We start from the raw sequence: 576,716 nt of genomic DNA on the forward strand, positions 1-576,716 counted from the left end.
CTGAAGCAGAAGTCACCAGACCCTTATATATAGTGGGAGGGTGGGGTGGGGTATTTCTCAGAAGGGTAGTAGGAGATGGGTGATCGGTTCAATGGGTATGGTAAACCTGTTGACACTGTTAACGACTTTTGACTATATATAAGGGTCTGCTGACTTCTGCTTCAGTGTATCTGAAGTAGTGTATTTTCATGCACATGAAAGCTTATACAGTGGTACCTTGGGTTACATACGCTTCAGATTACATACGCTTCAGCAGTGGCGTAGCGTGGGTTGTCAGCACCCGGGGCAAGGCAAGTAATTTGCGCCCCCTAACACATGGATTTGCGCCCCCTAACCCGTGGATTTGCGCCCCCTAACCCTAACCCCCAGATGTTGCACCCGGTGCGGCCGGCCCCCCCTGCAGCCCCCACGCTACGCCATTGTGCTTCAGGTTACAGACTCTGCACACCCAGAAATAGTACCTCGGGTTAAGAACTTTGCTTCAGGATGAGAACATAAATCATTCAGTGGCGGAGCGGCAGCAGCAGGAGGCCCCATTAGCTAAAGTGGTGCTTCAGGTTAAGAACAGTTTCAGGTTAAGAAGAGACCTCCCTCCAGAACGAATTAAGTTATTAACCCGAGGTACCACTGTACAGTGGACACTTGGGTTGCAAACGTGATTCATGCGGGAGGCACATTCGCAACCCACAGCACGATTCGTTTGTGATTCTGCGCATGCGCAAAGTGCGATTTAGCACTTCTGTGCATGCGCAACCGCCATAACCCGTTCCGGTATTTCCAGGTTTCGGTACATCCGTAACCTGAAAAAACACAACCTGAAGCGTCTGTAACCCGAGGTATGACTGTAACAGAACAAACTTAGTTGGTCTATAAGGTGCTGCTGGACAATTTTTTATTTTATTTTTATTTTTATTTCGACTGTGTCAGACCAACACGGCTGCCTCCCTGAATCTTTAACAGGAGTGAAAGCAAAAACGTCTGCTTCGGCTTGTCTTGCTTTCGGGACAATTTTAATTTTTTTTTCATTTTTTTACTCCTGTTAAAAATCATCTCAGTGACCTAATCTGACTCGGGAGAACTTAGACCTCGCAATTAGAGTGGGCAGAGAATTCTGACAAAAATGGAAATGGGAGTGGAAATTGCCAGTGTTCCTTTATTTGTCCTCTGGCCAGAGTGGAAACCTGTGTGGCTAGTTACTCTGAAAGGTGCTTAAGAGACGAGGATTTAAGGGAGAACCCCCCCCCCCCAAGGAGTGGTAGACAGAATCCTAGTGTTTGGGTGAGAAAACAGGAAGCCACTGCCCGACAGGAGGAGTTGGGGTAGGAAACATGAAGTTCAGGCAATAACTGAAAACAAAATAGGAAACAGGAAGGCCTTAATATCAGAATGACATAATTCCCTTAGTCACCTCGCATATCTGAATAAACAGCTGTTCCAGGTTTGCTTGCTGAGAAGGGGATGTGAATAAAATGAAAAACACAGTGGTTCAGTATATTTTGTTAAGTATTATTATTATGAGGGAGTTGCAGCAAGCAGAGGCTTTAGGCACCTTGTTTCAACCTGGGTGGTTTCCCCAATGAAAGCTTCAACATCACCCAGTTTCCCCCCTCCGTTCTCCCCACACTCCCCACTATATTTGCCATCTAATCTGGGACTCTTGCACACTGTTTTATGCATTTCAGTTGCCCCAATGAAGGCATTGCTGCAACACAGAGTTTGGAATTTTTCTCATGCTGTGGGTATTCAGTGGCTTAAGACGAAATGTGGAACATGGGCAATAAAGTGTCTTTGTACAATAACCTTTCTAAATCGTTGATACAGTACCTGGTCAGTGTAACACAGTCAGGTGCAATCACAGTGCATGTGATTGGCTGTTGAACTTGGATATGGAACAAGCTCCATTCGTTTTTCCATAAAGAAGATTAGCTGGCCACATTTACTCCCAAAATAATGAGCTGCACACAAATTATATTCCTCTCTTTTATTTAATGAGAGAACTCAGAAACTACTTGGAGAACGAAATTTCTCCAAGTGTTGTACAAACATGACAATTGGAGAAAAGCTCATCTAAAATCCACATTGCTCTACACACACACACACACACACACACACACACACACACACACACACCCATCGCTCTCTCTCTCTCTATATATATACACACATACACACACACACACCCCTACAACAAAATAAAACTAAATTATAATACTGGGGTGGCCTTGTCAAAAGGGGGGGAAATGTTATGGAGGCATCCAAAACAATACAGCCTGATATCAATAGGCAGGGAGTTCCACAGCACAGATGCTGCCACACTAAAGGACGGGCTTCTCACAGGATGTGGAATGAACATCATGTGACAGTTGTGAAAGTGAAAGTTCCACAGATCGAAGTGATCAAATAGACACATATAGAGCATTTGAAAAAGGACGAGAGCTCCACGGTGAGGAGGAAGGGGAGGCACAGAACTAGGGATTACTTCTCATCCCACCCCCTCTGGAACAATAAAGGGCTGACTTGTAATATACCATACCTCCAACTACATTATCCTAGCAGTAGAGAGATTTCAGGTCAAAAAGCTGAAGATTCAGCCCAGTTCTGGAAAATAGGTATAAAAAGGAAATTAAGAGGCAAAACTTTCTTCTACTTTTGGGGAGGTGGGGAGAACAGGGCAGAAGGAGAGCTGAAACACTGTATATACCATTCCGCATTTTCTTCATGGAACCTACACATATAGGATTGAAAGGTGTCCTGGACAAGGCAGCCAACTTCTGTTCCAACTTGGCTACTCCTAAAGGTCTGACAACTGCAGTTTCCACAAGTTCTGCTCCCCCGTTCATCTTGGAAAGCTTGACTTACTGGAAACAACTTCTGCGCATAATGGTCCTTCTGTCAGCCTCCGTATACTGACTTTCTACTGAGTGGGAAAGGCAGTGACTTCAAAACCCACAGGCTCCAAGGAAGATGCTGTCTAAAGATTTCACGGACAGAGGTGTGGAAGAAACTTGTACACGGACACAGGTGTGGAGCAAGCAATCGGGCAGGCTCCCGGGGTTCAAAAGAGCCCCTCAGCGACCTGACCTTGCTAGACTGCTGCTCCCCACCTTGCCCCGGACTGCCATTTTAGCAGAAGGTGGGCAATGGTGCCACTTCTGAATAGGAGCTAAGCTCAATTGCACAGCTGCCTGTGTGTGTATGTGTGCCCATTGGCAGTACTGTACAGAAGACCCAGCTCTGCATGGGTGACATGCAAAAACAGGGGAGGTAAAGGTAAAGGGACCCCTGACCATTAGGTCCAGTCGTGACCGACTCTGGAGTTGCGGCGCTCATCTCGCTTTATTGGCCGAGAGAGCCGGCGTTTGTCTGCAGACAGCTTCCGGGTCATGTGGCCAGCATGACTAAGCCACTTCTGGCGAACCAGAGCAGCGCACGAAAACGCCGTTTACCTTCCCGCCAGAGTGGTACCTATTTATCTACTTGCACTTTGACGTGCTTTTGAACAACCAGCAAACAAAGGCTAGAGACTAACTTAGCAAATATCACTCAGTGACCGGAGAGGGGGGAAATACAGATGCAAAACCTCCAGATCGTTTTGTATGCTCTACTTCATTAAATAGCCTGAAGTTCCAGAGCACATCTGTTTTACAAAATATAATTACTTGCAAGGAACAGGGCTCTAGAAACTTAGCGTTTTTGCAATACCTATTTATACAGGTAGAGCAGATGGGAAGTGGAGCAGGTGATGTTCGTCCTAAAGCAGCATCGATCCCTGAAAGCAGCAGCAAACCCTCCGCATGGTTGCTTTTCTGCTACTGAGAAGCGAATGACCTTCAAGAAGTCAGGCTGCAAGTATCCACATAACTAGCGACCTGTGAAGCTGAGTTCAGCCCCCGCTGCAATTTTACAGTCCCAGGCAGACAAAAAAACATCATCCCAACTTTACGAAGACACTTAATTACTACTAAAAATGCATGCATGCTTTAAGAACTCGGACACAAATGAAGCAATCAAATAAAAATACTCCCCAAAAGCCAAGAAATTAAATTACAGCAAGAGAAATGCGTTCTAAACTCACTGTCACTACAACACTGGAAACAAAAACAAGCAGCTTACTGGCCCAAAGGAAAGCGCTCTCAAACAACTTTAAATTACCTGATTAATAAAAAGTATAAAGCTGCAAGGGACGTGGGTGGCGCTGTGGGTAAAACCTCAGCGCCTAGGGCTTGCTGATCGCATGGTCGGCGGTTCGAATCCCCGCGGCGGGGTGAGCTCCCGTCTTTCGGTCCCAGCTCCTGCCCACCTAGCAGTTCGAAAGCACCCCTAAGTGCAAGTAGATAAATAGGTACCGCTTTATAGCAGGAAGGTAAACGGCATTTCCGTGTGCTGCGCTGGTGCCAGCTCGCCACAGCAGCTTCGTCACGCTGGCCACGTTACCCGGAAGTGTCTCCGGACAGCGCTGGCCCCCGGCCTCTTAAGTGAGATGGGCGCACAACCCTAGAGTCGGACACAACTGGCCCGTACGGGCAGGGGTACCTTTACCTTTACCTATAAAGCTGCAAGTCAGAGGTCCAAATCAGAGAAAGTTTTCTTTCTTTTTCCCCCATAATTTTTTTATTTGGTTTTACGTATTTACATTTACAATCATACCACAACTCATCCAAAAGTACAAGATTCCCACAAATCTCTGGACCTCCCACTCCCACTCTGGGAGTGGGTTCTGTTATTCAACATTTTTCTACTGCATCCTTTGTTTAATAATCCAAATTTTTATAACTCCATTGTATCCATAGTTCTGGATTCATTACAAGTGTTATTTGCAGTCCTGCTAACGTTTTTAACTGTTTACAGTGGTCTCCAAGATAAATGATAAATCCTCCCCATTCCTTATTAAAGTTTTGGTCTTCCTAATTCTTGATCCTTTCTGGTCAATTCTGCCATTTCGGCATAGTCCATCAAACCAGTTTTTGTGCAGAAAGGCCCAATGTTCAATCTCTGGTATCTCCCATTCAAAGGACCTCAGGTAGCAGATGATGGCAAAGACCTGAGACAGTGGTTCTCAAAGGGTGTGGCCGGAGAGGATGGCAAGCATGGCAGGAAGAGTCAAGGACGATCAAAGAAACATTTAAACAGTACAGTACAGCAGGGATGTCCAACAGGTAGATCACGATCCACTGGTAGATCACGGGGGGTCTGCGGTAGATCCCCCCCCCAAAAAAAGAAGTTTGGCTCCCCAAACAAAGCTCAACAACTTTGGCTCCCTAAAAAAAGCTCAACAGGTTTGGTAGATCACTGCCAGTTTTTCTTTATAGCGAGAAAAAGAAGAAGAGTTTGGATTTGATATCCTGCTTTATCACTACCCTAAGGAGTCTCAAAGCGGCTAAGAATCTTCTTTCCCTTCCTCCCCCACAACAAACACTCTGTGAGGTGAGTGAGGCTGAGAGACTTCAGAGAAGTGTGACTAGCCCAAGGTCACCCAGCAGGAGGAGCGGGGAAGCGAACTCAGTTCCCCAGATTACAAGTCTACCACTCTTAACCACTACACCACATCTCAGTCTCTTGACTGCAAGCTCGCTCTTCTCACTGAGTTTGTATACATACTTAAGGTACATATGTAAGAGTCTTGTTTATAATTATACTTTGGGAATTATTCATGTTCTTGTGTAGCTGCATTGTTTTCTACTTTCGGGGTGTCCCATGATCATATTATAAAGTAGTTGTATTCTGTGCTATAAATCGAGCACTGCCAGGAGGTCATCTATTTTTGTTTTCCAATGTTATTTTTATTAATAAAAAATTCGGTGTAGCGCAAGGAAATTGTTATTCTGAAAGTGTGGAACAGAGTAAAAAGTTTGAGAACCATTGGCCTGAGACCTTAGAGTTTCTGACCTAATATAGAGGTAGGTTTTCTGCAACATAACTACAAAAGGCGTCTGGAGCACAGCTTCCTCTGCCAACCCAAAAGGATAGGGAAGAGCAGTGGGGGGGGGGCAAGGTAGCCCTTTAAGCAGTCATGGACTTGGGGCTCTCAAATTTCACTGGTACCCTGTGGAATGCTAAAATTCCTGTCTGATCTTTGACCGCAATACTAATAAATAATAATAATAATAATAATAATAATAATAATAATAATAATAATAATTTATTTATACCCCAGCCACTCTGGGCGGCTTCCAACAAAATATTAAAATACAATTGATTGATTGATTGATTGATTGATACTAAAATTCTGCATGCCCCCGCCTCTCGCACTCTGTTCTACAGCACCATTTTGATGCCCTCTGCAGGGTGGCACCCAGTGCAACCACACCAATCGTGCCATCCTAAAACCACCTCTGCCTTTAAGGGCCCCCAACTGCTGCCCTCTGGTGCCCCTTATGCATGCAGGCAAGCAAGAGACATGATCAGAGTTAGAAGAACACATGCCAGTCAGAAAGCACTTTAAGGTGGTGTGGAGCAGGGTCAGTCAGAGAGTGACCTGATAAAAGGAACGGGGGGGGTGCATATTCAGGCCGCCAACCTGAGGTTCACAATTTCCAGCTTGGTGGGTCCAAAATCGCAGAGGACAAAAGCTTAACTCTTAAGAGAGAGGATGGGACACAACAGTGACAAATATCTTGCTCTCTTTTGCCACCTCACCCTCAACAACAACAACAACAACCCCTTAATTGCGTAGTTTTTGCAGTAGGTTCAGAAGGGCAAATCTTCCTTGTCCGCCTCAAATCAAGGGGGCAAATTTGAGTTCCAAAGCCAATTTGACCTCCTGTCAAAATGGAGGGACATGTTCTCTCCAATGTGCAAGCCCAGCCCCAGATGACTGAATATATTTATGCATCAAAGACCAACACTTTGAACTCTTAAACCAAGGGAGGCACTGGGGCAAGATTCCAAAGCAATGGAATCATAAGAAGGTTGGTGAGCAGCTGAAGTAAGCCAGTTGCTACGTTGCAACAGAGGTCTCCGTCCCCAGGATGATTTAAGATCCAGCTCTAGCACAATCTGCATGAGACGCAGGTCGCATCTCTTGCCAACTCTAGACCAAACTGCACTTTAAGGCCGTTGCTTTAAATTTCAATAATAAAGTTACAGATTTCAATCCAGGCCTCTGAGAGGCGACCTGCTGGTTTGTGCAAGTCCCCAAATGAGGCTGAGCAGCACTAAAAGGTCAGAGCACAGTCAGCAAACAAACCACACACTTCCCACTGGTTGGGTGGTTTATGCATGCATGTATTTGAGAAGTCCTAACCTGCTCAAGTCTCCTCCGTGAACTTTAAGAAGTGCAACACTGTAAAGGGAATAGATATATATTTCCAGGGACAGAAGAAGTTTTGCTGCCTCAAGCAGCTTCAGAAGAGTCTCTTTCATTCCATAGGATCTCACTGGCCTAACCTACCTCACAGGGTTGTTGTTTTGAGGAGGAAAACCATATACACCATCTTGAGACCCTTGGGAGACAAAGATGGTATATAAATGTAAATAAATAATAATAATAATAACATAGTAAAGGTAAAGGTAAAGGGACCCCTGACCATTAGGTTTAGTCGTGGCCGACTCTGGGGTTGCGGCGCTCATCTTGCTTTATTGGCCGAGGAAGCCGGCGTACAGCTTCCGGGACATGTGGCCAGCATGACGAAGCTGCTTCTGGCGAACCAGAGCAGCACACAGAAACGCTGTTTACCTTGCCGCCGGAGTGGTACCTATATATCTACTTGCACTTTGATGTGCTTTCGAACTGCTAGGTCGGCAGGAGCAGGGACCGAGCAATGGGAGCTCACCCCGTCGTGGGGTTTCGAACCGCCGACCTTCTGATCGACAAGTCCTAGGCTCTGTGGTTTAACCCACAGCGCCACCCGCATCCCTAATAATATAGTAGGGATAGGCAACTGTTTACATCTTCCCTGCCCCCACTTTCTCACCCTCACCTGGTCCCTCCACATTGCCCTTACTTAAAATCATAGCAACACAACATGCAAAACTTTCAAGAGGCATTTATGAAGCACCAAGCTCATGCCTTTCCTTGGAGTGCAGAGCTTGGCTTGCTTACTTGAGTCAGCCAGGCCTTTTCCTTCTGCTGGTACCTTCTATAGATGGGTTTTGATACAGATGTGTGAGCTGCCAACGATGGAAGTTGCCGCCTCCGAAAAGGGAGGGTTCATTGATAGGATTTTCATGCTTTCCAAATAAGTCATTTTGTAATAAGCAGCCTCTCCCCGCCCACACACCAATTTGCACAATGATGGCTCCATATAATTGAAAACAACAACAGCACAGACGTGCTTTACAGAGCAATAAGAGCAAATGAAGAAGACAGGCCCTTGCCCCGGGGGGTGGAGACAACACCGGGGGGGGGGGGGCGGGGGCGACATGGGGTTGTACAAACAAAGTTTGGTTTCAGGAATGCATATACACATGGATGGAGAACAGGAAAGGTTTTTAAGTTAAACAGCCCAGTCAGGCAAAGGTTCTTGGGATTCCCGCCCCCAAATTAGTCCATGATGGTGGTCAGCCATAGGGAACAGGATGAAACCATCCGGAGTTCAGCATAGGTGGCTGCATGCCTCCTACCGGCATTTGTTGCACGCCAGCAAACCAATGCCTCTCTCTGCGTTTCTTCGCAGGGTGTAGTCTGGGAAATGAGCAGCGCAAAATCTCAAAGCAGCAATCAGTTTAACTCCAGCTCTGCTTTAAGCTTGTAATTAGCTATCGCAGGCTGTAATTTTGAAGAGAAGGAACGACGCACCACATCACAGGGAAAGAGGCCTGCGCTTGTGTGGTTCCGTTCGAGCTTTTTATAACACCACACCAGGCGCTGCCAAGGGAGATCACTTTTGAACAAACGCAACATTTTGGAAAATATTGCTATTCTACTCTCTCACACACAAAGTACTATGTTTGCAAAATGTTTAGGTACATAGAAAAAAACAATCATTCAAAAACAAATCAGCATTACTAGAATGGAAACTACAGTGGTACCTCGGTTTTCGAACATCTCTGTTGACAAACATTTCGGTTTTCATATGCCATAAATGCTTCGGTTTTTGAACATGCCTCGGAAGTCGAACATGCCACGTGGCTTCCGCTGAGTGCAAGATCCTGAGGCCTAGCTGTCGGCTATTGACTTTTCAGCTTTCGAACATTTCAGAACTCGAACGGTCTTCCGGAACGGATTACATTCGAAAACCGAGGTACCACTGTACACAAACTCTGTTTGAAAAGTGCACGCAATTACACTTTTTGCCTTCACAATCATCCTTGTGAGGGAGGAAAGTAGGCTGGCGAGCAAAAGAGAGGCAGGAATGCAAAAGTCTCCCTGGATCAGCCCAAAGCCCCATCGAGTTCTGCATGCTTTCCTTACCGTGCCCAAACAGATGCCCACGGAAAGCCCACAAGCACAAGCTGAATGCAGCCTTCTCCCTGCCTGCTATTAGCAGCAGTTGGCATAGAGAGGCAAGATGCCTCCAACAGCACAGGAAAAGCACGACCATGGAAACAAGAAGCCATTGACAGCTGCACTCTCTGTATACATATCAAGTCTGTCCATCCAAGTTGGTGGGCATCCCGGATGAATTCCACAGGCAGGGAGACATTTATCCAAGGGCGCACAATAAAGCCCATGACACAGGTGGGCCTTAAACCCAGGACGCAAGCAATTTGTGGACCCTAACCCTCTTGCCGGCCAGGTCAAATCAAACGATTAGGTTTTTACACCAGGTTCACACAAGCAGGGAATATAATTTTTTTTAAAAAAACCCTAGCTTCCCTTTGCTTGTTTTTCATCCCTAACACATAGCCCCATGGCAGTCCATGGACTGCAAGAAGATCAAACCTATCCATTCTTAAGGAAATCAGCCCTGAGTGCTCACTGGAAGGACAGATCCTGAAGCTGAGACCCCAATACTTTGGCCACCTCATGAGAAGAGAAGACTCCCTGGAAAAGACTGATGTTGGGAAAGATGGAGGGCTCAAGGAGAAGGGGACGACAGAGGACGAGATGGTTGGACAGTGTTCTCGAAGCTACCAACATGAGTTTGACTAAACTGCGAGAGGCAGTGGAAGACAGGAGTGCCTGGCGTGCTCTGGTCCATGGGGTCACGAAGAGTCGGACCAGACTAAACGACTAAACAACAAAAACAACACAGCTCCACTTTAGTGCACAACAGCAAACATGTAACGTAATGTGTGAATTGGCGCCACTATTCATACACCCGCTAAGAGCGTGTACATGATTTTGGAGTGTGAGAAGAGTTTTCTAAATGGTCGCCAAAAACTCAAGCAGTTGCTGCAGTACAGAAGGATGCTTTTCTGTTCCCTTGCCAAGGGTATTTTTTTTTTAAGCCCCATAAATATACACCTCGCATGGTCAACAAGCCTAGCCAGACATCATTAATTTTTATGAAGTTCCACTGCCCTGTTTGAAAGAGACCTAATTAAAGAAGGCAGATGCTGCCCAGTGATTTTAAAGCCAAAAATAAATGCATATCCCCCCAAAAGTACACTTACAGAGCGAGGGGTGAATGCTACTTCCTCCAAGTTCAAAAACTAGAAGATTATTAAGAGTAAAGGGTGTCCGTTAATAACTATGGACTTTTTATTTAAAAACAACCATGCACATTACAGTTCCTAAATGATCTCTTGCCTGTAATTTCTCCAGTGCCCAGAAGCTTTTGATGAAAAGCTGCATTAGGTCACCCTGCAAATCAATTCCAGCTTCTCCTCTGCTCTAATCTGAGGAAAATGGGTTAGGGGAATGAGAGAAGTTGTTTAGGTTGAAGATCCAAGTGAAGGGGGAAACTTGGGGGGGGGGGATCCTATATAACTTCTACTATATAACTTCATTTAGGAGTTTGTGTTTAATGAACGTTGTCACTCTCTTAACAAGGGCAGAAGGGCTTTTAGCCTTGTGCAATTAAATTGGACCCTCTGTAGCAATATCTTACTAAATGGAGTAAATGGATCGTTGGACCAGGACTATGCAGAACTGGCTAAACTGACTTACAAACTGCGGGACAAGGACAACTGTGACTTAAAGGAAGAATGGGGACTTTTTACAAATTATCTAAACAGACAACAAATGAACTGAACTCCTTGGCAGGTTTTGAATAAACATACACCAATTTATTGGTTGATAACATGACAGATAGACAATGCAAGGATATGTATAATTTTATAGCATGCAGACAGTAATATGTGCAGAGAAATCAGAGAGAGGAGCTGAGGGAAGTCTCTGGTGGGGGGGAGGGATGATGGGGGGAAAGGGGGGAAATAATTTATGTGATTATATGATTTGATAATTTGTTATGTTGAAATTGCTTAATAAATTTAAAAAATTTTTAAAAATGGACTAGGGAGAGCACTGCCGAAATCCCATCTCGGCCTTTAAATCTCCTCATTCTTGGGGCTGTATAAAGAACCACATCCTTTTGCCTATCCTGTTAGGCTGGGACCTTCAAGTATCCTGGCAGCCCCATTCTGCTCCTGCCAAAGTGTCCAGACTGCCTTTAAAAGGCAGCCCCGTTTAGGGAGCAATGCAGTAATCTAGCCTTGCTCTAAAGCAGGGTGCGCATAACAGAAACCGTAATCTTTGTTCACCTTTAGAAGGCAGATTAAAGCTTACCTGTCCCAGCAGGTGTTCTGAAAGTGCCTCAGGTTTTATTGCTGCTGCTGATAGCAATTTTTATTTTGAAAATTTACGCTTTCATGCTGTTTGTAATTTTATACGTGACTGTGCATTACTTTGCAGCACAGCAGTTAACAATTGCAGTAATATGATTTATTCTGTTTTTTTAACTTGTTTTCATACGGCCAGTGGGAACTGGCAAAAGCAAGAAAGGACATCTCTTTTCCTGTATCAGGGAAATATGGAAGGCAGGGATGGATGAACTGACTTTTTCCTTTAGAGTTTACCACCAGCAGTCTGTAGAAAATTGTCAATTGGTGGAGGTGGGAAGGATTCTTCAACAACCTAGGAGCCTCCAGATGTTATAGACCACAACTCATAGGAGCATAGAAACCTGCTTTAGCATAGTTGGTTAGAGCGTGGTGCTCCTAATGCCAAAGTTGCAGATTTGATCCCCGTAAGGGACAGCTGCATATTCCTGCATTGAGGGTCCAGATTAGATTATCCTCAGAGTCCCTTCCAACTCTATGATTCCATTGGTCCCAGGGCCGGATTTAGGTTTGATGAGGCCCTCAGCTACTGAAGGTAATGGGGCCCTTTATATGTCCAGCTGTCCTTTGTCAACAACAAATTGTCGCTGTTTTTTGTGTTGAATATATGCTATACGTAATTTATGGACCTAATAGGTATCTAAAGCCATTTGCACATAACAAAATATTTTATCAAAGTAATTGTTGAACTGAAATACAATTAAGAAGAAGTTGTTTTTTATCTTATGTTTTGGAAATGTACATTCAGGTTTTTTTCCTTTCCTTTTTTTTGGGGGGGCCCAAGAGAGTGGGACCCTGAGTTATAGCTTGTTCTATAACAACATTGCGAAGGCTGCCGATATGCCTGGGACTGCAGCCTTAATCGGTTTAAGCAATCTGAGTGGTGTAAGCAAGGAGGCAAAGCTCCAAATTAAGAAAACGCATTAGGAAAATGGACAAGAAGTGTGATAATTTAGGGCTGTAAGCGTGTCAGGTTAGGATGGACAATACAAACAAAACATAGTACAGTACACTGTAACAGCATAAAATTCCCCATCCTAATTCAGTTAAAATCCATCAGAACTGCTGAACATACAACAAAAAAGTGTCTAGATCCACAATTCTAGCCCCCCAAAGAAAGGATTTGGGCATTTTTTTTAATTACAAAAATGTTTAGAAGAGTCACCTAGGCTGCAATCCTGTACACAAACCTGGGAGTAAGTTCCAATTGCATTCAAGTGGGACCAGTGCCGGATTGACGCATAAGCTAAACAAGCTATAGTTTAGGGCCCCACTCTCTTGGGCCCCCCAAAAAAATTTAAAGAAAAAAAACACGGATGTACAATGGAACCTCAGGTTCCGAACATGATCCATGCGGAGGCACGTTCACAACCCGCAGTGTTCGCAACCCACAGCGCCATGTCTGCGCACGCACATGATGCAATTTGGTGTTTATGCGCGAGCGCCAAAACCCGGAAGTAACCTGTTCCAGTATTTCCAGGTTCTGCGTGGTCCGTAACCCAAAAATGTGCAACCCACAGTGTTCGCAACCTGAGGTATGACTGTACATTTCCAAAATATAAGATAAAAAACAAGTAAAATAAAACCTACATACAGCAACAGTGTTTCGTGTTGTGTAGGCTCCTATGATGTAAGCAATGGGCCCCGCCTGCTAGCCTGCTCCCTAAAATATCACTGGTTTGCTCATTTCTGTATACAGTATAGAGTGCCTACATTCTGCATGGACTGGTTGCAAGGCAACATGTGCAAATGGCTTTAGATACCTATTAGGTTCATAAATTACCATATAGCATATATTCAACACAAAAAACAGCAACAATTTGTTGTTGACAAAGGACAGCTGGACATATAAAGGGCCCCATTACTTTCAGTAGCTCAGGGCCTCATCAAACCAAAATCCGGCCCTGAGTGGGACTTGCTTCTAAGTAGACACACACAGGATTTCCCCACTAACTCTTTCCAGCAATTAAATATAATGATCACAGGTGGTCCAGCAGTGTCACAGAGCACAGTGAAAAATGTAATCTTGGATCCCTAGCTGGAAGCCACAATGCAATAAAGTGATTTTCTTTATGGAAACTTTAATTAATCTGCCAGTAAGCATGCAGAGAACCTTTAAGCACCATAGCTTGGTGGAAGCTTAATTAACTCTCTTCCAGAGCATAATAGCTCAGCGACTAGCACATCATTCTACATTCATGGGCTGAAACAAGCATATGGACTTTCACGTTTCTCTCTCTTCCCCTCACAACAGGGAGGTAAGCTTGTCAGATTTAATACAGGTTTTTTCACTTGAAAAAATAAAAAAGGGACAGGGCAGCTATTCCGAGGCCCTAGAACACTGACAGAAACAAACAAAATAACCTTTTGCAAGATGCCAGGTAACTAGTAAAAAGCAGAAGACATTCAATAAATGTGCTTCTCAAAAGGAAGTCTCAGAAACTGATTGTCCACAGTTAATCCTTCCACAGCTGACAATTTCTCAAAATGAAAAAAAAGACTTCAAAACAAAAGGGGGGGATTTCAGCAAGAGGAAAATCTGCTTTTAAGAACAGGTTTGCCTCAAGGTGCCCTTGACTGGGAAAGAGGGAAGAAAAATGGAGGTTTACTTCTCAGACTGGAAACAATGCTGAATTTGATTTTTGTATTTAAATAGTTTGCAATAAATGTTCTGCATACAGCCCAAACAATAGGAAGGCTTTTCAGACTACTATATGCAAAATATTGGAGAACTTAGCTTACCACACTGGAGCTACCGGGGGCGGGGAATCCAGTCAAAATTATCATTATTTATCATTAATTTATTGTATTGCCTGCTCTTCACCTTGAAGGTGGGTGACTACACTTTAAAATACAATGAAAACAGGTGAAAACAAACTGCAATCACAAGAACAGGACGTGTACAAAATAAGTGTATCTCATGTATGGAAGGCCAGGATAAAGAGGGACATTTTCAGCATATAACAAAAGCTGTATAGTGAAGGCAGTTCTGCAGGAAGAAAGTTCCACGGCACAGAAGATGCCACAGAGAAATGCGTTGGGTTACTAGATCTTTGCCAATTCCTCTGTGTGTGTGCCGACAATCTATGTTTACTAAAACAATTCAGATTTAAACCTGAAATACTCTGTTCAAGAGCTCAAGACAATTAGTATTTATTTTGTTCTTATTTAGCTTTTATATTTGGTGGATATGGGGTGTTAAGGAAAGGGCCGAACCTCTGGTGGGAGAGACATTGTGCTCCTTCTGGGGCACCGTATTTTTTGCTCCATAAGACGTACCTGACCACAAGACGCACCTAGTTTTTAGAGGAGGAAAACAAGGGAAAAAAATATTCTGAACGAAACAGTGGATGTATGATTTTTGTGGTTCATGCTGTGGCTACAGACATGTGATCTGATGGTGAATTTGGGGTGACCTAATGAAAAAATCCTGAGGATCCATGGGCTTTTACTTTCCCCTCCCTCCAGGCAGCCTCCTTTATTGCTAGCGTCCCTTATCTCCCTTTCCAATCAGCTGCTTCCTTTCAACACTCCCTTCCCTCTTGTTCGCCTTAGTGTCTTTTCCTTAGCTGGAGCAGTTTTTTTGCTCCTCCTTTTCTTCTAATTTCTCTCCTCATTGCTTTAGTCTTTCTGTCTCCTCTTCTTGCAAGTTTGCTGTCTTTACCTCCCCAATCCCAGGCAGCCTCCTTTATTGCTAGCATCCCTTATCTCGCTCCCGATCGCTTGCCGATCAGTGGCTTTGTTTCAACACCCACTTCCCTCTTTCAAATGAAAAAAGAATGATCTGCTGTTTGCCTCTGGGCAATTTGGCTCCAGGGACCATGCATTCGCTCCATACGACACGCAGACATTTCCCCTTACTTTTTAGGAAGAAAAAAGTGTGTCTTATGGAGTGAAAAACACGGTAGTTTGTTCACCTTTGGTCTTCACCATGCACTCAGCTCTCACCTATGCCTCCTAGGAGCTGTCAGCATGTGACAGTGGCCACACCCCAGGAAATGGCTTCCACTGGCCAGCTAAACCAGGTGAGGGTAGCCAATGGGTCTTAAACCCTTGGCGAGTTAGAGATTTCTCCTGCATGTGAAGAAGGCTCCAGCGGATTGAGCTGACAAGACCAATAGTGGGTCCAACGGTCAAGAAGGCAGTTACTGCATGTGTTGTAGAAGGAAGTGAGGGGCAGATGGGCTTTGTTGACCTTGGAAGGGAGCCTATCTAGAAGAAGGAAAATTCTGGTCCTAAACCTCCACTGCCTTGTGAGATAATTTGGAAGAAGAAAAGGCTCAAGAGTAAACCCTACACAAATCCAGAGTGGAGTCCCTAAGACAATTGGATGGTGTCTTGTATGCCTCCTTCCAGCAACTCCTGCAGCCAAGCTGGTGCCAAACATCTTGCTGTTTTGATTCCATCAGCGAGGTCTTGTCATCTGGGCAGCCCAGGACCTCCATACACACTGCCCAGGCTTGCACCCTCAGTGGTCAGGTGTGTGTGCAGGAGCCAGGCCCTGTGACCAATAGGACTCTGCAGGACTGGGGCCTTCCTAAGTTTGTTCTGAAGAGGCAAGGCATGGCCACACAGGTGAGGCCAATTGGTAACTCACAGCACCTGGTGGCAAGAGCCAGGAAGGGATATAAGGTCAGCATTTTCCCTTCGGCTCTTTGCCACAGCAACACGTTCCCTGCCTTGCTGCATTTGACTTCATGACTCCTTGCTTCCTGACCCTCGGACCCTTGGCTTCTTGACTCCCGGCTCTCTTACCCTCAGACTCTTGGCTTTCTGACTCCTGGCTTCTGGACCCCCGGTTCCTGCTCCCACCCCGCCACCTTACCCCCGGTCCCGACGTCCCCAGCCGGGACTTCGATTGCCCGTGAACCAGACCGTGACACTGAGGAGGCTACTTTAGTGCTGTTAACACAGTAGATTAACTGGAGGTGCACTCCATTGTCTCTCAAGGCAGATGGATGCCAACAAGTTTTTATATTGGTAAATCGTCCGACAATTTTTATCCTAGACTTTATAGTTTGTATGGATGGGGCTACTGCATGCTTAAGGTCCCAAGTATCTCTAGCAAGGGGCTGGGAATGGCTGTGCCCTGGAATCCTGCAGAGCCATTGCCAATCTGTGAAGGCTAGAGTGGCTCTTATTCCCTGGAACCATTATATTAGTGGAAAGAGCCCGTTCTCATGAAGCTATTCTCCGCTGCCCCTCGAATGAGGCAAACAGAGAGGGGCCACTGATTAAGACTGCAGGGTCCAAGCTGGTTTGTGCAGAGAGAGGCAGAACTTAAGTTATTCTGATTAATTCCTGAGCTTGTGGCATCATGTGCTATCTGCAGGAGATGTGATGAATGAAACAAATGGGATTGACTTTTGTCACGCTTCAAACACAGGTTTTTAAAAACCAAAAGTAACAGGTTTCTACAGAGATGGTTAAATTATGAGGAACCAAATCCACTACAACAAGTCAACATCTGGGCATCAATCTTTGGCTTCCATTTAGCACAGTTTCCTCTCTTTGTTCTCCAGAGTCTTTCTATTATTGTAAAATTTGCTGTATACACACACACACACACACAAAGAGCTGTTTGAGTTGGCTTAAATCGGTCGTATAAAAATGTTTGAGTGTATTGTTTTTAGAACAGTGATTTTGATTTTGATTTTAATCCACATGCTTCAAAAGGAAGTTCCCAGCATTGCTGAACTATTCTGTATAAGGACAATTTGGCACAGAGAGTTGGTAAAGATGCTAGACCAGACTATGAGCAGCTTCACAAAACACTTAATAAAATCCTGGTTTTTCTGTGTGCAAATAAAATTACATCACATCATCATACACCAGATAAACTCTGGTGACATTTGAAACGGGTTTATACTGTATCAGACCACTGGTCCATCATTTTTTAAAAAAAATAATATTGATACTTATTCAAAAATATACAAAAATACATATCCATTACAAAGTTTCCTTTTATAATACACTGAGATAAAACAGCTAGTGTATAAGAGAACATAGTCAGAAGGAAGAAAAGACAAAGAAAGGAGAAACCTAAAGAAAGAGAAAGTGAGAAAAGGGGGGGGACTAAAGAAAGATAAAGGAAAAAATTATAAGGACTTCTGGTTCTCTGTCCTGCAGCTACGTAGGATATCCATATGTTCAGATCCAACCATTTTATCTTCTATAAACAGTATTTTTTCAATCTTCAAATCCAGATATTACTAGATCATTTTCTCTTTCGTGCAAAAAGCACCTAAGAAATTTCCAATCCTTAACAAACGTCAGCCACAATCCCCCCCCCCCAATTAAACATGTTAACTTTGCCATCTCAGTCCAATAGTTTTATCAGTCATTCATCTACGGTGGGTAGGGTTGTGAGGCTTGTTTCATAAAACCCCTGCACTGGAATTGAACCACAAACCATCTCTGCACAAAGCATTTGCCATTCCACTGGGCTATCCTGTTCCTTCAGCCCAAAACAAACGGCTGGGGACCACCTATTAAACCTTTATCAGGAAGGGCTGAAATTCAGCAGAACAGCAAGTACTTTGCATGCAGAAGATCCCAGGTTCAAACCCAGCATCTGCAGTTAAGGATAGGAAGGTCCTTTGCCTGAAACCCTTGGGAGTTGCTGCCAGCCAGTGCAGACAATACAGTGGTACCTTGGTTCTCAAACGCCTTGGTACTCGAACAACTTGGAACCCCAAAACTGCAAACCCGGAAGTGTTCCGGTTTGCACACTTTTTTTGGAAGCCAAACATGCTCTGTTTTGAATGCCACACTTCCGTTTTGAGTGTTACGCTGAGGTCCGTCTGTTTCTGCTATTTATTTTGTGTTTTTGTTTTTGCAGCTTTTTTGTTTTGTTTTTGTGACTGTGCGGAACCCAGTTCAGCAACTGATTCATTGTGTGACAGCAGTACATTGTTTATTGCTTTCATTTTATGGATCAATGGTCTCGTTAAATAGTAAAATTCATGTTGAACTGCTGTTTTAGGGGTTGTTTTCAAAGGTCTGGAGCGGATTAATCCATTTTGCATTACTTTCTATGGGAAAGCGTGCCTTGGTTTTGGAACGCTTTGGTTTTGGAACGGACTTCCGGAAGGGATTAAGTTTGCGAACCAAGGGACCACTGTACTGAGATAGATGGATCAATGGTGTGACTCAGAACAAGACAGCTTGTACCCACTCCCTGCCCCAAGAGAAGACACAGCTTGTGTGGTGTAGTGGTTAAGAGTGGTAGACCTGTAATCTGGTGAACCGGGTTTGATTCCCCGCTCCTCCACATGCAGCTGCTGGGTGACCTTGGGCTAGTCACACTTCTCTGAAGTCTCTCAGCCCCACTCACCTCACAGAGTGTTTGTTGTGGGGGAGGAAGGGAAAGGAGATTGTTAGCCTCTTTGAGACTCCTTCGGGTAGTGATAAAGCGGGATATCAAATCCAAACTCTTCTTTTGAGAAATTACTTTGTTGAAATGGAGAGCATGTAAAACCATTCCTCTTGAAGGTGTATTTCATCAAAACATGATGGGCATTTTTATTCAGTTTCATAACAATTTCTCCACGTTACGTCACCCTCTCTCTTTGCCTTTTATTTACACCTTTGTGCAAAGTTACAGAGAGAGGCGAGGGGGTTAGAAACAGCCAATCTTTCTATAAATACACATATAGAATGGATACCATATGTGCCCAGAGGGCTTGCTACACTTGCCTTCATCACTCAACTTAAACACACACTGGAGGGATCCCAAGAGGGGGGAAAGTGTTTAACTGGTGGTCTACTGAATTTCCTGCGCACACACACATACACACAAACCCCGCCAGGCCTTTTTGGCACCACCTAACCCCTCAATTAGCAATCCCATTTGGCTAGGAAGCCCAGTCAAAAATAGGCAGGGTGGGAAAGCTTGAGGAGTGTCACAGCTTCAAACGCAAACCATTGCTTATTTGTGCGTTGATTTCCTGAAGAGAATTACATATTCTTGAAAACAATGAAACCAGATAAGGCTGGGAGGTGGGGGAGATGAAAAGAAGAGCAAAAAAAGCACCAAAGAACAAAAGATATTATTGGCTTATAAAAGCAGCTGTGAATACCGTATTTTTCGCTCTATAAGACGCACCAGACCATAAGACGCACCTAGTTTTTGGAGGAGGAAAAGAAGAAAAAATAATATTCTGAATCTCAGAAGCCAGAACAGCAAGAGGGACCGCTGCGCAGCGATCCCTCTTGCTGTTCTGGCTTCTGGGATAGCTGCGCAGCCTGTATTCGCTCCATAAGACACACACACATTTCCCCTTACTTTTGGGGAGGGAATAAGTGAGTCTCATAGAGCAAAAAATACGGTAGTTTGTCAACAGTTTGCAAAGCTGCACACACTACACTTAGCATGAAGTTGTCCCGTTGGAATGAATGAATGCGTGGCCGGGGAAAAACAGGGAATTTGGGTTCCTGGGAAACTAAATTCTGAGCCAGAATGTTATACCACAAAGTACCCCCCAATTAAAAAAAAAAAGATATCCGAACCACCAATTCTTATGAAGCACAGAAGTATTCAATGCTAGCCAAACCACACAAATGAGAAGTCAGTTCCTCCCCTGAACCACAAAAAACCCAACACAGAGCAAGCAAGACAGCACCTTCACTACTATAGCTATTGGAAGCTAGCTTAGATGAAACATGAAAAGCCAGTTGAGTCACACAGTGTTTCTCAAACTTGGGTGGACAGCTGCTGCAGAACCACAACTCCCATCATCCCTAGCTAGCAGGAGCAGTGGTCATGGATGATGGGAGTTGTAGCCCAACAACAGCTGGATGAATTTCAAGACATCTGCCCTCAAACTCGCAGCTACACATTCCGTTTTGGTAACTGTAACCCTGGTTTCAGGAACCATTAGGTGTCTAGCTTACATCTAACAAATATGTAACAAGGCACCCTTGCAAAATGTTATTTGGGGGGAGCTCTATTTGGCGCTGTGGGTTAAACCACAGAGCCTAGGACTTGCCGATCAGAAGGTTGGTGGTTCGAATCCCCGCAATGGGGTGAGCTCCCATTGCTCGGTCCCTGCTCCTGCCAACCTAGCACTTCGAAAGCACAAAGTACAAGTAGATAAATAGGTACTGCTCCAGCGGCAAGGTAAACAGCATTTCTGTGCACTGCTCTGGTTCACCAGAAGCGGCTTAGTCATGCTGGCCACATGACCCGGAAGCTGTACGCCGGCTCCTTCGGCCAATAAAGTGAGATGAGCGCCGCAACCCCAGAGTCGGCCACCCACGACTGGACCTAAAGGTCAGGGGTCCCTTTACCTTTGCGTTTACCTATTTGACTGGCATGTGGGTATGTTTTTTCACATGGGGCGGGATCTTTGGACCAAAAAGCAGTATATAAATAAACTAGCTGCAGAACTGGGGATAAAGACATCTACTCTGGAGAAGCAAGAGTAGAGGCAGCAGTCTGAGGACTGCCAGCTGATGTATGGAATTTTTTTTATGCCAGTGTATCATGTCAAAGTCCCCTTGAAAGTCGACGTGACTTTCAAACTCTAATTCCGGATACGCGTTAAATGCATCACAACAGGCACTGCATAATTTCGGCATACCTCCTGGATAGGTTTATGATGAGCAATGGAGACAGGCAGCTATATCGGTAACAAAGGCAGCTTATTTAATCAGAGCAAAAGAAGAAAAAAAATATTAAGCTTTCAACAAGGCATTAATAATTCATACCAGCAAAACAGAAGAACGCCGAGTTAAGGTGGAAGTCGGCTGGCTGGGAAGCGCAGCACTTAAAAAGACACAAAACTAACATGATAGTTGAACGGCGTATTAGCTCATCTATAATTACCGGATTCGCATTTACACGAGGAGACTTGGATTGTAGTATTCAGTTAACAGCCAGTCTCACTTACACTTCGGGGGTGGGGGGGGGCGGAGGTGGAGGTGGTGATGTTTTAATAAAAATATTCCAGTGAGCCTATCTAGTGGTGACAAATGCTATCTTGGCTGATTGATACTTCGTTCCCCAAGCACGGAAGAAAAAGCACTTTACGTTCACAACTTTTGTGATCTCCATGCCTGCCTGGGGCACCCAGCTCCTCCATCAGCCCATTCATTATCGTGCTTTTCAAAAAGCCCTCCCCGCTCGCCCCCCCTCTCAAAACCAACACAGAAAGAGAGAAATATAGAGCAACCTAAATCCTTCTGACACATTACTTTCTTTTGGCACATACCCACAAATGGAAAGCATGAATGGGGCGAAGGAGGCTTGAAAATATTATTATGCGTGCCCCAGTTATCCAGGCAGAGAGGACCCCGGGGACTTCGGCAAACTCAGCTTCTGTTTCCTCTGAATGAGGTCACTGGAAGCTTGTGGTGTTTTCGTGATTTTTCCGTGGTTTTATTTAGAGGTGAGCAGGCGGCAGAGATCTCCCATCACTTCTGTTCCACATCTGTTATTTCGGATGCATAACGATGGCAGGTTGCTGCACTCCCAGCTGAGTAGTCTTACGTGCATACGTTGAACCCTCATCGGCATCCTGCACGGAGCAGGGGGTCAGACTACGTGGCCTCTAAGGTTCCTCCCAACAACGGTGGCCGAAACCCTTTTGCACCATCAGCTGCAGGAGGAGCAATGCCATCTGTTCTTTGGTAGTTGGTGAATCCCAACAGAAGTACTGTTTCTGCCGAACAGAGGGCGGGCAGGTGTGGGGGACTCCCTGGTCCTGAATGGAGCAACTTGTGCCCCTAAAGGACCAGGCTGGAGGTCATTTTGGACTCCCAGCTGTCATGGAGGCACAAGTTAATTCTGCGTCCAAGGAGGCTGTCTACCTGGCTGCCTGCGCACTGTCTCGCCAGTTCATGCTCTGGTTATCACCCGTTTGAAGGCATAGAACTGCAATATGTTCTATGTGGGGCTACCTTTGAAGGCAACCCAGAAACTACAACTAATTCAGAATGTGGCTGGCAAACTGGCAACTGGGAGTGGCTGCCGAAACCATAACACACCGGTCCTAAACGATTTACATTGGCTCCCAAGTACATTTCTGAGCACAATTCAAAGCATTGGTGCTGACCTTTAAAGCCCTGTATACCTGAAGGAGCCTCTCCACCCCCATCGTTCAGCCCGGACACTGAGGTCCAGCTCTGAGGGCCTTCTGGCGGTTCCCTCACTGCGAGAAGTGAGGCTACCGGGAACCAAGCAGACGGCCTTCTCGGTAGTGGTGCCCACCTTGTGGAATGTCCTCCTATCAGATGTCAAAGAGATAAATAACTATACAGTAGAACAATTATAGGATATTTGAAGGCAACCCTGTACAGTGGTACCTCGGGTTACATACGCTTCAAGTTACAGACGCTTCAGGTTACGGACTCCGCTAACCCAGAAATAGTGCTTCAGGTTATGAACTTTGCTTCAGGATAAGAACAGAAATCGGGCTCCGGCGGTGCGGCAGAAGCAGGAGGCCCCATTAGCTAAAGTGGTGCTTCAGGTTAAGAACAGTTTCAGGTTAAGAACAGACCTCCGGAACAAATTAAGTACTTAACCCGAGGTACCACTGTATAGGGAAGTTTTTAATGTTTGATGTTCTATTATGTTTTTATATGTGATAGAAGTCACCCAGAGTGGCTGGGGCAATCCAGTCAGATGCGTGGGGTACAAATAATAAAATTGTTGTTATTGTTGTTAAAGATGCAAGTTATTTTATGTTAAAAGCAGTTATCTCAGTACAAATCTGGAAGCCAAAACCCCTCACAGAGTTAAGTGTTCCATAGTTAGGATCTCATAAAATGGAGTGGGAAACAGGTTTTTAAAAACCCTAATGCCAGGAATGCTAACTCTCTTAAAAAAAGATATAGTTCAAACTAAACAGACTCTTTACAGCGTCCTATTTGTCCAGTAGCCAGGACAGCCTTTGGGAAAACTGCAAAACTAAACAGTTTAGATCTTTTGTGTTTAGTGCCATTATCAGCTCCTAAAGCTGTTTTACATAAAAGGGGTCAGTTAGTTCACAGGAATTCTTAATAGTTTATGGGGCCAATTTTAAAAATACCTGTGGCATGGAAAACCACCTGACGCATACAAAGAGCTGTTCTCTGTAGACTGGGCACAGATTAATCTTTTAAATCCTTTTAATCCAAGCCGCAAAAGCCCATATTGGTGACGCGTCCACAACAAAGCCTTGCTTTCAAACTCAGGACCGCAGCAGTTTGTGCCGCTTCCAGCTACTCAATGGGTTTTAATTCTGCATGGGCCTGCATATTTCCAATAGGTTTAAAAATGGATCCCCATTAGGTTCATAGTTCTGAATTGCAGGGCATGGGATACAGTATCAATGCATTCCATTTAATGTAAACTATATATTTCCATGGGGTCACAAAGAGTCGGACACGACTAAACGACTAAACAACAAACAACAACATTGCAACTGAAGAGAAGACTCCCTGGAAAAGACCCTGATGTTGGGAAAGATGGAGGGCACAAGGAGAAGGGGATGACAGAGGATGAGATTGTTGGACAGTGTTCTCGAAGCTACCAGCATGAGCCTGACCAAACTGCAGGAGGCAGTGGAAGACAGGAGTGCCTGGTCCATGGGGTCGGACACGACTAAACGACAAACAACAACATTGCAATTGATTTAAATTGATTAAACTTTGCCAAAAGCACCTCAAATGCTGACTTTGAATGGTGGTGTTGCATAGGTGAAGAATACAAAACAGATTGGTAATCACAGATAGAATATTCCTAATTTTCCCACGATCTCATTTCATACATTCATCAACTGTCTGGTGTGCATTCACTCGAGCCTCAGTTGTTAGAGCAAGACAGACGTCTGTCTTCCCCACTAGTAAAGTCCTCAACTAACAGATAATACTAAGCTCATATCTGCCTCCCCAACTGATTTTTTTTTAAGGACTTGCAGAGCTAACAACTGGAGTAAATTGCAGGTAGAGGACTTGTAGGCTAGTAAATTATTACTTCTGCAATCACCGGTGTTTGCCATTTATGAAAATGGAACAGAGGAATGCAAACCACTTCAGAAACCAATTCTGTCATGAGAAAAGGAAAATGCATCTCTTCCAGAAAGACTGATCACCGTTTGATGGAGATGGATATCCAAGCAAAGAGATACCAGTAAATGAATTTTTAAAACAGGCTGTGGGAAATATGGGTGAATTTAAAGGCTAACTAATTTGATTGTGTGATATAGAGAGCATTTGGTGATCAATTGATTTGCTATCCATTTACTCCACCTTCTGCTTTAGAACAGAAAGGTGATTTACAATACATATTATATACAGTATACAAAAAAACACACCTTGAGAACGTAACCAATTTGTCACGGCATAACTTTTCCAACTGAAATGCATGGAGCATTCCCCTCAGTTGGCATGTGTAAGGCTACTAAGGCTTGGGAAGAAGAAGAAGAGTTTGGATTTGATATCCCACTTTATCACTACCCGAAGGAGTCTCAAAGTGGCTAACATTCTCCTTTCCCTTCCTCCCCCACAACAAACACTCTGTGAGGTGAATGAGGCTGAGAGACTTCAGAGAAGTGTGACTAGCCCAAGGTCACCCAGCAGCTGCATGTGGAGGAGCGGGGAATCAAACCCGGCTCACCAGATTACGAGTCTACCGCTCTTAACCACTACACCACACTGGAGAAAATAAGCCTGCTCCATCCTCCCTGTGACAGCCCTTAAGATATTTGAAGATGGCCATCATATCTCCTCTCTGTCTCCTCCTTTCCAGGCTAAACAAACCCAACTCCCTCAACCATTCCTCATAAGGTTTGGTTTCCAGACCCTTGATCATCTTGGTCACCCTCCTCTGCACACGTTCCAGCTTGTGAATATCCTTCTTAAATTATGGTGCCCAGAACTGGACACAGTGTTCCAGGTGTGGTCTGACCAAGGGAGAATAGGGTGGGACTATTACTTCCCTAGACATCTATTGATGGTAGCCTAGAATAGAATTAGGTTTTTTGCTGCTGCATCACACTGTTGACTCATGTTAAACCTTACCTGGAGATGCTGGGATTGAACCTGGGACCTTCTACAAGCAAGGTGGATGCTCTGGCACTAAGCTGTTGTCCCACCCCTATATACCGCTACCAGGTTCAGAGGGAGCTTCCCTCTGAATTACCAGTCACTGCAGAACAGCAGCAAGAAGGGGCAATTGGTTTGTGGGCCTTCCCATAGACATCTGGAAAACGGCCTTGTAACCCCACCTACCTTGTCTCTCATACATGCATATAGGTATGGCGGGGTTGTTAGAGGGGGTCAAATGGCAATTAAATGCAGAACAAGTACAATCTGTGACAATGCAAAGCCTGAGATAAGGAGACAACTTGAGATGATTCACAACCGTATTCAGCGATAAAACAATCACCCTAGCAGTCTTATTGTCCTATTTAGGGCAAGTACAAGGCAAAGAACCCAAACACTAGAACAGTGTTTCCCGAACTCAGGTCTCCCATCTGTTTTTGGACTACCATCCTCCCTTGCTAGCAGGACCAATGATCAGGGACGATGGGAACTGTAGTCCAAAAACAGCTGGAGACCCAAGTTTGGGAAACACTGCACTAGAAGATGATTGTTTATTTAAAGTAATTCGTGCAATAATTAAAATAAGGCTGCCAAACCCCCCACCCTGGGAGCTGGAGGCAGTCTGTAGGAAGGAATTGCAGCTTATGGCGCATATGCACGTCCCATTTTGTCTCCGATTAGCAGGTTTCTGTCTTGTTCACAAAAGGCTGCCATCCCTGTTTGCCCAGAGGCACCAGCAGGCGAAAAGAGCTACATACACAACAGGAGAAGCCTCTCACATTTAAGTTCCATTTGCTGTCAGAAGCATTGTCTGTCTCCAACTTCAGAAAAGCCTAGCCAGACAGACTTTTAATCCAAGCCTTTAGCCTTGTGATAAGGAGGCTGGTCTCCACCAGTGATTTCACTCTTCTTCCATTATTGAGTAGGCAAAGAAGGGAGGTGTGTTTGTATTTGGGGAGGTGGGAGTGGCTGGGGGATAGTCTGTTAGACGTGCACCACCGCAGGCAGGTAGCACAAAAAGTCAGACTGTTGAGAGCCGTTTAATCCTTAGACAGGAAGATAAAAAGTTGGCTTAGACAGTATGATACTGTGCAGATTTCAGACTGGAAGGTTTAGCGCCGTCTGTTCTTTATAAAGGATCTGCGAGGGAGATACTCCAGAAAAAAGGAAAAAAGCCACAAGTGACAAGGAACAGAATGACTTTCTTACTTAAAAATCCTTACAACAAAGGGAACAGCACAAACAAGGGATTCCTTCACATCTCTTGACTTCTTGCTTCCATCTGATTTACAATTAAGACCAGTATGCTATTCTGGAAAGAAGTTAAAGGGGTCTAGAATTTGGCAGGAGTCCAGGGTGGGTAAAACAGCGCCTGTTCTGTTTGGGATCTGAAGCACTGAACCCCTTAAAGTTAGAGCCACGTGAACATGCTCAGAAGAGAGAAGATGCAGAGACCACAGATGCTTTAAGGAAACGATGGCCAAGGCAATTCCAAATTCAAAACAGCAACACTCACTTTTGATGTTTTGGTGCACAAATCGAACAGAGAATGCTGGTTTTCTTAAAAGTAGGTGACAGCTCACGATCTCCAGGACAAGCCTATTGTTTGTTACTACTGGCCAAACCTGCCAGTCAGGACTGGTCATATCTTCCTTTTGGAAGGGAAATTGCTGGCTCAGAACAGCCAGGAAATACCTGGATAGTCCTTGGGTGCTATGAAAGGGAAAAACCATCAGGGTAGGAAACACTCTCCAACCACTATGCATGATGATTTAGAAGAGCCTCCTGCAACCAGATACCCTCCAGATCTTGCTGGCCTAGAATTCCCATCAGCCCCAGCCAAACATGTCCAATAACCATGGATGATGGGAGTTGGTGTTGGCACCCGTCTGTCTCAAGAGACAATGGAGTGCACCTCTGGAGGTGAAGTCAAACAGCTGCATTAGAACCACCAAAGGGACCTTCCACGGTGCACAAAGTGTGTGTGGAGGTCCTGGGCTCCCCAGACAACAACCCCCTCCTCCTCAGCCTCTTTGATGTGGTCCAAAGAAAGCAGAGCAATACATCTGGCACCAGCTTGTCTGCAGGAGTTGCTGAAAGGAGGCGTACAAGGCACCATCCAACCATCTTAGGGACTCCACTCTTTGCTTGGTACGTATACAAACAGAACTTCCAGCATCTTCTAAACGCAAGAGCTTAAGTAACATGCAAAACACTCCTCAGCATCATCTTATGTTTCAAACAATGCTACATTCCTACCTACTGCTGTATTTCTAGCCTACAGATACATGTAATGTGATGAATCAGCAAGATTTCAGCTCCACACCACTCTCTCCAGCATAAGGTCAATATGACTTCTTTCCCAATTTGAGATTATTAATTATTTTGGACAGATCCCTAAAATGCTGAAGTAGTTACTTTGGCCTGCTGTGTACTAGAGTATTCCATCTGCCTTCATGCTGAGAGCGCTGAAAATTAGCCTAATCACATTTCACATGGATGTTCTTTAGTATTATTAGTCATCTGAAGTAGACTTCGTAAAACATGAAGAAAGTATTACCTAAAAGCGGTGGGATAGCATTATGCTGTTGAATATTCTAACTACTCAGAGTAATAAGACCTCCTGGTCAAGATCACATGAAGCATTGTGTTAGGCAAAGTATTCCCTTAACCTGATAACATAGATATCTTTTACATATAATAAAAATGTAAGAGTGTCATCACACATTCCTTCCTCACCACCCCCTTCATTGAAGGATCTGTAATGCTTCATTACAATCCTGGATTTCCATGAAGTCCAGGTAGAGGAGCATGAGAAGGGGGAGACAAAGAGGGAAAAGGTGGTGCTTAAATCAATGGGAGAGTTCAGTCACACATTGTATTTCACTTCTGGTACCATGTGTTGTTTTTAGTATGAAGTTCCAGATTCGAAGAAGTCATTGAAAACAGGTATTTTATTAACAAGCTAACATCCATATACATATAACATTCATCAGCCAAACTTAACCTTATTAGAGAACACACTATAGAGATTAAAAACACCACCAGAACCCTTCACTGTTCCTCCCCTCCTCTTCGGTCTCATTATCAGTTTGGACTTTAGAAGACTGAAGCAGAGCACAGAGTCAGACCTGCATGAAGCTAAATGAAGAGATTAACATAAAGAACAATTTGCAATTGTTACCTTGCTAAAGAAGTGATTTACTGTTTAGTCTCTTCATTTAGCAGCAAATCACTTCTTTAGCAAGGCGTCAATTGCAAATTGTGCATTATGTTAATTTCTGAACCTCATCTCCTTTAACTAGGCATCAGAACTGCTAAACCCAGGTCACAAATGTGCAGAAACTCCTCTGCACAGAGGGTTGCTATGTCATTAATAATAGATCTTGCAAGCTTTCTGCCTAAGTTTCCCCACCAAGTTCAAGGTTCTGTGTCAAGATCACTCTCTGGAAAGCAGAAACAAGTGACACCACAAGCTTCCTCTGTCCCATTTAGCTTGAAAGCTCTGCTTTACAGCACGGGAGAAGTAACATTCTTCAATGACAAAGCAATCATCTTCGTTAGCACGCAAGTGCAACCACAACGCACACACACACACACACACACACTGCAAACCATTTCTACTCAGCACCATCATGGGTAGCCAACATGATGTCCTCCTGTAGGACTACAACTCCCATCAGCCCTGACCACTAGCCATGTTGTGCTGCATGCAGAAGATCCAAGGTTCAACACCCCGCAACCCCTGGCTGAAGCTCAGTCAGAACAGTCTGCTGCTGCAAATCAGAGCGGACAATACCAACTTGAATGGGTGGGTGGGTGAACCATAGTATGACCTTCTTGTGTTTGGACAGGAGAGAGACATATGCAGAACAAGTACCATGAGAGAGACAGCATTTGTCAATGCATGTGAAGCACAGTGACTCTCTGTCACGGTACATATATGAATAGTTTAGAACTGAATGTTTACATTTCCTAAGAACACAAGAGCCGCCATACTGCACCAGACCAAAGACCCATCTAGTCCAGGATCCCGTTTATACAGTGGATGACAAGATGTCTATTGAGAAGCCTGTAAACAAGACCTGAGTGCAAGTCAGTGATTTGCACCCAGCACTTGATTCCTCTGAAGGTGTCAGCTACCTAAATGAACTTTCTCATCCATGTAGACTATGCACTAACACACATAGTTGACTTGTTATGTGATTCTGTATGACCATTTCCCACAAGCTTGAACTCTTGAGAGGGAAGGACTGGGAGCTCATATTCCCCACCACCTTACCATTCCAGAAAGTCCCACTAAACACTCTAGGACCTGCATTCAAATAAATGTGTTTTTAGGACTGCAATGCCAATTGTCAAAGTCAGTACCAAGAAACACAGTTAAGAAGGTATTTTTAACAGCAGCTTTCTCAGCTGGCTATGAGAATACGTGACATGGCAAAAACACAGGGCCTTTTAAGACTCAAAGCTGCTTTCAGGTTGAGTTTGTGCTGTAGGGCACCAGAACGGAAAGGGATTGCATCTTCATCCACCCGTGAAGAAGCGAAATACAGACACAAACACACATAACGCACAAATCAATGGAGGCCCCAACTATGATCAAATACAACCAGACATCCTCCATATGTGAAATCTCTTAAGTATTAGGTCATGAAGCAAACCCATGAATGTGGTCAACGGTTATTAAATAACTATGCAAATGTACTAGGAGGGAGGCACACTGGCGTTGAGGAACGCCTAGTAAGTCGTATCTTCGGTTTGTCACTGTGAATGACTAGTAAGAGTTTACTTTAGTTCTCCACATGCCGTTACAATTAAGCACAGGGCTACAGGACAGCCGACACCACAGGCCTATGAAAAGGCTCCAACTGCATGAACCAGGTTGCAGGATTCCTATTGCATCACATGCAAATTATCCACTTTCCTTTAACTTTGTTTATTGTCTCATGATTGAGCTTTTCTATTTCAGACCGCAGGTGGGAGTTGGGGTTTACATTCTCAGAAGACTTCTCCAGATTTACTCATTTTCTAACTCTTCCCTATAGGTATAAAACTATCACATCAAGGCAAGACCCAGCCTGGAAGAATTCTCCCCAGTGGCAATTCTCAACACGTAGGAAAATATTTACGTGAATCAGTGTTTTTTAAACACGCAAAAAAAAAGATCCTCATCTGCAGAAGAACAAGCTCAACATGACCACTGTGCTGAACTTGTATGTCAGCCCACTAACATCTAGGTATTTGCACTCCCAGTTTCAGCTGGCGGGTGCAATAAGAAGACTCTAACGAGGGAAATGTTGCTTTCCAGGTTTTGCATCACCGAGTCTCTTCTAGCTACCACAGACAGCGAAAGCGAAAGGGCTCGGGGGCAAGGGAAGAACTCGGCTTTAAAGAAGTGGAGCCAAAGCCATCTCTCGAGTCTTGTTGAACAAACACATGGCAGAAACTAGTTCACAGGCTTGAATTGGGGACCTTGCACTTCCCATATGGGTAGAAATGTTTTGCTTTTAAGCAGCCATCCAAGCTTAAAGGACTCAGGGGACATCTTGTGAACATGGCCTAGAAACTACCTGCGACTAGGAAACCGTTTTGAGAAAGTGCATTTAACATTTTTCATAGGCTTTCAGACCCTCCAAGTGCCCCTATTTTCTAGGGACAGTCCTGGATTTACAGAAGCCATCCTGGTTTCTGATCCCAGAACATCCCACTTCTCTTTTGGACGTCCCTATTTTCATTGGAGAAATGTTGGAGGATATGGAGTTATGCGAACCCCAGGTCAAGGAGCTTTGTGCTAAGTACTGAAGTTCTCCCCCTGGGCCAGCAGGGGGATACTGTAGATAGTTCAGGTCCACATATGCAAATAAGGGATCGAAAGTGACGTTCAGTGATTGGATAGTTTAAGAAAATGGTTACTGTTGCGTTCTAGTGGAGCCTATATAAGGAGGCTGGCTGAACCCTTCAGTTCAGTTCTGTTCTGGCCTGTGAATAAACAAGAGCTGTTTGAAGAATCGCTGTGTCGTCTGATATGTTCACCCACGACTTAACACTTTGGGCCTACCCTGCAGGTAGGGCTGTGAACGTTGCCAGTCTGAAACCCTGGGTAGCTGCTGCCAGTCAGCGCAGGCAATTCTGAGCTAGATGGAGCACCAGTCTGATTCTGTATAACAGAGCTGCTTATGTTCCTTTATAAGATTGCCTACTATCATTCCCTTTTCACACAAAGATCCACAGGTAAACAATGCTTATGAATGGAAGCCAAGCCATTCAATGGTTCCTTTTAGGTAGACACAGAGACTTGCAAGGCCTGAACTTCATACGTCGAATTCAAAATGCACACAATCTTTCTGCAATGCACTGAATTGGATTTCTAGGTTTCAAGGTCAGCTTTCCTTGCTTTATAGTTTTGAATGTGGTGCCTTTTATTAGTTTTGTTTGCTCTTTTTTCCTCTTAAGCTTACAGCACCGCATAGCAAGCCCTGTCGAGTGCTGTATCTTAATGACACACTGAACTACATTTTACCCATGAAAAAAAGCTGCCAGATGTTTCATGCTGTCCGATTTTATTAGGTCGCTGCACAAAGAAGAGTCAAAGGTAATTCCTTTTAAAAACAAAAACACAACCACTAACCCATTTTCAATTTGGTAACATTTTTCCAACCCAGATTCTAGTGCAATGCAGTGGAGTTGACAATATTGATTGCAATTAAAAAATAACAATAAAGCCAGGAGGAATTAAAGACAAGCTTTCAAGTTCAGAAATTTCTGCTCAGTGATATTTACGACAGCATCAGAAATCTTTTCTCAGTGTGGGTAACCAGGAACTAAGGGACTGATGTTAAAAAAAGAACCATGCTTGGATTCACCCTCCCCTATAATCTCATGTGCCATAAATGATGGAATTCCATGTGGAATCTGTTATTTGGATTCTCAACAATCTGAACATTCATTTACAAACAAAAGGGGTGGGGATGAAGCAGGTTTTTGGCCTTGATGTCTACAGAGACAAGTATGAATGACTCCAAAATTCAGAGTAGAAGAATATTTCTGCCATGCGTTCTGATCTATTATCAATAACTCCTAATCATGAGCCCCCCCCCCCCAGCCTGCATAGTCTTCCCACAGTCTTCCCATCTCTCCTATGGAGGAGCAGGAGGGGAATCTCAGCTACCACACTGGGGAGGGAATCTCAATTCACATTGGGCTGCTTTTATTCTAAGGAAGAAAATGTACACGCATATCATTGGCTTGCAGCGTTTTTTTCACACCTACAATTTGTAGGTGTGAAAAAATATAAACTGCTTTGGAATCTGCTTCAGTCACTTTCTTCCCTATCCGAGTTTCAAGCCTACTTTGCCTTTCTCCCAAAACAGCATGCAACAATTTGTAAAACAAATTATTTCTGCATCAACATTTATAACAGAGGGGAAAACCATACCTGTACAGGACTGCAGACTCTAGATAAGAGCAACAACCAATAGCCCAAATTAGCAGCCAACAATGAATACTTTCTTAAAGCAGCACTTCAGTGGATTCAAGAAATGCTGTCCTTGACAGTAATAAATTCTCTAATTACCCAAATAAAAGCTGCACAATTTGGGCCATCCTGTCATTCTTCTTGTTTCTAGAGATTTGTGGCTTTGGGAGTTCTTGAGCAATGTGCAGTTCCACAAAAGCCAATAGGTCCCTCTATGACTAACTGCGAGTTAATGAAAAGGTGGCTTGGGTGCATAGTAGGCAGGGCTGCTACACCAGGCATAGCCAATAGGGTGCCATCCAAATGTGGCTGGACTCCAACTCCCAACAGCCACAGCCCCCATGGCCAATGATCAGGGATGATGGGAGCTGTGGTTCAGCAATAGGTCAGAGTCTGCCACTAAAGTAGAACTGCCAATACTCAACCATTCACAAGAGATTACAGTGGTACCTTGGTTCTCAAACGCCTTGGTACTCAAACAACTTGGAACCCCAACACTGCAAACACAGTACAGTAGTAAGTGTTCCCTTCTGCGAACCTTTTTCGGAGGTTGGATGTGCTCTGTTTTGAGTGCCACACTTCCGTTTCGAGTGTTACGCTGAGGCCTGTCTGTTTTTGCTATTTATTCTGCGTTTTTGTGGCTCTTTTTTGTTTTATTTTTTTGTGACTGTGCGGAACCCAGTTCAGCTACTGATTGATTGTGTGACTGCAGTACATTGTTTACTGCTTTCATTTTATGGATCAATGGTCTCATTAAATAGTAAAATTCATGTTATATTGCTGTTTTAGGGGTTGTTTTTACAAGTCTGGAACAGATTAATCCATTTTGCATTACTTTCTATGGGAATGCACACCTTGGTTTTGGAACGCTTTGGTTTTGGAACTGACTTCCAGAACAGACTAAGTTTGAGGACCAAGGTACCGCTGTACAAGCAACTAAGTAGATTCTATGCACTCTTCCAGACTCTAATCAGGGGAAGAATCATAGAATTGTAAAGCTGGGAGGGACCACGTGGGTCATCTAACCCCTGCAGCACAATAATCTTTTGCCCAAAGTGGGGCTCGAAACTACAACCAAGAGTTTAAGAGTCTCCTTTTAAGAATTATTGGGACAGAAGTTCCAAACAAGATGATTAGGCTGTTTATGATTCTAACAACAGCAGCTAGGATCCTCTATGCACAAAAACGACAGGAAGAAGTTCCCACCAAAAAAGAATGGATAAGTAAAATGATGCACTATGCAGAATTGGCAAAGTTAACAGATAAAATAAGAGAACCTAACGGTAACTGTTTTATGGAATAATGGAAGCCTTCTTTCCGACTACTTAAAGAACTACTGAAGTATGATGAATTCACGAACAGGATTTGAACTATAAGCAACAGAATGAATTAGAGATTATTGTATTGTTAGGGTGTAAGAGAGAGAAAATAAGGTGCAGCAAAGAAGGAGAAATAAAAAACCACGGAAAATGGAGTCGACAAAACAAAAGAAAAATCTATTACGTATTGGAGTGTGTGGCGTTTGCCTCCTAGGTGGGTCATAAGGAAAGGGTTAAAATGAGTGTGATATGATTGGCCAGTGGAAACTGATAGGAGGAGTTAGGGTTAGAGGGGGAGTTGTGTGAAAGTCAGTTGAGAGTTGGCAGTTGAAGAAGGAAGAGCGAGGTTTAGTCGGTGGGTTGGTCAAGTTGTGTGGTGAAGGAGTGAGAGGAATTGTTAAGTGGAGTCAGATAGATAGTTGGAATAATCAGTTTGAAGTTGTTAGGAATGCATAGGACAGTTAAGGAACTAAGATTAAGAAACTGACAAGGAAAATTAACTGAAACCATAAGCTTGTTCGTGCCTATAAATAAACTTGATTATTTGTTAATGTTAACAACTGTCTGGACTCAGTGATTACCCGTGAGGAGAAACGGGTTGGTGGCAGCGAAGAAAGCAATCACAGTGTTGGCACAGGGTCAATAGACCGCCAAATGTCCGGGGGCCCTGTGTGATCGCCACAGAGTGTATATCTGAAAGTTTTGAAAACTTAATAAATTATAACTGAAAAAAGGAATCATTTAAAGAAGTTTCCATACGCTCATCCGGACTAAATAATCAGGGAAGAGTGTCTGATCTGTCTCCCAAGATCACAGAACAGGAGTGAAGGCTTTCTCTGCTATTTCTACCTATTATGGGATTAGCTCCCAAGCGAAGACCAGCTCTCCTCTAGGGAGGAAAGCAAGAGAGAAACAGCTCTCTTACCCAAAGGAGAGAGACAATTGGACATGAGCCTGACATCAGAACTATCAACGTTCAGAAAGCATCAGGAGAGGACTTCAGTCTCTCAGGACACACTGCTGCTGACCTGATTCTGTAACAAAAAGTTTCAAAGGGAGACTTCAGAGCAAAATTGCTGAACTGGAACTTATCCTCAAGTTTCATTCTATTCATTTAGTTCTTGATAGGATCTTCTCTCCCACTCCAGGTGTCAAATTAGCATAGCAAAGGTGGAAGATTGCATTATCTAAAATTCCTGCACTGCTCGCATCTTGTATGTGTTTTGCATGTAAGTGTCACAGCCCTACTTGCATTTCATGACCTTTGGGCTTCAGTGATTTGATTTTTTCTCCTCCCTGTGCCACACTCTGAATTTTTCAATAATTGGAGATAAAGGCAAGCTAGAGATATTTCTCTGCCAACTAACAATACCAGTTCATATATCTGATAAAGAGGCTCATTGCCACAATATACCTGCTAGTATTTAAAAAGCCACACAACATCCATTCCAAAGTCCATAAATTATTATTACTGTATTGTTACAGGGAACCAGGAAGAGGGCCTTCTCGGTAGTGGCACCTGCCCCTTGGAATGCCCTCCAGTCAGATGTCAAAGAGATGACTAATTATACATCTTCCATAGACATCTGAAGGCAGCCATGTATCAGGAAGCTTTTACTGTCTGATGTGTCTAGTGTTCTTTTATATTTTGTTGGAAGCTGCCCAGAGTGGCTGGAGCAACCCAGTCAGGCAGCATACAAACAAAATTATTATTATTATTATTATTATTATTATTATTATTATTTAAAGCACATGGCTTTCCCCAAAGAATCCAGGTAGTTTGTTAAGGAGGAAGGGAATTGAAGCTCTGTGAGGAGCAAACCAGAGTCCCCTGGACTCTTTGGGGGAAGCCCTGAGTTTGAAATGTATGATGTGCCCAAGTTGTCACTTTCCCAAGATCCCAAACTTTGATCCATCCTCAACCACCACCTCCACAGAGCCTCCTCTTGTAATGATACCTTTAGGGGCAACTGTGGAACTGATGTTGACTGACTACATCAATATTACTGTAGAATTCGAATACAGAACTGAGAAGCCCTGTCTGCAAAACACGTCCTGTTAAAGAGCTGGGTGGTGAACAAAAAGTTCTTCAGCCGGTGCAGAAAAGACCATGGGTTGTAGCCAGTGCTGATCCTACTCATGAGAAGACCCACTGAAATTATTAGGCATGGCTAAGTTACATGCTTCCATTTCAGTGGGTCTATTCCAAGTAAAATTTCACTGGCTAGGACCCCATGAAGGCATTGCCAGGTTAACCATTCTGGGAAGGCTACACTCTGACAGTATTCTACACTTTTCATAAACCCCCTCCTCAGCTGTTGGGAAATCAGCCTACAGAACTTTTTAATAGAATCACAGAATTGTAGTGTTGGGAAGGGACCCCCAAAGTCATCTAGTCCAACCCCTTACGGTGCATGAATCTCGAAGAAAGCATCCATTTTAAACCAAGAAGCCAACTTAAAATAGAATAAAATCAATGGCTATCTTGGCGCGGGGCTGTTTCAGAAACAAAACAATCCACGGAAATTAAAATAACCTATGCAAATGAACCCAGAGCAAGGATCTCTACCTGGGAAAGGCTGCCATTTACACGGCTCGCTCCTCTAGGAGGTGCTCCGCCGTGGTGTCCAGCCCAGGGAACGGAACCGCTTCCTCACGTGCAAACGAGCTAGCAACTTTTCCAAAGCCTAGCCGGCTCTGAGCAAAGAGGAGGCCGCTCGGCTTCTCGTGGAGCAAGGCAGCTCCTCCTGCACCCCACCCACCCATTCCTTTGCGGTCCGGCTCTCTTGACAAACCTCAGCAGCTGAAGTTCTCTGCTGGGCGACCTCGTGGTTTTCCTCGGCTGGGCGGGGAGCCGAAGGGACGGGCCCTGGACCGGGAGGCGCCCAGCCCTCCAGAACTTTTAACCAGCCTGGACTGGGGCAGTTTCCCCTCCCAACACCTGCTGTTTGCTCAACGTCTAACCCAGAGCCTCCCTAACTTTTGGGGGCCGCCAACCCCCCTCCCTTCCGCTCCATGGTCCCATAACCACCTCCCCAGTGCCTGCTACCCTACCCTAACACAAACCATTATTCCGAACAGTGGTTTGCACGACCCACTAAGGAAGGTGGTGGCACAAGCAAATTCTAAACAGTAGCAAGACATTGCACATTTATTCAAAATCCAGTTAAATCTTTTTGGTTTAATTCATTCAGCAAAACTGGTGGGCTGGTGAGAGTAGCTTTTCAACGTCATTTGCACCTCCAGCGATACCCGGCCGCCCCCTTGTCTCTTATTAGCGCCTCTCTCCCCCCACCCCCACCCCAGGTTATTCCACCGCCTCCCAGGATGAGCTCGCAAGCTTCCTTGCAATTTTAGGGCAGTGGATTGGTCCTAGTTAAAGTATTATTGCCCAGCTGTGGGGGGGTTTTTTTGGGGGGGCGGGAGTTCCTTACGGGCCAAGACGGGTTCCTTTGCTCTTCACGTTTCTCCAGCTAGTCCTCCTTCTGAGGAAGAAAATCACATGCATACAAGCGGAGCGGAGCCCAAACCTGCAATTCCTATAAACCGTCTTGATTTGGAAAGCACGTCTGGAATCAGAGCTGGGTTTCTCTGCCTTCCCGCAAGGGGGATGCCTGGGACAGTCTTCGAAAATTAGTAGACTCAGGGTGTTGACCTGGATTTCAGCGGAGAACAACTCGAAGAGTGTTCTGCTTAAATAATAATGATTGCGAGGGCAGACTTAGTTCAGCCTCCGCTCCCCCAACAGTGGGAAAAGATGACTTAGGCACAACTTTCCCCCCACGCTCACACATGTAGGCACGGAACACGCCCCTCTTCGGAAAGCAGAGGGGCAAAACCCAAACAGGGGGGCGGAGCGCGAAGAGATGGAGGACTCGCTTTCCAGCTTGCATGTACTTTGAGGGTCTATCGTGAAGGTCTATGCTCCCCCCCGCCGCCGCCCAGGCTGCCCTCCTAGCCCCATCCGTCCCGGGGGTTGGCTTCTCCTGAGCCCCCCAGGCATAGCCGCCTCGACACCCCCCCAGAACCCCACAAGCGTTTTCACAGCCCCCCATTCTTCCCCGTCCCTAGAAGCCCCAGCCCTGTCTGCCCCGCTCTCCGCAAGCCGCCCTCTCACCTGCTGCAGCTGCAGCTGCCGGTGGTCCAGAGGCAGCCTGTGATTCTCGCAGTTCAAAGCAGGGAGGAGAAAGGCGGGTTTTTCTGGGTTTTAGGGTTGTTGTTTTTTAAGCAAAGATCCGAGTCCTCCCGCTAGTGTTGTTCTCAATTTAGCTGCACCGCTTGCAACCATTGGGGGAAGAACCGTGGAAACCGCCCGCCTCCCTTCTCTGCGATAGGCGGGACGGCTGGGGGGAGAAGCTCCGATTCGTAGCTCCAAGAGCCCCCCACTCCCTCGCCGCGCTTTGCTTTTTTGGTAAGGGGGTGAGGGGCGGGGGAGGAAACCCCGCTCTTCCCTTCTTTCCCTTTGCATCCAGCGTTCATTCAAAGATGAGGAGCGCCCCGCCCCCTTCATTTGCATGGGGCGGAGCCCTTCCGAGGCTGAGGAGGCCGAGGAGTCCCCATTGGCTGGGGGCGTTCCTCTCCGAGTGACGCGCCAGGGCCGGTGTTCCCCCGCCGCCGCCGCCGCCGCCGCCGCCGCCGCGCTTTGTACCCACTGAATGAATATATGAATGAATGATGAGTGGCTGCATCACACTTATTCTGAAAGTCTCCTCCGAGGCTGCAATGAGGAGAAGGCGACAGAGATTTCCTCACTCTCCCTCGCTGCTGGGAAGTTGCTGAGCAGGGAGTGTGGAGACTGTGAGACTCCCTCTCCGGGAGGCCACGTCTGTTTTCCCCGACGTGACAGGCTGCTTCACCACCAAGGCAAAGCGCCAAGAAACTGTGAAGAGAGACGTGGACTTTTCTCTCTCATTTTCCCCCTCCTTAAAAATTGCAACATGCAAGTACAGCGGTATCAAGCTGTGAACAGTTTAGGGCTTTAATTCCATCACTTAGTATGCAGGGAATAATTGATGGCACTCACCTCGTTTGAAGGATGACATTGTCACACAGGTATTATTAAATCCACAGCACATCCCTGCGGGAACTGCAGGCACTCGGAGGCGATGGGAGGCTCCAGTTCCCCTGCCTGGGCCTCTGCCAGGCCTGGTCTCGCGGGCGGCTGGGTCACCCCCTCCTCTCCGCTAGGCTGGCTGCCAAAAATACTCCTGGGTGTGCGCTGTGAGGGTTTGGTATTGATTGGAAACAGGAAGGCTCAGACTTTGTCATTGCCAGCCTGGCTTAATTAACTCAACAGGCTGAGCCTCCCTGATCCGGATTGGCCACTATACCAAGGGTGTAAGGGTCAGAGGGCATCTCCTTGCATGGGTAGTGGGTGGCATCCCTGCTTCTCCCCCCACCCCGCTTTGAAGCTTTCTCTTAGGGCCAGCCTTGACATCAGAGCAAAATTAAGTAGCTGCTTAGGCAGCAGGTTCTATATAGGGCACAGTTTTCTTGCCTCCCATTTCTATCTCTCTGAGTAATTTCTTTAAAACATACCAGCGCGGTCCAGAGCAGAATCCATCCATCAATCCGTACGGCTTTTCGCTCTGGGTTCGAAAACATCTGAGGCTTGCCATAGTCATGTTCAGGGCCTCCAAGGGGGTAGTGCCATTCTCTGAGCAGTTTCTCAGCAGCACAAAGATGCTTATGAGTTGTCTGGAAGCAGCTGGCAGACAGAAACGTGCCAGAGAGGAAGCCTCCGAGATCACAGGCTGGAGGGGGCAGGTGAGTCAGTGAACAGCCCAAACCCAAATGCTGGTAGCATTTAAAGTGCTTTGAAGTTACTTAATCTTAATTGGTTTTAAATAATACTTTGATTTTAGGGGCGTTAAAAGAAATTCTCTCTACTTTTAAATAAATTGGGGGGGGGGATACCTGGTGCTTCTTTTTTATACCAACATTTTGAATGTATTGGCTGGCTCCAGGAAGCCAAGAGCACGCTCACTTTTTACTGAGCAATTTGTGCTGAAATCTGCCTCCACAGTTTTTATTATATCACCACAATTTTAAAAGGGTTAGATATTTCTATTTTTCAAGGCTAATTTAAAAACTAAAGATATTTACAGTCCCCTCATGACCTTGCAAGAACCACCAGACATTTTTTTTTTTTTTTTGGAGGGGAGAGAACTGGCGTCTGAATGGTACAGCAAAACTTTTTAAAATGTTGCGCTTGGTGTTTGTGTCAGCTTCCAGTAATATTATGTCTTAGGCCTGCACTGCTTCCCCCCCCCTTCAATTAATGCTAAAAAGCTTAATAAAATGTTTTGGATCATGGGCACCATGTTGCCTCAAACAACCTTAAATACAGTGTCAGGGAACTGCCATCGGAACTAGAGGAGGAGGCGAGGCTCCACAGCGATGCTGGAGAGGGGCCAAGCAGGGAGAGAGACAGGTCTCCTGTTGGGGAAGAAAATCAGCGCAACACCAGGGATAGAGGGGGGCCAATGGGAGAAGCAGAGAGCAGGCTCCGGGACTCTTCACTGGACACCAGCGGGGAGAGCACAGGTCCTCCGCTACCCACGCCCTCCCTGCGCAGAAGACTTCCGCGCAGGGAGAGTAGGAGGAGACTGGGCGTCAAACAACTTTTATGTTGGAAAAGGTTTAAGAAACGCCCACTGACGGATTCTGCCAGCGACTGAACAGCCACGGAGTGGATGGCTGTCCAGCGAGAAATGGTTTAACCAGCCAACCTAGCCCAGAGCGGCGGCAACTTACGCACAAGCAACCCCTAAAGCCATTACATACAGCTTTTGATCCATACTTCAAAGAATCTTATTTGGGTTCTTCTCAAGTCTCTCTTCTCAATGCTATAATGTGAGGGTTGTGGTTCCTTTAATCTATGGTGTTAATCCAAAGATAAGTTGCCTGCAATAAGATGTTTTCAATTAGTAGTATTAAATGATGATCCTAGATGATGGCAATGTACATCCACTGGGCAAGTATTGGGAACAGAATACATGATTCCCAACCCAGCCTTGCAGGCATCTGGCCTAGAAATTCCAGGCTAGCAAGGTGATCCATGTAGGTTTATATTTTCTTATCGCTTAAAACTTCAGGTGAATTTACTTTGCTATTTTAAAAACTGGTGTGAATTAGTGGTGCTGAATTTAAAAAGAGCGGAACTCCCATAGTGCAGAATTTAGAAGACTGGAAACACACAAGTAACTAGCCACAGCAGGATAGACGAAAGCATGGCAAAGGTGAGATCTAATAATATGTTTCTAGGCTTACGAAAGTTATGGCACTGTTACAGGTGGGTAGCTGCGGCGCTTCAAAGCACCTTTCCATTTCCAAAGGAAGCAGAAGCTAGACATTTAGGAAGAATTGTTCCTTTGGCTACATTTCTAATGGTGACAGCTATTACTGACTCTCTTGCTAGGTTTGTGAATAATAATAACCATCTACTGAATTTCTAATAATGTCTTGGCAGCAAATTATAGTTGCCTCATTATGGCAGTTTTGCCACTGGCATCAAGAGGAGCAAGATCTGGCTCTGTATTCCTGAATTCAACGCTGCAATAGTTTCAGCCTATTGTCTACCTCCCGCACTCATTGAAAAGTTAGCAATTTTCATCTGAAAGTGTTAAGCCACTCTCTGCACAAAGAGAAAATTGATTCTCGCACACTGCGTTTAAGTAGTGGGCCTAATACAGTAGGAATGCTGAGACGAGGAAAGAAAGCTTCATTCGGGTTATTTAGATATTGTGCCAAGCAAAGATATGTCTCTTTCTTCCTCTGCCTGCTAGTTCCTATTGAACAGGTGTCCCCACCCACTTCATTGGGCCTGCACTGAGCTACACAAAAAGACCGTAGTGAAAGATACCTGGAGCTACACCAACCTGCAAGACGGGAGGCTGAAAGGGGGCAGCCTAGAACATCTGGATTTGGCTGTCGAAGAGCGTTTTGAAGCTGGCTGGGAAAAGTTGTTGTCAGGGGCTGATTGGAGGCAGAGGAACGGTGGGAGAAACCAGCTGGGGAACCCCTAATAAAAGAAAGGAGAAAAGGGAAAAGACTGGGAGATGTCAGAAGCTGAAGTGGTGACAGAGTTTAGTGAGCTGTGAGCGTCTGTAGCCGAGAGAAGTCCAGAAGAAGAAGCAGAAGCAGGAGGAGAGGGAGACCAAGATGCAGAGATGAGTCAGGCTGGTAGAAGCACAGGTGAGGCCCCTTCCTGCTGCAACAAGCTCCCCTCTCCCCTGTCTGCCAGAATCAGAAGAGGCATTAAGTGGGCAGAGGAGAAATTAGTGTCATGCAGGCACAGTCTCAGATTCCTTGGAAAAAACCCTGTAGAGGCACCTGAGGGAAGGCTGTGCCCCTTAGTCTCTGCACGCGCTTCATCGGGGCAAGAAGAGTTGCCATGCTCATGAGGCCTGACACTCCTGTGTGGATCCTGTGTTCACAGTGGTACTTCAGGTTAAGTACTTAATTCGTTCCGGAGGTCCATACTTAACCTGAAACTGTTCTTAACCTGAAGCACCACTTTAGCTAATGGGGCCTCCTGCTGCTGCTGCGCCACCAGAGCACAATTTCTGTTCTCATCCTGAAGCAAAGTTCTTAACCCGAGGTAATATTTCTGGGTTAGCGGAGTCTGTAACCTGAAGCGTATGTAACCTGAAGCGTATGTAACCCGAGGTACCACTGTACTAATAAAGAGTTAACTCCACTTACTTTGTGTGATTTACTACTGGCTCACTCCTGTCAGTTGCTAAGAAGTTCCTGTATGGAAATAAACAAGTTTTATGTCACTACAGCAGGTCAAGCCTTAAATGAAATGGTGCTCCAGGCAAGGAGCATCTTCAGCAGCCCCCCCCCCAATTGGTTCAGCTTCAAATACCTTACCTCTTTGCATTTGTAGGTTCAGCTTCAAATACCTTACCTCTTTGCATTTGTAGCCCATTTCAAGGCAGATGTATGCATGACGTGCCCCAGCTGTGCGAGACAGTAAATGTGTGTGCAACCAACTAATCAGAGGCGCCCACAATCACTCGCCAGTGCCCCATTCGTTGAGTGGGCACTGATACTGCAAATTCTTTCCCACAGATAAAAAGCAAACTTCAACAAAATGCTGGACACATAGGGTTGTGTTGCCAGCTTTGCAAGTGGAAGTCGTTTTGCACAATTTATTTCAGCCGTTGAGTGGATGCTTGAACGGAGAACGGTGGGGGCTGATGGTGTGGAAGGATCTGTAAGCAAGAAGCTTCTAGGCACAGAAACTCTCACAAAGTACATTAAAGATTTAGAAGAGAGCTGTGTAATTCAGACTTTTGGAATTACAGCAAACAGGTCCTAGTCTTGTTGGTATATTCAGTAAAATCCAGTGATAAAGCTTGCCTCAGGGCTCGCCGCACTTCCGCTTGTCCTTTGCCGAGTAAGCATGGGTCAAGCGGTTTCCCATTTGCACTGTGGTTTCTAGGCATAGGTTTGAGCAGTTTTGCCTTTGGCCTGCCGCTTCTTCCTGGAAAACACACTCTTTAGCACTAAATCGGAACAGCCCTGCAGAAAATCCGATTGCTGTTTGCTCCGATTCAGTGCTAAACTCTGGGTTTCCCCGGATGAAAGTGACTGGGAAAACAGAGGTGTGGGCAAGCCCTTAGACCCAGTTTACAGTGTAAACTCCCTGCACACAGAAAGCCAGCATGTCTAGGAGGCTGATATGAGCTAGCCTTCTCCCTGGCATGCTTTTCCCCACTACATTCAGGATGGGAGAACGTGAAAGCACGCAAGTTCCCATCTGCGACCTTAAGGGTGAGGGTGCATTCCAAGAAAAGCTTCACTGTGATTCTGCTAAATACTGTATGCAAACTAGGCCTAGGGACCACAGACCACAGATCCTGCTTATATTTGTTTGATGAGAGATTTAGGAGTCATGATCTCCTTTTCCTCCACACAGTCAACATCTTCCCTTTTTCGCTGCGAGCTCGTTTCCTTCTCATGTAGGTCAACTGTACACCTCTACAAAACAAGGATTAAATTCCTCACCTATAGCAGGAAAAGCCACACCTATCCAGCCACACCTATACAGTTGCAACAGCTTTGCAGCAAATTATTTTTTAAGATTATTAGGGAGAGCAAGGCATAGTTCTTTATTTAATACACCAGGAAAGCTATAGAGTTGCTGAAGTCATAAAACTTTTTTAAAAATAAAGGTCTGGAGATGAATGTTTGATGTGTGGGTTGCTGGATGAAGACACACTGCTGGCATGGACTTTAATGTATTGCTACTTGCAAAGCTAGCATCTTAGTTGAAAGAACTTGATTTGCTTGTTTTGCTTTGTTACTGGCAAAATGGAAAGTGTGAAAACACCCTGAGCTGTGGAACTGGTGTGAGAGGAGAAGCAGGTTTATAATTTGTTACCAATTTCAATGGATTGATCTCCTTGGGAGAATGACACAGCCAAGGACATCGTTTTTCGTTCCTGGATACTCTTTCAGATCAGAGCTAGGACTTTCAAGCGTTCTCCAGTGATCCAGACATTGCCACATGTAAACAAAAGCATTGGCACAGTGTTTGAATGTTTATTTAGATATATTTAATTCACTCTTGTTCTGGAAAATTCACTATGTGCATTACAATTTACGTTCCAAGTGCAGTGAAAAATTCACACACCCATCCACAGAATATAAGAAAAACGTTACAATACAGAAGTTCATTTCCACCCACAAGCTCAGTATAGATGTCCATCATCATAGAAGCCACTTGGACAAATGGAATTCCTTCCTAGATCAATGTACACATCTGAATTACCTGCTCAGTAGAGTCATCATTGAATCCACAGAGTTTGCATTGTATAGGCAAGATTAAAGGTAAAGGGACCCCTGACCATTAGGTCCAGTCGTGGCCGACTCTGGGGTTGCACGCTCATCTCGCTTTATTGGTCAAGGGAGCCGGCAAAAACCTTCCAGGTCATGTGGTCAGCATGACTAAGCCGCTTCTGGAGAACCAGAGCAGCGCACGGAAACACCATTTACCTTCCTGCTGGAGCGGTACCTATTTATCTACTTGCACTTTGACATGCTTTTGAACTGCTAGGTTGGCAGGAGCAGGGACCGAACAACAGGAGCTCACCCCGTTGTGGGGATTCGAACTGCCAACCTTCTGATCGGCAAGTCCTAGACTCTGTGGTTTAACCCACAGCGCCATTAGGATCCCCCAAATGCTAAATTTACAGGCTATAGGAGTGGATTTCACACGTTCTACCTACTGGTGTGTTTGTATGCTGCAACTGATATTGTAAGTGTTGGCATTTTATTCATGTGCATGTATATTTTACTTGTAACTGTTTTGGGAGGTAACTGCCTGAAAATCCACACACAGATTGTTAAATGAAGAGTCCTAAAGCTCTCCAGAACAGTCGAAAACTGCTCTTCTAAAAAAAAAAATATTAATATGCTTATCAACCTACTAAAAAACTCTGTGTTTGTTTCCTGTGTTCTGTCTTCACACACATATTTCATCTTTACACAAATTTACAGTTCCCTAGATACTGAAAGATGTATGATGGAGAGCCAACGCGGGTTACCATTAAGGACCACTTAAGTCTAAATTATCATGAATCATGGAAAGCTGATGCGTCATCTGGTGCAAACACAGGGGGAATGTGCCAGGCCACCATCTTCAAAATCTGTAACTCCTTGGAAGTTTAAAAAATGAATGGTCCTGGAATATCTTCACTGGAAGTTGATCTTCAGTGTACCTAATGATTTATTAATTGGTCTCAAAATCTGAATGGTCTACTGTAGAGATAACTTACCCTCAAAAATATGGTTTAGCAGCCATTTATAGATTTGTCCCTTGGGGTAAGATTTAGCTAAGTTGTTGCATGAACAGAATGAGGTCTTGCTCTGGAATGATGGGAGAATCCTCAGAACAGGTTTAAGGGGGCATTGGGGGCACACGGGCAGAAGAGGGTTGGGAAGTCTAGTGGACCTTGTTCTGTGCGCTATGTTGGCAATCAAGTTTCTTACCACTCTGGAACGAAGAGAACCAGGGGGTCATCCAATGATGACAAATAGTGCAAGATTCAGGATAGGCAAGACAAAGTACTTGCTCCCACAGCATGCAGTTTAAATTACGGAAATCACTGTCACAAGGTGTAGTGATGGCTACGAACCTTCGAGAGAGTTAAAAGGGGAGGAATACATGAAGGATAAAGCTATTGAGAATTAGCACTCTTGCACTTTTGTGTACTATGTAAACCAGTTCTATAGAAATTAGTAGAACTTGTTTCCCCCCTGAGAAAACACCCTTAGACTGATGGTCTATCTTTACTGAGAGGCAGAGAATCAAAGGTTCTCCTCATCTGTAACTCCTGTGCAAAATGCACTGTCCAAATGAGTAATATGGGAATTTGGCCCCAAAAAGAGACTTGCCTGCTTCTTGCTCCCTTAACTGTCAAGAAATCAAACACAGTAATATTCCCATTTGGATGTTTCCGGCCATTTCCATGTCTGAGAGACGTAATGTGAGAATCAGCAATCCAAATCCAATTCCCTTTGCATGCAGAACGCTCTGCATCACAGCATGTAAAGCAACGGGAGCAGTTGGAAATTAAATACTGGGATGTTGTTTGATAGAGATAGCAGCCTATTTTTGCTCTCAGTGATAGCAACACTCACTCTTTTGCTGCTGTAGCAGGAATATTTACATTCTGCTGTGAAGGAAGGCTGCTCATTCACAGAACTGGCACAGCAGATTTATGCATGCATTCTTTACAATAAATATTTGGTGCTTTTAAAGGCACCCGCTAAGTTCAAGTAATCTTTCTCCTGAGTTTATGTGCAGATCTTTTATAAACATACAACCTAGGTTGGCATGCCAGAATGTCAGCATGCTTTATCAATACTGCATTTGACTTACATACTCTGCCAGAGGAAATTAAATAAAACACATACATACACTTACTTACAGATCAGCAATGCTTTTGAGAAATCATTGTTCTTCGCTATCTGCAGTAGATAAACAACATGATCCTCATATGTTATCTCCAGAGTCACAAAACAGCTAAGGGGCATTAGCACAATTCAGAAAATATTGTGACACAGCTACATATCATCGGAAGTATTGGAATGGAAAGGGATTCAGTCCCCAGCATCTCCAGTAGGGCTGTGAATGTCTCACCATTTGTTGGGACTGTGGTCCTGTGACTTCATGTTGGATCCGTTCCAGTTTAAACACACATTCTTGAAAGGTTTTTGAAGCATCCATAGGGCTTCTTTTCAGACCTACCATTTTTACTCACATCCACTGGCTTCTGCCGTTGCCATGTGCTGACAATCAAGCGGAGCTGTTTTGTTTATTTTTATTTATTTAGGGCATAAAATTTATATACCTCGATTGTGAAAAGAAAAGCCCTCAAAGTGGTTTACAAAAAAGGCAATAAAATCCAGAAACATTTGCAACTCTATTTTAAAACACACAAAAATTAAAATACCGAAACACGTTAAAAAATTACCGCAAAAAGTGAAAGGCTTCTGGGAATTAATTTACAATGAGCTTAAAAAAATGTTTAAGTATACTTTTTTAAAAACCCCCGAAGCCTTTCTACTGGGATTAATTGGAAAAGATGTTAAAAAGAAAGATAAAAACCTATTCCTGTATGCCACAACAGCAGCAAGGACTATGTTAGCCCAGAATTGGGAAACAGAAGTAATACCAACTATTACTGAATGGCAGGTCAAAATTATTAATTATGCGGAACTGGCTAGAATATCGGGGAGAATAAAAGATCAGGATGAACAAAAGTTTTATGAAAATTGGAGTAAATACTTGGATTATATAAGAGACAACTGTAAATCTTTAAAGACACTGGCAGGATTTGATTAACTTCAACAGCTTATGATGAAATAGATAAATGTATAAAATACGTGACATAAAGAAAATATATGATACTTACCGAAGAGGAGGAAGGAAGTCCAAAGCTCAATAGAGCTAATGTTATGTATGAGATGTATTAATACAATGAATGTATTGGAATGTATGTTTGATGAAAACCAATAAAAACTTAAGTTGGAAAAAAAATATTACCGCAACTTTCTAACCATCTGGGTGGGCTTCTCTAAACAAGAATGTTTTTAGCAGGTGCTGGAAAGAATACGGTGAAGGCACTTACTTAATCTCAATAGGCAGGGAGTTCCAAAGCAGAAATGCTTTCCTTTTTATTTTGTTTTCCTCTCCCTTCCAGGTTATCAACTTGTGTGCATTCAGAATGTCTCTTCTTTTTATATTTTCTTTTTTTCTTGCTACACACATTTCATGCAGCTTAACCAGCATCTTGAGTCGAACAAAAAAACACACCAGAGGAACGGAGGAAGCTTTTGCATATGGTATTTTGTCAACATATTTTATCAGAGCAAGTGGTATAATTCATAATGTAGCAAAACGCAAATGGACAGCAGACGTTATTATGAAAGGAAACAAGTAAATATAAATGATTGGCCTTAAGAAAAAAAATCTAACAAATGCATTTCAATGTAAATAGAATGTTAGGCAGCAATTTATTGTTGGGAGGCGATGTTTAGAGGATGTAAAGTTGTTGTTTTTTAATGGTGGAGCTGTTACTTCTGCCCGAGATGAGGCACAGGTGTATTGCAGGAAGCATGAAAAATTCAGAAGACTGACGAATCACATCAATCAGCTGAAGTCCTGGTGGACGCAGAAAAAGAAACTGACCTACAAAATGATACTACTCTCATAGACTCCATTTTCCCCACATTCCCTGCCTACCATTAAAATCTCTGACAAATTTAGTGCAACTCCCATTAGCTAGACAAGTTGTTCAGAATTCCATTGTATCTGAAAAAAGGAAACTTGCCTAGCAAAACTCATACCATGTTGCATTAATATCCATTACTATCCAAATTGCCACATTTTTATTACCTTCATAATTCCTAGTTAGCTGAACTCCCTGAGTGTCTTCCAGGTAGCTCTTTATTAGCATTGCTCTTCGTTAATAGCACTCCATTTATGCAAATGTCTGATGATCCAACTGCTTTTGTTGTGTCACAACAATGCAATCAAGATGAAGCAATACTCTGCTGCACTTAAAACATCTGCTAATTGAAAAAAATTATATACTACAGCACTCAGAAACAGTGGTGTTCAAATGGCTAGTTGCAGGAGTCAGCATGTTGAGAATCTCTGCTTTCGCTTAACAAACTGATGGATGAGGAAGGAGTATTTCTAGCTCTCCATGGCTCTTAAGAGAAGATACACTTCACTTGTTTGGCAAGTTACACCTCAGACCTTGGTCCCATGGGCTAGCTAGGGTGAAGAATGAGCACGGAAGCAGAAGCCGACTAAGCAATGTCAAAAATGTAAATGTATGCAAAAGGTCCATGATGTATTTTGTGTTGTAGAATCCAGCTTTTTCTGAAAAACAGGGTGGTATTCAACTAAGTTTTACTCAGAAAAGACCTACTGAAATTCACAAACATGACCAAGTTAGGTCCATTAATTTCAGCATGTCTACCCTGAATACAAGTTGAACACTACCCTGTTTTTGTTTCTTTCTAAACCCATAAACCCAGCCCTACAAGGTAAAGGTAAATGTAAAGGACCCCTAGGTGGTTAAGTCCAGTCAAAGGCGACTATGGGGTTGCGGCGCTCATCTCGCTTTCAGGCCAAAGGAGCCGGCATTTGTCCACAGACAGTTTTCTGGGTCATGTGGCCAGCAGGACTAAACCACTTCTGGCGCACGGAGGACCATGACGAGTGCCAGAGCACATGGAAACGCCGTTTACCTTCCCGCCACAGCAGTCCCTATTTATCTACTTGCACTGGCATGCTTTCGAACTGCTAGGTTGGCAGTAGCTAGGACAGAGCAACAGAAGCTCACTCCGTTGCGGGGATTCGAACCACCAACTTTCTGATCAGTAAGCCCAAGAGGCTCGGTGGTTTAGACCACAGCGCCACCCACAGTCCCCCACTGTAATATGCTCAATATTAAAGCAATTGAAGGAAACTTGCAAGGTGGAATGCAGAAAATTATGATCATACAACCTACACATTTCCAATTGGGAAAAACCAATAGGCAGTTAAAAAATAGAAAGAAAGAAGAAAGACAAGTGACAAAGATCTCTTCCTGGCCTCCGGAGTCTGGCATATTCAATGTAGACTCAAATTTTTGGTTTGCTAATGTTAATTTTTGTTCTTCCACAAGCCCTAAGGAGTTTTCTGACATACTTCTTTTGTTGCCAGTTCTAACAAATGTATCAGGCCTGTTTGGGTTTGCATGTTTTTCAAAATAAAGGAGGCAAAACAGCAGTAACTAATTTCGTATTTGCCAGAGGGAAATATGAATTTCATATTTTGTATGCAAGGTTGCATTTGAAAGTTTTCAAAAGGTTATCATGCACAGGGACAGACATTTTCATCAACACTGATTTGTTTGGTGTTGGGGGTTTTTTACGTTTACTTCTGAGGACCTCAGAGTGATGCAGGTGGAACCTGTCCCATTTTAATCTCATAATATGGATCTGCGGCTGGCCAAGAGGTTTACCAATGGTCGCCCAATATGCTTCTTGATGATGGAATTCAAGTTTCCCAGTCCACGCATATCACTCTGTCCACTATACCAGTGGTGGGAAACCTGTAGCCCTCCAGACAATCCAGGACTCTTAATGCCAGTCAGCACCAGCCATCATGGTCAGTGGTCAGAGATGATGGAAGATACTGTACTAAACTGCTCATTTATATGTACCTGTCCCTTTACAAAAAGTCAGCTTTATCAAGCCAAGATATATTTTCCTGCTAAAAAATAGTTGTGGTTTGAAGGCTCATTTTGTTTTCATTTTCATAATGCAAAATTATGAGTTGTGTATCTCACGTCTCCAGTGCCTCATGAAGAGGTGATGTACTTGTTAATGTCAATGTAACCATTTTACACTGACGTAAGCAGTCATTGCCTGCAAAGCTCTCCTCCGCTAAGTGCTTAGTCTCCTGAATTTTTCATGCTGGTACAATCCATCTATGACTATAAAGGCTCACGAAAAGATTTATCGCGTTAAAAAAGAAAAGTTAGCCTTTCCCCCTACTGATTTCCTCCTGTATTATCTCAGTTAAACCATGCAGCAGATTGTGACCTACTTATAACATTCATTTTACATTATGTTAAAAACCCGCGAAGTGTATTATTTTGCTTCTGCTAATCAGGAGACGGGCCAAGGACCAACGTAAAAGAGACGCCACCATTTAACACGGGCACCATTCGGAGGTTTCTGAGATATTGCCAAATGTTTTCCAAGTTTTTTCACTACTCCCATAAGGACTAGAAACTTGGTGCCTCCCCCCTCCCCTCTTAAACTTGTTTCTTAAGAGACAGGTTTTTCTTGCTAGGTACAAAAATTGACACAGAATACACAGAATCACCTGCTATTGCAAGGACTTTCTGTATGCAAAGCAGACACCCTACAAGGGTGCTAAAGCTGTCTTTTTAAGGCCTGGTGTGATAGTCTGTGCTGTGCATCTATCTCATGTCCTACTAGACTCATTTGTGGTTACCTAAGAGGTGGGTGGTGCTGTGGGTTAAACCACAGAGCCTAGGACTTGCCGATCGGAAAGTCGGCAGTTCGAATCCCCGCAACAGGGTGAGCTCCCGTTGCTCAGTCCCTGCTCCTGCCAACCTAGCAGTTTGAAAGCACGTCAAAGTGCAAGTAGATAAATAGGTACCGCTCCGGCGGGAAGGTAAACGGCGTTTCCGTGCACTGCTCTGGTTTGCCAGAAGCGGCTTAGTCATGCTGGCTACATGACACGGAAGCTGTACGCCGGCTCCCTCGGCCAATAAAGCAAGATGAGCGCCACAACCCCAGTCGGCCACGACTGGACCTAATGGTCAGGGGTCCCTTTACCTTTACCTTTAAGAGGTGGGTACAGCCAGCAGTAAACTAATCCACAGCTAAGACTATAAACGGCTAACTAGTCATGATAGTCATATGCCTTCTTCAGGATCAGAGGCAGCATGCCTTACACTACAGGTTGCTGAGAAGGCAGTATTACCTCATTCGACTGCTGAGCTTCCCAAGAGGCATCTGGTTGGCCACTGTGGAAAAGAGGATGCTGAACTACAAAGGCCATTTCTTATGTTCTGATGTGTGCCTTGCTTCCTTGCTAGACCCCAAGGAGAAGAGACATGTTAACTATTAGTCACTTGCTCACATTTGTGAAAGAGCAAATGGCAACACGTGTGGGAGATCCCCCTGTTTTTCTGCAGTTTAAACACAATGCAAAGTATTTCAAGTAGCAGAGCTGGGAAATACCTCTGTCGGCCTGTTTTCTTGGAGAGCTGGTGCCCATCAGGGCAGTCAGTACTGGGCTGGAGAGAACTGCATAGGTTTTGAAATTCTGAGATTGGTGACATACAGTACTCATTTCTTCCTGACTGTAGTATCCCATGGAAAGGGGTAGGTACAAAACAACAACAACAGAGACATTCAAACCACCTCCTGTAGACAACGGAACATTATTGCATCTGCAGACCTCTAAGTTTAGCTCTAACCTCCTGAGAAAAAAGGTGCATAATCTCTTATTCAGTGACCTACATTGTAGTGGGTTTTCAAGCTTTAATCTATTCAGTGAGCAGGTGTCTAAAGGGGGGGCGACACTGAATGTTCATCAGGCAATAAACCTCAAACGCTGCAAATTTGTGCAATATGCAGAATCCAGTTTGGGCATATAAAATATAGTATAAAAAATGTCAGTCAATTCTATCCTTAAGCCTTAGCACAAGAGACAAGGGTTTCCTATCACAGCAATTGTCACAATATTCCCATGAATGGGGTCATTGTTAGAGAAAACACACCAAGACTGAGAGATTGCATGTGGTCAAGGCCATCCATCTAGTTAATTCATAAATTTAGAAAGTTGAGGTAATCCTAATTTGTTTTAGTATTTTAACTTCTGTATGTTTCCTCAGTTATATTGTTTTATCGTTTTGCAAATCGCTTTGAGGTTTTTCACATTGGTGCTGTTGTCATTCATCTAAATAAATATCAGAGCAGACAGGTGGACCTGCAAATCAGCCCTCAATACTCTGGCTGCTAAATCCCCATCAATTTACTGCTGAGGAGCCAACATGGTGCCTTCCAGATGTTGAGACTACAACTCCCATCATGCCAGCTGAGGCCAATGGAATTCAACATGAGGCAGCAATCATGTTGACTACTCTTGCTTTACTGTATCGTATGGGTTGGGATAATGATCAGCGCTGAAAGACTTAGTCAGGCTCATTAATATTTTTGTTTGTGATGAATTAAAGACATACTCTCAATTAATTGGCACTTATTAAATTTTAAAACACAACCTTAAGCATGTGAAATATTTTGAACACATTCTGTAATTGTCAAACATTATTACTAAATCGATAGGGTCTTTATCTGCTCCCCACCTCCCTTGGAAGGGCAACAGTGACTGCCTCTAGAAACAAGAAAATGATTAGGGTAAATTTATGCCAGAGTTATGTGGCATTTAGAAAGATTATTATGAATGATCCATCTGATCACCTTATTTGAGGAATTGATTAAAAAATTCCTCAACTGGTGCAACATTTACTTTTAAGGTAGTCCTCTTTTTCTGAATTAAAACTAAAGGCACCTTAATTTTTCTTTTACTCAAGAACAAGAGCAAGAATCCCTACCCACATTCAGAGTAGCCTGCCTCTGTTTCTCTGCAAGAGCTGATGCGCTGGGTTTACTTCTTCTGAGTGCAGGCAAATTATGCTATATGTAGGCAGGCAAATCATACCTGATGTTGTATTAACAGTTCCCAGCAGAGCCATATAGGAAAGAAGCAATGCCAGAACAATGTATCATACAGAGGCACAGCAGGCAACCAACTCTGGGGTCTTGGAAGACAGGAGTGCCTGGCGTGCTCTGGTCCATTGGGTCATGAAGAGTCGGACACGACTAAACAACAACAACTGTTCTCTGGCAGCGTATTACAAATGCTTAAGCCCTAAACACTTTGGGACCAGCTTATCCAAGGAACTGCCTGTACTTATACCTATCTTCCCATTGTACTTGAGGTCTAGCTGTGGTACACCAGTAGGGCTGGGCAATATATCGATATATCATTCAAAACTGGTTTGAAGTCCGTATCATGTTATTGGTTTCTTAATTTTTGACCGGGCAATATACTGAAAATCATGATGTGCTTGTGTGTGTGCACACTATGCAAAAATAAAGATGTGGGGGAAACCGTGAAGCCAGCCAATGCCTCTACATAGCTCCATCCTTATTTCAAACATTGTGATATTGCGATGTTTAGCGGTGATATTATCACCTGGTTTTCAACATCGTATCACTCAGCCCTATCTACCAGTGAAAGCTGTTAGGTTGGCAAGTACTGGGGCAGGGACCTTTTTGTGAAGACTGTTTGCCCAGTATCTCTGGAATGCCATCCCTAAATAAAATCTTAGCAACCTCTGGGCAGGGCACAAGAATTCACTTAAAATTCAAACCCTCAATTTTAAAAAATTCTAGTCTGTATTTATGCTTACTTATTAATACATGAAAATTTTCAAGCGTTCAAAGTGCTTCACATGTATCATCTAGTTTACTGAGCTGGTGCCTCCACCTACAGTATTTGCGTGAATCATGTGGATCACCCTGCAAGCATCTTCTGTGATGCTATGTTTTGCTTGTAGCACAAACTGCATAGCTTTCATAGGTGGTGGGTGGGTTAGGAATGGTTGTTATGTGAACCAAGTGGCCAGGACAAATAGGTATATGGTTCATTTCAACTCTGATCTTTTCCCTCTCACTAACTTTACCAAGGAACAGATTAAAAAACGAAACACAAAGGGGAAAATATAGCAAGGTGTCACTCCTCCGGCTGTGATTTATTCACAGTGAAATGGTCTCCCAGAAAAGAAAATGTGCTACCCTCCCAGGCTCCATTAGCACCTAGCTTACCATCAGGCATGTGATGAATGCAGGGAGCGATGCTTATTCTAGCAGATGTGATAAAGGCCAGGGCTTTCTGGTGCCTGACATTTTGCAAGACTATGTGGGAAAACAACCCCATGGGCAGTCTCAATAAGGATAATGTTGTCAACACTTACTATCAGGACTTTTCCCCGCCATCACGCCTTGGCACATTTCCTGAAATCTTTAAGTACCCTTGGCACTTAAAGAGAAAGGCGTTTCAAAGATTTTGGCGGCGTTCCTGGACTCCAAAGACAGTGCAATGAAGAATGCAAAGCAGAACTCAAAACCTGCCAATCACAGTAATGCCAAGCACTTATCACACACTTCTAAACTTTCATCCATAGTACTGACCTCAGTCTGAAAAACCACAAAAAGCAGAAACTCCCATAAACTATTCTTAGCGTTCCGAAATGAACTGTTTCTCTCAAGGCTTGCTTCAGATATGTCAGCATTCATAAGCAATTGGTTATTTCATCGCCATCTTATAATGAATTTCAGAATGTGAACTCTGCCATGAGACCTAGTGTCTAACTCAGATGAATGTAACTGTAAGAAAACAGATTTCTGGCCCATGTGGTTGGAAAGATAAGCTTTCAGAAAGCTAACAGTATGCCTCCTAAGTGTTGCAATGCTAGGAATCAGCACACAACTTCCAGAAGCCACAGTGTACAACTTTCTCTGCCAGTATACCATGTGATTTGAATTTTCTTCTACTCCAGCATTCCACTAACATAGTGGTTCACACATTTTTAAGATGGTTCCTTAGAATTAATGCCAAACCATGGATTCTGAGTGGCTGCCAAACCAGGATTTGAAGCTACAATGCAACATTGAGTTGCAAACCAATTTGGGCAAATTATGGTTTTACATTAAATCCCAAACAACCCAGAGTTTCAGAGGCATGTAACACCTGAAGATTAGGTAAGGTAAGACAAGAGAGGTGGAAAACTGCACAAATCATGTTTTATCTGTCTGGAACATAAATCATTATTTGGATAGTTAGTATAGTTTCTTTATCATTTGGATTACGTCTTGAAACAATACTTTGTCCTAACTGACTCTCCATAAATCTTGTTATCAAAAATGTGAACTCAAAGGCATTGTGTGTCTAGTTCTGCCAGAGATGAGTTCGTTCATTCGTGTGTGTGTTTAAATCATTTAGGTTTAGATACCCACAATACACAAAGATGTCAAATCTGTAACTCCACTTCCACAGATATCTCACAAAATTTGTACAATGGAAAGAAGGGCTGGGGGAAAATCCTAGATATGATTGTGACCTAATCCCTCTCAAGAGGGCAGGGAGGGAAGATACTTTTCTTCTTCTTCTCATGTCCCAGTATCTGCAGAAGCAAAAGAAACTTTATTATGTGCCAGTCACAAGATCACTCCAGATCTTTCCTTCGACATTGCTAAACCATAGAGGGCTGAAAAAAATCTCAGAATAGAGAGCAAACTTTTGCCTTCATCTTCATCTCTAGTTTGGACTGCTAGGCTTTGGAGTTTCCTAACCTACTGGTTTTGGGGGACTTCAACGTCCATGCTGATACTGCCCCCTCCTCACAGGCTCTGGACCTGGTGTCCTCTATGGCAACACTAGGGCTCTCCCAGGTGGTTTTGGGCCCCACACATCAAGCAGGCCCCACACTGGATTTGATCTTTGGCGCAGGTGTAGATGTGATCATGTCCTCCCTTGTAGAGGTGCCATGGTCTGATCACTACGAAAGCTCATACAAGCAGACATGAGCATCACACTACTTGCAGGCTTTCCTGGTAGTGAGAAAATCTGTCCTCAAGTGTACTACAGTCATGCCTCTTGTTACGTTTGCTTCATAATACGCTTTTTCAGGTTGTGTCCCGCGGCGACCCGGAAGTACCGGAAAGGGTTACTTCTGGGTTTTGCCACTCACGCATGCGCACAAAATGACATCACACGCATGCGCAGAAGCGGAGAACCATGACCCACGCCTGAGCAGATGCGGGTTGTGTTCCTTTCAGATTGCGAACGGGGCTCCGGAACGGATCCCGTTTGCAACCAGAGGTACCACTGTAATCAGAATTCACAGTTACATCATACATCATGGTGCTTTTCACAATTAGGAACACAAAATGCAAAATTACATGCTTGCTCTGTTTCAGGCACTTTCAAGATAATCGTTTATTTACTGTAGGTAAAAAGCTAGTATACAGATTGGGGATCCCTTTAAATTTCAACTACAGTTAAACGCCATCTAGTAATTTCTGCTTTCAATGTTAACCAAAAATTTCTACATACCTGCTCCACTATTAGTGTGTTCTGTTATTCAAAACAAAAAGGTCAGTCTTTTATTTGTTCAATGCATAATATTTACATTGTGAATGGAGCTAGAACAAGCAATGGTAAAGAGGTAATAAACTTTAAAAAGCCAGTTTATATATTTTACAATAATGTGCTAATCAGCATAATTGTATATAAAAATTAAAACATAGTAGAGCTTCCTACTACAGAAGTCGTAATTGGTTGAACTGTAGTAATTACCTGCTAACAATTTACATGCAACACTTGTTAAGATTGACAACTGATTTTTGTTTAAGTGTTAAGTTGATTAATGGCATGAGACACAATTTTAACTTGTGTACAAACAGAAATTGAAGTCTGCAACCAAGAACTGTACTCATCACAAGCCTCTTCCAAAAAAAGGGGGGGGGAATGATAAAATGTTCTCATCATACAACAAATGTTATAAAGGCAACATACAAGAAGAATGTACCTGGATGGCACAAACTCCATAGAAGGAAAGGTCAGGCACGCACACATGCACACCTTTTTTTTATAGGAGGCCCATCGTTCCACCAAGAGGCAGTGGCTGAAAGCAAATGATAGAAAGCGAGATGCACAACTAATTCAGATTTGGAAATTTACTAAAATGTGCTTGAGTGTTAATATACAATTCTATATACAGACCACACTGGAATGTATCCCACCCCTTTGCAAAACAACCAGACTTTTTGATACTAGCCTTAGGATTCAGTTATTTTTAAAGTAAACAAACAAAAACTCAATAAAGAGTTACATGAACAGCAAAATGCACGAGATGGCTGAACTATTTATTGAGTCGATCTGGGGATATTTTTGCTTTAGAAATTGTTTGAGCACTTCCACATGTATGTCTAGGAAGAAGGGGGCAATCTACTAGGTTTTGTTGTGGCACCAATCACCACTCCATTTCAGCAGGATTCTGTGCGAGGTTCCAAAATAACCCTCAGTGATTTAACGGAACCTGTTCAACTGCACTCCAAAAGGCTCACTTTGGGTGCTTCCAACATGCCTTCGTGATTTTAGCCACGGATAAAATGCTGCACTTTGCTGAGGCAGATGATACACTTGGATCTACTTGAAACCAGATGCTTGATTCCCTCCTGGAAGTGCTTTCTGCGTGAAACCATCCCAGTGGAAGAAAGAGGGGTACAATAAAAACCCAGACACAGTAACTTAGATCGGATACGAAACAGAATGTCAATGTGGCCGTCAAGCATGTTGAAGAACAGGAAGCTCTCTTGAACCAGCAGAATCCTGTAGTAGACACACACACACACACACGGAGAAACAGAACACACCACCTACCGTTCCCATGAACAAAAGCTTGAACAAGAGCTGATTTTCATCATATGAAGAGAGGTACAAGGTGACAGAAAACATGAATCGTCAATAGAAGATAAACTGATTGACATGAAATGGGGAAAAGAACACTTGAGCAGTCTGATTGCAGTTATTTTGTGAAGGCTGCTACTACAGCCCACAGGACCTCATTTGTGTTGGCCTTCATACATTCGACTTCAGGGTCTAAATCCAGGAGCTGCCGCACTCTCTTTGTGGCTAGGTCATACTGCTCATCCAAAAGGGGGGCAAAAGCGTTCTCAAGGACATCTGATGCATGGGCTAAGTAAATGAGAGCCAGCAAGCGCTTGTCCATGCGGTGGGGGTCATTCACCCATCTGTCAAGAACAGCTTCTTGAACTTTCTTGATGAGGCGCTGCTTAATGTTGTTGTTGGTGAGAGGGTGTGTGGTCATGTCAAAGAGGAGAAAGTTCTGTTTCTCTGTAGTCAAAACCCCCTTTTCCACCAGGTTTTTGGCTAATCGTTCACGTACGTTTCGTAACTGGTAGTGCAATTTTAATGGATTCCATGTCTCACCTAAAATAAGGCAAAAGAACAAACAAGCCCCTGAATGTTTTGCTGGTATTCTGTTGGTTAGCAAGGGTAAACGAGACAAAACAGGACACAGTAACACAGCACAGAGGCAAAAATGCAGTATTAATTGTCACGTTAGGTATAGAAAGAATGCTTCACTTAATGACCAGCTGCAAAGATGATCCACAGAGCAGCTTGCAAATAGTACTTTGGTTGAGGAGTTCCATGCTTGCAAACTAGCTAACAAGGAATGACTCCCTAAACTATTCCCCAAATAAACCTCAAAAATTTCCCAGTGGATGAAATAATTTTCCCAGAAGTTTGTCACCTATTCTAATGTCAATAAAAACTTTCTGCACAAGGCAGTCAATTTGTACCAAGTCTGCTTACAGTGAGCTGTGTTGAGACAAATATGGTGACCATCTAAAGGGGGGGGGGATCAAAGCTACTATTTGGAATATTCACCAAATACTAAAAAAGGTTTATTATGAAGATCGAAGAAAACTGTGAAAGGCAGTTGCCTGTTTATCAAAACTAGAATGAAAAACAAAATGGAAAAACAACAGTCTCCTATCATTCTAAATACTTGCTAGCTTCTGAAATAAACTGGTATCTGTCTTATTGGAGTGCATTGAGGATAGACTGTTCATTTCAATTAAACTCTGAAGTGTATTCTATGCATGTATGGGGTGTTAAGGGATGGCTAATACCTCTGCTGGAGGATGAACCACGCTCCTTTTGGGGCAGTTTGTCTACCTCTGCTTCCCATTCCGTACTCTGCTCTCAACCTCCTAGAAGTTGACAGCATGCAACAGTGGCCACACCCCGGGAAACGGCTTTGACCGGCCAGCTAAACCAGGTCAAGGTAGTCGATGGGTCTCAAACCCTTGGTGAGCTAGGGACTTCCCCTGCATGTGAAGATATGCTTCAGCAGATTGAACAGATGAGACCAACAGTGGGTCCAACGGTCAAGAAGGCAGTAGGGCTGGGCAATATCTGATGAAAACACCATACTATATCACCAGCTAAATATCATATTTTGATATATCACAATACATATCTACAGCAGTGAACATATCTACAGTGGCAGAGGTCCCGCCGTACCTCCCTGCAGCAGTGAAGGGTGCGCTGCCCTTCCCTGCAGCAGCAGGGCCTTGCCACACCTCCCTGCGGCGACAGAGGCCATACCTCCCCATGGTGGCGGAGGGTGTCCAACACTTCCCAGCAGCAGCTGAGGGCCTTGACAAGGCTCCCTGTGGTGGTGGAGGGAGGGAGAGAGCAAAGCTGGAGACACCATGCCTGCAAATTTTTTGCAGAGTATCTGGAAAGTATCCTTCAGCTGAACTACCCTCTGGTAAGCTGTTCCTTTTGTTCACCGGGTATATTGTCTTGTTGAAACACTTATCACAATGTTATTTTATAACAGGTATTCAATGTTATGGTGATTTATTGCACAGCCCTAAAAGGCATTTACTGCACATGCTGTAGAGGGAGTTGAGGAACAGATGGGGCTGGGAGAAGGAGAACTCTGATCTTAAACCTTCACTGTCTTGCAACTATACTCATTCATGAAAAGGGCTTCAGAAGTAAACCCCAAAGAAAAATCCGTACTTGCTGCCTTGCGGGATGTCTTCAAGAGAAGAAAAGGCTACAAAATAAACCCTTTACAAATCTGAAGTGAGTCCCTAAGACAGTTGGGGGCGCCTTGTGTGGTCCCTTCCAGCAACTTCTGCAGTCAAGCTGGTCCCAAACATATTGCTCTGTTTTCCTTTGGACCACATCAGCAAGGGCAAGAGGGAGTCTTGCCATCTGGGGAGCCCAGGACCTCCATACACATTGCCCAGGCTTGTGTCCTGGAGAAGTTATTTTGGTACTGGCTAATGCAACAGAAACAATGCAGGAGGCAGCAGTTACGAGTTACCAATCTCTGCACCCTCAGCAGGTGCTGTGATTCTCCAAAGGTTGGTCTTCACCCCCAGAGGCGAACTCCATTTTCTATCGAGGTAAAAGGGTGCCAACAATAAAATTTCATTTCAATTAAGTGACACTACCTGCACCTGCTAAAAGAGACACTATAGATAAAGTCACCGACCAAATTAAAACCTCCAACCAAATTAGTCTCATGAACAAAACATTTCTAAAATGCCCCCCAATATACTGTGTGCTATAAGAGAAGGCATAGGGCATGCATTGGCTCAAGGTGATGTGAACCCGAAGACAAGCAATGAAGCATATTTGCTCCAGCAAAAATAAATTGAACATTTAAAATAGATTTTTTTTTTAATCCATTTTGATTTTCCACAGTAGCTTGGCGACACCTTGTGACCAAACCTCCTAACTACAAGGAACTCTGAATAAGCAATTCAGACAACTATTTTGCGTTCAGAAATTGTAACTCTTCAGAGATTTGTGTAAATGTTTTACAGGACTCACTTTCTTATGATATGCAGAAGCGATGGTACATAAAGCTATCAGGATATTTTATCAAATATTATATTAGTTTGCTTTAAGACTGAACGCGTTTAGCCAACATGTCACCCCTGTTAGCAGTACCAGCACCCCGTGGAATATGAGGGGTGGTGGCACGCTGAGAAGACTTTCTCTGTGATGGAATGTCTCCCCCGCCAGCTGCTCCCCAATGAGGTATAGTGCAGTATGCTTTCTGTCAGCTGGTTAAAGCACACCTCTATGCCTTTGGGGATGATGGACTGAGATTAAGTGAATGTTGTCCTTTCTACTGTATTCTTAGTGCTGTTACAGTTTTAATTAAAGTTCTTTTATATTGTAATATTTTTTTTGTAACCCATTCTGGGACCGTTGGCAAATGATGGGCTATAAATAAATAACATTCTGCAAAAGCAGAATTCATTATGAAAGGCCATTATTGCCCATTGCAAGTACCAGTCCCACCCCGAGGCTGAAGTCTGCTGACGTTGCTGGCCCAAGAGGGTCAAACCATGTCAGAAAGCAGATGGACTTTGAAAAGGAAACCAACTCAAGAAGTTGCTGCCAGCGTGCTGATGCTAGGAAGGAACAACAAGGAATGAGAGTCCAAGTTTAGTTCCTATGAAGGCGGTAAGCCCATACCTGGTCTGTACCACTTCAGACTGTGGGTATGGCTACTCTATACGTATACATAAATCAATTCCTGCTCACAGAAAGATAGCATGTCAGGGAGAAGACTGGGCTAGAATCCTTCCCCCTGATATTCTACATTTATACATGGAGGGGATTGCAGGGAGAACATTCAATCATGAAATCCCTAACCACTGTCTAAAGTGGTACAGACCAAAATTTATTTCTTCTTTGAGTGAGAACTTCAGTAGGAATTAGGGTGACATTTCCATTTGCAGAAATGCTTCTAGCATAATGATTTGGGGGTTTGTCACACACAAAGGAATGCAAGTATGGAAATATGATTCAAAATTCTGCACAAAGGCATTACAGGTTTTAAAACTAAAAGCACAACACACCCACAGAGTACATTTGGAAATGTATAGAGCCTAGTGTTCAGGAGAAACCACCAGGGAACTGCAAATGGTTTCCAGGAGTCAGGGGTAGGGGACCTCGTACCAATCCCTGCCTCTCTTTTTGTTCCCAGGCAGCTTCTCTGCCCCACCCCCACCCCAAATTCCCACACAAACATCAGTGCCTCATCTTCTTTTCTGGCTCTCTTCCATTCACATCTCCAAATACTCTAATTTTGGAACCAGAATTGTGCAAAGTGCATAAAAATAGGGTTTTCCCCTAAGTGCTTACAAGCATTCTCTCACTGATCTCAACTAAACTATTTTGCTAGTATCATCGACAATTGTATTAACCCCATTTTATGGTTGGAAGGGCGGAGGAAGCAAATTATTTACAAATTACCTTCTGCACATATATCTCAAGATGATATACAAAATAAAATAAAAGTACCTATAACAGTTAAAACCAGACAAAACACTGTATTTTTTCATCTATAAGACACCCCCCATGTATATGATGCCCCCTATTTTGGGGGACTCAGATTTAAGAAAATGGGAGGAGATTGCCCAGAGTATAAGACACCCCCTAATAAACAGTATTGTTTAGGGGGGAAAACCTAGTCTTATACACAGAAAAATACGGTAACTGCTAGACAACAGTATGACTGAATTCATATTTCAACAAGAGGCTCATTCAGTGCTCACCTCACCTCTCTGAATGACTATTACAATGTCAGCTGCACTGCTAAAATTACCTAATTTAAGAAATGAACTTCAAGAACAGAATCTGATTTTCTTGAAAACCGTAAACATTGCCTCTGCCAGAAAAGCTCCAGGTTTCTCTCATTTTCATTAGTCTCTCTGTTCTTCCTCTCTACTGCTGAACAGCCAAAGCAGGAGGGAACACAGGAATGTGTCACTGAGATATAAATATGCAATCCTAAACTCATTCTCCAGGGAGTAAGCCCCAGTGAATTCACTGGAACTAACTTGACTACATGAACATTACTACTAATCAACATGCTGCAGACATAGGATATTTAATGAAGATGGAAGAATATTAGTATAAAAAGAACAAAGAGTGGGAAATAAGAGCCAAGTACATACATACCCTGATCTAGGTAGTCAAAATACAAAAGGCGCAATTCACCTGACTAAACTTGTGTGTTAAGATTTCATGAAGTAATTAACACTGACCAAATCTCCCACACCCTCCCATTGCTGAATCTAAACCTGGTGATCCTGTATGCTGCTAAACAGCAGCTTAATTCTACTCCAGAGATAGCGAGAGCATTAACTATTTCCTTCCACCATTCCAACACTGCCATCCCCAAATTTATTCGACGGAACACTGGTGTTTAAATTTGATCTTCACAGCATCCAAAGTTGTTACTCATAATTTGGACAGAAGGCATCACTTGATAAGGAACTTATCAAGCCCTATGCTTGAAAACTCGCTCCTTAAAACCAGTGATGCATGGCAGCCCAAAAGTTTGTTAAACATTAAAAAATGTTAATTTCCAAAGATTTATCTTACCACTAAGCAGCTCTATCCAGTTCTGCACTGTTTCAGGAGGCTGTGTCTCCTTAATGTGCTTCAGAGCTTCATCAAGTAGAACATCCCCTGTAGGAGCATCTGATTTGCAGATCACCTGATAGGAAATATAAGAGTTCACTCCATCACCTCAAACTTTTGCTTTTAACTCTTTAAGCACCAAGTGGAGAAAAAGTGTGTCTCAGTACTACTTTTTTATATCTTGAGGCTCAGTGTTGGAATATTCCCACTTCTTGTACCAATGTCATTGTTTTTGGGAAACCAAACCAAGTATCTTGCTTTTGAAAAGGAAAACATCTGAATCCATGGGAAGGCAATGCTCCATATATACCACCCCATTCAAGTCAACCAAGAAATAAAAGTCCCAAACCATTCCCTCTAGGTACATTAGCATCCTTTTTTATTTAGACAAATAGTTACTTCATGAAAAACACATTATATTAATAGCATACTACTTTCTGTTGCAACCTGAAACCACAGTATACAGGGCATATGGAGTCACATTTACCTCAAAAAATGCCCAGAAAAAATAAATACAGAGGGATAAGAGAGCTCTCCAATTTAAGCACCAAAACTTCCAAAGCTGCTGCAGAGGAAAAAACAGTGCCAGTGGAGAGACATAAGAGAACTACACACAATATCCAGGCAACAAATGAAAAACCAACAAAATAGATTCATTGTATTTTTACTGTTATTTTTATTCATAATTAGAATGCTCTGAGCTAGGATTATCAACCTGTGTAAGTTACCACTGTCACCCTTTTTCACCATAATGTTCTAGTTCCCTAAAAGGCTGTAGGTGATGCAGATATGAACCCATATCACCCCCCTTGACAGGAGGAAAATAATAATCTCCCTGCCACTCTAAAATCCCTTGCATACGGACAGCAAACAAAGTTATGGAGGTTTGTCTGGAATGTCTTCTGTTCCCTGACCCCCTGTACATAATACTTAAGAGAGGACAATCTGTCAATAAACAATAATCTATTCCTAAACATATGCTTTGTGGTCATAGAGATAATTAGAACGCTTCACAGAAGCAATAATTCCAATAAAAGCCACATTAAATGTCTGTTAAAATTTTTTTGATGATTAAATAATTCCTTTAACAGACATTTTATTTGACAACAATCAAGCTCACTAAAAATTTATATTATGGAGGACAGCAACAAAAAATGCCAAAATACTAAATTTAATAGACGTCATTATTTGGAGCCTAGAAATGCTAATTCTCTCATTAGATCTGTGCTCTCACTGCTTGAGCTCCAATTCTTCTGGGAAGCCAGTATCTAGCTATTAAGGCCTGGCTAATGAATGTTTACTAAGTCCTTCACAACACTGAGGGAAATTTATACCATCAGATGGAAGAACACATTAGCCAGAATACAGAGAATAAAAGCCAGTCAGAGGTTCAATAGAAACTTGGTTTCTAAAGAATGGCCTAAGCATAAAACGTAGGAGGATAATCCAACTAAAACATGCTCAGTGCAGAACCATTGAAATCAGTGAACGTTAATTGTTCATTGATTTCATCGGCGTATGACTAACATTGGATGCCACCCAAACTCTTGTAGTACCAGCTTTAATATACCTAGATACATATTATTTATTTGGTATATGTGGTCCAATAATATGCACTTTGCTACTATGTATGAGCAACTCCACTGATTAGCACAAAATTAAAATATGATGGCTGAAGCTTTTTAAAAAGCATAATACATCATTTTAAGCAAATGACTTCTCTTCATGGTGACCCCAATTTAGTACAAGGTTACGGCATGTTAGTACTTATTTTGGAAAAAGCTTTCAGTACCTACAAACAATAAAAAATAATTTGGAAACCTAACAAGAACACCCCCCCCCAATTTACATGGGGGTTATGTTGTGAGGCACCACATGCATACGTGATATTGCGTATAATTGAGGCACCCATTGGAAAAGCCTGCAAACACCCTCTAAACACCCTAGAAAAACCCTTTAAAAAACCAGCACATGGCTGGTGACCTTGGCAGTTGCAGGTGTGATCGCAGACCCTGCTGCCCAGATCTCCTTCTCCCAGATCTTGATGGCATGGATGCTGGACACATTCCTGCCAAACTTGTGTGCCATCGCACACACACCCATGCCTTCTTGTAAACAGTCCAGCAATTTCAGTTTTTGCTCTAGTGTGGAACCAGTCATTGCTTCTTGGGTTTTGGGTTTGTCAGCACCTGAGAAGGGTGATAATGCCTCAAAACACCTCTCCCCAAAAGCTCAAAAAAATCCTGACTTAAAAAAGCTCCCCCCAAACGCCACAAAATATCTATTATTATTTTTTAAAAAAACAACCTCAAATACATTCACCAGACACTCCTCCTCCCAAAACTCCTCCAAAGTTCATGACAATTGCTCTCTCACAACCTCCTTCCTTAAACTCCAACTTGCCACAATTATGGCCAATAAATAACGTAGCTTTTAGGTCTGACTCTTCTTAAAATCACCTATGTAAAATATTCTAGAAATAGTCAAGCAAGCTATTATATAACCTTGGTATTTCAAGGAACATTCCTGCATTTCTGGCACACCAAAGAATCTTGGAAGCTCTATGAGGAAGGGAGCAGATCCATTTCAAGATAATCATAACTAAATGCAGCTGAACATAAGCAGTAACTGTCTACTTACACAAAGACGCAATTCTTAACAGAGAGGTAGTGTGGAAACCTTTCAAAACATGCTTTTTAAAAAAGGTGAGCAAAAGATAATATTGACAGGGCAGACTGCACATACAACAGCATTTTTTCATCACAAGATCCCTCAGAAAAAATAAATTGCCTTCATATAATGCCAACAAAATCAACCGCAAAGAGCAACATAGACTGATTCATCTCCACATAGTAGGCCCTGGATTCAGCAAATTGCATAAGCACTACATGTTTAATATTAGATATGTGGCTTAAGGAACTTAAAATCGATTAGATACAAGCGTTCTTGCCACCTCTTTACAAATACTGAATTGAGTATGTAAAAGGCTTGGTACAGTTTGAATAATTGTATGGGATATAATTTTTAAGACCTACATGTCATTTTATCCTCCGATTCTTACCTTTCTAGTTAACAAACTTTTGCGTCTCATTCCAAATGCCTCCAGCTGAAGACGCCCTCTCAGTGCTAATTCAATTAACATGCAGCCACGCAGCCCAGAGGAAATGCAGTCATTCCAAAATGATGTATAACCCTGATGGGAAAAAAGTCTCTGTAAGTTTTCTTTTATCCATGTAAAAATAAATAATATTCATTATAACACTTTCAGACAAAAAGAAGAAAAAGAATTCCGCCCTCTTCACATGCTCCAAAGTAGCTAAAGAATTTAAGAATAAACTAAATAGTGAAGAACATATCCAAGCTTCCCCCCGTTTTTTGACTTCTAAAGTATAGTGATAAAAGCTTTCTAACAAGCTTTCATGAAATGTGATTCATCTTTACAGAGATTTTGAACTTTACTCCAAAATGTTAAAATATTGATTTCTTTCAATTTAGGCAGTCTAGTTTGAATGAAGTGGGTCTATTTTTCTAAGAGCTGGAAAACAGACTTTTATTTTCAGTTCACATGTAATTCCAAGTCAAACCATGGCTTAGCCTTGTGAAGCGTGGCAGTAGGAGTGTAGCAGCTGAAAGCTTTGCTCCGAGAATCCATACTTTTGTTTCTTTGTGCAAGTCATGTGCTAAGTCATGGTTTGTGCTAAGTCATGGTTTGGCTGAGAGTTACATGTGACCTGAACCAGACATCTCAAAATATACTTGTTTCAAATGGTTCATTTTACCAGGCTTAGGATTATGCATTGCAGGGGGTTGGACTAGATGACCCTTGGGGACCCTTCCTACTCTACAATTCTATGGTACTATGGTAAATAGTTGCAGGAATCACAAGTTCAGTAAAAACAAAGAAGCTTTGAAACAGGTATACTTCTTGCTTCACAAGAATTTGCAGTTAAAGCCACAAAACTTCACATGCTGAAATACTTTATTCTGGTTGAAGGAAACTTAAACCAATAAAATAAACACTATTCAAACTAGCTCTAACATTATCCTTACAATACTGGCCAAGGAATTTTTAACACATCTTTTCCTCTTTCCACAAAATAACATTTTATCATTTCAAAATGCCTGCTTTTCAAACCAAAGCATTAAAATACTCTGGAAGCAGTGTGTGTACACCTTCAAATATGCTGTCAAAATAAAAGAGAATTTTCCCAACATATTGTAGATGTGAAAGCTTTTGAATTTCACTGGGGCTGTTCGGTACCCTCCTTGACTGCCTTTTTTGTGAATGGAATGTGTTCTTGAATTGTGATGCCTCTTGCTTGTCTGAATGTGTGTGTGTGTGTGTGTGTGTGTGTGTGTGTGTGTGTGTAAAAAAACAAACTTTTGTATGGCTGGGATGTACGTAGCCTACTGGAGAAAGCTAAGAGCCACATCTATGCTTCATTCAACTTTGCCTCTATCCCAGCCATCCCACTCCAAATTTACCTTGTAGTCCAAAGAAAGATTTTGCAAACTATTGTGGTTTTTAAAATGTTTATTAGTTCATTATTTACAAATTCAGTCTACCTGCTAGGTTATTTTTTATTGATGATAGGTACAGCGCAGCATCCTCAGGCAGCAAGCACAGCATAAATTTCTAATTACAACAAAAAGCTGAATCTTTTACCTAAATTCACAGGCACAACAAACGTCTATGCTCAATTAAGACTCTGCACATATGACTCTAAATTAAGACAGGTCAGAAAGCTCTATGCTGGAAGTTTAAAACAAAGAAGGATGTTTATACCTAAAGTATAGGCAATCATAATGACAAAAACTCAAGTATTAATGAAAAAGTTCCTGTTAAGTCACAGTAGAATCCAACGTAATGCTAAGACAATTACAGTGGTACCTCGGGCTACATACGCTTCAGGTTACATACGCTTCAGGTTACAGACTCCACTAACCCAGAAATATTACCTCGGGTTAAGAATTTTGCTTCAGGATGAGAACAGAAATCGTGCTCCGGCAGTGCGGCAGCAGCAGGAGGCCCCATTAGCTAAAGTGGTGCTTCAGGTTAAGAACAGTTTCAGGTTAAGAACGGACCTCCGGAACGAATTAAGTACGTAACCAGAGGTACCACTGTATCTCATCAATGTAAGGATTTCTGCTTGTACAACTACCCCGTGTGCACCCTAAATCTGTTCTGGGGGCTCCCGTAACCCTCCACAGAAGAGGTGCTAAGGGAGATTATTTCCTACTGATTTTACAATACAAAACTGCAGTGTGAACTGAGAGGCATATACTTGTACAAGCTCCGCAAATTTTGGAATATGGACTAAAAGAAAGTATGCATTTAGTAAGCAATCCTAAACTCCCTGGGAGAACAGCTGAGAAGCTATCAGATGTTGTGGACCACCACTTTCACCAACACAGAGAGGTCTGCAGGCAGTGTTCAAAACTCCCATTGTTCTAGGTGCATTGTTAGACAATCAATTTCATTAGTGCGAGCAGTTTCTGAGCTCTGGGTGCAGTACTGCACCTAAGATTTCAGCTTAAAACTGCAGTGTGGAAGGAAAGGAGGGCCTTTTTCTGCCTCCCCACTTCCAGCTACTCTCTGAAGCCTGGAGAAGAGGCCCCCTTAAGAATATTATGGGGGTAGGCAGGGGAAATACTAGACCATGTGAAAAAAGAACTTATTTTAGCTGCAGTTCATTTATTTTCAGCTTTGTATTGTTATGAAAAAGTGTGCCTATATATTCTGTTGTTCCCATAACCTAGGTTTAAGGTTCCATTTGGCTCCTAGCTTTCATGTCTGTGTTTCTGACACGGTCTGCAGGTGCCAGGTCTGCCACTGTCGTTATAAAGCGGTGCTGCACAGACGACTGACCTCAAAATGGGGCATTCCAGTGTGCAGTGTCAGGGAAGGCCTTGGATCCACTGAATCCAAAGTCCCCTCATTTCCCAGACACAACCCTGGAGCTGCTGTAGTTGTTATCTCTCTCACTAAAGTCAATGGTGGAGCAAGAAGGGGAATTTTTAAAGAGCCACGACAGGGGGTGGAATCCATCCTCCATCTTTTGCCCTGACAGGCATGAGCCATCAGGGCGGCTTAGGAAGTGATGGCTTCTTTGCCACAGAATCTTCTCACCACATTAGGACTGTCTTAACTAGGAGAATTCAGTATGTTAGGAATGAAATCGCAACCAGCAGAATTACATGAACTGCAAAATTAGCTGCCTGCATCATAGTCTTAACCTAAAAACCTAAAAACGATGAGAAAGGAAATGTCATAGCCCAGGAAGTAAGCAAAATAAAAGTGAATCTTAATCTGAGGAACAAACAGCCACCAACTCAAATATTTCAGTTTAAATACTTCTGTTTGTTAGAAGAACTTTTGAGCTATTCCTGAGTGACCACTTCATAATTAAATGTATGCCATCATGAGTTTCATGGTGGAGGAAAGTTGAGATATAATGTAAGAAAATAAATATAAATATTTAAACAGCACATTAAATTAACAGTGTACTTTGGTTTTGTTTATTAAATGTGGGTCAAATGCATGCACTAAGGCTACAACCTGATGCACACTTACTGGGAATAAAGCCCCACTGAGCTCACTGGAGTTCATTTTTGACACAAATGCCTGGTTCACACGTCACACTAACCCAAACCATTACTTAGCACAAACATGCAAGTGCCCAGGCTTTCAGGAAGGATAACACAGATGCTTTTCTTCTCCCCAATCGTTTTGCCGGTGTACTATGCTAAGTTACAGTATAGTTTAGTGTGTCATCCGAACCTGGGTTTGTGGTTTAGCTCTCTTGACTTACCATGAGTCATAAACTAAGAACACACTGATTACACAGCTACACAGACATGCTTCATGAGCAAAAATAAGGCAAAGACAAATTATGGAAGCAAAGTGTATCTGAGTAACAAGTTGAAGAACAACTTTCTAGCTCCCAACTTGAGTCAAAACTACACTAAAATTATTCAAATACTAAAACTTCTCTTTCACACTCTTTCTCACACACTATCATGATTTTTCTTCCCTCAGGCCTCCCACTGTCATATCTATTCAGCACTTTGCTGTGAAAATAATACCCGTCTTCCCTCACTCTGAGATGCAATTCCTCTTCTCCACTGGCTTCCTGTCCAAATCACAGATGCTTTACAATCTCCTTCAAAACCCTTCATGCCCCCACTCTGCCCATCCTTATCTCTGTGTGTTTATTTCCCAACACATCCCTGCCTGTGACCTTCGCTCACCAAGATCCACCTCCCTCAGCATCCAAAGGTCTCCTGCTCCCTGAAATGACTCTGTCCAGTTTTCTTTGCTGCCTCTTGTCTCAAACTGCCTTCCAGAAAGAATGTCTCTGTGCAGCCACCTTTATCTCCTTTAAATCCTTCTCCAAAACTCATCATTTCTAGGAAGCCTTTAGATAAGCGCATTAAGATCAACAATGAAACTCAGTTAGTTTTTGCTATGACCTGATGCTTATTGGTATGTGGCAACACAGAGGTAAACATTTTCACTTCAGGCACCAGTATTGTAGAATGAGCTCCCTGCTGAAAAACAAAAGGCCCCATCAGTATTGGCATTCCACGGAGTACTGAAGACACACTTGTTTAAACAAGCATTCCCCTGATCTCCTTACTTGAACCTCCGGCTTTAACTATTTTAATTTTTGTTTTAACTCTTTAAAGGACTTGTTTTAGTGTACATTTAAATTATGGGTGTTTATTTTACTGTTTTGATAAAAATATTTTATTGTGTATCTTATTTATGTGTACAGATATTTTTTGCAATTGATTTTATACTTGTAATCTGCCTAGAAGCCACTTTGACAATTAAGCAATATATAATTCATCATGGTCACACACACCCTTGCCCCAGTCCTGGATGCCCTACTATAACTAAGCCAAAGCATGTGTAACTAAAGTAATCATATATTATTCCTCTATTGTATCCTGTCTATACTTCTTGTAGTAAGCCCATTGGGGTAAGGAAGGACCGGTCACAATTATTTTGTATGCATACAGATAGCACTATAAATAATAAGTTAGCAACCCCCACCACCCTGCAATATTGTAGCATTTGTCCCTCTTTCAGCTTGAAAGCAGAGTGTTATCTAAGAACCACCTTACTCTGAGGGAAGCGGATACAGTGGTACCTCGGGATGCAAATGGGATCCATTCCGGAGCCCCGTTCGCATCTTGAATGGAACATAAGATGTGACGGCGCGTCTGTGCGTGTCATGTTTTGCTGCTTACACGCATGACATCATTTTGAGCGTCTGCACATGCGCAAGCAGCGAAACCCGGAAGTAACACGCTCCGTTACTTCCGGGTTGCCGCAAAGCGCAACCCAAAAGCACTCAACCTGAAGCACATTTAACCCGAGGTATGACTGTATCTAGTTTTCAGAAAGACACCCCCCAACTTGTTTTATCCATTTTATTAGTTTTAATCCAACACCCACAAATTTGGTGTTTGAAAAACACATTATCTGGATGCAAAGTAGTAGTACTCCTTCTGTCATCTTTGGGACAGTGTCCTTCTTACAAAAGTTGTGCTACTTTCTTCTCCAAAACAATTCTCTCCCCATACCATTATAACAACAAGCAAAATATTTTGCTTTATATATTTTCACTGTTCATTCTTTTGACAATGGAAGCCGAATAAAAAGGTTGTGTATAATAGCAAGAAGAGCAATGCAATTCTTTCATACCCTTGATGAGTCAATGAATGATGAGTCAATGAATCTGATCTTATGCTATGGTTTACACAGTAGTTGCTGCAGTTAAAGAGATACTGCAAAGATGTATTTCTTGCTGGAAAGAGGAAAAACTGGTTCAGTCTTCATGGGGTCAGTGATAGCACTGGGTGCTAATGATAGCACATTACAATGACCAGGAGCTGCAAAAGGTTTCCTCCTGCTGCTCAGCAGCAGAAGAAATATATGGCTGTGACCTGTAAGGAAATCTTTGCATTGCTAAGAGATGGCTAAGCTGAAACTTTCTGTATTCCAGGGAAATTCGCCTCCACACCAAGTCTCTGTGTCTAAGGTTTTGTGCGCATTATTCATCATCAGCTTTGTTAAAGCTTTGCTTTCAACAATAAACAAATTAAAGCATATATACAATCAAACCAGAAATGTAATAGTATCCTTGATGTTATAAATGCATTTGTGTTAGTCAAGTCAGTCAGTTTTACTTTTAATAGAGATACTAACAAAACAGAAGGCTTTCTTACTTTTACTTTGCTTTGACATTCCTTAGGGTCATTTTATTCCCGCAAGAAGGGGTTGCTTCTTGTCATTAATATACTGTTCACTATTAGTACAGCTGCAACATTTAGCCAAGTGTTAATGAACCAAAGGGTTTGTATGTGAGCAGCAGAAAAGAATTACATACCCTTCACTGTGCATCTCTCATGCGCTCCAAAAAATGCCATCAGTTTCCTGCAAACTGTAAATTCACTTTCACTAGGATGAGGACCTGATGCCTACAAAGTGCCACAACTGGTGTGTCATTGTACCATCTTTTAAGAAATAATAGACTAGCAGTTCTTCAAAGATGGAAAGCTTGCCTTCAAAAATCCCCAAGGTGTTACTGGACTTTATCCAACAGAAATTAGTATTACAAGCCTACAGTACATAAGTCAGACGGGGGACTGTGATATCGCACTGCTGAAGATGCAACTCACTGGAGATTATTTAGTTCATATAATTTGGAAGAGCTTCATTTCAATCACAATATGGCATGGGGAAGGCCTACAGAATGTGCTTGGCTCAAGCTGTAGGTTTATCTTTGTTTAGCTCATACAGTATTGGGCTATTTACCTATGATTTAGGCCATATATATTAGGAGTGAGGAGCTTAGGGCAACTGAAAGATGGTTAATAGAAGGTTGCCTCTTAGCCATGAAGCTTAAAAGGCCTAGTTCAGCAGAAGACCTACATATTGTCTCTATACCTCTTAAGTCTCACTTTTTAACACTCTCTCTCTGAACACACCCCTTTGTGGCTTCCCTCAATTACAAGAAATCTGAAAAAACAGAAGATTAATACATTGCATAAGACATTATAGAAACAAATAAAAATTAATTTATAAATCTCAAGATGCTATGGGTGCCTTATATGAACTGTACACATATGCTTGCACTGTCAAAATAGTCTGTAAATAAGTAATAACTAATGACAATAAAGCTTGACTTTATATCGCAAAATAAGTACAGTATTTGTTCCAAAATTTGGAAGCAACCACAAAGGACTGACAACTATTATCTGAAATTCATCAGAACAAACAGTACTTTGAGGACTGGACTACAATCATTATTGTTAACTGAAACTCAGAATACATCAACCAACCCCAACAATCTTGCTTATTAGAGAAGTTTGCAATGGCTGGATCCAATCATCAAATTATGCTTTGACCACTGGAAACACCTCCTTAGCTTGCATATGCCTCCCTCCCACAGTTTAGATAACCCAACCTAAAAACTCTAATCTAAACTCTAACGAGCCTGTAACATGTTTTTCAGTATAACTTAATAAAAACTACAGCAGAAACCCCCAAAAGCCTGGAGATGAAGTATAGGGTAATGTACAGCAGCCAAGCTACAAGTGGATGACTTTTCCAAAGATTAAAGAACTCTGGGAAAGAGTGCATCTGAGCATGATCCTTTATGTAAGCCCATGCAAATACACTGTGGGGTCAAAATAGAAGCCAACAACTATCATGAAAAGGGCAGTAATTTTTATTCTACACATAAAAAAATTACCCATGCATTTGATAAAAGCATTCCATTTCTTGGCAAAATGTACCCATAACATAAACCAGAGCTCCATTACTTTGCAAAATTCTGAAATAGCACCTTACAATCTGCAGCACAGGTTTACAAACTTTTCCTCTACTAGATATCCTAAAGAGAGTATCTTGCTCAAGATAGTACTACACTCACTAATAAGCCTGTAGTATGTCAACAAACCCATTCTGCCTATCCAAGTTTGTTTCTTAAATGATGTAAAATGTTTATAAGCATACCCTGTGAGTCATGTGTTTTTCTGGAAAAGAAGTACATTTGAACTTTGCAAAAGGTGTTTTTTTAAATTCCTAAATAGCCACTGCAGCTGGAACACTACAGTCATACCACTTGTTACATTCGGGTCAGGTTATGTTCTTTCAGGATATGCCCTGCGGCGACCCAGAAGTAACGGAACAGGTTACTTCCAGGTTTCGTCGCCCACGCATGCTCAACATGACGTCACGCGCATGCGCAGAAGTGAATTGCAACCCACGCATGCGCAGACGCAGGTTGCGTTCTGCTCATGTTGTGAACGGGGCTCCGGAACGGATCCCATTCGCAACCAGAGGTACCACTGTATAAGAAATTCTCAGACTGTTATGGCCCAGTTGTTTTAATTTACTGCACTAGCAAGTAGGTGCTTAGAATGGAGCCTACCAACTATGCCAGTACACGGTTCCTAAACATAAATGTTCAAAAAAACCAGCTATTAACAGTATTCCAGTCTGAGAAAGTCCAACTACATGGACCTCTGCTCTTAAGAAACTTGATGCCCCTAAGCCAACTTCTACTGAGGGGTTTCAATGCAACTTTGCTGTTTCTCCTGCCCCATTAAGCCCTTCTGTCAAATCCAAAAGCTTTTCACCAGAACGTCCTCCTCCAGTTTTGCTGACACCCCCACCTTCCCTAAGCCCCCTTTACATATAATCTTAAAACCGTTAGCTGCCTCAGTTTCAGTCATACCTGATAAGTTATACTGGAAACACTTGGCATAAAACTATGAGCACTCAACTAGCATGTCCCAGTACATAAATTGGGTATAAGGCGGTGGTTGATGCCCACCTTCAAATTCTGTTCCATTTTCAAAACCTGTTCCTCTTGCAAGATTCTTCTTCTTCTGTCTTTCTCCTATCTGATTTATTGCCATATATTGCAGTTTGAGAATTGAGACTGAAAGCTGCAGTGGGGGACAAGGTGGGAGGAAGGGGTTGCCTTGCAGACAACATGGCATGCTGGGGAGTGTGTGCCTTATATCTCCCTGCCAGTTTTCTGGCAATGCTTTTTTAAAAAACTTCCATTCTAACACTCGTGTCTCGTTCGTTTTAATTTGTTTTTAGCGTCTAATACTTGTGTCTCGTTCGTTATAATTTGGTTTTTTTTGGGGGGGTGCACGTGTGTGTGTGTGTGTGTGTGTGCGTGTGTGGAGCTGTGTCAAGAGACGCTGGCCTACCTTAACCCCTAATCACATACACAACACAACACAACACAACACAACACAACCACAGACAGCCAAGGAGCCCCTCCCCCTCAGACATCTACCAAACCCCGTAGCAACCTCCAGGCCCCTCGACCGACACCACCCCTCACTTTGTCCTCACAATCCCGCCCCCCAGCCCCACATACACAGGGGCAACCCTGGGGGGAGGCCTTTCATGTCCCCTCACCTCACAGACACCCCACCCCACCCGTCCCCTTCACACTTCACAGACACCCCACCCCACCCCGCCACCTTCCCCTTTCGCCGGGCTGCGGGTCCCGCACCTCTCGGTCCTTGAGGCCCAGCAGCAGCACTTCCTCCATGAGCGTGAGGCGCGTTTCCTTGGAGTCGCCCTTCTCGTCGTCGCCCTGCTCGTCCCGCCGGCCTTCTTCCTCCGCGCCTCCCCCGCCGCCACCGCCGCCGCCGCCGCCCCCGGACGCCCGCTCTTTGTCGGCCGCGGCGGCGCTGCGAGAGGCCTCGGTCCGGCGCTGCACTAGGCCCGAGTTTCGCTGGGTCAGGGAAGTCATGGCGGCGGCGGGGGGCCCCGGGAGGACCCTGCTGGAAAGGCTGGGGCTGCGGCCTCCTTGCCGCTCTCGCTCGCTCTCTCCGCTTCCCCCACTCCGGGCGGGAGCTGGGGCGGCCCGAAGCCCTCAGGGAGGGGAAAGGGAGGGAAGGGAGCGGGGGAGAAGGAGCTGGGCCAGCCTGGCTTCCCCTGCGGCACCCGCGGCGGCGGCGGCAGGAGCACCTTCTCCTCCAATATGGCGGCGCGGGCTGACGCGCCAGCAGCTATAGCGGCGGCGGAGGATGTGGCAGGAGGAGGAGGAAGACTCTGGAGGCGCCGGAAAGAGAAAGATGGGGGGCGGGGGCGGAGAGGAAGTCAAGTCGGTCAGTCAGTCGGCGGCTCAGAGGCGGCGGAGGTAAACTCTGAGGTAAACTCTTCCCCGCGCTAGCCCTCAGTAAGGGGGAGCGTGTTTTTGTTTCTGTATCTTTTGTTGGAGTCGCTTTTTAAAACTTTTTTTTATGGTGAGGAGCACCTTGTGAAGGAAAGCGAATATGCAGTATACTCTCATTTTTTGGACGAACGTGAACACATACACACATGCCCAGGACATTTTGGCACCTGAGGCAGACCCCAAAATGGCGCCCCCATTCCCTCACACCAGGTGAGGGAAGATCTACATCAGGGGTCAGCAACCTTTTTCAGCCATGGGCCGGTCCACCGTCCCTCAGACCATGTGGGGGGCCGGACTATATTTTGAAGAAAAATATGAACAAATTCCTATGCCCCACAAATAACTCAGAGATGCATTTTAAATAAAAGCATACATTCTAATGTAAAAACACCAGGCAGGCGCCACAAATAACCGAGAGATGCATTTTAAATAAAAGCACACATTCTACTCATGTAAAAACACGCTGGGCCGGATTGAGAAGGCGATTGGGCCGCATCCGGCCCATGGGCCTTAGGTTGCCTACCGCTGATCTACATCAAGGGGAAGAAAAAGCTACATCGGGATCTGCGGATACTGCCTCGGTTGCCTCCTTTTACCTCATGGGTGAATGAATACCTGAATGAATACAGTGGTACCTCGGGTTACATACGCTTCAGGTTACGGACTCTATCCCAGAAATAATACCTCGGGTTAAGAACTTTGCTTCAGGATGAGAACAGAAATCGTGCTCCGGTGGCACGGCGGCAGCAGGAGGCCCCATTAGCTAAAGTGGTGCTTCAGGTTAAGAACAGCTTCAGGTTAAGAACAAACCTCCAGAACGAATTAAGTACTTAACCCAAGGTACCACTGTATTGTCATGGAGATCTGCTGCCCCTGCGGATCCGGCTGCCTGAGGCCGCCTTGCCTCCTGAGTGGGCTGGCCCTGCACACACCACATTGCTCAAGGGAAGCAAGTCAATTCACTGCATAAAAATGCCTCTTGAGCATATAGTGCATATTCCTGAGAGTTTGGGCATCCTGTATTGTTCTCCTCCTGGGCCCTGTTTTTGTGATCATGTTGTTTCAGCCCCAGTGTTGTGGTTGAGGTTGACCCTTAGCCCCTGTGATTTGCATCAAATTTTTATTGTGCTGGTCTTCTCACACGTTTATTGTGGGTTGAGTTTTATGGAATGCCTTTGGATTTCCTTGTTCCATTTTTCACTGTTTAGGGGTGAGCAGTAAGGTGGCCAAGTTCGCTAACCCAGGGTCCATATTTCCTTTTGAGGCACAACAGAGACTGGGGTGTGTTTATGATAGATTATTTGCAGATTTATACAACCTGAGCCTATGATGGAGGGGTTTCCCAGCACTACCCTCCAAGAGGATCATTCTTCTCCCATAGGTGCAGTCATCAGCCATCATACTCTGCCTCTCTCCAACCCACTGCTTTACTATCTCCATTACATCACTCCTCTAGGCTACATTGCTTCTATTGCTTACACCCTCTCTGCTATAAGCTCTCCTTATCTGTAAAGGGAGGGGCCCTACTCAACTGGTGCCTTAACTCCCAGTTCCTTTGATGTCTTAATGGTCCATTACTCCAAGTGATCACCTCATGCAGGAGGTTATTCCTGGCTTTATTAGGTTTTGCCATTTGCTTATTCCAGAGGATTAGATGCACCTATTACACAGCTGAAATATGCACAGGTTGAGCACAGTTTTAACACTAAGTCTTAGTTAAATTCTAACATTAGCTCGATCCGGGAATTTTAGGGGAAGTCTAGCACCCACAACTCCTGAAAATATGTGCGTGTGTGTGTGTGACACACACATAGAGAGAGGAAATGTGGGCAATTATACAGCTCTTGTAAGAAGCTGTCAAAAGAGAGATTGTGCTGGTATTTGTATGGTTAGTCACTAACTGAGCAACCCTAACCAGGCAGATGCATTCCTGGCTACCAAGGCAAATCTCACCTAGTCTGAGACACCTTTGTTCATGTCAGCAGTCTATTCATGTTAGCGTTGCAGTGTTAAGAGTAGCTAACTCATACATCTATTTTTATTAGCTTTTTCTTCTTCAGAGAAGCTGTGTTACACGGCTCCAACCTTTAAAAAGGTTTTTTAAGTATGCACCTCCAGTGGAGTCTTTCTGTGATCGATAAGCAAATAAACCGCATCAGGGAACTATATACCATGTAAGTGTCTATACGTATCAGCACATGGAGTTTCTAATATAGACAAATGCCATCAGCCAGCCATGTTCTCTTCTAATGTACTCCACACTATTTCTCCCTCCAGCAGACATTCAGCATTCTGTAGCCACTGAGAATTGCCTCATTAGGACTATCACGTTTTCTTTCCTAAATATTCCTAAATAATTATTCTCTCTTTTTTATTTCTCTTTCTTTTTCTTTCTTTCTTTCTCCTTTTCTTCTGGATCTATGTTTTATTTCACTTAGATTAATGTTTTAGTCTGGATAAAAAATATATTTGATAATCTTCTTTATATTTCTCTTTATAAACTCTAATAAATTTTTTCAAAGAAAAGAATAGAATCCTATACATCACCAAAGGCAGCCTTAAGTGCTTGAGTGCCTGTTCTTTTTATTTAAGCTGGAAATGTTGCAGCACATCCTTAGACACTTTGCTGCAGGTACCGTTGAAAATATACCCTGCTGTGTTTATGATAGAAAACTAGAATTATTGGGCTGTCAAAAACCTGGGGTATCAACTCATCGTCACTGTGTGACTGCTATTATACAAAAAAAATACTCTTAGGACCAGTTCACATTGCTCCATAAATGTGATACCCTTAACCATGCATATACATACTTTAGGAAAATGTGATTGACTGAAGTTCCTTGTTTAATGTACACTTAATAGCACACATAGTTTTGCCTTTGCGTAGGTGAAATGGCCCTGCCGTTTTTGCGATGGAAGTCTAAAGTTATAAAAAGAGAGAGTGCATGAATCTGTCATTACAGTATATATTGTCTTTACTGCATTTGACCACAATGCCTTCACTGTGTTTTCCTATTAATATGCATAAATAATAGTCCAGAACTCTGGAGTGCATATGACACAAACAGAATGCTCCTGTAAATGTAGAAGTTTTCACATAAAGTGATAAGCATGAAGAATAAATTGCTAATCAGAAAACGGCATTGTTGGGGAGCCAGTTTCAAGCTGAATGAACCTATATTTATGAAATGACAGGATAGGCAGCAATGGCAATTCCAAAGAAGGCATATAATTATACACTCATTAACATGCATTAGTATGATTTCAATCAAACAGTGCAAAATTACAGTGAACCAGAGGGGAGGGTTTAATAATGCCCAGCACAAAAAAACCCTCTTAAAGTACATTCAAATGTACCTTTTTAAGGAGTACCCCCACATGAACAGTAAAGTACTTAATAACTCCAAGCATTTAGAAAGCACACTTTAGGGGTCCAAACACTTTCTTACCTCATCCCTGTAATCCTGAAAATTAATCTGCAAGCCAGCATTATCCCCATGTTGCAAATGGAAGACTGAAGCAGAGACAAAATTGTGACTTGCCGAAGATCACTTAGTTTACTGTTAAGAAAATTGACTGGCATCTTACAGATACCTGGGGCAGAAATCCTTGTGACCTGCTGCAAATCTCTCTGCAGCAAATATATTTATCGGCATTTTATTACTTAAAGCAGTTTTATCCCACTCTTTATTCAAAAAGGTTCCTAGTGCAGCTCATAATCTAAAAACCACAGCCAACAAGGAAAACAGGTATTGGCTGAGGGAGGAAAAGAGCAAGCTCAGGTTCTTAAAATTAGTAGTTCTTAAAATTACAGCATGTTACCAGATAAAAACCCATTATCTTATGTACATATTCATGGACCTTCTAATCTGGCGACCATTACTGGTGATGATTGCACACCACAGATGTTACCGCTTACTTGGGAAAATTACCCCAAAACTTAGATCAATAATTATCTTGATAATCTTTCTCATGTAGAGGAACCAACGATGTTCACACAAACTGATGTGGTTTAAATATTTACACAACATGACAATCCATTGCTGCTAATGGGAATGAGCCTAATAGCAGCATGACATGTTTTTTTGGGTGTGTGCATGTGTGATGTCTTTGTCAGAAACAAAAGAATCAACATACCAAGATGGACATAAAAGCAAAATGTAAGTGTGGCCATTAGTATTAACAGAGCATATATATCACATCCAGGAATACACAGTCATCACAATGCATGTTTATGACATATTCAGTGTTCATAGTCCAGACAAATGGTCTAATTTCCACTTCTTAAACATATTAGCCAAGCCAATGTATCCCTTCAAAACAACATTTGAGAAAGGGGAATTGGGAGGGGGGCTGGGGGCGGCGGTTTGCAGTTAATATATGAAAGGAACTCAGCATTATTTTTGTCTGAACCATGACAGGGATAAAAGGGTTAAGCTTCCCCTGCCCATGTTCTGCTGTCCTGATGAAAATTGGGGAAAGGAGCTTTGCCTGCTATTAAGTTTTACAAAACAGATGCAGCTTGCAACACATGTTTAGCATCATGTGTTCAGCTATTAGATGGGATGCCCAGCACTTACAGAGTCTCCCCCACCTAACATTTTATTTTGAGCATGTGATCCGGAAAACTGTTTACTTGGGAGAAGGCACTGAACTCAGCAGGACTGAGTTAAAAAGCATTGTCCTGCCACCCTCCCAGGATACTGAAAACAGGATAAAACCCCTCCCACACTAGATCACACTGACAGGTGCAAGAAAATGCAATATGCAATTCTTGCTGCTTACAGCTAGAAGGTTTCCATGCAGTTTCACATTGGTGATACGTGTGCAACAGTAATACACTATGATTGCAGTGTGACCTGTTGGGATACAGAACCCAATATTTAATCCCATTTAGAGGGGAGAATTTGCCTTCTAAATTAACACTTAAATAGGCTTCAATTCAGTCATACCTATCCATTGGGTGGAGAAGGACAATGTATTTACCCAACACTCCCTTTGAAAAGCAAATCTGAATTTTAAAACCTAGCAGAAGATTTATGATTTAATTCAGATTAACATAATCAGATTAACATAATTACCAGCAGTTCCTGGACAAACAGAATTTGCACACTCTTTTTTCTACATACTGCATAGATCAAAGTGACTCTCAACTTCAAACACAATTTATCCTTTGAAGTTAGCCAGTGAAGTATGCGCTTATAATATGGATATACCTGTTAAGAGATAACTGGTTTCTGCATTGCGGTCTCCCCTCTTCCCCATTGCACCACTATAACAGAACTTTTAGGGGTCCTGCTTCAACCTCTGCATTCATAAAGGTCTTGGTCTCTCTCTTTTTCTCTCATCCACACAGCGTATGAAAATACCCAGAATCAGACAGCAAAACCTAGCACATGAAAGTTGAAGAAGCGTCTCCACAAAATTGCAACTTGCTGCATAGTCCCCAGGGTATGGTCTGAAAGCACACGAGGTGCTACATTGCTGGTGTGGGTCTGGTTATTTATTGCATTTCTATTCAACCTTTTCTCCAGGCTCAAGGTGGTGTACAAGCTTATCCCTTTGTCCATTTTATTCTCACAAACAACCTGTGAAGTAGGTCAGGATGTGCGAGTGCAGCAATGTAAGGCCAATGTGGGAGCATGATCTGAAAACTCCCTTTAGTTGCCAAATGCATGCCCTAAATCATGGGCTGGCAAACTAAGGTCCGTGGGCCGGATCAGGCCCAATTGCCTTCTAGATCCGACCCGCGGACGCTCCAGGAATCGCCATGTAGATCACCAGCACGTGCATTCTTTCCCTCTCCCTCACACGGCAGCACTTCTCCCCTCAGGGATGGAGCAATCTTGTCCCACGCCGGGTGCCATCGACGGCGGGAGTCAGCTCACCCACCTGCTTGCCTCAGCAGGGCAGCGCTGTGAAGGGGGCGTGTGATGCCGGTGGCTGCTGCGTTTCCCTCCTGCTCCTCCTCCCTCTCCACTCCGCCCTTCCTTCCTTCTCCACGCCCCTTTTCCACACCACTTCCATGTGCGCTTTTTTCATTACCGCCTGCCTCCCTCCCTCCTTCATTTCTCCCATGTCATTCAGGCCGGTTGTTGTGGTGGCTGCAGCCGCCACTTGTGGGTTGGTGGGTGGCTCCGTCTACTCCATGGTGCCTCTCGGGAAGCAGCAGCAGGTGGTGGGTAAAAGCTCCAGCGACACCCCGGTTTCCCTACCTCCATCCACAGTTCCTCTGCCTTGGCTGCTGCTTCTGTCTTCGCCAGCCAACACAGCCTCCTACCCTGCCATGGCGCCTGGCTGGCTGGAGAAGCCCAACTATTGGGACGACAACTGGGACAGGTAAAGCCAGGCATAGGCAAACTCGGCCCTCCAGATGTTTTGGGACTACAACTCCCATCATCCCTAGCTAACAGGACCAGTGGTCAGGAGTGATGGGAATTGTAGTCTCAAAACATCTGGAGGGCCGAGTTTGCCTGTGCCTGGGTAAAGCAAAGAATCTTCAGGCCTCTTTGCAAGCGGGAGAAAATCGTTCTTTCCCTCCCAAAAATATAGTCCAGCCCCCCCCCCACAAGGTCTGAGGGACAGTAGACCGGCCCCCTGCTGAAAAAGTTTGCTGACCCCTGCCCTAAATGCAAGAGATGGGGATAAATATGTAATAAAATTAATAGCTTTGCAACTAGATCTATAAATTGACTAGGTTTTTAGGCAGTATCCTGGCCTTAAGAGTTTATGCACCCTGGGGTGCTAGGGTACACTTTCCCATTGTGACAGTTGCTGGGAAGCAGTATTGTCACTAACATCTCCAAAATAAGAAGTTAAAAAGGAGCTTGAGAAGGGAATCTAGCAAGTAGTATCAACATATCAGCGCCATCTGATGATATGATCTCTCTCCAAAAGAAGGCTGTGTGCTTCCATTGTTATTTGTTGAAGTACGTCAATTATGGGTACACAAAAAGTCTTCTGCAGCCCAGCCGAACAAATTGGTACATTTTCATCACCCTTTTCCATTCCGTGAAGTCATTCATGAGATAAGGAAGTCTCTAGCACAGCAGTTCAAACTTTCCCCCTTGCACTCCTTGAAAATTGCCCAGGGTCATGGCCGACCACTCAATGATTTTTCTGCCAGTTATAGCAACTGAAATGCACTGTGGCAGCTCATACATGCTGTTTGTTTTTAATTATATTTCTATTCCTTTTATTTCCTATCTTGTATTTCATTGCATTACAATTTGCATGCCATAGAAATAACATTGGAAGTGTCCTTCACATGGACCACCTCAATGAAGCTTGCAGGCCATTAGTGGTCTGTGGAACCCCTGCTCTAGCAAAAGAACCCTAAAAAGAATGGCAATTTTTCTTCTAAGGCTTATTGCACGGTAAAATCTCTGGAAAGAAGCACAATTTGCTACTTTTCCGTAGCAACTGAGATTTGCTTAAAATTCTCTTATCTTTGTGGATATATAATTCTTAAGTTATGAGGCTAATTTTGTATTGGCTTTGTGCCCTCAAGTACACTGGGGAGAAGGGATCCAAAAGAATGTGGCTACAAAACAGAAAGGCACTGGGTGGGAAAATCCTAGCAAACGCTGACTACAGGCAGGCCCTGTGCCCAAGCCGAGAGCTTCCTGTTCTTAAAATAAGGTCTGCCTTCTGAAGAGCTACTGTTAAAAAGTTTGCAAGCCTTCAAGTATCCCTCCCCCTCCCTGCAAATCTTTAAGAGGAAAAGCCACTTCAGACATGAAACAACAAGAACAGGAAGCAGAAACACAGCTGGCTTGTGCTTCCTGTTCCCTTTTCCATCTCTATTGCATTTGAGCTTTTCCCCCCATGCATATTACATGGGAGTAGGCTGTGCAACTCCTTAGAACGTAAGCGGAAAACTGCCCTCAAATGGAGCAAGGGAGCAGGAATCACAAGACCAGAAATCTTCCAAAGTCCTATCAGTCCAGTAAACCCAAGTACATGTGCCTGCTAACTGTACTTCAGCTTGTTGCTGTTGCCTATATTTTATATATATTTATATATTTTATATATATATATATATATATATATATATATTAGTGTGTGTGTGTGTGTGTGTGTGTGTGAGAGAGAGTGAGAAGGCCGCTTACATATGAAAATGGGAACCTTCAAAAACAGGTTGTTATTTAGGTTTAGTTTCCTGCCATGTGACGTAGACGCAGAAGAGGTTACAATAAATATACATATATTCCAAACTAAGCTAATCCACCTCAGCTTTTACAAAATCGGCTCTTAATTCATCTTAATATAACAGGAGTCTAGTGAGTTAGGTCTTGTAACCCTGAGTACTTAAAGTGACCTTTATTTCCAAATCCACATTTCTATTGATATGAGTTGGGGGTGCCTGATTTCCCTAAATTCCTGGATTTAGTAAATGTTAGAATTTAATGAATCTTTGGAGTTAAATGAAGTTAGACTCTTAATACCTGGACCCAGCTTCCTGTGTTCATGAGATCCCCATAGCAGAGAACAAAGACAGGGAGATGACAGCCGGCAAATGGGAAGAGCACTGCCCTGAGCCAGTTACAGACAAAGTAGAGCTTAGAATTTCAGTGGTGGTGCTGTGACCTAGAGAGAAAAAGTGGCTGCTGAATGCAGCAAGCTACAAAGTCAAAGCCATGGCTGGCCAATTGAAAAGTCCTGCTGGTTAGGAGTAAACACCTCAACAGAAAAACCTCCCAACACACCCCATTTCATCAGAAAGGGAGGGTACTAGCAGCCCCATTGCTGAGCAGGGGCTGCAGGAGTTTTTCCTCCCCTGATGTAAAGAGGTGGGGGACATGCTTCAGTGCCCCCCCATCCTCCTTCAAATGGTAGATCCAGATTGCTGCAAAGCTGCTGGGATGCTCCCCACTTCTGCAGCTTCCAAGTTAGGAGGCTTTGGTCTCATTTTTGCTCATGGTCTTGTTGGTGTGGCTAGTAGGACAGTGGCACAAGACAAATATTCTGGAGCAAGCTAAAAAGGACACTTATTTGTCCAGTCATTTGGGACTTAAAAGGATTTGAAGCAGATGTCTGCTAAGCTGATTGCTGTGGCTGTGTTGAAAAGTTCTTTTCAATTGTTGTGGCTTTTAAACATCATTTCATAGTACTGTGTGCATTAGCTCCTCTGTGCTCCTGTTCAGAGGAAGGGCAGAGTACAAAAATGAAATAATAAATCATGGTTACCTGGCAGCAGGGCCACATGTGACTTTATAGAGCATAACTGTTGAGGCCTGTAGATCAGGGGACCTGGTCTACCAGCATAGATCAAATTGTGCTCCAACATCTGGAAGGCTACAGGCTCCCCATCCCTGCTGTACGTGGCAGTGGGTTACATGCATTCAAAGGTATGACTATGTAGAAGGCAAGTTTTGTATGGATCTGCACTTCTGCTGTTGATTATCAGGAATCCTGAAACCAATGGTAAGGTTACTGCATCCATTAGTACCGCAAAACACTACAGCCAGGGATTCCCCAACTTGTAGTTCAGAAACAGCTAGAGACACAACTCCCATCATCCCTAGTTATCAGGACCAGTGGGTGAGGGTGATGGGAATTGTAGTCCAAAAACTGCTGGAGACCCAAGTTGGGGAAACCCTGGACTAGACTATGCAAACCTAACCGTTGAGATTGACAAAGACACTTTTCAAGTTAAAATAGTAAAAGTACACTTTATTAAACAAATACATTTGTCCAAATAGTCCATTAAAGTAAACAGGAAGAGTTTTTTTTCCTTTAGTACTGTTAATGCTAAGCTTGTATTCAGTGTAAAACTGGGAGGTATAAAACAGAATACCAGAAAATTCAGTATAGTGAATTAAATATGTTTCCATCCACAGTGGTGTGTTCTGATCATATCAATACCATACTCGTTCCTATTAGAGTGGAGCAGTTCCATAAGCCAATATAAAAATCCCTCCATATTCATGAGTTTCCTATATACACAATACTTGACAGCTTAAATATAAATACATTTCCACGACCAATATATTACAACTGTTTAGCTGTCAAAGGAAATGTTTTTAAAAAACAACCTTTCCATCGTTAGTGTTTTTCACCCAAAGTGAACTCAAAATCATAATCAAGTAGCTATAAAATGTACAGCCTGTACTAATTGGAGAGAAACTCCTGCATAAATGCTAAATAAATTTGAAGAAACAAAAGTGTGCAATGCTAGCTTTCGGAAGGCTCATATACAAATAGAATTATTGTGTTTTAAGAATACTGAAAGCTCAAGGAGCTTACAGTAGCAAAATGCATAAGGCAACATAGATTCTGAGGTTTCCATTTGGCATTCATCTATACCAGGGTAGCTCTAAGTAGCTCTCCAGATGTTGTCTACAACTCCCATCAGCTTAGGCTGATGAGATTTGGAGTCCAATGACATCTGGAGAGCCACAGGCTAGCTACCCTGATTTACACCAATTCATTATCCACTCCTTTGGAAGTCTAATCTTAGTTCCCAATACAATGTAAAAAACAAGCAGGTATAGCACACTGGGATATACTCCAAGGCAATGCTTTAAAATTGTACCTAGAATCTCATTGGGCTAGTACAATAACCACTTGTGCACTGTCATATCCATGAAGCTCCAGCCCTCCAAGGAGGAAGGGTTACTAAGAGCCAATTCTATCTTGTGGGCTACTTCTGGATTTATGTACATTAAGACTTTACCCTCTTGACTTCTCAAAGCCTCTATTTCAGAGCTGAATTATCTGCTTGGTATAGGCAGACAAAACTTAACAAGCAGTTTTCATATGGCTTTTATAACTGAGGTACTGTTGTGACAACATCCAGCAATTCAACTCCAATGCATAAACTTTACATTCATAGCTAGCTTTAATGTCACGTTTATATAAAATAGCAGTACTGGATGACAAATCCAGTTTCAAAGCTGAATATAGCTCTTTAGTTGCCTTTCCTAAAGTAAGGACTTGAGATTCAGTGCAAGCTACTGGCGCTAGTGAGGATGATCAAGATGAGCACCCTATACAATCTGGAAGAAAAAGTCTGGCTTATTGCCATCTTTTAAGTTCTACCCCATCCTGTACTTGGTAGTGTGTGTTCCAGACGTCACGCACCAAGGTGGCAGGATAATAACATGATGGAAACAAAAGAAGACTGGCACAAGAGATTGTTATCTTAAGTTCCTGAAAACTAAGACACTTATTAAGATACAACAATGAACTATTATTCTGCAGATCATGGATGATCAGAACAAGTAGGATGAATGAGAGAAACACCTAGTATTTCTCTAGTTGGGAGTTTTAAAAAGGCAGGTATGACCCTGTCAAGTTCATTAAAAACAAAACAAAACATGGCACCTGATTCTTCTTAGAAACGCCGGGGGGGGGTGTCTTTCAAACAGCACATGTTTTTCTATGCATTATAAGATGTGCCTGGAAGACACTCTTACCTGACTAGGATATTTTTAAATTCTGGTGGATATTTCTGAGACCACCACCCCTTTATGTTCCAACAAGAAGTTTATTATGATTTTGAGAGTGCCCCAACACCTTAACGCTTTCCATGATTGAGCAACTAATTTGTATTTTACTTTATTTTTCAACTGGGCCCTATGCAACACAGCTATGTATCTCCCATGCTTATGGAAAGAACTAATTAAAATGCTTGATCAAAACTCATGTAGAAAATATTGTGGGTGCTCAAGTGAGGAAATCTTCATATGCTAAAAACTTCATCGGGCAGAAGGGAAAGTCACTGCCAGGAAACCAATTTTATGTTTGGAGAGAAGTGTGCCAGTACTTTCATTTCTGTTTGTGAGCATAAGCCTCACATCAAACGTCCCCTAAATCAACATACTCATCATCTCTCCTAGCCAAGTCCTCACCTTCCAAATCTTTCCAGGTGCTCGTAGGTAAAACTGGCTTGAGAGAATGTCTTTGAAGCCCAGCAAATGGAAATAAAGCAGACAGGCGAGCAGGATTTCTCTGGAAGGGAGACTCTGCTGCAGCACCCTCCTCTGAGAGACTCTGGCTGCGTTGTTCATCCATTTGCTTCTGCAAACCTTGCACATCCTCCATCACATCCCAGACTTTTGTTGCAGTGGCAACTGTCCCACCACTAGGCAGCTGAGCTTCAGGGATCCATCGCAAATATCTCTGCGCCCACACTTTGATTTCTGGTCCTTCTAAGCGTGGCAGCAGGATTCCATGGAGATCAGCAGGCTTGGAGTGCCAACTCTCATAAAATTCTCTGGAGGTATTCTGCAGTTCGTCAGCAGATGTTATCAGCCTGCTGATCCTTTTGCCAAGGAGGTTTTTTATTAACTGGTCCGTTTCTTCCTTAAAAAACCCTCTTTTGGGGGACGGTTTTGTTTGTGTCAATGGTAAGGAAAGCTGCCGTTGATGCTTTTCGTAAAAAAAAAAAAAAGAATAAACATAGGCAATAGTTTAGTTTAAGACAGATTTAAGTTGCATTTTAACAGCTATCATAGCCTACAACTTACCAGTGTTTTGGTAAAAAAATAGCTAAGCAGCTATAACACAACACATTACTCAGTCAAATAAGAAAGTTGCTGAGAATATCAACCATCTCTTCTCAACTGAGATAGTGTTTTGAGAGAGTAGTGAAATTAGAATTAAATTTAGTTAACTAACAAAAACATTTAATGGGTCAGTAAGTCAAGACACTGCCCCTCCTTAGAAAACAGGATAATTGGCCACAATAATTGAAAGTTTTTACAAGTTATTGAAAAACTGCCTAAATCTGCTCAGCAAAACAGTTGCAGATTTCAGATGCATACCAGTCAGGCAACTCACTAAACCCCCTGTTGCAGTGCAAAAAAGGATTACATCCTTTCCCATCAAATTGTGAAATAATTCACCTAGCATGCTTAAGACTGCAAATCCTTTAGTGGTTCTCAAATGAAAAATTATTTGAGGGCAAATACAAAATATACTGATGTATACTTTTTAATTAAAGGACTATTTGCATTTTTTGTTATTGGTTAATTTCAAAGTTAATCCCAAAGACCAGAAAATGACTATGTGATGCAGCGGGTGACGCTGTGGGTTTAACCACTGAGCCTAGGACTTGCCGATCAGAAGGTCAGTGGTTCGAATCCCAGCAACAGGGTGAGCTCCTGTTGCTCGGTCCCTGCTCCTGCCAACCTAGCAGTTCGAAAGCACGTCAAAGTGCAAGTAGATAAATAGGTACTGCTCCAGAGGGAAGGTAAACGACGTTTCCCTGCGCTGCTCTGGTTTGCCAGAAGCTGCTTAGTCATGCTGGCTACATGACCCGGAAGCGGTACGCCGGCTCCCTTGGCCAATAAAGCGAGATGAGAGCCGCAACCCCAGAGTCATCCGCGACTGGACCTAATGGTCAGGGGTCCCTTTACCTAATCATATGTTAACACTATTTTACTTAGCTTTATGTGGTTAACTCATAGCAATCAATTAAGGCAGCAAATCATGGCAATGATTGAAGTATCTGATGCTGAAAATAATGCAGCAAGGTAAGCTGTAAACCTTGCTTTTGATATTGACACTGAGAAAACTATTTGCAGAAATCCACAGGTTCTACCTTAACTGAGCAGTGGGTGACACAAGTCATCAGCCACTGTTATTTACATAAGGCAGAAAAATGATATAGAGTTTTAAGGATAAGAGTTGGACACCATACCTTGAATCGTGTAGGTTTTTTCTGAATCTTATCATGTTTTGGCTTCTCAGCATAAAGAGGATTATTCAGCAAGGCTTGTGCCTCAGGTCCAAACTGCACAGACCAGTCCCAAACATGAAGATAACTAAGTTTGGTGCCTTCTGTATTAAGGCTTCCTCCATACTATCAAAGAAAAACAGACAAGAATTAGAATCTCGAATATATTTCTAATAAGCATCAGTTCATACTAGCTCTTTACTGCAAGTAACATCTTTACTTCAGCAATTTCAGCTCCCTCAACCACCTCTCTGGTCTGCGTAGACTTAGCAGGATTTGAACACATTTCTCAACATGGCATTGTATAACTTCACTGTACCAAGCATATCTGTACACCTATTCTAGCCGAACAGAAAATCCACTTGATCCAGGACATGGTCTGAAGGCATATGACAGTCATGGGTTATCTAAAGTTAAACAGCTCTGGTCAGTCTGGATGGGAGACTACCTGGGAATCCCATGCTACCTCAAATAGTATGAGGAGGGAAAGGGTGGATATGTAAAAAATAATTTCTTCAGCCATTGGTTTTTAAAGACTTAAGTGGTAATACTGCACTCAAGTATAACCTTCCTCCAAAGAAGGATCCAGTTAGATCATAATTATTTTGAAACTGTGGCAGAGGAACAACTTTCAAGGTATCTTGTTCACATCCATCCTTGAGAAGTGACACTCTCAGGATTCCTATAGCTCATGAAAGCACTGAAGGAGAGAATTGGGGGGTCCCCCCCTGAATAGGATAGAAGGTAGTTTGCTTCAATCATACTGACGTCTGTGCAATACAAGACAGATACTACACCGTGTCTGTACAGATTCCAAAATTTTAGTTCTCTTTTTTATATGAAGAGTAACCTTCATGGCTGCAAAGAGTTGAAAGTATGTGAGCAATGTCTGGCGAGGTATCAGAAGCCAGAGAAGGGCTGAAAAGGTTTCCAGCAGAAAGAGGCAGTGATTCAACACGCTGCACAACTTTATATACCATTGTTAGAATGGGTTATACACAGAAACAAAACAAAAACACACTAGCATTTGTACGTTATAAAAACAAGGCTTTTATTGGCACTTGATTGTACTGCTGTCATAAATCCAAAGAGAATTCAGCTGCACCAAGACAACCCATCTGTAATTCCCCACAGCCCCCAGTGTTCATACCCTGGTAGTGTCTCTTTGATGCGGAGAATTGAAGAAGAAGGTGCTAAATATTGGAATGTACAGACTATCCGACAAGACAGTTAGGTAAGTCTCTGTAAATTCAAAGGCTAGTGAATACTGTTGAACCAACTGCCATACACAATCCAAGAACAACAAGAAAAGTGGTGCCTAAAAGGAAAAAAAAACAGACGTTATGCAATAGATTATGTGGGGTATTTGATGCATTGAGTTCACCAAGACTGAACCTACCCAAGGGGGTATTCCATGTGATACCCTTTCCTCGTTGACCTTTGTCAACTTAAGTATGGCTGGTGGGGATGAGGAGGAGTTATTTTTTACATTGTGGGTCTTGGCCTGGGCCTAGTCTCATACCCATTTCTAAAGGCCACGTTACATAGGCAGGCTCCTTATTTAGGGCTCTTAAGGTACAGAGTTATACTATACTGTACTATCATTTTTCTAAAGTCCAAATTAAGTTACTTCAAAAACATACTACGCTGTTACTGTTGAATAGCTGAATGCAGTATTTCCATTATGATTCTCAGCCTTCCCCCTTTAATACCATCCTAGAGGATATGGTTTTGCTCAAAGACTTCAAGAATTTCATTTTGTCATACCTCCTCTCTATCAGTTTGCCACAGATGGTTACACCGATCCAGAAAAGCATGTCCTCCCATGATCCATTCTTTTTGAATAAGACTCTGAAATCCCATCTTAGTTCTGCATTGTGCATCCATCATAACTTGAACCAGGCAGGAGATTACACAACACAGGTCAGAAGCATTCTCTTCTGAAGAGTAAAAAGAAATGGAAGCATTTGAGACACGACAAATCATTTTATAAACACTTGAAGGAACTATATAAATTGCAAAAATTAACAGTTCCTACTTAAAACTTGGTACCTACAATAAAGGATTGGCCAAATCAGGATTCTTGACAAATGGGGTTTACTGAACCCCCCCAACTCTGCACCTTTCTATTAAGAGACCTTTTACCTCAAACTGACCAAGAATAGCATAGCGTAGCATAGTGTGACTAGATGTAGTAGTAGTGACCAAAATACAGGCGCCCCACACACATATGTGAAAATCATGTAAGTGGGGAGCACCCTTTATGTGTCCTGTTTGCTGATCTCCTCTCCGATCCAAATAAAAAATACTGTACCCAAAATATCCACAACTGGAACTGAAACTCTGGGGGCGGCTGGAGGCTGGAAGACATGCGGAAAAGTGGTGCTGCACTACCCCACACATCAGCTGTTAGGCAAGGAGGCTGAGCAGTGTAAACAAAGCCCTGTTGGTCCTCCAGTCTCTTTTCCACCTTCACTGAAGTCCAATTATGGCTCTGAGAAGGGTCTCCTCATGAGCCACATGGACTCTCCAGCTCTCTCCTTCCATTTCCCAGTATGAATTAAATTATTTATTCCCCATCACTGCCCGTATACATGGTTGCACACAAGTTGATTGTGCATAAGTGGAAGGATACCTGTATTGCTTTCTCAGAAACACAGTACTTTGGCTATTTTTACTTCATAGTCCTTTGGGTGAAATTTCATATTCACTAGTAGAACAAATTTCAGATGTTTCCCTTTCATTCTTGATTATGTCAACTAGGGATATAGATTCCCAAAGCAGTGCACAGAAACTATTTCACAGTGGTCAAGGCAAACCCCAGCACCACAGATCACAGTAAGATTTCATACCACAAAGCTGAAGAACCTCGAACAATGAACTAAATGCTGCATGAGGAAAGAACACAACTGTGTGCAGGATGCAAGATTGAAGAAGCAAGTTTGGAAAGATTGCATAATGTTTTCACCAAAGAGAAAGCTACTTAAAAGTAGCCAGTTTTGAGCTTGCTTGGTGTAGGGGTGGGTGAATCAGTCCATTTCTGGCCTGTGTCAGTTTTCCATGTGTTCATTCTGTTCTAGCCTGTTTGTGCAATAATCCAATGTTTAAGTGTGCCAAATATGTATTTAAATACATATTTTATCTCAATGCATGCATTTCTAAACACCTTTTATCCCAAAGTGGGCATTTTACTGCAATCTTTAAGCCAATAAATCTGGCAAAATTCAGAGAAGAGTGATAATTATGTCAATGCACTTAATTGTTGGGGAGTTGGTTTGCTTAAAAATGCAGACAGGATGAATGTTCCCAGCCTTAGCTGAATGGCACAGTTACCAATTAGCCACAGTGCTAAATGCCAGTCTCCCTAATCTACCCATCTGTAGGCTAACCAACAGTACTCTACTCACAGGTGGAGAAAAATGGGACAGCAGAAAACAGGGTCTTCACTGAAAGAAGGAAAATAAGGAGATGAGACAGAAGGAAGATGCAGGTGTCCAGCCAAAATAAAATCTCAAAGTAATATGCTAAAGTGATTTCCAACTAAGCCGACATTTCAGGATGTAAGGAGGTTACTTAGTAAAAAGCCACAGTAAAGACCCCATAGGCATGCATACATCTACAGTGGTACCTCGGATTAAGAACTTAATTCGTTCTGGAAGTCTGTTCTTAACCTGAAACTGTTCTTAACCTGAAGCACCACTTTAGCTAATGGGGCCTCCTGCTGCCGCTGCGCCACGATTTCTGTTCTCATCCTGAAGCAAAGTTCTTAACCCGAGGTACTATTTCTGGGTTAGCGGAGTCTGTAACCTGAGGTACCACTGTATCCAAGGATTTACAGACCAACTTCCACAAGGGTGCTTATTCTGTTTCCTCTAAAACTAGTTACACCAATGATTTTCAACCAGTGTGCCATGGCACCCTAGGGAGTCTTGAATGATGGTCAGGGGTGCCGTGGGCAACACTGGCCTCTGTCCCTCCTTGTGTGGCTGGCTGTTGCAGCAGCCCTGGCTACAAGCTTCCCAAGCAAATGGTGCCTCTGGGAGGCAGCTCTCTTTGGGGCAGGGAGGGCAGCTCAGAGACCAGGGGCAGCAGCAGAGGCTGCCCAGAGGACTCCCATGGAGAGGGAAGAGGAGAGAAGGATGAGGAAACACTCCACAAGGGAGGGTGTTTGAAGAAGGGTGAGAGATTGCCAGCCCTGCAAGCAAGGAATGACATAACTGGGCTCCTGAGCCCCACAGGGGTGCCAGAGAAAGAGTGTAGTTGGTCAAGGAAGCCATGGACTCAAAAAGGTTGAAAACCTCCAAGTTACACTATCAGGAAATGAAGCATCAGCCCAATGAAAGAGTCCAGTGACCACTTACAGAGAGGGCTTATCCCATTTCTTTAGGGCATGACATATATACCTCAAATTATTGGTACAAAAAGGGAAGAACAGATAAAATAGGAGGAAACTAAGGCACATAATGTTTCCCCATAAACCATAATTTCACTCAATATGGTTTATAGAGCTAGAGCAAACTTGGATCCCTAAGTAGTACCATTTTGCTTATCCAGGGACTGCAGATGGGCTTTTCAGTGGAAAGGACTGGCCAGTAACAGTGGGGCAGCCCTGCTCACCTGCCTTCCAAATACTGAGCGTGACTGCTGGTTCCTGAAACAGAGAGGGGGGAAAAGCTCAGCACAGTTGAGGAGCCAATCCAATACTCCTACCACCACACTGTGCTGAGCTCCTTCACCTTGCAGCTCTCCCTCTCAGGAACTGGCAGCAATACTATGTTCAGGAGGTAGTGGAGCAATGTTGCTCTGCTTGCACAGCTCTCGCCACCTGCCACGAGGCTGAAAACTGCAGACTGTAGAACCATGGGATCCTGATCTCACCAACTATGCTACATGGAAAGCCACCTTTGAAACTGAAAAGTAAACAATCCTACAGGGAATCCTACAGTTCAAGGAGTGCTTAATTCTGTCTTATATGCTACACTTTAATGTAAATGAGCTGGTGAGAAATAGTAAGACCTACAGCTCAATCCTACACATGTTTAGCCAAAACATAAACCTTACTGAGTTGAATGGTAACTCCAACACAAATGATTATAGGATTGTACTAAGGCATTTAGTGAATCAAAGCTTGCTCTTTGAAATCTTAGCTGCTTAATAAATGAGACCCATTCCAGCAAGACTCTAGGAAAATAAAATTTAAAAATTCCTTCCAGTAGCACCTTAGAGACCAACTGAGTTTGTTATTGGTATGAGCTTTTGTGTGCATGCACACTTCTTCAGATACATGCATGAACTATTTGTTTTGACTACGGCAGACCAACACGGCTACCTACCTGTATCTAGGAAAAGAGTTGGTGAAGACCATGAATGGTAAATACGTGCTAGTGGAAAACACTTCTGCATGTGTGACCTTAGGCACACAAATTTTCAGACTTTTCTATCTAGTGCAGCCCCTCCCACACCCCTTAAAAATGCACCTTTGGGAGTTATGGAACAAAAGAGTTGTGAGAATCAACCACCTTGCCTCACAAAAGCAAAAGCACTTTTCAACAGCCCAAAGCCATCTCTGAAAACAACCAATGGCCTCTTGGTCACTTACCAGAGTTTATATCACACCATGGAAGCATGCATTTCCTCCCTACCATTAATTCTTCTGTCTAAACTAGACTTGAGATATACTGCCACAGACATTATGCACAGTCAATATTAATAGTAGTTAGGGTTGTGGTTTGAATTATGTGTCACAAGACCTATGAATTAGCAGTTCCACCTGGCTGCAGCAAAGGGGGGGAAAGGCAGCAGGCCATCTACATACCCTTGGAGTAATTGCCAAAGCCCTTCCTTACACAGAACCAACTCCTTCAGTAGCCATCTCACCTGGCCAGACATTTAATGCAACTAAGAAATACTGCCAGAGTTTGTTCTCTATTTTTATCCCATCTCTTTTGCATAAAGTATATTACATTATAAGCCAGCAGGCAGGGACTGTTTTCTTAACCTTGTACAGTGGTACCTCGGGTTAAGTACTTAATTCGTTCTGGAGGTCCGTTCTTAACCTGAAACTGTTCTTAACCTGAAGCGCCACTTTAGCTAATAGGGCCTCCTGCTGCTGCCGTGCCGCCGGAGCCCGATTTCTGTTCTCATCCTGAAGCAAAGTTCTTAACCTGAAGCACTATTTCTGGGTTAGCGGAGTGTGTAACTGGAAGCGTATGTAACCCGAGGTACCACTGTACAATATCCAGAAATCCTAGGAGTTTAGCAAATAATCTAACTGTCAAAATGACTGAACCAACTTCTAGAAAAGATTACCAAACATATAAGCAAACTTGTAACGCACTGTGTTGTAAAAGCTTCATACAAAGTGTATCATCCCAAGTGTGAAATGCACTCTTCTCCCACAAAGATCTGCAAAATCAGCACCTGCACTGTGGAAATTAAGCATTTTGCATGCCCATTTGACAGCCCATGCTGTGTACTTCAAAGTAAACTTCAACTGCAATACCCATAGAATAAGCTCTGCAAGCACCAAAACAATTGGTTGTAAACAACTATTTTGGGAAGTGAGCATACTCTGGGCTCCCTCTGAGACGATTTTGACCTGTTCTCTTCTGGTGGGCAGGAAGTCACCATGAGATCTTAAAACTGCTCATGGCAAATTAATGCCCAAGCACCTACAGCACAGCTTCACGAGAAGACCTGCAAATAAATCTCGGTGCCATCCCAAGCTAAGGTCTTTATTTTATTAATTTTAGCAAGAAACCATCTACCACTGAAGTCAGTGGTCCTTCAATTCACTGCTTTGGCTTGATTGTGCTCCAAGCATACTGCAGAGTAAGGCTCAAAACCCCTCACTTACGATCTTCTGAATACATTTAACATATGAAGTGTACTCAGCTGTAGACCTTAAATATTCAACTCTTCCTCTTTGAATAATCCCCTTGCCTGCCAAGGTATGTGTCAGGTGTCAACTAGAGAAGGGATTGCAACAGCAGCATAGCTACTGTCCAACCCTACAACTTTTAATAATTCCAGGGCAACTCTAAATATAGAATGCAGTTCATGAAACTCAACTCCTTTCTTCACATATGTTTGAGAACTACTCTACAATTCAGCTACATAGAGCAGAGCAGCTATGTGGAAGGCACACTGGAAAGAAGAATGTACACAACTTACCTATAAGGAGAACATTTGTATTCTCTGCTTCTAGCAAATCAATAATCTCTACTGCTTTTCTCAGACATCTCCTAGAACATGAATACAATGCTTTAGCACAACTGACAAACATCTCCCACTTCTGTACCCATTTTGGCTGATTCCAGACACAATAAACAGGCACTATAGTTGATTTCTCTCACAACAATGGAACAGAATTAAACATTTTTTAAAAGAGGAATAAAGGGCATTTTTCTATTTTTCTAACACCCTAAAATGGGCCACAGACTTACATACCAGACTGGTATATCAGTACCCCTTATTTCCTACACTAAACCAATAACCTCATGTCCCTTGTTGAATTGGCCTGACTTAATCCTTAATCCGAGGGACGCGGGTGGCGCTGTGGGTAAAACCTCAGTGCCTAGGACTTGCTGATCGCATGGTCGGCGGTTCGAATCCCCGCGGCGAGGTGAGCTCCCATCGTTCGGTCCCAGCTCCTGCCCACCTAGCAGTTCGAAAGCACCCTTAAGTGCAAGTAGATAAATAGGTACCGCTTTATAGCGGGAAGGTAAATGGCGTTTCCGTGTGCTGCGCTGGTGCTGGCTCGCCAGCTGCAGCTTCGTCACGCTGGCCACGTGACCCGGAAGTGTCTTCGGACGGCACCGGCTCACGGCCTCTTGAGCGAGATGAGCACGCAACCCTCGAGTCGGACACGACTGGCCCGTACGGGCAGGGGTACCTTTACCTTTAATCCTCCTTTATAGCTTAGTGAAACAAGCTGCGTTCACAACAAATGCTATTTTTAACATTGATAGTTATTTTAGCCAAACACTCCTGTATTACTTAGGTTTTATGTAAATTCTATCCAGATACGCTTTCCAAAAATAACAATTCTTTATATTTGATTTAGTTTTATTAGATGTTACTAACATTTTGTTTGCTAATAGTAAACACACTAGTAACATTGTTAAAGATGATGCAGTGCATTTGGTGCATATGAGTTATCAAACCTTTTCATTAAGTTGGCTATTTTGTAGAATATAGTCTTGTTTTTCTTTGATAACAGGAAAAAAATTCTAACCTGTCTCCTTCAAAGGAAACATTGGGTATAAATCCTTTCTTTGAGCACCCCTCACTCTTTCATTTGGGAAGCTCACATCACTTTGCTGCCCAATTCTAGCCTTGCTGATTCAGGCGATAATGATTTAGAGTTTCTCAGCTCTGCATCAATAATCAATACAGTATTTTAGATTTGTAATGCTAGTATTTTACAAGGTTTTTATGCTTTCTTTCCTGTACAGTAATAAGGAAATGTGTTTGTTATGTGCCTGAAGACTCATCCTGGAAAACTAAAATTATGTGTTCTAATATGAGAGGGACCAACTCTGACCCTTGATGCTGCTGTAGAGGGAACTGAGGTGGAAAAATTAACTGTCAGACTCAGCATTTGCTACATGAATGGAACAAAATTGTCACATTAACTTAAATGGAAGGCCTTAATTATGATATGAAGTCCATAAAGCCATTGTGTTATTGTTTGATCTTATACAGGTGATTACATCTTGGAGCTAATTCAGATTAAGTTTGGCATTGCTAGCTTATTACGACATTAACTTTTTAAGATGCACTACAGTTGAAGCAGGGTTCCACCAACCTTACGATTTCTAGCCAATTTGTACTCTCCAATAATGAAAACCATTTCACATCAGTATCCCAGAAATCTGTACTGTTATCTGTAAAAAGAAGAGAAATTGTTTTTAGCTATTTCTGGTGGCAACTCAAGTACTTTACATCAAAAGAACAGAAGATTTCAAAAGGCACAATGATATTTGAGATATGTATTGACTGTTATGTTTGCACCCACTGGAAAAAACATGAAGCAGAGCAGTAAGTCATCAGTACAATAGAGCAGCTCAAATGAATAAGTAGTAGAGCACTGGAACCAAATGTCCGACACTGACAGCAAGTGGGAAGTTATCACAGAAACTCCTTGAACTCAAAGGGATAGGATTGAACAAGGAAAACAGAATGAAAAAACATATGGTAGTCAGTAGTATCAGAAGCAGAAGATACGTCTAGGGGTAGTGAAGTTAGACGTGGCTCTCTTTTGTAAAGTGCTATTTTGCTATGGCTTTTAGTGCTGTAGAACTGTTGATCTTTGTACGCTACAACAGCAGCAAGAATACTTATTGCAAAGTATTGGAAGACACAAGATTTACCCACTTTGGAAGAATGGCAGATGAAGGTGATGGACTATATGGAACTGGCGGAAATGACTGGCAGAATCCAGGACCAGGGAGAAGAGGCGGTGGAAGAAGATTGCAAGAAATTTAAAGACTATTTACAGAAATATTGCAAAATTAATGAATGTTAGAATGATGTTGGATAGAAATTAAATGGTTTCCAGCTGTAATGCTTTAAGAATATGGAAGAAGGGTATAATTAGGTAAAAAAAAATAACTAAAATGGTGTTGGATTGGAAATAAGTGGTATTGGCAACAAAGTTAATAAGAATATGCAAAAATGAATTGATAATGTATGAAAATATTGAGTTATAAAATGTTAAGCTATAGAGACAAGATAAATGAAAGAGGGTAAGGATTTGCTGATTTGATTATTTAAATGGGAATACAAGAAGGGGAGGTGTGAGGAAGTCAAAGAAACAAGCAAACGAGTTTTATGTTATGAAAAATTGTTTTTAATTTTTCTTGTTGTTTCTGTATGTTTTATTTATCTTTTTATTTTTTATTTTTTCTCTTTTATTATTATGTGTTTTTGTATATTTGTCTTTGTAAAATCTTAATAAATATTTCTTTAAAAAAAATAGAACTGTTGATCTTTGGCTTTAGACATACTACATGAGTTCACACATTTGCAAACAGCTAATTCCTCTGAGCACTTCATGTATCAGAAAAGCAACATACAAGTTTAGTTACAAATTTCAAATGGAGACTTCAGCCAGTGGGGTGGTTACTGGAGAAAAAGCGTATTTTTTGCTTTAGCAAGTCTAGATAGGATATTCCTCCATAGTGCCCTCAATATAGTTTCCACTTACCTATTAGAAACAGCTGTTTAAATCTGGTGTATGCAATTTGGATCTCTTGCAGAGACGGAAGACTACTTGACAGGACATCAACTTTCATGGCTTCATAAGGAGGGTTATCAAGTGTCTTATACATACTGAAAAACACATTAAAACTTATGATTTAAATGGCTTAATAGTGACTATTTAAAAATTAAAAAGCAAGGAAGTTTACAATCCAATTTCTTACATGTCAATATAAATGTCAGTTTTCTAGGGTTCAGAGTATAAGATCAGCTATAGCATGAGTGGCAAAGACAGTCAACAAGAACACAGTTTTTATGCTGTTACTTTGGTAAAAACAACATGGTCTTCTTGACTGGTTTTTTTCACTCTATAATTGGGGTAAAGAACCTGTGGCCACCAGTAAGATATTGTGTTACAACTTCCATCACCCCTGACCATCAGTCATGCTGGCTGGGGCTGATGGGTGGTTGTACTCCAACAGCACCTGGAGGGCCCCAAGTTACCTATTTCAGTTCTAGAGAGGAAGAACAATGCTAGATTTACTTGAGCTCTTGGAGCCTTTGCTGTATCGCCCAGTTATACTGTTAAAACCGTACCCTCTAATTTTTATAATGGCACTGGTGTTTTCCATGTTTATAATCTTCCTCTTCCAAAGTTCCAGGGATGCTTACAGAACCAATGGTGAAGACAAAGTGATACATAGGCTTTGTTTATTTAGACCTGCTCCTATAGACAAGCCCTATAGCTACTGGCAGTTAGACGCACCCTGCTGTTTGGGAATTTCATCATTGTGCTTTGGGTTAGCAATTGGTTTTTTGGCTGTCCAGGATGCATCGAAGAATGAACAAACAACATTAACAGCCATCTATGGCAAACAATTAGTCAACATTAGGGGAAAAAACCTGCAGTTTACATCACCCTTGTGGTAATAGCACAATGAACATAGTCATAGGCAAATATTTGTAACATGCATATAAAGTAGGAGTGAAATAAAGCCTGATGAGAAGATCCTCACAGACACTTAAAAATGAAAGAAGCTACTACTGACTCTTCTAAGAAGATTTTCTGTGTTTGTAGAGCGTTGTCATCTTGTGCTTTGGGCAGAGTAGACATCTTGAGGAGAGCAGCACCATTGTGGCAAGACCAACACCAAATCTGCAACACACGTTTATTCTCATCAGTAAGTATTACCCAAGGGGCATTCATTTTGTTATAAAGTAGCTGCATCATACAACAGCATGTCACGAGTGAATATTAGATCACTACAGCATTTCTGCATTACATTTAGTTTTCTTAAGGACTGTCAATAATAAACTGCAATCATTTTTAAACATCTTGAGTTATGTTAGATGATCATACGATAACCTCTAGCTCACGTGCTTTCTGCCTACTCATTTTCGTGTTTGTACAAGACATAGGTTGAATCAGTCTCCAAGTCTGGTTTGAGGGAAGCCACTTTTTTTACATCACCCAAGTGGGAGTGTGCAAAGCCCGAGGCTCCACTTCCAGTTCTCCAAACCATGGAAGATTCTCCAACTTCATTCACAGAATGTATAGAAATTTCATTCTAAATTCTGTGGTGCCAAAATTTATCCTTATTTGAATAGATAGAAATTAACATCACACAAAATTACATGACCCAATGTTCAGGAGTACAAAACTGTCTCCTTTCCTGCTCAGCTTCTGTTCTTAAACTGCACTCATTTGATATATTACTCAGATTCTTCAGCTGTTCCACAACAAGTCCTAAACACGCCCTGTGTAAAGTTCACTTCATTCCCATACATGTCTTCCATAAATTCTTGACTACGAATATACTCACTGGAATTCCTCTTCCTTCATATTCCGAAAGGTCCTCTTCAGAGACAGACATGGGAACAACGAAGTATGCTGGCAACCTGAAAGCATTAATTAAAAGTCAACAGCAATTTGCACTTATGATGTGGAACACCACAGGAACTGTACAGTTTTTTAAAAGTTCTCAAAATAGGAACCAGAGGCAAACAATATTTGGAGGGCACCATGTTGCACACCCCACTACAGAGTTTGTATCCAGAGACAAGCTATCTAATAGCTCTCCCCATTCCTCCAGGGGATACACTCCCTGTATGTATGTCATCCTTTAAAACAACATGCTCCAGCTTGCTTCCTAGGTTTCTAGCATTAGAATATAAACATTTATACACTTTCTCTCCCCAAATGTCATCTGCACTTACTTATGGAACTTTGGTTTATATAAATTGCTATCACCTCTGCACCTCCAATGCCTACTGCAACCCCTCCCCCTTTTGGACCAATGTTCTCATCCCCTAGATTTAGGTTGAACCCAACGCTCCTCAACTCCTTTTGGCTTTCCCTCATGAATCAGTTTACAAGCTTTTCTGCCACCTTTTTTATTTTAGGTACCAACCAGTCTGGTTCCATTCTGACTCAAGTGGATTATCAGCCAATTTGTGCAGGTCTAGCTTGTCCAAAATGTCCCTCAGTCCAAACACTTCAGTCATACCTCATGTTACATTTGCTTCATGATACAGTTTTTCAGGTTGTGTACCGCAGTGACCCAGAACCGGAAAGGGTTACTTCCGGGTTTTTCCGCAGACGCGCAAAATTATGTCATGCGCATACGCAGAAGAGGCAAATCGCAACCCGCGTGCACGCAGACGCGCTGCTGCGGGTTGTGTTCTATTCATGTTGCTAACGGGCCTCCGGAACGGATCCCGTTCGCAACCAGAGGTACCACTGTATTGGCTAATCCACACATTGAGGGCACTTAGCTGTGCTTGTTTTGCTAGCCCTGTGTATGGAATAAGTAGCATTTAAAAAAAAAAAAGCTATCTTGCAGGTTCTGGCTTTCAAGCTCCTACCTAGGAACCTGAGTTTTGCTTCTAGGACTGCCTAACTACATTGCTAACTATTCGCGCAAGGCATGATGGTTAATAGCAACAACCGGGGGAAAGAAAGACATAACATCTTACAAGGACAGGAAGAAACACCACAGACAGAATAATTGCCACACACAGGAAGAACAAGGATATAGTTTGAGTTCCTCGCTTGTAGTTAATAAATCATTTAATTAGTCAACACAAATAGAAATTATTAGTATTACAATTGTTGTATAAAGATTATTATGACCAGAATGTAATAGAAATTAAGATTTTGGAACGCAGAAATAATGCAAATAATCAAGCTGTGAATTCTAGCACGTGGGGGGCCACCTTATCTAAATTATATAATTCAGTATTTGAACTACTGGTATTAATAACTGTATTATAAATTGGTATTGTTATAATGAGGCTATTATTAGATTGTAAATGAAAACTAATAAAAATTACCATAAAAAAGGAAATGCTATATTTATGGGAACCTCTGTTTGAATAACCTAATCATTGTTAACAACTGCAAACACCTTAAGAGAATAAATCCCCAAAGACTGCTATTCAAATTAATCTGTTCAGAGCTTTAGAGAACAGATATAAAAGAAATCAGTTTACATTTGTTAATTTGTTCAACAAATTGGTTCAACAAAGTTAATTTGTTCAACAAAATAGCTCATAGTATGTGAGCTATACTTACTTTTTAGAAACACTGTAGTCCTCATTGGAACTCACTGCTTTGAATTTCAGGTTTCCTTTGGTTCGTTCCAGTTCCTGACGCCAGTCATTAATAGAATCAAACATCACTGTCTGATTCTTTTTTTCTGTCAAAATATAATTTGTTAGTTCTAACCAATCTAACAAAAGAACATACATTTGGGGTGTTTTTAGCAAGAAACTAGAAAGTTTAGCTACAGGACTGGCTGAATTTAGTTTTGTGATTTAAATGTAGAAATCAGCATTTCAACATATTTACACAAAGCTATTGATTTGACCTAGAGACGACACCCATAACCCAAAGCGAGAAACTCACAAAAACTTGGCAGTTTAAAGTGAAATTGCTGTTTCTACATGCTCAACCCTTTTCCCTCTTTGAATTGCTTTCAATATCCTCAAACTGCTTTTTGAACTCAGGTCAGCTTCAAGAATAGCTTGGAGTGCCACAAAAGAGGCATCCTAAAAAGGAAACTGCCAAAAATTCAGGTGCAAATGTGCCCATTTGCAACATGGTCTGTACAAGCATCAGTACTCCCTCATAACCTAACATTTTCAGGAATGCAAGTTTAAAAATGAAGGGTTTTAAGCCCATACAGAATATGCTATTTAAAGCAGTAGTCTCAATTCATACCAATACATGCACAATACAGATTTTCCACATACCGGTAAATCTAATTAGGTGGTTATAAACTTTTGATGAATTTCCATAAAAAGCAGTGGAAGTACAAAATACAGTGTCAAACAATTCTAAGTGCAGCTGTAAGTACATCAATGCCAGTTATGAGAAATAATCAAGCACACTTTTTAAAAAAAATTAATCATTTTTTCGATATAAACATCAACTGCAAAAGATACATACAACAAAAACCATGGAGTGAACAAAAATGGAGTGAAAAGTTAGGGGTACAGATAACAAATGAAATATGGGAGTCAAGTATAAGAAACAGAAACAGCCACTATGGATCTAAGACTAAGACTTATTCAACAGAAAATAATATTCAAAGTCCACTGGACTCCAGCAAAACTATACCAGAAGAAAATAACAAGTGCAGACAACTGCTGGAGATGTGGGAGTAAAAATGTGAACTTAGTACGTATGTTGATTAACTGCCCGATGATACAATCATTTTGGTGCGAGGTAAGGATATTTATAGCAAGAGTAATAAAAAGAAATTGTTATTTAGGGAAATTGAATTTAATAAATTATATTCCGGAAATGTGCGAGATTTCAAGGGGTCAAAAAAAAAAGGATGTACTGTGCTATATTAGAAGCAAAAAAACTTGTTTTGATGAATTGGAAGAGCCGCAAAAAGATTCCATTGAGCACATGGATTGATAATATGGACAGATTAGCTACATATGAACGAATTGCATGTTGACGTAAAACAAGAATGGATTAATATGAATAAACCTGGAATGAATTATCAAGCACACATTTAAAAATTGCATTATAGCAAATCAGTCTAGCCATAAGAATTATATGCAAACACATGGCTATCGGATGCCAGACACTAGTATAACAGCAGTCTGGGAAGTGACTGCATAACTATCTCATTGTTTCACATCCAACCTTTTTCCTGCACCCAAACAATCCCAATGTTGGAAAGAGTATATATAGTATCATTCATGAAGTGCAAGGTGTTTAGTTTGCCATAAACACACCAATGAGGGAGCTGCTTTGCCTTCGAACAGTGGGACACTAGTAATGTTAATGAAGACCAATCATAGGGACACTCAAATCACGCAGGAAATATTTCTTCGAAAAGGGAGAAGCTGCCCTTAGAATACCAACCAATTAAAAAAAATTCTCCTTCCTTCTTCTCATTCACAATGTTTCTACAGACAGGAAGTATATACCAAGAAGCCCACTGGATTAAAATATTTCTAGGGCTTAACCAAAATGGGGAAGGGAAAGCATTTAACAGGAAGCTGCACACCACCATAAATAACTTTGTTTTGTCATTTTGGGAGTGGTTTGAAAAACAGGCCAAGATATTCACCTATTCATAGCAAGGGTGGGAAGCACTGCCCTTTCTGCTTCAACTTTGTAACAATATCATGGAATCCACTCTGGCTAGGATTCCACCAGAGTTACAACTTAAGAAATACAGAATGTTTTAAAGGTACATTAAAGTAGGTATGGGGTATGTTTTCAATTCCAAGATATTCATACTTCAGTCTTGGAAAATAACTGTGGGCAAAGACTTAACATGGTGCCAAGTTATCACATAGGCAAAATAATGTTTTGGAATAGTTTTCACTTGCGTTGCAGCTACATACAACTTAGGGAGTGCTTACTGTGCCCTGGTACAGAGTACTGTATGGATGCCCTAGTACCTTCCTGGATTTTACCTAAAGCTGTTTGGATATGAAATTGAAGATCTTTGTTGCAGTTTATCTTTATCCTCTGGTTAGTTTCACCTCAATACAGTGAAGTGACACTGCTTCTACCTCTTGATTAAAACAGACACACACACTCTACATTTATATCATTTCAGCAGCTAGAAGTAGCAGAAAGGTTTTTCCCAGTTATTCTCAGGATAAACACAGCTGCTTTTAGTTTTAGTTTTATTTACCAGATAAGGAATCCAAGCATACAGAAATGAAGCCTGTTGATTTCCTTCTCATAAGTTCAAAATACTTGGGACAAAAATTCAGACATGCAGCCTTCCTAGCAAATCCTTTTTTTCAGCAAGAGAGAGAATTCAGCACAAAGTGTTGAAGAGACTTATACAGACATCTACTGAAGTTCCTCTTTGATTCCATACAGATGGGCATTTTATCACATCTCATGATTCATAGTAAAATAGCTTACTACTTAGATGACCATGCTACTGCCATTGAAATGAATGGGAAATGAAACCACCAAACACCTAAGCAAATTTAGTAAGGAAAATAATTTGACATTTGCCAGTATCATAAATTCCACTTCTGCATGAGTAGTTATACCACCTGAAGAACAAACTGGCTTCAACAGATAATCCCCAATTATACTGAGAACCAAACCAAGTAGATATATGCTTACCTGCTTTACTTGGTACAGCTGTTGCATAAGAGAACAGAAACAAGCGTTTAAATAGCTTAGGAGTCTGTGTTTGATGAACTATGCCACTGACGATCTAAGAAAGGATCAACAAATCAACACATTTATAAACCAGAACAAGGATTAGCCAGAAAGGAAGTCTAGTCACTTACCAAGAAGCTCCATCCTTGTTTGGGGCAAATGAGGCATGCAGAAAAGAATGAGTTAAACCCTACTACTACTCAGGAAGGCAAGGAACATGCTACTAGCTCTCACCTTTCTGCGATTGAAGCAAAGGAAGCATCCAGAAAGGAATGGAGTGTGTTTAAGGTACCCTGATCCTAGGAAGGGAGAACAGACTGGCTGGTTTGTCAGATCAAGATGAGGGTAGAACATGCTGAAGCAACCATCTGATAAAGGATACCGCTTTGGAAGGCGAAGAAATGGTGAAGAAATGGGAGTGAAGGATACCAAGAGGGAAGCTGAGTATGAGAGTGACTGCATGTTTTATGTATTTTCTTAGGGTCTAGTTTATGCCTAGTCCTGAGCTGATGAAAGCACAAATTAACCTTCAAGATTAAAGTTGGTCTGTGCCCAGGGTGACCTTATTCTTATGGAAAATGTTTAAATAGCTTTTTACTGACAAGGCTCCGAGTTTGGAGACCCTGCAGACTGTATATATCACAACTAGATTAACCATCTTTTTAGGCTTGAAATTAATACTTAAGGTTAAAATGCTGAGCTCTAAGTGGTTGAAAAGAAACTCTGTTGGGTGAAGGCAAAAAAACAAACTGGGGATAAACTTAAAGAACAGAATATAGCACAAAGGGCTAGGGACCTTCCAGCCCCCAAGTCAGACTTGACCAAGACTCCCCATTTCGCCCACCAGACCACTTCCCCCCAAACCACATTGATCTGCCCTACACCTGACATCATATGAAACATTAGGTGTGGTGCAGGTAGAGATGTGTCCAGTGTCCAGTACAACGGCATGAAAGCAAAACTGTTAACCACCCCACGCATCAGCTGGTGGCAGGGAACTTCAATCCTCCTTGGCTTGACTATGCATGCAAACTCCCCATGGCCAACTTGCTTGCACAGCTAATCCCTGCAGAAAGCAGGCTAGAACTCAGGGTAGTTAATCCTGCTTAGTTACTACCTCCCCCTACCTCCATGGGCCAATGTTGACAGTTGAGTGGAACCACCCACTTGTCAATCGCCCTATGTCATTATGACAATGACTGACAGAAGGGCATGAGAGATTTTAAAAAAGGCAAGTCACATGTTCCTCACATTCCTGGGTAACAAGAGGTTGAACCCATTCTTTTCTAGATGTATCCTTTGTTCCAAACAGAGAAAAGTTGTGAGAAGTTAAATGTTCAAGACTCCCACACATTTTCAAGCTATATTAAGGTCACTTTTTAATCTTAAAGGCAGTGCAGTCTAAACCCTTATACTATTGCAATGCTCTCCATACACCCATGAGTATGGACAACTCCCTGTAGGGGACCAACTCCATAAAGAATGGACCAAATGTAGAACTATATGATGCGACATAGGCAGAAGCTATATTATCTTGGATGGGTAAACAGATGAAGCCAATATCAATTTGTGTGTCATTACCAAGTATATACACTTCTGCAATGTTCAGAACTAGATGTAAAAAGGACTTAAGTAATTCTAGCTTCTGCACTCAATGAGGTGGTGCTGCATGCATGAACACGAACTCCTCTCCATTCTATTTCCTGGTTTGCCAGAAGGCCATCCAAATCAAGCAAGCTATGTTCACCATGAACCAGGAGCTGGGAAAGGAACTGGAGCAAGCCTGAGGCTCTTTATCCCGACATCTGAACAATGGCTATGGTGTGATGTCAAAGCAGTTCAGACAAACCGAAGGAAAGAAGCTTCACTATTATGTAGACTGCACTTTTAATGCTACTGGGAACTGTACATATTATAATAGATATAACCAGTCACCTGAGGGCTTTTGTGTAAATACAGAACATGCAAACACCGCATGCCATTTTCCTGTGATTTCCAAATCCTCAGTGGCAATTCTGAAGTAATAAGTTTTTAAATTTTAAAGAGTGACTAATTTGGGGTGCTCCCGCTTTCTCTAAATGTGTCAATTTTTCATTCAAATACATGAAAAAAGCTTATTGCTGCCGTTAGAAACAAGACTTCCCCTATGTTCACACAGTATCTGTTAGTGTGTGATAAATGTATCAATGCTGGATTGGTATAAAAGCACTAGCTGAGTATTCCTTTTACTGTTTTTCTTTATATTTACATATTTCTTTTAATAGTATTTTAATACTGTATTTCTATTCATAATAGTTGAACGTGAAAAGTTCTCTCTGTGCTCCTTTTCCCAATTCTCCTGTGTGACTGGAAAACAAGCCAGAATCTGGCTTGTTCCAACATCTGAACCCAGATTCATGCTTTTATTTATTACAAACCATCTACAAGCAGTAAACAAAGAACAAACCTTGGGTACTGCTCATTGTTTGAAACCACGAACTCAGGTTTCAAGTGTCATGACAACTCTGACTTGCTTCCAGGTTTCATAAAAGCAACAGGAGAGAAATTTTCAGAAGGGTGTACCAAGATGCTGCACATCCACATTAAAACTTTGTAAATGCCCGACGGAAAATGCTTAGTCACTCTATTCATGGAAGTTTTGTCATAGCTACTCCCAAATGTTTTTGTTCTAAAGAAAGGGAATTGAGGCTACAGTTACCCGTTTTACTTCTTCCTCCTTGGTGTATCGCAAGCAGAAGTGAAACACTCTGAGATCTTTGCAGTAGATTATCATCGTCTCTGGGTATTTTCTCAGTTGACCATTCAGGGGTTTCTTTCTCTCATCATAAACTTTAAGGGGGGAAAATAGTTTTAACATTTCTCCATGCAGTGAGTTAGAACAGGGAACAAGGAAATCTACCCCTTCTCTATCATGAACAATTCTATCAATAGTTTTAGATTAGTGACCATGACGGGAGCTGAAAAGAAACACACATTCATCCTGATATAAGGAATGGAAAACTATCTGGCCAGAAAGGCTATTTGAGAGTTGAGTATGTTGGAATACATGCTTCATAGCAAGTGATCTTGACACATTATATAAGATTTACAAATTAAAACTCAAACAAGTGGCACCAAAACTGAACTTTAGATTAGGATCACCAAGTGAAATAAGACGTTTAGTTGACACCAAATAGTCACAAGAAGTTGTCAGCCTACCTCCATAAAGCTGGTCCACACACTGAAGAGTGATGTCATTTTCCCCAATGATTTTATTATAAAATTCTAGTTCCTGAAAAAAGAAAAATGTTTTGTGTGTTCCTTAACAGACACTAGTCTTTTCATTTACTCTGTATTACAAGTATAAGGTTCATAATAACAGGACTGGAAGACTAGGGTACACTCTCAACCATGAAGCTCAGTGTGTGACCTTGAGGCAGTCAGTATCACTCAGTCTAATCAACTCACTTGTGGCTACGAGTTTTGAAGTTTCTTTTTCCTATTTCCTATTTCTTTTTCCTATTTCCAAAGCCAACAAACCTCCATTACTCTCCACTGATGCCTAAAAATGCCCAATTTTAATGTCACATCCCTGTCAATTGCAATCTAATCTTACCTAAAAACAAATCACTTTACTACAGAGACTGCTTTGACATCGCTACAGATTTGAAGCTGTGGATAATTTAATTGTTCACCAGCAACTTGTCCATCCTAAAAGAACTAGATACACATTTAATATTTGAAGACAATTGTTAAGCCTCATTTTTACCTCCAGTATTCTAAAAGCTACATGTTTAAGGGAAACCTCTACCTTAAGACTCCAACCTAAATGGGCCAGAGTGGTGTTTTGCAAAATATTTAAATACAGCATGCAGAGCCAGGCAGGCAGCCATCCCTGGCCACTGTTGGATGAAGCAAAATATCTAACGCCTGCCTCATTTCAGGTCTCTCTAATTCTGAGGTATTGCTTTGGGCCTCTCTGGAGAACCACCTTTGCTAGGAGAAAGACAGGGAGTATTACTCTTGATCCTCTTGGACATCTCAGTGGCTTTCAATATCAGCCACTACAGTATCCTCCTGGACTTCCTTGCAAGATTCAGGGCACCATTTGTCATGGTTCTGCTTACTGGAAGGTAGGCTTGAGAAGGTGGTACTGGGAGACTGTTCCTTCTCAAGCAAGTTATTCTGTAGGATTCCTTGGGATTCAATATTTTTCCCCGTGGTATTTGGCATTTACATTAAACTGCTGGGAGAGGTTGTCAGGTGATATCAGAGTAAGTCAACATATTCCAATTACAGCATGCTCCATTTCTCATTTTCAGTAAACCAAGGTAAAGTCCATGAACCTGTGCCTGCAATCAGTGACTGACTGAGAGTGAGAATGCTTAGACTGTTTTATATGGATTCTGAATTTATTTTTATTTTTTTAGGTGAGGAAGCAGCTCAACAGACTATGGATGCATCTCATTCTGGATCTGATCACCCTTCCTTACTAGGTCAGATTTGTCTTGGGGCATTGCTAAAATCGATTTTATTCCTGGATTCTCAGGTTACAGCTGTAGCCCAGAGTGTCCTTATCAGTTCAACTAGTACATCAACTACTGGAAACTAGAGATCTGGCTACTATCATTCTAGCTTCAACAGTTTCTAGACTGGACTCTAAATGCACTCTATGGCAGCCTGCCACCATATAATGAAGAGGATACACTCACAAGATAGCTCAAGGTTAACTTAGATTCCTTACATCATCCTCCAAAGCAGGTTCTTCACCAAGGAATGAAATCTTGAAATTCGTGCATATAAGTTTCCCATAGGTGCCACGGTTTGATCCATCATCTTGTGTGTACTTCAAAACCATATTTGCCTCGCAAAGCAGCAGTTCACCTGATGGAAATCAACATGCTTCTTAGCACGGTGTAGTGAACTACTCAGGTTCTTTAATGCAAAGCTTCTCTAACAAATTACAAATGAAGTTGTCACATGTAACTTCACTGCAGGAAAGAGTACTTGAATTACAGATGCGAAATATTTAAATCAACGACTGCTGTTGAGTATTATTGGTCTAAATTACAGAGTCCCTAGTGTTCATTAAATCCACTTTCAATATTTTAAGTACACTCTATTACATGGCTAGTTACCTACACTACATAAATAGAAGGAAGGATGCTAAAGTCCATTAACACAGGCATCCTCAAACTCAGCCCTCCAGATGTTTGGGGACTACAATTCCCATCATCCCTGACCACTGGTCCTGTTAGCTAGGGATGATGGGAGTTGTAGTCCCAAAACATCTGGAGGGCAGAGTTTGGGGATGCCTGCATTAACACCTGGAGCCTTTAAAGCAAGCTTGTTCTACATATAGCCATTTTCCACTGCCTTCCCATTCTCATTTACCTGTAGCCCTCCAGATATTAATTGATTTCAATCATCCCTGACCATTGACCACTGGGAGTTGTAGTCCTATAACATCTGGAGGCCCACAAGCTACCCATATCTACCGTTAGCTGAATGGCAAAGCAGAGTCTTCAACTTCCTTCGCATTTGGGACCCACCTTTAACCCCACTAAACCTTTTACCCACAAGGGTGGCCAGATGCCAGAAAATAGGGTTCCTACACCTAATATCTCCATACAGGGCAATATTGGCAGATGCATACAGGAACAAGACAGTAGTCTTCATTCTATACATCTTTTAGAGATAAAGTTGCTATTCCTTCTCCCCACCCTTGCTTACTTTCTCCAAAAATATCAAAGAAAGTAGCAACTGTGCTCAGATGCTGCAATCAATTCCTATAGCAGCCATGTGGGGGTTCTTTTTGACAATGCATTAATGTGGTGACCATGCGCAATAACCTCCCAGTACACGTAAGGCCTCCACATTCCCTCACACCTTTTTCTCTCTTCCAAAGTCGGAAGGGAATAATCACAACCTTGAGAAATACTTGGAGATGAGGAAGTGAGAAGGGTGTCACGCTCTTTGTTTGTTGAACTATGAACTTTTCCAGGCTGAGAGCAGGACCACACCTGCCCATCTCAGCCTTGAAAAGTATAGAGAGAGGAGTGAAAGTGCACAGTGTGCTGCTGCTCCCCACTTTCTTTCTCAGTTCTCTGAGCATTGGCTGCTCAGGTGCTTGATTCAGTTCACTTCAAGCAGGAAGAAGGAAAAGCACCTTGTAAAAATACTGAAGACAACAGAAAAAGGTAAGTGGGAGTAGCGCCAGACCCAATGCAAGGAGGAGGTGGGGAGGAGAGTGAAGCAACCCAAGAGAGAAAAATGAAAGGGTGGATCGTATCTGCATTTTCTCAGATTGTGTGCACCTCTTCAGCCGAGTTTCTGCTCTCTATGGCTGTTCTTTCGCTCTCTGGGTTTGTATCTTGCCAAAGAGAGACTTTGCCTTAAACAAGAATGTTTGGTAACAGCCATGTCTACCATGGCAGTCATTTTATGATGGCGCCCAAGGCGCTTTCTCACAATTCCAAATATGTCCATGGGTCCAAAAACAGTGGCAGCCTCTGTTGTAGACTACCAACCATTCTGCAAAGCTTCCAGACTGTTCTTTCTTGGCAACAGTTTGCATTGGCCCAGGAGTTTTCTCAGCCACAAAGCTTTAAACTTTAAACATCATTCATCAAAGGCTCACAGCTCCCTCTTAGTAGCAAAGTAAACATCGAGCCAGTCTTCCTCATCCCTTAAAAAAGGAAGGTGTTTGAGAGAGACAGTACTGCTGTGAACCTAATAGTTACTGTCAACTTTCACCATCTGTTACAGAAATTGTGGAGGCATTCTACAAAAGAATAAAAATGCAGTTGGACAAATCTTGACGCATGTCCTTTATCTCAGGTCTTCTAGGCAGGTCATGCGTATAACATTGATAAGATTCTACAGCATTGTCTATGTTACCTGGCAACAAATTTGGCTCTACTTCCTTTCCTGTGGCTTCCCTCACATATACCTCCTAGAAGAAAAGACATTGCATTAGTCCAAATCAGAGGTAAAAAGCTCTGTTTCAAATGCTTTCCAACATATATAGCTTTAGGATGGTTCAAAGTACCATATTGTTTGGCAAATAAAGTTATACTGTAACTACAGATTGGCCAAGCAAGCAGCTAGTCCAGCAAAGGGTTCATACACACAAACACAGGAAAGCAACTGTGTAAGTTGCTATTATAAGATAAGAAAACCATTATTCTCTTGTTGATTGCCACTTAAACTATGCAGGAATTTGAGTTCCTATTTTACCACACAAGTAGCTGTTTAGTTTTTGTTGGGATATTCTAACTGAAACTGAAACTCTGGCCATCTAATATTAGCTGAAAGACAACTTGAATGTCTGCCCCCATTTGGTTCCAAGGCTGTAGAATTAAACACAACACACTGTCCTCCTGCCCTTATCCTAAGTTACACAAGCCACTCAAAAAGGAAAACCATTACCACATTGCCAATTCCCAACTCCTGGTCACACCTGCCATTTACAGAAATGTTGTACATTGAGGGCTCAAATACATTGCTATTCATAATTAACAGTATCTTTACTTTTCTGGTTCAAACAGCAAAAGATGTTGTGTTAAGTTTGTATCAATATATACATGTAACTGTTATTTTAGGATTTGCATCAACTAGCCATCATTCTCTATTTTCCTAATGGCTTAAAAAAAAACAAAAAACTTAGCACTTTAATTAGTCTGCCCTTTACTTTTCCAGGTACCTATCTGTGCTTTCTCCTCCACTGGGGAAAAAACAATCCTTTCACATTAGTTACATCATGGACCACTATTCCCAGCTGCTGCTTCACCAGTAACAAATAAGCCAGGAGTGCCCAGATCCTGTTTCACAACACTGTTTCAGCTGGGAGAATATCACAGTCCATGTTTGTTGCATAAACAAACTAGTGCCAAGATAAAAAATTTACCGTTAACACTCAACAGTGTTCTTTACTTCCAAGCAAGTAAGGCAAATGTCAAGAACATAGCAGCTCCAGTTTTTTTTTGTAACATAACTTTTATTCATTTTCACATTTGAACTGTTTGACATGGTTGCATTGTTTACATTAGTGCTTATGGCATGCAACGATTACATAAATTTATTAAAAAATAAAACACTCACACACAACTTTGTTAATATATTCAGAAATGTTCATCTAAGTATACATATACCAAAATTTGTAGAGTTATGACAGATATGAAATGTATAGTAGCGTTTATTGCTTAGATTGCTGACCATAAGTGAATGTATTTTGTATCAACAACAATTAGAAATTATAGGAAGCGGGAGAAGGAAAAAAATTAAAATATGTACTTCATGAATGCCAGGCTGTACTACAAGCTATGGGCACTGTTCTACCACATTGTGTGTGTTATCAATAAAGTCACATCAGACTGCATAAAATTTTATAGAATCTTAAGAGTTGGAAGGGACCCCAACCCCCTGCAATGCAAAAATCTCAGCTAAAGCATCTATGACAGATGGCCATCCAACCTCCGTTCATAACCTGTTTAAAAACCTCCAAGGTTTGGCCTCTTGCTACTTTTTAATTTGTTTCAGCTTTTTCAATAATGCCATTTGCCAAATTGCATTGTAGCATTGGCCCATAGTTGATTGTAATGATTTCCATGTCCTGGCAATAGTTATTCTTGCAGCTGTTAATAAATGTGCTATACAAATATTATGACTAAATACCGGAAGCTTTCCCTAACTATTGCAATTTATAATCTTTTCGAGAAGGTTTCCTGAAGTTGTTGGGGGGGGGGTATGAAAGAAGATTACTTTCGTTTTTAATAGCGCCAGCAATAAGGACAACTGCATTCCCAATTGCTTCCTTAAAGGAAGCAAATAATATAATAAATAATCTAAAATTTCAGAGGGTTTTAAGTTAGTTCAGCTAATATACTGCCTCAGTATTAGTTGCTTAGGCAAAAAGAGGGGAAAACACAATGAGCTAAGGCCACTGACTTAATGACCTACTTGTGCCTCTACCAAAAGTACGTGGCTGGCTTTTCTATCGGAAACATGATGCATGATAACATTGGCCCAAGCTGGACTCGTGTCCTTATTTGCTAGTGGCAATCCATTATAGTGTGACCCATTTCTAGTATCTTACCTAAAAGTGAAGGTAAATATTGATTTTCCACCAGCAATTCACCTTGTTTTACTAAGATGAAAACTATCTTGATAGGTTTTAAGATACTGGAAAAAAGCCAACATTAACATCAGTCTACTGTTGAACCTAAAACAGTAGACTGATGTGGAAAATCTTATTTCCTTCTTGGCCAAATGCAACACTTTTCTACTTCACAGAAAATCTGCAAATTAGCCTGTACTAGGAAATGCCCATACTGGACAAGATAATAAAAAAAAAGTAGGGAAGGGCAAAGAACTAGGATGTTACAACCCTTAAATATGATTTCTCATTTACCTTCTAAAATCATGGGGCTATTAGTCAGAACACTGCCTATATAGCTAATATACAGAAACTAGAGGGTACCCCACCAAAATTCCACCTTGCCCAAATCTTGCAGGACAAGGATACCCACACGACCCTGATGGTGGCTAGGTTCCTAGTTGCTGTCCTTTCCCAAAAGCGACGCCAAGGAGCTCTACAAGCTAATTAAGGCGTAGTATGCCTTTCCATTTTATAGTATTTTATTGTTATAGTAGTGTTTTAGCGATTGCTTTTTTTTCTCCTTACGGCACAAGCTGTTATTTATGTGTTGTTTTTACCTGTATGGGCCTATGGCCGTAATAAATGATATTCTTAGCTAATATAGTTAATATTTCAGAAACGGTTTTCCTGATTTTTTTGTTTAATGGTTCTGCAGTATTCAAAGCTTCTTGTCAAATTCTGAGTCTCACACAGACCAAGGACATCTGCATCACATGCACTAAGCAGCAAGTTGGCACAATACCAATAAACGTCATTAAATGAACAGATAGCCTCTGGTTGTCTGTGGAGATCTAGAACACCTTATCTGTCTGGAAGTAAAGTGGTGAAGGCTAAATAGCCACTGAAACAGCACTCCCCACCTGAATATTTTGGATGCCAAAGTCTCACTTAAATGTTACAGTAATCCCAGCTAAGTAAGCTCTGGGAGCAAAAAGTTGTGTAGGGTCAGCTAGAGTATTATTTCATGTTTGAAGAGCTGTAGCTGTACCAGAAAAGTATAGCTAGAAGTTTGCTAGTGTCAATTTACGCATGTCATGTTAAAGCATATACTGTATATAAACTAGTAAAATTAGAGGCAAGGACTTGAGTAATATAACTGAACAGCCTAAGCTCAAGAACTTAGGCAAAAATATTTTAGACACTCTTTAGGCATGAAAGGTAGCATGAAAATTAAACATGTGATTTGAAAACACTTAAATCTTAACATTCTTGATCCCTGAACTAAAAGGTGCATTGGTAAAAGCTTCAAAGAAAAACAGGATGCAGGTTGCTAAGACTGAAATGATTTAAAGTTGGACAGCTGAAACAATAAGCTGCACAATATTGAGATGTGCAGCTGCATAAAGAGCGAGTGTGCAGTCTCTAGATGTTCATAAGTCAGCTTTGCACATTGTGGAGTTATTCATCCCAATAGTCAGGAGCTGATTAAAAAACAGCCAACAAAAAGACAAGAACTTTGAATGCATATTCTATTAGGCAACAGAATATTTGATCAGATAACTAATCCATTTTTGGAAGTGCATAAATTCTTTAAATATATAAATACACATCTGGATTCCAAGTTCCCTTTTCTGAAAACAGCTGCTATTCCAGAGTGCATTTAACAAGTGGCTAGCAAATCCAATTTACACATCATCTTGGCTGTACCAAACAGACTACAAGTAGGAGCAGAAAGAAATGTACTGCAGATTTAAAGGTTCACAATTTACCAATCCTTACAAAAATATACTGCAGGGTTGTTGTAAACCACTCAGACTGATCTGCAGTATTAACTATATAGTGCAGGGCTGTTGTAAAGCACTCTCTCCTATCCAAAGCTTCTTCAAACCAGTAATATAAAAAACTTTACATGCTCTGAAATTTACAGTAGTAGGATTCTATTTTAAAGGGTTTCATTCTAATTAAGAAGAAAATAAGAAGGAACAGCTTTTTGTGGCTACCTCTTGCAGAATTACTTTGGTTGGGGTGGACTCATTGATAACAAATCCCAAAGCTACTTTAAAATCTTGGATTTCTCCGTTATTTTTATGGGCAGCTCTCACCTCTGCCCCTGGAAACATTTTAAAATATCTTCAGTATGACGCAGGAAGTGGCCTATGCAGTCCAATTTTTTCTTTATACTTCATAGCTAGAGTCTCTTCCTTCTTTTCCATGCACTAACTTCCACCCCCCTCCAACCTGATTTTCTATGATTCCCTGGGTGGAGGTGCTACTGCTTTGTCTACATAAATATAGACATTCTCCTTGGAGATCATAAATAGAATACAAGATAAGCCATTACAGGCAGTACATGCTAGAGTCAATACTGTCCAGCATCATCAGCTTCTCTTTACCTGGCAAGAAGGATCTAGCTGGTTTTTAAAACATTTTCGTATTCTGCAAACACACACACCCACAGAGAGAGAGAGAGAAAATCCTTGACATAATCCAAGCTGCAAAGCAGCAGGAAATCAGCCAAATATAGATGCAGCAAAGACTAAACTTTACATAGCAGTGAACTGTTTATTGTGGGAAAATGTGAGTGTTTACAGTTAATAGTATCTACTCCAGGGGATGTGAAATTCCCTACACTTAGTTTAGCTTTCATAGATGAAATGACACTACTTCACAAGTAGCTGAGATTCAACACACAACAGTAAGTTCAAAAACACTGTACTTTTATCATAAGCTTACCTGGTCTTTCTGCAACTAGAATTATAAAACACCAGAAATGCAAAACTGATGAAACATATCCTTTCACCCACCATTTAACTTGGGTAATGCCAACCAGGTGTTTCGCTAATAATGGAAACTATCTTGAATATGTAACCCTGGCTATCAGTAATCCCTGGTAATGTCATTGGTTTTGACCAGGGGTACGCAGCCTAAGGCCCGTGGGCCAGATGCGGCCCAATTCCCTTCTCAATCTGGCCCGTTGGCAGTCTGGGAATCAGTGTGTTTTTACATGAGTAGAATGTGTCCTTTTATTTAAAATGCAGCTCTGGGTTATTTGTGGGGCCTGCCTGGTGTTTTTACATGAGTAGAATGTGTCCTTTTATTTAAAATGCATCTCTGGATTATTTGTGGGGCATAGGAATTCATTCATTTCCCCCCAAAAAATATAGTCCAGCCCACCACATGGTGGTACCACTGTATTTGGCTTAGAACAAGGAGCCCTGGGTTGAGTAGTCTGCTCAACCATGAAACTCACTGGGTGACCTTGGGCTAGGATCGCTCTCTAAGCCTAAAAAATGGTATCAATATTGTAGAGAAAATAAAATGAGAGCAGGAGAAACCATATGTGCCTTCATGGAAGTAGTATATAATCTTAAAATGTACCCAAGGTCAATGGAGCTGCCATATTGCTTGCAACGCTCCACAGTTAACTCCATTAGAAACTAACACAAAATGTGTCCTGACAAGAGTTGTCTGACAACATACTTATCCCAGGGATTTTCCCCAAGCACCACCTTGCTCCCATTTAATGAATGCAACTTAACCTTGGAATTTTCCCTGCAGTACATACAAAACTGAAAATAGAAGTTTTTCCCCAGGATAACTTTGAGCTCATCTGAGGCTTAGGATACTTTTGTGCAAGTTATCTCTGAAGGACCTGACCCCCGCAAAAAAGACAATATACTAGATACTAGGAAACTTTATCCAAATTTGTTTCCTATTTAGTCTTTGTTCCAGTATAAATTAACATGGAGATAGCTAAACCAACAAACCCAAACACAAATTTTAATAGTGCTGCACAATGATAATTGTATTTTTATAACAATTATTTGGGATATTCAAATCATTTTTAATGTCCTTCAGTTAACGCCAAAGCAGAATGAAACTATAAACGAGTAGAACCAGTATGGAACTGGCCTGAAGGGCAAGTTCAAGTATCTGCTTTCATTACTTTGGCAAGTAAAGAAAGCATTGTTTCTGCTTTCTTCCCCCTGTCAAATTGGAAGCATGGCACCATTTCTTTTAAAAGTAGCTTCTTACAACATCTTCTATAACTCTAAACGTTGCAATTTTCAATGCATTCTGGCAAGAAACAAGGGATATTTTCCTGACCATTATTCAGCTTCACCACACTTGGTACACAACAGCACCATATGGAACTTTATATACCGGTACCTGTGAAAAGTCATTCATTAGCTGTTAAATTTGGAATACAAGATTAACTGGCACCTGCTTATCAGCCAAACCTAACGAATACCACAGAGCTGTAGGCAAATACTCAGACCATAGAAATACAATGGTAAAGAGGGCTCTGTGGAGAAGGGGCATTTCCTCTCTCTTCACTCTATTCATTTGACCAGCATTGGATGCAGTCATGCCTCAGCTTTAGGTATATGCCTGAGGCTGGTTATACTGTAAATATAAGCATTTTGCCTGCATAGCTTTTACTGTTGCCTCTGCATGATTATAAATCTTATTCTTACACTTACTTTACAAGTTGTTGTCTGATTCTTTTTTAAGTGGGGTAATAAAGGGAGAACCAACTTCATGGCTAGACTTGCTCAAAACAAGGTTTTACAGCCCAATACCCACATGCTTCAATTTTGCTGCTAAGGATGGGACTTTTAAAACTCTTCAACCCATACACATGGGGGCCTGGAGGGATAAACTGCAATTAATATATCCTCTCCTACCTATTAAAACCCACCTCACGCTTAACACTCTCTCAGTGCAAATGTTTTCCTGCACACAGTCAAACCAGTTGGCTCACTGCCTGCCTAATCAGGAAGCAGCAATATGCACAAAATTCCAATTCTCCCTTCACAAAGGTAATCTAGAAGACACACAAGTCACAGGCTTGCAGTTACCACACATTGCTGTACACCTAAATTTATATCATGAGCCTTTGAGCAAAAATACATACAGCCTCTGTGTCTGAGGATAGAAAATCCTACAGTGCACTTATATCAGCAGGCATTATCTGAAACCATCTATTCCCCTATTACTCTTTGATTCCATATGTAGTTAATAGTTTGCTGCAGGATATGTATGAACAGGAGATGTAGGGGATGTGAAGCAGCGCCTCTTCCATCACAGCATTCCCACACCACAAATTGCCCTCCAGTACCTTGCCAAAGACAACCTTCTCTCCTCAATTCACTAAACTCCCTCAGCACACCTGTCTACCTAATGATAAGCTCCTCAGGCATTTAAAAGAAAGCAGGAAATGCCATATTTCAACACTCCACTCTCACACCATTCTTCACTGGCCCTGTCATACACTTCCAAATATCAGCTTTTGGGGGTAGTGGGCACATTTGGGAACCTGAAAAATCCTCAAGGGCACTGCAACAACAGGAAGAGCATCTCCCTTCAAGAATGGGGGCAGGACTGGGACTTATTTTGAATTTTAAAGCCTAGTTGCAGCAGGGGAAGAGCACTGTAGCCAACAGAAGGCTTTTTTTTAAGCCAAGTTGTAGCAGAGGTGACATTTTTGGCAGGAGGAGCATAGCTGGTTAAAGCGTTAGCTTGTTTTCTTCACAGCTCCCTACCCCACAAAAAGCCCCCTTTGCCACAATTAGGCTTGAAAAAATGCCTACAAAGCTTCTTTCAAGCCTAATTGCAACCAAGCAATTCTCAGAGGGAGTCCACAGAATTACATCTGCCTTACACCTAGTGATGTGAGGTGAGAATATTCAGAAATCCTATCCCAACCACACCTACTTAGCACCATGCATCTCTGACCAAGGTACTGTTTAAAAGGGAAAGGGGGGGAGAGAGAAATTTAATTGTTTTTTTTTGTCCCACATGCAATCATACTTTAGTACAATCAAGAACGCAGTTTTGCAGATAGATTTGATTTGTAATGGCAGAGGTCACCACAGGCAGAGAGCAGGTTTAACTCCCATCAGAGGTGCACACCTTTTCTATATTTTCCCCTTATAGTAATTAATGGCTGCTATTCACTCCTATGGGAAATAGAAAATTGCTATTTTTACGATGATGGCAAAGTCTGGCTGACTTCCTCTTGACAGTGGAAATATAAAGCACACTGAGTGCTTTGCACTATACACGGCTTCCTTCCTTCCACCTACTTTTGTCACAGCAACAGGTGCTTTACTGTGACTACAAATCAATATACTACACGCATATAGAAGAGGTCCTTTCCTCACAATGCTACTTTAGCCTGCACCCAACTCAGATTTAAGGAGCTTGGAGGGAGCAAAGCAGGAAACATCCCTTAAGGAACAAAATGCAAGACTATCCCATGCAGGCTTGAGTCATATCACTTCACAAAAGTTAAACTGGTCTGACATACCTTGGCAGCATTCAGAAAATGCAAACTTATAATTGACCTTATTTCATCCCAAGTATATAAAGGCTGACATTTTAAAATGAAGAATTACAGGGAGAAACTAGCCTCTCTATCAACAAAGCAATATTTGGACAGTAAGGCTACAACCCTTTAAGCAGCCTTACCTGGAAGTAGGTCCCAGTGAGCTCAGTGGAGCTTGATACTGAGTAAACACATAGCTAGGGAGGGCCTTACTTCGACCACAGTAGGAAAGCTGGTATCAAGCTAATGGTTAAATATGAAGCTTCAACAGGGGCACTTCACCAAGCCAATGTATTTTTTTAAACCCATTATTATTCAACGACACTTGTTTTTGTTGAAAACACACCAACATGAGGATAGATATGACCAGCTACCATCAAGATGTAAATAATTTCATGGTTTCAATGCTTTTTGTTTTGTGCAGTTAAAAAAAAATCAAAACCCCCAGTAATTTAACATTATCAAAAACTAAATTTATCCTTATTCTCTTCCCGTTTTCTCCTCCTCCCACTGCTGTTACCTTCTCTCCCCCCCCCCCCACTCCCCATCAAGTAAGCTTTTAAGCTCCTGCGGCAGGGACTTTCACTGTACGAAGCACCACACATGCTGACCCCAGACACACTTGGTGACTGCCCCACCCTCCTCCCCCCAACGCAAAACAGTGGGGAGGGGGGTTGTGAGAAAGTGAAAGCGCACCACTGACCGAACTTCACAGCAGGCATGCTAACCTACAAACAGGAAAAAGCAATATATTGTTATCCTAAAAAGCAAAAGTCTCGTGGCGTCACCAACACAAGGTTTATTATCATGGTTACACTTCTGCGGAAGCCACGTCCTGCTGATAATGCCAAGGTCGTGGGTTTGATCCCCAAATGGGCCACGTGCCTACTCCTGCATTGCAGGGGGTTGGGCTAGATGACGGGGGGGGGGGGGGGAGGGAAACCCTTCCAACACTATAGTTCTATGGTTGTTTTTTATATATAAAAAAAACTTCACTTGTGAGGGGCACATGCTCCCCAAATAAAGCAGGGACCACCGACCCAACTTCGCAGCACCTGAAGGAAGCAACTCTTCTAAGAGACCTGAAGATTAATTTGTCATGGGTTTCGAGACCCAAGACTGAGAAACAAATGCTGGTCTAAGCTTTTGCGGAATAAATAAGGAGGTCTATTAAAAGTAATGACGGAAAATAAGCATTTAAAAAGTATTAATAGTGTTATTAAAAGTACACTTTGTCAGGGTGTGTGTGTGTGTGTATATATATATAGGGGGCGAGGTGGGCCGGCGTGGGAATGGGGTCCTCCAGGGCTATTTACAAATATATATATATATATACACACATACACACACCTTGAGAGTGTCTGCTCCTGACAAAGCGCACTTTTAATAACGCTATTAATACTTTTTCAATGCTTATTTTCCGTTATTGTTAATAGACCTCCTTATTTATTCCACAAAAGCTTAGACCGGCGTTTGTTTCTCAATCTCGGGTCTTCTATATATAGGCCGCCTTCTCCTCCCTCCCTCCTCGTCCCGCGCGCCGCCAGCCAGCCCCACCCGCGCGCGCGCGCGCCCTCCCTTCCTCTCAGACCAACCGCCTCGCCTGGTCTCCTCAGTCCCCGACCTACCTCCGGACTGATGTAGGAGACGAAGGAGGGCTTGGCCGGCCTGGCCCCCGCGCCGCCCCCCGCGCCCAGCATGTCTGGCCCCCGCGAACTCCCGGCGGCGGCGGCGGTGCTGCCAGGGCTCCGGCCGGTGCCGGCGGGCGAGGGCGGCGTCGGCAGCTCCTCCCAGGAGGACTCCGCGGCGTTGTCGTCGTCCTCCAGCGCCGCCCTGCTTCGCCTCACGTAGTTAATCCCTCCCATCGTTGCGAGCGGCAAGACCCCACAGTCCCGGCGGCGGCGCACGTGAGCCTCTCTCCCCGCCCTATTAATGCACGAGCTCCGCCCAGCCATCCGCGCCGCCATTGGGCCGGCAGGAGGTCGATCTCAGACAGAGGTCCCGCCTACCCGCCCCGCCCTTTCTCGCTCGCTTTGCAGGGAATGGTCGTTCCCGTGAAAAAAGGGGTGGGGAAAAGTGTCCTGGGACCAATCACAACATTTATTAGATAAATAAAAAAAATCCAAGAGCTGAACGACAGATACGTTACCCAATCAGCAGATGACTCACGGAACTGCTTAAAAGGAGAGGTGATTTCCTTGTCCCCTCCCCCCTCCCGGCCTGGAACTCTGAGCTGTATTAACTGTAGTGCCGCCGCACCCGAATCTAGTTTCCCATAATGCGATTTTAAGTTGCACGGTTTGTAAAGTTGTGTGCGACTATAAAATTTCCAGGAACCCAAAAACAAAATCAGATGCAACGTGTTTGTTTTAAATTGTTATGGGAAATGTTAGGATCCTTCTGCCTTGGTCAGACCACACTGGAGTGCTGTGACCAGTTACAGTGGTAGCGCTGTGGGCGCTACAAATGATGAAGGATATTGAGAAGGTGGAACGTGTGCAGAGGAAGGCAGCCAAAATGATCGAGGGTCTGGAAACCAAGCCTTAGGAGGAATGTTTGAAGGAGCTGGGCATGTTTAGCTTGGGAAAGAGGAGACTGAGAGGAGATATGATAGCCATCTTCAAATATCTGAAGGGCTGTCGCATAGAGGATGGAGCAAACTTTAGCTGAGATTTCTGCATCGCAGGGGCTTGGATTAGATGACCCTTGTGGTCCCTTGCAACTCTCCCTTTTCAGGCTGGCCAACCAACATCTATGGGAAGCCCACGAACACAATGTGAGTGCAAAAGCATTCTCGTCACTTGTGGACACCAGCAGGGGAGGTAGAACAGCCTTATTCAAGGTGCAATAAGGATGCAATCAAAGCAATAAGAACAAAACCACACACACACACACACCAACAACTACATTCCTATTTAATGATATCTATACTGCTCTTCCATACGAGTATTTCCAGGGTTGTTTGCAATAACTATTAAACACTTTGCAATAATAAAACTGAGGAAATAATCATGTCCCGTCCCCCCCCGCCCCCCCCCGCGCACACCCACACACCCACACCCGCTGCTGTAAAGCGCCAGTTGAAAAAATTATGTAAAGCACTCAGAAGGGGGCCTCTTTAAGATTTTAATGCTGTATGTTGGCAGGTTGATAATTGCAGGTGCTCATTCAACTACTCAGGTTGTAAGGCTCTTGGGCTGCAACTGCCATCAGCTGAGCTTCCAGCTAGTATGGCCAATAATTATGGAAAGCCGTAGTTCAACAATACCTCAAAGGTCAAAGTTTCTCCATCCCTAATCTAGGGGGTTAATGGTAAGTAAATCAATTCTGCTTGGAAACAGAAGGCTTCTAGCCCAGGTGAGATGTGTTTGCAACACCTGGTCCCATTTAATAGCTCAGCAGCTGATTAATTTTGAATTAATTGCCCCAGCTGTTTAGAAGGTTGTTTGGGAGACTTGCAGCTGTTTGGGAGTGGATAGGATGCGTAAGATGTTTTCACTTTTAATTAGAAATACAAAGATTGAATGTCACCCTGTTGGCAAAGAGCATTTGTAAAATAAATTATCAATTTATGCAAAAGTTTGCTACCACAACCTTCTCTCACTTTCTCTCTCCTTACTTCTCTTCTTCCCCAACCTTATGCAGTCTATAACAACGTCTCTCATTGGTGGCCAGATGATGTGAATTGTAGTTCAACAGCATCTGGGGGAACAAAGGTTTTCCACGCCTGCTTTATATACTTAACTCTAGCAGGGATTTTGTATGCCAGACGTTGGAAGAGTTAAAAAAGAAACCAACCAAGAAAGGGCCAATTAGGAAGTTATGGGAACAGGAAGGAATACTTAAAGTAAGAACAATCATGGAAAAAAAGAAGACATATAACAGAAGTTTTAAATAATTTGGTCCCTTGAGTGATTTCATGATGCCCAATATATTAAGGAAAAGCTAGGTGTTTCATGTAGTTTATTAAATGGTATTATCAAACATGATACTGCCTGTCTCTGCTGGGGTTTTTTGTGTTGTTCTGGCAGTACAAACAGTGGTACAGGATTTGTTGGGAGGAGACGATTGTGTTGGATAACAATCTGATCCTAAGTAGCACTAGGAATAACAGAAATCATAAATCTTAAGCAGAGTCATGAGTACCAAGAGCTCAGTCCTGGAATGTGTGCAGTAATACACCCGACTGTATGCAAAATGCCTTTCCCTCCAACAGGTAAAGCTTTTGCATCACAGAGCATGACCACCTGATAAGACTTGCACCATAGTGCCTCTTATCAAACGGTACATAATAGCATTGTAATATTATTATCAGATGTCCAGCCTTTGTTTCCTGAACAGCAGCCGTTATGTCTGAAATTGACTTACTCATTAAACTGGCAAGTAAGGCAAGTCAAAGTTTTACTCAGGTAGGATGAGGTCTTAACTGGAGAAAGTTCTCCAGCAATTAAAAAATGTTTATCACCTTGAAAATCTTGTTCTCATTCTAATGGAATTTGGAAACAGCGTACTTAAGACTTAGACTACAATCCTGTACTCTTACCTGGAGGTGAACCCTATAATGTGGGCAGAGTATACCAGAGCACATCTCCTCTAGAATATACAAAGCACAGAATAGTCTCAATTTCGCAGGAAGATGCAGTAGTTAACACCTTGATAGTCCATCACCCAACCTCCAGAAGGTTTCAGTCTCTTGGATCAGAAATAATTTCAATGATCACTGCCCAACTGTCCTTTGTCCTCCAAAGTTCCTCAGCTTATCATCTATTCTGCAACATGAGACCAGAAGTTTTTGTAAGTAGATGCAACAGTATAGGTTCTTTGCATTTTCTTGAAGCAACATTTGGCCTCCTCTTGTTTGTTCCGTCTTTTTCATCATAAACTAGGCTGTTGCGGTCTTGGGTGCGTTCCCTCAGTTGACATTCTCCGCCACCTCCACCCCGCAATGCCTAAAATGACTTGGTTCATGCTATGTGTGGGGGGTTGGACAGTGTAAAAACAAGCTACATTGGGCTCAGGGGACAGCCAGGTAGGCTAGGTGCTTTCAGCCTCCCCTCCTAAGTATTTGTCTTGGATTCTCAACAATGCTCCCATCTGGGGGTAGAGGGAGCCCAAGCTGGTGTGGTGACAACCTACTTAAGTGCCTCTGGCACAACTCGCCTACCCAGACTGGTAGTCAAGGGAAGGAATACAAGGCCCATTAAGCACAATGGGACTTTCCCCCAAATGGTCATGTAGAAGATTGCACTGTTAATTACTGCTCGGGTTACCAATGCTGTCTTAAATGATGGGCCAATGTTTAGCATACTCTGTTAAAAAGAAACAGAACTTTGGCCTAAAATCCAAAAGCTGTGCATAAAAAACACTACAACCTGCATGTATTATTATAGTGCATGAGTGTTGGAAAAAAATCATTTAAAAATGTTTCTCCATTGTTACAATGCTGAAGAAGAAGCGCACAGGTTAATGTGAAGGCCCAAAAGAGAAATGTGGAGACATGGAAATATGTGACCACAGATTTTTTTTTGGGGGGGGGTGGCGGCGGGAAGAGTAGCAACATGCTATGTGGCCTAAGATAGAAAAATGCCCCATGATTAGAAAAGGTGTGCGCTTCTGAAAACATCCCAGTCCCCTTACACTCAGATCACAACCAGCAGCATTTGAAGTCTCTATGCTACCAAAACTGACTATGTCCAGGTACTCTCACAACAATCCGCTAGCCAATATGATGCATCAAATCTTAAATGATAATAGAATTTAGTAATTTAGGTATACAGTGGTACCTTGGGTTAAGAACTTAATTCGTTCTGGAGGTCTGTTCTTAACCTGAAACTGTTCTTAACCTGAGATACCACTTTAGCTAATGGGGCCTCCTGCTGCCGCCGCACGATTTCTGTTCTCATCCTGAAGCGTCTGTGACCCAAGGTACCACTGTAGTCATAATGGCTCAAAAGATTCAGCTTTGATACTTCCCCCTTTGTACAATATATTGCACTTATGTGTCTGTTAATGAATGTTAAGAATTTAGAACAAATACAGCCTGAAGGCTTTGCAATTATCAAAAATTGAAGAGCGCCAGAACATGGCAGTCTCTGATGAAATCAGGCAACCATTTACAATTTCCTATTTCTCAAGAAATTTTAGGGACACCTGGCAACATAAATATCACATGGGTTCCCACTTACTGCAACCTCCTCTACAGTCTGGTCTGGAGGGTGCCCCTCAACCTACAGAATCATATTTTGTACGTTGGAAGGGACCTCAAGGGCCATCTAGTTCAACCCCCTGCAATGCAGGAATCTCAACGAAAGCATCCATTACAGATGGCCTAAAAACCTCCAAAGAAGGAAAGTCCACCACCTCACGAGGGAGTCTGTTCCACTGTTGAACAGCACCTACAGTCAAAGTTCTTCCTGATGTTTAGTCAGAATCTCCTTTCTTGTAATTGGTTTGGATGGATGAATCTGGAGCAGATTGCGGGGGGGGGGGGAGGGAAGCTGCTATTGTGGAAATCTATTCCATTGGCTGATGGACACCACTGGTTGCCAATGTTAAATCTATGTGCTGAAAACTAGCATAATCCACTCAGAAAGACAAAGCAAAGTGTATGTTCCCCGTGTATAATGAACGTTAAGTCATTTAATAGATTTTAGTTTTATTTGCAGATTCCACTGTAGTGTTGTAACAAATCACATCTGTGTACCAGAGCATACATCAACAGCCAGATGTAGACCTGAATTACAGCACTGCTATAATATTTAGTTGTTTGAAGGAGACATAAGCATACACTATGGCCACAAATAATTTTCTGCTATTTTCTTTAACAACCTTCAAATTTCCAGAAAGATTGGTATCTACGTTCAGGTTGTAGACCTAAAATGAAAGTTACTGAATAATTTGGTAAGGAAATAGCAAAAGGAGCAATCTCACAGGCACTGATATAGCAAACAATTATTTTAATTCAGAGCTACCATACTGATAAGCTCTCTGAAAACAAGTAGCCAGCTCTTTCCCAAAGGGAAAAATACCCTCTTAATGTTTTCGGCAAAATTTCAGAAATTTATTTTTTGGCCTTGCTATATCAAAGTCAATCATACAAAGACCTAGGCATGAAACCTAAATTGATACTTTTTTAAAGCCCTTCTATTAAAAACAAAGTCATGCAATTTTTAAAATCAATTATGCAGTTGCTAAAATTGCAGCAAATCCAAACTGTGTATGTTCAGCATTTATACTGCTAATGCATAACTAACAACAAACCTGATTAGAGTAACACAAATCTGTCTTAAGTACACCATTATATCACTAAAGAGACAAATGCCATGGATTTGGCAGAAACATTTAATTGAAAGCACTTAAATAGCAGGATAAGTTTGTGTTAACGCTTCACATTTAGGAGAAATAATATTGCAGACCCACTTTACAAAAAGTGTTCTTCTATAAAATATTAAGTGAAGGACTGTATTTACCATTTTCTAATACAAAGCAACTTACAGCTTGTGTCAATGGTAACTTAAAATTCTAAATAAAAGAGCAAAATACACAAAGCAACTGAAGCACAAAACACTGTATTAAATACAGTGGAATTTAAGTATACATTGTACTACTTAACGTAAAGAAGAGAAAACAAGAATCATACATTAGAAGTTAGAAACTAAACAATGAGGGGTCTGCTAGAAGTCAGAATAGTTTCCATTTGTGATCTCTTTCTACCATAATTAGTCTGCACATCCTAAAAAAAATGGTGTGAATGCCACACAAAAAGTAATTTTTCTAACTTTTTTGGATGTATTTAACAGACATTGAGAAAAAAAAATCAGAGAACAAATGGCCTCTGTTAACACCAAACACAGTTTTCTTTTCTTTTTTTAAAAGTTATCATAATCTTTCTTGTCTTTCTTCCCCTCAGCTTCAAAGCCATCAACTCCATCACTGTCCCTTCTCCTTTTACGATTGTTGTGAATATTGAAGCGCTGATTCATCTGGGGCAAGGGATCCATTCCTAAAACTTTGTGAATTTGACGGAATGCAAGGAGTCTCAATGCGAACTGTGGAGGAGGAAAAAGGTTATCAGAATTATTTAAACTTCTAAAAATAGATGCATGTTCATTTTAGTAAGACACTTTCAAGACCATACATATGAGTATTTAAAACTCTTCTATATATACAATACAGCTTTACGGAATTTCAATTAATGATATAGCTTCTGAAAGTTCCTTGAAAACAAAATGTTAGTTGCATAGTGAAGCAGAATTGGTCCCCTGTGTAGAATATGTTGCAAAATGCTGTATTTCCTCTGCCTTCAGAAGTGAAACTATCTAGAAGAGTGATGGGAACTTCTGCCTCATGGGCCAAATTTGGCCTCTCAAACCATTGTCATCCAGCTGCCGCACAGGTGGCTCACATGTGACACTGGTTGTTGGGCAGGTAAAAACACGGCTGTGTATTGCAGCTGGAAAGGACTGAAGCACAGAGTTCAATCCTGCTTGGTTTGTGTGTGTAAACCAGATCAGGTGTGCTGGTGCACCCAAATCCTACAGGAAGCAGGAATGAATTTGTTGTGCATCAGCTGATGCATGGGGAGTTCAGTCCTGGTTGATAACTATCTCCCCCAACCAAGCACCTGTCAATGTTGGTCTGCAGGGTATGGAGAGATAGATCTGTCCCATTGGCCAAAAAGGTTCTCCAACCCTGGTCTATAACATGGGTTGGGCTCTTTCTGTATGCTACCCTGAATTGTAACTCCCTGACTAGCCACTATCAATATTGCTCCTGATTTTTATCATTACTTCAACCAGTTTTAAAAAATAGTGAATTTGGTATTATTTTTGACATAGCGTTTCCTTTTTCTTCACATCCTTTAAGATGAAAAGCAGTGATTTGTAAAATTGGTAAAAGACCCTAGTAATTCTTCCTCTGCTCCAACAGGTGCATTGACAGGGACTAGGGAGGTGGGCTGTGCTGGTTACTGGGTGGGAGTATAATTTTTGTTTCTGTTACTCTGCTGCCAGCGTTGTTATTACTGCTATGGTGGAGGGGCTCACCCACCCACCCACCCACAGAAATGTTAATATGATTCCCCCTTTTCTATTTCATGATGTATTTTTGTGTATGTTCTTCGGTGCAAGTTGCCTAGAGACCTGTTAAGTGCCTAGTACGTTTAATACAAAATTAAAATGGAAAATTGAAATTAAACTACAGCATATAGGAAGCACATTTTTCAGATCAGGTTCTTTTTTTCTTTTTTGAAGTTTGTGTATCAGATATTCACTATGTTTAACTATTTTATGAGAACTTTTAATTACCTGTGCACTTGAAGTAATGTCTTCTCGTTGCTGATCTGTCATTAAAGCAAGTGTATCAAAAGGATCTTTTTCACAAGGATCCAAAAGGCCAGGACCACCTATAAACAAAAAAGTAAACTTTATTTTCTTTTTTCTTTTTACTAATTTCATGAAGATAGTATTATTTCATTCTTCCTATACTGTAACAAAATAATGTGTAAAGTAGACAAACCAATCAGTTTAACACAGAATTTCAAGTGTGGACTATGACTGCTACTTGCCTTTAAGGATAATTCCTGAAGATATACACTCAAACACTCTTCTTAAGGCATCTCCTGGGCTTTGTGGTCCAGTAGCACTGCTAATTGCCTTCTCTACTAATAATTCCATTGCCTAAATAAAACAAAGAGATGTAACCATAAACCACTATCCACACTTTAGTTTAAAACACGAAATGTAGAATGCCATCAGCTGGTAAGTAGCACATGATAACTTTATGAGCAATGGCTGTCTGTTAACACAGTCTTAAAACTTTGCAGCTCAGAAAATATAAGCAAGTTTAAACCAATACAGCAACTGTTGACACCTGCAGAAAGCCTTTTAATAAAAAAAGAGTTGCCTATATCAATTCACACTGCCAAGTTTCTCTAGGTGGAGGCCACGATAGAGTCTAATGTTGTTGCTTTTTCATTAAAAATGTGCTTAACCTATAAATGAACCAAGGAAATGAATGCAGGCTGGAATCAGATGCAATCTTGGCATGAAAATAGGGTCCTGTTGCATAAAACACTGAAGAGTTGTGCTGCAAAAATATGAAAAATGCTTGGATTGTGAGTTGCCCCTCTGCAGATTTTCACTAATTTCCCCTTTCCCATGTATTCTCCAATGTCCCATGCCATTCCAGAGAGCCCCCTGATCCTCCATAACAGATGGCGGGGGCAAGGGGCTGGAGGGGGAATTGGTGAACTTCTGCCAACAGGAGCATCAATGAAGTTCCATTCACAAAAAAATTAGAATCTAAGCCAAAGGCAACACACACAAATGTTTGCATACAGTTTCAATAGTCAGGGGTATATATGTGATTATCAGATACCATCACCTAGCCTTGGTAATACAAAACAAAACTACAAATCTGCACACTGCAGAGAACTCAGAGGAGTCTCTTAGCCCATACTGGGTGCATATGCAGAGAACTTGGGGGGAGAGAAATGACTGTCTCTCACTTCATACCAGACTTTGAAGATGCTCAGAAAAAACACACGAGAAACTTACACCTTCAGAGGATCTCTGAAGCCTACTGAGAAATAAGGGGCTCATCCCCAGCTCTTCTAAGACTTCTACACATACCAGAGGCCTTGGGAGTAGCTCAGGGGTTACCATAAAGAATGATCATATCCAAGGCTTGCAAGAATCTGTGGAGCCTTATCAGTAACATGGGCTGGATTCAACTACCCCAGTGTGCTAGTGGAAGCCAGCACAGGGAATCCCATTAGTACAAGAGTGCTTTCCCTCCATAATCTGTTCTGCAGGTTCAAGAGAACCCCCAGAAGAGCAAATGGCTGTGGAGAAGGAGATTGTTCCACCTGGACAGCTGAAATGCTTGTTGCTGACGGAATGCCTCTCATAGCAGAATCCTGAATTTCACAGGTGAAGGGCCTGTGTTTTACGTTAGATGCAGAGCTTACAGGGACATCTTCTGTAGAGCCCATACTCCTTGCAATTTTCATAAATAAAAGGAATGCAAGAGTCATTAGAAAGATCCAGCTCTCCTCAAATTCTTCAAAATTAATACTTATTTTGTGCACTGTTTTGTAATTGCCCCTGAAGGACAGCATTAGCAATTTAAAATATGTTGGCTATATCCAATAGTTGTGTAAGCAAAGGGAAGCTTGCTTAACCAACTTGTTTAATAACTTGCAAGCATTTCTATACTGCCAGCATTAAGAACAAAATATAAAATTATCATCATCATCATCATCATCATCATCATCATTATTATAAATGCAAAATCTATACAGCTATTTACCCAGGAAATCCTGGGTGAACAAATAAGTTTTAAGCAGGAACCTAAATGACAATACTGTAGGCGCCTGCCTGATGTTCATTTGGAGTGCATTCAAAAAGTGCAGATACCGCCATACTGAAGACTGACAGATGATGAACCACAGGAGAATAATAGCAGTGCTAAGAGTGTCTCTTGTGAAATCCAAGTGACTAAGCTTAGGGTACCCAAGGTATCATATTTCCCCCCTCCTCTTGCTGAATGTCCCATAAACTGCATCTAGAGGGTCAAGGACTCTTCATAAAAAGTGGGGGCACTAGAAGAGGGAGGAATCACCCTAAATCAGGCAGAAATATTTTGTGTCAGTGGGATCTCTGCATATAAAAAGGGAAATAGACTTCTTTAGCCCAAATGCCTTAAAAAGACAGAATCAAAATTACTGGAAATACAGATTTATGTAATCAACAAGTGTGTCTTGTATAAGCACAAGGAGCTCTTTGGCATCACAACGGCCAGCAAATAAATCCAGCTGCTTAAGTGAAGTATAAAATTCCAAAGTTGCAAGGATATTCAAAAGAATTTCATGCATAATTCTGAGAACACAGAGAATCGGCAATTAAATGTTTAATGGGTTTTTAAAATCATTTTTATTGATACTTTAATATTTCTTGTAAATCACTTATAAGTTTCACAACAATCAAATGGTATGTAAATCTTGTTTAAAAAATGAGAATGAGGCCTTCTGGTTCAGAAGCTTTCTCACACACGTTAGCCCTACATCACGGTTCTTTAGAGGAACATGCATTTCAAAATGTTTTGCTTTGTCCTGATGTTATAGATACCCTCACTTCTTAAACAAATGAATGCCTTCAAATAAATGGAGCATCTGAAGGAAATGAGCACCAGAAATCTCTATTGTCATTTTGGTGTCTGTTGAATATTTCCCTCTTTCTACAAGGCTACTAAGCATATTATTGTCCTAGTCAGTATCTGTATTAGTTTTGCAACTGTTTTTATGTATGCAATTGTTTTATTGCATTGTGAAATAACTTAAGAGATGCTTCATAGGAAACTATTCATAAATGAAATAAACAAAAAGGAAGTACTTACCCAGCTTGGAAAGTCAGACCAAGTGGGAACTCTCTGACAGAGATCACGAAGAATACGTATGATAATGACACACGACTGCAGACCATTAGCTCTAGCCTTGAGGGCAATACAAAATCAAGTTAATCAATCCCAGCACCAATAGAAAATAGGCCTCTTAGAGAAGCTAAAACACCACTGTTCAATGGAAGCTCAGACACAGAAAAGAAACAAGCCACATGAAACATTCCAGGAGCTGCCATTTACAGAAGCATTTTATGCCAAGGTTAGTAATTGAGAAGTCAAGGTGCACAGGTTATACAAGACTAATATCCCTTGAATTCCTGCACACTTTGGTTCATTTGTACAGAAAATACAATTACCTTCCTATAATAGAAATACAGGAGTAAAGAGCTAACAAGTAGAGAGACTGAAAGGCTATGGGAATCTGTTTGGTTTCTCTGTCGTACCTTTGCTGGAGTGCAAAGTCACCAAACCAAATAGTTTCTCACCTTTCATTCCCTACACTTAATAAGCTTCAAGAAATAAAGGGTAAAAGTCTTACATCTAACACACAAAGCTTTAAACACACATTCTGTTATTTAAAGCAAAGTTACTCTGCAGCCTTATGGAACACATTACCAATACAAAACATACGATTTCCCCCAGCGAGTCAAGCTTTCAACTTCGCTATCTCGGTGGCCAGAAAAACAAGTTGACGTCAAATTGGCAAGAACGGCATAAAGCGGTTCTTCTATACAGATCTTCCAAGATGAATTAATTTCCCCCATGTCATTTAATTTTATATATGAGTACACATAATAGATATATATACACATATTTACTATGGGCAACCTTTAGTTTTTCCGCATAGTTTAACATCCAACCGAACAACTGAACTACTCTCTCTCTCATAAGGCTACAAGAAGAAAGTAAAATGATGTTCCGAACCTGGAACCACTTAGCGTGGCGTAGAGCAGCCAGAGCGTCAAGGCATTTTTGCCTGTCCAAGACGTCCGGTGGGTCTTTCACCATACCCGAGGTTACATCTAAAATGGATTGAATTGGCAAAATGCAGTGAGGAATGGGTGTTTGACCAGGTGAGCAAGACACTTCCTTAAATTAGCTTCCATGTCACACGTGCCATTTATATTGCAATCCCTATCTCCAATGTATTCGTATATAGTAGTAATAATCCCTTAATCTGTATGTGGTCATTGAGCCCAATACAAAAGGTAATCAAGAGCATAATACAAGGTTAGCTCTCAATCTTATTTTTTTATGTCCATCTATTTGTGAAAAAAAATCCTCTGGAAAAATAAATTTCCCCTAAAATTAAAATGTTGAAGGAAGAATGGTTGGACACAGTGCACCAGCACAGGAAACACAAGACAGAAGGAACACAAAAATCCACTTGAATGAAGCAAAAGTTACAACAAACTGTGAGCAAAATCTATTGTGAAGTTCTTCTGTGTGGGCCCCACTGAACTGAATGGGCATTTCTGTTAAGTTCCCATCCATTTTAATGGTGCTTGTGCAGAACAACTTCCCAGTGGATTGTGCCCTGTGTTTGTTGGGACAACTTAAAATGGCCGCATGCTACCTCAGACTTAGTCCTAGTTAATGGGTCAAAATTCTTCCTGAGCAGTCAAGACCCATGATGTACTAGGATACCTCACATTAAGGTAAGGTAAAACTATACTTATAGAAACAATCCAGATTTTTTGGTTTTATGGAGTCTGAAGGGATGTGAAATACTTTGTAAAATTCAAGTCAAGAGCACCTGTACATTTTTGTATTTCTTAAACCCTCTAGGCTCCTATTGCACCAAGGTGCATGCCGTGTATATCCATCCCAATTTCATCCAGGGGTATACCAGAAGAAAACAAGAAAGAGGAGTCTTAAGAGAAGGAAGTAGAGGAAAAATCAAAACCAGAAAAAGCAGAAGCAATAGCAGTGTGATAGAAAGAACAACACTGCATCTGGTAAATTCTTATTTTCCAAACAAGGATTTTGTGTCAGTTATAATTACTGTTCCTAAATATGTTGTAACTGCCTGTTGAGCAGCCAAGAGTATTTCTAGGTATTTTTTTAATTTTCTGCCAATACAAAATTGCTGTTAAAATAAATGTTGAATGCAACCAGACTTTGCCTGGATTATTCAGCAGATGGGACATTAAAATGTAGTCTAATTTAAGCAAACATACTCATAACAGCAAATCAAAGACTCATGGAACACAGCAACTAGGAAAAGAACGTAAACCAAGATATTAACAGATTTGGCTTGAAGGTCAGCCATCAATGAAGAGAAACAGGTCAGGAGAATGCAAGCCAGAATTTATATAAATGACACTTCCGCTGTGCACAGAATTATTTCAATTTCATTTAGTATGCTATGCCTGAATTGTACACCTCTCATAGGAAATTCATTTGTTTATGCTTATATTAATATTTTACCAGTGGGATATACAAGTCTTAAACATTTTAGCAATGGGATTTATGCCATTTTAACATGGTGAATTTTATGAGCTATACAGATACAGTGAAGTGAAAAATGAGTCACATTAGTGAGAGATTTCAAAGCAAATGAAAGAAGACATTAGGATTATAGATGTATCAAGTGAAAGGAGAGAAAATTTAAGGGAAAAGAGTCAACTGAGGCCAAAGTCAGCAGTACGATTTGATAATTGACACATTTAAAGTTCAGTTCATAGTTCTGACAAAATAGGGAGAGTTTATTCTATTTTATATAGCTTGTGGGAGCAAGCTTTGTTTCATAAAAACTATTTATACTCTCCTAAAAAATACTTGCAAGAAAATAGTGTTAATGACTCAGTTTAATTATCACTGAAGTCCTGGATTATTATTATTTAAATAATGGTATTAAAACACTTGTATTTCGAAGCACTACTTTTTTTAAAAAAAAAATGATGCAATGATCCAGAGACCCATATACAATTGACAAGCAAGATTATGGGTGATCCAGCTCTATTAAGCTTGAGATTTGTCATTGACCTCAGTGGGAGATAGAGTGTACCCATTGCAAATCAACCTTGAAGCCATCAGAAGATGCTGAAGCAGCTATAGAAATTGAGAGCTTATCTGGGCTGGATATCCATTAAAAAGACTTTCCTATATGTGGATTTTTGCATAAAGACTCCAAGTGGATTAACCCCTTAAAAACTGGTCCTAAAATTAAATGAATCAGAATTCAAGTGTGCCCTCTTAGCTTCAACCATAGTTTTTTTTTTAAGTGCGGATTATTTTTCTTGTATTCTAAAAATAAGGGGTTAATCTTCAATAAGACATGCTGTGTCCACACTATTTCGTTATTAAAAAGTTAACAGGTATGACATGCGCTTTCAATTCCAGGTGTGAATTAAGTATTACCCAGTCAACTGTTTCAAAGCTAGTGTGAACACTGCTTAATTCTAGAGAAGAGAGAGACAAAGACAAGAAGGAAAAAAAAGACAAAACACAAAAGTAACAGTAAATGCTAGGACTATGCAACCAAACCCCCTCAAAAATATGGCAGGTGTGACATTGAGCTTTAGAAAACCTTGGTCAAAAATCCTTCCGATGTCTTGGCAGCAATCCCTGACAGGATTCAATTGTCTCTGCTAGAAGGCTTTGGACCGGGGCTAATAAGCTAAGGATAAAAAACATAAACATATACACTTTGCTGAAGAAACACATTCCGCAGCATGGGTTACAGAATCTTTATATCCGGAGTAAATTCTGTAAATTTAACTGTTAAGTGCACAAAACTGTAAAGAAAAAAATCCTACATGGTTAACAGTTTTGTGTTTACCTTCTCCTTCCCCTTCAGTTTGCAACTGAATAGGATTACATAAGATGTTATTAAACCAGCAAATGAAATACATCTACTTCAAATTGGGTTCTTTCAGCAAAGCCTTCCTTGCCACCTGAATTCAACTCCCAAAAGCCAGCTAGATTCCATCAACCAAGTTAAGACACCGAGCATTAAGAGCTGCAGTTAAGAGTATACCATATATTTTTTTGCAGCACATAAACAACGATCTTTATAAAAGTCTTGTTTACTGCAATTTGCAGTTAAACCACATATTTCAGAGGTAAACTTTTTCACATATTCATTTTAAGCTGCTCAGTGTCTTGAAGAAATGATTCAAAAACTTTAAAAGCTTTGCTTTCCTCTATTAATATTATCAAACTTAGTATTATCAAACTTAGAATGGCAACTCTAATTAATGTTTGGGTCAGACAAAAAAATGGAGCTTTATTTTCTTTTGAAGTCAGATCGTGAAATTAACTGGCACAGTGAAATGGCATCAAGAGCGTGTTCAAAATAGTTGTGCAATTTTCTACCCACGTTTTCCTTTTTTTGCCAAATCTTTACAGGTTGCATATAACCAAATGTGATGTCTGACATTCATTCTGTTGTTTGGTAACGATGAATAAATAAACTGAACTCAGGGCAATCAAGCAAAGTTATCTGTGATTATCTCAGAATTTAAAAGCCAATGGTATTCTGTAAATTTAAGCAGTGTTTTAAAAACCAGGAAGAAAAATACTATGTACATTAATATTAAAGCTTTTTTTAAAAAAATAAGCTTTTTGAGAAAGCTTGCTTCTAGAATAGTTATACTTTTAAAAAATAACATAAGCAATTATTCAAATATTGAAAGCATAATGCTAAGAATTCATTCCACAGCTGTATGTACACAAGCACACTCACTCTACACTAACAAGAACTTAAATAGAGCCTTACTTCCTATGCTTATGGATTCTTAGCCAGCAATACTACTGTGCCTGCAAAAAGTTTATTTTGACCAACACAAGACAAAAGAAAACAAAGTTCATTTTATCTGACCTCTAAATAGAGCCAACATATTGCAGACATTAAATTATCATGCTTGCTGGCTTAAAAACATTTGTAGCTTTCAAAGAATTATAGAAGAGACCTTAAAGCAACACTGCTGGCACCAGTAGGATCGCACAGGTCATAAATACATACTGAGTTTTAAAGTTCCAACGTCTACTTAACTGAACTCAGCTATCACTCTTTACTATAAACACACTGCATATGTACTACTTAATTAAGACACTCCAACCAATATTAGGAGCTCTTTGTCTTATACTCCAGTCCAGAAACCAACCTCAAAAAACTGGAAAAAAATACACATCTTGCTCCAAGCAAAGCCAGAATCACTTTGAACTTAAAAATTAACTAAGTGCCATATAAGTCAAGGCTAAGACTGATCCAGTTTCAAACATACAATATAATTTCCTGGTGTAGTTTCTCCCTTAGGGAGGAAGACTTCTTGATTATCAACTTGCAGGTATTTGAGTCATAAACATTTACTTTTTCCAAAGAAAGACAGGTTTGCACATTTAAAAAAAACACCTACTTTTTCCAGAAATCTGAGGTTGTTGGTTGCAGTGAATAAGTCCAAAATAGGTTTTGGAAAAACACACAGGACTGCTTGATTTATGAATTGCCATTAAATGTGTATCACATGCCAGCATGTTGCCTTCCAGGATTTAATGCCGTTTATGACAGAATGAATAAGCCAATTAAAATAGAGCATTTTTTAACAGATTCCGAACCTCCATCCCTCATGTTCTCTTCCCGAATCACTGGTGATGTCAACGTGATGGTCACTTGCATTTTAGGTTCCACACAGGAGTTCAAAATGATGGATGCTTCTTGTCCTGCACACTTTATTTCATATTTCTCAGGACTTATTACCTAAAGAATGCAAATAAGAAGCTAAATGTTTTCACACAAAAAGGGACTAGTCTAAAACACCTGGAGGTTCATCACAAGTTGCTTGGGAGTTTAGTCAAGGTACTTTGTACCGTGCCTTGACTAAATCATGAATTCATACATTAAAGGATAGTAAGGTGTGAGAGAGAACTGGCTTACTTGAGTCTGTAACAAATTTACAGTATCCTGGAGGGAAGGAGCAGGTGGCCATTATGAGGTTAAGGCCTTCCCACTGTATATTGGAAGGTTTTAGGATGGAGGAGAAAGGAAAAATAAAGGTCTGCTTCCCCACTGTGCAGAATCCACCCTGCCCCCTGAATGAATATAGCAAAAGTGGGCTAACATTCCTTTCTGGGTAGCCTGGGGGGGGGGTGCCCATTCCAGTTGTGAGAGGACCCAGAGAGAAAAATGGGTCGAGTAACAGGTGCATTTTTTACCTAATTAGCAGGCTAGTTTCTAGACGTACTTTCACACCACTCTCCATCCTCCTTCCAGGCAAGCAAGAAGCAGTAGCAGAGTTCAAAGGCACATTCCAACTAATCCAGAATGCAGCAGCTACACTGGTGCCTGGCCGCCGAGACCATATAACACCGGTCCTGAAAGACCTACATTGGCGCCCGCCCTGTGGAATGCCCTCCCATCAGATGTCAAGGAAATAAACAACGATCTGGCTTTTAGAAGACATCTGAAGGCAGCCCTGTTTAGGGAAGTTTTTAATGTTTGATGTTGGCATTGCGTTTTTAATATTCTGTTGGGAGCCGCCCAGAGTGGCTGGGAAAACCCAGCCAGATGGGCAAGGTATAAATAATAAATTTTTACTATTACTACCCTCAAGGGGTGTGAGAAGTAGGGCTAGTGAGGCATGTGGCCCAGGGGAGAGTCCTCAGAGCCAGAGAGGCTTCCTTCAGCCCCCAGGCCTGAGGTCCCTGCACCTGCTATACAACAATAAAATGATCATGTTTGGGACTGGCAGCCAATCTCCTACCAGAGTTCTTTAGCATTATATAACACAATGTGGAATTTTAAGGAGACTGGGAAGGGAGGTGTTCTTTTCTTTCCGTCTTCCCCATCCTCAAGGAGTACTACAAGACTCTTATTCCAGCCTTCCTACAGCCGTGAAGAGGCTAGGAGTACTCCTATTATAGGATGGCGGAGCACCTATACCTGTATTTAGAAAATAGCTCATTACTAGTCCACCTACTTCAAAGTAAATTACGACTGAGGAAATTTGACTGGCAGAGCCCCAGTTCAATCTTTTTATGAAAAATACCAAATGTTTTCAAGACCATACATACGGCAAGTTGCTTGGGCAGATTTTCAGCAATGCGACTCAGCAATGTCTTAGTAGGTTTCTCAGCACACAGCAAGACAAGGTTGACATTTCGGTCTCCTCGGAGCAGCAAACCCTTCGCCAACACTCCCACTCGTAAGACTCCTTTCAAAGCCCTGCGCAAAAATGAAGTCTTGGTGAGAAGCAGGTGTTTCAAGGGCCAAAGCGCTCAAAGAAAATAAGTCTAATGCAGGGAGAGCCCTTCACGTGCAACACACTACCCTAGACCCCCGTGAGGACAGTGTGCATTCTGTCATTCTCTACATACATCATAGTGTACATTTTTATGCGGAAAGCACAAAGTTTTGGAAAAAAGATCCAGACAGCAAAGAGGTGCAATAAAAAGTTTGGCATTTCTCACACTGGGTGGAGTTCTGGGCTAGTCCTTCTCTACCCTAAATGGCCTCGGTCCAGTATATCTGAAGGAGTGTCTCCACCCCCATCGTTCTACCTGGACACTGAGGTCCAGCACCGAGGGCCTTCTGGCGGTTCCCTCACTGTGAGAAGCTAAGTTACAGGGAACCAGGCAGAGGGCCTTCTCGGTAGTGGCGCCCTCCTTGTGGAATGCCCTCCCACCAGATATCAAAGAGAACAACAACTACCAGACTTTTAGAAGACATCTGAAGGCCGCCCTGCTTAGGGAAGCTTTTAATGTTTGATCTATTACAGTATTTTAATATTTTTTTTGGAAGCCGCCCAGAGTGGCTGGGGAGGCCCAGCCAGATGGGCGGGGTATAAATAATAAATCGTTGTTGTTGTTGTTGTTGTTGTTGTTGTTGTTGTTGTTGTTGTTGTTGTTGTTATTACTACTACCATCAGCAAGAGGATAAAGCCTCAGCCAAGGAAAAGTAGTCTGAAGTGCTGCTAAGAATCTATTGCACAGCTGAAGGACTTTTTCATATGAACAAAATGCAGTTGCTGTTGAAGGAATGCAGTTCCTAGTTGCTTCTGGAGAATGCCTGCTAAGCAAACAACTTTCATTGGCAAAAATGAGGGATCCATTATTCTGATAACAGAATCCATTATTTTTGGGCGCAGAAGTTTAAGAAGTTGGCATGAAGTAGGGCAAATGCTCCATTTTGTCTTAGTCCCTCTCCAAGCACAACGATTGCAAGCAACAATGGCAATAAAACATACCTGTCTTTACCGCCCTCTTTTTTATCATCTCCTTCCTTGCTCTTGTTTTTTTCATTGTCAGTCATATTATCAGATACAAGTTTCAGTGCACGCTCAGTGATAGAAACTATTTTCTGTACTGCCTGGAGTTCCTCTTCAGTTGGATAGATAGCAGCATGTTTGGTCATTACGTAACGGTCATCTGAAGAATCTGGTCGACGAAGAGGCTGAATACAGAAAGTGGATTTTAAAAATCAGATACATTTTATGTTTTCCTGCTGTTTGTTCTTTGCTTTTTTATTAAAATTATCAAGTTTTCCGCCTCAAAGTGCATTAAGAGAGCTCACATAAAGAAAATGAGATCTTTAAAAAATGTAAATTAAGAACTGGTTGGCATCAAAACAACCCACCAGGGCTAAAGGCTCTCCCTGCTCTGGAAAATAAATGGGGTGATACAGACCAAGACTTAGGAAGGTTTTCAAGTTTTACTATTATTTGTTACAGATTACAGCTGATGATGGAATAAGTGTCCTGATAACGCATGTAATATGATGGTGCCATCATTATGGCTCTAGATTTCACAGTTGGTTAGCAGAAGCCAATGCTTAGCTACTAAGCCTAGGCATAATTTGCAGACCTGATTGACTTACTAGGTTCCCCCCACCCCCAGTCTGTGGCACCAAATACATCAGGAGGAGAGAGACCATGCGAACATTACTCACAGCTGGTCCCTGGGGCTGTGGTGGCATTCCTGGTCTAACACCAAGTAGTCCAAGAGGTCCTGGAGGTCCATGAGGATATCCTCCATCAGGTATTCTGTGGCGATCATCCCAATGATGCTGCTCTTCTTCCATCCTCCTCCAGTACATGTCCTCCTCATAGCGTCTAAGTATATGAATGAAATCACATATGCTTTTCAGTTGATGCAGAAATACCTTTTATTGACAATATGTTCAATAATTCAGGTCCCGCCAAAATTAATTTTGGGAACTTCAAATGTTAAAAAAGATATTGGATGCTGCAGGTTCAATAATTCTGTATTTGCTACAGAATTCATAGTAGGATCTGGATTACACCCATAAAAAGCCATTCTTACTCTTTATAAATATTTTCTATGCCTGCTGTCAATTATTTATTTAAAGGTAAAATTAATCCAGGTTTTCCAAGGCAAGCATCCATAGGAATATAGTTACACAGAATGAAAACTAATTCAGGTTTACAAAATGTACACTGGTCGCTATTATAGTCTACATGTTACCTCATTTCCATTCTCCACCGTTCCTCCTCTTCACGTCTTCTCCAATATTCTTCTTTCTGCATCTGCTTCCTCATCTTTTCTTCCTGGATCTTCCTTGCCCGGATGCTCGGCTTCACTTCTACTTGCAAGTCTGGGTTTACTTTTTTCTGTTGTAGAGAAGGAGAATTTTCATTTTATTTTCTGTGGTCAGATCCAATTATTTTCACCAAGACAAAGCAAAAACTGCAATTCAGTCAGAGACACAATCCTTCATATTAAAAAATATTATGAGAAGCAAACAGTAAGTTACAGTATCATCCCTCCTCATACAATACTTTCACTTGCAATACATATAAGTAGCTTAATATGTGGAGCAAACACTATATGGCTACCATAGTTCAGCTGGGGGAGGGAACAGTTGGTGCTCAAAATAGATGTACTACCTGCTTAGGTTTCATCCTAGAAGAGACCAAGTAAAACTCAATCACCATCAAATTTACTGAAAGAGACAGTCAGAACTAGACCATTTACGCTGCTACAGTCAACTTACCTTATATTGTAATCTATGCCGCCTTCCTTTTAAATGCATCTCCTTGGCATTAGGATCATTAAAACTGCATTCACAAAGTTTGCAATGGAAACGAATAACCTTCCCTTCATCATTCCGTACCTTAAAAATGAAGAAAAAGCAGTATAAAAATGGTTGTTTAACACAATTTGGTTTCATAAAGAAACTGAACTGATTTTTCTCAATTTTTCACACAAAGACATGTTCTGGCATAAGATCTATGCAATAGTAGCGACAGAGAACCTGTATTAACCAGCTATAGCAGACTTCTATTAGGTTTTAAAAAAACACAACTTTGACCCAAATATTTATTCTTACTGTTGCTATTGTCTAATATCAAAGTTGAATTACCTGTTTTCCAAGTTAATTGTTGTGTTCCAGATTAAGTGCAAAGCTTTTTGTTTCTCATAGCCAACAAAGCACTTCTACCCATGCGAGCACCTCTTTCAGAAATCTAGATCTATCCTGCGCCTGTGAACTAGTTCATATAGCAAATGTCTCTGCTAGAGCCACAGCAGCTAAAACACCTCCTTAAGTAAGGTAACTTGCCACTCCAACCCCCCTTGGATTTTTCTGGAGCAAGTTGCAATAGTTCTACTTTGGGACACTATGTTGAGGCACTATTCTCAATCGCTGAAGAACACACTATTACTCCAAAACACCGTTCTATAGATGTCCTTTGACTGTTAAAATCTTTTCTAAACACCAGAGCAAGCACAGTAACTACTAATGTGTTTTGGATCGAGCTGCCTTTGAAGGCAATTTGGAAGCTACAGTCCAGAGCAAGAGTCAGCAAGGTTTATCTTGCCTGGGCCAGATCGTTTCCGCGGAGATCCCTTCATGGGCTGGATCGCGCATGTGCCCGCAATTTTTGGTGTCTGTGTGCGTGTAGACGCATTTTTTAGCGTTTGCGCAGACACGATTTCCAGCGGCGCGAAAGAAAGTCCCCGCGCCGGTTTAGCGCAGCGCGTGAGCGGGCAGCTCAGTTTGGACGCGGCTCATGGGCCGGTCAAACAACCTCCACAGGCTGCTTCCGGCCTATGGGCCTTAGGTTGCTGACCCCTGGTCCAGAGCATAGTGACTAGAATTTTGAACAGAGCAAACTTCTCTGTTCTCTGTTCAATATTTTCTTTTAGGATATTGATCCTAAAAGATCTACACCCTGCATGTAACGCATGTCCTGAAAGATACAGGGGTTATCTATGCATTTCTAGGCTCACTTCAAAATGCTGATTATGACCTTGAAAACCCTACACTGAGGTTGGAGAACAAGATTCCGGATGGGGAACTTCCTAGTAGAACTCGCTGTCAGCAAGCCCTGCTTGCAAAGGAACAATCGGGAACTCAAGACAAAGAAACACTGTACTTTTAAAGCAAATACAATACACTTAAGCCACATGACTTCTCCCAAAGAATCCTGAGAACTGTACTTCCCCTCTACAGAGACAGAATTCCCAGTACCCATAACAAACCAGTTTCCAGGATTTATTGGGGAAAGTCACGTACTTTAAATATGCATTTGATGTGCTTTGAGTTTATGGTGTGGATTTGCCCCTCACTTTAAGCTCCTGATTGTTCCTTTGGAGTCATGTCCTTACCTGCCTCTCATCTGCTGTCACATATGTAACACATGTGGCAGCTGGCCATGGTCTGGGGAAAAGGGTTTCAAAGGCCTAATCAGAACCTGTGCCAGACCTATGAGACATGCCCCCCAACACAATATGGGACCTGGATTCCTGAAAGAATGTCCATCTATCCTGTCCTGAGCCTCAGATCTTCTGAGGAAGGTCACTTGTGTCTCTGCCATTTAAGGTCAGTAGCTATTAAATTTACCATGTTCTCAAATGTTGCCCCATCTGTGAAGCTCCCAGCAGAGGCATTTAACTCCTTTTCTTTCCTGATGGCTTTCAGGAAACAGACAAAAACCACTTTATTTCAGAGTGCTTACATCTGAATTCATTAAAAAATTAAGTTGGAAAACTGTTGGTTTAATTCTTAACTGTCTGAATTTTGATGAGGTACTCCAAGGTGATATTTCAGATTTGTTAAAAATGCTATTTATTGTAAATCATTCAGAACTATGCTATCAAGCAATACACTATTCCCTAATACTACATTTGCTCTGAGAACATTTTCAGAGCAGCATGCAGAGAAAAACAATAGTTAGGAAAGTTAAGAATCCTCACTAAGTGGAAGGCTACTGCATGTTCATCTCTTCTCTTTCCTTTTACTGAGTGAAAGCTGACACTCAGTAATGCTGTGAATGCAAAAGCACAAATTCATCAGTAATACTGATGGCACACTACAGTGTAGGTGCAACTGTGCAACATATCAACACACTATATTGATGTAACCACTATTCCAGATTTCTAAAATTTCAAAATCAGTGTCAACACTTGATTCTAATATGCCAGGGGTGCCCAAACTTTTTTCAAAGAGGGCCAGATTTGATGAAGTGAACATGCGTGAGAGCTTTTTTTAGGATTTTACCCCAGGACATATACGGCCACAGGGGCCGGATTAAATTGAATGGATTAGGCCCCCGAAATGGACTTTGGACATGCCTGTAATATGCCATATCACTTTCCTGTTTTACAAGACACAGCCATCTTGCTACATGTCCCAATGATTGCCATCTTGCTATATATCCCACTACCTGGTCCTTTGGAGCTGGAACTCTGAATGATCAGTTTTGAAGGACACTCCACGTCCTCAGTGATCAGACTTGTTAAGACAGTCTCAGTATTCACACTCTAGTTTAACTGAAGATAAAGGCTGTGAAGTCAGCAGCAACGCTATTAGTACTTCACTGCAAATTCTTTCATAGACAAAATAGCCAAGTAGTTACCTCACAGAGAGAAATGAAGCTAATTTAATTATTTCACACTTCTGAGCCATATAAAGTAATCTAACACATTAATTCAGCAGTTTTGTTTAATTGCATTTAATGAACATAGTTTTTGAATAAATACCTCTTCGACATAGTCATGACCCACTGGTTGGACCTCACTTTGCAAAGCAGCAAGAGCTGTAGATGTTACTGATTCAGCAGACATATCTGGCTTAATTTCCTGTGTTTGCACTGCAGCAATAGAAGGAGTAGTTTTGATATTTTCTACTGCTTTTAATTCATCCACTTTGCTTCCTGTTGTCTGTAGCTTGTTACCACCTAATATGAAACATTTCACAAATGAATATTAATTTTCATTACATTTTCAAGTCACATTTCTTGCCACAACCAAGGGGAGGCTGGCCTACTGCTTAAAAACCTGGATATTCTGTAAATAATAAACAAGCAAGCAAGCAAACCATAGCACAATACTGTAGTATTTTCCTCAAAGAACAGGTAACATAAACAGTTAAAATAAATAAAATACAAGTTCAAATAAACTATACGGTTTTAATAATGACAGCATGGCCTGGGGCGTTCAAGAGGACAGGATAATTGGGTGCAAGACATGAACATGCTAAGCCTTGACCAAACAAAACTCTATGACAGCTATTGAAAATGCATTGTTCATACAACATTAGGAGTTGTGTTCCACATGGTAGCCCCATGCTCAGTATTGTAATCTCTAATAAAAGGCGTGTTGGAGCAGAGAAGTGTTGATATAATACTTTCCTAAACCATCTGAGTAGCAATTTGTGTGTATGAGACAAACATTGCCATGAGAGAGACAGTGCTTAGAACTGCAAACAGATGCTTGGTTTGATGGGCTTCATGCAGCCAAGCAGAGAGAAAAGTAGAATTTCCAGTGGTTGTTAAAATCATAGCAGACACTCATTTAAAACCTGTTCTTGCATAAGTTTGTTTAGTGTATCTTGCTGAAGTTCTCACTAAAATACTTCAGTACTTACCAACGAAGTTAATTTTGGGTGTGGATATTTTCTTTACAGCAACATTAGTTGGAACTATTGTTGCTTTGTTGTTGGATGTTGTGCTAAGTAGCACATTGGCGGAAGGTGTAAGAATTTTCACTGCCAAAGATGAAACGGAAGAATTCACAGTGCTGCTGTTAGTTGCAATGTTTGAAGAGACAGCAGTTGGTTTGGAAGCAGATGTTGCAGACGTAGCCTGGGTCACAACATTTGGTTCAGTTGAAGGAATGGGTTTGCCAAGTTTAGTATGAAGCTTAACCACCTAGAACCACCAATGAAGAAAGTTAATAGCAGAATCTACAAAACTGTTCAACGTTTATTTAGAATCCTGTCTGTACTTCTAAGAGCATGAAAGTTTAAGTTTCAAGGAACCTTCAAAAGAATTCGCAGAATTCATGAGCGGAAACTTAATGGAGTCTAATACACACATGAAATACTGCATGAAACTGCACCCCAGCCACAACCACCTGCCCCACAACTGATATACTCCCAACTGTTCCTCTGCAAGAGGTACTAACATTCAATACCTTTTACATTTGGCACCATTCTGACACTGCCTCTGTTGTCACCTTCAGAGACACCAGAAGAGGCTCTAGTGCATAAAGATCTGATTGTGTTCATGCTGGTAGCTAGTACATGGGACACTATGTAGAGATGTGTGTTTGCAGATTTTTTAATGTGTTGTAGCTCAGTTGGTTAGAGTGGTGCTGATAATGCTAAGGTTGCAGGTTTTTATCCCTGTAGGGGACAGCTGTAGATTCCTGCATTGCAGGAGGTTTGACCAGTTGATCCTCAAGGTCCCTTCCGACTCCGTGATTCAGATCAGAACGACTTATCATTCTCTCTCCTCTCTCTCCCTCGCTCCAAATGCAAGCCTTATTCTGATAGGCTCAATTCAGGAGCTCCAAGTGCAACCAATCCCTGCCTAAGGTGGGGCTCACGTTTACTGCTCAATGAAGCCCTTGCTTGAATTAAAGTCATAGCTATAAAGAACAAATTGAGAGCACAATTCATTCATTTGAGGCTGAATTACCTAAAGGCATACTGTGTCAGGTAACTGAAAGGTGGGCAGTCCCAGCCTCCTATCAAATGTGATGAATTTTGCCTGCCTGTCAGACCATTCATTTTGTCCAGGGTGGGACACTAACTGGGTATAAAACCTAAGAAATGGGAGGGCAGAGGAAGGAGAGGCTTACTTTTTGATGTTTCGCTCCACGAATATGAGCAGCATAAGCATCAGCTCCTGTGCAAGACACATCACAGAGTTCACAACGCAGCTGGTTCTGAGTCCCACGAGCAGATGAACTGTTGCTGGTTGTGTTCTGTGATGCTTTCAAAGCTGCTTCTTTCTTTTTATGTTTCTGTCCCTCCAAATGTTCTTTGTAAGTCTGTTTAAATCACCACATGAATAACAAGACACATTAGTTCATTTATCATATTATTCTGTTCATTGAAAAGCAAAGTGCAAGAGATAACCAACATGAAGTTGATTTGCTGCTGAAAAGTATCCTGAAAATACTTTCCTCCACATAATTATACAGTCGCATCTTGGAAGTCGAATGGAATACGTTCCGGAAGTCCGTTCGACTTCCAAAACATTCAAAAACCAAAGTGCAATTGGAATATTTTAAACTGAAATAACCCTGAAGCGAAAAACTTATTGACCCTGAATATTTGGCATATACTAATTGTTTCATTTTACGAAGCAATTAAGTTCATAATCAGAAAGCAGCAATACCTGTGGTCCAGCACAGCTGATCTTACAAACATCACAATAGTGGATCTGGGGTGGTTTGGGAGGCTGTTTTGGTTTCAACTGTTTATTTTGGAATGGTGCCTTTTTAGTGAAGGTGGTCCCTGTCCAGGCGGCTGTCGCAGCAGCAGCAGCAGCTGCCGCCGCCGCCTGTTTCTGCTGCTGCTGCTGCTGTTGATAGTAAGATGATGCAGCTGAATATACTGCAGCCTCATAGCCAGAATACGATGTACCTTTAAATGATCCAAAAAAGTTGTAAGTTATAAGCACATTAAAGTTTGAAAATCTAAATGTAATAAATGCACAGTGCACACCAGAGTATCACTTAATTAAGGAGGATTTCAGCATTAACATAGATGCACAAAACTTGTACTTAAAAGTAAAACCAATATTCTCAATCTGTATATCCAAGCAATGCTACAAAGCCAGAAAAGAGGAGTTTATTTCAAGTTACAAAAGCAAATTTTTTTCTAGTGGAGCAATGCCAACATCCACAGACATACAGCAAAGCTGTACAATCAGTCCAACATAGATCTGTAAGGCATCACCTCGTGCCTGAAAAGGTTGAAGATACATGCTCTATACCAACAGTCTGCCATCAACACTCTTTTTCACCCGTTCTTAAGAGTCTGAATTTGTAACCCTACAATTACCTCAAAATAAGTCCAACTGGTCATAGTTGATTTACTTCTAAGTAAACCTGTACACAATCAGCACATTTGACAAAGCAAAAGTTCACAAGAAGTAATTTGAGTACAGGACCTGTCTTTGAAAAATCTAGACATGTTCCGCACAGCATTTGTACCCTTGATCTTACAAAGGCATCTAAATAGTCATTTCTAGCCTCCAATATCCCTTCTACAAGCAATACTCACCAGAATAAGTAACTGCTGTTGTACTGTATGTAGCACTTTGGGTATACGAGGGAACAACGGTAGCTGCTGCTGCAACTGGTTGCACAGTGGAAGATACAGGATATATGGAGAAAGTAGTAGTAGCTGGGCTTGGAGTGGCTGGTTTTATGGCTGTCACTTGACGAGTTTGCTGGGCTTGAGTATACTGAGTTGCTCCTTGGCTATAGCCAGCTTTTGGAGCTAATTAAGACAAAAGAGCATAATTACATGAATATTTCAATAATCATGTAAACAATTATAATTTAAAAATCAATTTCATTTAATTTTTCACTTTATCTTATTATTGAATAAGGCAGACAATATGGGAATAAATCTTACCCTACACTTTAAGCTCTGCACTTGGAACTTCTATTATAAAAATACTACTATCACTATACTAATGGGATTGAGACAGTTTCTTAAAGCTTGCGCTTTTACTTGCAGTGCAACAATACTTAAACTAACATGTTTACCTCCACATTCTTTGAACACACATAATAGTGGCTAAACTGAAGACAGTGATCAAAAAACTAACTGCAATGTATGCTTATTCCACATTCCTATCTAATATTTTATCCACCGATATGAACGTGATGCAGCTACAAGACTGATTTATATGAAAAAAAAAATTCCCACCAACATCTGGTTTAATGAAAAGAGATGATTAGCTCCCAGTTAGGATGGGGCTCCAATATAAAACACACCATACAGGTATGTCCAGAAAATAAACTAATTTGACTTATACCAAAAAAACTCTCTAGTTAAAAGCAGTTAACTCCCTGCCCCCGTTACTCTGCAACAATTTAAAGCATCTGACTCTGCTCCTTTCCTATTTCCTTCACACATAGCTGTTTGCTCCCCATCTGAGTAGACTAGTTGTAAAACAGTGCCAAGCCACATGAGGCTACATATGCACAGCAAGGTACATTAGAGTGACACTCTCAAAAGCTTTGACCTTTATTTGTGGCAGTCACAAAAAAGGTTGTTCTCCAATGACTTAAAAGTTCAGAATGGCCAAATGTTTTACCTAGGAAGCAGACCCTCTAAGTCCTAAGAAGATAAAATATGGCATGCACTCTGTGATGCAGTCATGTTAGAATCTTTCTTTGAATAAAGCAGTTAAATGAGCATTTAGAAGCTAGAGGATTGTTAATATTTGCATATCTGGGCCCTGACTGCTTTACAAATACTAAGTTAACCACCAAACAGTTAACCATTGAAAACCAAGCTACTAACAAACTATTTTATTTACTAGAGTCTGAGCATCTGCAGATGGTAACACATTTGTGACTATATCACAACAAAGAAGCTGGCGTTCTCTTTAAAGCTTGCAACTCACCTGTTTGGTAATACGATTCAGCCACAGAAGGCTGTGGTTGGGCAGCAGCTGCCACTGCAGCTGCAGTGGCTGTGGGTTGCTGATAGTATTGCTTGCTGTCATAAGCTACAGCTGGGGCCGTAGATCTAACATATGAATAGGTGTCCTTAAGAAACATGGGAATGGGGGAGAAAACACATGGATATTAGTTTTTCCATTAAACATATGGACTATTACTGAATTATTTTGATTATTCTAATTAATCAGACTTTAAAATAGTAGAAACATTCAACAGAATTGATAAGCTACATTTTTGAGGATCAAACTATGTATTTTTTGCCTAAGATTGCTAGATTAAATGAAGCTAGTACTGGACATCTTGCATTAAAGAAACAAATGTTAATGTCCTGTTAAGCAACCTTTCCCCCTACATTTTTTAAAAAAATGCTGTATCACCATCACTTTACCCACAAGACACCAAGCACAAACCTCTACATTAGGCTGGAGAACCTCCAGTGTTGCTTGAAAGCCTTTGCAGATGATTTGGTTCTAACTTTACAGGAGCCGGAATCCAGTATGAAAAGAGCTTTGGAATTGATTAAAGAATTTGGTCATGTGGCGGGATTTAGATTAAACAGGGTAAAAACTAAAGTATTAGAGAAGAATTTAACTCCAATGGAAAAGGATAGGTTTCAGAATGAAACAGGTTTAATGGTGGTTAAGAAAGTGAAATACCTAGGGATTAATATGACGGCGAAAAATTTGAATTTATTTAAAGAGAACTATGAGAAATGTTGGGCAGAAGTTAAAAAAGATTTAGAAATCTGGTCTAACTTGAAGCTTTCCTTGTTGGGTCGAATTGCAGCTATAAAAATGAATGTATTGCCTAAAATGCTATTTTTATTTCAATCCTTGCAAATTTTGGACAAGATGGATTGTTTCAAGAAGTGGCAGAGAGACATCTCTAGATTTGTCTGGCAGGGCAAGAAACCTAGAATTAAGTTTAAAATTTTAACTGATGCAAAAGAAAGAGGTGGATTTGCCCTGCCAGATCTTAAATTGTACTATGAATCAGCAGCATTCTGCTGGCTGAAAGACTGGCTGCTTCTTGAAAATACAGACATTTTGGATTTGGAAGGTTTTAATAATGTTTTTGGGTGGCATGCATATCTTTGGTACGACAAGGTTAAAGCTCATAAGGCATTCAAAAACCATATTGTCAGAAAATCTTTGTTTAATGTCTGGATAAGATATAAAGACTTGCTGGAAAGTAAAACCCCAAGGTGGTTGTCACCTATGGAAGCTAAGGCTCAGAAAAAGCTCAATATGGAGGCTAAATGGCCAAAATATTGGGAAATTTTGGAACAAGAAGGTGACAGATTGAAACTGCAGAGTTTTGAAAAATTAAAAGACAAAGTGCGAGATTGGCTTCATTATTATCAAATAAGAGAGGCCTATAATTTGGATAGAAAAATTGGCTTCCAGGTGGATAAATCGAAATTGGAAACAGAACTGTTAGAACCAAAAACTAAGATTTTGTCAAAGATGTATAACTTGCTGTTGAAATGGAACACGCAGGATGAAACGGTCAAATCAGCAATGATCAAATGGGCGCAGGATCTAGGTCATAATATTATGTTTGCTGATTGGGAACAGTTGTGGACCACCGGTATGAAATTTACGGCATGTATTGCCTTAAAGGAGAACATTATGAAAATGATTTACAGGTGGTACATGACCCCAGTCAAGCTTGCTAAAATTTATCACCTGCCTGACAATAAATGTTGGAAATGTAAAGAAGCTGAGGGAACATTCTTTCACCTCTGGTGGACTTGCCCAAGAGTTAAGGCTTACTGGGAAATGATATATAATGAACTTAAGAAAGTATTTAAAAGTACCTTCCCTAAGAAACCAGAGGCCTTTCTCCTGGGCATAGTTGGCCAATGGGTGCCAAAGAAAGATAGAACATTCTTTATGTATGCAACAACAGCAGCAAGAATACTTCTAGCTAAATATTGGAAGACACAGGATCTACCCACCGTGGAGGAATGGCAGACGCAAGTGATAGACTACATGGAGATGGCTGAAATGACTGGCAGAATCCGTGACCAGGGAGAAGAATCGATGGAACAGGACTGGAAAAAGTTTAAGGACTATCTACAAAAATACTGTAAAATCTTTGAGTGTCAATAGGATGTGGGAAGTAAAAGCAACAGGGTTTGTGTGACTTTGGTCAAAGGTGTGTGAAAAGAAGAATCTAAGAAAAAAAGGATAAGGGGTTTTGAACAGAACAATATTATGTCATATTTTATAAGATGAGGTACGGATTAAAAAAATGGAAAATGGGGACATAATAATTAGAATATAACATTAAGTATGGTTGAAACAAGGTTTTGAATTTGCTGAATCTGATTGGAGTAAAGTAGAACACAAAAAAGGGGGATGTGAGGAGGTCAAGACAGAGGGGCATGGAACTTTATAAATTTAAGAAAGAGTGTTTTTCTTTTTTTTCTGTTTTTCTATTTTTTTTCTTTTCTTTTTTTTCTGTCATATATTTTTGTTTTTCTTGAGCTTTATGTATGGAAATGATGCATTTTGAAATGATGAAATTCTTTGTTTTGTAAAATCTTAATAAATATGTATTTAAAAAAGAGAACCTCCAGTGTTGCAGGCCAAATTTATCTCATAAAAAGTTTTCCCCAGACTGCATCCACCTTTCCCATACCAGGTGCCACATGTGACATCAGGTGTGAAGCAGGTAGAGATGCTGACAGACTGTTGTGAAACTGAGCTCTCTTTGGGATACAACTGCCTTTTATCTCAGGTTGTGTATAATAATCTACTAATATCTTACATATGTTACAGCCTGCAGGCATGTTCAGTGCTAAATAATTAAAAGTTCTGCAGCATGCTGATGAGGTGGTTATGCTACAGTTAATAATTTGCTAGGAATGTTCAGTGGCTAATAATTACTTAAATTAGTGTTACTTTCCACATTAAGTAATGTTTTACATATTTCTTCCCCGAGGTGTTATAGTGCTATCCTCAGGTTTTTAAAAATATATTTGACTATGCGATGGTCAAGCTAAAGGGAAAAAAGAGATTCCTGTACTGTCTTACAAAACATATGGGTGCATGAAAGTACCACTGAAGGGCATCTACAACAGCAGTAGCACAGGAAGTCCCCCAACAGGCCATTCCAGGGGCAGATGCAGCTGAGCCAGTCCAGGATGTGCTGGATCTTAACCCAGTCTCACTGTTTTCACTGGATTTGATTTGTCTTGATCATTGCACCAACTTCAGGCTGGCACAGCGATTTGCCTGTCCCCATGCCTCCTGCCAGCATGAGTGACAGGGCTGAAGATGTGGCGGTAGATCCGCTACCCTATTACATTTCACCGCTAATCAAGTGAGGGTCTGTTCTGTGAATTACTGACCTAAACTACGTAACAGTTATACACGCACATTCTTACTCTATATTTAACATATTCTATCACCCATCATGTTTTAGAAGGTAAAAGACTCAATTTCACAAGTATTATGGTCTATCCATTAAGTACCTGGTAATTTTGTGTAGTGACTGGAGGCGGCGGCGGAGGAGCTTCTTGCTGTCTCTGTGTATAACCATAGTCTGTTGCCGTATGTGCCGTTGGGTAACCTCCATAGGCTGCCGCTGTTGCAGCAGCTGCAACAGCCACTGGAGCAGGCCTTGCAACTGCAACCGTTGCTGCTGCTGGGGCATAGGCAGCAGTAACTGTATGTGCAGCTACAGGAGCCTGATGGACAGTGTAGCTTGCAACTGTAGTTGGATGGGAATAGGCTACACCTGAAGCTGGCTGCTGGCTGTAACAGAAAGACAAACACAAGAAATATGATGATGTTGTAATGTCAGACACCTAACAGCAAAGCTGCTTAAATTGTCCAAATTTAAGGGTAGCTTAAAAAAGGCTAAACTAAGTCTGAAACACAAGCACAGTGACCAGGAGTCTAAATAAGTCATGGAATTCCCATTTCTCAAAACCTTTCAATGGGGCCTTTCACTTTTACGGTCTTGGAAAAGCTCAGTTGTGCAAACATGAGGCAAACGTCACAAGGTTAGCGAAATCGGCACTGAACATTAATGCTACTCAAAAGCAAAATAATTTAGAGTACAATCCTATGCATGTATACTCATCAGATGTAAATCTCACCGGGAGTTAATTGCCAGGAAAGTGCACAGGATTGCATCCTTAACCAATGAACCATTTTTAACAAAATATAATTTTGAGAGGATATTTTTTGATGTAAAACAAACTTACATAAACCAGAAGTGGAGAACCTCCAACCCACAGGCCAAACCTGCCCTACCAAGGCTCCCCATTTGGTTCCGATGTAGTTTTGGGCAAGCCACACGTTTGAAATCCTTTTGCAAGCAACCTTACAGTGCTCTCTGAACCCCTGACGTTTGAAAGTTTAGAGAGGGCTGTTTGCAAAAGGGCTTTCAAATTGCCCACACTGTGCTTTAAAGTCCTAAAACCAGGGCTTCAAACCAGTCTAACCTAATGACAATGTGACATCAGTTGATTTGACAGGTAGGGAGAAACTGGCTAGAAATGCTTACCCACACCTGCTTTAAAAATATGTATAGATCAGAGTCAGGTAATTGGTTCTATAGCTATACTACATCTAAGAAAAATACGATTTCACATCTCCATATAAAACAACTACTGTAGAGTAAATGCTTCCAAACACTCTGCAGTGCAATAGAACCAAAGAAACAGAGTCAGATATAGATTCCTAGAATGCTCCCAGGAAATGGAAAGCCTCAAAAAAAGCACACCTGAAAATGTATTTGCAGCTAATTTCCTGCATGGGAAAGTGTTTTCATCTCCCACACTAACACATACAAAGAAAAGTCATGTAAGCACCATATTCATGTGATTATAAACATTTAGATCACTGGTAAGCAACCTTGATAACTGTGTGGGCCACATTTGGTTGAGGGCCGTGTACAAATTAACCCTCCCCCGCACACAGATAGAGGGTGAGAAGGGATGATACGTGATGGAAAGAGATCCTGTCATGTGTTTCTCATGCTCCCCAGCCGACTGGCACTGAAAATCATGCTTCCTCCACCCCCAAGCCCATCAAACAGCTGTTTAGCATGCTGTGGGAAGAACAACCGCAAGTGAAGACAGACCCACTGGGAGTCATCCCTGTGCATCTTCTTATCCTTGTAAACTGGGTTCCCTGCAGCCTGACAAACAGCTCTTTGACAGGCTGAAAAGAACATGTGGCAGGAGCTGAATCCCAGGATAGAAGGCTAGGAATTTCGTAACAGGCCACATTAAGGCAGTGTATTGTCAACTTGCAGGCAGGGACCATTTTCATTCTTGTATAGCAATTAGTAATTTTAGGTGCACTATTTTGTATTACAAGCATAGCAATGTGGAGTGCAGTTCAATTCCTTCCCACTCACATTTCTGACCATCCCATTATCCAGCATCCTGGGTCCACCGAACATCTTATTTTAATTGGGCTGTTCAGGGGTGAGGGGCAGAAAGGGGTGAGCACTCTAGTGTCAAAGCCAGCTACGTTAAAAAACTGTTTTTCTCCACTGATTTCTAGAGGCAGCTCTTACTTCTATTCTGATGACATTTAAATAGGCTGTTTGGGGGAAGGGGTCCTTTTTTGCAGTTTTGGGGTTAATCAGAGACATGTGTTTGGTTACTCCTTCCTCATGCATGTGTGGAGCAATTGCGACTACATAACCTCAAACATTCAAAAACAAACTGGTATAAGTGTATATATGATATGATAGTATATTTAGGAAAAAAGGAAGATTCAGATAAATCTACAGAGAAAGTAAGAAAATAATAATAAACAGCATTCCCTTCATGAAACAATCATTCTAGCAACCTTCAATGATAACTCTTATCTTGCAAGAATTGGCCAAGAAAATACCCCAAAAAGAAAGTTCTTTTGAAAATGCCATCTTTGAAGAAATGCTTCAAGTAGCAACATAATTATGCATACACCATCCCCACAAAATGCTTAAATATAATGCAAAACATAAGTAGGCTCATAGAATGCTTAAAAAGTGATGTTAGGCAAGTGAAGCCAACGTTTTCATTATTTTGAGAAGGCAGTGAAATGACATTCATTATAATGATGAAGCAGCAAATCAAAAGTATATATACCATTTAGAAATATTTGAAATGTTTCATGTGAAGAAAATGTATTTTGTTATGGCACAGAATGAACAGCCTTAACATTATTCATTCTAAGGCTGGTATAGTTCTGTTACCACATTTACTTTAGCAAACCTGTTCCCCTTGCGTCTGCCACAACCCGCAGAGCCAGTGATCGAGTTTGCAAGATTTTACAAATTGTAGGATTTGACCTCCTACCTCCTGGGTAGAGAAGCCTCCCTCAACCTTGTATTCTGAGGCACACTGGCAAGAACTAGTAACTTCTGCTAATCGCCTTTAAGCAGAAACTGTGTGCAAAAGGAGAGTTAAAATAGTGTCTCAAACTGCCAATTCTTCCCTTCTCTTTGGTCTGAATAATTTCTCATGACAACAGATCTATGCATAGCCTGTTCCTTGTTGACTCCATTCTTCTCCTAATCCCCCCACACATACATAATTTAGTACTGAATCAACATTTTTAGAGATTCTTTTCATCTGTCATCATGCCTAGGAAGTTGTGTGTTTCCCCCCCTTTTTTGAATGGGAATCAGTAGTTCTGTCATTTTTATTAGCTATAAGCTATCACTGTCATAGAAACATTTTGTATCACTATAATACCATGGTAATTCACAGTTTGTAAAATAATTTATGATGCTCTTCTTTATAGCTGTATTAAAGCATGCCTAAACTCTAGAGAAGTTTTGACAGAATGGAGGCAACTCTTCTGTTCTAATCACTATTTCTGCATATGGAGTAATTCCATCCTTTACCTAAAACGTTGCTGTATCTTTGCTGTATTTGAAGCTCTTCCAAAGAAGTATTTTAATTAATTGTGATGAAGTTAAAATCTCTTATAAGTCCCAACAGATTTGTTTTAAAATGTATCAGGGTCATTCAAAGTTTTAATCTACAAAGCCCTATACAGCTCAGGACCTCAATATCCTCATGAAATACTTCTCCTAACTTGATCAGGCTGGGAGTGCCTTTCACCAGTTTTATTTGGCATGCCATTACAGTCATCTTGGGGTCAAGATAACCTGGCCACTGTAGTACATGTCCTGCTAACCTTGAGACTAGATTACTATAATATGCTCTACATGGGGCTTCCCATGGCCATGAAACTTAACCTGGAGCAGAAGGGAATAGCAATAATGCTGATGGAGGAGGACAGCCAACAGCATGCAACAGCCTTGCTATAAAAAATGCTACACCAGCTGCTTCTATGCCATAGGGCCAGGTTCAGGGTTCTTGTATTAATCATTACTGAGATAATTTTGTATTGTTTTTACAGTATATTATGTTTTATTGTATTCACATATACCGGTATATTGCGCACTGTCTTGCTATTTTATTTGAGTGGACAATATATAAATAAATATAAAATACATTCCATATTGTTGTTTTACTGTTAAAGGTGAGGGTGGCTTTTTGTTATATATGCCACCTAAATAGGTTTTGTATGAGGCACTAACTGTTTTCCATAGGCTATAGAGCAGGGGTTGGCAAGGCTTACCTTGCCTGGCCCGACACCTGCGTTGACGTGATTTCCAGCGTCCGCACAGACGCGATTTCCGGCACCGCGGAAGCAAGTCTCCATGCCGCGCTGGTTTAGTGCAGCGTGCGGGGACTCACCAAGTGGGTGGCTCGGTTGGGGGGGGTCAGTGGCCGGTTAAACGACCCCCGTGGGCTGCTTGTGGCCCATGGGCCTTAGGTTGCCGACCCCTGCTATAGAGTCAACGAAATGCAAGAAATGACTAGGGAATTTCTGAGAAGTGGCAACAATCTTATTTCCAGTAATTACAGAACTGGAAAATCTATTTGGGCTTTCGACATTTCAGAGTTGTACTTCTTGAAATGGAACATTGGAAAGGCAGATTTGGCAAGCCTGCAAGTACAACTGTTACACTGTGGCTAGAGAGAATTTCATCACATTAGAAATCTTACACAGGGAACAGACTACCCATGCATTATTATTAAAACTCAAGACCAAATAATGGAGAAGTCTGTAAAGTATATTTCTGCTGTACTATGCAAAATGCCGAATCAAGCGAAATAAATTGAAGGTTGGCTACATACCTTTCAAAAATGTTATTTCCAACAATATGGACAAGATCTCAAGCACCATGCAGAATACATGCAGATCCACATTTCCAAAAGCCATTCTAATTTCAGGAAACCACTTCACAAGGAGAAAGCACCCCTAGCCCTCTCCCCAGATTTGAATAGCTTTGCACATGCAGTTCTTTGGATCTCAGGCTGTTTATTTCAGGAATATACACTTTTAAGAATGAGTGCCATGAAATATGCAAGTGTTTACCATGAAATAAGCAACTGATTTAAGTTAATAAAATACAGTTCCAATTGTTAAAACCTAAGAGGTGTAGCAATTTCATTTCACATACGACCTAGCAGCTGTAAATAAGCCTGAAACAATAAAAGCATTCTATGTGGATATTCATTTGAAGCAAGAGAATGATTAGACCAGACATCCCCAACCTTCGGCCCTCCAGATGTTTTGGACTACAATTCCCATTATCCCTGACCACTGGTCCTGTTAGCTAGGGATCATGGGAGTTATAGGCCAAAACATCTGGAGGGCCGCAGGTTGGGGATGCCTGGATTAGACAATTGCCACCACTTGACACGTTTTCAAGTTCAAGGTTTACCTCTAAGACATACTAATTATACAAGAGGTCACAAAGTTGGTGAAGTAAACTTATAAAGTAGTGCTGTCATTACAGTTATCTCCACTATGCCAAAATCTGACAAAAATACAAATTATTTTAAATTGGAGGTATTTCCACAGTAAACAAAACGATTTAACAAAATGGCCCAATTCGTAAAGAGGAGACAGACTGTCTTTCAGATGTAATAAATGTTCCTTTCACTGGGGATAATTTCAGCTAAGTGAGGCACTGTGTGTGCATGTTATTTTGAAGTTATGTAATTAAGAAGTTATGAAATTTATCATCTCTTTCAAAATCATTCCATTTCAAGTTTCATTTGGTAACACAACCACACCATACTGAACACTTAGTTTAAGAGTTTCCCCAAAATAGTGTACGTATTTATGGTTTTTAGAGCCAAGTCATCACAAAGCAACATACATCTTTTACAAAAATGTAAGATACACGAGGCACATAATATACTATGAGAAAGCTGCTCTGAATCACACAAGCCATGAATTCTCAGTCTGCACTGAGGGGGCCTAAAGGAAATACTGTCAGTTCTTAATAATGAGTAGGTCAGACTTTAGCCTTTGTCTTTGTAAATTTTATATTGTAAACGACCCTATGATCTTTGGATGGAGGGTGGCATAGAAATTTAATAAATAATAACAAGCTTCCATTTTTTTGCAGCAGGGCACAAATATTCAGCTGGGGTTGGATTCTAACATTCATTCAGGAAGTTCCAAGAATGAAAGTTTCCTACGCCCTCTTTATTTTTGAAGCTACCCTTTCGAGGCTTTGGAGAGGCGGGAACAGGAACCTCTTCTTCCATGAACTTCCTTAACTTATTTTAGGATCCAAAGCCCTGGATGATAAGCCATCAGTCCTTACAGCCTGCCTAATATTTTATACTTTATCTTATTTATTTTGAATATTAAAAATTAGTCTAAGATACCACAGAACTCTGCAATAGGTTTTGGAAGCCAAATATTTAAGGGAGACAGGAGCGATAACAAATCCATTTAGAGGATACTGAATGCATACAGAACACAAAAGTCAGTATGTAGTGGGAGAAATATAGTTGGAAAATACACGTTTTCCAAGGTCTGGCGGTGGAGAGTAAGGGAAGGAGTGTGGTTGCAGAACCGAAAGAAATAAAACGTGTTTGAAGCTGCAACCCTGTGCCTGTTTGCTGGAAAGCAAGTCTCACTGAACAATCTGGGGATACCTAAATATAGAACTGTAGAGCTGCAAGGGATCCCGAGGGTCATCTAGTCCAACCCCTTGCAATGCAGCAACCTCAACTAGATGATCCAGATGGCCCTCCAACCCATAGCTGTCAACGTTTCCCTTTCTTTAGGGGAAATTCCCTTATTCCGAATAGGATTCCTCGCAAAAAAGGGAAAAGTTGACAGCTATGCTCCAACCTCTGCTTAAGAGCCTCCAAGGAAGGCGAATGAATCCTTCCAGCAGAGTCTGTTCCATTGCCGTACTGTTCTCGCTACCAGAGGCTTCTTCATTAGCATGCGCAGGATGGGGCTGGAAGGGCGGAGAGGAGAGGCGGCGGCAGAATCACCAGGCTGGAGGGGAGGAGGAGGCGGATCCAGCCCTACGGCAGGACGGGGAGCCCTTATTCCAATGCACGACCAGAAGCAGGCCTGACGCCGCCGGCTCCGCCCCCCGTCGCCGCACACAACACGCATCAACACCTCCGCACGAGCATGCACATGCGCCGGCGTTTGCGCGCATCTCCTCTCCAAGGTCTCCGCTGCGCCAGGGAAGAAGGGGGGCCGGGGAAACACCTCCCCCGCCCTCCCGCCAGCCTCCCTTTTACCTGTACTGGGCAGCAGCCCCGGTGTGGGTGAACCCGAAGTAGTTGCCGGTGGCCATTTTGGCATCTTCCCCCAGCCGGCTGGGCACTGCAGCAGCGACATGGAGGGGAGAGAGAGAAAGAGAGAGGGGCCTTGTCAAAAAGCAACACACCTGAGGCGAGAGGCCGCCTCGCCGCCGCCCCTCCTTTCCGCCCTCCGACCGGCTCGCCAAAGCGGCCGTTACTCACCATAGGTGAAAGAGACTACCGGGCATATGGGAATCATGAGTCCGGGCTGACAGAAATGGCGGCGGTGGAAACACACTCTCTACCTCCGGCGCTCGCCCCGCTCCGAGGACGACGCCGCTACTGCTGCTGCAGCTGCTACTCCGGGTTCACTGATTCCGACGCCGCCGCCACCACCGTCGCAGGCGCGCAGGTCGCTGGCTCGTCTGGCTCTCCCCTCCCACACGCCGCCCGCCGACCGACTGACCGACCTACGAGGATTCAACGGGCGAACTGAGGAGCCAGGCCTCTCCGTGGCGCATGCGCGGCACTTGCTAGGTTGTAAAACAGGGAAAGGGGACGGCGGGAAATGTAGTTCTTCTCCTTCCTCCCTCCCCCGCCGTCCTTCTTGGGTTTCTCTTGGTCGCCGCGAGGCAGGAACGTGACGCGGGCGGAGACTTTCGGCGCGTGCGCACGAGGCGTGCGGAGGCTGTCGGGAAACGTAGTTTTCTGGCCAGGGCGCGGTTTCTTCTCCATTCCAGTTCGTTTTCCTTACCCGGCCTTTTACGAAGTGCACTGTGTTGTGTTAGTAAAATCACATGGAGACACTCCAGACTTATTTGCGGCTCCTCTGCACAAAAGAAACTTGACCCAAAAGTGCTCACGATGAGAAGCCCACAATCCAGTGCAGAATTAGCGTTCTTTAAGCCATTGATATCAGTGGGTTAAGTAAGCATATCGTACTTCTGCTGAATTGCGACCCATTTTTGCAATTTAGTGCTCTAATAAAGATATGATCAGTAAGACTAAAATTGTCTTTCTCCGATACATTGCATATGATTGATAAATTTAATTGTTATTGGTAGATCTCTTATTACAGTATTATGGCTATTACACTGTTACTGCAAAGCAATATCCAACTCCCCACTTCAGTTGCACATCAGTATTCCTTTGCAGCCTCTCCAGGGATAATAATTGTGCCATTGTTACCAAGCTGCTGTGTGGGATTCAAGGACCGTTCTTCAAGCTAACAGTTCTGTTCTTTTTCCAGCTTTCAAATCATAATGCGGTTTCTACTTACGCCCCCACTGCTGAGTCATTTGTGGTGTACAACAATAATCTGCCATCTTCTAGTCAGCACCACCCTGGGGCCAGAACTGTAGGGCAGGGGAACCCCATTACCAAGCCCAGTACAGGGAGCAAGGGGAGTTAGTGGAGCTTGCCAAATATCCTGAGACTACACCCTGGAAGATGCTTAATATGGTATGACTACAGATTCAGACATTTCCATGTTTTAACTGGTTCATATAAGCTCCAGAAATTCCACACTTAACCCACAGTGTAAAGACAGTGGTGATTTAGAGTAGAAGTCTAGATCAGGATGATCTGTGCATGTCTGATATCACAAAGCCTCCAACCCTGAACCTACTCGAGAGAAGGAAACAAACTAGTGTGTGCTCTGGATAGGGTGCAATAAAAGGAAGCAGGTGGTGGAACAGCAAAGACAGCTATAAAACTGCTCAATTTGGCACTTAATATTGCAACACCTAATTTAACTCAATTCCATGTCACTCTGTGAAGATGATTTCCTAGCGACTGCATCTTGTCAAAATGCTGCTGGACAGCTCTTTGGCTCTGCTTCTAAGATGGGAAATCCAAGCACACATCAAGGGTGGAAACTGACAATACTGGCACTTAGGGGATATTCTCTATGGCATTGCTGGCAATGAATGACCAAATTCCTTTCCCAACTTCTGAACATTTTTACAAGCTGTATTTTGTTGGCTTTGCAATTCTCTAGGAGTCAACACCTCAGGTGTGCTGTTCCACAGGTACTCCTACAGACCTTAATTTTAAAAGTTGCAGAAAATGAAACACGAATACCAGGGCTTTTTCAGGGGGTACTCAACGGTATGCAGTACAGCACCTCTTTTTCTTGTTGTTAAAAAATGTGGCACTTACAGAGTACTGGCATCTATTTTTCAAGAAAACAAAGCACTGACTAATACAGACTGAAGGCTCCTCTATTTATTCATGTTCTCTCAACCTGAGGCTGGAGCAGGGAAGGGGCATTCATATTCCATTCCAGAGTGGCAGCTCTGCTTGCCTATTGCAGCAAAAACAAGGGAGTCTTGCAGCACCTCAAAAGACGAACAACTTTTTATAGCAGGAACTATTAATAGATTTTAAAAATATAACAGTTTTAATTATAACAATGTTTACCCGGTAATTAGTTTTTTAATGGTTGCATTCCCATGTTTTTAGCTGTTCTTACTTTAAATATAGAATGATGGTGATGATAAACTTCCACAGAATACAAGTCACATGCTTTGAACATACAAGTGCCCACTCCACATTTGTAATAACTTTCAATGTGGCAGCACTTGCACTTTGGAATTCCCTGTCTATTGTATTAAAATCAAGCCGGCGCTATACTCCTTTCCACGCCTGCTGGAAACATTTTAGACAAGCCTACCCAGAAGCTTATAAAGTTGAGACGACCTAAACCAGTTTCAATGTTTTAACCGTTGTATGTTGTAAATCAGTGCTGTGATTTTTTCTCAGTTTTATCGTGTTATTTTTTGAGGGTTTGAAAAATGAATTTGATAAATTAAATCTTCGATTTTTAATTTTTTTTTATTTAAGATGGTTGATGCTGCACGCATTTCTACGTCCCACGAGTCACCCACACGCTTAAAACGCTCCTCGCTCTCCGAGCGCCTCGCCGCGCGCAAACTTCACGCACGGCGTGCGTGCGCCCTCCCGCGGTCTTTTGGAGTGGGCGGGCCGCCGGAGCTCACGTCACTTCCGCTTTTGCAGCGGCGTGGGGCGGGGATAAAAAAGGCAAGCCGAGAGGAAGGCAGTGAGAGCAGCGGGCTCTGAGTGGAACGTGAGTGCCGCTTTTTCCGTTACTCCTCTCGCGCGCTCCCCATCCCTCTTCCCGTAGCTCTTTCTGCGGGGGGTCACGTTCGAATGGAAGTCTCGGCCCTCGTCGCCTGCGCGCGCGGCGCGGCGGTTTGAGCCGCCATGTTGGGCTCCTCGGGACCCGAGTCCCTGAAATAAGAGGCGGCGGCGACGCTCGCCCCAGAGAAACGAGGGAGCCATGGGACAAATAACTGCTCCCTATCGGTGCGGGTCGTGTTCGGACTCCCCATTCCCTAATTCTAAAGGGGTGGAGGAAACCTGAGGGCGGAGGCGGCGCAGCAGCCCAGAGGCTGCCATGTTGGGGAAGGGAGGGGGCAGAGAAAGCATCCGAGGGAGGGAGAAAATGGCGGCTGGGAACCGCCCCCCAGCTCTACTTGGCCTGGGGGGATTCCCACCTCACCGCCTTGGCCCAGGTTCCCCTCCCCCCCGGCTTCATCTACACGGCTATCTTAAAGGCGCCGTCTCTGGTCCTCCATACTGTAGTCTGGTCTCTCTCTCTCTCCCCCCCCCATCTTCATCTTGGCTGGTTACGGGTCCTCGGTCGGCAGAGCACGATTCGGCCGTGGGTTCGAGCCCCACGTTGGGCAAAACGGTTCCTGCATTGTAGGGGGTTGGACTAGATGACCCTCGGGATCCCTTGCGACCCAACGGTTCTCTGATTTTCTGGCAACCTGCTCCCCTCCCGCATTTCCTCCCCATGGGTGTTACTGGGGCCTTGGGCTGCACTTTCTCTCTCCTTTTACTCAAATGAAGGGAACCCCCCCCCCAACAAAACCATGGCACCTTCTAGGATACCTTGGCCCCAACAGTGACGCACTCTGCATTTTAAGTGACCCGCCATCTGCTTTTTCCTGTGTTGTAGCCTCACCTTCCTGTTCAATCCTCCGCCTCTTGAGTGGCCATTTTGTCCCTTGGGTGCCCTATGTGTCACAGGACTTGAGGCACCATTGGGTGGCAGCAAGAAGCTCAGCAAGTAAATGGCAGAGCCAAGCCTGCCCCCTGGTCTGTTGCCCCCAATTTGGAGCAGTACCAGAACATAGGGTGTGGGATGGCACACTACATACAGTATTGATGTATTGCTTTAACCATGGGCTTAGTCACATTTTAGCCTATTCCAAGTTCATTTTCCTTCTACATTTACACATGGAGCTGCACTACATCATCTGTAAGCTCCCTCTCCTCTTTAGTCTATAGACTTACATGCACACAGGTCTGTATGCTCATCTTGCCATCACCTCTCTCCTCCCAAAGTCTCTTCCCTTTTGCTCTTTTGAAAATCTTGGTGAATTAAGTGGTAACAGCACGTAAAGTTCTCACCGTACCTTCACAGTTCATACAGTGAGAGAAACTCAGATACAGTATGGCTGTAGCACATGCCTCTGAATCCAGAAAGACGGGATGTAACACAGGCGTGTTACTTACAGACATTCTGTCGTCATGTGGGTGGGTCTCAGATGTTCCTGCAAATAAATTGAGGAGGCCAACAAATACGGGGATTTTTATTTAGTTGGGTAAGCTAGTGTGAAAGCCTGTAGTGGTGCAACATAGGTGGGCAGATATCTTCCTAAACCAGAGGTATTTATGAATGATAGGGCTGTGCTATCCCAGACAGTGGTGGGTAGGTTTCTATCTGTTAAGCATAACCCTATGCTCTGCATCTCCCCCTCCCAAGAATACCAGTTCCATTTTTCAGTCTTGACCCTCTTCTCTCAGTATGCCTATCTTGTTAATCTTCCCGCCCCCAGGACTCCTCCCTTGTAATATCCAGGGATCTACCTGTCTTCTTTATACTGCCCTCCATATCTGTATTTCTAGTGTTTGTCTCTTCCTATTTTTTAATCAATTTTAATTGCCTTGATATGGTTTTCCCATTTGCATTGAAAATGCTGAGCTCTGGGTATTTTACTACTTTTTATTCCTTACAAGCTGGTCTCTGACCGTAATAATAAATTATTATTATTACTTCCATCTGCCATTTCCCATGATTCTTATATTTCACTCAAATTTATACCACAATAAGTTTGTGATGGAACAAAGGTTGGATATAATAAACATATTAAATAAATAAATGCCTTTCCCCTTAATTGCCTTAGTGAAACACCTGAAGCCTTCTTGTTTAATTTTTCTGAGAAGTTAAAACATGTCATTGATGTGGTGTGGTCAAGCAGATATACTTACCTGGAGAAAAGCAGTATGATCTCTGATGAAGCTGCATATTTAACTGTTTTGGTTTTTTCTCCCATGTGTTATCTTTTGGAGCTGGAATCGGAAGCCACACCTTGCCGAGAGAGAGAGAGAGAGAGGTTAAGTGGGAAGAATTCCTGATAACTGATATATGTAGGGCAACATAAGATGATGTCTGCTGGATCATACCAAAGGCTCATCCAGCCCAGTATCCTGTTATCCCAGTGGACAACCAGATGCCTGTGGGAAAACCGCAAGCAGCACCTGATGCACTTGTGATGAATTTCCTTGCAGTTTATATTCAGAGGCATCTTGCCTCCAGCAGTAGAGTTAGAACCCAGCCATCTTGTTTCATTCTGAAACTGGAATAGCAAATTGGTATTTCACAGAACATATCCATTGGTTCTGTCAAGCCACTTGCAAATTATCACTTAGATTTTGTAGAACATTTTTTCAGCTTCACTCATAAGCAAAAGCATTTATTCAAAGGTGTGATACATTCTGTACTCTACCACATCTTGTTAAGATTTGTACATAACACCCCAGCTTTGCCTGAGTGCATTATTTACTATAAAACCTTACTACCTGTGAGGTGGATCAGCTTCCTCACAATCCTTGAAAATACAGTGGTACCTCGGGTTACATACGCTTCAGGTTACATATGCTTCAGGTTAGACTCCGCTAACCCAGAAATAGTACCTGGGGTTAAGAACTTTGCTTCAGGATGAGAACAGAAATCGTGCTCTGGCGGCACGGCAGCAGCAGGAGGCCCCATTAGCTAAAGTGATGCTTCAGGTTAAGAACAGTTTCAGGTTAAGAATGGACATCCGGAACGAATTAAGTACTTAACCCGAGGTACCACTGACAGGCATTTGCTCTCTTCTAAAACAAATACATCTTACTTGCTACGTTGTTTCAGACGGTGTAAAGTAACCTGATCCCTACTGTTCCTCCATGCAAGTCCTATGCATCTCTCTGCCTTTGCTCTAACAGAAGAATAAGTTCAGCTCTATCAGACTATAACAGTATATATGCTTCAAACAGCAGTTGGATAGGATTGCAATGTGTTAATAGTATTGATTTAAGATAAAGTAACATCCTATATGGGTCTCATTCACTGTCTCGTAAGCAGAGAGGACATCAGTTAACCCTATTTATATCAAAGCTACCTAACCAAGCATTTTGTGTTTCTCTCCATAGTCATTTATTATGTATCCCTCCACTTTTCCCCAATGGTAAGCCCAATGCCATTATATGGCTCGTATCCCAATTCTTAAATATTACTTTGAAGCCCATTTAATTTCAGTGGAACTTCAGAGCAGGTGTGTGTGAAATGACGATGGAGGAGATTGCTTGATGGGAGGGGGTGTGAAATTCTAACAATCACTTAGTGTATGAAGCTTTTTTAAAAAACAACAAAATTTCTTTCCTTCCTAGAATGCCGAAATCAAAAGAACTTGTGTCTTCAAGCTCATCTGCCAGTGATTCGGACAGTGAAGTTGACAAAAAGGTGATTTATATTCCCTCCCTCCCCCCCTCTATCTATCTATCTATCTATATATATATATATATATATATACACACACACAGAAAATATTGAGCAAGAATAAAACAGTGGCATAAGCCACCCAGAAACTAATTTTAGAGTTTATGCTTTCTACTTATACAGAGATGTGTATAAATGGCTAAGACTTGTATATATGCCTAAAAAAGCCATAACGGTATAAGATAAATAGATCCTCAGGGGAGCTGATTTTACAAATCTACTTTCCTTGTTCTTAAAAAGATAATTAAAATGCACTTCTCTTTAATTGAGTCAGTCTTTTGAGGGCATACTTGTGCTACTCATGATTTTTTATTTCATTTTAAAGTTATGGAATATTTGGATCAGAATGGATATCTTGATCAGAACTTTTTTATTTTTTATTCTGTTTGTATTTTTTAAATACATCAACCTATTTTAAGGCAATGACCCTTTACGACTTTACATTTCAAGTATACCCACAATTCCAGGCACATTTCTTTTTCAAGTTGCACTTATACTGGTATTTAGGACCTAGTTAGGCATGTAGAAGATTGCATAGCTCTCTTGTAGCTGAATGCTTTTTTTAGCAAGCATAGTCAGTAAAGTGGGGGAAGAATGAATCTCTCAGGGAATTTTTTTTTTTGGTACTTAAGGGGTAAGTACTAACCCAGTTGCTGTTTCTCAAAATGTTGACGTATAGTTACTTCACATTTTAAAGAACTTTACCATCTGCATATTTACTAATTTGTGGTGCTTTACCCACTTGCCGATGAAGGTAAATGGAGAAGCTTAACTGGTATAGAAGTGTTTACCACTAAATCTTTGAAAGAATGGATCCCTCTAGCTTGCAGATAAACGTTCTGAACAGCAAACTGTTAACCTTAATGTTCAAATGATCAACATTTAGCTTGGTCCTGAAATGTCATCTCTGAGCAGGATTCCATCCCGCCCATGGCCTGATTCTTCTCTCAGCTACTTGGCTGTGCTTGGAGAATTTCACAAAGGTGTTTTTGTTGAACTAGTAGAATGTAAGTGCATCAGACTATGCATTCAAAGCCCATCATAGAATCATAGAGTTGGAAGAGACCACAAGGGCCATCGAGTCCAACCCCCTGCCAAGCAGGAAACACCTTCAGAGCACTCCTGACATATGGTTGTCAAGCCTCTGCTTAAAGACCTCCAAAGAAGGAGACTCCACCACACTCCTTGGCAGCAAATTCCACTGTCGAACAGCTCTTACTGTCAGGAAGTTCTTCCTAATATTTAAGTTCTTCCCTCGTTCTGCCCCAGGCCGCAGAATTTTGCAATTAGGTGAATTTGGCTTTTCATCTAAATATTTTTTAAGCAATTCCCTATGTACCTGTAACTAATATTCTTTGGTTAGTGGCCCATTTTTTGTGGACTTGAGGTGTTCAGGATTGCCAGCATAGATCAAGGCGGGGTCAAAATAGTTTGGGGAGCTTTTGAGCACAAATGAATTGGGATCTTGGTTTGGCCTTTCTCACAGAAGATGGGACAGAAAGGGCAACATTTTTGAGCTGTGGTTTCAAGTGCTGTTCAGTCTGGTATTGCCAGCCCTCAGTCTTTTATACATTATGTTGTAGAAAGTTGCATACATTATTTTGCAATGTTATTTTGCATCTCTTTGATCCAGTTAATCTTAAGGGAGTTTACATTTTCATTTGTAAGTTGATATCCTAGCTGCTGGTACAAACAACACTTCTATTGAAGGGAAGTGCCTATTATTTACCAACACAGTTTGCCGAACATTAAGGGAATTCCTGGATTTGCACAGTTTCTGGTGGAGATGGAAAGCCCAAGTTATCTAGAGTGAGATACTGGAGTAAACAAACTCAGGAAGTTTCTCAATACAAAGCAAAGCCAGTTGACCCCATTCATGACTGTTCTGAGAGTTTGCTGCAGTTTCGCATTGATTTTATCTGGCCTTCTGTAGACGCAACTTGAATGTGATTATATTTTAAGTATGCAGTGATGCAAATAAGGTTTCTTTTACCTTTTAAGGCCTGCATCGAACCTTGATAGAAAAAGGTTTCGTTTCCCACAATGAGAAAAATGTGGCTTTTACTTAGTAAAATTGTTCTTTGTATGTAAGTATTGTGTCTTCCCTGCAAACATGGGTACTTTTTTGTTAAATGGTTTTCCGGGGGTTTTTCTGATCAAATATTGAGTACATTTGAACACTTCCTACACTGTTGTGGGGAGGAAGGAGGAGAGACATATTGGTGTAAACTTGAAACTACTACTTCTCCAGTAGGTTCTTAATTCACTTTGATTTTTAAATGTCAAGGTGAAAAGGAAAAAACAAGCAGTGCCTGAAAAGCCTGTGAAGAAACAGAAGACTGGTGAAAGCTCCAAAGGTGCCGCCTCCTCCAAGCAAAGTAGCAACAGAGATGAGAATATGTTTCAGGTAACTGGTGGCTCTTACTTTGAGTAGTTGGTGGGATCCCCAGTTCTTGTGTTGTGGGTTGTACTTGAATTTTACCTGTCATCATCAGGAAAATAAATAAAACCAGTGTTCTGTTTTCATAACTTTGCAAGATTGGAATCCTTAAGACGACAGTGAGCTAAACCCATTTACAAGCATCTAGTACTCAAGCACTGGCAAACAGATTTAGTTGTAGCTTTCCTAAACTGCTATTTATTTATTATATTATATTTGTATACTGACCTTCATCCAAAGAAAAGCTATATGGACTCAGAAGCTTCATGTTCTTGCAGAAACAGTTTTCCCACTACTAGTCAGTGTCAGTAACACAAAGGGAGTGGCGTGAAGTAGGAGAGCTGGAGAAGTAAAATTGATTTTGTTTAGGATCAGTCAGTAGTGGGTAGGGTCAGGAAGGAAGCTGAACTTCCCCAAGCAACAGTATTTTCCTGTCTGTGGGTTTGGTGGCCTTGCTTGCTGGGAGCTGCTGGACTGAAAGATGGGAGCAATTTTAATTTGACTGGCACAGATATGTCAAAACATCTTAGCTTGTCTATGAATGACATGAGTAGAAAGCACATTAAATTCTGCTTCACTGAGGAACTAGTCCATGCCCGTGTGATGCTCACACAAAGAAAAACTATACTGAACTTTAATCTGAAAGGAAATGTTGAAAATTGTACTTGAATGGTACATCTGATCTGTTGCCAAATAAATGAAGATTACTGGATCCCAGATGGTCTGTGTTATGTTTAACACTACTATCTGTAGTGTGATCCGATAGTTGCTTATGCAGCAAGCGTGAAAGGTTGAAGAGTGTTCTTAATTAAAGGTATGCAGTTTAGAAAGCTTGATTTTGTAATTATCCATTCTTGTACTACTTTGGACAGCTAATTGGTAAGCAGTATTCTGGTTGAGCTAGGAACTTTTTGCTTCAAATTACAGTACAACTAGGAACTTGATGGGTGACCTTAAGCAAATTACTGTTATAATAACATTTTGCATGGAGTTTTTTCCCCATTGGTTCTACATGTTTACTCTGCGAGTGGAAAGTAATTGAAGTGTCCGGAGGTGCTGGTGAAGATGGCAAATAAGGAGCAGAGACGGGGGGGTGGGGTTTAGAGACGTGGAGGTAGTGGGCTAGGTGTAGGAAATTTTGCCTATGGGCAGGAACTGTGTGTTTCAAAGTCCTGTTCTGTGGTCATGGGCCATTTGCATGGGATTGGGATGTTGCTGCATGCAGAAAAGGGAAGTTTATAACAAGTGAGGAGGCCTGAGCTAGTGGAACTTACAGTTGTGTATGTTGAACTCTTAAGCACATAGTCAACATTTAAAAATATTTCAGATGTTACTCCTCACATTGCAAAATATATTATGATTATACTATTGATAGCCAAGGCACATCCAAGATGTTCTTGACATCTTCAATGGTAAAGATTTTGGTAATCCTTTGAAATACAACAGATACACAAGCTATTCAATCATGCAAATATGTGTGGCATTTTTGGGGGTCTTCAGACACTTTAGTAATTTTAGAATTATAGGAAGGTGCTTTTGCACCTCGGTGCACTTAGTGTAATATCCTTGACCAAAACTGTTGCATCATTATCCACCATATTTTTAAAAATATGGTTCACTGTACTTCTTTTTGAGCTAGGCTTCTGAGAGTATCAGCTGCTATCAATTTTTCTAACTAGCATTCTGCAGGCTGCAGTTTCCTGCTTTAATGCTTTCAGAATGTTTTTTTCTCTTGATGGTGCAACCTGAACACTAATCTTGAAACTGCTTGTGTATGGGTTTGGTGCCCTAAGCTAAATATAGGCCTCTAGTTGGAGCCTACCACATTTTCACTGTACAGTTGTACCTCATTTTGAGTCTGCCCCGTTTAGGGTCCATTTCATCGAACGTCCGCAGCAAACCCAGAAGTACCGGAACGGGTTACTTCCGCGTTTGCCGCATGTGCAGAAGTGCTAAATTGCACTTCACGCATGCGCAGAGCGGTGTTCTGTTGAGCATCCCTTTCGTCGAGTGTCCGGGGCTCCGGAACAGATCCCGGACGCAAAAGGAGGTACGACTGTACTTGGTTTACAATAGCACATTCTAATAATGTAATGTATATGTTTTTTCCTTTTTTCATACCTTGCTGTTCTTGGTGAAATGGAGATCAGCTTGGTTGCCTTTCATTTAAGGTTACTTCCAGATGCTAATCATAATCTCAGTCTATATGCATAAGTTTGAAGACCAAAATTTACTGAACTTGTGCATATCTACCCTATTTCTCAATTTGAATGTGAATTCATATTTCTGAAAGCCTGAGGCTAGGATGATGATTCCGTCCTCGTTAGTAAAGGACTGGAGGTGATTGAGTTTTTAAATATTCCTTGACAATATTTCTATAAAAAAGCACGCTTCTGAGAAAAGGAAATAAATCAGTTTGGTTTAGAAATAACTTCTGCAGAAAGATTTGGCTTCTCCTGTCTCTTCGAGCTGTCATTGCTTGTTAGTTGTAAGAGATTTCACTGAGAAGAAACACTTGATCCCATAATCTCTAAAATAAACTCTAGTCTTACTTTGTATCATACACAAGACCTTAATAGTGTGTGAAGAGCTGTATCATGTGTTTGGTGAAATAATGATTTAGTTCTCTAATTTGTTGGCAGATTGGTAAAATGAGATATGTCAGTGTTCGTGATTTTAAAGGTAAAGTCCTAATTGATATTAGAGAATACTGGATGGATCAAGAAGGTGAAATGAAACCTGGCAGAAAAGGTAATTCTTATGTTGTCTGCATGGTGACTACAGTTTTTGATAATACGTTATGCACTATAATGGGTTCTTGGGCCCCATACCTAAACATCTAAGTCAGGGTAACTAGGTGTAGTAATAATAGTTGTAGTAATAATAATAATTATTAATAATAATATTATATTATTTATACCATGCCCATCTGGCTGGGTGTCCCCAGCCGCTCTGAGAAGCTCCCAACAGAATAATAAAGGATTGGGAGTACAGTCCATTCTTCCACATCATCAATACTGCTTAGATATACCAGATATGACATAGCAAGACACATCTACCAAAATTCCCTGTTCTACACAGCTACTAAAGGCATACAGATTCTGTCCTTTTTCACATTCAGTCACACTATATTTAACTAGTTTGTGTGAAGTGGCCAATCTGAACGCAACCAAAGATTCCTTTGTTTCCCTGCTCTTGATTTGCCTACCCTCAAAGTCGATACAGACAGGTTGGACATAGACCTATTTAGAGGTTCCTGTTTCTCTGGTCCCAGTGCAGCAGTTCTGGTGCCCATTCATGTTTGTTAGGTTATTGGCTTAGGGATCTAACTTAAGATCACCACCTGCCTCTCATTTTGCACACATTCCCTTCTATCCCCACGCGTTGATGTTTGGCATTGCATATAACTCGAAGTTCTCAAAGTGAATTTTGAGCTGCGTTCAGTTTTGTTTTGTTTTGATCCTGTTGACAGAAATCCTAGGTGATGCCAGGCCTGAGCAGGTGAGAAAGGAAAGAACATGCAGTCTTGTAGATCCTTAAACTGTCTGTGCAAGACTTTCAGCTGATCTGTGCTCTAGCCATGCCTACTGAAATACAAAAAGAAATAAATGATTCTGATCATAGAATGCAAATAAATGGGCAGGCTGACTTGCATATCTGTCCTGTATGCCCTTCCTGGTCATACTGTTTGCACTCTGTGTGGTTTCCATTCAAAGAGCAGGAAACAAGTAGGTCAAAAGGAGACAAAGTTCCTTGAATAACTAGCTGTTTGTTTGGATTGTGCTGTCAGTGCTGGTCCTACTAATCTTTCAGTCTGTTGTTTGGATGGTACAGTACTTGTGTGCTGAATCAGCATGTCAGAACCCCTCCAGCTTTTAAGGCCTTTGAGGCTTAGGTATGTATCTGCTTTAATATTCTGTGGCTGTTAATATCTAGGCACTTTTAAACTGGGCTGAGAAACTGCAAGTAACATTTTGATGAGTGTTTGAAGTCTTAACTACAACAAGCTCTGCTGTGTATAATGTTACAAGTGAGCCATGTCAAGAGTGACTTCCAGGTAACTTGTTTCTCTGGTCTTGTGTAAATACTTGGCTTGGTAGAATTCCTGAAGAGGGATTATCTACTTTGTACTGCATAAATTTTGACTTGGATCATAGAGGCGCTGATTGCCCTTGACCCCCCAACTCTTCTGAGATCCTACCTTTCAAGTTTCTTGTCCTCAAATCTGCATTTTTTAATACAAAAGTTGAGGTTCTCTTGAAGCATCTCTGCATTGTGAATTCTGCAGTTGTGTAAGTGTGTTTATAGCATAAGTGTGAATCTGTAATAACCTCCAAGGATTTGTTTTGGTTTACTTTAGGTATCTCTCTAAATCCAGAACAGTGGAGCCAGTTGAAGGAACAGATTACTGATATTGATGAAGCAGTAAGAAAACTGTAAAGATGAGCCATGCAGAAACTCTACTGTTAGAGGTTTAAGTAGTCTTTTTACATTGGCATTCATTTTCTAAACTATTTGTTTTCCAAGCTATTGTATATTTGGATTGCAAAACAATTTGTAAGATGAGCGCTTTTTTAAATGTGCATTAAAAGTGTATTCTGGGTGAAGTTACAAATGTGTATACTTTTATTAAACAGGTGTTATGTTCTCACATCATGGTGTAAAATAAAACACATTCAATTAATACTCTGAGTAAGTTACAGTTGTCGGTGGCCTTCTTGACTGAAATACTCTAACATGAGGGAGATTCCTTGTTTGCTTTAATAACAAGAAACAAAACCCACTGTAGGCTTAAACTTTTTTTTAGTTTACTTTCCTAGTTAATTTAATCTACTGTGTTGCTTTGAAGATATAATCAATTCCTGTGCTTCTAGTCTACTTTAGGAATTCGGCCCATGTTTCCAGAAATCAGTTTTCTTTTGCAGTGGTCTGGTTATTCATGCTTGTTCTTCAGTTTCTCTGTAACAGTGGTGTCCCCTATCTTTTTTGACTATGGTAAAACTGTCATTTTGCATTTATTTTGACATAAGGCAATGCAAGTTTGTTTTTCCATGGTCTCCCTGTGGAGAGGACTAGTTTAAGCAGTGGCTAGATGGCCATTTATCATGGATGCTTTAGTTAAGATTTCTGTATCGCAGGGGGTTGAACTAGATGACCCTCAGGGTCCCTTCCAACTCTACAATTCTGTGATTCTATATTAACACAAAAATGCTATATTTTCTTCTGTGCCATTGGTATGTGGCTGCAGTGTTAGAAACTCAAGATATAAAAGCTAGGTGCCCAATGGCTCCTGAAACCAAGGCTTCAGTTGCCAAAACGGAATGTCTAGTAGTCATTTGGGGGCAAAACGGTTCCAAAGTCTTAATCACAGTCAGTCCATCATTTGAAAAAAATCTCAATTATCAGTAGGGACGGGTGGCACTGTGATCTAAACCACTAAGCCTCTTCGGCTTGCCGATCAGATGGTTGGTGGTTCGAATCCCCACGATGGAGTGAGCTGCAGTTGCTCTGGTCCAGCTCCTGCCAACCTAGCAGTTCAAAAACACGCCAGTGCAAATAGATAAATAGGTACCGCTGCAGCAGGAAGGTAAACGGCGTTTCTGTGTGCTCTGGTTTCCATCACGGTGTTCTGTTGCACCAGAAGCAGTTTAGTCATGCTGGCCACATGACCCAGAAAGCTGTCTGTGGACAAACGCCAGCTCCCTTGGCTTGAAGCAAGATGAGCAGCGCACCCCATGGTCACCTTTGTCAAGACTTTTTTTAAAATGTCCAGGGGTCCTTTACCTTTACCCTTTTACCTAATTATCAGTTAAACATCTGGCTAGTTCATGAGCTAGCTTAAGAGCTTTAAGAACTTAAAAAAGAGAAGACATTTTATCCAGGGGCAGTCCACATGTATATTGGCCTATTCCTGCCCCTTTTTCTTAATGGCGACACAGACCATTCATAATGTAAGACGACTTCACAACTGAGCAAGGCAGTGGGGTGGGGTAAGCGAAGACAAGCTACAACCATTAACTATAACATTGTTTACTGCCTCTCCCCAGGCTGCCCAGAAAAAGGATTTTGGTTCCTGAAATTCATTCTGATTGTGCAGATAAAATATAGCCGATAGAATTCTATAGGATGTGGTATTAGTGTGTGGAAACGGTCAAGTTGCAATGATCCCCAGGCATGAACCTCCAGACAGTGGAGATGTCACGCGCTCTCCTGGCACCCGCACATCTTCACTTGGCGCCTGGCTAATTTCAAACACTGTGGCTGGTGTACAGTGGTACCTCGGGTTAAGTACTTAATTCGTTCCGGATGTCCGTTCTTAACCTGAAACTGTTCTTAACCTGAAGCACCACTTTAGCTAATGGAGTCTCCTGCTGCTGCTACGCCACCGGAGCACGATTTCTGTTCTGATCCTGAAGCAAAGTTCTTAACCTGAAGCACTATTTCTGGGTTAGCGGAGTCTGTAACCTGAAGCGTATGTAACCCGAGGTACCACTGTATTAGGATTCTTAATGCTTTAACTGCCTTTTTGTCCTCTGAGAAGGAAGAGGATCCTTCACTCCTTTCTAACATGAAAACTGACCACATGTTGCTCGTGCACTGATTCTCTGCCCCCTATTGCCTTGAAAGAAGAATAGCAAGTGGATTATAGCAATTTTGTTTCATATATATATATATATGGTATACAACTGCTAATGTGTCCAGAATTAGTGTTATGTAATAATCTTTCGGCCGAAAAGATTGCTTTCTGACCATATTCAAAGACTGAACCTCACCTGGACCCTGCAAAGCTTTGCTCTTTGGTCTGCCAGTTTCTTTGGTTCCGTGTCTACACTCCATAAGTCCATAGGTTCCCAACTCTTGATGAGCTGAATACTGTTCTATACAGAAAAAACAGTTCCTGGCATTCTGTCATGCCCTAGGGCAGGCATCCCCAAACTTGGCCCTCCAGATGTTTTGGGACTATTAACTCCCATTATCCCTAGCTAACAGGACCAGTGGTCAGGGATGATGGGAATTGTAGTCTCAAAACATCTGGAGGGCCAACTTTGGGGGTGCCTGCCCTAGCGTGACCAAGAAACAATCAATATATGCCTATTATAGTAGGGTCAGGCTTGGATCTTAATAGCTGAGTTCAACAGAAAGAGCTAACCTGTCCTAATATAGCCAACCTGTCCCAATTTTTTTCTTCTAATGCATTCATTTTCTGTAATATATCGCTCCTTTAAAGGTAAAGGTACCCCTGACCATTAGGTCCAGTTGCGGCGCTCATGTCACTCCTTTAGGAGAGAATAAAGTGCCACACTTGGGAACAAGATAGTGGTAAGGTCTTCCACAAACACAACTGGATGGCATCATTTTTTTTAGGGGGAGGTAGCCCTGCAATTTTATCACATCACTCAGTCACAAAGCTCACATTATGTGCATATTTAAATGTTTCTATTTATTAAGGGTTTGAAAGGAGGCTTTACAGTGGGAAATTCCGACAACGGGGCCAAACTGACAAAATTGATCCAGGGTTTCATGGGCAAAATTTCATTCTGCATATAGCGCATTACCTTTTGACATGCATAGCAGAGGCTGCACTATGGCAGCAGTCCTATGATTGCCACCAAACACATCTTAATAAATTCAATGCAGCTCGCTTGCAAGCCTTTACACACAGAGTTGGGCTGTCAATTGTGTGACACTTGCGAGAATGTATTTTGTTTGTGTAATTTACAAAGATTAAGATTTTCAATAAAGAACTTTGATTTTCAGTTTCGTGTATGCCAACAGCTGGAGCTCATCATGGCAGCTTCCACAGCGAGCACAACTAGTGCCAGACTTTGGGGGACCCTTAGCATGGTGCTTATCATGCGCCAGCCTTTTCCCCAAACCCAGGACAGGGCCTATCTGCCAGTGGCTGCCAACACATGCTTTCTCTGTTGCTGCTTTGGTGGTGGCAACGTTGCCACTAACTTCCCAGGGCCCAGACACTTTTGAATAGGAGCTAAGCTAGACATCTAAGCGTAATGCAGTGCTTTGGCCCATAGATCTATGAAATTGGCAGACTTTATAGTCTTACCAAGGGTTGTTTTTTTTTCAGGGGGTAGTCAAGGGTACGCGGTACCGGCACCTCTCTCTTTTTTTTTTTTTTTTGGTTTTTAAAAAGTGTGGCACTTACTGTAACAACCTCATGGTGAATACCGGCGCCTCTTTGTCTAGAAAAAAGCACTGGTCCTACCTGGACTTTAGCTCTATAAATTGGTAAATTTCATGATCTGTGGGCTGGGACATGACATTTTGGAAATGAAAAAGAAAAGGAAATAGATGTTTCGCCTAATTATTTTCCTCATTTGGTGACTCTGCTAATCTGGCAAAGAAACTTGAAAGCCTCATGATTGCTCCATTTGCTTGCCAGAGCAGCCATATAGGGGCTATCAGTGATCCTGCTGCTCCAAGCTAATGGTGCCATTGCTCCTGTTCTGAAAAAAGTTCTGGAGCTGTGCTTCCCTGCATTCCTTTTGCAACTTTAATAAGTTTTGTTTGGGTACAGCTTCTGTCATATCCCTACAGTGACAACAGTGACACATGCTGCATTGGAATAATCTCTGAACTGAGGACTCCAGGTGACTTATCTGTGTGACATTTCTGTGCGTTGTTTTTTTCTTTTTCTTTTTTTTCTTTCTTGGTTACTCATCCTATGTTCATCACTTCTCAAACAAGGTAGGCAGCTTTAGAGGGATGTAAATAACCAGGCTGGCCACTAGGTGGTAGACTTGCTCTTCACCCTAATTCTTAATGTAGCAGCAGTTTTGGAACACAACTAAGCTCCCATGTTCCTTAGTGAAAGCCCTTCCTTAATTTCTTGGCCCTTGTCCCCCCCACCTTTTTAAAAGAACTTTGTAGTGATGCAGAAGCACAGTTTTGTAAGGGGAATTACCTAAAATTTGTCACTATTTCAGTTCTGGTCTAGTGGGAGACATGATGATGCTTGGAGAGGAAGGGGGGGCAGGGTAATACATCAGGGCTCACCATCTTTTTATGTTAGCCATGCTGGCTCCAGGATTTGGGCATGACATACTCATTCTGCCTCCTGGAAGGGACATGGCATGCAAAGAGAATCCTTTCACATGGCTCCTGGCCTCTGAGTTCAATGTGTAATGAGAATGATGGCATTGTTTGGATGCTTTGCTAGTTTAGGTGCTTAGTAAAACGTGATCTGGAGATGATCCTGAACAAAATGCCAAATGTTATTCAATATAAATTGAATAAATGATAATATTAATATGCAGCAATGTGCAAGGACTTTTGGCTGCACAACAGAACTTCTCCTTCCCCCCAAAAAACATGTTCTTGGTTTTTCCTCAACCTTTAGGAGCAGGTTTTGGGGAGGGGGGTGCAGGGGGTTTGTGCAAGGAGAGAGAGAAGTAACATTGCACAAGCAGAAATCCTTGTGCCGGTGGAAGTTGGCTACTGCCCCATGTCTGTTCAGCTCAGAACTTATATCACCTCTATTGAAAAGAATCAATTCTGCCAGAAATGATTGTCCCTCTCCACCATAGCCTCTACAATGGAGAATTATTCTTGTTCCCTTAATTATGTTCCTAAGGCAATGTTCTGAGTGTAGTCAGGAATGTTTTGAAATTATATATAATGATTAAGCTTTCTTTCCTTGCAGCTTAGGTGGAGATTAGAGGGTCAAAAGGTTAAACATATGGAATGGATTGCGTTAATATTAAAGTACATAGCTTTGCTGAAGGGCACAGAGTAAGAATACTGAGACTGTTAGTGATGGGAAAGTACAATAAGTCCCCCCATTTTGATTTGGATATGGCTGAATATTATCAGGGTCAAAGTTTCCAATGACCTGTTTCCTGAACCTGATTAGTTGTAACTTCTGCTTAAAATCAACACACCAGCCTTAATGCATACAGGAACATAAGACGAGCTATCCTGCTACAACACACCATAAACCCACTTAAGCATTCTGCTTCTCACAGCAGCCAACCAAATGTCTCGGCCACAAGCCAGGGCAGATGGAAGCAAAACCCTCCCTAGGTGTTGTTTCCCAGCAGCTGACATTGAGAGACACGTGCTGCCTCTGAACCCAGAGGTAGCATATAACCACTGTGACCAGCAACCTTGTCTGCTATGAAAAGTTTTAAAGCTGTTTCAGTTGCTGGCCATCAACACTACATCTTGGTGGAATCTACACACATATAAAAAGTGCGGTGAAAATGCTTTTTTAAAAAAACGTTTTGAAAAATACATTGAATTTTGCATAGCTCACTTTTGTCATCTAGCGTCACATTTGTATATTGCACTTTACAGCCAATTTAAAACGCTGCAGCTGTATAGCTGAGTCCCTTGTTACAGCACGAGCCAGTAAATCTAGAATGGACCAAATTCAGTCTTGCAAAGTCTACTGAATATTTCTAACAGACCCCTTAATCGCTGGAATTTCTAAGTGGTGTATGTAAGAATTTCAAAAAGCATACAATGGATAAAATCAAATAAAAGCAACCTTTGTTATTGCTGCTGCTGGAATTCCCGTTGTCCACCAACGCATGTTAAATCTGCAAAGCAAATGTGGATGTTCAGAATCTCTGAACAGTTGAGGCACACTGTTACATGTACATAGAGCAGCTGCTGATGAGGAAGGGCCCCGATCGAAGGCATTGTGACCCACACATTCTTTCAATATGTGTGTGGGGTGTCATTCAGCCCCTCCTTGTGTTTCCCAAGCGTTTGCTAGATTACACTTATTTGGGAATTAAATCTGGAATGCGCAACAGCTAGAATGTGTAAGAATAAAAATTACTCGCCCTCAGAGGAGCCCAGTCCCCATGTTTGTGCATGAGTCACTAAAGTAAGCATTCATCCTGGCTGGAAAGAAAAGCTCAGAGCACTTACTCATGCAGAAATGCAATGGAAAACCTCCTGCAACGGTGGGCAAACTTGCTGGGTCCCTGCATCAGGAGTGACTGGGCGTTGATTGGAAGGACGTGAGGCCAGAGCAAGGAATTATTCAGAGATGCAGCCAGTGGTTAATTCCACAACATCTGCACTGCAGATATGAGACAAAGTGATCGATTCTTACTCAGCACAAAGCTGTGAAACAACAGCTCAGCTTAATAGCAGCTTACCAGCAGCAAGTGCTGAGTGTAAGTTGGCAGGGGCAGAATTGCAAATCATGCAGAGTTGCATCCAACAGCCTCTTCAGCGGTAAGGGTGCTATAGGCTATTCTTCTTGGCCAAATAGTTGTCTTACAGGAGGCTATTTGATACCATGTCAGACAAGTCATCCATCCAGTTAGCACAGTATTCTCTGCTCCGACTGGTTGCAGCTTCCCCAGAGTCTCAGGGAAAGAAAGGTCTTTCACACACAAGAGAGGATCCAAAACAGCTGTATGAAAAATATATTTGCCATCACCTGCTGCTTGTTTTGCTTTCAGATGGCGATACCAGAGCAGAACCAGTGATCAATGGGCCCTGCTTTGATGATATCCCCCATAATGTACCCCAACACAAAGTTTGGATAATTTACTATGGTGTGTGCTGAATGTAACTGAATTGCTTCCAAGGACGGCCTGAGGCATGTTAACATCCTAAATGTTGAAACATGTTTTCCTTGCATATAGAGGGGAATAATCCCAAGCAGCTGTTTTGCTAGCAAGCCCTGCTGACATCCCATTGCAAGAGCTTGTTGCCCCTGCAATGATTGCTCTGTTGAGAAATGTAATTATTTTTATTTTAAGGTTTCCAGACTGTGAAAGCCGATGCTATCTGAGCTGCTTTCTCTGTCATCAAGGGGTGAGCCTTCCAGCCCTCGACCTCCTGTTGTTAATACCATGAATTCTGTTTAAAAACAAAATAATCCACAAACTCAGCACACGGGGCTATTTTGATATTTTGAAAACGAAATCCCCCTGCGCGGTCACTTGATTATTTTCCAGCCACCACTTTTTTTTCTTCCAAAGGATTGGTTTTTTGTTTTTAGGCTTTCGCTCTGGTGGCCAAAACCGTTGTTTGTTCATCTTCTGGCAGCCGCAGGTGCTCTGCTGAATGCCTTGAAAATGACTGTAATTACTGAGCATTGTTTAAGTAAAATCAGATAAAATCCGCATTGGATCTAGGCTGTAGGATTATCTGCCAGGTTTTTTCCCCCTCTTTTTGACCCAGGAACATGAATCATGTGAACTCGTTTCCTCAATCGCATCAGCATGTAATTATATATAATCTCCACGAAGAATTCCTGACTGGGTCCTGGGGTCTTCTGAGGGCTGGGAAAGCATTTGTGAAAGGTTTCTCGTGTCATTAGTGAATGAATTTCTCACTTGGATGGCTTAACTATGAAGTCTCAGCAGACCCCAGTGTTGTTTGTGATCCAGTAAATCATGCACCTTTTGGAGCATCTCGGCAAGTTGCGCGCCTGGTTGACGCTGTCTGCCTGTCTCTTGATTCCTATTTTTACCCAAGGTCAAAGGGGGTTTTCATCTGTGCCAATGGCTATGTTGACTTATGCTTTTCGCAGTGGGATATCTGAAGATTAGCCTTCAAATCTGGAGTCTCCCACTCAGAACGAGACAGCAGAGACAAGACCTATAAGCCGGCAGAATATGGAACAAATCTCCTGACTGAACAGAGGGGAGGGGGAAAGCTGCCCTCACAAAGCCTTTCTAACCTGCCAAATGGGTGTTGAAGGAGAGGCATGTGGGGGCTGCATGGGGGAATCAATAAAGCAAAAGGTGATGATAAGAAGGATGGGGGAGCAGATCTTACTTGACTGCAGATGTGGGGAGTGCATGGTCCTGCCAGATGGTGCTGGATTCCAACTCCCATCAGGGGACAGGTCCCCCTTCACCTCTGAAAACGTGAGCTTTACAGCAACAATTTTAAGGAGAACAGTCTGTGGGGATGATAAGTTAAATTTTGTCTGACAAAATATCTGGTTCTAAATAATTATTTTAGCTGTGTAATGCATTTTATTCTGCTTTATATATTTTATCTTTTGTAACGGCTTCAGCTAAACAAATAAATAATATTTGTTGTATTTAATTCCCTTCGTCCTTGACCATGCTGACTGGGGTTGATGGGAGCCTAAGAATGTCTGGGTTGCCACAGGTACGCCATTCCTGCTTTATAGTGTTTTTAAAATTTGAAATCCTGAATCAAAAAGCCAGATCCAAAACACCCACATTTTGGCATCCAGCCTCATGTTTCCCACTGTGGCCTTGTGTGAAAAGCCCACGAGGAAAGAGAGTTGTTCCCCAGCAGGGTGTCATGGCGCTGTCAGGAAAAGAATGTCCAGAGTGAGGAATTAACTTGTTATTTCCAAAGGTACACTTACAAGACAGGAAAAGGCATGTCCATCAGTCCTGCTCCTGGGTATGCACCCAATCAGGCAGTTCCATGCAGCAGAGAGGCCCCACCCCCAACTTCGGCTTATGTATATTTCCCACTGAACTGCATGCAAGCAGGTGAAGACTATGCCTACGTGCAACCTGCTTCTGCTCCTCCCACTTCAGTCCTCTTCTGGTCCTGGGAGACTGTGGAGCAGGAGAGGTGGGGGCAGGAAGAGGAGCTGTGCAAGCCCTTGACTTTACCCCAGCCTGACATATCTCTCCTTCCTCTTGCACCTGTTCTTCACTTTCCGATCCTGCAGCTTCTCCTGCCTCTGAATCTTGTCTCCCAGCTGTTACTGATTCCTCCAGTTCACTGATCCCTTTTTCTAAGCCAGTCTTCCAGTGCCCACTCATCAGAATCCAGCCACCCCTCCTCAGTGTCCAGCCAGTTGCTGACAGAGTGGGGAGGGGCAAACTACCTATGGCTATTTAAACAAGGGATTTATTTCAAGTTCACATTAGCAGGACCGGTGCCTTACATTGCCTCTATTGCGGAGTTACTCTGTAGCTCGCACCCTCTTTGTGGTGGAGGTATTCCACTTTTCTGGCTGGCACCCTTCCTCCTCCTCCTCTTCTTCCTCCCTGATTACTAGCAGTTTGTGTCACCCCTCCTCCTCAGTGGCTGAGGAAAGGCCATGGGGTTACTTCCTCAGAGTGATATAGTTTCTGGATGGAACAGCTGAAAGGAAAGCTGTTTAGCTGTAGTTGGGGGAGGGGAATAAGTTACTTTAACCTTGAGAAGAGCAGCTTGGCTCCAATTGCATATATAGCCCCAGCTGCAGCACACAACCTCATTTTGGCCTCAAAGATCTTCTGCCTTTTGCCTCCCCAACTCCTCATCTTTTGAATTTGCAAGCCACGCTGCATTGGTGTGATCCACTTTGGGAAGCAATCATTGCCTGAAAAGCCAGATAAAATGATTGCAAAACAAAGGAAAATAGACAAAGTTACTTGTTTGCAGACCTTCTGTCCCTCTTAACATTTTAATTTTTGCTTGACTCAATGTATTGGAGGATGCTTCATTTTTCCTTCCTTACTGGGCAATGCCTCCTCTAAGACTTAAGTTGACTTAGGAAGGTGGAATCATAGAAGCATAGATTGGAAGTAACCACAAGGGTCATCTAGTTCAACTCCCTGCAATGCAGGAATCTCAATTTAAGCATCTATGACAGGTGACCATCCAACCTCTGCTTAAAAACCTCGAAGGAAGGAGAGTCCACCACCTCCCAAGGGACTCCATTCCACTGTCAAACAGCTCTTAATGTCAGAAAGTTCTTCCTGATGTTTAGATGGAATCTTGTCCCTTGTAGCTTGAAGCCATTGGTTTGGGTCCTACCCTCTGGAACAGGAGAAAACAATCTTGCTCTATCTTCCATGTGGAGCTAACATTTAGTGAAAAAAGATAAAGGGGAAGGGGCATCTGCCTTCCCAGCAGGCATTCTTTGCAAGGTGATATGTTTGCAGCAGACTGCCTTGTCATCTCTCATTCTGCACCTGCACCTGCAGCCTTCCCTTTGTTGTGGCTCTTCCTAAGTGCAGAGCGATTTCCAGTGTCCCCTAACAGGGATGCAATCGCCTGGGGGATTCTCCAGGTGCAGCTCAGCCCTGAACAGCAATGCCGGCTGCCTGCATCTGAGCAGAACGTGGCTCACAGAGAAGGAAAGACTCTGCCAAAAATGCCATTACTATACATTTTTAGTACCGTGGACTTCTTCCCCTGACCCCTCGTCTGGACAAGCCGGCCCCAATTCCTTGGTTGTTTTGGTTTTTGTGGCCTTTTGTCAAAAACAGATTTGCCAGGGAGCCAAGGATATGTAACGTGTTTATTACTACAGGATAAAAAGGGGCCAAACAGATGGAAAACTAAATTCTGGCTACTGCAGACAATGCGACCTGGGAGACGATTGCTGAAGCACAGCTAAAGACAGGATTGCTGTGAACTGTTCCAAATCCACTTGTTCTGGCCCATTATTCTGTCTGCTTGTGGAATCGTCTTCTCTGGGTTTGTAGATGTTGGCAGGGCTGTGTCTTGCTACATTTCTCAGTAGTAGTACTTCATGGCAGAACGCTTCATTCCTCCACTGCAGAGTTCCAGCCGTTTTCACTGCCAGTTTGCAGCGTTTGGATTCAGTCGGCAGCATCCAGACTAAGTGAGTTGCACGTAGTTCCCTTTCAAAATTAAGTGAAGTCATGACTAACATGTCCCATCAATTTCAAATGACCTATGTTCAGCTAAACAGACTGAACCTAATCCAGTAATATTAGCCCTGGGGTGAGGATTGCCAAAGCTTGAAGTTCAAGTGATCATTGGGGGAGAGAATTCAGGGCTTCCAAATGGTGTGTGTTCACTTTTTAAAAAAAGGGTACATGCTGCACTTTGGGGGCCCTTAGCTTTAGCAGCGGTGGTGGCTTCTTCTGGTTTTTATTTGTAACCTTCAATTTGGTTTTACAGCAGAAGCAGCAGCAACAACAACAGAGTTCTGCTCTTGGCAGCCATTAATAACTCCAAATTGAGTCAGGTGCAATGTCAGTTTTAGGGAATCTTGGTGGTAGTAGCAGTGACATTCTTATTTCCTGGGTAAGACTTGTTCTCTTAATTTGTGCTTTTCAGCTACCTAGAGGGCAGGTTCTGACGCCATTGCATCCTCAAGCAACCATCCAGCAGAGCTGTTCCAACTTGCAAATAAGCTTATTGCACCAGACCAGTGGGCAGCTTTGAGTCATTAGAAGCCTGCTGTGATGCTTTTATGAAGCACTTTGAGGATAAAGTGGTTGGACTTGCATAGAATTAGATATCACAGTTATACTAAATCCTCATATATCTCCAGAGCACTGTCTGGTCTGGTTGCTTTGGTTCAGTTTCAATTATTACAGTTTGAGGATGTGGACAAGTTGCTTGCAGGAGTTTGGGCAACCACCTGTTTTTCCACTCATCGTCCATCCAAGGGGGATTGACTGGCCAGCCCAGGGAGTGGTTAATGCCTATTTGTCTTGGCCCTTAAAAAGACAGTGGTACACCCTCTTCTTAAGAGGACCCCTCTGGAGCCAAAAGAGTTAAATAACTACCACCCAGTCACAAATATTCCCTTTTGGGGCAAGATACTTAAGAGGGTGCTGGTGGTCTAACTGCAGGTGTGCCTGGAAGAAAAAGAATTGTCTAGATTTATTTTAATCTGGCTTCGTTCCCATGTTTGGAAGTGGAATGACCCTTGGTTAATTACGGTAGGTTTATCAGGCAAGAGACAGGGGGATGCTACCCTTCTCAGTCTCCTTGACCTCTCAGTGGCTGATAGCAGAGTCTACAGATATTAGTGTATTGAAGCCTTTCAGAAGAAGCAAGTTGTTCCCATATGGCTGAAAGCAGAAGAGGATGAAGGCAGGCAGTCCGCCTGCAGAGATCATTCCACAACTGAAGTACCAGCAATGGCCTGTAAAACGGATTAAAGCTTCAACTTTAAGGGGACAGATTTGAGTTTAATAATTCCTGGCCAATGTTACTAATTCTATGCAAGCGGTTGTTGTGGGTGTTTCTGATTTTCAGGATCTGAAGCATGTGCCTGAATTGCACTGCACTGTATTCTTTCCAAAGCTAGCCTGCCTCCAGGAAGAGGAATAGGTTGGAGGTTCTTACGGGATGGGGAGAAGGTGAACTGTACGAATCTTAAATATTGCAGGACAGTGTAGCTAGCCCCTTTTACTTGCAGTGAACACTAACTCCCTCCACATTTTGAATTCAGCTCGTCAACTCATCTTTGTCTCAAGTCACATAATACAAATACTTCTCTCTAACACACCAACCTCCGGGAAAACATTTGGATGAATGTTATTAATCCCTCTGGTGCCCGAGATGTCTAGGAGATGTCTACAAAACAGCATGCAAATAGCACTTGGAATGGGTAGAATGAGACATTTTCGTCCAAATAACAACGGAAGCCTGTCACGCACCTAAATAAACAGGCATGCATGCCAATGAACACACTCATTTACGGGGATGGGTGGGGGGGAGGGATGAGTGTTAGTGGTAGAGGTTGGAGGCATGCTCTACCAGGATTTGGGGGATAAAATCTTCTTTGGCTCATAAGCCGAAAACATTGCTTTGCTAGGTTCACACGTCAGACGTGGGGCATTTTTATATGTACTCAGTAAAATAAAAAAATAAAATAAAAAGATGGTGACATGAGGTCAAATTGTTCCAGAATCCAGACACTGGAGAAGACGAAAAGGGGATAGGGATCAACAGCCTATACTGATACTGATCAAGATCATTTTCAGTTCATGCAGAAGGGAATACAGTGGTACCTTGGGTTAAGAACTTAAGTCGTTCTGGAGGTCCGTTCTTAACCTGAAACTGTTCTTAACCTGAAGCACCACTTTAGCTAATGGGGCCTCCCGCTGCCACCGCGCTGCCAGAGCACGATATCTGTTCTCATCTTGAAGCAAAGTTCTTAACCCGAGGTACTATTTCTGGGTTAGCGGAGCCTGTAACCTGAAGCATCTGTAACCTGAAGCGTCTGTAACCCGAGGTACCACTGTATGTTTCCAAGCATATTGCTTAAAGGCAGCCTGCTTTGCCACCTGAGGCGAAACAGGAATGGGCTGCCCACTGCCTGGCTGTTGCATCCTGCCCATCCCACTTCCACCACAGCTGGAATGCCTCCCTCTCAGTGAACTCAGTGAGAGAGGGGCATTCCAGTGGCAGTGCTGCCTCTTGTGCTTCTGCTGCCTGAGGCACCTGCTTCACCCCGTCACATGGGTGGGCTGGCTCAGATGTTGCTTTTCCATCACTTTGGAAATCAGCAGAAACACCTGTGGTCACAAGGGTGAATAAATTGCTGAGAGAGCCCTTCATGAAAAAACTCCCCTATCTCACAGCCTCAGGCTGAAATGTCGGTAGCATTGGCCACGTTGATGCAGGTTGCCATAGATTAGGCTGAGTAAGTGTGAAGGTCTCTTAGGCTGCATTCACACAACAACCTGAAAGCTATTGTTGCCAATGAGCACCCACATTCATCTCCTATCTCACAATTATTCTCTTCGTCAAGCAGGGTGTGCATGTTTCTGTAGTGTTTAAGAAACTTGACTGACCAGAGACCACAAGAAAACTTAAAGAACAAATGCATAATCATGGTTTAATACTTGTGAACAAAATGGAATTTCAGCAGGTTGTAGATTGCAAGCTACATCTGCTGGAATCTCCTATTCTGCACAACCATTCAAGGTACAGGAGCCCTGGCCACTCTAATCGGAAAGCTAGGGCTGCCATATGTCTGAAAATCCCAGACATTGCCAGCGTTTGGCATCCGAAAATGGCGTCCGGGAAGCTTTTCGGCAGCTTTTCATCTCTGAATCACAGCTTCCTCCTAGGACTGTTTCTCTTCCTGAAGAAGTCAACCTCAACATAACAAATAAGCTGAAAATGGACATCTTCAGTTAGCCACTAAAACTGTGAATGCAATTCACATGAATTCTACACTCTTAGAAGGTCTCTAGATAATGCTGCTGGGAGTGATACAATTTCCCAGCTTAGCTGTAGCCTTCTATGCATCCTACAACTGCATATGATACAGTTGTACTGATTTAATTTTCACACTCTTGGCGATAGGGAGAGAAAGATCTGTCACTTTCTGTTCTCTCAGTCTCTCATTTTTGCAGCCTTAAATTCACTTCTCTGCATTTTGTGGCAATATTATTTTTTTAAAAAAATCCTTATGAAAATGCACCAACATTCTATTAACACATTTTATATGCAAGTTTGACTAATTTTTGCAAGCAACTTTCCCCAATTTTGTATGCTATTTTCATTAGTATCTTAATATGTGTACTTCTGTAAATACTGTTTAGAGAACTTCACCACAAAATTCAGGTCAGGTAAGTGTGGATTTTGAGTGTAACCATGTTTTGGTGAGCATATTGTTTCTGAAAAAGTGAATTTGATAGTTTTTGGCTTTAAACATGCATTGTGCACTGAAATTAATTTCTCATCCATCCTTAGTTGACGACATATGCAAACACTCTTAATCTCACTGATCTCAGAAACTTCTAAATTGTGTAGGATAAAGAGCTACATTCACACATAGAACACATACTATGAACTAATCACTGTTTGCTGTACTGAACTTCATATATAATATTCAACACTCACCCGTTTAATCTAGGCTACCATAATATTACAGCCAAGCAAACAGATTGAACTCTGGTAGGGCTGCCTGCATGAGGTATTAGGGGAGTTAAAATCCCTTGGAGACAAATTTAAAAATCATCAATTATGTTAAACACTCTCCCATTTTCAGGCATACGTGCAAGGAAGTGTGATCCGTTCAAGCAGCTGTGGCCTGAGTTAAGGCCTCCCCCGCCCTCCAATCACTCACTATATAGCACCTGCACTTTAAACACTTTCCCCCTCCTGTGGATCTTTACTTCCAGACTTATAGTCCCCTAGCTGGATGTTCTGGACTGCATTTGCTAGCTGCTACTGACTCTACATATTTATATGCTCCAAATCCTTTTAAGTCTGACTGCAGCTTTGCTGAAATCTTGCTGAGTCTAAATTGAAAACTTGGAAGCTCTACTCTGCAAGCTGGCTATTTCACTGCAGAAATCAAACACAGGGGGCTTTTGCCCTGATTCATATAATACTAATCTTGAAATATGTTTTCTTAGGCTTGCTTTCCTTAAGCAGGGGTTTTTCACTTTTGAACTGACCTCTGTGTTTGTCTCTTTAATAAACATTTCTCCTGTACTAATAGCTGCATGCAATGAACATCTTCACTTGTTGGATTTCTGCATATCAAACCTCTGTTAAAGGCTCAGAGGTGCAGGTCAGGCAATTCCTAAACTCCCCCCCCCCCCGCCATCTACTGCCATTTGGCAACTCAGACTTCAACTCAGATATCATTAAATAGAGCACTGGTTTTAACTTCCTTGTATGAACTCTGGTGGTCTTCTAAAATAGTGTATAAATGAAATTGTGACTTCATATCAGTCACAGTGCTTGGTAGGATGATAGTCTTTTAAATTTTCAGCTACCCCTGCTGTCAGAACCCATGGGCCAGCAATGCTAGACAATTCTTCAACAAGATTTTTAACTGTGTATCTGAAATATTCACAATGAATTTTGCTGAGAAATAAAAAAAGAAAAACAAGGTGCAATATGAGATCCTTGGAACTATCCCCACTCGACCATGAAGCTCACTGGGTGACTGTCACTGCCTCTATGCCAAACCTTGTTTTTTTTAAAAAATGGGTCCAGTAGACCCAATTTGAGTTGCACAACTAAAATTGATTATTTTAAAAAATAAAAAAAAAATGTTGTAAAGGTTGTTGTAAGCAACGCCATTGAAGAAGATAACAGTGGTAACCCAGACATCATCAACCATCAACCTTTATTACGGTCCAGAGACCCAACAAATCGTTACAAAGCAATACACAATTCATACAGCCTACCTCCAGGTTAAACAAGCATTTTGTTCAGAATATAGGGATCATTGGTTCTTGCAACCACCAATAAAAACTTTGCCACTGCTAATGTTCTAGTGTTTGTCTGGTCTTCCAATAGGAACCTGACATAGTGAGCCTCTGATTTTCCCGGGAAAGGTACCAGCAAGGGTAATATCAGTTCAGCCCTGGCTTGCTCATATTTTGCACAGTGCAACAAAATATGTTTTACGGAATAGATGTCTTGAGCACACGAGCAAAGTCTGTCCTGGTAGACATCATTGCTGGTTGTGAAGGAGCCCTCACAACAGTTCAGGTTTCAGGGCCCCCCAAAAGTAGGTCTGTCACTGTATGCCACCTTGAGCTCCTGGGAGAAAAAGGTGGGATACAAATGCAACAAACAAACATACCGCTAGATTTTGCAGCAGAAAATCAAGATTGCCCTAGTTCTGTGAGAACCCATGTTGCATTTAGCATGTTAAAATCCCATTCAACTTTGAAGATCACAAGCCAACCTTAGGACAGTCATTACCTTGCGGCCTATCCTACCTCACAAGGCACTTGTGAGGTAGATAAGATGGAGGGTGGGAAACCCTCTATATCAATGTTATCAAAGTTAAAAATGTTCTGTTGTGGAGTAAGCCAAAATGTGAAATGAGGTGACCATGTGCTATCAGAAAGATTAAAATCCCACATGAATCATGCACTAGTCGTCTCCTTGCATTATATCTTATCTGAATAAACATTTCCTGTTCTGCTGGAGTTCTCAGACTTTTCGGGAGGTCTCTAACAATTCATTCTGGATAGTGTACACAGAAGGGGAGATTTATGATTATTGTGGATGCAAGGTTGGAGATCGCTTTAACCTCAATTAAACAATAGGTACAGTAAATAGCGTAACAAAAGGGGAAGACCCCCAAATAATATTTGGAACCAGGCAAGAGTGAAATGAAGTGCAGTTCTGCATACATGCGTACAATAAAATGGTAAGATGTGAGGCTGCCTTGAGGGCCTTTGGTGTGTTTTTTTTCTTCCAAATTTTCTTTATAATTCACATTTCATTGAATATAACCACAAATTCAAAAATTAACTTTCCTTTCCCCCTTCCATGGTTCTATTTATCTATCCATTAAGACTGTATATTCTAATTCCTCCTTTTATTTAAAAAAATCCCTTCCCTCTATAGTTTTAATTATTTAAACTGCTGAATTTAAATTAATCCTGCTAACACTTTATCCTGCTTGACATAATCCTTCATATATTCTGCAAACATTTCTCACTCTTCCTTAAAAAACTCAGTCTTCCTGATTTCTTATTCTATTAGTTAAATTTGCCAATTCTACATATTTAATTGATTTTATCTGCCACTCCTCCTTTCTTGGAATCATTCTCTTTCCATTTCTCAGCATAGACTATTCGGGCTGCTGTAATTGCGTAAAGAAATAAATTATTTTGGTCTGTAGGGACTTCATAATAAGAAGCTTTCTGATCTTTTTATAAAAGTTAATTATATATCATCTCCCAGAATTCCTTCACATTTTTACATGTACACTTCATATGGTAAAAAGTACACTCCATTTCTTGACACTTTCAACAAGTACTTGACTCTGATTTATACATTTTTGCTAATTTACTTGGCGTAAATTTATCAGCTGCCTCGAGGGCCTTTGTAAGGCCATGTGGAAGGATCTAAATGAAGTAAAATAATAGAATCATAGAACTGTAGAGTTGGAAGGGAACCTGAAGGGAACCTAGCCCAATATCGTATTGCAGAATACACCTACACAAAAAACCAGACTAAATGAGTTGCCTGTCATCTCCTCTGGCTCTTTTCCTCTGTTGATTTTTCTCTCAATATCTTCACCAATTCTCTCCTAAATTTCCTCAGAAAAACCAAAATCCCTCCCACCCATCATGGGTGGGCCAATATAAATATAAATATGAAATAAAAAGTATAAAATATGGAATAAAATAAAGCTGTGCTCTAGGCATCTTGCAGTAGGCTACACTTGACAGGATTGGAAAATACTGGGGGGGAAATGAACTCTTTTAATTATTCAGCACAGCAGCTATTGAAGCATAATAACTATTCCATGTTAAGTGACCTTAAGAGCACATTCTGGAGTAGTTTTCAGTACTACTGAGGTACACCCTTAGGTGAACAGCAGGCAGACACCTTATGTAGCACCCTGCTTGTGGTTAACGCTTAGCTGGAATGAAATATTCAACGCAGCAATAGAGAAATTAAAATAATAATTTATTTGTCAGACAAATAAATGTGAGGCACAGTGGTATATGGTTACCAAGCTCTGGCCTGCCCTCCTGTCATTATGGCCAGCACTTATATTCCCTCAGCTCAGCCCCCTTGCTCCTCCTTTGGCTGCCTCTGTCCAATCAGCCTGGTTAAAATTCCTATTGGCTGTTCGCTAGAACCAATCATAAAAGATACACCCATTTCCTATTACCTTTTATGGGAGACAAAGAGCTATATTTCCTTCTATTTATAATTGGCAAACAGCCATTAACCTCTACAAGGCACCTTAATTACCAGATAACCTTTTGCCCTAGACTAGGCGCCTTAACTAACATTTCATCTTTTGCCCTATTGCCCTATTCACTCCAAAACAGATCTTTTGTTCATCTTCCCACACATTATCAATGAAAGATCTCCTTCTTTGGAGGTCATTAAGCAGAGACTTGACAACCATATGTCAGGAGTGCTCCGATGGCGTCTCTCTGTCTGGCAGGGGTCCGGACCCAATGGCCCTCATGGTCTATTCCAACTCTTCTATGATTCTATGATTCTTACTTTCTAAATCCTTTGCATAATTACATTTAAGCCAATATATTTCATACATATATAGATTTTTTAGAAGAAAGGGAACTTAGTAAAAGCTAAGCTAAGTTTTCTAAATTCTCTGAAGCTTTAAAGCAGCTCCAAAGAGAGAGAGGCCTCTTCCTTAGCCAGCTCTGTTTGTATTAGCTCTTGCTTTTTTTTAACCTTAGGAAGATGTAGCTCAAGTTTAATGGGAGGCACAGTGTTTTTGCAACCTTGATTGATTGTATTCTATCATTTGTATGGTCAGTGTGACCTTTTGCTCCCAGCCTGTTTTATGACCGCAATAAACCAAAGGGGCCTCTGACAAAGACCTTGCCTGTTGGTTTCCCATCTCGAAAGAAACATGTGAATTTAAGCTCATTTTTTTTGGAATACAGGAATCTGATCAAAATATAAGCCTTGATTAAAAATGCAGGCTATGATCAGATGCCTCATTCCCCCCTTTCAAGCTCAAGGACCTTCCCAAGTGTCCTTGATAGCTTGACCTTCATCATATTCCTGAGGTAAAGCTCTGTATAGGGCCATGATATGAGGTAGAGTTTCATTTGAAATCATCTTGCTAATTGTACTTCTAAAACATGAAATGATACATGGCACCATACACAAAACCATTACTACTACCGTCAAGAAAAACAAGCAAGACAATAGTATCCCTTTGAGTCCTGCGACATTTGGTAACCAGTTGGTGAGCCATCCCATATCCCATCCTTCCCATGTTTGTACTGGGACATGTGCTATATTCTCCATCTTTGTGGCCAACACACGGATCGCCTCACCATTATCAGAAATGTTAAAGCAACAGGCATTCCCTGTCAAGTTCAAGACTCCACATAGGCCTCCCTGCCTGGCAAGTACATAATCCATTCCCATTTTCAGCTGCAAAATGGCGGCTCTACTTTCATCCAACTGTTGTGCAATAAGTCTCAAACTCTGGGCCGTTGCATTGGTTACAAGTTCCACTACTGCTTGCAATCGAATTATTCTGTTTAGATTATAAATAGGATCTCGAGCCCCTTGTATGAGCTCATCAGGATTCCAGGAGGCAGGTTCATAATAGGCTATAATGCGCTCTGGTGGCCAATCATCAGTATCGCTCCAACTTTGGGTACTTCCTCCTGCTATATGAGAAATATCAGCGTTTCTTCGTGTACGCTTGGCCGAACTAGTGGGCATAATCCACATTGGTGGTAATACCCATCCCAGGAAACAAGTCCCACTCCATTTGGAAGGGAGTTTCTTGTATGCCCATTCTCCACATATCCACCACAACCATCGGGTCTGAGGTCTTTGGTACGTGGAGTGCATAAGGCGAAATATCAAAAGGGGCATAGAGCTCACAGTGCAGTATGTTAGATTGCCTTTTTCTGTCATAGTTATGTTCCACACCATTTTCCATGCATGAATAAAAGGAGGTGCACAGGGCAAGGTATTCCGAGTTCGATAGGTAGTACCGTTTGCCCAGGTTTGACTATTCTTAATATAATCCCAAGTATAGTGGCAATGAGAAGAGCCTATCATGGTAGAATCAGCTGCCTCTGATGATTTATGTACACAGAATTCCCCTTGTACAGGTATAACTCGTATTGGTTTAGTTGAGTTCCATCCGGGGAAATTCTGTACTTCTGTTTGGTGTGGCATTTCGCTTACCATACCAATGGCATTTAATGGTATTGGTAATAAGGGCATACCTCCCTCTGAATCATCTGGCCCAAGAGAGCAAACAAGGCAATTGGTCCTATTTGTAACATTGGCTACCATCTCAGCTAAGCCTACCCACATATTGTGGTTTTGACTGAATCCATATTTAGCAAATTTGCTCAAATTCAAGGACCCTTCCCCTTCCCAAGGGATCAGGATTAATAATAAAATCATGTTGATGTCTAGTATATGCATTCCTTCCACAAAAGATTACCTTATTGTGATAACAAAAAAATATTAGTCCCAATATAATTCCTCCAGTGACAGAAATGGGGAACCACCAAGACCAAAACATATGTCCCAAGGATCCCCAATGAGTAATATCTCTGATAATTGTTCCACAGGGGGGGGGCAGTCAATCAATTGTATAAGAGAATCTTCCCGTTCACAATCGCTGGTTCAGATGCTCCTCAAGCTTCAGGCGTGCGCAGGTCAGCCAGCTTCCAGGTTGTGGCTGCAGCAGGCCGGTCGTCTAATGTTGCCCGTGACCTAGCCCGTTCCCCGTAGGGCTAGATACAGGGGTTTTTGGAGAGAGTCAGTTTTAAACGATTAGAGGGGTCACCTTTGCACGTCCAACTGCCTTCGGACTTCTTCAAACGGGAGTGATGAATCCAGGGGGTCACCTCAGCTACCTTCACCGCTGTTGGAGTAGAGAGCAAGACGGTGTAAGGTCCACGCCACTTAGGTGCAAGTGGATCGCGTTTCCACTCTTTCACCCATACGCTATCGCCAGCCTGGAACTGATGAATCGGCTCGGCAATGCTGCACGGCGTGCGCTCGAGGGCCCACCTGTTAAGAGAAACAAAAACACGGGAGAGAGATTGCACTTGTCCCTGTGTCACATAGTCTCCTATTTGTTTGAGGTCAGCTGGAATATCCTGAACAAAGGAGGGCGGCCTCCCATACAGGAGCTCAAAAGGTGACAACTTAAGTCTTTTTGTGGGTGCGCACCGAACACGAAACAGTGTTATGGGTAACACATCTACCCATCCCAATCCTGTTTCCTGGGTTAATTTTGCCAATTGGGTTTTCAGAGTCCGATTCATTCTTTCAGTTTTCCCTGAACTCTGAGGCCTATATGCTGCATGCAGTCTCCATTTCACTTGTAGGACTCGACATACTTCTTGTACTACTTGATCAATGAACGCTGGCCCATTATCACTTCCAATGCATCTAGGTAATCCAAACCTTGGGATCAATTCGGTGAGGAGTCTCTTAGTTACCTCTCGTGCCTTTTCAGTTCTGGTGGGAAAAGCTTCAACCCATCCAGTAAGAGTATCTACAAACACAAGGAGATACTTGAATCCCTTAGAAGGGACCAGCTCTGTGAAGTCCACAATTAGGCTTTCCATGGGGACGTATCCCACATGTTGGATTCCAGGAGGTTGTACCGGTCCCTGCCTGGGATTGTTTTTAGCACAAAGAACACATTTCTGGGAAATGCAAGTTGCTAATTGTGATAGGTTAATAATATACAACTTCCGACTGAGACTCTCTCTGGTTGCAGTACCGCCAAGGTGAGTAGATTCATGATAATTTCTTACAATTGTGCCTGCTAAGTGATGAGGTACATAAATCCTATTGTCTGGCAGGATCATCCAACCGTCCTTCACAATCGCCCCTTCCTGTTCAGCCCACTTCCTCTCTTCTGGGGTATAGTGAGGTTTAACTTCTTCTGGAACTACCTCTGGTATGAGGGCTGCTATAAATCCTCCCACAGGCTTTTGGGCTGCCTCTCGGGCTGCTTTGTCAGCAGCATGATTTCCTCTGGTTATTGGATCCCTTCCACGTCCATGACCTTTGCAGTGCATTACAGCAATCTGTTCTGGAGCCCATACTGCTTCCAACAGGATTTCTACTTCAGGTCCATATTTCAAGGCCTTCCCGTGGGCTCCGATTAGACCTCTTTCTTTCCATAGAGCTCCATGTGCATGCAGGGTTAAGAAGGCATATTTAGAATCAGTATAGATGTTTGCCTTACATCCGGCTGCCAATTGCAGAGCTCTAGTTAAACCTATAAGTTCAGCTTTTTGTGCTGAGGTGCCAGCAGGCAAAGCTTCAGCTTCCACAACTTCCTCATTGGTGACCACAGCATATCCTGCTCGTCTGGCACCCTCATGCAGGTAACTGCTACCATCAGTATAATATACAACATCTGGATTTTTCAATGGTTCATCTTTCAGATCGGGTCTACTGGAATAAACTTCATCCATTATTTGGAGACAATCATGTGATTCTTCATCATCTACCTCTGGTAGGGGCAGCAAAGTTGCTGGATTGAGCATATTCACTACTCGTAGATGAATCCTGGGATTTTCACACAATAGGCCTTGGTATCTAGCCATCCTTGGGTTTGTTAGCCAATAACTACCCTTATATTCCATAAGTGTCAGAACAGCATGAGGTACATTCACATACATTGTCTGGCCAAAGGTAAATTTATCAGCTTCTTTGACAAGGCTTGCAGTGGCCGCTACTGCCCTTAGGCATGGAGGCCATCCTTTTGCTACTGAGTCCAATTGTTTTGACAAATAAGCTACTGGACGGTTCCAACTTCCTAATCTCTGGGTCAGGACTGCCGCTGCAATCCCATTCTGTTCATGTACATACAGCTGAAAGGGTTTTTCCGAATTAGGCAGTCCAAGGGCTGGGGCCTCCATAAGTCGTTGTTTGATAGCTAAAAAGGCTTGTTGCTGCTCAGGTCCCCATACGAATGGGTCCTTTTCTGCACCTCGAGTGCTTTCATGTAAGGGCTTGGCCAGACTGCTGAAATCAGGTATCCATAGTCTACAAAACCCTGCTGTTCCCAGGAATCCTCTGAGTTGTTTCCTTGTGGTAGGTTCCTTAATAAGGCAAATAGCTTCTTTCCTCTCTGGTCTCAATGCTCGTTGTTGGTGTGAGATGTCAAAGCCCAAATATTTGACCTTTTCTAAACATAACTGTGCCTTTTTCTGGGAAACTCGGTAGCCAGCTTCCCAGAGCAAGTGGAGCAGTTCCTCTGTCCCTTCTTTACAGGTATCAAAATCCTTTGCCGCTAGTATAAGGTCATCTACATATTGCAGAACCACCTTTTCTCCAGGTATTGAGGGGTAACTTGTTAAATCTTTCGCCAAGGCAGTACCAAATAAAGTTGGGGAATTTTTGAATCCCTGGGGCAATCTTGTCCAGGTTAGCTGGCCTTTTGTTCCTGTCAAAGGGTCTTCCCACTGGAAGGCAAATATAGGTTGGCTCTGTGGTGCCAGCCGGCAACAGAAGAATGCATCTTTCAAGTCCAATACAGTAAAAAATGTTGCTTCTGGTGGGATCAAACTCAGCAGGGTATATGGGTTTGGTACATTTGGGTGCAAGGTCTCGATAGCCTGGTTTACGAGCCTCAAGTCCTGTACTGGCCTGTATTCATCTGTCCCAGGTTTCCGAACAGGCAAAAGGGGTGTGTTCCATTCTGATTGGCAGGGCTTAAGCAGACCATATTTTAATAGGCGGTCCAAATGTTTCTGGATGCCCTCTGCTGCTCGCCGGGGTAAAGGATATTGCTTTACAGATACAGGGGTAGCCATAGGTTTTAGGGTTACTACAATTGGAGCTATATTCTTAGCCATTCCTGGTGGGCTATTTTCGGCCCATACTCCTGGTGGCACCTGTAGGGTTTGGAGGAGCTTGTTTAATCCTGTATCCAATGTGGGTTGGACTTGCAGGGCTGACATTAGGCGCCATGATTGTTCCTTAGGTACTGAGAGGGTAATTATTCCTGCTGCCTTTGATGGCAGTTTCATTTCTGGACCTTGAGGAGTGAAGGTGATTTGGGCCTGCAATTTGGACAGCATATCTCTACCTAAGAGAGGTATTGGACACTCAGGTATATACAAAAACTGATGGGTTAAACGATGTCCCCCAATCTGGCATTCCAAAGGTTGAAGGAAAGACCTCTTAGCTGACTGACCAGTGGCACTTTTAATGACTACACTTTTGGATGCCTTTTTCTGCAATAGTTCTGGGAGTACTGAGTATTCAGCCCCAGTATCAATCATAAAGTCTATTAAATGGCTCCCTAATTGAATCGTGACCGTGGGCTCCTGGAAGCCTAACTTTATGGAGTCCGGTCGTTCCTAGTCTTGGGTAAAATCCTCCTCTGCCAGTCCAATGAAATTGTCTCTACTCTGTCCTTGTCCAGGTCTCTGATATCTTCCATTTCGGATCATTCCCCGTCCCCGTCCCTGGTTTCTTGGGCCGGAGCCTGGGCCTGGGCCTGGGCCTGGGCGTACTTCTTCCAACCTCAGGGGTTCAGGACACTCCCGCTTGCAATGACCCTCCTTCTTGCAATTCGCACATTGATTCCTTCCCAGTGGTGGATTCCTTCCCCGCCCTCTCCCTCCGTTTAAAGGGCGGTAGTCTTGCTTCACTGCTGTGGCTAGCATCACCATCTTTTCCTTCTGCCACTTCTTCTTCTCTTGTTTCTCAGCCTCATCCCTATTCCGATAAACTCGGCGTGCAATGGCCATAATTTGGCTCATCAGCATCCCTTCCCATCCTTCTGATTTCTGAATTTTCTTACGAATGTCAGAAGCACACTGGGCCACAAATGTAGCAGTAATCATTCTGCTGTTTTCAGGGGCTTCAGGGTCAAAAGGAGTCCATATACGATAGGCTTCCTGCAGCCTCTCTAAAAAATCTCCCGGACTCTCATTTGGTTTCTGTTCTACTTCTGAGACTTTAGACATATTAGTGGGCTTCTGGCATGCCCTGCGGATACCTTGCACAAGCGTCTGGCGGTAGGTGGTAAGCCTGGCCAGGTGAATTGCATTGTTTGGATCCCAATTAGGATCTTCCAAAGGAAAGTTATCCTGGAGATGACGGTCAATATTAAAAATATTTCCCACTCTGGCCTGCTCACGCAAATATATCTGTGCCTTTTCAATTATGTCTCTTCTTTCCTCAGTGGTGAACAGAGTATTCAGGAGTTGGCGGCAATCTGTCCAAGTAGGACTATGAGTATTTACTATTGAAGTCACCAAGTCCATCATAGCCTGAGGTTTTTCTGCGAAAGATGGGGTGTGTGTTTTCCAATTCATCAGATCCGTAGTTGTGAATGGAATGTACTGGAGGGTCGAAGTTCGAGGTGGCCGTGGTCCGGGTTGCCCGTTAACCAGCACAGGCTCCTCAAGTGCATCAAATACTCTTCTAAGAGGGGCTACTACGTGACCTTTCTCTTCGCTTTGCTCTAGGGGCCTCAAATCATAGGGGATGGTATCTGTCCCAAGGCGTTCTTTTAGCAGCTTTATACGCCTGGCTGTATTGCTTGCTGACCGATCAAGGTCTTCCTGTAACTTCTGTAATAGTTCTCTAGGATTTGGATGTACAGGGGTTTGGGGTGGGCAATTGGTTGTTCCACTAAAGGAGACTGTAGATGGAGTTCTACTGGGACTCACAGGTGGAATAACCACTTCTGCTTGGGCTTTATTATAGGACTCCAATGCCTCCTGAAGATATTTATCATAATCTATCAAGGAATCAAGTTCTGTGACTCCACCCCCATTATTCGTTCCACTTTCTTGCCTTGGGGTTACAACTGGTGGAGTATTTGGATTAGGCTCCCTTCGATGTGGAGCATAGGGTGGAGGTGGAAGCACCTCTTCCTCTGGTCCCTCAAAAATGGGCTTGAGTTTATTTGGCAAGATTCCTTTCCTAGCTTCGGCTTTTACAGCCAATAATTTGCATCGTTGGACTTTGCATTCCCTTATCCATGGAGGATTTTTATTTAATGTGCTCAGCCAAGAATCTATATATGAAAATTGTTCTGGGCACCCTCCCGTTTCTTTGGCGATATTAGTCCAAAGTTTGCTTACTAAATTTATATCAAAAGTTCCCTGAGATGGCCATTCAGTATTTTGTTTCGGCCACTCTAATTCACATAACGTTCTCAAGCGCTCTGGCGTCATTTTGACTCCATATGCCCCTGAGAAGGCTTTCTTAAAATTATTTAACATACATTCAAGAGGTGTATTTTCCCCCTTTGAACCCCCAACTCCCATTGTATGGCCCTGTGAAGTATCCACTCAGTCACTCACACACTCGCTTCGTGGGGTTCCTTGCCCAGTGAAGTCGCCTTACTGGGAAACGAAGTACTACCCACTCCACACTCAGGTCAGCTACAGATTGTACTTTCTCACACATACAATGCGCTGGATACTTCACCACACTCTACTTCCCAACCTTTCCCTTTTCCTCCACCAGACCACCGTCTGATGTACCCAACCACCTAGCGTACTCAGTTTCCCCCTTACTGAGACGCAGAAGTTTGATCAAGACTTCTCTTCCTCCCAATTAATTGGAGGGCCAAAACCCCTTTGTGCACTTACCCTTAGCGGATCCCTCTTTATTTCTCTGGTTCCCCCCGGTCCGTCGCCGTCGGTGAGCAGGGTATCAGACAGACGAGACTTCTGCGTTCCCCTGGAAAAATGTTCCAGTGCGCGCTGGGTAAGCAGTTAGTGGTCCTCCCTCTTGTACCCTGCCCAGTAAGGCGAAGGGGCTGCGTTCCAGCAGACCACTTATCCGAGTCACAGAGGCACCATAAAATGTAGCACCCTGCTTGTGGTTAACGCTTAGCTGGAATGAAATATTCAACGCAGCAATAGAGAAATTAAAATAATAATTTATTTGTCAGACAAATAAATGTGAGGCACAGTGGTATATGGTTACCAAGCTCTGGCCTGCCCTCCTGTCATTATGGCCAGCACTTATATTCCCTCAGCTCAGCCCCCTTGCTCCTCCTTTGGCTGCCTCTGTCCAATCAGCCTGGTTAAAATTCCTATTGGCTGTTCGCTAGAACCAATCATAAAAGATACACCCATTTCCTATTACCTTTTATGGGAGACAAAGAGCTATATTTCCTTCTATTTATAATTGGCAAACAGCCATTAACCTCTACAAGGCACCTTAATTACCAGATAACCTTTTGCCCTAGACTAGGCGCCTTAACTAACATTTCATCTTTTGCCCTATTGCCCTATTCACTCCAAAACAGATCTTTTGTTCATCTTCCCACACATTATCAATGAAAGATCTCCTTCTTTGGAGGTCATTAAGCAGAGACTTGACAACCATATGTCAGGAGTGCTCCGATGGCGTCTCTCTGTCTGGCAGGGGTCCGGACCCAATGGCCCTCATGGTCTATTCCAACTCTTCTATGATTCTATGATTCTTACTTTCTAAATCCTTTGCATAATTACATTTAAGCCAATATATTTCATACATATATAGATTTTTTAGAAGAAAGGGAACTTAGTAAAAGCTAAGCTAAGTTTTCTAAATTCTCTGAAGCTTTAAAGCAGCTCCAAAGAGAGAGAGGCCTCTTCCTTAGCCAGCTCTGTTTGTATTAGCTCTTGCTTTTTTTTAACCTTAGGAAGATGTAGCTCAAGTTTAATGGGAGGCACAGTGTTTTTGCAACCTTGATTGATTGTATTCTATCATTTGTATGGTCAGTGTGACCTTTTGCTCCCAGCCTGTTTTATGACCGCAATAAACCAAAGGGGCCTCTGACAAAGACCTTGCCTGTTGGTTTCCCATCTCGAAAGAAACATGTGAATTTAAGCTCATTTTTTTTGGAATACAGGAATCTGATCAAAATATAAGCCTTGATTAAAAATGCAGGCTATGATCAGATGCCTCACTTTGTGTCCTCAAATCTCCTCAGAAAAACTTCACAAGACTCTCCTCAGAGAGACATCCTTTCCCTCCCCGCTCAGCAGCTAAGAGCCAAAAAAAGGCTGTTCTCCTCTAGATCTTGCTCAGAGCTCCTGTTCTGAAGGAAGGTGTCTGACAACACGATGGCAGTAATCCCTGGCTGTGTACACAATCCCATTGACTCTTCATCCAGTTTACTCCCACTGCTGTTTTAGAAAGCGGTGTACACATGACATTAGCCACAACCCTTATCTATCCTGTTTTATCTTGTCATTTCTTAAGGAACACATTACTGTGTTTTGATTTGCTTCCTCATAGTCCAAATTGAGAAAATGAACCACCTAGCTGTGTTTTAAAATGATAATATGCACACAGCTTCCGTTTCTGTTGATCTTTAGGAACAGGCCAAAAACACTGCTGTTTCCCTCAGCTTTTAATATGAGTTGCTATTCATTTTACTCTGTTGTATGTTGTTTCGATATTTTAAATTTGTAAGCTGTTTTGCGAATCAGCATGATGAAAAGGTGGAATACACATTGTTAAAAAAAGAGGAACAAATAAGCCCAAGAGAGAGAGAGAGAGTGTGTGTGTAAACTGACAACCATTTTGAACATTAGAAGGGAATTAACCAAGCAGGCTTCCCTGAAAAGTGCTGAATATGGATATTTGAATTGGCCAAATGTCTGAAGTGCGATATAAAAGCTCGTACACCTTTGCAGACTCCTTTAGAGATCTTCAGACATATTTGTAAAGCACCATTTGTTGTATTATCATTCTTCCTTGCCAAACTGATAGTATCTGAGGGTCACTGGCAACTAGGTGATTCCTAGAAAAGGATTTGAGACTCACACATTTGTTAATGATTTGAGATGCTTGTTGTATGGGAATGGAGGAAACAGTGGGGAAATATGTTTATTTTCTCCACCTCTATAAAAAGCCAGCAGGATACCTAACAAAGTAATGTGGGGCCCTGAAATACCAATAATCCTAATTGTTTCTTACAGTTTGAAAGGAATGCCAAGCATCCAAATCTGGAGGCCCCAGACACGTCTTGCACAGATATTAGACTAAGCAAATATTTTCCTTTTTGCTTGGTTGGAAACAGACAATAGTTTTTAGGAGAGTTAAAAGTAGGGCTTTTTCGGCCGGAACTCGCCGGAACTCAGTTCCAGCACCTCTCAGGAGCGCGCCATTGCCATTCCAAGAGAACAAGGGAGCTGTTCATGGTGTGTTCTGGCACCTCTGTTTTCTAGAAAAATAGCACAGGTTAAAAGTGGTTGTCTGTGTTGTTCGCATGCATTTGTTCAGAAGCATCGTAAAAGATACGAAAGACAGAAATGACGGTTCTATCTTACCACTTTCAACATTCTGACATTTGGTTTGCCTACAGCTAGCCCTAGCTAGCAAGCGAAAACAGATGTGATCAGTGGTGTCTGCTGTTAGAAGCTTCAACCAGCTTCTACCTGCCTGCCTGCCTTATTACAGTTAATCTAGTGAGCAGCAAATAATAATATTCCTCCTTAGTCTCAATGTTGCCCTTTGGGGAAGAGGATGGGGACAAACTTAAATTAGAGGACAAACTTGAATTAGATGGTTTTGTGGGCCATTTGCTCTGGTTCCAACTATTGTTGGAAGATAAAGAAGGAGGTAGTTTCTAGTTGAGTATGGAATGCCAGCCAAGGCCATTTACTATGTAGAGATATCCAGAGCCTCTTCAGGCTTCTTGGGAGTCATCTCAGGACAGAGACAGTATTCCTATTTAATCTGAGCTTGGAGCCACCCCTAGTTAATTTTCTTTTTGTGCAGACTTTAAAGAGAGAGAGAAGTAGTCTTTTCTTGAGTACACTTCTAGGAACATATGTTGCAATGTTCCCTTGAAGCCCGTGTGGTGATGGGCGGCAACCGCAGGAGAAAAAATGTCACTATTCATCCCTGATAGACCCATTCTTTAGCTGATTGGTGTTTTTGGAATCTCTCTCTCAGAACAAAGTTTAATAGATGCTTCACGGCACAGTGGGAAACACCTTTAGTCTTGCTGACAGCGATCTGAAGAAGAGGCTGCAATGAAAATGCCAGTGCAATTTTAAACAGTAGTGATGTGAAACAGCTTCTTGGTAACAAAAACCAATGAAAAACACATTAGGCTGATGTGAGCCGTTTCCAAAGGGCAAACCTGGACAATCCACCCACCGCAGAGAAAGCATTTAATATGAAACTTGACAAGAATAGATAGCCAACTGCATATCCTACACTTCAAAAAGAAAGATTGCCCTTTGAAACCAGGGGAGAGTGGCTTGGAATGCAGGCTGAGCTTCTCTTCCTCTCTCTCCTCTTATCTCTAAATAGCTTTGAACCCACATGGAAGTCACTTGAGGATACCCTTTTAAGGAATAATTGTTGGCTTAGGCTTTATGAATATGTTAAACTGAATAATTTATTTAAAGGGAATAGCAGCAAAGGCAGTGACTCATCTGAAGATGTTCTTTGCTGCCAAATGGATTGTCCAAGCAACACTAAAAATAGTTAATACTTAATTCTGTCTTAGGCCACTAACTTGAAATCTCCATTATTAATTAAAAGATGGACAAGGATGCAGGAGACAAGAGGTTCCTGGCAAATGAAATGAAATGTTCCTTCAGTGCCATGCTTGTTCAGCTGGTAGTCCACATTATCTCTTATATGGGTATGTTTTAATTTTAGGGTCTGATTACAAGGCCATCAATCATATGGTAGCTATGGGGAAAGCAGCCAATCAGAGCTTCCTGTACACTGGCCAGAGAATGTAATCAGGGCACATTTTCAGTTTCTGATAGGTTTGTTAAAGCAAAAGAGGACTAAGCCTCCTCACTGTGGGAAAATACAGTGGTACTTTGGGTTAATTACTTAATTCGTTCAGGAGGTCCGTTCTTAACCTGAAACTGTTCTTAACCTGAAGCACCACTTTAGCTAATGGGGCCTCCTGCTGCTGCCGCGCCGTCGGAGCACAATTTCTGTTCTCATCCTGAAGCAAAGTTCTTAACCTGAAGCACTATTTCTGAGTCTGTAACCCGAGGTACCACTGTGCCTGGAAAACTGATGGATGCCATCTTGAATTCCATGGAAGAAAGGTGGGATATTAATGTACTAAGCCAACTGAGTAATATTTCTTTCCAATAGCACCATAGAGACTCTAGGGTGCTACTGGAAGGAATTTTTTTATTTTGTTTCGACTATGGCAGACCAAAACGGCTACCTACCTGTAACTATGAGTAATATTTGAGAGTTGTAAGCCTAAACTCTTTACAAAAATGAACCATCATCCTACCATGTTTCGTGACGGCTAGTCCTATAGTTCTGGAGATATTACCAGCTTTATTGAGATATTATAGTCCCACTGGAACTATGGAACTCCACAATAAACATACAGACTTGGAAGTGTCTCCTATTGATTCTCGTGGCTCTTGCTGCCAACCCAAATGTACTTTGGATCGAAGCCTTAATGATTCAAGTGCTACCTGTGTCTGCACTAATGATACCTTTCCACTGCCCAGGCCTCAGATGCGGCGGCAACTAAGACAGGATTGCCTTGTGGTCGTCTGCTAATAAGGAAAGGAAATGCGAGTAATGTGGAATCCTGCTCCCATAAAATATTCTGCCCAGTTTTATAAATCCAGGAAGTTTGGCTACTTCAAGTAAGTTTTGGAGAAGCACCAGTCAGGCTTTGAATGCCCAAAGTGAACCCAGAGTCCAGACTGTGGTGTGTGCAACTTGTTATAACTTGCTTTCTGTCACTTCCTGCACTTTGACATTCCCCCACCCCAAGCTTTGAAATCCATTTCTGACTCTGCCACAAGGAAGGAAGTAAAGCCATTTATTGCTTCTCTGCAGCTATTTCTACTGAACAAATAAGGTTGCCACCCGGTTGGTGTTTTCTCTCTCTCTCTTTTAATTAAGCATGATCTTTTCTGGGTTGGAGCCTTTTATTCTTTATCTCCGCTGCCATTTATTTAGGTCCTTGCTCCATTCCTGTTTCAACCCCTGTGGGTTCAATATATTCCTACCTCTTATTATGTATTACATTTCATTCCTATCCTGCTCCATGGCAGAGATTCTGAGCAATATGCAATTTTTTTTACAATATTACGTTATTAAAAAATAACTAAAGACTGGGACTTTCCTATTCACAGTGTTCTTTTTGGGAGGGTGTGCCATCTCCTCCACAGGGCTGACTCAAGATATCTCACTGCCTGAAGTGAAGCTGCCTGCACCCCCATTTCACATATTGAATGAGAGTTGCATACCCCTCAATTGTCCCAATTTGAGTGGGGCATCCTGGAATCACAGAAGCTATCCCAGCTTCTCATTGGATCCTGGAAAGCCGTGGTTTTCTCATCCGCTTGCTCATCCCAAGCAGCAGACCAAAAGACACTCATTTCTTCGTTTTATGCTCTCATGCAACCCTCATGCTAGCTCCCGCAAGAGCTTGGGACCAAAAAACGAGCAACCCAATTTTGATCACTGGAATGTTGGAGGGTATTTGTTACTTCGACACTGATGACTGGTGGGGAACATCTGCTACACCTGAGGGTAGCAGGTTAGTTTAGGGGGCACAGGTGCGCGACACACACAATTCTGCCCTCCAACAGAGGTGGAATGATCAGGAAGCTGTTGCCACTCCCCCCACCTAGCTTCCACTCCCTCACTGGCTACCTCACTCTGCCAAATGGTAGGGCCAGTCCTTCCCCAGATGTATTTTTCATCTGGCTAGTGGCTGTTACTATTGCGTTTGCTTTTGCTCCTGCAACCAAAGAGTAGAGGCCAATGCTGCAGAGGAGAATCAAGGTCCCAGTCCCTATTTGTCCTCTGGACAATGGCTGGGCCAAGCTGACCTCCCCTCGCTAATGATATCCACCCACCCCCATGACTCTGTAAAGTAGGCTAGGGGCAACAGGAGGAAGATATTTGCCTAGAGCTCTACAGTAAGCATAATAAGTTGGCTGAGCTTTCAACCTGAGTTGCATAGAATAGGCTTACATGAGTACATTATTCTGCAATAACAATCCCTGAACAAACTTCGTTGCATATTATATTCAAGGAAAGAACAAGGAGTTAAGAGTGAGTCAGCAACCCTGACAAAATTAGGGTGATTAATTCTATAAGCAACAGAAAAGTTGGCACTCAGGAGAGTTTAAGCTCCAGAGAGGAGTACAGCAACCTACGTGTAACTGCCATATGTCTTCTGTATACATAGAAATGAAAGGGAGTTTTTGGAGCTAGCTAACAGAAGTAGTTTAGGGCTTCAGGAAAACTGCTGTGGCTTTAGCACTGATGCTTCTTTGGAGCTAGACCTACCTACATGTATGCCTGCCTACTTTCTAAGGATGGCTGAGTATGTCAATTTTGGTTTTTCTCTGGTTTCTCATTTTCCCATTATTAAGTTTAGTTTGTGATGTTTCTATATCAGTGAGCATTTTAAAAATAAGCCTTCAAGAAAATTTGTCAGCGAATTTCTCCTAAAATTGCACATGTTTATATTGCAATTTTTTATAATATGCATCCCAATAGGATGCATTTTAAATGTTATTTTCGGACTTCCGGAGGCGGCGCCATCGGCAATGGCCGATTCCCTCTAGTCTTGAGGGAGTAGCTCCGCGGGTCTTGCTGCTACGGCGAAGCGGGGACCCCTTCGAAAATCACAGGCGGGAGAAGCCTGTGACCGTGGGACTCAGTGGGCACCCTTAGCGCCCCCCCCAATTTGCGAGGGAACCCTGTAAAGAGTTCCGGAGCGAAACGGGGAGTGTGGCGCAGTGCTGAGAGTCAACTGCTTCTTCCGTGGAGTGAAGCCGCGCAGCTGTTGCCGGAGAGCGCTGACCTTTTTCCTGTGACAATTCGGCTATTAAACAACTACCCGTGAGTAGGTCAAGTTTGAAGATTGGGGAATTTAAGGGGAAAAAAGGACTAATTTGGCACTGAAGCGGGAAGGCGTAAACAGGAAGTCCGCCTTCCGTTTTCTGTAAATAGATCAAAGCAAAGACTGTCTAAGCTAAGACCTTGAAAATCGCGTTGAAAAAGACTCAAATCCTAACATCAATTAAAAGAGAACTCTCTCCCTGAGGTGCAGGAGAGGGGAGGGAGAAGGGGAAGTATTTTTTTTTTGCCTGCAAAAAAAGGAGAGAAAGGGAACAAAGACCACCACTTAATCCCTGGGAACGGACTGTCAAGGGACAATAGAACTGTTGTATTGTTAATCGCGCTGTTAAAGGATAATGCAACTTTTTGACAGCTAACTCTGTAAGAGAGATACTTTGACTCTGAAGGGTTTCTTCGGACTTGAAACTGTTGCTTCTTTCGTTAAAGGGGGGATTTTTGAAAGTTGGAAAAGTCATTTTATTGTTACAAGTTTGGACTGCTACTGTGTCCCCCTAGAGGAACTTTGAAATTGTTACAATTGGCCAGGGAATTTTCCACTCTAAACTGGCCAGGGGAATTTTCCACTACAAAACAAGTAACCGTGGGACTGACCTTGATCCTTAGATAAAGTGTTATGGCAGATTTGACTCAGGAAAAAACAACAAGATCGGGTAAAATTAGACTGCAGCAGCGTAGACCATCAGCACCCGGCCCTTCTGCCCCACCAGGGGAAGATCCAGCTCAGGCGGCGCCTAAAGGAATGGCATCTGAAGGGGGTTTAGCTCCAGCATTAGATAAAATTTTTGAATCTTTGGAAAAATTAAGCAAACAAGTTGCTGAGGCGACAACTAAAATTGATCAAAATACTTCAAGCATCAACAACTTGGGGCAGAAGGTGAACTCAAATACAGAATCTATTGAGAAACTGCTGCAGGAATCTACTTTGAACCGAGAAACAGCTGAAGAAGCCAAGGAAAAAGTATTGGCCGTAGAGGAAAAGATACCACCAATATGTAGGCAGCTTGAGGACCACAAGTCATTACTGTCTATGATTGAATTAAAAGAAAAACAGACAAATCTAAGGATCAGGGCTGTACCTGAACTTGAGAAAGATAGTTTGAGTGACTTTCTTACACAGGAATTTGCAGACTTTTGGAACCTGGATGATAAACAAGACTTCAAGATAGTGAGTGCTTTCAGACTTGGAAGAGGAGGAAGAAAGAACAGGGTGAGAGACTGTTTGATTACCCTCCGATCAAAAGAGGAGAGAGACAAAATACTGAGTCTGCACTTCCAGAATACCTTGGAAATAAACGAATCAAGAGTGGAGATATTTAAGGATATCCCGAAATATCTTTTGGACCTTAGGTCTAACTACGGAGATTTGGTGGCCCTGCTGAGAGGAAACAGAACCATTTTTAGGTGGGAATTCCCCCAAGGCCTATCTTTTACCTTTAAAGGGAAAAAGTTTAAAATAAGATCAGTGGAAGATAAAGAAATTTTTTTGAGAGAACACGAAGAAGACCTGCAAAAAGAAGCTGAAGAAGAGCCAAAAGCTTTAAAACCAGGAATACAAGGCATAGTACCACTACCTTTGGGATTGGACAAGCTAGAGAAAGTGATACCACCGTCAGAACAAGAACAATTATTGGGAGCAGTTGGAGGAGAAGCAAAATAAATACACCATGTCTCTGCAACTATTAAGTTGGAACATTCATGGATTTAATTCCCCGGAGAAAAGGAAGAAAGTCTTTCATTTACTGAAAAAGGAACAATTGGACTTGATTTGTTTACAGGAAACACATGTGATAAGGCTACATAGGAAAGTATTGATCAATAAAAGATTGGGCCAAGAGTTTATCTCATCGGACAAGGTCAAAAAGAGAGGAGTAGTTATTTATGCAAAAGAGAGCCTATCACCGAAATTTGTTTTTAAAGATGATCAAGGAAGATTTGTGGCAATCAAAATTCAGACACAAGGAGAAAAATTTTTGATAGTAGGAGTATATGCACCGAATGAGGGGAAATCTGAATTTTTTAAGAAGTTGCTTGAGACATTGTTAGACTATATGGATTACAACATTATCATGATGGGAGATATGAACGGAGTGGTATCTACAAACATGGACAAGTCGCAGAGACAGGTAGTTACAAAAGATGGCAGACTACCAAAAACCTTTTTTGAATTGACTGACAATATGGATTTGATTGACATTTGGAGAACTAAGAATCCCTTGGCTAGAGAGGGAACCTTCTTTTCTGAAGCCAAAATGACATGGACAAGAATTGACCAAATCTGGATAACTAGAGGACTGGCACCTAAGACTCGAAAAGTGGGAATTTGCCCTAAAACTTGCTGCGACCATAATGCTGTGAAAATGGAGATGAAATTAACACCAACCGGTTCCTTCAGATGGAGGATGAATGACACCTTGTTTAGAGATCAAGAGGTTATCAAGAAGGCCCAAAAAACCTTGAGAGACTATTTTGAGATAAATTTGAACACCACTATTGAAAAAAGAGTAATCTGGGACGCAAGTAAAGCAGTTATGAGGGAGTTTCTGATTCAACAGAATGCAATAAAGAAGAGAGCTCAAAATGAGAAAAAAGATAAAATTTTGGAAAAAATAAAAGAAGGTGAGAAGAAACTGAGAGCGAAACCAAAGTCACAAGAGATTCTGAGAGATATAAAGTTATATCAAGTGCAATATATGAAGATGATGAATCAGGAAATCGAATGGAAAATTAAACAAATGAGACAAAGGACATTTGAATCGGCTAATAAATGTGGAAAATTGTTAGCCTGGCAAATGAAAAAAAGACAAAAGCTCAATACTATTACCAATTTGGAAGTGGAAGGAAAGAACATTCAGAATCCAGTGGAAATTAGAAAATGCTTCCAGAGGTATTTTAAACAGTTATATACACAAGGGCCACAGAAAGAGTTTGATTTAGACCAATTCTTAAAAACAAATGGACTACAAAAAATCTCTCAAGAAAACAAGTTAATGTTGAACCATAAAATTACAGAACAGGAGGTAGAAGGTGCCATTCAGAATATGCAGTTGGGCAAATCTCCAGGGCCGGATGGCCTAACCTCAAAATATTATAGATCTTTGAAGGAGTGGATAATGCAACCACTAAAGGAGGTTTGTAATGAAATTTTTTTTTGGGGGGGGGGGAGCGCCAGAGTCGTGGAAGGAAGCTTATATTATGCTTATACCGAAAACTGAGTCTGAAAAGACACAACTTAAGAACTACCGCCCCATATCCCTGCTCAATGTGGATTATAAAATATTTGCTGATATTTTGGCTAAAAGATTGAAGAAAGTATTAGTGGAAGAGATACACAAGGACCAAGCCGGCTTTCTCCCAGGTAGACACTTGTCTGACAACACGAGGAATATAATTAACATTTTGGAGAAGTTGCAAGTGAACATTAATACTAAAGCAGTTTTAATCTTTGTAGATGCGGAGAAAGCCTTTGATAATATTTCTTGGAGTTTTATGAAGAAAAATCTTCAGGGGATGGGGGTTGGTCAAGGGTTTGAAAATGGTATAAGTGCAATCTATTCAGAACAAAAGGCTAAACTAATTGTTAATAACGTGGTGACAGAGGAATTTAAGATAGAGAAAGGTACACGACAAGGCTGCCCAATTTCCCCATTTATTTCGATCCTGGAGGTTTTGCTAAATATGTTTAGAAGGGACCGTCTGATTAAAGGTATACATGTCGGAGCCAAACAATATAAACTGAAAGCTTTTGCAGATGACTTAGTATTGACGTTACAGGAGCCAGAATCTAGTACTAAAAGAGTATTAGAACTGATTCAAGAATTTGGTCATGTGGCAGGATTCAAGTTGAACAAGTTAAAAACCAAAGTTCTTGAGAAAAATTTAACACCGATTGAGAATGAGAGGTTTCAGAAGGAGACAGGTTTAACACTGGTCAAGAAAGTAAAATACCTGGGGGTTAATATGACTGCTAAGAACTTAAACTTATTTAAAGACAATTATGAGAAATGTTGGTCAGAAGTGAAAAAGGACTTAGAAATATGGTCAAATTTGAAGCTTTCCTTGTTGGGTCGAATTGCTGTTATAAAGATGAATGTATTGCCAAGAATGTTATTTTTGTTTCAATCATTGCAAATTTTGGACAAAATGGACTGTTTCAAGAAGTGGCAGAGAGACATTTCTAGATTTGTCTGGCAGGGCAAGAAGCCCAGAATAAAATTTAAAATATTAACTGATGCAAAGGAAAGAGGTGGATTTGCCCTGCCAGACCTTAAACTTTATTATGAATCAGCAGCATTCTGCTGGTTGAAAGAATGGCTGCTTCTTGAAAACACAGACATTTTGGATCTAGAAGGTTTTAATAACGTTTTTGGGTGGCATGCATATTTGTGGTACGACAAGGTTAAAGCACATAAAGCATTTAAAAACCATATTGTCAGGAAAGCATTGTTTAATGTCTGGATAAGATATAAAGACTTACTTGAAAATAAAACCCCAAGGTGGTTGTCACCGATGGAAACGAAGGCTCAGAAAAAGCTCAATATGGAGGCCAAATGGCTGAAATATTGGGAAATTCTGGAGCAAGGAGGAGACAAATTGAAATTGCAGAGTTTTGAGAAATTAAAAGACAAAGTGCGAGACTGGCTCCACTATTATCAAATAAGGGAGGCTTATAATTTGGACAAAAAAATTGGCTTCCAGGTGGAAAAATCAAAATTGGAAACAGAGCTGTTAGATCCCAAAACTAAGATACTTTCAAGAATGTATAACTTGCTGTTGAAATGGAATACGCAGGATGAAACGGTTAAATCTGCTATGATTAAATGGGCACAAGATGTTGGACACAACATTATGTTTGCTGACTGGGAACAGTTGTGGACTACAGGTATGAAATTTACGGCATGTAATGCCTTAAGAGAGAATATTATGAAAATGATATACAGGTGGTACATGACACCAGTCAAGCTTGCAAAAATCTATCATTTGACCGATAATAAATGTTGGAAATGTAAAGAAAATGAAGGTACATTCTTTCACCTTTGGTGGACGTGCCCAAAGATTAAGGCTTTCTGGGAGATGATCTATAATGAAATGAAAAAGGTATTTAAATATACCTTCCTGAAGAAACCAGAGGCCTTTCTCCTGGGCATAGTCGGCCAATTGGTGCCAAAGAAAGATAGAACTTTATGTATGCTACAACAGCAGCAAGAATACTTATTGCAAAGTATTGGAAGACACAAGATTTACCCACCCTGGAAGAGTGGCAGATGAAGGTGATGGACTATATGGAACTGGCGGAAATGACTGGCAGAATCCGAGACCAGGGAGAAGAGTCGGTGGAAGAAGATTGGAAGAAATTCAAAGACTATTTGCAGAAATATTGTAAAATTAATGAATGTTAAAATGATGTTGGATCGAAATTAAGTGGCATTAGCAACAAGACCAATAAGAATATGTAAAAATGGACTGATAATGGATGAAAATATACAGTTATAATATATTAAGATATAGAGTTAAGATAAATGAAAGAGGGTAAGGATTTGCTGAACTGACTATGTGAATGGGAATACAAAAAAGGGAGGTGCGAGGAGGTCAAGGAAACAAGCAAACGAGCTTAAAGATATGAAAAAAAATGGATTTGTTTTTAACTTTTTCTACTTCTTTTTTGTATTTTGTATTTTCTTTTTTTTATGTATTTTTGTATTTTTTGTATTTTTTCTTTTTTTTCTTGTCTTCTTTTTATTCTGTTAATTTTTGCTTTTTGTAAAATCCTAATAAACATCTTACATAAAAAAAATTAAATGTTATTTTCAACAATATATGCATTTTTATAAACACTTTAGTATATGTAGTTTTGTACACATTAACCTCCGCTGCCTTGTGGGATAGCTTTGAGAGAAGAAAAGGCTAAGAAGTAAACCCTACACAAATTCAGAGTGGAGTCCCCAAGATGGTTGGGGCAACTCCTGCAACCAAGCTGGTGCCAAATGTATTGTTCTGCTTTTCTTTGGACTACATCAGTAAGGCGGAGAGGCGAGTCTGCCATCTGGGCAGCCCAGGATCACCATACACACTGCCCAGGCTTTCACCCCAGGGAGGTCACTTTGGTGTTGCTGATGTAGTACTTTGACTTCACCCCCCAGAGGCATACTCCACTGTCTCTCAAAACAGAAGGATGAGACCAACAACTTCGCTGGGGAACTACACTGCAAAATTCAGAGAAGTATGGCTGTGTTTCAATTCACATATTGTTTTCGAAGATGCAGATTAGGTTCACCTTTAAATATGAACTGAACTGAATTTATCTCTATTCTCTACTGTGTTCTACTTATATCTTTATACATAAACAGATATTACAGAATGCTCTGGATCACAATCTAGTACAGAGCTAAGGGTGCTCTTAAGGCTACTGATGCGAATGGGGTTAAGTACATTTAATGTTGTGCTCCATTGTGGCTAGGGCTCACTGAAAAATGCCCCCCCCTTCTCCATGCAACAGTTTGGTGGGGCAGGGAGCCTTCACAAGGAAATTACCAGATAATTTATCCAAATACTATTTTCTGAGACATTGTGGCTCAGCCCTGATAGTGGCCTGTAATTACCAATATCTGTTTACTTCTTAGTGATTAAAATAATCTATTTCTCACTTTTATTCACTTAAGTGTAGTTGAGGTGACATACAATAACTACAGTACACAAAATACAAAATCATAAATGGGGCTGTAATCTTAAACCCACTTATTTGGGAATAACTCACACTGAATTCAGTGGGATTTACTTCTGAGTAGACATATTAGACTTGCAGCCTGTGTCCAGTGCTCTCTCCAAAGAAAAGTGACCCTGAAAAGCATTTCTCACTGCTTGGGGAAGCATACAAAACAATGCATTCATTGAGAACTTTTACTTAATATATACGCTAAATCCAAAACAGTGTTACTGATCTCTACTCTGGGAATCCCAACCCTGACCCTTCTGGATGAGCCAAAAGTCAAACACTTTTAACAGGGCTTCTTCTCACATCTCTCTGTTTTCTGACACATTTCTAAGCCATGCCTTGGCCAGTCTGCATTCTGGTGTTAGGTATGGAGACAGATATGAATGTCAGCAATGCCTGGAATTTTCAGACATTCCTATGCTAATTTTCCGCCCACTCTGCTGAGCCACATTGTCCACCTGGGAGTTACTGGTAAATGCTGTGCTGTGCTATAAACATGTGCTGCATATACTGTATGGTGGTGGGCTTCAAAGACATCTGAACAAGATCAGAAAAGAAAAGCCGCCACACTGTTGTTGACATGTTGGGCTTAGAACACATGAACAGGATGAAAAAACGACTAAAGATGACAGTGAGATCAACTAGTGAAAGTAATAAAGGTAAAGGTAAAGGTACCCCTGACCGTTAGGTCCAGCTGCGGACGACTCTGGGGTTGCGATGCTCATCTCGCTCTATAGGCTGAGGGAGCCTGTGTTTGTCTGCAGACAGCTTCCAGGTCATGTGGCCAGCATGACTAAACCGCTTCTGGCGAACCAGAGCAGCGCATGGAAACGCCGTTTACCTTCCCGCCAGATACCTATTTATCTACTTGCACTTTGACATGCTTTTGAACTGCTAGGTTGGTAGGAGCAGGGACTGAGCAACAGGAGCTCACCCCGTCGCGGGGATTCGAACAGCCAACCTTCTGATCGGCAAGCCCTAGGCTCTGTGGTTTAGACCACAGCGCCACCCGCATCCTAGTGAAAGAATAGAGCCTGCATAATTGTTGCCAGCAGCCAGCCTAATTTCTCCCTGTTTTTTTGGCCCCTTGTAAATTCCAGCTTTGCCAATGTGGACCTTTTAGTTGTGAATTTGTAATATAATACTTTGGCATTCTCACCTTCTCCTTATAATTGCCTAGTCTGAGTACTGTGCTAACAGCATAGGTCACACAAGACATAATTCAGGGTCTGAACCATGCAAATGTAATCGCTCGTAGTTTCCTCACTCACTGTCTCCAGGCTTGCATGTGTACTTCCATTCAGTCAATGGCACAGAGTCTTACATGTTTCTTTGTCCCATTCTGGTAGACATCCCCATCACATTCACTCAGGTCCATCGTTCTTCAAACCTATTACCTACTTGGTTCCATTACTTCAATCAACACACCGATTCTTGGCCTTGTCAATGTTCCAATGATTCTTGGCCTTGACAACTTTCTAAGTCTTAACCTGTCCATACTACCTACATGTCAACACAGCTCCTCCACTCTCTACATCCTGTCTTTGCCTAGCCAAACTGGCTGTTCACTTCTGTCAAAGAAGATGGCCCGTTTGTGAACATTCTGTTATTTGGAGCTTCAGTCTTTCAGCAGTTGGCATGGCATCATGTCATCGCAGCTGCTTACTTGCAGAGTCTGTACCATGGCCATCTTCACTACAAACCTCCTTAGCATATTACAATATGCATTTCTGCATCTAAGAAGACTTTTACTATATTTCTGTCACAATCTTTCTCTGCTTAAATATAACCAGTTGCTTACATGGCAGCTAGATGGCACCAGTTGCTATAATACTTTCTTTTTAATTTTTGTTTTAATCAGTGCTTGTTTGGAGAGCTTTCCTGCTCATCTTTCTCAGCTATTCCTTTCGCCCAAGGCAATAGCTTTAGAGTGAAATGAAGACCATGAGTTTGAGATTATTACTCAGAAACTTAAAGGAAATTTGTTTTCTTATCAGTTTATCACCGATGCAGGATGAATTATAATTGAAAACGAAAAGTGAAAGACTATCGTCTTTTTGTTTTTAAAAATGAACATTTCCAGCTGTGGTATCTGTCATGGCTTGACTGTTCCAGCTTCAACAGATGGTGAATAAAAACCTATAAACATATTTTAATAACTCATTTTATAGTATTTTATGAAGCAATCTTATACTCCTTAGAAAGGTGGTGGAGGGGCTGTGAGATGCCATGGGGCTCCCTTTCTGTGGTCAGAGGCCTCATCACTACAGCTGTATAATTTTTATGTTGTGAACTGCCCTGTGAACATCTATGGATGGCGGTGGTATAAAAATGTATTTAATAATGATGATGATGATGATAATGTAAATAATAAGAGTTCTCATTACTCTTCTGCCACTGGAGCTGCCACGGTGATAGGGGCTGAAAAAGGGAGATGGTGGGGATATGGTGGGATCATAGAATTTTAATGTTGGAAGGGACCCCAAGGGACACCATTCAACCCCCTGAAATGCAGGAATATCAACTAAAGCATCTATGTATGGCAAGTGGCCATCCAACCTCTGCTTAAAAACCTCCAGGGAAGGAGAGTCCACAGCCTCCCAAGGGAGTCCATCCTACTGTGGATCACATGGATCTTGGATTGGAAGGATCCAAAGCCCTCCTGTTCCCATCATAAGCTCTCACACCAACTGAAAAAAAAATATTCTTGGAGCTGGCATGGTTAATTTCCCCCTCATTGAAGTTGATGGGAGGAAAATTAGGAAGCACCCATCCCCTGCAGGAAAAAAGGAACAAGTTGCTGCTATCTTTTTATCGTGGCTGGCGTAAGCTGGCAGCGATTAGCAGTGGCGTAGCGTGGGTTGTCAGCACCCGGGGCAAGGCAAGTAATTTGCGCCCCCAACCCATGGATTTGCCCTAACCCCAGATGTTGCGCCCGGTGCGGCCGGCCCCCCCTGCACCCCCCACGCTACGCCACTGGCGATTAGAAATTGATGGTTTCTCTGCCAAGGAACAACCTCCCCTCCGTTCTCATTAAGATTGCTCTGCCCTTGTATCTTCTAGCTAAGTGTTTTGGTATGTTGGTTGCAACAGTGGCTAATAAAATCACTCAAACAAAGAAGCAAGCAAACAAATAAATGTTGCAGTTATGGTTCAGGGGATATCTTTCTTTTAAACATACCAGTTCCAAATACAAGGGGTGATATTTGAACTATGTTTTACTCAGGGAAGATGCATTGAAACTAACAGTCTCTACTCTGAGTAAAACTTATATCACTCCATATAATTATGAAAGTGTTTTCCGGGTGTAGCTGCAGGGGAGGGGCATAGCTTCTGATTATGTAGATGAATTTGAAAGTGTTTGGTTGATGGCTGGTGACATTCCAGATCAAGGCTTTCTCTACGTTCTCCTAGCCTCTCCTCACCATTAGAATAAATTGTGCAGAATAAACAAATGATGTCCATTTTTTTCCAGTTTCTGCAGGTGGCAGACTTCAGCTTTGCTTAAGATTGAAGTTGCTGGATATTTCCTTCCCCTTTACACAGAGTGTGTAGCCCTGACTGTAGACATCTGTCAACAAAAGCAACCACCAAGCTGGGCCTCCTAGCTGAGCACATGCTATTTATTTATTACATTTGTGTTTCCACACCACGTTCCTCCAAGAAGTTCAGGGTGGCATTTGAGCCTGATGAATGTGAAGTAGCTTCAGCTGAGAGAGAGAAACCCAGTGATTTGCCCAAGGCCACCCAGTGAGCTTCTTAGCTGCGTTTCCCAGGTCCAAGCTCAACACTTAACCATCACACCACACTAGAAGAAGCTAGATCCACAATTAATTTTTAATTGGCCTCTTCAGCATCTGGTGACATCACATGGAAAATTTAAACATAAGCAAAACCCACAGAGAAGAACAATAGTTTCAGGAATGTGAAGAGGCATTCTCTTGTCTACGAAGAGATGTTTTCCGTTTCTAAAGCTCCTCTACCTGACTTTTCTTTTCACCTAGTTTGTAACAAATGGAGCAGAACATCCCTTCCTGAACACTTCAGGAGCAAAAACAAATGGGCCAACTTGAAAAAGTCAAAAAGAAAGGTGGTTATTCAGCCCTGACTACCTCTCAAGAGAGCCCAGGAGACACACAGTAAAGCTGTACAGCTAGTTGCACAGAGCAGAGCTCCGGAGCTCAAGCATGAAATTGCACCCTCCAGTTGCCAAGCCTCATTTACTTTTCTCTTTGGTTTCCAGCAAGGGTTTCTCTGAGTAACCAACCACTATACTGCTTCAGCAAAAAGAGGGAGAGAAAGAAAGGGGTGGTAGAAGCAGTGAATTTACTCACTTATAAGTTGATGCACAATCTAGTTCAGGGATTGGGACCCTCTGGCTCTCCAGATGACTCACAGCCCTGACCATTGGCATGATAGGAGCTGGAGTCCAGCAACATCTGCAGGGCCACCGGGTCCCCATCCCTCATCTAATTAATACTAAAGTGGTTCGCTGGAACCTATTTAGTGCCTGGTGAAACAGGGTAGCCATGGGTGGAATCCAGCATACCACTTCTCAATCACACCTCCAACTTCTTTCATTGGCCAACAGGCAGAAATGTCCAGGCTGCAATTAGGAGGATATCTCCCCAAAACTTTATGCTTCATAACTTTCTTTCTAGAAGGGCTAGAGTTTAGTTTAGTTTTTAAATGAAAGCTCAGAGTCACTTCTGAAAAACTGTTCCAGATGCCCACTGAAATGGCATGGGAGGGGGCATGGAGGCTTCTTAAAGGTAAAGGTAAAGGTACCCCTGCCCGTACGGGCAGTATTGCCAGACTCTAGGGTTGTGCGCTCATCTCACTCTATAGGCCGGGAGCCAGCGCTGTCCGCAGACACTTCCGGGTCATGTGGCCAGCGTGACAAGCTGCATCTGGCGAGGCAGCGCAGCACACGGAACGCCGTTTACCTTCCCGCTGGTAAGCGGTCCCTATTTATCTACTTTCACCGGGGGTGCCTTTGAACTGCTAGGTTGGCAGGCGCGGGGACCGAACGACGGGAGCGCACCCTGCCGCGGGGATTCGAACTGCCGACCATGCGATCGGCAAGTCCTAGGTGCTGAGGTTTTACCCACAGCACCACCCGCGTCTTAGGGAGGGTCAATTCTCCAAAATCAGAGAAGCACCTTTTGCGAATTGCTTTTCAGGGGATTGGAGTGTGGAGGAAGTAGCAAGCAAGTTCTATTTTGTCAGCTTCTTTCAGCTCATCGTTGTCAGAATCCAATTCAAATAAAATCATAAATATTTTTTTTAAATCACTACTATAAAAACTACCAATATTTAAGATCCAGCCTAAATAAGAGACTTTCTTATTTCTTTCATCCTGATGATGGTGCACAGCAGGGCCACAACCAAGAATGCCCCATGTTGTGTACCAAACAGATTTTGCTTCACCAAAGAAGGGCCTTGAACAGAGCCTCACTGTACAACAAATTGAAAACTTGAAAACAAGTACATTTAAGACTTAGAAATTAAGTTGCATACTTCGCATTGTCTCCTTTTAAACAAAAACAAGTTGCATGGGCATGCAACCTCTTTTGTGTGTAAAGAACTTTAATTTGGAAATTTTAAGGGTTTAATGCTGTCCGTTATGGAAAAGAAAACAATTAATATTGTGGAGGTGGCATGGAATGCTTATTTCTCACACATGTGGGTCAGGGTTTGTGTTGAGTAATTCTTCGCCAAGTTGGTTAATCACTGTGTTATGCAAGGAATTTCTGTATCCTAACCAAAACAAGCCAGGGATTCTCTTTAGCCGCATCATAAAATTGTTATGACGTCTCTCGGAGTAGAAAAAGGATATATACATATACACAGTCTTTGTCCGTAAAAGATTCCTGTCTCTCATTTGGGGTTTTTTTATGTTATTGGCAAATGCGGCTGGAGCAGTGGAACAAAAGCAAATACTGTCTTTGTATTTTCAACACAGACAAAGGGTGGATTCTTCCATTTTGAAACATGTCACAACAGGCTACTTTGAGTTGTTCTTGAACCTTGACCAAGGCGTTTGTTGCTTCCATTCAGTGGTTGAAACTAGCAGACAAAAATGGTAGTGATTATTTAAAATAAGGGGGCGGTGGTGGAAGAAACTTGGGTCTTGCTCTGTTGTGTTTCCTTCCCTTCAAAACTCAGATTGGTCCCATTTAGTTGGATTCTAGCAATCTGAATCGTCAAAATTCTAGAGCAATTGCTCCATCTGATGTTTGTTTAGAGAACATGGGGGGGGGGGCAAAAAGTGCATGTGGGGATGTATTCACATGAAATATTCAGTGAAATTGACAAGGCAAAATAATCTCATTTAAAAATTGTGATCTCCACCTAGAATAATCTTAAATAGCTAGGCTAAGAAAGAACTACAGCTGTGTCTGGCCCAAGACAAGTCAGGGCACATAGTAGTATCCGGATACCCTAGGCCAGCCATGTTATTTTGGTACCCGAGACAGAAAATCTCCCCCTGCCTAACAGAAAAAATACAACACAATCAGTTTAAAAATACAATAATAAGTTTCAAGGTCTAAGTCCTTCCAAGGTGTCCAAAATCAGCTGCCCATTCTGCTGAAAACCTTCTATGCTGCAAAGCTTATGCAGGCAATTAAGATAAGTATCTTTCTGTTAAAGTTAGTTGATCTCTGATTTTAATTTTTTTACATGATTGCTGTAAACCACTTTGTTTGTTTGTTTAAAAATAGTAGTATACACATTTTTAATAAACAATTAAAAAACACATAGTGAGTTTGGTACAGCGTAAGAAAAAAAGTTATCTACCCCTGCTGAGGTAAGGTCACACTGCACCCACAAATTTAGATGTTTAATGTGATACATTCCCTGCCTTTCTGTTTGACTTGAGAGCTATAAACACAACAATAATTTCCTTTAAGAAATGCTATGGCAATGTCACATGTAAAGCATTTGATTTTTCGTACTCTTGAGGTTTATGTAGCCATAAATCGAAAGGCTGTTGCATGAAAAGTTTGTCTATTGTGATGCCATCTCCTTTTTTTCAGATTACATTAAGATTTATGAATAAAGCAACTGCAAAAAAGACCGTTAAACTAGTGTCTCATCAAAATGATTAGATTTATTGTTCATGAATGACACTGAACTGGTGTTCGATTTAAAACAAACTCCTGTTACCCTTTCCACAGATATATGTTCTATTATTCATGGGCCTGGTCTGACTCTTCAAATCTATTTATCATTTATTTTAAAAATTGGACACTGCCGTTTCTTTTAACTCTTCATAGTCTCTTGACATATGTGGACACTTTATATCAGCACATCAATTAGGTAAACCTCATTTCTTCCAGACAATGCAAAGCAAATAAGACTTGGTGTAGCTGCAAACTTTTGTTCTGCATCAATTTATCATTATTTGTGGAGTTCAGATAATGATCTGAACAAGTCTGCATCCTGCACTGTAAGGAATGTGTCTCCTGTAAATGTCAGTAAACAGTATGATACTCTTTAGTCCTATTCAATATGATATCAAGGAAGATATGTTCTGCTTTCAGACAGTTGCAATAGTTAATTAGAAGCTTTGTGCTACTATATTGTTGCCTGCTTGAACAAACTCTTTAAAAATCCTCATTATTTCTCTCTGAGTTATATCATACCTGTACTAGAAAATATTGACACTTAGTGGCTGAGAGAAAAGTGTCTGCGTGGTGAGGGCAAAGACATGCACAGACCAGGATTTTAAAAAGAAGACATTTTGAACATTGGGTAGATCCTCCCACTTTTGTTGTGGTTTCCGATGGCATGCAGGCATATTATGTGCTCCATGAGCAGCAATGTGTTTGAAAACACCAACCCCAAACCAAAACACCATTCAGAACAGTGCTGCCTTGCAAATATAAGAGGCTGCGATGTGGATCCAATCTTAGTTCTCTGAGAGAACTTACATTTAAAGAAATAGATGGTTGGAGGGGGTTTGGAATTACATTTACAAAAGTGGATTTGCGGGAGATTTACCAGGCTTCAATAAGCTGGCGGTGGGGAAAGTCTAAAGAAGGGATAAGCAGATTTAGCGAGTGCACTAAAAGGAAACAGTACTTCCTCGAAGTGATTCTCAGTACTGTTTTGAAGCTGTTTATTTCCTATTTTGATACCTACAGCAACAAGTGTCCAGGCTAGTCTCTGATTGGCCTTGGGCTCTGTTTTGTTTATACCAGCTTCCCATCAGGAAGCAATCATGATAAACTCTGTGACTCTGTGCTGGATGGTTTTTCCACACTGTGTTATTGCTTTTAACTGATAATGATGGGAACACGGTGCTCTATTCTTGTACTGATTTATTAGGAAGGCTAGGCTGAGCTACCTTTTTTTTCTGCAATGTAAGTGCTTTTTTCCGCTAAAAGAATAAGATACAGAAAAACACTAAACATTTTGCAGCTGGAAGCTGTCTCGTGATCAATGTGCCCTCCTGCTTGAAAATGCTGCTGTGCCTGAGGTTCTTTTTCCTCTGAAACACACGCCGATAAAATGTGGCATACTGAACAACACAAAAAGTTCAGTCCCTTAAAATATACACACGCAAAGCCTAATAAGTACAGCTGCATATATTAACCCCATGGAAACCTGCTGGAGAACATTGCCAAATTATCATTATACAACATCCCCACTTGCAACCCCTGAATCTGCCCTCCCTTTAGTTGCCATGTGGTGGTGGCAGCTGGTAAATGCGTAAGCCCAGTTCCTCCCTACCTCCTCAGCTGTTTCCTAGTACTGGCAGCTAGATATACTGCTCAATGGACCAAAGTTGTGCGTTTTCTGCCCTACTGACAATCAGTTTCCCCAGAATATCTCAATAAGTTGGGGCATGACTCAAATTAAAGACAATTTTGGAACAATGTCTGGTTATATTGCTTGTTTTCAAGCTTGTATAACAGGCCAGTGGTAGAATCAGAAGCCTTAAAAAAATGCCATGATGCACCCAATTGAGCAGAATTGGTTGTAGCAACAGTGGTAAATTTTAAGGAGAGAGGTCTGGTGCAGATGTAACTTTCTGTGGCGTTAGATTGTGCTTTGTGGAAACAGACTTTTTACTGCTGCTGTGAGTCACTGTGGAGGAAACAGCTGTGGAACACCTGATCTAACAAGCAAAATTTCAAAGATGCTGAACCACCTGACTGTGGAATAAAGACTGATTGTACAAAAACTGTTGGCGAACCCTTGCATTCCCCAAAAGAGCAATTCAGTGGTGTTAAATGTTTCTAGTACTTTAAGACGATAGGGTTTTTGGTGTGCCTGTGTGTGTTATCTGAAAGGAGCTTTTTGATTTGCTAGATTATATTTATGTCCTAATTTGGAATCTTTCAAACACCCTTGGGTTTTAAGAGCCTGGAAAAAACCGCAGTGACTATATTTGGTCCAGGATTTGTTACTTTATTAAAGCATTCATTGCTGATTTACAGGAAATTATGTCACCTTGCTCATAGTCGCCCTTAGAGAATCAGGACTCTAAGGACCTGAATGTGCTTTTAAGCACACCATCAGATGTGCTGAAGCAGCTATTGGAAGTCAGTGGAGGCTAGAAGAGTCACTCAGGGCAGGGAGCGAATTCTGCCTCCTAAACACCTTGGCTTTTGGGGAGGTGTTATGGGGGTGTCCAGCTGCTGTGCTGCTGGCTATATAAGAAGAGTTAGGGCCTTTAAACAGATGATATTTTCTTTCCAAGCAATAATTTTTCAGTGGTTTCACAGGCCCCTCTAGTAATTCTTCCACCGGTCCTGTGCTCACTCTCCAGTCCCTGCTGCTGCCCTCTTCAAGGTCTCCCACATCTGTCTCATTCTGACAACTTGGCATAGGACATTCTTCACCCTTGCTGTCAGTCCCCGCTCCCCAAGCAAGCCTCTTCCGGTTAATCCTCGCCCTCAGTGCCAGTCTCCTTCTCCCGTGAGGCATCCCAGCATCCCCTGCCTGCTCTGGCACCCTCTGCTGTGCCCTCTGCGGTGCCCTCTGTGTTTGGCTGATCCATGACACAACTCTACCAGTTCTATGATTCTATGAAATGTGGTTACAGTGGTACCTCGGGTTACATACGCTTAAGGTTACAGACTCCGCTAACCCAGAAATAGTGCTTCAGGTTAAGAACTTTGCTCCGGCGGCGCAGCAGCAGCAGGAGGCCCCATTAGCTAAAGTGGTGCTTCAGGTTAAGAACAGTTTCAGGGTTAAAAACGGACCTCCAGAACAAATTAAGTACTTAACCTGAGGTACCACTGTAATTAACTTTATTTGAATTTGCTGGTATGTGACAAAATCCCACCTTGAAAATGACAACTGTCTGGAAACACCCTTGGCTTTCAGATTTTAAAGCAGTGGCAACTTGAAGTCTGACTGGGTGGTAAAACAATCGATGGCAGCTTTGCCATTCACTAATCCACTCCATGCACCATCTAAAAAACCAACACCACAGTTGTTATCAGGCTGACTGTGGCAGATGAGAATGTGCTTTTAGTGGAAGTCTGAAGGCAACTTGGATGCTTACATGCCCATAAGGAAAAATGGAATCCCTTACCACTGAAAAATATTTGATCATGTTGTTTGGGCTAAAATGACCACCCAGATATTGCTGCAGACCCGCAAAAAGCCAGATTAGACAGATACAGCTAGTATTATGTCGTAAAACTGCCAGATTTGGATTCTGGTGGACCACAAAAGCATTCCACACAAACCAACCAATATTCAGCTTCTTTTAAGTCTGACTGTTTCAAAGCTATTCAGGATATGAAGCCATAAAGGATAACCAGCACTATGTAAATAAAGACGTGTGTGGTCATTGTATTTAGAGGTACTTTCAAACATCAGATAATCAGTCTCAGCACAAGAGCCTGGGTTTATTTGATGTATTTATTTATTTGCATTTCTATCCTGCCCTATTCTAAAGGCTCAGGGTGGGTGCAAGCAACTATAAAAGATTAGGATAAAAATAACATTCTAAATGTATAGCCCATAACATTGCAAAAATGTTAAAATTCTGGCAAAATAAATAAATCCCTTAGCAACAGCATAACCCTGGAAACAAAACAATTTGCCCTGGCAAAGAGGTCTTGTGATAGGTATGGGGAACCTGTGGCCTTCCATATATTGTTAGACGCTCCAGCCATCATGGTCAGAGAAAATGCAAGCTATAGTCCAACACATCTGGATGGCCACAGGTTCCACAACTCTGCCTTAATGCAATGATCAAGTCCCTCAGGCTTGGATTTAGTAGGTCTCCAAGGGAACCTCTTCTATGGATACCCCTGTCTCAGAGCTTAGTTGATCACCAGGAAGAACGCCATTTCAGTGGTGGCAACCCATCTGTCCCAGGCTCCATAAGGCCCCAACATTGTTATCTTTTAGACACCAGGCTTAAGAGAGCTTGATATTCTCTAAGGATGACTGTGGTTGACCTGTGGTTCAGCAACTTTTATCTAAATGGATTTTTACAGGACTTTATTCATTTGTTTATTTAAGGAATTTACTCTGCTTTTCACTATATTCCTTAGAATGGTTTAGCAGTCAATCCCCTCTTACTCAATACTTCAGCTCAAACAGGCTTCCCAATTAAGGCAATTTTCTTCTGGCAGGCTTTTTATTAACACCAGTATTTTAAGCTAAATTTTGATGTTTAAATTATCTGCTATACTGCTCTTTTTAAATTTTAATTGTATATTTATTGAAGGTTGGCTAATTTGTTGTGTTGAGTTTTTTCCCTTTTTTTCTAAGGCTGCTAGTTTTAGTATTGGAATGGTATTTCATTATACTGTTTCGTTTCAATGTTTTATACATTTTTTTTTAAAAATGCAGAAGTGCTTTGAAAGGTGGGATAGAAATGCATAAAATAAATAAATAAATTTTGTTAGCTCTGTGAAGTAGATAGATGGGTTACGAATTATACAAATGAATGAATATATTATTTGATTTAGTGCAAGACAGCTTCCCATGTTCCTGTGAATAATATAGCTCTTCTTTCCTCTGCTAGTTAATAAATACTAGCACTTGGCTTACCACAGGAATGTCTGCTATTTTTACAAGACAGTAAGATTAACTCACACAATCCTTACCAGTATGCCACAAGCAGGTAACAAAAGGAAAGGAGGCACAGCGCAGTCCTAGCAAGCAGATAGTGCCAGATGTCTTACACTGCCAAGCCTCATGCTGTAAGAGAAGAAGAGGAAACCAGAGAAGAACATCAGACAGACTGCGGGTAGAAATAATTCTACATCTAAGCAAGACCAACAGAGTGAAGGAAAATCCCAATATAGGGATGGGTTCACACATGCATGTTCACCATATGATAGTGGTTTCCATTAGCTGATCTGATTTGCTTTTACAAAACTTATGTGGGGGTTAGGCTATATCCTGTCTTTACTGATCATTCATTCTGATTTGTTTGTGGGGATGTTATGCAACAATGAGCATTCATCCTGAGTTTCTTATGTGGTGTTTATAATGGGATTGTTCAGTCGGGACCTGAACATGAGAGTTAGGTTGTGGGTGAACATATCAGACAACACAGCGATTCTTAAAACAGCTCTTGTTTATTCACAGGCCAGAACAGAACTGAACTGAAGGGTTCAGCCAGCCTGTTTATATAGAGCTCCACTAGAACGCAACAGTAACCATTTTCTGTAACTATCCAATCACTGAACGTCACTTTCGATCCCTTATTTGCATATGTGGACCTGAACTATCTACAGTATCCCCCTGCTGGCCCAGGGTGAGAACTTCAGTACATAACAATGAGACTTTTAATCTCACAGTCGTGGGTTTGAGCCCCACACTGGGTGCAAGATTCCTGCATTGCAGGGGGTTGGACTAGATGACCGTTGTGGTTCTTTCCAACTCTACAGTTCTGATTCTCTGATCTTCCTATTAATTATTCAGTCCATTAATCATTCAGTCATCCCACATTTCCTATGCATTTTCCTGTCACCTTCCTAACAGCAATAAATATTTTTTTAAATAAAACGTGGATTTGTTGTGGTTGGACAACAGCAATCTTTAAACTATTGTGCAAACCTAAATTTCTGGTATATGACTGATTCCCTCCCCCAAAATACTGACAAACTAGTCATAATCAGTATGCAACTTCATATCAAGGTTTGCATGTGTAAATTAGTCATTAGAATCTTCTAGCACCACAGGCACAACTTTCATATCCTCTCATGCTCAATGCTTTACAATGGGGTGGGTGCGGTCAGTGCATACTTTGATCTGCTGTCAATCAAATGCAGAGAAATCATATGAAATAAAACATTCCATCCCTTGCCCTTTAGTACAACATGGCCGTATCAAGATACATCTAGGGGAAAATGTGATCCAAATGTTTTACAGGCTTAATTTCAGATCATGCAAAGAGTCACTTCTTCCTTCATCTTACTCAGACTAAACATTTTAATAACAAGCCACATAAAAATCCAATTACAGATTTTCAGCAAAGGAAGGGCAGTTTACAATGTCATACTCACACCTTATAAAGACACGTATTAGATTTTCTTAGCTTGCTCGCACTGTGGCTCATATATTTATTCAGCCGCAAACAAGCGAACAAATGTTTGTCTTTTTTTAAAAAAAGCTGACAAAAGTGAATGACTTTAAATGTATTTCTCTGTTAGCAGTTTTGGGCATCATTTTATATCTTCTTAATTGGGTGAAGATCATTTGAAAACTTAAGGCAGCTGAGAGAACAGTTTTGCAACTGAAAGAACTGAAGATTAGACAGTAATTCCTGTGCAGCTTGGGGCACAATTTTCTGCAAAAATTAATAATAATAAAAATAATATATATCTCACGTTTCATTGTGTAGGTCTCAAAGCAAATGAACACAAACATCCCCTCCAACATTTCTCTGATGAAAATAGGGACATCCCATTCCATAGTGATAATTATACTATTTATACTATTTATACCCCACACATCTTACTAGGTTGCCCCAGCCACTCTGGGCAGCTTCCAACATATATAAAAACACAATGAAACATTAAATGTTTAAAAAACCTTCCCTATACAGGATTGTTTTCACACAGCTGGGGGGTCAGATAACTCCATACCCCCCAACATTTCTCCAATGAAAATAGGGACATCCTAAGGAAAAGCAGGGCATTTCAGGATCAAATCAGAAACTGAGGTAGCTTCTCTACATCAGGGACATCCCTGGAAAATAGGGACACTTAGAGGGTCTGCAGGAACTGTATCGAGCATGCTCAAGAGTGCCCAAGAAATGGAATGGAGTTATGATGATGAAAGGGTGTGGTGATGCTAGTCAGAGTAGGTTCAAATTTCAGTGGCTCCCATTATGTCCAATATAATGGTAAAGGGACCCCTGACCATTAGGTCCAGTCGTGGACGACTCTGGGGTTGTGGCGCTCATCTCGCTTTATTGGCCGAGGGAGCTGGCGTGCAGCTTCCGGGTCATGTGGCCAGCATGACTAAGCCGCTTCTGGCGAACCAGAGCAGCGCACGGAAACACCGTTTATCTTCCCGCCAGAGCGGTACCTATTTATCTACTTGCACTTTGACGTACTTTGAACTGCTAGGTTGGCAGGAGCAGGAACTGAGCAATGGGAGCTCACCCTGTTGCGGGGATTCGAACCGCCGACTTTCTGATCGGCAAGCCCTAGGCTCTGTGGTTTGACCCACAGCGCCACTCGCGTCCCTCATGTCCAATATAAGACAAAGTAAATGGTCTGTATTCAGCATGACCAGGGGGAGAGGGGAAAGCTGCCTTCTCTCAGAAAAACAGAAGCCAACAAGTGTAGAGTTTTAACTGTTCCAACCCCCTCCCAAAGTTATCTCATTTAAGTACACTTCACTCCTATGTAAGTAAAGGATATTAATTCCTGTAGGAAGCATTAAAATGATATGCTTGGTATTGCCAATGCACTGAGAGCAAACCCTCAGGATTGATGTGCTTCCATCACCACTGTGCATAACCACATGGTGTGGGGAGCCAGCACACTGCATGTTCTCCCCTTCTGGCGAAAGACTTTCTAATGAGAAAGCCTTATTTCTATTACTACCTGCTGATAATAATTATGAGCATTTTCCTTGCTACTAGAGAGACTTTGACACATGTATAAGGCACCTTTCCAACCTGACCAAGGGCAGTATTCAAGTAAATAATTGCATAAGTAGAAAGTATTCTGTTCAGGCCTGTGCCGAGCCTGTCTGAGGCCCAGACTGGAGTTAGAATGAAGTTCTAAACTAAAAAACGTAGCTGATCCCCAGTACAGTGCCTTGGCTGGCTTAGCCCTCCAAGGTCCAGAGCAAGTGAACCTGGCTGCCCCCCCCCCAACCATGGGCCTGCTTCTTCTTCCACAACAAGACTTCCACCCCCCTTTCCTCTGCTTGCCTGTCCCCAGATGTGTTCTGGAGGGTTGGGGGGACCCCATAACAGATGTAGTGAGTGTGCAGGGGGGAGGGGGGAAGTCCCACTGTGCAAATGGAAATGGTTCTGTTCATGCAACACTGCCCCAAGCAATTGCAGCTTGCTTCCACATATGTGAGATTCCAAACATCTGAAAAAACAGCAGGTCTTTGTGAGTCACCAACTTTTCTTATGCTTTCCCCCAACAATGACTGGCCTTTCTTCTTATTGCTTGCCCTCGTACCCTGAACACTCTACTTTTAATTCTGCTGCTGTTATTGTGAATCATTTCATACAGCAAAACAGTGATTCTGTTTTTCTGAAAAAGGTAGTTATTGGGGAAATCATTTGCAAGTCATACTGTAGACTTGGCAACTTGCCAGCAATCCATTATGAAGTGATCACCGTCTGTTTAATGGGAAATCCCAGTTCTTATTCCCTATGGGGTTTTTGGTAGGTCTGAAGTATATCTTTGTGGTTAGGGGGAAAAGACATTTACTAAGGAAGCAATGTGTTATGACCTCAGGCAGTGTGCCAAGTGCAATAAAAACTCACTTTTACATGTCATTTACGCATTCAGAAAGATTTAGAGAGACTCTGCTGCATATCTCTTCATACAGTTGCCAAACTTCTGTAGGCTCTTATCCTCAAATATAATGAGGCAACATCTAACACTTCTCTGTAGACCAAGAGTCAGGTTTTTTCCATCTAGGTTTTCCATTGTGTATTTTCCCTTAAAACACTGCTGCTCTTTGGTATCTTAGGGTGCAGAGTTTGCAGAAGGAAAACCCCTCCCAAACTGATTATGTATAACTGTTGACTGCAATAGTACTGTATTTGGAACACTTTAATCCACCAGCAGTAATATCCACAGAAAGCAGATAAGCAGATACTTTTGTATCGTCCATGCTGCCAAGTCAGTTTACTCAGTCATGTGGACAGTGAATTAATTTACAAATGTGGCAAACTACTGCTGCAGATGCTGTTTCATAAAACCTCTTACATTAACTACACCTGTGTGGAGCCTGAGTTGAGAAACCAGGTACACCCCATACATTTAAAGCACATGACTTCTCCCAAAGAATTCAGGGAACTGTGGTTTGTTAATGGTGTTGGGAATTGTAGTTCTGTGAAGGGTGAACTACAGTTCTGACTTTTTTTTTTTTTTTGGCAGGTGGGTCCTGTCCTTTAAATGCACTTTAAACATATACGTAGTTTGTACTCAGCCGAAGTAGCAAGGAACCCATGTCTCTAAATGGAAAAGACCACAGGAAAAGGGAAAAGGAGCTGCCCAGGATTATAGGGAGGGGTTTGAGTTGCAGAGCAGGAGAACAGGGGAGCAGAAAAAGCAAAGACATGTAGTGGGGAAAGGGCTGCTCTGGAAAGTGGAAGCAACAGCAGGTATAGCTTTGCTAAACAAAGGGGAATGGTATTAAGAAGAGGCACCAAAACATAGTTAGGAAAGAGGGAGGAAGTATGACTTGGTTGATATCCTGAGGGTAAATCTCTTTGGTCATATACAGTGGTACCTCGGGTTACATACGCTTCAGGTTACATACGCTTCAGGTTACACACTCCGCTAACCCAGAAATAGTGCTTCAGGTTAAGAACAGAAATCGTGCTCTGGCGGCGCAGCGGCAGCAGGAGGCCCCATTAGCTAAAGTGGTGCTTCAGGTTAAGAACAGTTTCAGGTTAAGAACAGACCTTTGGAACGAATTAAGTACTTAACCCGAGGTACCACTGTAAATGCATCACTACTTTTAACTTGAATTTTGTTATTTCTCTTTTACATACTGTGATGTATGAATTCAGATAAATGTATGAATGCCTGTTCTGGGCGAGTTGAAGTGAATTGAAGGAACATTCCAGACCCTTGTTTCTGGACTATCAAATTCACATTGGAATAGGACCCTTAAACAAAAAATGGATATAAATGCTCTGGGATTAACAAGGCAGCAGGGTTGCAGCCTTGTTGCTGAGATCAAAATAGGACGTTTAAAAGCACACACTGCAGGAAAGAGAAAACATGGCTTCTCCTCCCCATTCCTTTCCCAGGCCTCTCATTGCACAAGTGACAGCAGCAGATTGGAAAAGAACAATCCTGACTTTCTGCTGGAATTGGAGATTTAAAAGTTGTTCATTTTGGAGCTGTACAGAGGCAACCCTGCAATCCAGGGAGTGGGGTTTTCTGCTAGGCCTCTGTAATGCAAGCTTTTGATAACCAGGAAGCAGCTCCCCAAGGCCCATATTCTGAGGAGAAATTAGTAATGAATAAATTAGTAATAAATACATAAATTCTGAGGAGAAAATTAGAAGTAAATAAATAATAAGTATGAGGGAGGTTTGCCTTGATTTTTAGACAGAAGTTGCTCAAAGCTTCGTGAACTGGATTGTAAACCTGTGATTTTTAAAAAAGGGCTGGGTCAGTTATTGGACTTATTAACTGTTCAATTTGTGAAGTAGGATGGTTTCTTATCAGTTTGAGGACGGAGCCAGGATAATTTTGGTCAGAGGATCAAAGTGGGTTATAAGGCTCTGTGCAAAAAAAATTACACCACACCACCCTCCTCAGATCTGAAGGTATGTTGTATACTCAGCAAAATACCTGATGCCAAGCTGGAGAAAAACTATCAAACGGAAAGCCAACATCTCTGCCAGTTGGTAACCCAGTTTCTGACACAGATTATGAACCAGGGTTTGGGGTTTGTTTGGTTTTTTCCTTCCAAGGGAAACAGAGAAGCTCCTTTGATGGAGAAGGATCACGAAAAGCAGCGCCGCTGAATTCAACTTCCCAGTGTTTCTAAGAGTGAAGAAACACCTCAGTCTCAGGCCTGCTGCAGCGGACATCTTTCCCTCTTTCTTTTGGTATGTCTTAATTCAACGTGTTTCTCAGTCTCAGGCCTGCTGCAGCAGACGTCTTTCCCTCCTTTTCTTCCTTCCTTTTGGTATGTCTTAATTCAGCTTTGTGACATCTGTCTTTCCTTAGCTTGCTCTTTTTCATCAGACTTGCGTAAATTAGTTTTCTGAGAAAGTTCTGGGGGTAGGGCGTGTGGGTTTCTAGATTTTTAATGGTTCTCATTTTTATATGTTCTGTCAGAGAAAAAGGTGGGGCATAAGTAAATAAAAAATAATGATAATAATAATATTCATGTTAATAAACCAGAGTGTTAGGACTCTTCTTCTCAAGGCTTTACAGTTTTAGAGGATTTCAGGCTGAGGAACTGCACTTGTTTATAGAACTGAAGCTCCCTTCTCTTTATCCATTCCCCATGTGTCTGAGGGGAACAGAGAGTAGGAGCTCTCATTATGGTGACAAGAACATTTTGTTGTGATTATTTGTATGCTATTAATTTTAATCATATTTAGATAGATAGTTTTAATTCTATAAATGTTTAATTGTTTTTAATTACTCCATTTTCTATGTTTTCAGCGGTTCTTACTTTTACCTGCAAGCTGCCTTGAATCCTGTCAGGAAAAAAGGCAGGGTATAAATAAATAAGTAATAATAATAATAATATAATAACATTATGGTAATATAGAGACAAAAGAAAAGTACAGTGCTATTTAAACAGGTTGTAGTGTAGCACAACTGCAATGAAAAGCGTTTAGTGCAGTAAATTAGCACCCAACTTTTTTAATGCTTTTATAAAAAAATGACAGACGTTTTCTGTCGATTAAGCAGTATGTGAATTCTGTTAAGTAAATAAAAGAAACACCTTTCTTTTAGTGTTCGCGTCACTGAAATATTGCCTCAGAAATATTGCCTCAGAAATTGTTCCCATTCATGAAGGAGAAAATTCTGTTAAGTGATATGCAAAGAATGATACAAAATCAAATAGATACAACTTAAATGGAAAAAAAAAAGGATTGGAGAAGATAGAGGTGAGCCAGGCAGGAGAGAGAAGATGCAGAGTTTATGTATATTCGCTTGATATAATAACCATGGAGAAGAGCCATGGAGGAGACTCATGGGGGTGAGGAGCTGAATGAAAGTTGATTCCAGTCACTGCAGCAGAGAGGGGACTTCTCTGCCATTCTGTCACTGATACCTGCCAGGTGGAACAACAAAATTTGGGAACTGGTTTTGGGGAAGGAGGAGCACACCAGGGAACTACACATTTTGGCTTGTCCAACTAACCAGCCATTATTTATGCCAACCTGCCAAACTTTATCAATTCCTCTCCAGATGGTGGGTCTCCCTTGGGCTGCATCCAGACATGTGTTTATTGTGGGATTGGTGCTCTTCGTACATGGTAGGGTTTTTGTTTTTTGTTTTTTGGCAGTGTTGAAATGGCATCATCATTGAAATGCCAACTACATCCTCCCTCCCCACAGTTTAATTAGGATTTACTCTTTCCAGCAAAAATCAATACTTTTGTTGCCCTGGGCTTCAGAGCTGACTGAAAATTATTCTCTGATGGGTGACAGATCATCAAGTAGACCATAGTATTTAGAAATACCACCTGTGTTATATACCCACACCACATTCCCCATTGTAGCTGCTGGTGGTTGGTTGCAGATTTGCAACATGATGGTGGTGTTCAGTTCTAGATCCATCACAATAGCAAGGCCCCTCTTGACAGCATCTCCATGACAGGGCTATGTAATGTGTTGTGGCTCTCGGTCAATGAGAGCTGTTTCAAATAACATTTCATGCTGAATTATACTTTCCCTGATTATCATGACTTTTCTTTGCGTGCACGGAAAATACTCTGCTTAACAGTGTAGGATTTTAATGACCATCTGTTGTTTTTTTAATGTGTGTATTTTAGTGTTACATTTGGCACATGAAGTTCTAAAATGGCTGGGAGGAGGTGTTTGGAAAAGTTCAGTCCATATTTGTACAACTGCCACTGTTTAACGAACATCTCTAGCAACAGGGCAGTTTCAAAGTCTGAGATGGTATACTATTGTAAAAACAGTACAAATCCGTTAAAAACTGTCCAATGGTGAAATTTAGCAATATACAGTTGTTTGGGTGCTTTTATGTCTAGCTAATTTCATTAATATTGGTAAAATGGCCAGTAGTTCTGAAGATTTACCCTTTGTCTTTTTGCAGAACAAGCACAACACAACAGTTAATATACAGTATTCATCTTGATGCTAGTGTAGGTGAGTAACTTCCAGCTTGCCAAGCCTCTTTGAATGCCATGTGGCAGTTATTTTAAATAAATAAACTATCAACCCCCAGAGCAAATCTGTAAAACAGCCCTCCGCATTTCTCTCTCTCCCTCAGCACTGCCTGAAATGGCTTGAGAAATGGGGAAAATAATTATAGGCAGAAATACTGAGCAGTGACAAGGAATTAAAAGAGATGTTAGAACAAGGACTTCAGCTGGGATTCCTTAGGCCCAATTTAAACATTTGCATAGTGGCATAGTTGCTGCTGAAAATCATTTCTTTGTGGTCAGAGCTCCATGCAGCTGAAGAATGTTTGAATCCACTTCCTGTGCAGGACGACTGATCACATGGGAGGTAGACCCACAACCATCTGGAGCCCTGAGCATGGGTGAGTGATATTTAGCAGCAACTATGCTGTTGCACAAAAGTTTGAACCGGGTCTGAATTTTCTGCTGCTTCTTCCAACTCAGAGTTGGCTTGGGGTTGGGAATAGATATTTTGATGTTGCCAAGCATGTAGTAGCCACCCTGGAACTTCTTTCTGAAGGACAGAATATGAATCTTAATTGGTTAATTAATACAGTGCAATACTGAGATTTTAAGATAACAGTAGCAAGGCTTAGCAGAACTTCACAGATATGTAGGATTGCCAGTTTGCAATCCAGAGATTGAGGATACACAGAACAATTGTACTAATGAAATGACACAAATGTCTCCTGGGATTTTTTTTTTTTTTTTTGCTATGGCTGCTTGCCTGCCACTTGTCCTTGTGCAGTAGCAAGGGCAAAGTATGGCATGCAGCGGACAGAGAAGGAGAGATCCAAGAAATGAGCTTTACCTCTCATTTCACTGGTACAAATGCATTAATCTCTGGGTTGCAAACTATGTATGCGGGAGGCAACTGTGGGTACTTCTAATCATAGGTTGAATAGAGCCTCTCGGAATCTGGCAAATAACGCTTTGGACATTACAGTCTATAATATCTGAAACACAACTCAAGCATTTCCCATAACTATATTAGAGGGAGACATACAAAACTCCCCATGCCAGCACATCTCTTGGAAGGTGGAGATGTGTGTTTTAATAATATGGGGATGTGGGAGAACAGAAACACATGAGCTTTCTGTTCCTTCCCGCAAGAGAATGAAGCTGCATTTGACTCTCCCCCCACCCAAGTAAATCACAGAGGGACTGTCAAGTTAGCCATTGATAAAGAGCCTACTTGGTGTAGCATGGTTCTCCTCCTCAGATTCTGATTGAGTTCTTGCTGAGGATGTAGGAGACTGTACATACTAGGTGAATTCGCAGACATGGACACCTCTTGCTTGTGTTTTCCTCTTTCTATCCGTCCCTTGAGTCTCTGACATGAAACTGTAAGGGGTGAGGGAATGGTTGGAACAGCTGACTGTGAACATAAACCCATAGTCATTTCCTCCTGCTGAAGCCCACCATTGACTTCTTTCTGGAAAACATGGTTGCTATGATCTAGATTGTCATAGAACAGCCAAGGCTTTTGGTTGACTGCTGTTGCCATGATTCATAGTAATAGCCTGAAGGAGAATGACACTCTGCCCATTACGAAAACCCTGAATGAATTGCCAGCTACCCATAAAGTGCTTGAGCCAGGGGTTCATAATTATTTTCATTAGTGAATATATAATTTGTTATAATTTTTGTGTAATCATGTTCCAGAGCTATATTTGCCAAACCTAAATCTTATAAAGTGTGTATTAATATAAACTTTAATGTAGAGGTTTGTCTCAAACTATCACATTTTCCCTTTTGTGAAGCACAAACATCTCTCTTTTATTTGAAATAATATATATATTTTGACTTTCTTAGTAAAGTAAATAATTGACCAGCACAAAGTATAAGGTCTTCAAACTCAGATGGGTGAATATGCTAATTTTCTTTCTCTTTCTTTCTCATTTCTCCAATCTTCAATTCAAATCTCCACATTTCCACATCAGTTTGCATTTTTTTAAAAGTCTGCATGAAAATTCATCATTTTAGTGCAAATTCTAATATACACATTTTTGTAAGCAATTTTGTCTAATATACCGGTACATTTTTTTGCAGAGCAATTTAAAAAGTTCCCTATTATAATGGATTTTTGTATGTTATTTTTATATGCACTATTTAGTATACAGTATGCACTTTTGAAAACATTACTTGGCTGAAAAACTGCATTGCAACATTTGGGGAAATGTGAATTTTGAAGAATGGCGGTGTTTTGGTTTGCATATTGTTTTGGAAAGTGTGAATTAGGTATTTTTGCCTTTAAATACAAACTTAATTAATTGCTCCTCCTTCCCTCCTCATGACTAGTTATTAAAGTACAAATTAACATGGCCACAGATTTTGATTCCTGATCCTCTGTTGTTTTGTGGATAGCAGGGCTGTACTAAATACTGCTGATTGTGGGCTGCAGATCAGTAATGAACATATAATTATTTGTGCCAGACAGAGGTTCAAGAACACTGTCAGCACTAACTTGAGACTGATTTCCTTTTCTAATACAGAGGAACAGAAGAAGCTGACTATTTATGATGCTTATCTGGATGGAGCCCGTGGTGAGTGTTTTTCAGTTTCTTTATCACTTTTGTTAACACACTTTATTTTCCTGTTAGAAACATTATTTTGGGAGAGAAACTTTGCTGGCCACTTTTCTGTTTGTGTGCTGAGTCACTCAATCATACACACCCTAAGAACACTTATTTGGAAGTAAATTCTGTTGAATTTAATCAACCTTACATCTTCTATGCATCCACAGACTCTGCTATAATTTCCATTTCCTCCTGAACCTACTACAGTGTCTATTGTACCTCCTCTGTCTCTCTGTCTTTCTTTCTTTGCTGCAATCACATTGACACATTCCTGAAATCTTGTTGGTGTTTGCATCAGCTTCAGCCAAACTAAGCTTCAATGCATTCCACCAGAATTTCATATAAACCTAAGTACCGGCTATATTGTATAAAGAAGACAGGATGGTATGTATAAGCAATAACACACAGCACAGCAGGATGAAACCTACCCTAGAAGTCTTATATACATACTGCTTTGGTAACATCAGCATATACCACCCAAGGGGTGCAGCAGGATGCCATTTGCAACCTGAAGTTTGAAGCTGAAGAAGGAAGCAAAGGATTGTCCCTGACTTCCCATGGAGATGCAGTTTGAGGTCAGTGTACATGCTACCCTGTGTACACTTAACTGGCAGAAAGCCCCGTAGTATTCAAAGAGGCTTCCAAGTAAACATGCACACAAGGGCAGCATTCTGCAGGCTACAAGTTTTGACTTGGCTACCAGGGAGAGCCAAAATATGTGGATCACTGTTTGAAAGAGGAATCTATGGTCTATCAGTGGTTATTAACATTAGTAGATAAATGGAGCCTCCACCCTCAGGTGTCCACTGTGAACAATTTGCAAAACATCTTGAAGATAAAATGACTTAAATCCATGCTAACTTGGAACCCATATATAAAGTTATGGATGCCCTCATGGTTCCCAAGTACCATAATGCATTTCAATTTATTCAGCCTGAGGAGGTGGACAAGGTCCCCTTCTTGCCGCTGGAGGGGCCTGGCATATTGGGTGGGAGGGGTTCTTAATGTCTCACATAGGGAGGGTGTAGTTTTAGTAGTCTTAAAGGATCCTTAATAAATAGCTTATACAGTGGTACCTCTAGTTACGAACTTAATTCTTTCTGGAGGTCCGTTCTTAACCTGAAACTGTTCATAACTAGAGGCGTGCTTTCGCTAATGGGGCCTCTTGCTGCTGTGCCACCGGCACACAATTACCGTTCTCATCCTGGGGCAAAGTTGTCAACTTGAGGTAACTCTTTCAGGTTAACAGAGTTTGTAACCTGAAGCATTTGTAACCTGAGGTGTTTGTAACTCGAGGTACCACTGTAGTAAGATCTTTACTAAAGAAATATACCCTGTGTCTTACTGATTTGAATAAGTATCAGACAGTTATAAAATCTACAATTTGGAAGGAAAGTGTTAGAGTATGTAGTGGGGATACTGGTATAGTGGTCCGTTTACTTTTCCAAAAACTGTTTTTGTATTCCTTCCTATGGTGGCATCCACTATGCTCTTCTCAATTTCTTTGTGGTGGCTGACACTCCCTCAACCCTTGGTTTCAGATCACATAACACCAATATTTGAGCAACTTCATTAGTACTCTCTTTGTTTAATAATTTCAAACTACTTGCATTGACTTTAAAAGCTGTTAAAAGTTCGGGGCCTAGGTTTCTCAACCCCCACCCCTTTGTTGGAAGAGTATCTATTCACAGGACAAAACCCCCTGTTTTCCTTAGATATGATGTTTGGAAATTTGAGTTGCAGCCTTATCAGTAGTGGCTCTCAGTTGTGAAATTTCTTGTTCAGTGAAAAGTGACTGCCCCACTTTGTCTGTCTTCAGGTGGCTAGTTAGAGTATTCTTAATTATGTGAAACTTATTATAGTACTGTATCTAAAATGTCTGGCTTTACTTTCTAAGCCAATATCACTACTGGTAAAAATGTTTTAAATAAGTGAGGAGGGATAAAACAATTTTAAATAAAAATTCATTGAGCCTTATTGTTTATTTATTTATTTATTTATTTAGTGTAATACATTTGTTACCTGCTGTTCATACTACGTTTTCACAAGATGCCTTACAATATCTGACAAAGCCAGCTAAAAGCGCATGCAATATTCCAATAACAGGTCATAAAATAATAAGCAGGCAACAATAAAATCACACATCCATTTCAGCAATACATTCAACACAGAAATTAAAATAGGCTGCTAAGAACATGGAAGATGAAATTTCAAGAACAGTAATCCTATCCCAATTCATACAACTTTTTAGCTATTTTGCATTGCTTTGCTTTCTCTTGGTTTCATATGGTTTGTTTGCCATAACATCTTTTCCTCCATTCAATTTTTTTGGGGGGAGGGGCAAGAGAAGACAAAGGCAGCTTCTATCCTTTCTAAAAAATGTTAGACATTATTTCAATGCAAATGCTGAGTCAAATACTCTTATTTCTCAGGTTGGATTATCTTTGTGTTAAAACAAAAACAAACAGTACAATCCTAGTTATGTTTTATCTTTTGTATGTTTTCCTCAAAAACTAGGGAGGTATTATTATTGCAGACGATTTAAAAACATTGCATTTAAAAAGCGGGCTCCAGTTTAATTTGAGAACAGAAAGTGATCGGTATTATAAGCTTAATGTTTATAGGAAAGAATGTTTTTCCTTTTGGGTCCCCCCCCTCAATGTTTGAAACGTTAAGTTCAAAGAGAAGTTTCACACTAGTGCCTGCTTGAATTTCTGCATTTTTGGTCAGTAGATTTCAGTAAGTCTGTTGAGGTTCTTCACTAATGTACAGGCTCAGCCCTGCATTAAGGGAGGGAATTACAAGCTGTAAATAGTTTGATAGTGAAATCTGAGCAAAGGGCCAATGTCAGCATTATATAGGTAATCTGTCCATTAACTTTTAGTACTTCAAGATACAAGTGACAGCAAATACACATGATGGTTTAATTATGTAAGGGAAAGTAAAAAAGTTATATTATTTCATGTCAGGATGACAGGCACAACAGGGAAACAAAAGATCCATGATGAAACTTATTCCCATTTAAGTGTTAATAAAATAATTACGAGTTCAGAAACTTTGCTAAACCCAAAACTTTGCTATGTCTTGCAGATAAGAAGGGTGGGATACACATGAAACAAATAAATGCAGTGTGCTTTTAACATTAATTCCTGATAAGATTTAAACACTTGTTTATAGAATTGTACATAGGGATATATGAAAGGAATAGGTCCAAGGCATAAAATGATTTTGAGATAACCAGTCTAACTGCCTCCAGGGTTGTAGCCTGATGACTGTTGATCTTCTGTTTCCCCTCTGGAACATAAATGTTCTGATTTAAGGGTTGTTTTTTTTTGTTCTCATGATGAAAGGAAGGTTCTAATGAATACAAGAAAGGTTTTTGCCTTTCTGCTTCACAGCATTATTTGTATAAATGTCACATCCTTGCCAGGAAAACGATCTGGCCACCATAAGTAGAAAACATGGGTGTTTCTTCTTCTTTCTTTTAATGGTACGTTGTGTCCACAAATGCCATTCTTTTGCTAGCTGGAAACAGACTACATATGGCTTTGTCGTCATTGGAGGAAACAGCAGTGTGCTGTGGGACTTTATAAACGGTTTTCATTGATTTAGTTTTGTCCATCTAACAGCTGCCTTCCAGCCCTGTACCCCTTACCCACGTCAGTGCTGCCGTCAGTCCAATTTTAAAAGGAAGATAAAGATATCTTTTTTGAGGGTGAGTGTTTAGTTCCAGGAGATGAGTGTATACATAGGATTTCATCCAGTTAAAATGATGGCTTCACCTTGGCCATGAATGGCCCTTTTACTAAAATGTAGGCGCTGATCACAGAAACTTAACAAAACCTAGCAAAAAGGGCATATTAGAAAAATATATATTTTGTGCCATATAACTTTCTATAACTTACCAAATTGTGTCTTCTTCAATAGTGATGTCTTTTGGCATTTACATTGTGTTTATTGCACCTTGTATAAATGAATAAACAAGGATTATTTTTTTTACAGTGATTGTTATTGGCATACATTCCAATTCTCAGTACTGTTTTTGGCAAAGACTCCCTGAATAGGACATGGTGGTTTCCACAGTGTGCTGTACAAAGGGCACAATAGTGTATTTTTACTAAAGCACTCTATCATAGTTTGAATATACCTAACTTTAGGTAAAAAGAGAATGAAGTGAAGTGTATGACCACCTCAGACCATTACCAAAATTGTTATTAGAGGAATTTCATTTACATCTACTTTGCTAGGCATAAAATGCTATACAAATGTCTAGAATGAGCACTTACACCTTCCTTTGTGGACGCCCTTTGGGGGACCGCGCACAGCACCTCTGGCCACATGGGACTTACCAGGTGGTTGGGCTGACCTGTCTCCCTGTGCTAGTCATTGGCGGCTCCTGCCAAACCCCAGTTAACCTATCAGCACTGTTGGGAGGCGGGGCCAGTTGCATAAATAGGAGCTGGAGCCAAAAACATTTTGATATAAAAACTTTCAAGCTAACCTGAAGAGAAACTATTTTAGACCTTATAAATGAGAAAAAACTGATAATAAACAAGAAGCAGGCCTGGATGAAAACAATGAGAAGTTTTAATTTATTATTTGAATAGCCTGGCTCTCTGTCTCCCTAACACAGCTACCACTGAGTCTGTTTGCATCAGTGGAAACCATATTTTGTTCCCATTTTAAAAAATGGCTAGAAGACCAAGCAAAATGCTGAAGTACATCATTTCTGGATCAAGAAAGAAGGCCACACATACTAGGGAAATGACAAGGTTAGAGTCCAGATGCTAGGCAATCCAATTTAATGGAGACGTAGGAAGGACAGCAGTAGCTTGGCTGACCTAGGGGCAGTAAGGGTGGCAAAGGAATGAAGCTCTGCTCTTTCCTTCTGATTAATTTCTCAGAACTAGGAGTGTAGAGTGTTGGAGCTTTACGGAACCCCATTCCTTTATGGAAATGACAGCAGAACAGTTTTTTTTTACTTTCTTCACAGTTTGACCATATCTGAACCCCAGAGAAGGCTGTATGCAGATTCACCCTAGGTAAATAGAATGATCACTATCAGAATATGCTTAAAATGATAAGAATAGGGAACAAAGTTGTTTGGAAATATTTTCAAGAGTAGGTTTATATAAAAAACCTCATCTGGATTTACTATAATAGGGCTGAAACTATCAGTGTACAAAAATGACACCATTTGTAGCTGTTTGCCTTTTCTCTTACAATCTCAGCAGGTTCATGCTTTGAGCTGTTTCCTCTTGGAATCTAACTTCTTGAGTGTTTCTCACAACTATTGCTAAATTTAGACATAAATTTGAATTAAAAAGAAAACAAAGGAATACTATGTGTTTGCTCTCTCTGGCTATTTTATCATAACTGACCTCTAGAACCATTAACTGGTTTTCTTTTTGGAAAATTATTGGGCACTTGTCTGTCTTGTGTTACTGACTATATATTGCACAGTAGAAGAAACTACAATTGGGTGAATTCTGCCAGTATATAGAGCATAAATGTTATTGAGCATCATTGTACAATTCATATGAAAGGAATTCCAGCTGGATTTTGTTGAGGCTCAAACCGCAGCTGATCTGAAGACAGAAATTCACCAATGTATTAAAAACTTAAGAACAATTCCTTTTCTTACTTATTTTGGCCTTACTGGGGTTTTGGGGGGGGATAGGGCTAACTGCTCACTTTTTAGGAAGGGATCAGTGCTATATTCTTATATTCTCTTTTAAATAGCTCCTCCTTCCATCAATTGTCATTAGGATGTGCAAAGGGATAAATGGGAAGCAGGGCCCTTCCATCAGCTCTGCTGTATTTGGCTCCTCCCCTTCTCTGTACTGTTTCCATTTTATCTGGCCATTACAAGAACACTATGTAAGACTAACTGCTTATTCACACTTCCTGTTGTCCACTGCTTTTAACTCAGGGAAAACTGCTCTTTAGTGGTACTTCACTATTGAAATAGTGGTGAGCTTATGAAGCTAAGAGTCAAACTACATGTTACAGTATGTATAGTTAGGAAACATGTCAGGGCTTTTTCTTTCTGCAATTGCATCAAACCTGCAATGTGCAGGGAGGTACTCCCCAGCTGGGATCCTACAGACTGTGCATCTAGAAAAAGCTCCCAAAGGTTCTTAGGTAAGTATGGTCAATAGTATCCCACATACACTTTAGTTGCAAGCAGCATGTACACAAGGGTGAACAGAATCTAAGCCACTGCTTGACCTGTTACAGTATCCTTGCTTCACTGTGCTGACCTTGAGAGATACCGGGCATGATTGCAGTTCACATGATGAAACTCCATGTATACACAGCTTCCAAGGATTCAAATGTACATGTGGATCTGCCAGACAAATTAATAACCATCAGTTCACATCAAGCTTCCGTGCTGGCCTATGTAAAATATTGCTGGGGCAGGAACATGATCCTTGTGAACTAGGTCATTATTAACTTCATTTTATAGATTGGAAGCTGGGTGTGAACAGCAGTTATTCAAGCAAGTCCATATAACTTGCCTGTGGCAGATTTGGAATGTAAATGCTGGTCTCCTAACTCTAAGCCCAATGCTATATCTATTGGACCACTCTAGCTCATGTCTATGAGAGTCAAAATGGTGCTAGAGCTAAGGAAGGCCCTTAATTATTTTTAAATATTATAGTCTAATGCAAGCTTTTCTCTGAGCATTTTTCAAATAACAAATAGCCACAGGAATTATTAAGGCACAGGGTTTCAAAATGTCAAATGTAGTTCATTGAGAGGGTCACATATATTCACAACCTCTCTTTCCAACAAACTGTGATTGTCTTGTGGTTATGTGTTAAACGGTCAAACTAATACCAAGATTGCCACGAAACACCCCTTGGAAAATATACATAGTGTATGCTCTGACACATGATGACTGGCTTTTAAAGTTTTATTGCCTCATTTAGTTTACATATTTGAACGGTTTTGAAAATAATCATTATAAATGTAAATTTTATCATTTCACCACACCATGGGGTAAAACCTGCTGTTTTTAATAGATTTGGGACCTCTACTTGAATGTTTATGTTGGTGGAAAACCAAGTTGAATATGAAATACATGTTTTGCTAAAACCCATGTGAAACCTCTTTAGCCTTGTTTACATACCACAGTTCAAAGTACTGTACAACCAGATTTCCATGGAAGTGGGAATATACGGTACAAGTACCTAAGGAATTTCAATATGGTGTGGTCTAGCAGGGTGGGAGTTGCTAAAAACTGGGTGAGTATGACATAAATAGATGAGCTCATTCCTGTTATGTAGAAGCGTAGTTCAACTTAAACTCTGCAGTTGCCCCAGAACTAGGTGCCTGTTTTGGCTTTGGTCTGAGCAATGAGTGTGGTGCTGCTGAAAAAGAACCAGAGTGGTTTAAGCCACTCTTCTCCCATAATAGCAGTCTTTAGATGTAAGTACCAGCCCAATTATTTTATTTATTTATTTAAATAATTATCAGTAGATCTTGAAGCAGTTACTATATTAAAAAATATCAAGTACATAAATATACAATAAATCTCAACAATTTAAAGGAGGGGTAGAAATCCAAATATATATACATACAGCACAATATATTTATAACAATAATCGTATCAATATAAATTTCTATGTGTGTGTCACTTGTTAAACATAAATCAAGGTCTCAAGCATTTTATACACACAAATACGCTCATAATCTCTTTTTCATCAACTACTATCACACACATATATAGCCATTTTACTTTTCTCAGGGTTTTCTTTCCCTCCTTTTTTCTAGCTGCAGATATTCTACCATTAGGATTTGCCAATCTTCCATGTTGGGTATTGATGTGGTTTTCCAATTTCTTTCAAAGAGCATATCCTTTCATAATAACATCAATAACCACCAAACGTATCAATAATAATAGCAGGCAGCAACCAATAGGAATAAAAGTTTCCACACTTCAGAAACATCAGTGACTCCAACCCACGTCTGCCAAATGAATAGGCAGTCATGCCCTGTCCCACTCACTTTCAGCTACAGGAGGGAGCTGTTCTATATTAATGCAGGATTCCACCCAAATGGTGTGTGTGTGTGTGTGTGTGTGTGTGTGTGTGTGTGTACAACTCCAAAAATGTTAAACAACCAAATCATAACATACATGGTACTCCACTAACCTCACCAACTCAAGCCTAGCAACAAACACTAATAGTTCTCTTCTTCATGATTAGACAAATTCATGGAGGATAAGGCTATCAACAGCTACTAGCCACGATAGCTATCTGGGGCAGTATATTTGTGTGGACAGGCGGAGTCCCCAGATCCCGAGCGGTCCCCCCCATCATGTGGAATAACGACTCAAGACAACGTGCTATGGGATTAAATTGGCCACAACTTTATTAAATTTCAAATGTGGGTAGACCTTGGCTCAGGCATTGGGCGTTCTCCCTCCCCAGTCCCCAGCCGGGAACCTAGGGAGCATCAGGGTTATCCACTGTGTGGGGGGGGGGGATGGGCTGGCTCTGGAGAACATATGTTCAAGCAGAGATAGCAGCCCCTGTTACGCCGCCGCCGCAGGGGAGAGCAATGATGACCTTTCGGCGTACGGTCAAACCCTCCCTTCAGAAACCCCTTTAACGGGGAACCCTGGTATCGCTGCCGCAAAGAGGAAGATGGACTAAAGGATTCCGCCCAAGGCCTGATACCGCCAAAGTTGTGACGTTTTGCTACGGGAAAGGCGAAACCTGCCAATGCAGGGAAATTCCTTTCCGGCCCTTTAACAGCGACCTTAACGTAGCAGCGCCCGCATACCTGTGAAGAAAAGTTAACCTGCAAAATAAGACATTAACTGAGGGTGGGTAGGGTGGGAGAAGCTCTGGAGCCAAGTGAGGATTCCCAGGTAAGATCCTCCCTCTATTGTGTGGGCAGGTAATCCCTCCCCTACCTGGCCTGGTCTCCTTGGCAACGCTTCCCCCAGGTGGGATTGGACAACTGACTGAGGTAGGCGGAGACCTCCAGGTATCCCACCTGAGGGAAGGCGAAGCCAAGCCTATGCTGATGGAGCCGCTCCAGATCTAGGGGCTGTGCGCGTCCACGCAAAGGGCGCCCCCCGTTTTAAGCGGGGAGTGGTCATTCTGAATTTCAACTTTGGAAATCACACTTTGGGAAAGTGGTGTTGTGCTTAGGTCCCACTTTTGACCTTCCCATGGGCATCTACTTGACTATTGTGAGAACAGGATGCTGCAGTAGATGGGCTGATCCGGTGGGGCTTTTTTCGTGTTTCTGATGTTTGTGGTAAGAATTTACTTCTGAACCACCTGTTCGTTTCCCAGGTGAGGGAACATCTTTAAATAAAATACGGGACCAAGAGAATAAAATCAAGTCCAGCTCCCAGTTAGGGACCCGGTTTATTAACTACTATTGCAGTAAGACAGAGCTCAACTTAACGTGGTTGTTCTAGCCATGGTCTGACCAGCAGAGGCTGATCTTTGCTGGCAAGCAGCTAGAAGATGGTCACACCTTGTCATGTTCCCCCAAATTCCCTATGTCATCTTGCTTGTGGCATATCTCTAGTTCTGGTGTAATGTGAATATAGGATTGCTGTATCTATTATTTTTTATTCTTAAAGTGGTCAGTACTAATTCAAAAATATAAATAAAAGGCAGAAATGTGAATACCGAGTATTTGGGATAGATACATTTCCTGCTACTGTTACGTATTGGACAGAAGCAGAAACAGGAGATGACCCTTCACTTAACACTAGCATTAACATAAATCTGATAAAATAAAAATACAACAGTGATGCTTTGAAAAAAAACACCATTTGCTTAACAATCTGATTCCTGCCATGGATAATTTTTTAAGAAAATGGAATGTGGAGATAATTTTTGCATTTTGAATAACACTGTTCCAGTAACCTGCTTTCTGCCCTCTAGCATTCCTATTGGAATGCTTGTTTTTATGTGATTAAGCCTGGAGTTCAACCTGACCCTCTTGTAGTCAAACAAAACATTGACCCCATATATAAACACAACATTCCCCAAGCAGACTGGCTGACCCAACTTATAGCCAATTTGGAGATACTGCAGTTGTTACAATAATGCTAACTTTGGCTAACACAGAAATAATGAAGGGTATCTTAAAGACTAATAAATATATTATTGCTTAAGCTAGTGATGACCAACATAGTGTCTTCCATATGTTGTAGAACTCTAACTCCCATCAGCCCCAGCAAGCGTGGGGCTGAGAGATGATGGGAGTTATAGTCTAATTACATTTGGAGGACACCACATTGGCTGTCTTTGGCAATCAGAGTGACCTCACTGACCTAGTTCAACTATAGCCCCTTTTCCTCTTTATGAATAATTCTGTTTGTTTTTAACTACTCTTAATACTATATGTATCCTCAGAAGTAAGCCCCTGTGAGGTCAGTGGAACTTACTTTCAGGATTGCAGCCTCACTTTTGCATATTACAGAATGGTTTGCTAAAAGTTAAAAATTCAGACTGGATCAGTAATCTGTGAAAGTTTACAGCATAATGAATGTGATAGTCTTTAAGCTCTTTATTGTTTTTGCTTCCACAAACTAACATAGTCAACCCTCCAGAAATAATGGTGGCCCCAAGTGAAATGGCAAGTCACATGAATGGGGCTGACCTTCTGTTATAAATAGCAGCATCCTCTCCTGAACAGGGGCCAAGCTATTGTGCTGCTGTAGCTGATCATGCATAAGGGTTTTCAAGCAATACAAAAGGGACCACACCACATGCATATATGCTGGGACTGCTGAGATCTACCTGAGAATTCAGATTTGCTGAGCAAAGACCATTCAGTGAAGTTAATTGAATAATGCTGGTCCATTTCAAAATGATAAAGGGAACTCATTATTTATTTGTTTAGAAATATTTATATACTACTAAACATTGTCAGATATCATAGTGGTGTTCAGCAATAACATACAACAAATGAAAACAGATTAAAACAGTTTTCCAAATAGGAATTTGATATTGCCCATGTGTCAACTCATATTTCTTGGAAAACCTGTAGAAATATGAGAGATGTTAAACAAAATATGTACCAAGTTGGATGCTAGCTTCAATAAGCAGTGTGTTACACAAGATAGGTGCCACTGTGCTGAAGGCGCTACTCTGAGTCACCTTGCAGTTCCCTCAGCACTGATGTGTTGATGGGTAGCAACCCCTGCCATAAGCCATGCTGCTGAATTTTGCAGATACTGAAGCTTCCAGGCCAAACATAAGGGCAGCCTCACATAGAGTGCACTGCAATAATCCAGGGCACAGGTCACTATAGCATGCTATCCCTGCCCAGGAATTGCCATTGTTGGCACAATAGGGGAAGCTGGTAAAAAGCACTCCTAGCTACTGTGACCACTTGAGCCTTCAATGACAATGATGGATCAAGGAGCACTCCCAGACTCTTTACCTGTTCCTTCAGAGGTAGTACAACCCCATCCAGAACACGTAACTGACCTGCACTCTGAACAGTAGTAGAAACTCTCATCCACAGGGCCTCCATCTTACCAGGTTTCAGCTTCACAGCCCACTACAGAGAAATAGAGTCAGGTGTCATAATATAGATTATATTTTGCTCGAAATCTCCTAATGACGGCACTCAACAGTGTTATATAGAAGCCAAACAGTATGGGGGACAAGATGGTACCCCGTAGGACCCCATAGCATAGTAGCTGGGGGGCTATTAGGTGGTCCCCTATTACTACTTCCTGAAAACCACACTGGATGGTTGGCTTCCATCTGTCTTGGGAGACAATGGAGGAGTGCACCTTCAGGGGTGAAGTCAAACTGTTGGAAGATTACACTGCTTGCTGAATAAACAAATGAAACTACTGAGGAACAGTGACCCAAGTTCTCATCTTGCAGAGGTGGCTCAGGAGAATATCATGGCATCAAAAGATGGAGTTGCATACACTTTTTGCTTCTTTCAATAAAGGTTATCATCCATCAGGCTAACCAATGCTATTTCAGTTCCATTGTGAGGTCAAAACCCCGACTGGAATGGTTCTAGATCAAGAATGCTTGTAGTTGTTCCATCATGACTGTCAATCACCTTAGCAAAGTAGAATCCTTCAATTCTCACCAGAGGATTACAGAAGTAGCAATAACTGCTCCTGTGTTACCTTTGCAAACTTGAATCCTAGTCAGGTCCATGTGATTAAGGGAAAGAAGAACCCTTTTAATAAAATCACAATTTTATTTGCTGGTGTTATTAGTTCTTGCATGCCAATTTTTTTTAAAAAAAGCCTAATTTTTGTACTTTTGGGGGCATCAGCAGATTCCACTAGGTTTATGAGGGAGCTTATTTTTCCCACTTAATTCTTTGCATAGTTGGCCATGCACATTGTAGCGGGTGGGAAGGGGGTTCATTTTCTTTGGAAGCAATAGGAATGGGCACTGCTGGAGGCTGAATACTCTGTGTGATTGCTCAATCTGGTAGGGCAAATCCTATGTTTTTATGATGTAGGTATGCAACTTTCCCAGTCTTTGTCTTATATAGTTTGTATTGGATTTGAAATTGTATTTGTATATGAAATAGTTTTCATATATATTTATATTGTTGATGTTTTTATTGTTTCATTGCTTCACGTTTTATAGGATGTGATTCATAAATCGAATTAAATAAATAGCTGGATAAAAGGTAAAGGACTCTGGACAGTTAAGTCCAGTCGCGAACAACTCTGGGGTTGCGGCGCTCATCTCGTTTTACTGGCCGAGGGAGCCAACGTTTGTCCGCAGACAGTTTTTCCGGGTCATGTGGCCAGCATGACTAAGCCACTTCTGGTGAAGCCAGAGCAGCGCATGGAAATACCGTTTACCGTCCCACTAGAGCAGTACCTATTTATCTACTTGTACTTTGATGTGCTTTCGAACTGCTAGGTTGGCAGGAGCTGGGACCAAGCAACGGGAGCTCACCCTATCGCGGGGATTCCGATCTTCCAATCGGCGAGCCCTAGGCTCAGTGGTTTAGACCACAGCGATACATAAAAATAGATGTACGTGATAGGATTGCCATCTTTTTTCTTTTCCCTGCTTGTGTGTCTTTAACAACCTACAGATACACAGAAATAAAGAATCTGCTGCTTTCCCCACCAGTTTCCATACCAAAACATGCTTCAATTATTAAATTTTGGTGTCAGACTGCTGTTAAAGATGCTACAGTGAGTATGTTTCCATTAGCAAGCAGACTTGGAACTGCCTTGTATCAGGAGTGGCTTGGTGGCAAGCAAGGCTTCTGAAGCTGTTCTCTGCAGCAACTAAGGAAGCTCAGGGTGGTGCATAAACAGCTGTCCCACAATGTACAGCAAGGAAGCTGCTGCAGCAACCTGCAACACCTGTGTCATGATTGTCTTCCTGACTGAGAAGAGTGTAAAACTACACCTGCAGCAAATGGGAGCCAGTTGCCTTGCTGGAAGAGAAGATAGTACAGTGACTTGTTGGAAGAGAAGGTACAGTGACTTGAGTATGCTTTGAGCAAAATAAGGAAATTATCGCTACACCGGAATGGACAGTCCTGCAAGTGAGGTGCACCTAGCAGGGAAGGAATGTGACACAAAAAAGCTGGACTGTCAGGAGCAATGTTGTATCTCTGGAGTTGAAAAATCGATTCCATGAGCTCAACTCAGACACTGATTTTCTGCCAGAAAAGCAAGAGCAGCAGTTGCAGACCTCAGAGCACACTGATGTGGCATTGGACAGTACACAGAATGATGTCTACTGCTCCACAGAGAAGGATAAGATGTGTGGTGGCAGCAGGTGATATCCTTCGGAGGGGGTGGAGGTAGCGGTGTGTGGTTTCAGTTGTCTCAGTACTAATGCCCAGAGTATGAGAAACAAGCAAGATGAATTTCACCTCTTAATACAGGATGACGAATAATAGGCATTACTGATGAGATGAGACTCATGAATGGAACGCAGAAATTAAGGGGTATAACCTATTCAAAAGGAATAGATGGAACAGGAACAGAGAAATAGCTGCATTATAGGTAAATTATGTTTACACTTGTGAAGAGATTCCTGACTTGGAGCATGGAAGGCAGATGGAGAGTATGAGGATAAAAATTGTAGGAGAGGAAAAGAAAATGACCTTTCTGTTGGTGCCTGCTATAGACCTTTAAGACATATTGAGAGGATGCCTTCCTGCCGCAGATTACCAAACATTCAAAATGGAGAGATAAAGTAGTCCTGTGGGATTTCAACTATCCTGATATCTCTTGGAACTCAAACTCTACCAAGAATGTAAGTAAAGTCCAACAAATTCCTCCATTGCCTTGCTGACAATTTCATTTCCCAGAAGGTGGTAGAAGCAACAAGGGTGTCATCTGTCTTGGACCTGGTCCTCACCAACAATGAAGAACTGATGAATGAAGTAAAAGTACTGGGAATCTTGGGAGGAAATGCCCTGGGCCCGTTGTTGTTCACAATCTTTATAAACAACCTGGATGAAAGTCTTGAGGGGATGCTCATCAAATTTGCGTATGACTTCTGGGAGGGGTAGCCAATGCCACAGAAAACAATCAGGATTCAAGATGACCTTAAGAGATTGGAGGACTGGGCTCAAACTACAAAATGAATTTCAATAGGGACAAATGCAGTGCTTTTGTTTTTCTCTAGAAAAAGAGGTGCGGGAACTCCCACCTTTTTTGGACAGACAACCCTAAGTTGTTCAGCTTCTTTCAGGAAGACCACCCACAGCTGCTTTCAGCACCATAGGGAGGAACACAACACTAAAGAGGTGCCAGAATTCACCACAGAGGTGCCAGAACTCAGTTCCGGAGAGTTCTGTTTGAAAAAACTCCCTGGACAAATGTAAGGTTCTGCACTTAGGCAGGAATAACCAGCTACACAAATACAAGATAGGGGACATCTGGCTTGCCAGTAGCACATATGAAAATGATCTAGGGGTCTTAGTAGACCACAAGCTTAACATGAGTCAACAGTGTGATGCAGCAGCAAAAAAATGCTAATGCTGTTCTAGGCTGCATCAACATAAGTATAGTGCCCAGATCAAGGGAAGTAATACTACCACTGCATTGGTCAGACCACACCTGGAGTACTGTGTCTAGTTCTGGGCATCACAGTTTAAGAAAGATATTGACAAGCTAAAGGCTCATCTAGTCCAATATCCTGTTTTCACAGTAGCCAAACAAACACAGCATTTTTTTAAAATCTAAAGAAAAACAGTAAGACCTTTTCAATTTAGTTAGGTATTAAATATTTGTAAAATGTCAAAACCTAAATATCCGCAGACCTCTTCATAGCCTCATCAGGTCTGGTGAGCACCAGTTACTGCTGGCTTAATTATTGGGCGGTATGTTTGTATTTTGCAGAACAGATCCACAGAAATACATTGTGGAAAGCTACGACTGCCCTGCATTTGTTTCTGTGATGTTTATGTGAAGAAGGCACAGAGCCATCTCACACATTACAGGGTAGAAATGAGTGCACGCTACTTCAGGGGGTAGCCAACATGGTCTCCAGATGTTGTGGACTATAATTATTACCATTGGTCATACTGGCTGGGACCAGTGTTTGAAACTCCCATTGTTCTAGGTACATTTTTCAACAAGGAATTTAATTAGAGTGAGCAGTTTCTGAGCTTTGGGCGCAGTACTGCGCCTAAGATTTCAGATTAAAACTGCAGAGTGGAAGGAAAGAAGGACCTTTTTCTGCCTCCCCACTTCCAGCTACTCTCTGAAGTCTGAATAAGAGAGCCTCTTAAGAATATTAGGGGGGTGGGCAGGGAAAGGACTGGACTATATGAAAAATGAACATAATATTTTAGCTGCAGTTAATTCATTTTCAGCTTTGCATTCTTACAAAAAAGCGTGCCTAGACATTCCACTGTTGCGACCATAACCTCGGTTTAAGGTGCCATTTAGCTCCAAGCCTTCATATCTCAGTTTCTAACACTGGCTGGGACTGATGGGTGTTGCAGTCCAAAGCACTAGACTATAGCGTTTCTGGGACCTTCTGGTGAAACTTGAGTTAGTTATGCTGTGTACTTACTTCTACCGTAATGTGTGAAGTAGCCTTTACACAACTGTGTTTATATTCTCTTTCATAAGCATTGGTTACTTGGGCTACATGTCTCCAAATTATGTTTCTAGGTCAACTGTGGTCCTTTAATTCTTCATAGGAGATGAATACCAAGTAGCAAAGGAGGGGGAGAGGTAATGATTATGTATAGGACACGATGAGTCAGTGCAAAAACACAGAACTTCTGGGTGGGTGGCCGGCCTTAGACACTCAAGTATCTTTTGGGATCAATTTGGCCTAATATGTGCGTTACACAGATCATTCCTTTACTTTTCTAGTGGAAAAAATGGAGAAAACAGCAGGGAAAAAAGGGATCCTTATAGGTCTTCTTCATTCTGTTACAACCCAAGTGGTTTTCTGTAACTGGGAACAGGCTTTAATGATATATACACACACACACACACACACACACACACACACACATATATATATGTACAAATACACATATACAGTGCATTGTTTTATACAATGTTAAGAGATTTCCACTTTAATTTTAAAATAATCCTAGTGTTTAAGTTACATATACTTTGGATAATCCTGTCACTCATCTTTCGAAATCCACAATGCAGATTGGAAATAGGCTTCAGTTGAGTTGACAAATGCTGTACAAAGTCTAAATTCTAAACTCCAAAACTTATTGGCGCATTCCTGCCATTCTAAAGAAAAGTGGAGGGTTTTCAAAGAGTGACGACCATCTTGTTTCTCAATTTTGAATGATGAACCATTTGGGGAGTGAAAGAGGCTAAATATTATTAGAAACACATTGAATAAGTACATAAGAATCTGGCTTATGCTCAGACCCATTTGTCTATCTGGTGTAGTACTGTCTACACAAATTAGAAGTGGCTCTCCAGGGTTTCAAAAAGAGCATCATTGCCAGACCTACCTGGAAATCCTGGGAAGTTCTGCATGCAATTCAGTTGCTCTTCAAGTAAGCTTTGGTCATTCCCCAGGCATAAAGGTACCCAAAAATGCTTAGTAGGGCAATAAGTAGCAAATTATAAGTTATTTACTAGTGATAATGTCTTATACATGTCATTATTTTCTCATAGAACTTTCCTTGGGTCTGCTCCAGGTCTGCTGTTCAAATACTAAGTTTTTGCTCTGAAATACGGTTTTGCCGTTGAGGAAATATGTGTTGTGTACATTATAAGTTCTTCTTTGCATATGTTTGCATAAGTTTGGCTCTTTAGAGCTCCATGAGAGGCAAAACCTCATTGTTATTACCAATGAATAACACTTTTCTGTGCTTGAAGAGATCCTGATAAACTTTCTGAACTTTGCATGCCATGCAACACTTAAAGGCATTGAATACATGACAGAATAAAAGGGGGCCAGAACTTGTCTGCAAGAACTCAACAACATGCTGTTCTGACCCAACAAGGCATTTTGTTATTTGTTATATTGCCCCCTAGTCTCTGTATTTAGAACTCCTTTAAATTTCCCTTTGTAATCTTGATATATTAGCAACCAATCAAATCTTTCTATTACTGTGTGTTGATTTGTTGTTTTCCTATGTAGTATATCTAATCCTTTTTAGATTAGTTTTACTCAGTGGGAATGCTACCTTTGGGCCTTGTTCTCTAACACTTGGGAGTTGCAACCTGGAGAGTCTAGACTTGTATTTTGTTTTCACCTTATCCACACGGACTCTTATCTCACTCATCCTTCTTGTACAGTGAAGCATTTGTTCACATTTACAAGGTTGAAGATTTAAAAACGGTGCATAATATTCAGAGAAAACTCTGCAAAGTGGTATTTTGAGACATCTGTTTTCTCAGGAAATATCATTGAGAAATGTTGGGTTGGCTCTGTACTCCATGGTTTTGAACGGCAGCACCTATTGTGAGCACCTATTGAAGACAGTTGTGAGCTGGCTAGATAATGTGGATTTAACTTAGAAAATGTATGAGGATTGCTAACATTTTTTGGGGGGGCGGGGAGTTCCTGAACTTTTAAGAGCTGCCTAACATGAATACATATGTATAGTAAATGAAGTTTTCCCTATAACTTTCATTCCAAGCTAGGAAAAGCTTCCCTTGCTTAATGTCTTCTTACCAATTAGTTGTTAAAGTTACAAGTAGGTTCACCAGATGCAAAGTGAAGCTTGACAGCTGCAGCTTCTCATGTAGGAGTGAAAGTCTTCACCTATTGAAAATCCCCTCTTCTACACAATGATTGTTGGTACTCTTTTGTGTCTGGTTGTTCCAGGCATATAGAAAATTTTATCAGACGAACTGTTGACAGCTCTACTTTCTGCTAAAGTGCTTTAATTGTTGTCTATCGGTAAAATCTTATCATTTCTGTTAAGCTGTTTAGTCCTTGGTCTTGAAGAAAGTATTTCTAAATACCAATTGCAGTGTATTTCAGCTATGTTACTTGGGCAGCTCAAAAAAGAACTTAGAATCATAGAATCATAGAGTTGGAAAAGACCACAAGGGCCATCGAGTCCAACCCCCTGCCAAGCAGGAAACACTATCAGAGCACTCCTGACATATAATTTTGACACATAATTTTGGAATTATGTGACTCTCTTCATGTTGTGAGCTGCCTTGATTGCAGTTTTAACTAGGGGAAAGTGGCATGCAAAGAAACCCCAATCATTATCAGATCCAGCTTCTCGGGGGTCTGACCCTTCCCTGCCAATGAGGGTCTGCGCCCTGCCAGCCCCTCCTCCTCCACCAACTTGCTTTTAACTTACCTAGAAGAAGAAGAAAGTGGAGCTTGTGTGAATACATTATTTTGTATGAAAATGCAGGCACACTTTCTCTGCTTTTGACCACAATATAAATCAGCGTAGAAAACAATGTAGATCTTGGCATTCAGGTCATGTTGGTTTTGAATTATGAATATATACTGGGGTTGGGAATTACAAAAGCTGCTTGTGTGGTAATTTCCCCCCCTCAGTTCATCTCCAAGAATACTTGAGCTGCCTCATGTCCTACATTCTGTATCATTCCCCTTGGCATAGATAACTGGGGTTTCCCACTGAGCAGCAAAACCATAATTATTACTAAGATTACTTCAGTGAATGTCATATATAATATATATATGGTGGCACTTCTGTTTTATGGTCACGCTGAAGTTCAATGTAGCTTGTAGTAGAGGAGAAACAGAATTTCCTGTAATGGCTCACTATTTCCCCCTTAGAAAGGAAGCAGACCCTGGAGATGATACCACCTGAGGTGCTATATGTGGTAAGGAAGAAAACCCATGGCCTGTCAGGAGCACACAGCCTCCTTCGTAGGCACTCATGAAGCCCAATTGCTGGGGTGATCCCTTGCACCACCTCCTGAGTTTGAAGTTTGAGAGAATAATTGAGGATTATGTTTGTGCCTCAGAAGCATAGCACAATATTCTGTCCCCTCTCCAGCTCCAAGCTCAATAAGAGAGCTGGGGCCAGTCTTTGACACAGTGAGCGTAGCATTTGCCATGGGAAATGTAGATATTAAAATTGTGGACACCTGGTAATGCTTTTTTCAAAGTGGCTTTTTTGGGGACCTGAGTTAGCAAGTTCTGAGTTAGGAAGTCCTTGGTCAAATCTTACCTCAGCTACAAATTCTAGATGGCCTTAGGCAAGCTACCATTATTTCAGTCTCCGCTTCCCACTAGTAATATAGGAGCAATAATACCAAGCTACTACTACCTTGCAAAAGTTTGTCTGAATGTGAAACACCTTGAACAGTAAAAATGTACCATGATTCTACTTTCTTTGGGCTGTTTTTTTATTTTCAGTAAGCAAACAAAATATATACAAACAAAATTAAGTATGCAGCAGTCATATAATCACTATTTGCTCTGTAGTTTCGTTCTGGAGGCAAGTATACAGGGGTTTCCTCGTGAGTAGGGAGGCGCTCTTGGTGCTCTGCCGAACCCCACGTTCCCAGGCTTCTCCGCCTGGGATTTCTAGCGGGTCTGTTGTTCATCCTGTATATCTGAATGCCCAGGCCATTTCCTATACTGTGCAGTGATTCCATATCTTCATGGATAAGAAGTTTATAAAGTTATTTTTTGCTCTAGCAAAGCTTTTTGAAATGTATTCAGGTTTCTATTCCCTTGATATTTTGCATGTTGTTGACTTATAAAGGTTTCTGTTTGGTAGCACATAAGCCATGTAATGCCTGTGTCTCTAAGTGGGTTCCTCCCCATGTGATTCTACTTGTTTTTCAATTCTGGATGTAAGGCAGTGTAAGAGCTTCTAAATCATGGATGGGAAACCTGTGACCCTTCAGATGTTGTTGGACATCAACTTGCATCATCTTTGACTATTAGGGATGGTGGCGGAGGCTGATGGGAGTTCAAGTTCAACAACACCTGGAGGGCCGCAGCTTCCCCATCCCTTTTCTAAATGGACGTGTGTGTGTGTGTGTATAAATATACAAGCTTGGATATTCAGTCCAGCATTTTTTCCCCAACAGCAACCATCATAGGCCTCTGGAAGCTCACCAGCAGGGCATTAAGGTTATGGCCATTCCCTATGATCACTAGCAAATGGTATTCAGAGGTACACTGCTGTTGATCATGGAGGCTCCACCTGGCTATCATGAATAAATGAACACATTAAGACAAATTTATACTATGTATAGCACAAGTTTGAATTCCTGCTATGCAAATTTTTTGATCTGTAAACAGAAGGGGCGAATAGAAAGAAGCTTAGTAGGTGCATTCAGTTCCAATGATCACTGCCAGCTTCATAGCTATTATTCCCGGAACTGCTTTCCCCCAACATAATTTCCAGGGATGAAACCACATTATTGGCAAATGGGAGTTTACACTGTCTGCCACGTTACTTCCAGACATAATGCATTCTAAAGTCCAATCCACAGCCTGGTTAAATTTTAAAAAGTTGATTTCAGTCTTGTTGAAATCAACCATGTTGGAAATTGCACAGCTAGTTAGGAAGAATCTGAGTAGTGCCTAAAAAGTTTTACACCTGTGCAAGAGGATGGAAGTTGGTGGAAAGAAGTTACCACATTGCAAGCAGTGTTGAATTATAAATGCTCTTCCACAGCGCCTGGCACAGAGGTTTGCCATTTAGAATGAATGCAGCCAGTTGGTCCCTTGCTAACTTACCTCTGCTTTTCACCCAGTATGTAAACAGAGTCTTTTCACTGTTATTGACAAAGCTTCTATGGGAGAACAGGGGTGTAAATTAGGCATTTGCAAGACAAGGGAGACCCCAAAAGCAAAGTAGTATTATTTCTAGTATTAGCATATTGACCAATTTTTTTAGGAAATGGAACAGTTTGATGTATTAGCATATTCTATAATAATTTTTTTTATAAGTATTATACTGACAAGGCATTCTTACATCTACTTATGACACTTGCAGTCTGAGATCAAATACAGCTTTACTCAGGAGTAAGTGACAACACACTCCTGTACATTTCTACTCAGAAGTAAGCCCCATTGTGTTATAGGATATGTGTATAGCAGGGCTTGGTAACCCATACATTTTCTGGGGGGGAAACTGGTTGGGGGCTATATATCAGCGTCAGTGGGCAATCACAAAGCAAAAAGTGAATGTTGCTGAAGCAAGATTGAATATACATTTTAGTCTGTAGATTTTTTATTTGCAGGCAAAGAAAAGGGGAAAGGATTCAAATACTCTGATGCTGAAATTGTGTCAGTTTGTTTTTTTATCACTGTGTTGGAATTTCCTCATGCTCAGTGAAGCCTCCTGCATCCTGGGCTTGGGGATGCAATGTGGTGCTCTGCATGACATTGTGTCACTAGATCTGAGAGTCCTGATCATCTGTGGATGTATGTGCATTCATCCCTGATAAATCATCTGACTAAAAATAAGCTGATATTCAAAATATCCTGTCAAGCACATAGCAGTGTTGTTTTTTGCCGTGGTGGGTATGCTGTTGTTGGCATCTGTCTGTCTCAGGAGACAATGGAAGAGCATGCAGCCTGCTACAATGTGCAAGGATCTCTTGATTGAGCCCATAGTGCAGAAAGTCCATATGTGTGTGTATCTACTGGAAATTTTTCAATAATTCCTGTTGAGCCAGGCATGGAGTAGTTGAAAGACATTGTTTCTGCAAACTTTAAATTAGTTGTGAGGATACTTGGTTTGTTTTAAATGTTTTTACAATTATAATGTTTTATTGCTCTGTTGTTTGCTGCCCTTGGCTCCTTTGGGAGGAAGGCCAAGATAAAGGTCTTAATATACATAATATGTAGTAGTTGAAATATATTTCCAGGTCTGTCAGCATGCTTCCACACACCAAAGGTTTGATATATAATTATGCAAGTATGTTGCTTCATTTTTGCAATAGGGAAGAAGGGGGAATATGTATCTGCGTGTGTTTGCATGAGAAAGAACTTTAAACCATAGATGTGTGGGCAGAGAACACCCACCTTGAAATTTTGAGACATAACTTTTCCAAAAACAAATGTTTGAAGCAGTTTAAAAACATTGTGTTTTTAAGCGAGCAACACTTGAATATTTTCCAGAGCTCTGAGTCACTTGGCCATCCTATTCACACCTTGTTCACCCTGGACCAGCATAAGTTCAAATATGCAGAAAAATGAACTAACTTTTGCCATATCTTTTGACCATATCTAGTTACCTCATACTGAAACATTAGTTCTTCTAATTTAGCTTACTCTGGTCTTTACCAGTCCTTCTTCCTAAGATTTTTTTTTTTTTACTAGAACTAGAATTGAATTTGGGGCATGCAAAGCATGCAGGAGCATACCTAGCCATCAGCCAGGTTGCCCACCCCCAGGGTGCAGGCCCAGTAGGTTGGACAAATTGTGCCGCTGCTTGGCACACCCTGGCAAGAGAGCCGAGGGGGCAGTTGTGTGGCACTTCCCTGCAGCAAGAAGCCAGCTCACCACATTCCTGAACACTGGGAATACCAGGACTTGGGAGGGGGAAGGGAGTGGAGCTGGAATCAAAGCTCCCAGGACGATGGAGCACATAGGCAGAGCTGCCTTGCAAAGATGCAGAAAGGGGCGCCATGTGGGAGCATATTTGCATTGAAGCACAGAGATTGGTGGTGGATCCTCTAGAAAAGGATGCTTTGGAAAGGGATTTGCAATGTCCTAAAAGAGGAGGAGGAGGATATGGGGAAGTGGGGAGATGAGGGAAACTGTTGACTTGGAATGGGATTGCTCCTCACTGTTGAGGTATAGGAAAAACAAGACCTTGCCCACACTTGTCCCCTTAGTGGAAAGAGAGAGAGAGAGAGAGAGTAAGTAAACATCTGCAACAAGTGTGAGAGGTTACTTTGCAGCTTCTTGCCATGGGTACAAGTGTGGGGGCACGTTCTGAGACAGCTCCTTGCTAGATATGCCTCTGAAAGCATGTGCTCAATCAGTCATCCATATACAGAGCAATCAAAATATTGTTTACGAATTACTGTTTTTCAGTTGGCATCTAAACACACATAAAGAGGAAGAGAACTGTCCTAAATGCTTCAGACAGGGAGTTTCATATGCAGTGTACAGGAAAAAAAAAACCTCTCTCACAGCATGCCTTATTGAATCAGCCACAAAAGAAAATATGCCTAAAAAAATTATTACAAACCTGCTTACAAAAATGGTAAACTGTTTATGCAGAAGTATGTTTTGTTTTATTCACTGGGACTAATCCCTGAACAGCGGGGAGTGCACCACCAAGCCAGTCACTGCCAACTGCATTGCAGCTGGGCACTAGAAGAACAAGAATGGGAGGAAGCCAGCCAGCCAGGTAACCTTTATCTACACCTGTATAAAGTCACTGTCACTTAATGTTACCAGGTGAAGGCTGATCCTAGTTATAAATGCTGCAAACTAACCCAATCAGCTTTCTAACTCACAGTGTTTGGTGCATTTGAGTTTCATAGTTAGCAAAGCTTTGTCCTTTGCCACCCCATTTCAAATATGGACTTACTGTACTTCATTAGAGGAGATAGTGGCTAAAGGACATAGCTATGGCAGCACAGTAGGAGTTGCAGAGAGATTCACACATTGATGAATTTCCTTTGCGCGATGGTTTGTTTCTAAGCTCCCCCCTCCAAGTGTCTAAAGTGACATGGGTACATGCAATATCCCCAATTTCTGTGGTTTTTACTTATTAATTATTAATTTCATAGAAATATATACAGAGCTTGATTGTAAAAAAAAACCACCTCAAAGCAGTTTACAAAAAGATAAAACAAGAAAATCAAGGGGGGAAATCACAACAGTACTTTAGAACATACAAAAGTTAAAATACTAAAACAGATTAAATATTTTGATGGTAGGATTATGGGAATTTAAGGTATGATTTATACAGATGTATTTGCATATACTTGTATCACACGGCTGTATCAGGCATCTTGTGTATTCATAGTTGCATCTCACCACATATAGGAGAATTGTGGATTCACCGGTCTTTGTCTAAAAATTCTGGCTTTGAATCATATTTATATTCTTTGATCCCTTAGATTGGACAGGCTAGTGATAGATTATATAATTCCAATACACAAAACTGGCTGATAATTAAGTTGAGGCACAATGTACATGCCTCTCTTTCTCTCGCCTGGGAAATAGCAGATGGGAAATCACAGCATCTATGAAGAATAGCTCATGAACAGCACAGTGGGACTGTTCTGTCCTCCCCTTGAAGATTCTGGGCCTCACATCTGGCCCTAGTATGGAGTGAAGTGTGCTCTCGCCATACTTCTGCTTAAACAAACAGTTGTCTTTGGCAAAAATTATAACTGTTCAGCCTCTTTTATATGTCTGGGGTTCCTATTGTGGTGGATTTCCTATTATCTATACACCAGTCCCAGTCCTAAATGATCTTGCAAGACAGGGATATGCATTTCTCCCTGTACTACCCAGATGGCCTTGGAGTTTATTAGCAGCATTTTACAAGCAGTTTATGTCTCTTAACTAGCGCATGGGAGGAATGTTAAAAGCTATCTGTCCTGCAAGATCAACTCTAGTGGTTTATTTCCTTGGCTTCCTAAAATGGCACGATAGTTTAGTTACTTTTTGAAGAAACCTCATTGTAGAATCATAGACTGTAAAGTTGAAAGGGATTCCAAGGGTCATCTAGTCCAATGCCTTGCAATGCAGGAATCTCAGCTAAAGCATTCATGACAGATGACCGTCCAACCTCTGCTTAAACCCCCCCAATGAATATAATACAACCCCCTGAGGGAGTCCATTTCACTGTCAAACAGCTCTTAGCATCGTGTTTAGTTGGACTCTCCTTTCTTGTAACATGAGTCCATTGGTTTGGGTTCTATCCTCTGGAGCACTAGAAAACTAGTTTGCTCTATCTTCCTTAGGACAGCCATTCAGGTGTTTGGATATGGCTGTTGTATTTCCTCTTGGTCTTCTCTTCTCCAGGCTAAATATACTTAACTCCCTCAACTGCTCCTCATAAGGCTTGGTCTTCAGACCCTTTAACACCTTGATCACCCCTCTCTGCAAATGTTCCAGCTTGTTAATATCCTTGTTAAACTGCTCTGCCCAGAACTGGACACAGTACTCCAGGTGCAATCTGACCAAGGCAAAATAGAGCAGCACTATTACTTCCCTTGATCAGGACATTATACTCCTGTTGATACTCATTATAGTTACGACATTGCTTATTAATTTATTGCCTGTTCAGGATTTCTGCAACCAAAAATCCTTGTCAATGTAATTAGTTTAATGGAACACCAGAGAATTATTGTTCTGAAAGCAGAGGTAACAAAAACTATAAAAAGCATGATATTTACACAATACTATAGAACTTGAATGGTACAGTGTGTCTGCAGTATTGTGGCAGTATTATCTTTTTACTTTTGCCTTCCATTCCCATCTACTTATTAAATATTTGTCCTAGGAAAGGTAGAAAGAGTTTTCTCTTTGTAAGTTTCCCCCACAGTCTTGGAATCCCACAGCTGGAATGAATGGAATTCTCCTACTCAGAAATGTAAAAAGTAAAAATAAAAATCAGACTCTGCTGAGACTGTTTTAGCAGAACGTTGTATGGAGCTTTGTATTACTGGAGAGTGAATGATAAAATAATTAAAAACACTGTCGCCCCAGAAACTCAAATAACTATGAAAATAGCACATTCCTGCTGATCAGAACAGTGGAGAATGCGTTGGTGAAGATCTGCTTGACATGAGCTTGTCTGGCAGTTTTTTGGTAACTACATATTTCTAATGCTCTGTTTTTTGGACTTTCACTTATACCACTTTTTTAATGTGAGGAAGGAAAGCTCCCTATGTACGCATGTTAATCACCAAATATCACTGTTGAATACTGTGAGTGTAAATCAATGTATAAAACTATATTAAGAACTATGCACTACCATGTATTGAGGATGTGGGCTCTCCCACAGAGATGTAATATGTGTTTGCTATAGTGCTCCTCAAATGCAGGCAGATTCACAGCAAACATGTATGTAGGTTTTCCAGAGCCCATGCTATTTCACAAGAAGTAATGGATTTCTTTAACCCTTCAGCTTTCTCAATTAGTGCTTCCTGGAGACTAGGGAATCTAATTTAAGTGAAATTAGACTTCATACTTTGGCTAGATAGCTAATATCAGCACATTGTTTTGTTGTTTTTATTTTGATTATGTACTTTGTATTTTTGTATTCTGAGTTTATCCTGTGAATCACCCTGAGACCTGATTGATCAACTTTATTCTTAAAATGCATAGCCAGATGGTCACAGTGGGACTTGAAAACTCCGGAGGCAGCTTCCCCACAATGGGAGTATCCTCCAGACCATTCAAAAGAACTGCCGGTAAAGGGAAGATTTGCTGAACAATCGATAAGAATTTGGAATACAGAAAGGGGAGGCATGAGGAAGTCGGGGAAGATAGGATATGAAATTAGGATATGAAATGATACATGTTTTTTGTTTTGTTTTTGTTTTTGTGTGTTTATATCGAAAAATAAAAATATTATAAAAAAAAAAACACAAAAGAACTGCCGGTAGACTGCTAGATGATGCCTTACAAACTATGAAATGAGCCTTCTTTTCAGCCGAAATTGCCACATGGGAGGCTCAATTATGTGCACTTGCCAGTGTTCAGTTCAGAGCAAGTCTTGCACTTTAGTTTTCATCCAACTTGCTTCATAGTTTGAAGCTCCCTAGAATACCAAGTAGCCACTCATGCTACACAATACTGAAGAGAACTTCAGGAGTTATTGTGTCAAATTATAATCCAACCAACAGCTGCAGCAGCAACAAGACAATAGCACCCACCCCATAATTTTAGAATAGGTTTCCATTTAGTATCTTCCTGAATGTTTTGTTTTAATTGCTGAATACATAGCATTTCATATGTAGATAGAAATTGCTCCCTTTAAGTCAACACATAGTAGTACATAGTGGTTCACTGAGGCTGAATATTCCGTTTTGTGGGTGTGCTATGCTTAAGACTTTTAACATGTTTTAGATAGATTGCGCTTCCATTTTAGAAATGAATTCAACTATGGGTGGTAAATGGTAGATGGTAGATGTAGTTTCTGCTTATTTGAAATAGTTGACACTTTTATTTACTTTGTGCCCTAATCCCTCACATAAATGAGTGAAATGGATGATCTGAGGGTCACTGGCTCATATTTCCTGTCCTAATGATAGTAAAACATGCTGAGAGCAATGCGGAGGAACTGAAAATGAATGTGAAGGCATGTGAAATATGGTAAGGGTCGTGAGACAAGACAATAACTTTCATAGCTAAAAAATAGTACTTCACTTGGTGTAATCACGGGAGAAAACTACAAAGGAGATACAAGGGCTCAAATGTCTTCCTAAATAAGATGGCTTGATGAAATACAAGGCATTGCCTCCATAGCAAAAAACAGAACTGAATGGGAGACAGAATGGTTCAGGAAGATTGTGCTTAATATCCCTGCTGTAACCTAACAAGCTCCTAATTAAGGTCCATGTCTGCACATATAAATTACAATTTCTGCACATATAGATGAATATTAAAATCACTGGTCTAAACAAAACCATGGGTTAGTGCAAATGTATAGGCACCTCGGAAGGAAATAGCAGCCACTTCTTTACTTCCTTGCCATTTTGCTGCCTCACTATGCTGAACTAAGCAATGGTTTGCGTTCATATGTTGTTTGAACCTAGGCTCATGGTTTAACTCTCCTAGACATGTCACAAATCGTAAACCTTCATTACAGCTTGTGGTTTGTCTGGTGAGAACTTTCCTCTTCCAGACGTATTTGTGAGAGGTGGTAAATGTGCATTTGGAATCCTGCAGGGGAAATGAATTTTGATCAGAAAACCAACTTCTAATCCAGTTTTAAAGCTCCCCAACTTATTTTAATGAGAGAAATTTCACAAGCAATGAGAGAAGAAACTGAAACTTTCTGATGCAAGAGCAACATACCGTATCTTTCGCCCCATAGGGCGCACCGGCCCATAGGATGCACCTAGTTTTTTTGGGGGGGAAATAAAGGGGAGGAAATTATTTTTCCCCCCAGGCGCGGGGCTGGGGCGGGGGATGCCCGAGCTTCCCCCGACCCCAGCCCCCAGAACAGGGTGCTATCCACAAGCCTAGGGAGCCCGGCGGGAAGTTGCGCCGGTCTCCCCAGGCTTGCAGATATCTGTCCCCCGAGCTTGTGGGGCTGGCGCTGGGGAGAAGCGTGCTTCTCCCCACCGCCAGCCTCCAAACCAGGTTGGGGAACAGAGGGAAGGCGTGCTGCGCCTCCCCGCTGTCCCCCAAGCTTGTGGGGCTGGCGCTGGGGAGAAGCGCGCTTCTCCCCACCGCCAGCCTCCAAACCAGGTCGGGGAATCGCGGGATGGCGGCGCTCCGCCTCTCCGCTGTCCCCCGAGCTTGTGGGGCTGCCCGATATCTGCACGAAGCCCGGGGTGCGCTGTGCAGCACGCCCCAGGCTTCGGGATGCAGGCTGCTATCTGCAAGCCTTGGGAGCCCGACGGGAACTCCTGCGGAGCTCCCAAGGCTTGCGGATAGCTTCCTGAAGCCTGCATTCGCCCCATAGGACGCACACACATTTCCCCTTCATTTTTGGAGGGGAAAAAGTGCGTCTTATAGGGCAAAAAATACGGTAGTTCATGTCCTCAAGATCTTAAAATTCAGAATGGGGAATGCATCTTATGGAGATCATATTGGTAAACCAAAAATAGCTTGAATGTCTTAACAAAAAAATAAATAAAATAAAAATAAAAATAATGGTCTGTAGGCAGACTGTGGGAAGAGCCCCAGTACAGAAAGGAAATGTAGCTGGTTCATCACAAGGACTGGTAGCTGCATTTTGCAAATAACACAGAATGTAGAATGTGATTATATATGTCTTAATTTTTTGTAAAATTTAATGTTGGTGATGTTTCATAATATGATCAATTATATTAAGCTTAACTACACCAAAGATGCTCTCTAACCACATTCTTTTAGGTAATTTCATACCTGCTTTGTGGAGTCACCTACTTCTGATCATCACATTTAGATGTTGGAGGTTAATTGCATTGTACTCAAGTGGATAATAAGCCGGAGAAAACCAAACTATAGCTTAATGTCATCCTTAATAAAAAAAATTGTTCTATTTGATAATATAGTAAGTGATATTAAGTACATTTTAATACAGCATTTAATCTTAGGTTATGGTATGTACTTAATGTATCTACTCATATTAAATTTCCTGCTTCTGGGAACAACTTGCAGTCACCAGGACTTTAGAAATGGCAGGTAAGTATTCTTGTATTCATGGCTTAATGCCCCTGAGGGGGTGATTCTTAGAGCTACAAACTGTCTTGTGCAGCTTTTTTTCTTTTTTAACTCCCTCAAAGAATATCTAGTTACAGAGTGCTGTGCTGGGAGTACCTGGGGAAATAGTAAAAGGAAACACAGCTGGGAGCCACTGTGGTTTGACTTCACTCCAGATACTTTGAAAATATGCTGGCAAAAACATGATTTTAAGTAAAACTGTTTCCTTTGGTAACATACCCAGAACTGCAGGTTTTACATTTTTGTGCTTTGTGTGTGTAGGCCAAGGGTGGGGGAAGGAGTTGTATGAGGATGCCATATATATGGATGGAACTAGGATAGCATTGTAAAAAGAGGATAAGAAAGACCACAAATGCTGCAGTGGAGTGAGTTTTGGTAACGCAGATTTGCTGCTCAAATTGTGCTGTGCATAGAAGGCAGAAATACTGGAGGGAGGGGGAGAGAACCTGTTTAGAATATGTTGTTATTATTATTTTTAGAAATTAAAGAAAACCTGCCCCTTCTTCAATGCAAAAATCAGATGGTGTTTTTACAAAATACACTTGAAAGTATAATGTGCTAGGGATGGGAGAGAAAATAAGTTTTGAATGTGAATGTACTTTCCAAAACAATATACTAACCAAAACACAGCTATCCTTTAAAATTCACATTTCTCCAAATTTTATGATGCAGTTTCCCAAACAAATAATGTTTATAAAAATGCACATATAAGGGGAAATGTACATAAGATGTATCTGCCAGAAAAAAATAACACATGAGGTCACAACCTTGCTAAAGCTAATCAGATCTAGTTTTGTTTAATAGATGGGTGACTGCCTTGGTGGTATATATATACTGTCTTGGATTCCTTGGTGGAAATAAGATGGGATATAAATGTAAGAAAATAAATAAATGCCTTGGAACACTTCTTAATTCAGGTACTATGATTGCAAACAAATCCACAAATACAGTGGGCATTTTACTCTTGAATTTAGTGGGCACAGCTCCTTCTGCCATAATTTTCACAAGCAGAGCTCAGAAAACAGTGGTCATCTTGGGAAGAGGATTACGCATCCATTCTTATTGAGATGGTGCACACAGCAGTGTATTCAAATACTTGCATAGTATACATTATATATTAATTCCTGAATTCAAAGTGATATAGCATATGTGAATTATGCTTTCTCCATTTTTCTGCAGAAGTCTATAAGGTAGTTGTATAAGCATATATGCAATTAGTTGTTTGAATGTGAGATGTGTATGAGCCCCTGGAAGAGTGCTCCTGCACTTGGGTCCTGCTTGCAGGCTTCCCATAGGCATCTAGTTGGCCATTGGGAGAACAGGAAGCTGGACTAGACTTAATGGGTCAGTGGCCTCATCCAGAAGGCTCTTCTTAGGTTCTTACATTTCATCAAGGTGGACAATCTGAACAACAAAACTGGTCAGGAGCATGACCTCTTTTCACTGGTGCAGAAGCTGCTTCCTAAACACCACCACCACCATTTATGATTTCTACCCCGCCCATCTGAGTGTGTTGCCCCAGCCACTCTGGGTGGCTTCTAGCATAATAAAAACACAGCAAAGTAACAAACATAAAAAAACTTCCCAACTCAGGGCTGCCTTAAGATGTCTTCAGAATGTCGGGTAGTTTATGTCCTTGACATCTGATGCGAGGGGATTCCACGAGGTGGGTGCCGCTACTGAGAAGGCCTTCTGCCTGATTCCCTGATTCACTTATTGCAGTGAGGGAACTGCCAGAAGGAGCTGGACCTCAGTGTCTGGGCTGAACAATGGGGGCGGAGACACTCCTTCAGGTATACAGGGCTGAGGTTGTTTAGGACTTTAAAGGTCAGCACCAACACTTTGAATTGTGCTCAGAAACATAAAAAGGTAAAGGTAAAGGTACCCCTGCCCGTACGGGCCAGTCTTGCCAGACTCTAGGGTTGTGTGCTCATCTCACTCTATAGGCCGGGAGCCAGCGCTGTCCGCAGACACTTCCGGGTCACGTGGCCAGCGTGACAAGCTGCATCTGGCGAGGCAGCGCAGCACACGGAACGCCGTTTACCTTCCCGCTGGTAAGCGGTCCCTATTTATCTACTTGCACCCGAAGGTGCTTTCGAACTGCTAGGTTGGCAGGCGCTGGGACCGAACGACGGGAGCGCACCCCACCGCGGGGATTCGAACCGCCGACCATGCGATCAGCAAGTCCTAGGTGCTGAGGTTTTACCCACAGCGCCACCCGCGTCCCAACTGCTCAGAAACATACTGGGAGCCAATGTAGATATTTTACGACCAGTGTTATATGATTCCAGCGGCCACTCCCAGTCACTAGTCTGGCAGCCACATTCTGGATTAGTTGTAGTTTCAGAGTCACCTTCAAAGGTAGACCCATGTAGAGCACATTGCAGTGGTCCAAGCAGGAAATAACCAGAGCACGTACCACTCTGGCAAGACAGTGCACAGGCAGGTAGGGTCTCAGCCATTGTACCAGATGGAGCTAGTAGACAGCCATCCTGGATGCACATCTTGTATATGTTATCCTGCAAGGTTTTATTTTGGCTTTCAAAAAGGTACTGCACTGTATTCATTAACTCATCTCCATGAAAAGTAATAAACATTTCAACAAGGCATCATTTTGCTTTGTGCGTGAACAAGTGGAAGTTTGGAAGAATGGAATTTGCACACCAGCAACATTTCTGCCTCAATCTGATTTAAAGTGCACTGAGTTAATAGTGAAATATAATCCCTTTTTATTGTCTGCTTTTCCAAACAGCATTCCAGCATTTTTTCAAAACTCCACCTCCTTGCTTTAATGTGTTAGTCTCACAGCAAGCTAATTTGGCTGATACCTTCTGCTAAATTAGCATAGTATCTACAGCAGCAGTTTATGAACACCACATAGAATGAGAACCTGCTGAATACCTCTTGCTAAAATTGGTGTGTCCTTTGTCTTCTTAACTAGAATCTCTTTCATCAAACATTATTTAATTTTCATAAACCTGAATTGAGATCATGGTTTCCTTCAAAAGGCTTTTAGTTTGGTGAAGTTACAGCAGGTGTTGGGCTCTTTCAAGCTCCCTTTTTCAACTACAAAGCAAACTGGCTGGGATTGGTAGAATGAAGCTGGTACGGCGACCTCTACTGGTCACACTGCATAAAAATAGTTGTAGCGATGTTCTGGGACTTTTTTTGGCTTTCACTTGTTAGTTTTGCAGATTCAGGGTCAAAGGTATTGTTATGTTATGACATATCTTCATAACATTTGCGCATCATACCGTGTACAGAAATAAACAGTACACACAAATCATGTAACAAAGCCCCAACAGCTTTTTTTAAAAAAGAAAAGCCACAAAAGAGGGGACAGTTTAGAGCAGAGAAGTGGATGATGCTTAACCCCTTTCTTGTCTGTTGCTTCTGTGCTCCAAATTGTCTCCTACAGTCACCTTTCCCTGCTACAACCCTAAAAAGAATTCCTTTGAAGTAAGTCTCATTGAAGTAAATAGTTGTTTATCCAAATAAACATGCTTAGAAAAAGCCAGAGCTGATCCAAAACAGAAAATAGATATATATTATTTGTTTTGAAGATTTGCAATATGCTAGAGGCTTTCCATTTTTACATGTTTTAATGTTTGCAAGTATTGGAACAGGAAGATGTGGGAGTTAAGGTTATTTCTGGACTGTAAATACATATTTAAGTTATGAATTGTTATAAAGGGCAAATTTTCACACGGGTGTGTGGGGATTTGCTTGCATAATTCCTATTATTGTCAACCAAAATCAAGCTAATGTCTAGCTCCCCAAACCATTTGTTTTTCTACAATACCTTCTGAGAATGAATGTCTAATTATACTGATTAAATTTTAATAATAAAAATATTTGACATTAAACATCAATATTCTAAACTCATATTGCTCCACACAGTTATGAATATATATTTTTTTCTTTCTCCCCATTCCCAAACAGTATAAACTTATTTTGTTTCCTTGTTGCATATTTGATACTATCTTCCTTGTCTAACAAGAGTTATACAAACTCTCTCCACTTATGTCTGGCTGTGGGGGGGGGGGGTTGGGTTGGAGGGGAAGTACCCCTTCGCTCAGCTCTGGCAGCTGAGCTAGCCTCTCACTGGCAACTACTAACTTTGCTCTTCTGCTTACTAAATGAGCAGATAGGTACGATTCTGTGAAATTGCTGGCAAACTTTTATGAAAACTGCCAGTTTAAAACAAACAAACAAACAAACAAACAAACAAGCAAACAAACAGCAACAACACTGATAAAGGAGAACAACTTTAGATTGTAGAGATGAGAAACCAACACTGAAAGTTTTATCCATTCCTTGACTCAGTACATTTTCTTCTTTGGTGCTGTACTGACTCCTATCCCCAAACAAAAGAGCAGAAATGCTTACTTGTAAATAAGGAAATGATCTTTAGTAAGGGAGCGTAATGGTACAGACCCAGGAGCGATAAAAGAGCTATTCTAGTCCCAGAGCTTTCACAAAGCAAAGGGTGGGCTGGGCCAGTGGCCAAAGTGCATAAGTTCAGCGTAAGTTAGAAGAAGTTCAAGACTGCACAAGAGCTAAGTAGTTGTTCCAACACATTTCCCATGCCTACCTATCCAGCTTTAAAGCTAAGGCAGGTTCTGCCCTTACTCACTGGGTCTTTATTCCTGTGTGAGCAGCTAGCCTGCATCCAGGTGCGTGTGTCTAGGCCCTTCTAATTAGGAGATGCCTTGTCATGGGAGGTAATGCTGGACCCACCTCTCTCTGCCCAAAACCTGCTCAGCTGCGCCAGGCAGAGGCTCCATCCCCTCCTCAGATATTGACAACATTTTCTTCCACCAAGGATGAGAGGGAGCTGGACTTCCTATATACACACTAGAGCCAGATGGGATCAGGAGGAGAAACTTTCTGTTTCTGCCTCCCCCTGCTGTTTCTTCTCATTTTCCTATGGAGTCTGCCATCATGGGGCCAACCCAGATGGCACCAAGGGAGTCATGACAGGTGCCTGCCTACAACTGCAAAAATGGGAGTTGCAGGAAGAGTTGTCCAACACGACACAATTTACTAGACAAAATACAGATGGCTGGTGTTTCCATTTCACTACATCACAATTTGGGTAGGCTTGCTTTGAACATAACTTGGTGGCCACAGAGAGATGTGTTGCCAATTCCCAACATTCCCTGCATTTCCAGTGTTCAAGCTTTGAGTGTCATCGTTTATGTAGCCAAAATGGCACTACCCATCTACAAGAGGAAGATATCAGCAGGCTTGGAGGAACTCCCAAGGTTTGCAGAAGTCCAAAAAAAGATTTAAAAGTCTTTAAAAATCTTTGGGAGGGGGAATGGAATTCAGAGTAGTCCTGGTCTGTCTAGTTATCTTAAATGGTGGGCCCAGCCTATCTAATTATTATTTGGAGGCTGCAGTTATCATTTTACTTCTGTTAGGTGAACAGAAAATGATACAAATGTATATGAAATCAATTTTCAGTTTAGTTTATTTTAATCAGAATATTGTACAGCAACCCTAAACTCCACAGGCTCTATTTATTTATTTTTTTGTTCCATTTTCATTTGTCTTGCCTTTTAAGCTGGTTGCTTAATGTCTTGGAAGTAGCCATAGTTTGATCATGGCCATCTATGGAGGTGTACCTTCCTGAGTTAGAATTCTATCCTTGGCGCACCCTCTAAACAGCCCTTTGAGCAGTAAATATGCTCAGTGGGCATTCCATTAGAAGCAGAGCATGACCAGTTCGGTCACACTGCGTGCAGTGGGATGTTGAATGGAAGGCGAGAGGTGGGGGCCACCAAATTTGGGTGTTGTACAGGGCACGACTGACATTTGAGATGCCTAGATCCATTCCTGATCCCACTGACTGAGTGCTGGTGCTGGAAAATAAGATGTTGATGGTGGTGAGTGGAATAGAGTGGCTGGAATCCTGAACAGGGAGCCTTTAATACTGTAACTTTTTGTTGTAGATCCTACTTCTTCTAAAGCTCAGAACTGAGATATGCCCTTATTTAGCTGAAACAGCATCAGCCCTGCACAACAAGGAGGTATCATAAACTTTGGAGGGATCCCAAAGTTTACAGAAGTGCAAAAATATTTAATGGGGTTTCATTAAAATTCTAGCCATTCACCATGAGTTCTAACAATTTATTATTGCTTGAACATATTTATTTTATTATTTTATTATTTTTCAGCAATAACACTTCCAGCATGAGCATTTTTTGCTTTCTTGGGTTTCTAAAGCATCAGAGCCAAATATCTTAAATTGCCTTAAGGTTATAGAGTGGTATTGTCTGGTTTTGGCAGCTGAACATAAAGGAGATATAACAATAATCATAAAATGTTTGGTGCACCAAAATGCGGGATTTGGCACCTGAACTACACTGTAGGAATTTTCTGTAGCCCCCAGCTGTTTTACCCAAACTGTTTTTGCTTCCCTCAAAATTCCATTGAAATTTTTACTTGAGCAAGGACTTAAACCTTTTGCCTTCAAATATTGCTGTTGGTGAAATTTGATTATGATGGTAACTGAATTAAGAACAGTGAGACTTATTGTTGAGGCAAAATTAAGAGATCCAGAGAAACTGGGAAAATGTCAGGCTCCTAGGATGTTCCACCAGGGGTGGTGCTGGTTGCCAAAACCCTCCCCCATTGTTATGAGAGTGGCCAAAGCAGTGTGAAGCAAAGCACCAGCTGAGGCTGAAACCACTCACCATCTTCATTTTTCCAGAATGCCCCTGGGCACTGCTAAGTCAGATCTCAGAGGCATTTTATGGAAAAGAAGGTGGTGGATGATTGCACAGCTGGTCTCCGATGCTCACTACTTCAAAACCTGGGATGAAAGTCCCTCCCTCATTTTCCTGGGACTGTTTGTTCTCCATGAAGGGACTAATTTCCTCCCCAGGGTTTGTGTGGGGGGGAGTTGGGGGGGGAGTTGGTTGACTTGCCAAGATAGCTTTTTCTTTTTCTCTCTTTTCACACCTTAAAAACAGCCTTGCATTATCTCCGTGGTGTGTGTTTGTTTATAAAAATATTTATATACCCATATTCATAAAAAATAGGAAGGTGTTTACAATAATTTTACATACAGCCATACAACAAAAATCATATAAAAAGTTAAACTCAGAAATCAACTAACTATTGTGGAAAGATGTTTTCGCAATTTCCTGTTTAAGCCTGATAGAATAGAAAAGTTTTCAGCAGGTGTTAAAATGTTGAAACAGAAGGCATCTGCTGAATCTCTATTGGCAAAGTATTCCACAGGACTGGGCCAACTACACTGAAGGCTTGTTTTCTTCTTGTTGTTGAGAAGAAGGGGACGCGAGTGACGCTGCGGTCAAAACCACTGAGCCTTTTTGACTTGCTGATCAGAAGGTCGGTGGTACGAATCCCTGTGACAGAGTAAACTCCCGTTGCTCTGCCCCAGCTCCTGCCAACTTAGCAGTTCAAAAGCACGCCGGTGCAGGTAAATAGGTACTGCTGTGGCGAGAAGGTAAGCGGCGTTTCCATGCGCTCTGGCTTCTGTCACGGTGTTCCATTGCGTCAGAAGTGGTTTAGTCATGCTGGCCACATGACCCGGAAAGCTGTCTGTGGACAAACGCCAGCTACCTCGGCCTGAAAGCGAGATGAGCACTGCAACCCCATAGTCGCCTTTGACTGGACTTAATCGTCGAGAGTTCCTTCACCTTTACCTTTTACCTTGTTAAATGAGCCTCGCCATCTCTGGGAATGACCAACAGCACTCCCATAAGTGATCTCAGTCACTGAGCTAGGATTTAAGGGTTCAGGCAGACTATGAGGTATTCTTGTCCAAGAAACATAGCTAGGAAGAGTACAAAGTGCCCTGTGGCCTACAATTGGCTGCAGTGCCTAATATTTTTAAAGTACAAAAAAGAAAAACCTCTCAGCCATCTTGTTGTTTAAAACTAAGGTAAGCCAATGTACTTGCCCAAAAACTTTACGGAAATTTCCTTGCCTCCAATCTTTGGGAGCACTTTTATTTTCACCCCTCACTCTGTAAATGACTGAATAAAGCTGGGTCAAAAGGTTCAGGCCTACTCTAGAAAATCGGGGGGGGGCAGGAATCCTTGCCCACTGTTGCCTGGTAAGTTTACTGCAGGGACACTAGGATGATAAAGGGGTTTCCCGGATGGCCCTATGCCCAGGACCCTCTCAAACTGGTGCTGGCCTTGTCGACAAAACACATTATCGTTTAGCTGAGACTTGAAGCCCAACCTGGCAAATAATCCCTTTAAAAGTCATAAACATTAAGCGTATTTATGTCATAGCATTAAGCTTGGTCAGGTTTGAACCGTCTTGTATTGTAGTATAAGAGACATCTTGTTTGCTTTTATTTACTTTCTTAGTAGTAAATGCATTTTGGTTAACCACAATGGCAAACTTAGTCAAGGCATTTATGTCAACAAATCCTTCTTCTCAACAAAGTAACATTCTTAGTTTCTAGGGCAGCAGACTGGATTCTAAGTAATAAGGTGTTTATAAGTCATGCTGTAAATCTGGGGTTATAAACATGTCTACTTTTCTATTAAACCTGCTGCTGTGTTTGAGGCACAATATGCTCTCTTTTAAATTTTATGGTGGCAAGCATGTTGGTTTTCCAGTTCTGATTGCTGTTGATTTAGCAGTTGCCAAACTCCCCTGCCAAGCTCTTGACCTAAGTCATGCTCCCTGGTGATGTCATATTGCATCTTAGAATGTAATAATTGATGGTACCTGCTGGGAGCCAGTAAGAGGTTTCTCACATTCTCCCCCTTCACCACCCTTCTTCCCCGTAGTCCTTTTTGTTGTAGGCAGTTTTCGGAATAACATTAAGAAATGGGTACATTTTTCACTGCTGACTTCTAATTAGTCATTTTCCAAAGTAAATACACACTGTGCAACAAAAGTTCAAATCTGGAAAGGTTTTATAGGCACATTCCTTTGAATTCTCTATTTTCACACATCCCAAAACTCTGGTAACAGTGGAACAGTTCCTGGAATCTTACTCACCCACTAATTCTTAATCTGTTTATTACTACTGAGCAATCTGCTATTGCAAACTTCATCCTTTCACAGATTATGGTGAAATTCCTTGTCACATCAGAAAGGCCAACTCATTTGCATAAGAACAGCAGGATGGGTCAGGTAAATTGCAGCCCACAACTTATTTTCTCTGCACCTGTGAAGTCAGCAAAAAAATAAAAACATCTCCCTAAAAAGACTGCTATAATATGGTTGTGACCTTAAATGCAGTTTTTAAAGGGCTATTTGGAAGGTGATGGAAGGATAAACACACATTCTTTTTTCTTGTTGTTGAGTAATTTTTATTGGTTTTAAAGATACAAGATAGAGAAAAGTAACCACAACCTGGTTCTTCTCAGTCTAGAACATTTACAGAAGCAAATGCCATAGCCTGTCAAAATGTTTGCAAAATGCAAAAATATATAGTCAGAAATAAATAAGAAACAAAGCAAGGAAAAGTTGTCAAAGCTAGGACTACGTAAAAAAAAAATGTTATAAACTTGGAGTATAAGAAGTCGGTGACCTTGCATCAAGGGAGAAAGGACAATCCAGAACTGACTGAACAAAATAGTGCAAATGTGGAGCAAGGTGCCATTCTGGTTTGTATTGACAAGGAACAGGGTGTTATCCGTGAAACTATTGCAAAAATGCTATTGCATGCCTCATAAATCTTTTTTGTTTGTTTGTTGGGAATGTGCTAAAGTTCAAAACATTTGGAATTATGTATTTTGTGAAATGATAGTGATCTCTGGATGCAGTTTCTTGCTAACTCCTTAGCTAGCTGCCACCTCTCCAATGCTTCCGCCGGCTGTAGCTGGCTGGTGGCTGCGCCCTCCCCTCCTCTCAGCCGGCCCAGGGCCGGATCTAAAGAGAAGGAGCTGCTGCTGCTGCCCCCCAGTCCCAAAGGCCAGTCCAGGTTCGCTTCCCTCAATGAGGGAACTGTAGTGGGAGTGCCTGGTTGCGCCCCCTCAAAATAAACTGCCTGGGGCAACGGCCCCCATGCTATGCCACTGTCTGTTTATAAGAACCTATTAGGAATGTGGGGTTTCAGCCTAAACTTATTCTTTGAACATAAAAATGCATTAAAAGGAGGACCATCCACTTCCTCTGACTCCAAGTAAACCTAAGAACATAAAGTCTGCTGGATCAGGACAATGGCCCACCTAATGCAATGGAATCTAAATATTCCCAAATCCTTGTTGGGTCCGCTTTGCAGATTTGTTAAGGTTGGAATAAAAAGAAGCAAACTCAGTACAAATGTTGCTGTTTGGATATAAAATCTGCCTTCCTATCACTGAATTTTTACTTTAAAAAAAACACTTTTTGGGTATCTGTTAGCCAGAAGTTTTGAACCTTTGCCCCCATACTCAAAATACCACTGATTTATATAGAGCACATTAACTATTGTTTGGTCTGTCTCTAGGGAGTTCACCTCACACCACTTCTGTTCAATTTCTCTGTAAAGTTTTGCTGAGCCAGTTCGTTTATAGGTATATAAATTGCTTTCAGCATAGCATTCCTTGAAGTTTCCTTGCTTTTAATTATCCATTTTTCTTTTAAACGTATCCCACACAGCACAGCCTTCATTGCCTCCCATTGAGTGTTGGAACTAATCCCTTCTATATCATTTCCTTTGAAATAATGTTTCCATGTTTCCTTAATATGCTCCTTTGCAATTTGGTTAGAGAGAAGAGAGGGTTTAAAAGATCATGAAGGTGATGTATCATACTTGTTCCTCAGCAGCCAACCAAGCTCTGCCAAAGCATAGTCCATGATTTTAATCAACCCCAATGAGGAGGTTTGGACCATATGTAGCAGGGGAAACATGACAAGGATGAAATCCAGCCAAGACACTGACCCATATTGAGAAGAGTAAAACAAGAAGCTTCTGTCAGTTGGATTCAGTTTGCTCCATACATCTCTCATAGCACAGACATGAAAAAGAAGTAACAGTTGAAATGTGAAAGGTCATGAAATTTGAATTGGAGCTTAACACTATGGCCACACCTTCAAATTTAGCTGTGCCAGACGCGACATCCTGGGACCCAAACCAACTATTCACTGTATGTAGGCTGCCATAAATTTTATCCCTGAATAGACAAGGTCTTGATTCCTTACATTACGCCTTGACTCACATGGTCAAGACTGCTTCCTCCACCTAATGGAATGTCTCCTGCTGGTGATATCTCAACTGCATGTGGTGATCCATGAGTGTAGCAGTGGGTATAAAATGTTCCACTGTGCCCGTGGTTCCATTAGCTGAGGCAAGCATTGCATGAACTACCCAGAATCTAGATGCAATGAAATTTCTGCTTTCCGAAAGCCTTTTGCATAGATTCTTTGAAGTTCAGCTGGTAGGAGTCTGGGGTAAGCCTATCAATGACTAGTAGCCATGGTAGCTATAATCTACTTTAACTATCAGAAACAGTATGCTTTTGAATACCAGTTGCTGGGAGTTGCAGGTAGGGACAGTGCTGTTGTGTTTAGGTTCTGCTTGTGGGCTTCTCGTGGGCATTTGGTTGGTCAGTGTGAGAATAAAGCTGCTCTTACCTTCTCTGACATCTTGCCCCAACCCTTTAACTAAGCACTCATTGTCCTCTGCCCTGGCTTGCCCAGCCTTTACTTTCCACTGTTCCCAACCAGAATGTTTTTTGGGGTGGGGGTTGATTTTGCTTTTGACAGGCTTTTGACTGCTTATAACTTGCCATGGATGCTACTAATATATGTCAGTCTGAACTGAAATTGCTAGATGTAAAAGAATATGTTTGCTCTGCTCCTAAAACTGAGCTAACATTTTGCTCCATCCAGAAACAGCTAGGAGGAAGAATTTACTTTTACACCAAGACTATGTTTGCTCACTTTTCCACCTCTTGTATCTTGCTGTAGGCATTTTGGAGTCATCACGGAGTGACATGATAAATAAAATGTTTTGTTTCATTCAAAGATGGCCATGTGGCATCAGTCCAGGTTACATAACCTGAGAGGACAGCTGCAGTTGCAAAATTGACAAGGGAATGTGTCATAGGGAGGTTCTGAATATTTAATATTTTCCCCCTAAAAGCAAATAATGGAACAGTTTATTTTGGTAAAATGTTCCTTTTAAAACAACTTGATTATGTACATGTGTTGGATTAGGAAAAAAATAGTACCTGCCCAACCCATTGAATGGTGAGAACAGAACAGGCACCAAGGCAGTTGGCATTCCTGAACAGGCCCACAAAGTATGGAAGGGAAATGCCATGCCACCCCCAAGAGGGTTGGGTGCCCAAATTATTTTGAATGCTAATAGCTATACTGTTACTAGCTTTTTCTTTTTTCAAAAACCATTACTGTTAGTGTTAGTCATTTGAATATGGCAACACTGTTAGTCAGATTAAATGCTGTGAGTTATCAGTTAGTGCATTGCAAACAGACCTTTCCTCCCCTTCTTGGTCACACCAATGCTTAGAGTGAGGACTTTAATTTAATTTTCTTTTTCTTCCAATGGAAAGCTGGTCTGGCATGTGCATTTACATTCCCCAGGACTACATTTCTCAGTATTGCATTTCATTCCCTGCACCCTGAGATTGGCACAGGTATATCATTAAGTTAGGACTGCAGCATCTCTGAGGAGAGGGAGAGAATTGTCAGAAGATGGGCAATTGGGCATGCAGCCTCTTACAGGGGAGATTTTTGAATGGTCCTGATTGGCAGTCATGGTGTTGCTGCAGTATGTAGGGCTAGATGACACCGACAACAGGAGAAGGAGACTGGAACACAATATAAAAAGCCAGGACCAACCAAACTTTTATAACTTTGTAAAACACCCAGAGGAGTCTTTGATGGGCAGTATAGAAATGTTGTAAATAAATCAGCATTGCCAATCAAATGAATACAAATATTACCCAGAGAATCCTACATTGCAAACATAATCATTGCCTTTTGGAACTGTGTTGACTTTGATTACAGCACTTGGTCACAGGCTACGATGACTCCATTTACCTGTATTTCATCCAAAGTGACTGTTTCATTCTGTTCACCGTCAGTCATATTATTTTCAATACCCCTCTCCTAGCTTCCTCCAACTTTGTGCCAAAGCTTGTCATAAGTATTTCTCCTAACTAAAGAGCCAAGATGAGTGTAATATTCCAGGTGTGGTCTGAACAAAACTTTGTAGTGAGGGATTATCACCTCTTTGCTCCATTACTTGATGTCTCCAGGACTGCTGCAGCATCAGTACAAAGTCATGTCAGATTTGCAATCCTATGTCACCTCATAAGTTCTTTAAAATTATTTTAATCATCAGTATTCTTTCTATTCCCAGCCAAGTAAATGCAAGACTGGAGTGTATTTTTTGCATTACCTACTTTGTGTTTTTTTATATCTGAATATATAATGCTAGCAAGTCTTTTAGCATGACCTTGAGCTTATGATTTTTTTTCTTTTTACTGTTTATAAAATATTTATTGAAATTTTACAAAAACATAAATTTACAAAATACAAAAAAAGAAAAAAACATACAAAAATACATAAAAAAATAAAAATACAAAGTACAATAAACAAATAGATACAAAAGAGTTAAAAACAAACCCATTTTTTGTAACTTTAAACTCATTAGCTTGTTTCCTTGACTTCCTCACACCTCCCCTTTTTGTATTCCCATTTAAATAATCAAATCAGCAAATCCTTACCCTCTTTCGTTTATCTTAACTCTGTATCTTAACATATTATAGCTCTATATTTTCATCCATTATCAACTCATTTTTGCATATTCTCATTAACTTTGTTGCTAGTGCCTCTTATTTTCAATCCAACATCATTTTTAACATTCATTAATTTTACAGTGTTTCTGAAGATAGTCTTTAAATTTCTTCCAATCTTCTTCCACCAACTCTTCTCCCAGGTCTTGGATTCTGGCAGTCATTTCCACTAATTCCATATAGTCCATCACCTTCATCTGCCACTCTTCCAGGGTGGGTAAATCTTGTGTCTTCCAATACTTTGCAATGAGTATTCTTGCTGCTGTTGTTGCATACATGAAGAAAGTTCTATCCTTCTTTGGCACCAATTGGCCGACTATGCCCAGGAGAAAGGCCTCTGTATTTGAGTTCACCTTCTGCCCCAAATTGTTGATGCTAGTAGTATTTTGGTCAATTTTAGTAGTCGCTTCAGTAACTTGGTTACTTAATTTTTCCAAGGTTTCAAAAATTTTATTTAATACTGAAGTGAATCCCTCTTCAGTAGCCATTCCTTTAGACCCAACTTGTGCAGGATCTTTTCCTTGTGCAGGATCTTTTCCTTGTGATGCTGAAGGGGCAGATACAGATGCAGAGGCAGATACGGATGCTCTGCGCTGCTGCGTTACACTAGTCTGCTGCTGTCTAACCTTTCCCGATCTTGTTGTCTTTTCCTGAAGCAAGTCTGCCATGCCACTTTATCTAGGGATCTGAAAGTCAAGGTCAATCCCACGGCCAAAACTTGTTTTGCTACGGAAGTTTCCCAGGCCAGTCAAGAGTGGAAAATCCCCTGGCTAGTTGCAACAATTTCAAAGTTCCTCTAGGGGGACACAGTAACGATCAATGGTATTGCAATAGAGTCTCTTTTCCAATTTTCCAAAGTCCCCCTTCTACAAAAGCAAAAAGCAACAGTTCCAAGTCCAAAGTAACCCTCAGAGTAAAAGTGTCTCACTTGCAGAGTTAACTGTCACAAAGTTACATTGTCCATAAATAGTGCGATTCTCAGTACAGCAATTTTATTAATCTGGCAGTCCGTTCCCAAGGATTAAGTGGTGGTCTTTTACTCCTTTTTCCTCCACTTTTTTTTGCAGGCAAAATATATTTTCTCCTCTTCCCTCCCCTCTCCTGCAATTCAGGGAGGGAAATCTTTTAATTTGATGTTAGGATTTAAGTCCTTTTAGACCCAGCTGTCCAGCGTTAGCTTGATCAGTCTTTGCTTTGATCTATATACAGAAAGGAAGGTTTCAGTGCCAAATTAATCCTCTTTTTCTTAAATTCCCCGGTCTTTGAACTTGACCTACTCACGGGTAGTTGTTTGTTAGCCAAATTGTCCCAGGAAAAAGGTCAGCGGTCTCCGGCAACGGCTGTGCGGCTTCGCTCCACGGAAGAAGCAGTTGGCTCTCAGCACCATGTCTATCTCCCCGTTTCGCTCCGGGACCCCTTGCGGGGTTCCCTCGCAGTTGGGGGGGCGCTGAAGGTGCCCGCTGAGTTCCACGAACACAGGCTTCTCCCGCCTGTAGTTTTCTAAAGGGCCCCCAAGTCGCCGTCGCGGCTAGACCCGATTTCCGTGGAGCTATTCCCTCACAGCTGGAGGGAATCCGCCATTACCGATGGCGCCGCCTCCGGAAGTCCTTATGATTTTTTTTTCTGCGGTCCTTCTCCAAGTTTCCCTTCTTAATGAAGTGAGATGGGTGTTTACTAGAGAGAGGGCCTTGTTGGTAGTGATGCCCTGTTGTGGAAAGCTCTCCTAGGGAAGCTTGCCTCACACCTACATTAGGATCTTTTATTTCCCCACACTCATATTTATTGAACTTTAGTGCATTTTAGTTCTTTGAACTATGATTGGGTTTTCATGCTGTTTTTATTGATCTTGTGCTGCTTTGATACTGTTGATCAGTTTTTTGCATTGCTTGCTTTTGCTTGCTTGTATTTAAATCTTACTGCACTAAGGTGCAAAAAAGGCTTGGGTTGGATATCAAAAGCAAACATCAGAAAAATAGTGTGGATAAATATCAGCAAAATAGTAAAGCAATAAATTGTGTCATGTAGATGTTGTGCAAATAGCAGGTAAAGGAAAGCCTGAGCAGCCTGGGGAACATGGCAAGGGCAGGTTCAGGAATTAACCCCCCCTCTCAAGGGTGCAAGTCTTTCCCTTAGCTGATATTTATATAGCAAGAAAGTGTATATTAATTGCATTCACACAATTAAGTAAATAAGTATTGACATGTCCAATTTAGTTCTAAGATTTTACTTCATTCCATGAAGTCTTCCCAAATTTTCCTTAAAACTCTGAGCCATAAAGGCCACACAAGCAGGTAATTTAAAATAGTAATGTAGTGCTAACAAGATTCAGTCTTATGGGTATGGGAAAGCCTGAACAGAAAGATATATTTTTGTTCAACATCTGAAACAGCTGATGAATGACGCTTCACATATGGAAGAGGGAAAGGCATTCCAGAACCCAAGAGAGATAGGAGAAAAATACCTGTTTTGGTGTCACTCCCCAGTGATAAGCTGTGGGTGTAGTACTTAGCTTCAGAAAAGTGCTCAGCCTTGGAATTCCAGTGGGATCCTGTCCAACAATTAGAAAATCAGGTATCTATGAGAATATCCTCTTGTTTATATCTAACTAGCTAATCCTAGTATACATGAAGCCTATTTATACTAAATTCACATTTTAACTCTGACTACATTGGCAGAATTTTATTTTGCTAACTGTGTAATGGTAACACTCCCTCACTTGCCCCAGAACACCCCACTTAGACACTTTTCACTTAGAACTCCAGTTGACCATTCATGAACTTCCCCAATCCAGTATATTTGGGTTTCACTCTGTGACTCTTCGAGCTAGAATGCTGCAATTATCAAGTACCAGGGTCGTGTTAAGTGCTGCATTCCAAGAGGATTATCACCTCTTTGACCTCGTTTGCTCTGGCAGACTTATGGAGAAGTTGCTGCTAACCTCTGGGGGAAAGGAGTATGGCGTATCTGGCTCTTACGCTTCAGTTATTTGGCCTGTGTGTTTTTTAGATCAGAAAAGTCAAGCTTGTTCTGTCAGTGCTATAGCTGTCCTCTCAGTGCACAACCAATTGTTCACAACACAGATTTCTTGTAAAATTAGAGGATTTCAGCTTATATATTTAACATTTATTTATTTTAGGTACTTATACTCTGCACTTTCATAAAAGTATATCAGGGCAGCATACAACATACAAGATTATAATAAAATCAGTAAAAAATACCATTAAACAGCAATAAAAGATCAGTAAATACCAGTTGGCTACACTAGTACCCCCCCCCCCAATACAGTGTGTATTGCAAAGGCCTGTCTAAACAATACAGTTTCAGAAGACATCTAAAAGATGACAGGGATTATGTCCCATCAGAGGATCTCTGTGATTAAGATACAACATAAGGGACCACAAGGGAAAGTAATGTTACACACCACCACAATCTCTGAGCGGTGTGAGATTCCAGGGGTACCAGACATGCTAGCCAGGGTCTGAGTTTCCTTTTGGACAGAGAGGCACAGCAGAGACTGTGGTGTCTTTATTATATATAGTTTATTTATACATATATACAACCTGAGCCTACTGTGGGAAGGTTCCCAGCATTATACTCCGAGAAGGTCTATTGCTTCTCTCATAGGTGCAGCAGCAGCTCTTCTGTTGCTTTCATGGCTGTCACACTGGATCCAAAAACTGCCCACACACATTCTGCTTTGCCCCTCTTGACAACTATCCTGCTTGACAACCGCTTGCGAAATGCAACTATTTCCCCTTCCACCTACCACATTGCCCATTGCTATTCTGGCCCTCTCTCCTGAAACTCTGGCCTTTTGTCTCTGCTAACCATCTCACACCTCAGGGAGCAGTTTTCCCTGCTTGCTGTGTGACCCAGAGAATCTCTGTTAATGACCTTCTTAATGGGTCATCACCCATTTCTTTGTGCTCTTTTAATGGTCCATCTCTCCAGGCAATTGCTTCATCAGGAAGGCAGCCTGTTTTATATTTCAACATTCTAAATTTTATGTCTGGTATGCCAAAATTAGAAGGGGATCCAGAATTAGAAGGGGAGTCCAGGCACTCCACAAACTTCCAACAGCACTTTGGCCCCAAGGTCTTTAGGTCTTTGTGAGTTAACACATATACCTTGAACCTGGCCTGGAAGCAAATTGGTCTCTCTCAGCAGCAGAGTAACAAGTTGCCAGTAGCCTGTTACATACTGTGTAAGCAGTCTGGCTGCTGCATTCTGCACTAGCTATAGCTTCTGGACCAGCTACAAGGGCAGTCCTACATAAAGAGTGTTACAGCAATCATATCTTGAGGTTACAAATGCAAGGACCACTGTGGTACAGGAATGGTCCCAGCTGGTATACCAGCTGTAGTTGGTAGAAAGCATTCCTGGCCGCAGAGTTCACTTGGGCCTCTAGTGACAAAAATGGATCAAGGAGTACCCCTAGATCTTATACCAATCCTTCAGAAGGAATGAAACCTCATACAGAGCAGACAATTGGCCTATTTTCTGGACATGTCAACTACCCACCCTCAAGGCCTGCTTCTGCCAGGATTCAACTTCAGCTTATTTTCCCTCATCTATCCCACGACTGTATCCAGGCAGTAGTCCAGGGCTTGTGCACCCTCACCTGACTCAGATGTAATGGAGGAATAGAGTTGTGTATCATCAGCATACTGATGACATATTGCTCCAAAACTAACTAATGACCTCTCCCAACAGCTTCATATAGTCACTGAATAGCACTGACCTGTGGCATCCCGTAGTATAAACTCCAGGGTGCCGAATAACACTCTCCCAATGCAAATTTCTGGACATGACCCTGCAGCTAGGAATGGAGCCATTACAGCACAGTGCCACTGAGACACATTCTGCAGAACTGGTGCAGAAGGATACCATGGTCAAGGGTACTGAAAGCTGCTGAAAGATTGAGAAGAAGGAACAAGGTTGCACCCCCTCTGCCCCTTTTCCTAAAGATTATCCTTCTAGACAACCAAGGCTGATTTGGTCCCCAATCAATGCCTGAACCCAGACTGGAATGGATCCAAATGATCAGTCTCAACCAGGAATTCCTCCACAGCCCTTTCAATCACATCCCCCAGAAAGGATTTGTGACCAAGCAATAGTTGTTGGAATCCATTGGGTCCAGGACTGGCTTTTCCAGTAGAGGCTGTACTACTACCTCCTTTAAGGTGGCAGGCACCATCCACTCGTGCAATAAAGCACCCACCCAATCAGTCTCCACCAGCCGAATTTCACCAGCCACAATAAACTGGGATTGAGAAGGCACACAGAGATTAAGTGCTAGAGAGCCTCAAGTGTTGGCAAAAGAGGGCATAGCTCCGTGGTATAGCACAGACTTTGCATGTAGAAACTTCCATGTCCAATTCCTGGCTGTAATTGTTATGGTTATTATTTTTAGAACTATTTCAGCCCTTCAGCAATATACATGTCTGCAATAACTTCAGCATGTTCCAACAATGGTATTGCTAGGAATGAAACTATTTGCATTAGCAGAAATTCAGCTGAATGAATAAATCATGTAATCTAACAATTTCCCTCAGTCAAGATCATGAATTTGAAACTGGAGAGTGTGTTATCCAACACCAGATAAAGTAACTGGGATCATTCTATCTGGGCTGTATGCTTAATCCTGGATTAGCTTCCCTATTGATCAGCAGCATCTTTGTCTTCTTAGCCCATTCAATTGATCACTGATTGCAGACACTGGCTTTAGTCACACATCACATTAAACCACAGTTTTAAATAGATTATGGGTTGATGCGAATGCTCAAAAGTTCCTGCAGCTCCCTTGTTCCTGCTGCTGTTGCTGCATCACAGACAAGACAAACCACAGTCATGTCACCCAAACCTGGATTTGTGGTTCATTTCCCTCAGACAAAGCACAAATGGTAACCAAGGCTTATTCTTGGGTTATTAAGTAATCAACATTTATTCTTAGGGAAAGCAAACCATGAGTCTGCATTTGGACAAAGACTGGCTAGGTTCATCTGTCCTGCAATAGGAGTAGGGAGGCATGCCCTGGGAACTTTTGAGCAGTGTGCACTGGTAGACTGCTTGCTCATATCAAACAGCAGTTTGTTTTGAACTATGGTTTAACATTACATGCAAACTAGGCTACTGATTCATAACCTCTACTGCCTCCCTGGCCATAGCTGTATTATACCTGAAGGAGCATCTCCACCTCCATTATCCACCCTGGACACTGTGGTCCAGCTCACTGCGAGACATAAAGCTACAGGGAACCAGACAGAGGGCCTTCTTAGTAGTAGAACATCCTCCCATCAGATGTCAAACAGATAAACATCAAGTTGACTTTTAGAAGACACCTGAAGGAAGCCCTGTATAGGGAAGTTTTTCATTGTTAATGTTTTATTGTGTTTATAATATTTGGTTGGGAGCCATCCAGAGAGGCTGGGGCAACCCAGTCAGATGGGTGGCTAATAATAATAATAATAATAATAATAATAATAATAATAATAATAAAAATAAAAAACACTGGGTATCACCTGCAGGTTGATGACAACGCAGCCCCATACTCCAGATGACATATCCCAGTGGTGTCATGTAGATGGTAAACAACATGTGGGATAAGTGTGTTCCACTTTCCACCCCACGTTTACTCCTAGAGGCTGTGCTGCTTCTTCACCCTTCCCCTCTCCTGTTAATTTACTGAAGGGGGAGGAGAGAGGTGAGGTACTGTATTTTGGAGTCAAAGGAGGGAGAATGAGAATTTAGCCCTAAGCCATGCTTGGTTGCTTGCCTATGGGCCAAAACAGTGGCAGTGTGGTTGCTCACTGCCTCTTTCCAATGTTTTGTTTGGTCACCTGATGCTCAGCCAGACAAGACAGAGCTCTGAGCCAGCGGCAGGTGAAGGGGAGAAGGGCAAGAAGTGCATGTGGGTTTGCTAGTTTTCAGCCACCTGAGTTTCTAACCACCACCTTATCCTTGAGAAATGGGTACTCTGAGAGGCCTTTCCCCAACAGATTGTGAGATCTAGGTTTTGTTTTTATTTTATTTTTTTTTGGAAAAATGATGGTTTTCTGTTGTTGGTTGGATTTTTTTATCAAGCTGCCTGAAAGGAGAATATGGTTGGGGCAGGGAGTTTCTAAGTTAATTGTGCACTTTTCCATAATTTTTTTCACATTGGGAACAAGCTTCCTTTTTTGTTCTGCTGTGCCCCATTTTTGGATGTTTGCATTCTTCTCCATGGGCAGAGGGATATGTGCTAAAGAATTAAGTACAATGAAAACTCTTGATGAAATTTATTTACAAATGGGTGCCTATTTGATTTGCATGAGTAATATACACGTGCAAGCACACACCTGGAGCCGTTTGGTAACTTTTAAAAATGCTGTATTTAAGTTATTCTGATTTTGAGTGCTGTGAATTGGCACCAAATTGTTGGACATTAAATTTATTATTGCAGTTTATCAGGGAGGGGGATAAGCATAGACTAAAGAGAATAATATTTTTCTTTGACTAGAAATGGGTTAGCAAAACAGAAACAAATAGTCTTACCTGTTTGACCCACTTTTGATCTCTGTCTCTTCAAACTGGGTGCAGTAGCGTTTGGAAAGATAATCTGTCTTTGTTTTTGATGTGGCAAGAAATATTCATCTTCTACAGTGTTTGTTCTTGTTGCTGTTTTGCATTATTCTTTCTTGAATTATGAGCATATAAAAATAAAAGCAAGGGTAATGAAAATATCTATAGGCAAGAATGGATTTGAGGAGTCTGAACTTGTTCACATATTTGTAGACTTGCAGTGCATTACCAGTTTGTACAAATATCTACTTATAAAAGGACATATTTAAATCAAATTACAGAACCAATCCAACAATATTTTAATATGCTTTGTGCTTGAATGATCCATGCAATGGATCCGTGGGGCCTTTGTTCTCTCAACCACCCAGCGTGTGTACCCATTAGCAGGAAACTAAGGAGGACACAACAAAACTGTTCAAGGACATTCCATGTTGCATTTCCTTTTCTGTATTTCTGCATTGCTTTCAGCTCCATCCCAGGCAGAGGACTCTATAACTAACTGATTCTATGAACAAGAAGTCAGCCACCTTGCAATAGAGAGAAGGAACCAGCAGAGGGAGGAACATTGGGGACTTCATCCTATCAATTGTTGAACACACCCGCTCTTTAGAGTAGCACATTTAAGCTGTGAATGGAGTGAAGTGGAATTAATTGTGTGAAGCTTGTGATCTGCCACACATTGCTTAAGAAGCAACGGTATTTTCCACATTTGAGTTCAAACTCAAGTAACTGAAAGTGGTTTTGCAGTACATATGCCAAGAAGTGTTACAATTTATCTACAAGGTTGTTTACATAATTAAACAACTTTATAGATAAATTGTAACACCTATTTTGGATGATCTGCACTGGCAGCCTACATGTTGCAAGGCCTGATTCAAGGTACTGATACAAATAGAAGCCCCTGAAAGTGTTTATTTGATGAAGTTCCCCTCCCCATACAACCCTGGGGTCATTAGGAGCCCCTGCTTGTGGTCCCACCAATGGGTGTAGTTTGTTGTGTAGTGACCTGAGCAGGGCCTTCTACAAACATAAGACAAGCATGCTGAATGATGCCAGTGGCCCATCTAGTCCAAGTGTGCTCCCAATTGTGGAATGGCAAGGGAGGCTCACTGTTATTACTAATCTGCTGACTAGTGATGAAAACAAGCCAGCTTGGATCATTTGTGTTACTTGTTGGTCCTGCTAGATAAGGATGATGGGAACTGTAGTCTAAAAACAACTGGAGACCCAAGTTTGGTAAACCCTGCACTAGGGTATTAATCTCTTCATGCATTAATTAGACTTGAGCATGTTTGTTATGTGAGACTGGTTATCCCACACTACTGAGACATATGTATCAGTTTAAACATAAATATGCTAAGAAAATGTTTATATAGCTCATTTAAACAGCCATACTGCATAATGCGTGTCACTATAGTGGGTGGGAGGAGACTATGACCAGGTGACCTGCTCAGTTTGTTGCTCTGTCTTTTTTTCTAGCTGGACTGGAACTAGAGTTAATGGGGTTGTTTTACTAGCCTGTGGATTACTAATGAATGGGATGGGTTTTACATTTATTTTTTGCAACAATGTTCATTTTATGATGTTATTTTTCATTGCTATATGTTGGTTTGTCAAAGAACTGTTTTAAAATGAGAACAAACAAATTCCTCAGGCTTACATTTAATCCCCACAGGGAATATAATACAAGGTGTTGTTTGTTTTCTTTTCCTCCATGGGAAGGAGCAATCTAGATTTTGAGTGGAGAAGTGGCTGGCAGGAAGAAAATTGACCCCCCATTCTTTACCTGTCATTCTTCCACTCCTAATTTCAGTGCCTAGTTCTTTGCTAATAAACCCCCCAAACACCAAGGGAAAGTTACACAGAATTCCAGGTAAATTATAGTTTGGCCCTAAATAGAGTGTTTTAACTCTAGAAAATCCTGAGCCCAACCCTGTGGGAAGAGATGAGTTGGATGTTTTATTCCATTGATCTGATGAGTTATTTTCCAGAAAGAGCTCTGAGCTCTTAAACATATGGACTTCTTGTTAGGATCACTTGACACCTCCTGGTCTTTCCTCCTTGGGGCGTAAACAGTTCTAAATGACCTGTCATTTTGCAAAATCTCATGTACCACAGCAAATGCAAACACTTTACATTTATGGAAGGTTTCAGCTACAATAATATTTACCTTTTACATTTTGTTCTATCTATAAATCCTTTTTACGGCAGGTTTTAAAAAATAAGTAAATGTTATATGACATTTTTATTACCTATTTATTTAATATCTCAAATTAAATGTCCTACTGCTGCAATTTGGAGGTTATGAAAATGTTGAGAGAATGACACCCTACTAGTTCTGCAGATCTCAGTCCACCCACTTGGAAAAAGTCACTTTGAAAAATGCAGTTTATGCCACTCAGGAGCAAATGGTTTGGGGATCGTAGCCTAAAACACAACGTAAAGTAATACATTACCATAACAATGTACCACAACTGCTTAGCTCTGACATTGTGCTAGTGAGGATTGCACATTCTGCTCCATGCTAATCTTATCAGGAAGCAATGTAAAGCAGTTCTTTCTAGAGACAGATTCCACCCGAGTGCCATTTTCTTGACCGCATACTTCATCTTTTCGTGTCATTAAAAATGAATATGGTGTGTGTGTTTTCTTGACCTTTTCCTTCAGTTTCAAAGATGTCTCAAGACAAGCACAGATTCTGCTGTCCTACTTGCAAATGCATTATAAGAGCTTCTATCTGCAATCTAAACATGCAGGCTTGTGATAACAGCTATTTTACAAATAAGTTCCAAAAACTTACTGGCCTACATGATTTTTTGCTAGCATGCCTGCCTATCTCCACATCTAAAATGTAAGTCATATTAGTTATCTCAGCAGCCCCAAAGTGTGAAGTACCAACCCTCTACCAATTTCCAAAAAAAAAACCTTGCCTGGTTAACTAGAAGACATTCTTAGAACAGAAAGTAAACAAGTGTCTTTTTACAAGCCTGGCCAACAGAAATGGCCCCAGAGTGCAAAAATGCATTTATGATGCTATGTAGCAAAGTATTATCTAGTCTCTCCCCCTGCTACACTTTTATGATACCACAACGATCTAACTGGCAGTATGTCAGCTTGTCTTATCTTGTCTTTATTCTCATTATGCCTGAAGTAGAAGAGCCTTGGGTGGGCTTGAAAATTTCAAGGATTTTCAAATTGAAGCAGCACAAATCAAAAGACATGCTTTTATAGATAACATACATTGTTCCATGAACATGCATGGGGTGGGATGAGCATTTGGGCATCATGTCTTTTCCCTGACCTGCATGTATATATGTCAGAGTAGAACATGAGAGTAGAACAGAGTAGAACATGCAGATGTATAATATGCACAAAGGGTATGATCAGGAAGCCTATTTTTTTTAATCCAGTTTCTGTCTAAAGAAGGTTCACCATATCTTTAAGCAAAAATGGATACTGTGAGCTGATACAGAAATGTTCTTCAATATTAAATCATGTTTTATAATTCAGTCAACTGGAAGTTCTCCATATGCCATGCTGACATTACTTTTTACTAATTGATGTAAGAAAAAAAGTTGGCTTAAAACCAGTACATGCAGCAGCTAGCACCATTACTTTGTTTTTGTTTTGATGATACATTTTACTTAAGGGCAAGGCAACACCTACACTTTGAAGCAAGACACTGGCCTGGTTTGCACAACACTTTAAACCACAGTTAAGTTTAACTCAGAAAGCCCAATCCACTTTGGTGCCTGGTCTTAAAAAGCAAGCCTAGAGTGCAAGGCTAGGGTGATGTCAGCAGTTTCCAGGAGCCATTTTCTTTGTGAGATTTTGTGGGTGAGCTATGAGTTTGTTTGAGCCTTGGGCGAGAGCCAGAGTGGAATTCTGGATAAGAGCCAGGAGGCTGAGAGGGGAAGCGTGCCAGAATGTGAAGGAACTGATACTGGTCTATATTCATACAGTAAGTGATTTCGTATTTATGAAACATTTGTATATGTTACTATATATTTATATAACTTTTGTTGTCTACCTTGTCTCTTGTTATTGCTTTAGTTTTCTGTACACAGCTAAGAGAGATATTGTTATAAATTAAGCAGTATAGAAATTGTCTAAATAAATATAAAATAGTGGCTATTTTGCTTCTTCCCAATTTCTGCTACACTGTTGCGAGCTAAGGCATTGTGTTATGTCAGAACCCAGTCTTGTAGTTTGTCTCCCCCCAAACAAACCTTGAGCTATAACCAAGATTTGCTATTGGCTTACTGCTCACCATTTGTTTGAAAGAGAGGAATCACAAACCTGGCTTTGAATGTAGCATTTAACCAAACAATGACTTTGCTCTTTGTAATATGGCAGCAGGAGCAGGGCAAAAGTGACCACACCAGCATGCTGTGTGTTCATCTTTAAACTACAGTTAGCCTTAACTATGGTTTAAAATGTCCTGCAAAGAAGATCACTGTTTCTATATGTCATATTTTCCCCAATGACCTCCATTTTTTATTGTTCAGATTAAGTCGGGGGGGATCAAATGTCAGAAACTATGAATTCCAACCAATCTAATGAGTGACAAGTTTTTGTGAAAGTATTTCATGCGGGCAGATAACATTTAGAAGTGCCCTCTGAGACTTCTGCATGCATTTTGAAATTTCTAAGTGTCAATTTTATATTATTTATGCCGCTTTGAGTTTTTAAAAGTTGTTGAATAAATTAATCCGCTTCATTAAGCCCCACCCCCACCCCCACTGCTCTGCTTTTAACTTGGCTGCATATTATTTCTTCTTTTTTCTGCAGTGACTCCTAATTATATATGGCAGAACCATATATAATTTCTAAATAGTTAAAGAGCAACAAAATCCTCATTATGAATGGTTTCAGGGCTGCAGAAGGTGATAAGATAATAATGAGGCCTGTAACCACTTTAAAGAGAGTAAGAGCTGGGGCCACATTCTGCCCTCAGTTACTCCAAATAACTGCATTGACGTCATTAGTAAGTAATTGAGGTCGGAATTTAGCCTACAGAGCTTAAGGTCATTAATCCTGGTGATTTTAAGTAAATTGCTGTGAGAAGGACGTTGTTTATAGCTATGTAACTGTGAAGCGTGAGGCCTGCTTTTGCGTATGCAGTATAAAACAAATTTGGAGCCAACTTCACATATTTGAAGGAAAATAAGCTTACTTTCCACAGAATGGACAAGTATAGGATGGAAGGCACACAAGGGAGTATATTTTTCATAAAAATATTTAGACTTAATTGAGAAAATAATAGAAAACACTGGTATATATTAATCTTTTGGTGTATAAATTTTAGTTTATGTACAGATGATGAATACAGTTTTATTCTGTCTAGGTGCCCAGAAAAAAGGAGATTCTGTCCATTACAAACTCTTGTTTCTCACAAAGTAGTACAAATATTTATTAAATGTTGGGTATGCCTGCTGTGTTTTCCTTTGAAACAAACACCCTAATAGCATGTTGGAGAAGGTTTGATAACTTTCCCTTCAAACCTTGTCCTGTTTATTTGCCAACTCATGACTTGGGACTCCTCCCAATAAAATCATTGTCTGAGCTGGCAGTGATGGGCCAGAACAGAGATTGTGGGGTTTTGGTGCACAGCTCATTGAAAGCATTTATCCAGTGTGTGGTAGCTGTGAAAAAAACACATTCCATTTTAGGGATCATTAGGAAAAGATTCAAAAAATAAAAATGCTAATTAGAGATGTCAGTTTCAGTTCTCTCTCTCATTTATGCAGTCTTAATTTCAGTTCACATTTCTGCAGTGGTCTGCAATTTAAAAAAATCCTCATTAAAATTATTCAGCATTTTAGTGTGAATAGATACTGTATGCAGTTTTGATTAATGTGCTAATTTTTGCAAGTCATTTTGACTGATATAATGCATTTTTGTATAGTATTTTCACAAATACATTCATTCTTATGAACACTTACTCCTAATACATGCATTTTTAAAACACTGTTTAATGGGAGAACTGTGTTGCAAAATTCAGATAACTGAAAATTCCAACTAGACAGTGTGAGGCAAGGAGATGCTGATGGGGGAGTGGTGTTGAGAGAACAGAGACCTGTGTGACACATGGTTTGCACTCTGCCCGCTAAAACACCTTGATGCCCTTAGGTGCAGTAGAGGACTATGTCTTGTAGCAAGTGTTGACGTAAGATTCAGCTGTGTGTCCCATCAACCTCTACATGTGGAATGAGAGGGGTGTCATCTTTGCCTTAAGGTAAAGGCAAAGGGACCCCTGACCATTAGGTCCAGTCGTAGCCGTTGTGGCGCTCATCTTGCTTTATTGGCCGAGGGAGCCGGCATACAGCTTCCGGGTCATGTGGCCAGCATGACTAAGCCGCTTCTGGCGAACCAGAGCAGCGCATGGAAACGCCGTTTACCTTCCTGCTGGAGCGGTACCTATTTATCTACTTGCACTTTGACGTGCTTTCGAACTGCTAGGTTGGCAGGAGCAGGGACTGAGCAAGAGGAGCTCACCCCGTTGCAGGGATTCGAACTGCCGACCCTCTGATCAGCAAGCCCTAGGCTCTGTGGCTTAACCCACAGTGCCACCCGCGTCCCCGTCTTTGCCTTAGGTAGGGAAAATATATTGGGCTAGCCCTACACAAAGTAAACTAAGGAATTCACAACCACAAGATGTGGTGGTCACCAACTCTGATAGTTTTAAAAACAGGATTAGACCAGTTCAAGGAGGAGAATGCTGACACTAGCTATTAATTTGCTATATGTAGGACCATAAATAGCATGCCTCTGATTATCAGTTGCTGATGGAGAACAGTGGGAGAGGCATATTGCTATCATGCCCTCATTCTGTGCTTCACGGAAGCCTCTGGGAAACAGGATGCTGGACTTGAAAGGTCTTTGGTATGATCCAGCATGGCTGTTCTTAGTACTACAACCCAACCTAACCTTGCCTATATTGTGATGGGATTTGAGTGTATCTTAGGTGAGGATAAGTAGTCTTTTACCCATTTGATGGTGTGGTTGATAGTGTGGTCCTACTAACCCCATTTATATGCCATTTGAAGGAATACAGTACAGAAGTACTTTGAAGTAATTTCCATGCCACCTGTGTACTTCTGAAACCAGTAGCACCCGCATAGTCAAGCTCACATACAGTGTTGGAATCCATGGAGATGCTCAGGTTAGAACTTCATTAAGAGTTAATTTGACAGACCTCCTCTGCATCTAGCTAGGATTGTTTCCCATACTTTACCATTGCAGCACGGTAGCCTATAGTAGGACTGGGCTTTGTTGGACCCACGCTGGCTGGAGTGAAGGTGAATGGGATTTGGAGTCCAACATCGGGAGGGTCACAGGTCCTCCAGTCCTGAGACAGAAGTCAGCCTCTCTGTAGTTTAGTATTATCTTTGTAGCATACTCCCTAGAATTAATCTCTACACAACACCGTCACACAGCACAGCTGCTCCCCTTTTTTTTTCTTTTAAAAAGTTGTCATGATTAGATCTTGCTCTGCTTTCACTTGAAGGAAACAGTCTGTTAATTCATAGGTTGGTTTGTTGTACTTCTTCCAGTTTCCTCACATACATAATACAGGAAAGGCATGATCTGGCTCTATGTAAGAGAGACTTGTAGCTCACACAATTTTGACATATCACAAGTCAATCCAAGTCCATGTGAACCAGAACCATACTCTTCAAATATACTTAATTACATATTCATTGTCTCACAAAATTAATACTCAATAGTGGACCTTATAAAAGCTAACACTAATTTACTTCCCAAAATTATTGTCAGAATTATCTACTGCCAGATTAGATGGCAGAACCTTTAAACCAAAAAAAGTATTTGCTAGTGAATGTAAATGTGCCATTGAATCTAATGTGCACCTTAATTTTCCCAATGTAATTTGGCCAAAAAAGTGGGCATTAGATTTGAGTACAGTATACTGAGGAAGTGATATGTCATATAAATATTAATATATTCATCCAGTGATGTGAGGATTTCAAATATTACCGTATTTTTCACTCTATAAGATGCACCAGACCACAAGACGCACCTAGTTTTTGGAGGAGGAAAACAAGGGGAAAAAAATCTGACTCAGAAGCCAGAACAGCAAGAGGGATCGCTGCGCAGTGAAAGCAGCAACCCCTCTTGCTGTTCTGGCTTCTGTGATAGCTGCGCAGTCTGCATTCGCTCCATAAGACACACACACATTTCCCCTTACTTTTTAGAAGGGAAAAAGTGAGTCTTATAGAGCAAAAAAAAACCACGGTATTTTGTAGGGCATGTCAACAGAACCATCTAGAAGTACTGTATGATGAACTCTTCATTTATTTAATGTGAAAAGAGGTGCATCTGTTTTCCTTAACCAGATGATGAATGCTATGATTACAATATAATGGTTTGTGAACATCTCCATACATGGCCCTAGTTTCAAATGTGTAATAACATTCAAATGAAGGCATATTTGCTTTATAATAGCTTTATAACAGCTTAATGCTTCTAGCAAAACTTTACTTAATGCATATCTAAGGATTACACACAGTACACTAACTAAATGAATCCCAAGCATGTAGACATTAGAAAATATAAACAGCAGTTTTCTACTCAGTTTACCTAGAAAAGGGATGGAGAACCTGTGGCCCTCCAAACGTTGTTGGATTACAGCTCCCATCATCCCTGGACATTGCCTATCCTGGCTGTGGCTGATGGGAGTTGGAGTCAAAAGACATCTGGAGAGCCACAGGTTCTCAATTCTTGACATTCTAGACTATGGGCATTAGTAAGATTTCCTTTGATAAATCCATCTTCCACACCATCCAGGTCTTCTTTTTTTTAAAAAAAAGAGGTGTGGGAACTTGTCAACCTTTTATAGGCGGGAACACCCACCCAATGGTGGAGGTTGAGGGGGAAGACTTCTTCACTTGCTCACCCCACTGCCGCAGGGAAGAAATAAAAACTTTTGCCTCAGACCACTGTTGTAGTCGCACTACTGTAATCACCCTGCTGCCCGCCACCTCCATAGTGCAGCCCCGAGTGTCCTGATGCCTCTGTCGAACAGCCCCAAGCGTTGTGCAGGGGGATGGCACCACAACACAACACAACAGAGCTGCTGGGACGAACCAAAGAGGTGCCGGAACTCAGTTCTGGTGAGTTCCAGATGAAAAAAAGCCCTGCCACCAACCCTTTTATAACATAAGAGACAAGACAAGACGGTAATCAGTCTGAGCCTTAGCAGCTGACAATTGCAAGAACCAGATGCTAAGCTGTATAATTTATTTTTCCAGGAGGGTCATGGAGGTCTTTGATTTCTTTCATAGCTAGCCTGTCAGAAATTGTTTTATCTGGCCCCTAGGTTGATTCCCACCAGAACAATAAAGCATTTGTACGCGATAGACTGACGTCGTAATCATGGTTACTTGGAAGTAACTCCACTAGAGTCAGTGGGAAATTATATTGAAGTAAATACATTTGGGTGGGGACAATGATAATCACTTTTCCCTATGTACTGTAAGCCAGTAAACTCAACTAAAGGTTTGCACTGTCTTTGTGAAAAGTGTCAATGAAGAATAAAAGTTGTTATGTCAGGACATGATATGCCAGTCTTGTTTTTTAGTGCAGAAATAATGGACTGTGAAGCGTTGTGTGGATACTACTTATTTTTTATCTGAATGCAACTTGCAATCTGTTGTTTATGGAACTACAAATGTTATTTTGCCTAGGCAGAGTTAACATCTGTTTGCGATGGAGAATGCCATCCAAATCTCAGTGAGCAGCAAGGAAAAGACATGAGCAGCTCTGATAGCCTTTGCCCACATCACTGGCAGCTCCGGTGTCAGCTCCAGGTTTTGTATGCCCTTGGGTAAGATGCCCCCAGTGCCCCCTTCTCCTCATGCATGATTCCACTACCCATTCATTTGCCTTCTCCAGATCCCAACCCATACAATTGCTCAGGGGAAGAGTGCATGACATGTGAAGAGTGCTACCTTGTTTTCTCAGTCTTGTCACTACTTGCATGTTCAGAAAGGGCGGTGAACATGGAGGTACAGCAAGGAAACTCTGAAAGTCAACAGTAGGCCCCCAGCAACAGTGTGGGCCTTACACTGATGCCCTACAATGCTTACTTCTGAGGACACTCTGGAAATTTAAAACTTTCTGTGCAAAAAGGCTATTTTATCTTTGTATTTCTAGTACTGCATGAAATATAAATCTTCAGGTTACTTTATGATCCAGATACAGTACTTTTAATATTAAACAAAATAATTCAAACAAAGAATTTCAAACACTCCTACAACTCAGGTGCAGGTGTGTAGTTTGGGGGTACTTCTGGATCCATGTCTGTCACTTAAGGCTCAAGTGGGCTTGGTGGTGCAAATAGTTTTACAGCTGTTTCTGCTGGTGTCTAACCTCTGTGTTGAAGTTGTGGGAACCCCTAAGCTAGATTATTGCAATGCATTAAACATAGGGAGATATCTGAAGGCAGTTTGGAAACTGCACTTGGTGCAGAATTGAATGAACAGATTACTGAGTGTGGTAGGATGGTTTGAGCAGGTAACACTGATCTTGGCATGACTGCATTGGCTACCAGTAGTTTCCAGGTTCAATTAAAAGTGCTGGTTTTGACCTATAAACCTTTATGTAGCTCAGGCCCCCACACCTCAAACTGCTCACCCCCCATGAACCAACCCAGACCCTGTGCTCATCATCAGAGGCCCTTCTCTTTGTGCCCCTTTCGAGGAAGGTGACATGTGAATGATTGTGGAGGCACACCTGGCACCACCATTAACTGTTTTTAGGCACCCTACAAAAACAGGCTTTGGTCCCTCATTTTTTTTGAGGAGCTGGGGTACTTAAGTATATTTGTGGCTTCTTCTGCTCATCTATTTAGTGGACTTGGTTGAATTGGATGCTACATTTTATATATATTATGGAATAGCATTTTAGGTTTTATTTTTGGTTTTAATGTTTGGTTTTACCATGTCGGTTGCTTTGAGTAACATTTGTGAAAGAACCAACAAACTCACATGAAGTGAAGGACCTCAACAGTACGTTCAACACTGCATCAAAAATTTAAAGCACAGGACATTTAAAGAAACTTTTATCTTCATGAAACTAACAAATTATACTATATTGCACAAGCTACAATTTATTCTAATACCCCATAATCTTAATTGGCTGGTCACCAAACGCTAAAAATTGCCTTAAACGTTGAGTCAAACACCCTTTTTTCACAGTCATAAATTGGTTGATTCCTCCCAAAGGATTAGCAAAAATGATACATTACATTTAAAAGAATATTACAGATGAAAATAAATCATGTAGGATTTGTCATTTTTAATAAAGGTCCATATGCAACTAAATTAGTGCACTAGGGGAAACCTGTGCAAGGATTCCTACTAGTGCAATAGGAATTTCACCCTCTATTCCCCCATATATACCCCCATGCCATCCCCAAATCTCCTGCAAAGGGTGGGTTTTATTATATTTTTGTTTAAATTACAGTAATTATTTCATAAATTTTGCTACTTCCAATTCTGGTTGTTTTGCCAGCTTCTGTCCCTACAGAGATGACTTGGCTACTGTACTCTGTTCTGGTAACTTCCAGATGGGATTATTGTAAATGTGTGCTGTGTGGAGTTGCACTTGAAGATTACTTGGAAGTGTCAAGTGGTCCAAAACTCAGGGGCCAGGTCACTGGCAGCATTTCCTTTTAGAGCTCATATAGCCCCAGTTCTGAAACAGCAACACTAGTTGCAGGTTCATTTCTGTGCCAAATTCAAGGTGCTCACTTGGATGTTTAAGGCCCCAAATGTCTAAACTGTAAGTGATTGAAAGCTCTATTTGTTTTGATTTTACATTCAGTAGGTTTACATCCCGGCCCCATGTTTTATTATTTTTGATTAACGGTGGTTTTTCTGTTTTGGTACTTGCTTAGAGAAATAATACTGATATCCTTAAATATAGAAATGAAAATTATTTTTTCATTATGTGTCCCAGAATGAATCCCAGGCTTGCAGGCTCTGGACATCCCCACCCCACCCCACCCCGCCCCACCTCACCGTCCACATACAGCATGGGCACCATCTTTTCCTACAGCAACTGTGAAAAAAGGAGCCAATAATACCAGATTATAACAAAGTTATGAAGTACTATATCCTCATCATTTTTGAAATGTTTTGATAATTGCAGGTCTTTGCAGTGGCCTCACTCCAGAAATATTTGCCTGTAGGAGCAGGCAGTGAACATGGCTTATTTACTCACTGAACCTGAGGTTAGCATTGGTTTGTACATCACAGTAAGCCGAAATGTAGTATAAAAGGACCTACAAATGTGCAGGTTCTCAGGGAGGAGCTTGCAGCCACTTGATTTCTTCCTTGTCTTTTTTACTCCTACGCCAGACTGAACTGCACCAAGGCTTGGCTTAGCACATTGTCCAAACCTTGGCTCTCTATTTGTTAACTACAAGCTGTTGCTAAGTTTTACCATGATATACCAATGAAGCCACTGTCAGCTTTGACACTACTGATATCTGCTGAGATGGATATCACTCTTCTCAGCACTACCTACCAAGCAGGTGTCACTTCCAGCAGTCTTTTGGGTACATAGGGCCCAATCAGGGATGGGATCAACAAACAGCTTATATTCTGTCAGGACATATGTTTTAGCCAAATCTGATAAAATGTTTTTTGTGCTGTTTCTTAGGATATAGAATAGTAAAAAAAGGAAAAATAATCTGGATCTTGACCTGGAAAGCACATTTGCCCTAAGCAAGACAACACTTATGTATGTTATCTCTTCAACTTCCAAGCAGCTCTCCTTATTTTCCTTATTCTCAGTCTCCTAGGACTTTGGGCTGTGCGATGGATAGAGAGCAGCTGGTTCTTATCTGCTGGACTGTGGGTCTTCTATTTCCCTTTTTGGTGCTGAACTGCTAGGCAGTGGAGGGAAAGAGAAAATCCAGGCATTCTCAGCTGGGCTCTCGCAAGATACTAGTTTTAGGAATTCTCCCTTTTAACATTTTCTCTCTCAAGGGTTTCGCCCTGATAAATTTCTCTCTTGATGATCCAGTTAACACAAACATGAAATTTATTATTTGAGATATACCAGATACAGTTAAACTTAAAGCAACAAAATTCATGGCAAAGTTTGGTGAATTTTACAGGGGTAGAAATAGAGCTGACTCTGCTAACTTCCTTCCCCCTCCATTCTCTGCCATATCACTCAGGAAGCCAAGAATTCCAGCAAATAGCAACAACAACAACAACAACAACAACCCACCAATCTGGCTGGATTTCCCCAGCCACTCTGGGCAGCTTCCAGCACATATAAAAACATAAAACGTCAAACATTAAAAACTTCCTGATGCAGGGCTGCCTTCAGGTGTCTTCCTAAAGTTGTGTAGTTCTTTATCTCCCTGACATTTGATGGAAGAGTGTTCCACATGGAGGATGCTACTGCTGATAAGGCCTTCTGCCAGGTTCCCTGTAACTTCAGAATGACCATTTAATATGCAAGGGATATGTTTGTAGGGACCAATAGCATAGAAGTCGGGGCGGGGAAGAAATGATGTGGGTAGTTAAATAAAACCTATTTTTATTCAGAGTGAATTTTACTTTTTATAAGGATTGCCAAGGTTAGTTGATTAGCTTAGATTGTTTTAAATCTATCATTCTCAGCTATTAGAAAGGTGCCCCTAATAAACCAGGCTGATTTTAAAAAATAATAATAAAAGTATTTACAAAAAATACTGATAAGCACCATCTTACAAGTTCCATTTCTTCTTTGCTGTCATATAAGAGGGGATGCTTTTGGAAGAAGGAACTTCCAGAGAAATGAGATTTGTTCTGTTTCTTCTCACGGGAGCTGCCTAAAGCCAGTTTTTAGCAGGGGCCAAAAAGAGTATATCAAGTATGTCTGCCTGATATCAGTAGGCAGGGAGTTCAAAAGTGTGGGTCCTGCCACACAAAAAGTCATTAGTTATATGCAGTGCTTTTTGGGGGGGGGGACACAGGGGTACACATACCCTTAAACATTTTGTGAATCTAATGGGAGAAGAAACAAAATTTTTTAGTTTCTTCTCTACCATGGTGAATTGTCAGTTCCATTGCTACCACGGTGCTTCCTGAGTCTTAGACAGAAGTGAGCATTTAATGTGTGAAGTAGGAGTTGGAATCTAATAATAATAATAATAATTTTTATTTATACCCCGCCCTCCTCAGCCAAGGCCGGGCTCAGAGCGGCTTACAAGCAATAATAAAAACAAGATGAATGATTACAACTTAAAAACAAAAATAAAATACAACATTAAAATAATGGAACATTAAAATATTAAAATGTAGCCTCATCGCAGGAGGAGAAGGAAAAGAAAAAAGAGAGGGAGGGAGGGAATCAAATTGGCTCCAAGCCAAAGGCCAGGCGGAACAACTCTGTCTTACAGGCCCTGCGGAAAGAAATCAGATCCTGCAGGGCCCTGGTCTCATGAGGCAGAGCGTTCCACCAGGCCGGAGCCAGAGTTGAAAAGGCCCTGGCTCTGGTTGAAGCCAATCTAACTTCCTTAGGTTAGCAGTGTTTGGTCAGTTTCGTTGTTACCACCTCCAGTGGTGGCCTCATTTCCTTTCCTGGTGATTTTATTGAGTCAAAACAAAGCACTGGCTATATGTGTGTGTTTATATAATGAGTAGATTGGCTCTGAGTAGGGTTTTAAAGTTACTTGTATGATTCTTAGCTAGCTGTTGAAGTTATAGGTGTCTCCTTGAGCTGTTTTCAATGGAGAGCATAAATATTTTTAATATATAATAATTGCTATCCTGTGAAGTTTCTCAGTGTATAAATGGGAACACTGAAATATTTAAGAATGGATTTAGTAGCTGTAAAGCACCTTAACTTTTATATCCCCTTTTTACATTCAAGTGGCATGTGTAAACATCAGGAATTGTGGGATGAAATAATCCTTGCTATTTAAAAAAGTTTTGGATGGGCAGAAAATGTTTTTCTTTTTAACCCTTCCTTATGCATGAATAGGGTGTCTGGAAGTATGTCTGGAATGTTTCAACCTTGTGTGTTGTTTCCATATGTTTATGTAAGGGGAAGAAAGTGACATTGTACCAGGTGTAACTTTAGGCAGCCATTAGATAAGTTTACATAGTGGCTTTGGGAGTTCATTCTAAACCACAGAGACTAGAAAGCAGTTTTCATAAGTATGTCTCGCTGTATAATAAAAATGTAAGAATGTCATTGTACAGCCCACACTGGAGAATTTCTACTGCCTCATCACAATCCTGGATTTGCATGAAGTCAGGGTGGGGGGGGGGAGAAAAAGAGAAGAGAGGTCATAGCATGGGAACAAGAAGGGTCACTGAGAGAGGGAAAGTGGTGGTTTAGAACAATGGCAGAAGTAGGAGTAAAGTGGGGGGTAGAGGGACAGGGAAGAAGTGGTGATTTTAAATAATGGCAGAGGTCTGACTACAGCAAGGAGGGAGTTAGGAAGGGCTCTGATGATAGCTTTTTGGTGTTAGCTTTATTGTTGTATCCATCACTGCTATTTCTCCTTTTTAAAACAGTTGAAAACAAAACAAAACCCCTCAGTGTCCTTCCAGCCCTGCTTTGTGCAAGTTTCTGCTGTCGCTTCCCCCTTTGGTGCTGCTTCCTTCTCATTGCACTCAAATGTCTCCTCCTTCCAATCCTCAAGTGCCTCATGGAAGGGAGATAAAGGGTGTGGAGCCCTCTAATATTGCATAGTACTTTTTTCAGCAGGAACTCGCAGGAACTTAGTTCCGGCACCTCTCAGGTGAGCACCATTGCCATTATAAGAGAACAGGGGAGGTGCTCATGGTGAGTTTTGACACCTATTTTTCTAGAAAATGCATCCACTGATCACCCCACTGCCCGGACCAGCTCCTCCTCCTCCTTGCAACCTGTTTGTTTATCTGCCTCTTGCTTGGGCAAAGGAGGGTCATTGAATGTCCATGCAAGCTTGTTTATTGGCTCTCTGCCTGGCATGCAAGCGTTAGAAATGATAAGGACAAGCATCAGTAACTGGTGATAATGAAGCCAAAGAGCAAAATTTGTTCCTGCGGGTGGCAGGGGTGTCCCATAGAAAATGTCTTGCCCAAGGGCCCTCCAAAACCTGAAGGCAGCAATGAGTTGTGGGTTAAATATTCCTGGCATTCTTGGATTTTTTTGTTGTTGTTTTGTTTTGTTCATGGGTGCTATTTTTAAATCTGGTAGCATTTTAAGTATTATGTAGAAGCATGCAACAGTTTCACATTTTTCTCATGGATTGCTTGTTCAGCTTGTGGAAAGAAAATATAATGTGCTGTGGTTTTGAGGGATGAATCAAAGGTCACAGGGGCCCTGCACACACACTTAGAGATGAATTGTGTCTGGGCACTATTCCATATTTAAAGATATATAGCAGGAGATTAAATTTCTGTTTGACCTTCTTTGCATTAGGTATGAAATATTACCATACATTAGAGCTAATTGCAGCCTTTTAAGATGGGAAAACAAGGAACACAAGGGACAACAGTTTGAAGTTAAGGAAGACATTGGGCTATGGCCAAGGGGAAAATAATGAAAATCAAAGCCCCTTCGATGTGACTGAAACAGTAACACGACCAATTTATACCATTGATCATCAGATCTCCTTACATTTCTACTTTAGCAGTGGTGCTGGGGTGCAACTTGAGGGGTGACATTTACACCAGAAAAGTAGCATAGGGTCAATATGCTGCTGTGATTTTTTAAAAAATGGAGTCCTCAGTAACTGTAAAGTAAAAATTGGAACAATTGGGGAAGAGTTGATTGCTCCCAAGTTGTGCAGCCCCAGTAAAGATGGTGCTAACCAATTCTCCCTTCCCCAAACAGTATGTGAACCAAAATGCAGCTATTTGTTGAAATTGACACTTTTACAGATTGTGTGATGTAGTTTTCCCACAAAAGTGTACAAAAATGTGTTTAATAACTAGAAATTGTGCAAAGAAATGCATGTATTACTAGAAACAACATAGAAAATGCATTATATTAAGGGAAATAGCTTGCAAAAATGTGCAGCAGCTTCAGGAGATACCAATTTTGAACATAAGAGTGGCAGCACAAGCAAAACGGCAGCACGGTCAGGTAAATTCCAGGACCCATGGGCCCCAGACTGAAATAGGCTGCCAGCATCTCTATTTCTTTTAAAAACATTTTACTAGGGTGTTGAGCCAGAGCACTTAGGTTGACACCCTGAGGATGCAAGTATTCAACATCATTTCCCCAGCATGCCTCTGTGCCAAAGGTGGGCCCATTCCAATTGTTGTCTACTGCCTGGAAAGTTTATACAAGAAGCAACTTTGGTTTTTCCCATTTATACAAGTAGGCATTCCCTTTTGTATCTAACCCTGCTTTCTAATTATGGGTTCATCTCATCTTATGTGGCTTTCACTTACATGATTGCAGCTTTATGTACGATCACTGACATTTTTTTTAAAAAATGGGGAAAGGGATGGGAAGGTGGAGAACACCCCTGCTGCCCCGAAGGTCCATTTGAGTGGTTTGCAGCCTGATTTTCCTGGACTTACTGAATTATCCTCAAATTGGGTAAACCCTGATTTACAGGAAAAGCTTTTTGATTGGTGTTATTTGAGAGCAACATTATGTGAACTACACAAATTAAATGGGAACACAAACAGTTACAAACATGCAGGAAACTCCAATGTGGACAAACCCTAAATTTCCAGTCTTAAGCAGCAAATATTAAGCAACTGTATGAACCATCCATATTTGCATTCCTTTGTTGTCCTAGTTGGAGAAATAGGAAATTCTGGAAAACCATCCATTCTCTGGAGCTCCTGGCTAAACGGCTTGTTTGAGGCCACGTGACAAAATGGTTGATAAAGTCAGAATTCAAATGAGCATTCTTGGCTACAAGTCCTTTGCTTAGTCCTATGATAAACATTAAGTATATTTTTATTCAAATATGCTATTCATTTTGATATGGGACATGAACAAATTGAAAGATCTAGCAGAAAGCTATTTAATGACCTAAGAAAGTTTCCCAGATATACAAGAAATCTGTCATTTCATATCATGCATAGGAAGCCAACCATATATATATGGGGGGGTTGGGGTTGGGAGTGTGAACTCACAATTGCTTTAGTTCTGTAGTAAGTATACAGTTTTGCTTCAGACCGTCACAGATTTATCTCAGCGCTAACATCTGCTTCTCCCAGAGCTGTAGCTTGAATTCCAAGTTTTGAAGTTTGAGTAGTGTAATCTTAAAATTATAGTTGACAAATACTGTTTGGAAATCAACTGACAAATACTGAATGGAAAAAATTATGCTCAGATTTTACAGCTGGGATGAATTTAGTGAAGTAGGTTTGAGGTGACCTGTCTAATTCTACCCGTTGTCCCAAGACACCATATCCTTCCTATATCAAAAGTATCTTTGACAGATACTTGTCCAGCCCTTTCATGAAAGTCTTCAAGAAAAGAGATTACACAAAATGTACTTGTAAAGTTGGGAAAATGGCAACTGGGTTGCAGGATGCTTTAGCCACAGATTTCCATCCTACTACACATTTCCATCCAATTGTCATCTTGTGTGAGTGTCCCAACTGAATCCATGAGGGGAAAGCTCAGGTCTTTCATATCCCAAAGAATAGCCTGCAGCCTCTTACTGCCTTTTGGCAGAACTTATTCATCTCATTGCTCTAGTATTGAGTGTCAGGTTGTTATTTTGCCAAATAGCAACATTGCTTAGAGAAGAGGAAAAGAAAGAGGCAGCTATTTTTAATGAACAGCATAAGAAGAGCACTGCTGAGTTAGACAAAAGGCCCATCCAATCCAGCGCCCTGTTCTCACAGTGACCAACTACAGATGCCTATAAGAAGTCCACAAGCAGGAACTGAGTGCAATAGCACTCTTCCCACATAATTTCCAGAAATAGTACTCAGGGGTAAAAAGGGTAAAGGACCCCTGGATGACTAAGTCCAGTCAAAGGTGACTATGGAGTTGTGGTGCTCATCTCGCTTTCAGGCCAAGGGAGTCGGCATTTGTCCACAGACAGCTTTCCCAGTCGTATGGCCAGCATGACTAAACCGCTTCTGGCACACAGAACACCATGGCAGAAACTAGGTTTGTAGGAGCTGGGACAGAGCAACGGGAGCTCACCCCATCACAGGGATTCGAACCACTGACCTTCTGATCGGCAAGCCCAAGAGGCTCAGTGGTTTAGACCACAGCGCCACCCGTGTCCCTTTATTCAGAGGCATACTGTCTCTAACAGTACGGAGGTAGAGTATAGCTATAATAGCTAATGGTCATTAACAGCCACATCTTCCATGAATTGTTTGTTATAACTGTCCAAATTGGTGATTATCGCTATGTTTAGCAGGAGCAGATTCCGTAGCTTAACTATGCACTGTTTGAGGAAGTAGTTTCTTTTGTCTTGAATCTGCCAACACTCAGCTTCATTGGATGGTCCCAGAGTTGTAGAATCATGAGAGGATTAACAACTTTCCTCTATCCACTTTTTCCACATGGTGCATAATTTTACACAACTCTGTCATGCCACTTCTTTCTTGCTTTTCTTAACTAAAAAGACACAAAGGTTGTAACCTTTCCTCTTATGGGAGTTACTCCAACCTCTTGATCACTTTGGCTGCCTTTTCTTAACCTCTTCCAGTTCCACAATATCCTTGTATATGTGAAGCAATCAGAACTATGCTCAGTATTTTCAAGTGTAGTCTCACTATGAATTTGTATGCTGGCAAGACGACATAGGTGTATTTACTTTTGAATCCCTAACATGGAATTCACATTTTACACAGACTAGATCGGCATCTTCATTGAGCTGTCCACTACACTCAATGTCTGATCAGTCACTACTAGTTTGAACCCTATTAGCATATTTGTGAAATTTGGATATTTTGACCCAATATCTGTTACTTTATACTTGCATACATTGAACTGCATTTGCTATTTTTCTGCTCATTTACCCACTTCGTATAGATCAGTTTAGAGTGCACAAGTTTTAACTAACTTGAACAAATTTTGTATCATCAGCAAACTTTACTTCCTCACTGCTCACCCCTAACTGTAGTCCATTTATGAACAAGTTAAAAAAAAACACAAGTCCAAATACTGATTATGTTGAGTATAAGCAACTTTGCATGCCTCCAGTCAGTAGAGGACAGGGTTGCAACTAACAGATAGCTAGGGAAAATGTACTTTGTGGTTTCCTACTAAACAGCTAAGCTTCTCCCCTTCCTTCTGCTCTCTTTCACTCTGTCTCTCCCCTGCACTAGGCTGCCAGTCATGAAACCCCCACTCACAATTTAGGCATAGAATCCCAAGCCATTCTTGTGAATATGGAGGGCATGATCTGTTATTTCAAAGTCACCCTTATTCAACTAAGAGGTTGCCCAGTGCTAGAGAAGGAAGAACTTTGAGACCAGGCAGCTTTCAGCTGGCCCAATATGTGTCTTCATACCTCTCAGAGAATCCAAGGTGGATGCTTTTCAGCAAAGTAACATATCCAGGAGCTGGGCCAAAGTTTCTCCATCTCTGTGCTTAAGCGACACACTTACTTGATTCAGACTTGGTTAGCGTATGACCTGTCAATGTAAGGCCGATGAGCAGTGTGTTGCTAAAGCAACATTTTCCAATGTGTGCTGCGAAAACTTCTTCAGCTATATGTAGGTCTTCTCTGCAGTTTTTATTCAGAATTGTGTGCCTCAACCATCAGAAGTTTGGAAATGCTGTACTAGACTAAATTGCCTTTGACTAAAGAATGTCACAATAGCGTGCATTCTGCAGCTTCATAGCGTGCATGGTCTCCACATTCTCATTACAAGCTTTGGATCATGTTTCATGAATTCATGGTCTGCAATTTGTTTATGCTTCCCCAAGACAAACATGGTAAGATAAAGCAAATGTTCTGCTTCTGTAGTGTAGGTTGCATTGCTCTAAGAAAATGTAAGCAAGAAATTCATTTTGGAGTTTTTCCCATGTTACTGATATTTTGTGTTGAGTATAAAGAGAAAAGACAGCATTGTGGAAAACAATAGAGAAAGAGAATGTAAATAATGAGTTGTGTTTCAAGGAAAGGTACATGTGAGACAGGCTGCACGTACCTTTGGAGAAAGAATAAGGACATATTTGTTGTGTTACTCCTACACACTCTGTGGGTTTACACAGATGTAAGTACATCAGTAATGTGACCTTCCAGACCTGATATCCCATTGCCTTAAGCCCCTACAGAGTAATGGAACATGCCACCGGAGGAGAAATGTACACTGTGGCATTCACTGTGCATAGATAAAATGAAAGCAGAAAGTCAAAGACTGCAGGGAGTGTGAGCTACTGGCAGTAAGCCACAGAAAGGACAAAGTTTAGTATAAACCTAGGTATTCTTAATGCTAATATTTTCATGTTTTAAGGCTATCAAAAGCAAGTGTCAAATTGCAAAGGTGCAAAAATATGTAATATTACATAGAAGATAATTTATCCCAATTCATTATGAACCAGAAATGGATTTGTTCATCAATATTTTAAAATGGCTACAGTCCAGTACAGACTGACTTGGAAGTAAGCTTCGTTTAATTTAAAGAGATTTACATATCTGATTGAGATCTGATTGTTGAGCTGCAATCCTATGCAAAGTTGTCTTGGGAGTAAGATTCCATGCAGAGCAATCTACTGAGGTTGGAGTGTGGAGGGGGAGTCTGTCAGAATAACCATCACTTCCAAGTCCTGCTGGACTCATGCCAGGCAGGAGAAAAAGTGTGGATAGCTTTTAGCCTCCCCCTTTTTTTCTTGCTAATTTATTTATTTCTTTATAAATAAATAAAATCCAGTTGGTTTTAATGAGGATGAAATTAACCATCACAGCCCAACAGCAGGCATAGTTCCCTGTTCCAGGGACATATCAAGGAGATTTGGGTGGAGGGAGAGGAGACTGCAGGAGGAAGTAAGCAAGGAGAAACACCCATTTCCTGCAAAATTCAGCATATGGCAGCCCATCTCAATACTCCAAGCATTGATTAAATTCCAACACCCACTGGATCCAGGAATTCAGGGGAGTCAAGGCACCCAAAAACTCATAGCAGTATCAAGACAACAGTCCTCACCAGTCTGCTGCATTTTCTTTGGTACAGTACTGCTACAGAAAGTTCATTTGTACTATGATAAGCCAACACCTGCTTCACTGATTGGACTTGGAAATGATTGACCTAACGGTCTCACGAAAACAATACACAGAGGAGGAGGATAGTGTGATACTGTAGTGCTTTAAAAAAAATATTTACTTTATGTGTGTGTGGGGGGGGGGGTCCAGTAGCACCTTAGAGACCAACTAAGTTTGTTCTTGGTATAAGCTTTCGTGTGCATGCACACTTCTTCAGATACACTGAAACAGAAGTCACCAGACCGTTATATATAGTTTTTAAGCACTACAATAATGCCCCATTGTATGGAAGTCTTTTGGTGTTCTCTTTCTATTTTACATAAAGTCAGAGCTTCTTGTTGCTAGACATTTTGTATTTTGGGTTGTGATAGCAAATACAAAATATATATGCAGGCGTGTGTGAATTAACATTTTGCCCTTTTAAAATGCATCATATGCAGAGTTGGTCCCAGTTTCACATAACTTCTGGCTGATATGCTGCCTGATGTTCTCCATCCCCCCCAAAAAAACATAGGTGCACACACCCCTAGTGAGCTTGTTGGCAGCAGTCATGGGCAGCAGCTGTGATGGCACTGCAATCTGTGGCAGGTGGCTGTGAGCAGCCTACCATTTTACATTTATGCTGCTACATCAAGGCACTGAGGGAGGTTTAAAATAGCAAATGGCTTGTAGTCACCTCCTGCAGTGTAAAAACAAGCCAAGGGGGATACGTGGGTGGGCTGGTGTAAGCATTGTCTGCAGGGGGACCATTCTAGACCCTGCTGTTTCTCCTAGTCACCACTGCTTCTTCATCCATGCTCACTGAACATGTGAGCAGTGGCAAAAATGAGAAGATGTTTGTACATATTAAACCTGGAGGGAACAGAGCAAATGAATGCCAGTGAGAGCCGCCAAGGGGGTGGGGAGAGAGAGACACACTGAAGTCATCTTACCCAGGGTTCTTCCAAAATGTGGTGTCAGTACTGGTATATTGAGCTGGTATCAGTATGTGTGGGTGCTAAGCAAGTGCCTAAGAATGCCAGGCACTGATGTTGGTCCTGATCATGTGGATGGGGCCCCAATCCTTTCTTGCTTGTATGTATTTCCTGTAACAAATGTGGAGTGATAGTTTAACCAGCACATAGCTGCTGAGTAGGCACTTATGTGCATATGGTTCTCATTAAAGGTTATATGCATGATGGGCCTAAGTTCATTTCCACAGCCTGCTGCATGCAGAACCTAAATGACTGAGCCATATGTGAACTGACCCTGTCTTCAATTAAATTCTTAAGAAGTTTTATGCCCTTTCCTCCATATAACATTTTTAAATGCTTTTTAAATTTCATGACAACTCTTGGAAAACACAGAGGTCAACTAGTCTATAAACATGACTGCAGTTAGCATCCAGCACAGCTTTTTAATGAAAAAGAGAGGGAACATTTATGTTTATGAAGCACACAGAGTCCTACACATCTTAGCAAAGCTGCAGTCAGTTTAGTAGTAACCTTGTGATTTTTTAGACATGGAATTAGTGTAATAGGAGTTTTCATTTACACTAGTAGCAGGCAGAATGCTATTGAACTTTGGCAGGAGTACACTGGCCTCAAGCTAGAGGAGAACGGGGGACTTGTCACGTCTTACTCATGAAATTGACTATCAGATCTTGGAAGAATCTCTCAGATTATGTGGTCAGCTCCCAAAATTCAGCATAGTAGTAATTTATGACAAACACAGTGGTCCAATTCAGATATATAAAGAAGCCTGCTCTGTCCTATGACTAGGGAATTGGGGAATACACTTTACGTCCTTGGTTAATATTAAGTCTGAACCAGCTTTAGCTACTGTTACCATTAACAAGTAGTTGATGGTGTGGTGGGACTTGCCTGGTCTCTGGTCAGTTGTGTCACTACTGCTTACTGGAAGGAGTGTCTCCACCCCCATCACTCAGCCTGGAGGTCCTCCTCCAAGGGTCTTCTGGCAGTTACTTCACTGTGAGAAGTGATGTTACAGGGAACCAGGCAGAGAGGGCCTTCTCGACAGTGGCACCCTCCCTGTGGAAAGCCCTCCCATCAGATGTCAAGGAGATAAAGAACTATAGAACTTTTAGAAGACATCCGAAGGCCATCCTGTATCACAAAGTTTTTAATATTTGACATTTTACTATGTTTTTATATGTGCTGTAAGACACCCAGAGTGGTTGGGGAAACCCAGGCAGATGGATAGGGTATACATAATAAAATTATTATTATTATTATTATTATTATTATTATTATTATTATGGCAGATGGTGGTGGTGAGGTTGGTTTGGTGCAAATACCCCACCATGCCATTTGCTTTTGCCACAGGAATTTCACAATGGGGCACCTGACTTATGAAGAGTTCCACTTTATACACTAACATATTCTGCTTTTTATTTAGAATACTTACATTTTGCTTTATAGCCCAGTAAGGCTGTCAAAGTGACAGGCGGAGTAATCCTAACCTGAGAGGAACAGGGCAGTAGATCCACTGTTGTAGCCAAGGCTCTTCCAGCTCATGCCATTCTGGGTGGAAAGTGAGTGGCAGGGTAGTTGTTGTTTTTCCTTTCAGTTTTTGTTACACCATTTCCAGGTTGGCATAGGTAAGGAACACCAAGGATTTCCTTTCCTCTGGCAGAAAAAAAACCCCTATGTACCACCCTAGCACACATACCCTGTTACCAACAACCTGAGAGGAGGGATAGGATTGCTCTGTTACAAAAGATTTTTTTAAAATAAAAGCATATTCAAATCTAGGACCCATGATTATTCAGATAAGAATTTATTGGTTTTCCACAGATCACCATTTGCTCTGATTCAGTGTTAAATACAGTGGTACCTCGGGTTAAGTACTTAATTCGTTCTGGAGGTCCGTACTTAACCTGAAACTGTTCTTAACCTGAAGCACCACTTTAGCTAATGGGGCCTCCTGCTGCTGCCGTGCTGCCGGAGCACGATTTCTGTTCTTATCCTGAAGCAAATTTCTTAACCTGAAGCACTATTTCTGGGTTAGCGGAGTCTGTAACCTGAAGCGTATGTAACCTGAAGCATATGTAACCCGAGGTACTACTGTAAGGGAAAGTGCTGGGGAAAAAAAAAGAAAAGAGAAAAAAAAGCACTCGGCGCTTTCAAGCACGGACCTGTGCCTAGAAACACAGCATAAAAGGAAGTCTAGATGAACCTTTAGTCTTCTCAAATTAATAAGTGTGATATAAAACAGAGCTTATGACACAGTTAAATGTGTATTTGCACAGCCACATTCAGTTATTTCTTTTAATGAATCTCTTCTTTGGGATTAGACTTTTCATCTCTCGACAAATAGTAACATGAAAATCCAATCCCACATATCCAACTTTCATACTCTGCAAAAACCCAGCTATATTGCAATGTTTAGCCTTTACATTAGTTCTCAACTGAACTCTAGGCTCCTGTCTGCAGTGCCAAGGCAACTTATACAAATCTTTTCTAAATTTCCCTTTTGAATGATGCATACATTTCACCATGCAATTTCAAGCTAAAGATGACACTATTATTTTGTTAATGTGAAATTTGGCAGGACAGCAGTGTGGATCCTTTTGTGTCAAGAAATAAAGGAAAGCTGTAATTTTCAAAGTGGTCCTCAAGAGCTTCTGGCAGCATTGTTAGTTTGCTTCTTTTCAGGTAAAACTATAAAAGAGTATTTGGAGTTGGGCCTGGAGCAGTCACTCATTTACTTCTTGGCAGCCACTTTTGGTGGCAGAGAAATAAAAGTACAGTAGTATTCTTACTACTTTTTCTTTCTTGGTTTGCTATCGTTCCCCTGATCAAAATGCTCAGGAAGATCTTGAGATTCAGAATGAAATCAATGAAGCATCCGAAAGAGGAAATGTTGTAGTAATAGGTGACTTCAGCTACTCTCACATAACTTGACTACATTTGTGTTTCAGTCATAACAAAATGGTGGATGCTCTAAATGATTGTGCTTTGGAACAGTTGTCCATGGAACCAGCCAGAGGGTCAGCGGCCCTCGATTTAATCTTAAGAGATGCCCAGAACCTGGAGTGACATGCAAGTGTTGTTGAACCAATTGGGAGCAGTCGCCATTGTGCTATTAACATAAATGCAAATGGCCAATTGCCAAGAAAACCCAACATGGTCACACTTGACTTCAAAAGAGGAAACTTCCCCAAAATGAAAACATTTGTAAAGAGGTTTGACTAGATGACCATCAGGGACTCTTGTAACTCTACAATTCTATTATTCTATGAACTCTTGTATTGAATACAGTTAGTGGGTCTGTAGCCACATAATATTGAATTCCACCCTTTGAGAAGATTCAAAGAGAATAGGTGTCAGTGGAAAAGTCCTGTGGACCCTGAAGGCTAAAAATTGTATAAACACAAGTTTAGATATTTGTGTTTCTTTAAACTGGAACTGGGGGAACCATTTCCCTATAGCCATCAACTTGGATGGCTTTAAAAAAGAATTGGACAAATTTATTTAGGACAGAGCTGTGTTCCACTTCCACTGTCAGAGGTAGTATGCCTCTGAATACCAGTTGCTGGAAATCACAAGCAGGGAGAGTGCTGGAGGAGGGCAAATGTTGTCCCTATTTTCAAAAAGGGGAAAAGAGAGGACCCAAATAATTACCGCCCAGTCAGTCTGACATCAATACCAGGGAAGATTCTGGAGCAGATCATTAAGCAAACAGTCTGTGAGCACCTAGAAAGGAATGCTGTGATCACCAATAGTCAGCATGGATTTCTGAAAAATAAGTCATGTCAGACTAACCTGATCTCGTTTTTTGACAGAATTACAAGCCTGGTAGATGAAGGGAATGCAGTGGATGTAGCCTACCTTGATTTCAGCAAGGCATTTGACAAGGTGCCCCATAATATTCTTGTAAAGAAGCTGGTAAAATGCGGTCTTGACTATGCTACCACTCAGTGGATTTGTAACTGGCTGACTGACCGAACCCGAAGGGTGCTCATCAATGGTTCCTCTTCATCCTGGAGAAGAGTGACTAGTGGGGTGCCACAGGGTTCTGTCTTGGGCCCAGTCTTATTCAACATCTTTATCAACAACTTGGATGATGGACTCAAGGGCATCCTGATCAAATTTGCAGATGACACCAAACTGGGAGGGGTGGCTAACACCCCAGAGGACAGGATCACACTTCAAAACGACCTTGACAGATTAGAGAACTGGGCCAAAACAAACAAGATGAATTTTAACAGGGAGAAATGTAAAGTATTGCACTTGGGCAAAAAAAATGAGAGGCACAAATACAAGATGGGTGACACCTGGCTTGAGAGCAGTACCTGTGAAAAGGATCTAGGAGTCTTGGTTGACCACAAACTTGACATGAGCCAACAGTGTGACGCGGCAGCTAAAAAAGCCAATGCAATTCTGGGCTGCATCAATAGGAGTATAGCATCTAGATCAAGGGAAGTAATAGTGCCACTGTATTCTGCTCTGGTCAGACCTCACCTGGAGTACTGTGTCCAGTTCTGGGCACCACAGTTCAAGAAGGACACTGACAAACTGGAACGTGTCCAGAGGAGGGCAACCAAAATGGTCAAAGGCCTGGAAACGATGCCTTATGAGGAACGGCTAAGGGAGCTGGGCATGTTTAGCCTGGAGAAGAGGAGGTTAAGGGGTGATATGATAGCCATGTTCAAATATATAAAAGGATGTCACATAGAGGAGGGAGAAAGGTTGTTTTCTGCTGCTCCAGAGAAGCGGACACGGAGCAATGGTTCCAAACTACAAGAAAGAAGATTCCACCTAAACATTAGGAAGAACTTCCTGACAGTAAGAGCTGTTCGACAGTGGAATTTGCTGCCAAGGAGTGTGGTGGAGTCTCTGATGGTGTTAACTGCTTGGCAGGGGGTTGGACTCGATGGCCCTTGTGGTCTCTTCCAACTCTATGATTCTATGATTCTATGTTGCCCTCCAGTTCTGCTTCGGGGTTTCCCTTAGGCATCTGGTTGGCCACTGAGAACAGGATTCTGGATTAGGTGGGCCTTTAGATGTCTTCCCTGTGTTTTTATGGAAATGCAGAAACCTAGAATGACTGGAGACATTTGTAGAATGAAAGCAAGGACAGCCCTATTCAGCCACCTCAGTGCAACAAAAAACATGTACCCAACCCAACAGAATTTTGCTGAAATTTTCTGTCCACTTTGATAATGTTTGAATGCAGTTTCTTTGCTCATAAATTGGCAGAGAATGGTTTAGAAGGGGAGAAACAGGCTGCAGTTCAGCTTCTTGATGATTCCTGATGAGGGATATTTTTTGCCTGTAATTAACATTGATTTTTGTGGTGCTGTTTTCCTTGGTAAGTGTGCCTTTGTTGCCAGTCAGCTTAAATACAAGAGCATCAGTTTAACTACACAGTGAATAATATTGTTCCATTGTTCTTTTAAAGTTGCTTATATTAAATACCACTTCATGTAAATTTAGTGATATTAATGTACTATTCAGTGACAGACAATGTTAAATGTTGTTCAGCAAGTATCAGAAACAGTTTTTGTTTCCATTTGCTGGTGGAAACAACAGGCATTCCCCAAGCCCCCATATTTGGAAGGATTTGCTAATTTTTTGGAACCATCACATATGGAATATGTCATGTGTAATTTTTAACTGGATCCTGTGGAAGTAAATCAATCCAAAAATGTCAGAGTTGGACCAGTTCCTACATTTTTGTACTGAAGATACAATACTTCCAAAATAGAGAAGCCTTGAAGAGTAGGTTTAGTTTCTTTGGAATAATTGTTTTAATAATGAAACAGACTATTGCAGTCCCATGACACTTGAACCTAAATTCTCTGGTGAATTTTTTTTTTTTTACATTTGATGTATTCATCTTCAATATTTTTCTTACAAGTTATGAAAAGAAAAAAGAATATATGTTGTGCAATCAGATTTCCAGTAAAAAATATAGTGGTCTTAATTAAACACTGCAGTGTGCTTTTAGATCACAAATTTACAACGATCATCTACAAAACTTTCTTTATGCTAAGAATAGACGGGAGTAAAGTCTTTTGGAAGGGGACTGTTAATATAGGATAAAGCAAGGATAAAGTCCAGTGGAAGAGAAGTACAGTGTGACGACTTACTCCTGCCCCTTCTCAGTGTTCTATAATACCTTTCAGTTGTGCAGTGTTTCAGAGTGGAAATATTGTAAAGTGGAATTTCTGAGGACCAGTTTACTGAAATCAGTGGTGTCCATCTTTACCAATAAATTACACACATGGAAGTCTCCCCTGTTGCACACATTTGCACAATCCCCAGATAACTGTGGGTGAAGTTACTGCTTTTGGGCACTGCAACCCACATGGCTGCACTGCTCCTTAAACTTACTTCTTTTGTGTGTGTGCAGATACCATCAAAGAAAAACACTTGGTATGTGTGGATATTGTGCACATGTGGATATTGTGCACATGTGCTCTTAGCTATGGCCACCGTGCCTACTCTGTATCTTAAAATCTACATCTTTATCCTGCCTTCATATGGTTTCCCACTATACCTCTATCACTAAAATTGATGGTTTTTACAATAATGGCAATGGAGGCAAAACAAAAACAAAAATAAAAAAGGCAAGCAGGAATGGGATCTTGAAGCTCTTTAAGAAAAATAATTTTGTAATATATCTGTTTATTATTAAATAGTAATATTGATTTCATATGTATATTTGTTTGGCAAAAACTTTCTATTTTCCATGTTTCAGTTCTGATGAGTTAAAAACAGGTCTGAAGCTAAAACAAGTCCTTTGTCCAAGATTACAACTGCATGGTTCATATATTGCCTTCACATTGTCCATTCATGTTTCCAAATTACTTTGGGAAGGATATTGCCCAGGGATCAAAAGTTAGTGTATATTGCCTGCTGTAATGGAAGTAAATGAGTTGTGGGAGCACTAAAGGAAAGAATGTAGCATGGTAGGGAATGTTCTAATTCCGTGTGTTCAACATTCTGCTGGTTTCCAAAGGGTGGAGTGCATTCTTGTTGATCACTCAGCAGGATTTGTGATCTGTCTGCAGGATTATTATTTTCCCAATGTTTCATTTGTTCCTCAGACAGGGTTTTTTTGTTGTTTTTTGTTAATACTATGTTGATACAGTTTGGAGTATAACAGATCAGCTGCCAGTGAAACCAACTCAGCTAACATTATTTTCTTGTTACCGTCATTCTGTATTCAACAGAGAATTTCTGTGCTTGAGAGAGTGTGGTAAAAAGAAGCATCAATGTGTGGTGATGCTGATAGACCAGAATCTGAAAACCATTATCTTTGAAATAAAGAGGCACAGAAGAAGACTTTTAATGTTCCATTCCTAGGGTGGCCACTTTGCCTTTGCTGAGAAAGAGGAAATGCAACACGCACATACAAATGAAAAAAGGATACAGATTTGCCTAACATTGACATATGCTAATTTATATAGTTGTAAATTTAGAAATAATTACTATAATTTAAATGGAAATACAGTGATCTTACTAATAGTGGGTAAGACAGTGACATGGGGCCTTGTGGGTCTATTCAGTCTGCTGTCCAAGTGCTAATTGTTGATGGGCAGCCTCAGTGCTGCTCCTTGCTCTTTCTTTTTGAATTTCTTTTATATTTTAAGTGGAATTGGACCACATAGCCCTTCAGAGGACTGTTATCTGTAAAGTAGTGCTTTCTTACACAAATGCTTTTGAATCATTCCAATGGTAAGAAAGGTATATAAGTTGGCAAACATTGCATTGGAATTTGTTCTTCACATAGATATTTTAAATATCCTTGAGCACGAGCCAGCCCAAATCTTGTATCCTCCCCATGAGTCTTTCCTTAAAAATCCACATGAATAACTAGCTCTGGAACAATGTTTTCCAGCTGCATGCCTTCATAGGCATTCCGTTCAAGTCAAACCTCATATTCCAGTTAGTTCTGAGTATTTGGATTCAGTCATTCATTCCCACTGTCGGACAAGCAAGTCTCAAGCTGGGATTTTCTGACTATAGCAGTAACCAGCCTGCTCAGCCTGCCAAGCTTAGTTCAGAATTCAGTGTGTTAATTCAACATTCGTTGTTTAAAAAGGGTCTGCAAATCTGGTTTTAAAATAAGCTCTGGGAATATACACACTATACCTTTTAAAGTCCATTCAAATCACATTCCCACCCCCCAGCAAAGAATTTGGGGCATAGTAGTTAGGGGGTTACTGAGAATTATAACTCTGCAAGGGGTAAACTACAGTGTGCAGAATTCTTTGAGGGGAAGAATGTGTTTTGAAGGTATAATGTGTATGCAGCCTAAGTTTGGTACTTTTCTCATGTTTGAATAAGATACTCGTGGCTTTTGAAACAGTGGCTTTTGAAAGTTGCATGCCTTAGATTAGTTCACCTTTGCATATTGGTTTTGTGTAATCAATGAGACATTACTGAGATTACTCTAGAGCAGGCATGTCCAACTCCCAAGAAACTGAGATCTACTCCCAGTATAAAAACACTAGCCACTTCTAAACCGCTTCTGGTGCAATGGGACACTGTGACGAATGCCAAAGTGCATGGAAACACTGTTTAGCTTTCCATCACAGCGGTACCTATTTATGAACTTTCACTAGTATGCTTTCGAACTGCTAGGTTGGCAGAAGCTGGGACAAAGCAACAGAAGCTCACCACCTTTAAATAGTAAAAACACCAAAGGGAAAAATATCAACTGTATAGAATCTGTATTATAGAGAGAGAGAGACAAGTTAGGAAAACAAGGATAGCTGGAGTATCCCTGCACCCCAGCTTTGGTCACTGAAAGGCATATATTGATTAACAAAGAAATAACAGTGTTTTGTGTCCCAGCTCCAAGATGAGGAATATGATTTACAACAGTTTCCCATGACCTTATACATGAAGGAAGGTTAAGATCATTGCCATGGTCATGACCATGGGGGTGGCATATGTCCTCTCCCAAAGGGTATAAGGTCTTTAGTAACCAAATGAGCTACAAGAGTTATTCAGTTCATCCATTTGCTAGGAGAAATAATAACACAATTTTTTAATGTGACAATTTGGTGCAAAGGGTGGGGGGGTGGAACTGGTTCTGTGCTCTTGTTTCATAAGATGATGTGTTGGGCTTCAAGCACTAATTGAAGGAAACACCAAACACATTTGTTTTCCCACTGGCAGCAACAAACAAACAAACAAACAAATATTGGGGAACTATGTAGACCTCTGGAATATCTTATGCTCAGCAATGGCAACTAGCATAACAATATTTTTGTTTACTGAAGTAGTGGCTTTATATTTATTATCTTGCAATGGTAAAACACAATGAAATGGTAGGATCCACTTCTATACAGAAACAGGTGCGCTTCTGAGAAGGCTATTTCTTATGACCTGGACACAGGCAGGCTGGTAATGCTGTTCTCCTTTCATAGAGTGACCCCGTCCAAATTTTGATGCTGAAGATGTGCCAGCTCACTATCTCAAAGATCATTTTGATACCTTAAAAAAAATTTCACATTACAAAAGAGAAGTGTGGAAATGCCAACAGGATTCGCTGACGCAAATTACGTTGATGGGAATATTGTGTTTGTTTACTCTGTCAAAGGAAAGGATGGTTCTTAAAAGTTTCATGACATCAAAGATGAGGCAGAGGAAGCCATTAGAACCAATCAATCATGTGTATTCCTTTTCCAACACTGTTTATAAAGGAACTTGGGCAGTTCCTCTGTTTAACTGTTGTGCTAACAACTGAGGACATTCCTAGCATTGCCAATATAATCTATTTAGTTCAATATTGAAATTTTCATACCACAGTTCTGAAACAAGTTCTCCTATCTACTGAAATTCACACTTCTCCAAAATTTGTGATGCAGTTCTCCAACCAAAAATGTGTACAGAAATGTGTGTGTTAATGGAAAATGTGCATAAAAATTAATATATTATTGAAAACAGCAAACAAAGGGCATTCTATTAGGAAAATTGCTTGTAAAAGTGTTTGTATTAGCCCAAACCGCACAAAAATGCATACATTGAGATAAATTTGCACTAAAATACTGATGAATTTTCACAAGGCTTTTGATTTTAAAAGCCTGCAAATTGCTATAGGAATGTGAAGAACTGAATTTGAAACTGGAAAAATGAGAAACAGATATTGACAGATTTGTCCATCCCTACGTGGTGCCCCGTGTGGTTAATGAACCAATCCTGGCATCAGGATTTGTGTTCAGCTGGACATTAAAATTAATTGACTTGAGTGCTAGAACTAAATATATGAGCATCCCAAGTAAATATATTCCACAAATTTAACTTCCTTTATATAAGTAAATATAGCAGCAAGGTGGGGAGGGAGGGATGAAGCAGAAAGAAAAAGCTGAAATAGCTTTCCCACATGCAGCCCAAGGCAAAGTAAATTGTCTTTGCCTCAGCACCAGATAGCTCTATGCCTGCTATTTGCACTGGAAAGAAAACTCACATCCACACCAAGGAAGCTTTCCTTCCATTGCAGATAGGTGTGGGACTCCAATCTAGATCAGGACTGCAAGAAGAGAGTGGGTTAAAGCCTACCATCAGGATCCTGATCTGTCTTCTCCTTTCCCTGCTATTTACTCTTTAAAACAGTCATTCGTGCAATTGCTAATTTTGTGAATAGTGTCTCCTTTAGTGTGATGGTAATCCATATCCTTGTGATGTGCTGTTACTATATCATAGTTCATTTGAAACTGGCACTGGTGTAGCATTAAAGGTGGGTGATAAGTTTGGCTGTGAAGAGAAGGCAGAAGGTAGAAGCATGAAAAGGCAGTACAAAACCAAGTATGAATTTGGGAGTGGGGTGCTTTTATTTTTTGCTTATAGCAAAGCAAGTCTTGTTACTCAGCCAGTTTGCCCTGCCTGACACTCCTGAGATTGATGGCAGTGGAATTCCTGTGTTTATATGGGAACTATTTAATTGAGAGTTTCTGCCATGCCTTCCTGTTTTCAGAATGTAACCCAGATTTCAGCTTCCTAATCAAAAGAAATATGGCATTGTGCCATAGACACATCCAGTTTTACTTCCAATAATTAGCTTTAGCTGTGTTTGCAATCTGTTTTGTCTATAAGGATTTCTTTCTTCCTAGAGCAATAATTATTTTAATCAAAGAAATATACATAACTGGGTTTTTAAAACATACCATACACTTTCAGTATCTTTGCTTCTTGAAATCTCTTTATTTAACAAAACTGATGTATTATCATGAAGGAAAAAACGAGGCAGATGAAATTCAGTGCATTATAGCAGATCTATGACAGGACCAGGGCTCAACCCAAATGCCCCATGTTTTTTCAATTTTATTATTGTGTGTGTACATCCCCTCCACCCTCCTGTCCTATAGAGCACCCAGCCAGCTGGCTTCTTCAGTGTCTGCCCCTCTTCTCACTCTGCTGCTAAACCATTCCTACCTGACCTCTCTGACATCCAATGAGCATGAGTGACTTTCTAAAACAACAGAACTGCAGAGATGGGAATGTGCATGGAAATAATACCCTCTGGTTTGGAAGCTGCTTACCTAAATCCCAGACATTGTTGGAGCAGACTATGTTCATTCAGATATGATGAAAATATATCCTGATTTCCTGATTTGGAAATTAGTTCAGGAAGGGAAGGTAATATTGTATCATCTGCAGTGTTTTCATTTGAAAGGTGGAAGGAATCACAAAAGGATTTGATAATATGTGAACAAAAAGGCATTATTATTATTATTATTATTTATTAAATTTGTATACCATCCTTCATCTGAAGATCTCAGAGTGGTTCACAGCATAAAAATACAAGATAAAAACACAAAATATACAATAAAAGCAAGAACAAAAATGAAACAATAATCCCCCCTCCCACAATCGCATTTAAAAGGATATAGGATGTTAATCAGCCAAAAGCTGGTGGAAAGGGAACGTTTTTGCCTGGCAACTAAAGGTGTAATAATAATGAAGGCACCATGTGAGCCATGCTAGGGAGAACATTCTAAAAATGGGGAGCCACTGCAGTAAAGTCCCGTTCTTGTGTTGATGCGCTCTGGACCTTTTGCGAAGGAGGTACATGAAGATGGATCTCCGATGATGATCACAGGGTCTGAGTAGGTTCATATAGGAAGAGGCAGTGCTTGAGGTATTGCAGTCCTGAGCCTTTTAAGGCATTATAGGTGAAAACGAGCACTTAATTGGGCTTGGAAACTAATTGGGTCAGGATCAGTGTAAGATGCTTGAACCATCTTGCCATGGTAATCAACCTGGGTGCCGAATTCTTCACCAACTGAAGTTTCCGAACCATCTTCAGAGACAGCCCTCTGTTGCAGTAATCTAACCTTAAAGGTTACATTAGCCTAGAGGTTACCAGAGCACCAGAGTTCATTTTTACTCAGAAAACCCGTCCCCAATCTCTGCACTCCCTTCTGCTTTAGCCTTTCCTCCCTATCTAACTTCACTGACATCATCCCCACTTCCTTCCTTATCCCAAACTTTTGTCTGCTTTCCTTGAGTAGTCTTCCTATTGCAGCATTAGGAAGACTGGAGAAGAGAAGGAAAGGAAAGCTTTGGGAGAATATTATTAGCACTGAATATAATTAGCATTGTAATTAACATATTAATCACCTTCTATGCAAACATCTCAATACAATGTATTTTTATTTTAAAAGATTTATAAATAGCTCACAGTATTAAATATCAAAGCAGTATAAAGAAAATGCCACATTGAACCTGATCTGGTAGCACAGAGGCAGCCAGTGCAGCTGCTTCCACAAAGGTATAATATATAAACTGAACATGGATAAAAGTGTGAGTGTGTATTTGGCTTTTAATTATTATTTTTTATCTCTCCCTGCTCTTCCATAAAAACATATTCATGCTTGATATTCACATCTCCTTTAAGCCTGCTGTAAATTGCAAATTACAAAGTATTTGGCAACCAGATCCTCTGAAGGTCTCACACTGGCAGCTCTAATTTGAGAAGCCAATCATGGCAATTTCATGCTCAAATTAGCAATGCAGTATTTTGTGTACATTTTTTGCATGGTTCATTTCATTCCTTTTAAACTGTCAGCAGTCAGTTATTTCTTCCACCGGTGCATTTATTCTTGCTACAAGCCATAAAGCTATGAGATAATCCACCTTTAACTTTGGCCTGTGTTGATGTATTTTGTGCACCTCAGGTGAACCCTTTTCTAATGGTAGCTGGATTAATGTAGGGGTGTAATATGTATATGTACACACTGACACCAGTTTTCCAGCCCTTGACACCAGAAGTCACATCTGTGAATATCCATTCTAAAGCACTGAAGTCTGTAGCGGTACTGTGGACAGCTGCATGGACATAAGTCCATTTAAAATATTTTGATTCAAATAACATCTGACACTTGCATGAAATACAAATGGTATTGGTTGCCAAACTCTCGGAGGTGGAGGGGCTTATTTGTAGAGCAAGACACTGTCTGGATGCTGCACAGTAATTCACTATTTGTCCGAGGTGACAGAATCTGTACACCATGCAAATTTGTCATACATCTGCTCTTGCACTGATTTATGACAACCCTACATCACACTGGCAAATCTGCTTAAGCCCTGTAATATATAATTTTAAACCTGAAAAATTATTACATAAAAGCTGCTCAGCCAAATCCATAGCTCATACAAATCAGTTACTTGAATTTCTGCTGATTTCCTACTTAGCTGTATCTTTTGTGAAAGCTTCCATTGAACTTAATGGGAGTGAAGAAGAACCTCCTTTCAGTTGTGCCAGTGCAGTAGGGAAAGTCCATTGGATTGGATTGGTTTAAATTCCAGACATTCAATTTAACCCAGTTGTGGCCTGGGCTATTACATCGCTCAATTTAGGCCATTTTGTATAATTTACCCTATATTTATATTACATGTACAATTTTTTAAAAGGTGTGATCTGTGAGTGAATTTTCAACATAATGTCGGCAGTTACTGCATTTTAGTATATCATCCCAATCCAATGAAGAGAATCTTATGCAGCTGATGTGGATATGCATGGTAATGCTAATTTGTTTACCAATGAACTTAATGGATGCATTTCACACTATCATAAAGTGTCCACATCCAGAATTACTAGTCAGGTATAACAATGCAGCTAGAATTGAATTGCAACTAATTATGTTATAATGGTTTGGGATGCAATCCTGTGCACGTTTACTTTGGAATAATCTTATTGAATTCCAGGTAGATTACTTCTGAATATACATATAGGAGTGCACTGTAGAATAGATTATATTGGCTTGTAGTTATTGGCTGTTATTTCTTTGTCAGTCACATTATTTTTGGCATTATTACCTGATCCAGTTTATCTGGAAAAGATGGTAATGGGAATCTGATCCATATCTCTTCTGTAACACCTTAAGGAACAACACCCCCCATTTAACAACAATGTGCAATGATTAGGAATATGTCCATGTCTCCTTTTTTGCCACAGAAAATATCAGTGAATATATAGATAGTGGTAGGCTCATTTTAAAATAGTTCAGGTTCTCATCACGTTGATTAGTTGGTTGGTAAAACGAAGCTGCTGTTTTTTTTGAGGGGGCAGACAAATTAACCAAAGCAGAGTCCCTAAACACTGCTTGTCAAAACGTATTGTTCAACAAGAAATTCCCACTGGCAACAAAAGAAATCTGTATCCAGGACAGCTGCAGAAAACCTAAAGAGGGAAACAGACTGAGTTCTCAGCAGTAGCACTACATCACTGCTTTGCTTGTTTGGTCTTTGTGGTTTAATTTTTTAGAGAGTTCATATCTCTCCTAGCCTTCATGCCGTTCAACATTCCTTTACATGTTTACTTGGAATCGAGTCATTTTTTACTGCAATAGAATTATATGGGTCTAAGGTTTAAGTCTCTGTGATTGGTTTAGCTGCATGCTTTAAAAACATTCCTAAAGTCTTTTTTTCTTTTCTTTTTTAGCTTACATGAGACTTGTGTGTGCTTGAAACATTTTGTTTGAATTGGAACATGTCGCTTGCAAGGCTTTGGCCTGAATATCCTTTGCCTTCTGTGTGGCATAAAAGTTGCTCAGCATTGTATTTTGCCAAGTGTACCCTTTCCATTCGTAAGGTAAAATTTGCTCAGTGGTAGCTGGAGCCTCTTGGGCCTTTTGAGGAAGAGAATTGGGGTCAACTGATGGAGCCCGTGGTAGGTGTAGCCATCGCTCATCTCCCATTTTTGCCTACTTATCTTTTAACAGCAGCTTGATATGCAGAAATTAAATGGGTGAAGCTTTATCAATGGTGAGGAAAAGTTTCCAGCTTGACCTTTTGCATGTATATTTATGATTAAAGCAATCTACTGTTTGCTCTAGTAATGGAGAACTTGCAATCTGGAGGCCTATGAGTTTGGCCTACCAAGTTGTTTTAGCCAAACCATACCCACTTTTCCTACCCCTGATGCCAGATGAACTCAGATGTTTGAAAGTTCAGTTCAAACAAAATTCAAGATACAGATACAAATAAAGCTGTGATCTTGCTATCCATTATGCACAATAATATTGTGTTGTTGGTTGTTCCCCATGCTGACATGTCGATAATGACAAGCCCAGTATTGTGGAATGCGCTGCCAATAGCAGTTGAGCAGGCACCTTCTGTTTCAATTTTTTAATACGACTTTTGTTAACTCAGCTCTATTCCTTTCAAAAAAAAAAAAAGCATACAAACAAGACAGTCAATCAAGAAATAAAGAACTAGGTGAAGCACATTATTGCAGTTAGAATAATATAAACAGAAGGTTCAGTACACTTTCGCACACATCATTTATGTGAAGGAACTTTTTAGAAGAGTCACATATTGATAAGGTAGCCTTGCCACATAGAGGTTTGTGGTATTGGGTATTGGGGTATTGGGTATTTGTGGTATTGGGGGCTTATGCAGCACATTATTTTTATTTCATCTCCTTGTATGAAAATATTATCAGGATAAATTAGGTTCCAAACGCTGTCATGAAATACAAATCAACTGCAATTTCTATATGGCCATTCTATTGGGCTATAAATCTATCCCCACCCCCACCCCAAATGAATATTGATGTCTAAATCAAAACAGAAGGGCAAGGTTAGACTAGCCTGAGGAAATGTGTGCTGTTTTCTTTTGGTGCAATTTTCATGAATTTCACACAGATGCCTAGAGACCTTTTCAAATCTAACAAGGGAGTTAAGCTGAAATCCTTGGGTATGAAAACTTCGAGATCATAATGACGCAAAGTATGAAAAGGATGTTTCTATTTAGCAAAAAGTCATTTATAGACTGTATTAGAAAGAATCCTACAAATGAAAGAAGAAAGTAAATGAAGGACATGGCGCCTTACTGATTTTTTTTTGCATAGATTTACAAGTTGCTCTAAGTCCCCAGAGGGATGGATTTTTCACTATAAACCTGCCTTGGGTACACAGATCTGCACAGTGTAAAGAGCAGTTGAACTGACATCTTTCCGTAACAAAGAAGCCTCTGATATCAACCCTTCCCCCATGTATCTGGTTTTTAAACTCCAGTGTTAACAGCATTTTTGTACATGTCCAAATGTTTTATTAATTAATTAATTTAAAATATTTACAAGCAGCCCTTTAGGTTTTTTTTTTAAAGAAACCAAACATCTCAGGACAGCAGTCATACTCATAAAACACAGAGATATTACAATACAAGAATAGCAACAGCTGAAGAACCAAAACATGCCATACATCTAGAGTTGTCTACAATATTAAATCTAAAGAACTGTAAAAAGCTGGAAAGTAAACAAGTCTTCACTTGGGTGTTGAAAAAACAACACCAGGTAGGCTTCCATTTGGAGGGAATTTTATATATGGTACATATATACTCTCCAACATTTTTCCGATGAAAATAGGGATGTCCTATTCCCTGATGATGATGATGATGATTTTATTATTTATACCCCAAAAACATGACTGGGTTGCCCCAGTCACTCTGAGCAGCTTCCAACATATATAAAAGCATTATAAAATATTAAGCACTAAAAAAACTTCCCTATACAGGGCTGCCTTCAGATGTCTTCTAAAGGTTGTATTGTTACTTATCTCCTTGACTCATAACTCCATACCCTCTAATATTTATCCAATGAAAATAGGGACATCCTAAGGAAAAGTGGGACATACCAGGATCAAATCAGAAACCAGGACAGCTTCTGTAAATCCGGGACTGTCCTTGGAAAATAGGGACACTTCAAGTGTCTGTATATGGGCTGCCACTATTGAGCTGTTTAGGGAGGGACTTGATGGGTTGGTGTCTGTAGATCAGGGTGGCACAAACATGCCTATATTCAACCCTTTGCACATGCAACTGTGCAAATGATAGATGTTTTCTGTGTGCTTCAAGTGCCCACAGCTGCCTTCCATTTCCTTTGCACCCCAGGACCCACCAAACTTACCAGGAGAAGGGGACAGGGGACAGCAGCAAAGGTAGTGGTGAGTGTTCCAATTCTTTGGCAGATTACCCTTTTCACCAAGAAACAGGCTGGGGGCACAGCTTCCAGCATTCCTGGTAGGAACATGGTTTGCATCATTTTCTGCAGAGGACAAGGCCTTCTGAGGCTAGAAGTGGTCACTGTAGTGGAGCTGAATCACCTGCCACTGCTACCTTGGCTTCTCACTCCAGTTAAGCTTGGGTGTTTTGGGTGGTTCGGGGAAGCAGTGGCAGAGAAGGCAGCTGAACAGTTGAGGTGTAGTTCAATGGGTTGTACTTGCTGTCTCCACAGCATGCTGCGAGCAGGACCCTGTTCAACCTAGACCTATTCATAAATAATCAAACAAGGATGCTTGTTTTGAAGAAGCCTACTGCAACAGCCCTATTGAAGATGAGCATGATATTTGGACACATACCCAGGTCCAATGTCATTTAAGGTTTTAAAGAAGAGCTTCAGCACGTTTAATTTTTCCTGGAAACTGACTTAGAGCCACCACCACCACAAGCAAGACAGTGCTCTCTTCAATGGGTCCCTGTTAGTCCAAAGTACAACTGCTAGGTAACTAACTGAAAATTAATTAAACCTCCTGAAGGATGAGATTTTCCCGTTTCAACTCCTCTCCCCTCAATAGCTTAAATCCTTTCTCTGCTTTAACCTTTCCCCCAAGGTATTTTTCTTCTTTCCTCTGCTTGTTATTCATCATTACTAATCAGATAATTTGAGATCTGAGTCTACTGTTGCTGTTTTTACTTTACCACCTTCCAGTAATTCATTAAGCAATATTATCATTAACATCTATCAAATAAGGATAGCATTTTTCATCAGTGGGACTGGTTGGGCTGTGTATTGTTGTGTTTGACCAAAGGGTTTATTTCTTTTTCTTACCTGTGGATTTCTGGAGGAATTTTAAAGGCTGTATTAACCCCACCCCATCATTTTCTGATTGCTCTGTGAGCAGAATGGAGTAGTTAGCAAGCCTGTGGACTTTAATTAGCACTTTACTGTTAGTCAATTTGTTTCTTTTCCATAGTGAGTGATGCAGGGCTATAAAGCTTGCTTCTGCGATGAAAGGTATTCAGTAAGAAGCACTTCTCCTCCCACCCTTTCTCTGTATGTCTTTAGGAGCAATGTCCTGGTGGATGGGGCTGCAGAAATGCAGCTTGGACCATTGGAGAAGATAGAATAATAAATCCCTGTATAAATAACTCTTCCCCATATGTGTGATGCAACCAAATGTTTGCATGTACAGGAGCCAACTAGAGGTGATTGTACAGTAAATGAGTAAGTGCTATTGACATTCTGAAACACCTTCTTTTAGCAACACAGCTTGCAGTTTGTTTTTAAAATTAGTGTAGGAATTACAATTCAATGAATAATAAAAACAAAAACTGACAACAATGTGAGTGTTTGTATGTATACAGCTGTCTTCTTCCCTCTGGGATCATAGGATTCTATTGTTGATGCCAATTCTGCTAGAGCATGTTCTAAGATGGACATAGTCTAGACTCCCTATTAATTTTTCTAGCCATATTTTAGTGGATGGGCAGGGCAGCCAGATTCTTCTTAGAGCTCTAGCTCTAGCTATTGAAGGTAAAACTAGAGGCTCAAATTGTGAATGCTCTAATGGTGTTTTTTGCATACTGAACACAAGCAACACACACACACACACACAAACTCACACACACACACATTTTGCTGTTTTTGTTTGTTATTAACATTTTGCTTTCTTGACAGCACTGGGGCACAATAATGAGGATTTTTTTAAAAAGTAATTCTCTGATAGAGGCAAAGTATTTCAGTGTTTCTATCTGTCTCAGCCCTGCCCTGGAGGTGCCCATGCTTCTAAATGTCTTTCAGTTCTCAGTCTCTGACTGCAGAGAGGATTATTAATGAAGCCTTTAAGATATTTATTCTTGCGTGGTGACATACCTACCTACCTATAAACATTTAAGGAATGGCAGGCTTTCTGGGAAGAAATTTCTGAGTCGCTGCACCATAGCTTGAATCTAAAATACGTTTCCAAAGTGAATTGGCATTTTTAACACAGTGGGCTATTTACTGACTGTTGAAAGAATCCACCTCTGCCTAAGGATCATCAGTTTGATTTATATTTGGCTTGCTGCCCTGTTTTCTGGAAGAGGGTTTTTTCTGTCTGCACTCTGCAGGAATGAAGAGATTAACCAATCAAGCATTTTAAAATGTTTCAATATGATCAATTAATTTACTACATTTTTGCAATCTTACATTTTTTTGGGTAATATTTTATTGAAAAGATTTCAACTGTAAATAAAGTGATAAAAAGAGATGAAGAGAAGAAAAACAAAAAGGCACAAAAATGTGTAGAAAAATATATATGAATATATACAAAAAATATCCTAACCCATACATCCTAACCCATATATATTATTATCCTAATACATATGTAAATATTAATAGCCTACTACCTTTTGTATGGGATGCGGGTGATGCTGTGGGTTAAGCCACAGAGCCTAGGGCTTGCTGATCAGAAGGTTTGCGGTTCAAATCGCTGCGACGGGGTGAGCTCCCATTGTTTGGTCCCAGCTCCTGCCCACCTAGCAGTTCAAAAGCACGTCAAAGTGCAAGTAGATAAATAGGTCCGCTCCGGCAGGAAGGTAAACGGCGTTTCCGTGCACTGCTCTGGTTTGCCAGAAGCGGCTTAGTCATGCTGGCCACATGACCCGGAAGCTGTATGCTGGCTCCCTCGGCCAGAAAAGCGAGATGAGTGCCGCAACCCCAGAGTCATCTGCAACTGGACCTAACGGTCAGGGGTCCCTTTACCTTTTGTATAAACTCATTCCAAATATTGTCATATTTTCCCAAGCAAAATCTACGTCTGTAAGCAGTCCATTCATAAGTTGTGAGTGTTATCATATTAGTGATCCATTTAATAAAGGGGATTATATCCTTATTCTTCCAGTTCTCAATATCAGTCTTTTGGCTACCATTGGAGTACGTAGAATCAATTTTCATTGTTAACTTCCATACAATAGGTATATAGTTCAGAAGACATACCGGTAGTTTTAAGGTTTTCTGCATAACCCTGAAAGCTAGGAATTTGTTCTCATCTTTGCCATCGAAAGCTAGTATACAGTATAAATAAATTCCTGCACAAGTTCTAAGGAAGCAGTTGAGCTGCTGGGGGCAAACAGAAGCAGCTGAGAGGCTGACCGCTAGTGTTGGGATTCAAGTACCTACCTGAGAGATATCAGGCAGGGAGTTAACATCTTCAGCATCTCCAAGCTCAGGTTAAAGGAATGTACAAAGCATCCTTCCTGTCAGATCAGAGTAAAGGTTCAGCTAGAATCTAAAACTCTGGAGTTTAGAAGGGAAGCATACTCTGGTGTCTGCCATCAGAGAGGAGAGCAAGAGCCACTGGAAGGTTGCGCCAAGGATGGCTGTTTGCTTGAAAAAGGGAAAATTCATCGCCACCACCCCAAAAGGGCACAGATTTGTCAAAATTTGGACACATGCCCCTTAAGGGAAGTATGCTCTGGTCCCATCCCTCAGCCAAAAGACTGCTGGGTTGTATGTGTGCATCAGTGAGAGTGGGGTCTTTTATATGTTTCCAAGCTACCTTCAGAATCATTTGACTGGAATGCAGAATATCAATCTTCAGAATGAATAACAGACCAGCCAGATGCTTTTGAGAAATCTGCAAGCAGAGCAGTAGCCCATACTTCTTGTTGCTCCCCCCACCCCCACCCCATTGACTAATTTTCAGAAACATATTGCTTCATATTAGGCATTGATGGACCTCTTCACTCCCATAAATCTGTGTAACAGTGGCCATTACAACGTAAGGCTACAGATAAATTAAGAAGATTACTGTGGATACGATCTCCCCTAGCCAACCTCCTTGAGCTGACAGGTTAGATTAGGCAATTAATATTCACTGACACTGAAGTTCTATATCATGGATGCCCAGCAGTCTATACAACAAAGCAATCTGCTCTTGCAAGCTTGCATTTGCCTTTCTTCTTCTCTGCCTTTGCCTTGCCCCATACTTGACTGCACAGAGGCTGATAGCTGTTAATCCCTGATACAGACAGTCATCACTGGAGATACTGGAACTTGAATAGGAATCTTGAGATCTTTGAACAACCTTTCATTAATTTTTTGTTTAAAGCAGTTATATCCCATGTTTACTCCAAAGAGCTCAAAGCAGCTAACAAAAATAAAACCATAAATTAAATGGTAAAGGAAGCATTTACTTATAATTATAATAATTATTAACACTAAAGTAGCAGCATGAAATAACAAAAAACACAGCAACTTTTTTTTCCTATAAGAAAACCCTCAAGAGTTCACTTTGCTCATTTTGCATACATTTAAAGTTTGATTATAGTGTCTCTTAATTATAATCATGTCTACTCAGGGGTAAGCCCTGTTGAAATCAATGTTGCTTCCTTCGGCGATCACTCATGGCTGAGTAAGATTGTCTTTCATTAACACGGTCTTAATGGTGTGTCCATAAGTGACTGTAGAGGCCAATTCTGGATCCACACATCCTTCCACAGTGGGGACATTTTCCCCATCTCTCTCTCAACGGAGGTCATCATACAGGGCGACCCAAGAAATTTCTGTGCCAAAACTAGGGCTAAACCCCAATTGAAATGGATCTAGAAAATCTATTCCCTCCAAGAGCGCCTGGCTCTGATTGACAACCACCCACTCTAGAACCTTCCCCAGGAAAGGGAGGTGAGCAACCGAATGGTAGCTAGTTAGATTTTCCAAATCCAGGGTTTCTTGAGGAGTGGTTTTACCACCGCCTCCTTCAGGCAGGCAGGGACCACCTCCTCACGTAAAGAGGCATTAATCAACTCCCTGGCTCAGCTAGCTGTCCCTTCCCTGCTGGTTTTTATCAGCCAAATGTCCAGAGCACAAGTGGTCACCCTGACTGATCCAAGCACATATTCAAGCCTTACTAACTGAAACTCATGCAACACAACCTGACTAGACAGTGCTCTGGACACCCAAGATTTATCTACCCATTTTTCTTGTTATTAAATGTTTATAATTATGAATAGTCCATTCCACTAATACCAACCAGTGTAGTATAAAACAGAGATAACCAATGTGACCCTTCCCCCTGACTTGGATTCCAGCAATATCTGGGGGGCAAGTTATCCAACCATTGTATAAAAGTCAGCATATTTGAATGGGTGTGGATTTCTTGGGTGGTGGTAGCAAAGTGGCTGTCTGAAAGATCTCCCCCAGCCATTTAAAATAAGTTTTCCTATTGTACCAATCACATGTTGTATAGCGAGGATTATCTTAACATATCACGAGAACACGCTGTTAGGTGAATGTATAGGTTCATATCTTTAATGGAAGCCTTTTGTTATAATGTGGGAATATGACAATCTGTACTACTTGAAACGTTTACAAGAAAATGTACACACTTAATAGTCAATAGACACCAATATTTTGAATGAGAAACTTGTAAAAGAAATAAAAATACATCACACAGAGGTTACGTGTATCCACAGTCATGAATTCTGTCTCTACAGAAATGCAATAAATAAAATCACATCATATGCAAATAGTTCTACTTACATCAGTACAATATACTGTGCAGCTTTCCATTCATTTTTACCCAAACCAGTATTACACTTCTAGATTATCCAGTTTATTTTTCTACAATCATAACATTGCTCACAATAAAAGGGGAGGCAGAGACAAAGTTAAACCTCCACAATCTCTATCCTGAGTCTTTTTAGTTTTGCACATACTTTGCAGAAGGAAACCAAATCTTATCCTATGGCAAAATTTTAGCTTAGTTTTCTACTCAAGGTCTATTAATATCTCACAAATGATTTTACAAAACAAAAATTTTAAGCCAGTATTGTTATTAGGAAAAAAGTAGATATGCTTCAAACTTAACATCTGAGCAGCTGTTTTGAAAGAGATTCTAAAATCCAAACAGAGATCTATTGCAAGAGCAGTTGTTCAGTACGGTCCGTGATGGCCAACCTATATACATAGTGTGAATAGTAGCCATATAAGATTATGCTTTTCTTTTGTGTTTCGTTAGGTCTTGCAGTTAAGGTGGTATGATGAACAAATGCAGTGGCTTTTAAAATACATTCTGAGGGCTGCAATTCTCATTCACAAAAACTCTCCCACAAGTACGACTAAAACATGGCAAGGATTTGTGCGCCTGTCAACTTATGAGGAAGGCACATTATGTCAAGTTGCTCCCAATTAGAGATTGACAAGCTCTCTGAGACTAGCTCTGTTTAGCTCTGGAATTTTCCAAGGTTTCCTGGAAAGAAAAGGGAAACCCCGATAACAATTTCCTGAATCAAACCAAGAGATCAGAAAAATGTCACCCCAATTCCTCAAACACATCCCTCGCATCCCTCATTGTTTCTGGCAGAGAAGGAATAGCAGCAGCAACAAGCAAGAGAGGTAAAAAGGTTGATGGTATAGCATGTGATGGACTATGGAAAGTGTTGTTCTTTGAAGGGGCCATGCAATTTCCAAAGATTAAGGTGAAAGGGGGTACTGCATTTTGGGGATGGGGAAAACTTTGGAGGATGTGCAGGGGTTGCAATAGATATGGGCAGTGGGAGCTTGGAAGTCTATTCGCTCTTGGATTTTGCTCTGGGTAGGAGAGGAAGTTTGACCATTTAAAAAACACCCTTCTCCTTTTGTGGTGAATTTTCTTGGTCCCCAAAGTTTGATTCTGCATGTTGCTCGTGAGAACTCTGCTAACATAATTACTCCAAATCCTACACCCCAACTGACTTCGAGCACACACCTTTTGCACACATTGGTGACACACCTGTGAAAGAAAATAGTGTGTGTAAACATCAGATTATGCACTTCGATTTTCTTCTTTGTTTTCTTTGGTGGCTGTAGCTGCTGTTTGGCTTTTCAAATCTCTTTTCATATTTGGAGAAGTAGACAAAAGGAATGTAGTGGTTTGATCCATGGAAATCAAAGCAGAGAGTCCAGAGGTACAAATGTGAATCATGTGAGCTTATGAACTTGGCTTCTCTTAATTGAGACCACTGCGAGCCATGGCTCTTGGAATGCCACTGAAATTGGAATGTTTAGTCTGACTCTCCTCCTGTTGAAGTCAGAAACAAAATTCTAATTCCAGCTATCAGTGTCCATCTCCCTAAGCATTTAATAGCAAAGGGAAATTTTCATTTTCTTATTTGTTTAGGAACTGCAGTCATGCCAGAAATGACACACAAAGCAGTGTACAATACTAAAAATTAAAAGTTAAATTATTATGGTCATGCTTACTATCTTATAAACCATTATAAACTGTTGGCACAACATTATCACAGATATGGAAAGGAAATGTTATAACACCCTGTAGCCCCTAATAACTTCTTCTATAATACCATCCATTGGTTTCTGTAAGTAATTTGAGAACTTCATTGTTCAGCAGAACAAGTAATTCAGAAAATAAATCTAATATTCTAGCATATACAAGTTGCATCCTATTCTGAATGATATAAAATAAACTTTTAAAATCTGCTTTCTTTATGATGTATTCACTAAAGGAAGTAGTAAGACATAAGAATATGTGAGTTAATGATACTCTCCATGATTTGGAATGATTCTATGTCTTTGTGTATTCCAGCTTAGATTTTTTTTAATTTTCTCCTTAGAAATTCCCTACTAGATACATTTCCTTTGCTTGCTCAATAATCTCTTAGGAGATGTACGCTCTGGAAACACTAAGAAAGTGTTGTTGTTGTTTTACTCTATTACATCACATAGTAAATCCCAATAATAAAAGCACTGTAGCTTAGTATATGAATCTCAACAGTATCAAAGTCACCAGACTATTTTAGCCTTTGACTTACGTGAATATTAGTAGTTACTGTAAATTTTACAGTGTAAAAGTTTAAAGGAGCACCTTTCAAAAATTCTTTACATGCTATAAATGTTTGTGTGTACCAGAAAGAAAGTGTTTAGGACAAAATAGTATTGTATTGATAAAACAAGGTATATATACAGCAGTTCATTTCAGAAAACCTCATTTTGAGTTTGTTTTCAAGATCAAATGAAATGAATCTTTGTGTAAAACTAAGCTGCTTCAGAATTACCGTAGTCTTGTTCTTTAGAGCTAAATTCAAAGATTCTCCCTTTAACCCCTTCATTCTAGCCTAGCAAAAATTAGTCTTTGGAGGCAATAATGTTCCAAAACAGTCTTATTTGGAAACAATATGTCTGTCAGTTCACTAATGTAGGAGTAATGTGGTTCTTTGGATGATGCTTATGCCAATTTTCTACTAACACTAAAATAGAAAAGAGGAAATTGATAAGCCAATTCTTTTTACTGGTGCAACTTGTTGGCCAACATGAAAGTTTCAATATCCTAAAGGGCTGTATTGCATTGGAAAACATGACACACCCACCAACAGCTGCTGGTTCAATAAAATGTGCATCCAACCTTCTTTACTGTCTTTCTTTCAGTTGGCTCAGTGTTAGTACTTAGATTCTTGTACAGTCTTTAAATTAAATTCCAGCACATCCTTCTGTGTACTCTTTGTAGATTTTGGCAACAATCCACTGCAGTTATGCACTGCTTGATTTTAAAATGGACAAAGCAATTGAAATTAAGCATACCTATTGGCCTATTTATTGTGTATGCTTTATGCATGTATGATTCATTTTAGTGAAGAATGCTTTGGTAGTGTTTTAATTTTATTATTCCCTTGAAAAGTCTGAAACCTAAGAATAGTATTAGCACTGGAGAACCAGCTGGAATGCTCAAGGAATTGGGGGATAAATACCATACACTGACTTAGGAAAAGAGCAGAAGAGTGCTGGAAAAAAACTGACAGTGGTTTTCAAACTACGTTCCAAGGAACTCTGATGTCCCTGGAAGTTATCAGGGCATCCTCAGTAAGAAGGTAAGCAAAAATTGACAAGCTTCCCTGATATACAGCTAGACCTCCATCTTCCCCTGCAATGTGCAGCTACAGGAAAAGGTTAGATGTGTTGTAGCTCTTAAGTTACACACTCCACTATTTATGTAGGGTAGCTGTGAGACCGAATAGGAGTCACCAGTGTCTGCATGAGGCTGAATGCATACCCTAAAACATGCACCAGAATCATCTACAATGTTCAGCGGCCAGTGAGGTGGTACACCATAAAGAGGAAAGAATAGCCACTTCTGCTGGATGGCAGACAAGGACACACAGACACCCTTGCCAGCAGGAGACATGAAACAGTGGGAGAAGCAGGAAGTAGCACCTTACAGGTGTGGGGCTGCTGGGAATGACCAGGAGTGTCCAGAACTCTTGCTGCTTCTCTGGTAACCACTAGCTGGTTCTATTGGGAACCATGTCGGAGCTCCTTGACAGATGAGTCAATATAGAGAGATCTCTGAAGACTGACATTAGAAAGATAAAAACTGATCTAATAGTATTTTTAAACCAACATAGGTAAGAGGGATTGTTGTTGTTAAAACCTCCATATTCATGTACTCTTCCAATAAAATAGATGGTTATATTATTCCTTTTAGAGAAATCTGGGATTATTAGCATGAAGTCTCTCAACCCCTATATTGGGATGGGGAATCTCTGGCCTTCCAGATGTTATTGGAGTCCTACTCTTATCAGTTCTAACCAACAAGGTGAGCAGCCAAGAATGGTGGAAGCTTTGGTTCAGCAACATCTGGAGGACCACAGCTTCCACAGCTCTGTTTTATATCATCAAAGGAATCTTGCCACTGAATGAGAATTCCATGACTGGGGAAAGAAAGAAGGGGAAGGGGCAGACTGGCCCACTATGCAAAAGTCAAATATACTACTTTTATTTACATATAAGAAGATCTGTGCTCATTATTATTCACACTTTTAAAAAAGAAAAGAAAAATAGCTCTTCAAATGTGCTCTCACTTTGACTTTCCAAGGTGAAATAAAACAACCTCAAATAGACATTTTTTTCTTAATAGAAAAATATGATAAGAATACCTAAAAAATAACATGTTAGCCAGATGTCACTTTTTATACAACAAAAAAGTTTGGAGTTGCCTTTACTGTACAAAACCACTCTAATACTTAATATTTACATAGTTTGGGCTACACTCAGGTCTCAGAGGTGGCCATGGGGTGTTTGCTTCCAGCTGAAGAATTTGAAGCAGGGATGATATATTGCATCCTCACTCTGTACTCATTTTTCTCAGAAGTAAGTACCACAGATTTTAATGGAACAAGCTGCTGAGTAATGGCCTGATTTTTTTTTAGAGCTGTATTATTCAGTTCCTAAGATTCTCTCATCTGCACAGCTGTCATGCCCATACATCTACACAAATCAATATTCTTGCCTTGCCCATTTCTTCCCATTTTAGCAGTGGGAACCAAAAGGCTAAGGAAGCAGAAGGGCAACCTGGTGGATACAAAACCAGAGGAGCCAGAACTTCTGAACTTCTAGCTGTTTTGTATTTTTGTGTGTACATATCTCTATGTACATAAAGAGATCAGCCAAAGGTGCTTTGTCTAAGGCAAGGATCTCATTTACTGTTATTGGCCTAGTCTACACATAAAGCAGGATGAGATGGGAATGAGCTGACAGATTGGACTATACTACTTCAGAATGCAAGTAAGGGAAATTATATTTCTGAATGCTTCCCTGTGTAAAAAACAATATTTATGCAGAAACCTAGCATGGCTGTGAAAGGGAGCCTAGACTTTTCTCAATTTTTCATGTTGCCCCCTCTTGCTCAGTTATTGGGAAGGATTCAACTAATGAATCACATCAACAGAAGCCCTACGTAAGGGCTTCTGCTTGTGCAACAGGGCTTTCCTTTCCTTCTTCTCCTGCATGCCCCATATCCCCTGAAACTGGCACAGGGGTGGGAGAACCCCCAGAACAGTGCATGGGGGAGGAAACTGGGGACTGTTGCATCTGGCAAGCCACAATGCTTGCCCTTTTGGAACAATCGCCTTAGTGCTACATTCAGTTCCTTCCTTTGTGTGTGGCTTTTTAAAAATAACTTGGAGTACAGTATTAAGAAATGGCACCTCCTCTCAACTCATCTGTATTCTGAAGTTGTAAGACCACTCTTCCACCTCAGGGTTCTTTTACCTAGTGTCACGTTATGTGCAGATCAGGCCTGCCTCTTTTCTGGAAATGGTTCATGTTTATTTTACACAAGAAACACCCAACAGATTAAAAAGGAGGAGACATGTAACCAGTGAATGCATAATCCTACAGTGATCTCTATGACAGGAACACTGCAGAATCCATATATGGTTCATGAAAATGATACAGAGGAGGGAGCTTTCTTGAAACGAAAATGCCATGTAAATGGAAGTTCTCTTAAACCCAAACATCCCCAGGAACACAGGCAAGCAGTTGTCCTGTTTAGACCAATACACAACATATTGCAAAGGAATCCTTTCACAGGGAATGCTATTGGAATGATATCCAAAAGTAATTTGTTGTGTAAGTAGGTCCTTAGAACCAAATGCTATCTTTCCACTGCCTTGGGATTTCTTCTGTTCTATAAAGATGCTTCTGCTCCTTTCCCATAAATTGTATTGTTTTATACTACCTACTACCTCCCACTTCCTTCGCTCGATTCTAATCTCCACTATTCAATGCTGAACAATACTAAAAAGCAGCACCTGTGTCTCTGAAAACACATTCCTTTTATAATATGGTATGAGGTACAGCTAACGAAGGTCTGCTGAATGAACCTTCACATTTCCAAGAAACAAAATGGCTGACCACAGCGACTTGTCTTGGATACACACCAAGTGTCAAAACCATCTTGGCGGGGGGGGGGGGAGACACACTTGTTCTTTCGTCATTTTCTTTTCCACAAGATAAAAAGGCCACGTGGAATAATGTGGCTAGTAAATCATTCCTGAGTTTCTGAAAGAAATTAAGACAGAGTTACTCTACTTTTAAAATGCTGAGTCCTTAATAAGCTTCTTCTTTTCTGTTGCTGTCTTTGGTAGTGTCCATTGGTCGACAGATTTCCTCCACACACAGACAAAAACAGTTTGTTTCTCCTTACTTCATGCAGCAGAAAAGTGAGACCTTATAGAGTCCTCTCGTAATTGCCAGTGCTTGCCGATGTTGTATTCTTCCAGTTGACTTCGCCTCTCAATAGTTATTTTGTATTTTTTTCTGCATAAAATAAATGGGTAGCACAGGGTAAGAAAACCTCCTTCAGTTTAGGATAATTAGGAATATAACTCCCTTCACAAAAGAATGTCTGTGAAGTACAAATGTGTTCCTAATGATAAATGAGATGAATGAACACCATTGCCAAAAGATTAAAGAGGTGTGCCTTGAAGCATTTTTGCCTGATCTCAAAGTTATATTCAAAGATTTCAGACAAACTGAATATTCTTCCACAGATCTGAAACTAAGTGAGCAGGAAGCCAGTATAAAGTGCAACAGATGCTTTGAAGTTAGGGCTGCAAATAGTGGAACCATTTAGTAGTTAGTTCTCTCAAACAGTGGTTTTTTTTTTTAAAGATCTGCTTCAAGATTGCAGCATATGGCTTTATATTGTTCAGTGGAATAGATTGCCATCATTTGTGTTCTGTATTTGTGTTCTTCAGTGAAATTGGGACTGCCCCATTAAAGTCCACGCACAATTCAGTAAAATCTAAATACTCAAACATATCTAATTTGATAATTAATTGTTATTCTGACTAAATTCTTACATGTTGTTACTACCAAAAAATATTTATAGACCTCGTTTACAAGTAATAAACACTGAATGTATCTTACACTAATGGAATAATAATACAATTACAACTATAATAAAACAGAGTGCAATACAAAACTGCTCATAAAGTTCACAACATTAAAAAATCAGCAATATTAAGTACCTGTCCACTCCTCAAAATAAATAAAGCACATAAATTAACCACAATCTGCCCCACAGATGATTCAACAAACCATGGCTTGTTTCTCTAATGATTGATTTGCTTTATACAAATTATAAAATGTAGGCAATATTTTCCCCCCAAACAGAACCAACCTGAAAAAGTAGAAAGCCATCAACAATCCTGCTCCTAGCAAGGCACCCACAACAATTCCTGTAACTGCTGACTCTCCTAGACCACCTGCTTGAAAAATTAAAAAAGAAATAACCAATAGCAAATCACAAAGAAATATGTTCAAGCTCACAGAATGACTGAATAAATGATCAATGTAATATTATAAACAAATCTATTCAAAATCCATTTTGAATCCAAAGAAACTTTTCTATAATTCCAACTGCTTTTATTATCTTCCTTTATGTTTACCTTGGAGCTTATTGTTGTCACACTCTGAAGTGCTGCTGATTTATTTCAGTTATTTCTAAGCCACCTTTTGAGACTATACAAGGCGGCTTACATTAAAACTCAGATACAGTTTCCATTAAAAACAAACATTGAAATATACCATTCAAATCACAATAAATCAGTCAGCTAATAAATTTCAATAAACGCTAACAGAAATCCCAAAGTTTAAAATGAAACATTTTATTAAAAATGTTGAACTGACCTTTTTAAAGGGAAGGCATGTATTTTCTCTCCAACACGCCTTGAGGGCACTGGGCAACAGTAATTCTCAGTCAATAATGAATTACCTTAGGATGGGTTGCAATACAACTTTTTACATCCATATGCTGTTTTTTGCTGTGATTTTCGTGTGTGTGTGTGTTGAAATGGTTCATCCGTGCAATTCAAATCTTCTCAAATTTATGAAAATCTGCCTTCTTTTATATTGATGCTGGGAGATAGGAAGTGAGCCAACAACATGACTACCACCTTGGCTGCATTGTGGGACCTGCTCCTTGGTCAGTTAGCAAATGTCAGTTGGGCATGGATAGGAGGTGGAAAGGGAGTGAAGCTAGGTGGCAAATCATTTGCCTTTCATACAAAAGGTCCCAGCCTCTTCCACCAAGGACTGGGTAAGACTCTGGAGAACTACTGCCAGTCAGTGTAGACAGTATTGCACTAGGTGGAGCAAAGTTCTGACTTGCTCTAAGGAATTCAATCCATCTGGTGCACTTCTGGACTATAAATTCTGGCTCCTATCCTGGTGGGGATGGGGTGGAGAGTTCTTAAATTGCCCTCCCACTCTTCCTAATTCTTGGATGTTTCTTCTGCTTGCTTACTTTGTTATGGGCTAATTGCCGGTCACTGGGTGATAGTGCCAGGAAGGAATTTTACCTAAATTCCTAATCAACCATTTGGTTCCAGTTTTTTTTCCGCCTTCCTCCTAACAAGGATATTTTCTTTCCCAGTGCTTTCAGTCTCTTGCATCAATAATTGTATCACAACTTGCTCTACTGCTGTGGCACTAGGCAGGGAGAGCATAGTTTGAGAGCAGGTGGGAGTGATTTCACTGAATGCCTTCTTTGGGAGACCCCTTAAGGGCTCTGGGGGTAATGTCTTGCTTCTGGACCATTTTGGGTACCTTGGTACCATTTACATTCTATGGTTGGTCACAGCAGGTAGAAAGAGCAGTCTGTAGCGAAGAAGCTGACTTTCCTTTCGACATCAGTTAGGCTATAAGGCAGGCTGCCAGAATGCTTTGGTTCCCTCAGCCATTCTATGCCAACCGTTTCAAAGCTTAATAAACTTTGGGCCTGATTCATTCTTGTGCCTGTTCAGCATTTACACTCACCTCATGACAGCTTCATTTCAACTGCATCTCTGTATCTTCTCCCATTTAATCCTTTATCCCACCTAGCTCCATCTGCAGCACCACTATTCTCTTCTGGGGGTTTCAGCAAGGTTATTTATTTATTTATTTTTTTAATATCCCATCTTTCCTCCAAGGAGCTCAAGGTGGTGCACATAGCTCTCCTGCTCCCTATTTTATCTTTACAACAACCCTGTGAGGTAGTTGGGCTGAGATACAGTGACTGGCCCAAGGTCACCCAGTGAGTTTCTTTGCTGAGTGGGGACTGGAACCCGGGTGTCCCAGGTCCGACACTCTAACCACTATACCACATTGGCTCTCTGCTTTGCAACCTTTTGCTTGGGAAATCTTGATGCTATTACCAATATACAAAATCATTTGCACATACCCACTTTGCCAGTGTTCCATCTTCACATTTTGAAAGAAACTATCCCAGATTTTCCCATGAACATTAGCTATACGTAAATTGAGCCTCAGTAAATTTCCTCTGGTCAGGTTGTTATTTGTAGTATTGATATTGATACAGAAGTGTATCTGAGAACAAGCGCAATTCCTTAACATGGACTGCTGTCTGTTGCAGATTTGGAAAGGAGAAGTTAACCTCAGTAAACTTACATGATTTGCAGGGTGTGTTGCTTGGGTGTTCCAAACCTCGGCTGTCATCTGTTCTTGCTTTGAGCTTCCAGGGGTAATTTACATTTGGAAGCATTTCAAGCCGTCCGTGCTTTCCATAATAGTTCCAAATAACCTGTGAAGAAAATAGATATATAGCAAAATGACAGTCTATTTCCAACCAGCTTCTGGAAATAGGGAGAAAACAGGGGTATATCAGCTAGCTTAATCTCTGTTACATATAACATACACTTTTCAGATTCGCATCCAAAAATCCATCAACTGAAATACATAATTGCTGGAGCCATAAAATTTTGGATCATAAATCGGAGGGACCAAATGTCCAACACATAAACTTTTGTTTACTTCACCGAATGGTGTGTAAATTATTGCTGTCATTTGTGTATGGCTGTCAGAGCTCTTTGGGCTATGTGCTTGGCTCTTGTTCTCCACCACCACACCTCTATTTTTTGTGGTCCCAAACTACTCTGTTTTTCATTAAAATGTATGTTTACTTCATTTTAGGTTCATTTTATTTATCACATTCTAGACACCAAATTATCAGATAAAGATTTGCTGGTCAAGCCTAAATTGGTTTGGCTGCATTCCGCTTAGAAACTAAAGTTTTCATGACCAGTGGGAATGAACCTTCCAAATAAACTAATATTACCACCAGCACCAACAAAGAGAGGTCAGCATTATAAATTAGGATGAGACAATCCCAGCAAAATGAATGATGTCAACAAACACAAAATGGAAAGAAGCTGGAATGTGACATGAGTGAGGCTTCCAAAGGGAAACAGAAAGGATGTACTAAATATACAAAAAAGTCCAATCATGCAATTGCTGGAATTCCTGTCATAGATAAGAGCTGCACATGAATATATGTAGAGACTGGGGTCAATATTATCCTTCCCATGTGCACTTCCCCTCCACTCCAAGGTTTTCGGTTAACAGGCTGTGTCCTTCAGCCTTTCCTCAGATGACTTCTGGACCTGTAATAATCTTTATAGTTCTTTTCTGACATCTTCCATGTTATCAGTCAGTCAGGTCTTAGTGTATGGCCAAGGCAGCACAATATTACACACACAAATCAATCAAAAGCACCATAACAGCAAACAGTCTGGTTGACACCAGATCAAACCAATTCACTGTCCTTACAGTTAACAGGTTTATATGTACAATTTCCCAACTAATCTTAGCAGTTTATGCAGCAAATGACATTACTATACTTTATAAGCCATTATTTCCATTTTACCAACATTCTTCTTGAAATGTAACTAGCTGCGGCTGCTGACCCCTGAAGCTGGTGGGGTGAAGGACTGAGCAGAGGGCAGGGCAGCTAACTGCGGATGGGGCTGGGGTAGGCAAAGCCAGGGGTCACCATGGGCCAGCCACATGTGACACAGAGATGCAGGCAGGCAACCAGGCAGGTACACATGCAGACACATGCAAACAGTTTAATTGGTGGTGAGAAACAGCAAGATTTGGGTCTGGGAAGGGAAATACACAGGTTAAGGAATGGAGGGGGGGAAGAGGTACTAGTGCTAGGCATTCTGATTTTTAGCTCACTGTGACATTCTGATTTCTATAGGATTGCAGTTTAAGGCATTTATATTTTTGAGGCTGAAGTTCTATTTGTTTAACGAGGAGGAAGCTCAACTAAACAGCAGATTTTATGTCTGAATGAATATGCATGGGATTGTTCTGTATAAGGCAAATAGTTTGATTTTATACACTCACTAGCTATAAGTGATCCATGTTATATCATTAAAGGTTAAAGCAGTAGAATAAGTTTAGTGCTGATAAGAAATTAAGAGCTGAATATATTTCTGTTTTACCCTGGGGAATTTGCTTCCCATGGCTTCAAAATTTCCAGAAAATTTCACCTCTCTGCTGCCTCATATTTAGTTTCTTGTTCCCTGCAACTAAAACCTTCTGAACAATGCCACTGTCTAGGATATTATCCACATCTGATATATATATCTGGATTTTCACTCTAGCATGTAATATTATTGGTTGAATGCTGTCTTTAATTTCTACAGATGAAGACCATGACATTTGTAAACCAAGGACCCTGTAGTGCTATTATGCAATTGTAGTGTTTAATTTCACAGTACCAATACTCAAGGCACTCTCCTTTGGCCTCATTGTATCTCTTGCTTTTGATGACCAGCCTAGCTAAACAAGGTCATGAATACTTTTCATTTTCTTTGAAAATGTATGCAGTCTCCCACATTCATTAAGATCTTGAATTCAAGAGTCTAGGTTGCCATATCATATTTTTCAGGCTGATGATGATCCAGTAATAATCCAGTAAGAAATTGTGTGTGTGTGTGTGTGTTTTAATGGCAGTTTGTTCCAATCCCTGCACATCAAGCTTTCTTATGAGGTTCTGCTGAAGGGTTAGTAAGAAGGACTTGTAACAGTGATCAGTTTAAATTCTTTCCTTAATTGGTTTAGTAGAAATGGAGACTGCAAGAGACATAATATGTCTTGCCCACGGTAGAGTCAATAAACATTTTGCCACCGAATCCTTGTTCCAGCCTAGCATTTAGCATTATTTCAGCACTTACCTGCTGCATTCCAGTTTCTGGATCAGTCATTGCAATCACAGAAAAATCTCCATATCTTTCTCCATTGGCATCTATGGATACTGGCCCTGCAATGCCTAGAGAGTGGCAGGTGAGAAATTTAAAAATTAATGAGTTGACAGCACATAATGCTTCCAAGAAAAGCAAATGGCAGAATTATTAGAGACTGATATGGCAGAAAACCTCATTAGTCTTCCAGTACTTCTGTTGGCATTCCAAAAGAAATTGTAATTTTACCTCTGGGGCTGCATTCCTAAAATTCCTAACATTTCTTTTCTCTCTCTCTCTCTCTCTCTCTCTCTCTCTCTCTCTCTCTCACACACACACACACACACACAGCCCCTGCGGGGCATAAGTCCTATTTCAGAACCCCTATTTTGCTGATTTTTAAAAAGCCATTAAGGGGAAAAATAATTTTATACAGGAAAGTCTAGGCCCTGGAATATTTGAGGAAGCTAATAGTTTAATGCATCTACTCATCTCAAGTCAAAAGGCAAGCAAAGAGTCCTAATAATAATAATACCTTTATTGTCATTGTACAACCTGTGTACAATGAAATTAAACGAGCCTCCCCACCCCGCAAACACTCAATCTCTTATTGAATGTATCAATCTCTAATACATTCACCTTTTGAGATGGCATAGATTATTTTGAGAAAGAGTGGCAACTATGAGGCTAGAAATCCTTAACAGCATGTTACATGGTTCTTCCTGCTACCCTTCTATCCTCACAGCAACTCTGTGAAGTAGGTTGAGAGACAGAAACTGGCTTAAGGTCTCTTCAGTCTAAATCCAGCACTACTCACTGCACTACACTGGCTATCTTCATAAGCAGTCCCATGTTTACTGCTCTGGTATAATGCATGTATAATGCATATGGTACTAGAATAATCCTTATTTTTTTAAAGTAAAATCATAATTACTGATTTATTTAGGATAATGGTATCCTGCTTTATAGCCTGGAAAGGCTCTCAAATTAAGTTTAAAAAAGGTTCTTACAATAAAAATCACATTCAAGTTGAGTATCAGGAACAGAAATAACACCATCCTCAGGCTTCTTTGGTGCAGCCCTTCAATTTCTGCCTATTATAATTTTCTATCATTCTTATTTATTTCATTTGTGAATCACTTCCCATAAAACATTCCAAAGTTAAAAAGATAGCTAAAAACAATTTCAAGTTCAGTACAGACACAGACTGGGATTTTAAAAGAATATCCTCTTGAAAGATTTGTTGAATAAGGGAAGGGCTTCAATAGGCACCAGAATGATAACATAGATACTGCCAATCTGTTATGTGGTGGGAGGAAGATCCGAAGGGTAGTTGCAACCACACTAAAGACCCGATTCCAACATCATGCAGAATGGCCCTCCTGAAGAAATGGCATCTGAAGGAGGCTCACCCTTGCAGAGTGCAGTGATTGGCTGTGTATATAAGGCATGAGACAGCAGAGTCCACTGATGCAAGAGAGCAGCTAAACTCTCTTAACCCATGATGGAGACTCCTCCTTCCCCTGCTGGTAGTTGGCTAACCCATCACTATTTGTTACTGTCTTTTGATCTACAGTGGTACCACGGGTTAAGTACTTAATTCATTCCGGAGGTTCGTTCTTAACCTGAAGCACCACTTTAGCTAATGGGGCCTCCTCCTGCTGCTGCTGCACGATTTCTGTTCTCATCCTGAAGCAAAGTTCTTAACCCGAGGTAATATTTCTGGGTTAGCTGAGTCTGTAACCTGAAGCGTCTGTAACCTGAAGCGTATGTAACCCGAGGTACCACTGTACTGTTGTTTGGATTATGTGGATTACTGTTGGGGCTCAATGTGTTGAGCTCCTGGATCCCTGACCCCTGAACGCTTAAGTTCAGTCAAAGGCGATTATGGGGTTGAGGTGCTCATCTCGCTTTCAGGCTGAGGGAACCAATGTTTGTCCACAGACAGCTTTCTGGGTCATGTGGCCAGCATGACTAAACCGCTTTTGGCACAATGGAACACCGTGAGGGAAACCAGAGCACACGGAAATGCTGTTTACCTTCCCACCATAGCAGTACCTATTTATCTCCTTGCACTGACGTGCTTTTGAACTGCTAGGTTGGCAGGAGCTGGGACAGAGCAATGGGAGCTCACCCTGTTGCGGGGATTTGAACCGCCAACCTTCTGATCAGCAGGCCCAAGAGGCTCAGTGGTTTAGACCACAGTGCCACCCGCCACCTGGATCAGTATAAAGACTTGGACAGGATAAAATTCTTGTCCTTTCCAACCAAATGCCTCTCCATTACTGTGAGAAAGAAAAACTCACTGAAGCCGAGAAAGTGGTCCATTATGTTTTTCATAGCTGTTCCAATTTCAGAACTCATTGTTGGGTTCTTATCTAAAGGAAATATTTCCTTTCAGTTTAAGTACTTCCACTGGAAATTGTGGTAATCTTACACTGTAAGAAATGACAAGATGTATCTGGCAAGAGCAGCTTGGTCTTACCAGTAAGGGCCAGCTGACCTTACAAAGTTTAATGTACGGGTGTGTGTTCTGGAGTTTGAACATATTCATAGATTCTAAGATTGGCAGGATGCGGGTGGGGCAGAAGGACCCAAAAGGTTTGGCACTGAAAACCCTGAACACTTTGGCATGCACAATCTAAAATAGCAAATGGAGACCTTGAAACATTTCTGAACGCACACACAAAAAGCTGTTCAAAATCTAATACAGCAAAGAAAAGGAAGGGGGACTTGGCATTTTGGCATTTTTATTAAACCCAGCTTTTCAGTTATAAAACCTAAATGGAAAAGATGAAGCAATCTAAGGAAGCATGCTAATATATGCACATGAAAGAGTCAAATGGCTGCAATCTTCAAAAACAAGGAAGGAGCCAAGAACCTTAATGATGACAGCTAACCTATTATTATAAGGGTTTTCTTTGTATATAAAATTACTGACAGTGATGCTATAAAAATGTAGACAAAAGGGGGCTATTTAATGTAGTTTTTTAATATCTACTGTGCAGGCATGCTATCTATACACCCTGTTTAAACATGTCACAGTCTCCATTTTTGTGTATGTTGTCCCTGTTAATACATACGTATGTGTAGATAACCAGAGGTAGGGAAAACCTTCCAAATACAATATGTGAGGCATAAGGTGGTATGTAAAGGAGTGATAAAAAGCTGTCACTGCACATGTAGATGGAAACCATTATCTTCTTACCTCCTTATTACAAGTTGCCACTTCTTTTTTGTACCAATAATTATCTACTAGGAATCCTTAATTTATATCTCATCCTTTCAATGAACAACATTATTCATGGTTCTACCCCCTTCCCCCTTTTTATTGCTGGAGACAGCACAGCGCAGCGCAGCGCAGCGCAACACAACACAACACAACACAACACAACACGGGTGGGGGTCTTTTTCACCCTGAGCCCCACATTCCAGCAGTAGGTGTGCCAAAGCAAAAAAGGGAATGGTAACCCCATACATCTCTTGTGTGTGTGTGTGTGTGTGTGTGTGTGTGTGTGCGCGTGCGCGCACCCCCACACCCACCCCACTGTAATTTGCATTGGAGAGAAAAGGACTTTTTAACAACCAGTGGGGAATGGACGCTCCCTCATTTTTCACTTTATGGTATGCTATCAGCAGGAGGTGGCAGGTTTTAATTTTAAGAAGCTAGATGGTACAACCAAAAAGTTGCAGATTTTCCCAAGACTGGACAAACAAAATCACATCAAACACTTGATTATTCCTACCTTCGTATGTCCTATTCCATGTCTGATGGACAATCTTTTCTCCATCTTTCTTAGTGAAGCCATTTTTCAAAACTTCCCGTAAAGCCAGAACATAGAGGATAATAGCATCATGGAATCCTTCCACAAACATGTTAACCTAAGGACAAAGCAAAGCTTTATTATTATACTGGGCCATAACAAAGCGGATGTTTGCAACATTCAGCAAAATCCCACAATTTGTACAAATTGATTAAGATCAGTCGATTAAATAGAAAAAAACCCAAGTAAACTTTGTATGTCTCAGAAAGTGATAGAAATATATCACAGCATTTCTCCTTATTGATGAAAAATCTACATTCAAACTATGGAACGAAACAGAATGTCATTCTTCAGAAAATTTTAAATGGGCTATGTACTTTTTCAAGATTATTGTATTTAAGTCATATATGCCAAGGGTAGCAAGCCTGTGCCCCATAGGCAACATCCTTACCCAATTGTTTTTTTGTGCGGCCCCAATGTTTTTGTTTTAGGTATTTTTTAAAAATATATACTATATATGTGTGTTTATGTGCGTAAAAAATGGCTGGAGGCAGCAGGGTGAATTTCAGACTGCCTCTAGCAATTAGTTATCAACAAAGATTAGGCAGACATGCACTGGGGTAGCCAACATGGTACCTGCCAAAAGTTGTTGGATTACAGCTCCCATTGATCTCAGCACACATGACTAGCATTCAAGAATAATGGAAGTTGTAGTCCATGTTGGGTATCCTTGCATTATACAAATCTGAGATCTTAAAACTCTCTACTGGCCTTACTCTGAGTCTACAACAATTACCCTACTTCAGTTGTATGTTTATACACATAAACCTTTAAATCATCTATAACTTTACCTGGAAGTAAGTCCCACTGACCGTATCTACTTCTGAGTAGGCATGCATTGCACCGTAACTCTGCTTTATCTTGTTAGGGTAGTGGTAAAATAATCTGTCATTGCTCAAACCGCGAATAGCAGAAATGCTTCAGTGCCTGCTTTACAAAGCACCTTCATTGGCTATGGAAATACTGTCTCCCCGTTGTAACTGTGGAAGTTTTTTCAGACTGTGCTGGTTATTTTGTTTGTCTAATGATTGCTCTCCCCCAGCTCTAAGCCTCCCTTACACATCTGTGAACTCTGGACTTTGCTCAACAGACTCCTTGTCTGTTGGAATATGAACCAGCAGCATGTTTTCTAAAGCGGTAAAACAATAAATAAAAGTTCCCCATCTTTTGTGGCCCTTTCAGTAAATGGCATGAGCTAAATGAAATGTCACTTTCCACTACAAATCTCCAAAACAATTAAATGGATTTGTGTTTTATAGCAGTACTGTCAGTATTGTCCTACAAGGAATCCAACTGTGAGTGTACTCTCTCAGGGTTGCAATTACTATGCTTGGCCTTTTGGGCAAGCTCCTGTGGATTCAGAAAAGATGTAAGCAGCCCCTTCAAATTGGCAGGATTTGTCTCCAATAGCAAGCTCGTGATACACTTTTCACTGTGTATTGATTTTTGTCTTTTTATTTCGTTCCTCCAATATGTTTGAAGTACACATTGAAAATTCAAGTTCAATATAGCTTTGAAACAAAAGTCAATATGAAGTAAGAAAATTCAGGCATGAAGAACGGGATCAAAAGCAAGTAAGACTAATCAAAAGTAGTGGAAAGACACTTTAAGAATCTTTACTGTCTATTTTAGGAATGCAATGAAGCTGCTTCAAATGGAGTAATATCATTGATCTATCCAGCTCAATACTGTCTACATTGACTGGCTCTGACTCTCCAGGGTTTTAGGCATGGGTCTTTCCCAGCCCTACCCAGAAATGCAAGGGTTTGGAGCTGCATACTTTCTGCATGTAAGTGTGTACAGTGGTACCTCGGGTTAAGAACTTAATTCGTTCTGGAGGTCCATTCTTAACCTGAAACTGTTCTTAACCTGAGGTACCACTTTAGCTAATGGGGCCTTCTGCTGCTGCTGCTGCTGCCGCCACGCGATTTCTGTTCTCATCCTGAAGTAAAGTTCTTAACCCGAGGTAGTATTTCTGGGTTAACGGAGTCTGTAACCTGAAGCGTCTAACCCAAGGTACCACTGTATTCTACCACTGAGCTACACCCCTTCCCTTTGAGAGTAATCCAAAAGAGGGCTGAATTGCACATTTACTGAGTGTTTACAGGAGAACACCTTAAAGGCAATTTGCTAATTTCAGGAGCTGTATACTCACAATACCTCGTAGAATAGAATAAAAAAACTATACAATAATCTAACAGATGATTTATAAGACTGTTAAGGCAGCAGTTATGTTCAACCAATAACACCAGGTTGAAAATCCAAGATTCCATTTCATTGATGGAGCAATGATGTGACATTCAAACAGTAGGAACAGACAGAACTGTAGCATACAAATTGGGGACATGTGGAATCTCAGCCATGTGAGGCAGGAGAAAGGCTCCATCTTGCCCATAGTCTGATTATCTTTCCATTGGCCATATGAATCATATGTGAAGACCTCTCTCTATGGAAGGCCGATGGAGGTGATGTGGAAAGTTTCCCCTCCTTTCCATTTCAGTTAATGTTTGCTGGAGGGGCAGGACAATTCAGTGACAGAGAGTGACAGAGCACAGGAACGACCCCCACATCTACAGTCCCATCACTCATGATGACTGGGGCAGAAAGTGTGGGGCCAGCCTATCACTCTCAGCTATCAAGCTTGGTTCAGGCCTGTATCATTAAGTGGTTCCAGTATGAGCCAGAAAAGGGCATGAACAAACTGGTACTGATGGAGTATATAAAAGATCTGTGTGTGTTTAGATGAAAGAGAATGTGAATTCCTGTATGGGAGAACAAGCAAAAGCGCACTGTAAAGACTGATTAGTTTAAAGTTAACCTTGAGACTCCTAGAGCCAAACTGGACATGAAATGCAACTTTGCGCCTAACATGCAATATCGAGAAAAATCCTCCTACTGAAGCTGGTATATGCTTTGGGAGGAACCCCAAAGAGATGCCTGCAGCAGAGGTAAATGGCTAATAGGAGAAACAGTGTCAAAAAGGGCTTAAGCAGGAGGGCAGAGGACATAAGCTCTTTAGAGAAGTTGGGAGACAGGGTTGCCTACTCCTAAACAAGGGATATCCATGTAGGAGTAGTTCTGATGTCTGAAGGCATTGCTACCATTGCTTATCAGAGAACCCCATAAGGCAAAATAATAATTTAAAAAATCAGACAACCTGCCACTTACACAAATGAGGAAGATGAAATAGCCCCTGGAAGTGAGCCACCTAGCTATCATGATTTGGTAGTGCCAGATGTTTTATCAGCTCCTTCTGGGCAACTAGATGGTATGCAGAAATAAGAGGGGGGTGGGGTTATGATATTAACTGTCCACTCCCCAGGTCTCAGATATTTACTTAGTTAACAAGCAGGAACAGTGTTATCTTTTGGCACAAGGTTGGCAATTACATCACTGGAATTCTGGCATTTCACTTTCCAGACATTATGGGCAGCTTTCAAATGCAAAACAGTGGCCTGCTCACTAGGGTGGAAAACCTGAAGGTAGACTGTACAACTTCAGGCAGCCAGAGGGGGCTCATGACTACTCTTCCATGAGAGGGGAGCGAAGAATATAAAATAGGGGTGTTCTAACTTAACCTTCCTGGTATGCATTATGAAAAAGATGCCTGCACAAATAAAATTGGCATGAATGGAAGAAGGCTAAACCAGAATTTAGTTCCCTGATATTTAGTTTTCTACTTGAAGAGGGGATTGTGTGGAGAAGCATTCAGTCATGTAAGCCCGAACCTGCAATCTGAAATAATACAGAACTCCAGACACAGGTTTACCATCTCAGTGAAAACTAGGAACTGGCGGTGCTATGATGTCTAAAAAAAATATGGCCTAGATTTTGTGCAACGAACACTTATTTAGCTTTTGTTTTATAGCACAAAAGTTCAGTACAGATAAAATAAATGGTATTCAGAGACCTCGAAAAGAGTGCAGTTCATTACAAAATTTCACAACTTCAGCACACTGTGAACACTTAAGATTATTTTGCAATAGTTGTGCATGTTGATGAGCCCTTATCTCTTCCTAAGGTCAATGGCATTTCCTTTAGTCCATTCTAAAGATTTCAAAAGGGTGATATGAGGTTAGCATGCTTAGTACTGGAAACAGGAGCAAGGAGAAAGCATGCAAACCTACGGCCCATAAACATGCTCACTGCACATAGAGGTGGAGGAGGAAAGTCTTTTGCTTGAGACCCTGGAGAGCAGATGCCGGATGAAGGCATGCAAGGTGCCAGCCAACTGTCTCAGGGACCTCACTCCAGATTTGTGTAGGGTTTGATTCTTAGCCTTTACTTCTCCCAAAAATATCCCAGAAGGCAGCAAGGATCAGAGTTTTCCTTCTCCTAGGTCTAACTTCCCAGGTTGATGAGCCCCATCTTCCCCTCACTTCCCTCTACTGCATGTGCAGAAACCGCATTGTATCATAATGCTTATATTCATAAGGGTTTGGGAAAGTGCCCATTTTTTTTAGTGAATTGTCATGCATTACAGGTACGTAAGGTGCTGAGATTTCCTTTAGCATTTGGAGTCTTAAATTCCGTAAAGGAACAGGAGCAGCTCAAGAAAGTTTGTCCTCTGAGGCAGAACAGCAAATGGCACTTGCCCTCCATTTACTCTCAGTCAAAGTCCATAGTACCTAAGCTTGGCCAAATTATTTTGGCACCTGAGACTGAAGATCCCACACCAGCCTTTTTCCTGGGAGTTAAAATACAACAAAAATAAACTAAATAACTAGCAATTCTGTCTTTTTGTTATACCTAAAACCCCTCTGCCTGAGGTGACTGCCTCATTTACCTGTAATACCATAATAGGTACTTTGGGCATTTTATCTGACACAGAAAGGTGGGCTAGAAATGTTTTAATTTTAATAAATAAAAGTTCATTTGTAGTGTAAACATGCCCTAAGGATTATGCTTCCTTTGAATAATCACCTTGTTTTTGTAGCTCTAGGAGGTAAATTAATTTGCTTTGATTCATTTCTGGTTGCTTCCCACCCTTACATTTCAAAGTTGAAAATTGACTGATTTTGGAACAGCCACAGCCTGTCCTTTTGATGCAGTATAAATGTATCCTGCCCCTGGTCTGTGCAAGAGCGCTACAGTAAAAAAAAGGGACTATATATATATACCACAGTGACAAATAGCTTACAAACAAGGAAGCAAAGTCCTTTATCTGCAAACAGTAGATCTTATTAGGGTTCCCAATTGTATCTTTTTTATTACCACACTGTTTTTGAAGTGGTTAACCAGAAAATAAATGGCTGTAAGCTCCTGGCAATGTTTACTTGTAAACTTACAATAAATCCCATAAATATTATCCACCCCACATACATCACCAATGGTTCCTCTTATTGTCTTCCTACTATTGAAAAACAAATTGCCACTTCATTAGATTTAGGATCCGATATGAAGCCAAGGTTTGTTTTTTTAAAAATGGATTTAAATAGGCTTTGAATCAAGCTCTAGGAGAGACAGACCCTTTGGCTCTGCATCAGAAATCCCATTCCTTCCAGAATTAAGCTGACATCACTTTTTGTTACAAAGAGCAAAGGAAAGCTAGGTTGGTTCTATTTATCCTTACTCTATTTGTTCTCTGAGTGGCCAGCCATACTCAGTAAGTGTAATGGTTATAGGGGTTGCTCGTGCGTAAGTTGCCGCCACTCCTGGCTAGGTTACCTGGTTAAACCCTTTCTGTCTGGACAGCCCTTCACTCCGTGGCTGTTTCAGTCGCTGGCAGAATCCGTCAGTGGGCGTTTCTTGAACTTCTTCCAGCAAAGAAGTTCTTTGACGCCAAGTCTCCACCTACTCTCCCTGTGCGGAAGTCTTCGCAGGGTGGGTGTGGGCAGCGGAGGACCCGTGCTCTCCCCGCTGGTCTCCGGCGAGGAGTCCTGGAGCCCCTTCGCCAATTCCCCCATCTGCCCCCCTTCACCCCTGGTGTTACGCTGATTTCCTTCCCCAGCAGATGGGCTGCCTCTCTCTCTGCTGGGCCCCTCTCCAGCATCGCTCTGGAGCCTTGCCTCCGCCTCTGGCTCCGATGGCAGTTCCCTGACAGTAAGGTTCACAAGCAGGGCACACTGGCAGTATTTGTCTCTTGATAATCCCAAACACTTGTCAACCAGATAGATGTTGAAAAGGTGGTTATGTTAGGCTAACACAGGGTTGGGGGTCGGAAGAGGAGCCTGCTGGATCAGGCCAATAGCCCATCTAGTCCAGCATCCTGTTCTCACAGTGGCCAACTAGATGCCTGTGGGAAAGCCACAAGCAGAACCTGAGCACAGGAGTGCCTACTCCACACCTGCAATTAACTTTCATTGTTATCTGGTGTTCAAAAGAGGTATTGACTCCTATTATTGTTGTTATAGGAATTCTAAGGTCTTATATATATATACAATAAATGTTCATAAATGTACAAGGTAAATACATACATAAGTATATAAACCACGTGTCTGAAATAGCACAGGAGAACAATCCTGAAGCCATTTTGACACTCCCAAATTGACCTCAAATATTCCTCTGCAAGGAGGAAGGAAATGGGGAAAGCTTTCCAACTGTCTTTGGACTGTAGGGGCTTACATCTCCCTGTAAATACAGTCTGGCAAGTGTCTGTTAAGCTGAGCACACTATCAATATGCATAAGAGATTCAGGAACTAAGTATTTACCATCTCAAAGGAATAGCCAGGCTACCTAGAAAAGGCAATCAGATAAGGCCCTGTTGTAACAGTTTAATAAAGATCATGCTTACTAGCTGCTTTGCTTCTCAATATTCTCTGGCTGGCCTCTGTTATTTTCTCCTACTGATAGAGAACCTACACAAGGACTCTATAGGGACTCTTGGATACCCCATAAGGGAAAAAGGAGCAGTTTTTTCTTATAACATTATTATTACATATTTATTGCTCCTTGCGAAGATGAAGCTTGTATTTAACTTGTACTGGATTATTGTGTTCTGAGTGTGCATGCTCACTTTCATTTGGATACCCTATGTGTTCAAAACACTGTGCAGTGTACACAGCCTTTAGATCCTTCAGAGAAAGGCAGATTATCTATGTAATACATAAAAAATATGGCCAGTGAGCAAACAGAGAATGCTAAACATTCAAATTAAATCAAAGGCTGTGCTTTGAGTGGGCCAAAAATCCACACACATGGGCATACACCAAAGGCTGCTACTAGAGACATTCAATCTCAACTAAACTACACAACCCGGAACCCAACGCGACTCAACCCTCATGCTCCAGAATGGAATGTGGCATCCCTGTTCTCTAATAGGCCACTTTGCTATACTCGCTGTGGCTTGTGGCTTCTCAAAGTTTCCTCATTGGGTACGCACCATTCTGTCATTGGTTGGCACTGATTGGGCTACTGTCATGCATACAAAGTCTGCATGGTCTCAGTTGGGAGGTGTGTGTGGTAATTTGACCTGTAGTCCAGCACCACCCGGAAGGTCACAGGTTCTGCATCCTGGCTAAAAGATTATTTCTGGTTGAAGACACCCAGTGAGCTTCGTGGCCCCACAGGGTTTTGAACACAAGCTTTCTTGCTTCTGTCTATCCACTAGACTATACTGGTGGTAACAGCTAGTAATAGTTCTCCTACCGCTCTTTGACTACAAAACCCCTTACTATGTCACGAAAATTAGCTTTCTGCATGATTCATTCATCAGTTATCACAAATCCACATGCCAGCTACCGGTAACTTGGAAAACAGCAGCTACAGAATTTATGCCATGGAATGGGCATGTCCACCCCAAGTTAAATGTGTATCGACATAGTCCTGAAACCAATATACGCTTCGGATTCTCTGCACATCTTAAAAAAAACAAAAACAAGGGTCTGTGGCAGATCTTAGAGCCACTGCACTTTTAGCAACTGGTATCTCTCATATCAGCAATAAGTCTGTACAATAAAAAGTTAAAACGGACATCAATTAAACACTGTGGAAGGATGTATTCTTAATTGCCTGCATAGGCCTGGTGGAATAGAGAAGTTTTCAGAAGATGTTTAAAAGTTGGCACAGCAGGCCCACGTGTGTGTGTATTTCAACTGTTGTGAACTTTAGAAAATTGGAAACAACTGGGGTTTTTTAGGTTAGTTTTCTGTTTTTATTTTTTGTATTCTTGTGTAGCTACCTTTTTTTTGCATCTGTTTTTGTATTGAATGGAAATAAGAGTATAAATATACCATACTTATTTCTGTATTATACTGTATTATAATTAAATCATTTTGAACTGTATTTAACCATTACTAAGTTTATAAAACTTTATTTAAAAACAAACAAAATACACCACTATGGCCAATGGACAAGGACACTTTAAGAGTCACTGCCATTGCAGAAATCACACATACGACACCCAGATGAAGTCAGTAGTTCATACAAATGCCTCATCCATTCAGCCCCTGTGGTGGCACACTCCCAATGTTTATTACACTGGAGCTGTCTTCTCTGCAAACTTGCTCTAAGAATCCCAAAAGTCAGAAAATATGCACTGATTAAAATAGATCTGACAACAGAGGTGCTTCAAGTCTTGAGAGAGAACTAGGGATGGAGGAAAATTTCATCCTGCATTTTTAAGTGAACTGACCTAATTCATACCTCCTAGATTAATACATAGATTGGAACATGCCCTGAATTTTGCAATGGAGTTCTATAAACATACCAAAACCAATTAAAAATGTGTAATTAAGGCTAAAGTAACTTTAGACATGCATGAACAAATATAAAAAATGTAATTAAAAATGTCTGCGATACATATGGAATAACATATGTATTTAAATAATTAAATATTTATCTTCATACTTTTTTTAAAAAAAATCACATTAATGTATAATCAAGGCAAAACTGCCTTATGAATGAACACATGTGAAACTGACCTGAAATCAAATTGGACAGATCTGTCCATTCCTGTTCAAAACACACAGGCATAGCTTTCTTGTGTTTTATTCTCTCAGTTTGAGGTTGTATTGCAAGAACTTCAAATTCAGATAACCAAAGTTTGTATTTTGTTTTTCGGTACACAGAAAATAGTATTATAAAGTCTTATAGTACCACGGGACCAAAATAATGGTTTGAAGGTGCATAGGATGTTCCATTACTGGATATGTTCCATTGTGCCAGAAGCAGTTTAGTCCTGCTGGCCACATGACCTGGAAAGCTGTCTGTGGACAAACGCCGGCTCCCTTGGCCTGAAAGCGGAGATGAGTGTCGCACCCTATAATCACCTTTGACTGGACTTAACTGTCCAGGGGCAGTGGCAGAGTTAGCTGCATGGGCACCCAGAGCAGTGGTCATGCCATGCACCCAGTGGAGGGGTAAGCTGCACGGGGGGGTGACGGTGTGATCCGCTGCACGTTGCTGCGCACGGGGGCGGCAGGGTGAGCCCCCCACATTGTGCCTTTTTGTCACCCCCTCAGGGATGACACCTAGGGCGCACCGCCCCGCCCCCCCTTCCTACGCCCCTATCCATGGGTCCTCTAGCTTTACCTTTTTTAAACCTGGGGACTGCTTCTTTATGAGCTGCTTGGAGAAAGAATAGAATGCACATATACTCAAACTAGTTTGGACAAGCTTTCAGTAAATGGGGACTAAATGTAAGGCTTGGAGTTTTAATATTGTTGGTTTCAGGACGGGGAATTCTGGTGTGTTTTTACAAGTGCTGTTTTAAATTGTTAAAGTATATTTTTAATTGTTAGTTTTGTTTAACCAACACTAAGACTTTGGGGAAGGACTGGGTGTGACTGCAAATATATCCAGGGAACACCAAGTTAAAATAGATTAATTACATAACCCTGCCCAAATTAATAAACTCAATTTTGTTAGGAGCCCAGGGTGAGGGCATTTTCTCTCTCTCCCAACATTCAAAGCCACAAAAACAAGGTAGGATCTAGCCCTGCAAATATGTGCAATTTAAAGATGTTGCCTTAAAAATGATTAGACACGGTCATGGAGGATAGCTCAATCAACAGCTATGAGTCATGGTGGCTAAATGAAACCTCTGTGTTCAGAGGAAATGTATCTCTGAATACCAATTGCCAGGGGGAACAGCAGCAGCAGCAGCAGCAGCAGCAGCAGCAGCAGCAGCAGCAGCAGCAGCCAGTCCTCTTACTTTTGTGCTCCCTAGCAGATTTTGACCTGCCACAATGGAAAACAGTATGCTGGACTAGATGAGCTTTTGGTCTGATATGCAGCAGGGCACTTCTTACATCATGGATGGGTGGCCTTCTAGATGTTGTTGCATTGTAACTCCCATTGGCTATGCTAACTAGGACTGATGGGAGTTGGAGTTCAACAACAACTGGAGATCCACAGGCTCTCCATCCTTGTCTTGTCTTAAATTGTTATGTGTGCTACCATTGTGCACTACAAACACCACTGCAATGTTTGCTAGAGAGGTCACAACAGTGCAGGCTTAACTTTTCATTATGTACCATTTCAACTTCTATTAAAAAAAACCACACAACTCCAGAATTTTGAAAGTCACTGTTATTATATATTTGAATGAAGCAGAATTAAGGAACAAATTAATGTCATATTAAATACATCTTTGCATTTAACACACAAGCTTTTTAATGCAAACCTGCTGGTGTGGTGTGTAAGTGTGTATTGTGGAGAGGTGGGGTTTAACTCTTTCTTCCCCTAATATGATCCTAACAAAAGTCTGTCAATGGGAGATTCTCTCTCATTGCAGACAGTGGCCTCAGAAGAGTGATTGAAGGGCGGAAAGGTTTAACAATTCCCCCGGCTCTTGCAACCCCAGTAATTATTAGCTGCTACTAGCTGCATTTTAGAACACTTGCATGCTAAATGCATTTAACATCTAGTTTGGCCCTAAATTTCAGGTGTCAGAAATGGTAGCAGTCAAAGGTTAATGTATTGGGGTAGGTACAGAATTTGTACTGGGAGCATGAAGGCATTCATATAACACAGTACAATGTTCCTCCAAACTTAACGTTCCTAAATATATAAGTTTAGTCATAGCTGTAAAGGTTCACAGTGCTCAGAAGGTCTCATTGCCCTCAGGAGATTTCTCATTGGGACAGACGTTTTTAGCATCTAATGGAAACAGAAAGCTCAAAACACACAGCTTTTCATTACAGAGAACCAAACCACAGTATGGACTCAAATATCAATGCAGGTTCCTTCATTTGGGGTACAACATGTCCAGCACTGAGGGCTACACTTGAAGGATACCGCACATGAGAGAACCGATTCTACTTTGTATATTTTTCTTTCACATGTTGCATTGCTTGTACATAATCTTTCCTATGCCCTCCCTTTTCAAAACGTTTAACTTTAATCGTGAACAATACATGAGTCCATAATAGGACTCCGTAATAGAACTCCATCAAAACAAATTGGGCCTTTTCCACATCATATTTTTTTGACTTACCTTAAACAGAAGGGCTGCAGGCTTAGGATGCAATCCACATTTCATTCAAGCTAATGGCCACAGATTTTAATAAGAGTTGGACCCCACGCCACAAGAATATGCCTCAGGTAGGATCCATTTGTTGCCTTCTACTGAATTTTATCTATTTTGTGCCATAGCATTTGCAGTTCTTTAAGAAGATTCCACAATAAGTTCAACGGTGTTGATATACACACATTTCTTTTGGCACGTAGATGTGCTACTTAATAATGCCCCTCTAGGCCAAAAGTAAGCATAGCAAGAGCTATGTGGCTCCTACCAGAAGCAACAGTCTTGCATCTCCTCTTTCCCCTCCCAGCCCCTGTAATGTCTAGTACTACAGAAAACATGACCTGATATTACTTACTGTTCCCATATCCACAAGTGGCAGACAGTGCAATGGAGTGCAAGTGTGGAAACTCACAGCACAATGATGTACTGCTTCACTTAATATTAAGCATTAACAGAGGACGACTACACATTGAATTGCTGCTTTTGGTGATGAGCACATGACTCCTATAACTTCCAGTTCTGGCAGGATTTAAAGCTGACTGTCTTTGTTCAACATTGCTTTGTGGTTGTTTCTGATCCTGCCACTAATCTGCTATTGCTGGTGTATGAAATTTGTATTTTCTTATTTCATTGTTGGCTTCATTTTGATTTTGTAAACCACTGTGGATCTCTTTGATTAGCAATGCAGAAATATTTGTACTATTTGTATTTTCTTATTTTTATTGTTGGCTTCATTTTGATTTTGTAAACCACTGTGGATCTCTTTGACTAGCAATGCAGAAATATTTTATGAAAGAAAAAAACTGCCATTGGCACAGCTTTAATGCCCTGGGTTTGAAGTTGATTAGGTCTGCAGAATGTGAATCCATCAAAACTGCCTTGCAAAAACATGCTAGAAATCCTTCAGTTACAACTTAACCTACACCCTAGTTGTATGTTACCATAAAATTAATTCCAAGCCTCAGCAATACCTTACAGCAAGGATGCTTATATCTTAGAGCAATGGTTACTGGTCATGGTGGCTATGATCTGCCTCCTTGGTCGGAGGCAATAATGCTTCTAAATATTAAGTTACTGGAAACTATAAGAGAGGAAAGTGCTCTTGTGCTTGGGTTTTGCTTGTGGTTTGTGCCAGCAGGAACAGGATGCTGGACAAGATGGGCCATTGACCTGATCCAACAGGCTCTTGTTATCTTCCTATGGGGAACCTGTGGTCCTCTAGATGCTATTGGGTTACACACTTCCATCATCTGTGACCATTGACCATGCAGGCTGGGGCTGATGGGATTTGTAGTCCAGGAGGGCTGCAGGTGGTTCCTCATCCCTGCTTTATAACAATATGTTGAATATACTACCAGGTTAGTTTTCTTCCGATCCTACTTGCTCTAAATGTCTTCAAGTATTGCATTCAAAGGAAAAGATGTCTATGTTCTAACACTCTGAGATTCCAATTGGGGATAATATGCTGAAAACCAATAAATGGACCTAAGGATTAGGTTGCTAAACTATTAAACATAACATTGAATGGGCCTGGACTGGGTAGATGTAGTCTGTTTCAAAATGTCCACATAAACAAGGGACAAAAATGCATTGGGGCATAAGGAAAAATAAGAGTGTAATTTTATTCATTGTCACTAAACATCAGATATCTTGGGCTTTATCCTCTCAACAAAGATAGTGGGAAAGATCTTGCTGACTTTGGTGGCTATACAGTCATGCCACAAACTTCTAATTAATAGTGGATTGATTCTGTCAGCAAAACATAAGCTGCCATGTGAATTCGGCTTTTCTTGCCACTGAAAGCAAATCTGTGGTTTGCTTTTATTCTTTCAAAGACAATTAGCAAAGCACTCCAGATACTGAAAAGTTCTATTCATTTGTACAAATTATTCCTTGGCAGCAGCCTATTTATTTCCTCTCCTTTCTCTCCTGGTGCATTTAAAAGAGGACACAAAAGCTTGCCTGTCATTAATCCTACTTGGCTGGTTTGGGAAAAGACAAGTGGTGCACACACCACTGAACATGTAACATTTTTGCTTTCTTTTAAAGAGATTTTTAGGAAGTGCTTAGCAATCTTCCATCACCTCCACTCTCTGTGACTGTATAGTCCCAATTAATGGATGTTTTTTTTGGGGGGGGGAATGCCTGTGTGTGCGTGAGAGAGAGAGAGAGAAGTTGGGGGAATTGGAAGACAGATAAGTGGGAGTATTTGGCATGGAAATTATGGACCAGCTGACAAGCATTCCAATTTCTGCTGCCTCCCATGTAGCTTTTTAAAGATAATCAACACAATGCTAAATTGTTGCTTCAGAGGACTGGCAGTGCCTTCAACTCTCATTGACAAATGTTGTCTAACTGACCTGCTCATTAGAGAGAGAGAATATATCTGATTAAAATAATTAATTTAATGCACTGGTGCACATTCTTTCAACAAGAAAAGTTATAAATCAAATAAGGCCTGCTCTTCATTCTCTCCGACATTAGTGTTGCGGAAATGCCTCTTAGAGTGACAAAACTCTGATCCCACCAAACAATGCAACCCCGCTCTATCCAGCCAACCTTGCTGGAATGTTTGTTAAATTAGTTAATTTTCCCCTTGCTTTTAAATGAGAAGAAAAAACAAGCCATGGGTGGCCTTGCTAACCTCAAAAGGCCAAATAGCCAAGGTTATAAAATCATCCCAGCTCAGAATACTGGATCTGAAATAAAAGCAGCATTTATTAAATTCTACCCCCAAACCAGTAACAGAGGTAGCATTAATAATTTTGAAAAGCAAAGCCTAAGCCAATTTCCTGTAAGAGTGCAGAATCATTTAATAAAAATGGACTGTGCCTGAACTTTAACTGAAAAACAATTTTTAGTAAACTAGGTATGTCAGGATCTATTTTTACTCTGGGGTTGTCCTTACTTTTTACAGGCAAAATAACATTATAATGGGTACAAGCCATCACACACTCATTTTCTTATGCATATTCAAATCATACCCCTCTTCAGCACTCATATATTATAATATTAATGTTTTTTAAAAAATTGAAATTGTGGTTTTATAGCATGAAGAATGGACAAATTATCCATTTGTTGCAATACACTTGTTCTCCAGCCAGTAAGGGCAATTTGTGTGCATGTTTTGCGGTGGGGGATTCACACGTCTTCCCACAGCTACTGCTTCCTTTGTAGCCAAATTGCACTTTGCCAGCAATAGAAATGTGCAACTTTCCTAACATCCAACCAACTGCAGGTGTGCCTGGAGGAAGAAGATTATCTGGACCCATTTCATTCTGGCTTCAGATCCAGTTCCAGCACTGAAACATGGATGACTACCCCAATTGATGACCTTTTATCTTTAAGTGGCTTTTGACAGAACTGTCCGTGATGTTCTTCTGAAGCTACTCAGAGGAGCTGGAGGCAGTGTGTGGCAGTGGTTCCACTCTTAACTATAGAGAGCAGCACTGGAAACTTTTTCTCAACCCCATGGCTATTAGGCTGTAAGGTTCCTCAGGGGTCTGTTCCATCCCTTGTGCTATGAAACCACTGAAAGCTGTCATCTGGGGATTTGTAGTACAATATCATTAGTATGCTGATGGCATGCAGCTCTACCTCCATGCCATATAAATCAGCAAAGGCTGTACCAGCTACTAGACAAGTGGGGCTGGAGCCGGTGGTGGGCTGGATGGGAGCCAATAAACCAAGGCTGAAAATGATTAAGAGGGAGGTGCTGTGGGTAGGCAGTTCTCATGTTAGGGAATTAGGCAGGCAGCCTGCTCTGGGGATGGTTGCACATCTGAAGGAGCAGGTGTGCAGTCTCCTTGATACCAATCTGTCACTAGAGGCTCAAATGGCTTCTGTGGCAAGGGATGCTTATGCTCCACTACAGCTGGCTGGTTCACTGCAGCACTTCCATTTGGACTACTTCAATGCACTCTACATGGGGCTACGCTTGAAGATGGTCTGAAAGATGCAGTTGGTGCAGAATGTGGTTGCCAGGATAGTGACTGGGGCAGTACAGTTGGACCATTCATCAGTATCCCTGTGTGTCCTGTTTCAGGCCAGGTCCCAGCTAGAGAGGGTCCACAAGGCCCACAAGCAGTCCAGGGACTGGGCAAACAGCTAGCAATAAAGGCAAGGGCACAGGCCAAGGACAAGAGGCAGTACACAGCGTGGCCACACAGATAGGTGTTCAGGCCAGGTGTGTAGCTGATGGAAATACAGCTCTTCTACCCAGGTACTTTTGAACTGGAGCTGCTGGAACCATACCAGGGTCCTGCTGAATTCTACCAGTTGTTATCAGAGAGAGGTCTCCTCATGGGGAGGACCTTGCCTCCGAAGGAGTCTTTTCCTGAATTATGGCACTTCTTTTTATATGGGGCAGGTTTCCACCTCTCATTTAAGGAACTGTTGTTCACGTGGGCTTGGGGACCATTCAGCCTCAGCTTCTTGGACAACACTCCCTACCTGTCTGGTTCAAGAGCCCTGACTCTGAGGTGCTTTTCAAATGTATTTTACATTGTTTTAAATCCTGTGTTGTTTTACACTGTGATGTAAAGCTCTGGGCTTCTTCAGGGAAAATGTATAGGTAAAAATCTAACCAACAACAGCATCTCAAACAAACAAAAATCAAAACCAAATGTATGTCATTTGATTCTGAAAAGGTTGTAGCTTCTGTTAACTAAGAAAAACAGAACCAGCTTCTGCCCTTGGTAAACTTGTACAGTGTCTTTTGGATAAGAAAACAAACAGTGGGGTACTTATATTTTGAAGAGACCATGGCATTATTGAAGCTTCTATACATACACCCTATCTAATCCATGGATTAAAATCTCTTATGGGTGCCCTGTTATGTAAAGTTCAGTAATAGTAATCTAGAGGGAACCAGATTTATGCAGTTGCTTAAGATACTGTTCACCTTCCTCTACAAAACAATAGACTATTGAGAATAAATTTCATCTGCTCGGGGCCAGATTCTGTAAGCTTTAAGTATGCAGGGCATGCCAACTTGGGAACAAACTTTTGTGCTATAGATTTGTGTAGTTTTGGTGTTTACTTTTAACAATAGCTATCTCAGGGCTTAAAGCTGGAGTCATAAAATGACAGTTTGTAATTTTACCACCAGCTAAGGAATATGTGGGTGAGGCTAGACTTGGCTCCTGCCTGTAATGCATCATTAGTGAATTAGTGTAATGAATTAGTGAATTAGGCGGCAAACATAACCTCGCATACCCGGGAGTAAGCTTCACTGAATTCAGTGGGACTTACTTCTGAGTAGGCATGCTTAGAATTGTAGCTTTATGTAAATTTCCAGGATCACAAGAGGAAAATAATGGAACCATATATTAAGAAAGTTCCATCAGAATCAGAAGACATCCTTTTTTCCTATCTCTATGGGATTTTTGAAAGGCTATATTACCACCTGTCAGGTAAAAGGGAATAGGCAGGAGTCAGCAGAAGAACTGAATTACGGTACAGTTTCAGGAGGCCTGCCTTTCATCTTTCCTCCTAGTTTGGCTTGTTGAGTCAATACAGTCCAAAGTTAAGATGTATTTATGATGGCAGCTTACTACCATTGGAATTGTCCCCCCGTTGCATGTTTTGCTATTATTATTATTATTATTATTAAATTTTATTTATACCCCGCCCTCCCCAGCCAGGACCGGGCTCAGGGCGGCTAACACCAGTATAAAAACAATTGATTGAAATACAACTTTAAAACAAGATTAAAATACAACATTAAAATGCAGCCTACTGAGGTTACATTCAGAGTTTCAGTAGGAACTCAAATCAAAAACTTTTCTGGGGATGAAAACATCAAGTCTTCACCAAGGCCAACTATCTAGACTGGTCCTACATGAGCCAGAAAAAAGCCAGGGAAGTCCCCAAATAGGAATTCCATCACAGAAGGAGAAAGGACAAAGGAAGAGGGGGAGGGGATCAATTTGATTCCAAGCCAAAGGCCAGGTGGAACAATTCTGTCTTACAGGCCCTGCGGAAAGAAATCAGATCCTGCAGGGCCCTGGTCTCATGAGACAGAGCGTTCCACCAGGCCGGAGCCAGTGTTGAAAAGGCCCTGGCTCTGGTTGAGGCTAATCCGACTTCCTTAGGGCCCGGGACCTCTAGGGTGTTACTATTTATGGACCTTAAGGTCCTCTGTGGGGCATACCGGGAGAGGCGGTCCCGTAGATATGAGGGTTCTAGGCTGTAGTAGCAGTAGTTTGAGGTTACATTTTACTGTGTGATTTAAGAGAACATACTGCTTTTTCCACTGTGTTGCTTAAAAGACTGCAGATGGCTCTTGAGAACTATTAACAACTCTCTGTCCTTCTGAGCAGAGTTCCTATTCAAGGCCGAGGTTGTATTCTTTTGCACCAAGGCAGAATGAAAAACTGTAAATCAACTCTTTATTCTTTTGTTAGCAGGACTTGAGATAACATACACACAATTATGAACAAATGCAGCAGCTTTCATTGACAATCTTTCCTGTTATGCTGTTTTTAGAATGGGAAATCAAACACAAGTATGCCTATTTATTGTGAGGCACTTGAAATCACATAGTCACCTAATATTAAAGGGCCCTGACAAAGCCGGGTGTTTCGGGTGAGAATACTGTCTATAGTTAATATTTTGGGGGTTTCCCCATCAGGCACCAATTCAGGGCCTGTTCAGTTTTACTTTTTAAAAAGCTATGCTTAAAAAATAAATCCTACAACACATGTTTAAATAATTCAATTTTACATTAATATTACTCCATACTGATTTACTGCCTTGTTAATAGACTGGCAAGACAATGCGAGAGGATATCTGTATCACTTTAAGGACTCTGGAAACAGGTTACCAACTACATTTGCAGGTGCGGTCTACCTTACAGTTGCTTTGTACTAACACAGTGTTTCTGAAAGAAGTACAGTTGAGGGAAACATTGTTACCTGTTCAGTGTTAAGATTTGCTTGCACAGGAAATTCCAGTTTGATGAGAGACTAACAATAGTATATTGGCCAACTGGCTGTAACTGAGGAAGACTGACTTCTATTTAGAAAGCTCTACTACTCTCCTCAGGAAGGTATCCTTGGACTTTCTTGGAATTCAGTATTCCGGACAGATTAAACTAACAGAGATCCTAAGCACACTTACTTGCAACAAGTACATTTCACTGAAATCGGGTGCATCTGTTGGATATGAACCAAGGAGGAACCAAAATCTTCCCCCCAAATTGGCCTGACGTGCTCCTCCCAGACTAACTCATGAATCAGAACAAAGCATTTCTGCCACCAAGACTGTGTTTGAAATGGAACTGACAAGATCCCTGTGATCAGGTGTGGGGGAAGATGGTTAACTGCAACAGTACACAGTTGTGGAGGCAGATATGCCTGGAGTGGTTACTTTGACTGTTTTTTGAAAAGGGATTAAAATGTTAAAGACAGCTCTTCAACCACTTTTCAAATACAGTGGTACCTCGGGTTACATACGCTTCAGGTTACATACGCTTCAGGTTACAGACTCCGCTAACCTAGAAATAGTACCTCAGGATGAGAACAGAAATTGTGCTCCGGCGGCGCGGCGGCAGCAGGAGGCCCCATTAGCTAAAGTGGTGCTTAAGTTAAGGTTAAGAACAGTTTCAGGTTAAGAACGGACCTCCGGAACGAATTAAGTACTTAACCTGTATGCAAGTATGTTGAATATGATGCTCGTGTTTAAACAAAACTTTAATGTGCTTTTTAGTTTCAAAAATTCACTAATGCAATGTAAAGTACAGGATGGATTCAATAACTAACACATGTGCAATGAAAACAGACTAAGAAGTAGACTGATCCAGCCATCTCTACCCTGGGACCCTAATACTGCTATGGTATATTGTTATTCATATTCCAATGCCAACATCCTAATATAAATTTCCAGTACAGTCCTTGGGAGGTATGTAGATGGCCTTAAATTAGGTTTATTACTTGTGGAACTCCAAAGTGCAACTTCCCTGTCTCCTCTCCCTTTTCAATGCTATGACTGAACTCCTATGTTCTCTTAGGTCATGCTCACAACATTTTATTAAAGCACATTGACTTCCCCCCAAATATTCCTGTGAACTGTAGTTTGTTTAGGGAGCTGGGGTTTGTTGTTTGGGGGGGGGACTATGGTTTGCACAATTATTTTAGGGTAAACCATGTTTGCATTAAATGTATGATGTCAATGTGACACCATACTGAGGTTGCTAACACTTGTAGCAGTTTGGCATTAAATGCTAGGAGGACAGCTACCATTCAAAGCAACATTTTCAGACATCTTAGCAAAATATAGCATTATACACCTCTCCTGAATGCCCTATCATGTTCTCACACAGACCATGTTCTGTATGGTTCCCGGCCTGGGCGGTGGGGTGGGGCAGAAGCTTCCCCCCCCCCCCACTTTGGTTCAAAAAAGAAAAGAAACCTTCACAAGTCCTAAGAAGTTTAATTACAGTGGAGCTTTAAACCCAAATCTGTATAAAACAGATTTAAAGGTCTGCTGCTAAAAATGATTTGCATTGGGGGGGGCATTAGAAATTACTAGATGTACTGTGTCCCATTAACCTTTTGTGGAGGGACATACAAAATGGATTTTAGTTCCAAATGATTGCTTCCACTATCTACAACTACAAGGAGTTGGTAGACTTTCAATGAGGGCTGTGCCACATCTGACACAGAACTTTTATTCCTTACAGAGCTCCATAGAGGGTGTTCTCATGGGGAAAAAGAAGGTGAAACAGCCGAGATTACAGTTCAGTGCCTCCGAACAGGCAAAACTCTGGTGGGGTGTTTTTAAAAAACAACAAAAACAAAATCCTCTGACACCCTGCCCGTCAAATGCTGCATTCAGGAGCTGCAATATAAAGCCAGTGTAGAGAATGGAAATTGCTGTAGTGGAAAAGTCTTGCACTAATACCAATGGGCAACTGCCTGGATTTAACACGGAATATTTGAAATCACTTGCCGAAAGTGTCTCTGGAACATCTAAGAACACTTCAGTCACTGACATACAATGGAATATTTATCAAGGAACTTGGCATTTCTTAAAGGGTTTATTAAAGAACTTTACATGTGTCCCCATTGTTATGTTTCTTTATGTTCCATGCCTAAAATCTTCACAAGATAAAACACTTGGGGGGTTTTCAGGAAGTAATTTCTCCCCTACAGAAAAGGGTGGTATCTAACTGGTGCCCTGTGCTGACAGAAGGCATCTGGAAGTGGACAGAGAGGGGGGCAATTTTGTGCTATTTCCTCTCCCCCCAATATAATCGACCCTGGGGGTCTTAGTTTTAGGGGGCAGATTTTAAGGGACTGCAGGGGCAAAGCGGAAAATTCCCTCCCTCCCTTTTCTGCTCGGAATGCATTCAGCTAGCAGAGGGGCACCAATTGGATGCCACCAGAACAGTATACATTTCATTTCATTTTACTTTTAATGTTAAAGAAAATTGCAACCAAGTTATAATTTAAAATCAGAAAACGGCGACAACGGATGTTACTGCTAATTGTTTTGGACTGACCATTTTTAACCTTTAACCTGGAATTATCTTCCTCTTAATCTACAAACAGCTGTTACTTACACTCTAGGAACCTAATCATTATTCATCTCCTGTAAAGACAGGCCTCACCCATGGATGGAGAACAACATTTTTTGCTCAAGCGCTGTTCATAACTGACGCTGCAGAGGAGCTACGCCATAGCAGCAGGCAGGATAGCCAGGAAAGTACTTATAGCAATAGCCACAGGCGGGCCGCAGAGCCAAGCAGGCAAGCATAATTGCCTAGAGATTTTTTTAAAAAATTAAATGACTCATAAATGGAATAAAATAAAGGAATAAAAGAGAGATGGCTGGTGTCAGAACCTGGGACAGCGATGGTGGGAGCTGGAGCCAAGCGAAGGCAAATGATCAGTGCCAAGGACGGGCAATCCAGTATATTACCCCAGTACTGACCTGAACTCTCATGAAGGCAAATATAACTAGGCAGGGCGGTCTGTGCCATAGGCCCCACATCCCTGGAGGAAATCAGTACTCAAAGAGATGCTTTGTTTTTGCAACCTGCCTTTGACTGAAGTGGTGTTTTCTGCTGCCTCAGGGACTGGCATGCCGGTGTGTGTGTGTGTGTGTGTGTGTGTGTGTGTGTGTGTGTGTGATTGCAGCAGAATGCAAAGAGCTGAGATAAGTTCTGGGGCGGAGTCTTTGGTATCAAGTGATACAGGCAAGAAACCATGATTGGGAGCCAGAGGATAAAAGAAGCAAAGTCCCTGGGGATTAGGAACAGACTGCTGTGCCTTCTCTTCATCTCAGGAAGTCTCCACCAGAAGAACTGCCTCAGTGGCTGCTTCTTGAAATGTTCCAGATATAGGGTCTTCCTTGGGTTTGTTATTATTATTTAGTTAATTAAATTTATATACCACCCTTTATCTGAGGATCACAGGGCGGTTTACAGTATAAACCTCCTCTGTTATGTCCTCCCCTGATGGAGCACTAACTATGTCTCTGTCTGGATCCAAGACCACGACAGCAGTATTAGATACTCCAATGCTGATATTTCTGGGTTCAGAATAGTTGTGAGTGCAAAAGAGCTCTTTTCAGGATATTATAATAAACTGGAAGATGTTTCTGTAACACAATTAAGGAAGTAAAACGCAAATCTCACAAGTTGCATCTGAGAAACCTTGTTCCTCCCCCTTCACTTTTGATAGGTTCCACGTTTTCCCAGTGTACCTTTGCATGAGCAGACATAAATGGATCTAAAATGCACCTTAACTAATATAAAGAGAGTGAGAGAAAGAGATGCAAAGATCATCAAGAAGAAAAAAGTTACAATGGCAAAACAAGACTTCTCAAATTTGGTCTGAGAGCCTGTTCAAGTCAAGAGAGCAGATAAAGTTCATTCAGGTACTTTGCAATAGAACCCAGCTACAACTACAGAGAAAGGAGCGAGAAAAGGTCTCAAGTGGTGGAAAGGATTCATGGCATGGTTTATGTTCCCCAGTATCATCCATCAACACAAGTGGGAAGGAATGCAGTTTGTTGATTGACTGCAATAAATTATTTGATAAGGTGAGGACAGGACAAGGAGCTAGAGGATAACTTGGTTCTCTGCTGGAATGGCTTTTGAGATAACTCAGGGAAACCTGGAGCTAAATGGAAAACTAAGGAAGTCCTGACGCAGAGAAACAGTAAGGGTTACAGAACCAGTTTCTTCACCACATCATCCCTTAAAAGCCTCATGATGAGCAAGACAGATGAAGATGAAAGGAACTCTGTTCCAGATGACTGTGAACAAACAGAAAGAGCAATTTTCACTTGCAAGTGGGGTTGCTTTTTTTAAGGCTACCAGGAAAAGTGTTCTGAAAAAGTAGCTGAACACTCCGACAATTTGGTCCAATTCAGAAAAGGCCACTTTGTCACCTCTGATTTAATTAGGTGGGTGTTTTTATGATGCCAAAATCTCTAGCCTCATAATCGGGCACTTACGTAATCATCATCATGGATTCCTTGTTTCTGTACAGAACTTTTCACCTCCATGGCAAACTTCTCAAATTCAGGTTTCACTGTCCTCAGTAGTGTGACTGTCTGGAGGGATGAGTACGCCTGCTTTGCTTCAAGGTCGTATTTGTCTCCTCTCTTCCATGAGCCATTACCTAAGGGAGAAATAAAAATATTTACAATTCCAAGCCAGTTACCATAAAGAGCTCGTTTTCCCCCTTTCGTCCTGCTGTATTCCCCATGTGTTGCTGGGGGCAGCCAGAGATTTAAAGGATGTTGTCCTGCTAACAAAGGCGCACAAGCCACCAAACTTAAACACTTTTAAATCACACTTATTACCTATGAGAGCATCAAACACCTTATCAAATCTCTCCCACTGAAATTAAATGTGGATGGATTGTACCCTTCATGATTCATTAATGCAGTTTTTTAAAACAAAAGGCTACACACTGTACTACAGAAAAAGGAAGCATGCTGTTTTCAAGGGTGAGATGTGTGGCAAAAGTCTGACATTCTTTACAGGAAGTTCAGGACAAAAATGAAATGAAAACAAGCATAGCTCTTGGGACCTAAGAAAGGGAAACAAAGAAACATTTCCCTTTTTGAGGGGTCCCAAGAGATATGCTTGTTTTTATTTCATTTTTTCAGCAATAACATTGTGCACTGGCAATACAGACAACAGAGTGCCACAACACAACTGCTATAATCTCCCTGGAAACCTAATTTTTACAACTGGAAATATACACTAATGAATAAGAAGAAAGAATGAAAAAGAATTTAAGAGCGGAAAAGAGAAAAGAAAAATATGTCTAGAGGGTGAAGTGGTTGTGGAGTGTGTCTGCTTATTGTGGTGGTTATATTTAGCAATTTGGATGATTGTGTCTTTTAAAAAAAAAATTCTTGTTGCTCTTATAATATAAGCCACCTTGAGGCTTTGCTGCTTGGTGATGAACTGAGCCAATAATCCACATCATTCCTCTACCTCCAGTCTAGTAGGATTCTATGAGGATGTTTGGATGAGTGTACCTTTGATTAATCAGTTGAGAAATGAATGAGCCCCTCAGTGTAAATCAGCAAACAAACCAGGACACATTCAGCTAACCATAGTTTCCTTATTTGAAATGGAAAACTATGGTTAAACAGCTCCAGAACAAGCCAGGCCTTTGAAATCACAGACTCGTAGAATGGGAAGTAATCTTTGAGGTCATGAAGATCAACCCCATGCTCATTATCTTGCCTGAGCAGCCAGAGGCTGCAGCAACATGTATGGATCAAACTTCCTATGTGATAATGTGGTTGTCCGATGGGGACACATATTCAAAGTGACACTGGCTTGGCATATGAAACATACTGGTGGCTCCAGACAAGTTAATGTCTCTCAACATAAGCTATCTCACAGGACACAAATCCAGCTCTGAACTCCTTGAGGGCAGAGGGGAAAACAAATTAAAAAATAAATAAAGGGTATCAGTTTTTCATACATTTCATAGAATCATAAAATTGTAGAGTTGGAAGGTACCCAAAGAACATCTAATCCAACCCTTGCAATGCAGGAATCTCAACTAAAGCATCCATGACAGATGACCATCCAACCTCTGCTTAAAAACTTCCAATGAAAGAGTCCATTGCCTTTCAAGAGAGTCCATTCCACTGTTGAACAGAAAGTTCAACTGTCAGAAAATTCCTCCTGGTGATTAGTGGGAATCTCCTTTCTTGTAACTTGAATTCATTGGTTTGGATCCTAACCTCTGGAGCAGGAGAAAACAAGCTTGCCTCATCTTCCACATGACAGCCCTTGAGATATTTGAAGATGGCTATCATCTCTCATCCCAGTCTTAGCTCTTTTTTGCGTCACCAATTTCTCTTTATACACTGAACTTTTAAAACCTTGCCCCCCCTTTCTAATTTCATAATCCAGGTGGATACTAATAAGTGTTAGAAGAGACAATGCTATGTGGCATATTTTAAGACTTACAAACTTGAAGACTAAAGTGATCTTTAAAACTTTGCTTTGTTTATAAAAGCCTTGAACCCACCAGAGGAAAGAAACCACATTACCATATGATGAACTGTTGAAGAGTTCAATACTGAAGAAAGCATAGTCTCCATTGGTCATTCCTTGCCGATGTGCAGCCAACATGATGTTCCTTATTGCGTCACTGCTGGCACACATGATCACAACTGGTGAAAAGAAATGGAAAACACAAGATAAGAAACTATTCCTCAAACTACTGGAAACAGATTGTCAAATTTATGTACAGCTGGAGATAAGGACATAAAATGTCCTCCAGTTGCTTTTCAAAATCTTGGATATAACGGCCAGCAACAAGGCTAGGGGTTTCAAAGGAAAATATAGCAACCAATTTCACTGCCACTCTGCAGAAGCCCAGCTCCTAATTCTGCTAGGCTTTTTTAAAAATACCACCCGCGATGGCCTATTATTGCCAGGCTTTTCATTGACATAATGTTTGTGGGGTTTTTAAACATCAATTTCATCATCCACATTTTAAATATTTCATGCAATGGTATATTTTTTTATTTATTGGAGGGAAGACTTAAATAGTTGGAACATTTAACAATACATAGTTAGGGGGCAATCCAATTAAAGTTAAGCATTTTAAAATACCATTATAAGTATATGTTAGGATATTTCCTGGAAAGCATTTAAAAACACTTAACTTTGGCTGGATCATACCCATGATGTTTAATAATGTGCAGGAAAGGAGGGGTGCTGTGATTCTTAAGACTTAGGGTGGTAGTCAGCTATGATTTACTCAAAGTAGACCTTCAGAAATTAATGGACATAACTTAGTCATGCTCATTAATTTCAATGACTAAAACGTAGTTGTGTACTCTTTCCTGGGCGTTGTGCACTAGGCATTCCTAGATCGTAATGCTACAACCTTCTCCTTTAATCCAGCACTTTCCAACTTGGTTCCCTCCAGAAGTTTTGGAAAACATAGCACTTGGCTGGGGCTGGTGGCACTTGTAGTCTGACAGGCACCAGGCTGGGAAAGGCTGCTTTAATCTGAATAACTAAGATCAGTGATAACAAATCCCGTCATTCTGTAGAATAATGGAGTTACAGAAATTAAATTGCTAAAACTTCACCAGATCTAAATCAAGAGAACTGGAACATCTTCAAAAACCTGTGACATGGTAAGAAAAGTATTTTAGATTGTGTGAGAAAACCTGTCTGCTTTCGCCAGACACTTTAAACCTAAAACAAAGATCACAACTGAAATCTTATCTGTGCTGAACCTAAAACCTAAAATGGCTACACATGGAAAAGAACTGTTAAATTAATTAATGAAAATTGGCTTCATAATTTATACTTTGATTAAGTGAGTCTCTGCATTGACAGAATCACTAATCAGGGCAGTCAGTCTGCAGGAATGGCCACAGCTGAGTTGGGCAAGCAGAAGGCTGCTCATCAACAAAGAGGCAGACAAGGCAAAGCATGGAGGCAAAGAGGAAGCAAATGATATGCTCATGGACCAGAAGGAATTTACAGGCCTTCTGCTAGCAGGGAATCTATGGCACTCCAGATAATGTTGGACTACAACTCATATCATATCTGACCATTGGCTTTATAGGGCTGATGGGAGCTGGATTCCAGCACCATCTAGAGCACCACAGGCTCTGGTGCAGAAGGCAAACTGCTCAGATTGAGGGACAGTCTGAAGCCTCACAGGACAAAGTGAAACGCCGCGGGTGCACTGTGTTTGCTACTAACTGCCGAGTCAATAGATGCAGTATCTCAACTTGGAAAGATGCATTGGCCGCACAATCTCATAGGATCACAACAGTTGAGAATGGCTTTGTAGGTCATCTAGTCCAATCTCCTGCTTGGTGCAGGCCTATAGTTTAATCTCCTAACAAGCTGCCAGCTTCAGATGCACACATACAACTTATACAAGCAAAATCCAGCGCATGCATGGACCACTTTCTAGCTACAAACAAGTTTTGCTGGATTTCCTTCAAAAATACCCACTCATTTCTAACCTATATATATTTAATCTGCCATTAAGTAAGCAGAATCAAAGTTATTCCTCAAGTATCGATTAGCAAGATTGACTAAAAGCACTGAAGAATTCAAGTACTGATAAATCATGCACAACAAACCACAAATGAGCTAATGATATCAACTATCCACCATCACTGCAATTACATGTTCTCACCTGATTAAAGTCATTACGTTACAGGTAGAGAGTGTATAGGACTATTTACTTTTGGTCATTTATAGAAGACCCTAATAACGAGGACACCCAGTGAGGAAAGAGGACCAAGGCCCCAGTCACCATCCTCCAGTGTCTTGTGACTGGCATGTCCTGTTACCACAGTCACAGGTCCAGACTCATGCCCCTATTTTGCCTTTGGGTTGGTAACTAGGGGCCTTTTCAGGGAGCAGCACTGGGCCCAATATCTGCCAGTTGCTGATCTTTAACATGGGATTTACCTGCTGCTTCACCCCGTTGGGAGTTTTAATTGTGGTTGTTTGTTGGTTTTAACATGCTGTGGGTAGTCTACAGAAAACAGTATAGCCAATAATGTATAAATATGACTTGCAAAGCTTACTTAGTCCTATATTCATGTAGTTAACTGAGGCTCAGTCTACACATGACAGCAGATTATTTCTGTAAATTGCAGTGTCTGCCCCAAAACATATATACAGTGCATAGTGGGAGTAAAGGTCCTATTTTTAAAGCAAAGGGGCATGCGGTGGTCCTGGTGGGGCACTAATCTTTTCCCCATATGTGGTTAATCTTCCTTCAGTCTGTCTCTCCGGCTTTTCTCCAATATCAGAAATGAACTGGGGGAGGGGTGAGCACTTGGGGCTAGGAGATGCCATGATAGGGGTACAGAACAGCCTACTGTACAAAGAAAAGAGACATATTTACCCACCATTAACATATGGCCCCTGGAAGGCTGCCCAAGAGGCCATGTAATGCCATCAGGGTGAAAAAGGTTCCCCCACCCCTGGAGGATGGGGAAATAAACAGCAGTCACATGGAAGGCTTTGTTCCATTCATTTGTTCAGTCTAAAAACCAACCCACATTTCAGTCCTTGTAAGTGACTGGGGACGACCCAGATTTGACACAATGTATCCCCCAATACTTACACCTCAAGCCCTGGATTTTGTAATTAATTGTATCCACCATTTTCCACCCAAAATGTATATCACTAAAGATCACACTAAGAAATGATTATTAAATCCATTTATTGTATCTAAGTTTTCAACAGCAAGAACAACAACAAAATGTTTTCCAAGCTGTTTGTCTCCCAGTTGCTTGATTTTCTAAATTGATGAGCGTATTGCTGAACAAATGTGAGAGTCAGGAATCCATGTGCTCCCCTGATGGTTCCTTCCACTAAATGCCTTTGTTATTTATGCAATACTCAACGGGATCTCTCCAAGGTTGAGGGGGAAGAGACTCTATATTCAGCATGGCCAAAAGAAAACATCTCTCACACTCCTAACATAGGCAGAGTCACTATAAAAGAATGAAAGGTTAAGCATCAGATTTGTTGCTGTCCATCCAACATTTCCTTTTGGGTACGCTCATGGGGTTTTTGCATTCTTCGAAAGACCTTGAAAAAGAGGCTGATTGCTAAGGAACTATTATTATATAGTACAACAACAACAGGGGATGCTTAAATCAAACAGGAGGGGTCCTTGGCTTGAATAAAAAGTTGAATTTATTCACTTTCCACAAAATATGATGGCTCAGTTTGCATGTAACGGTAAGCTATAGTTAATGGTTTACTGTAAATATTCCTTTCTGGGTTGTTAAGACTAATCTCTGCTCACACATGCAGGAAACAACCCATAATCCCTAGCTGAGAGTTATGTCTGATCCAGGGATTGAACTACAATGTGCAAACATGGCTCTTGTCTGATGATGAAACTAGAAATGTACTGGGAATTCCCTTTTGCTCTTAATATACAAGGCAGAGGTGGGTTGACATTTGCAGGAGCTACGAGAGGGAATTGGAAGAGGTGCTTAACCCTGCCCTGACCTCACTCTGCAACTTCCTGTTGTGTCTGCTTTCCCCCACTTCCTAGGAAAGCATGTCTTGGATGTCCTGCTTGGGGTAGAGATGATAAGAATAAAGTTGGAAGGAGCAGGGAAAAGTTAAACACCCCCACTGCTCCACATCTCCCACTTCTCTACTGTATATGCCCCTCTCTCATGTTTGGACTTCAAACACACAGCTGAAAATCCCATGTTTACTCTCAAATGTTTAGTTCCACCTTGAGCTAGCAATTTACAGAACACAATGCACTTTTAAAATACCGAAAGAAAAAAGACAGTTTGTCTAATATAAGTAGACTTTGAAAGAAGTAACCCTAGTCACTGTCATATGAAGCAAGCCAATACCAGCTTTATAATCCAATGCAAGTGTCAGTCTGCCCCAATAAAGTATGTGTGAAGGTTTATAATTACGTAATCAAGAAGCCATTTGAACAAGATTCTAAGGCAGACATAGCCCCTGCTTAGTCTATCCGCACAAGTGGAAAGCTTTCATTCAGACACTTGGGATTTTTTGTGGTGTGGTAGTGATGCAGAGAAACATTTCAACAGCCCTTGACATCTCTATTCCATAGCCTACTCCACTCCCCAAATGTTACAAGAGCGTGTTTTACCTGCATCCTGCACCTGCAAGCTGATTTTTCTAGAGTGACAATGCAGCAAACTTCTTTCTTATGTACAACAGCGTAAAGTTACAATATGTAAATGTTCAACTGTTGCTTCAGAAGAAACACACATTTATAAATGAGAAGAGAGATGTGGACATGATCAGGAATAACTATGAGCCAGGGCATTTTTAATACATATCCCAAGGCAGTTCGGAAGTCAGGCTTTTGTGGTGTCTCTTGTGTAACAGATGACAAGCAAATGCAATGAACAACCCAGAGGGATCAATCTGAAGTTTCAGTGGAGTATATCTCAATCCCCATTCATTGTAAATCTGACTCCTGTGCTTCCTGCTACCCCTGCTGAACTCAAGAAGTCCAAAAGCCAACAGGGTATGACCTACCAGAGAACAACTTCCTACACTGAATAAAAACAGGAAACACCACAAGAAGATTAGACTCTGCTGCTATTGAGAGTAGTTGGCCCGAAAGCTCCAACTGTTTGTAACTGACAGAAAAACAATAAAGAGAAGCACAGAAAATGTTATATCTTTAATACAATGTATTCTCCAAAATTGTATAACCTGCCCATATAGATTCTACATAGGCAGGTAATGAAATGTTGGATGAGTCAGCTTTTGAAGGAAATGCAAGGGGAAATCCTGGCCCAGTTCCTTCACTGGCAAATCTAAACAAAGAAACAGAAAATGGAAATGAGAGAGGCTGGCATAGACAGGAACATTACTTTTGAGAAAGTTGCACAGGAAGTCAGGAAACAGAACTCTGGCGTTAACTCATTCTTGCTATATTATCTGGGGCATTTCTTCTGACAGGATTCGCTTTCCTATTTTATTTTTTCATAAAAGGCATGCTGAAACATATAACCTCAAGTTTATTCCCTTTTCCCCTGACCTTACATTCCCAAGACAATGACTGCTTCTACAGTCATGTGCTTCTCACAACAACTGCTTGGGTCACAATTCTTAGCAATCACACCATCCCTGTCACACACCGTCCAGGTGCTATTAGCTGGAACTACAAGCACACATGCATACATGTTTTAGAAAGCCTTAATAAGCTTTGCTAATACAAATCACAATAAGGCTACTCAAATAAGCATTGGGTCAGGCTGCATCCAGGGGTTCCTGTTTTCTCTGTTTGAATACAGCCCACACTCAATCAAACTTACTGTGCTAGGATCGTATGAAGTACTCCACATCAACAAAAATGCAATCATTTCTAAATGATCCATTCCAAGCAATTCCTGCTCAAGTGCTTTCACAAACGGGACAGGAGAAAATGACCTAGTAGAAAACCAAACTCTGAAGGAGACTCAATCTTTCAAGAGCCTTATATACCTACATAAACTGGGCAGAGGTGAGAACTGAACGTCCTCATTACCTCAAACTCAAAAGCTAAGGCACTGTACCAGATCTATGTATGCATATATCTGTACAAAATAATCCAGGAAAGTCTGCAGCACATTCAGACTCTACAATCCAGCTGCACCCTTGATTTCCACTGTTCATATCTGACTCAGTCATTCACAGAGTGGGTGGAAAGGCATTCTTATTTCATACCACTTTCCATTATGTATGGACACAAGAGAAAGTGTGTAGCAAATCCCCTAACAGCATATGAAAAGCAGCAAAATATTTGAGTTTGAGCCAACTACGGCAAACTGAAGAGTAGGTCCTCTGGACTAATTTTAGTCTATTGCTTTCAATAGGTCTAATCTGACCTAGTTGGGTACAACCCTTTTTTTAACTTGTTGTAAGGGTTTGTTGTTGTTGTTGGCCTTTGCCCTGAAAGGAGGGGGTATACATTTATTACATAAATAAGACCAGATCTAAGAATACAGTGGTACCTTGGGTTACATATGCTTCAGGTTACGGACTCCACTAACCCAGAAACATTATCTCAGGTTAAGAACTTTGCTTCAGGATGAGAACAGAAATTGTACTCCGGCGGCACGGCAGCAGCAGGAGGCCCCATTAGCTAAAGTGTTGCTTCAGGTTAAGAACAGTTTCAGGTTAAGAATGGACCTCCAGAACGAATTAAGTACTTAACCCGAGGTACCACTGTACTTGTGTGGAGGAAAGAGTGAGGAGTTGGGTTATGTGTCACTCCATTCAGAAGATGCCTTGTTTAAATAAATCCTTGATGTCCATTGTTTATTCCTATCCATTCCTGATCCACCAATAACAGCCTGCAATATCCCCTATTGATCATCTGCTAATGTGCCTGCTTAGGAAATCCCATTTTCCCAGTGCATCTATTGCAACAAGAGGTGCTAGGCATACTGTGCTTTCCAGAATGTTATGAACTGGATAGTGCTTGCGGCATCATTGATGATAATACATTCTTTTTTTGTCTTCATCATTTCTGAATAGTTTTTAAAACGGTTATTTAAAACTAGCCTTTAGTTGTTTTATACTGTGTATGTTTTCAGAGGTTGAGTGTACCAATGCTGTTCTAGTAATCATGCTGCCCTTCAATATGGAAAAGGCTAGTGAATAACTGCATAGTTATCACCTCTGCCATAATTTCCACAAACTCTTTGCCATTTTAACATATAGTTCTGCAGCAGTTGAGCACACAGGCCCCAAATGTGTGGTCCCACGCTCAATACAAGTCAATTGACAAGTTTTAATGGATTTGAATGCTGTTGTTAACTTTAATATATGCAAAGGAGAGGTTCCCCATTGATGGCAACCCTGGGAAAAGGAACAATAAAGCTGTAGCAGGGAGTGTAATGGAAAGAGTAGCTGAATCCTCCCAGGAACTGGGTGTATTTGACTGGAATGTGGTAGACCTCAATTCAAGTTACATCCCTGGTCTACACAGGTTGCTCCCCGTTGGCCTGTTTCCCTTCTGTAAAATGGGAATAATAGTCAAAGGGCCATTATGCGGATAGGTGAAACTGAACCCGGGACAAAGCACCCTGCCAATAAGATGATAACCTCTTTACTGAGCATTCATTCCGATTTTGTTTGCAGAGAGGTGTGATAACTGTCTCAAAACAAGTGCTAGCCAGTTTCCAGTGCCTTTCCCCTTCACTTTCCATATCGCAAAAAGCCGGCTCTCTGGGGAAAGCGGGTTTGTTAGGCAGGCCCTCCCAAGCAACAATAATCGGGGAACCTAAATGTGTCTGTTTGTGACTGAATCCCACTCTGAAACGGCGAGTCTGGATGCGCTCCCCTGCCCCATTTTTTTTTAAAGCGAATATAGCTCTAAACTGGAAATAGTGAAGAGGTGCTGCCAGACAGAGATGCCGAATAACGCAAAGGCGTTATTTGAACGCATCCCAACATGCTAGCGCGCATCGCGGGGCGCAGATTCTCCGGGAGAGCGGCTGCCTCGGGCCAATTCTCCGCTTTGCCCTAGGCGGCTGCACCAAGCAGTGCGTAAAGAGGAGCGTGGCAGGATCCTTCCCGAGGGCCCTAGGACGCCCCTCCGGAGTTGCGCGCTACTCCTTGCGCCCTCTCGTCCAGGCGTTGCGCTCGCCCACCCCCAGCCGGAGGAGCCTCATTGGGCTCCGGGTAAGGGCAGCTCCCCCCGGAGGTCGCTCCCGCGCGCATCCTCACCTTTCTCGCCGCCCTGGATGGCGCGCACCACGTCCTCGGCGTACTTGGCGCTCTCGTCGAAGGCGAAGTCGTCCAGGTGGAAGCCGGCGTCGCGGAAGACCACATGGACGCCCTCGGCGGCGAAGAAGCAGCTGCGCTGCTCCTTGTCTTCGTGGTAGACCAGCAGCACCCGGTTCCAGTTGTGGTGGCGGAAGAGCGCCAGGAACATCTCGCCCATCTTGGCGTAGCCCGGAGACACCCGGGTCAGGTGCGAGTACTCGCCCGTCTTGGTGCCGAAGCCGGCGGCCAAGGCGCCGGCCGAGATCATGGGCAGGTTCCAGTGCGAGGCCAGGCGCGCCACGGGCGCGGCCGCGTACTCGCACACGGGGCCCAGCAGCAGGTCCGGCCACTGGCCGCTCAAGGCCACCATGTCCACCAGGCTGAACAACGCCCCGTTGCCGCAATCCGAGTCGTTGTAGAAGAGCCGGAACTTGTAGCCCGCCGGCAGGAGCGTCCCGTTCGCCTCCAGGCGCCGCACCGCGTACTCGACGGCCGGCTTGACCCGCGCCAGGGAAAACAGGTACGCGTTGTCCTTGGGGAGAAGCACCAGCACCCGCAGCGCTTTCTCCTCCGCCTCCTCCTCCGCCTCCTGCACGCCCGGACGGCGGCTGCTGCTGCTGCTGCTGCCGGCCAGGAGCAGCCAAGCCATCAGGCTGCAAGAAAAGCAGCCGAGGAAGAAAAAGGACGGCATGGTTGCGACGCAAAAGGAAAAAAAGAACTCGGAGAGGGGTGGGAAAGCACTCCTGAATGCACGGGAACTACGTACCCAAAGATGCGAGAAGAGCGCGCGCCAGGGGGGGAAAACCCCAAGCAAACCCTGCAAAGTTTGTATGGATCCAGCAACAAGGAGCGCCTCCTCTTTTCTCTCTCTCCCCCTCTCGTCTTGATGACTAGCAGGGAATGTGTTGCTTTTTCTTTTTAAAAAAGGGGGGATGTTTTGCAACTCAACTACAACTCTCCCGCGACTTATCCCTGATGCTGCGATGGTGGCGGGGGCGCCAAGAGCATCTCCTTCTTCTTCTCCCCTTTCTTCTTCTTCCTCCCCCTCCTCCCCCGTCCCCCGTCTCTCTGCCTCCTGAGTGATCTCGGTGGACCTCCGTTGCTCCTCCTGGTCTCATAGCCTCTGTTTAAATAGGGTGGCAGCAGCCCGCGCGCCTGGTCGCCACACACATGGCGCGGCGAGGCCGGGTTTGAGCTGGAGGTGGGGGGGGGTGCGTGGGAGGAGACCGCCATTGACGCCCCTTGCCTGCCGGTGGCCCCGCCCCCTGCTCTGCCCCGCCCCCCTGGCCGCAGCGCGCGCCTCCGGACGCCCTCTCGGGCTTCCGCCACTTTGTTCTGGGCTGCTGAAACGAGGACGACCCGGTGGGCAAACGGCGAGGAAAGTGAGCCGCAATTTCCCCTCCTTTTTCCAGGAAGGAGGGGTGGGTGTGGGGTGCTGCATGCCTGCGTGCCCCGAGGGTTCGCAGATCGAGGGCGCTGCAAACCTGTGCATGGAAGTGCAAGCGGCTGCCCCGACCCCAGTACGACTTCACTTGAAATGCATGGAATTGGAAAGGTCCTTTGCAAAGTTTCAAGGGGCGCTGCTTTGCACAGCGGCATGGATGCAATTAGGTGCAGGGCAGCAAAGAGGGGGCGGACTTCCCTAGGCTTAAAAGCTGCATTGTATGCAGATGTTCGGATTGCAATGAAGTCAGTTTCTCTCTCTTTCTCATCGGTCCTCCCACTTTGAACTATCGCCTGCTTCGCGGATCAGCCGGACTGGTTGCTAGCTTGTTTACGAGCCGAGCAAAAACAGTAGGCGTGCAGTCAGGGGATGCGTGTGCCTCTTCAGGGGAACAAACGGCCAGTACACAATGCTGGCTAGGGTGTCCCCAAGGAGTGGGCAGAGTACCTTACCTTGGGAAGGAGGACTAGGACTCCGGAGCTATAGTCGCAGTTCGTAGCTGTACACATTTAAAGAGTCTCTGCTTCCTGCCACCCTCCAGCTCCCCCATGAAGACTAGAAACTTACTCTTCTTTAATCGTTGCATGAATGCTTTTGGATGTAAATACTTTCACATTTCTGTTATTTGCATACAAGGAAGTCCTGTGTTAATTTGTCACCTGTTTCTTTCTTTGGTGATCACTCGTAGCCGAGTAAGATTGCCTTCCATGAACACGGTTTTAACAGCAAGTGACCGTGGAGGCCGATTCTGGATCCACATGTCCTTCCACAGCGGGGACATATGTTTCTGGACAGGAGTTGATTACGGTGAGGGTTTGCCAAACGTGCTTTCTTCTAAGCCCATTTCTCACTTTCATCCTGAGTTTGAGCATCTTCAAAGTCCATAACACTTGGTACAGGCTGTTCTCGAATTGGAGCACTCGCAGGCCAGTGTTTCTCAATTGCTGGTGTTTATGCTACATTTTTTTTAGATTTGCCTTGAGAGAGTCTTTAAACCTCTTTTGTTGACCAGCAGCATTACACTTTCCATGTCCCGCCCAGTGACTAGACCACTGAGAAAAGGATTTCTGACTACAGCACATGAGACTTTGGCCTGATCCAGCAGGGCTCTTACTTTCTTCATTTCAGTGAGATGGACATGTAAGTAAGGTATACTTTGGAAACATTTCCGCACATTATAATAATTAATTTTATTTCAGTAGAATATTTATACTTCCTATTAGAGAAGAAGAGTTTGGACTTGATATCCCACTTTATCACTACCCTAAGGAGTCTCAAAGCGGCTAACATTCTCCTTTCCCTTCCTCCCCCACAACAAACACTCTGTGAGGTGAGTGGGGCTGAGAGACTTCAAAGAAGCGTGACTGGCCCAAGGTCACCCAGCAGCTGCATGTGGAGGAGCAGGGAAGCGAACCCGGTTCCCCAGATTACGAGTCCACCGCTCTTAACCACTACACCACACTGGCTCTCTGTTAGAAGTTCAAATGTCCCTTCATCCTATTAGATTTCAGGGAAGTGTACATGAAATCACATACAGTGCAACACAAAAATAAAAATCTATATGTATTTAAAACATTTATCACTTTATAGATTTATCATGTCTTGCAATATATGGGGTTTCCTCTGCCTGCTCACATGCAATGAGGAGTCACTATCCTGACTTTTTGATGGCAGTGCTGATTTGCTACCTGCAACAAAGACCAAGGAGTCAAGCACAAACTAAGTGATTTAATTGAAAGCAGCCTCAGTTGCAAGCTACACTTCACTGCAAATGAGGTCGCTGTGTTAAGGAAGGCATGGCTGTAACAAGAATCCCCTCTATTTCCAATGTTCAGGCTAAGTATCAAGTATACCGCATTACATTTTGTTGCAAATCCCAGGTGTTGTGGACTAATTGAATGATTCCAAATTTTATAAGAGGAGCTGGAAGGATAAGATATATTCTGCTTTTTGGATATGACAGGGAAAATCCAGCAAGATAATTCAGTCCCTACAGAAAGCACACACATAGTGCTTCTTTCCAATATGCATCTCTGTGTAGCAAATCTAGTCCATGGAGAAGGTTCGTGTACAAGAGAAGTCTGAGCAGCTCCACAATTTACAGAGCAAACAGTTTCCTGCTATAAAGAAACATGGCTGCTGAGTGGCATTTTTGACATTTTCGGTATTTATTGTGTATGAATGACATTTTCAGCGTTTATTTTTGGCAAGTTTCTAATTAAAAGCAGCATGAAAGTGAGTCTCCAAGTGTTTCCTTTCCCAGTTGAAAGAGTTTGTGTTTTATTTTTAAATCAGCATTTTCCATGAAGGAAAAAAACACATTTGGTTTTGAGTACATTTAGAATGATGTTCTCTAAGCAACAATTCTCAAACAGTATTCTATTATAATTTATGGAAAACATGGGGGAATGTGTTGCTGGCTTCAGTAGGATATTAATTAAGCTGATGCAATGTCACCTTTCCAATATGCACAAAATGCCCAAAGCACTTCACAAAAATGAAAAATGATGGGAGTCCATTGAAATCAACAGAAGTACTCCTGAGTAAGTTGTTTGACTACTAGTACGTAATTAAGGCTGTAGCAATCCAAGTCCCTTGTAGCTGGGAGTAAGCCCAATTGAACTCAGTAAGATACAGGATTGTACTTTTAAAACATTCACTAAGTTCTCAAAGCTACCAGCATGAGTCTGACCAAACTGTGGGAGGAAGTAGAAGACAGGAGTGCCCGGCGTGCTCTGGTCCATGGGGTCATGAAGAGTCGGACACGACTAAACAACAACAACAATAAAAGAAGGAATGCTTCATAAAAATCATCATATGGTGATTTGCCAATTTCTGATAAGGGAGAACAACGTGCAACACAGCCATTTACTGAAGTCAGTTATGTGTTGCAGTGGAAATCTCTGCACTTCCTTGTGCCAGCACTACACAGACTGATTTATTTATATTTTGTTAGAAGTCAAAAATTCTAGGCTCTTGTTGCAATGGCCCAAGAATCCCTGCAGAAATTATTTCATTTATTCCCTTATTTTAGATGGTAGAGGGTTTTCAGAAAATAATCAGCTCTGGAAAAACTTTCTGTGGACAGGGCAGGTGGCAGGAAAGGGAATTACTACAGCTTGCTGCTGTAGCAATTCAGCCTCACCTCTTAAGAAATCTACAGAAACAGAAAACTGCACCCTCCCAGAGCTTACAATGTTCCAGATTCTATGCTTATTTGGTCTTTGAATTGATATCAATTTTTTATGGGCTAATAGCCGTAAATAAATAAATAAATAATGATATCAATTTTTAAAAGCCCTTAATACAGGCTTCCTCTAACTCGGCCCTCTGGATGTTTTGAGACTACAATTCCCATCATCCCTGACCACAGGTCCTGCTAGCTAGGGATCATGGGAGTTGTAGGCCAAAAAACATCTGGAGGGCCGAGTTTGAGGAAGCCTGAGTTAATATTATCAGTACTGAGAACATGGACCGACTTTGAAGTAAGGCCATCCACAGGGATGCCATAATGGCTGCTTAAAGCAGCAAGATCAGATATGTCTTAATTGTGTCGCAGAGGAAGTCCTGAAGGAGGCTGTGGTGAGGCCCTTATTAAAAGGTGTCTCTCCTTGACCCTGGCAGAACTAATAACTATTGCCCTATATACAGCCTTGTAAACCTTAGTAAGGAGAACATGTGATGCAGCTCCAGGATTTGCTGAGCCAAACATTATTTGGATCCATTTCCAGACTGGTTTTAGGTCCGGTCTGGGAACTGACTAGGTTGTCTTGGGTGACCTGGGTTGAGTGATGGACTGGGGAAGTGTTACTGCGTTAGAAACTGTTCGTTGTACTTGCATTTACATATTTCTAAGTGGCGTACATAAAATGTTCAAAGAATAAGAACCATTAAAATTCATAGAAACAGAAAATGACTTTCAGTAGAAGAGCAGGATACAAATACATTGTCACATTATGGATTATACAAGCTCAATGTGGAAAAGCTACATACAAATATCAAACCAAGCCAAATGTAACTGCATCAATGACAGTCAAAACTAGGGACGGTAAACAGCACAGCTTTCCAAATTTTTCACGTTGAAGACACACTTTTTAGACATGCATCATTCTGCCACCATAACCAGTTCTGTCATGTCTGGATAAGCTTGTTTGTTGGTCGTCATCCAGCTCATACCTTCAATCCCACATATCCTCAGAGAATCCTGATAAGAAAGGATTTGAAAAGAAACATTGCCTTTTAAAGACCTGTATATTGATCACTATATTGATGACGCCATACTCCAGGCTTCCAAATGATATTTCCCAGCAGTTGCATGTGATATTAAAAAGTACCAGGGATAAGATGGCACCGGAAGATACTCCACTGGTCAGAGCCCATGGGAGAGAGTAGCAGACACTTAGTTCTACTTTCTGGTAGCTAGCTACTGCAAAGTAGTATCCCCCCAAATTAAAGTAAGCTGGCAGTCTAGGGAGACTAGATGGTTCTATTGTATCAAATACCTCTGGGAGGTTTTTGAATATTAGTATGGTCACACTCCTGCCCAGTTCCGCACAAGGATCATCAGCTAGGCAATTCAGTCATTAACCTCACTCTGAATTAGTGTTTCCCAAAGGGGGCTGTGGGATTAGCAGGGTGCCGAGGCAAATGGGTGGCAGAGAGGTGCTGGATGTGTAAAAGACTATAAAGACTTTGAAAAGCTGGTATCACCAGATCAACTTCATCAATTTTGTTGAATTAATTAAACTAAATCATTTTAAATGGCTTTGGAATAAATGTGCAATTAATTATTACTGATAGCTATAGATTTCTCCTTGAGGCTTAATTGTTTTCTTGTTTTATTACAAGCTGTGAGGGCATAATGTATAGTTATTAGGCCTGAATTCCAATCAAAATCGAGATTCAGCTGAAAATCAGAATTGCAGCTCCAAATCAAATACTGATGGTAAAGGTAAAGGTACCCCTGCCCGTACGGGCCAGTCGTGTCTGACTCTAGGGTTGTGCGCCCATCTCACTTAAGAGGCCGGGGGCCAGCGCTGTCCGGAGACACTTCCGGGTCACGTGGCCAGCGTGACGAAGCTGCTCTGGCGAGCCAGCACCAGCGCAGCACACGGAAACGCCGTTTACCTTCCCGCTATAAAGCGGTACCTATTTATCTACTTGCACTTGGGGGTGCTTTTGAACTGCTAGGTGGACAAGAGCTGGGACCGAAGGACGGGAGCTCACCCCGCTGCGGGGATTCGAACCGCGACCATGCGATTGGCAAGCCCTAGGCGCTGAGGTTTTACCCACAGCGCCACCCGCGTCCCAAATACTGATGAACATGTTATTATTTCCTTGTATGTAGAATATAATGAAATACCAGCAGAGTGACAATCAGAAATATTTGGGGAAACTATATAAAATAAGATGCAGAAGTGCAAAGGTCAAGAGAACTTTACAGGAATTACATTCCAACATTTATCACTACAAATTATTTCAAAATGATCTAGGAATTTGCCATTAAAACAACACCCTAAACTTTCTAAATACACTATCAGGTGTGAGTTTATTGTGCAATCAGTGCTGCTCATGCATGCATTATTATTATTATTGGCAGCATCTGCACAACAGCGATGCTTATCAAAATTCCAGCCCATGCTTTTTTTTTAATCTGGATTTCCCCTTTATGCAAAAATAAATAAATAAAATAAAATCCAGTAAATTAAAATAACCTGTTATATATCTACTACAGGAACTGCTGATGTGTAAACTTTTTTATTTTTATTTTTGATGGGCAGTTTGTCACGTGTGTGGTAAAGTTTCAGCACTCCCACTTCCATTAGCTCCTTACTTGAGCACAATCCTAGCTATTTTGTTTCTGAAAGCGCAAACAATAGGAGCATTCCTCTCTTTAACAATCTGCACGGGCTGTAATCAACAACTGATTAGGATGAGCTGTTCTCTCAAGATGTCCATCCACTACATGGGAGGGACTACCTTAGAGACTGTCATCTTGTGCTAGAGTGATAAAAAAGATATTTTCTAAACCATTAGAACCAAAACTATAAAATAATCAACAAGCCCAGTGCACGTACTGCAATTGCAATTAAACTGACAAGGGGGAGGGACAAAAACAAACACCTCTGGATATGTTTCATCAAGATCTGTCCAGTGGTGTGGATGGCAAGCGGCAGAACAGCAATATATAAGACTGGGGGGAAACACCAAGGAAGATGTAGAAAAAACAGAACTTATTCAGAAAAAGACACTTCACACCACCAAATTGGCATCCTGAGAATGTGAATTTTGGTGGGTCCAAGTAGAGTCCATCATAAGGCAATATAGCCACACAACTGCTTTTCTATGAGCCTGTTTTTGGAACTCTATGCACGTGTAATGTGGCCAGGATCACAACTGGACACATGGCGAATGAATGGCACAACAGCTTCGCCAGAAGTGAATCTACTCTGCCCACATTGTCAACACAGCAATTTGGTCATGGAAACTGAAGTTTCAGTGAAATGTCCCTTACGCAATAGTTTCAGCAAGATTAACATGGGGAGATAAATGGGGAGATGCTGAGTGACAATTTTCATTTTATTAATACATATTCACATTCGTTTTCAGCATTTTCTTTTGAAAAATATAAATTATGAAACCTAGCCATAACAGAGGACAACATCCAGAAATTCCATATAGAATTAACAAGTGATACTAGCAAAAAAAAAAGTTTTTTTAAAAAAGTAACAGCAGGGGCAGGGTTTAAATTATTATTATTTTAACTTGTGCAAACGGCAGAATCCCACCAAACATGCTGATATCATCTTCTTGTTTCTCCCTGCCATCTCTGACTGTACTGGGGAACTGAGTTTGCCATTAGGAGTGATGCAAATACAAAATTACAGTACCACAAAATTATCTGATATTTACCTAGCAGAGCAGCACTCAGGTTGAATCCCCCTATGTATACCACCAAATGATGTAAAGTGGCCAATCATGAGTTTGGCTTGACAAAATACCTTGTAGGGTACTGGCACCTGTCCTAAATTCAGTCTTGTAGTGGTTCAGGTTCACCCTAGAATCAGGCTGCCTGTGTTCAACAAATATCATGACTTAAGAGGAAATACCATGTGCTGTTTTTGTTCTTCATTTGTTTCCAGTTTTTTTTTAAGAAAAATGAAAGGGAAATACTCTTTGCTTGACACACAGTCATTAAATGTTGAAGGCAGGGAACATTTTCACAGCAGGGGCTTTCATGAATTCACATAAGTTTGTTTTCCCAGGATGTGCATTTGCATTACAAATGCCTGTTCTGCTTTCTCTACTGTATTACCCACCATAAGAGCTGCAAATGTGATTTAAATGTCTCTTACTAAGGGGATCATATGAACACCTTTTCTCATATCCATAGTCTGAAAAAACAAAAGGCACACATAGACAAAAGTTTTATTGAAATAGCTTAAAATTCATTTTTTCTTTTCTTTTTAAAACAAATTTCTCATAAGGTGCTAAAGTATAATAATTTCTGGACTGGTTCTGTTGACTTCAGTGGGTCCATTCCAGAACATATATCCAGCATTTATCAAAGATGATAATGGATATGGAAACCAAGCCTTATGAGAATGGTTGAAGGAGTTGGATATGTGTAGCCTGGGAAAGAGGAGTTTGAGAGGAGATATGATAGCCATCTTCAAATATCTAAAGGGCTGCCACAAGGTTTGGTGCAAGCTCTGGAGGGTAGAGCCCAAACCAATGGATTCAAGTTAAGAGAAAGGAGATTCTGGCTAAACATCAGGAAGAACTTTCTGACAGTAAGAACAGCTCAACAGTGGAACGGACTCCCTCGCAACAGTGTGGACTCTCCTTCCTTGGATGTTTTTAAGCAGAAGTTCGATGTTATACATGATCTAGTCAATATTTCTGCAGGGGATTGGACTAGATCACTGTTGGGGTCCCTTCCAACCCTACAATTTTATGATTCTATGACATAGTAAAAACGAACGTCAGCTACTGAGAAGCAGAACATTGCAGTCTGGTCCTTTAACACTGCCTGGCTGCCCCTCTTGAACAGACATGGTTTAGCATGTGGCATTGCTTTGTTTTGATTCTAAAGTCATGCGTGATCCACATATTTTAATATCAAGGGGGAAACTGGCATGGGATGTGGCCTGAATGCTTTATTCCTAAATTTTGCAGCTTTCTCCAACTCACGTTGGCAAGTGATTTGCAAATCTCTCCTGAGATGAAGAGAAATGAAAGGATTTGCTGAAAGCAGGGCTCCCCCTAGAGGCTGATGAGAAGGAAGGCCAAAATGGAGAGCAATATGAAATTGTTACTTCTTTTTTCACACGATTGCACACATTTCCTCCCCTTTCTCCCTTTTATACGTTCTGATCTAGATCAGGGATGGGGAAGGTATGGCCCTCCAGATGTTGCTGGATTTCAATTCTCACCATCCCTATTGGCTATGCTGGCTGGAGTTGGTGAGAGTAGAAGCCAAGCAACATCTGGAGGGTCCACAGGTTTTCCCATCTCTCATCTTTATAATAACAGAAAAGTCATACTTCAGAAACATTTGAGCTGCAACATTTAAGGGGCCCTTCTTGCATCTTGCCAGTGATAAAAGGGCCCCCACTTTTAGAATTCCCTGCCCCTGGAATTTACCTTCATTGCTGAGTTTCAGATATCAGCTCAAGACATCTATTCCCCCAGACCCTGACACTATAATGGGGCCTGTTGGCATGATTATTTGCTGCAGCCATTGGTATTTGTTAGGGATTCTTATATTGTTGGTGTTAAAGCTTGTTGTTTTACGGGATGTTAAAGGCAACTGTTTTATATTGCATTGTTATTATAATGTTGCAAACTGCCCTGTGGTCTTTGATTATTAATTTTCTATTAACATTTTTGATTAATGGTAATAATAATGATGATATGCCTCAGTTAAGTAACCAAAACACAGCCATCCTTCATCAGCCAAAACTGAGCCACCCTTTATACTTCTCTAAATTTTGCCATGCAGTTCTCCCATTTTGTCTCACACAGAAGGGGGCAGATCTTCCCAGCTCTCACCTGGGAGCTTCTCTTTCTTCTCCCAGTCTCCCATCCTGAGAAATCTTCCCTTCCCTGCATCTCACACAGGCTCTTTCACCAACCATCCATCACCTTCTTGTGTGTACCCTCATTAAAGCAGAGTATAGAACAAAAGATGCAGGGTTCTGCATGTGTTTTACACAACAGTACACTAGAAAGTAGAGGGGTGCGGGTGGCGCTGTGGGTTAAACCAGAGAGCTTAGGGCTTGCTGATCAGAAGGTTGGCGGTACGAATCCTCACGACGGGGTGAACTCCCGTTGCTCGGTCCCTGCTCCTGCCAACCTAGTAGTTCGAAAGCACGTCAAAGTGCAAGTAGATAAATAACCACTCTGGTGGGAAGGTAAACGACGTTTCCATGCGCTGCTCTGGTTCGCCAGAAGCGGCTTAGTCATGCTGGCCACATGACCTGGAAGCTGTACGCCGGCTCCCTCGGCCAGTAAAGCGAGATGAGTGCCGCAACCCCAGAGTCGGCCACAACTGGACCTAATGGTTAGGGGTCCCTTTACCTTTACCTTTTTACACTAGCAAGTATGGTGCTATATGGCATAGCAGTAGTTCATGTTTCTAAACATTCAGGTCGTAATTCCCAATGCTCTGATTTTCGTGGCAAAAGATGATCCTGCGCTAGCATGGAACAGCCAGCAAGGGGCAGGAGAGAGTACATGCTGCTCAGCTCTCACAAAGAGACCTCCAAAGGCATTATCAACTGAAACGTGGAAGAACTACAGCACTAGTGGGTACAGATGTCATCCTCGCTAAGGACAGCCACAGGCAGCTCTCTGTCTTGATCCACGATTTGCTTTATTTATTTCATTATGTGCTGCCCAATGGCCAAAGTGGCTTTTAAGCACTTTAGGAGCATAAAACTAATGACCCCAAAATAACAATGAATGATCACATATAATTAAAACGCACCGTGAAATAATTCTATCAATACATTAAAGTAAGCACCCACAATTAAAGTGTAAAACAAAAGAAGCCCGTTAAACATTAAACCGGTTAAAATAGCAATTAAAAGCAGGAGCTTCAGATAAGGAGATCAGAAGAACGTTTGTCTAAACAGGCGCGTCTTCCAGAATTCCTATACAATGTTGGCACAATGGTTTCGGATGTGATGTGCATGCGTTTCGTTTCCAACAGCAGAGTAACAATTGATGTAAACAGCCAGAATTGTTCACTTAAATAGAAGACAGGAGAAGAAACAGCAGACAAGAGAAAGATGCTGGATTCCACTACAAGCTGCGCTGCTTTGTGTCATTTTTGCAGTAGAAGCCTTTCTCAGAAAGAGCCTTAAGTATGACAGTCTGGCTAAGCAAAACACAGTAAGTGGGATATAAAAATTGAGTGCTTTGATCAACTCGTTTTTGATCTCTCCGTCCACCTGTAAAGTCTCTGTGCAGGATCAGGCTGTTGCCCCCAAACTGGCAGACTGGAAATGTGAAGACTGTGCAGATGCCATATTAAGAGTTAATCCAAACCAAATGCTTCAGTGCACGTTTGAAGTTCAGATCATGAGTCTTAGATCGTGAGTAACACATATGAGACTGTGTGAAACCTGTTTTCTATTTATCCTGGGCGGGAAAACTGGGATCCATTATTAGTCGGAGACCATCCCCAAACTTTTTGTTGGTATTCGTCTGTCTCAAGAGACAATGAAGTGGGCCTCTGGGGGTAAAGTCAAACTGCTGAAGAATCACAGCTCCTGCTGTAGCTGCAGGGACCAGTAACTCATAACTTCTGCCTCCCATGTTCGCAGCACCAAAGTGGCCTCCCTGGGGTGCAAGCCTGGGCAGTGTGTATGGAGCTCTTGGGCTGCCCAGATAACAAGACCCCACCCCAACCCGTTCTCAGCCGCACTCAGGAAAGTAGAGCTGCAACTGTCAGCTTCGCCCTTGAGCCAGTGCCACCGACTGGGCTCAACCACTTCAGCCCCGACTGGGCCAGGTGAGCTGGGGTAGCACTTCCAGAGACCTTCTTCTGCAGGAACAGGTCTAAGTGCGGTGGGAGGGGTGAAATATCCTCAGCAACCATCTTAGAGACTCTACTCCAGATTTATGTAGGGTTTACCCCTTAGCTTTTTATTCTCCAGAAAATATCCTGCAAGGCAGTGGGTAACCCCCCAAAACACATGAATTTTATTCCTCCCCCTCCCAAGAGCAGCAGTGCCTCTCATCAGCTAATTATGTCTCCTTGGAAATATGTTGGACTTTCTTAGTAATCAATCAAAATGATCATATGAATTTCATATATATATATATATATATATATATATATATATATATATATAATAAAATAAATTGTCCAGTAGCACCTTAGAGACCAACTAAGTTTGTTCTTGGTATAAGCTTTCGTGTTCATGCACACTTCTTCAGATACTGTATTTCAGTCAGGCTACTGGACTTCTCCACATACACGCTTGACCACAGCATGGTCTGAACTATGGAATCATTCCCTAACTAGTGCCCCCAGGATTGTGGCCTTGTTACAAAATAGTTGGTTGTCACATTTCCCTGCAATGGGCTCCATTGTGGACATAACGTGTGAATAAGAAAGGCTCACACCATCAAATGAAACACAGAAGCTCAAAGCAGTGAGGGTGGAACAAAGGTAGACCAAATACTGTTGACTCAAGTAAGAGGAGAAACTAAGAGACTCTGCTTGCTGATGCTCCAAGACGTTTTACATTGTTGCTTAAGAATCCCAGTTTTCCATTTTCCTTTTAGCCTGGGCATTGATTGAGGTGTCCACATGGAGAAATGGCGATTAATAGTGGGATTTGTCCCCACTCCTAGCTGTCCCTCTCTGCTAGCCACAGCAACCCCTTCTCAATCAAAAACCAAAGAAAACAGAGGAGTGCTCACTAGAGAAAGTAGTCTTGATCCTTAACCAGGCCTGCTGTTCCTGGGCATGCGCAGAAGCATTATTTCCTGTTGAGTAACACTGGGCCTTGAGCTTCCTCTACTTCCTGAATGGAACTGGGCGCCACAGGAAACTACAAATTCCACGTTGTTCAGCGGGAAATGATGCCCCAGAGTGACTTGATTCACGTGGAATTGGTCAGGCGATGGCAGCAGAGCCAGTAAGTCTTGTCACGCGCCCAGATTTCTGCTGATTTTTCAGGCAGCATACCCAGCAAAACAGATTTTGAAATCATGTGGCCAGCTTCGGAGCAGTAGTCCAAGAAGGTGACCACACAAGAAATTGTTTAAAAGGCTGCACTGTTGAAAAAGCATTCTGTGTGCCCGCACTGCACAAACAGGCTTGAACTTTTTGCTTTATCCCGAGGATTGAGACACAACAATCCAATTGCTGTGAGCTGAAAAAGCACACTGGGTACTGGCATGCAAATGGCCAAAGCAGGCTTCCCGCTTTGCCCAAGAGTTCCCACGTCTGAAAAAATGTAGACATTTATCAAGCTCCGTGTCCTCAGGCAGCCTCAACAGATGTGCCATTCTGTAGATGGTTTAATTTTGAAAAAAGAAAAAGAAAAAGTCTTGCTGAAATCCAGGCCAGAGTGAAAACAAACTTCATCTCCAAACACAATTTGTGGTGTTTGTCACGGAACCCCCTAATGTCATATACGCGAATGGAAAATGAAGCAGAACTATAAATACAGAAGGCATTGCTTAGCAATCCACTGTAAATTTTTTACATTACCTTAAAGGCAAACAGATGTTTTCCAATAAACAATTGTTTTCTTCCCATTTGCTTTCTTTTACTGTTCGCTTCTTAATTTAAAATGTTATTGTGGGGTGGTGGGAGGAAGAGTTCCTAAGGGTTTCTAGTCAGAGTACCAAATAAATTAAAATAAAAAAAAAGTGGAGATGAGGTACTACAGTGGAAGGAAGTGGAGGGGGAAGACTTTACAGCTTGTTCGCCTCACGAGAGAACTGTGGAATAGAGCGCTATTGCCAAGTAGGGAGGGTTATGCCTTTTTAACTGGAACAACTTGTGTTGGCAGAAGGGCATCAGCTTGCGAGTTTCACAGAGTTCTCCCTACATGCAGTTCACAGCCGGACATTTCACTCACTATGAATGCTGGGGTGCGAGGCCACATTTATTTATTTATGGCATTTATATCCTGCCTTTCTTCTGCAGAACCTAAAGCAGCATGTGTGGTTTCCTGAGGTGGTCTTCTATTTAGGCACTGACTAGACTTGGGCTTGCTTTACTTCAGCAGCATCCACTCAAGAGTCAAGTAGGTGGGAAGTTTTTAATGACTGATGTTTTAATGTATTTTTAATCTTTTGTTGGAAGCCGACCAGAGTGGCTGGGGAAACCCAGCCAGATGGGCGGGGTATTATTATTACTACTACTACTACTCTTGAGAGAGAAACAGGGTCAACTCTAGTCTTGAGGCGACTCCTCATCAAACTTGTTCTGTGGTGGGCCCCTCCTTGTGTAGCCTGTTTTACAGACAATCACCCTCTCTCTGAAGGGCTATCAGAGGGCAGCCCTCTATTTAAAGAAACCCTATATTTGAAGCCACAGGCTTCATCACTATGGATATAGATATTTCTATGTAAATATAGATTAAAAAGGTAAAGGACCCCTGACAGTTAAGTCCAGTTACAGACAACTCTGAGGTTGCGGCGCTCATCTCACTCTGTAGGCCAAAGGAGCTGGCGTTTGTCCACAGACAGCTTCCGGGTCTTGTGGCCAGCATGACTAAGCCGCTTCTGGTGAACCAGAGCAGCGCACGGAAACACCGTTTACCTTCCCGCTGGAGCGGTACCTATTTATCTACTTGCACTTTTTTTGGTGTGCTTTTGAACTGCTAGGTTGGCAGGAGCAGGGACTGAGCAATGGGAGCTCACCCCATCGCAGGGATTCGAACCGCCGACCTTCTGATTGGCAATCCCAAGAGGCTCAGTGGTTTAGACCACAGCACCACCCGCGCTACACATATAAATACACATATAAATGAGCACATGCAGATTTTATGCAAACCCATGCCCTTTCTCTTTTTTGAGTTATGTGTTTTCTCTCTTTTGGACATCCTACCCAGTGATGGAGCCAGGATAGCGATTTTTGACAGATCTAAGGCAGAAACCTGGTGTTGTTTTTTGCAAGCATGGAAGCAGGTGCCAATTATAAAAGGTACATAACTAAGCATACCCACACCCACAACCTGGGGAGGGGGGACTTGCCTCAACCGCCAAAGAAGAAGAAGAAGAAGAAAGCCGAAGAAGCATTTCTTTTTCTTCTCATGGTTAGCTAGCAACCTTCTTGGCATTGTGCTTATCCTTTCTCGCTGACTGCATTGCCAGTTTTAACTTGGGTACTAGGGCAATAAATCTTGCAACTTTAATAGATAGCTGTGTGGGCTCAGGCCACAGAGCCAGGTCGTTAATTTCCCTCTTTTGGCTTTAGGTTTTCTTCAGACGTTGGCAGTTTTGGAAACAAGGGTAGCAAAGCATGGTGAATGGCATTTCATTCCATACGACATCTACTTTTGGCATGCAGCTGAGCTGTAGGATGTCACCAGGCTCCCTTTAACTCTCTGCTGGCGCACAGAACAGGCCCCAGTTATCAGTGCCCATCAAGGGAATCACACAAGTATGCTTCACATTAGCTAACTTTCCTGAAATCTCTGTTGAGAATATTTCCAACAGGGAGCCTTGTGATCTCCAGTCACATGGAGTGTTTTGGGGAGGGGGTTGTTGCAGGTTTCCAGCAAGAAGAATTTATTGTGGGCCAAAGTTCTGATTCTGGAAGTGGCAAAAAGCCTAATCAAATTTGGATGGTACTTGGTGCCTGCCTCTCTGCTCTTTCACCCATTCTTCCAATGTCAGCTAAGCCTTCCTGTGGAGAAATACCAGCAAAACGTTGCCAGCATAACTCTTGAAGTTCACAGACTTTCCCACATTCTTATTTTTGAGAGTATAGGTCAATCATTTCTCCACCAAGCAGATGCAATGGAGTAGAAAGCATCCATATAACTAGCAATAAGAATTTTGGATGGCATTTAAATTTCTGCGATCTTTCTTGTTTGTTTGCTTGCTTGCTTGCTTGTTTCATCATTGTGAAAGGAAGGTTGCTGGAGTTCACTTCGTTGTCTCAGTGCAATTACATAGATGGGACTGACACCTTTCAGGGCAGCCCTGAAGAATATCCCAGAGAGCTCTAGAAAGTGTAAAGAGTTTAGGTCCAATCTTCAAGAGGCTGCCCATGTATGTATTGCACCAAACACCCCAAAGAATCACCAGGAAAAAAGGACAGAAGGGACCACAGATGTGCATAAAATTTGCACGTGATGGTTTAGATGTAATTCAGAAATACTATAATTTTAAGAGAAATAAAGTACATCTCGACATAATGGCGAAGGCTGCCCAAGTGACCTGTGGACCTGCTCAATCTGCTCCTGTTGCAACTTCAAGGCCCTTCTTGCTCTTCCTTCTGAGGGTTCTTTATCTTTCAACTGGACTTGGAATTAACCCTTTAAATAGAGGACTGATCTCTGTAAACTAAGGTATATGGCCTCCCTACCACATAGCAGACCTGGGACCCAGGTGGCGCTGTGGGTTAAACCGCAGAGCCTAAAGCTTGCCGATCGGAAGGTCGGCGGTTCGAATCCCCCCAATAGGGTGAGCTCCCATTGCTCGGTCCCTGCTCCTGCCAACCTAGCAGTTCGAAAGCACATCAAAGTGCAAGTACATAAATAGGTACCACTCCAGCGGGAAGGTAAACGGCGTTTCTGTGCGCTGCTCTGGTTCGCCAGAAGCGGCTTAGTCATGCTGGCCACATGACCCGGAAGCTGTCTGCGGACAAACACCAGCTCCCTTGGCCAGTAAAATGACTAACACCACAGTATTCCCTAGGATGGCCTAGTGTAGTTATGATCTGTCAGTATCAGACCACCTCCAGCCTTGATGCATTCAGCAGTGTGATGACTTGTGAAACATGGACCACTTATAAGCATCATCTCCAACTCCTCGAAAGATTCCATCAACAATGTCTCTGAAAAATTTTACACATCACTTGGGAAGACAGGCAAACTAATATCAGTGTACTGGAAGAAGCAAAGATCACCAGTGTTGAAGCAATGATTCTTCAACATCAACTTCGTTGGACTGGTCATGTTGTGCAGATGCCTGATGATCGTCTTCCAAAGCAACTACTCTATTCCGAACTTAAAAATGGAAAGCATAATGCTGGTGCTCAACAAAAGAGGTTTAAAGACTGTCTCAAGGCAAATCTAAAAAAAAGTAGTATAAACACTGACAACTGGGAAACACTGGCCTGCGAGTGCTCCAGTTGGAGAACAGCCTTTACCAAAGGTGTCATGGGCTTTGAAGACACTCAAACTCGGAACGTAAGGGAGAAACGTGCTAAGAGGAAGGCACACTTGGCAAATCCACACCGTGATCAGCTCCCGCCCAGGAACCAATGTCCCCACTGTGGAAGGACGTGTGGGTCCAGAATTGGCCTCCACAGTCACTTACGGACTCATTGTTAAAACCGTGTCTATGGAAGACAATCTTACTCGGCTACGAGTGATTGCCAAAGAAGAAGACCATGATCCAAACTAAGTGCATCAGTAGAGAGTGATACCTGAGCCAATAACATAATATAGGTGGAACGCTCCCATCAAGCATTCAAAGGCATGGATCTCTGATGAGGATAAAACACTTACTAAGTAAGATGCACTCAGGCATCCAATACTTAAAAAGCTGGTTCACGGTGTAGAATCTGGGTTTATTTACAGAAGCGGGGTGGGCAAGCTGCAGTCCTAGAGCCTGCAAGTGATCAGTTCTGACCTCTGACAACAGCAGAGATCTGTCCCTCTCAGTCTACAGGGGGGGGTAAGGGGGGTGAAAGAGAAAGAGGTGGGTGGGGAAAGGGAGAGAGAGAGGGGAAGAAGGAGGGAGGGGAGGAGGAGGGTGATGAAGAACAGGTGTCAAAAGGGCTGGAAAGGGAGCATCAGTATGCAAGATGAATCATTATATGATCAAAAACTAGAATCAACTTGTAGTAATCTGGCCCATTATAAATAGGAGCTTCTGCTTGGAATACAGTCCCCAATTAAATACAAATTCTTGAAACTTCTAGAAAAGCTTCTGTCTTAGTTTCATTTGATTCCTCTAAAATTGCTAAGCACATTCGGGAGAACCATTTGACAAAGACGACCAGCCATGTAACATCTTGTAACTTGGAAAAAAAATGCAGCGTGTATTTTGGAGAAACCATGTTTCTAATGCGTACTGGATCTGCCTATAACAGGCAAACTAATCCTAGGCATGTTTACTCAGAAGTAAGTCCTTGATGTATTTTCCAGAGCCCCTTTTCCAGAAATCTAGCTAGACTACTTTTTAATGCTTCAAAACCAAAGGAAATACAAGTCTCCGGTTAAACTTTTATAACACTAGGTAGACACAGGCCATGGTATAAGAAGTCTTGCAAAATTCCCAGCTAGTTCTTGGGTTTGAAAAGCCAGTTTGAGATCAAGAAACTTCACTTACGAATTTCCTGATGAGGTCTCACTCTTCGCTCCACAGAATAAAATGTTAATTGAAAACATTAAAACCCACTTTATGTCCTAGCTAGAAGAAGTGGTTTTCCTGGGATGGCTTAGGCATAACTTGGGTTCAAAAGAAGATGGCATATACTCAAGGGCCTTCAAAGCTAGATACATCATACTGATTTTAATAGTGACGTCTTACCCCATTTGTAGAAGGTCTCATACACCCCCATTTCAAGCTCCTGGCATTAGTCTGGCTCACCAGCTTCCATTTTTCACACTGTTATTTCCTTGGATTGTATTTTCCTGGCTACTTTCTTTACTGCCTGTTTTAAGAAGAATGTGAACTCAATAACATTCTAATTCCAGCCAGTCTTTCCAACCACAATTTTAAAGTAAATTGGAAATGGATACAGCTCAATATTTACACCAGTCTGCACCCACTTAGGATTTGACCCAAGACATTTCACCTATACAAAAATCACTGTCCTTTCTGTGCTTGGCAGCTGTGGTTTCTACAAGACAAACGGTGCTCGTTCCCGCCCCCTCGGTGCCACTCACAGGGCAGACAGTGTAAATACCAAAGCCATGCATAGAAATTGGCACAGATGGACTTTTGTATGATAAACTAATAAACAGAATCCATTTTTGTCCCATGTTACTAAGCAGAATCAATTCACACTACATTCACAGGGGTTTTTTTTCCTGTTCCTTTTTTGTTTTTGTACACATTGATGATTTTTTGTGGTCAAATTATAAAGGGAATCAATGAAACCAGGAGGGCTGCCATCCTAAGCACATTTTCCTGGGAGAAAGTGAACTCTGTGTGACTTGCTTCTGAGCAAACATACCTAGGATTAGATTGCATGTTATGGGCAGATTCAGAATGCATCAGAATGTATTAAGTTTCCCTCCATATGCAAATAAACTGCTAAAGCGGGGATGATTCTCACTGGTACCACAATGGAGGAGAAAGTGTTAACCCCCTCCTTTTATCCCACGTGGTCCCAAACCTGCTCAGGCTGCCCCATAGCTGCTATTTACATTTTTAAAGTGCCATTTTAATTGCAATCACAAAATGAATGCCACATCTAGTTTGCCTTTAGCAAACCTGATTGGCAGAGGTTTTCCAAACTCATGTTTTTTATATAGCTCAAGGTTCTCATGGCTCTCTCCCTCCTCATTTAATCCCCACAACAATCCTGTGAGGTAGGTTTGGCTGAGGGGAAGTAACTGGCCCAAGGTCACCCAGTGAGCTTCATGGCTTAGTGGGGATTCAAACCCAGGGCTCTAGCATCTTGGAAGAGCCACCTCATGCTGGGTCCTTTTTAATTTCTCCCCACCCCCCATGCACTGCAGTGCTCTGAGCAGCACCAAGCAATTGAGTTTAACTGCTTTTAATTTCCCACAATGCCCTGATGTATGGCCTTTTGTGAGGAATTGTGGGAAATTTAAATGGCAGCCCTTAGCTACAGAACAATGTCACTGGCTGTGAGCAGTAGCAAAAAGCTTGCTAAGGCTCTCCAACAAGGTTGGGGACCTATCAATAATGAATTTTGCCCAACGCTCTTGCTCTCTCTAATCTGGACTTGGCTCTGGTTGGCCTACAGTGCCACTTTGTATTGGATCCGTGCCAAGAAATAGTTTCATGTGAATTTCCAGGATTGCAAAACAGAGCAGCAACAAAAAAATCATAATGGAAAAAGGTTAAATGAATCCAAACAGAATCAAGGTCACAAAGGATTATATTCTGAAATGTGTAACTTTACTGCCCTCTCCTGGCTATATTACATAATGTTAATAATGTATACCTTTCCAGAATCTACCAGTTTTTGCAGAGTTTTTCATTTCTCCTTTAAATAACTTTGTTTCCTATTTGTTTGTTTTTCACTAAATATTTTCTAGTTTTAGAATCTCATCTATGGTTCTAGTATTGTATCATACAAAGTGATATAATTATTTTTTATAAACAAAATGGTGAGACTCCTGCAAAAATTAGCTTCTTTTTCACATACCTTCATACGTTAACTTGCTAATGTACATTTGTGAACCATCATGCTTGAACTGAACAGTGGAAGATCTTCTTATTTATTTAAAGCACTTTTACTAACCTGTTCAGTCCAAAAGGCTCCCAGGGTGACTTACAAGATCAATAGTAAGTTAAGTCCCTGCCCTGATTGTTAACAATCTAAAAGACATGACACACAAGGAAAAAGGGTGGGGAGGAAGGAATAAAAAAAACAAAAGTAAAGTCAGGCACCAGTTCATACAGTATATACACAGAGACAACTTTGAATATATTAGAAACTTTGGTTTCTCCATCAGAAAACAAGAAAATCACTCACAAAGGTAAAGGTAAAGGGACCCCTGACCATTAGTCGCGGACTCTGGGGTTGCACGCTCATCTCGCTTTATTGGCCGAAGGAGCCGGTTACAGCTTCCGGGTCATGTGGCCAGCATGACTAAGCCACTTCTGGTGAACCAGAGCAGCGCACGGAAACGCCGTTTACCTTCCCGCCAGAGCGGTGCCTATTTATCTACTTGCACTTTGATGTGCTTTCAAACTGCTAGGTTGGCAGGAGCAGGGACTGAGCAATGGGAGCTCACCCCGTTGTGGGGATTCGAACTGCTGACCTTCTGATCGGCAAGCCCTAGGCTCTGGTTTGACCCACAGCACCAGCCGCGTCCCCACATACCCAAAAGGAAAAAATTCAGGCTAGAATCCTATTGTTGTTGTTGTTGCTGCTGCTGCTGTTGTTAGCATCCGTCTGTTTCGAGAGACAATAGAGTGCATCTCTGAGGATGATGTCTAACTGCTGTGTTAGCAGAACTTAAGTGATCTCCCAGGACATGGTGGTTCTGGGCTGCCCAGATGACAAGACCCACCACTTTCAGCCTCCCTGATGTGGTCCAAAGGACAGCAGAGCATTATGTTTGGCACCAGCTTGGCTGCAGGAGTTGCCGGAAGGAGGCATACAAGGCACCATCCAGCTGTTTTAGGGACTTCACTCTGGATTTGTGTAGGGTTTACTCCTTAGCCTTTTCTTCTCCCAAATATAAGAACAGTGGAGGTTTAGGATCCGAGTTTTCCTTCTCCTAGATGGGCCAGCTTCCCAGGTTGACAAGCCTCACTTGCCCCCCAGTTCCCTCCACAGCATGTGCAGAAACCACCTTCCAAACTATGGGGCCCACTCAATCCGCCAGAGCCTGTCTTTGCACGCATAATTTCTTTTCAATTTTCCATGATTTATTTCTTTTATTAAATCTGCAAAATTAATTTATTTAACAAGAAACAAAATCCAATGAGTTAAAATGGACTATTTTGAAAAGTTTCTTTTTATAGATAGCATAGTGTATAGACTTTGTTTTAAATACTATGAACTGGATTTAATTAATGAAAAACTAAGACTTAATTGAAGTGTTTATGATTAGCTAGTACAGCTAAGTACTTAACTTAAAACAGGGAAGTATAAGTGTCTGATAGAATTGTAGTGTTTCGTATTGTGCTTTTTTTCAGTATTTTGTTTGTTAGTATGGTATGTATTCTTGTGTTTTATATTGTAAATCACCCTGTGATCCTTGGTTGAAGGGCAGTATAGAAATTTAATAAAATAAATAAACATTATCTTGCTTTTTATGTTTTCATATTGTTGCAAACCGCTGTGAATGATACAGCAGTATATATATTGGACTGCAGCTGCCATGAGCCCCAGCCAGCATTTCACACACACACACACACACACACACACATACATATATATATATATATATATATATATATATATATACATATATATATATGAAATATTAAAGAAATATTAAAGAAATACAGTGGTACCTCAGGTTAAGTACTTAATTCGTTATGGAGGTCCGTTCTTAACCTGAAACTGTTCTTAACCTGAAGCACCACTTTAGGTAATGGGGCCTCCTGCTTCCGCCGCGCCACCGGGACACGATTTCTGTTCTCATCCTGAAGCAAAGTTCTTAACCCGAGGTAATATTTCTGGGTTAGCGGAGTCTGTAACCTGAAGCGTATGTAACCCGAGGTACCATTGTACTGGCTGGGGCTCATGACAGCTGCAGTCTAATAGCGTTCAGAGAGCCACAGGTTTTTGCTGTGCTTGATTTAAATAAGCTTTTTTTTTAAAAAAAAAAATCACAGCTATCTGCTAATCATTCTGGCTGCAGACAGACCAGACACAAATTCTGACTTGCCAGCGACTTTCATACCAGATAAAATACATGGCAAAAAGTGGAGCACATTAGGAACCGGCCACTCTACGCAGGGCCTGTGCTATCATTGGATCAGTGTGAAAGACTTCAGAGGGGTGCAGTACTGACCTTTGAAAGGGCACGTTTTTATACAGATTAGTTTTTGTTACATCTTTTTAAATCTGATATTTTATTTTTATTTTATATTCTGAAGTTTTATCATTTTTGAAGCAATTCATACCATATCCATATGTATGAAAAAGACCGTACAGTTGGTTGGAAATCTATGTAACATATACCTAAAAAGTGAAAATGCATTTAATTAAAAAAAATAAATTTAGCAGTTTCAAGTGCTTTTGATTTTTTCTAACACACACCAGTTTTGTTTTGTTTTGTTTTGTTTTGAAAATTGAAGTTAGCAATTTTGGGGAGGGGGATGCATTTTGTGTGTGTCTGGCGCAAAAAGAACAGCCTGGCACCGGCACTGACTCCACCTGACCCCCGATTTGTGAAATGAGATCCCTTGAGAAAGCGATCGAGCGGGCGCGCACAACAACCAAGCCGCGTCCCCGCTCTCTCGCCTCTCCGAGCGAGCAGCTTCCGCTTTCGCTCCCGGGGATCGCCATCCTTCGCGCTCCGCCCCGCGCCCCGGCCTGGGCGGGCCCGGGAAGCACGTTTGCGGCGCGTTGCATCAGCTGCCGGGGCCTGCGCGACTGAAGCCAGCCCGGTTGAGCTCGCTGGCTGCCGCTGCTATTGGGCTCCTCGCCGCTTCGGAGGGAACAACCGGCTCAGCCTGTGCAAGGAAGGAAGAAAGATGGAGACGGCGGCAGATGAACCGGTAAGGGGGCTCCAGTTTCGCGCCCAGCCTCCATGGCGAGGCTGGCTGGAGGCAGCACCCGCCCTCGGTGCCTCCAGACTTAAAAAGAGGCCTCGCCTTGGGCTCTTTTTCTCTCGCTTTCAAAGAAGCTTCTCCGAAGAATCCCGGCTGGGTTTGTAACGTGAGGACGCTGCTTGCGCGCACGGCCACTTTTACGCAGCGCCGTTGGCTGTGAAACATTTGGCGTGTCGCCTCCTTTCATACATAGAAATGAAATAGTTTGCCCCCCCTGGTTCCCTCGCACCCACCCCTTGCTGGAATACAAGGCCCTTCCTTGCAGGGACCTCCTGACACCCGCCTGTAATGTGCGAAGCGCCATACACGTGGGCAGTATAGTGTTACGTGGACTCTCGGGAAGTCGCCATGCAAATGTCAGCGAGGATGTTATAGTTCGAAAGCCAACATTAGTCACAGCTGCCGCCACGCCACCCTTATTCCCGAATCAAGCTGGGTGCTTGTCTTTTAATTATTTTCTCCATTAAAAAACAAAACCTGCTTGGTATTCCTCCAAGGAACTCGGGAGTGTTGTGTATAGATGGGGGTCATTCGATAAAGAATGGTAGTTGCTGTTTCGTTTCCACTCCAAGGTAGGGCAGCCCTTCCCGTAAAGCAAGTGGGATCTAGGAACAAAAAAAGTTGCCTCATACAGAGTCAGGCCATTGGTTCATCTAGCTTAGTATTGTTGACACAGGCTGGCAGCAATTCTGAGTTTCAAATGAGGGGAATTCCTAGCTCTGCTTGGAAATTCTGGGAATTGAACCAGGGACATTGTGCAGCCACAGCAGGTGCTCTTCCTTACCTACAGACCTTTAAATATCTCTTTTTTAAAAAAGAGAGGAAGTGCTTTTCATTAATTTCAAACAAACTGGACTGTTTCTTTTTAAAATCCTTGCCACTGTCCTTATTTTTGTGGTGTCCAGTTTTCTTGTTTTACTTTAGTTTTGTGAACTGTCCTGAGATCTCTCCTACAGAGCAATCTGGGGATCTGATAAATCAGTCAAAAAACAGCCACAAGCTGCATCTTGATGTACAAAGGCAATATGCTCAACTGATCACCAGATCTGCCTCCATCTTGATGTTTCTGGGTTGCTTGGCTGCTCCTGGGCATAGAATGCCAGCCTAGATGGTCTCCTGCTGCCCAAGTTTATTAGGAAGTGTGAATACAGAACACTTCACCATGGTGGCAGCTTTTGATTAATCCATCTGCAGCTCCAAATTGTGAGTATGAAAGAGAAATAAAAATGGATTGAAGTACAACAGGCCTGTGCTGAAAGCCCCCTCAGTACATTCATTCACTGACAGTGGTTGTCAACTTTTAGAGACAAGGAAGTGCTCATGCCCTGTTTGTGCACCAGCCAGGAGTGCCAATGGGCTATAGGCACAAATTGTTTTGGGATTCCTGCTTGTAACTTGGCAGAATTGGATCACCAAGTGAGTAGTCCTCAACGCTTTCTAGTTTGGCAATGCAAGGTCCCTGGGTAACAGTTTGTGCATTGGCATCCCCTGTGCTTTCTGTGGAAAGAACGGCTGTGTTTCTGCCCTTTTCTTCAAAGAGAAGCTTGCAGGCCAAGGAATGCAATGCCAAAGGGAGCCTCCCATCGTGACAGCTGCGTAGCTAAGCATTTTGACTCCCCCAAAGTAGGAGTTAGTTGATTATTATGATTATTATGATTATTATGATTATCATTATTATTAATCTTACTTTCTTTCAGCTTAATAAGAGGGTTGTTAATAACAGAAATGGATTTGAGATTCCAGTGCAGCTAAAATGTTTAATTATCCTGAGTGTATTTACACTAAAGTTACAGAAATTCCTCTGCTGTTCTTATCATTTCTAAACAGAATAATGATTTTTCTAGCAGGATTAATAAAGACACTTTTTGAAACAAGTGCCTTGGTGGTTTTCTTTTATTCTTCTAGATCATTGCTGGGGGAGAGAAGAAGAAAGAACCAGGAAAGAAGAAGAACAAGGAGGGAACTGGTGATGGTGGGTGCTTGGAGGTAAGCCTCTACTTCATGTTTCACAATGGTGGGCAACTGGTGGTCCTCTAGATGTTGTTTGACTACAGACCGTTGACTGTGGTTCCTGGGGCTGATGAGAGCCCAGCAACATCCCACCTCTGTACTTAAACTGTTTACACCCTGACCTGGAGCATATTTTCTTAGGAAGTAAGTTGTCCTGCTTTTTCCCTACAATTTATTTCTGAATGGGTGTGCCCTTAAAACTTTTCCCCCCAGGGTTTTGTCACAGTTTGAGTTCAGAGGGATGCAAAAGCAAGGTCAACCAACCTTTTCTGATAACAGACCTCTCTCTGTACCATAGGCACGGTGCTCGCAGAAGGCACCTGTAGATAATTTGGTCTTTATGGCTCAACCTCTAAAAGTGTATCTACATGTGAATCCAGGTATACATACAGACATCTCCCTGTAACATAGAAGTATTATGGGGCTTAGTTGAGATGTGCTGGAGGTTGCTCAGAGGCCTGAAGGGATGTGTGATCTGGCCAGCTATGGTTATATTTGAGATGGTTGGGTAGGAACATCAAAACAGCTTGGGTCGATCAGACCCAAATTTCTCCCTAGTCCATAACTTTGTTTGCAACAGTGGCTGGACTCTGGGATGCATTCAGGCAGAGCATGGAGGCAATAGTTTTTGCTTTTTAACCCCCTCTGCCAAATATTTGGTATTCAGATGTATGCTGCTATTCAATATGTAGATTCTATTTTGTTAATAACAAGCTATAGTAAAATAATATGTTGACTTAGAGCTATTCTGGATGGTTTCTGAGACTCTGAATAAAAGTATGCTTACTAAGGTTTTGTTCAACTGCTTTATTAATGGCATGGTTACTTTTGAAGTACATTAAATACCATATTTTTAGCCCTATAGGACGCACTTTTTCCCCTCCAAAAATGAAGGGGAAATCTGTGTGCGTCCTATGGGGCGAATGCAGGCTTTCGCTGAAGCCTGGAGAGCGAGAGGGGTCGGTGCGCACTGACCCCTCTCGCTCTCCAGGCTTCAGGAAGCTATCAGCAAGCCTGGGAAGCCCGCGGGAGTTCCCACAGGGCTCCCTAGGCTGCGGATAGCAGCCTGCTTCCCAGAGCGCGGGGTGCGCTGGAAGCAGAGCGCCCGGCGCTTCGGGAAGACATCCACAGCCCCACAAGCTCGGGGGACAGCGGGGAGGCGCAGCGCCGCCATCCCGCTGTTCCCCGACCTGGTTTGGATTCCCTGACCTGGTTTTGGGGGGGAAATAAAGGAAAATTTGTTTTCCTTTACTTCCCCCCCCAAAAAACTTGGTGCGTCCTATGGGCCGGTGCATCCTATGGGACGAAAAATATGGTATTTTAGATGAACTTTGAAGTACAGTGGTACCTCCGGTTACGAGCGGGATTGTTCTGGATGCCCAGCCGTATCCCGAAGATTTCGTAACCGGAGGACCGCTTCTGAGCTTCTGAAACCCACTTCTGGTTTTGCTGCGTTCGCAACCCGAAGATTACGTTACCTGAAGGTCATGTAACCCGAGGGTCCACTGTAGTTAATAAGACTAGTTTCCACAAAATTCCTTTTTCTCCACCTTTTTGCATGCAGCTGAGTCAGTTGCCTGACTACATCAACCCGCGACTAGAAATGTATCATAAGCTGAAAGCAGAACATGACGCGCTTATGGCAGAACGAGCTGCTAAAGAAAGCCGACCCATTAAAGTTACCTTACCTGACGGCAAGCAAGTTGATGCTGAATCCTGGAAGACAACGCCATACCAAATTGCCTGTGGAATCAGGTGAGCTCCCTCTTGGAGTGCAGCATTTCTTATTTGGGTATTTAATCCTTAATAGTGTGCTAACCACCCTCTCCTCTGCTTTTATTCTTCTTTCTTTCTCTAAAATTGTATTCAATATTTTCAAAAGTGATTTATTAAAGGAATAAGCTTATTGTGAAGATGCTTGCTTCAATGAGGTATATTGAAGTGATTACACACACACACGTTGGCAGTAGTTCTATGCTACTTCATGTAGCTAACTGTTAGTCACTGGATAATAATTTTGAATTAAACTCAGGAAATTCTATACCTTACAAAAATCTTCTCTTGAGCAAAAGAGCTTGATCCACTAAACACACAGACTCTGATAGCAGGTTTTTATATCTTGAAAAATAATATTTGAATAGCCCTGGTAGGATTAGGAAATTGGTTCATTGCTTATGGGAGTGCACATTCGGAGAAGTGATCAGTTGTAACTCATGTGCTATTTAAGTATATCTGTTGTTGCTTGCTGTATACAAACAGCTTATTATAACTATTTTGCCTTTTTAGTCAAGGTTTGGCCGACAACACGGTTATTGCTCGAGTGAACAAAATGGTTTGGGATCTAGATCGTCCTTTGGAGGCAGACTGCTCCTTGGAACTGCTAAAGTTTGATGATGATGAAGCAAAAGCGGTAGGTAATCTACTATTTATGAACTGCCCATTTTCTAAATCTTTCACTGAGCCCTGTCATCACCTGCTGTTCAGTTCCTAGTGGCTAGTGTTGGACTTTGACCGTGGAGACCAGTCCCCATTCAGCCATGAAGCTTTCTGGGTGACTTTGGGCCACTCACTGACTCTTAGCCTAACCTACCTTACAAGGTTGTTGTGGTGATTAAATGAGGAAGTGGAGAACAAAGAGTTCCACCTTGAGCTCTTTGGAGAAAAGATGGGATATAACATGAATGATATTGGGGTGATAGCTCAGAGCAGATGTATTGAAATCAATGGACTAAAATTTACATCACTTGAGTTTAATGAGTCTATTCAATATGACTAGCGTTGGGTATTTCTTTCAATAATCTTCAAACATTTTTTTTTTAAATTGGGAAATCACTCTTTATTAAGATAGAGATTAGCACAGAGTTTAGTGTTTTTGGAAGAATTAATTATGCCAAGTAATACAAAAAGGGAGGGACGCGGGTGGCACTGTGGGTTAAACCACAGAGCCTAGGACTTGCCGATCAGAAGATCGGCAGTTCGAATCCCCGCGACAGGGTGAGCTCCTGTTGTTCGGTCCCTGCTCCTGCCAACCTAGCAGTTCGAAAGCATGTCAAAAGTGCAAGTAGATAAATAGGTTACCTTCTCTGGCGGGAAGGTAAATGGCGTTTCTGTGTGCTGCTCTGGTTCACCAGAAGCAGCTTAGTCATGCTGGCCACATGACCCAGAAGCTGTACGCCGGCTCCCTCGGTCAGTAAAGTGAGATGAGCGCCGCAACCCCAGAGTTGGTCACGACTGCACCTAATAGTCAGGGGTCCTTTAATGCAAAAAGGGGAGCGGAAGATTTAAATGTTATAACTCTTGAACTACTGTGGGAAAGGAAGATGTTAGATGATGGCAGCCCAGGAGTCTGAGCTCCCTCTCTTTCTTCCCCTCTTGCTAGGTGTATTGGCACTCAAGTGCCCATATAATGGGTGAAGCCATGGAAAAAGTATATGGTGGCTGCTTGTGTTATGGCCCGCCGATAGAGAATGGGTTTTATTACGACATGTTCCTTGAAGATGGGTAAGTTTTTGCTCTTGTTAAAGTGAAAGTGTCTGGATTGTTCTAGCCTAGATGAAAGAATACACAAATCCCCCTGGAACATGAATTGAATAAGTCTGTGAATTTAAATTGTTTGCTGTTTTCCTTCATGATGATGTCAGAATGACTGGTAGTGTACATTCTCTGACTTTCTGGTTCCTGTTTGCCTAGAGGCCAGCCTTCTTGGTTTGGCAAATTGTGTTTTTGTGATGGAACACGTGGGAATGTAAGAGAGGGATAGAGCTCAAGAAAACAACCTGCACATCTTTATTAAATATATATATATATATTTGTCCACTCTAGGGGTGTCTCTAGCAATGACTTTCCTGGTCTAGAGGCATTATGCAAGAAAATTATGAAAGAGAAGCAACCTTTTGAGCGACTGGAAATTAAGAAGGAAACCTTGCTTGAAATGTTTAAGGTAAGATTTCAGAGCATATGGTTCACGTTGTCTGTAACTATCACGTCTACAACAGCGTTAGCTGTGTGTTCTTTCGCAATTTTTTATCTGGTTATTTGAATGCAGATTATTAGTTTACCCATGTCTTATGGTCTTGATGGATGGCAGATTCCATTTCAGCAATCTTAGGTAGAAGATTCTTTTTTTCACTAAGCTATTGCCAAATACACCCCCTTCCATTGTGCTGTGGGTACTCTTTTCAAATCAACTGCTTATTGCAGTATTGAATGGTTCAGTCGGGATAATGCTTTGAAACATATACTGTATTTACTAGATTATTACAAAGATTTAAGATGGAAATATGCTACAGAAATCTCAGAATCCTAATCATTCTCCCTTGAACTTCACTGCTTCTCAATAGTTTACTAATCTCACAATCCAGTATTGGTTTGTGTAAGTCCTATGGTATGAACATATAGGTAAAGAACAGTTTTTTGGCTCATTGTATTATGAATCTTGCAATCACTAGGCTGGGAATTATGTGCAACTATTGGCTCGTGAGGTTCTGCAGAGTCCTGGCTTCCATTTCTGTTAAGGTCAGACAGAATGGAGATTTCAACTAAGGCTGAAGATTTGCTGAATATTGGATGATGCAGTTGTAGAGCAACCCATATTTTCCTTGAGACATCTTTTAAGATTGTTTGACTTCATGAGACAGAGAAATAAAATTCTTAGTGTCTGTAGAATGACTTTTTGTTTTTATGGTTCCCTTTTGTATGATTTGGCAATATATTACAGGCATATGTAAAGATGCAGTTTGGATCTTAACAGTGGCATAGAATTAACTCCCACTCTTCTATTTTTGTTAAAGTACAATAAGTTCAAGTGTCGGATCTTGAATGAAAAAGTCAACACTCCAACTACTACTGTATACAGGTAAAAGAATGCAAAAATCAGCCAAACCGAGAGCTCCTATAGTGTAACTATTCGGGAGTCTGATTGTTATCCTTGTGTGGTTTTAGGTGTGGCCCTTTGATCGATCTCTGCAGAGGACCTCATGTCAGGCATACTGGTAAAATAAAGGCATTAAAAATACATAAGGTAAGAAATTAAACTATAGTGCAATTAAAGTAAGAGTGTAGAAATCTCAGGGTTAATCCTCAGTGGTAGGATTTTCTGGGAGTGTGCTGAGGTTTTAAAATCAGATCAAAAATTAATTTCATTAATGAAGAATTAATTCATTAGAGTGGCTTTCAGCCAGTGTAGATCCTCTACAATTCATGCCCATTCTCCTATACTGCACTGCAGATAGGAAGACAAGAAACCTATATACCAGACAAGAAACCTATATACCTGAATTGTTTTTGTAAATTGAGGTTTATTCAAGCAGCGTATAAATTCTATGAAGTAAATAAATTAGATACTATTAAGTTAAAGAGTTTTTTTTTAAAGGTACCATATTATCATGCTAGCTATTGAACTCAATGGACTGAAAGAAAATACTTTGGCCCCATTTAAGTTAGCATATTTCATGTGGCAGTAAAGGCAGTTCCACTAACTTCAGTGAGATTAAAACCCTTCTGCTTCTTTGGTTTTTGTCCATTCTCTTGTCTTTGTGTATTGCGGCCATAGTTGTCAAATGATGGGGCTGCTTTTTTTGGGATGCAGCTTTAGATTGTGCAACTATTTCTTTCCATTACTTTTTAATATCCTCATCTTCCCCTCCCACTGGTTTTCTCAAGCACAAGAAACTTTAAAGTATCTGAGAATGTAAGAAGTATGCAGCTTCAAAACACAGATCTTACACATAGTGAAGCCTTCCTGAGTAAAGTTTAGAGTTGCTGTTAATAAGCTCTGCAACATCGCTTTGTGGTATTAAACTGTTTCTGTGATTCCAGAATTCCTCTACATATTGGGAAGGAAAGTCTGATATGGAAAGCCTGCAGAGAATTTATGGAATTTCATTCCCAGATCCAAAAATGCTGAAAGAATGGGAGAAGTTCCAAGAGGAGGCGAAAAACAGAGACCACAGAAAAATTGGGCGGGTAAGATTAACATCGGTAGCATGGATTTGAGCTGGTCATATGAGGAGAGTAAAATTGCTCCTTAATGTTTTCGATGTAATAAAATAAATGGTCTATTTAATTCTGTAGGCATTATTTCAAAATATTTTAAAAGTATGTATTTATTAAGATGCTGAATATTTAGATGTAGGCATGCATTAACTTTTAGCATTTGTTTGCTGTACAGACAGCAACCATTTTAGGCACGTCCAATTGACGTGTGGGCCCTTTTGGACCCGGAAGAGGTAGAACAGGAGATGGAAAGAGACAGAACACGCTTATGCACACTGTGTGATGTGCAGAGGGGCTGCACATGGAACCCCCACGTGAAAAAACGCCCACGTGAAATGATTGCTGCCTGTTTTGCAGGGTTGGGGGACTTCTGGGCCGTGGCTTCCCAAGCCTTTGAATTGGGCCCATGGCACTCTCCCTATGCCACAGTCCCGCATTGACTCACTTCACTTCCCCGCTGTGTTCTGCTCCCTCCATGAATGCAGCAAAGTGACCATGGACAAACAGAAGGGTTTCATTCTTGGCCGACTACTCTGATGAAGCAGAGTCCGCTATCCCTGCTTTGACAGCCCATTCTCTTCCTGCATTTCGCTTTTCTGAGCTTGGCTGCCTTGCTGTGCCTTGTGAAAGGGGAGCCCCCTTCTTAGCACACAGAGAGCTGGCTGCCTTCCACTAAGGCCAGCTCACTGCCTTCCCTCGTGAAAGACCCGCCTCTAAAACCTGGTGGAGGCAAATGGAACATGGGGTGAAAAATTAAGTATCCAATGGCAAATGCCACCAAACTGTTAAACTTTTTTTTCATTTGTCATAGTTTCTCTGAATGTTCCTTTTCTTTTTCTTCACGCTGTGGTGGAATAAAACGTCTTCCCACTTATTTTCCGCCTCTTCTGGAGAATGTTCACGTTTTCTTAGAGAAGCTATGTATGTTTTGAAGGCCTGGCTCCTTTTGTGTGGTGTTATAAAGTGATGGTTCATTTCGATGTTGCCTAAGAACCTCCGTCACAACTTTAGCACAGGTGCAAACTGCTTTTTGGTTTCTCTCCCCAGGATCAAGAACTGTTTTTCTTCCATGAACTCAGTCCTGGGAGCTGTTTTTTCTTACCAAAAGGAGCATACATCTATAATACGCTGATAGCATTTATTAGGGTAAGTTTGAGACACATGTCCAGTTCATCTTTGCCAGCAGCCGCATGTGATCTCTTGGAACAGTGACTTGCGTTTGCACAGAGGCAACGCAAAGGAGAAGATTGCATTGACTGCTTTCAAAGCTCCTATGTGCAGTCTGTTTCATATAAGACATGTACATATAAGACATGTTTCTGCTAGACATGTACAGTCACATGGCAGTAGCTCGGTAAGTTAACCCTTGTGCTGCCTTCACAGAAAACCAACAACAACCCAGGTTTATCACGCTTTAGCAGGGTCACTTTGTAGCTGGCAGCAGCATTTGGCTTTGTGGTCACAAGTTGTGAAAGCCTGTATTAAAGCCAAGTATAACAACAGAAACAGAGTACAGCTGATCAGCCTCTTGAATTACTCACAAATTATTAACTGTACAAGTCACTCATAGCTTTAATGGATTTCTATTGATTTTGGGGCCCGTCTGACAACTAGACTATCAGTTCATGATTTTGTTGATCTGATCATTAAAAGAAGTGGGTCGCTGTGAGTTACAGTCCTTGGCAAGGTCCATAATGTTTGTTTCAGATATGGTGTTACGTAGTCATAGATGTAGGGACGCAGGTGGCGCTGTGGTCTAAACCACTGAGCCTCTTGGGCTTGCCGATCAGAAGGTTGGTGGTTTGAATCCCCGCGACGGGGTGAGCTCCAGTTTCTCACTCCCAGCTCCTGCCAACCTAGCAGTTCGAAAGCACACCAGTGCAAGTAGATGAATAGGTACCGCTCCGGTGGGAAGGTAAACGGCGTTTCTGTGCGCTGCTCTGGTTTTGCCAGAAGCAGCTTAGTCATGCTGGCCATATGACCCGGATAAACTGTCTGCGGACAAACGTTGGCTCCCTCGGCCAGTAAAGCAAGATGAGCACCGCAACCCCAGAGTCGTTCGCGACTGGACTTTACTGTCAGGGGTCCTTTACCTTTACCTTTTTAGTCATAGATGTGTGTTGTGCTGACCCTCTGGCATCAAAAGGCACATTGCAACTGTGATGTCCTCTTTCTTTGTGGAACACACTTTTTCTCTAGCTCCTATACCCCATTATTATTATTATTATTATTATTATTATTATTATTATTATTATTTTATTATTATTGAAGTTGGGGGGGAGCAGGCTAATAGGCCTAGTTTGTTGATTTGCCATGAAGAGTGTTTTGCTCAATTTTGACATAGATTTAACATCTCTGTAGGCGTTTGAATCATCGACCAGACTTTCTCAGTCTGCCTCCTCTTAGGTGTTTCTGATTTTTAACTCTCTTCTTTTTTCCAGAGTGAATACCGAAAGCGAGGATTCCAGGAAGTTGTGACACCAAACGTCTACAACAGCAAGCTCTGGGTGACTTCAGGGCACTGGCAGCATTACAGTGACAACATGTTTTCCTTTGAGGTGGAAAAAGAGATCTTTGCTCTGAAGCCGATGAACTGCCCTGGACATTGGTACTGGCTTAGTCGGGGACTGCTTTGAGATTACTTCACTTTCTTTCCCCTTCCTAGTAAACTCTTGTGTGGTGCTTGGCCGCTGTCGAACCACCCTTGCAAGGGTGGATAAAAATCAACAATATTTTTTTTTAAAAAAAAAATTAATGAAAAGCAGATTAAAAAAAATAAATCAGATTTTTAAAAATTTATACTGGATTTTTAAAATAAAATGCTTTTGGAGGAAAAAATCTTTTTAAAGATAGTTTTCTATTAAAGTTATATTATAGTCCAAAGGCTGTTCATCAGGAAATAAGGATTTGTTTTAAGTTTTTCATGTTTGCTAAAACTCAGTCTAAAGTTTGTTTGTTTTTAAAAATAATAATTGTTTAACCACATCATTTAACAGACATGGATACATATGCTATAACGTTATTGTTTTAGTTAAATAAATTGTTATTAAGGAAATGATTATTTTTCTCCTTCCTATAATGTACAGCAGAAAAGTTGTCCAAATATAAACAGTTAACTTATTAAACCTCACAATAATTTCACAATTAGCTGTCCATGTGTTTCAAATAGTATCACCAAATCAGTAATTTTTGATATAACTCTAAAAACTACTGTGAAAAATTATAATTCCAAAAATGAAACCTTCGTCTGGTTGTAGGTATTAAGATGATACCAGCAAGATTGAGCCTTTCTGTAGAAAATGATTTAAAATCAAGTCTTACTGACTAGTGATTTAAATCGTTGTTTAAATTGATTTGATTTAAATCAAATCCACCCTGATCCTTGCACAGTTAAATGTGCTATTTATGCTATGTGACCTTGGGTTGTAGAGGAAAAGATTCTGTGTTCATATGGCAAAGAGCCAAAAAAAGGACATGGATCATTTTGCTGTAATCAGCATTTTGCGCCTTCAACTTCCCTTACCCAGATTCCTACCTGAATCTTCATTGGAAGTGCTGTTGCTTCTCCATAATAATCTCTGTGCCTCAGGCTTATGCCGGAGACCATGGCTCTGACTCCTGCTTTCCCCCTCGTAAGCCCCTTTCCTTTGCATTCTACCTCATTTCCATTTGAATCCCCTTGAGCTAAAAAGGACCAATTGTGACTTGTCTTTCAAAATGTTTCAGAGTAATCAATCGGTGATTGTATTTTGCCTTTATCTATCCGGTCAGTTAGGGACGCGGGTGGTGCTGTGGGTTAAACCAGAAGGTCTGCGGTCGAATCCCCACAACAGGGTGAGCTCCTGTTGTTCGGTCCCTGCTCCTGCCAACCTAGCAGTCTGAAAGCACGTCAAAGTGCAAGTAGATAAATAGGTACTGCTCCGGCGGGAAGGTAAACGGCATTTCCGTGCACTGCTCCGGTTCGCCAGAAGCGGCTTAGTCATGCTGGCCACATGACCGGGAAGCTGTACACCTGCTCCCTCGGCCAATAAAGCGAGATGAGCGCCACAACCCCAGAGTCGGTCACGACTGGACCTAATGGTCAGGGGTCCCTTTACCTTTTTATCCGGTCAGTGCGCTGTGCCAATCAATCATTTGGGATTCCTTTTGCAGTCAGCAGAGTCATTAGAATATTTTGGGATAGTATATTTTGGAGCAAGAGTAATATACAATGTAAACTCAATGTAAACCTCAGCATCTGAAGTTGTCGGCCTCTGTTGTTCAAGGCAGCCTTTGAAAGACATTCTCTTATCAGAGCTGATTGCCCTGTTTCCTCCAGCCTCATGTTTGATCACCGGCCCAGATCCTGGAGGGAGCTGCCACTGCGACTGGCTGACTTTGGCGTTCTCCACCGCAACGAGCTGTCAGGGACGCTGACAGGCCTCACCAGAGTGAGGCGCTTCCAGCAGGACGACGCTCACATCTTCTGTGCCATGGAGCAGGTACAATATGACACGCAGTTGTGGGCGGGAAATGGCTTCATGAAAACGCAGGGGCTTTGACTGCATCTCTTTTTGTTCCGTGTGCAGATTGAAGGGGAGATAAAGAGCTGTCTGGAGTTCTTGCGTGCCGTATATGACGTGTTCGGCTTCTCCTTCAAACTCAATCTCTCCACCCGCCCTGAAAAATATCTTGGAGATGTTGAAGTGTGGAATCAAGCTGAAAAGGTAGCCGATACTTCCTTGACCAGGAGCTGTTTTTTTAAGCCTATTTAAGTGACTGCAAGAATGAAGAGGTATTCTAGATAACTCGATAGGCTTCTGGTGTTAATGGAATTTATGTTTTAATTTCCTGGCCGGTGTGTGTGTGTGTGTGTGTGTGTGTGTGTGTGTGTGTGGACTAAGGTAGCAAATGCTCCATGCCTATTTACGTTCAAACCATGCTGTGAGGAAGAGAGAATATAAAATGAATTATGCAATGCAAAGCCACTAACCTGTATATCCTCTTCCGTTAGCAACTTGAAAATAGCCTGAATGAATTTGGTGAGAAGTGGGAACTGAACCCTGGGGACGGAGCTTTCTATGGGCCAAAGGTTAGTAAATTTGAAAACTTGCCTCCCTTTTCAGCATCTGGTCACTTTTGATACTTATTCCACAAGCACCGATGGTGGATAAATTGTCCACCAGAGTTTATTTAGTTCTTAATTCCCACATGTCTGTACATACTTGTGGGAGGCAGGCAAGTTAAATGCTGCTTAAGGATGGGTCAGTTCTCTCTGCACTGTATAAGCAGAATGATACGTAATTATTTTTCAGGCTACTTGGAATATAATGGACCTGCTTCATTCCTACTCTGGTGAACTTCCTTGCAGGGTAGAGAGTATACATCCAGTTACAGATAGGTAGCCGTGTTGGTCTGCCATAGTCAAAACAAAAAATTTTTTTTCCTTCCAGTAGCACCTTAAAGACCAACTAAGTTAGTTCTTGGTATGAGCTTTCGTGTGCATGCACACTTCTTCGGATACACTGAAACAGAAGTTGCCAGATCCTTCTATAGATCCTTCTATCCTTCTAGAAGGTGGGGAGGGGTATTACTCAGAAGGGTGGTGGGAATGGGTGATTGGCAGATAGCTGTGATGAGCCTGTTGACGACTCTTAACGACTGCAATAGGTCTTACATGTATACATCCATTTCACCATACAGAAGGCAGCCTTTACAGTGTGTGAACTAGTCTGTGAGATAAGGCTAGGCCCAGATACATTTTTCCTTTGGGGCAGGGGGAGCCATCCCAGCCTAATTATGTTTATTTAGCAAAAAAGAGTTCGTAATTGGCCAGGTGTTCACTTAGAAAAATGATCAACGAAGTTGAGAATCAAGATGCGATGGGGGACAGAAAGTGGCCTTGCAAGCTAACTTCGCATCAGTTGCCAGCCGGTCCGATGGCCCGTTTGGCCACCAGGATGCTTCACTGTTCCCCCAGTTGGCAACCATGCCAACTGGGTAGGGGTAGGGGCTGAAGGTGAGAGCAGATGCAAGGTCACCTTAGCATCGCGCTGCTCTTCCTGGCACAAACCTGTGGAGCTCATGAAAGACTAGGAGAAAGTGAGCCCATGGGTCCTTCCTCCAAGTGGTCCATGGTTAAAAGAAGGTGGGATGAGAAAATGGGATTTGCTTTAAAGTGTTGCTGAACCTAAAGACTCAATTAACATTTGCCTCATTTCCTCACACTCCTCCCATAACACAAAAGATTGACATTCAGATTAAAGACGCCATTGGCCGGTACCATCAGTGTGCTACAATCCAGTTGGATTTCCAGCTGCCAATAAGATTCAATCTCACCTACGTGAGGTGAGTGTGCCGTGTACTTCCTTTGGCTACCAAGTGTTTCCTGTTTTCTGAGGGCTTGTGTCTTGACGGAAGCCAATTTTTATCTTCTAGTCATGATGGCACTGACAAGAAACGGCCAGTGATTATCCACCGTGCTATCTTGGGATCTGTGGAGAGGATGATTGCTATCCTGACAGAAAACTATGGAGGCAAATGGTACTGAATATATCTTTCTCTCTCTGGTTTTGCCCAGTTTGTCCAATTCTAGCACATCCAGTGAAGCAGGCACAGTTCAAACCAACTCTGCTTGTTCCAGGCTCTGTTCTGCCTGGTCGTCGGATTTTTTAAAATCTTCTTTGGATAGTGCATTTGGCCAGCTCTGTGAAATCCTATAAGAGTTTTCAATATTTTGCCTGAGCATGTGAACAGGAGACCAGGGGTTTACATACAAGCCCGCCACTGCTGCAGACCTGGTTTCCAACCTTCCCTGGTTTCCTGATGGTGTGGAGGATACTAGTCATGTTCAAGTGAATGTGTGAGGAACTCTCTGAAAGCCAGAAACTTTGGGAAGGGAAGCATGCGCAAGGATGTTTGCTTGCATGCGCACCCCTGCCCCCACATTGCATATTCCCTTGCTTATATCTCTCACAAGTGCTTCTGCTAGGTGTGGGCACCATGGGAAGAGTGGGAGAGAGAGTAAAGGAAAAATAAGCAAGTCCTTGGGGAAATGGATTGAGAAAAGTGTCTGTGGATATGCGTTCTGTAAAGAAAGAAGTTTGTCTCAACGAAAAGGCACGACAGAAGAATTGCTGAGTTTGTCACCCCAAAGAGCTTAGGAAAGGTTATTAAAATTGTTAAAGTAATTTCTGTGAGAAATACAGTAAGCCTGTAACTTATGCGCATTTAACTTGTGCGCATTCAGCTTTACATGTGTGGAATTAAAAAAAAAGACTGGCGTTCCAGGAAAAAGGACTTTGGCAATAGCACCTGTCATGGAACCCAATGGCCTTTGACTGCACACAGTTTTTGCTTAACTGCAATCTCGAGAATGTAACCCCTTCATACGTTGCAGGTTTACTGCACTCAAAGGCTTGATTCAAGTATAACAATTAAATTTATTAAGCCAAGAATGAGTACTTGGCCCACAGACTTCCCCTGCCGCATAGGTTTTGGCACTTCTTTCATGATTGTTGAAATCACGATTTCTTGTCATGTCAAAACTGGGAACCCCATTTCAATTTAGGCTTACTAGGGTATGAAGCAAGGATCTGGTCTGATCTGAATTAGGACATTTCCTGTAACAATGCAATTTAGGTGCTTCATGGTCATTTTCCAATGAACTCTCATTAAGCGACAGGATTGCAGAAGCAAGTTAGCTGGTACTGTCAGCTGGTACCTTTAAGCATAACATTGTTTGCTGTTCTGAGTGCAGTGTTGTCTTCCAAGTGGTATAATGATGTCTTCTGTTAACCCTCCTACTTTTGTTTCCTCCTTGCACAAGGCCGCTCTGGTTATCTCCTCAGCAGGTGATGGTGGTGCCAGTTGGACCAACACTTGATGAATATGCCCAAAAGGTAGGGGCTTAATTTCTCTAGTTCCAGATTTCCAGTCAAGTCCTATGAGCTAAAGCACCTGCCATTGTTTGATGTTTTCACACTGGGCTGTTTGTAAGGCAATTCTACACATTCTGGACAAGTTCCGTGGTTTGCGCATGCGCAGTTGGAGTCTTAACTCTTTTTCTTCTGATGGAAGCATTTTTGTGCAGACGATAGCTATTGATCAGCTTGGTTTGTTGTATTTCTATGCTGCTTTCCATTCAGATGAATCCCCAAATGACTTACAAACAATAAACAACAACGGCTTAATAGAGCATCACAAGTACAGCATAAATCACATAATATAATTAACAAATCGCCAGTAAAACAATTGCATTTTATGAAATGCTGTTAACGACCCAGTAGCTAAAAAGTAAATATCACCATTACAGCATACAGGAATGCCATTCCCTTGCCTATCTTTTGTCATATGTACATGTAATGTATATATTGTGGGAAGCAGTGTGCAGGTGTGGGATTCCTGTGTTTGTGAGTGTGTGTAAATGTGCCTGAGCACTAAGCAAAGCCTACTTTCCTGTTCCTAAAAATATTTCTACACTTGTTATAAATTTGTCACCATCTTTAAGATACAGTGGTACCTCGGTTTAAGAACTTAATCCGTTCCGGAAGTCTGTTCTTAAACTGAAGCCGTTCTTAAACTGAGATGCTCTTTCCCTAATGTGGCCTCCTGCTGCTGGTGCCCTTCCACCATTCGGATTCCATTCTTAGACCGAGGTAAAGTTCTCAAACCGGGACACTACTTCCGGTTTTGCAGAGTTTGTAAACTGAATCGTTCGTAAACAGGACTGTTCTTAAACAGAGGTACCACTGTGTGTGTGTGTGTGTGTGTGTGTGCCCCAAATGCACTGATTTATAGTGCCTAACTTGTATACATTCCATTGTAAACTCTGTTGCTTCTTAAGCTTTCTCCTGATGGAAGAACACTTGGCATATATAGTTTTGTTGCTGCTCAAATTTTCCCAGTGTTTTTAATTATGTTTTATGGATATTTATGGACTGGGGTTGGTTTTTTTTAAAACATTTTGTAATTTGTAAGCTGCCTCAGTGTACTTAGTACCTTATTTATTTATATAGATAAAGGCTAGACCAATTTCTCCGAAAATTTAGCCTACCCATAACCTAAATACTTTTCTCTTGCTGTTGTCTCCAAGGTGAAGCAGCAGTTCCATGATGCTGGCTTAATGGCAGACGTTGATGTGGACGCTGGTTGCACCCTGAACAAGAAGATAAGAAATGCTCAGCTTGCACAGTACAACTTCATTTTGGGTAAAAACATCACCTTTTTGTATGTGGTAGGACTCCATTGGGATAATATCCTTCAGAGGTTACTAGCACGGGGCAGTTATATAATTGTTAGCTTGTAAAGTTTGCTGTCTTTGCAAGTAGACAGCAAGAGAAGTATTCCCTTTGGAGCTTGCCTGTGCTGCCTCGTTAGCCACAGCTAGTGCTGCCTCCATTCTGATTTATGTCAGATTTATAGCCACCTCTTGGGGAAATATTTGGCCCTCTTGCCTGTTAAGAGTCAAGTAAATTGGCCCAAGTCTTCTTTTGTAGCAGAGTGGCTCAGAAACATCTGTCTTACTACTCGGTAATTTGTTCTGCTTCTTTATCAGCGTTGTAAAATGGTAAATGAATTCTAGGGCACGTTTTGTTCTCGGTGTAAAAAGCGGGGGAAATGCAGCAAATATGCTTGGTGCATGCATGCAACATTCACTACTTATCACATCCCAGTAACGGGGCCCTGATCATCTTCCCTCCTGTTACCCCTTACTTAAATTTCAAAGGAGAAAGGGAGCATAGACTTCCACTCATATTTGACATGATCTGCACATATTTTGCATTAGTGCACATTCTTGTCCTCGAATGCAATTGGGTATAAGTCACTTGTTCTTCTCCCACTATTAAATTTGTGTCCTTCCTACAGTTGCAGTGTCTCTCTATGCTTTTTATTATTATTATTATTGTTTTACATTTTAAGTGCACCTGTGGGCTACATTGCAGCCATTGTGACAGAAATTCAGAGGAGCCAAAAGAGTGCAGAAATAGTTGGAGCGTTTGTTCAGCATCCTCCAAAATGCAATGTCCCAGAATATCTCTGATTATACGCTCGTCCAGCTGTCCTTGGAAAGTGCCCAAGAAAGTTTTCTGTCATCTTGACAAATTGTTCCATTGCAGGACTTCTGTTGGTAGTTAGTGAGGTTTAGCGTAAATCAATTCAGTAGCAGCTTTCTAATATCTTTTTTAAAAATATGTGACCATCATCAACATACTTATTTCTTAAACTCTATTCTTTCAGGCTATAGAAACATATCAAGTTCCTTTTATTGTATGGATTTCCCTGTCACACTGCTGTTTGATTCTTCTCTGAATCCATCCCTGTTTATCTGTATTCTGTTGCCCAAAGCACTAAAATGATGCTGCAGATGTTCTGAGTTATTAATACTTAGCAGAGTAGCATACAGGTGTCTCACCACTTACGGAGGGGTTAACGTTCCTGGGTACCGTGCGCATACATGAAACTGCTTATAGTGAGGAACACCATCTAAAAAGCCTGTAAACGCCCTCTAAACCTCTGGAAAAACCCACCAAACTCGACCACAGTTACTCCCTCCAAACCTCCTCCCTTAAACTCTTAACTCCCCATAGGCCTCAAAGGTCAGTGCAAAGTCTCATGGGATTGCAGTTGCAAAGGCTTCTGGGATTGCTATTTGCTTCTCTGCCATTTTGCAGTTTCCCTGCTCTTTTGGGGACGTTTTGCCCTTTTCATTCCTTTTTGCAGTTTAAATTAATACACGGTCGAACGTGCGGAAATGGGGAGTCACATGTAATTCCTTCATTTTGGTTCTTGAGTATTAAGTAGTACAGTGGTACCTCGGGTTAAGTACTTAATTCGTTCCGGAGATCCGTTCTTAACCTGAAAGTGTTCTTAACCTCAAGCATCACTTTAGCTAATGGGGCCTCCTGCTGCTGCCGCGCTGCCGGAGCACAGTTTCTGTTCTCACCCTGAAGCAAAGTTCTTAACCCAAGGTACTATTTCTGGGTTAGCAGAGTCTGTAACCTGAAGCGTATGTAACCTGAAGCATATGTAACCTGAAGTGTATGTAACCCGAGGTACCACTGTATATAATTGGTTGACTCTCTCTCTCCCCGCCCCAACATACTTTTCAATGGTCAACAGTAACAAGATCTCCTTTGTAACCTGCTTGTCTCTTTCCTGTCTTTTAGTTGTTGGTGAAAAGGAAAAGGCTAGCGGGACAGTGAACATCCGCACCAGAGACAACAAAGTGCATGGCGAACGCACCGTGGCTGAGACAGTGGAGAGGCTGCTGCAGCTGAAGGACTCGCGTTGCAAAAACGCTGAAGAAGAATTTTAGCCAAGCCCTCCTTTTCCACATTTTTTCCCTTCCCCCATAGCAGTTAACCTTTCTGGATTTAGCAATGTTTGCTCTGTACTGTATTTGATAAGAGATCTTTGTCAAAAGAACCAAAACACCCACTTGCTTTCGTATGTTCAGAAATTAAGTTTGTAAGTCCATTTTGTATAAATGTGGGCAACTGCCTTGATTAGCCTCTGCAAACTCCAAGTCTGTGGAGCTTGAAGAAGCTAAAACTGAAAGGGACAATGGAACAATTAATCAGGGATTAAAATGCCACTGGTAGCAACCCTCTGATAATTTATCCTCTTCGTGAAATAAATTTGTATTTCAGCAAGATTGAGTAAAATGGTGTGCTTCTTGAAGCTTTGCAGCCCTGTTAATTATTCTGTTTCATTTAAGACATCATAGAAAACATCAAAGTGGCCAAATCTTTTTTTTCCTTTTTCCTTTTACTTGAATCTGTGTCGTACTGATGACTAGGTTTAAAATAAGGCTGGAATGTGAGGCTCAGTCTGTAGTTCTAAAAGTTGAAATACTAATATTTGATTCCTCCTGTTTGGCAGCAATTATAGTAATTATAGTAATTATACTGCACCTATATCATATTGTTTGCGATTCAAAAATTAAGAGGCATGGCCCTATTTGCAGACATGCAGCTTAACAAAACACAACACACGAGGCAGAAAGAAATGGTGAGGAAGTAGGATTATCCATCACATGTCATTGGGAAGTACGTAAATGGAACACACGTGAATGAAAAGCAAAAGGTGACAAAATAGAGAAAATTTCTATCGAACCTGATAATGCAAATACACTTTGGACACTTAAGTGCATTTTGTGAATGCTCCTCTTAATGTCAATTGGCCATTTTGAGAATTATAGGTTTTCTGACTTTAAACACTAATGCCCAACTAATGCTACTTAGAAGATGATAAGCCCCATTGAACCAGTGGGATGTAATCATGCTGCAAATTGGTCTCAGAGCCCTGGTCTGTAATTATTGATGCATGGTCACGAAAAAGTATTACGCCCATAAAACTTTCTCCTGTAGTTGAACTTTATTCAACAAGAGCAGTTTCCTGCAGCTCTTATTTACTAAAATTGCTGAAGCTGCTTCATACACAAACTTTTACCAGTGCTATCTTGGCATATAGTACAAGCTATAAAGTAGTTTATCCCTGAGTTACAGCCCTACTGCACAAACTCAGCAGAACCAGTGGTCTTTTCCAAAACAAAATGTTTCAGTGAGGGAGCTTCAAAATGCAGTCTTTTGTCTCATTCACTTGCAGCTGATCTGATAGAAGGGTTGATGCATTTAATACAATCAGTAGTTGGGTGTTTACGTAGCACCCAAAGCATGTTTTTTCACATATGCTAACCCTTGTAAGGTAGGCCTGTTTTGTCCTCATTACAGAACCAGGACTAAGGCTGAGAGAATATGAATATGCAGGCGCTTCACAAAATCATGTGCTAGTAGACTTGTGTAGTCTGTAAGGCAGATAACTTGAGCAACTGGAGCATGCCAGGAAAAATCAATTTTCTGCAGCTGAGGGGTTGTGGATGGACAGCCAGATGACTTGGCATTCTTCCCTGAGAAGTGTTGATAAGATTGAAGAGGAGAAGAAAAAGAAAACCAGTTGTTGTCAACACATTCCTCAGGATGGGTGGGTGTCTTTAGATGTAGGCACAATTTCAATATCTCACCTAACACAGCATAAATCTCTGCAGTTTTTATTAAGTGAGGCAGCTGACAACTGGCTTTGATATATGAGGCATCTGCATCTCATTTGAAAGTTTTGGTACCTCTGGAGTTGCCTTCAAGGTCATTTGGAGGTGGCACATTGCCGGATAGTGTGATCTGTAATCACCCAAGCCCAGTTTCTCAACAGCAGCTGTGTGCTGCATGGCAATGACTCCTAAATCAAACTGCAGCTCACCCAACTGGCTCCAGCTTATGAAATACAGGTGCCGGAAGGGAAGCTAGTACCTTTCTGCTTCACATCATTTGCGTTCTGGCAGGTACTTGACTAGATTTCATGAGAGTTGAGAAGAGACAAAACATGCATCCAATGCTGTTGGGGCTGTTACAGATAGGTAGCCGTGTTGGTCTGCCATAGTCAAAACAAAAAAAAATTTTTTCCTTCCAGTAGCACCTTAAAGACCAACTAAGTTAGTTCTTGGTATGAGCTTTCGTGTGCATGCACACTTCTTCAGATACTTCAGTGTATCTGAAGAAGTGTGCATGCACACGAAAGCTCATACCAAGAACTAACTTAGTTGGTCTTTAAGGTGCTACTGGAAGGAAAAAAAATTTTTTTTGTTGGGGCTGTGTGTTCCTGTGTGTTCTAGCAGATCTTAAACCTGGCTTGCCCTTCACTTATTTTTCTGGCCAACAGATGGCAGCACAATTCTGGCAGGAAAAAAAATGGAGAGGGAAACAACTGATGCCAAGCAAAATTACTGGTATAATGGGCTTCCCATAGCTGCTTCTGGCGGTTCCCTCACTGCAAGAAGTGAAGTTGCAAGGAACCAGGCAGAGGGCCTTCTTGGTAGTGGCACCTGCCCTGTGGAACTCCCTCCCATCAGATGTCGAGATAAGTAACTATACAACTTTTAAAAGACATCTGAAAGCAGCCCTGTATCGGGAGGTTTTTCATGTCTGATGTTTCATTGTGTTTTTATATGTGTTGGAAGTTGCCCAGAGTGACTGGGGCAACCCAGCCAGCTGGGTGGCAATAATAATAATAACAATTAATAAATATTAGTGTGTGTCCTCCTGGCTTGCATCAAGCTCAAGCCCATGTGTGTTGAACCAAGGGGTGGTCTCAGCATATCCCAATCTCAATTCCATTACAAAAAACAACCACAGTATACAGAACACTTGTAATAAAAGAGGCAACTTTGGCCATGAGAGGACGTCCCTCTCCAGCAGCCAGGGTGTGTGGGGGAGCCCAGCAGATCTGCCTTTCCTAGAAACAGACTCCAGGCACTTCAGGTACCCTCAAACACGGGCAGCTTTATTTAAGTACAGTTGACAGGGCGCTCTGCTCACTCCTCTGCCTCCAGACCCACATCTGCTCCCCCCCTCGCACTCACCTCTGCAGGAAATTCTCGCTTCAATTACTTTGTCAATTGCAATTACTCGGTGAGCTCACCTTGTGTATATGGTTAGTTTGTTCCTCCTGACCCGAGAACTATCTGCACAGGGTAAGCTCACCTAGCCATTCCTTTGTGCTATAATTTACAGATCAACTCATTTCCCCCGACTTGGATATTTTGTTCTCAATTATCAAGGCTGAGCCAAGACACTTCACTGTCTGAAGCAAAGGACAAGATGCCCCCCTGCTGCATGAGATTATTAATCTCAGGGTTAAGGATTCGAGCCCCCTGTTAGGTGAAAGATTCCTGCATTGCGGGGGGGGGGGGCTGGACTAGGTGACCCTCACGGTCCCAACTCTACAGTTCTATCATTCAGTAGAGTGATTGCAGTCATTTAGAAACATTTACTTATGAGAAGTGGGGGTGGGTGGGTGTTTAGAGATGATTCCTGGAGAATAGAGTGAGGGGGTTGAGCCTGACTAGGTGTTGTTGTTTGTTGTTGCTGCTGCTGCTGCTTTTAAATAAAAACACTGGCCACATTCACACCCTACATTGAAAGCTCCATGGTGCCACCTTAAACAGCCATGGCTTCCATCAAAGAACTCTGGGTGCCGTACTTTGTTAAGGGTCCTGAGAGTTGCTAGGAGACCCCCTATTCGCCTCCCAGAGCTACAATATCCAGAATTCCATGTGAAGAGGGATTCATGGTTAAACCACTTTGGGAATCAGATGAAACAGGATGGCAAGGGAAGGGTTAGGTCCAGTGCTGGATTTACGTATAAGCTAAATAAGCTATAGCTTAGGGCCCCACTCTCTTGGCCCCCCCAAACAAATTTAAAGGAAAACAAAACTGGATGTACATTTCCAAAATATAAGATAAAAAACAAATAAAATAAAACCTACATACAGCAACAGTGTTTTGTGTTGGGTAGGCTTCTATGATGTAAGTAATGGGCCCCGCCTGCTAGCCTGCTTTCTAAAATATCACTGGTTTGCTCATTTCTATATATAGGGCACCTACATTCTACATGGACTAGTTGCATGGCAACATGTGCAAATGGCTTTAGATACCTATTAGATCCATAAATTACTATATAGCATATAGTCAACACAAAAAAACAGCGGCAATTTGTTGTTGACAAAGGACAGCTGGACATATAAAGGGCCCCATTACCTTCAATAGCTTAGGGCCTCATCCAACCTACATCTGGCCCTGGTTAGGTCCCCCCTTCCCCTTCCCCTTTCAAAACACCTTTCCTCCAGCAGGAAAAGGTGCCATGGGGCATCAGGTCTGCAAGTGCAATGTAACAGGCCATTTGCCCATAAGGAAAGATGCTGAGAGGGACCCAGTGGGATGCTTGCTTGAGCAAAACATCCTCTTCGAATAGACAGATTTGTCCTAGCCTTGCACTTTGCAAGGGGAGAGAATGAACAATCCTCAATTGGAAAGCAAGGGCGTATAATAATAACAGTTAACATTGCCAGCTGCACCTAAACAATATACCATTTCGAGAAACACCAATTGTTTCTTTTTTTGTTCAGCCTGGTGAAGAAGTTCACTCCAGGCAAACGCAGCAGGCTGGAGAGTCCGAGTGATGCTATTGATTCTGTGCGCAATAAAACTAGCAGAAGTGCTTTGAAGCTCCTTGCAGCGTTCAACGCCCATGAAGTCTTAGAATGGCACACAGCCTGGTAGATAGTGCTGGTCGGCGCTCATGGTGCATGTGAACACCAGGGACGTGGGGAAATGTGGCTGTGAGGTCCTGGAGGACAATTTTAGGTTGCTCGCTAGGATGCTGAAAGCCAGGACCTCCAAGGTAGCATTGTTGGAAACAGTGGCGTAGCGTGGGGGGTGCAGGGGGGGCCGGCCGCACCGGGCGCAACATCTGGGGTTAGGGCAAATCCACAGGTTAGGGGGCGCAAATCCACGGGTTAGGGGGCGCAAATTACTTGCCTTGCCCCGGGTGCTGACAACCCACGCTACGCCACTGGTTGGAAAAGCTTCCAGTTCCACACTAGACAGGAAAAGCTTTGTACATGCATAGAAAAGAGGATGGTGCCGGGAGGAGAAGTTTAAAATCATCTTTTTTTTGTCATGGCTGTATTTGCTCCTTTAAAAAAACCCCCAAAACATTGGCTTATCTTACAGGGTTCTTGGCAGCTAGGTAACACATGCTTTGAACCCTTGAAAGCACTGCATGCCAGGCCAGGGGCTGGCAGAACCAGGAGGATGAGGAACAAGGGTGTGTGTGTGTGTGTGTGTGTGTGTGTGTGTAAATGCAGATCCCCAGTGGGTTAGAATCATAGAATCAGAATTGTAGAGTTGGTAGGGACCCGAAGCGTCATCTAGTCCAACTAGTTGCAATTCAGGGATCTCAAATTGTGGGGGCCTGTTGCCAAGGGGAAGAGAATCAGCAGCTACTGATGGGGAAGGGGAGAGGCAGGTACCTGTTCATTCCCTGCCCATGCCTTTCTGTTCAGTGATTTCGCTCAGTGTTTCAGCTCAGTTATTCCATTCAGTGAGTGTCCGAATCTGGCTGTGGTCTGATGTGCATCCGATCCCACCTTCGTCGCCAGTATTAAGTAGTGGGTGGACATAGCAGACGACACAGAGATTTCTCCAAGTAGTTCTTTATAAGTAAGCTGGAACTGAACTCAACAGCAAACAGCTCAGCCGGCCTGCTTTTATAGGCAGCTGGCTGTCAACACTGTAACAACGACAACCCAGGGTTTCCTGCCTTAATTAACTGATGTGGACCTGGGTGAAAACTATATACAGTGGTACCTCGGGTTACATACGCTTCAGGTTACAGACTCCGCTCACCCAGAAATAGTATCTCGGGTTAAGAATTTTGCGTCAGGATGAGAACAGAAATCGGGCTCCGGCGGCACGGCGGCAGCAGGAGGCCCCATTAGCTAAAGTGGTGCTTCAGGTTAAGAACAGTTTCAAGTTAAGAATAGACCTCCGGAACGAATTAAGTACTTAACCCGAGGTACCACTGTACATGATACTCCTTGGTGGCCAGGGTGAGAACTTCAAAACAGTGGTAATGGGGCCTCCTGCTGCCACTGCGCAGCTACTGCATAATTTCTGTTCTCATCCTGAAGCAAAGTTCTTAACCTGAGGTACTATTTCTGGGTTAGAGGAGTCTGCAACCTGAAGCGTATGTAACCCGAGGTACCACTGTACACAACAGCCCCCTCTCATCCCACCAGTCCCACCAGCTCCTTCCAAGGAGGAGGAAGCGTGAGAGAGTCTCTATGTACTCAGAGGACAGGAGGGTTGACCACCCCACAGGGGGAAGGGCAATTCTCAGAGGTGCATCCCCTTGATCCACACAGGCAGCAGAAGGGACAGCAATTGGGAAGGCTTAGTGAGCTCCTGAGAGAACGCCCCTCCCTCAGCCCCCTTGGTATTTAGGGCTGAGACAGACAGAGAGGCACAAGGTCAAGGTCAGTTCAACTTTCCTAAAATTAGAGCACAGCTTGGCAGTCAAGGTAGTAGAAGACCTTTGTGCAGCAAAGAGCCAAGGCTTAGCTATGTGTATTGCCCAAAGTGCCTTGAGGTGCTAACGTACCAAAGTTTTTCTCTTGTTAAAAATGAATGGGAAAAGCCTCACTATCTGCCGCTCGATTCCTGGAGGACAGGACACTACATAAATGTGAAATATTATTATACAGATTTGTGTACTACCTTACTAGGTAGCCTTAGGGAACCGGGTCTTCTCAACGCAGGAATGCACAACGGCTAAACTCCACCGGCTGGCATCCATGCCACTTTCTGCACAGGGCAGCCTTCACGTGGCGGTGTCATTCAAAGTGGCCATCTATCTGCATCTTGTTTGAGCACATCAAACCTCAGTCTCACGCACACAGATGCCCTTTCATGCAGAAACCCAATTACAGCTCTTTCCAGCATCAAAGAAGCAGATATACTTTTTATTCTCACGAGGGGTTATAAAACATTCTGTATTTTACAAACTGAAGCTGCTTTAGAAAAATACATCACGTAACTCTCAAAAAAAGCAATATGGCAGGCATTGCACAGCAACGCCTTGCCCAAAGGATAAGTTCCAGAGCAGGTGTAGATTTAGAAATACATTGTTCAGCCCATTCTACAGAAGTTTTTAGGCACCATGCAAGTTTTAGCACCGTGGTGGTATAATAGCACCATATTTAAAGACCAAAACAAAAATTGCTCAAGTCCCTTAGAGGTATATGTGTCGATTAAGCTGCTGTACAGGTAACAAGAACATGACAAACCTCACCCTGGACAGGATTTCCAATGATCTCCAGGTAAGGTAGGTTTGTTTTGATGCCTTTATTTTCCAAACTTCCCTTTGAGGCTTAATCTCCCCACATGGAACTCCAGAATTAACAAGGTGGCAATTTATGGAAAATAACTGGGTTCATAGGTGTTCTGTGAGCAAGATTATGATGACAACTCTTTAGCATCTTGGGGCACTTCCAGCATAGCACCAAAAGCATTTTTGGTGTGTTTTTTTTAAAGAGAGGTGGGAAAAGCAGAGGGAAGGAGGTCGGAAAGAGGGAAATAAACAGGGAAGGTGAAAAGCATATAATGCAGAACAGACAGTACAATAAGTGAACCCGACATTGCAAATCAGGACAAAGGGTTCAGGCGATCTTTGGATTTGGAGACGGTTCAAATCCACTGCATTATAGCTCCATGGCGGGAGTGGCAGTGTAGCTCTCTAGCAGGAGTGGGGAAGCTGTGGCCCTTCAGGCAGTTGTGGCTCATCTGCTGGGGCAGAGTTGCAGTGCTAGCATCCTGGTGCCTGCACAGCCCTGCCCTCTTTGCTGCCATGTCCCTCTCCCACTTGGTAAGCCACAGCGCCACCACTGCTGGGAAGCTAGCATTGCAGCTCCACCCCACTAGGTTTTGGCTTTTCGGCTTTGGACTACAACTCCCATCAGTCCTGACCTTTGGCCATGCTGGCTGGGGCAGGCGCCCAGCGGCCTCTGGGATGCTACAGCTTCCCTATCCCCTGTTGGATCACGTTCTTCGGTTTCACATTCTGATTTAGCAGTCCTAGTTCTCAGTCATGCAGGTTCAGGCATGGGTCGCTTTTCGAGGTCCTGTTGCGTTAGCATCCCCGGGTATCTTGCAAGTGGCGCAGCACTGATTCCTCACTGATAGCATGGAACATTTCCCAAGATCCCTCACTTTCTTGCAGAAATTCGCCGACAGTCTGTCCTTGCCGCAAGACAAACCTGTAGTGAAGAAACACACCCACACACATTCGTAAAAGGAAACAGCAGTAGCTTTTGGTGCCTACAGAGTTAGGATAACGCTGTAGGACATCAGAGAGAGGCAGAAGGAAAGAAATTGACAGCACAACCATATGTTTGCTTGCTTGGAAGTAAGCCTAATAGTGTTCACTGGGGCTTCATGTCCTAGGAAGTGTGCTTAGGGTTGCAGTCTAAGTGTGCTGTTAATTACTGAAAGCACGGGTGGTGAACTTGTGACACTCTATTATTATTATTTTTTATTGAATTTATATACCGCCCTATACACAGGGGTCTCAGGGCAGTTCACAGAATAAAATCAAGATATAAAACCACAAAGTACCTAATAAAAAGAAAAACAGCAACCCAATACCCCCCCCAAAAAAACACATTTTAAAAGGGCATAGGATGTAAATCGGAACAACCAAAGGCCTGGTTAAAGAGGAATGTTTTATCTGGCACCTAAAGGTGTATAATGAAGGCTCCAGGCGAACTTCCCTGGGGAGATCATTCCACAGATGGGGAGCCACTGCAGAGAAGGCCCGTTCTCATGTTGTCACCCTCCAAACCTCTCTAGAGGTTGTCAGACTCCCATCAGCTCTAGCTAGCATGGCAACAGTTAGGGATGAAGGGATCTGTCATCCAACGTTATTTGGAGAGTTGCAGGCTCCCCATCCCTGCCCTGACCAAAGTTTTAGTCACTGACTATAGTGATTGGGTGGGTCGGGGCTGTAGCTCAGTGGCTGTTGTTTAGTTGTTTAGTCGTGTCCGACTCTTCGCGACCCCATGGACCAGAGCTCAGTGGTAGAGCATCTGTTTTGCACAGTTTTGCACACAGAACATCCTAAGTTCAATCCTTGGCTCACCTGTTGCCCCTCTCTTTCCAGGCATAGGTTTGCACTTTAAAGCTCCATGTCCAAGTGCGCTCTCTCTCTCTCTCTCTCTCTCTCTCTCTCTCTCTCTCTGTGTGTGTGCCCCTGAGCTTTCCCTATGGCAACCTGCTCTTTACTGCTCAATCGGAAAGAACGTCAATTCATGTTCTCAGTGGATTGCTGTTTGCTCCAATTCAGCTTTAAAGAGTGGATTTTTATGGGGGAAGCTCTGGAGGGGATGGGGGAAGGATGCGTGGTGTTTTACCAATGTGCACATGTGTTCTACGGGGGGGGGGGGGGAACAGGACGAAGCACCCCACCCCCCACAGAATTGTGACACAATTATATGTACTATAGAACCAAACGTGCTTCTTTTTGTAGATTTTACTTTGGTAAGGCATTGCATAAGCAAAAAGAAACAAGATCCTTAGTCATCAGATGTAGAAAAATGAGGGAGATCAACATATGGACTTATGTATATCCCACATATCTAAAAATACAATAAGTATGGAGCATATATCAGCATTATCTGAGCATTCGTGCATACCATATGTCTATACAAAAATGAGCAATATTTTCCAGAAAGTCACTGTAGAGTTTTTCTTGACTTCTTCCCTTCTGCATGTTTGCCCTGATCCAGCTCTAGGAAGCTGCCTCTCACTGATCCTACCTCTACCTCTAGCCTTATCTAAACCAGGGTTTCTCAAACTTGGCTCTCCAGCTGTTTTTGGACTACAATTCCCACCATCCCTGACCACTGGTCCTGCTAACTAGGGATGATGGGAGCTGTAGTCCAACAATAGCAGGGGACCCCAGTTTGGGAAACCCTGGTCTAAACTGTCAGGCAGTGACTCCAGGGTTTCAGCCAGGAGTCTTTCTCAGCCCTACCGGAAGAAAACAGGGATTGAACCAAGGACCTTCTGCATAAAGATCATGTGTTCTGCTGCTCAGCTAAGGCACGCTTCTCCTGGAAGACTTGCATTCCTGTCTGACTAGTTGTATCAGATGGTGGATAGAAGATTCACAGTCATGTTATGCATGCATCCACTGAAAGCACTGGGCTGCAGACAGATAACATTTCCACCCAATCAAATGTGCCGATGAATACCTGATTCATGCCTGCAGTTTTTTTATCCAGAAAACCATGCATCTGAAGAATCCTGCTTTGGTTCATGAACTGTGATGATCATGCTTGCTAGTCTAATCATGTCTGCATTGTTCGAGCCCCTTAATAGCCAGGTTCAGGAGCATCTTTGACGTTACAGTAAAAAGTGATTTCTGTGTCCCCCACCCCCCGTTTTCAGTAAGAACACCATCATTCCACAGCTCTAATTATTATTCCTCATTAGTCTGTAGTATGACCCTAAGACCCGTGTCAGTGCCACAATAGAGCAATGGCAGGCATTTAAATTTCAAATCAGTTTTGGTCCGGAGACAAGGGGACAGCCCTTCTGCACCCTTCTGAACCTCTCTTGGGAACTGAAACTGATATACGGTCGACGTGCGCCTAGCTATTGTTCAGTGGTGTTGACCCAGGTCTTAAGATGCAGTCCTCGAGATATTTGTCAGCTAAACAGGGACTGAGCAATTGAAGCAGCAGCTGGTTGTGTGGAAGACGGCTCCTTTGTATTTGTTGCTGTTGAGAGACACTTACCTCTGTTACCAACGCATTCTCGCAGGTTGCATTTCCGAGAACCCGCAGGCTTGGATTTCTGCTCACAGAGGCTCTTGGCATGAGCGGTGTTGTCTTCCACGTTGACACACTTCACCACTCTTTGCTGAATGCCTCCTCCGCATGAAACAGTACACTGGAAGACATTTTGCATTACTGTGGTGGTTGTTAATTTACCATGAGGTCCCAGGGGAGGTTGCAAACAATAAATGTACCATTATTATTTTATTTGTTCAATTTATATTTATCAAAAGATCCCCGGGCAGTGTACATCTTTAAGAACACATCTTATGGAGAGGACTTCCAGTTTTTATATCAGGATCATATTTCCAAAAGATAAACTCCCTGCTTAGGAAATGCCTTTGGGGCTCAGCAACACCGAGAATATCCTTGCTGAGAATGCAGTTAAAAATTTTAAATGGCGGTTTCGGAATTCCAAACTTGGAACTATATCATTATGCTTATTTACTGTCATGTATTAAATACTGGAAACTCACTGTGGGTAATAATTTTCTGACGTGGGCACCTTAGAATATGCCTATACAGCAGCTTTGGTGGGCTGGTCAATACTAGGATCAAAATACTTGAAATCTCAGGTGACTCTAGAAACAACTAAGACAGTTAGGAAGATATGGAACATATTGTCTAATAAAAATAAACTTGACCCATACTCGCATGCCAAACTCACCTTGCAGGGAAATCCTATACTGTATTAAAAATTACTGAAAGGATGGTAATATGGAAAAACTGGATGGGAGCAAGTGTTTTGACTCTGGACCAATTGAAAGATGAGGAAGATGAGTTTTACAGATATACTGTTTTAAGACAAAAATATCATCTATCAGATGGGGCCAAGAGGCAGTTATACAACCTTAAAATATCAATGACTTCCCTTCTTCTCTTTCTGTGGTTCATTTAAATAGCATAAATTCCTGCAGCTTTTATATAATCTAAACCATTCAGTAATCCATTATTACTTCCATCAAAACTTATTTATACTGTTGAATTTATCTTAATGCTGCCAGTGTTTTCAAGTGTACACAATTTCCCACCATATATTCAATAAACATATTCCAATCTGCTTTAAATGAATGTTCTTCTTGTTCTCTTGTTCTACACATTAGATCCGCAAACTGCGCATATTCCATCAGTTTAAGTTGCCTACAAAATAGTACTGGCATGCAAAAGAAATTACTGGCCTGCTAAGAGGCCAGTTGTCTGCATTTCTGCATTGGATGTGGAGGAAGGAAGGCACCTTCTTCATTTGGGGAGGGGGGAGCAAGCTTGCAGGGGAGGGGTAAAACGATCCATCATGCCCCATTCACTGTCATGATCATTTCTTTCTCAGTGTTGGGGTATGAAGTTGTGCATGCTAAATTTCAAACAGTACAGGCCCTTTTTCATCTGGTCAGCCTTCCAAATCTGGCGGGCTCTTTTCATCTCTCCTGCCTCTTATATAAGCGTGGTGGTTTTAAAAGGTTGGTGGCAAGAACTTCCGGGGTGGCGCCATCGGTAATGGCGGACTCCCTCTGAATTGGAGGGACCAGCTCCGCATGAAACGGGTCTTTTCCGCTACGGCGAAGCGGGGACCCTTCTGGAAATCACAGGCGGATGAAGCCTGTGACTGTGGGACTCGGCGGGCACCCTTAGCGCCCCCCCAACCCGCAAAGGAACCCACTAACGGGCTCCGAAGCGACGAGGGGGAAGTGGCGCGGTGCTGTGAGTCAATTGCTTTTTCTGAGGAGCGAAGCCGTATAGCCGTTACCAGAGAGCGCTGCCTTTTTCCTGGGACAATTTGGCATCTAAAATAACCACCCGTGAGTACCGAAACACTGAATAATTGGACTTGAATTAAGAACTGGCGAAATAGAAAGGAATTTGGACTTAAAATTTACCCTAATTTGGTACTGAAACGGGAAGGTCTAAACAGGAAGTCAGCCTTCCATTTCCTTGTAGCCAGAACAAAGCAAAGACAACGTAAACTAGAGCTTTGAAAATCACTTTTAAAGGATTGGCTTTCATCATTTAAAATCGCTGAACCCCCCTTCGGCAGCAGGAGAAGAAGGGGGATCTTTTTTGGGCTGTTTAAACCTGCAGAAGTGAGTTTAAAGCAAAGTAATTTTCCACCGTCCTGATCCTGGAGCGGGGTGTCAGAATTGACGTTTGAAGCTCATTGACCAGAAACAAATGTCTCTGACAGACAGTTAAGACAAGAGAAACATAGTGATTCCATTGTTTCCTTTCGCATTTTAAAAGAACAAATATGGACAAAATATCACAAAAAAGAAACTTTGTTGCTATTGATATTAAAAGAAAGAACAACTAGAAGCTTTCCCCCTAGAGGGGGACTGTGAAATTGTAACTAATTCCTGGGAGCTTGCAGCTGTCTCAGATTACAACCGTGGGAAAGGATTTGTGACCTTGCAGGATAATGTCTTCAGAAGCACTGTTGGGTGCTTTCTGTAAAATAAATGCCCTATTGGATCAGTTAAGCCAGAAGACGGATTTAATGACTAATGCGGCCAGAACCCTTGAACAGGTAGTGGGAAATTATATGGAGCCCACCCAGGAACTAAAACAGGAGTGTGCCATGACAGAACAACTGAAAGAAGAGGATGTTGCTGAATCTTGGGCGCCAGAGACGGAGGGAGCAGCGGCCCAGCAGGAACATAAATTTTTGGAGTTGACAAATGAACTTGGAAAAAACCAGACTCGGAAAGATAAAGTTTGGTTAGGTTTGGAAATGGGGGGCTGGATAGACCTCCCTTTACAGGGAGATTTGGACTTTTCGAGTCTGGCAATGGGCCGTCTGATGTCTGGAGCTGTGGGGGCTCTCAATTTTGGAGGAAACCTGGAACATGTTTTTAAATACCATATGGAGTCCAGTCTGGTCTATGGAAAAGGGGCTGATTTGTTGAAAAGGGTCCAAAACATTACCAAGCTGGAGTTCCCGAGAATGAAAGGAAAATATGAAGAAGAGCTGCGGAAGGGACATGGAAGAGACTTGAGGGCCTTGGATATAAGGTTACCAGGTTAATGTGCTAGATTAATAGGTTAAAAAGGACTGACAAAGCCCGGGACCAGGAGGAAGGGACGCTAGATGAAGATTGGATTGTTTTTCTCTTTTTTTTATATATAATTAAGATTGTTCTATAAAATTAATGAATGTTAGAAAAATGTTGAAATGAAATTACTTGGCTCTTGTAAAAATGGCTAAAGAATTAGGTAAGAATGTTATGGTTAGGAGAAGTTGGTAAAAATAAGATTTAAGTTTTAAACTTTAAGGTTTCTATATGATAAGATGAAAATAGATTAAGGTAATGTAATGACAGAATATTGTGAATTAAGGAAAGGATTTGCTGCGATTATTATTAATCAGGATACAAGAAAAGGGAGGAGGAGGAGGTCAAAGAAAGAAGGTATTGAAAGTGGGGAATCTGAGAATGATGGTTTTATTTTTATTTTTATTTTTCTGTCTTGTTTTTTCTTTGTGTGTGTGAAATTTTTTTTAATTTTTTTTAAAAGACCTTTTTTCCAATAAATATCATTTTAAAAAATAAAATAAAAGGTTGGTGGCAATACCACTGGTGCTACGCAGGCCTGGGGCTCATGGGTTGTTGGGGGTGGAAGCTCTGGACCACTCGAGCTGTGGCTCAGGCAGTTATAGGTCAAAAATGAGCTGGCTGCCCCAAGAGGAACTGAAGAGCTATTCGGCAATAGCTGTGCACCTTCCGCTGAGACTAAATGCACATAATGTTGTGGCACGTCACAGTGGTGGCCCTTGTTGTTGTTTAGTCGTGTCTGACTCTTCGTGACCCCATGGACCAGAGCACGCCAGGCACTCCTGTCTTCCACTGCCTCCCGCAGTTTGGTCAAACTCATGCTGGTAGCTTCGAGAACACTATCCAACCATCTCGTCCTCTGTTGTCCCCTTCTCCTTGTGCCCTCCATCTTTCCCAACATCAGGTTCTTTTCCAGGGAGTCTTCTCTTCTCATGAGGTGGCCAAAGTATTGGAGCCTCAGCTTCAGGATCTGTCCTTCCAGTGAGCACTCATGGCTGATTTCCTTCAGAATGGATAGGTTTGATCTTCTTGCAGTCCATGGGACTCTCAAGAGTCTCCTCCAGCACCATAATTCAAAAGCATCAATTCTGCGGCGATCAGCCTTCTTTATAGTCCAGCTCTCCCTTCCATATATCACTACTGGGAAAACCATAGCTTTAACTATACAGACCTTTGTCGGCAAGGTGGTGGCCCTAATTAGCAGTTAATAACTCAGCCTAATAGCTTGCCGTAGAGGCAACCTACCTCCTTCCAGGGCTCCACCCGCCACTTGTAGCAGGGCTCTGCGTTACAGCTGACGTTCAGTTGCGGCTTGAGTCCTGCAAACTGGCAGTGAAATGGCCTCAGGGTTCTGTTGCTACGAACATCAAGGCAAAGGACACTGCGGGTCTTGAAACCACCTCCGCAGCTGGAGGAGCACTGAAGAAAAAAGGACAAGAAGGAGATGGTCTCTGCAGTGTCAGAGAGCCCTGGCAGGGATCTGCAGGCAACTGCACTACAGGCCTAGTGTGATGGAGGAAGTGCAGGGAAACTTAGGTCCAAACCCAGTAGCAATTGTTCTGCTTTCCTGGTTTCCCAATGTTGGGGTCACTGCTGCTTACCAACAGGGTGAGGTAGCAGGGAGGGCAGCGCAGTGCTGGCACAATGGTGGGCACATTTCAATAACAGGCAGTGTTAGGAAGCCAGGTAAGCAGTACAGCCCTTCCAAGAGAAATATTCAAAATCCCCAATTGGCATGAAGTTGCATGAAGTTCCCCAAGTGAACTTGGGCCGGTTACCATCTCACAGGCTGCTTCCGGACAGGCAGCTTCCAGCCATTGCTCTTCTACTGTAAGCTACAAGGGAATCTGCAATGGGTTTCCCACACCATCAGGAGTAAAGTAAAAGATAAACGACTATGGGGTTGTGGTGCTCATCTCGCTTTCAGGCCAAGGGAGCCGGCGTTTGTCTGCAGACAGCTTTCTGGGTTATGTGGCCAGCATGACTAAACCGCTTCTGGCACAATGGGACACCGTGATGGAAACCAGAGCGCACAGAAACGTTGTTTACGTTCCCGCCGCAGTGGTACCTATTTATCTATTTGCACTGGCGACAATAAACGTCCCTAAAATAAAACAATAAACATCCATAAAAACGGCAAAAGTACCGTATTTTTTCATCCATAAGACACCCCCATGTATAGGATGACCTCTATTTTTTGAGCCCAAAATTAAGAAATAAATATTTTAAACATGCCGTATATAAGACGACCCCCAATTTTAAACTTTAAAAAATTTGGGGGAAACATAGTCTTATACACAGAAAAATACGGTAGTTTCTTTCCCCAGTAGGTTTTATCTTAAACAACTGCAGATGCAATAGACTACGATTGCAGTAGTCATTGTATCACCACCCTGTTCATTGTTTTATTATTTCATATGAAAGGCAACTTCCTCTAAAAAAATGTTTTGGGCAATATCTCTCTTCCCGCTGGATTTTTATCCAGCCCCCACCTCTGTGAGACTGAAAAAGGAAAATATGATACGGGGCCCAAAACTTAGATCAAGGACCAAGGAAGGGAAACTTTTCAGTTCTTTCAACAACACTGATCCTGCCTCAGAAAGTAGACTACCAAAGTTTCCACACTTAATATTCCTGGCTTATCATAATCAGATAGTGCCTTTGACCAGCTTCCTGGAATAATAATAATAAGCAATGTTTTATGATGAGAAAAACAGCTGCAATTTGAATAATCAAGAAAATGGTATTTTTTATATAACTTTTTTTTTGCTCATAAGAAAGTGATTCCATTTAAAAATAATTGGTATGATGGGGGCTGCTGTTACAGAAAAGCATCTGTATCAAAATTAGATGCGTAATTGGATTCATGATCCTGACCTGCAATCTTTTTTGATTAAGCCTCCCTTTCCACTTTCTTCCTTAATGATATAAGCATCAGTCATGTTGGCCCTGAAAAGCTGGGATTAGTCTGGAATAAAGCAAGGCTGCAATATGGATTTGCACAAAATTACTTGCCGGTTTTTGTTAATGCTTTTAGCAAAGAGCACCATACAACCAGGAACTTTTCAGCAATTTTGGTTCTCTGAATTCGAGTCGGACAGTTTGCCACCTTGAAGCCCCTTCCAGTTCTAAAAGCCAGATTAGCTAACATCATAATAATTTTCAAAGACCCTGGAAACTGGAAAGACTCGTTTCCAAAGCACCATTACTTTGCTCCAGTCCTCTGCTTTCCACTGGGCACAAGGGCGCACGTAACACCTCCTTGCTGGATCAGGCTTTCTCATGTGCCGGCAATCGGATTCATTCTTGGTGCTGCATTCCACCACTCTCCAAAAAGCCCCTACACCACACGTGGTGGAGCACTGCAAAAACAAAACAGAAATAAAGGGCTTTTGAGACTTGATGTTTTTAATCGCATTGCTAAGATGCAAATCTAGCAAAATAAAAAAATTCCTTCTGTGTATCTGAAGAAGTGTGCATGCACACGAAAGCTCATACCAATAACAAACTTAGTTGGTCTCTAAGGTGCTACTGGAAGGATTTTTTTTATTTTGTTTTGACTAGAGCAGATCAGGGACATGGGTGGCGCTGTGGGTTAAACCACGGAGCCTAGGACTTGCCGATCAGAAGGTCGGCGGTTCGAATCCCCACGATGGGGTGAGCTCCCGTTGCTCGGTCCCTGCTCCTGCCAACCTAGCAGTTTGAAAGCACGTCAAAGTGCAAGTAGATAAATAAGTACCACTCCGGCAGGAAGGTAAACGGCGTTTCCATGCACTGCTCTGGTTCGCCAGAAGCAGCTTAGTCACGCTGGCCACAAGATCCGGAAGCTGTACACCGGCTCCCTTGGCCAATAAAGCGAGATGAGCACCGCAACCCCAGAGTCGGCCACGACTGGACCTAATGGTCAGCGGTCCCTTTACCTTTACCTTTAGAGCACAGCTACCTACCTGTAACTATGCAAATCTAGCACTTCATCTGCAGCCCAGGAAAGCAGAGAGTAAATGGGGAAAGAAGCTTATTTCACCACACCCCCCAGCTGCTTCTGGCATATACCACAAAACAAAATACATAACTAAAAGCTGGCAGCCAAAGAATTGGCTGGCTGGTGCAAACAGTCAATATGAGAAAAATTGCAGGCGAGCGATCATAGCTCCCATCAAGCATGGCCAATGGCTAAGTATCATGGGAGTTGTAGTTCAGCAACATCAGAAGGGGAAAGGGTTCCCCACACCTGAAGCAGAGCAACTCATTTATGCCTTGGGATTTAATTGCTACTGTATGAAACCATGGCCTCCTCACATTTCTATCAGTTCAATCACATCTTGAATGAATGATAAAATGGGCCTGCAGAAGCCCAAATGATAATGATGATGATGACAGTAATAGAAATAATAAAAATTTATTATTTATACCCCACCCATCTGGCTGGGTTTCCCCAGCCACTCTGGGTGGCTTCCAACAATATATTAAAAATACAATAAAACACCAAACATTAAAAACTTTCCTAAACAGGGCTGCCTTCAGATGTCTTCTAAAAGTCAGATCGTTGTTTATTTCCTTGACATCTGATGGGAGGGCGTTTCACAGGGCAGGTGCCACTACCAAGAAGGCCCTCTGCCTTTAAAGGCTGGTTTATAGACACTGTGCAAACATAATTGCTTTCCTTAGGAATGGAGCTGAAATAATGATAAAGGCGGCAGCGAAGTGACTATAGTCAACAGAATGAAATCTCAAGACTCACCTCACTCCAGTTCCCCACCAACCAGGAGGCATCATTGGGTGAGTTCCTGGACTCCATTGGATGTTCTGGCTCAGAGTCATTCAACAAAATTCTCTTGGAAGCTTCATCCCAGGTCTTTGGCATGTCAGTATCCTGCAGAAATGGACCTTCTGTGGCATAATTAGATGCCTCATCCACAGAGGATGTTGGTTTCGTTCTATTTGCAGACTTGTCTCTTGAAGTATCATTTAACACCACTGGTTGTACTGTGACAGGATCTGCTGTGGTATTTGCAGGTGTATTTATTTGAACAGCAAGGCCTCCGAGACCTATCGTTGTCATGGAATTTCCTACCTCTGCTACCGGAGTAACAGAAATGTGTCTAAAACTGTCTGCATGATAATCTGTCAGCAAGTTGCTTGATGTATTACCATCAGTGATGGTAGTAGGAGAACTTTTCATTGGCCATTTGCTCTGGGATTTATTTTTTGTTTCTCCATCTGTACCGTTAGACACTGTACTAGATTCTTCCGTTAAATACCTTGGGGTTACAGCCGACGACTTGGGATTAGTGGTAAAGGAGTCACTGTTTATAATGCCAATGTCTGAATAATTGTATGGTATTGTGGGGGATATGTTCCCCACATTTGTAGAATTCAAAACACCTGAATTATTTGTAACAGGCCCGAAAGTTCTATTTTGCAGTAAGCTGCCATCACTAAATACATAGGAATAATTTTTAGGAATGTCTGACCCACTGGAATTACTTTGTAATATTTTTACATCCAAATTTTCTTTTTGGGAAGAGTTTGCAATGCTTAAGGATGTAGGCATCAAAGTAACATTTCTGGGCTCAAGTCCTTTTGTTGTGGTAAGGATTCTTGGGCTTGGTTTGGTAGTTGGCCAGTTGACCCCAGGGCCTTTTCTGGGATCTGTTCCAGTTCTCCTGATTATCTTTCCACCATGCAGTTTGAAATTAGGTATCAGCAATCTTCTGGAGTATAGACACTGCTGGAGGCCACACAGAGCTTTAGAATGGGGCCTCTTTGAAACATCACATGGTTCTCCATTGTTCTTGGTACAGGTGACGCTACGTGTCCGTATACCTCCACCACAGGTCACCGTACACTGCAAAATAAATAACATTTCTTCAGATATCTCACCCAATTCTCACCTTGTACACTTGCATACATGCATACTTGCACAGACCCAGCCGGTCCTGACACCCGTAAGCAGAGTTCAGTGGCTTTATTTGGTCTTGTGTCTACAACCCTTTGAGAAAGTGCCACCATTTTGGACCAGAGAAAGACTATGCTTGACCTTTAGAGAGAGTAACAATCGAAGAGACTTTTTGTGTGGCAAGAAGAATGAAGGAACTTAAGATGCCTGGGATTGAAGAATAATCTTTATTTACATAACTGGTAGATGAAGAACTGGAAGTCCTCCTTATTTCTATCTTCTATCTTTATTCTTATTTTTATTTGATTTGATTTCTAGCTCCCTCCCCCTTTCTGTTAACTCTACCTATACTCACATTTTGTTCTGTTTTTTTGATGTCCTCTACTCAGTTAATGAGGTTCCACACAGAAGGTGATGGACAGATGATGAAGGACCCTTCGTGAGATGCAGGGAAAGGAAGATCTCCCAGGGTAGGAGGCTGGGAGAAGAAAGGGAAAGCTGCCCAGTGAGAGCTGGGAAGGTCCACCACGTTTTGTGGGGGGCAAGGGTTAAGATTGTTGTGGTTCTGGACAGTCAAGAGTTAACACTCCAGGAAGCTTTCTGATTCACTGGGTGCATTGCCCACATGACCCGGCCATTTTCCTTTGATCTGTGCTCTGTGGGGGCTGAGCTCTCTCTGGAGAGCAGTCTGTCTGAGAATGTGAGCAAGGTAGTTTCGTTTTTTGTTAGAGGCAGAAAGCTGCAAGCATGCAGCTAGATTCTGTAGGCTTTCTTTTCTGTTTGTTATGCTTCTAAATAAAGAGTGATAGAATAGAAGCACTGGTGTCGAACTGAGTTACTGAAGACACCACAAAGACACAGACAAGCCATTTTACGCTGCGTGTGAACTCTGCTATTATCCAGCAACTGAGAAGAGTGGCAGCGTGTGGAAGTGTGTGGGCACCATTGGAGTTTGTCGGAGTGGCAATAAATCAAATTTATTGCAGGGCTGTTGCAGCAGACTCAGTGGGTCAAAGGATTTACGACCCACAAACTTTAACAAAGATGCACCTCGGATAGAGGACTTTGTTACTTTTTATTCTTCCACTTTTTCTGTGTTGTCTTTCTTGTGTGTTTGTTATACAGTCATACCTCACGTTACGTTTTTTCAGCATGCGTCCCACGGCGACCCGGAAGTACCGGAAAGGGTTACTTCTGGGTTTCGCTGCTCGCACATGCACAGTAGTGCTAAATCACGCTTCGCGCATGCGCACAAGCACCAAATCACGCTGTGCACCTGTGCAGATACGGCACTTCAGGTTGCGGGCTTTTCATGTTGCGAACGGGCCTCCAGAACAGATCCCATTCGCAACCAGAGGTACCACTGTACGTATTATGTCTCCCCCCCTTTTTATTTATATGTTTGGCTTTTACTGTATTGCATGTTGAAAAGTTTCAATAAAATAAATTTAAAAAGAGAGAAAAAGTGCTACAGTCTCAGACAGCTCCACATGCGGACTGCACTAAGCTTGTGAATAAGCCGTTATCTGTCTTTTCATTAGCCACATTGAAAAACGAATCATTGCACAATGAAGCAGGATTTTAACTTGCCCAGCAGCCCCTATGATCTTTGGTGTCCATTTTGCTATCTTGTCTATGCTGCTCCGGGGGGGGGGGGCAGGTTGCACTACTTTTTAGCAGACACAAACCGTCGCTTCATATGCAAACCTGCCCCACAGACAACTGGGACTCTGTTGAAAGCAGAGTACAGTAATTCATACAGGCTTTATGCTTCATCAACAAAATTAGCTGAAATCAAACCCATGTTTAATTCAATTAACAGTAGTGTCACGTTTTCATTTGTACAGAAAGCAGAGGGAGTTGATGGGGCGTACAAAATGGGCAACAGAGGAACTTTGGTACACAAATCCAATCTCATCCTTCAGTTTAATTCTTTGCAGGAGGGCGGGAGAAAACAGCTTGAAGGAACTGAGGGCAGAAGCAACACACCTGTTATGCACCTGCTAGTAACTAACCACAGCAAAATCAAACCAAGATTTTGCAATGATGGGAGCCTGCAAAACCTGACATTCCACAGTCAAGGGGAAGTAAACGATTCTTATAACCACAGAGTTTTAATTTTACTTACTTATTTATTTATTCTATAGGGCAGGAGGCAACAGAAAGTTTTCCATTAACCACAACTGCCAAGACCTTCTGTGAGTTCGTTCGGAAAGTTACATCTCATCTTAATGAGTCAAGATGATGATCAAGCCTTTTACTCATCTCCCACTTTGCTGGTTTAACAGCAGTTTCCCCATTTCCTCCAAACTGGGAAATTGCAGCTATATGCTTTGGAACAAACCAAGATATCAAATCAGCTTCAAAACATGCTGTAATATCTTGGATTGTTCCAGAAAGGATAACCACAGTTTCCTGGTTTAGAGAAAATGGGAAACAATGGTTAATGGAAGACTTTGTGGCTTGTTTGTTCATACTGCTGTTCAAGGGCAATAGACAAATAGGTCTTTTCATAGGCCATGAGAATGGTCTGGAAGGCACACGATGCATTCCTTTTGCTGAAGCTGCCCCAAGAATGAGGCATCACTGGGATATGTACGCTGCTCTGAGCTCTTTAAGAAAAGACCGAGATCTGAGCATGTAACACATACAACTACAGTGTGTTGTGAACGTACCTCAGTCCAATTGCTTACGGTCCAGTCTGATGGGCACAGGACATCTCTGTTACATGAAAGGTAAGTCTTTGGTTTCAGCAGATGTTTGCACTTCTCAGCAGGCAAAGCTTGCTCATCCAATCCCACTGTCTGGATGCAAAGGACGGTCCGTTTCTTCTCTCCTGCTGGGCCACAGGAGGTTGAACACTTCTGCCATTCTCCTGCCCACCATCTTCAGAGCAAAACAAAAAGAATTGGGGAACATCAAAAAGGGCATGCATGCTAAACCAGAGAATGAACGTTAGTAATACAAAGGAAACTTTGAGAAGAGTATATCCCTTAAATGTTATGTTCCAGGCTTGCAACTTTTCCTCCTCTGGGTTATGGGAAACTGCATATCAGCTCAGCAGAAGTACAAGCAACCCCAGTTTGTGCAGGATCACAATTGCGCACATATCGGTCTCACCTAAAACATTAGTTGCCTGGATTTCATTATTGTCTATCATGCACCTAGCATATTTTATTTGTGACGTTGGTGCTGTGGGTTAAACCACAGAGCCTAGGACTTGCTGATCAGAAGGTCAGCGGTTCGAATCCCAGCAACGGGGTGAGCTCCCGTTGCTCGGTCCCTGCTCCTGCCAACCTAGCAGTTCGAAAGCACGTCAAAGTGCAAGTAGATAAATAGGTACCACTCCGGCGGAAAGGTAAATGGTGTTTCCATGCGCTGCTCTGGTTCGCCAGAAGCGGCTTAGTCATGCTGGCCACAGGACCCGGAAGCTGTATGCCGGCTCCCTCGGCCAGTAAAGCGAGATGAGCAACCCCAGAGTCGGCCACAACTGGACCTAATGTTCAGGGGTCCCTTTACTTTATCGTGTTCACACTCACAATAACCACACCTGGAAACAGACCCTTATTATACCCATTTTAGAGACGGGAGCAAAGATCTAATTACAGTGAGTTACAGCGGCCAGCTGGCCTCCACCAGAAGTCAGGCGTTTAGCACCACAGGCCCCATGACATGGAACACTCTTCCTGTAAAGGCATCCTTACTTTTGACTTTGGGGCCTCTCTAGAAGAACTTGTTATGCTGACAAGCCTTTGCAGCGGTTTCAATTAATTAGCCAGGCACTTTAATGATGACCTGAATTGTTTTTAAGGATGCTGTCTGCTTAATAGTTGTACACCACCTTGATGTTACACAATGTGGTGGTAGAGAAATATTTCCTATAAACAAGCCCAAGAATCAACATTAGAAGGTCATTGCAACCATTATACATCCATCTGATCGCTGCAGATCTGCAAGAGAGGGCCTCCTGTAGGTACCATCGCAACAGGAAGTATGTGATATGCAATTTAGGAAACGGGCCTTTAGCATAATGGCATCTACCCTTTGGAACTCCCCTCTCCTCCGTTGTGTATCAAACAAATTCCCATGATTACTTCTGCATGGATGGTTGCGATTCAGAATGGAGGTTGTATGCCTCCTCTAACACATTCTGAAAATGGCATGCAAAGCACAACCCAGTGTGTGTGTTTGCACCAATTTGCTAGTGCAAGACTTCAGCACTACTTCAGTTAGCAAGTCAGGCTACAGTCCTCATCCCAAATGACAGAAGAGCTGCTTTGAAGAGGACCTGGTGTCTGATTAATTGGGAGCAGGTGCCCAGTTATCTTTTCTGTTTCTGTGCTTCTATTTTCAAAAAAAACCCTTCAGAGAAAAGAAAACCAATGTTTAGAAACTTACGTATTAACAAACTCTCTGTCTCACTTGGACAAACAATTTCTGAATGATGGACAGCTGGCGATGGGAAACAAAACGTGGTCCTTTGCATACTTGTTTAATTACTGTAGTCTACACCTTTGACATTTTCTAGGAAGCCTACATAATCCTCTCCATATATTAACTTGGAGCTGGTAAGCCCTTTAATCCCCACTGACTGCACATCTGCCGTTGCCAATTACATGTCCAGAGGATAGGAGTAGCATTGCTGGAAAACAGTGACAGTACTGACCTTCGCCTGAAATCTTAGATTTTCACTTATTTGTTCAAAAGCAAACACCTTTGGGAAATTACATATTGATCTCTCCAGCCCACGGCATTGCTAAATATCAATGCACAGCAAAGGGGAAGAAGTAGTTTCTTAATAAATTGATCAAAAGGGACAGAGGCGTCTTAGATTATGTTTTCTGCCAAGCAATTAGGGACACTGGAGAATGCCATTAGAAATGGAAACAGGAGTGGAAATTACCACAATTTCTGTGTTCAACACAGATCAGGAAAGGAAATCAGATTAATAGTAGTAGTAGTAGTAGTAGTAGTAGTAGTAATAACAACAACAACAACAATAATAATAGCAGCAGCAGCAGTATTTGATATTGTTGGGGGGATTTTTAGTCTGTGAATAGTATGTATATAATTACATTACTTTCTTAGTGGGGATAGATGGTGGGAAAGCTCACTGCCTGGTCCATAGGGGTATCCCCTATATTGGGAAGTGATGCTTCTTGTCCAGCTTGGGGTCTGAAGGGCTACAGCACCCCCTGCCACTGGAGTCTGCTGGAAGTGGTTTGTTCCATGGGGGGACGCCTATGGTCAACCACAACTGTCTATCAACCAGCAGGTAGGTTGGTTGATTGTGGGATATATGTCCAATGCCTACGCCAAACCAATTTTGTCTGTAATCCATATGGCTGTGACCCAATTTGAACCCAACCCATCTCTCCTGGTATTCATTTGCTGCCTGCGCATCCCCCATGGGCCCACAGATGTTATACTTCACATCCTAAATGGAACCAGTGAAAGGGAACTGTGTTGCCACACAAGCCCCATTCACTGAAAATTGAGAGTCAAAAGATCCAGTGGGCTGAGACTTGAGAATGAATCTGATTTAATTTAGTGGGGCTTACTTCCGAGCAAACATGTAGTTTCCTTGGTGACTCTAGCACTCTTTTTAATCTAACCACAAAATTCCTCTGAGCCTCTGGCTTACGCTCAGATATTAAGAGAGGCCATTAGTTATCAGATTGGATTATGCTGTCAGCTGGCTTCCCAGTAATTAGACCTGAGGAATCATTGCATTGTGTGGTTCAGATACTTTACAAAATTATTTACATGGGGTGTCAAAGACATCGCCTTGCTGAGATGTTACTGCTTATTATTGTCAGCATCGATATATCTCGGGAGAAGATGGAAGTGTGTGCCATTGAGGGTAAAGTCAAGCCATTGGAGAGTTACAGCACCTGCTGTAGAGACCAATACAGGAGAGACATGTTTTATTGCAGCTGGGGGAGATGAAGGTGTCTGGTTTTGCTGGTGCAGATGCAGCAGTGAGTTTTTCCTTCTACGCTCCTTCCAGTGGTCATTTCTCTTCTGGTCACACTGGTATGCATAGCTACTAAGGAGGCATGAAAAGTGGCAATTTCCCTAACTGATGATCAGTGTTTCAACTGTAAAATCAGTGGGATATGTCATAAAATTAATTGCTGACAGATGCAAAGCAAGGTTAGTTAGCAGGAATGTTCTTAGCTAAAGAAGCCACTTCTGGGCTCAACATTATGACAAAGTTCAAAACATGCCACCTGCTAAAAGGTAAAGGTAAAGGGACCCCTGACCATTAGGTCCAGTCGTGTCCGACTCTGGGTTGCGACGCTCATCTCACTTTATTGGCCGAGGGAGCCGGCGTACAGCTTCCAGGTCATGTGGCCAGCATGACTAAGCCGCTTCTGGTGAACCAGAGCAGCGCACGGAAACGCTGCTTACCTTCCCGCTGGAGTGGTACCTATTTATCCACTTGCACTTTGACGTGCTTTCGAACTGCTAGGTTGGCAGGAGCTGGGACTGAGCAATGGGAGCTCACCCTGTCGCGGGGATTTGAACCACCGACCTCCCGATCGGCAAGTCCTAGGCTCTGTGGTTTAACCCACAGCGCCACCCACGTCCCAATGCCACCTGCTAGCATGGTTAAATGATGATTTCTTGGGTGATCCCCAAACCAATAGATTTCAGGTAGCAATCCTATATTCACTGACCATTGAATTCAATGGGGTTTGTGAAATGGTGCTAAATGCGCCTTTGCTCTTGCAGCTTTTGTTTCATATTTGCTAATAGCAGGGGGCAAGGAGAGGAATTCTCATTCGCACCCACTCACGGAAATCTCCTCTGAGCTCCAGGAGGAAAGTGTTCATTTTGGTTGCAGCTGAGGCTGATAGCACACTGAGACTAAAAGTAGTGATGGAGGTGTGATTTTCATCAAGACCACAGCAGGGGAAGGAGGAGAGTGTTGTTGTTTTTAAAGTCCCCATGCACCATTATCCCAATTAAAGTCCCCCCATACCTCCTATGGGCATTTAAAAAGTAAAAGTCAACAGCAAACCACATATTTAGTGTCCCTTCTAATATGGCCCACATTTAGGTAGGTTCGTCATGTCAGTCAAGAATTTAAAACAGCTGCCATGAGTCTCAGGAGTTGGCCTTTTTGTAAACTCACATATACCATATCTTCTCTGGAATCATTAGATATTATTGCTATCAAGATGCACACCAAAATGGAAACCTGTCGCATGACTCGCTTTGCCAACCAGACCCTTCGATGCTCAAACATGCTATAAATAATAGGGCAGGCGGAGAGGGTTTGTCGAGTGACCAGTGTTGTCAAAACTGCCCATCACTGTGCACTGAAAGACCTTCCCCCCCCCTTACTGTGTTTCCTAAGGGAAAGGGGACCATAGATGCTTCTCTCCTCAGCAAAATAGTAATAATAATAATAATAATAATAATAATAATAATAATAATAATAATAATACTAAATTTATACCCCGCCCACCTGGCTGAGTTTCCCCAGCCACTCTGGGCGGCTCCCAATCGAGTGTTAAAAACACATCACAGCTTCCCCAAACACAACCTGTTAACCTCTCAGCTGGCTGACAAAACCTCTCCTGTCCAGGCTAGTGGGATAGGTCAGGTGTAAGTCAACAGGTGTTTCCTTGTAAACACCTGGGGAATTGTGACAGAAGATGGGTAATACCAAGCACTTAAATGGTGCCTTTTCTGAGTGTTCACTGACAGCTGCTCCTTAAGGCAGGGTGCGTTGCAGAAACGGAAAGGGGGGTTAGAGATGGTGGTTTGCTTTACAGCAGAGGCGGGGACCTGTGAGCATCCAGGCATGGTTGGGCTCCAACTTCCATCACCCCACAAGCTAGTATGGCCAATGGTCAGGAATGATGGAGCCCAATCTCTGGAGAGCCATATATTCTTCCATCCCTGCCTTAGAGGGCTGTCTACATAGCAGGCCTGTCACTGAAATGAAACTGGGACAGAGGATGCTGGTTGACGCATTGTTCTCTTATTCACTATCCTATCAGTTTAATGTCATTCATTTCTGAAGCTGTTTTATTAGTTCTTTTTAAAATGTGTCCTTTCTTCTATCATCTGTCTACCTATCACAATGTTGTTTGGCCTACATTTCTTCTGACAGACTGCTGTTCGTTGCCATCTTTACCCATGAGTATATTCCTCTAAATTACACACACACACACACACACACACACACACACACACCCTACCTTGGTGGACAGTCCCTTTCCATGCATTTCTTTTGTTTCCCACTGGGCTGTGTTTCGAGATCACAAAACAGGTTTTTCACCACACCTCTCCCTTTTCTCACACAGTGGGCCATCTGCTGTTGGAAACCTACGAGAAGGGAAGGAGACACGTGCTGCATACAGAGGCAATGCCTGGCTTCGAAGAGAAGAGCCATCACAGAATTTTAGAGCTGGGTTGCTGGTCATCCAGTCTGGCCCCTTTGCTCACTGCGGGATCTACAATGCAGGATGTGACCGCAGCATCTCCAGCAGCCTTGGGCTGTTCTCTGATCTGTTCCATGACCCTCAGAAACACCAAGCAATGCCCAATTTTCAGTGTACTCATGAAGCAGGCAAGCAGCTAATCGTTTATTCATTAATTTATCTGAGAGCAGAAAACCACGACTTGTCTTAATCAGCTGTGCAACCTAACATGACATTAAGCGATTTCCTTTAGGGTAGTTAAGCAATTATCCTTATGAAATGACTAGGAAGTGGAGGTGGGTACCATGCCTAGGATCAAGCAAGATTAGTGCAGTGGTACATCAATAAAATGGAACTGAACAGCTCAGGAATTGCAGGTTTGAATGATGGCTGCATCCACAGCCCGCTCCCCCCCAAAAAACATTTTGACAAATTTGGACATTTGCTACATAACCTACAGAAGCCTGAAGGGTGTCATTTTTCCTTCTTCCCAAAGTCTCTGCATTTTTAACAACTATACAACAGACAGAAATTCAACAGGGGGAGCTTTCTAAAGCACCATGTCAGGAAAAGCTGTCCTGGTAGAATTTTGTCACAGAGCCTCTGTCAATAAAAAGAAGATGTCGACTCTAAGGCAGTGCTCACTTCTATCTGTCACAGGGGTGGGGAACTGATGGTACTCCAGATGTTGGATTTCAACTACAATCAGCATGCATGAGTAATGGTCAGGGATGATGGGAACTGTAGTCCAACATGTGGAAGGGTCTTAAAAATATGGTTTTGGGTGTGAAGAATTCAAATCTGCTATTTTTGCCGACGGACAACATTTGGCTTGGTTTGATGAAGAGGCACATAAGCAGCTTTTGGAAAACCAAATAATTTTAATTTTACCCTTTGAAATGTCAGGCAATGCTAAATGGATGGATGGATGGATGGATAAATACAAGTACTTGGTAATTATTTTTAATGATTTCTCTGCAATTTTATGCACATTTTACTTACCAAGCCAAACTAAATTATATCAATTTAACCAAACTGCCTTTTGAATTCCCAAGTCATGTGACAACTAGTTAGCACCCCTCTTTTTTCTGGAATTTGAAAGTTGAAAAATTCAGCACGTCCCAGGGCACATGGCTCAAGGTAAGTGTTAATAAAACTCAGTTTGCCAGCTTCTGAGCAACCCATTTGTTCCTTGATGAACACGCTGTTAAGATAATTAACGCCAAAGCAGCCGGCAGAGAGAGGAAGACGGCAGCACTAATGTTGTTTACCTCTCCCACAAGTCACACTGCAACTTGTCCAGCTTCCATATTGCCAAAAATACTCTGGCTCTTCCACATCATTCTCAGAGCTCCAGCCTTTACGGACAGTATACTCATATTTCACTCCAGGGTTATTTTCCTGAAAAAGGAGCTGAGAAGAAACAACTGTCAATTTTGGTCACAAAATGGTTCCAAGCAAACAAATGGAGAAAGCAAGAAAGCTTAAAGGTAAAGGTAAAGGGACCCCTGACCATTAGGTCCAGTCATGGCTGACTCTGGGGTTGCAGCGCTCATATCGCTTTACTAGCCAAGGGAGCCGCCGTACAGCTTCCGGGTCATGTGGCCAGCATGACTAAGCCGCTTCTGGCGGACCAGAGCAGCGCACGGAAACGCCGTCTACCTTCCCGCTGGAGCGGTACCTATTTATCTACTTGCACTTTGACGTGCTTTTGAACTGCTAGGTTGGCAGGAGCTGGGACCAAGCAATGGGAGCTCACCCCGTCGCAGGGATTTGAACCGCCGACCTTCTGATCGGCAAGCCCTAGGCTTTGTGGTTTAACCCACAGCACCACCCGCGTCCCATCAAGAAAGCTTAGGTATGTTCTAAAGCACCTTCCAGGTATTGCTAGAATGCATCTTCCATCATACCTGACTAGGGATGGAAGAAGGCATCATTTTTGGCCATGGACTGGCTGGATGCAGAGGAGTGGCGGGAGGTACCAGCCACGGAAACCCCAAGGGAAGCCTTCGGGGAAGAGGGAAGAAGGTCCCGAGCCAGGGGGTTGGTGGTGGGATGACAACGAGTTGTCAGAGGAAGAAGGAACAGACTGAGAGGAGGTGACAGCAGCAGGAGAGGTGGCAGGCTTTAATGAACAGGAAGAGGCTGTGGCTGAGAGCAGTTCAGACTCTGACTCCAGAGGCTGAGGGGAGGGTGGCCAAGAGGCAGAGTGGAGAAGAAACCAGGCTGCTGAAGAAACCAGGGAATCTCCCCCTCCTGCTGTGATCAGCTCCCTTTCCTCCTGGTCTCCTAGAACTCATGGAGAAATGAAATGGGCAAAGCAGAGGGTGGTCTGAGACTGCGTGGGAAAGACCCTGGAGAAGAGGAGTCCTAGCAAGAAAAGCTAATGATATTCTAGGCTGCATCAACAGAAAGAAGTCTAGTGCCCAGATCAAGGGAAGTAATAGTACCGCTCTATTCTGCCTTGATCAGACCACACATGGAATACTGTGTCCAATTCTGGGCACCACAATTTAAGAAGGGTGTTGGCAAGCTAGAGTGTGTGCAGAGGAGGGCAAGATGATCGAAGGTCTGGAAATCAAGCTTTAGAATTTCTCCTTCCTTCCTGACCCCTGTTGGCTGGGGCTGATGAGAACAGGGGTCCAATAACGTTTAGAGGGCACATATTCATAAAAGCAGCCCAGTCCAAACCTCCCAGCAATTTCCCAAAGCCACTTGCACATATGACACGTTCCCCTACCTGTAGCCACAACGATTCATTCGTGGGCCCAGCGGCAGTGAGGTTTTCCAGGTCACCCTTTCTTCCATATTGAAATATCGTTCCCGCCACTTTGTAGTCTCCATTCCATTGGATAATAAATCCTCCATTTAGGTAATACTTTCCCGGGTCCTCACTCCGTAGCGCAAGGAAATTCCCAGCTTCTGCCACTTCCAGCACCTTGATGTTCCTTGCGCCTTTTGGAATTAGGCCAATATCAACATACCCTATGGGGGAAGAAGCAACATTCACCAGTTTTAACAACAGAATATTAATGCACTCTGCCTAGGTCACATCTATGGCATATAGTTAGAGCACATTTAACACACATTGCAAGTTTTCACCCAAAATCCTGGGAACTATTGTTTATCCCTCACAGAGCCACAATTAGCAGCACACTTAACGAATTACGGTTTTATTCCAAATTACTGCCCTTGGACAAATCTGATGTGAACATTCCATAACAGCACATTAATCACACATGTCCTATTGAGTTTGGTAAGTCTGGTTCCCAGGTACGCAGCTAGAGGTTTGCAGCATAATTGGGTACTTCTTATCTTGCCTAGTCAGGTTTAATATTTTGAACAAATTATTGCTGAAAAGGCCTCTGAAACAATTGAGTCTAATTTTTCTGCTATCACTTGATTTTTTAAAAAAATGTCTTGGTTGATTAATTGCATGAATATCCGTTAATTACTTAATTAAAGCAGCATAAATTTAATCCCACCCACTTTCATTTCCTCCCCCCTCCCCTCCAAGTGTCCCCCACCCGTCCCCGGCAACCTCTTGTTTGAGGTGATGAGCTTCTGGGTATCGACCAGCTAATTTTCTTTTCTGCAAAGCAATGCACTTTTCAGGTGGTTTTTTTATAAATAATGCATGAGTATGAAATCTGCATATGAATGAAGAAAATAGTTCTGAAGGAAAAGACACTCTGCGGGGGTGGGTGGGTGTTGGAGGTCTAGAAATGCAACCATGTTGCATTGGGCCCCATCCTGAAAGTGGAATTCCTGTGTGAATTCCCCTTCCTCCCAACTCCTTCCTCTGCGTGGCCCCGGGCACTGGCAACCCATGCTACACCACTGATGACCACTACTTACCCAGCTACTGCTGCTACCCCAGAACATTGTGGGAAATGGCCACCTCAGCCAGACCCACTTCACTGCCTCTGCAAGCTGGCTCCTGTCTGTGTCTCACTCCCCATACCAGCCTAGTGTTGAAGTGAGAATCAGTTGCCATTCCTGCACATGAAAGGGCAAGGGCATCTTGTCCTTTGCCTGAGATGGCAAAATGTCTTGGCTCAGCGCTGTTGATCATGGGCTGTACCAGAGGGATTAGCTAGGCACAGCTTTTTTGAAACGTTTCTCAATTCCTTCATCCAAGTTATTTATAAAGACGTTGAACAACAACGGACCCAGAACAGAACTCTGCGGCACCCTACTTGTCCAGGATGATGAGGAACCATTAAGTGAGCACTCGTTGGGTTGGGTCAGTCAACCAGCTATAAGAGTTATTTGCCCAGCCTACATTTTACCAGCATCACCGCAAGAATATCATGGTGCACTTTGTCGAAAGCCTTAGTGAAATCAAGATACACTGTGTCCTCAGCAGAAAACCTTTGCTGCAGGATTCAGCTGATTAGAAAGTAGAGAAGAAGGTCTCCTCCAGCAGTTTTTTTTTAAAATGAAAGGATTATCAAAGAGGAGCAGATGTACTAAATTTTGCAGGCAGCTTTAGATCAATGATTTATCTCCATTATTACCTTATTATGACATTCCGACAGAATAGCCTTTCAGACCTACATTTGCAATGGGTGGGAGCCTGCACACATATCTTTGGCTCAGAGGTTTATCTTCAATACGGCCAAGGTCTTTAAAGCCTAAGTACAGCCTCTGACTGTGATCGCCACATGGATTCACACAGCAAGGCTGGATCTGCAGAACTTTAAAGCTGCCGCAAACTCACAGACAAAACAAGGTGTCCAGCATGATAAAATTGAAATCTTTAACATTCGGCTCTCCTTTCCATGTAACCACAGGCAAGAATAAAAGTCTAACATAATCTGAGAAAATTAAATAAAAGATAGAGATATGCTTCTGGTTAGACGAAAAGCTTTTCCCTATTGCGCCACTTCTCAAAGGTTTCTGCTCGCTCGCTCTCTTCTCTCGCTCCAAGGTCTTGAAAGGAAAAAAACCCTGAAAGTTCTTGCAAAGATACAAAAGAAACTTTTCACAAGGTAAAAAAATTAATAAAACGTGATGTTGTAGAGATGAAGAGATTTATCGTGGCGTTAGCTTTTGCGGACTAGCGTCTACTTCTCAAAATAGTTTGCCAGTGCTTATGCCACAATAAACCCACTTGCAGCCCAGTCCAAGGAACACAGGAAGAGACCTTAATACTTAGTCACAGAAGGAGGTTCAGCAAGCTGAGTCTCATCTACAATGACTGGCATTGGCTCTCCAGGGTTTCAAAGAGAGCTCTCTCCCCTGCACCTTCTTGGAGATGACAGACTGAACTTGGGAATTTCAGTATGCAAAGCAGGTACTCTACCTGTCAGCCACAGCTATGGCCTCTGCTACGCATGACTGCTGAGAATTAATGCACAAGGGGGTGAATTCTCAGGTGAATGGGTATAAAATAGCAGCTTGAGCCTGGTGCCAAAGGATGCAATTTTCCCTATAATAGATTGTCATGGCTACCCCTCTGGAAATTGTACTTATGTACTCAAAGAGGCTGAGTCATGCAGTCCAGTCCTTTGCAACCTAGCAGTCATATTTATCGCCCTATTGATCCAAGTGGATTCAATATACCCTCCTTAATAAAGGAGATATTGCATTCAGTATTGCTTCACATCCCCCAATTCCTTCTACAGGTTCGTTTTCTCTCCTTTTGTGACAGAGTGTTAGTGTCTCAGAGTATGTTTTGTCAGCAAGCATCATTGCTCATTGAAATTGCTGCAGAAAAACACTGCGGGGGGGGCATTATTCACCTGCTCCTTCACTTTGGTTGAAGGCTATCTTCACAGTCTGACAAGAGGATCCATCTCCCAGGCAAACTCCACATTGATCTTCTGTGGCATTGGAATCCATCTCATAATCACAACCGATGGTCTGAAGGAAGACATGGTTTTTTTCAGAATAGAGGTTGCATGCATTATGGGATCAGCACTAACCAATCAGCAAATGCCTGCCAGAGACTATTTTGCTATTTGCATCATTCTGCAGCTCCCATGTCTTAAGGTGTGTCCATGTGACGGGTATTTTCTGCAGGTCAAAGCCAATTTGAAACATCTTTAGAGTCCAGCTGACCTTCCCAGGCTGCAGAGCAACAAGGCTTCAATTACAAGGGAAGAAGAAGCCCACTAGTCTAACCTTGACTCCCTCCAGTTTTACTCAAAACATATCTTCATCTGTAGCCTTCTAAAGACAGTAACCAAGGAAGAAATTACACATTATCATGGTCATCTGATTTGCATTTCAGTGCAATATTTTTCTTCCGCATATAGCTGACATGCAGTGGGTGCTGCTGCTCTGGATTGGGACCTTAGCCTGAGGAGAGGAGGGAGGTGTTAGCTCTGGTTGCCTCAGCTCAAAAAGGGTATTGTGGATTGGGAAAAGATTCAGGAGGAAAAGGTAAAGGGACCCCTGACCATTAGGTCCAGTCGTGACCGACTCTGGGGTTGGGGCACTCATCTCGCTTTATTGGCTGAAGGAGCTGGCATACAGCTTCCGGGTCCTGTGGCCAGCATGACTAAGCCGCTTCTGGCAAACCAGAGCAGTGCACGGAAATGCCGTTTACCTTCCCACCAGAGTGGTACCTATTTATCTACTTGCACTTTGACGTGCTTTTGAACTGCTAGGTTGGCAGGAGCAGGGACCGAGCAACGGAAGCTCACCCCATCGAGGGAATTTGAACCGCTGACCTTCTGATCGGCAAGCCCTAGGCTCTGTGGTTTAACCCACAGCGCCACCCGCGTCCCAAAGGATTTAGCAGAGGGTAACCCAAATGATCAAGATGCTGGAGCAACACCTCTAAAAGGATGGGTTGCAGCATTTGGGGCTTTTAAGTCTAGAGAAAAGGCAAAGAAGAGGCGACATGACAGTGTGCAAAATTATGCATATGATGGACAAAAGTCTTTCTCCCTCTCTCAGAACACTAGAGTTCGTGGACATCCAAAGAAGCTGAATGTTGGAAGATTCAGAACATGCAAAAGAAAGTCCTTCTTCACACAGCAGATAGTTAAACTAAGGAACTTGCTCCTACAGGAGGCAGTGGTGGTTTAAAAGAAGATTAGACCATGGAATATAGGGCTATCCGTGGCTGCTAACCATGATGGCCAGTGTTTTTTTTCTGGGGGGACGCAGTGTTGATATTTTCACCCCCTCCCATCACAAGAATCTCCTGATCTGATGTTTTGAGAAAGGAGGGGGCGGAAACTGCTCTTCTACTCTTCCTTCATGACCGACTGCCTGACTCTGTGTGTGGAGAGAGTCTTATCTATGTAGTGACTAGATGGCTGAGTGGGAGAGGTAACACTCAGGCAAGCCAGTAGTTCTTTAGTTTGTAGTAGCTGTTAGAAATAAAAGGAGTTATGCTTCACAGCTAGCTTCCGCATTATTTATACTCTGCTGAGTCTGGTGCTCACAATGCACAGTTGTGGGTCCAGTGCACTGGAACCTGTTTTCCAAGACTGGAAGGTCTCTGAAAGTGCTCCAGTCGCCTAGCCCAGTCGGGGCAGAACCAGTTTTTGAGCCCAGTCGCTGCACATCGGTTGAAAGGTGTACTGACACATAGGGGTACGCATACCCCTAAACAATTTGCGAATCTAAGTTTGGCCTCATTGAGGGGCAGTATTTCTATATGAGTAGGAAACTGAGAGTACCCCTAAACATTTTTTTTAGAAAAAAAGCACTGATGATGACTATGTTCTCCCTCCACTGTTGGAGGCAGTAAGCTTCTGGATATTATACATATGCCCATACAGTTTTAATAATTTGCTTCTAAATACCAGTGGCTTGAGACTTCAGAGGGAGAGAGTGCTCTGGCACTCAGACCTTGATTGCAAGCTTCCTGCAGTCCACTGGTTGGTCACTGGGAAAACTAGATAGGCCACTGGCCTGATTCAGCAGGGGGATTCTGATGTCATTTCCCCTCATTAGAATGGAACTCCCTAAGGCTGCTTTCCCATCTCACCACCAGGGTCCAGATATGGACCCCCCCCAACCCCTGTGAAAGAAAAATATTGCATTCAGAAGCGAAACATGTGACAAACACATGACATCTAGTTTGGCCCTGAAGCAGCCATCACAAAAGGTAAAGAGGATTTCCTCCCTTCTCAACTGTAACTTATAACAACTGTGTTTTTCTGCCCCAGCTACCTGGATAATGTGAGGGGATGCAAAAAGAGCCATAAACAGAAGAAAAGAAAAAGGATGGTAAACTACTGCTCTATGCTATCTCTCCGTATCTCCACCTGTATTCTGAATGCGTTTTCATTTCCAGCTGTAACATTTCCATATCTGTACATCTTGATGCTATCAAACTGCATTTGTGGCAGGTTGAATGACTATCAGTAGGGAACACGTTTATCGTTCCTTTTGACACTTGACAAAACGTCCTTTTGTTCCCTGGAGCTCAGCAACTGGCCCTGCCCATTAAAACGCTGATACTTCTTAATCACCAGTTCTGCAGCAGACACCAAAGGGCAATTTTTATGGACCTCAAAGACACTTGTATAACTACTTGCAACTTCTTAATCAGCTGCCATTGTGTGAGGCAGCCGACAGACGCCATCTTGGAAGACCCTTAAATATATGTGAAAATTAAGAACCACCCTGTGGAACTATAAAAAGGTAAAAGTAAAGAGATCCCTGACCATTAGGTCCAGTCGTGACCGACTTTGGGGTTGCAGTGCTCATCTCGCTTTATTGGCCGAGGGAGCCAGCATACAGCTTCCGGGTCATGTGGCCAGCATGACTAAGCCGCTTCTGGCGAACCAGAGCAGTGCACGGAAACGCCGTTTACCTTCCCGCCAGACTGGTACCTATTTATCTACTTGCACTTTGACATGCTTTTGAACTGCTAGGTTGGCAGGAGCAGGGACCGAGCAACGGAAGCTCACCCCGTCACCGGGATTCGAACCACCAACCTTCTGATCGGCAAGTCCTAGGCTCTGTGGTTTAACCCACAGCGCCACCCGGGACCCTGTGGAAATATAAATATGGCCAAATTCATGCACACATACTCACAAATCCTTGTTATGGGCTTGTGTGTCCCAAGTGTTTCCATGTGCTTAACAATGCCCCTGATACTGTTGGCTGGCAAACGCAAGTGGTTCGTATTTATTGACTAACCAGTTCTTGTAAGAACATAGAACGAGCCTGTTGGATCAGGCCAATGACCCTCTGGTGCAGTATTCTGTTCTCACAGTGGGCAGCCAGATATGTGTGGGAAACCAGGACCAGAGCACAAGAGCATTCTAACTTCCTATGGCTTCCAGCGACTGTTATTCAGAAGCATGACTTTCTCTGACCGTGGAGGCAGAGCGTAGATATCATGTCTAGCAGCCAATGTTAGTGTTATCCTCCATTAATTTGCCTGACCCTCTTTTAAAGCCATCCAGTTTAACTTGGATTAATAGTTTATGTGGCTTATTGACTCACCCAAATATCAAATTCATTTATTTCAAGGGATCTTGAGCAAGCTGCTATTGAAATTCTATTAGAACAAAAACGCTTTTGGCTTCTTGAACATTTTCCAAAGCACAACGCCCCAGAACGGTGCCAAACAGAACAAAATTAGTGTTGCCCTATGAAGAGCCTTCCAAAGAGATGTGTCAGGGCATCTTCACTGGGGGGAAAAACAGATTGGAACCTTTTCTTCTTGTGACTTGGAGCAGTCATCATCTGTAGCGATGAGTGAATCTTCAAAGGTCATAGTGGCTCAGCAGTGACAATTGATAAAAAGACTCGCTTAGCTGGGCCATTATCAAAGCTGTTGCCTGGGACCATATGAGAATAGCTCTTTTCATGCCCAGCATAGGAATATTTTGTAACTACCGTTGCTGAAGGCCAATTTCCACCAAATCTAGCCCCTGATGGATTTCCGGGATAAGGAAAAGCGGACGACCATGCGGTGCTGTTACTGCTCAAGGCAGTTTACACTGAAAACTTGCAAACAGACCCAACTGTTTATTACAGTAGTGGTTATTTCTCAAATTCCTGACCAACAGGAAACACATCAATATCATGTTCTCTCGACTTAGCCTTTTGGCTGAGTGGATATTTGTCCTCCTGTTGTGTTGCTGTGCACTGCTGTTTTGTGGTGCCATTTTGTTATGTTGTTATTGCTTGCTTTGTGGTGCTATTTTATTACTTTAATACAAAATTGTACTTGCTTTAATTGTGGCATCTTTTTAACCCACTCTGGGAACATTTGGGGAAGGGCTGGCTATAAGTACAAATAGTAAACAAACAAGTAATCTGGGATACGCAGGATAAACTAATGTAATGATGCCTTTGTAGATTATTTGGAAACCCCAGTTAATTCAGAATGCAGCCCCAATATCAACCCCATATCCATGAGCCCCCAACCCCTTCCCCATTCTAACCAGCCCCCAACTCCTAGGCCTCACCAATCTTCTTGCCAACCCTCAAAACATGGAATATGAGTTTTGAGGATATCGCTTGTTAAAATGATCCCAAATGTAAAGAGCAGCACAGGGATTTAAGACCATGGCTCTGATGGCCCTTTGAGGCCTGAAAATCTGTAGTCCCATGAAGTGTTCAAAGAAGGAAACATACCCAATACCTTACACATGCCATTAACACAGACGTCTCTGCTGTTGTTTCCTTCAAAGCAAGGCGTACCGTCAATGACAGCATCAAGCATTTTCTCTGAAAAGTGGTTGTTCGTGGGACGGCATTGTAGCTCACAAGGATTAGCTGAAGGGAAACCCCCAAAGTTATATCAGTTACTATAGACACACACGACTGCAAGGTTGTGGTGCAAGTATAAAACGAAAAGTTAAAAGTAAGTAGCTTGGCAACAGGTGACAGTAAGACACTGCCTCCCATTAAGAGACATTTGTGGCAGAAATCTGAGAGCAGCACGTGCTAGAGGGATCATTGCTACAATCATCCTGCATGGGTCAGAGCACTTGGTTTGCATGCAGAAGGTCGCAAGTTCAATCCCAGGCACATCAAGTGTCATGGGCTGGCTCGATGCAGAGGAGTGGTGGAGGCACCAGTGGGGAATCCCCAGGGTGAAAAAGCTCAGAGCCTGGGGGTTGGTGGTGAGATGATGTCAAGTATGGGAGTTCTCCTCTCCCTCCTGGTAGTTCACCAATAAGAATGAACAAGTATCTGGTGGATTTTGTTAGGAACGTCCTACTCTCGTGTAGGACCTTGGCAGAGACACATGCCCGACTAGCATGTTCTCTCCCTCCTGGTCAATTGTTCGGGAGCTTCAAAAGCTTTCTGCAACCCAAACATCACAGCGACTGATGCCTTGGAGACATCAGCACACTTAGGGATCCGCAGAGTATTCGCAGTTTGCGTAACAGAACTCAGTAGCTCAGCATTTTGGCTAATCTACGTTTATTTACATATAATACACTCAGAGCATTCTGCTTTAGCTCCTTCATCTTTCTCATCAGACAGCAAAGAGAGAAAGAACAAAGGATAACAATCCCACTTCACGGAACACAGTAATACCAAAACATCCTGTCTCTGTCACTTCCCACACTGTGGAATGAAAACATACACCGTCATGCGATAGACAACAATCTCATGACTGCAGACACGGGGAATGAATCTCCAACAGATTTATAGTCTTTTTATTACAGTATCAGGTTGCGAATACAGATCGGCATCTCTCTGCAAGGATCGGAGTGGCTCACTCTGATTCCCCCCCCCCTTCCGCAGCAAAAAGCAGACCGATGGGAAGTCCCTCCCCTCTTGCTTCTCCTTTGTTCTCTGACACGCTCATACTGTTAGAATTCCTGCTCTGTGATTGCAGTCATGGGAAGAGGCTGTGGCAGAGAGCAGTCCAGACTCAGAGGGAGGTCAAGCGGCAGGGTGGAGGCTGGCTGCTGAAGAATCCAGGGACTCTCCCCCTCCTGCTGTTACCAGCTCCCCTCTCCACTGGTCTCCCGGAACATACAGAGGTATGAAGAGGGCAGAGCAAAGAGAGACAAGACGATGGAGCCTTAGTCTGCTAGGGAAGGAACAGGCGAAGGATCCTTAGAGAAGTGGCAACTGCCTCATTGGGGCAAGACCTACTGGGAAGGGTTGCTGGGCTCACTAGTCTCGCACTGTTTTAGTTTCTTTGAATAAAGAATTAACTTCACTGACACTAGTTTTTTTTTTTAATTGCTGATCTATTCCTGACTTGGGCTACTGACTTTGGGGGTAGGGCTGGGAGAGAACCCTGCCTCTGGAGAGTCACTGCCAGGGCTCACCCATGCTTACCTTTGCTCCACATTTCTAGGAGCAGATCTGAGCTTTCCAGGTCTCTGTGTGAGTGCTTTTCTTTTTGCCCTGGCACTTTCCCTGAGAAAACCTGCTCTTTACTGCTGAATCGGAGCAAATGGCAACCCACAGAAAACCCGAATTGCTGTTTGTTTTGATTCAGTGTTGAAGAGCAGGTTTTCCTGGGGAAAGCAGTGGGGCAAAAGAGAAAAGAGAATAGAAGAAAGTGTTCGGATACATAAAGAAATTGTGGATAGGTAAAGTGCGGACCTGTGTGGGGCAAAGGGTAAGTTTGGATGCGTCCCATGCCAGCCACTTTAGATAAAGAAGGCATTGTGCCAGCTCCCAAAATGGCCATAAGAGCTTGCCATATTTACAGATTTCTGTAAACGCCTTCAGAAACGATCTCCTCCTGTTCATTCCCAGCAGTGCACTTATTAAATGAAAATGTGTGGCATTTACAATGCGTATGAGGTTTATTTTTGTGGCAATCAAACATAGAAAAGAAAGTGGTGGGAGGACAATTACTGACGGGAGCAGACTAAACAATTAAAAAACTGCTGCCTGTTTTCCCCGCTTTGAAGAGCAGTGGTGGAAATCACTGAAGAGAGCAGGAAACAAACTGGACTTTTTTGTGTCAACGGGCTGGGCGTGTTTTAGATCAGCCTCAACACTAGTCAATAGACAATTATATGGATTTGGCATGCTGATATTATGCCCTTGCTTCCTTTTGCAGGGAAGGTTACCTGGTACTCCAGGCTTTGACTGGGCTTAGCTTTAATTGTCATGATAATTATCTTTAATTGTCATGATAATTAACTTTAATCATCATGATAATTAGCTTTAATTATCATTCTTTAAACATTGCACATATTTGAATGAATCAACACCTGCAAATGAGTAATGCTTCAACATTCCTCCTGTGAAAGTAGCAAACTTTTAGATACAAGAACTTCCTCAAAAAAATACTTTCCCCCCCAGTTTCCCCGCAAGGCATTAAATATTTATTTTTTTAAGAAGGGGAGGCTAGGCCTGTAATATAAAATCTTGGGACATTTCTTCTCTGATAAGTAAGTAGTTTTTAACAAAGTGTCAGCAGTTGCAATACAGAAGTTAGAGCAGCATGGCAATATGTGTAATGTAATTAAATCCAGCAATTTCTTGCGCTATCCAATACTATTACAAAGTGAAGCTAATCACTTAATCCGACACTTAAAATTTGGGATGTATGCAAAGTATTCAGTGATCATAGGGCAGGGGTGATCAACCTTTTTTAGGTGCGTGGACATATTTGGAATTTTGAGTGACTGCTGCAGGCAGTATCTGCAAGATGCTTGGATCTCAGAATTAACAGAGCAATAGTTTCCCTCTCTTTCCGGCTTCAGAGAACCTTTTCAATTTACTTATTTGCTAAGACAGCATCTTAAAAAGCAGAGACATCACCTTGCCAACAAAGGTCCGTATAATTAAAGCTATGGTTTTCCCAGTAGTGATGTATGGAAGTGAGAGCTGGACCATAAAGAAGGCTGATCGCCAAATAATTGATGCGTTTGAATTATGGTGCTGGAGGAGACTCTTGAGAGTCCCATGGACTGCAAGAAGATCAAACCTCTCCATTCTTAAGGAAATCAGCCCTGAGTGCTCACTGGAAGGACAGATCCTGAAGCTGAGACTCCAATACTTTGGCCACCTCATGAGAAGAGAAGACTCCCTGGAAAAGACCCTGATGTTGGGAAAGATGGAGGGCACAAGGAGAAGGGGACGACCGAGGACGAGATGGTTGGACAGTGTTGTCGAAGCTACCAGCATGAGTTTGAGCAAACTGCGGGAGGCAGTGGAAGACAGGAGTGCCTGGCTTGCTCTGGTCCATGGGGTCACGAAGAGTTGGACACGACTAAACGACTAAACAACAACAAAAGGAACGCATGCAAATTCACTGTGGAACCCTGGTGCTTTGCAGAGTACTCTGGAATAAGTTCTGGGATGCATACACTAATAGTGCTTTCAGTGTATAGTGTGGACTTGAAAGACAATACTAATCTCTTTTCATTTAAATGGTGATCTAATGCTACACAGATGCAGATAGCAAGTCTTCCTTATCTGTGCAGATCAGAACCAGATTAACAACTCTTAAAAGCAGGAGTCCGAAGAACTATGTGCAGTTCCCCACTGGGTATCAAACGAAAGAAAAATTAGGCATAGAAACTCTAAGGAAAGAAACAACTACCTGACTTTTAAAAGACATCTCAAGGCAGCCCTGTATAGGGAAGTTTTTAACATTTGATGTTTTACTATCAAAATCCAAATGTTTTATGGTCAAAATCCAAATGTAAAAGCTTTACCAGATGACGTGAAAAATTCATTATGGGTATTAAAAAAAATATTTTCTTCATTTATTTCCAAAATTTTTGCAGACTGCTTTTTACCATAGGTTTTCACAAAGTGGTTGGTTCACACTACAATCTGCAAAGCACCCTGTCAATCAAAATAATACTGTGCTTAAAACAAAAGTGAAACCCGCAGGTAAAAAGCAAAAGTTCAATAAACAGGCGTTGTGCAACTTATTTAACCTTACCTGTGTTGTACACCGGAATCCACGTGTAGAACTTATTTTTGTAGGCAACCGTATCAAATTCACTGCACTGCATTTGACGGAAGTTTGGTGAGGCTCTGGGGCACAGCTTGATGTTACACATGCGATAGCGCTTCCTCTCCCCTGTGCAGTACTTCCCTCCAAACTGTGGCCTGGAAGTGACAAAAGGGGTTTCGAAAACAAGAATTTATTTATTACATTTATACCCTGCCTTTCCTTCAAGGAGCTCACAGCGGCATTCGTAGGTTCCCCCCTCATATTTAATCTTCATAACAACCCTGAGAGGGAGATTAAGCTAAGAGTAATGCTGTGTGTGGATCTAAACCTGGACCTTCCATGTCCGAGTCTGACACTCTAATCCAGGGATGGTGAACCTAGGGCCTTCCAGACACATTTTCAGAAAATCCACACCTGCCCAAAGTAGATCGTCTTGCAAAGTTTGTTGGCTGCCTACCCTTGCAGCCACCTCATGAGAAGAGAAGATTCCCTGGAAAAGAACCTGATGTTGGGAAAGATGGAGGGCACAAGGAGAAGGGGACGACAGAGGATGAGATGGTTGGATAGTGTTCTCGAAGCTACCAGCATGAGTTTGACCAAACTGCGGGAGGCAGTGGAAGACAGGAGTGCCTGGCGTGCTCTGGTCCATGGGGTCACGAAGAGTCGGACACGACTAAACGACTAAACAACAACAACAACAACCCTTGCTTTAGATATAATAATAATAATTTTAATAATATTTTTTTATTTATACCCCACTCATCCAGCTGGGTTTCCCCAGCCACTCTGGGCGGCTGCCAACAGAATAAAAACAGAATAAAACACCACACATTAAAAACTTCCCTAAACAGGGCTGCCTTCAGATGTCTTCTAAAAGTCAGTTTATTTCCTTGACATCTGATGGGAGGGCATTCCACAGGGTGGGCCCCACCACTGAGAAGGCCCTACATCCAAGCTGTTTAGGTTTCAAGATTTTGAAACATTGAACGTTAAGCAAACCGCCAGGCGTGAGACTTACTCTGGGCTAGTGCACTGTCTCTCCGCAGTCTGGATTCCAGCCCCACAGGTCCGTGTGCAGTGAGACCACGATGACCATGAACCCCATGCACCGTTCACCTCTTCGGGGCTCTTGCCTACGGTTATGCATTCACCCGTAAAGCACCACTTGACAAGAAAGCAGCAAACACAATGGGTCAAGAAAAAAACCCCAAACACACTATTGACACTGCAACACATTTCTTTCATAGTAGCTTGCTAGAGACTGGTGTTAAGAGGGAGATAACCTTCCTGCTTTTGTGACTTTCAGTTGACATTGTAGACCTTTCTAAGCCAGGGCCAGCTGCATATATGAAGCAAGAGAATCTCTTAAGCCTAGACTTTTACTTTTCTTTTCTGCAAAGCCAGCACAGAGGGGCCCAATTCAGACTGAGGCTGGGTATAGGGGGAAAGGGTTTAGCTCTGTGCCTCACTACCAAATCCCCAATTTAAATCGCCCTGCCAGAGCTGTTTTGAATTGCACAGGGAACTTGCATTGTGCTTCTAAGTCTCCCCCTCCACAGTCAATTGCAGCTTTGGGGGTGGTGAGTGGAAATTTGGACTTGGGAATTGGCACAAGAGCAAAAGGTTAAACCCTTCCCCTGTGTAGAGGGCTTACCTGTCAACTTTACAAAGAACAGTCCTCTGTCTGGAGAAGTCTTGTATGTGAAATGTTGTCTAGTCCAAATTGGGTTAAAGGAAGTGGGAGCTCATAAAAAGTTCACCCCACAATATCAGACTCACACAGAATCACCTAGTTATAGTCTTCCTTACTATGGTGGGATGTATTATATTTCTATTTAAATTACAGCAATTATGTCCAAGTTTGAACTTATACTATACATGTACTTTATTAGCACAAGAAAATTTCATTAAAAAATGAAAAATCCGGAGGTCTTTGATGTCACATGTACCTTCTTCAGACGTTTTCATCAGGCAAAATGGTGTTAAAGACTTTTGCAAAACAAAACAAAATCACATAGTCCTACAGTTCAGGGTAAGACAGAAGTTGCCCCATTTAAAAAAAATAGTATGCATGTCTTAAACAAATTATTATTATTAACATTTACATGTACAATGAAAACATAACTAGATCCTGAGAATACTCTGCCACAGTTTAACCCAGGTTTGAGCAAACCACCATTTGCTGGGTTTCAGTGCGACAGCAAACTGTGTTATGTCTGAATCACTCCATAGAAATGGCATGTCATCAGTCCCGAGCCATAAGCCTGCTTAGAGACACTGAGCAGGCTTGGGTATTCTGAAGAAGCAGGGAGCTTGTTAAGGTAATGAGTCCGTGAATTGGGGAAGGTGCTGGGACCTGCAAATCAAGCACCTGGAAAAACAGGACACATTTCAGAATAATGAACTATCCCAACTACTGGGATGTTGCTTGGTTAGAGACTCAGCTCCGCTTTGCTCAGAGGAAGGTCATCTAGCTGTCAGTGCTATGGAGAAACTCCAAAAGTATATCTTTCATTTGATCTGCGGGAGCTAGGCATGCAAACTCCCTGATGCTGAAGGAGCTGGCATTGATTTGAAAAGAAGGCAATTTCCTTGCCTTCCAGATTGGGGATATAAATGCAGTTGTAAGATGATAACTTAATGAAAAAACCATCTGATATGGTTAGCCTTTCAGAGTGAAAGGCAACAATATGAATGGGACCGAATGCAAAATATAGCAAATGAAAGATGTTTTATAAGGATGACACTTTGTTTTGCATTGTGCTCTTGCAGCATAAAGAAAGTCGGGTACCAAAGTCATAATTTCCCATCCTGGTCTCTCCTTGTGACAGATACCTTATTTTCACCGCATCTCGTTCCATCTGCCGCAGCATCCAGTTTCGACCGGCAGGAACCTTTCACAAAGCACCACAATGTCTGGCAAATATTCTGCAACGACAACCTCAAATGTTGTAAAGAAAAAACAATTGAGACTTTAGGGAATTGTGGGGTTTTTGGGTTTTTTTGAGAGGGCTGTTTCAGCTTGGGTTGTCTTTAAGAGGCTTGATTTCATGCTCGCAGGCGTAGCCAATGTGGTGCTCTCCAGATGTTGTGGATGGCAACTCCTATCAGCCCAGCAAGCATCACCAATAGCCAAGGATGATGGGAGTTGTAGTCCACAACATCTGGAGGACACCAGGCTGGCTACAGCAAGTGGGAAGAACTGAGGAAAATATTGAGATCCAGTGGAATAACCTTGAGTGAGGTTTTACTTACTCATCAACTACCTAACTAAATTCTGCAGAATGCAGCTGAATTTTAACTTCATTATTACCTAGCCTTAGGCTCTCAACCCTCGTTGTCGATCATGCTTCCTAAATCAGTAAAATTATTACTTAAACCGTAGCACTTTACCCTACTCCCAGTAGTCAAAACTCTGCAGATAGTTCTAGTCATGGAAGACAGGAAATGGATAAACCTCATTTCCTGTCAAGCACCAGCTACTACCCCCTGGGACATTGGGGACCCACACAGACACTTGCATTTCATTGGTATTGAAGGAGAAAGCAAACCTTTCTTGCCCAATTAACCCTCTCAAAAATGGGATGGGGTGAGTCAGGTGCCAGCATTAGTGCCCATTAGTTTTTTGGGGAAATGAAAAATAAGTATCAGTTTTGTGAAAGTTAACATTTGCCAAGAATATGAATTTCCACATTTGGTAGTTTTCGGAGCTGTGAGCTGACACTGCTCTCAACTACTCTTTGTATAAAAAGCACAGTTACGCCAATGGAACTCATGCCTGTTGGGAATGAGGTAAACAGCAAAGAGCTACAAGCACTTATTTTTCTGAAAGGTGTATCGTCAAGGGCTTACAAATACATGATTCTTCTCCCCTTTCGCCTATGGTATTATGAGTTGTATATTTTTCTTTACTGTAAGTCACTTGGAGACATTCAGGTGACAAGTGACTAATAAGTTTAATCAACAACAACAATAACTCATCCACTATGCACACAATGCCAGTTAAGGAAATTATTTGCTTTAAAGCATAGGAAATGCAATGGAATAATTAGAATAAAGAGCAAAAGGAAGCATACAGTATAAGCAGAGTTTTTCAAATTTTCTACCCACAGGGCATACAGTACTTTTCACACTGACCCGTTTGCCACGATGACTCATTTGAGCATCTGCCATGAAACTCACATCCTCTGCACATTGCAGGGGATTCCGGGATTTTTGAGCTATGGGAATACATAAGTTAGACATGTCTATAGTTGGGTTCGCCCCTCCCCCCACGACACACACTAGAAGCTTTACTGTTTTCCTCTTGCTGGTGTGCAGTTTTAATTCACTGCCAAATATTCCTGGAAGCCGAAGAACAGAAATGCAAAACAAATCACGCAGGGGGTCCTTGTCAGATAAATCAATATAGAAAGTGCTCCCGGTTAAGAGCGTTTGAAAGCCAATATTCTAAAGCAACTTTTCTATGCAATTTGATGTTCGTAGTCCAGTAAGACAAATACGGAAACATAGACAGAAAACCCAACTGCACATTGAAGTCTGCCCTCCTAAGACACAGCTGAAATCCACAGTGACTCTGCATGGAGCTCGCTCATCTTCCTCAGTCTTCTATCCCACTTATGAACAAGGCCAATGGTCCTCTGTACTGTGAGGATGACTAGCAATCAAGGTTCATTGTTAGTGAACAAAGCCCTAAACAACTTGGGATCATGTTATCTCAGGGACCACTTTACCCTGTATGTTCCTGCCTGATCACTTCCTAGCGATATCAGGCAAATGCCAACCAGGTTAAACTTCATTCACTCGCTTAAGGCTTTCCCCCCATTTGTTCCCTGAAGTGCGACCCTAGCTGCATGCACTATTTATATTGTTTTCATGTCAAATGTAGTTTTACATTTAAAAAAAAGTTAAGTTTTTTTTTTGACTTCTTTAAAAAAAAGTTAAGCAGTGTATAAACTAGAGTAATAAATAATGATCCATTTCATTTCAGTTTTCGTTATGGGACATTCATGTTCCTTTTACTGTCCATTCATTGCATTCAATTTGGCCCCAGTGCTCATGAGTTTCCCACCTCCTCTCCATTTTATTTTCCTGGTGGTCGCCATTTTATTTCCCAGATACCCGGAAGTTCTGCAGGAATGGCAGCTGCTACAAGAAACCTTGGCCCCCAAAGAATACCCTGGGTCAACACACCATGCAGGGCATCTGGGGACAGAAAAAAACTGAAGTCAGCTGCACTTCCACAGGGAAAACAGGACCATTTAGTTCAATTCTTCCTTTGTTACAGAATTAATGTGTGCCTCTAACAATGACAAAGTCATTGGACAATTTGAAGAATATACTTTTCACAGTTAGGAGAAGCCAGACAATTTCACCACAATTGGGGCTCAGGTTTGGTATAGAGATAACCCCACTGGTCTGCTATGTATATAACCCAACAGTTTATCAAGCCTTGAAGAGACTGGTAAATCATGTGTCACTCAAATGATGTCATAGATGTGGGCATTGATTGAAAGCCCACCTGCCCCACTGCACTTTATCTGACTCAAGATTGTACAAATATAAAAAACCTCATGCTGGCAGCAATCTTTGGAACCTATGTGGGCATGGGGAATGGGGTGGGAGAAATTACACATATAACTGCAGGCATCTTTTATGTTTCCACTGCAGGCACATGCATGACAGGATGAGAAAACCATGCGTCAGTTTTACAACACCTTGCCCAATTAAGCGTTTTCATAGCTGCAATAGAAGCATCATTGGCTGTAGAATTACTCCTCCCCTTCCCTCTCAGCTGAGCACATATCTTTCTAGGATTGTACCTGCTGTGCCTCGTGGGTTTAGTAACCATGGAGAAAGCCTGGTAGATGACCTCCTCTAGAATTTTGCTGATCTGACTTCACTGCCAGTTATAGCCATCTGACAGACTGTGTGTTGCTGTGAGTCCATATCAAATGCGTACACAGTACAAACCTAGTCCCACAATTGAGCTACAGAGACCAAACTTAGTACTCGTTTTGCCTGGATGAGATTCCCTTTGGTCTACTGTGCAGGAGAAAGTAAGGTTTCTATTAAATGCCCTGCCACTATCGAAGAGTCTGGTATTTTAAGAACAAGAGCTCTCACAATCAAAGGGAGACAAATACACCCCCCTACATGCTGAAATAGAATAAAGTGCTATAGCATTGCCTGAAGACAATGCACAACTCTAATGAAGCAGAGCAGGACGAGGTCTGGCCAAGTGCCTGTGGAAGACCACCTACAAACCCCTGGATGTGTCTGTGCTCAATTCCAGCATGAAGGGAAGGTGGGATATAAATGGAATAAAAATAAACACTGGAAATGGTCCTCTTTCCATTCCGTGAAAACAGTGGTGAGGCACCTGTGGCACCTGTCCTAATTTCATGTGGCCCTCTGGACACTTAGGTCCTGCACTTGCCCTCCAGACCACCTTTTTGGGAATCACTTCCTCTTCTATTGTTTGTGGGGGAGAGAGAGAGAAAGAGAGAGGAGCAGGAAGAAGAAAGAGTCAGGGAGTGAGAGGTACATGAGGTGGGACTAAGAGAAAGAGAGTGCTATGCAATCCTTCAAAGCTAAAAACTCTTTTGTCTCTGGCCCCACTCATTGCCAGCATGTCAACAACAACAGGCTCAACCCTGCTACACTGAAGAGACCTAGAAAGCTGCTAGAACCAGTGACATCGCGGGCACCATCAAACAGTAGATTTGGATTTGGATTTGATATCCTGCTTTATCACTACCCGAAGAAGTCTCAAAGTGGCTAACATTCTCCTTTCCCTTCCTCCCCCACAACAAACACTCTGTGAGGTGAGTGGGGCTGAGAGACTTCAGAGGAGTGTGACTAGCCCAAGGTCACCCAGCAGCTGCATGTGGAGGAGCCGAGACGCGAACCCGGTTCCCCAGATTACGAGACTACCGCTCTTAACCACTACACCATAGAGATGCAAAACCAAAAGATAGAGCACAAAGTACATTCAGAGCATGGTCAGCTTCTTTTTAAGCATCCTTGTATCTGTAGTATACCAGCAAATTGAATTGTGGCATGTCTTCCCCTTGCAGGTTGTTATGTATAATGGTTTAATTGTACATGGACCTGGAAATAACTCTGTAGATGCCTGTATGTGTATTGCCAACTGGGAAACTCCACTGAAGCATTGTAAAGCTCTCTGAGTGCCTAACAGGTTGATAATTAACTGAGAAGGCAGCTGCTACACTGTCACAAGGTGTTTAACTTTAGTTCACACGAGTAAGGTATTCAGTTGCAAATCCTATTGCTACAAGCTGCACAATATTAATATCTGCAATACAGGTTGTTGTCACCACCTCCTTCCTCCTCCATTTCTCCATTAGGTTCAGACGATTAATGTTGCCACCTTGAAATAAAATGTGGGTGTTGGGAGAGAAGCAACACTGAACTTACATCCACTTGATCGCAGAATGTCGCATTGGGTCCATATTGCAATTGGCATTGGTGGTGCACGTCATAAATCACTCCAGGTGCAATAAAAGGTGGCTTTAGATCTTTCTTCTTGGGTACATCATCCAGGCAGAAGCCCCATCCTCGGCTAAATATGAGGTGTGAGATTAAGTATTAACATTTGTGGAGGTTTTTAAAAACAACAACAACAACAATACTGACACCTGCTTCTCGTGGTGTGGCAATTGTGGTGAAGCAGCATCTCCTTCACCTCTCCCTTATCCCAATGGTGGAAAGATGGGAAAACGGGAAAGGGAGTTGAGAGGACTCCCCACAGACAAGACTGCCAGTGCTGGCTATATTAGGATATTTTCACAGAAGCACCATGTGCAACTGTGTGTAGGAGGCGAAAATACTGTCCTATTCATTGCTGTTCAAGACACCAGCTTGATCACAGTATCCTGTTTTGCTCGCTAAATTTCCAGGAAGAACATGATAAGCTAAACCACTAACAAGATGATTCAGAAAAATGACGACAATCAATAGTTTGAGATGAATGGCATATAAAAAAAGAAAGCTGAAGAATATGGGCATATTTTAGCTTGGAGAAAAGGTGATTGGCAGTCTTCATACACCCAGGAAAGAACAAAATGCTGTAAGAAACCTAAGAAAGCTGCTGAAAATAGCATCTCCGTATCAAGTTCTCCCTCCTCCACTCAAGGCTTCATGCAGAGGGACCACAGATCTGTAGTCCCCATGAATAATAATAATAATAATAATAATAATAATAATAAAATTTTATATATATATCCCGCCCTCCCCAGCTGAAGCCGGGCTCAGGGCGGCTAACAAGAATAAAATAATACAACATTCTAAAATCTTTTCATTATAAAATTAATTCAAATCAAATTGATGGCAACCATTGGGCTAGAGTTCTGTGAAGATTGCCAAAGGAGGGAGTCAGGCTGTGCCCTGACCAAAGGCCTGGTGGAACAACTCTGTCTTGCAGGCTCTGCGGAGAGATGTCAAGTCCCGCAGGGCCCTAGTCTCTTGTGGCAGAGCGTTCCACCAGATTGGAGCCACAGCCGAAAAAGCTCTGGCTCTGGTCTAAATTATGTCTAAATATGACATAATAGGCATCACTGAAACCTGGTGGGATAAGTCCCACGATTGGAATGTAATAATGGAGGGATACAATCTATTTCAGAGAAACAGACCAGACAAGAAAGGAGGAGGAGTGGCGTTATATGTCAGGGATGTGTATACCTGTGAAGAGATCCAAGATTTAGAACCTCAAAGCCAAAGTGAGAGCATTTGGGTCAAAATTAAGGGAGAGAAGAATAACAGTGACCTCATTGTGGGAGTTTACTATAGATCCCCAAGCCAAACGGAGGACATAGATGATGCCTTCCTGGAACAGATGGCCAAGCGTGCAAAAGGAAGGGAGATAGTAGTAATGGGGGACTTCAATTACCCGGATATTTGTTGGATGTCAAACTCAGCCAAGAGCATAAGGTCAAACAGATTCCTCACTGGCCTTGCAGACAACTTCATTGTCCAGAAAGTGGGAGAAGCAACAAGAGGAACAGCCATTTTAGATCTGGTCCTAACCAATGTTGATGACCTGGTTAGTGGGGTAGAAGTGGAAGGATCATTAGGCGCGAGTGATCATGCTCTTCTGAAGTTCACTATACAGCGGAAAGGAGCAGCCAAGCATACTAGGACTCAATTTCTTGACTTTAAGAAAGCCGACTTCATAAAACTTAGGGAAGTGCTGGGTGAGATCCCATGGACAGTAATACTAAAAGGAAAGGGAGTTCATGATGGCTGGGAGTTTGTTAAGAGGGAGATAGTAAAAGCACAACTTCAGGCAATACCAATGAGACGGAAACATGGAAGGTGCCTAAAGAAGCCAGGGTGGCTATCTAAAGAACTTTTAACTGAGTTAAGATTTAAAAAGGATGTGTACAAAAAATGGAAAAGGGGGGAAACCACCAAAGAGGAATTCAAACAAATAGCCAGCACGTGTAGACACAAAGTCAGAAAAGCTAAAGCACAGAATGAACTCAGGCTTGCTAGAGAGGTTAAAAGCAACAAAAAGGCTTTTATGGGTATGTTCGTAGCAAAAGGAAGAACAAAGAAACAGTGGGGTCACTCAGAGGAGAAGATGGTGAAATGCAAACAGGGGACACAGAAAGGGCTGAACTCCTCAATGCCTTCTTTGCCTCAGTCTTCTCCGATAAAGAAAACAATGCCCGACCTGAAGAATTTGGAGCAAATGATTCAGCAGAGGAAACACAGCCCAGAATAACTAAGGAGATAGTACAAGAATACTTGGCTAGTCTAGATGTATTCAAGTCTCCAGGGCAAGATGAACTGCATCCAAGAGTATTAAAAGAACTGGCAGATGTGATCTCAGAACCACTGGCAGTCATCTTTGAGAATTCCTGGAGAACAGGCGAAGTCCCGGCAGACTGGAGGAGGGCAAATGTTGTCCCTATTTTCAAAAAGGGGAAAAGAGAGGACCCAAATAATTACCGCCCAGTCAGTCTGACATCAATACCAGGGAAGATTCTGGAGCAGATCATTAAGCAAACAGTCTGTGAGCACCTAGAAAGGAATGCTGTGATCACCAGTAGTCAGCATGGATTTCTGAAAAATAAGTCATGTCAGACTAACCTGATCTCGTTTTTTGACAGAATTACAAGCCTGGTAGATGAAGGGAACGCAGTGGATGTAGCCTACCTTGATTTCAGCAAGGCATTTGACAAGGTGCCCCATGATATTCTTGTAAAGAAGCTGGTAAAATGTGGTCTTGACTATGCTACCACTCAGTGGATTTGTAACTGGCTGACTGACCGAACCCAAAGGGTGCTCATCAATGGTTCCTCTTCATCCTGGAGAAGAGTGACTAGTAGGGTGCCACAGGGTTCTGTCTTGGGCCCGGTCTTATTCAACATCTTTATCAACGACTTGGATGATGGACTCAAGAGCATCCTGATCAAATTTGCAGATGACACCAAACTGGGAGGGGTGGCTAACACCCCAGAGGACAGGATCACACTTCAAAACGACCTTGACAGATTAGAGAACTGGGCCAAAACAAACAAGATGAATTTTAACAGGGAGAAATGTAAAGTATTGCACTTGGGCAAAAAAAATGAGAGGCACAAATACAAGATGGGTGACACCTGGCTTGAGAGCAGTACATGTGAAAAGGATCTAGGAGTCTTGGTGGACCACAAACTTGACATGAGCCAACAGTGTGACGCGGCAGCTAAAAAAGCCAATGCAATTCTGGGCTGCATCAATAGGAGTATAGCATCTAGATCAAGGGAAGTAATAGTGCCACTGTATTCTGCTCTGGTCAGACCTCACCTGGAGTACTGTGTCCAGTTCTGGGCACCACAGTTCAAGAAGGACACTGACAAACTGGAACGTGTCCAGAGGAGGGCAACCAAAATGGTCAAAGGCCTGGAAACGATGCCTTATGAGGAACGGCTAAGGGAGCTGGGCATGTTTAGCCTGGAGAAGAGGAGGTTAAGGGGTGATATGATAGCCATGTTCAAATATATAAAAGGATGTCACATAGAGGAGGGAGAAAGGTTGTTTTCTACTGCTCCAGAGAAGCGGACACGGAGCAATGGATCCAAACTACAAGAAAGAAGATTCCACCTAAACATTAGGAAGAACTTCCTGACAGTAAGAGCTGTTCGACAGTGGAATTTGCTGCCAAGGAGTGTGGTGGAGTCTCCTTCTTTGGAGGTCTTTAAGCAGAGGCTTGACAACCATATGTCAGGAGTGCTCTGATGGTGTTTCCTGCTTGGCAGGGGGTTGGACTCAATGGCCCTTGTGGTCTCTTCCAACTCTATGATTCTATTCTATGGTTGAGGCCAGCCTAACCTCTCTGTGGCCTGGGACCTCCAAGATGTTTTTGTTTGAAGACCGTAAGTTCCTCTGTGGGACATACTAGGAGAGGCGGTCCTGTAGGTACGAGGGTGGTACCTCAGGTTAAGTACTTAATTCGTTCCGGAGGTCCGTACTTAACCTGAAACTGTTCTTAACCTGAAGCACCATTTTAGCTAATGGGGCCTCCTGCTGCTGCTGCGCTGCCGGAGCACGATTTCTGTTCTCACCCTGAAGCAAAGTTCTTAACCTGAAGCACTATTTCTGGGTTAGCGGAGTCTGTAACCTGAAGCGTATGTAACCTGAAGCATATGTCACCTGAGGTACCACTGTATAGGGCTTTAAAGGCTCTACAGGGAGCCAGTGCAGCTGGTATAGCACCGGGTGAATGTGATCTCTCAGCGAGGACCCCGTAAGGAGATGAATGTTCAGTCACCATAATCTCCAGTTACATAGTAGAAGCACATGGGTGGGAGTAGAGACACCAGTCTGACACCACAGTTACTGCTGCTTATCTGGGTGGGGCTAGGGTGGGATACTGGTGAAGTTGGAGCCATGAGGTTGCACCAGTGGAACTGCCACTGCCAATCTTATGCTCCTGGCACTGCAGATGCACACAAGCCCCAGCTTCCCTGCTCCAGGGCAATGGGGATGTCACAAATGTCGTTTTTCCTTTGGAACCTTTTCTATAAGTCTTCGAAATACACTAAAATAAAACGGGCTTCCTCGTGTTGCTTTTGCCTTACATGCTCCCCCAGTAATAATGCATTTAGAAATAAGAAACATTAATGTTACCCCAGGATTCTAACAGAATTTTACTTCCAAAGATTTATTATTTTTCTTTATTTTAGAGCTCTGCAAGTACAGGAGCCCATCAGTTAATAGTTTGTTACAGGTTTTGGGGGGTGTCATATCTTTACCTTATTATTAGCAAGACTCTGAATAAACTTTCTAACTTCATCCTCTGAAACTGGGGGCTATGTGGTGGCTGGTATCTTTTATCAGGAAAAATTACTGGTATACACCTGATCACTGAACCCTCACCAGAATAATTGTATACAGTGGTACCTCGGGTTACATACGCTTCAGGTTACAGACACTTCAGGTTATAGACTCTGCTAACCCAGAAATATTGCCTCAGGTTAAGAACTTTGCTTCAGGATGAGAACAGAAATCATGCAGCAGCAAGGAGGAGGAGTGGTGCTTCAGGTTAAGAACAGTTTCAGGTTAAGAACAGACCTCCAGAACGAATTAAGTACTTATCCCGAGGTACCACTATATATGGTTAAAATTCTCTTCCCACTGTTTCTGGGCATTTTAGCTAATAACAAGCGTCGTGTCCAAAGATCTATCTTCATCTGTCAGCAAGTCCTTTACTGCAGGGGGTTGGACTAGATAACCCCTGAGGTATCTTCCAACTTTTCAATTCTATGATTCTATAATCTACATCTATTTACCAGTGTAATAAATTGGGGCACCTAGTCAGAAGGTAACCTAGTTCCTGTTATCCCTTGTGCTTGCTTTGCAATCAGTGGTTGTGCTTATGGTGATGGTCAGATGTCACAATAAACTATGGAAGGAAGGTACATTGAGTCTCAGGTTGCTGTGCTCTCCTTTCCTTCTCCAGCAGAGCAATGAGGAGGAGTTTGGAAACTTCTCGCTTCCCCTTTCCATTAACAACAGCCTGTCATGCTATTTGATCACAAGGCTTACCACAGCTTGTTGTTATCATACTAAACTATGGTCTAGCATGATGCCCAAACTCATCCAATGTAATGGAGTTTAAAAAAAAAAGCTGCAATATCCTCAAAGGCAATGGCAATAAGGATTTTGTTTAATGCGTTGCATTTCCCTGTAGCAAAACTGTCATATTGACTCACTCCAGGAAGCGTGTGACATATTCCTTGCTGCATCTGGACCAGGTGAGAGGACTGGGGTCATACTGCAGCTGCCGGGACATAATGTATGGTCTCCTTCCCACTGGCTCACAGTCATTTTCCTTTCCGTCATGCTGAATACCAAAACTGGGAGAGAAACAAATCCAGGTGCAAGATACTGTCAGGGAAGCTTCAAAAAACCAGAATATCTTATCTACAAATAACCTCAAGTACTGCAGAAAATATGCTGGGGAATTGCTTCTGGTTATCAGGTAGTGTAAAGTCTGTTATCTGACTGGCCTGGGCGAAGGTTCATAGCAGAATCTTCCAAAAGATGAACAGCGCTGTGAAAGAAGTCAGCATTTTTATCCTATATTTCTGTGCATGCTGAAAAGTTGGTTTCATTAAGACCTGCCTTCCAGTCACCAACTGTGGGTGACATCTAGCCAAAATAAAAATGGCTAGGATTTGGGGTGAAAGGCACCAATAGGGTCAGCCCGGGACATTTGTCTCACCTCCCCCACTGCTCCCATTAGCTACACTGCAAAATCCAGGGGCTCCAATAAGCCCTGGCAATGTCATAGACATATAATTTTGCTGACTGACAAATGACAAATGACAAATGTGTCACGTTCCTCCAGGGGTTCATCTCATGCAATGGGCAATCTTCCTCCTCTGTAGGGGCACCCCACCTGTGTCACTGTTCCAGCATAGTCCACTTAGCTCTATCGAGAAATTCCACATTTAGTCCTGTAGCTCAGAGGATGTTTAGGTGGGCCTCAAATTGCTACACCTTCACTTTCAGCAAGGCAACCAGTTTACACTTGCTACAGGTGTACTGTTGCACGTTCTCCAGCAGGAAAACAGAGGTGTTTTTCAGGTCACTGTAGCAGCTCCCTCACCTTCCATGTCTCTCGGTCCTGCACGCTGTGAGAAAGTCTTCTGGGCTTCCCCTCAAACTCCCCCACTAAATGCCCTTGCAAATGTCCCTCTTTACAAGTCCTGGTTACTAGCTCCTGGTCACGAGCTCCCAGAAGCTGCAATCAGCTATGTATAACTGCTACTGGCTGCTAACATATCTGTCCCCTAACAGATGAGAATTAGCAGGGGGCTTAAAAGGAATGGCCAAGGAGCTGTCACTGCTGCTCCAAAACATCTACCACCTAAGGTCACTTTGCCTAATGGTAGGGCTGGCCCTGGTCATAGAGGATGTCAAAAGAGACATCTCTTGGGTTATGCACAGCTGCAGGAAACTCAAGAATGATTCTGTATGTAGCCCAGCATACATGCCCAGCGTTGCAGGGAATCTTGGGATGAAGCTATCAAACTGCATAGTGCTTTACTGGCACACCTGAAATAAGATTGCTCAAGAGCCTGTTTGGGTTGCTTGTGCAATTGGGCCAGACATGGATGCCAACCATTGTGGTGACATCCCTCTGCTATCATGGCAAGGTGGGGAGCCTGTGGCCCTCCAGAGGTTGTTACTGGATTTCAACTCCTATCAGACCCTGTCAGAGAAAGATACCCACAAATGCCTTAGTGCCAAAGATAAATATTCACTCAGTTGATGCTGAAAGAAGTTCAAAGTTAGGTTGGAAGTGAATGTACCGTATTTTTCGCACCACAGGACGCACCGGCCCATAGGACGCACCTAGTTTTTTGGGGGGGAAATAAAGAGAAAAAAATTATTCCCCCCCCAGTTGCGGGGCTGGGGCGGGGGAAGCGCCCCACGGCTAGTGGAGTGCTGCGCGAAGCCCAAAGCTTGGGGCGTGCTGAGCTCAGCGCGCCCCAAGCTTCTGGGTGCTGGCAAGCTCTCCGCTAGTCGTGGGAGAGCTGCGTCTCCCACGGCTAGCGGATAGCTTCCTGAAGCCTGGAGAGCGAGAGGGGTCGGTGCGCACCGACCCCGCTCGCTCTCCAGGCTTCAGCGAAAGCCTGCATTCGCCCCATAGGACGCACACACATTTCCCCTTCATTTTTGGAGGGGAAAAAGTGCGTCCTATAGGGCGAAAAATACGGTAATTATTGGCTGTTAATTTTTGTTTGTTTTTGCTTGCATCTTTACTTGAAAATTTTAAAGTGCATGAATAGAACAGTGGAAACAACAAATTGCTTATCAATGCTAACAGTTGCATTTCTAAGAAGGTATTTTCTGAATTCCAAACAGAACATGCAGACATTGGACTGATTCAAGATACACAAAGAAAAGTTCATCCAAGCATCTTCTGGAAGATTTAAAGTAGGCAGGTCACTAGCCTTTTTTACTTTGAGAGATATACAAAAGTATTGCAGTGTTGGCCTAATCACACAGGTAGAAGTAAAACATTTTTTTGGCGCAATGTTTATTTTATCAATATAAAAATCTGGAAACATACATGAGTGCCTGCCTTTAGGTTTCTGCTGTTTGTATTGACTCATTGTTACCTTAGACCTCCTTGCTACAACCATCACAAAGTTCTGATACTTCCTCCTCAGAATGTAAGAGCTTTCGAAGCTATTTCAGTTCTGGTTAATCATGTGACTTGACGCCCGCTAGACTCCCAGAGTTTTCATACCTGTGTCCAAGTTCATGTGCAATTGTGAATGCCAAAGGCAGGCCAGAGTCTTCATTGATGTTGCAGCTGCGATGAGGCTGGCACATTCCAGAGAGATGGGACAGGCCTAAGGTTTCGCATGGGCGATTCATACCAGCACAGATGTCCTTCCTGAGAGCAAAGCAAAATACGTGAAATAAAAAGAACTTTGTAGCATGATCCTGTGTATGTTGTGTCTCGGAAGCAGGGATGGGTGAATCTGAATGTTTCAGTTCCTCATCTTTCCACTGTTCCATTCAGTTCTCCACATCAGTTTGTGAATATTTTTTAAAGCCCTCATAAAAACTCATCAACATTTTGTGCAATTTTTCCCTTAACGGACGCATTTGTCAAGCAATCTACCCTTCTATAACGCAATTGTCTGTGTTATTTTCACTAACGTATGAATTCTTACAACACGGGTGGCGCTGTGGGTTAAACCACAGAGCCTAGGACTTGCTGATCAGAAGATCAGCAGTTCGAATCCCCACGACGGGGTGAGCTCCCTTTGCTCGGTCCCAGCTCCTGCCAACCTAGCAGTTCGAAAGCATGTCAAAGTGCAAGTAGATAAATAGGTACTGCTTTGGCGGGAAGGTAAACGGCGTTTCCGTGCACTGCTCTGGTTCACCACATGCTGGCCACAGGACCCGGAAGCTGTATGCCGGCTCCCTCGGCCAATAAAGCAAGATGAGCTCCGTAACCCCAGAGTCGGTCATGACTGGACCTAATGGTCAGCGGTCCCTTTACCTATGCATTACACACACTTTCCCCTAGCACAAGCATTTTGTACATGGTACTTGACAGGAGAACTGCAATACAAAATCTGGAGAAGTGCAGACTTTGAAGAACGGTTGTGCTCAGTTCTCATAATGTTTTAGGAATGCTAGCTGAACTGAATTCTTCCCCCATCCCTGCTCGGAAGTAAGTTGCACCATTTTCAGACCCTGAGAAGCAATAAACAGTGACAAACACTGCACAAGAAAGCTTGTTACACATCCAAAGCAGAAATGCTGTCTCATCTTAAGGGGAGCAGCAGACTCCCCTTGTCCATTAAACAAATTGCAACAGAGCAAAGCCTGAAACCACTCTACCAATGTCCCTTAAACTCTCTCTCTCTCTCTCTCTCTCTCTCACACACACACACACACACACACACACACTCACTTCTCTGCTACTAACTCTTTCCTTCCTTCCTGCAAGGCTAGAAAAGCACATAGATTGTTTCTGGGCAATCTTTCATTGAGCATTCATCCTGATTTTTTTTGCACAAAGTTGACTATCGATTTGAATATTCATTCTGAGTTGTTTGCAGAGAGGTTATACCAAGCAATTATCCCACACTTTCCAGCACGTTTTCCTGTCACTTTGTGTTTGTGCTAAGCTGTGCAAGAGCGCCACATCAGCTTTAACTGTGCAACCTGAATTTGCCAGTATGCGATCGAATCCCTCCCACGAAACTTCAACATAGATCAAGAGCTTTTGTTAGAATGCACAAAGGGACATTTCCCTCTCAGTCCTGTCTGACTGTGACCCAGGAAAGATGATTGCTTCCTTTTTACAATTCTTGAAAGCTATTTCCAGAGACCAATAATGTGCTACAAAAGACCATCCTGTGTATATATGAAATCTGAGAAAGCCCAACACCCCCATTGATTGATGACGTGAAGAAGGATGCTTTGCTTTTGCATGTTATGTCACTGAAATTGATTTTAGGTTCTATATCAAGCATATCAAGCTAGTTGGACAACTTTGCCATTCTTTTATTTATCGTGCAACTTCCTATTTATCCATTCACTTATCTAAAGCCAAAAACTCAAAAGCCTGAAGTTGACTTCTGGTTTCTTCCATGTTTGCTAAAGAATGATAAAGAAAGCCATTTGTGCGCACAAATGAACCCAGAACATATAACTGAATGTATAACTGAGTATATTAAATATACAAATGAAGCTAAAATGGCATGGGTGTTCACATATATTCAACATGCAATGAACAAACTCTAAACCAGTGACTCAGCTATACAGCTGCAAATAAAATGTTTTAAGTGCAATATACAATGTGATACTAGATAGTCAATGGTGAGCCTTATGGAAAATTCAATGTATTTTTAAAAACGCTTTTAAAAAAAAGCATTTTCAGAATGGTTTTTATATGTGTGTAGATTCCACCCAGGGTTTCCCAAACTTGGGTCTCCAGCAGTTTTTGGACTACAACTCCCATCATCCCTAGCTAGCAGGACCAGTGGTCAGGGATGATGGAAATTGTAGTCCAAAAGCTGCTGGAGACCCAAGTTTGGAAACATTGGGTGGGGAACCTGTATCATTCCAGATGTTGCTGGACTCCAACTTCCATCATTTCTGACGACTGGCTATGCTGACTGGGGATGATGCCCAACAACATCTGGAATGATACAGGTTCCCCATCCCTGATTTAAACACACTTCCTCCTTCTCTTTCTGTGTTTGTTCAAGCTCCTTATGTTCCTCCTGCTAGTGCAGTATGTGGTCCAGTTTGATCTTTCTTTTAATTCTGAGCACTGCCACTTTTTACCCTAAATTGTGTTCAGATGCTGAATCAGAATTCTCTAAATGAGAAATGCCAGCAGCACACGGCACTGTCTAAAAAGTAAAATTAAAACCCGGGCAAACAAGGTCACAGATTTCTGATCATTATGGCAGTATTCACAAGCATGCAATTATCGTTAACGAGTGCTGTTCTTGGGAAAGCAATGAAGGGCTTGCGATTTTTAGCAAGCAGACAATAGCGGTAAGGACCAAAAATATTTGCTTTTGTGTTTTGTTCTGTTTGGAAAGGGCTTTGTGTGTTTCCAAAAGTGTTTGTGCTTCGTTCTGTTTAGTTTCGCTCATAAAAATGCTTCTGAGTATGATTTAGCGTGATTAGCATTATGAGTAGCTTATTATATGAGCAGTTAATTAGAATAAATGGGAATGTTGGGGTTGAATGAAGGCATCAGCATTGTGATTGTACTTTTTGTTGTTTAGAAGTGTCCAACTCTTCGTGACGCCATGGACCAGGCATCCTGTCTTCCACTGCCTCCCGCAGTTGGGTCAAACTCATGCTGGTAGCTTTGAGAACAATGCCCAACCATCTTGTCCTCTGTCGTCCCCTTCTCCTTGTGCCCTCCATCTTTCCCAACATCAGGGTCTTTTCCAGGGAGTCTTCTCTTCACATGAGGTGGCCAAAGTATTGGAGTCTCAGCTTCACGATCTGTCCTTCCAGTGAGCACTCAGGGCTGATTTCCTTCAGAATGGATAGGTTTGATCTTCTTGCAGTCCATGGGACTCTCAAGAGTCTCCTCCAGCACCATAATTCAAAAGCATCAATTCTTCGGCGATCAGCCTTCTTTATGGTCCAGCAGTCACTTCCATACATCACTACTGGGAAAACCATAGTGAAGTATGTAAGTGAGAGCTGGACCATAAATAATTGTGATTGTACTAGTCAGTGGCTTTAAAAGTGTGTGCTTAGATGGATATAAAGATGGATACCTTCATGGAAGGAAAGGCTATCAATGGCTAATAATCTTTTAGATCCTTTTAGATTTGTCAGCAGCTTTTGACATGGTCGATCATGATCTTCTGGACCACCGCCTCGCAGACGTGGGGATACAGGGCATAGCCCGTAACTGGTTGTGCTCTTTTATCTCTGGTTGGGGACAGAGGGTGGCACTAGGGAGGGAAATGTTGTCGCACCACTCCTTGGTGTGCGGAGTGCCGCAGGGCGCAATTCTCTCCCCAATGCTTTTAAACATCTTTATGCGCCCCCTTGCCCAGATTATCCGGAGCTTTGGGCTGGGCTGTCACCAATATGCTGATGACACTCAGCTCTATCTGCTGATGGATGGCCACACCGACTCAGCCCCTTACACACTCACCAGATGCTTGGAAGCTGTGGCTGGATGGTTTCGTGGGAGCCGATTGAAACTAAATCCTTCGAAGACAGAGGTCCTATGGCTAGGTCGAGATGGCATGGGGATGAGGGACCAACTCCCTTCTCTTGCGGGGGCCCAATTAGTGCCATTGCCTTCCGTTAAGAGTTTGGGTGTAATAAAATAAATAAAATAAGGATGGCAGTAGGGTGAGGCTGAGGGAGAACAGCTTGCAAAAGGTGAGTTCATAGCAGAGGCAAGATTTACTGGAGGGACCTTTCAGGAGTGAACATGGATCAACAAGATAACAACATAATCCTCCTTGACAGCATCCTAATCGATATGGCTAATTCGACTCCACTCCCCCAAACAAAACTCGCTGCAACCAACCAAATGCAACCAGCTAGGCTCCCCAATCTCTTCCACTGCCAATGAAAATAAATACCGTAAATGAACGGATAAAGAACCTATCAACATGATGCCGTGACAAAAAAATATCTGCATATGCACTATGCAAAAGAAGGAAATGTCTCTATCCCCCTTCTCTTCCCCTCACCTCCCCCACCACAACTTCACAATGCCTATAATAGCAGCGTCTCAAACCAGATGGAACTGACCTATAGAAAGGACTCTATGAACTGAAAACAGAAACACCATGTCACCTTTGTTAGCCATGAAAAACGGTTTTTAAAATGGGGGCTCTTTTCAATACACAGATGAATCTCTTCTTCATTATGCTGCACCAACTTTCAGATTCAGGGTCCAATTAAGCAACAGGACACAGGGTCAGTTATATGAGGTGTTGCTAACTGTTGATGTCGCTAGGCAAGGAAAGGCATCATTTGCGTTTACAACAAGCACCAAAATGTCTTGGATCAACTTTATTAACTGTGGGCCTGAGGCTGTTAATTCCTTTCTACAGAAGGAATTATTTTTCCATGTAAAATATCCCCACATCAATTTTGCACTCAAATGAGAACAGCATATCTTCTCCCTCCGCTGTCGAAGGCAGTATGCTTCTGAATACCAGCTGCTGGAAACACAGGAGAGTCCTGTTTGCAGGCTTCCCAGAGGCACCTGGTTGGCCACTGTGAGAAAGCGTGTTCTCCTTCATGGAGAGCATGTGTTGTGGTGGGGGCTAACAAAACACCCCACTGTTGGTGGGTGGGTAAAAGAGTGTTGGCCACCATTACGATTGGGCTCTTCTTGTTGTTGGGGAGATTTATATGTTGCCATTTTGTGATTGACAGCCATAGCCTATATATTCCCTGCGCGCAGTGTTGCGCTTCCTCTTTTCGCTGCGCGCGTTGGATCACCCGCCCTCCCTCCCTATATTTAGGGTTTTTCACTTGCCCTTGCTAGGCCTGTCATGGGGTCATCTGCTTTTGGGGCAGGGGCCCGGTAGGAATTTTGTCCATTTAGCTGATTGGCTGGTGCCATTTGGTTTTTGCCTACTGCGTAGCAAATCGTCACAACTTGTAAGGTTGCGGTTAGGCACTGGTTAATTTTTGGTTGGTGGAGGGGGTGTGGTTGGCTGTGCCTGCCCCTCCAATGCTGCTGCTGCAAGGGTATTCCGTTAAAGGAATCCAGGGGCTCGCCATGCTTTTGTCCGAACCCCTGTCAAGGGGCTAGGGCCACGCAAGAGCCCCTGGGAGCATTTGGGGAGAGGTGAGGGCATGGTACCCAGCTCCATGTTTTCCCTTTCTGACTTGGTGGGTGTGTGAATGTCAGTCTGTCCCCGTGCGGGGTCAGATAGTCGCAACCAATGCCTAAGCAACCATTCACATTTTTTGTATTTTAATAAAATTGTGGACAAAATTATGCCAAAAACCGTAAACAAAAATTCTGTGTGAATTGTGTTTTATTTGGGGTGGCTTGGGGACCTCGACACGCCACAGGATACTGGTCTTTTAATCCCCACAACAACTCTTGTGAGGAAACTTGGGTTGATATCCAGTGACTGGCCCAAATGGGCCCAAGTGGGGATTTGAATCCTGGCCTCCCAGGTCCTAGTCCAACACTTTAACCACTACACCACACTGACTCTCATGTGCACTCAAGTCTCTTTTTCACTAGAAAGAAAGGAAGCAAAGGTCAGACAGGAAAGAAACAGAAGACCAAATGAAACCAAACTCCTAACTGACATAAAGCTGGAAGGACAACAGAATGAAGTGAAGTAACATGTAGAACTAATAGGACCTTAGATATGTTGCCTTAGATTACCTGTTCCCAACCTGGCACCCTTTAAATGACATGATCTGCACTTCCATCAGTCTCAGCCAGCATGACCAATGGGTCAGAGGTTATGGGAGTTGTAACATTTGGAGAGTGCCAGGTAAGGGAAAGCTGGCTTGCATCCCATGGTGCTCCTCCATTCATGAAAGTGCATTGATTTCTCTCAACTCTTCCCTCCACCTGGATCCCACGTGTCATATTTCACACCATTCCCAAAAGTCCCCCAACCCCAGGCACACATATTCAGGAGGTGCAGGGGGCTACACAGGGAAGGAGGAAGTCGAGAATCCCTTTCCTGTGGATGTAAACTCTATTCTCTTCATGGGAGTAAAATGAGAATCCAAGGCACTGCTATCTGCTTCCCACTTTTGGATGGTGAGAAAGTCCTGGAGATGAGTAGGGAGGGAGTGGTACCCAGCCCAGTTTCCTAGTCATTCTGGGCCATTTCCCTGTAATTTCCTTAACAAAAGAGATACTTCCTGGGCTATGAATCTCCAAAAGTCACTGGGCCAGCCCAATATATTTTGCGGGCACATGTGCTAAACCCTGTCTTTGGTGCCTACCCCTTCCGCCCAAGGAATGAGACAAGAGACCAGAGTATGGGTTCAGATTGGCCACAACTCTATTGAGCTTCAGAAGTGGGAAACTTGGCACAGGCCTTGGCAGGTAAACCTCTCAGCCCGTCTGGCTGAGGATATGGAGGCTGATGAGGTGCAGTGAGAGGGGACTGCAAAGCACAAACTTATACAACATGCCCTTCCACTAACCTCGGCCCGGGAGTTTGACCCACATGCCGCCAATCTAGGGCCAGGGACTCCTGGTTTTTGCCCTTTAACAGGCCCTGCAAATGCCACCACTTGGGAAGCTTGGTCAAAAGGGTCAGCCTCTTTTCTTTGGCCGTAGCCCCATCCCCAGCCGGCTGTCCATTGTCCTCCCTGGCCAAGGGCGGGTCAAAGGCCAACCCAAGCAGGTGGGAGGCACCCGTCCAGGTGAGCCCCTGCTGGGTGCCGCAAACCCCGCCCACCTGTAGGGAAGGGAGAGCGGAAATTGTTGCCTAAGGGGAAGAACAAGATAGTGTCCTCCCATGACATGTACAGAAGCCAACTGGGTATCATCATCATCATCATCATTATCATAATTTATTTAAACCCCGCCCATCTGGCTGGGTTTCCTCTGCTGTAACTAAAAGCAACAGGCTAACAGCTTAGTGGTGAAGGAGATGCTCCATGGCACACACAGTTGTGTCCTCCACCATCTCACCACCACCCCAGCAACAGCCACCTGAGGCAGATTCCTCACTCTACCTAATGATAGGACTGGCCTTTATTAACCCTTCCAAGCCTACAAAAATAATAATTCTATGGTGGGCATTTAAGCCTTGCTGAGAATCTTACCCTGTTACTGAAATTTATTTGGTCTCCTCTCTTACTGAAGTAATAACAGTTTAAAAAAATGAAATCAAACATGGTGTCTCTGGCACAGTATCCTCTTACCTGGTAAGAAGGACGGCCACATCATGGTGCAGGGGGTTGGCATCAGTTTTGGGATTGATACTCTTTTGCCATTTACAAAAGCTGGCTAAGGTCTTGTCTGCGTGGTGAACTATTTTCAGCCCTTGCTAAAGAGAGGGAAATAAAAAATATATAATTATACTGCTAGAACACTAATAGCATCTACATTAATTATCAAGCTCAGTAAGGTAATTTAGATGTAACAAATGGTGCTTTTGCGTGAAGCGAGAGACGTAATTATGATAGCTGTTTACAGAGCCCAGAAAGTTGAGATAAAACTGTGTCATTTGGAAAACGATGGAAAAAGAATACCTCCCCCCAAAATACAAAAAGAGCAAAACAGCACATTAAGAGGCCTTCACAACTCTTTAAAAAAACCACACACACCAGAAGAGCTTAAATAAGTTGTCAAACAAAAATGTTCCCCTTTGTTTTCTGTTTTGAAACAACCATTATCCCTAAATCAGAGAAAAATTGAAGCACAATTCTAGGGTTAAGAAAGATGCAACATTCTTAGCAGCTACGCAATTTTGTAGCACAATTTTTCAGAATGCCTTCGAACATGCTGAGAACAGTGTGGAACCAATTTGGAAACATTGTTCCCTAATCAATCCAAATCTAAAAGTCTAAAAACATCTGGAGGGCATCAAGTTCTCAATCATGGAATAGGGAATCACCTTGAAAGTCATGTGAAAAGCATTTATTATTATTATTATTATTAGTAGTAGTAGTAGTAGTAGTATTACCTCATCATCATCATTGAAAGAGAAGCAGTTCACCACACTTAACACAATTACACAACATGTAAAATATATACATTTATAATTAAATTATCATCATCATTGTCATCATGATCACTGATTTATTAATCATCTTCCAAACAACCATCTCAAGGCAATATACACTAAAGATAATTTTAAAAAAGTCCAATATACAAGAGCAGCAGTACAGTAGACACTCATGGTAAAGACCTATTTGCCCATCTGTTGGAACATAGATAAGCAATAAAACACACAACAGAACAACTTTCCACAGCACTGGTGGCATCCCATAATGCTTGCATGTCCAGTGGCCTTCCAGAACACCAGTGCCGCCACTGAAAATGTCTGCTTTTGTCTGGCTTCCTTCCCCTTTTCCGAAGTCTATCAAAAACTTTCTTCCTTAAGAAGAAAGTCAATTGTCAGGGAACTGCCATCAGCTCAGAGGCGAGAGGTGGAAGGGCAGTTGTGTTATAGGGAACCTCCAAAAATCTTGCAAAGCAGTTCCTCCTCCGGTGAGGAGGAAAGCCCCACCTCCAGTGGAGAAGAGGTGCAGGGACCAGGGGATGCTAGGGAGAGCCTCAACACCGAGCCTGAGCAAAGGGGAGAGGAGGGAAGCACCCCTTTGCCAGCGCCCATTCTGCGCAGTAGGTTTTGGCGCAGGGAGGGGCAGAGAAGGTTGGGGGTCACGCGACTGTTATGCTGGGGGAGGTACAAAGACCGATCACTTCCAGATTCTGCTAGCGATTGAGCCAGACATGAACTTACAACGCTCTTCACTGTAAATAGTTTGCACTAAGAATAAAGCTTGGAAAACACAGGTTGGAGTCTTGCCTGTTTGCTCTTGAGCAACCACACCAGCACCTGACATCAATGAAATGCATAATTGTTAAGTGGGGGAGTCTTACCTCCTCTTCCTCTAGAAGAATCAGTCGAACCAGCACAATATGAATCGCATTGCCAATGCTTGGATCACGGAACAAGCCAGACACCTGGGCAAAGCCAGACAACATAAAGTTTATTAATTCATTTTCTGCAGTAATATCCCCGCCCCCACCACTCCAATGATGATGATGATGATGATCTATTTCCATAGCACCATCAGAGGTAAGTCTGGCACTGCATACAGTAACAAAATATAGGTCTTTGCCTATATATAGCATGATAGCAGACCAGCTTTAAGGTCTTCTTGCTGGTGGTAATGAAGTCCTAAAGAACTTGTGACCAGGTGCTTGAGGGACTGCCCCATTCCATACATACTTGTGGGCAGGGTTCGAAATTAGGAGGGCTCCAGGCACATTTCACGCCTAAAGATGATCCATCTGCGAGGACATCAAAAAGCCTGGGTGCCATTTTTTGCACCTGGCTCACACTCAAGGGTTACTGAAATGTATTTGCTTTGAAGCCTCGAAGTATATGTTAAGGATAGGCAATATGTTAAGGAGTTTAACAATAAAGAGTGGAGTGTTTTGAAAACCAAAGTACGGTACCAATATTTTTTATTGTAAACACCAAATTAAACATGCATTAACGATTTCTACTAAAAATGTGATCTTGACAATGTGTCACTTATGTGAATTGCATATTAAAGCATGCTATCAAAATAATAAATAAAAAGTGTTGCCGCCCCATCAGTGGTGACTTGATATTCTGTTTTGGCGCCCACAACCCACATCCCAGAAGCCATTTGGCTCCTAGTTTTTCTACCCCAGTTTCTAACACTGCTTGTGGAATGTACTGTGTTTTTTAGGAGAGGCACTTTTGACCATGCCACATATTACTGAGGTCCACCCAGTGACCACTTGGATCAGACGAACATCCGACAAACTATGCTAGGGGTTGTTCCCTTGTCCCAGAATTAGCCTCTGCAGAAGCTGGATGGAACAAACCTTTCCTGGCTCACCCCTTCCCCCAATGCCCTCTGGAATATTCGCCTACACTTGATTCAGTCAGAATTACAATAAATTCTGGAATCTACTGCAGAGGGCAGTGCAGCTGTATGAATAAGTGTTCTAGCATTATCTGTCTCAATGGCAGAAATCAAGGGGGAGCTTGCAGCAGCTCGTTCTCAATTGTTTAACCCAGGCATGTGGAACCTGTGGCCCTCCTGGTATAGAATCATAGAACTGTAAAGTTCCTATGCAGGAATATGCAGCTGTCCCATACAGGCACCAAACCTGCAACCGTGGCGTTATCAGCAACATGCTCTAACAGACTCCAGTTCCCATCAGCCCCCAGACAGCATCCAGTGGTCAGGGATGATGGTGTCGTAGTTCAACCATTCTTGGAAGGTCACAGGTTCTTCATCCCTACTTTATTTTCTGACTTTATTTAAAAGAGTTTTAATTTTTAAGGCTGCTTTTTGCCCTCATAGCCTTCAACACACTGAAACACAATTCATACACAATCAAAATCGAAACATATCAGAACGCCATTAATTATATTGGAAGTGCCCCTGTGCAGTTGAGCGCTGATTCTGCCTTATTCGTTTCTTTTATGACAAGGAAGTTCTAACCATGAGTTATGACATTTTGTTAGCATTCATGCATTGCATTGAAAAGGGATTAATTACTAAGGGCTCTTGGCCTGCGTTCCTGTCAGAGCTGGTTCAGGCAATCTTCACTTCATGTGAGACAGGGATAGTCAAGGTCAAGTAATCCATTAGACAAGTGGGACATTTGTCCATTGAAGGGAAGTACCAGTGACAGGACACATTAACAGGGTTTTCACATCCAGCCCACCAACTTGCTCACAACCAGAGATAAAACAAGTTATCAGCCTGGCACTCTTATATCTGAACCAGGCCATAAATTGGGCTTCAATAATCTTTGCCACAATCCTGCGATGCTTTGAAAGCATATGCTCTACTGCTGAGCTATAGTCCCCTCCCCACAAAAAAGATATGGTGCCAGGAAGAAGGGAGATCATTCCACAGATTTGGGGGTGAGGCATTAGGGGGGATCTCCCTTCTCCCTCTCCCTTCTGGCAATCCTCCAAATTTCCTTTAGAGGGAGCCCTTGAAGGACAGCCTCCCTCAATAAGCTGAGGACATGGGTAGATATACATATGGGAAGAAGCATTCTTTTAGCTCAGCTTTTCCCAACCTGATTGGGACCCTGATGTTGGTTTCTGTGTGTTGCCACTGTGCAGTGCTCTTGGGGTCACAAGACTCTGTTTTGCATTCCAGAGACATTCCAGACTGTTGGAAGTCTCATGGAAGACAGGAGACGGATGTGATGTTACTAGTTTCCTGTTCCTTTGTTTTTCAGTTGCTCTCTGCTCTCACAGAGAGAGGATGTATTTCTTTTCTGTCTGCGTAGCTTAGTAAAAAAACTCTTAGCATGTAGCTCATATTTCTCGTCCTTCTCTGTGCTGGATACTCTGCTTAATGGGGGAACGTGCTTGGAGCCTTATCAGAGGCTCAGGTCATTAATCATGTCAGAGGACTCGACCGGAGGAGTCGCTCGGTCGAACGCTCATTGCCCTGGGAAGCCTGCCAGTCCCTAATTAATTGGCAATAAGGGTGGACTTTGAACTTAAAGCCAAAAGCCTACCTTCCCCAGCTACAACTCCCACCATCCCTGACTATCAGCTATGAAGGCTGGGGATGATGAGAACTGGAGTCCAACAACATTTGGGAACGTAACAGCTGGGGAATTCTGCTTTAGAGATATCATGGTCCCAAGCCATATAATGCTTTATTGTTAAAACCAGTCCTTTGAGTTGGGTCCGGAAGCCAGCAAATGCAAGAACGGACCAGGGCTATGTGCTCACACTGTGTGGACCCAGTTAGCACTCTCACTTCCGCATTCTGTACATTACATACCATGTTTATGATAGTGAGGATATAGGATTCCACATTCTCACTTCCGTGGTATTCAATCATCTTGCTGTCAGCAACCACCAACGTCTCCACCCATCGTTCTTTGCTGACAGAACGGCGGGAGATCGCTTTCCCTGTCACCCGGTTCCTCTCCCATTTCTCCCTACGAAGCTCTTGCTGTTGGAAAAAGCTCAAAGTTTCTGAAAATGGAAGACAAAATGCATTGACCATCTTTCCCTTGTAGGCAACCTGTTATGTTACAGAAAGAAATGGGTGTGTTTCCCCTTCTCTTGGAGAAAAAGAGCTCAAAACAATACATGGAGTACTTTCTGGGAATGCCTGGCATTTCAGAGCAGACAACTGGCATTTGTGTTTTAGAAAGGACTTTCAAAACACTGGGGTATCTTCTCATCAACCAGGGATAGGGAATCTTTGGCCCTCCATATATCGTTGGACTCCAGCGCCCATCCATCCCACCCTGCTTGGCCAATCATCAGGAATGATGGGAGTTGTAGTCCAACAACATCTGGAGGGCTACAGGTTCTCCATCCCTACTATGAATATTTGAGCACAAAACCTGTCCAAAAACACAAAAACACCAAAATATCATTCCAAAATGTGAAACTGAAGAGCAGTCTATCTATTCAGCATCTGCTGGAAACTTGGACAAGATTTCTGTCTTTTCTGTCTGAAAATGCACCAGGAACCACAGGTTGCCTCTAGGTTCAATTTATGAACTACCCAAATTGTGGCTTGAGAGCTGGGAAACTGTATTGCCCCACAGTGCCCCAAAGGGAGCCCTTGCTGGAGCAATACCTGCATTAGACAGTGATTGCTCCAGTTATTATCCTGTAAATTATAGCCTCTGGAAAGGCCTGTAGATTCCCCCCCCCCCCAATTCTGAAATCACATGTTTAAAATAGCCTCTGTGGTTTTAATAGGGGCTTATTTTTAAAAGCACACATACCAACTTCATCCACAACATTTAGATGTAATTGATAGCAATCATATTTTGCATTAGGAACAGCTTTGACTTAGCACGTATAAGCTGTAGAACAAAAAGTCCCTGTGATCAGTCATAATAAGATTTCTACTGGCAACTTGTAACCATGTAATGGTTTAATGATCTTTAATGTCAATTCTGCCCGATCAAATATTTCATTTTGTACCCTTTTTTTCTCATTAGTGTTGCATATTCTTAAAAAGACATAACATCACATAATTTGCAAAGTAACATAAATTGAATCTTTCATTCCAGAGACAATATAATCATGAAGTTACTGCTGGAAAGCGACATTAAGCCACGCTTTTTTCATAGAATCACAGAATGTCCATGTGTCTAATATGTCATCTAGTCTACCCTCTCAACTTGATACAGGAAACCCAGAACTATATAATCCAAAACAAATAACTCCCACCACCTTGGCCCACACCAATAGCTAGTGTTTTGTGGTGACTCCACGTTCTCAGTCCTAGGTATAGTGTATGTGGCATGTCTCTTTAAGATTAATGCCTGGTCTGCAATTGAAACTCCCCTCCCTGCTTTGGGTGCGGTTCCCTCTACAGCTGAGTGGGAGCTAGCTGGAACCTTCGTCTTGCCCACTGGCTGCTATGCTGAGTTCTCGATCTGTTTTTCACAAATAGATACTACTACTGAAGCTTTCCCGCCTCCTTCTTAGTATTATAACAGACCCATTGGAAGGTTTGGGAGTACCCTTCCCAAACCCAAGGGATGCAACACGGGGTCAGAAGTGGGCCTACAGTTTCAGTAAGCCAGAAGTATTTCTAACAGAAAGCCTGCAGCTGCTGCTGGAAGCTGCAAGATGAACACCTTCAAGCCTACTTCTGAGCCAGTGGCGTAGCGTGGGGGGTGCAGGGGGGGGCCGGCCGCACCGGGCGCAACATCTGGGGGTTAGGGTTAGGGGGCGCAAATCCATGGGTTAGGGGGCGCAAATCCACGGGTTAGGGGGCACAAATTACTTGCCTTGCCCCAGGTGCTGACAACCCATGCTACGCCACTGTTCTGAGCTACACTAGTGTTGTTGTAGAGGTTTTCTACCCTTTATCAGGCATTTTCTAAGATTTTTTTTTTCTATTTCTGCAAACCTTAGAATTCTCCCAAGGCTCCTTTACAGAAAAGCACCTGGGGTTTCTTTTTTCTTTTACTAAACAAAGGATGGTGTACTTCATGGAGGGAGCTGTAATCAGTAGCATTAGTTTTTTATGAACTTGCTTCCCATCAGAGAGGGAGGTTTTGCATGTGTGGAGACACGTTATAGCCTACTGACAACTTTTTAAAAGCACAGGCTGTCTCCATTCAAAAATGAGAAGTACAGTGGTACCTCGGGTTACAGACGCTTCAAGTTACAGATGCTTCAGGTTACAGACTCCGCTAACACAGAAATAGTACCTCAGGTTAAGAACTTTGCTTCAGGATGAGAACAGAAATCGCACGGCGGTGGTGCGGTGGCAGTGGGAGGCCCCATTAGCTAAAGTGGTGCTTCAGGTTAAGAACAGTTTTAGGTTAAGAACAGACCTCCAGAACGAATTAAGTTCTTAACCCGAGGTATGACTGTACTTTACTCAGACAGCCTTTGTCCCCCGGTTGGAAGAAGGGGAGAAAGAACTTTGTACTTGTTCCGTGGCAATTCAGCTAAAGTAACAAAATGTCTGAATTGGACAAGAGGGCCTTGGGGTCTCTTTAAATTAATTACACTGAGGCTGAGTCCAAATCACAGCTGACTCCACCGGTGGTGTTTGAAGATGAGTACATATGACATAAGCCATAATCTGTAGGTATCCTCTAGCTTCTTCAGAAATTCTGTTGGATGCTTTTCCTTCAAACCAGCTTCCCTCTGATTTGAAAAAGGAAGTCACAGTCAGGCTGACATTTATACATTTCAGGCAGCTGTTGCACATGCCACACACACGACACTTTCAGTGACTTGGCATTTGATGGTCGGGGGAACAAATCAAGTGATGGGCATCGGGCGAAGAGATCCTTGCCCACTGGTCTACACAGCAATGTGAGAATAAGGGAGACGACCTCACTTTGTTTCAAACCACTAATGTGAACATAGACACAGAACCACCTGTGAGACTGAAAGCAAATCCGATTCTCCCAATTTCTGCTGCTCTTGGCACAGACATTTACTCTCTTACACCCCATTAATCTCAGAACTGGGGCACTGGAATCTTGTGACTTAATTTCCCTAAGGCAAAAGAACCCATGGAAGTTGCAGCCAGTGTGCTTTATTTTCAAAGCGACTTCTTGCTGACAGAGTCATCAGCAATGCCAAGAGGACAGGTCATGCTGTCATAGTAACTCATAAATAAATGCTTAATAATGAGCATCATTGACTGAGAAATGCAGGAGGTAAATAAACAGGCCTTTTTAAAAATAGAGTACGCAATAGTGTTTAACTTCTAATATTGTTTTAATAATTAAAAAAAAACCTGAGTGCTTTAAACTCACATTAAACTCCATCTAGCATAATTTTGTTCTATTTACTTCCCCAAAACCCTTTGTTAGGGAGAATGGCTATGTGCCTCACTTGACACAGGACTGTTCTCTATTTGGAAATAGTTTAAACTGTCCAATGCCCAATTTAACAATAAATGACCCTAGCAAGGAAAATCAGGGGCCTTCACAGTAACCCAACAACAGCATTTGGACAGGAAACTGAACTGGCACACAGCCCAACTTGTCACCACATTCACTGTGGTGAAATGTATTCTATTTCTACATATATGATAGGAATCAATTTCTAAATTTGTATCTATACATTTAAATTGGCATATTCAAGTTTCATGCAAATTGGAGTCCTATTTGGTCCTCTTTTCCTCTTGAAGAATTTTATTTTGGAGGGGGGACAACGCATAAGTGCCCACTGTATGTGAAGGGGTGAGGTTTGGTGACCCCATAGCTGGCCAGCCAAAACCATCACAGGGTCTCAGGACTCTGTGTTGCCCAGCCTCTATGTGACATCAGAAGAACATCAGAACAGCCTGCTGGATCAGGCCATGGGTTCATCCAGTCCAGCATTTTGTTCTCACGGTTCCCGACCAGATGCTTGTGTTAAGTTGTGGGTGAATATATCAGACGACACAGCAATTCTTCAGACAGCTCTTGTTTATTCACAGGCCAGGATAGAACTGAACTGAAGGGTTCAGTCAGCCTGCTTATATAGAGCTCCAGTACAACGTAACTGTAACAATTTTCTAAAACTATCCAATCACTGAACGTCACTTTCGATCCCTTATTTGCATAACTATCTACAGTATCCCCCTGCTGGCCCAGGGTGAGAACTTCAGTACATAACACTTGTGAGAAACCTGCAAGTGGGATGTGAGTGCAAAGGCACTCTGCGCACCCGTGGCTCCCAGAAACTGGTATTCAGATGCACACTGCCTCTGACCGTAGGGGTAGGACATAGCCATGGTAGCAGTTGATAGCCTTGCCTTCCATGAATCTGTCTAACTCTCTTTTCAAGCCATCCAAGATGGCGGCCTTCACTGCCTCCTGGGAGAGTTTAACACTGCACAGTATGGGAAAGTACTTCTTTTTGTCTGTCTGATTCTTCCAACATTCAGTTTGGATCAATGTCCACATAACTCTACCAGCCTTCCTCAACCTGTGGGTCCCCAGTTGTTGTTGAACTACAACTCCCATCACCCCTAACTAGCAAGGCCAGAGCTCAAGGATGATGGGAGTTGTAGTCCAACAACATCTGGGGATCCACAGGGAGAAAAACTTCTATTGCCTTTCTCCATACCATGCATCATTTTTTATTGCCTCTTTTTATGTATCCTCTTCCTCAAATCAAATCAAATTTTTATTGTGGTCATAGACCAGCATAAGGGGGAGGGAAAACTATGTTGAACTGTAACTATGTTGAATTCCTTCCACTGTTACCTTACACCGCCATTAGGTTACTGAGTCTTACTCCCAATCAGGTAGGCGCAGGACCGAAACTTAAATATCCTGAACAACTACCACCAGCTGCTAAGAACTTCTGTGTTCCTGGCAAAATATTTTAAAAAAAATTTGGTCCATGATTGTCAAATCATTTAGCCTGGAGCAGAGCCTCTGAAGCTCTTGGAAATACTACGTAGGAGGTATCCTGATGACTACAGCCTTTGGCTTCAGGGCTGGAATCATTTGCCAAATGCTAAATGTTAAACCTGGGGGTGTTTTTAAGTCTGCTGAAAGCTTCTAACACTCCAGATGGCCACCTCTTCCCCACATGACCACCCATTTGCCATATTTTGCAGCAGGGGTCACCGGGAGTTATTTAGAATCCAAATCATTTTAACATATTGCCCAGTGAGTCAGTGCTCCAAGATCAATTGTCTATAATGGTTTCCAACTGCCACATGGTTTTCCATACAGCGTAGAGCTGAACTGAGACTGTGTGGCCAAGGGCCAAATCTGAAAACACAAATTGCACATATCTCAGGGCTTATACAATGCAGTGAGCTGCGCATGTGGTAGCTATTGTATATCAGCATTGCAATTAAGCAGCCATCTGGTGATGAAGGGGAACTGTTCATATTCCTTTAATAATGAAGTTGATTTTTTAAAATAAAAATAAGGGCTCGTTAGTTTTATCTGCAAGGTGGCTGCCTTCAGGCCTGCGTGCGAGCGCTTTTCCAAATTGGAGGGGGGAATCATAGTTTTATGGCAGTGATTTCTACAGATTCCCGCCCCCCCAAGCCTTTCCCCCGGTTTCTCACATTTAATAAATTAAGCTAAGTTAGTGTACTAAAGGGCTGGGGAACCTCAGTGCATTCAGAACCTGAATGCAAGCCTCCGTGCATCTCCGTTTCGCCCTGGGACTGGTCTCTGCCTGGTCACACCCTTCCCCAGCCCTGTAGAGCTCCCCTCTTGAGTGCTTTTGACTGCCTTTGTCATTGAACTCTGATAATGCTTCTTGCTTGCCCAAATGGAGAACAGAAAGGGGAATGCAATACCCTCCTCCAACATTTCTGATGAAATTAGGGACGTCCTATTCCATAACAAAGGGATGCAGGTGGCACTGTGGGTTAAACCACAGAGCCTAGGACTTGCCCATCAGAAGGTTGGCAGTTCGAATCCCTGTGACGGGGTGAGCTCCCGTTGCTCGGTCCCTGCTCCTGCCAACCTAGCAGTTCGAAAGCACGTCAAAGTGCAAGTAGATAAATAGGTACCACTCCAGCGGGAAGGTAAACGGCGTTTCTGTGCGCTGCTCTGGTTCGCCAGAAGCGGCTTAGTCATGCTGGCCACATGACCCGGAAGCTGTCTGCGGACAAACACCAGCTCCCTTGGCCAGTAAAACGAGATGAGCACCTCAACCCCAGAGTCAGTCACAACTGGACCTAATGGTCAGGGGTCCCTTTACCTTTATCTTTATTCCATAACAACAATAGAAATAATTTTATTATTTAAGCCCTGCCCATCTGACTGGGTTTTCCCAGCCACTCTGGGCAGCTTGCAACATATATAAAAACACAACAAAACATTAAAAATTTTAAAAAATAACTTCACTATATACAGGGCTGCCTTCAGATGTCTTTCAAAGGTTGTATAGTTACTTATCTCCATAGCTTGGAAGTCACATAACTCCATCCCCTCCAACATTTCTCCGGTGAAAATAGGGACATCCTAAGGAAATAGGGACATTCCAGGATCAAAACAGAAACTGGGACGGCTTCTGTAAATCTGGGACTCTCCCTAGAAAATAGGGACACTGTGCTGTGTGTAGGAACTAGCCTACTATAGAAAGGTAAGAGCGCAGCACTGCGTCAGCTGCCGTTTGTTAAGGGTAGTTTGTGTAGTTTGTTAAGGCTGCTGAGTGTTGTTGGGAAACCCTTAATAAACTATACTTCATATCCCAGGATTCTTTGGTGGAAGCCACGACTCTTAAAGTGGTATAAGAGTGCTTTCAAATTTATAATGCTGAAATGACCAGATGTATCGGCAGGCTTATGAGAACTCCCAAAATGTGCACTGGTATGTATAAACAAACAAATAAACAAATGGAGGAAGACAAAGGGGTCAGAGATTACTGACTGGCTATTGGGTTTGGGACACGGGTGGCACTGTGGGTTAAACCACAGAGCCTAGGACTTGCCGATCAGAAGGTTGGCGGTTTGAATCACTGCGACGGGATGAGCTCCCGCTGCTCGGTCCCAGCTCCTGCCAACCTAGCAGTTCAAAAGCGCGTCAAAGTGCAAGTAGATAAATAGGTACCACTCTGGCGGGAAGGTAAATGGCATTTCCGTGTGCTGCTCTGGTTCGCCAGAAGCGGCTTAGTCATGCTGGCCACATGACGCGGAAGCTGTACGCCGGCTCCCACGGCCAATAAAGCGAGATGAGCGCCGCAACCCCAGAGTCGGTCATGACTGGACCTAATGGTTAGGGGTCCCTTTACCTTTACCTTTATTTGGTTGGGGGGGGTGGGAAGGACACGGCAAACCAGGGGAAGGAAGGGATGGAGAGGTCGGGATCCTGCCCGCACTGCAACATTTGGTGCCTTTTCTCCTTGTCCCATTGTAATCACAGCATGCATGAATTTATCTCTGTGTAGCCTGACAAAATTGATGAGGCTTTTCATAGCTTGCAGTCCACTTCCTAAAACACTTCCATGGTTCTAAATATGGGCGTTAAAACAAAGAAGCAAGCACACATACATACAAAACGGCAGCACTGCCATGTAGACACATCGCCGACAAAAGGCATTTGGGAAGGAAAACTCTTGAAGTGTTGAGCAGCCTAGTGTGGTGAACACAACACTAGGCAACTTTATAAGAGAACAGGGCATAGCTGTATTCAAGGCAGCCTCAGAGACTGTGCAACCATCTCCTCTGAAACCTGAAACGTTATTCTGGAAACCAGTTTGGAAGAGAAAACCAGTGGGCAGAAGTGCCCCTGTCTTGGGATACAACGCCATGTGCGCAACATATGCAACGAAGCTGAATCACTGGACTTTGGTGCAGAGATAACAACAGATGGGAGAGAGCGGCCACTGGCTCATTTCCCTCCCCTTTTTGGAACAGGATTCCGGAATGACTGTCTCTTCAGCTGCCGCAGAAAAGAAGCCCTTTTTATAATGTAAAAGGTAAAGGTAAAGGGACCGCTGACCATTAAGTCCAGTCGCGGACGACTCTGGGGTTGCGGCGCTCATCTCGCTTTACTGGCCGAGAGAGCTGGTGTTTGTCCACAGACAGCTTCTGGGTCATGTGGCCAGCATGACTAAGTTGCCTCTGGCAAACCAGAGCAGCGCACGGAAATGCCGTTTACCTTCCCACCGGAGTGGTACCTATTTATCTACTTGCACTTGATGTACTTTCGAACTGCTAGGTTGGCAGGAGCTGGGACTGAACAACAGGAGCTCACCCCGTTGTGGGGATTCGAACCGCTGACCTTCCGATTGGCAAGCCCTAGGCTCAGTGGTTTAGACCACAGCGCCACCTGCATCCCAATTTGTAATGTACTAATCTACAAAAGTCATCCCGGCAGCTCTATGGATAACTTCATTAGTTTCCCTCTTCCTTCATTTCTGCAGGAGTTTACAGATACTCTTGTGTAGGGGGGGGGGCGTCCCATTGCTCTGGCTTCTGCTAGTGTGCAACTCCTTAGTTGAATCTGGCCTAATATTTTTAGTATCATAGTAGCAGAAGCACATTCCATTTTATTCCTGCAGTCAGGTGGTGCTGTAAGGGAGTTTAAAATGGAAAACGGTGCCTGCTCAGACATTTACGATACACACATACACTTGGTTTAGCAAACCGCTTATCTTTTGCTCTGATATATCAGGAACATAGGCACAGCTTTAAAGCATGGAATGGCCAGTGAGCAAGGTAAAATTGGAAGAATATATTGAAAGCAAAACACCACAAAGTTAAATATATATTTCATGCAGAGGGGACATTCAGCATGCTGTTCTTACAGTGGCTAACTACATGCCTATGGAAGGCCCAAAAGCAGAACCTAAGAACAACAGAACTGATGATTCCCACAACTGGAATTCAGAAACATATTGCCTCCAGTAAAGTAATGTATCTTTTAGGGAAGCAAAATGGTTATTTAACTAGCTTCTGCATTCCCCTAATCCTGTGTCATTATGCAAACCATTCTGCAGAGTTCTTTTATATAAGCCAGCATGATGTGATATAATAATAATGATTATTATGATCACTTACAAGCTGCCCTTCAGTATGAAAGTTCCAGGGTGCTGTACCATCAATCGTACAATTATTATAAAAAGCTTTAAAAAAAGATAAAAGCACATAAACAACAGCTATAAACCTAACAAAATCCAGCAGAGTGATACCATGAAACCAAAATAAGTTCTAAAACCTGCAGAGAAATCTGAGGACATTGACAAGGTGGAATGTGTGCAGAGGAGGGCAACCAAAATGATCAAGGGTCTGGAAACCAAGCCTTATGAGGAACAGTTGAGGGAGGTGGGTATGTTTAGCCTGGAAAAGAGGACACTGAGAGGAGATAAGATAGCTATCTTCAAATATCTCAAGGGTTGTCTCATGGAAGATGGAGCAAGCTTGTTTTCTCCTACTCCAGAGGCTAGGACCTGAACCAATGGATTCAGGAAAAGCTTTCTGTCAGTAAGAGCTGTTAGACAATGGAATGGGCTCCCTCAGGAGGTTGTGGGTTCTCCTTCCTTGGAGGTTTTTAAGCAGAGGTTGGATGGCCCTTGTGGTGTAGTGGTTAAGAGCAGTGGACTCGTAATCTGGTGAACCGGGTTCGCGTCTCCACTCCTCCACATGCAGCTGCTGGGTGACCTTTGGCTAGTCATACTTCTTTGAAGTCTCTCAGCCCCACTCACCTCACAGAGTGTTTGTTGTGGGGGAGGAAGGGAAAGGAGAATGTTAGCTGCTTTGAGACTCCTTCGGGTAGTGACAAAGCGGGATATCAAATCCATCTGTCATGGATGCTTGAGATTCCTGCATTGCAGGTGATTGGACTACAAAACCTTTGGGGGTCCCTTCCAACTCTATGATTCTTTGAAAGCACTCTTATACCACTTTAAGAGTCATGGCTTCCCCCAAAGAATGCTGGGAACTGAAGTTTGTTAAGGGTTCTGACGTCACAAGTCCACAGTTCCCAGCACCTTGAACAAACTACAATTCCCAGCATTCTCCAGGGTGGTTAAAGTGGTATAAGAGTGGTTTGGATGTATGGTGTGGATGTGACAGGAGCTTGTGGCAAATCTTTCACTCACTGCAACAGGAGTGTCTGTCACATCTGGCTGTCTTAAGTGTGTGAGCTTTGCAAAAACACCCACACCCACACCACAGAACGCTGTCTTATACAGAGACTTTTCTTTTGTCATTTTTCTGACTTTCAAACAGTAAGGGAGAAATGGTGGGGAAAGATAATACTTGCAAGGAAGAATAATTAAAGTCGTTTCAATATTGTTCCAGCGAAAGCTGAAATTGTATAGGGAGCTCATATGCTTATTGTAACAATTTTCATGAAGATGACAGAGCTTCTGCGCAGCTAATCAAACTCGTAATCTTGCAAAGAAAACAGCAATGATGAAAATGCATCCCAAATGCCGGCACTTCTAATTTCCAACATGCTATCATCTTCTTAATTTCAAGGAACATCCTGCTTTCTTCTCACAATGTGATAATGATGGGGGTGGTGACTGAATGGAGTAGACAATATTGTGAACTGTACACTCATTAATTTCCCAGAGACCTGTAATCAGGTTCCTTTTTAACGACTCGCACAACACCTTCTCCCACTGCCTAGAGTGGGGGAGAAAAACCTTTGGGTTCCTTAGCTCGTTGCAGACATGATTTGATAGATTGAACATGTGCAGAGGGAACAGCATCATGGTAACAGACTCATACAATGTGTTTCTATGCCTGAAACGAACCCTTGCACATACCAGACATTCAAATAAGAGATCACCACATCCCACACATCAATGCTACCTGAAAAAGCCAGCATTGCATGCCCACTGGTTTTGGGATCCCCCATCCCAGTAGTGATGTATGGAAGTGAGAGCTCGACCATAAAGAAGGCTGATCGCCGAAGAATGGATGCTTTTGAATTATGGTGCTGGAGGAGACTCTTGAGAGTCCCATGGACTGCAAGAAGATCAAACTTATCCATTCTGAAGGAAATCAGCCCTGAGTGCTCACTGGAAGGACAGATCCTGCAGCTGAGGCTCCAATACTTTGGCCACCTCATGAGAAGAGAAGACTCCCTGGAAAAGACCCTGATGTTGGATGGGGCTATCTGTTTAGCCCATTTTAGTGTTGGCTAAGTTCTAAAATCTTCCTGGATGTTTTAACTGTGTATTGACAAATGTACTTTTTTCTGACTGACGGTCGAATAAAAGGTTGATGATGATGACCCTGATGTTGCGAAAGATGGAGGGCACAAGGAGAAGGGGACAACAGAGGACAAGATGGTTGGACAGTGTTCTCGAAGCTACCAGCATGAGTTTGACCAAACTGCAGGAGGCAGTGGAAGACAGGAGTGCCTGGCATGCTCTGGTCCATGGGGTCACGAAGAGTCGGACATGACTAAATGACTAAACAACAACAACATGCCTAGCTCCTTTTCCTAAAGAATTTTTGGGACTCCCGGCTTACTCCTGAACACTTTCTCTTGGTTCATCCTTTATCCCTGGCTTGTTCCTTGCTCCTGCCTTGGCCCTTTGGGTGCTCAACTGCTGACTTGTCCCCCCAGCTTCTGGTTCTCAGCCCCTGGCTCACTTCAGTGTGCAGCCAATCGCTCAAGCCCGACCTGCTCTGAGCACAGAAGCTCCTGCAGAAGCACATGGGATGACCTCCCCAAACAATGTGCTTCAGCTATCAGAAATTTAAGAAATATGGATGTTGATGTATTGATACTCTAGGGCAGGAGAGGGGAACCTATTTCAGCCTGAGGGCCAGGTTCCCTTCTGGGCAACCTTCCAGGGACCAGATGCCAAAGTCAGCGGCATTCTGCCTGATGGTCACCGCTATGACCCTTCTAAGATTATACAATAACCTTATCATTGTACAATCATGTGATAATAAGGGATAGATTGTACAATTAATGGACATCTGCATGTGCTTCCTTTCAGCGAGAGCTACAAATATATGGGCAAATATATTCTTTTGGAGTGACGAAGTTGTGTTTTCCATGAAGTTCCCATGACACTCCATCGTACATAACAGAACTTTCACACCATTCACTTGAAAGGTAAATGTGTTTCATTTTTCCAACATGCTTAGCTTCGGCTAAGCATGTTTCCCCTTTCATGCTGATTGAGCAACTCTAAGACAGTGGAGACAGGGGCCCTGCTGGGACCCTGCTGCAGAAACAGTCAAACGTCTTTGACCCCAGATCACTTCACCACTGGTTGTAGAGCTCTGGGACTTGACCCCGTTCCTGTTGAGTGAAAAGGTTTCTGCAAACATTCCTGAGAATTTGGACTGGGATAAAGATATACAGTTACTGATTATCCTCCTTACAGATGATGACCATCTCTTTTCCTTCCAAGTGAGACTCGGCAGACCAGTTTGCCATTTTTAATGTTTATCTTGGCAAGAGAATTTTTTTAAAAAAGAAGGAAGTGTAGCCCAACTACAGTGAGTGACAAAACTTCCATTTCCCCAGGCAATTAGGGTGAAACAGCTGTCCTTCACTAATTTTGTCCATGACTAATTCAGAAGGAATTTGACCCAAAGGAGCTGGGGAGTCTTAACTAGGGGAGGGTGGAAATGATTTGAAAAAAGAATTGCGTGTCCTGTCTGCTGCAGATTTGGCCCAATGCCAATTTCAGGACAACTTGGATGATGAGGGGTTTTTATTAGATCACGTACAAGGAGGAAAATAACAAGAAAGTATTTCATAAATCGGAGGCAGCATTTGCATTGGGTCCTCTGAGCCCCCTAGGCCTGGGATGGTGGGGTGTGTGGACTGTTGTCCTCATCTGTGAGAGGGTGTGAGGTATCTGCACTACAAATTTAAATCTGTTTCAAACCTGGTTTAAGATATGTGGTGGCGTAATAGCTAAGCCTATGAGCCCAGCCCAGAGCTCCTCTCCACAGACTTTGGTTCCTTCAAGGCCCAGAAGAGCAGTGCTCCCTCAAAAATCTTTGCCCGGTCCCACGGCCTCTCTGGCACACCCCCCATGCTACACCCCTGAACTAAAGCACAACCTTTGCCTTTCCATTAGAATTCCAAACCATCTTTCAGAGCAGTGTAACCATTTAAACTGCAAACATGGAACAGGAACCTCTATTAAAGAGGAGGATTGTGGCTTGATTGTTTTCCCCATTCTCTGACAGCCCTCCTTGCTTATTTCTCACAATTACACCCAACAGCCTCAATCCAGCAGATGACATCATTGCTCTTGCTTGTGTGGTTGGAAATGTCCTAGAGCTGCACTCCTTCTCTACTGTGCCACTTTATCTTTTGAGAAGGAGTGTAATGATCTCTGGCAGGCAAGCAAGCCTCAATAAGAATTAATGACTCTCCAGCAATTTTATGTATGTTTATTTACAAAAAGACACATCCAGAACCTGGCTTCTCACCTGCTCGTATTTATGTTTGTTGGTCTGTCTGAAGTTTCGCCCTTCCCACAGCAGGAAGGACACCAGACTTCCACCTTTCCCCTCTTGCCCTTCCGTTGCCTTCTGATTTTATCAAAACACCTAGAATGGGGACTGAGAGGCTGACCTCCCTCCTACTCCACACTGACTTGACACAGACTCAAACCTCTGCTTATCTGCTGGTTGCCTAGCAATGCTCTGGCTGCCTTCCAACTCCTCCTCCTCTTGAGAGTTAATAGAGTCTTCCCTGTGAAGTGGGCTCAAGCTGCCCTGTCTCAATTCTGTCAGCCAGTTCTCATCTGCAGAGTCGGACCCTTGTTCACTTAGTTCAATCTCTGAGTCTAACTCATCCCCTGCGCTCTGGGAGGCCATGTTCCTGACATTGAGGTGCTCAAGGCAGAGGAAGGAAACAGGGAGGAAAAGGTCATGTGATCCTACCTGGACCCTGAGATCATATCAGACATCCCCACTCCATCAATGAGGTACACCCTGGAAAGCTAAGCACTTTCAGAACTGTGTAAATGCATAGGGCATGAACCACTCAAGTGCGAACGCAGTGCCTGCATACAGATTAAGAGCTATCTCCCACCTTGACTCACCAGCAGACTGCTGAGCCATTAAGTGGAGATCATAGGGTCTGTGCACTCCAAGCCTTCCCTCTCACCAAGAAACCAGGAGATTTGAATTTCAAGGTTGAGCAACCTACTGTATACTGAGTGAAGAGACAAGAGAGGACTGTGCAGGGGCAGAGGGTGAGGATGGAGAAAAATTTTAACCTGCAAGTGATGCTGGTGAATTTTCTGCCTTTGAATTCATTTGTGTAACAGACCTCCCTGCTAGATAATCTGGGACATTTAAGAGGCCTGAGATTCACAAGTTTCATTGTTCGGTTTTACACATCCCCATCATTAACAAAAACAAACAAACCACAAATATAACTTCTGCTGGCTTCCAGCTCTATACTTGAACTCTTCATTCACTTCCCCATTAAAAAAGAAATTGCATAATGGTTATAGACACCATAATATGGAATGAACCAGAAAACCCAGAATTTTGACACTTTGCCTTACCTAAGCACTCGGCAAAGGGCATGTTGTTGCTCTTCCTACATTGTGTAGGCCTAGTAGTAATTTGTGTAGACAAATCATTTTTGATGAAGGGTAGGTTTGAATCACACCAATATGAATCAGCCCACTTAACACATGAAGACTGCTTCTCAGTGATAATAACTTCTTTTTTAATAGTTTGTGTAAACTACTCATTTTCGCACACAAGGGTGACTGGAGCTTTGTGATTTTCCCTTCTTCAATGACAGAGTGCCTGCATTTGAATAAATGACCTCAAATACAGGAGCATAATAGCCTAACGGCACAGACAATATCTAGTGTGTTGAACTGTGCATACCACTCTTTGACTTTCCCCAGCCAAGTTTTTAAGGTTGTGGCTGAGTTTTGTGCTATGAATTCAAGCATGGTAGGATGGGAGGGGGGGCAGAAAACAGAATAGCCTCTAGCTCAGCCTTTCTCAACCTGTGGGTCCCCAGATGTTGTTGAACTACAACTCCCATCACCCCTAGCTAGCAAGGCCAGAGCTCAGGGATGATGGGAGTTGTAGTCCAACAACATCTGGGGACCCACAGGTTGAGAACCGCTGCCTAGCTTAAACCATACCACAAATATGCTGGAACAGAGCTCCAAACTCTCCAAAAACGCACCACACCATGGATGGTGCCACAGATGACTGCAGGAATGCTTCTGCCATCCTTATTATGGGAAGCAATTGGTATGCCTCTTTGATCCTTCTGCTGTGTCTTCCTTTGATAGAGTGACAGAGGGTGGCCACATGTCCTACTTAAAGTCTGGTTTAACAGGGGTCGCCAAACTTTTGGGACCCATGGGTGTACTTGGAATTATATTATTTAATTACTCTTGATTTGTTGTACTTATCTCATGGAATCTCAGAGAGTTGGAAGGGACCTGAGGATCATGCAGGAATATGCAACTGTCCCTTACGGGGATCAAACCTGCAACCTTGACGTTGTCAGCATCATGCTCTAACCAACTGAGGTATCTCAGCTTTTTCTCCAAGGAGCTCAAAGTGGCATTTATCCCTTCAGGGATAATTTATGGTGCAGGAGGGAAAGGCTGGTGCACACACTCTACATTCACACACCCATTGTGGTCTCAGTCTGGCTCACTCTCTGGGGATCCTATCTAAAAAGAGAGAGATTGCTGTGTGGAGCACACATTTAACACAATTCAATATTTCTTAATCGGTAGGCATATTTGTGCCACTTGGGCATTTAGCTTTCAAGTAACTGACTCAGTTTCTCATATCATTTTCATGAGCAGGGGAGAAAGCAAACCACAGCCTAGCATATTCTAATGAAGTCACACAGGAGTTTTGGTTTTTTAAAAAAATTATAATAATTTAGGTGACTTTTTGTGAATCTCATTTCCTATGCTTTAGCAATTCCGAAAATGTCCATTCAAAGCAGGCCCCAGTAACCACGAAAACTAGATAATTATCTCAGGAAATGCAAGATGAACTTTTCAGAATGTGAGCAAAAGGACATCAAAAGTCAATGGTTCATGAGCTGCCGAGCCCATTCTGCACAGAAAAACCTAGTGTTCCAGACATTGGCTTATGCATACTTGTTATTGTTTATCTCCAGTTATTTTAGAAAAAGAAAGAATATCCTCTCATGCATGATCACCTCCTGTTTTTTTCTTTAGCTTGCATACAGACCTACCCCTTTCTTAAATCATTTCCAGGGAGAGGATTTGGGGCACATCAGGCATGCTAATTCAGTATGCTTGGAATTCCCTGAATTTTAATTCAGAATGTCTGGAACCCCACAGCAGGTGATTACGATTCTGTTGATATTTATCCAGAGCACAAACGGCATAGCCCACAATGGTGTCATGCAGGGTTGGGGAACCTGTTTGGGATTGCTGACAGCCATTACTACAGTCGAAGGCATTGTTGGGTGGGGCCAGAACCACATACAATCACACAACACCCCCTTGACATATGCACAGACACACAATCCCGGACACACGGGATTTCAGTAACTCCATGTGTGTGTCACAAAGTGCCGTAGAGTTTATCAAGCAACGACAGCTCTGAAATACCCTTTACTTGTTCAGATTGTGCAAAGGTGGGGAGGGAGGACTCAGTAACCTTGCAAAAAAAGAACCCCAACAGAAAACAGAAGTTCAATATGCACCTCAGCTGCAAGTGACTATCCAAAATCCTCAAACTTCAAAATGTGATGGCATCCTGAAAATGGTATATATGCAACTGCAAGATGCATCAGAGCTTCTTACATATTTTCAAGGAACACATTTGATCCTCTTACAAAGGTAAGAGCTGCCTTTATTTGTTTTTCATTTATGGGGTAAAGGTAAAGGGATCCCTGACCATTAGGTCCAGTCGTGACCGACTCTGGGGTTGCGGCGCTCATTTCGCTTTACTGGCTGAGGGAGCCGGCGTACAGCTTCCGGGTCATGTGGCCAGCAGGACTAAGCCGCTTCTGGCGAACCAGAGCAACACACAGAAACGCCGTTTACCTTCCCGCTGGAGCGGTACCTATTTATCTACTTGCACTTTGACGTGCTTTCGAACTGCTAGGTTGGCAGGAGCAGGGACCGAGCAATGGGAGCTCACCCCATCGTGGGGATTCGAACTTCTAACCTTCTGATCGTCAAGTCCTAGGCTCTGTGGTTTAACCCACAGTGCCACCCACGTCCCACCTTTTTCATTTATATCCCACCTTTATTCCAAGGCGCTCAAGATGGTATACTTGGTTTTCCTTCTTCCCATTTGATCCTCACAACAACCTTGTGAGGTAGGCCAGGCTGAGAAACAGTGGCTGGCCTAAAGTCACCAATGCTTTGCAGGGCATCAAAGCCCTTCCCCTTCTGCTGTTCCCCACCAAGGAGCTCATCGGCAGGAGGAGACCCTGAGGGCCAATCTAACTGTGGTCCTGTTTGGCCTACAATCCAGGGGTTCTGCATGCTTTGAAGTGCAGGAGCATATTGTGACAGCTCCCGTAGCCAAGCCCTATACATGCACACCGAAGAGCAGCAGTAAGTAGCTTAATATCCAGTTTATTAGGATCAGCATGACTGCAACCCTGTGCATAGTTTCCTGGGAGTAAACTCCATTCAACTCAACAGCCCTTACTTCTGACACAATAGGAACAACTTGTAGAAAATACTGAGCTTTAACGAAAGATCTTCAGCCAGTTAAAAAGCAACCTTTCACTTTGAATTAGAAATGTGAACAGCATTGCAATGAAGTGTTTTCTTTTAAAGGGCTAGTGTGAAGTGGGGACCTCATCAAAGAAAAGGAAAGAAGTATCTAGCCTTGCATAATTCCCCCCCACATTCTCTGACTTTTCATATGCTAATCTGTTACAAGCATGCACAAAAGCCTTACTATCATCTCACTCACTTCCCACGGACTTTCAATTAACCTGATGTTCCTAGTCTGTAGTGCATTTGCCCCACTGCCCCACTATACCACAGAATGTGAGACAAAACCATAGGAAGAAACCTGTTGTACTTGGTGACTTTCTTTCAGGCACTTCTCATATCACTTCTGGCGCATTTTATATCTATATAAGGGATGGGATGACAATTTCCATAATTCTGGGCAGGGGCTGATGGGAAGTGGATTCCCCCCACATCAGGAAGGCCACAGGGTCCCCAGTCCTGATCTACACTAACTAATCTAAAACCTCCTTAACTGTCAAAGTCGCATAAAACTGAACTCTGACGCCTCACAACTGTTGCCAAACTATCACCCCCAGGATTCTCTGAGGGAAACTATGACTGGTTTCAAAATAGTCCAGATTTTTAGAGTATTTTTGCCGGATGCTTCATGAAACAGCCATGGGGACAGGTTTATCTCCAGATAAGATATTTGGGATTGGGTTATTGAATGAAAAGGCATTAAAATAAAAAGATTTGAATGTGTACCATTCACTCCACAAGTCTGTTCCTCCTTCAAATAGGTGCCTCGTCGTTTCCGCAAAGCTTTCTGAAAGACATTTGCCCTGTAGATTATATGGGCGTAAGGGCCTTCTCCTGACTGATATTTCTTCACCGGTTCAATGAAGTAATCTCCATCAGACAGCTGGAAGTATCCAGCCTGAGAAGGGAGAGAGAGAAAGAAAGAAAGAGAGAGAGAGAATACATAGAACCATTACATTACATTATTTATTATCTACCCTTCACTGAAAGCTCCCAACGATGTGAAAATACAACACTGTTTTTTGCGAGTCTCTCTTGATTTTTCCACCTTTTGTTTCATGCAGAAAGGTGGGTGGGAATTTTGGCAACTAGACAGAGGAGAAAGCATAACCTGATGTTGTGGAGCAAACTTCACTTGGGTTAAAACAAAAAAAGTTGCCTAGCAACTGGCAAGAGTTTCTGAGGGGTGTGGTGACACGGCCACCTCTGCCCCAAAACACATAGTGTCATCAGTGAAAAAGGTGAGTAAGGCGGTGAGCCCCTGCTCAAGCCCCCACTTTTGGACAAAGAAGTTATTCTGTGAACAAAAAGGAACTTCCATCGTGGCTCTAGGTGGATTAGCCGGATTTCTGATGTTCACTCTTTGGGGCTGTATTCTCATATAAATATTGTACTTCATTGCAAATCTAAGCTGGAGTGTACCTGTGCGATAGTTTATCCTTTTAGCAAGGATATAACACATATTATTTTCCATACCCTTTATGGCTGGGGTAGCCAGTGTAATGAACTATCACTCCAATCACCCTTAACCATTCACCATGCTAGCTGGGGCTGATAGCAGATGTAGACCAAAAGATCTGTGCTAACCCCAATACATTATGGTGTATTAGTGCTGAGCTGCTTTATTAATTACCCTTTTGCTGCCTGAATCATTCACCATTCAGTCAAAATTTTGCACACCACCTACAAGAAGACGTATTTGGTGTGAAGGCAAAGTAAGAACAAAAGGTGGATTTATTTTTTTTACAAAAATAGCAGCTTTTTGACGTCTGAAGCAATTCTAGCATACCACTAACAGATGTCAAGATGGACCAAATACACTGAACCAACAGCAGTTAAAACACCATGTGTGAACTGTTTCTTATGTCATTTATGTTGAATCATAACTAGCTTTACCTCCCTGCCCCTAGATTTTATCTCACGAATTTCACCTTTTTTACCTGTATTTGCATGACTCTAAGGTCTAAAAAAACAACAATTGCAGTTCTTCCAATCTTATCAACCATTCCTAGGCTAGGATGAGTCACAGCAATCGGCAAGACTCTCCTGTTCCAGGCACATGTTGGACAGTTTTCTATAAAAACATCAGGGAAATCACTTTTCCACTACTCTGCTGACATGCTACAGTCCCCCTCCCAACCCAGCCCAACCCCAACCCTTGAATAAAGACATTAAGACGCAAAAGGGCAATTCAATTCTTCCTAAGCACATTAAAGTAATAAAAATGCATGACACAGCTTTCAAAATGCCAGCTGCTATTGTTGCCCTGATTGTCTAGAGTTCAGCTGGAGTTCTTTTCAGGGGGAGCTGGGCTGGGCTGGGCTGGGCTTGGGGGCAGCTCTCCCAGCATGCAGAACATCTCGCGTTTTCATCCTGGCAAAAGTCGCCCAGCTGCAGGGAGAAAATGCGTATCTAGCAAATCACGCCTCTTTATGATCTAGTAAAGCAATGTGGGAAACTGTGTCGCAGAGCACATTAAAATGTGCAGATGCCAATTTACAAAGAATGACAATGATTTAAATGGAGATATTCTGGGACGCGGGTGGCGCTGTGGGTTAAACCACAGAGCCTAGGACTTGCCGATCAGAAGGTCAGCGGTTCGAATCCCTGCGACGGGCTGAGCTCCCGTTGCTCAGTCCCTGCTCCTGCCAACCTAGAAGTTCGAAAGCATGTCAAAGTGCAAGTAGATAAATAGGTACCACTCCAGCGGGAAGGTAAACGGCATTTCCGTGCGCTGCTCTGGTTCGCCAGAAGCGGCTTAGTCATGCTGGCCACATGACCCGGAAGCTGTACGCCGGCTCCCTCGGCTAATAAAGCGAGATGAGCGCCGCAACCCCAGAGTCGGTCACGACTGGACCTAATGGTCAGGGGTTCCTTTACCTTTATTCTATATCTCACCATGGTGGGGAAGACTGTGACCAGCTGTGTGTGTGTCACTTAGAGGCTAGAAGTGTGTGTCGGGCACAACGCCCGGACACGATGCTGTTGCATGGGGCATCCGGGCATCACCTGGCAGCTTGGCTCCTGTGGCTGGTGGCGGCTCCTCCTCCTCTTCCTACCACTACCACAGGCCAAGGGCTGCTTCCCCTCCACGGCAGGAGGAAGAGGAGGAGCTACCACGTTCCCAGCTCGTGCAACAGCAGTGAGCCACTGTGGCCACACTTCTGGAAGCACGTTTCTGATGCCAGCTTCCTGAAGTACACTGGCACTGGCAGCCTAGCAGGTCTGCCGGCAGCTTGGCAGGCCTGGTGCCGGTGGACGGCAGGCATTGCAGCAGTGGCAACACAAGCCACCCATCAATTTTAGGGGGACTGAAGTCACCTCAGTCCCTATGAGTTGCAGCCCCTGTGTGAGCGCGTATCTGGAACCACTGTAAGTGTTTCTTTGTCACTAAAGACTTAGCTATGAAGCATGTGTCTTCCTTGGCTGGGGCAGGGTACCCATCTATATCCCTTGTGGCTGGTTTCCCCCACTTAAATGCTCCACCAGGTTATTACTGTCTTTCCCATTGTTCTCTGAAACCAGAAGCAAATCCATCTGGAGGGTAATGCAGGGGTTTGTTTGCAGAGGAGAATCAGCAGGCACAGAAAAGGTGAATTGCACTCAAAGATACTGCACCCTGTATTTGAACTACTCCTGCACACATGGGATTGTAAACATCTGTTTGCTAAGTTGTTCTGCCCTGTGTTAGGCAGGAAAAAACCACTTACCGTATATCCAGTGTTAGCAGCTACCTATCCTTTCCCTTTTTGTGTACCAATTGCCTACCCCCACCTCCCTGGCTCACCAAAGTTGTTTGTACAATTTGTGCAGACACGTTCCCACTTCACCGAGGCATCTGTTGACTCTGCGTACGGTTCTTATGATGTATTCATTAGCTACTGTACTGTCCTCCAGGATCTCTACAGCCTGAAATGTGAGAGTTGGCATGGAACGGATGAGCGTTTTAATTATTTGCCTACTCAAGCATTTACTTACCCTGCTACTTCAGGGCAGACTGTACTGCAGACATTTCCTTGACTTTACAAAACAACCATCACATTGCATTTTTACAGGTTGTTACGACTCCGTACAACTTGTCCTCTTATTAAAAATTAAGAACCTCAGAACATAATAAAACTAAAAAAGGAAGAAGTTGCAGGTTTGATTGACATGGCAAGCTTGGCAGAATCCAAACCAGCAAGGGGAAAGGAGAAACGAAAACAACCACTGATTAATTTTTCAAACTTTTTTTTGAAGTGAAAGAAGTATGCAAGTTACATCATCCAACATGGAGTTAATTCCCATATTTTCAGCTCAGCTCAAAAGCAGCTGGACCTTCTGGGAGGCTACTGGGAAAGTGGACTTACCATCAATGTCTGGTCCAGTGTTTCCCTTTTGCTGCTGCCAGTCTCCTCTTGAGGAGAGGTGAAGGAGCTGATAGTCAATCCTCTAGGCTGGTAAGAAGACCCCTCTCCTCTGAACTGTATTTTAAACAGGCAGCTGAGTCTCCATGGGGCCCAATAAGACCACCTGAAAACTTGTGGTCTGTAAACTTTCATTTTACTGTGGGCTTACTCATTTAAGCCTATAGATTATTTGTTGCAATGTTCCATTATGTTCTGTGTTTTGCTTTTCAATAATAACCACTTTGGGCACAGCTCACCATGGGAAAGTGGCTTGTATCAAACACACAGTCAGGAGGTGCTTCTAGCTAGATCATGGTGGGCAACCTTCTCCCCACATCAAGGGCCATATTCCTTCAGGGATAATCAGTCTGGGGGCTGCTTGCCAGTGATGGGTGGAGCCAGAGTGATGGGTGGAGCCAGCGACAAACGTGTCCTGGATTAACACATCTAAATGATCAGATTATAATTTCATTTATCAAATTTATATCCCAGCCTTCCTCCCCAAGGAGCTAAGGGTGGCAAGAATAAAGACACATACATGCCCCAGCTCAGTTTTCACCATGTGTCAGGGTGGGAGTCAGGAGAAGGTCAGCAATAAATCACACTGCGTCAGTGAAGTTAATGTTAGGTTTCTGTTATGCCACTGTGCAGTTTTTGGAGTCACACGACTCTGTTTACATTCCAGACTGTTGGAAGTCTCATGGGAGACAGGAGACGGATGTTGATATTACTGATTTCCTGTTTCTTTGTTCTGTTGTCACCAACTCTCACAGAGAGCAGATGCATATTCTTTTCTGTCCTGCATAGTTAGAAATAAACGTAGCGATGTAGCACATATATTTCTCGTCCTTCTGCTGCTTGTATACTCTGTGTAATGGGAGCTTGCCTGAAGCCTCATTAAAGGCTTAGGTCGTTAATCATCATCGGAGGAGGAGAGCCTGATGGATTCCGAAGAATGTCCGAGGAGGAGAGCTATTTCAGCTCAAACGGAACCTCCGATAGTTAACTCCCTCCTCTCCTGCTTCCACTTCTAATTCTGATTCCTGACTTCTCTCTGCCACACACACACCCTTATCACTAAACCCTGTTACCTCTTCAGCTTCTGATATCTCCTCCCTGCAGTGTGCTCCCTCTTCTCCCTCTGACTGTTCATAATTGTCCCACCACCAATCCCTTGGGGGTTCCCCACTGGTGCCTCCCTTCACATCCAGCCTATCCATGACATCACGGCCATCTCAGATTAGAATCTCATTTGTTTGTTTGCTTTTGTTTATTGATGTATGGCTGTATTGCGATATCATAAAATATCAAGGCGGCTACACAAAATGAGGCCAGGGACCATGTGCAGTCCCCAGGCTGCCCACCTGTGCCCTAGATCCAGCCTTGTTACTAGATACTCAAGTGATGGATGTGCCATTCATCTCCTCAGAGAAAGAAGCAGCCTTTGTTCTGCAATGCTTTGATCACCTGTAGACTACTGCAGTGCATTGGGTGTGGGGCTGCCTTTGAAAACAGTTTGGAAACCTCAGTAAGACTTTCTGGGTTTCTTGAGGGGCCCAATCCACCTAAAGTTAAGTCCCACTGATTTCAACGGGAAAGCAAATGCTTAAGTCTCTTTAAGGACTTGACAGCACTTAAAGTTGGCAAAGTCAGGGCCACTGTCCTCTTTTCACCTCTAAGAATATTTATTTTCAAAAAAGGAAAAGGAAAACAACCAAAGTGCCCCATGAGTCCATTTGTGTCCCCCTCTCTTACTTTTCCTTTGTGCATGTGTACTGCTAATTAATATGTACAGATGTGCATTTAGAAGTCATTAGAGTATTTTAAATATAATTGAATTCTCATCCTAGCGGGGAAGATTGTGTCTGCTGCCTAGATGTGAACTGCTGATGGGCAACTCCCAGCCCCTTGCTCTCCCTTCTTACAACTCTTTATCTTTAAACAGGACTGGGCAGCCCTTCGAACAGAGAACTGTCCTCTGTAAACTAAGCCATTTTAGCCAGAGTGCAGAAGGAGCTGCTCAGATGGCTACAGGGTGGTTTCTCCTTCCTTCTACACTTGCTCGGTCTCAGTTGACATAACTGGTACACTCACTCTTAAGGGATGCAAATTTTGGGGCGTTTAATTATATTTCTGCAAAGAAGCACCATTTGCATTTTCTGCCTCAGTTGCCAAAAAAATAGTCTTGGGTGACAAGTAAAGTTAGGGAGGAAGAAATATTTCTCTGTCGCTATCCATCATCCTGCCAGCCACAAATTTAATCGCTGGGCTTGTGAGAAAAGGGATTGTTTCTGAGTTTATGATTGCAGTTTGCTCCATTTCCCAGGTGCTGGAAAGAAACAGCTGCACAATCTGCTGCGCTTTCCATAAGAATGTTACGGGCACACTGACAGCACAAGGCTGGAGCTACATACAGCTTGCCTCTCCTGATTATCACCAAGGAGGAAAAAGGGAGGCGAGCCGGTATATGAAACCAATAACTTCACAAACTGCGGAGCCTGCTTTTGCCAGAAGGGCCAGCTGCAGAGTTTGAGAAGAGATCACGCAGCATTAAAGGAAATACTGTACAGCACATTATGTTGTGCACGTTGTACCCTAACACTTAGGGCCATACTAGATGTGATGTTAATTGCATGAATGAAATTAATGAGCATGCTTTTTATTCTATAAATAGCAGCCAGGGAAGGCCTGGTCAGCCCTGGACTCATCAGCGGTGCGGAGGGGACTTGATGATAACCACAAGGCCTGTAAGGTAAAGGGTAAAGGGACCCCTGACCATGAGGTCCAGTCGTGGCCGACTCTGGGGTTGCGGCGCTCATCTCGCTTTACTGGCCGAGGAAGCCGGCATACAGCTTCCAGGTCATGTGGCCAGCATGACTAAGCCGCTTCTGGCGAACCAGAGCAGCGCACGGAAAAGCCGTTTACCTTCCCGCCAGACCGGTACCTATTTATCTACTTGCACTTTGACGTGCTTTCGAACTGCTAGGTTGGCAGGAGCAGGGACCGAGCAACGTGAGCTCACCCCGTCATGGGGATTCGAACCACTGACCTTCTGATCAGCAAGCCTTAGGCTCTGTAGTTTAGACCACAGCGCCACCCGTGTCCCTTCATAAGGCCTGTATTTCACTGGTAAAGCATCTGTTTGGCATCCATAAGGTCCCAGATTCAATCCCCAGGATCTCCAGGTCAGGCTGGGAGAGTCCTCTGTCCAAAATCCTGATCAGTAAAAATATTGAACTAGATGGACCAAAGCTGGTATGAGCACATTCCCAGGTTTCCTATATTCCAGAGCGGTGAGAACTTCCAGAGGCAGCATTTACCTGAGATTTCTGAAGGAAGAGATCAGCGAAGGCTTATGGTGTTTCCTCCATAGGTGGAGACACAGCTTTGTTACCACAAAATCCCAGAACCCAGCACAGTTACACTGTTCTAAGCCCACCCAGCCCAAGGAGGACAATAGCTCAGTCAGTCACACCATTGGTCCATCTAGCTCAGTATTGTCCACACGGATTGGAAGCAGCTCTCCAGGTGTGATGGCCTGGGATTCAGACTCAGAGGCTGAACCTGAGGAATCCCAGCCTGTACAGGAGTCCCCGCCTCCAGGGCTGGCTGAGCTGGGGCAGGGGCTTGAACCTGAAGGGCCCTCACCTGTGCTGGATCCTCAGGAGTAGACACCAGTTGAATCCGCTCTGGCTCCGGAGGTGATCCAGGACCCATTGCCTGCAGGTGCTCCTCTCCCAGCCCTGTCAGGGGAAGGTGAGGTTGCCTCTGGGTCCAGTAACCCTCCAGCCTCTCCGTAGCTGCAGAGGCTCAGGGCAGAGAGGTAGAGGGAACTAAGTTCTCACAGGAGGAGTGTTCGCCTTAAGGCCAGGAGAGGCGAGTCACCTGTGGGCCGGGACTGCCCTATGCCTCAGAGGAGATAAAGGCCAGTCAGCCCAGTCCCAGGTTGCAGGAGCAATGTCGTTGGAAACCTGTTCCTGGCAGCACCCTGTCCTGCTCTTCCAGAGTTCCTGACCACGCCTGGCTCCTTGCCTTGGACCCCGCTTTGCCCTTGACGGACACCTCCATACCCTCGACCCAGGACCGGACTCAGACCACGCCGCACGGTAACCCCCCCCAGACCAGCACACCAGGTTTTCAGGCAGTGTTCTCTCCCAGCTGAACTGAACCTGGGACCTTCCGCATGCAAGGCGGATGCCCTCCTGCTGATGCCCTTCCTCCAGGCATCAAAACGTCTTGCGCATTTTGGGTGAGCACTTGTGATGTGCTGAGTGGTGAGACCTGTTGGCAGCCATTCCGCATAACGTAGGCATTTCCACGTAGGTGATTGCGCTGTCAGTGCAGAAATCCATTGTGCTCGGAAAGGAAGGTTGACAAAGCACCCTCCTAGCTGTTTGTGCTTCGGGGAAATGTTGTGGATGGCAAGGCCAATGAAATTGTTGGAGACAAGGACAAATGCCAAATTTGGCAAGCTACAGGGGTCGCTAAGGGTTTGACAAATCGGGCAGATTTTTTGAGTTGTATGCAAGTGCCTCAGTGGAATAACCAAACAGCTTTCTAATCAGCGTTGAAGCTTACCTGCAGCTGCTGATAGAGCCCATGTTATTCAGGCAGTGAAGTTATTTCCATAAGAATTACAGCTCTACATGGGCCATCATTTTAACAAAAGCATTTTTTCCATTTTGTAGGAACTCTTGCTCTTTGTTCAGATCTTTATTAGAATCTCCAATAAATCATTGTCAACCAGAGAATGTCCATTCCCGCCCCCATCCCAATTTTGGGGATATAATTCTGCTGTTCCTTCCGCAGCTCAAAGTTTTTTTGTCACTCCTAGGCAAGGCAGGTTATCTTAATGTTGCAGACTATTTGGGAGCAATTTTCAGGTTCAACAGAATGCTAGCCTTGCTGGGAGCAGCACACAAATCAAACTGCCCAGACTGTTTAAGGCAAGACAAGCAGCACCCCTAGTGAATGATGCCAATCTAAAGAAACAGGTTGGCTTGGTCTATTTCTGAGCCACTTCCAAGCTAAAACCAGGGATGCAAGGAGGGACTGTTGCTTAGGCAAATGTCAAGGAGAGCAAGGAAGGAACATGCTACAGATGTATAAAATTATGCATAGTGTAATAGAGAAAGTGATGTTCTCACTCCCTCTGTCATAAACCCAGGACCCAACCAGTGGTAGACAATTCGGGATAGACAAAAAAAAAGGACACACAGTTCATGGTTACAATATGACATTTCCTCCCATGGGAGGTCATAATGGCCACCAACCTAGATAACTTTAAAAAGGGTTTAGTCAATTCATGGAGGATAAGGATACCAGTGGCTACACATTACCTCCAGTATCACAGACAGAATTCCTCTGAATTACCAGTTGCTGTGAAATATGTTCAAGAGAGTGCTATTGCACTCTTGTTCTCCTTGTAGCCATCCCAAAGACACCTGGTTGGCCACTAAGAGAATAGAAGCTGGACCAGATAAACCTTTGGTCTGGTCCAACAGCATATTTCTTATATTATTGTGATGGGACTTGAAAGTGTTTATCTTCAGTAGGATCCCCTGGCATAAGAGCAATGAGTAGGGCTGGTCAAGTAAGCTTCTGGAGATAAACAGGGCCCTCTTCTGATGTTGACCTACAGCATATCCACAGAGGCCTAAGCTAATGGTTCAAGTCAGACCCACCTAGGGTAGAGCACAGAACCTCCCCAGGTGAACTTATGCTCCACAGAGTCACTTTTATGATGTTATTTACAGTACATGTACACAACAGAACAGAAGGAGATGGGAGGGAAGGTGTCATGGGACACTTTGTGTTTTTCCCCCTCTCTCTTTTGCAAATAAGTATTATTAGAAGCAGGGAAAGGACCATATTGCTGACTCCGTCAACTTTAAGCACTGTCAAGTCCTGTTGATTTTAATGAGCGCGTTAAGCTTCTGCTTTCCCATTGAAATCAGTTGGACCTAAAAGTAACTGACTTCAGCTGAATTGGACCGAAGGTTCCTTGAGATATCTGTCTTGGGACATTTTCTAGAACAAAATCCAAGACTCTACTCAGACATACATACCACCAGGAATGATGGGTGGAGTTGGTCTATCATAAATATTCTGGCTAATATCCCTGGAAAAGCAGCTGAAGACATAGGGTGACAGCCAACTTTCAGTCCATTGATTTGAATGGGTCAATTCTGAGTATAACTGATGTTGGATATTTAACCGTACAATATAATTGTTCAACTTAACTGCCCTGTGTCTCAAGCCACACAGTAAACCGGATTACACTGAATTCTTAGCTGCTTATACTTCCAGTTTCTTAAGAGTTCTTGAATTGCAACAGAGGGTTATATTCTCTGCTGCATTTAGAAACAGCTCTAATTTATACATTTTTATCTTTTCAAGGTTGCATCTCATGTAAAAAGATTAGGTGGTTTGCATATTGTGAGATCAATGGTTCCTTTGTCTATTTCTGAAAGGCTTGTGATGAGGAATTTTCCCTCTTGTTTTGTCCTAATCATATTCTAAACATGGGGAATTGGGTGGAGAAACAACCAATCTGAAGTTATGTATATCCATAGAGGGTGGGGAAAGGAATTTTATATGCCCTAGAAGTTGTCCTTGGCTTCGTGAGCAAGTAAATGATCTTTTCCTTTTATGAAAGTCACTTTTGTTCTCCTATGCACTGGGACAAGATTAATCCAGCTAGTATGAAAGGATATACAAGAATTCATTTGGGGTTTAAAATTAGGGGTGTGCATCAGCCACAAAATTGGATTTGTATCTGAATCTGCAGCTTTGGGAAACCCCCGGATTTCTTTCAGATCCACTCTGTGCCTTTCTAATTCAACTCTTTGTTTGAGACCAGATTAGGCCTGTTAAAAAACAAAGCCTATCCATCGCTATAATGGAATATTTTAAAATGGCTACAAATTGTGGTCAGATACACCCAAGGCTGTGTTTTTTTTTTTTTTTTTTTTTTTTGCAAAGAGCACCTCTAAAGTTTGATTTTTTTTTTAAAAAAAAGGAAAAGTCAACAACTTTTTCATTTTCTGAAAGAATTGGTTGAAATTCACAGGCATGATCTGACTTGGAAACATGACAGCTTTCCCCGAATCAGCCCAATTCACCTCCTAAGTTGCGATACGTGCATAGCCAATGCACATTCTTAGTAATATTGCTTTCTGGGAGTAATAATGATTTGATGATTTGTGGTGTGCATCTGTCTGTTTCATAAGAGGCACATGATATTTGAAAACATAGTGAGATATCTGTAAAATTAATCATGGGTTTTACAGGGAGAATAAGGATATGCAAGATGGAATATTGCAAGATAATGCAGAATAATAGGCAGGAATATAATCAAAATCTGATCAGGTTGCTTGTTTAAGAAAATCTATTAATGGGATTTATTTTTAATTGTTCTCTCTCTGTGTGTGTGTGTGTGTGTGTGTGTGTGTGTGTGTGTATGGGCTTCTAATGAGGGTGAAAGAGAGCGCAAAATATGGTCTGAAGCTCAACATCAAAAAAACGAAGATCATGCCCACTGGGCCCATCACCTCCTGGCAAATAGAAGGGGAAGAAATCGAGGCAGTGAGAGATTTTACTTTCTTGGGCTTCATGATCACTACAGATGGTGACAGCAGTCACAAAATTAAAAGACACCTGCTTCTTGGGAGAAAAGCAATGACAAATCTACACAGCATCTTAAAAAGCAGAGACATCACCTTGCCAACAAAGGTCTGTATAGTTAAAGCTAGGGTTTTCCCATTAGTGATGTATGGAAGTGAGAGCTGGACCATAAAGAAGGCCGATCGCCGAAGAATTGATGCTTTTGAATTATGGTGCTGGAGAAGACTCTTGAGAGACCCATGGACTGCAAGAAGATCAAACCTATCCATTCTGAAGGAAATCAGCCCTGAGTGCTCACTGGAAGGACAGAGTGTGAAGCTGAGGCTCCAGTACTTTGGCCACCTCATGAGAAGAGAAAACTCCCTGGAAAAGACCCTGATGTTGGGAAAGATGGAGGGCACAAGGAGAAGGGGACGACAGAGGACAAGATGGTTGGACAGTGTTCTTGAAGCTATGAAAATGAGTTTGACCAAACTGCGGGAGGCAGTGGAAGACAGGAGTGCCTGGCGTGCTCTGGCCCATGGGGTCACGAAGAGTCGGACACGACTAAACGACTAAACAACAACAACATATATTTCGGGGGGGATCTCTCAGGAGCTGCATGTACGTAGATGTGGCTCAAGCCAGTGGTGAGTGGGACTAGAGCCAAAGGGGGGGGGGGAGTCAAGAGTGGGCACAGCAACCTCCTTTCTCTCTTTCTGCCAACCCAACCCCATTCTCTCTCTCTTTTTCAATGAATGTTTACAGCATGATAGGTCTGACCTTGGAAAATGCAGCAGCTAACCTTTTGGTAGGTACAGGGAACTTTAAGGCTTAGACTTTGTATGTTTCCCTCATCTCCAAGATGCTGAAGCCTGAGGAACTGTAATCTTAATCAACAGAAAGCAGGACCAGTAAGAGACCAGTGAGCTTTGCAAGCTTAAGACACCAGATCTAATCCCTTACCTTCACTTGAGCAAACCAAGTGGCAGGTGATGGGAAAGATCTCTGCTGGACTTAGGTGCTGAAGAGCCACCACCAGTCAGAGTAGACAAGAATGGACTAAGTGGACCATTAATCTGACCCAGTATAAAGCAGTGTCTTCTGTTCTCTCATATTTAACTTAATTAGGTTCTATGGCAATGACGACAGCAACAAAAGCCCAAATGACATTTTAGCTATTCGAAAAAGGAAGCTCTTGAAAACCTCGTTTCTTTGCTTACAGAAGCATCTAAACAAGCACCAGAGCCAGCACGGACAATCATGCAGCCAATACCATTTACAAAAGATGAAATACATGTTTTTTCCTAGAAAATGGAACAGAGTCTCCAATTATCCAGATTACAGTGGTCAACAGGCAGAGAGAGAGAGAGAAAAGAAACCTCAGTCCTTAACACACACACACCCTTCTCTGATACGGCTGCCTCTGCCACAATGCAACAAAGAACGTCTGTCAAAATTACACCATATTCTCATGATAAGAAATTAATACGCAACCAATGTCTGCAAATGCACAGGTAAAATACCTTCATTTAAATTACATAGCTTTTTTTTTTTGTACTGAGCAGTTTAACCTGTGGGGAAAACAAGCAGCTTGAGAAGCAATTTTTTATTAGGAAAAGATCATATGGATAATCATAAAATTGTAGAGCTTGAAGGAACCATGAGAGACATCTAGACCTACCATTTGCAATGCCATCTTTTGGCCCAGTGTGGGGCTTGAATTCATTATTCTGAAATTAAGAGTTTCATGCTCTACCAACTGAGCGATCCAGTTGAACATCTTCCCAAGGCAGTTTGGTACAAATGACAAGCTCTCAACACACACACACACACACACACACACACACGTGTGTTAGATTTCTGTTATGCCACTGTGCAGTTTTTGGAGTCACAAGACTCTGTTTACATTCCAGACTGTTGGAAGTCTCACAGGAGACGGGAGACGGATGTTGAAGTTACTGGTTTCCTGTTTCTTTGTTCCAGTTGTTCACTGACTCTCACAGAGAGCAGATGCTTTTCTTTTCTGTCTGCATAGTTAGAAATAAACGTAGTGATATAGCACATATCTCTCAGCTCCTTCTGCTGTTTGTATACTCTGCATAATGGGAGCATGCCTAAAGCCTCATCAAAGGCTTAGGCCGTTAATCACCGTCAGAGGAGGAGAGCCTGATGGATTCCAAAGATACGACGTGGAAGAGAGCTATTTCAGCTCCGTCGTACTGAACCTCCGACACACAGTACAGCTGGATTCTAGATTTTGAAATGATGGCAAACATGGATCTCTCACCCAATGTGCACTTTGGCCCTGTCTACAGTGACAAAATGCAAAAGATGGCAGGCCTCCTGCACATTTAATTTACTGAATTTCCATCTTCTACACAACTATTAAAGTTCTGGGAGACCAGTTTTCACATCTGGCCATCCTGGCTGTAGGTGACAGTGCACAAGTTACTGGGTGTTTCCAGTCTGCGGCTATTTTCAGGTGGGATTCAATCACATGCCAGCAAATTCAGGCTGCACAGCTAAAGCTGATCTGGAACTCTTGCACAACAAGCCCACTTCCCCCAAGGACCAGAGTTTTTGCTATAAGGAACGTGATGGAAAAGTGAATGAAGAAGTGTAGAAGAACACTCGTTTGACACGGCCTCATCTAACCTCCCTGCAAACAAATAAGAATGAGTGCTTGAGGAATAGCTGGTGTCATCTCACTGCCTTGCAAACCAATCAGGATGAATGCTAAATAAACAGGTCATCTGGAAGCAGCCACTGAATCTTAACCTAGCCTGCCTCACTGGTGAGAGGATGAAACAGAACAACCCCATGCAGTTCTTTTTGGGGGAAGGGAAAGGATACAAATTAAAAAGAAACAGTGGCGTAGCGTGGGTTGTCAGCACCCGGGGCAAGGCAAGTAATTTGCGCCCCCTAACCCGTGGATTTGCCCTAACCCCAGATGTTGCGCCCGGTGCGGCCAGCCCCCCTTGCACCCCCCACGCTACGCCACTGAAAAGAAAGACAAGACAGTCACTGCAAGGTTGTCATCTACCTGTCCTTTTAAGCCATTTCCTATGGGGAAATCTGACAGGGGAATTCAGACACACTGTGTGATCCTTTGACCCCCTGCAAAGAAAGATGTCGATCAGGAATGCAAAATGACTGTTATTTGTTCTCGCCTACTACAAGCCTTCCCAAAGATCAGCGGAACAGTATCCTCCTGAGCACATCAACAGCACAGTGACTGCGACAGTGACACCTCATAAATGATCATTTCCCTTGACTCTTAAAAGGCCATTCCTTCCTAAACTGATGCAGTGATGTAGGCCCAATTGCTGCTGAGTCCGATGGTTTAAATGATGGTGCTGCTAATGATTCAGTTTGCCCGGAGTGTAGCAAAGTTTATTGAGTTTATTTCTTAAACCCAAGAGTGTGGGTAATGAATATGTCATATAAAGCAAACTTGTGTGCCACTTTAATAAAAAATAATAATAACAGGAAACTTTTAAATTGAAAATGAAGGTATTTCAGTTCTGTGAAATGTAATACTGTAGGTTCCTGTTTCCTCCCCAAATAGGTTTCATTGCAGCGTCAAACAGCTGATTAGGTTCCAAATAGAATTGAAGAAAGATCTTACCGCAAGGTGGAATTACACGTCCGCTTCAGAGCATGTCAAGCGCCTATGATTAATGCATCCTAGTAAATTGCTTACAAGATGGTTTGCAGCTTAAACAAGACCGTGATGCTACTCAGTTATGGCCTCTCCTCAGCCTAAACCAAATTAAAAGAGACAGTCTTTATGAGCAAGGCACTCTGTGAAGTCTCAAGTATTCTCCATTTAAATCCCTTTCCTGGTAGTCTCCTGCTCTTCTTTTGAAGCATAGATAGGAGGGAACCTGCGGCCCTCCAGTTACTGTTGGACTACAACTTCGCTCACCCCTTTCTGTTGGGCGGTGTTGTGGGATGGCAGAGGCATCACCGGGCCCTGACGAGGGAATCCTGTCATCAGAGCCCCTTCCTGATTGGTCGTGTGGGCATAAGCCCATGCCACCTATCAGGAGCTAGATCTTGGCCTGCATCCCAGTTAGGCCAGGGGGCAAAGCTGATGGACGGAGAAGGCATTCCTTGCATCTGCTCCCTGCCCATTTAAACAGCCTGCACCTGTGGGTATGTCCGTGTGCCCAGGTGGGGCCTGGGCTGAAGGCACTCCCCCAGATGGCAGTCCCTGTGGGGGGCACCCTATTTGATATAAGTCTTAGGAAACCCCGCCTGGATTGACCTATGTGTCACTTCCGCTGGGCAGGCCAGAAGTATTTGATTGCCACATGCCCAAGCCAAACCTCTTTCATCTGTATTCAATAAAGTTGTGGTCTTTGTTTATCTGGGGTTGGGGTCTGGGGAGCGCAATACCTTGACTCGCAACTCTGACCATTGCGAATGCTGGCTGATGGGTGTTTGAGTCCAGAGCACACTGAGAACATCAAGTTGGGGAGAGCGACCATATTCTGTCGTTTCCTTTTCGTGTAATAAACCAACATTTCTTTCATTATTTTGTGTGAGAACTCCTTGTGGGCACAAGACCGGGGGTAAACACATATTCATAACGAACACATGTCTAGCAAATGGCCCTAAACTTCTTGGTAAGGGTGTGTGGAAGTTTTTAATATTTAATGCTGTATTGTTTTTAGCATTTGATTGGAAGCCGCCCAGAGTGGCTGGGGAAACTCAGTCAGATGGGTGGGGTATAAATAGAAAATAATAATAATAATAATAATAATAATAATAATAATAATAATAATAATTATTTTTATTTATACCCCACCCTCCCCAGCCAAGGCCGGGCTCAGAGCGGCTATGATTATTATATGATTATGTGTTACGGATATGCATTTGGGTTCAGACACATGCATTGTAACAGTGTCTGTCGGTTTACGCTTAGGCCAATAATCTTTAACATCTAGTTGATTGCACAGCAGTTATTTCGTTTATGAGCCAATGCCACATCCTGTATAACCTTGCCCTCACAAAATGCCTTCCAGGAAGCACAATGGCTGGTGGGGCACAGGGGGAAGCCATGACACATCTCTATGAACGAAACCATTACTGCTGGGCGACTGACTGAGAAAATGAGCCCTGGAAAAATCACAGCCTTCTTAAACCAGAAAAGCATATTTACTGCAAGCAATTCAGTGATTGCCATTCCTGCAGAGTAAGCACTTTGGGCAATCAGCTACAGAGGCATAAGCAACTGGGTATGATGCCAGAAGGAGGAAGAGCAAGATGGAGGCACACACAAAGGCTGCGTCAGAATCCTGAGTGCCAGGAAGAAGAAGACCCACAATCCTGCCCAGTGGCTCACCAGAGCTTATATAACAACACCCATCCATGTTGTCCTAGAGTGGGCTACAGCAACTTAAAAATAGAATATTTTAAATGAGTTTAAAACAAATATTGTTCTTCTGTTAATGACAAGTATATAGTGAAGTGGGTCATGTCATGTTACGTTCCAAATGTTTATAAATTGTAACTTTTAATCTCTTACAGAACTGCTCCTGCGGTTTAACCAATGCCTAAAACGGGAGTCTACCATCCTAAACCTCCTTCTCAGTTGTCCTAATGTCTGCCCGTTCCCTCTCCTTCCCCAGAGTTCACTTTTATTTACAGGGGAAATAACATATTAACTAACAATAAAGGGCACACTTGGAGATAACTTGTGGATTTGGAAACTAGTTGATGGTGGTTTGTGGTGGTGTTGTTTTTTTAATGCTTGGTACTTTTAGTTCCAGGGTTGCATTTGTGTTCCCTTTAAATACTTTTATTGTTTTATCAGAGTCAGAACATTTTGTTCAGGTGGTCTTGCCCTTATTTTTGGCATTCTAGGATGAGCCTGTCTTAATGAGATCTGCTCTCTGCTGTTTCACTTTGCTGATGGTTTTGCTGTAGTTTGAATGCTGTTAGCCTCCTTGAGCACTACTTTGGTAAGTAGAAAGGCAGAATAAAGGTAAAGGTAAAGGTAAAGGGACCCCTGACCATTAGGTCCAGTTGTGACCAACTCTGGGGTTGCGGCGCTCATCTCGCTTTACTGGCCGAGGGAGCCGGTGTACAGCTTATGGGTCATGTGGCCAGCATGACTAAGCCGCTTCTGGCGAACCAGAGCAGCGCACGGAAATGCCATTTACCTTCCCGTCGGAGCGGTACCTATTTATCTACTTGCACTTTGACATGCTTTCGAACTGCTAGGTTGGCAGGAGCAGGGACCAAGCATCGGGAGCTCACCCCGTCGCGGGGATTCGAACCGCCAACCTTCTGATTGGCAAGTCCTAGGCTCTGTGGTTTAACCCACAGCGCCACCCGCGTCCTATAGAAAGGCAAGATAGAAAATAAATAATAAAGATAAAGCTTGAGGCAGATACTAAATTTGCCTAAGATGAAGGCAGGCTGCAGTTACCTTTCACACACATACTGTGTAAAGCAGTCGTTCGCCTCTGCTCCTGGTAAAATGCATTCAGTCACTCAAAGGATGCTGTGTCATCCAGGGACTTAACTCATTGCTGTTCTCTACCCTAAGCAAGCCTTAGCTTCACCTTGTTTCATGCAGCTTTCCCTTTCCCTTGCCCTCTTTCCTTCACTCCCAACTGGCAAGACATGAGCCAGGTCTGAAAACCTGATAGTAAAGGCAGGAGGGGCAAATTTTGTGCAGAATATACATCCCCAAAGGACTGAAGCAGGTTATTGAAGCTATATGTTACTGGAGAAAGCAAGAAACCCCTGAAGATTCTGAAGTTCTTCTGGGATTTCAGGGCAATGCAATTACAGGCTGAATAACTGGCAATCTGCTCTGCAGGACAGCTGTGCTCAAAAGACAGAACCTTCACAAGTTTTTTTGACATACAGCCTTCTGAAATGAAGTCCCAGCAGAGCTCAGCTTGACAGCCCATCCTGCTTGGGCAAAGTTAGAGCAATGATATGTTCATGTCTAAACAACACACACACACACACATACACAAACACCCACCCACCCCCCCCCCCAAAGAAAAGATATCCTGGAAAAAATGGCCTTAAATCAGAACTCAGTGTCAAGTCTCAGGGTTTAAAATGAGACATTTCAAGATGAGACATACTGAACTGCTCCTGTCCAAGGTCTCTTCACAGGGGTGGAAGGTGTCTCCGAAAAAATTTACACATCACTTGGGAAGACAGGCAAACAAATGCCAGTGTACTGGAAGAAGCAAAGATCACCAGTGTCGAAGCAATGATTCTTCAACATCAACTTCGTTGGACCGGTTATGTTGGGCGGATACCTGATTATCATCTTCCAAAGCAACTACTCTATTCTGAACTTAAAAATGGAAAGCATAATGCTGGTGGTCAACAAAAGAGGTTGAAAGACTCAGGGCAAATCTAAAAAAATGTAGTATAAACACTGACAACTGGGAAACACTGGCCTGCAAGCGCTCCAATTGGAGAACAGCCTTTACCAAAGGTGTCATGGGTTCTGAAGACGCTCGAACTCAGGACGAAAGGGAGAAACACACTAAGAGGAAGGCATGTTTGGCAAATGCTCACCATGGAAAATTATGTCCTCACTGTGGAAGGACGTGTGGATCTAGAATTGACCTCCAAAGTCACTTACGGACTCACGGTTAAACCGTGTTTATGGAAGACAATCTTACTCGGCTATGAGTGATCGCCAAAGAAGAGGGAGAGAGGAAGGAGAGAGGTTTGAGTTTGCACAGTGGTATAAATGGACTTATGATTATGCATTGATTTCCACAGGGAGTTAATTTCCATAGGCAGCTGCCTGTTGAGACTCAGGATAAAACGCAGACAAAAACATGGCCACAGCCTCTCCTAGGCTACATTCTCATTTAAAGAAATTGCAATTTGTTTGTTTGTTTGTTTGTTTTAAAAAAACTTAGGACACAAAGACCTGTCAGGAAATGAAAGGCAACACATGAAATTAAGAGCAAACAAGTTATGCAAATTAGCTGTTCTGCAACGTGATGGTTCCACGTCATTAACAAAAAGTGTTTGATGAAGTGGAGAGCACCCAAAACAAAATACAAAACAAAAAACCCAGCATGTGCTTATACTTGGAAAGAGAACAATTTGAATTAATGATTTTATTGTGTGCAAGCTGTTCTTCTCAGCTCTTAAGCATGCTAAGTTATAATACAGTCACAACTGTATTCATAACTAGGTTCCCACCCCCCTCAAAGTTGGTTCAAAACCTACAACAAAGAGCAGGATTACGGTGAGGGAATAATTCTGTCTGATGTCATACAGACAGAGCACAAGAACAGAAGAGCCCTCCTGGATCATCTATTCTGGTATCCTGTTCTCACAGTAGCCAGTGAGATGCCCCAATTGGAAGCAGAACATGAGTTTCATGGCACTCTCCCCTATTTGTGCTACCCAGAAACTCATATCTTACTTCATCGTTTTTAATCGGAGATGCCAGGAATTGAACTTACGACCTTCTGCACACAAAGCATGCACTCTTGCACTCAGCTATGGCCCTTCCCTTAATTGCCCACTTATAGTCCGAAGTGATCCAGCCCAGCAACGGACGCAGCATCACACAATTGCTAAAGATGATGGCTCGTTCCTGAACTGGTTCTTCGCCAGTGGCTGATGGGTCAGCGGCTTCCTCCAGTTCCCTTAGCGTGCATTATTTCTGCTCTGACCCTTTTCATGAACCATGACTAATGATGCCACTGCATGCGTTGGCTCCTTCATCTGCATAAATGGCTGTGAAAGGCCAGGACTGTGCTTGTAAACAAATGCCTTCCCTTAGCACTGGCATGGTTTCCAACCTTGCTTTCCCACGGTTCCTGCATTTGGTGTGCTTGACTTGCTGGGCCTCCCAGCGCTTGGTCTTTTTGTCTCCAGCAAAGACACGCACCGGAAGGGCATTGCTTCGGTTTCGCACATGGTGAAACTCTGCTTTCCATTTCTTCTTACACTATATTTTTTGTTGCTAATCTCAGCATGCATGTCTTGCTTTCCCTTCATTAACTGCAGGTGCACATGGGGGTGTTCTTAGTGGAAAGGCACCCACTCAGTGTGGGTGGGGGAGACTTGCCTCTTCACTCCCCAACCACCTTCAGAAGAGAAATCAGCCTTCCTGATTTCAAGAAACCATATTCCCCACCTCTGTTCCAGTTGGGGGTGGGGGAAATGAATACAGAATCACAGAACTGTAAGCTGGAAGGGACCCAGAGATTCATCTAGTCCAGATCCCTGCAATGCAGGGATCCTGCCCACAGCTATCCCTGGGTAGGCTTGAACCACCAGCCTTCTGGTTAACAGCCAGATGCACTAACCCATTGTGCCAGAAACACCCCTTTCCCATGTGATAAAAATTTTAAGATCTTAGATATATAATAAATGTACCAACCAAGCACATACATAGATCAGCACAGGAAGACTGACCTGAAACCATTTTTTATTCCCAAACTGACCAAATGTTTTCTCTGCAAGGTCAAGGGAAAATGGAAAAGCCTCCCCATTGTCTTTTCCTTCACAAATCCTGTCTTAAGGGTATGTCTGTGTTTGAATAGGGTGAGCCTGTGACCTGGCTCAGGAACTAAGTATTTATCATTACTAAGTATTATCATTACAAAAGACTGGCCAGGCTCCCCAGGGTATCCAATCGAGTAAGCAGGGTATCCAATCAAGTAACCTGCCAGACAGGAGATAAACAACGACAGGAGATAAACAACGCACTCAAATTTCTGCTGTAGACCGCCATTTCTGTGATGTAGGTATGATGTGTCTGGGGCTGGTCTTGGGTTACACCCCTCCTGTGATGTATGAATGATGTATGGAGGGGTGGTCTTGAGCTCCAGGGCAGGGAATTTAAAATGCCTATATAAGGGCAGGCACACCTTGGTTCTGGGTTCCTCATCCTTTCCTGCGTGTGAGGGGAGCACCCTGTTGCAACAGATCAATAAAGATCAGGCTTACTAGCTGCTTTGCTTCTCAATGTTCTCTGGTTGGCCTCTGTTATTTTCTCCTACCAATATAACCTACATAAGGATTCTATATGGGCTCTTGGATACCCCATAAGGGAAAAAGGGCAGATTTTTTTTCCCCAACACCCACATGCTGCCTCCACAGTAAGAATCCATCCCCCAAATGCCTAAAGTCAATTAAGGAGAAACAAGCTACATATCAGTCTAGAGGTGGTGAACCTTTCTTCTGCCAGGGGATGTAATTCCCATAGATATAATCTGTCTAGAGCCATGTGGGTACCAGAAGTGGGCGGAACATCTCTTTTCTCTTTCTTTCTGCTGCCTGCTTTTCTTCACCTGTCTTTTACCTCTCCCCCTCCCATTTCCCTTCCCTTCATGTTTTAAGCCTACATCTAATCTCTACTTGGCGGGGGAGGGGGGTTATTGAGGGAAATGATGAGAAGTTTGGGGCTGGAATTATCAATAGTGGATCAACACAGGAATCCAGCCATTACACTGGCCTAGAAGTGGAGAGGAAACCTCACTGGGTGATCTTTTAAAATGGAGCACCCAGGAGCGCTGGGCGATCTGTGTACCTTCCTGTGTGTGTGCACATGAGAGTGTGTGTGGTTTATGGTCCCCAGTGGGTTTTTCATGACTGAATATGGCCCTTGATAAGATTAGGCACCTCTTGGTTATTTTACAGCAAAGTGTCAGCGCACCAAACAGAAATCCCAGGCAATAAATAACTCCTATAACCCCCCAGTCAGATAATCGGTGATCAGGGATGATGGGAGTGATAGTCCAAAACATCCACAGGGCACCAGTTTGGGAAGGCTGCAGTGAATCATCCTTTGAAAGCCCTGCCTTACACGCTCCTAAAATGTATTTATGTTTCCTCTCCATAAGAACACCATGCTCAGTGTTCTTCGCTCATTTAAACATCCAAGACAGCTCAGAATTTATAAGCAAAGGATTCCAGGCAGCTGAGCTATCCAGCTGCCCAAAAGGCTATTGGAAAAGGAACCAAGAAGAACACATGGTTCTATTTCTCTGGGACTTGAGCTTCTCTTATCTTTCCCTCTTTCCTCCCTTTCCATGGGACCTGGATGACTTCCAAAGGTCCATTCGTATAATCACTTATATTTTTAATGCAAAAGCAAAAATAACGGCAGCAATAGATATAGACAAGCACATACTTTTCTGCTGTATGGTATCCACTTCTGAACTCCCTGGACGATGATGCTCAAATCACACCCCTGTCCTTACACTACAGAAACATGCTCAGGATTTGATTATTTCATATGCTACCTGTGAGACCATAAAATTTTGTCCTCAGAGCAATTGAGGACACACAGCGACCTATGAATTAACCAAGATAGTTGGCAAGGAGGCCGTGTACATGAAGATAACCAGGAATTCTTTATTGGCGTTGGGGAGGATTGTTTCAGATTCAGAATGAGACCCTGGACGCCTGCCTTAGAGCTATGTGAGAGTCATAGAAACTGTCAGCATTTACTATTGTCATAGTCTTCCCTTCCATCAGTGAGAAGCTCAACACACCTGTCATTGCTGAGAGGAAGGCGGGTGTATAAATGTGACAGGATGATTAGAGACTTCCTCTCTATGAAGGCAGGAAAGGCTTAGAGAGCAACAGATTGACACAAAGATTTCTCAATAAATCAAAAAAGTGGGAGGGGGCTGTACTGAAAACTGTGCTGTTTATCCCGTGCTGAGATGGAAACTGCATGCAAATGACTATCACGTTACTTTTGCACCGGGTTACTGCATCACAAGCTAACCTTCCAGCTCATTCTCTCTCCCCATAATTGAAAACACTCCAGAAGGAATCCTTTTTGTTAAGGAATGCTTGGTGGTTCATTTGTTCCCCATACTGCCTTCAAGAAGCTAAAAAAAAGGAGGGCAAAAAAATATACTGATTGTTGCATACACTTATCCACGCTGTGGTCTAAACCACTGAGTCTCTTGGGCTTGCTGATCAGAAGGTCGGTGGTTCAAATCCCTGCGACAGGGTGAGCTCCTGTTGCTCTGTCCCAGCTCCTGCCAACCTAGCAGTTTGAAAGCACACCAGTGCAAGTAGATAGATAGGTACCACTGTGGTGGGAAGGTAAATGGTGTTTCTGTGTGCTCTGGTTTCTGCCATGGTATTCTGTTGTGCCATAAGCAGTTTAGTCATGCTGGCCACATGACCTGGAAAGCTGTCTGTGGACAAACGCCAGTTGCCTCGGCCTGAAAGCAAGATGAGCACCACAACTCCATAGTCATCTTTGACTGGACTTATTCATCCAGGGGTCCTTTACCTTTACCTTTAAATATATTGCAAGGTTTATAAATAGTTACTAGAATTTAAACAGAAATACAGCACATCATAGTGGGGGCAACTGTGGTCAGAGGAACTATGTATCTACTTGCTCAGACTTCTGTTCAGCCACTAACTGTTGGTGGGTAACTTCAAGGCCTCTCTCACTCTCCTTTCTTACAGTCCAAAGGGAGTTTTTCAATGATGATGATGATCAAAAACTGATGTGGAAATGTGGGAAACTGAACGAAAGACTGGAAAAGTGAGAAACTAAAACTGTCAGAGTCACCCATCCTAGTGCCACGTTTATCTTTTCTTCTTCTCTCTGCCTAACCAGGAACCTGTGTGTTTAGCTTACAGCATGGGACAGTTCTGAGTAACAACCAGGCTCTATGTTTTCAAAAATGCAGATCAATCACTGCTCTCTTATCCCAATATCTGAGATGTTACTTGATACCAGTAGCACATTGCTGATATTTAGTCAGGCTGCAACCTCCACACTGGAGCTGAATAAAGAAGCTATCAAACCAGTGCACAATAAGGGGAGAATGTGATAAGATACAAACTCTAAAAACAATATAAACCACTCATAAAAACTGTATAAGCAATAAAACCATTTCTACCATTATACAATTAATGTTCCATAAATTGACTAGATCACACTTCAGGCAATGCTTTGTCATTGGCAGCGGCGGTGCAGCGGCGGCGGGAGGCCCCATTAGCTAAAGTGGTACCTCAGGTTAAGAACAGTTTCAGGTTAAGAACGGACCTCCAGAACAAATTAAGTTCTTAACGCGAGGTACCACTGTATATATAACACTGTCAGTTTGTTTTTATTTTGTACATAGGAGTGAAAATATTAGAATTCCTCTGGCTTTAGGTCCAGCATGGGTTGAGACATGTGGACTACCAAAACTGTTGGACAAGCCAGGAGAGGAATTTGTAGAGTACAGGGAGAAAAGTTTGAGATGTATAGATTTTGAATGTTGGCAGGTATACATCTGGCAACAGAGTTGTGAGAAAGGGAATTGCTGGCAGGAAGTCTGCATTTCTATAGCATGAGGTACAAAGAACTTCAGAATCAGGAATGGGTTACAATGACAAACAGATCATATTTAGGCTGGGTGGGGGGAGAAGCAAGAAGGGGATTTCTCTATATTGTGCTTGCCCTGGCAAGTGTTGAAGGTTTCTGTCATTCCATGCTTTTGGCAGCAACTGAACAGCTTGCTATGCCAAGCATTTTCTTACTGAATTTGTAAACTGATCCTTGATGATAATGTTTCCACTGTACGGCTAATGAAAGGAGAGTTCCTTCTCTATGCCGACAGCAAAATGGACAACATACAAGTCAGTTATTCATGGCTATCCTTTGGATTATGTTACTCATTCAATTCATTGATACGGGAGCATTTGGGCAGCCTAGTCCACCATGACTTTGATCATTTTCTCCACTTAGCCGCCAGTCTCTTCTTACTGTTATTTCATCCATTCATTTATTCCCACAGTGGATAGATCCTGTACCCATGTGAAGGAATGACACGGACCATTAATAGAATCATAGGAATTGCAATTCTCATATAGACAATGGAATCAGGGGTCTACTTGAGAAAAGCCAGTGTGCATTTAGAATGGAGAGATCGCAGTTCAAATTTTTGCTCAGTCATAAAGGACTGACCTCGGGTCAGTCATGTTTCCTCAGCATAAAGGCCTTGAAGGATTGTTGTTCAGATAAATGGGGTAAGGAGCTATATGCAACCTGCTGAACCAGAAATGGACAAATCTATCAATTTCAGTTGTCTGTGCTTCTCTCTCTTTTTTCCCAATGTTAAATGCAGTTCTCCACATTTCCACAGCAATTCATGATTATTATTATTATTTTTCAATCCTCATGAACATGAGTCTGCATGTTAGTGAGTGCTTGTTGTTGTTGTTTAGTCGTTTAGTCGTGTCTGACTCTTCGTGACCCCATGGACCAGAGCACGCCAGGCACTCCTGTCTTCCACTGCCTCCCACAGTTTGGTCAAACTCATGTTGGTAGCTTCAAGAACACTGTCCAACCATCTCGTCCTCTGTCGTCCCCTTCTCCTTGTGCCCTCCATCTTTCCCAGCATCAGGGTCTTTTCCAGGGAGTCTTCTCTTCTCATGAGGTGGCCAAAGTATTGGAGCCTCAGCTTCACGATCTGTCCTTCCAGTGAGCACTCAGGGCTGATTTCCTTAAGAATGGAGAGGTTTGATCTTCTTGCAGTCCATGGGACTCTCAAGAGTCTCCTCCAGCACCATAATTCAAAAGCATCAATTCTTCGGCGATCAGCCTTCTTTATGGTCCAGCTCTCACTTCCATACATCACTACTGGGAAAACCACAGCTTTAACTATGCGGACCTTTGTTGGCAAGTTAGTGAGTGCTGAAAAGCAACCCTGAAAAGCAACACTACACATTGCAAAATTTTGCTGCAGGTCTCACTTGTTTTATAATGACAGATTGGTAACAATATTCCACTAAGATTTTCCTGTTCTCTCTTCCAAATGAAACTGAAGTTGCAAAGGCTGCCATAAGCTTTATTTGTTTGATGGCTTGCCTGTTTATTAAATTTATATCCCATCCTTCCTCTCAAAGGAGCCCAGGGCAGCTTGCTTCCTCTCTAAGGGTGGGGGGACATGAAATGATATTATTTTTGTATTCAGTGGTGCTTATGCTTTCCTTATTTTCGTGATTGTCTTTGTATTCTACTAAGCTACATTTCTGTCAGCGACTGAAAGGCGCAATATTCCGAGAGGAGGAGAATGTGACCTTTGCCACAGAGAATGAATCACTTTTCCCGTGTTTATCCATCTGTGAAAATGGAGAGCGGTTAGCCTTTAGAAGGAAACATCTCCACCAACAGTATCAGGTTTCACAACAAACTGCCTTTAGAAGAGCTGAAGGTAACATTCAGTATTTTGATGCAGAAATAAGATGCATTGTGTCAGTGCCGGATTTATGTATAAGCTAAATAAAGTATAGCTTAGGGCCCCACTCTCTTGGGGGTCCCCCAAAAAATTAAAGGGGAAAAAACCTGGCTGTACATTTCCAGAATATAAGATAAAAAACAAATAAAATAAAACCTACATACAGCAACAGTGTTTTGTGTTGTGTAGGCTCCTGTGGTGTAAGTAATGGGCCCCACCTGCTAGTCTGCCCCCTAAAATATCACTGGTTTGCTCAATATGAGTCTTTGTAAATTGTGTTTGTAAAGGAACTTTTGTTATTGCCAAATGCCAGTGTGTTTGCATTATTAAGTTTGTTATGAATAAAAAATCATTTTAAGTTAGAACTTAATAACTATTTCACTATTAATATACTTCTTCTTAATTGCATTTCACTATTAATATACTTCTTAACTGTATTTCAGTTCAACAATTACTTTGATAAAATACATATTTTGTTATGTGCAAGTGGCTTTAGATACCTATCAGGTCCATAAATTACCATATAGCAAATATTCAACACAAAAAGCAGCGACAATTTGTTGTTGACAAAGGACAGCTGGACATATAAAGGGCCCCATTAACTTCAGTAGCTTAGGGCCTCATCAAACCTAAATCCGGCCCTGATCGTGTTCAGTGGTTTCCTCCCCCTTAAGTGTGTAAGGCTGCAGGTCTAATTGCACAGATAACACACACATACACACTCGTTAACATTAAAAATCTTATTGTAAGTGGGTTGTTGTCTGCAATCGTCTGGCACAGAAGGCAAGTATTACCTTGAAAACAGCCTCACACTGGCTATTTTTCCAAGACACAATTACTGTAGCACTTTGATGTACATTGTTTTGCTAAGTAGAAAAACATTTTGTTTTTGAAAAAATATTGAAACGCTATTTACCAAAGAAATCAAACAAACAAAACAGCAGTTGTTCATTTACTAGAACCATGCATTTGATGAGCTCTCACATCCTCTCTCTGAATTGAATTCTTGGGTACACAAGTTACAGGCATATTCATTATATGCCTATGCCACCCCACCCGCCTGAGTTCTGTAGGCGGTTTGCAGTCCTTTAGAAATACAAAATACAACGCTGCATGGGACCAACATATAACTAGCAAGGGCAAGCATTAAGGCTTAAATCTCTGCCCCCCTTGACTGTGTAAATATTCCTATAGTCACATTTGCACAGCACATGTAAGGAAATTGTATTTTAAATTCTCCATATAGTTTTCATTATTCTTTCATGTGCTGAAATGAAAGCCTTTCATTTGTATCTATACCAGGCCTGCTGCATGCAATCTACGTTGTTTCTGAACAGTCAAAGGACATTTTGCAGGCCTGTAATGTTTCCAAGGAAGGAATTTTCATTCCGCGCTGATGGGGTGGGAGCAGGGGGCTGTCCCACACATGTTTACATTGGCCTAGCTGGATCTGCAGTTGTAAGGGAGCTGGGAGGATTGAGGACACACTCAGGGCATGCATTCTGCAGACTACAGCAAGCCTGCTAACACCTTCTCTTTCTTTTTGTGATTAGGGGGCCTGGCCAAAAATCCAATACTTCCTAGGTTCTAGGGATTCTACTTGGCCAATCCGAGGGAGCTATTCGTGTCCTACATGTGGATTTCCCATAGGCCAGGAGCAGGAGAAACCTTCTGGTCTGGTGGGCCAGACCTTTAGAGATCTTTAGGAGAGCCAGTGTGGTGTAGTGGTTAAGGGCGGTAGACTCGTAATCTGGTGAACTGGGTTTGCGTCTCTGCTCCTCCACATGCAGCTGCTGAGTGACCTTGGGCTAGTCACACTTCTCTGAAGTCTCTCAGCCCCACTCACCTCACAGAGTGTTCATTGTGAGGGAGGAAGGGAAAGGAGATTATTAGCCTCTTTGAGACTCCTTCAGGTAGTGATAAAGCGGGATATCAAATCCAAACTCTTCTACTTCTTTATCTCCCCGCAACCTAGCAGACCAACTTTGATAGACTGGAAGGACTAACCACCTGTCAATCATCTGATGACAGGTGATGGGTACGATCCCAGTCCTATGTCAAAGTTGGCCCACAGGTGTGGTGGGGAGACAGTGAAGCAACACTGAGCAGGACTGAACTCTCTGCAGGATTCTTAACAGCTTGGGGTAAATCCTGCTGTCTGTATGTGGCTGTTACCTGTGGAGAACTGGCAGGCACAGCCAATGCAGAACTGAACCCTCTGCCTGTCAGCTGACATCACTTATCCATCAGCATGATGTCACCTGGTTCACAGGTGGGCATGGTTTGGGGAAATGGACTTATGGATGGAATTGGACCCCAAGGTTCCTTATCTTCTTAATTCTCACCATCAAATATGCAATTGTTTATCACATACCATGCAACTGTTATGCAAACATCATTTACTAGGCAATTGCTCAAGCCTTGCACAGCTTCTATCATGGCATGTAAGGTGAGTTGTGAACTCCCTTCAGGGTAAATTATTCATATCAGTTTATGGGCAGCTCAAGCCACAGAGGTCCTTAATCCATATTCTTAGCCATGAATTAAAACAATTAACCCGCAAAAAGATCTGAACGTTGATCTTGCCTTCCACACTCTGAAGCATAACTCTTGAATTTGGACCAGAAGCTTTTGGTTTGTGAATACCTGAAATTACCAATATCAATAAATATTTCATGGTAATTGTCACTTACTAGTTCATTGCAAGTGCTGATTGCTGCCTTCCCAGTCCTAAAATCTGGCTGCATGACTGTCCCAGTCAGGTGGCATGAAGTTTCCAAACGCTGAACCATCTTTGCACGGGAATAGTTGCCAGATCGCCTTTCCAGAATATAATTATTGGACAGTAATCCTTGACGGAGGGTTAAGTTAAAGAACAGGTCCTTGTCTTTGTGCTTAATCTTATAATACACTTGACTGTCCTTTATCCTGGTGTCTCTTTTCCTTCTGACAGTGGATGCATGGTGGTGCAAATTGTAAGACAGAAACTGCCCGGCCGCATCGACTTTGGCTGGGCTTACCACTTGGTAGTCTTGCAACGTTTTGATAAAATTATCTAGGGGAGAAAAGGAGCAGAAAAATTAGCTTCTCACCTTTGCCCAACCCTCTTTTAAAGCCATCCAAGTTGGTGGCAGTGAGTTCCATAGTTTAACTATGTGCTAAGCGAGGAAGGACTTCTAGTTTCATGAGAGAATGAGGAAAATAGCAGAGATAGGGAACCTGTGGTCATCCAGAGGCCACTGGACTGCAGCTCCCTCCATTCTTAACTGCTGGCTATGCTGGTGGGGCTGATGGGAGCTAGGATGCAACAATATCTGGTGGGCTGCACTTTCCACATTCCTGGAATAGACCACTCCCATCACATCAGCTTTGGCTTTAAGTTGCGCATGGTATGTTGTGTGACTTTTCACAATTTTGCACCGGTGGAAAATTATCTACGAATTGGAGAACTCGCAGAGTTCAGCAACTTGAGAGGATCTCAGCTTGCTTCCTTTTTAAAAATCAAGTTTCTAGCCCCTGTGGTTTGTGTCAGGCAGCAGAGGATCCAATTCCCCACCCCCACCCCCCGGCATGTTGCCAGGAACGAATAAGACAAGGAAAAGTCCTTAGCAGCTGTTTTTTATTCAATATGCACAGAGAGAGGCTTGGAAATGCAGCCTCTTAGAATAATGGCGTTGCCCCAAGTGAGTTTCCACCCTCTCCCTCTCTCTCTTCATGCGTCATCACCACAAGTGCTGAGAAGTGCCCTCTGCATCTAAGCTCTTTGCTCTCTTACTTTCAATGCTCACCGGGTTCTGGGAGAGGGGGGGGGGCTGGAATGCTTTCTAAAGACGCTGTGTCTGTCAGCTGTCACCTCTCTGGTGCATCTTCTTCCTCCTCTCCCATTATTTCCCAGGTTTCCCCCTCATCTTCCTCTGAGCTGTGACCTCCCTCAAACCCATGTTGTAATTCTGAACTGTCTTCTTTCCCACCATTCCTCCTCTGCCCAGTCCCTGACAGCTTGGAACTGCATCCAGGGGTGCCCAACCTTTTTTCAAAGAGGGCCAGATTTGATGAAGTGAACATGTGTGAGGGCTGACCGAAGTTGTTGATTGGAGTTATTGAGCTTTTTTAAAATTAATTAAGCTGACCGGCGGGGGCCGGATTAGGCCCCCAAAACAGACTTTGGACATGCCTGGATAAGCAGTGCCTGTGAAAATGTCAGAAATAAAGTCCAATGTCAGCATAGCTCCACATATTCCAGCAAAAGAAAATGGATTAAGAACAAAAAGCAGAAGACAATGCAAATTTGTTTGATGCACAATAACTCAGGTAATTTTTTTCCCCTTGCAGGGTGGCCCTAAATGACAGGGTCCTTCTATATGAACCCACCCTCCCCAGTCACATGCTGTCTTCTTATGCAGCAATAATAATAATAATAATAATAATAATAATAATAATAATAATAATAATAATTTATTATTTATTATTTATACCCCGCCCATCTGGCTGAGTTCCCCAGCCACTCTGGGCAGCTTCCAGTCGAGTGTTAAAAACAATACAGCATTAAATATTAAAAACTTCCCTAAACAGGGCTGCCTTCAGATGTCTTTTAAAGATAAGATAGCTGCTTATTTCCTTCACATCTGAAGGGAGGGCGTTCCACAGGGCAGGCGCCACTACCGAGAAGGCCCTCTGTCTGGTTCCCTGTAACCTCACCAAATGCCCCTGTAGCTACCAAATGACATTACATTTCTGTCTTTCTTTTGAGTAATAGGAAGGGGAGTGATGGTACAGGCAGAATTAAGATACTTGATATTTGTTTGAGAGCCCCACCTTGAACAGAAAATTCCTGCATTGCAGGAGGTTAGAGTAGATGACCCATGGGGTCCCATTCCAACTCTACAATTCTTTGAACTGTGGACATTAAAAGGGCAGCAATAGCCGGTTCGTTACAGGAGTTTTCAAAAACCAGCTACCCTCAGCTACTGCTGGAGGGAGGCAGCAGTCCATCTCAGGACAAATAATCCACAGTCGCCTGCCACCCGTTTTGTAACTGCTCAGGGAGGGGTGAAGCGTTGCAAGCTGTCTGTTTGCAAGAAATTTTGCCGTTGCTCGTCGCTGATTTTAGTTTGCTAGCCTTGTTCTTTGTGGGGCTGCGAACAGCCGCTCACAGCATGTTCAGAGTGTGCCTGGGAAGATGCTCAGCTTGAGCTGGGAACGGTTTACAAAAAAGGCATTAAAGTTTTCTTTTTTTAAAAAAATAATAATTCGTAAAGTCATGAAGATCTGCAAATGCTGAAGTGGCTAAAGCTTATTCGTACAAAAGGTTTGCTTACAGGCGAAGCCCTTCTTTTCTACAACAAGATTAGGAATGTGGAGAGAGATGCCACGTTGTCAAATGCTAAACGCAAGAGCCGCTTTAATTAAAAACAAGAGAATCGACTGACCTTGCCTCTTGTCTGGAAAGACAAATCTGCCCGGTGGAGGATTCCTACCATAGCACAACGCCTGGATATTAAGGAAGTGGACCCAGAAGGAAACGTTTGCGAGCCAGTTTCTCTGAATACATGGCATGTTTTATTTGCAGGAAACTGAGCGCCTCTTTCAATGCCTAGTTGAAAGAAAGCGGTCAAGTTGCATGGCCAAGGGCTGTAGAAATTAATGCACAAAGAGAGCGGGAGAGAAAAGAAAATTCTCTCGGAGAGAAAAGGCAGAGAGGCTTTTCCTGAAAAGGGGAGTGCTTAGGAGTCTTGGTGTCTGGTTTCTGGAGAGAGGGGGAAGGAGGGTGGTGGTTGAGCGAGGAAGCGGTTTCTAGGGAATCCCGCTTTTGCACAGAGATGAGCATGTTGTGGAACTGGGAGGCATAAGAAAACCTTCTCTGCTTGTGTATCTATCTGCTGGCTCCTGAGTTACTTGGGTTTGGAGGAATCCGAAGAGAATAAGACAGGCAGGTTCCTCTTCCCCACAAAACACTAAGCATATGTACCCAGAAGGAAGTGCCACGGAGTTGCGCAAATCTTACTCCTGGGAAAGTGGGCACAGGATTTCAGCCATCGGGCGCTTTCTGCATTGCCCAGAATGTTATAACGTGGGCTGGAAAATAGAAAGGCATTTGCACAAAGAGCATGAGCGAGGGAGGTGCGGGTTTCAGTGCCCAAGTGAAAAATACCATTTATATGATAACGGCATGTTCTGGCTCCAGAACAATTCAGAACAGAGCAAAGTGATCCACTATTCTGATGTCCGGCTGTGTACCCAAGCAACTACAACCAGGGTTTAATTTTAGCCAGGATTTAGACAATGCCAAGACTCAGTGGAACACAGTGATTCTACATAAGAGAAAATGCCTTTGAGCATGCGCAGAGTGCAGTTTTCTCACAATGAAAGAACCACAGCTGGTATTAAAGAATGCTGCTTCCAGAACATGCCTTGTGGCCCTCATCCCAGGGACAAGGTCTGCTGCCATGAGATGTAATAGAGGACATCATTTATATAATATATATATATATATATATTTGCCACATGATTGAAAACAAATCCTTCTTTGTTTGCCTTTTACTAAACCATGAATTTTCATTTAATTTTTCAGCAATAGCAATGGACCAGATTTGACTGTACGATGAATTCTTATTTAACCCCTCTGAATATTTGCCCTTTCTTACATTAACCATCCTGGCTCCTAAAAATAAACATTGAGCCAATCCTTTATCCAATGTGTTGTTCATATCCCCAGTAATGTTAGCGAGGGGACTGGGATCAGGGTTTTTTTGTTATTAAATTAATTTCTATGAACACCGCCTTCCCAAAAGCTGACATAACACTTCAATCTTCATATATATTTTCATGGTGAATGGATAGTTTGAACAGGGCAGGGTGAAAGGGCTTGGGAGACAATGCAGGTTTTGAATGATCTGGAACATGTTTATTGTGATTCGAGGACCTGTCCCCCGCTTGGGAATAATAAAAACATGTGGACACAGTATATTAGGTTAATGGGCGAGAAAAGGCCACAACTTTATTGATTACAGCATGTGAGAGGTATTGGCTTAGGCATTGGACAACAGCAAATGTTGACTCCACCCACTCGGAGAGGGGTGAGTCAGACGGGGGTTAACCACCAGTAGGGGGAGCCTGTTGATGCAAATACAACTATAAGCTCTCCCCTGATGTCACCGGGGGTCGTGCCATGGCCCCCAGCCACACAGGGCATTGGACAGGATCCACGACCGCCGGATTCCTTTAACGGAATACCCAAAAGTGAAGGGGTAGGCGATGGCCACACCTTCCCCTTCCATACACCAACAACACATTCCAATGCCTAACCGCCAAATACCGAGAAAGTTGTGATGATTGCTACGAGGTAGGCAAAAAAAAACCAAGAGGCTGGTGCCAATTTGCAGACGATAAGAACATCTTTCCAAGAACATCTTGCCAGAAGCTTATTGTCAGTCCCCAATTTCTCTAATAACTATTTAATGGCTTAAGCGAAACACTCTAACAAATGGTATTAAAAGCAAGATGTCGGGGTTGAGAAAGGGGAATTTCTCAAGGGCCAAGAAGATCATTTTACCTCATATTATTGACCTGCTCTCATTAGCAAGCTGCTGGAGACTACTTTAAAAGTGGAAACTGAAGACGAAGCAGCTCTTGGCTAGATGCTTCTGAACCGCTGCTTTCTACTTCTCTCCTTGTGGTTTCCTACCAACCCTGAGATACCTTTAATTCTTCTGCTCTTGATCCTCTGTATACCAGCCAGGAGGCACATCCATCGCACTCTCTTGCCAGTTACCTTCAGCACTGAAGCAAAAAAGCTCTACCTTTTGTTCATGCTGATGGGAGCTGGTGTGAATTATAATTTGCATCATTTGGAGGGAACCTTTTAAGCCACCCTTCCATTAGGCAACTACACCAACTACAATCAATGGAGCACAACATGAAAATGATTGAACCCCATTGAACTCAGACATAGGCTAGGACATTTTAAAACCAGCATTGGGCACACGGCCCAATCGTTGGACACATGGCCCAACTGTCCTAACCCAACAGCTCATATTTTAATGTCTAAACACCACTCTGAAGAAAAGTATGTCTTTAGAGCTTGTTCCACAGAAGGCAGCAATGTAGCTCACCCTGGAACTAAATCCCATAAATATTGAAAATTAGGAAAGGGGTGGATGAAAGGGGGCGGATGCAGTGCCAGAGATGAAAAAGGGAAGCAAGAGGGTGGGAAGGAAAGAGAGGGGGAAGGGAGAAAACACATACAGTCATACCTTGGAAGTCAAACGGAATCCATTCTGGAAGTCCGTTCGACTTCCAAAATGTTCAAAAACCAAAGCACGGCTTCTGATTGACTGCAGGAAGCAGGAAAAGCTGCATCTGCTGGATGTTGGCCTGTCAAACAGCTGTAAAAAAAGAAAGTGCCGAGGCTCTATCACTAGTTGGATTTCTGCCTGTTCTGCAACAGGCACAACTTTTTGCGGCACAGAGATTTGGTGATATAGGGAAAACTGAACTGGTTTAATTCCTACCTGTTGGAAGATCTGCAGGCTGGGAGGAAAGTCAAGAGGTGCCTCCCCCCCCCAGTGCAGTGATGGGTGTGGGGGAGGTACCCAGAGACTTTCACTGTAAATGGAAAGGCGAGGTACAATATAATTAAAAAAACAAAATAGGAACTCCACCTGTTGAGTTTCCTCCAGTGAGGCAATACATTTGTCCATTTCTCTGTTGTTTTATCATCACAAGAAGTCTGAGAGGTAGCCTGTTGTTGTTGTTTAGTCGTTTAGTCGTGTCCGACTCTTTGTGACCCCATGGACCAGAGCATGCCAGGCACTCCTGTCTTCCACTGCCTCCCGCAGTTTGGTCAAACTCATGCTGGTAGCTTCGAGAACACTGCCCAACCATCTCATCCTCTGTCATCCCCTTCTCCTTGTGCCCTCCATCTTTCCCAACATCAGGGTCTTTTCCAGGGAGTCTTCTCTTCTCATGAGGTGGCCAAAGTATTGGAGCCTCAGCTTCACGATCTGTCCTTCCAGTGAGCACTCAGGGCTGATTTCCTTAAGAATGGAGAGGTTGATCTTCTTGCAGTCCATGGGACTCTCAAGAGTCTCCTCCAGCACCATAATTCAAAAGCATCAATTCTTCGGCGATCAGCCTTCTTTATGGTCCAGCTCTCACTTCCATACATCACTACTGGGAAAACCATAGCTTTTACTATACGGACCTTTGTTGGCAAGGTGATGTTTCTACTTTTTAAGATGCTGTCTAGGTTTGTCATTGCTTTTCTCCCAAGAAGCAGGCGTCTTTTAATTTCGTGGCTGCTGTCACCATCTGCAGCAATCATTGAGCCCAAGAAAGTAAAATGTCTCACTGCCTCCATTTCTTCCCCTTCTATTTGCCAGGAGGTGATGGGACCAGTGGCCATGATCTTCGTTTTTTTGATGTTGAGCTTCAGACCATAGGCTCTTATTAAAATGCTTTGGATCGATGTGTTACAGTGACTTACAGTTATATCCTTCCAACTCACCTTCAAGGCCCAGATATCCGAGGTCCCTAGGTAGAACACACAAGGTCTGAAACCCCTGGAGAGCAGCTGCCAGTCAGTGTAAACAATACTAAACTAGATGGACGAAAGGGTTTAAGGCAGCCTTCTGTGTTAGGGTCATTGTACCTTAATGGGCTTCACAGATGGTGTGGCCATATGGCAAGGGAATGAAGCTGCCCAAGGGTGACATGAAACAAGTTTTCAGTCAGGGATGAGCATTATTTTGGACAAGTCTTCTTTTTTTGACAAGCAGTGAGAAGGTGCTGCTCAATATCTCATTTAGCCTTTGAGCCTTTCAGGGCACTGCCAGAGGATTCCCCTAGGATTCTTGGACACGCTCCATTTTATCTAAGCTGAGAAACAGCAGAAACCATCAGTTCCAGGGAAATCTAATTAGCAGCCCAGCCTGCTTTTAGTTTACAGGACTGAAAGCTAAAGTGGACACATGGGGAAACGTGCCCTCTTTTCGTGCTCCCAATGCTCCTGCTGCCTGATAAAGAGATCTGTGCAAGCGGCAAGCTTGCAGCCTCTTTGAATGTGGCTGATCCCATGGAAGCTAGCATAAGATGATTCCTTATACCAAATCAAGCCGTTGCTCTACCTAGCTCACTATTGCCTCTCTACCTTCAGCAACCTCCTGCCCTCCAAATGTTTTAGAGTACAACTCCCATCTGAGTTGCTGCCTGGGGCTGTTGGGAGTTGTAGTCCAAAGAATCTAGAGGTCACCAGGATGGTGAAGGCTGGTGTAAACTGGCAGGCGGCAGCTCTCTAGAGTGCAGACAAAGTTCAGTTGGTTAGAGCATGGTGCTGATCATGCCAAGGTTGCAGGTTTGATCCCTGAATGGGGTAGCTGCATATTCCTGCATTGCAGGGATTTGGCCTCAGGGTGCCTTCCAATTCTACAATTCTACAATTTCTATGATTTCAAATGTCACATTTTTACAAAAAAACACCCCTCACTTTTTAGGGGGTGACCCTTGCTTTGTCGGGAGCCAAAGTGCAGGTTTAGCTTTCCTGCTGGGTAATTGTTATGTACTGAGTTGAATAGGATCCAAAATGCAGCAGTCTGATTGGTCCTAGAACAATAGGATTCAGAATGCAGCAGTATGATTGGTCCGCAGGAGCCACCCAATCCAGCTCCAGGTGGAAGGGAATCCACACCCTGATTGGCCTACAGGAGAATCCCGGAATTAGCCAATCACTTGCAGCCCATTGTGTAAATAATGTATATAAAGCAGATATTGTGGGGGAACTTCCATTCCTCCTCACCACTATGAGCTGAATAAAGAGCATGAAATCCACTCTCAACTCCGAGTATATTTCAGTAATCCTTCATGGAGCCAATTCCTAGGGTCCATGGTCCCTTTGCCCCCAATAAAATATTTGAGGGGGCTGTTCTCCTCCCCAAAGTTGGTGGGCACTGTCATTCAAATGGTGTGTGTGTGTTGTGTCTTGTGATTGATTATGCATGTTGGGACTTACCTGCCCCCCTCCAAAATATTTTATTCAGGTTGGCACCCCTGCTCCCCGATAAGCAGGAATAGCAGTGCAGCCTCATTCTCTTTTTTTTAATAATAAATTTTTATTAGTTTTACAACATATATTAACACACAAAAACTAACAATTCACAACATAACACATTAACAAACAAACATATAAACACGTATAATTTCTTAACCTTTTTTTCTTGGACCTTATTTCAACGACTTCCCCATACCTCCCTTTTCTGCATCCCTGTTTTAAACTTTTTCAGCAACCCCTAATTTCAATTACTTATAATTCAATTTCTTTGATCCTTTTTCTCTTACCCAATCATTTGTCGCTGCAATTCTGTTTTGCATTACCCATGACATTTTAGCACTCATTAATTTTACAACAGTTCTTAAGGTAAACTTTAAATTTCTTCCAATCTTCTTCCACCGTCTCTTTCCCTTGGTCACGGATTCTGCCAGTCATCTCAGCCAGTCCCATATAGTCAATCACCTTCGTCTGCCACTCTTCCAGCGTGGGTAGTTCTTGTATCTGCAGCCTCATTCTCTAAATAGAAGAGGTTTGGGGCAAGTAACAAAGTGGCAAGATTGAGAGAAGTGCAGAATTTAACCAGCTTGAACATTACTGAGGGATATTCATGCCTTCTAAGGAATAATCTCAAAATCCTCATCAGGAGCTATAGAAGCTTTTGCCTGGTATGTGCCAAGCTACAGCTCTGGCTCCAGCTGGCTGAAAGAGGGGGTGTAAAACAAAATCCTCTGCAGGAGCCACATGCCAAGGAGCGGTTTTTTCCATTGTGCATTTCACGTGCACAAAGCGAGCACTGTGAGGTCATGCATTCCCTCTAATAGTGAACCTGAGTGGGTGAGTACCTGTCCACTGGGAAGCAAAATGGAGCCACCCAAAGTAAAATTGAAATTTACAGATTGCTCTCTTTTGAAAGAAAATGATATGAAAATGGTGTATAGATGGTATATTACACCAGTACAGATAGCAAAAATGTATAAAACCGGGTCAAACATATGTTGGAAATGTAAAGAAAAAGAAGGGACTTTTTATCATATGTGGTGGGAATGTAGAGAAGTTAAAAAAAAAGGGAAATGATATACAATGAATTGAAAAAAAATGTTTAAAATGACATTTGTAAAAAAAAAACCAGAACCAGTTTTGTTAGGGATTGTAGGACAAGACCTGCCAAGAAAAACAAAGAATTTATTTATGTATGCTACAAAAGCGGCAAGAATCTTGATAGCACAAGGATGGAAGAATGAGGAAATCCCAACGAAAGAACAGTGGCAAGAAAAATTGAGGAGCTATGCAGAGCAGGCTAAATTGAAATACAAATTGCGGGACAAGGACAACTGTGACTTTAAGGAAGAATGGGAGCTTTTCACAATTTATCTAAAAAGACAACAAAATGAACTGGACTCCTTGGCAGGGTTTGAATACATATACACAAATTTATTGGTTGATAACATGATAGATAGGTAAGGTAAGGATACGTATAACTTTATAACATGCAGAGAATAGTATGTGCAGAGGAATCAGAGAGAAGAGCTGAGGGAAGTCCCTGGTGGGAGGGGAGAGGGAGGGATGGAAGGGGGGGTAGGAAAAAAGGGGGGAAATAATGTATGTGATTATACGGTTTGATAATTTGTTATGTTGAAATTGATTAATAAAAAGGAGCCACCAAAAAGTAAATGTGGAGGTTTCTACATACAGTACTTGTGGGAATCCCTAAAGGTAAAGGTAAAGGGACCCTTGACCATTAGGTCCAGTCGTGGCCGACTCTGGGGTTGCAGCGCTCATCTCACTTTATTGGCCAAGGGAGCCGGCGTACAGCTTCCGGGTCATGTGGCCAGCATGACTAAGCCGCTTCTGGCGAACCAGAGCAGCGCACGGAAACGCCGTTTATCTTCCCGCCGGAGTGGTACCTATTTATCTACTTGTACTTTGACCTGCTTTTGAACTGCTAGGTTGGCAGGAGCAGGGACCAAGCAACAGGAGCTCACCCCGTCACGGGGATTTGAACCGCCAACCTTCTGATCGGCAAGTGCTAGGCTCTGGTTTAACCCACAGCGCCACCCGCACCCCACGGGAATCCCTAGACACACAGATATATATGAATTTGTGACAACAACAATAAAAGATTTACAAGAATAGCCTGACCAGGACCTGTGAGCCTCCAGAGCATTTGTGGTGCCAGCTGAGGAGGTGGACGTGGAAAAGATGGCAGGGCTGGGGGCGAGTCAAGGACAAAGGAATGGGGCAGTTCCAGCTCCTAATACCTTGACATCCTGGTTTGGAATGTGTGCCATGAAGCTAAAAGGGAAGCAAAGGAATACGACACCTTTGCCCTTCCCCACTCATGAGAAAATCTCTCTCACCACCTGCTATCTGATCTTTCTAGCCGGAACCAGGGAGAAGTCTCGGGGAAGGAAATGGTGAACAAAATTGCACGACTTCTGTTCCAAGCTGGCTGGAACCTGAACAAATCCAATCTTCTTAGGGAATCTGCAAGTGGGCATGCATCTAACAGATGATACCCTGTATCGGCTGTAGGAGGGTTGTGCTGAAGCAAACTGCGATGTCAATGCCAAGGTTGTGCATCTGTGCAGACTGGAAGGTCCATAGCATTTACACTCCAATGGATCTTGTTCTCCATCAGATTGGGGAGGGTGGGGCAGGGGGAGCAGGAACACCCAAGCTATATTTTTGAATTCTTCCAGAAAGCAAGTCAGGTCTCTTTCTGTTTCCATCCCAGTTCCAAGGCTGCAGGTATCCTTTGCAGTCCCTTTCTCTCTCTACCGCATGCACACAGCTCACTTTCAGTCTGGGGAGGTGGAGAGAGAGAGAGAGAGAGAGAGAGAGAGAGAGAGAGAGAGAGAGAGAGAGAGACCCACTTCCAAAAGGATCTCCACCTATCAAAGGCTCATCCATACTGTTATTTAATGGGGATAGTAAGTTTCCTGCAACTCCATTAATTCTCCATTGTCCGTATGACATTTGCCTCTAAAGCACTACCTTCCCACACTTCCCCCTGCATTCTGGATTTTCTCATACCCCCTCTCTTTTGGACTATCCCTGCCCCCCCCCAATGCATCATGGTGGCTTATTCTATCCTCATTCATTCATTCATTCATTCAAAAGTCACAAAACAGCTTTGTCCACTGCCATAATATCACAGAATGATCACTCCAGTCCTCAGTCCCTCATCACTGTCATGTTGGCTGGCCAAATACTCTCAATTAGGAACCCAGCTACCAATCTGGGTTTACTAGACATTTTCAGTTCATATATTCCCCCCACAGACACCTCTCTGGTTATGATGGCATTAAAACATCCTGTTCTTCCTCAATATATGAGGGGGGGAAAGGAGACCAAATTATGTCAAAAAGGTATCCTTTTTTGGAGATGCCTTTGATTAGTCGTTGATGGTATGTGAGGCGTTCGGATAGAGCAATGCTCCAGATGTTATTGCATTCTTAAGTAAGTGAAGAAATTCACATTACCATCTAAGGAGAGGGGTCTCTGTAAGATCATTAACCCCAGAATCTAAAGTTGCATAATTACACCACTGTTGTTAACTAATCTACAGCAGCCTTGAACTCCTTAAGCCAAGCTTAGTAGATTCCACGATGACTTCACTAATCTTCCTTCCCTCCACCCTCTGCTACAGATCCCTGCTGGGCAGATTTTTCCTGAATCTGCTTGCAGTAACCCAGACATTTCAGCAAAATCTGTTTCCCATATGATTTCTCCTTCTGTTGCTTTAATAGTGTGGAAAGAGGCTTCACAATAAGAATTTGAGATGCATTTGAGGCTCTGCAGCCTTTTAAGGTACATTATGCCTCCCCCTTGCAGATGCCAGGATTCAGTATTTTGAGTCCTGCTAAAACAATTGACTTTTTTTCCATGGTGGGCAATGGAAAAGAAATAATCCAGCACCAATGACCTTAAAAATACAGTGGTACCTTGGTTCTCGAAAGGCTTAGTTGTCGAACAAATCAGTTCCCGAATGCTGCAAACCCAGAAGTAAGTGTTCCAGTTTCCGAACATTTTTCAGAAGCTGAACGTCCGCTGTGGCTTCCGATTGAGTGCAGGAAGCTCCTGCAACCAATCGGAAGCCGCGCCTTGGTTTTCGAACGGTTTCGGGAGTCAAATGGAGAACCAAATTCGAGAACCAAGGTACCACTTGTATATTACTGTAAGGCTGAAGAAGCTGGTTAACAGAACCAGATAAATGTTGAGGCAATGGCCTTGGCAAAGGTGGCCACTATCTCCTTTGTTATGCAAAAGGTCTGGTCTAAACCAGGCTGTGTGCACATTATGGGCTTGAAATGCATCAGGGTCACCCCACCTTCCACCCTGGTTTCAAATCACACATGCACATCATTGTACACATGAGCACGGTTAGATGTGCTTCCATGTCACCCACTGTCTGGTCACAGGCAGAGAGCAGGCGTGGATGTCTACAATTACTCTGTGAACTGTCCAGAGATCTTGGGACTAAGGGTGGTATATAAATTTATTTATTTTTTATAAGATATTTATTAAAGTTTTAAAAGTTTATATAAAATAGAAAAAACAAAAAACAGAAACAGTAAAAATACATACAAAACACATACAACAACAAGTATAAATTCAATCCCTTATATTCATAAAACTTACTTTCCCGACCTCCTCATACCTCCCCTTTCTGTATTCCAATCTCTAATTAATTCAATTCAGCAAATCCTTCCCCTAATTTCTATATAATTTTTAACCTTTTAAATTTAATAAATTCATAAAACTTACTTTCCCGACCTCCTCATACCTCCCCTTTCTGTATTCCAATCTCTAATTAATTCAATTCAGCAAATCCTTCCCCTAATTTCTATATAATTTTTAACCTTTTAAATTTAATAAATAATAATACATACGATTTACATTTTAAAATCAGATCGAAGCTGGATTGGGAGAGGAACACATCAAAATGCAGTATTTCTCAAATATGCCGTATTTCTCTGAAACAAAACAGCAACAACACCACACAACCCTACAGGATAGATGTAGGTTGTGCCTAGTGGTGGGTGCACATGGCTTCACAAACTTGCAGTAGGAACACACTGGATGCAGTTAATAGGAGTGTGGGCACAGCCCCAGTGGGTTTTGGGGGGGACTCCCCAAAAGCCTACAAATTAATCCGTGGTGGGATTTTGATTGTTTGGGTTGTGAAAGGAGAGGAATTTCTGGGCATTGTGCCATTATAAGATAACAAGGGAGGTGTTTCTGGTGAATTCTGGCACCTCTTTCCCCCGCAAAATAGAACTAACCTGGCCAAGGCAGCGGGATACCTGTACACTAGGGAGTTATTGCTTCTTCCACTCATCTCCTCCTTGGTCTCAGGGGTCATCTGCCTCCTTCCCCTGCCTGATGTAATAAGCAGAACTTCAGGTATGCCATACAGGAGATGAGGAAAAAACTGGGTTGGAGAACTCAAAGATGTCTCATCTCTAGGTGTAGCCAGAAATGCAAAGGGACAAGGAAGAGTTGCAAGCCTACATTTGCATGTCGAGACCCCACAGCCACCCCTCGTTGGGAAATAACTCACACAAGGACACGGATATTGTTGTTGTTTAGTCGTTTAGTCGTGTCCGACTCTTCGTGACCCCATGGACCAGAGCACGCCAGGCACTCCTGTCTTTCAGTGCCTCCCGCAGTTTGGTCAAACTCATGTTTGTATCTTCAAGAGCACTGTCCGACCATCTCGTCCCCTGTCGTCCCCTTCTCCTTGTGCCCTCCATCTTTCATTTTTCCATCAGGGTCTTTTCCAGGGAGTCTTCGCTTCTCATGAGGTGGCCAAAGTATTGGAGTCTCAGCTTCAGGATCTGTCCTTCCAGTGAGCACTCAGAGTAAATATCTCTTTCACACAATTGTTTTGAGGTTTGTACCTACACATGTTTACTCAGAAGTAAATCCCACTGTGTTCAGTTACCCTTACTCCCCAGTTAGCATGCTTAGGATAGCAGCCTTGAAAACTGGAAACAATATATTTCATCATTATGCTCCGAAACAGCTCTCAAATTCTCCCTATTTTGCATTTGCTGAATGTTGTGGTCTATTGACTTGAATAAGATGTCCCAGGGAATCAAATTCCATTTTCTCTCTCCTCCTCCACTCCACTCACCCCAATTAATTTTTCAAAATGTTTCTGACAAATGTGTATGGAAAATGATAGTTTTTCATTCTGTTCACCCTAAAGGATTCCTGCTGTTTCTCATTTCTTTTCTAAGCTTCCTTTTAATGAAGAAAGCTGTTTATTATGGTTATTATCATAGTAGCTGAAGCAGATGTTGTCTACATAAATACTTTGGGGGAGGGGGAGTTCTGAATCATTGTGCTTTCCACATAATTGATTTCTTTCTCTGAGAATGAAACATTTAAAAAAGAGTATACACATGCACGTCCTTACCTGTATTGGGCTTACCTTGGTAAATAAAATATATCAGAACCTCAAACCTTCCATTTCTGACATGTATTATTTTAAAGAATTGTAAAAGACAAGAGGTTATATTTGATTAAGTCATAATTGATATTTTTGAGTCATGTGCCAAAGAGGACAGGGGGCTCCTGCATCTTTAATTATTGCATCTTTAATTCCCCTGTAGTACACAACTATTAAAGGTGCAGAAGCTCCTTAGAAACAGCACTGATTTTAACCATCGATTTCAAAATTGCACTGGGTTTTATTGGTGGGTGGGGGTTAAAAATTCCTGAGAAACATGGGGTGCGAGGCTGCTAGTTATATTCATTTTGCTCTTTATGTATGATTTCTCTATTTGCAGCCATAGGTAGTGTGTGCCCAGGCAGCCACCCATCCAGGCATTGACCAGACCTAGAGCTGCTCAGCTTCAGCAAGGCAGTGGCTTCATGAGCCTTCAACCATTTGAATAACTCTGAAGTTACTCCCGGACTCCCCATTTGCTTATTTGCTTGTATTTCTTCCCATTTCCTATTCCCTAGTTTATAGAGTTTTGAGCTTCCCCTGCCTTTTGGGCTAGCCTACTGCCTAAAACTAAGTGGTCAGATCATGTGAAAATGAGATACAATGGGGTTGTTAAATCTTTCGTTGTATAATTGGATGGGGGGAATGCAGCAGGTTCAGCTTTTCTCACCCTCGAAACTCAAGCAATGTCTGATGAAATTTCCTCCAAGATACAGGACATCAAGTCTCCTTTGGTCCTTTCTAGGTTTCACTGGAGCGCAGTCAGTTTTAGGACTTGAGATTTTGCTTGGATAGGGCTGGGACAAGTTGTCCAGGAATCATGACCAGTAGGGGCCAACCATCACATAGGAAGAATGATTTGAGACAACACCAACCACTTATTAGGACTTAAACTTCGCAATGTTTTATTTTGAAACCTTTAAGATAATATTTTAGTTTTCTGTAATGTTGCTTTGTCTGTATACTCTATATTTGACTTTCTTCGGATTGTTTTATTCACGTTTTATTGATTTAATATGCTGTAAACTGCTTTGAGATTTTTCTTAAAAATATACAGTGGTACCTTGGGTTACATACGCTTCAGGTTACATACGCTTCAGGTTACAGACTCCACTAACAGCTAATAGTGCTTCAGGTTAAGAACTTTGCTTCAGGATGAGAACAAAATCGTGCAGCAGCGGCGCGGCGGCAGCAGGAGGCCCCATTAGCTAAAGTGGTGCTTCAGGTTAAGAACAGTTTCAGGTCAAGAACGGACCTCCAGAATGAATTAAGTACTTAACCTGAGGTACCACTGTATAGCGGTATAGAAAAGAAAGAAAGAAAGAAAGAAAGAAAGAAAGAAAGAAAGAAAGAAAGAAAGAAAGAAACAAACCAGGGGTGAGGAATCTTTGGTCTTCCAGACATTGTTGGACTCCAACTCCCATCAGCCCCAGCTAGCATGCCCAAAAATCAGGGTGGTGGGTGCTAGACTCCAACACCACCTCAGGGGGCAGCTTCGTTTCCCCATCCCTGGTTATAATCAAAGAATTCATCCAGACCTGCTGGATACAGGCGATATCAGGAGCCACTCTCAGGGCAATATGCTGGAAACTGAAAGCACAAACATCTAGGCCTGAGTCTGGGGGAACCAATAAACTGCTTGGAGCGGGTGGAAATCACACTGAACCCTGCTCTATTTCTGGCCGTTCTGCAACTTTGTGGCTCACTATCAGGGCTTTTTTCAGCTGGTGAGTTCCAGGACCATTTTTTCCTAGAAAAACAGCACTGCTCACTATAATAAGCAAAGTGATGATTAGGAGGTTCCTGGCTAACTTCTCATGGTGCCCTCATGATTTACCCTCTGAACCTTGTAGTACAAGATTTGTTAACTGTAAAACAGCACTCGAAAAGCAAGAACCATTCGATTAAGTTTACGTCCAGCAGCTAGATGAATCCATTCGGCTTTCACTATTTTCAAAATAGCTTGATTTATATCTTTATGTTGGGGGAAATGAAATGAGCTACTTCTGTGACGAGTGCTCTCAAACCATTTGTGCATACATTTCGCAACATGATGGTGATTTTTAAAAATTTCTTCACTTGTGAAAAGCAAGAAAAGAAAAGAAAAGAAAAGAAAAGAAAAGAAAAGAAAAGAAAAGAAAAGAAAAGAAAAGAAAAGAAAAGAAAAGAAAAGAAAAGAAAAGAAAGAGCATTTGGGGAATTATCTAATTAAATACGCCCAAGATAGCCTCTTTGTAATTAATGAAATTATAGCGCTCATATTCATGGAAGGCAAAAGGAAATTTTATCTTCAGGAATGCTCTGCAAAGCAGCACCCACAACAAACACTCAAGTGAGGCTAAACAAATTACAATCCTTTGGTCTGTTGCAAACCCAGCCTTGCATTTAACTACTAGCCTGGTTGCCACCATCTCCTTGCGTGCAAGTGAGTGAATGGAATTCCCTTCAGACTGGTTGCTCTGTCCCTCCTCCACCAGTCTGCCTGGCTTCCATATCTGCAGGGAGAAACGTCAGTGCTGGAACCAAGCAGACTAGTGATGGGTGAATGATGGAAAAATGAAAGATCCATCCCTCATCCACCAGCCTAGCCCACTGTATTTCTGTTCTGGCTGCGAAAGAAAGCAAGACCTTTCATCCACTGGCAGTATGGAAGCAATGCATGTTTGTAGATGGATGGGAAAATCCACCCCTCTTTTACCAACCAACTTTTAAAGGGCTTTTTTAAATTTTCTTTTTGCTAGCTTTTAATAACTTTTCTGGCTGGTCTATTTCATTGTGTAATGTGATAATAAAGGTTTTTCTTTTCCATTTTAACAGAGAAAGCCTTTGAAAAGAAGTATACTAAGGAGGAAACAGGACAAGAAGCTACAAGCACTCAAGTTCCCTGTTATGAAGGCATAATTCTCAGTCGTAATAATGCTTTAATTTTATTGCAAGTGGCTGGAGAGTCCTCAGACTGTCATGCTAAGCTGTAATCACCTCCTCTTGCTTATTCAGTGCACTATAGACTTGATAATTACGTCAGTTATTACTCAAGAATCATTGACATTGCTACCCCCCATGATGCATATTAACTCTCTACGCTAATGATACTGTTTCAGTTGTAAAGATTGCACCTCTCTCCTCCAACTCATACAGGAGAGGGTGCTCTGTTTGCAAAGCTTGGAAAGTATTCAGCTGTGTGATAATACTAGCAGATGGAAGACCAACAAAGTACACCAGGTAGAGCACATCTGTTCACAGCTAGTGTAAGGTTTGAAACAGGACTGTAAATCTGATTCACTTTCCAAGCAATTAAATCCATTCATTCAAATATGAATCCTAAGTTTCTGGGCAGGCTAATTGATCTAGAACAGGCCTGCTTTGTCCGCTGCAGAAATATAGCTAATCCAATATGCAAATTATTAAATGTTGATTTTAGCAAAAGATCAGGCTTTCCTCTGGCAATCATTAGTTCTAGATGTATTCAAAGCCTTTGATTGCCTAGAGTAGGGGCAATCTTAATCAGAGTATTGACAAAAATGAAATCTAGCCCCAAATTTATTTATTTTAGTAAATAATAATAATAATAATAATAATAATAATAATAATAATAATATCTTTATTGTCATTGCCCCCTCTCAGGAACAACGAAATTACTTGACTGCTCCATAAAAACACTAATTAAAACAATACAGTATAGTACAGCAAGGAAGATTAGATGACTTTCAAAGTCCAGGCTTCCCATTCAGGGCCGAGATCGCTCTGGAGAAGAAGCTGTTCTTAAGACGGCTCGTTCTTGTCTTCATCGTCCTGTATCTCCGTCCCGACGGCAGGAGCTCGAAGAGACAGTGACCAGGATGCGATGGATCTTTTACTATGTCCAGTGCCTTCCTATGGCACCTTGTGGCATAAATCTGCTCTAAGGTGGAAAGTGGGCAGCCAACAATGCTCTCTGCTGCCTTAACAACTCTGCACAACCCCATCCTGTCCTGGGTAGTACAGCTTCCGTACCACACACATAAGCCATAAGTGAGCACGCTCTCAATGGCACAGTGATAGAAGGCAAGCAGCAGTTTCTGCGGAAGATGGTTTTTCCTTAGAATTCTCAAAAAGTACAGTCTCTGCTGCGCCTTCTTCACCAGCCCCCTTGTGTTGACACTCCAGGACAGATCCTCTTGTAATTCAATGCCCAAAAATCTGAACGTTGTTACCCTCTCCACACAGACCCCATCAATCAAAAGTGGCTGGATATTGCTCTTCTGTCTCCTGAAGTCCACCACAAGCTCCTTTGTCTTCCTTGTATTTATGAGCAAGTTGTTAGCTCTGCACCACTCTGTCAGCCGCTCCACCTCATCTCTAGCATTCAGCTTCAAAAGCAAGATTAGAGTTAACAGTCTCAATTTGGAACAAATCCCGATTTTGCGTGGGACAGGACAGGTTTATATTACCACTTGAACCTAAGACCAGCCTTCTGGATGAGGCCAGTGGTCCATCTAGTCTAGCATCCTGCTCTCACAGTGGCCAAGCAGATGCCTGAGGGATGCCTGGAAGTTGGACATGAGTGCAATAGCACCCTAAGGTAAAGGTAAAGAGACCCCTGACCATTAGGTCCAGTTGTGGCCGACTCTGGGGTTGCGGCGCTCATCTCGCTTTATTGGCCGAGGGAGCTGGCGTACAGCTTCCGGGTCATGTGGCCAGCATGACTAAGCCGCTTCTGGCGAACCAGAGCAGCGCACGGAAACGCTGTTTACCTTCCCGCTGGAGTGGTACCTATTTATCTACTTGCACTGGTGTGCTTTCAAACTGCTAGGTTGACAGGAGCTGGGACCGAGCAACGGGAGCTCACCCCGTCGTGGGGATTCGAACCGCCAACCTTCTGATCGGCAAGTCCTAGGCTCTGTGGTTTTAACCCACAGTGCCACCCACGTCGCTAGCACCCTGCTCACCTGTATATCCCAGCAACACTGTCTCAGATGGTGGAGGTAGAACATAGCTATTGTGGCTCATAGCGATTGATATCCTTAGCTATTCACCCTTGGCTGAACCCAAATATTAATGGCCGACAATATTATGATGACCAGCCACCCGTTGTCCTCTGGACACAGCTGCAGCCTTGCAAGGAGAACTGACTGGTTTTGCTAAAGTGGCCAGACTTAAATGGAATTTCCAGGTGTATATTGTGTCCTAGGTGGCTTAGTTTGGTCAGAATCGAGTAACCATTCTAGAGTTAACACCAAATACATTACTTCTGGTAAATGAGCCACCATCGCCATTAGAAGGTTATGAAAATTTATGTCCTGGGCTTTTTAGGCTCATGTATCCATCTACTAGGGATGCAGGTGGCACTGTGGGTTAAACCACAGAGCCTAGGACTTGCTGATCAGAAGGTCGGCGGTTCGAATCCCCGTGACGGGGTGAGATCCCGTTGCTCGGTCCCTGCTCCTGCCAACCTAGTAGTTCAAAAGCACGTCAAAGCAAGTAGATAAATAGGTACCACTCTACCGGGAAGGTAAACGGTGTTTCCGTGTGCTGCTCTGGTTCGCCAGAAGCGGCTTAGTCATGCTGGCCACATGACCCGGAAGCTGTACGCCGGCTCCCTCGGCCAGTAAAGCGAGATGAGCGCCGCAACCCCAGAGTCGGTCATGACTGGACCTAATGGTCAGGGGTCCCTTTACCTTTACCTTTATCCATCTACTATCAAAGGGGCTCGCCCTACCAAAGGGGCTCGCTCATTGGTTGCCAGATGTGAATCCCCCCCCCCAGCTCTCCTATCCCACTATTTAAACTGTGTTTTTGCTTTTTATTACGGCATATATTTTTGTGTTTTTATATTGTAAGCCGCACTGTGGTCTTCGGATGAAGGGCGGTATATAAAATTAATAAATGAAATGAAATACATATAGCCAATGGACCGTTTATTTTTATTGTGCAAAGAAATCTATGACCAGCTGGAAGACTCTTTGGGAAAGTTGAATAAAGACTTGATGCCAAGCACTCGCTGTTCACAACCTTTGTTGTACTTTCAAGTGTACTAGAAATGAATTGTGTATATCGCAGCTTTCCAACTCAGCAGCAGTGGCAAAACTGTAACCTTCCTATCAGTCTCTGGTGCTATGGGAAGGAAGAATGTGGTGGATTTGCTTCCCTTTACTCCTGCGACCTCTAGTGGGTCATGTTGAAACAACAGCCAGAGTTCCCTTTTGAAGATCTGACTGCTGTAGAAAAGAGACTATTGGGTTGATGCTTTTAACTTCAGCAATCCCTCCTAACAGTCCTTAAGCATGCCAGAATGCCCAGCCTGCTGCTCTTGAGGTCTATAATCATTAAAGCACTATCAATCACCATCACATTGTTCCGCTGATAATAGTTATGATTATTATTACCATTTTATTAATCTCCCCGTGCTTGAATAGTGTCATTAGCCAGGACTGAATGTAGTTGCTTAGATGCTTGATCATCATCACTGCCATCATCAATGAGTAGGGAGAAGAACATTTCTGAGTTTTTATTGCTCACAGGAAATGGGGCAGGACGGAGACAGCTTGTCAGTGAGCAAGACGCAGTGCCATAGCCCTCGGCAGCAAGGGCAAAAAGTGTTTGCCCGGCTCCTTAGACATATTAGGAGATGTTAATATTGTCTTCTGTGCTTCATCATCCATACCAATGGCCAGTCGGCTTCTGGTCCCAGTTACTGGCTTTCATATATTTATATATTCAATTTTATATTTCTATATTCAATTTTATATTGTTCAAACCATGTCTTACCTCCTTCGCCACCATTAGTGTCCACGGAGGGTTATATAATGCTTAAAAGCCTGATAAAACAAGTGCAGTACAAATATCAATTGGCAAAGGTTAATAAACAGCAGCACTGATAAAAACAATCTGATCATCCAAACCCTAATCATTGTGCAGCGGGCCTGAAAGCCTGATAAAACAGGCATGACTTCACTTAAACTATAATAATGTTGGTCCCACACTTGGAAGGGCAATCCAGAGCTGCTGTGCCACCAAAGAGAATTATAGAATCATATAATTGTAGAGCTCGAAGGGACCACAAGGGTCATCTAGTCCAACCCCCTGCAATGCAGGAATATGCATCTGTCCCATACGGGGATTGAACCTGCAACCTTGGCATTATCAGCACCATGCTCTAACCAACTGAGCTATCCCCTGTAGACATCTGCTTTAATCCTGGAGACAGGGGAGAGAGCACAGCCTCTGCGGAAGACATGAGACCTACTCGGAGGAAGATCTGGGACCACTCTTTCAGCAAGGGACTCCATGGAACCTGCATGGGATCCTCTATATAGAACTGCCTTCAGAAAAGGTTGCAAGGCACACCTATTCTGGCTGGTTTTGGATTTGGCTGGTTGTATGTTGTATAGGGTGGATTCTGGAGCCATAGTTAGCCATCCTTAGAGCAGACTCTTTGAAATCCATGGAATTAACTCAGGCCACGCTGGTTTCAGCGGTCTACTCCAAGCACAGCTAACAGTGCAATCCTAACCATGTCTACCCAGAAGTCCTACTGAATTCAACGGGCTTACTCCCTGGTAAAAGGGTTTAGGATTGCAGCCGTAGTCTGGATCCAACCTATTACTTTTATATTGTCTTTGAGGGGGTGGGCTATTGGGTGGGGTGGATTTTTTTGTTATCTTAAAGCTTTAAAAGGTAATACACTTAAGGGCTCTGACCAGTTTTTAAACATATTTTTTAAAATACTGAAGGTAAGTAAAATGTACCACGCTTCAAGCGATCATACCTGCTGCCTGATCAAAGTGTCCCGAGGGCTGCTTGTGATTACCTAGTGGCCCTGGTAAGGGAGGAGTTCTGCACATGCCTAGATGAAAACCCCCGTTTTCCCTGTTTCTCTTTAATTTTGCAGAGTCCTTTGTCACTCCATGTTAAAATCCGGAGTAAATCATACTGCATGCACATGAGGTTGCAAAATAGGAGACATAATAAAAAAGCGATATTGGAAGACACATGTCTTCAATAGGCAAACACGGGATAAGTTGATTGTTTCTCTCGCTCCCCCCCCCTTCCCATTTGAAGCATGGGGAAACGGGCCCCACCCCACAAGTATGGAAAAGATTTTCTCAAAGCAGGGACACGCACTCTGTTGAAAACAAGAACCCGTGGAGGTTTCTATATTAAATTTACAGATTAAAATACAATCACTGCCTGTGTTTGAACGCAAGGATCTGTGCGTTGCCTATGATGGTGATGGTTTTCATACAGAAAATCAGTGAAAAGGGAAGGAAGGAAGGAAGAAAAGCACACTGTTGGCATGCCGGCGTCAAAAATAAAACCATTGGTGAAGTTCTGTCACTCGGATATTTCAGCAGTGCCACTTAATTTGGCTGCAGCGGGGCAAGAAGCGGGAGAGAGGCGGGCGCAACTGGCGCTACCTTTTCGGCACCTTGGAGAGCTCCCCGGGCGCGTAGCTGCGCGCGCACTCTGAAGCGCAAGCAGCGGGGGCAGAAAGGCAGCGCTGTATATGAATGACTGCACCGGAGCGGAAGGCAGCACTCGGGCGGCAGTTGCGGCCAGATCAGAAGGATCCGGAGAGGCTCCGCTTCCAAAGACCAGCGAGACGCCGTGCCCAATCCGAAAGCCGATTCCTATCCTAGCTCCTTCTGTGCAGCCAGCAAGAGGGGTTGCTTTCTGGAGATCACCCAAGAAAGTCAGAGCAGCGGCTGGGTCACTTCCCAGCGAATGCATTTTTGGGGGGGTCTGTCTGCCCGCCGCCTTTGGACCTGAAAAGCTCCTTTTTTGCAACCGCCTTTGGATCGGTGCTGGTCGTTTGGCAACGCGATCCCTCCTGCCACCGCGTCCATGTGAGTTTAGCAGAAGGGAGACTCGGCCGGCAGCGCCCCTTCCTCCTTGTGAAAAGTTCTCTGCAGAATCCTCGCCCGGGACTTTTTTGGAGCCGCCCTCGTTGCCTTCCAGCTCGGTCGGTGGGGCAGAGACGGGCCGAAGCTCCCGTCTGCCATGGGATGATGGATGCCCCGTGTGACTACAGCTACTGCTCCCTGGCCGCCAGCATGAAGGACGTGGAGCCCGGAGACTCGCTGGGCTCCTTCTTCTCCAGCTTCCTCGAGGAGAGGCTGTCGAGCAACCGGAGCAACGCGTCCCTGCAGGAGCTCTGGAGGAGCCTCGTCCACCTGGAGCGAGCCGATGGGCCGCAAGGCAGCGGCTCGCTTGTCCTGAGGGTCTTCATCTCCACCATCTACTCCGTGGTGTGTGCCCTGGGGCTAGTGGGGAACCTCCTCGTGCTCTACTTGATGAAAAGCAAGCAAGGCTGGAACAAGTCCTCCATCAACCTCTTTGTGACCTGCCTGGCCGCCACTGACTTCCAGTTTGTGCTGACCCTGCCCTTCTGGGCGGTGGAGAATGCTTTGGACTTCACCTGGCTCTTTGGCAATGCCATGTGCAAGATCCTCTCCTACGTGACCACAGTGAGCATGTACGCCAGCGTCTTCTTCCTCACAGCCATGAGCGTGGCCCGCTACCACTCAGTGGCCTCCGCCCTGAAGAGCAAAAGGCCTGGCGGACTTTGTGGGGGATGCACTTCGGCCAAGTGGCTGTGCGTCCTCATCTGGCTGGTGGCCATCCTGGCTTCCCTGCCCACTGGCATCTACTCCACCACCTCCACCATCTACACAGAGGAGGAGTTCTGCCTGGTCAAGTTCCCGGACAGCCAAGGCAACAATACCCCCTTCTGGCTGGGGCTGTACCATGCCCAGAAGGTGCTGCTGGGCTTCCTCTTGCCCTTGGGCATCATCACCCTCTGCTACTTGTTGCTGGTGCGCTTCATCAGCGACAGGCACATGGGCGCCAGCTCCTGCGGTCCCAGCACCAAGCGCCGGTCCAAGGTGACAAAATCGGTGACCATTGTGGTGCTCTCCTTCTTCCTTTGCTGGCTTCCCAACCAGGCGCTCACCATCTGGGGCATTTTCATCAAGCTCAACGTGCTGCCCTTCAGCAATGCCTACTTCTTCTCCCAGACCTACCTGTTCCCCGTCACCATCTGCCTGGCCTACTCCAACAGCTGCCTCAACCCCATCTTCTACTGCCTGATGCGCAGGGAGTTCCGCAAGGCCCTCAAGAAGTTGCTGTGGAGGATCACTTCGCCTTCGCTCACGGCCATGCGCCCCTTCACTGCCACCACCAAGCCCGAGCATGAGGAGCAAGCCTTGCACACCTTGATGCCCATTGACCCCAGGGCTGTTTCTGCTGCTCCAGCTGCTCCTGCAGCAGTCAGCTTGCCTGACATCATCTCATATCCCCCCGGGGTGGTGGTCTACAGTAGCCGCTCTGACTTCTTGCCCACCACCACCTCGGCTGAACTGCATTTATAAGCTTAAGGGGTTGAGTGAGACCGTGATGTTTCCAATCTCCAGGGTCAACAAGTCAGGGTCTGTTTTGGAGCGCACCCCATCTTGGTGGAGTGGGGGAGCCAAGCAATGCGCTCCTTGG

At 42.4% G+C, this 576,716-nt stretch overlaps 9 protein-coding genes and 3 long non-coding RNA genes across 24 annotated transcripts in view; 5 read left to right on the forward strand and 7 right to left on the reverse strand.

Moving 5' to 3' along the window:
* PDZD2 (PDZ domain containing 2) overlaps positions 1-38,686 on the reverse strand; it is a 240,176-nt gene extending 201,490 nt beyond the window's left edge. The window contains exon 1 of one of the 4 annotated variants that reach the window (XM_083575459.1): positions 38,606-38,686. The gene's annotated coding sequence lies outside the window, so the exon portion shown is untranslated. Of the gene's footprint in view, positions 1-8,041; positions 8,059-37,057; positions 37,294-38,605 lie in introns of those variants that run through there. The other 3 variants (XM_083575460.1, XM_083575458.1, XM_083575457.1) reach the window with 3 other exon arrangements.
* Positions 38,687-57,575: 18,889 nt separating this feature from the next.
* On the reverse strand, positions 57,576-77,753 carry GOLPH3 (golgi phosphoprotein 3). The gene is made up of 4 exons (XM_083575871.1): positions 77,212-77,753; positions 67,722-67,853; positions 64,622-64,736; positions 57,576-59,620 (listed from the first exon to the last, which is right to left on the reverse strand). The coding sequence occupies exons 1-4, from the start codon at positions 77,452-77,454 to the stop codon at positions 59,196-59,198; spliced, it is 915 nt and encodes a 304-aa protein (XP_083431997.1). The 5' UTR covers positions 77,455-77,753; the 3' UTR covers positions 57,576-59,195.
* A 9,781-nt stretch (positions 77,754-87,534) lies between these two features.
* Positions 87,535-125,814, reverse strand: MTMR12 (myotubularin related protein 12). The gene is made up of 16 exons (XM_083575588.1): positions 125,461-125,814; positions 115,302-115,356; positions 113,146-113,285; positions 111,621-111,693; positions 111,121-111,251; positions 108,384-108,477; positions 105,342-105,465; positions 103,591-103,666; positions 102,817-102,923; positions 101,775-101,899; positions 100,374-100,452; positions 98,738-98,808; positions 93,332-93,504; positions 92,715-92,882; positions 91,529-91,690; positions 87,535-90,255 (listed from the first exon to the last, which is right to left on the reverse strand). Exons 1-16 carry the CDS (start codon positions 125,797-125,799, stop codon positions 89,683-89,685), a joined length of 2,490 nt encoding a protein of 829 aa, XP_083431714.1. The 5' UTR covers positions 125,800-125,814; the 3' UTR covers positions 87,535-89,682.
* Positions 125,815-130,470: 4,656 nt separating this feature from the next.
* ZFR (zinc finger RNA binding protein) lies at positions 130,471-165,390 on the reverse strand. Of its 2 annotated transcripts, XM_083575570.1 has the most exons (20): positions 164,946-165,390; positions 164,721-164,805; positions 157,608-157,890; positions 154,069-154,213; positions 152,712-152,930; positions 151,822-152,069; positions 151,280-151,471; positions 150,063-150,345; positions 149,177-149,373; positions 146,187-146,306; positions 145,658-145,803; positions 145,122-145,284; positions 144,421-144,626; positions 143,249-143,399; positions 141,794-141,935; positions 137,156-137,253; positions 136,229-136,324; positions 133,398-133,509; positions 133,138-133,235; positions 130,471-131,880 (listed from the first exon to the last, which is right to left on the reverse strand). In XM_083575570.1, the coding sequence occupies exons 1-20, from the start codon at positions 164,980-164,982 to the stop codon at positions 131,701-131,703; spliced, it is 3,201 nt and encodes a 1,066-aa protein (XP_083431696.1). In that variant the 5' UTR covers positions 164,983-165,390; the 3' UTR covers positions 130,471-131,700. The 2 variants fall into 2 exon arrangements, 1 of the variants encoding a protein (XP_083431696.1); XR_014539536.1 differs by lacking the exon at positions 137,156-137,253 and having other exon boundaries at positions 164,946-165,376.
* LOC310744507 lies at positions 131,760-139,118 on the forward strand. 2 transcript variants are annotated; one of them, XR_014539582.1, is made up of 3 exons: positions 131,760-131,898; positions 137,123-137,304; positions 138,020-139,118. It is a non-coding gene; the product is annotated as an uncharacterized lncRNA (long non-coding RNA). The 2 variants fall into 2 exon arrangements; XR_014539583.1 differs by lacking the exon at positions 137,123-137,304 and having other exon boundaries at positions 131,766-131,898.
* A 2,302-nt stretch (positions 165,391-167,692) lies between the features above and the next one.
* Positions 167,693-178,687, forward strand: SUB1 (SUB1 regulator of transcription). 2 transcript variants are annotated; one of them, XM_083575946.1, is made up of 5 exons: positions 167,693-167,811; positions 171,468-171,540; positions 173,864-173,983; positions 176,659-176,767; positions 178,377-178,687. In XM_083575946.1, exons 2-5 carry the CDS (start codon positions 171,469-171,471, stop codon positions 178,454-178,456), a joined length of 381 nt encoding a protein of 126 aa, XP_083432072.1. In that variant the 5' UTR covers positions 167,693-167,811; position 171,468; the 3' UTR covers positions 178,457-178,687. The 2 variants fall into 2 exon arrangements, with proteins under 2 accessions (XP_083432072.1, XP_083432071.1); XM_083575945.1 differs by lacking the exon at positions 167,693-167,811 and adding an exon at positions 167,898-168,050.
* A 4,048-nt stretch (positions 178,688-182,735) lies between these two features.
* Positions 182,736-240,164, reverse strand: LOC310744505. 2 transcript variants are annotated; one of them, XR_014539578.1, is made up of 5 exons: positions 240,105-240,164; positions 237,668-237,921; positions 231,758-231,851; positions 229,975-230,104; positions 182,736-184,575 (listed from the first exon to the last, which is right to left on the reverse strand). It is a non-coding gene; the product is annotated as an uncharacterized lncRNA (long non-coding RNA). The 2 variants fall into 2 exon arrangements; XR_014539579.1 differs by lacking the exon at positions 182,736-184,575 and having other exon boundaries at positions 229,785-230,104.
* TARS1 (threonyl-tRNA synthetase 1) lies at positions 236,388-432,943 on the forward strand. Of its 5 annotated transcripts, none has more exons than XM_083575626.1 (21): positions 236,388-236,463; positions 240,122-240,174; positions 242,705-242,755; positions 415,212-415,292; positions 416,881-417,071; positions 417,603-417,726; positions 418,696-418,817; positions 419,139-419,256; positions 420,107-420,171; positions 420,258-420,336; positions 421,134-421,280; positions 422,358-422,456; positions 423,752-423,918; positions 425,629-425,791; positions 425,879-426,016; positions 426,304-426,381; positions 427,537-427,637; positions 427,728-427,832; positions 429,118-429,190; positions 430,384-430,498; positions 432,458-432,943. In XM_083575626.1, the coding sequence occupies exons 3-21, from the start codon at positions 242,729-242,731 to the stop codon at positions 432,604-432,606; spliced, it is 2,142 nt and encodes a 713-aa protein (XP_083431752.1). In that variant the 5' UTR covers positions 236,388-236,463; positions 240,122-240,174; positions 242,705-242,728; the 3' UTR covers positions 432,607-432,943. The 5 variants fall into 5 exon arrangements, with proteins under 5 accessions (XP_083431752.1, XP_083431754.1, XP_083431753.1 ...); XM_083575628.1 differs by having other exon boundaries at positions 236,434-236,561; XM_083575627.1 differs by lacking the exon at positions 236,388-236,463 and adding an exon at positions 237,502-237,642.
* Positions 339,726-390,429, reverse strand: NPR3 (natriuretic peptide receptor 3). Of its 2 annotated transcripts, none has more exons than XM_083575738.1 (8): positions 389,183-390,429; positions 381,013-381,135; positions 378,943-379,109; positions 355,991-356,126; positions 352,239-352,333; positions 349,666-349,798; positions 347,396-347,480; positions 339,726-346,530 (listed from the first exon to the last, which is right to left on the reverse strand). In XM_083575738.1, exons 1-8 carry the CDS (start codon positions 389,910-389,912, stop codon positions 346,419-346,421), a joined length of 1,581 nt encoding a protein of 526 aa, XP_083431864.1. In that variant the 5' UTR covers positions 389,913-390,429; the 3' UTR covers positions 339,726-346,418. The 2 variants fall into 2 exon arrangements, with proteins under 2 accessions (XP_083431864.1, XP_083431863.1); XM_083575737.1 differs by having other exon boundaries at positions 347,396-347,483; positions 389,183-390,428.
* A 6,674-nt stretch (positions 432,944-439,617) lies between the features above and the next one.
* ADAMTS12 (ADAM metallopeptidase with thrombospondin type 1 motif 12) lies at positions 439,618-554,403 on the reverse strand. The gene is made up of 23 exons (XM_083575504.1): positions 554,178-554,403; positions 551,442-551,803; positions 522,264-522,435; positions 503,722-503,918; positions 500,804-500,887; positions 499,120-499,244; positions 491,489-491,638; positions 488,940-489,083; positions 483,157-483,301; positions 478,552-478,644; positions 476,735-476,880; positions 475,702-475,871; positions 471,466-471,599; positions 466,646-466,766; positions 463,639-463,883; positions 462,170-462,311; positions 460,677-460,803; positions 455,136-455,346; positions 451,303-452,409; positions 449,771-449,923; positions 447,807-447,980; positions 443,482-443,635; positions 439,618-440,940 (listed from the first exon to the last, which is right to left on the reverse strand). The coding sequence occupies exons 1-23, from the start codon at positions 554,302-554,304 to the stop codon at positions 440,780-440,782; spliced, it is 4,644 nt and encodes a 1,547-aa protein (XP_083431630.1). The 5' UTR covers positions 554,305-554,403; the 3' UTR covers positions 439,618-440,779.
* On the forward strand, positions 530,118-538,855 carry LOC310744523. Its single transcript, XR_014539602.1, has 3 exons — positions 530,118-530,174; positions 531,567-531,636; positions 538,564-538,855. It is a non-coding gene; the product is annotated as an uncharacterized lncRNA (long non-coding RNA).
* A 19,954-nt stretch (positions 554,404-574,357) lies between the features above and the next one.
* The window catches only part of RXFP3 (relaxin family peptide receptor 3), a 4,737-nt gene continuing 2,378 nt past the window's right edge, over positions 574,358-576,716 (forward strand). The window contains exon 1 of the mRNA XM_083577279.1: positions 574,358-576,716. This exon is cut by the window's right edge and continues 2,378 nt beyond it. Coding sequence (XP_083433405.1) covers positions 575,234-576,598 — 1,365 coding nt within the window. The 5' untranslated portion in view covers positions 574,358-575,233 and the 3' untranslated portion in view covers positions 576,599-576,716.

Source organism: Podarcis filfolensis, assembly GCF_964270895.1.
Source record: "Podarcis filfolensis genome assembly, chromosome: 11".
Lineage (NCBI taxonomy): Eukaryota > Metazoa > Chordata > Lepidosauria > Squamata > Lacertidae > Podarcis > Podarcis filfolensis.

Bases quoted from the DNA above. Each gene is read 5' to 3' on its own strand.
- SUB1 (XM_083575945.1), top strand. From the start codon at position 168,025: ATGGGACAAATAACTGCTCCCTATCG. The intron at 168,051-171,467 runs GTGCGGGTCGTG...TTTCCTTCCTAG, and splicing joins CAAATAACTGCTCCCTATCG to AATGCCGAAATCAAAAGAAC. The intron at 171,541-173,863 runs GTGATTTATATT...TTAAATGTCAAG, and splicing joins ACAGTGAAGTTGACAAAAAG to GTGAAAAGGAAAAAACAAGC.
- MTMR12 (XM_083575588.1), bottom strand. From the start codon at position 125,799: ATGGCGGCGCGGATGGCTGGGCGGAGCTCGTGCATTAATAGGGCGGGG. The intron at 102,924-103,590 runs GTGAGTATATTC...CGTGTGTTGCAG, and splicing joins ATGAAGGAAGAGGAATTCCA to ATTTGGTGTTGGTCTTGCCA. The intron at 93,505-98,737 runs GTAAGTTGTGTA...TTTACTCTTCAG, and splicing joins TACAAATGTTCTCCTTATAG to AAGAGAATGCTTCTGACCTG.
- NPR3 (XM_083575737.1), bottom strand. From the start codon at position 389,912: ATGCCGTCCTTTTTCTTCCTCGGCTGCTTTTCTTGCAGCCTGATGGCT. The intron at 379,110-381,012 runs GTAATGTGGTTT...TTTCTCCCTTAG, and splicing joins CTTCAACAGTTCATCATATG to GTAATGGCTCATGGAAGAGA. The intron at 346,531-347,395 runs GTTGGTTCTGTT...TATTTTATGCAG, and splicing joins ATGGCTTTCTACTTTTTCAG to AAAAAAATACAAAATAACTA.
- GOLPH3 (XM_083575871.1), bottom strand. From the start codon at position 77,454: ATGACTTCCCTGACCCAGCGAAACTCGGGCCTAGTGCAGCGCCGGACC. The intron at 67,854-77,211 runs GTGCGGGACCCG...TTTTCCCATCAG, and splicing joins TGGGCCTCAAGGACCGAGAG to GGTTATACATCATTTTGGAA. The intron at 59,621-64,621 runs GTAAGATAAATC...GCCTTATTTTAG, and splicing joins CTGGATAGAGCTGCTTAGTG to GTGAGACATGGAATCCATTA.
- TARS1 (XM_083575626.1), top strand. From the start codon at position 242,729: ATGATGCTTATCTGGATGGAGCCCGTG. The intron at 420,172-420,257 runs GTAAAAGAATGC...GTGTGGTTTTAG, and splicing joins CCAACTACTACTGTATACAG to GTGTGGCCCTTTGATCGATC. The intron at 429,191-430,383 runs GTAGGGGCTTAA...GTTGTCTCCAAG, and splicing joins TTGATGAATATGCCCAAAAG to GTGAAGCAGCAGTTCCATGA.
- ZFR (XM_083575570.1), bottom strand. From the start codon at position 164,982: ATGATTCCCATATGCCCGGTAGTCTCTTTCACCTATG. The intron at 149,374-150,062 runs GTAAGTACTGAA...GTTTCATATTAG, and splicing joins ACCCAAAATTAACTTCGTTG to GTGGTAACAAGCTACAGACA. The intron at 145,285-145,657 runs GTAACATGTAGA...TCATATACTTAG, and splicing joins CGGTGGAGAATGGAAATGAG to ACGCTATGAGGAGGACATGT.
- ADAMTS12 (XM_083575504.1), bottom strand. From the start codon at position 554,304: ATGCCATGTATTCAGAGAAACTGGCTCGCAAACGTTTCCTTCTGGGTC. The intron at 489,084-491,488 runs GTATGAAAACTC...TTTCTCTCCCAG, and splicing joins GCACATGAACTTGGACACAG to TTTTGGTATTCAGCATGACG. The intron at 476,881-478,551 runs GTATCTGTCACA...TTTCTTGTCAAG, and splicing joins CGAGATGCGGTGAAAATAAG to TGGTGCTTTACGGGTGAATG.